General features: G+C 32.8%; 19 protein-coding genes, 10 long non-coding RNA genes and 3 other non-coding genes across 63 annotated transcripts; 20 read left to right on the top strand and 12 right to left on the bottom strand.

Moving 5' to 3' along the window:
* The first annotated feature begins 12531 nt into the window (after positions 1-12531).
* Positions 12532-18643, top strand: LOC105322522 (peptidoglycan recognition protein). Of its 3 annotated transcripts, none has more exons than XM_066073690.1 (6): positions 12532-12618; positions 14579-14774; positions 16097-16142; positions 17309-17572; positions 17967-18080; positions 18322-18643. In XM_066073690.1, exons 2-6 carry the CDS (start codon positions 14580-14582, stop codon positions 18528-18530), a joined length of 828 nt encoding a protein of 275 aa, XP_065929762.1. In that variant the 5' UTR covers positions 12532-12618; position 14579; the 3' UTR covers positions 18531-18643. The 3 variants fall into 3 exon arrangements, with proteins under 3 accessions (XP_065929762.1, XP_065929761.1, XP_034310518.2); XM_066073689.1 differs by lacking the exon at positions 12532-12618 and adding an exon at positions 14039-14118; XM_034454627.2 differs by lacking the exons at positions 12532-12618; positions 14579-14774; positions 16097-16142 and adding an exon at positions 16436-16585.
* A 4802-nt stretch (positions 18644-23445) lies between these two features.
* On the top strand, positions 23446-44318 carry LOC105329280 (deleted in azoospermia-like). Of its 5 annotated transcripts, none has more exons than XM_034454619.2 (13): positions 23446-23600; positions 24131-24253; positions 24438-24529; positions 25593-25650; positions 27347-27421; positions 27719-27740; positions 33957-33986; positions 35921-36045; positions 36149-36220; positions 37216-37278; positions 38075-38128; positions 38686-38841; positions 41499-44318. In XM_034454619.2, the coding sequence occupies exons 1-13, from the start codon at positions 23598-23600 to the stop codon at positions 42075-42077; spliced, it is 1452 nt and encodes a 483-aa protein (XP_034310510.2). In that variant the 5' UTR covers positions 23446-23597; the 3' UTR covers positions 42078-44318. The 5 variants fall into 5 exon arrangements, with proteins under 5 accessions (XP_034310510.2, XP_034310511.2, XP_034310512.2 ...); XM_034454620.2 differs by having other exon boundaries at positions 35939-36045; XM_034454621.2 differs by lacking the exon at positions 37216-37278.
* Positions 44319-45701: 1383 nt separating this feature from the next.
* On the bottom strand, positions 45702-113374 carry LOC105320062 (dynein heavy chain domain-containing protein 1). 13 transcript variants are annotated; one of them, XM_066074195.1, is made up of 96 exons: positions 113292-113374; positions 112423-112591; positions 111790-111894; positions 111079-111166; positions 110726-110827; positions 110223-110399; positions 109862-109952; positions 109626-109699; positions 108140-108241; positions 107651-107800; positions 107154-107323; positions 106672-106782; positions 106357-106404; positions 106067-106150; positions 105747-105836; positions 105239-105319; positions 104923-105083; positions 104351-104537; positions 103588-103799; positions 102943-103093; positions 102480-102654; positions 102144-102362; positions 101599-101721; positions 101235-101369; positions 98220-98285; positions 97281-97382; positions 96638-96835; positions 96109-96279; positions 95569-95812; positions 94672-94710; positions 93062-93222; positions 92455-92589; positions 92129-92224; positions 91753-91884; positions 91080-91308; positions 90540-90713; positions 89928-90144; positions 89429-89583; positions 89039-89248; positions 88391-88647; positions 88171-88303; positions 87230-87342; positions 84536-84655; positions 83917-84055; positions 82419-82618; positions 81723-81860; positions 81492-81603; positions 81000-81289; positions 80079-80279; positions 79653-79688; positions 77608-77805; positions 77066-77336; positions 76714-76879; positions 75960-76195; positions 74312-74486; positions 73738-73927; positions 73291-73389; positions 72719-72941; positions 72323-72454; positions 71844-72022; positions 71386-71572; positions 70891-71079; positions 70473-70588; positions 70096-70381; positions 69610-69750; positions 69341-69406; positions 68254-68286; positions 67654-67782; positions 65859-66010; positions 65371-65464; positions 64908-65050; positions 62932-63027; positions 61928-62099; positions 61532-61699; positions 61239-61396; positions 60745-60954; positions 59983-60153; positions 59615-59710; positions 58973-59047; positions 57914-58059; positions 57210-57603; positions 55745-56688; positions 55156-55349; positions 54632-54817; positions 53974-54158; positions 53357-53669; positions 52069-52316; positions 51622-51822; positions 51098-51266; positions 50685-50899; positions 50212-50395; positions 49911-50035; positions 49160-49453; positions 48616-48785; positions 47707-48259; positions 45702-46818 (listed from the first exon to the last, which is right to left on the bottom strand). In XM_066074195.1, the coding sequence occupies exons 2-96, from the start codon at positions 112581-112583 to the stop codon at positions 46471-46473; spliced, it is 16485 nt and encodes a 5494-aa protein (XP_065930267.1). In that variant the 5' UTR covers positions 112584-112591; positions 113292-113374; the 3' UTR covers positions 45702-46470. The 13 variants fall into 13 exon arrangements, with proteins under 13 accessions (XP_065930267.1, XP_065930268.1, XP_065930269.1 ...); XM_066074196.1 differs by having other exon boundaries at positions 71401-71572; positions 103588-103802; XM_066074197.1 differs by having other exon boundaries at positions 67654-67761; positions 103588-103802.
* A 166-nt stretch (positions 113375-113540) lies between these two features.
* Positions 113541-130448, top strand: LOC105336192 (coiled-coil domain-containing protein 34). Of its 2 annotated transcripts, XM_034454615.2 has the most exons (6): positions 113541-113630; positions 117038-117406; positions 119916-120222; positions 120459-120684; positions 121284-121310; positions 129365-130448. In XM_034454615.2, exons 2-6 carry the CDS (start codon positions 117063-117065, stop codon positions 129514-129516), a joined length of 1056 nt encoding a protein of 351 aa, XP_034310506.1. In that variant the 5' UTR covers positions 113541-113630; positions 117038-117062; the 3' UTR covers positions 129517-130448. The 2 variants fall into 2 exon arrangements, with proteins under 2 accessions (XP_034310506.1, XP_034310508.1); XM_034454617.2 differs by lacking the exon at positions 121284-121310.
* Positions 118301-118374, bottom strand: Trnat-agu (transfer RNA threonine (anticodon AGU)). Its single transcript has one exon. It is a non-coding gene; the product is annotated as a tRNA-Thr (tRNA).
* On the bottom strand, positions 122529-128654 carry LOC105336082 (poly [ADP-ribose] polymerase tankyrase-1). The gene is made up of 12 exons (XM_034454611.2): positions 128082-128654; positions 127331-127765; positions 126792-126992; positions 126371-126472; positions 125825-126154; positions 125543-125715; positions 125233-125360; positions 124946-125065; positions 124181-124341; positions 123805-124002; positions 123173-123271; positions 122529-122953 (listed from the first exon to the last, which is right to left on the bottom strand). Exons 2-12 carry the CDS (start codon positions 127763-127765, stop codon positions 122693-122695), a joined length of 2208 nt encoding a protein of 735 aa, XP_034310502.2. The 5' UTR covers positions 128082-128654; the 3' UTR covers positions 122529-122692.
* On the bottom strand, positions 129636-138329 carry LOC105320403 (myeloperoxidase). 4 transcript variants are annotated; one of them, XR_010709899.1, is made up of 16 exons: positions 137946-138322; positions 137159-137276; positions 136726-136937; positions 135513-135701; positions 134997-135042; positions 134506-134621; positions 134194-134292; positions 133992-134081; positions 133525-133738; positions 133069-133180; positions 132436-132596; positions 132093-132305; positions 131583-131749; positions 131012-131114; positions 130018-130679; positions 129636-129977 (listed from the first exon to the last, which is right to left on the bottom strand). XR_010709899.1 is itself a non-coding variant. In XM_034454612.2 (15 exons), exons 1-15 carry the CDS (start codon positions 138130-138132, stop codon positions 130619-130621), a joined length of 2088 nt encoding a protein of 695 aa, XP_034310503.2. In that variant the 5' UTR covers positions 138133-138322; the 3' UTR covers positions 129636-130618. The 4 variants fall into 4 exon arrangements, 3 of the variants coding, with proteins under 3 accessions (XP_034310503.2, XP_034310504.2, XP_065928789.1); XM_034454612.2 differs by having other exon boundaries at positions 129636-130679; XM_066072717.1 differs by lacking the exons at positions 129636-129977; positions 130018-130679 and having other exon boundaries at positions 131572-131749; positions 137946-138329.
* A 10287-nt stretch (positions 138330-148616) lies between these two features.
* On the bottom strand, positions 148617-159661 carry LOC105336177 (dipeptidase 1). The gene is made up of 11 exons (XM_011440397.4): positions 159503-159661; positions 157164-157434; positions 154000-154180; positions 153617-153746; positions 153243-153393; positions 152916-152982; positions 152344-152520; positions 150665-150758; positions 150332-150407; positions 149142-149277; positions 148617-148767 (listed from the first exon to the last, which is right to left on the bottom strand). Exons 2-11 carry the CDS (start codon positions 157424-157426, stop codon positions 148681-148683), a joined length of 1362 nt encoding a protein of 453 aa, XP_011438699.4. The 5' UTR covers positions 157427-157434; positions 159503-159661; the 3' UTR covers positions 148617-148680.
* A 7122-nt stretch (positions 159662-166783) lies between these two features.
* Positions 166784-170499, top strand: LOC136272185 (uncharacterized). The gene is made up of 3 exons (XM_066073350.1): positions 166784-167967; positions 168366-169304; positions 170253-170499. Exons 1-3 carry the CDS (start codon positions 166842-166844, stop codon positions 170306-170308), a joined length of 2121 nt encoding a protein of 706 aa, XP_065929422.1. The 5' UTR covers positions 166784-166841; the 3' UTR covers positions 170309-170499.
* A 367-nt stretch (positions 170500-170866) lies between these two features.
* Positions 170867-174529, bottom strand: LOC105336055 (uncharacterized). The gene is made up of 4 exons (XR_010710141.1): positions 173210-174529; positions 172773-172887; positions 171996-172126; positions 170867-171281 (listed from the first exon to the last, which is right to left on the bottom strand). It is a non-coding gene; the product is annotated as an uncharacterized lncRNA (long non-coding RNA).
* A 2300-nt stretch (positions 174530-176829) lies between these two features.
* Positions 176830-182025, bottom strand: LOC105336041 (uncharacterized). 2 transcript variants are annotated; one of them, XR_010710338.1, is made up of 7 exons: positions 181877-182025; positions 180950-181052; positions 180644-180768; positions 180153-180396; positions 178220-178337; positions 177367-177485; positions 176830-176962 (listed from the first exon to the last, which is right to left on the bottom strand). It is a non-coding gene; the product is annotated as an uncharacterized lncRNA (long non-coding RNA). The 2 variants fall into 2 exon arrangements; XR_010710339.1 differs by having other exon boundaries at positions 176836-176957; positions 177362-177485.
* Positions 182026-183735: 1710 nt separating this feature from the next.
* On the bottom strand, positions 183736-189451 carry LOC136272287 (uncharacterized). Its single transcript, XR_010710247.1, has 3 exons — positions 189292-189451; positions 185346-185852; positions 183736-185228 (listed from the first exon to the last, which is right to left on the bottom strand). It is a non-coding gene; the product is annotated as an uncharacterized lncRNA (long non-coding RNA).
* A 579-nt stretch (positions 189452-190030) lies between these two features.
* On the bottom strand, positions 190031-196918 carry LOC105336023 (uncharacterized). Its single transcript, XM_011440188.4, has 5 exons — positions 196770-196918; positions 196463-196549; positions 192670-192748; positions 191071-191171; positions 190031-190757 (listed from the first exon to the last, which is right to left on the bottom strand). The coding sequence occupies exons 1-5, from the start codon at positions 196780-196782 to the stop codon at positions 190555-190557; spliced, it is 483 nt and encodes a 160-aa protein (XP_011438490.3). The 5' UTR covers positions 196783-196918; the 3' UTR covers positions 190031-190554.
* A 14839-nt stretch (positions 196919-211757) lies between these two features.
* Positions 211758-222733, bottom strand: LOC105336018 (uncharacterized). 2 transcript variants are annotated; one of them, XM_066073877.1, is made up of 7 exons: positions 222608-222733; positions 222327-222425; positions 218532-218645; positions 217698-217748; positions 215738-215831; positions 214161-214321; positions 211758-213372 (listed from the first exon to the last, which is right to left on the bottom strand). In XM_066073877.1, exons 1-7 carry the CDS (start codon positions 222666-222668, stop codon positions 213104-213106), a joined length of 849 nt encoding a protein of 282 aa, XP_065929949.1. In that variant the 5' UTR covers positions 222669-222733; the 3' UTR covers positions 211758-213103. The 2 variants fall into 2 exon arrangements, with proteins under 2 accessions (XP_065929949.1, XP_065929948.1); XM_066073876.1 differs by having other exon boundaries at positions 214161-214324.
* A 10184-nt stretch (positions 222734-232917) lies between these two features.
* LOC105330263 (uncharacterized) lies at positions 232918-259676 on the top strand. The gene is made up of 22 exons (XM_066074214.1): positions 232918-233076; positions 237613-237678; positions 240004-240095; positions 240392-240502; positions 242262-242363; positions 243268-243558; positions 243853-243982; positions 244429-244609; positions 245660-246303; positions 246612-246884; positions 247651-247771; positions 248081-248294; positions 248508-248774; positions 249527-249586; positions 250282-250436; positions 252766-252958; positions 253578-253697; positions 254124-254278; positions 255707-255820; positions 256370-256484; positions 256998-257091; positions 258608-259676. The coding sequence occupies exons 1-22, from the start codon at positions 232988-232990 to the stop codon at positions 258744-258746; spliced, it is 3726 nt and encodes a 1241-aa protein (XP_065930286.1). The 5' UTR covers positions 232918-232987; the 3' UTR covers positions 258747-259676.
* A 10657-nt stretch (positions 259677-270333) lies between these two features.
* On the top strand, positions 270334-439292 carry LOC117684039 (uncharacterized). Of its 3 annotated transcripts, none has more exons than XM_066074216.1 (23): positions 270334-270475; positions 289779-289894; positions 292948-293013; positions 294519-294610; positions 296600-296710; positions 422399-422500; positions 423439-423729; positions 424025-424154; positions 424602-424782; positions 425331-425974; positions 426279-426548; positions 427315-427435; positions 427728-427941; positions 428152-428418; positions 429172-429231; positions 429927-430081; positions 432405-432597; positions 433216-433335; positions 433760-433914; positions 435345-435458; positions 436008-436122; positions 436636-436729; positions 438244-439292. In XM_066074216.1, the coding sequence occupies exons 2-23, from the start codon at positions 289806-289808 to the stop codon at positions 438380-438382; spliced, it is 3723 nt and encodes a 1240-aa protein (XP_065930288.1). In that variant the 5' UTR covers positions 270334-270475; positions 289779-289805; the 3' UTR covers positions 438383-439292. The 3 variants fall into 3 exon arrangements, with proteins under 3 accessions (XP_065930288.1, XP_065930287.1, XP_065930289.1); XM_066074215.1 differs by lacking the exon at positions 270334-270475 and adding an exon at positions 279180-279299; XM_066074217.1 differs by lacking the exons at positions 270334-270475; positions 289779-289894; positions 292948-293013; positions 294519-294610; positions 296600-296710 and adding exons at positions 416811-416932; positions 420142-420233; positions 420549-420659.
* On the top strand, positions 275870-276790 carry LOC136272264 (uncharacterized). Its single transcript, XM_066073564.1, has one exon. It carries the CDS (start codon positions 275870-275872, stop codon positions 276788-276790), a length of 921 nt encoding a protein of 306 aa, XP_065929636.1.
* LOC136272265 (uncharacterized) lies at positions 276874-277569 on the top strand. The gene has a single exon (XM_066073565.1). It carries the CDS (start codon positions 276874-276876, stop codon positions 277567-277569), a length of 696 nt encoding a protein of 231 aa, XP_065929637.1.
* LOC136272267 (uncharacterized) lies at positions 277784-278980 on the top strand. The gene is made up of 2 exons (XM_066073593.1): positions 277784-278558; positions 278778-278980. Exons 1-2 carry the CDS (start codon positions 277784-277786, stop codon positions 278978-278980), a joined length of 978 nt encoding a protein of 325 aa, XP_065929665.1.
* Positions 282191-287101, top strand: LOC136272041 (uncharacterized). Its single transcript, XR_010709922.1, has 3 exons — positions 282191-282361; positions 283655-283802; positions 286471-287101. It is a non-coding gene; the product is annotated as an uncharacterized lncRNA (long non-coding RNA).
* Positions 297252-307507, bottom strand: LOC117682911 (uncharacterized). Its single transcript, XR_004597137.2, has 2 exons — positions 307004-307507; positions 297252-298707 (listed from the first exon to the last, which is right to left on the bottom strand). It is a non-coding gene; the product is annotated as an uncharacterized lncRNA (long non-coding RNA).
* LOC136272347 (uncharacterized) lies at positions 318387-325113 on the top strand. Its single transcript, XR_010710330.1, has 3 exons — positions 318387-318821; positions 319304-319492; positions 323497-325113. It is a non-coding gene; the product is annotated as an uncharacterized lncRNA (long non-coding RNA).
* Positions 337787-338745, top strand: LOC136272038 (uncharacterized). Its single transcript, XR_010709919.1, has 3 exons — positions 337787-337994; positions 338206-338472; positions 338689-338745. It is a non-coding gene; the product is annotated as an uncharacterized lncRNA (long non-coding RNA).
* On the top strand, positions 343643-348346 carry LOC136272205 (tyrosine-protein kinase receptor Tie-1-like). Its single transcript, XM_066073421.1, has 5 exons — positions 343643-343804; positions 344999-345112; positions 345712-345826; positions 346320-346413; positions 347940-348346. Exons 1-5 carry the CDS (start codon positions 343643-343645, stop codon positions 348076-348078), a joined length of 624 nt encoding a protein of 207 aa, XP_065929493.1. The 3' UTR covers positions 348079-348346.
* LOC105346934 (uncharacterized) lies at positions 367011-375478 on the top strand. Of its 4 annotated transcripts, none has more exons than XM_066073962.1 (7): positions 367011-367332; positions 367460-367615; positions 367877-367927; positions 368156-368218; positions 368465-368494; positions 370806-370901; positions 375069-375478. In XM_066073962.1, the coding sequence occupies exons 1-7, from the start codon at positions 367260-367262 to the stop codon at positions 375137-375139; spliced, it is 540 nt and encodes a 179-aa protein (XP_065930034.1). In that variant the 5' UTR covers positions 367011-367259; the 3' UTR covers positions 375140-375478. The 4 variants fall into 4 exon arrangements, with proteins under 4 accessions (XP_065930034.1, XP_065930032.1, XP_065930030.1 ...); XM_066073958.1 differs by having other exon boundaries at positions 367029-367332; positions 375053-375478; XM_066073959.1 differs by having other exon boundaries at positions 367033-367332; positions 368156-368200; positions 375053-375478.
* Trnak-cuu (transfer RNA lysine (anticodon CUU)) lies at positions 380627-380697 on the bottom strand. Its single transcript has one exon. It is a non-coding gene; the product is annotated as a tRNA-Lys (tRNA).
* LOC136272419 (uncharacterized) lies at positions 397428-400057 on the top strand. The gene is made up of 2 exons (XR_010710425.1): positions 397428-397608; positions 399219-400057. It is a non-coding gene; the product is annotated as an uncharacterized lncRNA (long non-coding RNA).
* Trnak-cuu (transfer RNA lysine (anticodon CUU)) lies at positions 407888-407960 on the top strand. Its single transcript has one exon. It is a non-coding gene; the product is annotated as a tRNA-Lys (tRNA).
* A 10401-nt stretch (positions 439293-449693) lies between the features above and the next one.
* Positions 449694-480572, top strand: LOC136272524 (uncharacterized). 3 transcript variants are annotated; one of them, XM_066074220.1, is made up of 16 exons: positions 449694-449816; positions 462476-462591; positions 465992-466057; positions 470357-470448; positions 470766-470876; positions 472678-472779; positions 473755-474045; positions 475181-475310; positions 475757-475937; positions 476550-477193; positions 477496-477768; positions 478499-478619; positions 478907-479120; positions 479331-479597; positions 479790-479845; positions 480155-480572. In XM_066074220.1, exons 2-16 carry the CDS (start codon positions 462503-462505, stop codon positions 480194-480196), a joined length of 2679 nt encoding a protein of 892 aa, XP_065930292.1. In that variant the 5' UTR covers positions 449694-449816; positions 462476-462502; the 3' UTR covers positions 480197-480572. The 3 variants fall into 3 exon arrangements, with proteins under 3 accessions (XP_065930292.1, XP_065930290.1, XP_065930291.1); XM_066074218.1 differs by having other exon boundaries at positions 479790-479849; positions 480155-480569; XM_066074219.1 differs by having other exon boundaries at positions 449810-449828; positions 479790-479849; positions 480155-480569.
* Positions 480573-510158: 29586 nt separating this feature from the next.
* On the top strand, positions 510159-511515 carry LOC136272268 (tyrosine-protein kinase receptor Tie-1-like). The gene is made up of 3 exons (XM_066073594.1): positions 510159-510266; positions 510804-510918; positions 511421-511515. The coding sequence occupies exons 1-3, from the start codon at positions 510162-510164 to the stop codon at positions 511513-511515; spliced, it is 315 nt and encodes a 104-aa protein (XP_065929666.1). The 5' UTR covers positions 510159-510161.
* Positions 511516-528733: 17218 nt separating this feature from the next.
* Positions 528734-529679, top strand: LOC136272415 (uncharacterized). Its single transcript, XR_010710416.1, has 3 exons — positions 528734-529000; positions 529128-529283; positions 529546-529679. It is a non-coding gene; the product is annotated as an uncharacterized lncRNA (long non-coding RNA).
* A 2536-nt stretch (positions 529680-532215) lies between these two features.
* On the top strand, positions 532216-538059 carry LOC117684041 (uncharacterized). The gene is made up of 2 exons (XR_010710417.1): positions 532216-532526; positions 537288-538059. It is a non-coding gene; the product is annotated as an uncharacterized lncRNA (long non-coding RNA).
* The last annotated feature ends 1840 nt before the right edge of the window (positions 538060-539899 follow it).

Here is a 539899-nt window from a genome sequence, read left to right on the forward strand (position 1 = left end):
TTCCCGGCAGGCGGCCTATAATTTCTTGCAATTGCAATTTGGGCTCTGAGTTTGATTTTAAATTATCTATAGAAATAAATCAAACAGATGGTTTGAGTGTAACAAACCTACAAGACTGTGCACTAGCCCTCCTCGTAATAGAACAGTTGATTTGTTTACCTCTGAATAGTTATACGATTATTATGTTACAAAAGCTTACAGCCACAGTCCTTCAATATACTGCTTTTGTACTACATGACAAATACATTGATAAAAATGACAACAAAAATACATATATCAGAGACAGAAACGCACTCAACTTGCTTAGATTATCAATGAAATTTGGATATGTGTCGGACATTCTGTACATTGCAATGTTCTATTACAAAACATTCAGATACCAGGAAGCTTTATCTATAATAGATATATCAAAAGTCAAGATGTCACAACCATATGTCTTGTATAGAGGAAACGGACAATGTTGGGCGTATATTGAGGCTGTAGGAGGACAACCTTGGTTTACAAAAATGAGACAAGCAATAGTAGGCAATGTTCTGCTTAACGATCGGATTTGTTATATTACTGAATTGCTGCTGGAACAGGAGTCTAGTTATCGGACCAACAGCGGTTGGATCCCCATATCACCATTCATTCTGTCAAATATGCTAGAGTTTTTAATCTGTAGACATAACGACACATCAAGAGCACAAGCGGCTCTTGATAATATAACTGCTCTTATACAGCACGAGGAAGGGGGTTTTGGGGTTAACCAAGGTATGGATATGTCGTGGGAGATTCTTGGGATCTGTCAAGAGATCAATGGCAACATCCAGGATGCCCGGTTTTCATTTCAGCAGTCACTTAAACAAAATCCATTTTCTTTAATACAACTTGCTACCAGAGAGAGAATTCAAAACTTAAATGATCAAGAATCGCATTGACCATCAATCACGTTAATTAATAACAAGAACAATTAGTTGTGACAACAAGGGAAAAGAACAATATGTTAACTAATCCAGATGATAAACATTTCACATGTCAGTCTTGTATAGAGGAAACGGACAATGTTGGGCGTATATTGAGACTGTAAGTGGCCGGCCTTGGTCTACAAAAATGAGACATGCAATAACAAGCAATGTTCTGCTTAATAATAAGATTTGTAATATTACGGAATTGCTGTGCAACAGCAGTTTAGTTACTTGGGCAAGCGACCTTGTATTGAAATTCCGCCTTGTATTCTTTTAAGCATGCTAGAGTTTTTAAGTTGTAGACATAATGACACATTGAGATCACAGGCGGCTCTAGATAATATCCAGGCCCTAGTAAATTGCGACAAAGATGTCTTTGTACATAGAACGCTTTGGATATTTCTTGGGATATCCTGGGGATCTGTCATCAGATCACGGGCAACATCCAGGCTGTCCGGTTTTCATTTCAACAGTCACTTAAACAAAAATCATTTTTTGAAATAGAACTTGCCACAAGACTACGAATTAATGCAATGTAATGACATTTAGCAGTGCATTGTTTATCAATAGCGTTAGACTATGATGATTGAGTTGTAATTAAGTAATTTAAAAAAATTAAGTTGAGGTCAAGGTCTATAGTTCATGTAAATGAAAGTGGCCTACAGTTTTGGGGGTTTTTTTTTCAAATTTAAGGTATGAATTCTTCTAGTAATGTTTTATTACAAGAGGTTAGTTTTGTAAGGAGTACCGGGGCATAATTTAAAATAATAATTATTGTGAAAATTCGTGTTTATGACTGTCTTTTTAAGGAAATATGAAGGAAATCAGTAATAAATCTCTGAGGTTTTGGGGTGGGGGGGGGGGGTATCTCCAGCGTTTTTGATGAATGAAATTAATCTAGAATGCCTAGCTTCTCTAAAACCAGCATATAAAATATATGCATAATATCTTTATATTGCATTCCATATAAACTCTGAATGGTTGCTGTATATCAACATTTGAGCTTCGAAATACTAGTACCAATCCAATAATGACTTCATAACGGATCTATGACGAGAGACTCTCAGACCCTTACAAAATCACGATTGCCGTTTTATTGTTGAAAATACAGCAGTTACTCTTTTCTTGTTTAATTTGTCATGGATGTTAAATTGACAAACAGTTTGTGTCAAAAATGATAAATGATGTATATTATGTTTTTGAAAAATGTGTTTGTATGAATTGTGATTATAAGGCAAGTTTACATTTGTAACAATCGAGGTGATAAAACATGCCGTTTGATGCTGGAATGTCAACCGTGTCTTTTTTTGAGTTGTTAGTGATTTTAAGACGACAGTTCACTTAATCAACGACTAATCAGATAATAATTAATTATGATGGAAGATTAATACGGGTCGGTCAAGTGATAATATTTCATAAAACCATTCTCTGGCCTTATTGTCGTTCTTTGTACAATGTTTGAGACCAAAGTATGAATAAATGTGTAAAAATATTGAAAAAAAAATATTAAAATAAAAAATATAAACAAATAATCTCAACTTTTTTGTTAAAGGAGATTTTGTTGGTTATGAAGGGTTTATGGATGCGAATTCATATTGAAATCTTGGGATTTGAATCTTTTTTTCCCGTGACGGTATTTATAATGGAACCCGATGTGTCTTGTTAAATATTGTCTATATTGACGTGTTTACTTTATTTAATAAACACAGAATTTTTTTGTCATAACTGTTGTTAAGTTTCAAACAAGACGCTCCTCTCTCGCATACCGATGCAAGTAAATACTGTGCAAAAGATGGCGGTCGGCTATTGTTGATCAACTCTGAGGCAGAGGCTAAAGCACCACAAGCAGTACTCCGTAAATGCATTTGTTAATAGGCAAAGACTAGAATAGAAGACAAAATTATTAAATAAGAGTAATATTTCTTTAATTAAGATCATTTCATTTTCTATAAAAAGTTTTTCAGTTATGCATTTTGAAACTCAAATTGATTGATTACCATGTAAAGCAAGCATGATTAAATACTGTCGTTAAATTTCAGATGATCTTAATACTTTTAGTATAGCTATTTCTTGAAAAGCATATCCTAAAGAAACTTGTTTTCTACTAGGTGAAGGGGATATATCATTAGCTGCTGTACAGGGATCAATAACTTCTGTATCGTCACCGTGGGTGACTGACGATGGGAATCCCTTACCGTATGCAGGACCAAAACGAGTGGTCAATCAAAACAATCCTAATTATAAAGCGCTGGTGTTCACTATCTATTTCGAAATTCGAGCATCACCAAATAATAACAAAATACCTTTTTTTGTGAAATTCCATGAAAAATAAAAGACCAATTAAAGAAAAACCATCGAGTTTACCTTTTTGGTTTTTTAAGTTTTGTTTTTTTATTTATGTTCGTCTTTTTTTTTGGGGGGGGGGGGGGGGCTGGAGGCCTGTGTATATATATTTATACTCAAAATAAAAGTGTTGCTTCTTCAAGAGTACTCTCGCGCAAATGACGCACTGTGCCAGCAGGTCCAGTACATGTAATTTATTTTAAACGAATTATAAATAAATAGATTATTATTTGAATAAAAGATTACTATAATTGATTTGTTATCGATTAAACAAATTCCATAAGTGATCAATTATTAATCGATCACTTTTTATTGTAATCGAACCCATGCCTGATCAACGTTTTTATTTAAAGTAATAATATATTTTTTTCCAAAAACTAATGCATCTACCCCTTCTCTTCAGTTAACAAACACGTTAATAATTAACTAGCAAACAATTTATAATTTTTAATATTGCGGTAGAGTAAATAAAATAAAAATAAGGATCATTTTGCTATAAAAATGTACTCTATATTGATTAAAAATAGCTAAACCTTCCAACGTTCTTCCAATATTAACATAATGCATACAAGCACAAATATTCACGCATGCATCAAATGCACGGCCGCAAACTATTTTTTTTTCTGAACAAAAATGTTTGAATTGAAAAAAAGAAGAAATCCACTCACAGACATGTATCCGCGTATTGTTGAAAATGATTGAAATGAAAGAAAATACATCATTTGTTTTACTAAGACAGCTTACTTTTTTGTGATCGGCTTTGGCCGATCACTGTTGTGTCCATATGAGGCATCCGGCAAATGCTTCCACGTGCTCACACATTCCGCTTGCATAAGTAGTTCTAATATAGTTCTAATAAAAAAAATGAAGTTTGGTTTAGTATTTATATAACATTTTACTTAGTTTTATTTCAATTCATTTACCTTAAGAGATGCAAACATACATAAAATACAGTTCAATACCCCCCCCCCCCCCCCCAAAAAAAAAGACGAACATAAATAAAAAAAACAAAACTTAAAGTTCAAGAATGCACATTTTGTCTCACGCCTAAGAATTTAGATCGAAAGAGTCATTCAGTAATGCAGCTGACCTCGATGAACTGACCTCAATCATAAGAAGATGCTCCATGAACTGACCTCGATCTATTTATGTGGCATAATAGTAGCTAGTAAGACAGCTTGATTTATAAACAAGGTTACGTTATAATGCGACCTCAATAGCAAGTTATAATGGCATTCAATGTTTTTCAGTCGCATTAAATTATTTTAATACAACTCTTTCTTACTCTGTATACGTGTTAATGCTCTTTGAAGAGCCCTACTCAGTATTCTGAAGAAGAAGAAGAAGAAGAAGAAGAAGAAACTAGACAAGAAGTTTACGAACGGCTTTCCCCAAATTTATTTCAAAATAAAATTTGTTGACGGTTTATAATGATGAAATTATGGTGTACAGATTCAAAATATTCTATATTTTGTAAAAATACATAACTTTTTTTATTATTTTATATCAAACTGATCATGTTGATTGCTTCTAGCTATCAATATATCATTAATGCCGATCATTCCTTTAAAAGGAATAATTGTTCTTTTTTTCATAATTGGTGTTATTTAATTACACGCTCTATCTGACTATATCTGTGTTGCATAGACAAAGTGATAGTTGATCTAGACGTTCAATATATACTGTTTTCTTTCATTTCATATAAATCACCGCCTTCTTGTGCCCGGTAATAAACCTCCTTACAGGCAAGATTACGTCTTAGTCTGACCTCTCGCCACTCCGGTAGATTAGCCAATAAAACGTAAAAGAGACCAAACCAACTGACAGTGGTTGTAAAGAGTTGTTGTGAAAGTGTTGAACTAAAATGCAATACTATTTGTTTGAAGTCAACAACAAGATGATTAGCTCGTTATTACGAGATTAAAATGAATCATTCTTTAAATATTATGAAGTGATACTTTCGGTCGGGGCGTGATTAAATCTATCATAAAGCCCTTCGGAAATGATTCCTTATTCCTTAAATATAAACGAAAAAAAATAATTATATATAGAATCATCAATTTTTGGAAGCGAAAATGAAAGCCTCTAACCTATCTTTAATAACTATTTTTTTTTATCTTCAAGACAAAGATAAAGATGAACGCAAAATGTTCTAACGATAGTAATTGGACGACCAACCCTGTAAAGAAAACAGAGGAAATTCCTAACCAAAGATTTGAAGTGTTTATAACATAACCTAGTTATTCAGCCAATCAAATGTCCCCTATTCTCGCAAAGAAATAATTCTTCATGGTGAAGAATTTCTCTTTATCTCGAATACTGAAAAGTTTTTGATTGGTTGAAACTTTGATGAAGGGATGTCGAAAATTCTTCATTGTGTGACTTTATGTATATATACATGTATATACATGTACCCCCCCCCCCCCTCCCCAACAGAAAGAAAAGTAAGCTGTGAAATATGCGTAATAGTAAGATCATATGAAGAGAAATCTTCGTCATGAATAATGGGCGGAGCGAAGGGAAGCATAGCCCATTCTTCATGACGAAGATTTATCTTCATATGATCTTACTGTCTTAGAACAGAACCCAAGCCAATTAAATCAAAGATTTGAGGAAAATACACCGCCCCCTATCGTGTTCAAATATTACCGTGCCTCAATTGACATGCATGAAGCCCGATGTATTTATTTACGTGAAAATCGAACACGCGTATTTTAACGTGGACTTTTAACCAAGAGTGAAAATGATTTAAAAGTTATTGGTTTTAATTAAATGGGTTATTCAAATTGTGTTAATTTGTTAAATCTATACATCTACTAGTATACTACTATACTAAAATGATAGACTCGAATTTTTGGGCTTTAATACCGATAAATCGGAAGAGTACTGCCTTTGGTTTCATATATTTTAAACATCATTGGTACTTGAAGATTACGAATTTTTTTATTTTATTTTTCTCAATTAGGCTTCGCTTATTGATAATCCGTGAACATTTTTCAAAAAATCCAGGAAATCATCTGGAGTTTTTGGATTTTACAATCTAGTGCGTGCGCAATACATTCACGCTAACGGGATCTTTAGTTTATGTTTCCACATGACAATATCATATTTGCATTAATAAACTCAGAAACGATAATACAAATACTTGTAAATTTTCATTGAAAATTTAATTGCTATATATTCTGTTCATATATAATTATGATTTCTTATGAGAGAAATTATGAAATAACAAATATACATATCTACTTAGAACTTCCTTTTGTGTTCGTGGTGGCAAAAAAAAATTAATTTCATGCATAAAATTCACAATATATTTCTTAGGTGAGTGAAAATATAATAATATACAATGTTTTATCGTTAAAATTATATTGATGTCCTAAGGACCCGGTTTTACGATAGAATGCGTTCCGTGTATCGTCTCTGTAGCAAAGAGAATACGTGTACGTTATTGAAAAAGTGTTGAATTTTTACATTATACGGATAAAAATTTTAAATGAAAGGTATTTACAGTCAGTCTCAATATGGTTCATTGTGGTTCATTTGACTGTTATTTTCAATGCAAATTCATTAATTTTCTCCAAAATCGATTTTGGGCGATTCTGCAATTTCTGTCACATTACGGGAATATGGGAGGCATTCTAACTGTTCATGGTGAGGGCCTTTCCTAAGACACAGTTAGATTGTTATGTAATTGTCAACAATACGGTGTATCGATGTATCTATTTCGTAAATGTCCAATATACAACATCAATCCGTGCATGCAAGGGTCAAAGTCTAGTAAGATTAAAAATATACTAGTACCTTAAATCTGTACATGGTAACCAAATAAATGTAAAAGCCGTTTTCTCTCTTCAGTAAATATCAATGCGTCGAAACTATGCACAGTTTTTTAAACATAGCTAAGACAAAGACTGTGTTTGAGAGAAGATGCAGGAAATTTATCATGTGACGGAACATGTGAAGAAAAAAAAAATGTAAATCTTGCAAAAATTCAGTGTGATTTAAAATAGTACACGCGCAGCTTTTCATTGATTTGTGTGTGGAGGGGTGGGTATACATAAAGTCACGCAACGAAGAGTTTCCGAAACCCCCCTTTTCAAAGTTTTAACCAATCAAAAACTCCTCATTGTTCGAGAAAAAAAATTCTTCAACACGAAGACTGCATTCTTAGCAGGAATTCGGGACATTTGATTGGCTGAATAACTTGGTTATGTTCTAAAATTATTTTTCTCAATGAATTCTTGCACGTTTCATACAGTTTATTTTTTTTATTAAGATCCCACAAATTTTTGGTCATCTTTTGTACTCATCACGTGATAAATTTCCCTATTTTTCTTGCAAACACAAATATCTTCCTTACTATGAGATATCAGCGATGTTTTTAAGACAGTTTATTTTTTAAGACAGTGCATATTTTTCGACACATTAACAATAACCGAAGAGAGAAAACCGCTTTTATTGTTGCTTTTGTAATAGTTATAGCATATGAAGCAAAATCTTCGCCATGAAGAATGGGCGGAGCAGAGCGATTTCTTTTTGCTTGTGCTTCTTTTAAAGCCTGATTTATAAAGTACATCTCATACATTTTATATAAATATACAAAAATCATTAATAACAATGCTTTCTGATATCTCAAGGCATTGAAATACTAATTAATAAGGCCTAAAAAAAAAATAGGTTTGTTTCCGCTTTCAGGCTGAAAAAAATTAGGGTCGGTCGGTCGGCTTTTTTTTTTTTTTTAATCTTTTTTTTTTCCCTCTCCATCTGTTCAATTGTGCATATTAAACCATTTATCTATTAAACTGGGTAAGATAAAAAAAACCCCAAGTATTTGTTGTCATTATTTAAATGATGTGATGAACTTTTTCCCCGGCTGGTGGGAACATTTTTCGAGCTCAACTAGCACGACATGTGCTGCCATTTGTAAATAACAAACATCTACACAACACTGATGACATCTCAATAAGTTCTATAAGCGTTTTTACGACTTAAATTTGGAGGACACAATAAATTTTTAAATCGGATAAAAACGAAATTTTAACAAAAAACGGATAAAAACGGAAATTTACGAAAAAACTCGAAAAAAAATTTTGGGTCGGCGGGTTTAAGTTAGGGTCGGTCGGGAAAGCGGAAACAAACCTATTTTTTTTTAGGCCTAATGAACAAATGTTAGCACCCGAAACAAGGGGGTATTCTTCATTCCTGGACCTGTCCATAAGTTGAATGTGCTTGAAGGTGACACAGTGTTTAATAAAAAATATAAATCATAGAATAGTTTTCCTTTGACTAGCTCGGAAGAAAATCTTTAATAATAGTTCTTCAGATCAAAACATCAGATACATGTATAGATGCACATCTTTTTTTAACAATGTTTTTCATTTAAATTCTTTTATGCAAATCATATACGGTAATACATTTAAAATCAAACCAGAGCAATAATATATTAGTTAAAGTAGAAAAATGAGGTACAACCAGACATTAGTACTTTATAATTGACCGAATATCTGTTTAGAACACAAAATGACTCGAAATTTGTGAGAAGGAAGATGCATCACTGTATGATTTCCATAAAAACTTTAAATGAAAAAATTAATCAATGTTAAGTTACAGAAAAAAATTCAAAACATTCTCTCTTATGGAAAAGGAAAACTTCGTTTGTATGAAAGCTTTTCTTGCTAGCTATTCAAATTGAAAGAAGTCTATGATTTTTTTTTCATCAAATAGTGTGTGTCTATCAAGCACAGAAGACTAATGGAGAGATCCATGAACGAACAATAATTTCGTGCATCGGGTGCTTACATTAGTTTATTATTAATTTGTGATTTATTGCCTTATCAACTAAGATATCAAAAAGCGTGGAAATCAATGATTTTTATATATTCATATTAAGGGGGAACATGACGTTGCAGTGTAAAATTATTTGTCAACGATTTAAAAAAAAATTGTAATACATCAACATTGAGATGTCTGCTACAACATATATATTATTTTCGTGGTGTCTTCCAACTTCGCCAATATTTTGAAATATACATGTTAAATACAGGTAGATTTGTGTTGGCTAAGTGGGAATTGGGTACAGGTGGAGCACAAACGAATTTAATGACAGATAGGCTATAGTCTGTTATTCTGTTTCCAGTTAAAATGTGGGACAAATAAAATATTTGTTAGCTTTCAGAAGAATAAATATGAATTGAGCTTCTGTCCCAGTACTTTATTTTATTTAATTAATTCAGATGAAAATGTAATTTTTAAAGTAATTAATTGTTACATATGCCCCCTTAATTAAGCCTTTAATTAATATATCTATCTATCTATCTATCTATCTATCTATCTATCTATCTATCTATCTATCTATCTATCTATCTACATGCATCTATCTGCTAGTATCTATCTATATCTTAAATGCTCCTACACAAGATTCTCAAATAGTATCTATGATGCTATAATACATTTCTTTTCCAGCAAGTTTTTTTTTGGTGTCATTCAGTGCATATTTTGTTAAATTGAATCAAAAGTAGGGTAGAGTTTGGAGAATTGATAGAGGAAATTGCGAGTGGAATTTTTTTTTGAATTTTTATAAAAAGTTAATTATTTGTATCTTTTTATATACACTGTCCTTCATTAACTGTATTTCATTTTCTTAAAGGGTTAATTTTTTTCATCATTTTTACAATTTAAAACATCGTTGTGTAAAGTTTTGAGGATTTTTTTTATATCATTCAAAATATATCCAAAGACCATTTACTCAAAAGGTGGGTCGTTGGCCTATTTATATTTTTTTTGGGGGGGGGTGCAAACCTAGAGGATGGAGAGGGGAGACTAGGTATTCGAAATCCCTCTCCTCCTGGAAATTTATACCTTATTTAATCAGCATCGTTAAGGCACCAAAAATTGACCCAACCACACCCTTCTGCAAACAAAATTATTATTTGGACTTCCCCCTGGTAAATATTTCTGGATCCGCACACGGGAAGATACATGTATTGTTTTTAGGATAATGGACACCTTTTTGTATAGATTCTTAAGTTAAGTATACAAAAGCCTTTGACCTAGATAACACACTATAATGTTATACTCACCTTTATAATCACTAAACTCGAAAAGGTCGGCCTGGTTCTCATGATAAGACACAGTGGTTCTATAATATGGAAGAGAACATTGCCATAATGAATCGATTTATAACAGTTCTTTGTTGTGTTTGTCTTTTGTTATTATCTGAATATAGAAAATGATAAATCAAATCATTTTGCTTCTACATCAAGCAGATAAGAAAAGTTAAACACAGTTTAGGCTTCGTGATTAAACTCTTGGATATCTACAAGATTTGCTTTGACCATGATGTTAATTGTTTATTCTTTAAGAAAGAGGCATGTGGCTATATTCGAATATATAACATTGTATATTAAGAACCTCTCTCCAAGTCCGATATTCGCAGACGTTTTGACACCCACAGCCAAAGAATGTGTTTATGTATTGTGGTAAACAGGGAACAAGTTATCCACCTCGTTTAAATTGACCTTGAACTTTAAAAATGACCTTGAAATGTACCTTTAATGATTTTGACCAAAAATTCATCATTCATTCAAACATTCAATTCCCATCATAGATGACTTTGAACTGTCCCACTGATATAATAATATGTTGATGATTTTGACCAAAAGTTCATCACCAAATATTCTAATGAAATTCTCATGTTGAGTTGCTTGTAGATCGGGAAAAATTGCATTTTGATAGTTCCAAGACGGAAAGACAATCGATGTCATTTAACAGCAAAGGGCCTTACCTTGCAGAACTGTTAAATGTAAGTAACGACCTCCCACTCACCCATGCAATCAAATACACCCACCAACCAAATCAGTTCAGAGTACAGTATTTTTTTATTGTTATACTTTCATGTTAAATACTGAAATCTGATTGGTTAAGACGCAGTTAATAATATTTTCTATTACCCTCAGCGTTAGCAACGCACTTAGCAACGGGTAACATTATATAAATAGTGCCTGTTTGGGAGGGTAACAGTTGAAATTGACACCCCGAGAAAACCATTGTCAACCGACGCGAAGCGGAGTTTGACAATGGTTTTCGAGGGGTGTCAATTTCAACTGTTATCCTCCCTAACAGGCACTATTTATTTTGTTATACTGAATGTCTTAATTTTTAAGAAAATTTTACTGCTTTTAAATAGGAATAACGTGAATTCTACAGCGAACCGTACGCGCATAATTTTCGCGCATGTAACATTTTTTAATGTTACCCGTTGCTAAGTGCGTTGCTAACGCTGAGGGTAATAGAAAATATTATTAAATGCGTCTTAACCAATCAGATTTCAGTATTTAACATGAAAGTATAACAATAAAAAATGTTACATGCGCGAAAATTATGCGCGTACGGTTCGCTGTAGAATTCACGTTATTCCTATTTAAGGTAACTCCATACTCGTAAAACCCTCTGATGAAAGTTGAAAAACAGAACTGATTTCAGTTTAATAGACTTAAATTTCATCAATTATAAGAAAAAACATGTCATCACATGTCAAACATGTCATCACACTTTTTGAGATGTCAGATAAACATGAACTAAAGCATAATTTAGCATCAGAAAACCGTACTTTTTTTGTTAAAAGTAAAATACTTGTAGGCAGAAATTTGTTTATCTTGTTTAATTTTATTGTCAACTGTGTCAGGAAAGTAAAACTACAAAAACATTTTAAAATTAATTGTTGGGATAAGAAAATTTATAGCATTTAGACATACAACTGAGAGAACAGTCAGAAAAAGAGTTATTTCCCCTTAGCATAGATAAAACGTATAAAAAATTGGAAATTTTGGATAAAATTAAGCTGCAAAAATATCTTGAACTTAACAATATTTCTAATTGCATCCATGAGATTATGTTCACATAAAATAAATAAAACCATCTTGCACAAATTTTAAAGAATTCAAAGTTTTATAATAAAGTATGACGTCACAGAACACTGGATCTACTTTAAAAGCAGTAAAATTTTCTTAAAAATTAAGACATTCAGTATAACAAAATAAATAGTGCCTGTTTGGGAGGATAACAGTTGAAATTGACACCCCTCGAAAACCATTGTCAAACTCCGCTTCGCGTCGGTTGACAATGGTTTTCTCGGGGTGTCAATTTCAACTGTTACCCTCCCAAACAGGCACTATTTATATAATGTGATAGTTTCTTGGGAAAAATTTTGATGGTACTATTTGCAGGAACTTGCCCCCGTATAAAATGTACTCAGTATATATCCACTTGTTAGAAGTGGGAACTTATTGATAAGAACATAAATATATAGGACACGTTATAAATAAAAAAAGTAAGTATTTTCTCTTTCTTTCTTGCATGTCAACTAGCGTTATTTCAGTGCATTACTGTTGGTTTTACTTTGCATCGGTGATCGTTTGTTTTGCATCAGTGTCTGTTGGTTTTGTTTTAAGCAGGTCTGTTTCGTATGCATGTTTTTTTAAAACTAAGTTGTTCGTTTTGGATTAACGTCCTTTTTTCCTCTATCCGCCGCCCATAGTAGAGCTCTATTTCAAAATATATGAAAATACCCTAATTTAAACGGTAAGATATATGAACTTGTTCTTGATTAAATACTGTGGAATCATTTAATTTCATCCAATTTTCTTAAATTTTACAGGTTCGTGGGGACGTAATTTTTTGCATTCTCTTATACCTTCAACAGGAAATATGTTTTTTATTACTCTGATTTATTCATTCGTGAATGATGTTAATTCGTGTATTAGAGGTACCCTCGAATTCTACGAAAATTGAGCCACCACGAAATTTAAAGATTCCACAGTAACAGTTGATAGCTAAACAAATCATATCTTTAAATTTTAGGCAGATCTATAGTGAATTTGTTGACCATCATGCCTTCTTAAAGTCTTTAGATTTTCCATCTAAATATTTATACCTTTAAAGTATTAAATAGATTTTTCATCTAAATTCCTGTTTTCCAATAATTTAATCAACCTCAGGAGTGTACATATACTAGTACATGTATATACGTAGACGTATCGTAGACGCTACGTTCTATGTTTACGACTTTCATGTACAATTATATGAAGACGTAAATGGGTCATCTATTATAGCATAGATGTCAGACAGTCTTTGCCACACAAAGTGCCCTGTACAAGCGTTAATTCGGTCATTGAACATGTAGACTGATAAAAACTTATCTTATACAACCGAGAGGAATTTTCAATCGTGCAAGATAAATTGATCATAATCTTTAACAGTATACTGTATACAGGGAAATATTCGCCCTCGTTTTATTTTCGCCCCTTTCGCCCTCGTTGTCAGCGGGCGAATTTAAGACTCGGCAAATTACCAGGTCTTAAATTATCTCTCTTTGACCAAACCTATGTCTGAGCGGGTGAAGCCGTTTTCAAGTGAAGTCGGGCGAAAATAACACGGGGCGAAAATAACCCTGTATACAGTATGTAATTATTTTATTAAATTTATTAACAGATAATAAACGGATAATGCTTCGCTACACTACACTACAATACACTACACTACACTACGTTACACTACGTTACACTACACTTCACTACACTACACTACACTACACTACACTACACTACACTACACTACACTACACTACACTACACTATCTTTCTATGTCCAGGATCGTCTGACCATGAACTTTGACCTCAAAAACTGAAGATCAATTGGAGTCATTATAGGGTCAATCTTCTTTTTAAAGAGGGCATCAATTGTTTGTCTGGCAAAGTGTTCAGATAATGAGTGGTAAAGGTCTGACCGACCGACTGGTGCATGAGAATTATATGCTTCCTTTCTATCAAAGGTGCAGTAAAATAAAATAGACATTTTAAAAATGATATACTAGTTTTGTTTTTTTTTTTTTTTTTTTTTGTTTTTTTTTTTTTTTTTGGAATGAGACTCCTGTCGATAATAATGTGGATAAACAAAATACTTTCACTGGTAAAGAATTTTCAAATTTTACAATATTTGCCCAAAAAATATGTTTTAAATTTTTTGGAAAGGTTTAAATACGGGTTTTAAATGTCAACATATGACTTAGAGATTCGTTGTCAACGCTCTAACGTTGTTAGATAACAATTTTGGGGAAAGAAATAATTTTTTAAAATATTACATTTGTACTTGATTTTGTTGTTTATTGCGATAGAAAATTCGTCACGATATGGGGTGTCCCATGTTTCCTTAAAATAGTTTTTAACTTGCAATATTTCAGTGGGTGCAAAAATACATACTACCAGGATGCGTGACTCTTTTTTACATTTCAGAATGAAGTGGACAATATTTGCAGCTATTTTAACTATTTGTCAAAGAATAAACGCCAAAGATTGCGCATGCGTGCTTTCTAGAGATCAAATTTTAAACAATGACGCAGGATTCGTAGGAACAGCCTTGCAGGGAGAATGTTTCCCGATTCTAGGTCACTCGAACGTTACCTGGCAACACATCCAGTACCATGATCAGGTTTACTGCGAATGCTCTTTGGTCAGAACATTTATTAAAGTAAAACAAATCAACATTGTTCAAAGTCCGAAGAGGTTCAAGAGTAATAGCATATTATGAAGATTTTCGCGATGCCCAAATGAGGTCCTGAAGTCCAAGCGTATGTACCCTGTAACACCATTACAAGGGCGTTACAAATTGACGTCTCATTACGATCCTCAGTACATGTATATATATATATAAACAAGTAATCCTTTTAAAGGAATGATCGGCATGAAATACCATTGGTCAACTCTGTTAATATAACATACGCTACATGCAGTAAAATATATATAACACCGTTTTAATGATTTCCGAAATAGCTATAGGCATGAATGAACTTTACACTTAGTAGGCGAATCATACTTCCGACTAATATTCTTAGGCATATGTGAAAAAAACGTGATTTGAATCTTTATGAATGTAACCCTATAAATGTTTTATTTTCAGGGTAAAATGATAAGAGTAACGTTTATAGTAATCTATGTATATTAATGAATTTAAATAAGGTTGTCATTGTATAGTAACTAAAATAGTGCAAGGCGCAATGCGTGCGCAAATAGTTTAATTTGCCGGATGCCTTATATGGACACAACTGTGATCGGCCGAAGCCGATCACAATAATCAGCGATGACCTTTTATAACTCGGAAAAGACTAGAGTCAAAAATTCAAATTGATGATGTGACTTTAAAATACACGTAGTTCCAAAAGTTTTATGTAATTTGGTCGACCAAATGTTTTTGATTTCTATTTGCCAAAATCTTATTGACCGTCAATGAAAGTAACATATTCCTGCTAATTGAAGCTAATTACACAAAGTCAAAGGTCTTGTTACTTCATTCTTGCAATCGAGGGAGTAGTGAAATATTTTATTATCAGCTGACATGCGGGAATTTAGAGGGGAACCGGTGGGTGGTCTGGACCCCCCTGGAAAATTAAATTCTTAAATTTACATTGTAATATTACCAACAAAATGCCTCGAACCCCCCCCCCCCCCCCCGTTTTTTTTGTTTTTTTTTTTTTTGACCTGCGCATGCAAGACATTTATCAATTGCATAGGAAGAAGATTACTGTGTTTATATGTTAATGAAATGGTGTGATAAGTTCAATCAATGTATAGGGATATCAACTAATTTATTTATCAATGTAATAATACAAAATTTGATTTGGGAGGAGGGGGGGGGGGGGGGTAATCGTTCTCGTCCCCTCAAAAATTAGCACCACCATCAAGGCCCGAGTTTAATAATCGAATTTTCTAATTATCAACAATATAATAAACATTAATATGTTTCATCATTTTCAGAGCGCCTGGATTGCGCACTCATCAGTTGAAACAAGGGACTGTGACAGTAAGGCTTGTAATTTTAATCATCGTTTGTCATTTGTTGTTGTTATTATTATTTTTTTGTTGACCACCCCTATACTATAAACACAAGTATTTGTGGCCTACTGTACCCAGTTAAAAATCTCGACAGTGTTGGAATTACGGGCATCCGTATTTTCTACTTTTGTTTTGAATACCTCTGTTTCCCTGACCCACTTACACAGGCACCTGACATTATATATTTTCTCATAATAAAAATATAGACCTACCTAAATAATACACAGGCACCTGATGTTACATATATTTTTCTCATCAGAGGCATGTGCCTACTCATGCTCCGCAAATGTAGGGAAACAGGATGAGTGTATTCAAAACGAAAGTAGAAAATACGGATGCCTGTCGCCGGTTTCAGTGTATGATTTGTTTTTTGGTTACAAAGGGTAATGAATGTTAAAACCAAATTAGACGGTAAGCTTTATGTTTTATTTTCTTCGATATGCCTTGGTTTTAGTTTAAACTTCTTATTTTTTGCTATGAAAACTTTTTCACTTAATAATGATCGTATCATCATTTTTAAACGTTAATTAAGCACCTCCATATGGGCATCAATCAATCATTTACCGGATGTGAGCTCTTCCGGCAAACACGAGAATTTGCGATTGAAGCAGATTAAAACTGGTTCTCTTTTCCATCGGGTGCTGGACAGTGAGCCCAACTATGAACTACACCCGCCCCCCCCCCCCCCCCCCCAAAAAAAAAGCTTTCCCCTTACTCCCGAGCCAAGTCGTTTCCATCTACCTGAATGTACACCCTGTATCAACTTTTTTTCTAACTTTATTTACAATTCGATATCTGTGCGAGGTTAAATTGTGTGATTTGTCAGCTATAATGGGCGACATGCATTACAAAGTGCAAATGTATGATGCTGTGATAATGTTCAGCGTTTAGTATGATTGTGCGTGTCGTTTGTAAGAAAAGAGTAAATTATGTATATTTATTTAGAATTTTGATGCGTGATTGCTAATCGGCTTTGGCCCAGATGTGAGTGCAATTCTATGATAGGGGTAACAGTGACAGGCCTGGGTTATAGTTAAATTTGGCAGGGGGGTTGGGTCAAAGGAATTGTTTTTTTAGAATCATAATTGATGGATACTGATAGAAATTCATTTGTTTGTTCCCTTGGTAACACAGGTACAGTTCCAACGACCACTCCCGGTTCTCTTGACCCAACAGCCGTCAGGCCATCTCCCAAGTTACCCGGATGTCCTACAATCATCACGCGTGATGAGTGGGGCGCCATGCCGCCTTCTCATGCCATGACGCTCTTAACAGAGACGCCAAAATACGTGTTCATTCATCACGGAGCCACGAGCCCATGCTCCACGCAGCAGGAATGTTCAACGCGTGTACGCTCTTACCAAACATTCCACATGTCAGCGCCCCCTGCCGGTCGAGGTATAATTAAAACATATTTTTATATATTATTTTTAATTTTGACAATGTTTACTACATTTTGGTTGTGTTTTCACTGACACATCAGATCAAATGCATAAAATATGGTGTTTACCTTTTTATGACCTACGAATTTGATCGACCTGCCTTTAACTTTTAAATATTATATATTTTGGCCCATTAACTACTAGTATTAATTCGTTAAGTAAAAATATTCACATTATCTATATGTCAAGTACATGGACATCATGCTTTAATTACATACATGTATATAAATCTTTGAGATCCAAGGTCTATTTCAAACCGTGATTTAATTTCCCATGTATTGGAACGTATTTCAATTTAGTAAAGCGTTGCCTCATACATGTGCGTATATATAATTAACATTGTGTTGTAGGGTGGTGGGACATCGGCTACAGCTTCATGGTGGGCGAGGACGGCAACGTGTACGAGGGGCGTGGCTGGGACCAGGTGGGCGCTCACACGTACGGATACAACAGTGTGGGGCTGGGTAAATATTCCTTATAACCCGCCGGGGTAGGATGTAGAAATAAGACTGAAAACACTTAATTAAACTTTAGTTAACATGGTTTAAAAAAACCATTGATAAATCATATAATTATACATGACATGCATATATATATACCAGACGTAAAGTTTAACGATGTTACAAAATACACTTAAATCAATCGCAGCTTAATTCAAACAACCCGAGAAGTTGCGATTGTAGACTTGTTGGATTTTTCTCCCAGGTATCTCTTTCATCGGGGACTTTCGGGACAGGCTTCCGAATCCTAACGCCATCCATGCTGCCCAAGCGCTCATCAAATGTGGGATGGAGAACGGAAAGATAATCGGGAACTACATACTAAAGGGGCACCGTGACGTAGGAAACACGGAGTGTCCAGGGCAAACACTGTACGATTACATTCAAACTTGGCCCCATTACAACAGAAACTGACCGGATATGTGTATTGCGCATGCGTGAAGATGCTGAAGAAGATCAAGACTTGACGATATTAGATTAATTGTATAAAATAAAATTTCTCATTACTTATAAATATTTACATTTTCCAGTGTCTTTGTCTGGATTTACACTACGAATCGATTTTGTAATGTATTGACCAATACAGTACATCAAATTCAATGACTATTTTGATATTTAATCGTACGTACAATTGCTGAAAATTATATGAAATATCAATATAAGTAATAACGAATCATTATTTGAATATTATGAGTTGATCAAATACGGTCGATATTGATCAAACTACTGACATGATCAAATACGGTCGATATTGATCAAACTACTGACATGTATCATAAAGCCCTCAATTTGGGCTTTATTGGATTTGATTACTCCGTATTTGATCACCTCCTAATACTCGAAGAATGATTCCTTATTCCTTAAATAAACAATATTTAGCGTTATATGCAGATGGTATCGCTCGTGACCCAATAAAATATTTCACTTTACAGTCATGTGAATATGCCACTATGAGCGTCAAATCGTATGAAATGATTGTCCCTTTGATTAACTCGTTCATTCATCAAGTTCTGTTGAGCCTATGTACATGTATATAGCAGAATGATCCACAAAATCAAATGTTAAGGTAGAATAACACATGGTCACAAAATGGCTGACCTCTGATCAAAACCGACATTTCGTTTTATTAGATCTAAAATGGCTTTACCGACGAAAAATGTAACATACTGCATAGCCGAGTGGAGAAAGTGTCAGGCTTGTGATCCGTACATCCCGAGTTCGAATTCCGCAGAAGCTTTTGTTGTTACATGTACTTACTGAATTGAATTTTTTAGATATTCATTTTTTATCCCCAATCTGCAAATTTTCGCTTAATTGACATACATGTATGAACAGTTAATTCATCGTTATATCTTTCATAATCAAATAATTTACTGTTAAGTTAAGGACGTTGTTTACTCAGGGTTTGAGTTCTCGAATCCGGATTGTTAAAAGTTCACTTTCATTAATAAATTTTGTTCTAAACACAAAAAGTATTTATAAATGAATTATTATTGACATAACATTTGATTTATTTACTATCTTGTGGAATTAGGCGCAAACAAAGTTTGACTTTTAGCAAAACAGAGGAAATTCAGACTAAATTTTTCATATTTTGTTTTCCACTAAAATATTTTTGGTAGTACAATAATATTAAAAGTTAAGATTTTATTTGTTAGTCAACTTAATTTTGCATATTTTTTGTTGGTTTTATCTCGCTTTTTCGTTTAGATAATCGTATGGCACACACTAAAACATTATTGAAAATGCTTAAAAAGGATAAAAGACACCATATCTCAAAATTTTGGTCATTGACCTCATAAAATTTTATGCCAGCAGAGAAAAGTCAATATACTTAGTTTAATACTATAAATGTTTTATCATTATCATCATTCAATTTTTTGTTATATTGAATCAAAAATGGATAGGGATTTGAACACTGATAGAGGAAAATCGGACTTGAATATTTAAAAAAATTGTGAATGAAAACCGAATGCTTTGTATCGATTTAATGTCACTGCCATTCATAAACTGTATTTCATTTGTCAAAGAGTTAAGCAATTTGTATTATTTTCACAATTAAGAAAATCTCAATCATTGTGTAAAATTTTTTGGGATTTTTCTTACGTTTTCAAAAAATATTTAATGGCCATTAACTCAAAAAGTAGGTCATTGACCTACTTTTTTGTAAGTGAAGAATAACACTACCATGTAAGGTCTATAACATATAATGGTTGGTTTTTCATTAACATCATATGAATTTTTTTTCATTCTGAGTAAACGTCACCCTTAAGTGACTTTTCTCAGGTGTGTTATTCCACCTTAAGTTACACCGTGTAGAATCGCACATAAGGGGGCCGTGATCTGTGTAGCAGGAAGACAGTGGTTATCAAGAAACTACCTCTAGTAACATGGGAGTTGAGATATCTTTGAAATATCTCAAACACTTCTGCAATATGCAGGTGGGGTAGGCGCCAGGGTATTTTCAGGGTATTTCAATAAAAATCTACTGCAGAACTTCCAAGTTTTTTCGTCCAAAATCTTTCCGTGTGAATAGAAAATCTGTATCTATAAGAGAAAACAAGCTCACATGTCTCGATAATCACTGACTTCCGTGCAATACTTTTGGTCAATTCTTTATTCACTCAAGACCAGTTCACTGGTATTTGAGGTTCAAAATCAGTATATACAAATGTACACGAACACAGTCAAGGATCACATGTACAGTAGGAGTAATAATGACGAAAAAAGGTTAAAATCACAAAGTTGGTTTCTGGAAGAACAGACTTTGAAAATTTTCTTAATAAATATTGACAAGTTTTTTAGTTTTTCTACATTAAAAGTATTCATGAGCTCGTTAAATTTTATAATATTTGAGTTTTCATAATATCTCTTGGGCAAAAACATTTTTCTATCGTTTACAAAGTGTGTACATTCTAGAATATAATGAAATTCATCCCCAATACTAATAGAATCACACATTGTACATTTGTACAAAATCACGTACGATTCTACACGGTGAGATAGGTAAGAAAATTTTTATTGTTTTAACCAATGTCCACAATGTTCTTTGAACAACTTAAAGTTTCTGTAAATCGGTGTCATGTACAAATATTATAGCATGCTTTGAAAGTTGGGGGGGGGGGGGGGGGGGGCTTCCCTTCCTTATCTATAATTTATAACCATGTCACCAAAATAAATAAATGAATAAATAAATGAAAATAAATATTAAAAATTAAGGTATTCGCTCATCATTTATTTTCCAGTATGTTATTATTTTAAATTTCGATTTCCTAAAAAAAAAAAAAAATTAGAGAAGACTTGTCCTCCATCCTAACCCCCCACCCCCACCCCCAAAAGGGATGTTACAACTTCAGGGACACGGAGGAAGGTGTCTGTCCTCCCCTTTTTCAAATTTTCAAAAAAAAAAAAAACAAACAAATAAAAAAAATAATTATATATGTAGAAATTTCTTTTTTGTACGAACTGCCCCCCCCCCCTCACTTTTTTGAAAAGTGTTAAAAATCATAAGAGTACAAAAGTATAAGATACCATGCACGCACCCCTTCGGGTTTTTTTGGATTTGATCATGCATGACTCGACCATTATGATCACCTCATAATTCTAAAAGAATAATTCCTTGTTCCTAAAACAAAAGCACTCTGAGACCGTTATAACATAAAAGTAGATTCATTTTAAAAACATTTAAACTGTTATGACCCCCTGTAATCAGATATTATTAAGTACATGTACAATAAGGGATACACATGCAGAATTGACATGACTACACAGGCGCGTAGCATCGTTTTTGAAAGTGGCAGACTTATCCAAAAATCTTGACGAGCAAAATAAAAAGAGGAAAGTTACTTTGAAAAATGCGGGTGGGGGGGGGGGGGGGTATACCTGTAACTTTATTTTCACTGATTATATTTCCTTATTTTCAATTCAATTTTTTACATGGTCCCATAAAAGTAGGGGGCAACTCCATGTTAATTCAATTTTTTGTGTGTAAATTTAAGAAAAATCTTTGTTGCGTAAAAAAAGGGGGAAAGCCCCCTGGCCCCCTGATGCTACGTGCCTGCTACATTCTTCTTTTAATCAATCACACTGTCTTATAAAAAAATACAACAGTCGGCATAATGATAACAATAGTGTTGTGTTGTGCCTAAATAGAGACAGGGTTTCACACTGTCTTATAAAAAAAAGGCATTGTATTATCTGATTTAGTGTTATAGGGCCGATGTGCGATGTTTTTTAAAGGAATTTATTTAGCCTAGAAATCGTCATGCAGTTCCAAACCCATGGGGCTGACATATGAAAAAATAAATGTATAGGGATGATCATGTTTAATTATTCAAGATTGTAAAGAAAATTTCTTCTCTTTAGAATCTCATGTTGTCCGCTATTAAAGGCATGCACCGATCTAAAGTGGGGTCGGGTGAGGGGGGGGGTCCGGACCCCCCTTCCCTGGAAAATTCAAATTTATTTAATTCACATAGTGAATAATATGAAAATAGGCCTCCCCTCCCCCTCTCAACATAATTATCCCTCGGACCCCCCCCCCCCCCCCCGAAAAATTTTCTGGATCCGCGCATAAAAGTTTAATTTGTCGATTTGTGGCCAGTTTTTATTTGTCATAAAATCTAAACATACTCTATTGGATTTGTAGATATTTTAAGTTGCATGCACAATCGGCGTGAAGCAATGCATGTATTGTAAGTGATAGGGCCTAGCATGCAAAGAATTTCTGCATTAAATTAATCTGCGATGTCCACGAGAGGAGCAATTGTGAACATATAATATATATCACGGTTGTGTGTGTGGCGATTTCTTGACGTAATCTATCGAACATGGGATTTTAAAGATGCGCGCTTCTATTTCGATCGGTACTATATTCTATAACTACGAGTATGTAGTAGAATATTGTAAGTTAGCAAGCTAAGTTCCACGTGCCATGAATGATAGAGCGATCAAAATTAATATTTCTTACAACCTACTATGTAAGTGTTTACTATTTATTACTGTGGTTCAATAATTATGATGAGAGAGAGAGAAAAAGAGAGAGAGAGAGAGAGTCGAAGAAGGGCACGTGCACGGAGCCATTTGTCGCAGGAGAGACACGAAACGTCACAGTGATGAACACTCATCAGGCGGGAATAGAGTTCTTGGGCGAATCCATCCTTAGGGGGTTACTCGGACTGGAGAAAAATGTTTAAAAGTTGCTTTAGTTTAATTTTTCCTCATTAAAATTACTTCTCAATGAAAATATTTTGACTTTCAATTACCCCTTTTTATACATATAATGATATGCTATGGTAAACTCTTCTGGTTGTTAAGCACCCGAAATTAATCATGTTGTTACCCCTTTCTTATAGACTAACCCGACAGTTCCCCGGCTCATCAAAAAGTTTCGGCTGTTGCCAAAAGATCATCCTTTGGAGGATCTGTGTTGTATTTATATATTTTATATTATTTATCATATAGGACGATTCTCTACACAGCATGGTGAGTAATTAGAAATCTATATTACCAAGGAAAGTTTTTTTTTTATCAAATTAAGAGTTAAGTTGCTGCTGTAGATGAAGATCTAAGAATCGCTGAAACCTGGAACAGATAGCAAGGCATGTCTAAAATTAGCTTATCGTTACAACGCATCAGGTTTCAGTTAGGTACCATTTTTTTGACAGTAAAAGAATGTCTTGTTGACTGGCAGCATGTCTGAAATTATAGGATCACTGAAGATTCAGAGAGATAGAGAGATGACCGGCATCTCGATCAAGGTTGCCGAGCTGATCGTCAAGGTCCTAGGGGGAAAATTCTGTTTTTCCGAATAGCGATTGTCTCCCAAAAAACGTGTACATGTTAACTGCGAAGTTGACGATCGTACACTGGTTAATGGGGATGGGGGGATCTTTAAAGCATGAAGTGACATCTTTTATTTCGAAACTCAACCGTCACTTTATGATTAGAAAAAAGTATGGCAGTTGTTAATAGAGCATCACAACTTTAATGAGTTTTCATGCTTTTTGTTGAAGTCTTCATCAGCCGATGTCTCACCATCTGCGACCCCTTCCTCCACACCCCTATGCAGTACTCATGCACCGAAATATGGCACAGTCATCCCTAATCGCATATTTGTTGGAGGAATTGCAGCTAACGTAAGTCTTGCATGTTTACAAAACGCTGCCTGCCAACTCAAAAAATTGTACTAGTAGGTTTATTTTCTTTGTATGTTGTCTTAATATGTATTTTCACTGGCAAATTTTTTTTATATTACTGAGCAAATTAACTTTTCTGTATGAAAACTAATGCACAAATGAATCTCTTATGGTTGAATTTTAGACATCTGAACAAGAACTGAAGCAGTTTTTTGCTGCTTATGGAGCTGTTAAAGACTCCAAGATCATTGCCGACCGAGCCGGGGTCTCTAAAGGGTAAGTGATTACATAATATAACCTGTGATGTTAAGGAATAAAACACCCCCCTGCCCCCCCCCCCCAAAGATTATCTGTAACTCATACATGTAAGTGCATAAGGTGAATTTTTACTTATTTATTTATAAATTAAAAGTGGTAATGTGCACTGTAAAATCAGATGCATGCGGGCCTGAGAATCAAGGAATTAATTTTTTATAAGCTTATTGAAATAGGCTGTGTTAAAGGAAAAAAATTAAAAAAAATTCCACAACAATTGAATGATCTTTTGCTAATTTTTTGCAATGCTTGGAGCTATTAAGTGGATGAATGCCAAAATTAGGATAAGTTAAAAGCCATGGTAGTACTGAAACAGATACCATAGTGTAAATCAATATTTGAATATTCGTGAGTGCTATTTGATTCGTATTCGAATATTCGTAGATGTCATCTACAAGGTATTAAGCATGTTTGATAGTTTATATTACTAAGTGAGTGTATTTGTAGACTGCTTAGACATGTCAGTTCAAAGGTGACACTTAATGTATGAGAATCCATTGAATTAGGTGCACATTTATTTTTATGCAAATAATATTTATAATTCACACTCGTTCAAAGATTTTAGCAAATTATTTCTTCTTCTAATATGAATCGAAAAATCCAGAATGTTTTTCTCTGTATGGCGTAATCCCTGATTTTACTTTCAATGTAAACAAGTATGGCAGTCATAGATCAGAGTTTGCAAATGGCTTTGTCTTTTGTTTCGTTCAGAGTAAAATGTTCCCAAACAAATGGATGTTAAACATGTGACCGAATGTTGGAATGCTAAATATACATTCGAATATTAGAAATTTACTATTCATTCACGAATATTCGAACATTCGTTTCAGCACTAAGCCATGGATTGAACCTTATAATTCTTAAATACACTTGTAACATATTTGGTAACTTTTTACTAATATTGCAATGGCTTTAAACTTTAACTTGCTTTGTTATCATTGTTAACGGGCAAAATTTTGTGGGCACAATGGGTTGTTTTTGGATTATTTTTTTTTTCAAAATCATATTTTAAAATCTGTTGTAGGTATGGTTTCATAACTTTTGAAAACCAAGAGGATGCAGACAGAATCATTAAAAAAGAGGTTTGTTTAACATTAGGTAATATAAATGTGTAAGTTTTCATTAAAATTCATTTGAATTTTTTTTTAATATTTAACTGGCACTCAACCATAGATAAAATAAAAGTTGACAGTGTTTTAGGAGTTAGAAATAATTATAGAATCTGTGGTGGTAGAATTGAAATCAGAATGGATATACACTTAAAGTTAAATTCAACCGAGGTCTTTCTATTTCATTTGTACAGATCTTATAAATATTACTTCAACATGCAATTATTTATTTGCATTGTCATGAGAAAATAACCTGTCGGTTGTAAACGCGTCATGTTGAGGGTTAAATATATTTTGTACATGTAAGTATGTTTTACAGCAAGTTGGTTTAAAACTGTACCTGAATGTATTGAAATAGAAAAGATGTCTTTATGTGATGTGCAGTAGTATTACTGATATACAGTCAAAACTGCCGAAGCGGCCACCCCTATTAAGCAGTCACCTTTCGTATGCGGTCATTTTAATTCATCCCGATGAAAAATCCTATATAATTGCCCTCTAAAGAGCGGTCACCTGTCTAACACGGTCAGCGGTCATCGTATTTTGATCTGAAACTGTACAGTCGACTTGCATTAGGCGGCCATTTTGGCCGGTCACATGATTTACAACCGGGGATTTTAAACATGGCTTCCGAATGTCGGGTGATAAATGTAAACAATAATTCTACGCTTGAGGCGAGAGAAACCATAATAAATTGATGTATTTATAACACATAATTGGCAGATCAGATACGAATGGGAATCAAGTGAATTGTTTAAACATGTATTAACAATAGCTGTTTTATAAACATGAATGAAATAGGTGTCAAAAATATCCGCGGCGAGGCAAGAGAAAATTGCTTGATTTCATAATATGATTTAAGTTCAGATACGGTCAGTTTAAAACTTAATTGTTGATTTGTATTAAAAATGTTTGTTTTCTATATATACGGTACTCATGAAAATAGTAAGTGTTATAATTGTGAAAAGGTTTTACCACGTTAAGACTTTTTTCAATAATTTTAAAAAACACAAAAATTGCATGTACAATACATTGTTATGTATTTGTACTTATTTGTAAATATAATAGATACTTCAAAACATTTAATAAATTACTATATCTATCATTTTGATACATATTGTTTTATTGTGATAATTATTTTAATAAGATATTTGATGTTGGCAAATTCACAAGTCTCTATTCAAAGGCCACTTCTGTTAAGAGGTCACTTTGGGTGCCTCCCGCAGGTGACTGCTTAATACAAGTTTGACTGTACTGTATAAGGGAAATATTCACCCCTGTTTTATTTTCAACCCCTTTTGCCCTTGATGTCAGCAGGCGAATTTAATACTGGGTGAATTGTCACGAGACAGAGTTATCATTTTTAAACCCCATTGTATTTTCAACCTCGATGTCAGTGGGCAAATGTAAAACTGGGTGAATTGTAACGAAACAGAGTTATATTTTTTATAACATTTTTTTAACATGACTGTGTCTTGGCAAATTTAAAATGGAGTGAAACTGTTTACAAATGTAGAAGGGCTAAAATAAAACGGGGCAAAAATAACCCATGTATACAGTAGGTATTGAGGATTAACTTGTGGTATCTCAGATATAGGTATTGAGGATTAACTTGTGGTATCTCAGATATAGGTATTGAGGATTAACTTGTGGTTATCTCTTGTTGTAGTCGGATAACCTCGTGTTCAAGGAGAGGAAGCTGAACATTGGCCCAGCGGTCCGTAAACAGGTTACCCAGTCTGATGTAAGTAGAGCACACTGTACCATATTATTCTTTGCCTTGAATTTTGATCACCTGATCTGAAAGCTCAAATGTGATTTTCTGTATAGTAGGGCCTGGAAATGTTAAAACAGTTTGTGATTGAACAATATTGGAACACCGTGAGAAATAAATTGTAATACAGTAAACAACTTTGGTAAAATGGCTGATAAACTTCTATTTTGATATAATTATTGTGTATGATAATACACTGTGCCATTCAGTTACTATATATGCTTTCAACTGAATATTTTACTGACCTCATCATATTTTATTTTTCAGCAAGTGTTGCCAAGAGCCTTTGGTAAGTTCTAAAAATTTGGATGTATTGAGTACATATGCCATAAGGTATCGAGACATGCATAATTTGCCTGTATTTTTTGCCTTTTTATCAAGTGGTTACATATGATGCTTGAATTTCCGGGGTCTTTTTGTTTGCCAAAAAGGAAAAGAAAACCAACGTTGATCCTTGCTACATAAAGTTGATGTGAAGTATCCATATTTTTAAGAATATTACTTTTTCCCAATGAAATAAGGACTAGAATCATTAGATAATGATAAGATCAAAGGCAATCTCTATTGTGATAGATCTATGGCAACCTGACATGCTATTAGATGTAGTTCAAGCCATCCAGTAAAGTACAACAAAATTTGCACATACTTATTCCAGTGAATTGAATTGAGTTTTTCTCTGCATAGTATTACCTTAGAAATATGAACTAATTTCCAAGTTGTCTTTGTGTAAATAAAAGCCAATGTTGGTTTCTTATTTTTAGTTGGGCAAAAAAAAAAATATGTGTGTTTCCGGTAACATGTCCCCCAAAATTAGGGTAGGTAGGTAGGCAATTACTTTTTTTTTTTACTTGACTTTTTATTTTTACTTCATATTATATTTAACTGTTTTTTAAGGTAAACTGTATGTGGAAACTCAGGCCTCTCACACCCATTTTTGGTACTGGGACCAGGGCCAATGGATTGGGGAAAATGCGATGTTTTGATAATAATTGGGAATTTTTTTTCTTACTTTATACGTACAGTCCCATGAACAGAAAACTAGGGTACCAGTATACTGATAGGATTTTTTAAAAATTAATAATTTTTTTAAAATTATTTTTAAAACTGGGAACATGTGCGTATAACTATAAGAAGGAAAAAAGTTTATTCATAGAGTGTGATACAGTCAAATTTCTTAATGAAGATGTAAAATTTCCCAAAAGGTTTTTGTGTAATTACTATATATGTCAAATGGCAAAGAAACAGTTTATCAGAATTTTAAAAAAGTTATCTTATTTGTATTAATGTAAAATTTAATTTATTTTTGTATTTATACCTTTTACAAATAAATGTTTTTTTGATTTTGTAAGCTGAATGACAATATTTATAAAATCAGTCTCTGTACTTCTGTGTATTTGGGGTATTAGTCCAACCCTTTGACCCACTTACTAGGATCAGTTTAGACAAACAATTTTATAATAATTTTAACATTTATTGCAGAATTATAAACTATTAACAGCTTATCAACGAACTGTTGTATCAGGATTAAAAGTAATAAACATCGTTTTTCAATTAAACTGTCTCTGAGGAAATTCTGGCCAAGTTACCGATCACAAGAAACAGTTTACAATGCGGTAGTGTTGCACGTCTTCATAGTGTTTTTATGACTGCTGAATATACATGATATATATTTAGAATAAATATGGTTTTCTTTTAGTTACATTATTTTTTTTAGTCAATCTACAATTGGGAAAAACACACTCAATTTTGGGAAAAAAGATGCCTTTTTCACGTTGGGAATTGGGCCGAATATCGGCCCCAATTTAAGAGAATCGAGATGTCTGACACTCTTATAAGCTCTTCTCCTCCCCCAAGAGACACATGAAGAAACATGATAGTGAGCCCCAACATGTGTGCCCTGTGTGTTGTAGAACATTTTATAATAAATGGGAAATGACTCGTCATCTCAATAGAACTCATTTAATGCCTCGAACGTCGATCCTTTGGCTTTGCTTGCTTCAATATTATGAATTTCTCAGTATAAATTCCCCACAGTCAAGTGCCCAGAAAAGCTTTTTATTGCATTAATTTCGGGTGAATGTAGACATTTTTTAACTTAAACCCCATGACAACATGTGATGGATTGGGGTTGCGATACCCGCCATGTTGTCGAGTATCTGCACATGTGAATTTTAAATCTTTCAAACGCTTGAAAAGACGTTTTTTATTCATTTGTTACAAGCGTCTTTTTAACTGTGCGTGTTTTGAAGACAAATTACGGTACATAATCCGGATTTGCAATAAAAAGTGCTAGGGTCGGCGCGTAAAATTAGGGTCGGTCGGGTTACCGGAAACACACATATTTTTTTTTTTGGCCTTGTGTGGATTACTGAAAGTTAAAATTAAATCTCCCAACGCAAAAAATTCTACTGAACTTTCTTCTGCATTCCATTAAGTAAATGATGTTATTAAGGTTTATATAATTTTCATTGGGCTAGTTTCTTGTAAGTTAAAGCAACTGGACTGAAATGACCTTTGTCTGGATTTGCAATATAGGTAAAACGATTGGCCTTTTTTGAGGTCTAAGGTCAGGAACTGATTTTTAATTAATGCCTTGTAAATTGGTTTTTTAGACTTTGATAAGTATAATTAAAATTTGTATTTATGAAACAATTTCTGAAGATTTCAATTTCTTTGAATTCATGTGAATTTCAAAAAATATCATTTGATTCATAGTTAGCTTTACTGCACACTGTTAAGTTCAAAGAAAACACATATATACATTAGTTTTCTTGCTTAGAGACTACAGTGATACAAAACTTGAATTTTTTTCCCCTGAATCTGAATCAACTGTTCATAGAGCATCAAATTGAAAGTTAAATGTACGTGCATATGTTGCTTTTTCATCTATACATATCTGATGGAGAATCAATATTAAATGAAATGTATTTGAATTTTTGATACAAAGTCTTCACAGTCTTTGTACCTGAACTGTGAATTTGGTTGACTGGAATCTTGAGGTCGATATATGACGTTTGTGAGGAAGACAGTTAAAAATCTTATCCCTACAAATCTGGCAGTGTTGGTGTGATAAGTATCAAAATAGTTTTGTTCAGCATTTTGATAAAATTGCCAGACACACATGTGTGGAAGATTAAACTAAGAATGGGCAGGTAAGATCTAATAAATAACTTCACTGAATGCTTCCTTTATAGCAGAAAATGAGTGATTTCTGAATTAAGCCAGGGTTGCAAATAACCACTCGCCCACTCGCAAATGCGAGTAATTTTTACTGTGGGCGACTATTTCTTAAAGATTTAGTTGCCCACATGGCGAGTATAAATTTTTTGGGCAATCAAGCACCAACTTAAATTAAATAGTCACTTTTTGATCGGCAACTTCGTTGGAATTTCCTCCATAAGAGAAGTTAAAGTTGCCCTATATTATGAGTTTACAATCGTTTGAATTAACCCCAAAGGCAATCAAATGATAATGAACTAATTCTGAAGAAGTTTTCACAGCTTCAGTTAACACCTAATTAATAGCTCGAGATTGTCTTATCTTTCGGGGTTATAAATACGGGTGATGCAACACATACTGTGCAACCGATGTTTATTACTTGTAGTGTTGATATTACTATTAGTTGGTAATTTGTAATAAGTTAATAATTCTGTCAAATTAATGCTAAAATAAACATGAAACCGCTTTTTTTGCAGTTATCTTTTTAAAAATAAGATTTTTTATATAACGGTTGTAACTGGGTCAAAAGGTTGGACTAATACCTCAAAAATACACAGTAATACAGAGACTAATTTTATTTGTCATTAAGGTAGCTCGCGGGTTTACCTGCTTGTGAGAAAACCTACCTTGAAAATTTGTCCACGTGATCCATAGGTTTTATAGTTTTATTTCTAAAATTTATTTAAGATTCGTCTGCGCGGTAATAATGTTATCGTGTTTCAAATACAGTGTCATTAATAAAATCAAGCAACGCCATTTCAATGAAATATATAGTAAAATGCACATTTTAACCGAGAAACGCATTACAAAACTATGCTCAAAACTTTTAAACGATTCAGACGAAATTAATCATACTCAACACAAAAACAGAGGAGATAATTATGAATTAATTCATAAAAAAATATCAGTATGTGTTCTCGGCCAATTTTTGGCAAAAAAACTTTAAAGATTTTAAAGATTTCTCAAAACCTTATATTTTCATTACGACGTTAGCCTGACGTCATCATTTCCTTACTTCTTAGAACACCAAAATTGAAATGCATTTATTGACAAGACTAGCTGTTTAACACATTTTATAACATGTAAATGCTTATTAGACATTATTGTGAATGTTATCAAATGCAATTAATGTAAGGCTGTAAAGATACAGAAAATTGCTATTTTTGTTTTTATGGAACTCGGAGTCAATCAATGCAAAAATAAAATGCCAGGCAACTACTGACATTATAAGTAAGAAATCGAATAAAACCAAAAGAAATTTAAGAATTTAATCGGTAGTACAGCATAATTGTACAGATTACGGAAGGTATAATTGTAAAAAAAAAGTTAATGCATACATTCTATTTTAAAAACATGACTTTAAATGGAAGAGTTCTAACGCACACTCATTCTTTATCTTTGTAGAACAAAATGTGACAATGAATGTGACATCTTTAAATTTTCAGCACTTGATATTATAAAATTAATCTTTGTATAAACAGTCATATACCGCATATAAGCTTTTTAAAATATTTTCTTTTATACTTCTAAATATCTCATTTAAAAAAAAATTATGAGTTTACTATGACGGTCAACTCTTTACGTCGATTCCTATTGTGACGTCAGCAAACCCGCGAGCTACGTTAAGCTAACAATTTCAAAACATCTCATCTATAAAATGTATGAATACAAAAAGAATTAAATTTAATAAATTGGATCTAATTCAAATTAATAATGGCACTTTACAATTTTTATTCTACATGTATATATTTTAATATTATAAACTAACTTCATTGTGAATATCAGTGGAGTGGGCCCCTATAAATTTTTGTGGGCTTCTATAACTTGAAAAGTTGGGAGCCCACATGGCCCCTGGGTTTGAAAATGTTATTTGCAACCCTGATTAAGCATTGTGATAGAAAACTCAGCAGGAAAAGTCTGTGTCACAAACTGTTGTGAATTTTTTTCTCTCTAGATACTGGTATGCTGACCACACTCTTTCTTGCAGAGAGCAAAATTCTGAAATAAAAGGGATGGCTAGGCCATCTTGATAAATTTGATGGCCAGGGCTTTATTTAAGAATAAGCAAAGTCTAATGAAGACTGTCTTGATTAAAACTTCATAGGAGATTAGACATGGACTTGGAGTCCATCCAGTTATGGCACTTGATAAAGAGCCTGCCCTCTTAAGGTGGTATGGGACACTTCCATGTTGTGATGTATTGTTTATAGAAATAAAAAATAAAATGAAGTGTAATTTTATAAGTAGTTTCTTTCCCAATATTGCCCCATAACAGAGTGGCGCAGTGGGTTAGAGGTAGTACAGAAATCTGTAAGTCATGAGTTCGAATCCCTGTCGGGGTTTTACTTTTTTTTACCTCTCCAAATATTTTTAAAAGCTATTTTTGGTAAAATATTAGTGTTTTTATTGTAAAATATAAAAAATTCTAAACAAGTGAAAGTATTTAGATTATAATGTACTTTAATCAAAATTAATATCGACAGATGTCCCATACCACCTTAAAGGAGTGACAGAACTTGTTGCGTGGCATCTTCAGGGTGTTGTTGACTTTTTTCAGATGAGCCAGACTGAGGTAGATAACAGCCTTGTTGTTCGGCCTGTCATCATGTTTACTGTTTACTGTTTAGTATTTTGGCACTATTGTTATTTCAGCATGATGGGTGCACAAAACAGGACCAAGTTCTTTAAAATAGAGTTTTAGTGTTTAATAGCGGGTTTTCCCCCCAGAGTTTTCCAAAATTGACCTCCAGTCCACTTGTTTTTGCGGCGATGCCTTTACGAAATATCAGAAATTGAACCACTATAGTGTAATCAGACCAATTGTGTTTTTTTTTCTGAATCATATTTTTTTTAGAAACATGAATAACTTTATGAATGATTTCTGTGGGGGAAATTCTTTGTAGTTGTTGATAACGATGATTTACATTTTGTAATCTCAAATTATTCTGTGCATTTTTCAGTTGAACTACATGGCATTGATTATTCCTGACCTTGTTTCAGAATTTTAACTGTACAGTTGTTTAAATAATACAGAGCATGTTGCAGTCTTTCTCAAAATACAATTAATTTTTCAGTTCTTTTTTTATCCCCCTGATCTTTAAGAATTAAAAACTGATGTTGTTCAGAATTCATTGTGCGACCTAACTTTGTTTGATGGGCATTGTCTCATTTTGGTTGTTACTCAAAAATTTGTGTTCGTAAAAAATTCGGATTCATTTCTTTTGAAAAAGACTGTATAAACTGAGAAGTCACATGACTAATATGACAATGAGAATGTTTGTTTCAGGCGTGGAATCACTGGCCACGGATACCTTAGGTACAAAAATTTAAGATACGTTCAACTAAATGCATGCTCAGCTATGCCTCTAAACCAAAAAAACAAAAACTAAGGAGCTGCACAATCCCATGTCTTGAAATGGCTTGTAACCCGTCATGGAAAGAAACAGGTTTTGGGATTAGAATGCATGTTTGAAAACAAATCGGAAGAGACTTGCCTTTCACTGGTTTGAGTATGTACACGGCAATGGTCAAATACCCAAGTGGTTAGAGTCTTAGTCCTGTACCATTTTGAGTAATATACCTTTGACGTTTGTGATCATTACAAATTTAAGAAATATTTTGGGTACAGATCAGGGTGGTTTTTGTCTAAATTATTGAAACGGTCAGAGATGGTGCTGACTCATATACTTGTAAACCTGAACAAGAGTCGTTAAAAATATTTTGTAGCTTCTTCTTGAATTCTGTTGTTTCCTCTAGGTTTAACCACAACATTTGTCACCAATGAAATAGTCTTATACAAATCATCTATGCCATGTATGCCTGGCTGTTTAAGTTCAATGTTTTAAAATCATAAAATATATTTTTGATAAAAAACTCTTTCTTGAACTTCAAACACTCATTCCTGAACTTCAAAAACCCATTCCTAGACTCCAGAAACTTATTTTTTCAAATTCTAAAAGGACATTTTATGGTTTTGATGCATTTATAATTTTAAATAAAATGGTTTTGATGCATTTGAAATATTTGACTCAAGTGCTGAAGTTGAGTTCATTTTTACCCAGTGTCCTTTATGACCAATGTGACTTTTCTGTGCAATAAAATGTGTTGACCTAGTTATAGGAGGATATGTGTAGACATATCCATTCCAGACACTCTCCATTTGACATATAATTGTATGGTTTTGAGTGATTGTGCAAATTTATTTGTCATAAGCCCCTCATCTTGTTGTATGTGGACATGAGAATTCCAAGAAAAACAGCAGCACACAGCAAAGCTGGCTTTATTTTTTAAGAAAAATTGTAATTTTGCATTTTCATTAGCATTAGCATGGCCATCCATTTCATATTTTGATACTCTCATTTCATATTTTTATACTCTTAACTCATGTCACATTTCTCTACTTCATAGACGGTAAAGTTATCAAACATAAGAGCTAAAATAATTGTTTTGTTTGGTTGTGTCTGTTACTTGACAAGCTTTCACAGTGATAATTTTCATGATTTTATGTTAAATGGTTTGAGTTTTCAACATTCTAGATGATTTTCTGTCCACAATGTTAGTTCATCATGTTCATTCCATTTTTACATTTTCATCATGTTTTTTACAACTTTTTCTTTTAAAAAACATAAAGGTTTATAGAGAACAATGAGATTTTAGATTGAAGGAATAATAGTTGGTTTTTGAAGAAAGTGTTTCAGTGAATCTTTTTCAATACTCATCTGTCCATTCTATCTAGAAGGCACACAAGTAACGAAGCAAAAAAAAAAAGAGAATCTTGCATGGTGTGATGAATGCTAATTTGTGCATTGGTTTTATGTTCTTGTGATATGGTAGATATAATCAGTTATAACAGAATGGTTATGTGATGATTAATATTCACATTGGCACTCACTTGTAATGCCACTTCACAGGCATTGTCACTAACTTGTAATGTCACTTCACAGATTGATGTGGTGCACCTTGCATTGAAACACAAGCAATTACAACAGCATGGTCAAATTTATCAAAACTGCACCAGATATATTTTTACAAGAAATGCAAAGTATTTTAGATTGAAAAAGGAACCCTAATATTCATCATTTTAAAAAAAAAGGAGTATTGAAATTCTCTTTAAAAGAAAGATAATTCCCTCATTGTCTGAAAGGGATATCTTTGGAAATCTTTTAGTTGGTTTTATGTTGAACACTGGTAAGAAAGAATATCTTTTTGATGTAAAACTCCAGCATGACTTCAACGTCCCCTGTTTTGTAGATGCCTCTATTCCTGCAGGAACTGTACTGTTGGCCAATGGAGTGCCTTACACATATCAAAATGGAATGGCTATATTCCACGCCCCTGAGGGAGGCTATCCAATCGCCCAGCCACAGATAAGTTCAGTAAGTGATTAACACAGATGATGCATTGGATACAAGTTCTGCACTTATCTACAGGCTTGAGGAGGAAGAAGACATAATGTTAATCAGTGATCGATCTTTTCAGGCATCACTGTCGGCTATGATGGTCCCTCAGACGCCAACAATGTATCTAGCTCCTCAATATACATACCCTCCAGTAAGTGTCAAATTGCTTATCAATATTCTTCCTGTTAAAAAATCCTCCATCTTTTCTTGTTAATAACTTTATTGGCTTTGATTTTCAAACATTGTTGTTTGAGGTACTTCACTACACCAAGACTTATACTTTTTAAGACACTAAGTCACAAGTACGCGATTTAAATGTTTTGTTAAACTGTTTATATCAATCGATTCAGATGTATATGGTAATAGCTCAGTAGTTAAAGTATCAGGCCTGTGATTTGCAGGTTATGAGTTCAAATCCGCGTGGGGCTTTTGTTCATGTTTACGGAATGAAATTTTTGAAAATATCATTTTTTATCTAAAATTGCACATTTTTTCGCCTATTTGACACATATACTGCTTATCATCATGCTATCTATCATAATCAAGTAATTTTCTGCTGATTTGAGAAACTATTTCAGGGTGTAGTGAGGCACCTTAATTGCTTATCATTTTTTTTTTTGTGAAAAAGAGGGTTTTGTTAAGTCTCAATGAAAGGTGGAAGGTTTAATCAGTAAAGAAGTATCTTTAAGGCTCATGAAATAATTCATCAAAGCCAATTAACATTAACTCGCAATAATATCTGATGTAACCATTGAATGATCAGTCCCTGTTTTCACACGACATCACGAAACGGGTGTGCTTGATGCAAAATTTTCTGTTCTGCATTATTTTTACAAGCACTATGGTGCAAACATCTCTAACAAACTATATCATGGTCATACTTTTTGCATGTTAATGATTATTTTAATGAATTAAAGGATTTTAAGAAATTGTTATTATTCAAAAATATCGAAGGAGATGTTACTAGTAGAAAAGGGAAAGGTGATTTATATAAATGAATTTAAATGGCAAAAAATGATTGGGTCTCTAGTTACAAAAAAAAATATGAAATCTACATGTAACATTAGTTTGGCAAGATAAGAATTACAATATGATATTGTTTATTCTTACAAGTTATTTCTTCTTCCTCATCAATTCTTTATACAGTTGGGCTTTGATAATTCAGAAGCCAAACATCAAGATACCACAACATCCAGGCAATATTATATGGTAACTTTTTTTTCAGACAATTTAAAAAACAATTTAGGAAATTTCAGTATGGATATTTGTCATTTCCTACAACCAAATTGACTAGATTTTTTCTCTATAATCCACTGTTCACGCGGAGAACTTGATTAAACAAAAAGCTGTCATAAATTCATAGATACACAATTTCCCTTTTCATCTTAAACTACCGCCATGTTAAAACTTGATATATCTTGGAATACTGCCTTTAGTTCTTTATTGTAAAGCTGATCGCTACACACCTGCGTATAAGGGTGAGAGCGCTATGTATGCATTGTTGCATTCATTTATTTATTCTCTCATATTACATTAGAAACAGTCATTCTGAAGAAAATATGACAGTATGTTGTTGCATTCTAGGGATTATGGAATTAAAAACCAAAATATATTTCAAAAAACCTTAATATATCAGAACTTTTCTGTGTGTTGTTGCACAAGCTATTAACTGTAGTGAAATTGCAGCACATGATAAAATAAACTCTTAATATTGATATTGATAAATATCGATTAAAGATAAAGTGTCAGCATTTACAGTATATATATGGCACACTCTTTGAAAGCTGCGCAAGTGTTTTATTTATGCATGCAAATACAACCATTTCCTGTGAAGACAATTCAGATTTTTTGTCCATTATTGCTTAAAGATGTCTTACGATGCTATTTCCACAAATTATCAACATGATTTTGAAACTTTAAGCTATGCTATAATAAAGCTTGTAATGTTTTTCCAGAAAATTACATTTTACATGCATTTTACTGTAGAGTATGTTTTGTATTGTAGACTACCCCACAATGGACCTCCCCCAGTGGACAGTGGAGATGGACCACACCGCAGGTACTGTGTTATGGATTATTTTCGCCCTTCACTTGCAAATGGTTTCGCCCTGTCTTGAATTCACCCAAAGAAAGATTTTTTAACATGTTTAAAAAGAAATATTTGAGACATGGATATTCAATCAGTCTTAGATTTACCCAATGATGATTGCCCTTTCTTGAATCACCCAAACAAAGTATTATTTAAAGAGAGAAAATATGACGCATGAATATTTGGTCAGTCTTAAATTTGCCCCCTGTAAATGAGGGCGAAAAAACAAAAGCGAATGTTTTCTGTATACCGCAGTATGATAATTAAGTTACTTATTAGAATGAAATCTTCCTAAAAGATCATGAATTATATTTATAAAAAAAAATGCAGAGGTATCTGGAAAACTTGTGTTAATAAAAAAGATGATGAATAGAATGTTCAACAATGAATTACCAGTGTAATAAAACAAACAAAAATATTGGGAAAAAATGAGGTCCTTGGAAATGAATATGGATAAAATTTAAAAGTATAATTTATGTTAATGATAAAAAACGTATTCAGAGCTGGTATTAATTCTGATGTGACAGAGCCCTCAGCAGGCGGTGACAGGATCCCCAGGCTACATCTATGCCACCACCATGCATAGCCCTCCTGAGCTGATGTATGCCCAGGCCCCACCTCACGGCTACCCCACAGAGCACGGGGAACCGGGCTTGATGTCTGATGGCCAGCAAGCAGTCGAGGTAATTGCCCCCTACATGTAGGCCTAAGTCTGTGGTTAGATTTACTTGACAATCGGTCATCAACGGCCATTTGCCATTATTGATGATGGGGATATGCTTTGTACACAGTTTGTTTTTGGGCTTTAAAATGAAAGTTGATGGGGTGGATTTTCTACAAAGCCAAATTTAAGACAGACATGTAAAGTGATTGCTGGCTCCTTTTAGCGATATGGGGCCGTATGAATCCTTGGGCCTTCATATATATATATTTTATTGATATTATATTGTTGTAGAAAAAGAGCTGTCTTTTATACAAAGCACTGATCATTCCATTCTTACTTGTTGTGAATTGTTTTGTTTTTCTAAGAATTTTTTTTTTACATGACTGCGTGATGTGAACTTTAGCCTAACTTAAGTGTATAAAGTATTTGCACCTCATCTTTGGCCATTATGAAAGTTCATAAGGCTTCCCATTCCAGAGATTTTATCATTTTTGCTCTTGCTATAAAGCCACAGAAGTACTGTAATTCAAACTGTTTAGTTAAATTATTCAGCTGACATAATAACCTTGACAAGTGTGATGTTGTGTTGTTTCAGCATATATTCATAATCATTTAGCTGTCAGCATGCTGTAGTCTTTGTATGAAATGCTGCATCTCTGCTGTAGAAATTAGACTAAAGAGTGCATGTATTCAAAGTTCTGCATTAAATGATTGCTGTAAAAAAACTAAAATGCACCGATAGTAGTAGAAGATTCGTGCATTGGAAGTAGATTTTTTTCTTCTAAATTAACATAAAAAGTAACAAAGCATTACTTTGTCCCCAGCTCTTAAGCAGGTACATCCTTGATGCAGCATTGAGAGTTGCGTGCAGGTCTAATTGTGACAAATATAAAATAACTATGTAGAAGTGCATGCAGAGTTCAAAGATTTCTTTGAAACCAATAGCATAATGAAGAAGACTTGGAGTTTGAGCTTGTTTTGTAGATGGAGGAAACGGCCACACCCAACTACCTGCTGGCTTACCCCTCAGCTTCACTGCCCGCATCGGCTCTCACCTACCGCATAGTTAGCCCCTCCACTGCTGTCCTCAAGAAGTAGTCCCTGCCCTTCACCCACCCAACTCCAGCTCAAAGGGACTTTATTGTCCTCCATGTCTGCATGCTGGTTTTCTTTTGGAAGAATGACCTCAGTGAATCAAATTTCAAAGCATGCTTAACTATAATATAAAAACCAAAAAAACCAATTAAAAAAAAAATTTAAAAAGCCAAAAAAAAACCCCATGAAAAATACCAAAAAACAAAATAAAAAGCATGTTTTGGAGATTGTGATGAGGGTGTTTGTATGTATTATAATGATAAGGCACTATACTTCTTATCTGAGAGGTAAAAGTGAAGTGAAAAGTTTTTTTTGAGAGAGCTTAAAGTGTAGTGAAAACTAAACAGAAGGACATAAATTTGGAACAAGAATTTTTTGCCTAGTAATTCCAATTGTTAAAGTGGTCTTTAATATTATGTTATGATTATTGAATTTTTAATGGAAGAACTGAAATTTTAGGAATTTTAGGGTGAGGACCAGCTGGCTTGGATAGTTTATCATTATATATATGCTTTCTAATTACATCTTGTTTTTATTATTAAAAATAAAAATCAAAGAAAAAATCATGATTTTAATGCATGTAGAAGAAAGATCAATTTTTATTGGGCTGTTTGGTGTAAAATGATTTTGACTGTGTGTAGCATCCAGTGGTGGTTGTTGTGTTTGTGCAAACCTTGCTGACAAAGTGAAACATCTTACTGTTGTGTTTGAAAATTCTATGTTCATAGTTGTATGATCATAATAATAACATCAGTACTTTCTATGACAACATTGGTACTTTCTGTTCATGGTGTGCAAAAAAGTGGGGAGAGGGGGTAGAGAAATTTTTTTTCCAGAAAAGTAATTGTAAAGAATCAACTGTCAGTAGCAATTTTCAATTTGTGTCTTTTTCGCAGTATATTCAAATTGTATAAAATAATTCATTCGTCTTTGAAATTAACTTGACTGTTAGTTAAAGATTTTTTTTTTTATTGTATGTCTTTCTCTTTTATTGTTGGCACAAGACTTGTTTTCCTTCTTCATCACACTTGTTGAGTGAGTTATGTTTTGCTGAAGTTTCAATTTTATCTTTGATTTTACAAAAACCCAAATACACATTTTCCATCATTGCTCCTTTCAATTGCTTATATTGATATTTCATTTTTTGTTTTTCCTTGTTCATATTTACAATGTTATTTCATATTAATGTGTAACTTCCTTTAAACCAAACATCTTTGATAAATGAGATCTATTAAATGGTGAAACATCTTTAAAAATTGCCAAAACACAAGGGCTAAAGGAAGAGGGAGATGGGATTTTTGAGCAGAGGCAAATATTTGCTACATTGGCATGTTTTTATTATCTTATTTGTTAAGAAACAATATGGTTTAACAATGCATGCTAGTAGAGTACATGTATAACCAAACAATGCAGGTTTTGTAAAATTCATGGAAATTTGCTCAAGAAAGATAAAACTGCTTGTAGTTTGGAAACAGTCTGCAATGATTTTATTAAAATTTTTAAAAGTGATAAAATCCTGGATTGTTTTGAAGTGTTTAGCTTGGTTAGTGCATGTTATTGTTGAAAACCCACTTATTTCAGGCAAGTTATCTACCCAAACCAATTGAGTCGTCCATTCTGACTGCCCATCCTTACCTCACAGACACTGTGGCCACCACCGAGTCCAAAGAACTCCTGCCTCCCAGCTCTTCTCAGACTGGTATAGGGGCCCAAACGGGGCTTCAACCACTGACGCTGCCTATTAGCTCAGTAGCGAGCTTGGTCTCTGAGCCAGGCAAACCATCGTCTATTTTTACTAGGCCTTTGTATATGAACAGTCCATCTTCGCAGTATGTAGGGGGTGCATATCAAAGTTTAATGCCGTATGCTTCCCCTTCTGTAGCCTCCCAGGGGGCAGTCACTTTTCCCTCGGTGTCTGCCTCCGTTGCCCCTTACCACAAAAAGGGTGGCCCCACTTCAGTGCTCCGTCGTCGTTACAATTCAAACCCTGCTTTTTTAGTTAAACACGGCCACAAAATGCAACAAGTCATGATGCCAACTAAAGCCATTACAGCTAATGGTCACCTTACCTATTTACACAGTGATTGTAGCGCAGTAGGCGACATGTCCTCTGAGACAAAACACTCAATATTAACCCCTCCCCCTACCCCAGATGTGTAAAGAACACAAGTTTCTTTTTAGCACTAGACAGTTTTGTTGCCAAGTTTGAATGTTTTGTTCTTGTTATTTGTTTTTAATTTCTTTATCAAAAAAATTGTTTGGTTGTAAATGGAAACATGGCAGTTAATTCGTTGTTGGGAAAGATTTATTTTTTAATTGTGGGTGATGATTTTGTTTTATGCTTGTAAATAACTGTATCCTAGTATTCAGGTAAAAGTGAATGTCGGGAAGTAAAAGTGAAAGTCGTAAAGTAACAACGGGTGATGTGTGTTTTGTCAGCAAGGTTTGCAAAGTATGTCGTTAATGCTTTTAGTACTTAATGTCTATACTTGGTATTGTCTCATTTTATGGATTGTATGTTCAGATTGGGGATAAGTTCATATATTTACATTGCACGTGTTTGAAAAAGATGGAGCAGTAGTGTGTGCCATAGGTATAATTTGATTATTTGGACATGAAAATATTTAGTGTAGTACTGTATCAGAATTTGCAATTATACTAAATGCCATTTATACCTTAGCATAATATCCTAGCATACATATGCATGCTTAAGAAAATTCAGCTTTTTGGAATGTAGTTTTAGATGTAAAAGAATGCATCAATACAATAGTTTATATTTTTTATCCCACATTCTGTAGTTTTTTGCATGCAAAATATTTTGTCAAGGTTATTTGTCCAAGTATTGGAATTTTTAAATCATCAGAAAAAGAAGAATTCTTTTGCTGAGTTAAAAACAGATGATAGATTAAACTTGTATTTTTTTTCCCATTCAAAAAACAGATTTAACAAGCATGATAATGAGAGTAGATTAAGAAAAAAAACCTTTGTTGTTAGATGATATAGCCACAGTTGATTGTAGAATTTCCAAGATCTGTTTTAAATATTTAGATGTTTTAGATTGTGTAATCACTGTTTATGGTGTATATTAATATTTTTCAGTATACTACATGTATTTACTTTGTTGAAAACTATTTCCTGCCTATTTTGTTGCCTTTTTTTCTACTGTAAAAATATAGTAATAAGAAGAAAACAGTATGTTTTGATATTGTATTTATATATCCCTGTTGCCTCACTGTAATCGTGTTATATTTAAGACCTTTATCTAGTTACACTGTGGTTTCTAAATCATTCCATGCTTTTTGTTTTGCCGTTTATGAATATTCTGTGGGTTTTTTTCTCCCTTTATTTTAAAAAGATATTCATATAGATAAGACTCTTTGTTTCCCAACTGCTCTTGTATATTTGAAAGCTGCATTGGCATTCTTTTGATGTCCGTAGGGGAATTGAAATTTGTCTTAGCAAAATTTAGTGCTTTTCGAGTTGTTGGTTTTCTATCCCCTTGTAGAAAGATTGATGTATATGATATGTTTTACTGTAGATGGCATTCTGCTAGTTTCTCATTGTAAAATGTTGCTATATTGTACATAAAGTGAGACATAATTGAATATGTAGCTCCCTCGATTACATGTGTTTGTTTAGAAGATGCTGTAAACTAACTTTTATTCGTGGGCGAAAAATTTCCGCGAGGTTTTTCGAGAGCCTCATTGTCACTGTCGGTAAGTCCTTATTGTGTGGTTGTTATTGAAACACATGTGTAGGTAAGACTTGTTCATAAAGTTAGTTAACACGCACCAATTTATCTTAGGAAATGGTTACATAAAGTCGTGGCGATTAAGGTTTGGTTTACAACTAGTTCTCTCTGTATGTTTAATGTGTCATGATGTCTCTGTTATCGTGACACACAATCAAACCATGACATTCATATAAAAAAAAAATCAGACTACTTCACCTTGACCATTTTGTACATGCATCATTTCATTTGTGTAGTTCATGCAACTTTTATTTCTGCCTATTAAAGAAATATGTAAATCCAAGCAGATGAAAATGCAGCAAACATACTTGATGCCATGAACGAAGGATATACAAGGTTTATTTTTTCATATATGAAGGAAGTGTTCCTTAGATCTATTGTTTAATATGTAACTTGCATGTAATCTTTTTTTTTTTTTTTTTTGTGCGTGGTGAATTTTCATATCAAGTTTTCTTGGGATAAAATGTACACTTTTGGTATTTTTTCTTCAAAAATTGGATTTATAAGAAACATGTAAATTTCGAAGTGTTCTACAGTGTTTTGATTAAATTGCTGATCCTCTATCTCTCATGTTTTAACTATGGAAAGGATCCACAAATTGTAATATGTCGTTTGAATACCAAATAAAACATTTGCAAATTGTAATACAAGTGTGTGGTTTAGATTTCCATTACTCAACTTTATAGAATTAGGGATGTGTAACAAAACTTCATTGAGTGCAAACGCATCTGGACCTGCTTATGGACTTGAAAGACTTGGATGTTGAATCTAGGCCATGAACTTTAGATGCTGTAGGAGAATAAGGGTTTTGGAGAAGGTTAAAGTTTTTGGTGCATGTGCCCTTAGACAGGCATTTCTAAGTTATTACTTGTCCTAACTTCACCAAACTTGCATGGATGGTGCGTCTTGTGATACTTAGGCGCCTGACAGGCTTGAATGCTGAATCTGAGCCATAGGTTTTGCTATGCAAGTTTGAAATAGTACTATAATCAATTGTGACCTGTTCCAAAAAACTAAACCTCCTCCAGCATTTGAAACCTATGGCTCTGATTCAGCATCCTTGGCTGTAGAGTGCATCAGAATTACAAGATGCATCTTCGATTCAAATTTTTTACCAATAATAACTAAGATTTGCCTTTTAAAGGACACCTGCTTGAACACTTTCACCAGCTCTAAAAACCTTATCCTCATCCAGCATCCAAAACTTGTGCTCAAATTTAGCATTCAAGCCTGTCAAGTGCATCAGTATCATAAGACGCACTGTCTATGCGAGTTTGGTGAAGTTAGGACCAGTAATAACCAAGATATGATCATCAGAGTGCACCTGTTAAAAAACTTCAGCTTCAAAAACCTTGACCTCATTCAGCATCCGAAACCAATGGCTCGCATTCAGCATTCAAGCCTATCTGGTGCATCAGTATCGTAAGACGCACCATCCTTGCAAGTTTTGTGAAGTAAGGACAAGTAGTAACTTTAAAAAATCGCTGTCGAAGGGCAACTGCACCAAAAATTAACCTGCTCCAAAAACCTTATCCTCCTACTGCATCTATAATTCATGGCCCAGATTAAGTAGGTCCAGATGCATTATCCATGCAAGTTTCAATACGATTTGTGGATTGTGCAAGGTACTCGGAGTGACTTCCGAATGGAGAAAAGATCTCGGGTTACATAGTAACTCCTTATATGGGTGGACAAGGTCTGGCAGCAGGCTGGGCTTACTGACAACATTCCCCATTATGAATCTCCATAAGAATTTGGTTTTCGTTCCTGTGAATTTTTCCGAGTAAAAAAGATAATGTGTAAAATTATCTTGGAAATTTTCCCTTTCATTTATTTCGATTGCTATGTGACACTATTCATATTAAAAATCGTCCAAATGTGCTGCATAATAAATATCTTGGGACAGACTATAGATAGCATTAGATGGCATTTTTCTTTTGTCATGGTATGCTATTGATCATTTACTACCGCAGTACAGGCAACAGAGTATCAAATCTAGTTATTGTTCACGTTTTTTTCAAACTGAGGAAAAGATCATTTAATATTTTTTTATTTGGAACAAATTCATAGCACGTGAACAAATAAATAAAGTGTTGTACACTCAGCAGTTCAATATATATTCATCCATGCAAAAAAGGCACATTCAATCCGAGAAAATTATATACCATATGCAATACTGCCAATATGCCACACATTAGAAATTTTAAAACTACTTTCTCAGCAGGATTTTCTTGGCACTTTACAGCAAGGGTCTTGATTTACTTAATTTGCATATTCATTTTGGTCGTGAAATGCAAAAAAATTACCAATACAATTTGATGTAGCACAACAATCAAGAGAAAAGGTATACACTAAAATCACAAAAATGTCTATATCACAGTCTAACAGATGCTTAAAACATCACAAGAAATAATATAAAAAATGCACCAGTCTCTGGTGCAGCCATCTTCGCAATCACATATCATAAGACACTGATAATCAATACTGATGCGTGTTTGAACTTACTGTTTCGTAAATTGGTAGAGAATGGTTTGGTGCGCCATAATGCTGAACAGAAATAAGATACAGGCAAAGGCCATAAAAATTCAACGTTATCCATAGATAATAAGGTTTTGCACACATATCACAATTGGGGGAAAATTAACAGTATATCAATAAATTATATTATACAACTGTCATGTATATTGTCAACAAGCCTACATATCACATTAATAGGAATTGTAAAACCATCTCTCATGCATTTAAGATGGGTGTAACGGAGTGTTCTGTAACAACAACAAAATTCACTTAGTTGATTTGGGTTCAAACAGTAGTGGCTAGGAATACCCTGTTCTGGTGCCAGACGGTTGGGTCAATGAGAGTGGGAAGTGGTAGCTCCGTTACCATGGCAGCATGACTGTGGCACCGGTGGTCCGCGGAGCAATACAAGGGAGACAAATACTGTTGATGCTTGACAGGAACCCTGGACGGAGAACTGATATCGTACGGCTTGAGCCAAATGACGGGCATGTCCTGGAAACTCTGTTTGTCGGAAGCTCCAGACATCAACATTCCTCGAGCTGTATCCCAGAGGGCATTGTACAGTCGTAGGCCGGTGATGAAGATTCCATCTTTGGGTGGAACAGAGGGATGGAGTCCTGCTGGCATCACCTGATGAAAATAGAAATCAAGGTAATATTACCTGTCATAATGACCTTTAACATTGTAAAATAGAAATTAAGGTAAAATTTGGTGCCCTGTTATTGTAAACGTTGACATTAATACTTGAAATACAGGGATTGGTATTTTTCCATACAGGCATAGGGAAAATTCTAGTTTTAATGGAAAATTTTTCATTAATCTGGAAAGAAATGTGTACTATTTGTAGAACTAAATGTACATACTACTAAAAAATTAAACTTTTACCCTAAAGAACTATATATGATATAAGTCAAATTTGGCCCCCAAAATTCGCTATTTTTAAAATGATTCAGGTACATTAATTTGTTGTGTTATTTTATAAAAGAGTTGATATGAAATATGTTTTTCACTTATTTGTTTGATTAATATGCACTCATTGGCAGTATATGACTTCAGAAGTGACGCTATTTTTATGATTCAATCAAAATCAACCAAAAATTTACATTTTTCTGATCTTTTTTCGAATGGGAAATATAGAGCGACTCTTTGAACAAAAAAAGAACTTTTTGTCACTTATAAGTATTGGAAAGATACATCTTTGGTGAAAATAGTTTGTTTGTTCAAGTAGTCGCTCAATGTTTCCTTAAAGAAAAACTGCCTCAAAACAAGCCGTTTTATGCTAAAAATGAGAAAATGGCGGGAAAAGGTAAACTTTAAGATGTCATATTTTTAAATTGTGGGCACTGAAATCAAAATGAAAATTATGAAAAAACTTCAAATGTATATTTGAACAAATAAAACAAAGAATTACCGTAAAATGACAATGTTCATTTTAGGGGGCAATTTTAGGCTCAAACCATATATAGTCCTTTGTTGCTAATATATGATTTAAAGTGTGTATTAAAAATTATTTCTTACCTGAACCTCAAGTTGAATGAAGTTGACCTCCTTGAAATGTTTACGAGCATACTGATGTTTCACAGCCTCAAAGAAGCGATCAGGCCGGAGGAAACTGGCGACATTGTACACACCAGGCCTCTCTGAGACATAGGTAGAGATAGTATTAAGACGAGTGGGAAGTTCCTTTATCCACTGACTCAAACAGATGCATGATGGGAAGGTCAGCGATAACCAAGCCTTGGGAACCTGGTCCGAGTTCAGACCCAGAATAACCCCCTGAAGTGTCTGAGGGGCCACAGTCTCCCCTTTACTGGCTCTCTGTACAACAGTCAGGTCAGAATGCAGTTTCTCCAACAGTCTCTTGTAGCCTTCAACCTCAAAGTGAATAAATGCGTCCACCGGGCTGACGTGGTTTTTGTGGGTGTCGGGGAGTTTGGGTAATTTCTGCACTGCAGCCCACACCATTGGAAACACCGAGTCTGGGGTCAAAGTTAGAGATTCGTCAGCCACGGTCACTCGTGTGAACAGTTCTGGAGCACCTATCACTTGTACAATATCTTTTGACATAGCCCTATAAAGGAAGAAAAAATTTAGTTAACTTGTCCAAGGGCAAAAAATCTCAAAACGTCTATTTCAACAACAATTGAATTCTATAATTCATCATTCATTACACTATAATACATCATATATCATGATATATGTTTGAACTTTTTTTTATAAACAAAGTATCAAGTTCTGTTACGGTAGGTAAAAAAGAAGCGACAAAAAATAAATTACATATTCGTGATGTGTAAAACATAATCAAAATTACAATTATGACATGGCTTTCCAGGAGCCGGAGAAATTCTTGAAACTTTTTAAACTTTGGTCATATCATATCAATCAATCCTTTAAAATTTAAAAATTGATTTAAATTACAGTTAATACCTGCTATATCTAGCTATTATATTAGCATCAGCAGCATCTGACAATCCATAGGTCTTGGCTGTTACATCCCCCATCGCTTCTACTGCTTTCTTCAGATTGAAATTCTCGTCAGCAAATTTCAGGAGGTCTGATAGCAAGGTATTGATGGGGCAATCTGATGCTGGTATTTTCTGGAAAATTATTATGAATCTTTGTTTAATATTGTGATAATCTAATGCTTTATTGTTGCAGCAGAAGAGTTATGGTCTAAAACAGTGCAAATCTAAGCAGATGCTCTCTACATTCTGATGAATGTTAAATACATGTGAAATACTTCCACTTTCAATATTTTCAAGTGAAAAGGTAAATAAGTCATATGAAGAGGCTTATTTTAAAAATGAATTCCAATAGTTAATGAATGATGCCAAACATGAAATTTGAACCAGCTAATTCTGATTCTTGAAAATTACTCTCTTGCTTGCCTCTCTTTCAAAGCCCTTAACAAACATATAATTATTTCATCCATTTCCCAAGTGAAAACAATTATCTTTTCTCAAAAACTTACATGTTGGGTTGGATCTGCAGCATACTCAGACAACAGCTTGGCAAGAGCTTCAACCACACGAGCGTCCACAAGATCGGTGCAGTGGTTGGAGTAGATTTGGGACACCAGGTTAGACACCCCAGAACCGCAGGGACATTTGGTCATCACCTTCTTGAAGGCTTCTACAGCAAGTGCTAGGTCCGTCAGTGTCCAGTCATAGTCATGGACAAAGGCATTCCTGCCATAGAAGCTCTGCTGCTGGAGTAGAGAGTGGAGTAGGGCCAACGGCATGATGCGAGAAGCTTTACTCACATTCTGAAAAAAAGTGAAATAGATATATATTTTTGACGTGGTTAATTTCTATTCATGCATGATAGATCGCAAATTTTTTCTGTGTCCTTGTACTATGGTAAACAATTTGGAAAAATTAAAAGGTTTACAACAATACTGTATACAGGGAAATATTCGCCCCTGGTTTATTTTTGTCCCATTCACCCTCATTGTCAGCGGGCGAATTTAAGACAGGGCAAATTCCAAAGTCCCAAATTCTCTCTTCAATACACAAGTATGTTTGGGCAAATTTAAGACGAGGCGAAACAGTTTGCAAACGTAGAAGGGTAAAATTAACGTGGGGTGAACATAACCCTGTATACAGTACACATTTAATTAACTTTATAAAACATATTTTTGTTCTCTCTTCTTTTTTTTTTTAAATAGAAATGTTTCTTTACAAAACAAATATGTTCAATAGTACTGTACTTTAATACAATACCTCATCATTGGGAAGTTTGCAGTTGTTGAGAAGGAAGGCAACAGAACGGTAGGATTTCTGTAGAGTGGACTTGAAGTTCCCCGTCTTCTCACAGGTGACCTTGATTCCATGCTGGACCAGTACACCTGTCACAAAAACAAAGGTAATGCTAACCATTACATCGATAAGCATGGTGTAATCATTGAACTCTATGGCCTCGAGTGACTAATGAAAACTGATGCAAATGGTAGGAATAATTTGATGAATGAACTAAGAAGTTATGTCATTAAGAATAAAGTCATATGGAATCGATTAGACCCACCAGGAATAAGTCTTGTGGGGTCCGCCTGAGTTGTGATCCAGAGTCGGAATGTGTTGTGGATGCGGAGGTGGAGGGTGGGGTCTTTGGGTGGCTTGGAGTGGGTGACCAGACTGGCTCCCTCATCAGCAATGTCAGTGTGCTGCCTCAGTCTCTCGTGCTCTATCCACTTACTATACACAATGTCCTGTAAATAATTAATCAAGGTTTGTATAATTAGTTCGTGGTTTAATGAAAGATTTAGATCACATGAAGAGCTGTCTTTCCGAGCATATTTAAAAGGTTTACATTAATATCAAAAGTATAGGAGAGATTTATGTGTTTGAAAACAAGTTATATAAAAAGGGAGCAACACTGAAAAACAACCATAATTTTATTAAAGTAGTTTTGGATTTACAATTTGCAGGACAATTGTTACAGTATCATAAACTTTATAACCTCAACATTTTCATTTTTTGGCATATCAACAAACTTACCTTCAGCAGTTTGAAGAACTGAGGGTTTGGCTCCTCTGACAGATGGTAGTTCTGTAGCAGAAGCCAGTAACCATTCTGTATGCAGTCCTCTATGGCCTGGGTCACCTCTCCCATCTGACCTTTGACCCCAAAGTTCATGACCTTGACCCTTCCTTCCATTCCAACCTCTTTGGCTAGTCTCTTCACTTCATGTGATGGACTGATGTATGAATATCCTATAAGACAGTGTTTGCAATCTTTAATCCACTTTACTTGGTACCAGAACTTAAGAATTTTTCTAACCCAAATACGGTGCAACGTGTAGACCCCCCAAAAATTGATTCTATAAGTGCCAAAAATTAACTACACATGTAGTTATTTATTGCAGATGGAAAAAACCTTTCGAATAGGTTGTTGACACTGCATATGCTTACCATTAGTGCCACCAGCTGTTTCCATGTCATTTGTAGGGAAGGGAGAGATGAATACAACTGGCGTTGTTTTGTCGGTGAAGTTATAGACCTCTCGTATGTTGTAGTGATCCGCTACCATCCGAACATTTCCCAGTTCATAGAGTGTCATCATACTAGCCAGCTCATACAACTTCAAACAATAAGTCACAATGTAATATATGTCAAGTTTTATCATTGTAACCATCAATAATATTAGGAATAGTAATTATCTGTTTATAAGCATACTTCTATTTATTCGCCATATGTATGCATCCATACGTTGACAGTTATTTTTTTTTAACAATACTTTCAACTGATAAGCCATAAATAGAAAAGAACTTCAATGAATGACTTCTGCATTTTTCGACGCATTTGCTGATTTTCAAAATAAACAGTTTTCAAAAACTAAGCCCTGAAGATATGAAAACAGGTTAGCTTTGTTGCATGAAATCATATAAATTGTACTAATATTAAGTAAGAATCTGTATGAAGGCTTAACAACTTACTCTGTCTGGCCTACAGATTTTCCACAGGATACACTTCTGGAATATGGAGAGTTCCTGGAGGGAGTTTCCGGGGACGGGGTTCATCAGGATGATGGGGTGACTGAAGTACTCCTCCCACTGTTTCCAGTTCTGGATCAGTGACCGCCGGAGTCCGTTAAACGGATGATGCAGCTGTTCTACCACTAGGCAGTCAATCCAGGCCTGCAAGAGATTAACATGAACATGACTAATGATATTATGGTAATTACATTTTGATTTATTTAACCAAACAAAAAATGTTACCCTTTGAATATTGTATTACGTTTGAGCTTTAAAGGTCATTTCAAGCTTGTATTACGTTTAAATTCAATAACACTTCTTTTTTATGTCCTGAAATTTTGGATTAAAATCAAGAAATAAACCTGATATATCACAGAGGACACCCCAAAATTGTATGCAAAAATTAACCTGATTGGTCATTCCGTTGGGCTTTGATTCTAAAAGAGCCACTTCATCCAGACCCTGCTTGTCGAAGCCATTAATGAAGAGACTGAGTTCCTTTGTGGAGGCTTTACGATTCATTCTCATCCTCTCAACAGACACAAGGAGTTGTAACAGCGTAAAGTGCTGTTCAAACATCATCATGGAGATGTATCTAAATATAGCAGTGGAGGTGGCATCCATCAACTCCTGGGCTCGGGCTTGAGGGGCACCCACTGTAATGGAAAAAGAGGATGTGAGCTTTACAAGTCTTTTGCCTTGTTTTGCATTCTGCTAATTCCTTGCAGCCAATTTCACACATCCTTGCTTTCTCTCTCATTTAATCAATGCATATTAATCAATTTTAATGTATTAATAAATGATCTTTGAGTTACATGATTTGAATGTATGGCTTGTTTCATTAAGATAAATCAGTGATACATGTAGTATCTTTTTTGAGTTAAATTATAACCCTATGATAAATTTTTATGCATTAAAGTAACTGTGAATTCAAGCACCTTAGTTTAAATGAAAGAAAAAAGTGAGCAAGCTCACCTATCCCATGCTCGTGCATCTAATACTTGACAATGCTACATAATGAATGGCAGGGTATGCATTTGTAATACACAAAACATTCTGACAAAGGGCATAACTCCCAATATATTATCAAATCAAAACTTTCCGAAAATATGCAAATCTTTTATTTTGTCATTAACAACAACAAAATTCTAAAATAAAAAAACATGAAATTCCCAAGAAAATCATGGAATCAGAATTTCTTGTAGTATGCACATCTAAACATTGGGTCCTAAATACCTACACAGTTTCATGAAAATTCCGTGTGGTGGTTTACGAGGAGTTACACATACAAACTGTTCAATACTATATTCAATAATTATATGGCCAAAATTGTAAGTTAAAAATTCGCAGAAAATTATGGAATTGGAATTTCCTGGTAATATTGTGGCCAAAATACCTACAAAGTTTAGCAAAAATCCGTACAGCAGTGTAAGAGGAGTTGGGCTTTCAAAAATACAGGACTAACAGACAAGTCAAAAACATTATACTTTTCGCAACTTTGTTGCATTGGGTTTAGATATGCATGTTCAGAACAGAATCAACTTTGATAATGTGTATATACTCACACATGTATGTAGACCAATCTAAAGAACATTAAGAAATAATTTCTCGAACTAATGCACACTAAATAAAATAAACATCCCTGTAATATTCTAAGAACATGAAGTGCCACCAGGAAAAAATCCTTCCTTCTTACCACTGCTTCCTTTCCCCCTGTCCCTGGCCTTCACGATCCCTGTGTACATCTGGATAAACTTGTGGAAGGGGAGGTAATAGTTGGGATTGAGCGAGCACATCTGCCTGATCATGTTGTACAGGACCGCGGACTGCATGATCATGGGCATGTAGTGGGCAAACTTCTCCTCCAGGTGGTCGCCCATGAAGCGGGTCTCCTCCAGAATCTGGCGGTTCTTCTCGACCTCCGCCTGACACTCCAGTAGAGACTTCAGCATGGTCTGGTCCTCTAACAGAGGGCCCTCCAGGTTAAGTGTTTTCTCACGGATCATGTCCTAGAGACAAACAGGATAATCACCAAAGGAAGGAAAAAAGAACATACATACATTTGAACTTTGATATCTGGAACACTGATATCTGGAATACAATGGATATGTCAAAGTGATTGTAAGACTTATTTTTTTTAGTACTTTACCCTCGATATCTGAAATACTTGGATATCTCAAGGTTTTTAAACAGTCCCATCTAGTTCCAGATAACAAAGTTTGACTATAACCCTGTGTTATTATGCAACATATATGCATTGTCAAAAGAACACATATACAAAGTATTTTGTAATTTCTATAATCCTTAGCTTACATGTTCCTTGGCTAATCTCTGCCTGTGAAGTATGATGTCATTCTCGTTAGAGCGCTTTTGACCTTCAAACTCCTTCCGCTCGACCTTCATGGTTTCTATCAGCAGGTGGTTAATGATAGACTCGTCACTCAGGCCCATGTTGATGATACACATCCTGTGTAGGGGGATGCTGTGAATGCCATCTCCTGTAAAAGTAAGCAAGCTTGCCATTAAAAGCATTATACATATCTATTTAAGAAAACATGCTGAAGATAGAAAAATTGATGTAACGAATCTTTTATATCAACAAAATGATTTTTGAAAATTACTTTGCTGATTTCTGAGTTTTTGTTTAGAAAGTGCTCTGAAATGGAGCAAACAAGTTTTTCACTCCTACAACAGTTGTGTCATTTTTGTCTCTAGGACTCTCTCTTTTGATCTCTTTATATTAGTGTACATGTCATCTCCTTATCTCCTTTATTTTCTTACCTTTCAGGAACAGATCTTTCATTCATTGATGTACTGAGATAGAGGGCAAATTTTGGTTGGTACTTGAACTTTTCCACTCTTACAACTGATTTTTTGTTTGTTTGGTTTTTGCTTCTCTCTCTCTCTCTCTCTCTCTCTCTCTCTCTCTCTCTCTCTCTCTCTCTCTCTCTCTCTCATCTTATATTTTTACCTTTCAGGAACAGTGGGACTGATGTACTCAGATATAGAGCAAACTGGGGGTGGTACTTGAACTCCCTGTGGCCGATCTTGACCACTCTCTGTCCGTCCTTGTCCACGTAGAACTGTTTCAGGAGGAGGCCCCGGTACACCGGGTCCAGGGGCTTCCTCTCTAGGTGGGTCACCAGCACTGTCACTCCTGAAACATAAGATACAGCAGCATGTAGGAAATATAATTCTGCATTACATATGCATGCAGTTTCAGAGGCAATACCATGCATCTTCATTTTGAATGTATTTACCTGAAATCAAAGTAGAAATTAACTCAACAGTTAAATTTGCTTCTAATGCTTATTTGCTCTCGGTTTAATGCTAACCTACCCTTATGCATATGACTTAACAAAATTCTTTTCAATTTTCATTAACTTGTCTTGAATTCACCCATAAGAGCAAGGTTTTTGACACATCCAACTGGTTGTAATTTTCCTCTTTAGTCACATGAATTTTTTCAGATGTCATCTACTGTGGCATACATACCATGCACAATGGCATTGACAATCTGGCTATCCAGGTTTGGATCATCCGCCTCGATTATCCACAGGTTGTTTTCCGGATGTTCTATGGCCTGGTCTACATGGAGGTGACTGAGTGTCTCCCAGCTGGCGGTGACCGAGGTCAAAGGTCTAAGTTCATCGCTGTTAAAGGTGTTGTGGGATTGTCGACCAGTTGCACTTGAATACAAATTATAAATTAAATATCAATCTATATATAATAATCTAATCTGAATGCAAAAATTTTCTATACACTGACATATAGAAACACAGAAAGCAAGATGATTTCCAAAGAACTAATAAGAACAGTCATGCACAATGTATACTTAATGCATTCATTTTCAGGTTAAACTTCAAACTAACCAAATATGAAAACAGCCATGACTTGAATATTTAGAAGGGTTGAAATTAGCACCAAGTTCACTGTTGTTATGAATTGAAAGGACTGAAAAAATATCTTTGCAGAACTTTATGTATTTACTTATTTTGCCATTACAATACATGAAAGCTTTAATTATAAATTCATTAACAAATAGAAAAATTCATACAGTTGCTTAAATCAGTAGACTGAATACCTTTTGGTGGTGGTGTAGGTGGAGGTCGCAGTCAGGAATCCATTGGTCTCCGTCCTGGAGTCGTCATTCAGTGTGAACTCTGAGGAGTAGGTCAGAGCTGTACCCCGACTGGGTGGGGGTTCCAAGTTAGAATACTTGGACTGTGTCGCCTCTAGCGGTATGTCTTCGTACTCTGGTAGACAGTCCCTGACGTCACGTTCCGAGAAGACGTTTCTACTGGTCTGTAATGTCGTGACCCAGATCTCTGCTTGATTGTCAGGGTCGATAAGAAGCGGCCAGCAGTATTTACGATTGTGGCAGCTTACTCTCATCAACAGAGCATTCTGTACAGAATGAAGGTCAGTTGGAAGATTGTTAAGTCTCCATCCGGATAATTCATCAAAGTCACTAAGAATTTCCTGTAAGATGTAACCATTACGTGTAATGAGAGGACTGGCCTCATCTTCATCATCCGAATCATCTGCTTCTGGAACAGCCTCATACTCCATACTGCCCTGCTTCTTAAGCTCAGACTTGTAATACTTGCTGGTGTCATAAATACATGGAAGATATGTAAATGTTCGTATCTCGGGCATGCTGGGAACCCCTGATGTAGCACTCTCTGTGGATCTTCCACTCGAGCCTGCACTTGTTGATTCCTTCTCTCGTAACCCATCATACAAACCCTCCAAGTTAGTGCTCAGTGGATTGGCATCTGGGCCTCTCATTGGGGCATAATTAAAGTTTCCTTGACGACACCTGTCCAGCCAATCGTGTAAGAGTTCTGACCTGTTCCTGTCAGATAAAGGTCCGTGATAAAGCACGCAGGCTGCAGTGATGAGGGCGTCGCCTGGAGCGGTCAGTACGTTGTGTTTGGCCTTACGGAGCTCTGACTTCCATAGGTAGTGCTGCATTGACATGTGCTCCATCAGATTCACGGACCGTGCTATTTTCTTCTCAATACTCTGTAAAAACATGAAGAACATGGTCAAACATTAATTGTTTCAATCCTTTCTAATACTGTAGAAGCAGAAGTATTCGTTAAAGATTTAATTTCGTTAGTTTCGTTGTCAGTATGTATCAACTAAATTAAATCCATGACAAATTTTTAACCCAAGTATTCATAAATACAGAGTTTATACGTAAACATTTTAGGGATTAAGATATTATGAAATTTAATCCCAACGAAATTGTATTTGGTTTAAAAACAAGAAATTTTAAACCCAACGAATATATGTGCTTGTACAGTATTTGTAATGTTGCATACGAACACAAAGTAATAGTGCTTAATTTATTTTCTTACTTAAGATTTTTTAAAATCAATTAGCAGTACAACACTATAATTGATGTAGTAATTACTCTTATAAACAATGCATTTCCTTGCAGCATAAAAAGTTTATCAACTCGCCAAAAGCAAGTAAAAATTCCATTGATTTCACTCTTTCTGTTCAACCCATTGTGATGTAGGCCAAGTGGCTTTACATACCTGCATATGTTTTTCTATAGTTTTAGCTCTTTTCACAGCAGCCCGGTGAATGGTAATCTTGCTCTCCAACGCCGACTTGATGCGATTAGCCTCCACCCTCAACTGACCCAATTTAGCCTGTGCCAGCGTAAACTTATCCTCATGTTCTAACAGGTTCCTGAGTCGTGGTTGCATGTTGCGATGGATGTGTGCGTACTGGTACACCGCATGAACCCACATACAGATCCCTGCAGTAGCTCTACTGACCTCCATCACTCGCTCCACCTGGAAATCCTCGTGTTCGATGAACTCGCGCAGTTTGAGGTAAATGTCGTCGGGGATATTGTCCTTGTCGTAGAACATCATCGACTCCACAAAGTTGTCCTTTATCATCAGTAGCTTGGCATTCTCCCAGCTGAAAATAGAGAGAAACATGTTTTATCCTTCTTGTTAATAGTGAATATTAGTAAAATCATTACAGAAATTTTTTTGACTAATTTGCAAGTTTTATGGCAATCAGTTTGTTGAAAGAGATAGTGGTAACCTTGTTGCACAATTATTTTTCATAATAAACCATCCCAATTCTAGCTGTCCATCCTCTTTTTTCTATATCGCCTCAAAAATTTATAAAACTGTGTTTTATAATGGGCAAATCTTTTGAAAGTGTGATTGGATGCAAATAACATTGAGTAAAATAAGTATACCGTAAAATATGGGATACTTACTCTTGGGGAACATCAAAAAGCAGGCAGAGAGAGCTCATCACAAACTCTATCATTTTGTGGGGAACTCTGTATGACTTGACTTCATCAATATCCCCCTTACACAGGTACTTCAGGGCTGTCATTGCAGCATGGTAGTTCGGGTTCACCTAAAATATGAAAATAAGATGGAAAAATTTAAAATGAGATGTGAGTTATGTTTTACATTGTCGACTTTTTGGAGTGTAAGAAGAATTGAGATAAAAAATCAAAGATTAACGTGACGGTCATTTTTTGCTTGAGAAAACTTGACAATTTCTTGAAAGGCTACAAATGGAAATGGTTTTCTTCCATTGCTTTGATATCTAGCAAGCTTGATTTTTATTTTATGTATTTAGAGAGTTCACAAAACTCATGTTAAAAACTAAAACTTGTCAAATTTTAATCAATAAACTTAACAGGATTGTAAATCAAGGGTTCCAAGTTTTGGTTTCTATGGAAGGACCTAACTTTTTTTTATTAATTTGCTGGTCATAGAAATAACTTTTGATCTTCATAAATTCAAGCAATTTTTTTGCCATTAGCATGAACCATCATTTCAATAAAGATCATATTGAGTAATTTTGAATTCTCAGCTTTGACAACAAAACAAAATGCAAATCACATATTCCATCAACAAACATCAAGCAAACCTTCCTGTGTAAGAATTAAAGACAAACCATTATATTCCCATTCATTGGTAAGTATAATCTCATACATTTAATTAAAGGAATAAATTTCGGAACCTTGTGAAAAAATATTTCTGAAAACAAATGACATTAGCAAAATCTGCACATTTCACCTTCACCATTAAAAATCAAACCATGAAAACGCATACATGTACATATACCTAAACCCAATTACATTCTCGCACAGTTGCACAATACATCAAAAACACAAATTTCCTCCTTTTTTAAAAACATTATCCCATTAGTAATATATCGATAGAATTCATATTTCACAGCAACACTGCCACCACATAATGCGTCAGGCGTCAATCACTGTCAGGTCATTGACATACACTGCGTCACCGCAGTCTTATACCTTGTACTGGGTGAGAGTGTAATACTCAATCTCCCCCCGACGCCGCTTAACAATGGATTTCTTTTGTGTTATAGGCTAGATAATGGAATAACAATCGAAAATAAATCAATATGAACTAATATGCAATAGATCGTTTACATCTGTGGTCAAAATCCCCCAATCACAATCTATGTCAGAATTTGTTTTTTTAATTTAAAGTTTGTAGAGTCCATAATATGATTATTGTTTTAATCATTCATAAACATGTTTGTTACTATGTATCTAACAATGTATCTGAATCCACTGAAACTGAAGTCACAAAGATTTGAAGACAGAATTTCAATTACCACTGTAAGCACACTAGTACTGAGGACTCGAAATCAGGTCCAGGTAACTGAAAAAAAATCTGTTCATGCAGGCATAATTAAATTGACCAGTATAGAGTACAGTAAAACACGGTTATAGCGAACACGCTTATAATGAATTGACGCTTACAGCGAAGTGAATTTCATTCCCCAAGTCTCTATTTCATGTTGTAAACTTGACGGATATAACGAATTACGCTTATAACGAAGTTAAATTGTCCGTCCCTGGGACTTCGTTATAAGCGTGTTTTACTGTACTAAGCTTTTTGAACTTAGAGCCCTAGGAGAATGAACTGACCTTATCAAACTCGGTCTGAGCTTCCCGTCGGAGTTCCTCCAGCGGTCCCTGGAGATGTTCTATCTTCTGTTCCTGGGACTTGCACCTGTCCAAAGCCTACAACGGGAAAATTAGTCAAATAATCCAATTTTTGGTGTGAATATTTAACTTTACATTTATGGGGTATTTTTTACCTGTGAAATTGTGTATTTATACCTCTAAATACTGATGATTATGGGTATAATTTTTCCTCTATATACTGCTCTTTATAGGCATGTTTTACCTGGGTAAAGTAGTGTATTACCTCTATAGAGATGTTTTTTGTTACTTTTATATATACTGCTGTTTTATAGGTATTTTTTTTACCTGTATATTTGTGCATAATTTACCTCTATATACTGCTGTTTCTGCTCCTCCACCTGTTGCACAAGCTCTTTGATCTCAGCCATGGCCGCCTTGTGTTTGGGCATCAGGTCAGACACCTCTCTCTTGAACTCTGATATACTTCCAAACGCCTCGTTCACCTTGCCCAAGGTCTGTTCATGCTTACTGATGTTCTCCTGGAATTGACAGGCAAGATTGACAAAATGAATGCAATAAACAAAGGTATTTTGATATTTACTGAGGAAATAATCATATTAGAGTGAATTTATTAATTTCAAAGTTGTGTAAAGCATTGTAAAAGTTGTGAAATGTTTATACTGTAAATGTAATATTTCATATTTAGTGTGTACGATATTTGAGAGAAAATAATTTTTTAGCAAATTAGCATGGATTTGAATTAGCGTCATTTAAAATATTCCTATTTTTGTGAATATATGTATGACATTTAGCTATGTAATTGATTTAGCAGAGGTGCCACTTTTTGCCTAAATGCTAAATAGATTACTATTTCAAAAATGAAACCCTTAAACCAGCTTCGCAACTCAATGCATTGAGGGGGGTGCATTTTTTTGCAAATTTTTTTCATGTCATCACAAAATTTCTACAACAATAGTTAATTTCATTTTGTTCACACATGACTGTATAACCATCAATTTTCAAATTTGCAAAACATAAATGTTCCTATTATGACATCCAAAATGTATTTTGTAACTTTTCTCTGCTCTGTAAAAAAACAAACTGTTGTATTGATTATTGTATCTACTTACATATTCTCTCTTGACAATGTAAGCACTGAGAACCCTGAAGATGTGGACGAATTCCATAAAGGTGAGGGGGGAGAAGAATCGTAGCGGCTCTCTCTGGTTACAGTACTGACGCTCGATCACGGCCCGCGCCGACATGTGGATGTAAGCCATCGCACGACTGGTCAGCAGGATCTGGTCCAACATACGGGTCGGGTGCCACGGAATCGTGATCTACAGAAAGCAAAAACGTAAGTCACAGAGTCAGGGGGATTTCCTTTTTAAGTCTGCAAATGCAAATTAACTTTGGCTCATTAACTGTCTTAATGGTTTTAGAAAAAAAAATATTATCAATTGAAATGCAGTTCATATAATTGGGACTGCTAGAAATGAAATTGGTTTTGTTTGTGCAAAAAAAGCAAGTTTCTTTAGTTATCTTTTGCACATGTTGCAATATGTTGCCCATATTCATGGTAGATATAAGGCTACTCCAGTGTTACATTCTTGGTGTTACTTACCCCCCATTTCTGGTCTCTGAGCCACACATTGGCTATCCTGACATAGGCCTGGTAGTTCCAGGGTCTGTACGTGTCTATAGTACAGGCGTTCTTCAGGAGACCAGGGTACTTCATCAGCCGCGTGTGGAACACCTGAGAGTCATTGCTGTAACTATTTCCTACAAAACATCCAAATAATAGCCCATTTACTCTGCTTTGTCAGATATCATGTTTAATTTCATTGAAACAAAATTGATTGCTTTAAAATGTACTAGCTACTAAGATAACAAAATTTGAAAAACAATTTTTTATACCCCTGTAGTTCATGCACACCACCACATGTAAATTTTGCCGGATCTTCTTTAAGAACCGCTCAAGAGCTATTTCTATTTTGTCCACGCGTTTTGTTGTGACACCACCTGGCATTACGGCCGACACAATGTTCTGTATTTCCTCATCAGTGTACAATCCTGGACTTGTACCTATTTTAAAAAAAAATGGAAATTCAACATCATTTTTTAATCTTCTATTACTGTAACATCATTTTAATGTTGATTTGAAGGGTAAGACCATACAAATTAAAGATGTATCGGTATCAGATATCCAACCAAAATTCTCCTTTCAATATTAATAGTAATTAAAACCAATGCTGTGGAGAGAGAGAGAGGACAAATCCCATATTTTTGGATTTATTTCTTCATCATTCTCACCTTCATTCATCAGACAGGCTACGTCCTGTAGACAGTCTTCTCCCAGGTGCTCGTGAATCAGCAGGACCGTAGGTTTACCCAGAATTCCAGTGTGGTAGCACGCTCGCTTGATGTGCTCTCTCACAATCAAAAAGTTTTTACTTGGGTCTGTCTGTGGTTTTGGCTCAAATAACTGCAAATGGAATAAAAATTTAGATACTTAAAAATGATTTTGAATTTATCATCTGCATAATTATTTTCTTAAATGCATAATAACACTTTTGTAAGACATTTAACAAGTATATTGCTGTATAAACAAAGAACAGTGACAATAACATTCTCAACTGTCCTTGAACATTTGGTTTACCAAGAAACTCACCATATACTAGAAATGACCTTTGATAAGTACAAATTTGTTCATGTGCAACCTGAAATCAACATCTAATGATGACACCTTCTCAAAATCATTTGTCAAAAAAGTTTGTCAATAAATCAAAGAAAACTGACATTCAAGTTCTTCTTCCACAGAGCTTGACATTGTACCTGCACAAACTGTAGTTGCAGCATTCATGCAACTGTCAAATTCAAGACCTTTACTTCATCGACCATTTTTTTAAAATTGTACAACTAAGTGGGTTTTTTTAAATGTAACAACATCCAGCATTGACAAGTGCCCAATACAACAAACACATTGTGAACCCTATGCCACTGACCCTTGAACCTTCACCATCACCAATCTTACCCCTTTGTACTTTTTGCCAGAACAATGTCCTGGAGTTTTCTATAACCACATGATTCATATTAAAATTATGATTTTAATGATGAGAGAGAGAGAGAGAGAGAGAGAGAGAGAGAGAGTCAATTATCATACTGGTCCAAAAGTATGTCTATATATTCTGTACGAAAAATTACATGGAAGGTAAAGAATTTAAAGATAACTACAAACCACATGTTTCTAATCTCAAAGATAACAATTAAAACAATATAACTTATTGGAATAACTATATACAGATGTAGTAACTTACCTTACAATGAGCAATGTAAGCTGCTAGACGGGCCAGTGTAGCTCGCCCGGTGGAGTAACTCATCCCCAACAGAATGGCATGGCCACCTTGAATTGCCTATTAAACATTGAAAGTTATTAGTAAGTAAAGTATGTGTGATACAGTTCACAAAAACAAACTTATTTAAGTTACATGACAGAAAGATACTATGGAATCGTTTTTAAGCGTGGGGGTCAATGTTGGTGGGTAGCCAAAATTTTTTGGTTCGTGGGAACGTACACGTAATTTTGTTGGTACATGAAGTGTAATCAGGATAATTTTAATGAATATTAAACAAATGATTGTGTATAGTTCATGGGGATGTAAATTCGCAGGCAAGGGTTACCAACGAAAGCCACAAACATTGGTCCCCCATGACCAATGATGATACCACAGTGTTATTCATAAAGATTTTCAAAAACTTTAAAAGTGTTAAATCTTTTTTTTTTTTAAAATTAGCAGATCTTTAAAACATCACATCTGTTTGACGTAATCTTCTTTATCAGGAAGATCTTGTTACTAATTACAAGCTGAATTAAACAAGAGGCCCATGGGCCACATCGCTCACCTGAACAGCAGTTCCTTGTAACATTACATTTCTTGAGAAGAAAATTTTTAAACATTTTTCATATGTAGTTCTATGTTAAACTTTAAACCCCGCCTGGGGCCCCAGTTTTGGTCCAAGGGTCACTATTTTTACAATTAAGAATCTTCACTATATATAAAAGCTTTTGTGTAAATATTGGCATTTCTGGTGCAGTGGTTCTTGAGAAAAAGATTTTTTAAACATTTTCCTATGTATTTCTATGTTAAACTTTGAACCCCGCCTGGGGCCCCAGTTTTGGTCCGAGGGTCACGATTTCTACAATTTAGAATCTTCATTATACATACAAGCTTTTGTGTTAATATTGGCATTTCTGGTGCAGTGGTTCTTGAGAAGAAGATTTTTTAAACATTTTCCTATGTATTTCTATGTTAAACTTTGAACCCCGCATGGGGCCCCAGTTTTGGTCCGAGGGTCACGATTTTTACAATTTAGAATCTTCACTATGTATACAAGCTTTTGTGTAAAAATTGGCATTTCTGGTGCAGTGGTTCTTGAGAAGAAGATTTTTAAAACATTTTCCTATGTATTTCTATGGTAAAATTTGAACCCCGCCTGGGGCCCCAGTTTTGGTCCGAGGGTCACGATTTTTACAATTTAGAATCTTCACTATATATACAAGTTTTTTTGTAAATATTGGCATTTCTGGTGCAGTGGTTCTTAAGAAGAAGATTTTTTAAACATTTTTCATATGTAGTTCTATGTTAAACTTTAAACCCCGCCTGGGGCCCCAGTTTTGGTCCGAGGGTCACTATTTTTACAATTAAGAATCTTCACTATATATAAAAGCTTTTGTGTAAATTTTGGCATTTCTGGTGCAGTGGTTCTTGAGAAAAAGATTTTTTAAACATTTTCCTATGTATTTCTATGTTAAACTTTGAACCCCGCATGGGGCCCCAGTTTTGGTCCGAGGGTCACGATTTTTACAATTTAAAATCTTCACTATATATACAAGCTTTTGTGTAAATATTGGCATTTCTGGTGCAGTGGTTCTTGAGAAGAAGATTTTTAAAAACATGCACCCTATACTTACTGTTTCGCAATTATCTCCCTTTTTAAAAGGGCTGTGCCCTTTATTTTAACAATTTATAACTCCCTTTCCATAAGGATGCTTTGTACCAAATTTGGTTAAATTTGGCCCAGTGGTTTTTGAGAAGAAGTTGAAAATGTGAAAAGTTTACAGACGGACGGACAGACAGACAGACGGACGGACGGACGGACGGACGGACGGACGACGGACAACGGGTGATCAGAAAAGCTCACTTGAACCTTCGGTTCAGGTGAGCTAAAAAACACAATACAAAAAATTCCCCATCCTCTCCCAATCCCCTACAGTATTCACGATCACTCTCACCAGAACTCTGCTGAGGCGGGCAGCATGCCTGACAGCATCAGAGAAAAAGACCAGGTCAATCTTTTGAGACGTCCCCTCGTTGTACACAGACAGACAGGTGGACAAGGCCTCACTCAGATTGTCCTCTGTCCCCTCCACATAACCTGGTAAAAAGACATTAATCTTATCTTCTAGCAGGCTGGTTAAGTCAGTCAGAGAGAGAGAGAGAGAGAGAGAGAGAGAGAGTACATTTAATGGATAAGTGTTGAACTTCCAGTTTTAATATTTTCTGCAAACATAATAGCCAAAGATTTCCACTGAAATGATTTTTTCCATCATTTAAAACTTGTGAAAATAGATTAATGCAAAAATAAATAATTTCCCCTCTAAATCTCAAATCCTTCAATATTTTTTTTAATTTGTCAAGTTCAAGATATCAAGGTTTGACTGTAATTTGATTCAGTTATGGTCTTATGGAAGGTACCTTTCTCCACTGGGAGACCCTGGGTCTCTGTGTATGTTGTCATGAAGAACTTGGAGAAAATGATGTCCATCAGAGAATCATGGGAACCTTTGATCTATAAATAGAAACCAACATCTGGCATTAACTCAGAATTGAACTTTCTGAGTAACTTCATTTTAATTTCAATCAGATCATATTGTAACCCAACTTTTAATTATTTGCAAGAAAACTTTAACAGGTTCAGGAATATTTCCTTATTGTCAATCTGTTCTATAATATATCTAGCTCTCTAGATTGTTCAAGGTAAATGATTACATGTACCCTAGTATTTGGTGAAAATCACTTTTTAAGCAATCATTTTTTAGCTGTACTCTACATTTTATAGAAACTGCATTAGCCAAGGGTAATTTTCATCATGAATTAGGAAAAATCTATCACCTATTGTCTTCGGGAATGGGTCTGATATTTAATGTGAATTTAATGGGCCTGATGGGTCACCCTTTACTCACCTCCTCTATGTTCATCAGTGGGCCGAAGTACGCCTCGTGCTCCCAGTCGGCGAGCAGCCCCGCCTTGAATGTGACTGTCTTCATCTTGAGACTGCCGTGGCTGGCTCGGTTCTTCAGGTTGGGGGTGGAGGAAGACTTACCCAGGAGACTAGCTATATATAACACAAGATGATTCACAAAATCAAATTGGGTCACAATCTGTTATGGTTTGGATCAACTGTTCTGTATGTTGTTGGTTTTGTTATTTTAAATATCTGCCACATTTATTTTTTATGTTATATCATCAAAACCTTGAATTCATATCAGTACTTATACACAGCCTTTTGTTTAAAATACATCTCTCTCATCTTCTCAAGTGGCATTTTACAAATTAGGTGTAATCTTGAAAGCCTAATGCTTCAAATTGAAGATCTTTTGATTATAAACAAAACACATTTTTTTAACATTCTGAAAATCAAACTACCAATCAATTTTTTGGAATTCACTAAGTTTTCAAAATTCTTGATTTTATCTTCATCTACATAAATGTCATCGACTTCCAGCCAAGTGGTCTCGGGCAATGCAACCTTGACCATCATAACCCTGTTCAAAATTCTAGCATCTAATTATCTCTACAGCTACCAAGTACATCAATCAATACATGTACATGGAATATACCTATAAGCCGCGATGTCATAAACTATAGCTAGCAGAAATACAGAGAGGTCTTTGCTTTCAACATATTTAATTCTGAGCTAAAGAGAGATTGAAGGAACAAGAGAGAAATGCGAAGATTCAGATTGCAAGGCAGGAAAACACATCAAACAGATCATATAGTTCATTTTGATGTTGATTTGTTGGGATGAATATAATAGGAGGAATTAGTTAGTATATTTAGTATGTATTTTTATTGATTGAATTTTAATATCATGCACTATGGGACATATATAATGCATGCAGCACTGATTTTCATTGAATTTTTTAAAGTTAACTCAAGGGACAATTACCGGTATGTTGATTAGTCATAAAGGGTCTTCTTCAACATACATATTCATGCAGTTAATCTCAATCTTGCATGCATGCATGCAATTTTTTTTCCTTTAAAGTCTCGTCATACTTATTTTGACTGCAAGACCTCAATGGAACACATTGAACTCAGAAATGATGGTCAGGGAAACCTGCTGTAGCTTGTAATTAATTAAGTGCAGTTACTTCATGACTTCTGACAAAGTCTTGAAATGTACATGTAGTTAGGTGAAGACCAAATTTTACCTTCCTTTACAATCCAGATATTACTAAAGTGCAAGGCTATCCTCCCTGTTTTATCATGTTTAGGTTTTTTTTTTGCATTTTGTTGGGGGTTAAGAGTATTGTTGAAGATTATCAAATGAATTAAGAGCTTGTTTGACAATATAAGAGTTCACAATGTGTTTGTTGCATTGGGCACTTGTCAAAGCTGGATGTAATATATGCAGAGCCAAGCTAACTTGCATTAAGAGGTATGTTGGTGTGTAATTGAGGGTAGAGCCTGTTTTACCTTCCTCACTAAAAGGCATTAAAAATTCCTGAATGATGCTATCCCAGAAATATACTTGTACATGTGTATTAAATTGTGTTTAGATTGTGCCTTAAAGTTTGTATGTGTCATTCAAACTTTGAGTGTATACATTGAATTTGTATTTTAGTTATCAGTAGAAATATCTGACTCAGTCAGGCAACCTTGAATTGTGATAAGAATGAATGTGTGTGTTTGTAAATTGGGGGGTTGGCTTTTGTGTTGCTTTGGGGTGGGGAGCAGTGGCAGATCCTGTTTTACCTTCGCTATCTGACCGTAGGTATTCCTGATGCTGGGCCAGGCGAGCTCTTGTTAGTGTGGAGACTTCCATTTCACAGGCGGTGTCCGTGCCACTCTTAGAACTCGAGTCTGTGCAAGGGGGACAACTCTCTGGTTAGATCAAAACAGGTGGATCCAAAGGAATTATTACAGAGCAAAAGGGTGTTACAGATTTTCATTTCAAAAGTGCATGCTATTAGGGTTTGCTGTATATTGTTAGTCATAATTACTGCAGTAGATTATTTCAATAAAGTTTTTTTTTTAATTGTAAGCTTGATATTGGAAAAACAGTTAGTTTTAAGAATTTTATAACTGTTAACTTTGAAAGGAGAGTAAATTTTCCTGTGATGAAAAGTAAAATATGGAATATAAATTATGTGCTTCAAGCTTAAGTGATAATAGAATCTCAGTGTCTAAACTATGAAAATATTGATCAGACATGCAGATAGAAATTCAATTAGCAAGAACAAAGACTATAGATCTAGCATGCAGAGCTCTCTAGTGATTTATTCTGGGGGACTCTAGATCAAGATATATATCTCTATGAGCTTTGTAGCAAAGTTTGATCTATCTAATACCTACCTTTACTTTTGCCACTGGAGACTTTGACTGAAGCTATAGTGTGAAGTTATAAGTGAGGGTTAATCAATAAAATCAAAAGTATGGAATCACAAATATAGAAAAAAAAGTTAAAAAAGATAACTGATGTGAAAGAATAATGGCCACAGTTAAAATATTTTTATTATCACCCTAAAAGATTATAGAATATTTTTATTATCACCCTAAAAGATACTTTAAAAACATTTTTTTGACATTTTGATAAATACCGGGGTATATATTCTCACACTTCATGGAAAGTTATTAATAAATACATGTATATATTTTCATATTTTTAGTTAATAAAAAGGGTTTTTTAAGTCTGTCACTAAATCTTTTATGTTTGAAAGAGCCATTTTCCTTCACAGAAATTTTAATCTAAATTTTTTATTTTTACTTAAATTGTAATAAATTTAAGATATTGTAAAAAGACTAGTAAATACATGAATGTCATTGAATAAATTTTCTATATCTAAATTTAAAAAAAAAAAAATCAAAAGGATTAAAATATGAGTGAGTGAAATGTGAATAGTGATTAACAATATTATATATTAATAAGATATGAAATGTGAATTGATACATTGTACTATAAATATGAATCAAAAAATTTCTTGTATGTACTAATTAAATGATGCTGAATCATACTAAACTAAAAGTGAGGAAAAAAAATTCTGTAATGTTGAATATGTGATTTTTACAAAAACTGCATCACTCAAAGATTTTTGATCATGCAGTAAGATCAGAATATGAACTGTTTTGTGAAATTTTGTTTGCTCAGTACTCACTATCATTTTATTTTGACAAAGATGAAGCAAATAATGCAAAACTAAATAATTGCTTTAAAAAAATTATGCAATTCATCATAAAATCAACAGTTCACAATGTTACATTGTAAATGTAATAACATTACAATAATCTGATATCTGCTAGTTATATAAATATTGATATAAATCTGCACATATATGTTAATTTACTATTAACATTTTAATTAGTATCGTCGAGTCAAGATTGACTTATGAATGGAAATACAATACACAGGTGTATACATATAAAGGTGTTAACCTGTATTTACCTGTTAGTGTAGAAGAGTCACTGGGTTGGGCTTGAGCATCTGTCTTAGACTGAACACTAGGTAACTCTATAAAAACAAATAAAGAAAAAAGATAGAAAAAAATCATTGACATCTCTCTCTCTTTTCTCTCTCTCTCTCTCTCTCTCTCTCTCTCTCTCTCTCTCTCAAGTTATCAACCCATTTAATAATTTAATAATAAAAAAATATTTTTAAAAAATTTTTAAAGGAGGGTAGAAAAAGCGGGGGCATACAAAGTCAGATCTACTGACCTCTGGGAGTTTCGTACTCCGTTTCGGTGGTCGTGGTTTCTTCCTCGCTCTCTGACGAGGATTCCTCTGTGACCTCACTCTCATACTCACTCGAGATTATCTCAGTCTCAGTCTGACGAGTTACCTCGGATGCCACTGTCCCTAAAGTTAAAAATCAATCTTGAGTGCAATTTATGGATGAAATTTTCTTGCCTTTAAAAATATCGAATGTAATGAAGAACTAACATAATTGAGCTAACTTAAGTATATTATAACATGCTCTTTAAAACAATGAGCCATTTTATGGTCAGAATGAAGATAGAAATCATTTAAATTACAAGTTCTTTAAAACAATTTATCATTGTATAAAATGTTTTTCGAAAAAAATTGGCTTTAACAAGCATAGGATTGAAAATTGTCGTTTCCTAAATTTCATTACCAGGATAAATGCTGAAAGACAAGGAACTCTGTAGTCTGTACACTTATGTTCATCTTTGAACAACAAACCTTTATCCAAGTCAGCAGAATCACTGACAGGCAGTGGAGTTTCCCCATACTGGGATTTCTGGCCCTGCGAGGTTTCCGTGCTGGAGGACTTGGCCCCCTGGGGCGTTTCCACACTGACCCTGGATTTCCGTCCTAACTCCTCACTGTCGGATTTCTGCTCGGATTGTGTGGAGTCTGTAATGTCCATCTCTGCTTCCTTAGGATCCTCCTCCTTGGCCAGTTCTTCATCTGACTCCATTTCCGGGGTGAACGGATGAGGGGAGGTCAATGTGGGGGTCATGCGTCCCTAGAATAAAACGGTTCTACATGTAATATATATGTTAGGGATATGACCTAAAAATGATATATAAACAAAAGATGTATGTTACAGTCCTTACAGTTTGAGAATGGGTTTCCTCAGAGATGGCAGCCATTTCTGTTTTGGGATCATCTCTCGGCAAACAGAAATATTTCATCACAACTTCCTCAAGTAATCTACCAAACCATGAGAGATCTAGAAATAGAAAAAAAAAATGATTATTAAGTATATATAATAAAATATTAATAATGTATTTTAAAAAATAAATAATTAAATGCAATTTCCTACTACATGTATCTACTTACAAAAATGATTTCAATGAAGTTGATCATTACCTGACTAAAGTCTAAAAAATTTAAGGCACTAAATTTTCATCAAACATATATTATACTTAAGGCACATTTCTTTGCATAATTCTTATCTAAGAAATGATCTACCTTTTAAATAATCCAGGTAAACATCAATCTATGCAGTTGCTAACTCATACTGAAACTTACCATCATCAGAAATCAGCCGATCTGCAAACGTCCTTGTGACCTCGTGACACCATAGTTGACCTATGACCTTCATCATGGGGGCGGACTGCCCTATCTCTGCCGTGGGCCCCATGCTGGACACACTGACCGTCCGAGACTTGGAGTCAAAGGATGCCTGGCGGGACATCTGTAGGCTGCTTCTACTGGCTCCTACAGGTAATAAAGACCAGGAATTAATAAAGAAATAAGGCACTTACTTGTACATTTACTATAAATATGTACAGTGTTTTATATCCTGTGGATTTATGATAATTTCTGTAAGCTATGTTTTCAGTTTTCAATGATTTTATATCCCCCCCCCATTCCCACACACGTTTAAATCTCATCCTCAACAGAGTAGGAATTACTAGGAAATACAGCATCAATTCATAAATCATGCTAGTAATTCCACAAAATCCATGTTAATAGCAAAACATAAAGAAAATGTCAATATTTTTTTCTTTCAATGGAAATTACTGGATTCATTGTCACCCTTCTTTCTCCTCATCATTTTCCGTGTCCTTGACCTAGGGGACATCAGAAGGATCCCGTGAACGACCCTGGCCACATCATGAAGGTTAAACACATAGTGGGCCTGAGTGGGGGTGGGTCGAAGCTTCTCCTTGATCTTGTGGTACATTTCTAACAGGCCGAGGGTCATTGCCTGTAAAATGAAAGGTGATTGTTAACACAAAAGCTTATGTATACAAGCGAGAAAGAGAAATTAACAATGTTTTGAAACCTGAAAGTCAAAAGCCAATTTGATTATCAAAATCTTTCAGATCTTTTCTTAGGTAAAAAAAGATATCTTATAGAATATGGGATCTCTCATTCATTTTTTTTTTCATGTATGTTCAGCATGGAAGAATTTTATGAAGATTTCTGAACAATGTTTATGTGGCCTTGACCTTTAACCTCTGTGCTATGCCCTTTACCCTTGAGAGTTCAAAATGGTGGTCCACTGAGTAAGTGGGGAACTCCTCCAGCCAGTGTTGGATGTTGCGGCCGTACATGCCCATCAGGACCTCAGTCGTGGGGGTGAACACGGTGAAGTTGATTAAGAGGCGGGTCACACGTGAGGACATCACATGACAGGCTGTTCCCAGTCCAGTGCCTTGCAAAGAGAAAGGTAAAACTGCATGATAATCTTTAAGAATCAATCTGTCTCATTAAAGGATAAGATAGTATAATGACAATCAAGTCATCTTGATTAAGGCAAATAGAAACACTGAGTATGCAGTGCTTCATTGTGGTGTTTTTTCTTGTGTTTGATCTTAATACCAAGATTAATCCTTTTATCAAGAATTTTTATGAAAAATTGGCATTTAATTTTTCAATGTTCAAACAAAATAGGAACATTGTACAATGTACAGTACATTTTTTTTCTTCATAAATGAACAGTGGTGGATCTAACCTGGTACACTGGGGAGGGTGGTGGAGGCCAGAAACATGGCTTCCTCCATGGACTGGAACTCGAGCCGCTCCTGGTCGTAGGTCCCTCGCTGGGTCAGAATCTGTCGCATTAACTCTAGAGGAGGCTGGTATCCTAGAAAGTTCAAACATCAGCAAGCCTTAAAAACTACTCTATTAGTTTCCATCAAGATAGTTTATAATAAAAATAAATCTAGTAAAACTGAAAGAAATATACAAAATTTATGACAGATGGACTGGTATTTTCCTGATACACAATTGAATATTCCTGATAGACAATTGAAAAAATTTGCATGAATATTACATGCAACTAACGCTTCTCTTTTTACAAAAATAATACTTTTAAGTGTGTAATGTAATTTTCGAAACAGCCACTAACCTCCTTCAGGATTGCTGGATGCCATGTTAAGGTCATCAATGAAGAAGAGGTGAGTCTGCTTGCTCTTTGTGGCAGGGGGCACCTGCCCGGGGCCGGTGAGGGTGTTGGTGGCCCGGTGCTTCAGCTCCATGATCTGACCCAGCATGGAGTTCAGGAACAGCTGACTTGTCATCGCTGGGGACATCACCACCTTCGTGTGGGTCTGCTTGGGGAGGACCATGGTCTGTGGGGAAAAGTATAAAAAGAGTCAGCTGAGTATAGAAAAGGACCAAATATGTGGCTAATTGTAGCTTCATTTTTATTCATTGAGCTATTTTCAATTTTCATGGATTTTATTTTAGGACTGATCAAAGAATCAAATGTTCATCATGGTAACTAAGAAACCCACAATTAAAAATCAAACAACTAGGAAGTTGTAAACCAAGAATCCATAAAAGGGCTATTACACAAAATGTGTTGTTGATAGATATTCATAGCAGTTACATATTTGTGAGGATGGCAATAAAAGAAAAACCCAACAAATTAGCACTGTTATTTCTTATGAATCAATTAAACTTTTCCCTTCGTTTTACCTGTAGAAGGGAGGTTTTCCCGACCCCAGGCATGCCTGTAATTAACACAGGTTGGTGGGCCGCCAGCATCAACTCTATCATGTGTGTGTACTTCTCCACCTGGCAAAACAAATAAATATGTACTAAAAATATGAACAAAGGACATGAAATATTGAGGCACAGGAAATTCATTTAGCAATAAGATTTATTTTTCCAGCAAAGTCACATCAATTTTTTCATCAATAAATCTGACATGTCTGTCACAAAGAAATTCTGTACTCTAGGTCTAATGATGTATCAAATTCATTGCACAAAAACAGGAATATGTCCTTTATATTCATAAAAGATAAAAGTCTAGCTATCAGTGAGAAGATATAATGTCTGTTGCGCTAATTATTCTAAAAATAGTTTTTCAAAAGAAAAGTCATGTTCACAATATCCCTCAATACAATTGGAATCATCACTTACCTCTGGAGTAATAGTGAATCCACCCGCCAAGATCTTCATCCGCTCCTGTGATTTGTCAGACCATCGGATGAAGGTCCCGGAGCTCTCATCAAGGACGTAGTCAAACACGGAGGCTCCGAGAGGTATCTTGATTGGATGTCTGGCTCGGTAGAGGACATCATTGGCAAACTTGCTGAATTTATCTTTGTATCTACAAAATTTGGAAATGTTTATGAATAAATATTTCAAGAAGAATTTCTCCACAAACTTTCACAGCTGTAATAAGAAATTGTATAAACTATATTAAAGAGATATATCTTTACAAACACCTGTACAAGGAACAGTAAAAAAATTTTTTTCAAAAAACTTGTTTACCTTTATAATCAAAACTTACGGAATACAATGCATTTGAATTTCAAAATATTGATGATTATAATAAAGGCATACAATTAACTTAACCTCTCTTTAATATAAATTCAATACCATATATCCTTTTTTTTCCTACAGCTTGACATTACTGGCAAAACATTAATGTGGATATCAACAGATTTAAATGAGCAGAGCAAAAGGGGGACAACTTGTGACAATAACAAACCTCTCATGTAAGTGGGCTCCAAAGCTCCACACAAAGGCATAGGCAAACATGCCCTTCATGTTCTCGGTGTAGTTGGGGAAGACCAGCTCTAGGTGGGAGCTACTGGTCATTCTACTGACACTCTGTCGGGAGGGGCCACTGCTGGGGGTCTTACGTGGGGACTCCATCCCTGTATCTGTAAGGGAAAATAGGATTTAACAAAAAAATTTCAAGTATCATGACAAATCAAGATAGTTTACATGTTTTGAAAATCTAAATGATATACCGTATATCCAGGGTTTTTTTTGGCGTGTCACAAAATTTGCGAAAATAGGGAAAATGTTAAGCATTTTTAATTTGCATGATTCAGTCATTTTTTGCAATTTAAAAGCTTTTTATAGAGAATGATGCATAATATAATTTCTGCATATTCAATAATTTGTGATTCAAAAAAGATCAAATTATCACGAACAAGCGAAAATAGATCATCGCAAAAATTACTGCATATAGGGTAGTCCTGCAGTCAAATAATAAGTGATCAATGACACAAAAATCTAATTAACCAGATTCTCTCATCCACTTTGCTGATCCTTAAGTCCATGGTCTTTCCTTAGACTTATCACAGCTTTAACACTTAAATATCCTTGAAGTTGAATTCATTTCATTATTGTGAAAATACTAAATATTCATGGCGGTAAACTTTTGTAGACCGCCTTACTTTTACAGTTTTGTTGTAACCCAATTTCATGAATCCACGCGGTATGTCGAAGGTAGAATCTATACAGTTGATCAAATTTCATTACTACTGGGAAATATTTGCCCCCGTTTTATTTTCACTCCTTTGGCCCTCCTTGTCAGTGGGCAAATTTAAGACTGGGCGAATTCCAATGTCTTTTCTCTTTAAACACACCTGTGTTTGGGCAAATTCAAGACAGGCAAAAACCATTTGCAAGTGAAGAAGAGCGAAAAAAAAAACATGGGGTCAAAATAACCCTGTATACAGTATTCATTGAGGATGGTAATTCTTGGATAAGCAGTACCCCTAAATAAATCAAATTTAGGCCAACACAAATATTAATGACTCTACAGTCGCACCTGTTTTAAGCAGCCACCTGTGGGACAATGACAAACTGGCCGCTAAAGACAGGTGGCCTCTTATTCCAGGTTTCAAATTAATAAAAAAAAAACCACCGAGTATTTTCATTTTGGCTCTATTGCACTGATTTATTAATAGCATATGTAATAATACTTTGTAATGAAGTATATAAGTACGTGTAGATATATAAACAACACTAAACAGGTGTTATGATAATCAATTATCTCATTAAATCTCAGCAGTCTTCAAATTACCCACTCAATTATTTGTCATTAACTCATTATCAGCTTTCGAGGTTTGGCTACTTTCGATACGGGGTCACATGTCAGAGTTAAAAGTCATGTGACAAAACAGAAAAAAATGGCCGTTGAAAACAGGCATGTTGAAACCACGGGACCTAAAAACAGTGGCCGCTGTCCGCGTTAGACAGGTGGCCGCTTAAATCAGTTAAAATATAGTGAAAAACTAAACGGGCGGGATTGAAACTGGCCGCTCATGGCGAGTGGCCGCTGATTAAAGGTGGCCGTAACAGCAGGTGCGACTGTACATACTCTGTAAATTCCATTGACCTACCTTCTAGGTCCATTGTCTTCTGTCTCCTCTCAAACTCCTCCCTCAAATACAGTCGGTCCAGCAGCACGGTCAGGATCTTCAGGAAGGTCCCTACCTCCTGTATCCCCGGAGCCACCTCATTGGCTGACGCCGTGTTGTGACCTACATCTGTCAGGAGGGCCGGGCAGCAGTCAGACTTCAGGAACTTGAGGGTTGGGGGAAACACATCAGCCACCAGCTCATCAAAGATCTTCATTCTGTGATAGACATTAAACAAAATAAAAGTACCATATAAAGCGCATGTCAATGAAAAAACAGGTATGCCACTAGTTCATCAAAGATATTACTTCTGTGATAAATATGTCATTCAATGTATTGTCATGATTTTATTGATATGCATGTTGCTTGAAATTTTCCTTCAGTGAAAGCATATAACCCATGCTTTAAAATTTCTTTACTTTAGGAATTGGTTTTCAATGCTCTACTGTAGATTCTTATTATAATTGAACGTGAGGAATTAATATCAGCGTAAAATTGCGAGAAGCACCCCCCTCTCATATTTTAAAATTTCGTTTTTATTTTCTGACAGTTGAAAATTATAAGAGATTAGGATGAAACTTCCGCATTTGCGAATTTTTATTCTCACGTTATGATACAAAACAGCAGGATTGGGAAATTAAGCTTGCATAAAATGCAGAATTTACAGTATTGTTATTTTTTCTCCACTGCATCAAATAATATTCTTTTTATTTATGATATCAATTAACAGACATACACTGCTGTGTTGATGATCCAGCGAGTTTTAGCGTCCTTGGCCCAGCACTCATACAGGTTCATCCAGGGCACAGTGTCAGGGGCAAAGTTCAGGATACTGCAGCGGGAGATTGTGGCTGGGGAGAGGTTTCCTATGTAACTGGTCTCAAACATCATAGCTGTTGTATCTATGAGTAACAGTTCAAAAAGTTTCAAGAATAAAAACTGTGAAACATGGGAAAATTTGTCAAAAAAAGGTCCGTTATGCCCCTTTAAAACATCACCTTTTGTGAATCTCATAATAATGCATTGATATTTACATATTCAATTTAAGGTATAAGTTTTTGTTAATATATTTTTACAAATACACTTACCACTAAGACTGATGTGTTGACTATTGGCCAGTGACAGCTTCAGTTCCTCATCAAACAGTGTGTTCAGACTCTCTGTCCACACAGGATGCATGACCCCGTCCAACACAATCCATCGCAGTAGGACCGAGGGAAGCTCCTGTCCCCCGCGAGCCTTGCGGTCTTTCTGACCGGCGATGTAATTACAGACGGCCTCAGACAGGAAACCCGAGTCCTGGAGGATCTTGGGAAACAAGCCTCCTTTCCATAATCCATTGTCATAGGAACCCAGAAACTAAAATTAATGTAAAGTACTTTTATTCAAATTTTATTGTCATTTAGAATCCACATTTCCTAGAAAAAAATTATAAGCACCACCAACCTATCTTTGGAAAAAAAAAATTTCAGATTACTGATAACTAAATTATTTCAATTTTTGTTCATCAAAATTGATATTATGTAAACATCAAATATCCCAAATCACTCTATGCTTTGACAAATAACCTAAATATTGCCATGTCAGACCCCTCCACAGTAGGAGAAAAAAGAAAATTGGTACTACCAACCTCTTGTGGTGTCAGTGCGGTGGGATTGAGGGTCACCACATTGATTTTAGGGTGTTCCGCATACTCCTGTGGCTTTGGCGTGTGCTGCATCTCGTTAAGGGCTTCTGAGACTTTCCCCAGAATTGTCGTGATGCGCTTCATCTTTTTTCCCGCCTGAGACATCTCTGTTTTAGCTGAGGGGTCAATGGCCGCCAAAAACTACACAAAAAATAGAGAGCAGTGTGTATTCTTTTCAATTAATATATATGTATCATTTACATTCCGTACTTATTCCCTTTTTCAATCATTGCTGCAACAGTGAGGTAAGCATGTGAATTTATTTCTTCTTAAGTTTCTATTTTGTACACAAACATATCTGCATTTAGAATCTGCAAATATGTCAAAGTACACAATCATACAAAATGTATTTATAGAACTCTACTTCAAATATGGCAAAAAAAAAGGTTTGCTTTAACAACTCAAGATTCTATGTGAAATAAAAAATGTTTTCTACTTGTCAGCTCACACATTCTAAACATAGTCCATCAAATTTATAAACTACTGAACCATCATTAGCATTCTTTTCAGCTGAGCAAGCAAAAATCTACTATTCAGTTAATTAAAATGTAATAAAAATACACCAGCTCTGATCAAATTATTAGTATTTACACTTCATGTGTACCGTACATACTGTTTCAGGGTAAAAGATAAACCATTCATGCAACATCAGTCCATTTTTATTGTAACATTAACTAAATATTAAACTTAATTATTAATTTTCTTTACATCTTGCAATAATTCCATGTATGAAGAAATCATTTTCAAGCCAGCTGCTAAAAAAACACATAAAATGCAAGTACAAAAAAAAAGAAACCTAAAGGCTTAATAAAATCAAAGTCTACATTGCACAAAAAAATATGTTTCCCTTAACCATAACATATAAGTGCCAGACAAAGCTAATGCTTTTCACAATCCAGCCTTGATAATTAACTCATAAATAATGGTAGGCCACCTTCACCCCATAACCTAAAGAGGTTTCCCTTAGCAATACATCAATCTAGCAGACCATATTAAGCAATTGTTACATGTGATGTTTCAAATTTCAGTTGGAGCAACAATCACTTTGACCCAAAACACATTATAAACTTTTTTTTTCATTTTCAAGTCCGCTGATCTTATAAATAATGTATTATAAATAATGGACAGTACAAATATTCTACAATTAAACTTGAATGGAAGCAGCATTTTAATCAAATACAGTTTAGCAAGGTAGTTGCAGCAAAATATAAAATTGCAGCTGGTATACCATCATGATTATAATATCATATAACTCGGCAAAATAGTCTGAACTGAACCAAGAATTAAGCTATATACATGTATTACTATAATGATACATAAAATACAGTTTACATTTTACGTCTGCATGTATAAATTGATAATTAAAGCCCTTATTTTGTGTGTTCATTTCATGTATGATAGGTTTTGCATTATCAGGTACATGTATTTTCATTACAGAATAATTATAATTACTTGAATGATCTCCAAGTATCCTTACTTATCACAAGGATGAATAGTTGTTAATTATTCTACGAATCACGCCATCAAGATGTTGTTTAGAAGTTCTATGGTACATCAAAATAACTTAGAGTCTTAGACTCAGAAGAAGAAATAAGTGGGGGCTGTTCGTCAACACACAACTGAAACGAAGGGTGAGAGGGTGAAAAGATGGGGGTAAAACTTATTAATTGCCATCAACATGCAATCCACAGGATTATTTTAGGTAAAGGATTTTTCTTATTATAAAAGAGATGAGAGTGCAGACATGCTTACTGGGTTGATTTCATATCAGAACAGCCTGGATATTAAAATCGATATGTTTTGAACATATGGAAAATTATGTTAGAAAAGTAGAGCACTCAGCGTGTGATAAGGATTAGCACAATACAACATAAAATCTAGAGACAAATGCACACAAAATTAGGTCATAAAGCACAGCTATCAAATCCAACCAATCCCTTTTGTACACTAGGTCACATGATATGGGATTGACCAATCAAAACACTTACTACATCATCTGCCAATTCTGGTTCATTTTCCATATCCTAGTGAAATTAAGAGTTCAATGATGATCAAATTTGGTACATTAATAACATTATAGTTGAGAAGAAGAAAAATATGTGACATTATCTAGCTACCATTAGAAGAACTTTTCTTCTTGTGCAAAAAGTGTTATCAACTGACTAAAGCTATATATGCAACTAAACAAACAAGAACTACACAGAGAAATATATTATCATGAAGAATTTAAATTTTTAAACATTATAAGTTTTTGAAAAAAAAAGAGTTTTACATGTATCAGATCTATGGCATATATTCCTGATGAAAATTTAACAAGAAGAAAAAACAGTACTATAAGTCAATTAACAACATAAAATTAAAAAACGGTTTAATATACTCCCCCCAATAACTCTTGATTTTTCTTATGGATTTACCTTCAGCTTGTTTTTGGCGTAATAAATGAGATCTCGGTTGGTTGTGAGCTCGTCCTTGGAGTGGTCAGGAGCAAACAGCAGGAAGTTGAGCCGATTGGTCGCTCTGGCCAGCGTCCGACTACAGGTGGTCTTCCCACACCCTGCTGGACCAATCAGAATCACCGCTTTCTTCAACTGCAGAGCTGCATTCAGTTGCATCACCTACATTACATGTTTTTTCAATATCAATTGCTGTGCATTTATTTATCAAAAGAATTCTAAAATTCGTTCTGCAAACAAGATTATCCTCCTAATAGATTGGTAGCTTTTCAATTAAATCATAGTATACCATCTTAAAACAATACTGAACATTTACAGTACCGATCAGACCCAACCTAACAGAAAGTAAACCCCAACTAAACCCTGGGTTTACTTTCTGGGTTTACTTTGGGTTTACTTTGGGTTTACTAGAGTGGACCCAGAGTAGACCCAAAGTAAACCCAGAGTGGACACAGAGAGTAAACCCAGTCAGAAGTATACCCCTGAAAGCAGACACTAACTGTGTATTCGGAATATACAAAGGGTAGGAATTACAGGCAGTAGGATGGTAAGATAAAATACTAGTCTGCTTCACACTTCAGTGCATACAGTTGACATCAAAAGCAATTTCAAAGTAAACCCGCGAGTAAACCCAGAGTAATCCTCGAGTGGACCCAAATTTTCAAAAAGTAAACCCCGAGTAAACCCCAATTAAACCCAAAAAGTAAACCCGGGGTTTAGTTAGGGTTTACTCTGGTGTTAGGTTGGGTCTGATCGGTACTGTAGTTGGAATGAAACAAATCACCCTACATATTATTTAGAAGTTAGAAGAAAAAACCCTTGAAGTTCATTAACTTTGACTTGAATTGACCATATTCATGATGAACACACATGAACTCTGACCTTTTCAACAATCTCAGGCGTGTCCTTCATGTTGTCTTCCCTCAGCTGATCCTGAACGGCTTCCTTCAACTGTGTGTCGTAGCCATGCTCGATGGTCTTTCTGGCAGTGCTGGGGAATACATCCCTGAGGGTGTTGTCAAACACACTGATGTCCTCCGTGTTCTCCATCCCCTGTCTGACCACGCCCCTCAAGGCGAACACCAGGGTATGCTCCTCCCACACTCGGGGGTCCAGGGAGGGGACTTCCTTAGGAGATCTGGGTGACTGGACTCGCCCTTCTCCTTTGTTATCTGAAGCAATCACAGTTCATTTGAATGCAATGTAAATAATTATAAAATATTTGCATTTTACACATAAATTTTTGGTTTAAGGTAATGAAAAAATGCGTAAATTCAATCAAATTGTTTAAAAGAGAGCAAGCCATGAAAATACAATAATAAACCAAATTTAAAAAAATGAAACCCAAGCTGGTATGCACTTAGAGAGACTTACTTTCTGCAATGATGTCAAGGGCGAACCTCTGATCTCTGAGCTTAGCAGCCGCTATGTCTATCATCAACTTAATGTCCTTCAGACCCAACTGGTATGCGTCTCTTCTAGGGAGCTGTAAAGACAAAGATTAAACTTATGTTGGAGAGAGAGAGAGAGAGAGAGAGAGAGAGAGAGAGAAAGAGGGAGAGAGAGAAAAAGGAGAGAGAGGCTGGCTATCTTTTAATACTATACCTGGAGTCTAAGCTGCTCAAACAGGAAAGTCAATTTTCTTGCCCAGAGGCCAGCGTCTTTGTATCCATGGTAACAGAAAAACATCTCCAGGATGAATTTATAATCAGGGACAATCATGGCACAGGGTCTCATCAGTAACTGTGAAAGTTGTAAATTAAATAATTAAAACAATTAAAGTAATCATAAACATTTTTAGCAGAGAACAATCTTTAAAAACATTCATTTGTATTTCACATTTTAATACACGTGTTACAGATATGATGGGATTCCATCAATTTGAAAGTATTTTGATTTTAAAACTTGTACACATCGATATCAAGATAACAATAGCATTTTATTTAAAAAATCTGTTAATGAGATTGATATTATGTACATAAATCCTGAGACGTGTTCAGCAGAGTAGGTGCTCATGAAAGATCACCAAAATTTGTGTTGTAGGCATAGAGATTTTGGCAAGCACTCGCTAGCACCCTCTCTGCTGAGCACGCCTCTTAAGAATTATAAGAAACCATACAATTGTTTACAAATTACATTACCTCATATTCTAAACGACTTTACTTTAAAAGTGTTTCATATCAAATTTTTAGAATCCATTTTGCCATAATCTCATGATATCATGTTCTAAAATACCTTATTTTAAAAGTGTTTCACATTTTGTATCCATTTTGCTGTTATCAGATTTTGATAGATTGATACCTTGAAAGACTCTGGTATGTGGGAACTAGATCCACTTCCTGTACCCAGCGTCATGAAACAGCCAAAGTTTGTGCTGGCCTGGATCAGCTTGCCGTTAAACATGATATTTCCCAGAATTCTGTGCACATAGATCGTGTCGTTCAGCAGCTTGCTGTAATCAGGCGTGGCAGATTTCCTCCCGCCTTTCAGTTTTACATGTTCTGTAAAATTAGTGGGACTGATGAATTTCTAAAAACCTTGCAAATACTGAATGACCATTGTAGATTAACACTAGTAGGGATTTGGGGTGATACTGCAAAGCAGCTACACTTCACAACTCATCAATGTCAAAACAGCTTGCAAATTCAAACATATTTGCAGTGATGTTTACTTGCAGTAGTTTGCGATAACGATACTCATATAAAAAGTTACTTTTCAATATAGGTGGCATATTGTTCAAAATTAGAGCGATACCAAGTATTATATATTTTGTCCATTGCAAACAAAAATAAATGCCCAAATTCACACCATGAAGTATATAATAATATGCAGATGAATTGTGAAAATGTGAACAAATCCATGTATGTTACAAACCCTTGTACCCATGATTTCAAACAAGTGCCAAAAAAATATTCCACTCTGATACATTACACTGACCAATTATATATACCAATTATTTAAGTACCAAAATACCACTGGTTAAAAAAAAATCCCTCTCAAAGATATTTAGCAAGCCATATGATAAATAAAATATTAATCTAAATTTCATCATAGAATCGGATTCCATTATTTAAATGGTGTAATTTAGTAAAATTTAAAAACATGAAACCAATATCAATTAAAGTGGGCTGAATAGTAAATAATTCAGAAATCAATGGGGTTGATGGGAGGGGTTAAATAACATAAAGTGAGGTTAAGGACATTTATTTTGAGGGGTCAAGGTCAAAGACTTCCAATGTCAAGGATCTTCATTCCACATTTGAATTTAAAAAGTTCAGTGAGGTCAGGGAAAAAATTTCATGATTCAAGTGGGTCCAAGACAATTGAGGTGCCATTAATTAACAATTAACAATTGAACATACTTAATTGTATCTCATACCAAATATTAATTCACACAACCCTTGGTTTACTTACCCAAAGTATCATCTGTTTTAGTACAATAAAGTCAATGCAGGGCAAACAAAAGCTAGATTATATTTTATAACAATCCTTGTTATTTAAATAATTAAAAGACTTAGTCTACTGATTCAAACATGTAAATCATTACATTCATATCAAATCTTTTAATATGATCATTATGGTAATGATATTCATAGAATCAAATATGAAAATCAATTACCTATATCTCACTTTGCAATATCAATACCATCGCTTAATTAAACGCGAAATTTGTACATCTTATTGAAAAAATAAATCTTTAAACTCTAAATCTTACCTCTTATATTTAAATCACTTTTTTCACAAGACTTTTAGGAACTACAATTAAATAATTGATGTCTAAGTATTATATGATGCTTACCGTAAAACAATGGTGGTGGTTTGTTGTTTTTGTAGAACTCGGATTCCTTGATCTCGATTTCCTTCTCAATGGAGTGACGTCGACGTCTGTCCTTTTCTGACACCCAGGTGTCCTCAAAATAGGTCACCAGGCCCTTCTCCTGTAAAATTCGCCAATGAAAAATCAGGTAAAAATTGTGCTCAATTATACTTCCTTCGATTCTTTTCCCAAAAAATGTCTTCTTGAATTTCAGATGACGAATTATGATCATAAGTATAGGCAATAACACATTCAAATTTTTAATTGGAGAAAAATTTACTTGGTAATTGCTAAGAAATAATAATCATCAATCAATCCCTAGCTTTCACAGAAGGAGCAACAAATATGAATTTTCTTTACATTGCAATTTTCTACACAATAAGTCCAAAGAACATATCTCTATACAGTAAAACACGCTTATAGAAGTGCCAGGGACAGGCGATTTTATATGCGTAAATCATCATATCCATCAAGTTTACAACATGTAATAAAATCATGGTGAATAAAAATCACTTTGTTGTAAGCATCAATTCATTATGTGCAATTTTTTGCTATAACTTGTTTTACTGCAGAAAATAACTGTTAAAGAGATGGGACATACATTAAAGCCGTGTGGGACAGTCTTCTGCCTCTCGAGCCCGGGCTGTGGGTCCTGGGTGGGCATTGGGTGGAGGGTTGTCAGAGAGTTCCGCCGAATGACCTTGTCACCCAGACCCATTTTCTGTGAATTTCAAAAAAAAATAATATCATATATTTACATGACAATAAAAAACAATCAGCCATTATGTTTACACATGTCATTGTCAAATTCTAAATTTAGGGTTTCTTTGCAGGAATACATTGAAGGGATTTAAATTAATTATGATTGGTTTTAGATATGAAAAACAGAATTTTTTAAGAGATATTTTTTTTTTGCTGGGTTTGATAACAATATTGATACCGGTACTTTAATTAACAAAATAATAATTAAACTAAAAAAAATTTGTCTATTTCTGTAAAATATTGAATTTCAAAGTTCTTTTTATTTCATTTAAGATTTTAATGAAAATTGAACATTTGGAAGGGAAAGTTAATATTTTTTCTTATATTTAATTTCAGTATATTTCCAATGTTGACAAAAAGATGCTTTTAACTGAGGTGATTTTTACATAACTTTAACTTACTCTACCGATAATTGAGCAGAAATGTAGCACGGTTTGTTCATGCATAAATGCATAGAAGTAAACTAGCATAAAATTGAAATTCCTATGACATACTTGATTGATTAAAGATATTAATAACTTGATTTGCCAAATTTATCTCTAGAATTAGAATCTTTTTAAGCTCCCTCAAACTAATTTGAGATCACTGTTACGAGCTTTCTAAATTTTACTGTACAGTGTATTGACATAAATGTTGTAAATAAAAAAATATTTTGTTTATAACCATTGCAATTACCTGACATATACTAAAACAATTTGAATTATACAGAAGGTTTAATTAACTAACTTAAGAAATTTCTATTCAATTTGTCTAACTTTTGGAATCAACTAATACATAAACTGAAATTATAAAAGCTAGCATTTAGATTGTCAACACTAAACATGGTATATATTGTGATACAAATACAGTTCATAATATTGTTCATAATGATATTGTCCAGTTTTTAGATTAAAGAAGCAGTGTGTTGGATAGTGATGTGTAACAGCCACAGCACACAGATGTCTTTATACGCCGACAGAGCTAAATCAGCAAAAACCGCAAGCAAGAGCAAATGCCAAACAGCTTCGTGATAGCAAGAAATGTACACAATCTTTCTTTCTCTCTCTGTCCACATCTTCTTTGAACAAATAATTTTTCTTGCCGATAACATCTGTCGGTGGCAGTTTCTCTCTCTCTCTCTCTCTCTCTCTCTCTCTCTCTCTCAATCTCTCTCTCTCTCTCTCTCTCTCATATACAAGTGCAATGGTCAATGTTGTGCAATATGCTCATCTGTTTTAAGTGTTTACTACAGAATACTGCAATTCATTCTCATTTTACTTTAATTAATTTCAGTTCTCTAAATTCTCCAATAGCAAAGTGCCATAGCTAATGATGTGTCTATTTATCAGATGTACATCTTACAGTCTTTAGTAAAAATTATATTATCCACATGGATTTTGACCTCACAGGTCACATCTATTTCAGAAAAAAATCTCATGTTTAATTGTTGTTCAGTTTTCCAAGATATCTTTAATCATAATGACAGATTGTAAAAATTTTGATTGCATCACTGAAAGGTGCATCCCAAACAAAACTCAAAAAAATATTTTTCTTAATACTTTTTTAAATGTTGAGCCAAAGAAGTTATAAAATATGATCTAATGACTGTAAAATGACCTCCAATTATTTCTTTTTTAAGTTGATAAACATAATCTCTCCTTCCACTACTTCAATCAATTCACGGTGAAAATGTTTAAGCCCATCAACCTATGTACAGTACATGTAGCTGTCTGAATCGACTGAGATATAAAGGGTGTCTTCCCAAACATATGGAATTGTAACTACAGAAGCTACTCTAGCAGTTATTGGTAAAACCTACCATAGAAAATATCTGAAAATGATGTTCAACAGCAAGGTTAATATTCAAAACAACACTGTTAATTTATAATCAATTTTTTTGGATAAAATATTTTGAAAACTTTGGAAAAACTATTTTCAGGAAATTTTTGGAAAAAAAATGGAAAAGATATTTTTTCACAAAAAGTATATTTTCTTCCTCTTTCTTTTTTGAATTCTATTGTATGCACTGAAAAAGTTCTTCTATTTGAATATTAAGAATAAAAGTTATTTGGAAACAATTATTTTGTTAAATACTAAGATTTAAATTCATAAAAAAAAATTTTGATGTATATGTAACACTTTATTTAAGGTGTTTTCCTTAAATAATAATTTTATTACAGTTAATTATTTATGCAATTAAACATCAAGTTTTTAAAAGTGTATTAGTGATTGATGATACATGTATTGGTGAAAAAAAAATAATTTTCATTAATAATTTACCCATGTGTGAAAATGTTGAATATATGAAACAATTATAAATAAGGATGGAAATTATTAAACTCAAGAACAGTTAAAATCCAAAATAAATAATATAGTAATTTGATTTGAGCTAAAAGCTTCAAGTTAAAAAAAGCTAGACTAGTGTTAATATTAATTTAGTCAATTGGGAAATAAACAAGTCATTAAAAATGTAAACTTAGTTAATATTCAAAGCACGCAACTGCTGATAACATTGAACAATCAAACAGTATGACCTTTTGACCTCTCAACTGACCTTATCAAAACGAGGCTGACCCCTGATTTTGTACTGGTTCTCACTGGAAACTTCCAGTGTCTTTAGAGCTGTTTTCAGATAATCAAGATGCTGGGCAGTAACTGACATTAGACCTAAAAATAAAAACATGGAATTCAGTATATCATATTCACATTCATAATCAAAAACAATTTTGGTATTGGTAAAAATAAACAGTGCTGGTATTGTAAATGAAAATTTTCATGCAGCTAAGAATGCTTTCATTTATTACAGAAGGTTCTCAACGACCCTCTTATAAGAGAAATAATTCTTCCAGGTATGGATGACTATCTCATTTCTTCATTCATTGTTAATATAGAAAGTCTATTCTGTTGAATTTTGCCATGTCAGTTCATTTCCTTTAATTATGTGTCTTTTAATCATTATTTAGATTTAGAAAAACCGTCAAAGTATTATACATTCAAGTGTACAGAACAAAGAAAGACCTTAAAATGGAAGCTGCAAAATGAATTATTTAAAATATGATTTATGTTCTAGATTTTCCTCTGGCATGCAAATGCTGAGAGAACGAGTGTTCTTATCCAGATCTCCTCTCCCAACAGAAAAAATAATAATACAGTAATTAAAGTAAATGTTTGTCAAGTTTAAAATTCGCTCAGGGACTGGTCATGATGGTGGGCAAAAATAAAATAGGGCCAAATATTTACTGTAAACCAACTTTTATTGCGTGCGAGAAATTTTTGCGAGGTTAGCGAGAGCCTTGTCGTCGCGAATATTTCTCGCCGCAAACCAATCCTTTGTCTATAGTTTTTATAACAATACAGGTCTGGATAAGGCTTGGTCGTGAACATTAGTCGCCATGAACCAGTTTATCGACAGTTAAACGCGAAATAAAGTAGCTGCAAATGAAAATTGGTTTACAGTATCTGTAATCAGTAAATAAAAAGACCAGTGCTGGGTACCTTTGGTCAGTCTGTCGGTGTTGTCAAACAGTGTCCAGCTCCCTGATTGGACCATCCCCATCATGTACTGCATCATCACCCCGACAGTCACATCCTCGTTACAGTTAACTGTGAACAGGTTCCTCCCAAACATCTGAAAATAGGTCATATATTCATATACTAGTAAGTTTGCATTTATATGAGCTGGATATATTTCATACGCTGTCAATATAACCATTACCTTTGCCAGTTCCTTGATGGTTTCCGATTTGCCGACCCCTGCTGGTCCCACTAATGTCCCGCAGTGGAAGTTTTTGATGGCCTGGGTCAGGGACAAGAAGGCCCTCTCTGTAAGGGGGGTCAGGACAAGTCGACATGACGGGCCGTTATACTCATAGTCGTAGCTAAAACTAGTCCCCAGCTGCGTCAAGTAACAGGCACTAAACTGGTAGTCCGTCGACACAGTCGTTTTAGTTCTTGTTAGTCTTGGTGGCTCCTCTGTAAACGAAGAAAGAAAATCAATAAAATTTTTATGTTCTCAACATTTAGCAAATTTCCTAGATATACTGACATGAAATTCGCATATCTGAAAAATACATTAGTATACTACTTCATTGTTTTGCAAATCAAGCACTAATGTGAAATTGGATCATAAAGAAATATTTGTGAGATATCTCCATCATTAATTGACTTGATAACATGATAAACCATTTATGTCTGTTTGCATTCATGTGCAAGTTAATTTTGATATTAATTTATCATACAAATTAAAGCCAATTTTCCAGATTTTTTTTATCAACAGTCATATATTTGTAAAAAAAAAAATAACTCCAAAGAAAAGTAGTTCCTTGAGTAACTTTGCATTTAATGTTGAACCCTTATGCCTTACCTATTGTGGGTTCTATGCGGAGCTTGTTTCCAATTAAGGACAGTCTCTTCTGCTGTGTCCTTGACCTGACGGATTGGACAGACTGAGACTGACCTTTGACCTCGACTGCTTCTGTCTTGGCTCTCAGTACATTCTGTATGTCCATGTGATAACGCAGCACCCTGAGCCATTCAAACCCCCCATCAGACACCGCAGAGTTCTCCAGCATGGCTGAAAAATGATTTAATTCGTATTATTTTCGATATACATTTTTAATTTTTGAAAATTTTGTATTAAAATGTATTCACTGTTTCTATGGCATTCAGCAAAATTACATATGTACAAAAAAGTTTAATAAATCCACACTTGTGTTCCAAATTCCAGCAGATTACCTTGACCCTATGACCTTACCTCCAAGTACATCTCTTTGGTGACAGCACTGGTTGATCAGGCCACACAGCAATGTGTGGAGCCGTTTCTTTGTGCTGGGTGGGATTTTCCCATTGAAGCTGTAACTTTTTCTCAGTACATCTGTATACTGACCAAGTCTAGACTCCAAATTACATCTATAAATCAAAAAAATCAAAAGTCAAATATCTGTTCATGATAACATGGAAAAGAATGTTATTAAACACCCATTAGAATGCTTTTCTTATCACGATAGTGTATTAAATTAACAGTCATCTACATTTAAGCCTAAAAGTAGTCCGCTTCAATATCTCAACCTAACAAGGTCATGACCTTTGACCTAGCTGGCATGATAGCCTTGATATTGTCACAAGGTCATGTTCTTTCACCAAGCTAACCTGGTAGCTTTAAATTCGTCACAAGATCATAACCTCTGACCTACATGTATGTAACCTGATGGCTGTGTTGCTATAATAAGGTTATGACCTTTGACTTAGCTGACCTGATAGCTTTGATGTCGTCCAGAGTTCCACGCTCCAGTGCTTTGTTAACACTGCGCTCCCACAGTATTGCCTCTGTGACAATCACACACTGCACCGGGAACCGGAGCAGCCAGTGTCGGAACGAGTGCTGGATCTTCTTGGTAAGTTCCGGCTGGGAGCTCTGGTCCTGATCCAGCTTGGAGAGTTCCTCCAGGATGTGGATTGGTTGACGAGATCCTTAAAAAATCGGTGTCACATTAAATTTTGCTTTAGGATATATAGGGCAAAGTATACATTTATGTGTATGTTTTTTAACTAGAAATAAGCTGAATCTGAAAAAATCTTTATTCTTAAAGGCTTTACAAAAAATTTGAATAAACTGATCCCTTATCTTCCTATAACAAGATTAACTGATTGAAAAAGGGGCATACAGAATTTTAAATAAATGATATACTGATATTTTTAGAACACATTTACTCTGACAATTTCTCATAACATATTGTGAGTTTAAGTTAACGAGAAGATTTGATGCCCTTAATAAAACTCTGTACTGTGACTATATAACATTTGTGAGCATTACATGTACTGTACACATCTGGTTTGACTTATTTGTACTAGTTTTGTGCATTTACCTTCCTCCACGCGGGTCTGTACACAGGCCTGCAGTATCATAGCCAGCGTGTTCTTCATCACGTTCTCCAGAGTCCTCAGCCATTTGGAGGCTTTAGGGAATGCCTGGACCCTCACCACCAGGTCTATCTCCTCCCCCAGGACGCCTTTCAGGGCGGTCACCTGAAGCTTGTCAGCTGATATACAGGATGTGATTTTTAGGAAAAGTTTTTTTTGCTTTCAAACAATACAAGATATTAAACATTCACTTGACAAAATAAAGATTAAAATTATAAGGTAGAAGTATTTCGCATAGTTTATTTCTATAGAGAGTTCTATCAGATAGACTGAAGGAGGGTTCACAAACATTTGCCTCTAAATTTAAAGAAAACATCTACAGTATTAAAATTGTTCTTCCAATAACCACTTTTCTGGACATAGCACCCCTGGAGTTCAGACAAACAAATAGACAGTACAAACACAATGTATCCCCTGACCATCAATTTGGAAATCTTACAGAGTATTACCGGTAAATGAATTACAAATAAAACTAGCACCCATACCATTCAAGGCAAAATCTAGGGCAGTGTTCATGCTGGAAATCCCATCGGGGAGGGCAAAGTTCAAGGTTTCAATTCCAGGGAAACACATCTTTGCGAATGGAAGAAGAGCCTTGGGATTGCGGGAAATTCCCAAAAGTTCAACAAGATCTTCATCACTGAGGAAATAAAGGCGAGGGAATTCCATGCGTGAATTCTCCAAAAGGACTCGTAAGTATTTAAGAATCTCCTCCTGTAAGATATATACATAAAAATTACATAAAAAAGAATGTGTACAATACAAATAAAAGTTATCTCAAAAGTACTTAATATATTGATATTTAAAAAATGGCGTTAAAATTTAATAATGATCTCTTAAAAGAGAGAGAGAGAGGTGAGAGAGAGAGAGAGAGAGAGAGAGAGAGAGAGAGAGAGAGAGAGAGAGAGAGAGAGAGAAGTCAATATGTATGAGTTGGAGACCTGTTTTTGATTCAGTTCAAGAAACATATTGATGAGGTAGTCCCCCTGCAGCAGACGGAATCCTTTCTCTCCCCTCTTTTATAATGTATCCCTCAGAAAGAGAGAGAGAGAGAGAGAGAGAGAGAGAGAGAGAGAGAGAGAGAGAGAGAGAGAGAGAGAGAGAGAGAGAGAGAGAGAGAGAGAGAGAGAGAGAAATCAATTTGTATGAGTTGGAGACCTGTTTTTGATTCAGTTCAAGAAACATATTGATGAGGTAGTCCCCCTGCAGCAGACGGAATCCTTTCTCTCCCCTCTTTCTGCCCACTACAGTCATGACTTTGGAGTTATTGGACACCACTCTCATCCAGTCCTGCAATAATCAAAGTACTGAAGGTCACAAAAGTCAACAAAAATCAAAGTACTGAAAGTCCTTAAAGCAAAATAGTGATGGAACTAATTCACAGATTTCAAAAAAGGAGGAACTAGAATTTAACACTGATCTCACCGACCATTTTGACTTTCAAATCCATGATACATTTTCTTGGAAAAACCATATTCCTAATTATAAGATTTATAGCAACAACATGAAGAGGATTATTATACTCTTGACTTACTTTAAATTTTGTGTGCACATTTTCAAATTTAAAAGCTGGTCCATTAAATTTTTTATACAGTTCTGGTCTTTCAAAGATTTTCAGCAAGTACAGCCACTGCAATCATAAATACAAAATGTTCTGATTTTAAATGTCATTGCTGCAGCAGTTAGAGTAGAGTAGCAGCTAGAGATTATGCTCATCATCTTATCATATACACTTTATTCAAAATTTTTTACTTCAATTTACTTCCAATTTTCCTTTTGGTAACATGCTTTTAGATATCAACCCCCTTTCACCCTTTTCCATTTCAATTACAAACGATTGTAGACTTAATAAATATGAACCTTTTTCTGACACTGAAACCACAGCTCTGTTATTTCCTCCACTTGCTGAAGAGCGCTATCCCAGAATTCCACTTCTTGTCTCATATCACCAAGATATGGAGACTGCAACATTGATCTGATTCCAATTCGAGCATCCTGTATAAAAATTAAATAAAAAACATCAAATATGTCAAGAAAACTTTTTCTCGGTACATTAAATTGAATAAATATAAAGAAATTAAAAATAGCTTACTATATACATAGCATACAATATATTTAAACAGACTTCAAAAGATACTGAATTTTTAAAATTTTTCTCATAGGTAAATTAAAAATAATAAATATTTATTCATGAACAAGTCAACAGTTTAATATGTTTTCCCACAGTCAGAAGCATATTCAAGACTGATTCCCCCCCCCCTTCCAAAAATTAAAAAAAAAAAAAACTCAAAGGCAATAGAGACTGATCAAGTATCCCTCTACTTGATACTTCAGTTCATCAACTTCTATGAAGATGAAGAAAACAATAGCAACAGAGCCTGCATTTAATTACCTTTAGTTGGTACTCGGCTTCTTACTATTCTATGAGTGCAAAGAATTATGATAAGAAGAACCTGTTCTTAATTACCTCTAGTTGGTACTTGAGCTCGTCGACCTCTATTAGTATAAAGAAGTCGTCCTGGGTGACGTCAAGTCCCTGAAGTGACCCGGTCTGTGCAGCCGCCCGCTCCTGGCGGTACTTCTCTAGCTTCGTGCGGCGACGTGGACTTGTCGGCTTCCTTGGGGGATCTAAAAATAATCGATAATTGAAAATTATTCATCTCATGAATAGCCAAGTAAAAATTTATCAACTTTTACATAAAGAATTCAATATTCAGTTTCTTTGGCCATAACAATTAAAACATATTCCAAGAGGCAAGTTTCTTTTTTTTCCTTTACTGCTATTTTTGAAAAGAGGAAAACTCCAATTTTCTTTAATGGTATCAGATTTCCCCTTTTATCTGTTTGTGGCAGCATTTGATAAGATGTTTGCAGCAAAACTAAACATTACTCATAAATACTTTTGCTTTAGAGTGATTTAAGTTATGGGCATCATCTTAATGTTTGAAACAATGGATTAATAATATTGTATCAAACTAGTAGGCAACTAAACAGTGAATCATTTTCAAATTTAGTAAATAACAACAAAATAAAGATACTACAATTTAAAGATGAATTCAATTTCAGAAGCACTCATAAAAGAAATATACAGAAAAAATACTACATGTACTACACCGTATATGGCAAGAGAGAATATCACAAAGAGTAAATAGAAAAAACTAAAATTGAAAATATATAAAAATATAAGTATTGAATGGAAAAAAAAAAGAATTAACCACAGAAAACAAAGATGAAATGAAAAAAATAATCTTCACTCAACATTATGTTAGCTTACAAAAACTATTGTTATCATCAAAGAAAAGGTCTTCCTCTGAAAGCTCATATGTTTCCTCATCAAAAAGCATGTCTGAAATTCAAATTAATTTTTCATCGACTTCTGTTCAAGAGAGTTTATAGTTAATAAAATATTGACAGAAAGAGGTAATAGACTAGAGAACAGTGATGGCAGTTAAATTTCTTTGACAGCATTCTACTTAATACTTAAGGAAATTAACAACGCATCAGCATACAGTCGTTCATAGTTTTTTAATTCAATAGAAATTATCAACAGAATTTTTGACAGTTATCTCCATTTGTAGGTAAGAAACTTTGATTACTCTGAATGCTTCAATTTATGCAATTATGGTGTAAGAAAAATAAAATCTAACAGCTTTGAAACCTGTTGAGTCCATATTCTATTTTTTCTCCAAACTTTAGTTTCTAATGTTTTTGATGTATCAATACATAGCTCTTTGTATTAAGGAGATTAATAAAGTCTAAAAATGGACAAGACAATACAGATCCCTTAATCAACAATGCTGACGTCGATAGGAAAGCAGAATGATGCAACATATCACATGTATTAAAATTACTACATCAAAGACAATCAGGCCCACAACAGTGACATTTTGTTCATCTTTAAATCAAGCATTTGTTTTTTCAAAGAGGGGAATAACATTAGAATTGTTTGTTTTGTTATTAAGAGCACACTCTGTGAATTCAAGCAAGTAGGGTAGAAAAATTGGTTGAAAACAACTTGAATACAGGTTAGGAAGGGGTGGACACACTTGAATGACACTGTCACACATGAGTGATTACCATTCTCAGCTTCCTGAAGCACATGCTTCTCGACTTGTTCTGCATGAAACAACAGGATTAAAGGAGAGAGAAAAACTCACAAAGGATGTTATATATAGCATTACAGAGAAACATTACTGTAACATTATTATCTGCTGATTTAAAGTATAGACTGTTAAATCTCTAGTCCAGGTAAAAAATACATGCATGGTTATAAAGGCTTACTCTAAAAGGAATTCTATTAAAGGTATAAAAATTGCTAGGTAGCTAAGATGATCTGAATATGCAACTAAATAAGTTCATCTTTAAAGCTTTGAGCTAGTACATATTAGTTCAAGTTTCCATGTATTAGAACAGGATAAAATTCCTTCTAATTGATAATATGGTTTCATCAATATTCAAGGATATCAATTTTTCATGGATTTGGCAAATGAAACAGTTTCGAGGATATGTAAGCTTGTAGAAAATAGCTTTGCTAATAGAAAGTGCCCTTTTAAAGATTGATCAGCTAATCATACATAACAGTTCATAAAAAACTGGTGTTCAATGAATAATGATGAAACAACAGTACTGTAATAGAATATTTACATATTAAATATACATTTGCAGACTCAATTAATGCAAGCATATTTCTGTATGTCTATACTAGAATATAAAAGTACTCTAGTATTCCAAATATATATATACTATTTCTGTTAATGAATATCTACAGTAATTTACTGTTGAAGAATCTACATAAATACACATTGTAATTTCATACTACAAGATACATGCTTTTAGAAAAAAAAATCTGCATTGTTTTGGAGTTGCATTATCTTCCCTTGCAAAGGGAGGGAAAGGGGGGATAATTACAGTAATCCTGCTTTGCAAAGGGGGGAGGAAGTGGGGAAAAGGGGAGGAAACTTGCATCAATCTCACCTTTACTGGTGATGACACTGTCTGGTATATGCTTGGCCAGCTTAAACTCCTGCTCCTCCCAGAACTTGCTGATCTGATTGATGCGGAGTTCGAGATCGTACTCGGCAATGGCGCCGAGATAGACTTGGTGGATCAGCTCGCTGTGCTGTTCAAGGTCATAGGCCAAAAGGTCAGACACTGTGAACTCTCGGTTGGGGTCAAAGGGTTCATTCATTCCAACGAAGATGGCTTTCCAGTGACGTTCCTGTAAGTGGGTCAATGTTATGTTGAAATTAGGTAATGGCACAAAGTCCAAACTAACGTTTCAAAAATATGTTTTGTGATGAATTTCTTGTTAAAAAAAATATCTAGCATCTTTAACACAGAATGATATCATTTGTGAAAAAAACATCTCTCTCTAAGTAATTAATAGATTTTTGTTCAAGTGTTGCTGTATCCTTAATATGAAATTACTGTTCTCACTGGCACAAATCCAACTTGTACCATAACACAAAATATATACAATCGTGTAGATCATTAAAGCTTATGGTTTTTCCTTACCTTGAGAGCATCATTGGCTAGTTTGTGGAGAATGGGCAGGTCTTTCTTGAATTCACCAAGACATGTGAACCAGTAGCTGAGGACCTGGTCCCCAGGAGGGAGGTATGGCTTTAGTTGACCGGCTGCTGCTTGCCACTCAATCACTTTCTCTAAAACTTTACGGATGTTCATCTGATACAAAACAAAAATATAAGTCAATAACACATTTAGGCTGATAAGAAATATTATTCGTTTGATGCACTCCAAAGCAAGTGAAAAATGCCCCTTTAATCTTTTCTTATGCTCGTACTTTAAAAAGAAAATCAGTTTCAAAATATAAAGATTGTCAGTGTCATTTTTGAAACACATTTAGAAAGAATCCTTTTTATATATAAATAAATAAAATTGTTTAGCTGTCTGGATATGATGATTAAACAAAATATGCATTTTAACATAATACTTAATGCTGGCCACAGTGTTTTAGACAAGGATTCACAGCCAATAAATGGCGCAGTTTCTGCCTGGCTCCTGCTGTAATGTGAATTTATACCTTTTTAAACAGCATCCCCTTACAATCCTTGATGGCATGCATGGAGACCTCTACGTATTTCCACAGTTCCTGTCTGACGTCCATTTTTGTGCTTATCTCGCTCAGAAACTCGAGATCATAGGGCTCTCCACATATCGCATCTCTCCACTTGCTGGCATCTTGAAGTCCATGCTCCACCTCGTAAAATCGGTCTCTGATCTAAAACCATCGTAAGAAAAACAAATTTATTTTCAAAGTTTAATCGGAGTTCAATTTTGCTGTTTTAAAACAGTGCAATAGCTCAACATAAATCTGAGACAGCGTGTGGAAAATGTTCAGTGGGAGGTCAATTTTAAACTTAAATTTATAGTAAATATTGATGTCAAATTTATTTCAAGCCTCTAAATTTAAAATGAAAAAAAAATAAGTTTACAAGGCTTAATGCATGTTTTTTTTTTTTGACCACTTAGCTCTAGGTGTGGCCACACAAAAAAAAATAAATGGCAAGAATTTTTTGTATACTATCACTATGGTAAAAAAATCCTATTATCATAGAAGTAACTCATGTTTCTGCGTATTTAATACCCACGCGTATTGTTTGACAATAGAGAACGCGTACTAAACCACCAGTGTAAATAACCACTTTTACAGTAAAATATCTCACCCTGCGCATCTCGATGAGTATCTTGGTGGGGTTCTGGGTGGGGTCCAGAAACTGTTTGGTGGTGGCCATCTCAGCCAATTCCAGCGCCTCCTTCTCAAGTTTCTGTTCAAAGTTAGGTCATTGAGTTATTGATTATTATTAATCAATGAGTTATTAATTATCTATGATATACATGTCTTACTTTTACTTGCTTGTAAACAGAAGTGAAAATAGAAAATAAAAATAAACTATTATAGGATGTTATGACATGTTAGCAAGAAAAAAAGCACTTGTTAGTAATTCATAAATCAACATAATTATGTTATTGGGTATTAGTTGAGTAGCTACATATAGGTACACATTTAAACAGAAAATCATACATTTATTGGGTACATTTGCAATATATATTATATATTGAATACTGTAAACATTTAACTTAATTTATTAGTAATATCATATTTTACTATCTTATTGTTCATTATATATTATACAATTTCAACAAAATTTAATCCATGTATAAGGAAAAGTCCAAACTCACTGTTTTATGATTAAACTAATCAGTTGATTTTAAAAGATAAATAATTTGACGCTTTGAATTTTTAGGATGCTAATTTTAAAACATGTATAGTATAAATTAGTATGACGATAAAACTGCCATACATTTAATATCTACTTTAAGAAATGTTAGTCTCAAAATTCATTGCCCTGAATATATTTCAATATCCCACAAAATTTAACTATATTTATATGATCCTATATATTAATAATTATTTTCATAATAACTATCTTTAATTAAAAAACAACACCAGGTGTATTAATTAATCATTCTTTTGACCACCAAATACACACTATCACCAACAAAGAAGATGCCAACACATTTGCATGCACACAGCACCGTGCCACACCAGCACACATATTGCACACAGCACCCACACAGAGAACACAGCACACAGGGTGTACCATATAGAGGCTGGGGTTTTTAAGTGCATCTAATTTCTGCTTGAAGGTTTTGGCTTTCGCCATACGCTGTGAGAGTGAAAGAGAGGCTAAGATAGTAAGTGCATGTGTACCAAAAAATAACAAAAATTCTCAAAATTAATTAGTGACAATTATATAATGTAATACAAAGTAACTATAAATAATACATGAATGTATACAAATAATGCTACAGAGTTGCAATAGTATCGGCATTAAATTTTTGCATTCAGTATATATGAAAAGAGTCAGAATGATATATATAGACAAAGCATTGGTGCTCTACGCTCTAAGGAGATTAAGAAACAATAATTTTAATGAAATATCACTTAAATTATTTATCTTTGTAAGGGAACATATTAAATGTTTTCAATTCTACATAAGGTAATCGAAGGTCCAGAAACAAAGGAATGAGAGAATTACGGAACATTTTATGCTAAACCCTAGCCAGAAGAAAGGATTTTCTATCCAGAGAATGTCTATAGTATAAACACTTCAAAACTTGGAAGGAAAAAATATTTTTAGATTTTTTTTTTTTTTTACTAAAAACATGTAAAATATTTACCAAAACACCAATTTTGCATGTCTTAAGTTAGAAATAAAGGTTGAAAGATTAAGTTAAAATTATAGTCAACTTAATATTATAAAGGATGTAACTCTTAACTTTAACGTAACTGAGTGACATCATAGTTGTAAAACACAGGTTTGTAAAATAATGGGTTTTTTTTACACTAGAGTATGTGACATGCTAAAATTCACTAGGTAATTATACAGTATAAAGTGTCGTTAAAAATCAACTGGTGAAAGCAGTTTTCTTGGTGTCATGTGACAATGAATATCATGCCCATATTCAGTTACATAATTATTCAAAATTTATCCTTATAAGTTTACAACAATTACGTGATTATATTACCATTCTTTTAAGATGACAAAATCAGAATTACAGTATAAATAGTCAGCATTTTTCTCCCTGATGATAAAAAACATAACAACACAGGGTGGGCTTTAGAGATGTGCAAGGTTATATACTAGAATATAAATATCATATCATATGAAAATAAAGCAGAGGATTACATGGCCGAGTTTCATAATTTGCAGCAGAGAGAAAATTAATCATGAAAAGGATAAAGGAAGAAGATGGGAGTATAAGGACAAAATACATGTAGATAATGCATTCATAAGAATTAAATTTCAAGTTAATATCCATCATGAAAAAAATTTATATTAAAGGATGCTGCTGAAAGAGTATCAGAATGTAATACATTTTTAGAACCGTATCATATATGGAGGATACATATGGGATCATTTAAATTTGTAATGGTACCGTATTTTTCCGACAATTAGTCGGTATTTTTTTCCTCTGAAGCAGAACACCCGACTTATCGTCTTGTTCGACTTGTCGTAGGCTCGTAGTCAGAAATTTTTTAAAAATAGCATTAAAAATCTTGGTTTTAATCATCTTGAGTTGGCTGTGTGATTGAAAATTACGTTGTTGAATTCACTGTTCATCTTTAATAATTATCATTTTCACTCATCTGTCAACACTTAAATACATAATAATAACAACAGTTATTAAAAAATGTTACATTGTCTTTAATCAATTAAAAGTTTTACCGTTCCGTTTTTATAAACACATCGTCACATGGTTCTATGTATCACTAGTAGGAAGATAACATTGCGCAGTAAAATTGAAACCAAGTTTGAATGGAAGAAAATATTGCAGTAGGTCCGGGGGATTTTTTTTTTAAATTTAATTATTTTATTTGTTAAGAGTTGTTAGTGGAAAGTATAAATCAGAAATATTTAATGGTCAAATTCAATCTTAAAATACGTAATCGGCAATTATCAATACTACTGTTTATACAATAGGCTGACACTGGTTGTGTTAATAATCTTGCCCTAAGGCTGAGATCTTTACGGCAATTTCACTCCCTGTGTATATAAAGAGTACCGTTATAAGAGTGATTATAGTTCATTGATTAATTATTGTCCAATTCTTTGATTATTGTTAGATAATTTTTTTAGGAAACGTATGTATGTCGTATATCAAGTCATACAAATGATCGATTTATTTCTAACAGTGTCTATGTAAAACAATAGCGTGTAACTGCATTACTGGATACAAAGTAAACAAGTTTCATCAAATTATAGTAATTGCTAAGCTTTCTGCACTTGAGATCCCCCTTTGAAGTCCGACACGAGACAGGTGCATGCCTATGACACCGGAAATTGTTAAACAAACATTGACCACGCGCCGAGTCAACAGGTGGCTGGTTACGTAATTGCGAATACACTGGCGATAGTCAGAGTGGATACTTATTTTAATGCTTGGGAATAAAATATTTCTGACAAAGTAAGTTTAGTTTTGCATAACACGCGATATCGGGAATTGTTTAAAATGCAAGCGACTTTGTAGAAGTTGCCGGTATTTGAAAATTTGATGCATAAGTATAAAGCGTAATTGTTTAAATGTTAATCATTAATAATAATTGGTAGCAATATCGGTGACATCGTGGCATCATACACTGATAATGTTACAGCAGTTTTATAGGCCATTTTGAAGTGATAAGATCGACGTATGGTCTGAGATCGACGTATCGTAGGATTTTGTTAAAATTTTGGCTAAAAATGGGCAATTCGACGAGTCGTCCGCATCGACGAGTCGTCGGGAAAATACGGTATATTAAATTGAATAATGTATCATGTACTTTTTAAAGCTTAATTTCATAGCTTAATTTAAGCCTTACATTCATAAAAATATCCAACAGATATCTTCAGGATATCAGATAATTAATTTCTGTGGTATATATACTTAACACTTGTTTTCCAGTTTTTTTTTATCATAAGAAGGGTTTGAGTATTGTCCGACTCTTATGATATTTTGTAGAGAGGGTTTAATGGGTCTGGTATGGACAAATTCTGAATATATTTTTAGCCTATCACATTTACTAGATATCTTGATATCTGATATCTGAAGTAACCCTGATATCTGCTGTGTACCTGATATTTGTCCTCCAGTTTCTGGGTCATTAGCGGGGTCTGGGTGTTAACAAACTCCGATGCGTCCTGTAACTGCAGGAGATACGCTTCCCAGGCCGCCTGCACGTCCTCGTCAAATTTCTCCTCCTCGGACGTCTGTACACAAAAAATAAAGAATACATTGCAAAGTCACTGATACAACATAAAAATCATCCTCACATTATCAATAACCCTATGAATCAAATTTATGTGCACATATATCTGCCTACAAGAGTAAAATCATGTTGAACAGATAGAGTGTTCCATTTCTAGGCCTCCAAGAGTACATGACTGTAAAGTGTTCCATTTCTGAATGGGAGAATATTAAACAGGTCAAATTGTGTACCTCATACAGAGACTTGATGTAGGACACCCTCTGTTGATACTGGGGACCATTCTTCTTATATGTTGTGTAGTTCTTGGCAAAAATAGCAAAGCCAGCCATACTGGAGTCCTTCTTTCTCAGATTCTGCAACACATTCAATAGTAATTCAATGAAGAGCAACACACGGATATATTTTTACATATTTTATAAGAGATATACAATTTGATATTAATCCTTGTTCAAGAGAGTGGAAGAAAATGCCAAGTTTGTTACACAATGTAGTATATAGTTACATATATTTTTACTTTCAAAGAAGAGTAGTACATGCATTAATTTCCAGAACATAAATGCATCGCATCGTATCTATAAAGCAATGGTTCTGAAATTCGATCTGTTGCATTTATGATAAATATTTTATCTGATAAGAATTGAACAAAATGAAAAAGATTGATATTTGAACTTTGTGCTTTCTAGCTGGCAATGTATTTGACTTTCACTGTGTTATATCATACACTGACCAATGATATTCTATATAAATATGCCATTTAATCACATGACAATCATACCTCAAGGACTTCCTTCATCTCATCACAGAACTCGGTGGCAAGCTTGCGAGCCTCGTCCGAGACAAACTTGAGAACTTCATGAATGATTTGAGACAGGCGTGGAATGAGATAGTCGTGGATGTTGGAACAATCCACAAAGAAAATACCGTTATCTGTGATGAAGTTCTTGTCAAAGTTTCGCACTTTCTCTTGCCACTGTCTAACTTCAATCAATCTTTGCTGTTAAATATAAAATATTATTAAGAGAATTATAAATATAATCGAGAGATTGTGTGAGAGAGAGAGAGAGAGAGAGAGAGAATAAATACAAGTTGCTATTTGATAAAACCAACACACCTCAATGGTAAAAGCTGGTACTCCTCTGTATTCCTTTGGAGAGTCACTGGTCCATTTCAAACAGAATTTAAATATATCCACCAGCCAATTGTTCATATCACAGTAAGTGTCAATCTCATCCAGGGCAGTATTCAAGATCTTTTCTACCTCATTCAGGGCATTTTTGTATACAGAGCTACAAAGAAAATTCCAAAAAATGTATTAAAGAAATGAAATTTACTGCTGCAGTCCTTTAAACTGCATTTTTCAAGCTGAGCCAAAAATTAGTTCATTTTGAATGAATAATGCATAACCCTTGTGTGCAATGTTTGAGAAAAACAAATAAATATTGCAACAATCTAAGTTTCTTTCTAAAAATTTAAACTCGGTACAGCTACATTAATAAATGATGTAAATAGTAACAATTCAACAGTTAGTCCACTACAAGAACTTTGGACCTTTTGAGAAATGTTTTGATACATACTCCATTTTAAGTTTCTCCTCCAGGTTGGCCCGAGAGAGGGGACTGTACTGTCCCATGAATCCCTCCCCATACACCACCAGGGGGTCGTCGCCCTGGATAACGAGGTCAGGGGTCGCAATTCCCAGCTCATCCTCATCCTTTGTAGCTGTGGCTACAAAAGAAAGAGCAAAAACAACTTGTCATCTGATCTTACCATTACTTTGCATACATGTATATAATGTAGATTCCTTATTAAAAGCAAGGAATTAATATCCCGGAATTAATTACAATACTCGCATAAAATAAGGAATCTACAGTAAATTTTTCTATTTTTATATTAGATATTATGAAAAAAATCTTTGAGTGCTCCAAGATGAAATTTAAATATGAAATCAGCAACAAAAATTCAGCTGAGCTACAAAAGATTTAAAGATCCTTTACATGTAATAACACAGTAACAACCCAACTAAATCGTATTATGGTGCTATCTTTGTCTAAATATGTCTGGCACAGGAATAAAAGCTTATTAATTTCCACCAGGAGTTTACCAAAATTTACCAAAATATTAATTCCCATCCTAACAATGAAAAATCTAATGTATTTGTTGATCGGAAGAATTTTTTGCTAGATCTATATACTAACCATATTTTCTATTAGTTTTCTGACCTTGTCTGAATATATCAGGTACTGGGATCATCTCCTCCCCGGCCAGTGACCGGCTCACACCCCCCGCCTGTGACTCTTCCTCTCCCTGCTCTGTCTCAGTGACCTCCACTGAACTGAAGGGCTTGTCCACCTCCCCCAGGGGGGTCAGCTGATCCTGTTTGGATGAGCTCGGGTTGGTGGCCGCTGTACTCTTCCTGCGCCCAGTGAGGTTGCTACTGGAAACATAAAAAGAAAAGGGAAGATAAATCCTGCACTTAGACTGAAAACTTTATTGAACTACAGTTGAACTTGGATATCTCAAACATTGATATCTTGAATACAATTGATAATGAAAGTGATTTATAAGTCCAAACCACTTACTTTTTAGTATTTTGCCATTAATATATCGAATGCTTGGATATCTCGAAGTTTTAAAACAGTCCCATCTAGTTCGAGATATCTAAGTTTGACTGTTATGTTATAATCTTGTGAAAAAATACTGATAAAAGGGAAATTACAGCTGGCATTCTACAGAAATCACTTAAATGTCAGTTATATCATGATCATTTATTGTACTACATCAAAATATATAAATTGGTTCAAAGGAAAACTGGATTTTAATCAATTCCTCTCTTTCAGCTCTTTAAGTCCTAGGTGTTTCAGTTCAATATGTTACTGAAAATTCCTTATTTTACACAAGTACTTACTTTTACGATCGTGTCATTTTGTATCAAATCAGGAATGCGAATTTTTTTGTCCTTATTTCTTATATTTCTCCACTTACCTGAGTTCAGCAGTGGATTTTGCGGCCTCAGATTTGGGGGGTGAAGTCTCTGTATCCTCACTATCATGGTCAGATCCAGACCCGTCCATAGGAATAGCCTTGGAGCAAAGCACTGTGGGAATTCCTTTCAGGGTACTCATCAGAACATTGGTAAACCTCTCTTTGCTTGGGAAAATACCCAGGACTTCTATAAATAGAAAGAAATCCCCTTTCTTGGAATCGTTCACACTCTCATATCAATGCACTGAAAATCACAGCTAAGTTTTAAAAAAATACCCATAAAGTAAGTACTGAATTGCAGATGAACATTGTAGAGAAAGAGATTTACAATCTACACAATAAAATGGATAGGAGTACAGTTAGAAGGAATGGCAATTTAACTATAATGAACAAAGAAAGTCTTAGATTGACAATGGAATGAAAAGAATGATGGATAATCGAACGATGAGATAGAAACACACGGTCAGTTGGAAACTGGGCAAAGAAACAAAGAAATATTTGGGCAGTAAAATGAACACACATTGTAACAAACCAAAAAAAATTAATTCTAATTTATTAACAGTTAGTTTTACCTTGTTTGGTAAAGACAAGATTTGCCCTGAACAGGCCCTCTCTGGAGTCTTTCTGGTTGCTAAGCACACTCTCAACAAAGGTGATGACCTGTGTCTTAGACACATGAAACATGTGTTCCACAATCAGCTGATCGACTAGCTTCACAAAGTTACCAAGGCGACTGTAAATTGCAAAGAAGGTTACATGAACTAATTTCCTGAAAACGCATTAATGCCATATATGATTTATTGTAAATGGAAAATATCAAGAATTAATAAATTTTTTGGCAGCACATTCCTCTGCTGTTACTTCTTAAAAAGTCATTTGTTTAATTACCCTGTTTCGCTCTTGGCTTTCCTCAAATTATATTCCCTGGTTTCCTTCTTCAGCTTTTGGAGGTGCAAAGAGTCTTTAGAACTGTAATGATATAGGGATAATGGCGATTAGTTTATTCTTTATTTACAAAATTTTCTATACTTTATGATAATCCATATTTTTTCCCCTCACTGGTAGGTCATGCAGTCCATTCGCAGCTTGTGCATACTGTGGAATCAGTTAAATTTGAATGGGGGGTGCAATTTTTGGTGGATTGTGGGTTTTCTGCTCATTCTTTGGGATATAATTTCATTGATGGGTCATTTTTCAGTTTCATTAAAAAAACAAACACTTTCCAGATTTGTTTTTGTCTGAGATGTAAATTCCTGGGGGAGGGCTTACCCACAAATACCTCGAAAATTGAGCCACCACATTTTTTACATGTAATGACTCCACAGTATTTTATATAATGAAAAATGAAACTTATTTCTATAAAATGTAGTCACCAGTGGAACTTTCTTTGACTTACAACACTGTCTTCTTCTTGACCTGCTCTTCACAATGGCGGAGTTTCTTGAAAGATTCCTCCGCAGTCACCTCCACCACCATCTTACAGAACCTACCAAAAGTCAAGTCTTAATCAGTTATTAATGGCTTCACAAATACAGCACATACTAAAAGCTTATTCTTATCTAAAAATGTCTAAACGATACACAATTTGCACATACAATGTAAAAATTAATAAAACAAAGAAATATTTGGGCAGTAAAATGCTTTTAATTTTTCCCTGACTGAAAACTGAAAAATTGTAAAAAAAAAAAAAACCCAAAAAAACTTGCATGTCCTTACCCAAAGAAACGATCCAGAATTTTTTCTGCTTGAATGTTTTTATAGTTCGCACTGTTTTCAAAATCCAACAACTGGTATGTTTTACTAAAGGAAAAAAATTACATATTTAGATAAATTATTACAATATTTTAACAATACATCTGTATACATATAGAGACATGATATTTCGACATTCATATCATGATCAGAATACTAGAGGATGTTTTCTGAGAAGATTTTTCATGCTGATAATACATGTATTGTCTAAATAAAGACGAAAAGAAATTTTTATTCAATTTAAGCATACTTACTCTGTTTCAAATGGCAGGAACTTGACGGTAATCAGTTCTTTTAGGAGTCTGCAACATACAGTGTTAATGTATATATCATAAAGTATTAATCATTATTTTTTACTAATTTAAAAGAGCTGTATCAAATAACAGCAAAGAAAACTTCAACAAACACCATAATCAAACTGTAATTATCATAACAATAATAGTTTTAAAACCATCGAAAAATATCAATATTTCCAATTCAGTACTAAAGGGATATGTCGGTGAATTCATTTGGTTCATTAAAACTGCACCCCATACTAGCCAAGACTTCAAAATGCTCTTTTTCCTTACCTGGAAACTTGAAGAAGAGCTGCACCAAAGACAGGGACAGCCTGGAGTAAGTTGCATCCGAGTTCCTCATGTCTTCTGGTGAAATCCAGATGAAGCTTGTTGTATCGCCACCTGGAAGTTCATGTATATAAATATATCATTACATGGTTAGGGTACATGATTAGGACAGTAGCTTTTCATTCATTGTTTACTGACTATAAGCCATCAATAAATATTTAGTACAATCTGTCTAATACTTAGATACAAGTCAGTCACACTGTCTATTTCCGAAAATAATTTGGGTTCCAAAATCTTCAATCACAATTATCTACATAATGGTTGTAAATTCTGAAAATTCTTCTCCGCCAAAAGCATGTTTGTTTTAATAAGTTTAACCATCTCTTGCAATTTTGTATAAGCAGACTTACAACTTCATTTGTAAATAATAATACCAGTAGCTGGAGATAAAACAATTGCCAAAATGAGGACTTTAAGCAACTGACCTGTAAAACAGTTTCCTGACAAGGAAATTTTTGAAGAATGGGATTGAGGACACTGCCTTCCAAAGAACGGCCTCTCTCTGCCATTCGGATAAACTTTGGCTCTCAGCTGGACGATCCGGAAACACATGGAGTACTCCGAATGTAGAAAACACATAATGCTCTGGATTAGCCTGGAATAAAATATCATAAAAAATTGAAAATAGGAAACCAGTTGTGTCATTATGACATGAATGCCATACTAACTAGTATAAATTATTGCATGCCTAAGGGAAGTCATTAACAAAACATTTGTCAATAGTGAATATCAAATACACATTTATTGAACTTTAGTTGAAGAATAAGCGGGTTAAATTTTTTTTTTTTTAAATTTCCAAAGTCGACGGGCAAATAACTTTTTTATATTCTAAACTCACCATTAATCTAAATAAAATAAATCCCAACTTTCAACACAATAAATACTTGACATATTCGTATCACTTTGCTATCAAATATCTTACTTTATTTTTGTGCACAGATATGAGGTCATAAGGTCGGAAATGTCTTGTCTCAGCGATGTTGAAGTAGATGGACTGGATTTTACCAATGTGGTGGCATTTGGCAAAATATTCCACCGCCTCACGACCTGTCAACTTCAGCACTGGCTCTTCCTGGAAACCATTTCAACAGATTTTATTAATTTTGAAAATACAATGCAACATGTGGTTTATTTGCAATAAATTGGATTGAACAGTCTAGCTACTTTACTTTCTACCCCTGACACTTAATAAAAATAAGGAACTGTATACCCTAGCTTGTACTTGTTTTATTTTGCCAAAAATTGGCCCTCATTGTCAATATAGCTCAATTTACAACAAGGCTATACTTCAAATCAAGTGTTTATAAAACACAACTAGGTATGTCTGGGCAGATTCAAAATGAATCAAAATCTTATATATGTAACTGTACACAATTATTTTTAACTGTGCTTGATTAAATCGGACACTAACCTGTATCCTGGGGGTCTTCCTCTCTTTCTTTGGAGGAAGTGAGCTGATTGATGACCGAGGGGTCACTTGTTGAGAGGCTGGGGGCGAAGGTGTGTGTTTTACCTGGAATGCAGAATCAACACCAATAACAGTCATATAGCCTTTATCACCCCCATATTGTATCATATCAATTATGGATTTTTCAGCAGTGTGCAATTTTATGCGGTATGTTGCCATACCGTATATCCGGTAATTTTTGGGATGATCTAATTTTTGCTTTTTTCACGAACTCTTTTAAATCGCAAAATATTGAATACACAGAAATTATATCCTGTATCATTTTCTGTAGGACACTTTTTAAAATCGCAAAAAATGACTAACTGAAATAAAAAATGCTACATATTTTTCTCATCTTCGCAAATTTTGTGACATGCGAAAAAAGCCAGATATACGGTATTTGCTGCTAAAAAATTCATTAGAAAAAAAATGAAAATATCAATACTTTATTTCATAGTTCATTTCAGCAGCTGAAACAAGAGAAAAGCTGTCAATGTGACAGCAAACCGGGTTTTCTTTTATGTGAACTGTATCCATAATCCTATCAATACGTATCCAGTGAAATGGAGTACCCTATATGCAACATTTTGCCAAAAAATGACTAAGTTCAAAAGCTGGTATTTTTTTCATTAATTATCGGAAATCAAAATCCTAGCAATATGCACACCTCTGATATATGTACAATTAATCTGCAAAAGAACAACTTCCTATCTTGAGAACTGTAGGAGGAGTTATCCGTACAATGAGGGTACCCTATATGCAATATTTTGCCAAAAAATGACTAAGTTCAAAAGCTGGTATTTTTTTCATATATTATCAGAAATCAAAATCCTAGCAATATGCACACCTCTGATATATGAACAATTGATCTGCAAAAGAACAACTTCCTATCTTGAGAACTGTAGGAGGAGTTATCCGTACAATGAGGGTACCGTATATGCAATATTTTGCCAAAAAATGACTAAGTTCAAAAGCTCGTATTTTTTTCATATATTATCAGAAATCAAAATCCTAGCAATATGCACACCTCTGATATATGTACAATTGATCTGCAAAAGAACAACTTCCTATCTTGAGAACTGTAGGAGGAGTTATCCGTACAATGAGGGTACCCTATATGCAAAATTTTGCCAAAAAATGACTAAGTTCAAAAGCTGGTATTTTTTCGATAAATTATCGGAAATCAAAATCCTTGCTATATGCACACCTCTGATATATGTACAATTGATCTGCAAAAGAACAACTTCCTATCTTGAGAACTGTAGGAGGAGTTATCCGTACAATGAGGGTACCCTTTTGGCAGCCGCCCACCCACCCGCCCGCCCGCCCGCCCGCCATTTTCACCATTTTAATAACCGGATTTTTCCGTTGGAAAACCCGGTTAATAAAACTGCAGAATTTATTTACAGTTAATTAGAGCAATATACTTATGACTGAAGGATGTAGATACCTCTTGTGGAAGATCGGTGTGCAGAGCCAGGGCCACTTTCCCTCCGTCTGATTTCTGGGTCCATATTGATTCACCTACACACACAAACATTGACCAATTTTTCACAGTCACAGAATAAAATTAATATGGGTTTATTTTATCAAACAACCACATAAATATGTTCCAATTTTTATGAAATCATAATATTATTATGTAATGCAAACTGAAAATTTTCATAGCAGAAGAGAAGTACATACTTGCTGCAAGTTCCGATGCCACATTAGCTATTGATTTCTGAAGGTCGCCGAGGGTCAGCGGTTTATGTAGAGACATGTGTCTATCATCATGCTGTTATAAAACAACAACAACAATAAATCTTTCCCTTTCATCCTCAATAAGTTTTTATTCATTAATCAATCACAACGTAAGAGTTCAATTTGCTTGTTTTGTAGATTTTCAATTTTCAGCTAAATGTACATTTTTGAAAAAATTAATAAAATTAAATTTCGACTAATCTTATAGCACTTCATCTCAGTCTTAATTGTTCAGATCATGTAAATAATAGAAAGAGATCAAATCAGATTTGATGAATTCTGCAATTGCAAAATGAAATCTCACCGGTACATGTGTCTTGTATGGATTGGTTCCGTCGGGCAGAGTATTTTTGCGGGGAGACTGGAGGGATTTCTTTGGGGAGGGAGGGCAGAAAGTGACCGATTTTATGGAGTGTCCTGCAGGGGTGACACAATAGTTTCTGGCTGGAAATGCCCCTGACATCCTTAACCTCTGAACTTCCTGTAAAATGGTCAAAGATTTTGTCAGCATGTTTTAATTATTATAAAGACTGCATCAAGTAGCTGAGTTAAATGAAGACATGTATATATTAAGCAAATCTTACGTGTTAACCTAAATTTAGCAACACTGTATAAAAACCAATCTTAGACTATCAAATGACCTTGAACTTGGTGAATGACATTGAACTTTAGAGAAGTAATTTACTTTTGTCCTTGACCTCATGGTTATTATATACTTATAAAGTTAATGATAATATATTTAAGACTGTATACAGAGGGTCAGAAATGCAAACACAAGCAATATATTCCTTTAAATTAAAAACTTACATCAGGAAAGACTTTTCCAAGTGACTCTATTAACTGAAGGTCAAACAACTTTTCCTTTTGGAGTTCAACAGTGTGGAGAGTTCTTTCTAAGTAATGATTCATCTGTAGAAAAAAAAGAATGATTGCAACATATTAAGATGATTATTATATTAATTTTACAAAAATACCACAATACATAGAACATAAGTTTAGAAACAAAGGTTTATAAACTTCCAGCTTATCTTCTGTAGTTTTATACTTTATATTCACGTACCAATTAGGAATAAAGCTTCCCATGCCTTGAAGCTTAAATCCTAATGACATTGATTATCAAATATATACGGACTGGATATAGAGCACACAGTTCATAATACCTCTAACTTAATATCTAGTTGATTGAGCAGGGATTTGTACTGTTCCACCAAACTGAGGACTTCATGGAGGTACACCCATCCCGGACGGCTAAATAAACAAGAGAAAAAATCATTAATGATTAAGGTATCATGAACGTTTCATATAACTTATGTTAACTTACGGTAAATATAATATATTATGATGATTGAATATCTTAAATCCCCTCAACACTTTTTACAGATATCATAGTACATTGTAATGGCAGTTAAATACTTGAGCTCTGGGAAAATCATAAGATTAGTACATGTAGCATATGTCAAGAAGCATACCGGTATGTCATAGAAACATGTCAAAATAAGCACACTCAAAATCTAACGCAATTTTTCTCTTCATAGTCATAATTTATTTCATATATCAGTGTGAAATTATAGCAGTGGACAAGAGGCAGTGTGAAATGTGCAAATTTAAACATGATTGATTGATAACTGCTGAATAAGTACAGGTATGTTTATAGCGTTTCGGCGATTAAGATAAAAGTTGGTGTATTAATTGATACAATATCAATATGATGCAGTCTGATATAGCAGTGATCATCTTAGCTCACTGTTCTACTCATGAATGAATAAGTACTTTTCGAACCAGCCAATGCAATTTAACTCTTACATGTAGCAGTATATATTACAATTACAATTAAACCTTATACAGGTACTGTATATGGATAGAGAGCCCACCTGTTCTGTTGGAGGGTGGTGATAAAGACCCCCACCAGCTCTTGCTTCAACAGATTGATGTCCCCTTGGTCCACTTCCTGGCCTGTCTCCATACAATGGTTTATTCTGTTGAAAATACCATGATGGTAAATATTTCACTTGATACAAACAGCTCTTATTCTATCAAATACTTAGTGTTTAAGTTGTACAACTATTTAGAATTCTCCATTTAATTTATCACTTGTTACATAAAAGCTTACAAAAAAAAGCACTAATCTGAAAAATACATAAACTCAGTCTGGTAGAAGCTTTTTCGCAAAACCAAAAAGAAATCATTTGCATACTTGATCCGTAAGTTCAAATAATTGCATTTAAATTCACACCAAAAAGGTGAAATATTATCTCTAATTTAAGAGTAAATTAAATGTATTCAGTATATTCCAGTAATTTAACAGGTACAACATTGTTTGACCATTGGCCAAATACCAGGTACAATATTATTTGCCCATTGGGCAAATACCAGATACAACATAGTTTGCCCATTTGACAATTACCAGATACAACATTGTTTGCCCAGACAAATGCCAGATACAACATTGTTTGTCCATTGGGCAAATACCAGGTACAACAATATGTTAGTGCTTCTGTCTTTACCTTTTTCTAACGCCTTCCGCCCAGGCCATGGCTTGCTGTCTTGGGGTGAGAGCCTGGGGACTTCGGCTGGGGGACACAAGGCTGTTCTGTCCCTCCCTCAGCATGGGGAGGGAGGAGGCAGACTGTTCCCCCATCACAGTCAGGTCCACTTGTGAACTCATTTCTTCATCTAGAAATAAATGCAGCGTAAGTTTCTGAATGTTGTCATTTCACCACCTATATGTGATACTATAATACATAAGACTTTATAGCAACATTATTACAAGAATGTATGGTGAGTTGACACTACATTCATAAGCTGCAGTTTTTAATAAAGTCCAAAGTGTTTTACACACAGGTATTTGTGCCTTGATATATACATATGTATGATACATAATACATCTGTTCATATTGTATACATGTATGTGGTATCAATCATATACTTATGCATGAATCGAGATCCATATGTACTGTCATACTTACACCACCAATTAACATGTGTATGTATACCTTTGTGTGCTTACAAGGATGAGTTTTAGATTGATTTTACATATTTAAATCCTTCTATTACATCTGTATAAAATAGTAAACAAATAAAAAAATAAAAGTTGGCAAAGTTGAAATAACTCGAATTGAATTCCTTAGTAAATAACATACTATATATGTATCAAAGAATCATTCATCGGGATTGTATAACTTTATGGTTATGAATTTGTAGGGATCATAATAAAAACATAATAATTTTCATAACAGGTACTCGCGCGGCAAAAAGAGCAATGGAGTTAAATTCATAGACATTTTATGCTTAAGCAATTTAATCGCGAGACTGATAAGAAATATATCTAATCATATCAATATATGGAAAAACACAGTGTGACAAAGTGTATTACTTTTTCAGTTTGTCGTTTTTTATCCTGATTTGACTCTAACAAGCACTTCGTCTGTTGCCAGGGTCGCCATCTTTCAATCTCATGAGGTCCGCAGAAAAAAATACCTTTGTGGATACATAAAAAATTATTCCATATTGTTAAGATTGTGAATGCTTGTTAGTATCAGTATTCAAATAATTTCAGGATGTTTATTTCTTTTTTAATTTTTGTGATGCTATTTTTATCCAATGCATTTATAAATTTGTTGACTTCCTGTTTACGTTAGCGCCGGAGTAAATTTTGTGTTTTGACATGCGAACAAAACGGGAGTATGTTTTGATTTTATGACAAGGTTTAAATGTAAGTTTTTATTTTTATGCTATTTCTAGAAAACACAACCATATAATTCTTCCTTGTCGTCCTTTAAAAGCTGAGAATGTTTTGTGTTTTGTACAAACCATTTTGGTGTCTTGCAATATACACATGCACTTTATAAAACTTCTCTTTTGATTCACTCATTCTCTCTTGAAATACGTGTTAAAATTATCAAGGAAAGCACTTTCTTGCAGTAAATTGAGAAAGAAGGAGATAAGGGAAAGGGTATTACTATGGCATGCTTTGATGAAATCGATAATGTCTTGACTTCTTTGTTTTGATTCAAATTTTCTAAAATATCATTCCAATAGATTGTGAAAGTGTCAGTAAAGTTATTGGGATACATGTTTCTGCAATGCAGTCCTTGGTATTTTGTTCGCTTAATAAATCCACAAGTTCTCTTACATTTGCCAAGAGTCTGTTCGCCATAATTATTATTTGCCCTAGACATGAACCTTGTTGAAGTGTTCTCTCTGCTTGCTCTACTGGCTGGCGACCAGTTCTCGCCGAGTACCATATCTCGCCAGTACATTGTGACGTCATTTTTCGTATATAATTTTATGTGTTGATAAACTGACATCACAATGTACTGGCGAGAAATGGTACTTGGCGAGAACTGGTCGCACGCCAGTATTGTATATGAAAATGGTATGTTTAACGTACAGTTTGACCATGTTTAGGGCAAAGCCAATAAACACATTCACATTTTTTAAGATTAATTTGTATATATAGAAATATAGGAAACTTGCACAGAACTTGGTACACCTATCTATAGATGCATTCATTACATGGAATGATACTGTCTCAGTGAGTCTATGATTACATTATGATGTCAAATTCATAGAGGCGTCACTCGACAACTTCCGTCAAATTGACAACAGATCAGAACATTTGAAATGAAGTAGAAAAAAACAACTGGTTGCAGAAGAATAATAGATTTTATAAATCTTTTATTAAAGAAGGTTAGACGGATTGTGTTTTTTACTGACATTACAAACAATTATTGCCATACTTGAAGACATAAATTTCAACACTTTATTGTTATAAATAGTGATGTCACTGCATGTGAAATGATTTTTTATCCTCCATACATGAAAAGTTTTTCAAAGTTTATAGCATTTATTATAAGGAGTGAGATTTGCTCAGACTCACTGAGTGACCCTTGTAAAATAGCTTTTCTATGAGAAGCTTAAGATTCAGTTAAGGTGCAAATCAATTATTTTAACATGAAGCTTAATCTGAGTAAGATTACATTTCCAAAACATAAACAGTCTGTATCTCTTATCCAACCAGTGATCACACTGCAACTTAGGTTTGATCAATCCGTTGTACTTTTTAATAATAATAATATCTTACTGGCCCTTTATCATATCATGTTTATCTCATGTATTCTTGTTACTATATATAGGCACAATCTCCTGATTTAATAGCTCATTAGATTGATCTGTAAGGAAGTCATTGGTCACCAGCAGTCACATGGAGACCATGTATAACTCATACACCATCAGTAATGAAATATACCTCATTTTGAGCATTATGATGTCATTCTTAAAGTTTTACTACCGGTACATATGGATTTGTATCATCTTCGCAAGTCAAGGATTTCTGGGATCAAATCTTTCTACGGTTACAGTATACATACACTTTGAGGATATTAAGTTAATAAGTCGAATACATTTACCAGTTTCAGAGTAACATAATGTAATAAAACCAACTTTTATTCGTGAGCAGCAGCCAGAAAGTTCTGCGATTTCCAGGAGAGCCTATTCTTCGCGAAAATTTCTCGTTGCGAACTAACCTACGCGGGCATGTTAAGGCTACCCGATGGATTTGTCAGCGATATGTAGAAAGTCACTTGTCTGTACTTCACACAATATGACGTCATAATTAACTTTGACGTCACGATCTGCATTCCTATCGATAGTTCTCAGGGAATGTATCTTAACGTTAAAAGTGAATTATATCAAACCAGTATAATACCGCAAGTTTCCTTTACATAGATGCTGCCGTTAATGCTAGACTACAGAATTCATTCATATTAAAAACCAGCATCAAATAATCAGCAGTTTTAAAGCTTCGTTTTAAGTAAAAGACTATTTATAAACTAGTGGTTTGGAGATTCTCCCTGCTACATGTAAACAACTGAATGAAGAAATTTTAATGCATGTAAAAACCAGCTTGGCGCAGGTGAAAGATCAACACAATTTTAAAATATTTTATGTAAAATTGGTAGAGAATATAGGTACCAATATGAATCGTGCTTGGGAAACCTACGGATTTACCCCACTCTTTTGTAAATCGCTTTTGATTAGTAAAAATGTGCATAATTTTGATGATTTGTGGAATGTTTCAACAATATCTTCCATAAACGAAATATCTATTTCTTTCCCAAGCAATAACTTCAAAGTATATGACTTACGAAAGGATTTTTCTTAAAAATATGTATAATTTAATGTCATTAATCACCTGGGCCGATGCAATTTAAATAGATCATTTGCAATATTAGGATTCGCCCGTCACGTGATTACAAAGTACATATGACATCATAAAAATGCATCAAATAAAATGTTTAACATCGATGTCAATAAATGTAACATAAATTTTAAGAAATACCCCCGGTCAAAGTATTTTTGCGATGATTCAAATAATATCGTTTTCAAGCCATATTTTAGCGTCGGGACGCCTTAACATTGCTGCGTATGCCATATGATTGTTATAACAACCTTGCAGTCGGAAAATCACTTGGCCTTTTCTGCAAGTTGACAAAAAAGCGATGTTCCTCATTATTTGAATCTTTTTTTACTTTATGCAATTAAATGTTGCAAATTAATGTAATGCATGTGTGCTAATAAATATATCTCAAGTATATACATTGTTTCTATGAACATGGCATACAAAATATGGAAAAATTGATTTAAAATTATATTTATGCTATTTGATAGACTTTGCTGTGTGTTGCTTGAATGATGTTTTCAAGGATTTGAAAACTCCATAGTCATGTTCGATCTGGCTTTATTGTTTATAGATAAATTTTACCAATAATCCAACATATTGAAAGTCATACCTATTCAAGAAGATGACAGCTGGTGAATTATATTGCAATAAATATAATTATGTAGAAATTATCTTTAAAATTAATTTACTACAATATGAACTTTGACCGACTTTATATGTGTAGATTTAATATAAAAAAATATGTATTCAAACATAAAAAAATTATACAAAGTTGTTTTGTTTCATATGGGATATATCATACAGATATTGATTTATCCGCCAAAACCTGTTAAATAAATATATTATGTATATATTTCTGAAACTCACCAGTGTTCTACAGGTGGAAGCATGAAATAGCTAGGATTTTATTGTTAAGATAATTACTGGTTTGATTTCAGGCCAGAAATCGTAAATGAATAAACCATGAACACTAGACCGCGCCCAGTCACTGCAACAGTCACCAAACCAAAATGGATGGAGCCTCACGTGATTCCCCGGAGGTCAAGGTCGCTAGAGTCCAATGGATCCACAGCTTCCTTGACCTCTGTCCTTGATCACGACAGTTACGAGAGTCCCGACCTCAGTGAGGATGAGTGGGAGAGGGAGGAACTAAGGAGGAATGTGGAAAACGAGGAAAAAACCATACAGCAGGATCGCAGAACCGCCCGAAACCGGGGCTCGTACAAAGCGAGGGCATCATCAGCAAAGAGTCAGGATAGGGTCAAATTTCAGCGCAAAAATCGCATCACTGCACACCAGAAAGACAGGTATGGCATATTTGATACATTCATGTAAATATGGGAACTGTACATTGAAACAAGGATTTATTGACTGTCATGCATGAGAAAATATATTTTGAAATTAGCAGAAATTGGTGTTTTAATATATTATTTAGCACTCATTTCGATTCAGTTAACACAAAAATGCTTTTTATACATCTTGGGTGTGCAATATATGGATCTAGAAACTCTTTTAATTTTGTTGAAAGCTTGATCTTTTCATTCCCGTACGTTGCCATGCATTGATAAATATAGTTGTAGGTAAATACAAGGCAAGTAAAAATACATTTTTAATATTGAATAAGGCTTATATAAAAAATTGTTCTTGATACAATTTGATTGATTTACATGTGTATTTATAAATGACTCTAAAACAAAGTCTATATTTTTATTGATATTCTTAGTTACCATTATTTTTAACCCATTTTATAACTATGGCTGTTTTTATTGTGGAATTACCCAGGTAAGTGGCAGCAAAGCCTGCAATACATTAACATCTTTTGACTAACTTCCAATTTATTTGATATTAAATCAAAAAGCTTGACAAATGTCACTTGGAGGGACTGCTCTTTTAGTTGGTGCCAATCCCATTTTAAAAATTTAAACAGAAAAAAGAACACTGAAGAGGAAAATAAAATGATAGTACAGTTGGATTAAAAACTGTTTAATTATAGAATTGAAATGCAAAAAAATCATTCATAAAAGAAGTATAGGATGAAGACACTTCTTAGTTAAATTATAGCATGTACATGTATATGATTCTTGAATATATTTAAATTAATCAGCAAAACCCCTATTCCAAAACATGCATGCAAGTATTTGGGTAGTACATACTGTAAAAAATGCTCAAATTAAAAAAAAATCAAAAAAAAAAAATCAAAAAGGCTCCAGGGGGAGTCGAACCCTCGACCTCCTGTTTACTAGACAGGCGCTCTAACCAACTGAGCTATGGAGCCGTTGTAATCGGGGTCGAAAACATTGTAGAAATAACTTAGCTACCCGGTATATGGCGGTGTACTTTTAAATCGAACAGGTGAATTTATGTCATTTCGTTAAGATTTCACGGCTGCCGTGTAGAAGTTTACGCTAACTACTCTCGCCTTTCTTGTATAATTTATTATATATATACACTACCACCGTATCATGTCACATTGGGACGATCGATAATTCTCAACACACGTGTGGCCATGTGGTCGTGTACATTTAATGTGCGTAAGCATTTGGTAAGGCGGGCCTTCAAATCGTCCTATACTTCACTAGAAGACGGAGTCATGGGCCCTATAAATTATATATATGAACTTTATATTCACATACAATTTATACTTTTGTGTATAAAGGGGGGGGGGGGGGGGGTACACACCTTTACCGCGTATCGTATACAGTACATGTGTATATTGGTCTGTACGTGTACGTGTACATATACGCATGCGCGGATCTAGAGGGGGGGTCGGGGGGGTCCCGACCCCCCCCTGGAAAATGAAAATTTATTAAATTTACATAGTAAAATTATCGCGAAAATATGCCTCGGACCCCCCCTGGCAAACACAATTATCCTTCGGACCCCCCCCCCCCCCCCCCCTTGGAAAAATTTTCTGGATCCGCGCATGTATATACGTATTATACGACAGAAAAAAACCTTTTAAGTTTTACTGAACAACGAACAGTTAGCCTGGTTCATATTGAATTAGACGTTAGTAATAATCGCAACACACCACGACCGTGTTTATTTTTTAATTTTAAGATAAAATTAGAGCTGTAGTTTTCCCCCGATTTCACAGCTAGTGTTCATACGGAGGATAAAGAAACCGCCACCTTTATTATGTCGGCCCATTATGCAAATCCATAGCTCAGTTATTTCAAGGGGATGGGGGAGGAGGTAAATCGCTGGCCTCGCGTCCTTTTTTGCTTGTCACGATCACATGACGATGGACCAACAGGATTCACGATCGATCTTGATAATGCAAAATATATATAAAGTATGTACAAGACTAGGGCCGAACATTCCATTCTACAATAGAATTTGATACGAGCAATTGAATTATTAAATTTAATTGCGTAATTTCCTTTCTAAAAAGATGATATGCCTAGTTCAAAGTCCAACCGGTAGCAGTGATTCTGAAAACTGTGTATTAGGGTTGAAGCTAGAAGTTGCAATTAGCTATTAATTCATGTATATACATTTAAATATTTGAAAATTTTTACATGAATGTGTTAATTATTACTATCCCCACAATATCCTGCATTTTTAATGGTTTAATTATTTTTTAATGACTTTATATAGTTTTAATGACGTACAATATTAATTTATATTATATATATATATTTTAATCAGCTTTGACCATGATAAACATGCATTGGTCATGTTCACAGTTTGTTTGTTAAATCTATGGCTGGCATGGAAAATCATGATTTCAACATGCATGCTCCATGTAAACCTAACATAAAATATATGCATTTAATTATATGCAGTCTGAAGTTATGAATGTTACTATTTCAGGTTAGCTGATTATGACACAACATCAGGACACAGTGAAAACATGGACACTGGCTTGTCACCATGGGAACAATGGCTGATACAGAAAACGAAGGAAGAGCGAGTGAAAAAACAGCAAATGAAGAAGCATAAAGTAGAAGTCCGAGAGCAAAAAGAACAGAAAGCGAAGGAAAGACAGCAGAAAGAAGAAAAGGCGGAGGAGAAACGCTCTGAGTGGCTGAAACAGAAAAACTATGAGGAATCATTACGGAAGAAACTGGAAAAGCAGCGGATACAAACAGAAACTGAGATAAAGGCTCAGCAAAATATGGTGAGAAAGATCAGAGAATGATATATATATTTTATATGTAGAAACTAGAAAAAGAATGAAACATACATTGGGGAGAGAGAGAGAGAGAGAGAGAGAGAGAGAGAGAGAGAGAGAGAGAGAGAGAGAGGAGAGAGAGAGAGAGATACCGTATAGTTTATGATTATTACTTGACTGGATTTACAATAAATAAATTAATACCAGTATTAAAATTAAATGAATGAATATCAAAATTCCAGATAACTAAAATGAAAGCAGAGAGAAAATTTGAAGAATGGAAAGAGAAGAAAGAAATGATGGAAAGAGAAAAGAAAGAACAAGAACTTCAGAAGAAAAGAGATATTGAGTTAGCAGAAAAATGTAAGAAAATCAAGGCGCAGCAGAAATATGAGGAATGGCTGAGGAGTGCAAAAGACCGTCCAAAGTCATCGCAAAGCTTCGGTTACTCAGGTGGAAAATTAACAGGTGGGTTCAGAATACATATTTTAGTATACTTTAGAAACATGAGGCATGGGAGGGGGTGGGGGAAATTTTTTAAGCAAAGGGGTCAAGATCTCCTTTTGTAAATTTCCTCTGTCAGGTTTATCTCCCTTTCCTTCTCCCCATTTCAATAATTATCAAACATTGTTAACAACTGAATAAGAATTCATCAACTTTTATCTCTGGTGGGCCCTTTTCCTCCATATTGGACCCCTATCCAGAATAAAAGGAATAGATTAAGCATTACCGATACCGGTACATATACCAGTATTTAACATTTGACATTTTTTTGTGTTTAGCAGTTTTGGGGTGTTCTTTCACATTTTATACCATGTAAACACTCCAACCTCCTTGCCATCAACACTTTTAAATGACTGAAAAACAAAAAATTAAAAACAAAACAAAAATTATAAAGATACTGAGCATTTATTTCTATGGAAGGAAATAACATCTCAAAAAATCCTCCTTACAGTATTGAGAAATAAACTCACTGAGTTCAGTAGTAAAGAAGATATATAACATGTATCAAATATCTTTTGAATTAAAATGCCATAAATTGTATACCAGAATTTTAACTCTTGTAGAAGTACACGTACAACATTCAACATGGAGTGAGTTCATTTTATATGTGTATATATGCGTAGCTAATATAAACAGTGTATATTCTTGTGTGTATGAATGGTTCTATATACATATAAAGTTGACTAGAAAAAAATTCAAAAATATGATAAATTTTTTTTTAGAAATTATATTCATCAAAGTTTACAAAGGGTACTCACAACTAATGCATGTACATAAAGCAATTTACAGAACAATAAATGTAGTGGGACATATGTAGGATTTTGACTAAACACCTTTTGGCTAATACATGTATAATAGAAACTCATGATATATAACTCAAACGAAGCATATTTTTATATGGTACGTAGTATCTAAAACAAGCGTACCCTTAATTAATTAAACAGAACAACAGTCAAAAGACTATATACACAGGGATAAACTTAAATCCACCAATTAAACTATATATATGCACATGAGCAAAAGGAGTTAATCAGAATAGTTCTTACAAAGTACAAAAAAAAAAATAGAGACACAAAAATGTCATAAGAAACAAGTTGATCAGTCAATATAAAATAGTCATGTTGAGTAGTTATCATTTATTAGTGTATACTTGCATTAATTTTGTGAATATTACAGTAGTATCAAAATTCAGTAAACATCAGAACAGGAGTTCATTATAACAAATTACACATGTACTGTACCTGTAATATAGTGCTTTATATACCAGTAGTTTAGTCAAATAGCTCGTTGAATGTAAAAGTAAAAATTATTTTATACATTTATGCATATAAGCATGTACTTGAAATTGTGTATTTAATACATTCAACATTGCTATCAAAACAAACTTAAAGCTTATTAATAAGCAAATAAAATATATTTAATCTTGAATAAACTCGATGTGAGCACTGAAAACTGAAAGCTTTGCTAATTATTGCAGCATATAATCCTTAATATGTCTAAAATTTTAAATTCTGTTAGGAGTATTTCATGATAGAATAAAATAATCAACAGATTTAGCTTGTGACAAACAAATTGACGTTTTATTGCAAGCTTTGCCCCAAAAATTTTGGGACATGCTCCCTGAGATTTAAATCTACAAAAGAGAAAAAAATAAATATCTATCCCATCACCTTGTACATGTATCAAAATACAGTAAATTCAACAATAAAAAAAGTTTTCTAATATCATTGCATGTCCTAAATGCATATATAAAAATACACTGTATAAAAAAGGGAGCATTAGCCTATAAAAGCCTTCAACATTAAAAGCTAAACCATTAAAACAATCTTTTAAATATATATGATTATATTTCTTGAACATTATAAAGCATGCATGCTCCATTTGATAATTTCTTGATCATAAGGTAAGATCGAACAGTCATTAATGAGACAAATGTTTTGTAACGAAATCAATAATTGTTACAATGGACACATTAAGAAGTTGAAGTGACTGGATTTTCCGTGCTTTCGCTTTGGTTTGGTGCTTGTTCCGACACAGTGGTTTGTTCCGTGTTCTCTTGATTCTCTTTTGCTTCTTTCTGTGCTGTATCTGTTGTTTCTGTTGACTGGTCCCCGCCATCCTGTGCCTTTTCTTGGTTCTCAGACATTTGGTTGGGTGATGATGTTAAGGTTTCTTTGGCTATTGCTTGAATTTCTGTAGGGTTTTCTTTGTAGTATGAAGGAACTCTTTGGTACTGTTAGAAAACAAATGCATTAAAAAACTGTATTAAAGAAACCCAAAGAAGCTTTGGTGTAATTTAGTGTTGCAAGGCAAGTTAAATTGAAATTAGTCACTGTTTTACTATGACCAATTGCCTATTGTTATTTTATGAAAGATGTTTTGTGAAAATACGGATAAAACAGCTTATTTGGTGAATGAACAAATGTTTGATGTCTCAAGAAAATCAGCTTACCACATCTTTGGCATTTTCATCTGCTCCATTCGACAAGAGCAATGTTTGAATGTCCACATTTGGCAGTCCCATAGCATAATGGTATGGAGTTCTGTTCAACTGTTGAAGAAATACAAGGAATGGATTTTTATTGATTGAAATATTGGAAAACATATGTAATATTTTTCAAAGTTCACTGCATTTATGCTTTTTGTTTACCTTTAATTTTTTATGCTGAGCTTGACCTTTTTATACTGAGTTTGACCCAATTTCTTATGTGGCTGTCTCTATGCTTTTTTTTTTATCTGTTTGTTCTACTAAGTTTGACCTCATTTTCTCCTTATGCTGTCTACATCTATATGCTGTCTCTATAACTGACTTTATCTTTATATTTAACTGTGTCAGGGTATGCTGTCACAATATGCTCTGTGATATCTCTATGCTGTATCTTTGCTTTCTCTATACCGACCTGATCTTTACATTTGACTGTGTCAGGGCATGCTTTCACAGTATTCTCTGTGATATTTCTATGCTGTATCTCTATGCTTTCACTATACTGACCTGATCTTTACATTTAACTGTGTCAGGGTATGCTTTCACAGTATTCTCTGTGATATTTCTATGCTGTATCTCTATGCTTTCTCTATACTGACCTGATCTTTACATTTGACTGTGTCGGGGTATGCTGTCACAATATGCTCTGTGATATCTCTATGCTGTCTGATCACTGCTTTGTGTAGAGGACTTTGGCCTGTCTTGTCTTTCACCATAGACATTTTCTTGTCTAGCTGCTCCTGAACAGTTGTCAGGTCCCCCTGATGCACTGCTTGAATCAGATTGGTTATCTTGGACTGTAAAACACATATTTAATTTTTATTTTCATTTGCTATCACTACACAGCATTTGAAAAAAAAAAATAAGAACCGCCGATGTCCCTTTTTGGCATTATCACATGAAGATTAAGATATTTCTATGGAATTCCAACATTTTAGAGAAATGAAATAGTGGTCGTTACTTGTGTTAACTAACCTGGACTTGAGGAATGGACTGTAGAAAGTTTTTGACTTCTTCAGTTTGAGTCTCGGAACTAAGCTTGTTTATGATTGGCTGAAATTCTGTGTAACCATCCAACAGCAATTGTTCTACCAAATTGAACTTTCCTTTTTCTACCAGTCCTCTTATAAAGTTATCTAAAGAAAAAAAACAGAATTGTGAGATATTAACTAGATGTACATATTTGTAATTTACAAATCAAACCAAGAGAAAGAGAATTTGTAATATATTTCTTGGTAGCAGTTAACCAGTAATCTCAGCAGAGATTGGGCTTGGCTTAATATTTATACTGTAAATTCCTTATTTTACGCGAGTACTTAATTCCGCAATTCCACTGTTTTGTATCAAATCGCGAGAATACATAATTGCAATCACTAATGTTTTGCAATAATTTACTATAGTTTAAAACTGTCTGAAAAATAAAATCAAGATTTTAAAATCTGCGAGGGTTGTCTTTCGCGATTTTACGTAGAAATTAATTCCTCACGTTTAAATAGGAATCTACAGCACTGAGGCTTTCACCAAATCTCAAGACAGTCCTTCGTAATTCATTTCTGGAAATTATGCCCGAACTTTGGTCATTTGTAGTGGTTAAAGTACATGCAATCATCATAATTACCATGTGTCTTGCTTTAATTTTGAAGGACTAACGTGAGATAAGGTGAAAGCTTCAGTCCAAATATCAAGCTAATTTAAGCTAAATCTGTTTTGAGATAAGTAGTAGCGGTGAGCCATATTTACCGATTGCATTAATATTGTCCTGAACACCACTCTCCACAGCAACATCTCGTGGAGTCTTGCAGGAAATGTCCCTCTCAGCCAAGTTGTACCCAAGATTCAGCAAAGCTGTCAGGTCCGCACCTGTTGAAGATATAAGAGTTTGAACATTCCTGATCATTTTGCGTATCCACAAGCTGTTCTGCACACTCTCCTCTCTCTCTCTCTCTCTTTCTAAATCTGCTCTCTTCTCTCTCTCTCTCTCTCTCTCTCTCTCTCTCTCTCTCTCTCTCTCTCTCTCTCTCCTGTACCTTCTTGAGCTGCCAATTTGTGTAGCTCTGTCTGTCCCTGCTTGTCTTTTCCATTGGCCTCCTCCTCACTCTCCTCCTTCACAGTATCCAGGTTTGGCCTCTGGGCTAGAGCATCCATTTCTCTTGCCCTACAGTAAAACCCATACATTTGAAATGTATCATTTCTTACGAATAATTGTTCTTAAAGTAATATACCATTTTACCTTTAGGCCTATACATGTAGTTCAATTTAATGTCTAGATACACGTAAAAAAACACCATTGAAAAAGATTTTCACAATGGCCTTCTAGACACCCAAAGAACAACATACTGTCTCTGTAGCTCCTCCTTCTCCTTCCGTCTCTTTTCTTCCTCCTCCCTCTCCCGCTCCAGTCGCTCCGCCTCCATGATGGATTTCTGCTCCTCTCTGATCCGCTCCCGTTCCTTCTCCGCGGCTGCCGTCTGCTTCTCCTCCTCTCGAATCTCTCGCATCAATTGCTCTTGCTATAGTTAAAGTCATGGTACAAAAATTGTCTGAATTGAAAGTATTATCACTTTTACATGAGAGAGAGAGAGAGAGAGAGAGAGAGAGAGAGAGAGAGAGAACTATTACCTTTTCAATGTAATTCCTGTTCTCGCGGTACTTGTATAGCCACTGTCCCAAGTACTCTATTGGATCCCAAGGTCGACAGTCGGCTATTTCAGCTAAAGCCAGGGTCAAGGCCGTTCCTAAGTGCTCTGCTACGTATTTACCGTCTATTGTAGTGGGTGGGGGAACACGTTTCGTTTTGAGGTTAGTAGAGATGTACATATGATGCGAACCGGAAGTAGCCAGTTTTGGTTCCGGAATTGGACTGGATAATATGTCCTGTATTCTTTGACGGACTTTTGTAATTTCAATGAGCTGTGTGTTGTCATAGTAATCACGTGGTGTGCGACCTTCCTGTGAAAAAACAGAAAATGAAAACCACGACCTTCAAATTATTCGCTACAGAATTTACTGTAGAATGATATCATAAAAGGTGAAATAATTCAGAATTGCCACAGTGACTTTTAACTTAACATGACTTCCTCTGAAGGAACCCCTTTACAAACATATACAAACTCCGACCATACAGAGACACTGTACACAGTGAAACGCTTTAAGCTTTTTCCTTACCAAATCCACGGCATCTTCTTTTGCACCGGCATTTGTGAGCATAGAGTAGATGTAGCCAGCGTCGGGTAGACCTGCAGCGTAATGAAGCACCGTTCGTCCCATCTGTAACGGTGCAGTTTATGATAATATAGTATGACACCACATGATACTTTCAGACATTGTAATAATGCGTAAAATCGTAATTCTAATAATTTTAACCAAAAAAAAAAATCGACATCATTGCATTATAGGAGTAGATAGTTTCCTGTATCAAAACACATGTATGTTTAAAATATTTTGTGAGTTCTTGTTTGTTTGGCTTATCTTGTGTTCAAACGAACAGTCACATTTCAATGCTTATTTTTAAGACTGCTAAATATTGGCCAATATTGTTTTTATACAAAAAAAACATTGACGATTTTCTATCTTTTTTATTACGTACGTTATCTTTGTGTTCAATGGCGAATTTGAATTCCTGAATGAACCATTCCACCATCTCCCCGTACCCCGTCACCACGGCCTTGTGGAAAGGGGGGAGGCCCGTCCGGTCCGCCGCCAGGATAAACTTCTTCCGGTCCAGTAACTGCTTTACATCTCGTGTGTTACCGTCCTCTATCGCCTTGTGTAATTCTGCCACTTTCTCCTAAGGAATGAATTATTTATTAGATAGCTGCCAGGTGTTTTAATATGAATTATTTATAACTACAATGTAGTTGCAAGTACATGCAGTTGCAAGTGTTTTTATTATCTTGATATTGTTTACCGTTTATTGCGAAATGTAGATAGAAGTCGAAAATTTATGTATACATTTAATTAAACATTCATTTAATATTGCAATTTTTTTTAATAAAAAAAAAACAATACAAAGAGAAAGCTGTGTAGGTTTCCTCTTATATCGAAGATAATAGATCCCATTGTTTGTTACATACGAGTTGAAGATAATTTATATCAGAAAACAACAGAATTAACAGAATCACAAACCTGAACATCGCGGATTTTTGAAACGAAATCACACAACTCGGCGGAGACATTTTTTGCCTGGTCAACAGACACCGGCCAGAACACCCAACCGGACAGCAGCAGTTTCTCCAGCTCATCCACTCGACCTCTCAAGATCCACGCCTTGACGTGGTTCACAAGAATAGTCTCGTAATCTGGATCTAAGTTTTCGGCTGAAAAAACTAGATCCGCCACTGTTTGGCCATCGATATTTCGGGCCGAAAAGTCGGCGATGCCCTCCAAGAGGATTTTGAAGACCTCGGGGGTAGCACAGAGGCGGACTGCCTCGTGGAGCGGGGATTCTCCCGTAGCGGATCTAAGAGGAGTGGATCCGTCTGCTGTTTTCAATGCTGCGCGCACTTGCTCCGGTTTACCGGCTTTAATGGCCTCCAGCAGTTTTTCCCTAATTGATGCCATCTAATAAAGATGTAACAAATTTGCTCGTCATGAAAAATTTGCCATAGTCATGAAATGGGGAAAAATCGATGAACAGAAAATTCGTCTGTTTTGCACAATGCTTTTTGATGATAACATATGAAGTGGTTATTAGGTTTTCAGTGCCTGTCCATCAATAGAATAAAGATTTCACAATCGTTCAAACTTCATGTATTTGCAAGTTAAAGCTATCACTTACTGCTTTTATCTGCTTTATAGTAAACATGACATATTACATAACATACGCTGCACTAGTATTTACAATGTTTAAAATGATTACACGTGAAAAACTTCATACCTGGATTAGCAATGCACGAGTGATCCCCGGAGTTTAAACAATAGCAAGGTGAAAACAATATCCTCTTTCGCAAAGCAACTGTAGAAACAGACAGCGAATCGGTCTCTAGGGATGTTGTTTATCTTGACAACCGTTGAAAACCGGCTCAACAGACAGTGAAGATTTTAAACAATTAATCAATACATGTAAATATATGGGATCAACGACTTTCACCTTTAGGTAGACATTTAAATGGCGAAACGTCCTCGGTTATGAAAATAAAGTCAATATTTTAAAATGGCCTTTCAATAAAGACCGTCCTTTTAAATGGTACTGCTGGGCTAATGATGTTTTCACTCTTGTGTCAATAATTTCCGGTTCTATAAATACATGAATTGGTATCGAATATTTAAATCTCTCAAATCACATTGTTCATGTTCTTTTCGTAAAATTTCACTCCACAATGTTGAATTCGTCCATAATAAATACATTTTTAAGGCGTAAAACTGTCGGGATTTCAGGGTTTTTAATTTTATTTCACTTTATTTATTTTTATACCGGTGATGACCAAAATAATCCACCAAACAATATTCTATTTAGAGGGTTGAAAGGTCGCGACCTTTTCATAGGCTGTATTGATCTCCTTCACAAGAAGAGACCTTAATAAAGATATAGGAATATACATGTACTTAAATTTGAAAGCTTACATGTATGGAATTTTTCTTTACTTAATAATAGTTCATAGAGAAACAGATCATTAATTTTCTAAAATTTTCAATTAGATTAGATGGGTAATGTGTTGATCACCGAGCGTTCATAAAATAATGAGTAGGTTTTTAAATCAAATCAAATGTTGTCGACAAATATAACTTTAAACAAACAATTCAATAACTAATACGTGTACATTGTAGTCCTGATAGAAGAAAATATATGGATCAATTTCAATTTCAAATGTGTTTAGTAACTACTGACGATGTAAAACTTTCATACATGTCAAAACTTTATAATCATTATAATCTCTTATATATATTTTTTGCACTTTTATATATATTATGTTTGATTCTAAATATGCTAGAAAAAAGTTGCTTAAAAAATACCCTTTTAGATAATTTATATGTTTATCTACTTTAATAATTAAAATCAAAATGTCATTTTAATTTCTCAATTTCAATACATGTGTATGATTTAAAAAATTCAAGCTTTAATTGCAATAGACGTAATCTGACAATTTTTGAAAGAGTTGCATTGCTTGTTTTACATAGATCGATCCGCCATCACCTTTATTTTTTTTTATTTATCAACAGGTTACCATGACACCGGAGCATACCCAGCGCCAACATTTTACAACCCCATTCCTTGGCATCCAATCCCTATTCCAAAGACTCAGAAGACAGAACGACCAAAATCTCGAACCCGATCGAAAAAGTATGTCTGGAACCCGCAGAAATATTTTTGAGGATAGTTTTCTTTTTAATTACGATTGATTGTGAATCAGCCCCGACTTCAATTGTGTGCATGTATGCATTTGAATGTAGATATCAGGATTTATTCCAGAAAAGCTTTTCAGATATTAGATATCTGTTTCAAGTGTTAGATATTAGGACATTTAGATTCGGAAAGTGTGTTTTTACATTAAAACATGGATCTCCACATTTACCGATATGTTGTGTCATTTTCCTCTTCTAGTTCGAACTAATATAATGCCATAATAGAATAGATAGGAATTAATTGATGTGGTGTATTAAATTAGCCTAATAGGTGCATGTAGAATAAATCATCTGCCCCTTGCTATGGAAATATAATGTTTTTCTTCAAGTGTTGACGAAAAGTCATTGTTCTGATAAAACTTCTGTGATACGTATATATTGTATATTTTACTACGACATATAAAAGGAACAAGAAGTTTGGAGTTCGATTCTGTTGTAAATTGTATGTACATGCTGTAAATTGTATGTACATGCTGTAAATTGTATGTACATGCTGTAAATTGTATGTACATGCTGTAAATTGTATGTACATGCTGTAAATTGTATGTACATGAATGTATGTTTTTATTGTTTGTGAAACTTTCGAGGAGATATTGAAATTCTTTAGGTAACAGCATATTTGTATGTCTCATGTACGATACGATATTGGCTACTAGCTAAAAAACCGATTCTGTTTATTCATCATTATTATTTGATAACTAGCGCGAAATTGTTTTGACTAAAGGCTAGGTTTGTTACATATTTTATCTTCATATTCAAAGTCAGGAATACGCTTTACTCCACGTCTCTGTACATGTGTCTCTATGTCTGTCTGTTCGTCCCACAAGGCAATGTTTATAATATATGTAGCTTTGTCTGTTCTTTTATTTATTTTGATATTAAAACTGAAAAAGAAGTTTAACTCCTGTTTGTTGTCATTTGAAGATTAATGAGAAAATAACGCCGATGCACACTGCATTAACATGCAAGTTATTTTGCCATGAGCTTCTTTTAAAATGATCAAAGTTGATAATTTATTGATTATTGAGCAAACTGTTTAAACAGTGGTATGGACGCCTGTTCTTTTTAATTCTATTTTTTCCATGCTTCAAAGTTTAGTTTTGGAATCTTCTTGCAGGAAACAAGTGGGTTTCTGTAACAGCAAACCACATGAGTTATATACTTATATGTAGTTATGTATATGTTGATGTCACCCATATTGGTCATGTACAATGTTCACACTTAGTGCTTTGGAGTTGACTTACTAGTATACAAGGACAATCAGCATGTATATGTTAAATATGCATTGATGAGGATTAACAAAAAATGCCAAATTTCAATATATCATCTCGGCAAAATTTGAATTTCGAATAAATTGGGATTTTTTTCTACAAAATATGCAATAGTTCTTTTGTAAGTGCAACTGTAAACTGCAAAATACGGCAAAATAAAACAGTGTCACTTTTTTCAGACGTTGTGTCCTACCCTTTGTGTTGGATTTCAAACGCGTCCCTCTGGATTTCTCCTATGTCTAGTACACTGCAGATGACGGAGGCCAAGGTCACACTACGAATGACCTTGAGCTGATCTAGTAATAGTCAAAAGAAAGAATGAAAGCCAAGGTCACCTTAGGTTCTATTAAAATATAAAAGTTTACCATCAAAACAATGTATATATAATTTTAAAAAAATGAATGTCAGAATTACCGGTATATCAAACACACACTAAGGTCAAGGTTCATATATATAAAATGTGTTTTAATTTTTTGACCTTTAAATTTACATCCGGGCGGTTTTTCTTAGGACATACTAAAGAACGAAATGTTTGGAAAAAATAATTTTGTAATATTTGTCCTATTATAACACAAAAGACAAAAGTACTGGCATTTTTCAAGGAACGATGCACATACACAATTAATCCCAAATAAATAATAAACCATAATGATTGTTAAACATAGGAACATCAATTTAAAACCTGGTATATAAAACATCCGTTTTACGTTACTATATAGTTCTTCATACAATCATACCTGTGTTGAAACACACCTACTGCTTACCTGGGGTGAATCCCCCAACTCCAGGGTTCTCAAACCAGTATCTATCTCCAAACTTCAGGTCCCGGAACTGCTTCCCGATCAGACAGTTAAAGACCGGACCAAGAACGCTGCCCTCCTCCGGAAGTTCCGACAGTCCCCCGACAAAAACGTCAATGTCCGTCACCAATCTATTAATTGAGGCAATTCGGATCTAAAGTACGTGTATTTTATGTACAAAATAGAAAAGACCAAGAAAAAAAATGCACATATTTCGGTTATCAAACTGAATACAATATGTTTTTTAAATTCAAATATTGGTGTTGTGTGAACACCTTCTTGGTGTTCTTGCGACACTAGAAACTGAATAAAATTTGGTTTTTATACAATTTAGTTTGTTCCTGCAATAAAGTTATTTAGAGCAATTGATGCGGTGAATAAAATTATTTATCTCCTCGATTGGTGCATCGGAATTCTGTAATCTGAAACATGATGAAAAAGAAACAAAATTTGTTTAGAAAAAAAAACACGAACTCGTAAACATTTGATAGTTTTTCTCGCGTATGAATATCATGATCCTCCAGATGCTCAAAAGTGGTTGGTACACTGAGGCCGCAGTGCTTCCTCCAGTCCGCGTAAGGAGGTAGTCCGTGATCCCGCCCTCTCTGTATGTTGAAGGCCCCCAGGTCAAAGCTCAGGCCCTGATTGTCGACAAATAGATTGTTCCGAACTGCCGACTCGATTTCTCTTGAAGAAGTGAAATGAAAGCAAATAAAAAATATAATATAATATGTACTTGACATTTTAGACGATAAAGACCACTTTCATTTTCTCATCCATTTTCTAGACAGGCTTGTTATATGAAAAGAAGAATTACCTGTCCACGAGTCTAGAACTGTTCCTCAGCACAAATCGGATGAGGTCGGGGAGGTAGACCCCCCTCTGAGTGACCACTAGATGTGGGTCAAGGAGAGTGTCCTCCAGCTTAAAGGTCCGCCTCGTCATGTCGTGAAACAGGTAGCCCATTTCCGGGGGAATCTGTAAAAGATGCAAATAAGATGTGAAGCATATAATGTATAATACAATGTAATAAATACAGTAAAATTTTACAGATTTTGAATACAATATAATTATTGCTAAATCCATAGAGTTCATAAGCAAGCGTTTACCCATTTACTGTTTGGGTTCTTATCATTCCTTTAAATATCATAAAATGTATATGTATAATCAGGTACCAGTCATGCGCGGATCTAGAGGGGGGTCGGGGGGGTCCCGACCCCCCCCCCTGGAAAATGAAAATTTATTAAATTTACATAGTAAAATTATTGCGAAAATATGCCTCGGACCCCCCCTGGCAAACACAATTATCCTTCGGACCCCCCCCCCCCTGGAAAAATTTTCTGGATCCGCGCATGCCAGTTTTACTTTCTTTCATAAATAAATAGCTTGTTAGGTATCGTTCAACACTATGCATAAGAGAATAAAATTAAGGAAGCTACGATTATCGTACCATTGAATGACCGAATCGGAAGACCGCCGCTGCGACCACGTTCTTCACAGAAGGATCGATCTCCTGGTCGTATCTGGTCTCGTAACCATGCTCCTTCAGGCTAAGATTGCGCCTTCAACCAACAACCGATAATTTTCTATCACAGTTCAGTATAAATAGACAAACGTTGATTCATTAGATCTTTTTATTTGTATACTATGTCGCTATTTTGCTTTTAAAGAAACCAAATATGTTGCGTCATAAAAATATTTTTTGCTAGACAAGTCATAAAAGCTAGGTAATAAAACTAAAAAATACAAACCTAGAGCACGATGAAATAATAATTATGTATTACAATGTTTAAAAAATGATCTCATCTCGATATGCCGATACTTTTTGGGAATTGCACAGTTTGAAGTCAGTGATCTTAGAAGTTAAAACATCGCTGAGCATGCGCAATGATTATTCTTCCAGTACCTTGCAATGGTCCGTGGTGACAATATCTTAGGTAAGTAATGTTTATAAGTGATTAACTGCATCATGGCGCCTAGGATTTTACGAGTCTCTTGGAATATTTTATATGAAGACCAAGACTTATTTTTGGCCAGCTGCCGGACAATCTGGTTGTGGAGCCTGACCCACAGCACGTGCATCCCTCCCAGGGCCGGATTCTCACTCACGCGTTCGTCACCTACAACGACGGACAACTCTGTACAGTTTCAGTGGTACTCATGTAGTATCTTTACAATTAATGAGCAGATGCGCAATTAGCAATAAAAATGGTTGAGGTTTCTGAATTGTACATGTATTAGGCTGCTGGGACAGAGGTGGAGATTAAGAAAAGCATAACATGCCAGAGGAAGCTAAACTGCTTTATTTTCTACATTATCTTAATTTAATACTATATACTTAAGCGGTTTGTTTGACTGTGACGTGATTCTGACCTGCTATTGGGCAGTGGTCTCTATCGTTGCTTAAAGTTTTGCAAACGCCTCCTGGTGGAAGTAAATTATACTTCGTCGTGTTCAAATATCCTTGTAAGGAAACAAATCAGCAGTTTCATTTCAATACTTCAAAAGAAATAAATTAGTCTTTTGTTTAAAAACATTCTTATAAAATTGCACAGATTTTTTTTCTTCAAATTACCATGTGGTGCATTCAGAAGAGCATGAGATAGCAGACTATCGCCGTACACGTTTCCAGCGTCTATGAATGACGTCAGACGATTCACCTGCTCCCTATGTCCTTAAAAATAATTTTAAAAAGTGAAATGAATAGCTATAAACTGTTTCAAATTTTTTTGTTGAAATAATCCCTATAAACAAACTTAAAAATGGCATCAACAAATAAAAAAGCATATAGTTTTATATTTTGAAAAAAATGAAAGTCGATTTTTTAACCGGTAAGAAATTTCAAGGAGTTGTTTCATTATATGATGGAAAAGTACAATGCATGTACCAGGGGCACATCCGTCGTAGGACTCTGCAGGAATGGAGCGAGAGAAGGACATACAGTTCTGTCGTCCTCTGAAATGGGGGTCGTCCGGGGGAATGTCGATCGGCAGGCAGTCCAGACTGTGGACCCAATACAAGGAATAAGACTAACATGTACAAGATAAGGATTTTTTCTTTTAAAAATAAGTGGACTTTTATCACCATTTAGCTGTACAGACTGTTACATGTAACAAACTTTAATTCGCGACAACTTTATTTTGCGATAAAACTCCCTGGTTCGGGGCAACCTATTTTCGTTATGTAAATCTATATTCGCAAATCGAGTCTCTTTGAAAATCGCGGGTACACCGTCTTACCAACAAAATACATGTAACAAGATTCTTAATGTTTTCGTGAAAAACATGTATATACATTCCCGCGATCATGTGAACATTCTATATACAAGACAAAACAAATATTGGCCCTAGCGAATTACATATTTGAACAGAAACTCACTGGTCAGCATCTTCGTCACAGCATTTAAGTTCCTCTCCATCCTCATCTATAAAACAAAGTGTCAAGAAAATATCCTTTTTTTCTTTTTCTTTTTTCTAAATAATCAGTGAATGTTTTATTTATTTGATACACAAAATTGACATCCTATGATCTGTGCACATTGATTGTGTTCTGTATATAAGTAATTGTATATATGTGTTCGTGATAATATTATGCTTGAAATTTAAGCATAATTATTAATTTAAACCCATTGCACCAAACAGTTGTTTGATGGATTGAATCTCCAACTCATAGAGGAAATAAAGAATGTTAGTCTGTCTGATATTCATAACCTGTTTTATAGCAAACAAAAACATGCTACATGTAATTATAAGTCTTCGTATATGTGTATTTTTTTTCTTGCAAATTCAAACGACTGATTTGCTGCAAATCGCCATATTATCAATACCCCCCCCCCCCCCCGGTAACATTAACCTTCTGTACAGAAACTAGAAATCAAATATACATGTGACTCACTGGTTGACACGGGAGTCAGAACGACGTCATGGATCATGAACTGACCCCAGGTGAAGGTCATCAGAGACAGTTTTCTGTCCTTGGGGGTGGGCTTCCCTGGATGCGGTCCCTGGAACATTTCGTTACTGATCAGGCGTGGACTCAGCAATGGCTTCCCAGTTCCCGATAGGTTCCGTGGTTGTGTAATTCCTAGATTTTAAAACTAGATTACTATTTGATCATGGATAGCTCGCAGGGTAAAACTCACATATATATATATATATTATGGGACTCGAACATAACAAATTTAGGTTATGAGAAGATCCCCTAATACTGTAAACCAACTATTATTCGCGACGACTTTATTTCGCGATTTATCCGAGATGAACTGGTACGCGGCGACTAATTTTCGCGACTAAACCTTATCCACACCTGTTTCTTTTATTACAACTATGTGGTAAATACTGGTCTGCGGCGAGAAATATTCTCGACAATGAAGCCCTCGCGAACCTCGCGAAAATTTCTCGCGCGCGAATAATAGTTGGTTTACAGTATCTTAACAATTTCTTAGTATACTTTGTTGAAGACAATCTAGGATCAGATCGAATAAACATTATTAACCTTTGAAAAATCACTGATTAAATCAAGTCCAGTAGTTTGAATTTTTTATTTAAAGAGGCTGGATTGTCAACAATTAACCAATCAGTCTACCTAAAACTTTCAGATATATATTTTTTAACCAAAAACTAAATCATAAAGTAAAACAACCATATCCATATATTTTAGATTTATTTCAACCAATTTCTTTTGTCTTTATGCAAGTCTCTTCTTCTAAAGGAGATCGATTTGTCTGAATTTTACCATAACCATCCAGCTCCCCAATAAGCAATAAGTTTTGATTATTTAAAAAAAAACCAAGTCAATGAAATAAAACTACAGAAAATGCATTAAAATCTATGTATAATTATATCAGACTTGTAGATTATAGATACGATGAAAACTGTTTCATTGTTGCATGGGAAATACTTCCCACTCCAATACATTGCAATGTATACCGGTGTGTATAATTTGAACTTCGTATACCTTAAATTCGATAAATATGAGAAAAAAGTAATAAATAAATAAATAAATAAATAAATGAAAACAAACATGTAAATGAAGTACAGTTAATTACGTTAAAAAACATATAGATACTCCGAAAGGCAAAGCTTTCCTTAGTTACTTGTGTAATTACCGTCCTCGTACTTGGGTGGAAGATATCGGGATTGAGTGGCACCACGTGATCCAAGGGTGGGGTACAGGAGGTTGTTACAGCGACCGTCGGCAGAGCGGTATGGCGACCGGACAAACTCGGAACACCTCAGGGATGATCGTCGACAGAACTGTCGAGCAAAGGAGTCCCGATAGGCCTTTGATCTGACTAACTGTGTTATGTTTTTGCCAGACCTACATACGTGAAATATTTCTCCATTTTTTACAGAAAGAACATTGAATCTAATCAAGAGAGATCGGAATAAGTATTCGAATTATTTGTCTTCGAATTCTAACGGTGTATTAAGATGTTGATAAAGGTTACACCGAGTATGCTACTTGTGACGTCTTTATTTATTTTCGATCAAGATACGTGTATGTGATATTTTTCTACGATTTAGGTTTGAATTACTTACAATTTTACAAGTTCTTTGTTTATTGCTATGTACAGTCTTCCAGCATCCGAGGTCAATCCTTCAGAAAAGGTCTGTTTTCTTATGAAAGTGAAAAGTTGTTTTTCATCCCTTGGAAGTACTCAAAAAAGAAAAAAAGAAAGAAAGGAAATATAATAGTACATGAAAATGCGGTTAAGCAGAAAACATTCACATAATCCATCTGTATTAATTTTCTCGAATACATAGTCTGCGGTAAAAAATAAAAATATTAAGTTTTTATTTCATTCATTTTAAACAGAAATTGAAAGTTTAATCTCAGTCTGATTAAAATCATGCTCGTCAGGGTCTGACAAGTATCAACAGGAGGTCATCATCGCATGACCTTGACTTCTGACCAATTAGGGAAAGGCTTTCACTGCTTTAGAAAATCTATTGGAACTCTTCAGAAGGAGAAGGAAACATTAAATCATGCTTGTTTTTCAATACTAACTCCAGTATTTAAGAGTTTCACTTCTCATAAAACAGATTTAAGCATGTCTGTGATTTATGGGGTATATTAAGATCGATTTCAAAACGATACCTGTCAGACCCTGACGACCCTGACAAGAATAAAAGGAAGGGTGGAGGGTATAAGGACTGAGTTAACATGGGTCATAAAAGTTTTTTTTGGTTTCGGTCATCATTCTACAGAAGAATTTTACATAAAAAGCATGAGACACTAATGTGAGCTTATTTGACTTTTAAATCTCCGAAGTTTTAAGCTGTTTATTGAAAAAAAAAACCCCAAAAAACCCCAGATTTCACTTACCCTGATCGTCTATATTGGTGCATGTCCTCTCGAAACTGACGTATCGGTAGCCATTATCTATAGCCTGAGCCACAATGTCATCTACGGACACTTTGTCCGTTGATTTGACCACTGGCAGACATGTCTGTAACAACAGACATGTCTGTAACAGGATCGCGGATGTCCTCAGTAAGAAAGTCCAAACCATAGCAAGCTTTTTTCGTTTCCAGTAATGGTTGGTCTATGGAACCTTGCACGTATCTCTGAAACTCACCAAAACATCCTACATACATAAGCACGTCGTTTGGAATTACTTCTGTTACTAGTACGTACGTTAATGTGTGCTGTTTTAAAAAACAGTTTCAATTTTACTCCTGCGACACTTTAGGTTTTCTTTAAGAAAGTAAAAAAAAAAATCCTTAATTTTACTTACTGTAAACGTATTACATTTGGCTGTGTATTCTATTTAGCGCTTTTGGCGGAATGCAGCCCTCCGCTAAATCAAGTATATCGCTAAATGTCATACATCTATGTATAAGAATAGTCACATTCAGGAATACGCTAATTCAAATCCACGCCAACTTGTTCGAAAACTAATTTCCGCCAAATATCGTACACGCCAAATACAATACATTTACAGTATTTTGTTAGCGACGAAACCAACGTAACAGCTACAAACGACCTTTGATCGGGTTTGAGTTAAAAAAGATTTTTTTTTTGCACAACGAAGTAAAGTACACAAAATTTAATTTGAAAAAAAAAACACCAAACAAAACAAACCAAATTATAGAAACGGACAAAATAAACCCCAAAAATCAAAAGGACCGAAAACTCACCAAAACCAAATGTTGGACCATTGTTAACACAGGCAGAATCCAGCAATCTATAACTTGATACCATCTGTTACTTTGATAAAAAATATAACATGGTCCTCGCAGTGTTAATCCATCCTATTCAAACAGAACTGTTTCCAGTTCGTTTCCTAAATTTGCATTCGTAAATATTACATGCATGTAAAACATTTCTATAGCAAAACGTATCGAGGAGAGGGTATACTTAAACAATGAAACGCTTTCTTTGGTGATTCATGCGGAATATGAAGGTATTGACATTGCAGGAAAAAACCCCACACAACCCGCGCGTAACTGGGTAATATATTGTTTTTCTGCAATGATCGCTACCTTTATAACCAGCATGAATCATCAAAGAAGGCATTGTAATGTTATTTATTTAATATTAGTTTTTACACAAGTTTGAAGCTTTGAATATACTACAAAAGCAAATGTGTAAATTGCAATGTCCAAACATTCAGAATTGACTTCTCCAAGCAATGTTGAACTCTAGTCTCGTTCAACCAAACGCTCGGCTGACACCGTACATATGTAAATCTCCGACAAGGATTAACGGAGACAGCCGAGCGTCGAGTTGAACGAGACTATATTGAACTCTGGCGTAGGAATACATACGACTACAAAAAATATTTAAATTGTTCGTACCATTTAAAATCTGACTATTTTCAAGGTATTTATAAATAAGTTTCCTTGAAAAACAATGCTTTAGCATGCATATATTACATCGAATTTATCAATGATTTTCAAGAACTAAGTCTTGTCAGCAGCAATGATTTGTGCTGAGGTCCAAACACTGTTTCACTTTCGGTTTCCCCGAGTAACTGCATAGGAGAGTTGATTAAAATCAACTCCCAAAAATCCATAAGTTGGTAACTTAATAGTAAGTTGTTTGAGAACGTTCATAAGCGCGGCCATAACTTCAACCACTTAATTTTTACAGTCTAATATCTGGTTTTCTAAGATTAATTCTCGTTCTATCCTTCTCTATATCCTCCATAATTTAAATGTTGATTGATATTAAATAAAGCGTGCTATTGTTCTAAATACACAACCGTTGTGTAGGTTACATCCCCTTACTTAGATACATGTCACTCTTTGCCGCTATTTTTGAATTATTATTTTTCATTTTTCGGCAATAAATAAAAATATTCAGACGTGTAAGGTGGTGCTTTTGTATTATTTATTTGTTATTCTATCGTTATTTCACAAACTAGTCTTAATTTAAAGCAGATATATATGGGAATTATCGATTTCAAATTTGAGGGCAATACACCTTCTTAACGACGAGCTGAGACAGAAATATCAGCACCGAGGGCGATACAGCCCTAGCTTCCGGTTGCTGTCTCACCTAGTCCAAAACACGTGTATCAGGGCTGATACACTACTACTTACTAGGTATAGGATATAGACATGTTCTTCACTCTCTAAACAAAATATATAAAGAGTGTAGTTTTAATTAAATGACCAATGGTCACATGAGCTCTTGAAACGTGTGAAGATTAAGCCCATGTGGTCAGAATTAATTGATTCAAATTATACAAATTACAAATTAACCCGGCCAAAACCATCCTCCGTAACTCCAACCATTGAAAATCCATATTATGTACATGTATGTCTTATTATATAAGGCAATGTTGTAAACCTTGTTTATGGTTTTTTGTATTCTTATTTACGTAGCCGGTTGGCATTTTAACGTTATTTTCGATTGTGTAAAGTATTTATATGTTTTCATATATATGTATATTGTCTCTCCATACGGGGCTACTTGACTTAAAAAAGAATAAAATTAAAAAAAATAAGAATTATATGTACATGTTTTCTTGTTGTCAACAATGAATGCCTTGAAATTTATTAAAACTTTAGGTATTTGTAAGTATTTTTGATAAATTTGTCAACTATATCTATGATCACACATTATTTTGTGGTAGTTCAGTGTGAACATCAGCTAAGCCAGCCCCCCCCCCCCCCCCCCCCCCACGTGCTGGGTTTTTTTTTTTTTTACCCTGCCGGTGTCGTATAATTTAAGGTCCGCCCTGTAAAATGGTCCGGCCGGACCTTTAATGTTAACATTTAGGGTCCGGCTTTCCCCTATAAGAAAAGGTCCTACCCGTAGTGACTTATTTAAAGTTCTCTTAAAGTAATTATTCTTTTTGCTCCTGTACATGTATCTTAAAGATGTCTTTGTTTATGTTATCCAATCGTACATTTGCGTATCGTACACATATGACCGTATTACTTATTAAATTTCTTTTGGAATATTAAATATCGATAGCGGGTTAGAAGTGTGTTTAAGAATCTGAAAAAAAGAAAACCAGGAGTATTTTGACAATAATTTGCACACACTATTAAGTCCCTTTGTTTTTAAATCTCTTCTGGTGTACATGTATTAATTAACAGAGGGTTTCACGACAGGTGAACACGGGTATAAGAAGCCCTGCAGGCATTCACACCTGTGCTAATCAGAATACAACCCTGAACTGTGAAAGAAAAAAATGTCTCCGCTGTAGTGTTCTATACAACTTAGATTGTCTTTCTAGCTCGTGTTTTGTTTAATTTTCAGTAGGTCAGGAACGTATGATTATATATTAATAATTTATACGTCTCTAGGTAGATTTAACATTTATTTAGTGTATGATAAATAATAAGAGGCTGCATATATGGATTACCTGAACAAAAGGGATATACGTTGACAATATAGTGAACATACGTAACTGTGGTAACTATAAGGGCGTGAAAAAACAAAAGAAAGTTAATTAGAAGACACATATACCTATTATCAAAAAGCGTGTTTTGATTGACTACAGGTACATGTAAAGTGTTTATTCATTCTTTCTTTATTCACTGTAGGCTTAACAGCCCATCCGTATTCATGTACATATAACATACAGGTATGCAAGTGGAACAGGAGAATAGACAATCTACTTAAATTATGGCAAGAATTCATTTCGTAATTTTAAACTATTATCTGTATACTTTACAATGTTATTCATAATTTAGAAATTTTCTGATCTTAAAAGTTGCACAAATTTGAACATAGAAGATTTCCTCCAAAAATATGGTTTGATATATTCTTTATGAAAAAGATCATACGAATGACACACCGATAGAAAATTAAATTAATCTTCCACACAACCAATATTAAAATATAATTATACATTTTCTTCGAATTCTGAGTGTTCTATTCAATCGACCAGTTTAAAAAGTAATAAAAGTCTGATAGTGTGGTATTAATCTCTCTCTCTCTATCTCCCTCCCTCCCCCCCCCTCTCTCTCTCTCTCTCTCTCTCTCTCTCTCTCTCTCTCTCTCTCTCTCTCTCTCTCTCTCTCTCTCTCTCTCTCTCTCTGACTTCCATGTTGGAAAGGGCCTAATTTCACAACACTAAAAGAGATCTGCCCCGATGAAAAAAATAGGATCTTTTAATTTAGGAGTAGAATTTGATATTATGACTCAAAGATAAGATCCGCTTGTTGAAATACTAGATGCAGACAATCAATATTCATATTGACTCTTGCTGTGCAGGCACGTAGCAGGGGGGGGGGGCAATTTTCTCGCAGCAACTAATTTTCTTAAATTTACAAATAAAAAATTGAATTACCATGGAGTTGCCACCCCCTCCCACTTTTTTGGGAATATGTATAAAAAAATTGGCATGAAAATCAGCCCCCCCCCCCAATCCCCCACGGACTAGGGATTTTAGATTTTTTGGATGAGTCTGCCCCCCCCCCCCACACTTTCAAAAACGATGCTACGTGCCTGCTTTGATTTACCCCGAGGATCTTTTAATTTACGAGTAGAACCCAATACTATGGCTCAAGAAAAGGTCCGCCCGCCATTGAAATACTGGATGCAGATAATCAATATGCTTATTGATTCTTACTTTGATTTACCCCGAGGATCTTTTAATTCAGGAGTAGGATCTAATATTAAGGCTCAATAAAAGTTCCACATGTTGAGAAAAACTTGTTAACACCTGTAGTTAAACAATGAATTAAGTACAAGTAGTTATTACATATTGAACAAGTTTTGATGTTAATTCATCTTAATTACATTAATTTTTATTTAGGGGGTAGGAAACAATATCATTGTTCAGAAAAGGTCTACCCCATTGAAATGCTGTATGTAAATATAATTCACAGTAGTTTTACCCGATGACCTTTTATGTTAGAGGCAGGACCCAATATTATAGTTCAAGAAAAGGTCCGCCTCGTTGAAAGAACTGGTCATACATGGATGAAGTTTAATATTCATTTGATTCTTGTTGTGATATTATTCACTTGATCTTCTCAATGTTGGAATGGACATGAAATTAACTTCAGGGAAGTTTTTTTTTATTTATTCAGAGTAGTTACGCATTATATATAACAGTATTTAAATAAATGATGTTCATCGTAAGATATTTCAATTAAAGGAATGAGACCCGGTACATGTATAAATAAATGCATTGTGTCCCTAAAAGGATCGTAAAATTAATGTAATGATTAGTAAGAGAAGTTACTGTAGTAAAACATATTTATAATTAAGTTTTATCCAACGACTTTTTAAAAAATGTGACAATGTGAAATCCATTGCAAACGATTGTCCGTCTCGTTGAAATAATCGTAAAATATTAAGCTATATTTGGGCCATTTGTCTGACGGTATTGATTTTCATCTAATAGCCTTTTTATTCTTTAAATTGGGGGAAGGGCCAAGAAATGCATTTCATAATGTTGATATCAATTTTTAAACTGAATCACCTTAAATTCTTTTAAGATACAAAATGCTAAGACAGCCGAAGGAATGTAGCTCTTTGCTAATTTTACATGTGTTTAATTGCTTATGAACAGATCAATTCCTTTGGATACTCCCCTTCTTTGATATTAACAAAGGCAAAAGTCTGATCCTAAAATATAATAATAGAAAAAAAGGATCGAAGAATTGAACAATTTATGATAATTAGCATAACTTACACATGTGCCCTAGTGCAAATAAAAAATAGCAATAATACGTACCACTTGCAGGTATCGGTATTTAACTTAATTGTAAAAAAATATTTGATTTTGTAACGGGTCACGTTTTTAAGCGTGTATCATATTGGAAAGATGTGCTAAAAGAGGACGTATAAAATGTCCATTGTTTACATGATCATTTCAAACAGTCAAACACCTGAAGGTGTAAACCCTTCACACCTGCAGGGTGGTGTGTGTGTGCATATAACACCTGACCGAAGCCATTGTTTAATTAGTGACACCAATCAGTTTCATTTCCTGTTTATATAAGATGGACTGGCAAAATTAATGTGGAAATAAAAAAAAACCCAGGTTTAAACTGTTTTTTTAATGTGAGTTTTAACTTCATGTAAAATGATGTATTTTCTTTTACACTTCGTGATGGATGTTTACGAACTCACCTCGGGTAAGTACTCCTTTTGAATAATTACAAAACAATACCACTTAGTTTATAACAAAATACTCGAAATCGAAAAAAAAATACAAATGAAAAAATATATACCCCGGACCTTTTATGTTAGGCGGACCTTTTCTTATACGGGCCGGACCCTTTTAGAGCAAAGGCGGACCTTAAATGTTAACATTTATGGTCCGCCCCGGACCATTTTACAGGGCGGACCTTAAATTATACGACACCGGGCTCCCCCAGGGTCGGAAAACTATAGTTTGGAATTCTGTTGATGTATTGACCGGCTATTAGTCAGCTGCAAACCCTGCAGGTGTCACTACAGTATTAAAGTTTACTATATATTCTTACCAAAATTGCACAACTTTACATACAGATTAAAAATTCAAAACGAACTTCTGGAAAAAAATCCTCTTGACATCTTTTTAAACAACGCTTCATTTACAATTTTCTAGCAAATTACACACGTGCATCCACCAAGGCGTGATACTTTATTTACCTCGAAGTTACACATGTGCTTGAAAATCAAGCCCCGGCCTTTTCACCCCCCTCTGGAAACAACACGCATCAAAAATTCAAATGACCTCGCATTATTACAAAACTGGGATAGTTAGACCTCTTACACATTGTTTTTCATCCTCAGTGATTAGATATGGAAGAACCTGCAGGGCTTCCCCAGAACCTGCCTGCCCCCCTGCCTGCCCCCCTGCCTGCCCCCCCCCCCCAGGTTTTTTGGATATTGTTTACGTTTTTTTAGTAGCCCCAAGAAGCCAATTTAGTTTAGAGATAGAGCATTTGTTTTGTTCTTTGTTTTTCTTTTTTTTAATCATTGTGTTTTTCATTTAAATGTATTTTTTTAGTAAATTATAAGCAATAAAATAATAAGTTCTAGTACTGAAAGTTTAAGTTTTATGTTGCTACATATGTATGTAGATTCATATGCTGTTACATGTACATATAAATGGCACGTGACAATGCACGTATCTATCAAATCGGTATAAATTGTTTATATATTTACATTATTCTCATAATGAATTATTTATAAAAAATAAAGAGTAACTAATTATCGTTGATAGTACATTAAATAAAAGAGATCAAGTTCTCTGTCTGATAACATGATAATGTTGTGCTGTCCGTGATATTTGTTAGGTTGCTGAAGGTTTCGAAAAACTAGATAGAACTGGATCGTATATAGCGCTGTGAACTACAATCGGTTAGAGGTGAAAACACCCATTGAATGTAAATATATTGTATTCTTTGATGTTGGTGAAATAATTTTGAAATATTAAAATCATATTAACACATGAATATAAACATCAAACAATTATGAATGTTTCTACCTCCAGACAAAAAAAATATGGTTCGAAACAAGCGTATTTTGTAACTTAGTCACTTTCGGTCAAGATCAAAATCATACAATGGCGGCAAGTTACAGGCCCAGTTGTTGGTGTAGTAAAGGGGTATTATTTTAGTATATCACTTCAAGATCTCTTAAATACATTAGCAATACAAATATTTTAATGGTTCACGTGTTTTCCTGGGCTGTATTTTATTATGATTATTATGAATTAACCAAAATTTAACCAACTCTGCAGCGCCATTTACATCCGTCCATTACACCTGACGACTTCTCAAACATTATATAACCATTTTCATTTTTGTAAACAACAGTTTTTACTCAATTTTTAATTAAAATTTAGTTATAAAAGTATACATTCAAGCAAAACGTTTGTACTAAAAATGATTTGACTTATAACTGTAAATATAATACATATGTATATGAAATACTTAATATAGAAAATATTCAAAATATACTCGAAATTTTGACATCTCATTAAGTATAAGAAATATGAAAAGAAAAATGAAGTGGATATTGATAGAAAATATTATGGGACATAAGTATAAAGATGAAAACAGAAGAAAAAAATACCCAAATGAAAAAAAAAACTTAAATCCCCAAACAATTACAACATACTTAAGTGGGAATTGAAGATATTTGATACATGTATCATGGCAATTACATGTACATCTGGCTTTGGGGCCACCAACGCTGAGATGTTTACATGTTGGTGGCCCCGAAGCCAGATGTTGATTGTAACATATGAAGTACTAGTATATAACCTTGATTATTGAGATCAATTCATACAATAAATTCACTCTCTGAATACATAATATATACAAACACACTCATGAATGTATCATGTTGTAAAACAAAATTGTTAATTTATCGGGTGACAGTAAATACAAAATTTACAACATGACATTGTCAAAAATATCATTTTTCAAAGTTTAAGACAAACATGATGATTAATTTTTTGACCATCCAGTCTCCTTAACTTACGGATAAAAGATAAAATTGGAGTTTAAAATGCTAGTGTTGAAATGTTATTGACCAAAAATGCTCTGTTGCCTAAACTGCATGCTCAAAGTAATAAACATGCATTAAAAATTAACTTATGCAAAATAACAATACTTTGTATATGCCAATAAACGGTACATTTATTAATGAATACTCAAAATTCATCAACAGTTTGCATATCTTTGGTACATAGCGTATATTTAGTTTATAATAGGGATGTCAACGAGTACCCGGTTAACCGGGTACTCGATCGGGTACTCGATCGAACGTCCGAGTATCGAATACTAAAATCGGTACTCGGTTACTCGGATGTATATTTTTTAATATTTCTAAGTTTATTTAATAATGCATAAAAAATCCCTATTCATGTATTCTGTGCGGTAAATCCTTTGTCGACGTGTTTCAACATTCTTCTTGTGTCTGCCCAGCTACTGTGGTAATACGTGAAAATTGGTGGAACATAATAACAAACTGTTTTAACATAGAATTATGCGCGGAATTATGTGGTCTTTCTGAAAACGACCTATTTCATGTACTTCTCGGGCGTCGTACAAATCATGAATCGGACAATAAATCATTCCACATTCTGAACTTCAATCTTGTTCGGGCGACAGCGGCAGCATACTTCCGATCCATAACAGTTGCCACTTCCGCTACTACCTGATCCACTTCAAGGCTATTACCCCTATGGGACACTGTAAATAACTTTTTCTCTTGTTTTCATTTTCATGTATGTGTACATGTAATGTGTGTGTGTGTGTGGGTGTGTGTGAGCGTGTGTGTGTGTGCATATATAAATTGTATATAATCATATGCTAGTTGTATGTTGTCATATCTCTTAACAGAGGAAATAAAGTATGATTGATACGCCTCTAAATATGCTAAATGACCGTTATCGCCTGTGGCAGTGTTTATATGGTAATTATCGTGACCAAGCACCTGTTACCTAGCTTTTTTCACCTTTGGCTGTCTTCTACCCTTATTTTTGGCTTACTTTAATGATTTGTTTTCACTGAACATCGTTTATATAGTCTATTATATAAATTAGATAGCACACAGTAGAGAAATTGAACAGACCTAAAATGCCGCCACCGACTTCAAAGGTCTGGAAATATTTTTAAAGAACAGAAGATTCAAAAAACGTAAAATGTCAGCTGTGCGAAGTAAACTTTTCCTATACGGGGTGGGGGGGGGGGGGGCGACAAACATGTTAAATCACATTAAACATAAGGAGGAATTTGACAGGCCAGAAACTCCAGAAAAACAACTGACTTGATCGAATTTCGTCAATTCTCCAAGAAAATTCGTAAATTCTCGGGAAAAGAGACAGATGATATTACACGGGCGATTGTTGATATGGTTGTGTTTGATTACATGCCGTTACAAATGGTCGAAGGCAAAGGCTTTAAAAAATTACAAAAAGACCAAGGTTTTACAGTTATCAATGTACTTGTTCATATTTATTTACACTTTTAACGAGTACCCGGGTACTCGATCGGAAAAACGTCCGAGTAACCGAGTACTAAAAATCGACCGATTTGACATCCCTAGTTTATAATTATAAAATAACCAATTCTAAAGATTGGGAAAAGGAAATATATAGCATTACGTATATATCACTTCTTATAAATTGGGTGTGCGTAAAAATGCTAACAAAGCTAAGATATTACAAGAGTTCACATATAGGATACGTTAGAACATCAACAAAACAACAATAGAAAGACGCATGCAGAAGCCAATATTGATAATGTGTGCTTGCAATATAACAGAAAAAACATAAACACTTACATGCTCACACTATAGGTACAATAATGTAACTCTAACATGAAATATATGTAAATGTACAAAAGTGATCAATCATACACACCGCACCACGGTGCGTTCAGCCGTCAGATATATCATATTTCTTTAATCAAGCATTACATGTATCAAAATTGCATTAACAATTATGTTTAAGAATCTATATAGTATCCAAAAAAAAAATCAGTTACCAAACCTTTTGATGATTAAAGCTTTCAATATTAAAGGTTTTAATAAAAAAAAGACTAGCGAACAATTATACATAAGTGTACTCTTTTGCTTAAGAACAAACATTAAAAAGAATCAGATGGTGTGTTCAATGGTTTATGCGCACGGTATTGTTACTTTGTCTCTAGTATCCAGTCGTACAGTTTTCATTTCTCAAACTTCTGTCCATGATATCTTCTATGGGATTGAGGTTAGACAAGCTGTTCTTTACCTAATTAAGTGAAAGATGTTTTAAAATATCAGGAAATGAAACTCTGGCTTTCCTATATTTTCTCTATATCATCTCGGTCTCTCTCCCTTACCTTTTCCCCTATTCTCTTTCTTCCATGGTTTTCTTATTTATATTTATCTCACTTTTATTTTTTTCTGTCTGTCTGTCTGTCTGTCTCTGTCTGTCTGTCTCTGTCTGTCTGTCTGTCTCTGTCTGTCTGTCTCTGTCTGTCTGTCTGTCTCTCTCTCTGTCTGTCTGTCTGTCTGTCTGTCTGTCTGTCTCTCTCTCTCTCTCTCTCTCTCTCTCTATCTCTCTCTCTCTCTCTCTCTCTCTCTCTCTCTCTCTCTCTCTCTCTCTCTCTCTCTCAGACTTACGGCCTCAACATCCCTGAATACCCGCAGTAAATTCCCGCCAGCCAATTTTATGAGATCGGCATCTGTCCATCCACGTCTTATCAGCTCTTCAAACAAATACGGGTATGTCGAAACGTCTTCAAGACCTTCGACCAGCCTAATCAAAACGGAAGAGAAATAGCATCAATATAAAAATCAAAGTACTGAAGTACTGTCGGGAGTTGATTTTATTGATTACTTTCAATTTTGAAATCAACGATATGTTATTTTGCCTGGCTAGTAGTTTCTAATCTGTATTTGAATGACGCACATTTTTATAATATGAATTCTCGAACTTTTCCGAGAAGAATTTCGAGAAAACCCCATATAATCATGTTGTGTAATATTTAAAGATAGAATCAATTCCATCAAACTGTGTATCAGTAATCGAAATGTGTCTAAAAATTGTACACGTCTGCATCCAAGCAATATTGAAATCTAGTCTCGTTCAACCAGACGCTCGGTTGTCTCCGTTAATCTCCGACTACCAAGATAGACCCTGCTTGTCGGAGATTTACGGAGACAGCCGAGCGTCTGGTTGAACGAGACTATTGAACTCTGGCGTAGGAATACATACAACTAAAAAAAACTATTGAATTGTTCGTACTATATAAAATCTGACTATTTTCAAGGTATTTATAAATACATTTCTTTTGACAAACAATGGTACAGCATACAGAACACCGAATTTATCTATCATTTTCAAGATCTACGTCTTGTCAGCGGTGTTGATTTGTGCTTAGGTCCAAACACTGTTTCAGTTTCGGTTTGCAAGAGTAACTGCATATTAGGAGAATTGATTAAAATCAACTCCCAAAAATGAATATTGAATTTCAGTGAAATATTTATCAAGAAGTAAACTAGTTTTTGGTACTAATAAGTTGATGGACATAAAAAATATACAACTTGATCAGTTGGAAGTTGGAACAAGTAGATATAACAGTATTTGTTTTCGTGATATCGTGTTATCAAAACAAAGCGAGTATCTTTTATACTAAAGGCACTCGAAGGTTTTCTTACTACATATTTACAGATTTTAATAATATTCCATCCGAGTGAAATTAATATTCACGAAGAGATTTGCAACAAGGAAGCCGCAGAAAAAAGCATTACATACATACAGAGAGATTTAATAGTAAAGAGACGATGGTACACTGAACAGAGCGACTTACTCTGGGACCCCGTCATAGTCCGCGCCAATCCCCACGTAATCCACGCCGACCAAGTTCTTCACATGGTCTATGTGATCTGAAGCAGAGAGATAGGAGGCCAAGTTTAGTGTAAGCATATTCTTTATGTAATGTCAAAAGAATTCAAATGCATAAATGAATATTGAATACAAAGAACAACATATCAATTATTGAAAATAAACCAATCAATCGATTCATCATTGACAATCAGAAACCAAATCTAATAAATTCCCGTTAAAAAAACCCCTTCTCCCAGTATAAATTCTCAAGTATTTGTGACTCCGCCACAAACAGGTATAATAAAACTAAGCTTACCGGCTACAGTCGATATGTTACCACTTGTGTTGGTAGGTGCACAGTCAATGTATGGTTTGTAAAAGTTGATCATAACTAAGCCGTTGTTTTGTTTCTGTAAATACATCGTAAGAATTATACAAGTAATTAATTAACTTTTGGTTAAATGGTTTTTTAATGACCTGCTCTAAAACTTATACCTTTTAGATGACATAATGGTCCTAAAGTGTCAATTTTTTTATATCATCCAATCTAAAAAAACCCCGTTAATTAACGCTTACTAGCAACATTATGCCTTACAGTTTTAAAATATCACTGGTAGCGTGAGGTTTTACTCTTATAAATCACTTGTAACATGACACCACACTGTTATTCTATAAAATTGACGCCTTACTGGTAATACTCAGTAAGTACTAAAATATCACACGTTACTCCTTACAACTACTGGTAACATGACGCATTACTGATTTACTGTTATTAATTATTGGTAATATGACGCCAAACTGTTAATAATCACATGTAAAAAGCTTTGCTGTTATTAATCACTGGTACTCATGACGCCTTCATGTTGATAAAAACTGGTAATATGACGCATTACTGTTAATAATCATTGGTAACACGATGCATGACTGTCAAAAATAACTTATAACATGATGCCTTCTGTTATCAATTAATGATAATATGAGGCCTTACTGTCAGTTATCACAGATAAAATGACCCAGTACTGTTATAAATCACAAATAAAATAATGCCTAACTCAAATAACCTGAAATAACATGACGCCTTACAGCTAGTAATCACAGATAAAATTACGCTTTTTTGCTTATAATCACAAAAAACATGACGCCTTACTGCTTATAATCACAGATAACATGATGCTTTATTGCTCATAATCACGAATAGCATGACGCCTTACTGCTTATAATCACAAATAACATGACGCCTTACTGCTTATAATCACAAATAGCATGACGCCTTACTGCTTATAATCACAAATAGCATGACACCTTACTGCTTATAATCACAGATAACATGATGCCTTACTGCTTATAATCACAGATAACATGATGCTTTATTGCTTATAATCACAAATAGCATAGCGCCTTACTGTTTATAATCACAAATAGCATGACGCCTTACTGTTTATTATCACAAAAAGCATAGCACCTTACTGCTTATTATCACAAATAGCATGACGCCTTACTGCTTATTATCACAAATAGCATGACGCCTTACTGCTTATAATCACAAATAGCATGACGTCTTATTGCTTTTAATCACGAATACATGTAGCATGACGCCTTACTGCTTATAATCGCAGATAGCATGCAGCTTTATTGCTTATAATCACGAATAGCATGATACTTAACTGCTTATAATCACAAATAGCATGAAGTCTTATTGCTGATAATCACAAATAGCATGACGCCTAACTGATAATAATCACATGTAACATGACGCCTTACTGTTAGTAATCACAAAATTAATAACATGACGCTTTATTTTTAATAATCACATATAGCAATGCATGACGCTTTACTTTTGATATTCACAAAAAACATGACGCTCTAACTTTGATAATCACAAATAACATGACGCTTTATTTTTAATAATCATAAAAAACATGACGCTTTATCTTTGATAATCACAACAAACATGACGCTTTACTTTTGATAATCATATATAACATAACGCCTTACTGTTAGCTGCAGGACTTCGTCTTTGACGTTCCTTGCGTGGTTACACAGGGCGTAAGCCGACGAATGACTGAAGATGACCGGCGCCTGAGTCACTCCTAAGGCGTCTTTTTGCGTCTGCACTGACGTGTGTGATAGATCAACAATCATCCCAAGACGGTTCATTTCTTTTACAACTTTCTATTTAAAGATGAAAGAAATAACATCGCATTTTAGTCTACAGTCTACGATTCTTTTTTTAAAGCAAATATCGACTGGACAGACAAACCAGTCACTATATAGGTAATAACCTTCGAATGATAGACAATCGCAACAACAAAAAAGCAAGATGCATTTAAACCGAATTTTATTGAATATTTTATGAATACGATGTACTAGTATCTAAAAAAAATATTGAAAAGTAAACATTTTTGGCAGCAATCGATAAAGTTTTGCGTCTGTGATAAACCTTCGCGACATAAAATAGTTCCATCGTTTTAGTTAAACGGTCGTGTATTTTAAGGATAAGGTACCAACAGAAATAAAATCAATGTCGGTCAGTAAGTTATATAAATTTTCAACCAGCCATTGCCTACCTTTCCAAACTCTGTCAGCCCTTTATTGGATGGTGGGGTCCTAGTATCCGCCTTAACACTGTCGGCCCTGATAGAAAATAGAACAATGCATGCATTGATTAGACGAAATCTGACCAGAGTGTTCACATATTAAGCAAAAAGGTCATGATAGAAGTACGTTATTTTTAATAAAGATTAATGTCCGAATAAAAACATTTCGTTATATTCATTTCTTTTTAATTGCTTCGTTTTTGTCTGATTGCATGGTGCAAACTAAAGCCATTGCAAATGTATTTTTAAAATGAACTATAAAAACTGATTCAAATTCACAAACTCTCATTAACCTACCATTCTACGTCACAGCTGTGGGTCAATGTCATATATCTGACCCCCATCCTATAGTACATGCGCAGTGCTCCCAAACTGCTTCCGATCATGTGACCACCTTCTAGACCAATCAAACTGGCAATTTTTCCATCATTAAAGGCGTCTGTAATACCTACATGTAAAGAAAATTATGTTTCAGATGAACATTGTTTTTGTATCTAAATACTTGTGTGTCATAGATTTGACCCAAATTTGTTTATTTGAAATCATTTTTATTGTTTGAATATCAATATAAAAGTCAACAAACGCATAGTTCAAAAGTTTTGAAACGTACGTATGTACCTATTATCTAATTTTGTTTTAAAAAATCAAGTATTAAGTTAATTAATATTTACCTTGCGCGGTTGTTGCCAATTTGAAGTCATCGTACTTGTCAACGAATTTGTGTATGACGTCAGTCTGGTCAAGGCCCAATCGGACGGCGTCTTTCTCGACGGAAGCACAGCTTACAAAAACCGCCCAAAACTGAAACAAGACATCCAAGCATTCACAGAGGCACCTTATCTGCTTTATACAAAGCGATGTATTATATTTATATATACGTCATAGAGTACAGAGCGGATAAGGTGCCCTTGTAGGCTAAATATGAAATTAACGTGCATTATTATACTCTGTTGCACGAAAATTGCGTTTACCCTTTCAAACACTATAGAGATTTTACATAATTTTACGAAGGAAAGTATATTCTAATATTTCTATTTCACAGAGTATTACTTACCTGCCCGCCAACCTTTCCAGTGCGGAGTCGGGGAATATCCGTCTGCGACGGAATTCTGGGAAAGCTCTTGTCATCCATCCATGTTTCGTTGTTCCACGTGTTTCGCATGTCCTGCCCGAGGTTTACCGAGTAGACCGAATTATTGGCGTACTGTCGAAACTGCCAGGGCAAATCGTTGTGACTAGTAAAAAAAAGTGGTAACAAAAAGCGTTGCATTTGAATTATTATGTATTGCATACTATATACTAGTATATAATACATAAAATAGAACATACATTGTTAGAAAAATGTAAGAAAATAACATACATCAATGTGTGTATATATATATAGTCAATATAGTCTAAAAATGGCCACGGCCATTAAGCCCTCTTCAAGAACTCGGGCGGGTAATTATGCGTTTCATATCGTAAATTTGGAGCGGTTTAGATCTAGCCTTTTTTTTCTCACATTTATTTAATGAAAATGTCATCTTATTGTCAGCATATATTTTAACAAACTTAATTTCATGCTGTAATCTTAAAATCAACTGCGTACTTCCATTTCGTAAAATGACAAATTTTTAGGCATTTTATGCATGGTTAATAATGAACAATATTAAGAATACAAAAGTGCAAAGAAGTAGTTTAAATGATGTAATACTTCAGTTTTCTACACTTCTTATCTTTCATTGAGATCTTACGGTACACGTCTCCGTTTCTTTTTAAATAGCTTTTATGTGGCACATTTTCTTTCGACCTTCCTAACAACACAACAACATTGTTTACACGACCGTACTTTTAAACTGAATTTCTTGCTTTTTTCAGCTCTTTTACTGATTTTTATAATCCATTTTTCTCGCGATATCGCTTAAGTCAGAAGCGGGGATGTTTCGGGGTTTCATCAGCAGTAAGCGATAGGACGAGCTAACACAATGTCAAACTCCCTTGAGCGGAGCCCTGTTGTGACAGGAATTTTTGGCTGAAGAAACATGGTGTTCCATTTTTCAATTCGGATGTTTGCATATTACGTGAAAATCTGGGACTGGTTGATCAAATGTCACTCTGTCTCAAGCTATCCCAAAGATGACGGTCTGTGACTCCAAATATACATTCTTGTTAATTCAGGGACATTTTATTACACATTATAACTTTTTTCTTGGGTAGCGGTCAATTTTGAACAATTGTAACACCACCCTAAAAGAATGAACTAAAAAACAACAACAACAACACCCCCCAAAATAAATAACCAAATTTATAGACAACAAAACAAAAGGAAACGTAAAAAACGTGCTCCCTCAGAGAGAGAGAGAGAGAGAGAGAGAGAGAGAGAGAGAGAGAGAGAGAGAGAGAGAGAGAGAGAGCCTATCGCACAATCCCAATAAATAGGCTCATATTCATAACTTTAAAATGTAGGGCGAGGAGTTTACACTATGGCTGTAAAGTAAAAGTATTACTTTGGCTATCGTGAAAGTTGTTTCAAAAGTCTTGATGAACTCGAGAATTGCCGGACATTTTTATCATATCTCTGGTGTTCAAAAGGGGGAGGGGGCAATTCGACCATCGCACTTTCGGGCGAAGATGCGAGAGTGCATAGTTGCGAAGGCGAATGTTCGAAGGCGAAGTGCGAAGATGCGATAGCAAAGCGCAAAGTTGCGAAGGGGGTCCGACCCCCGACCCCCCCCCCCCCGTAAAAATTAATATAATGATTTCAAACAGTAAAGGGGAGAGGAGGTCCAGACTCCATTCCCGGATAATTAATTTTTTTTTCATTAATTTCACATAGTAGAATTACAAAAATAATGCCTCGGAACCACCAACCCCACGGCAAATACAAATCTCCCTCCCCCCCCCCCCCCCAAGTGAAAAATATCAAGAATAAAATATGGACCTGCGCAGCCTGTTGAAAATAAATTCTCAAAAGTTCGTCTTCTGCCTTAGATGTCATTTTACACAGCTAAAGCTACGTGTATATATAAACTACAGAGAGCTCCTCAAACATAAAAAGGCGAAGGCGAAAGTGCGAAAGTGCGAAAGCGCGAAGGCGGGAGTACAAATTTGCGAAGGCGAGCCTTCACATCTTCGTGCTTCGCCGTTGCATCTTCGCACTTTCGCTTTCTCACTTTCGCGTTCGCAACTTCGCTCTCTCGCATCTACAATGTCTGCCCTATAAAGACGAAAGTGCGATGGTCGAGGTGGCCCAATCGGAACACCATGCATATGCATATCATTTATTGAGGACTTCAGCAAGAAAAAAATGACAAGTTCACAACATTCAAAAGTACAATGCACCTTTTAACTCATAAATATCCCTCCCCCCACACGACTCATCAAGAATGACATTTTATAGAAGTGCGACGAATCAAGCGACGATCTTGACAACTTACCACGATGACCACAAGATAGTTTTAAACATGTATGAAACTGATATTCAGAAATAATTTTCATTACGATTTGACCCCTCCCCTCCCCAATAAAAAAAATAACAATGCTGAATTGGCTTCTTTCATTCATGATCAATGGAAATAATATCGTTGAGATTTTTGAAATCATGTAAAGATTTTCAGTATCATTCATTTGTCTACATGTTGATCGTCGTCGTATACTAAATATTTGCTCTAATCATGAATAATGTCGTAAAGAATGCAAGATAAAACCGAACAGTATATAGTGATTGTTATCCTGACAAGATCGCAGTACAATCGTAACATGTTACCGCAAGACATAGTCATAATACTATAATATCTTAATCGACAAACATGGTTTTTGACTTGTCGGGTCGTAAGGTTAGGACAATTTGACAAAAGCACATTTCATCAACCTATACTTGCATCTAAGGAACTATGTTTTAACTAAATCTTTATAATCGACAAAATTATCGGGTCGTTAGGTTGGGACAATTTGACAAGAGCTCATTTCATCATCTACTGTGGAATCATTAAATTTCGTGGGGGCCAATATTCGTGGATTGCATAAATTTTACAGGTTCGTGGGGACGTAATTTCGTGTATTCTCTTAAACCTACAAAAGAAATATGACTTTATTACCCTATAATTTATTAATTCATGGAGGATGTTAATTCTAGAATGAGAGGTACCCACGAATTCCACGAAAATTGAGCCACCACGAAATCTAACGATTCCACAGTATACTGCCATCTAAGGGATTGTTTTTAACTTAAAAGCTCACCCATCAATTAATGGATTTGCAGTCAGTAACTGTTTCGCCCTCTGAAGTTCAGAAGACTGTGGTGCTCCTCCGCCACCCCCTCCGCTGTTGGTGTCTCGTTTTGAGAGAGGGATTCCGATGGCCAGGCCCAGAATGATGGCTACGAATGTCACGACCAGGAAACCGATCCCGACCCTGTCGCTGAAGGATCGCTGTTTCCGGAAAGTCGTGGGTTTGTCCGTGGTCAGGCTTGTTAAAGAGTTTGTGTTGAATTGGGCGGACATACTGATTCCTGAAGAAAACCATATTTTTATGAATAAATTTGCTGATACTACATAAGGGGGATATTTGGATGTCTTTGATTATGGTTTGACACGTTACGCTTCCAGTGTATAACAGAGATAACCTTCTCATTTTTTTCCTCAAAGAATTAACTCCCAAAAATCTCAGACACTCGTGTCCTTGAGAATTACACTTTAAATCTGTCCTAAATAACAACTTCACATGCAAATAGCGTGGATTTTATTTTTCCTTTTATGGATGGAAATTTGATCGTAATTTCCTTCATTTCGTCTATGCAAACATTTATATCATTATATAGCAAGCATTAAGTTTCATTACCCCATCTTTCCGTATCAAAAAATTTACAAGTTATGCCGTTATGCGCTCAAGCGTTTAGTCTTTATGATTGAATAATTATGGATAGTTATTTATCCTATACATGAAGCTCTAAATTGCCTTATCCAGGGTTCTCGCCACATCCATATAATCACCATTTAATAGAGCATGCCCCCCTTCTCTCTCTCTCTCTCTCTCTCTCTCTCTCTCTCTCTCTCTCTCTCTCTCTCTCTCTCTCTCTCTCTCTCTCTCTTGTACCTTGCTATTGTACGTCCATGATCCACATTTTACATGTGTTAATAAAATCAGGGTGATAAAATCACTTACGGCATTAGAAGCTTGTATTTCATTCCATGGATAATTGACATGCTTAGAATACTTAGTAAATATGAAATTTTCCAAAACATATTTTTTTTTACCATCAACTCTGTCATTTCGGAATTTACAAAATAACAATCATTAAACGGACTGTGGCTGTTTCTATGCACTTTGTCGTTATTTGTGAGGGAATGTATTTATAAAAAAATGTGATTTCCAGAGACCAAATCTCAAGATTATTTCAAGACCACGTATTAACGGTGAATTATAACTAATAGTGCAATTAACAGCATGCTCCAAATATTGAACGCAATTCAATTAAACATGCCAAGCTTGTTTTGTACACAAACTTTTTTAAAAGGAATTACAGGTCTTTAAAATTCATTACAGTTGATACAATGAAGCGTGTCCGATGCCCCGCGTCTTGTGTTTACAAAGACATACTGAAATATTGAGTAGATAGCCTTGTAGGCGAAGAACGTCACGTTTGTAATACGTGGTTTTATTTTATTTTTTCTTCTCGTTTATTAACGAGTGTTAAGGGTCTCTCGTTTTTTTTTACAAGGGTCTCAACACTGAATGTTGAGATGGGAGAAACACAAATCTATGGATGATAAAATACGAGAGTATTTGAAAAGAACTTTTTCAAAAAAGCTTAGGATGTTTAAATGAAACACCTCTCCCCATAAAGAAAAAAACCCAGTAAAAAAGTTTTATTTTTAGCTTGATGAAGTGGATAAGCCGTAGTCTAGGATAAAAGTTTCATGGCCTCGCATATTTTGACCTTTAATAAGATGAACATTCAGAGTCATTCACTAGATCGTGTCATGAAATTAATGGGTCATTGACCAGGCATAGGGGCGGATCTAGACTTTCCCAACCTATACTTCCAATGATAAAAATTGTCATATAGATCAACCCCCCAGCCCCCCCCCCCCCCCCCCCCCCGGCTATTCGTCTTCCATTTCTGCTCCTCTAAATCCGTCAATTTGAAATAAATGTTAATGAAAATATAAAATATTTATTTCAGTAGATATTCAGTCAAAGTAACAATTTACATGTATATAACAGGTATATATATGCATGCATGTTGCAAAGGTGATTCAACACATTTTCAATGGGATTTGATTTATAAGGCGACATAGGACATCGTTTTATTTGTTCACAGTGAGAGGTACTTTACACTTTTATAAGAGGGAATACAAGCACATATATTTGAATGTTGGTGTCAGTATTAAATGGAAAGCTGTAGCATTATTTCATATTCCAAAAACAAGGCTAATCCCGTTATACCATAATTGTAGAAACAGTAAAGTGTGGCAATGAAAGCGTTGAATGAATAACAGTTACTATTAACAGCAGTTTGTGTTGAAAAATTAAACTGTATGCAGAATACACAATGCTATAAATAAGACATAACGTACCTCTCAGCTGTGATGCGTTGAGATGTGGTAATAACTTAGAACTTAATAAAATGCTCCCTGCGTAAAATGTGAATCGGCATATATTAAATGGCTCTGTTAACCGCGCTCTGGTATGTAAAAGCTGTAAAAATCCCCGGCCGGTTTAGATTTATAAATAAACTAGAGTTTATACATGCATCCTTTAGCAATCATTGCGAACAAAAGAAATTTAAATGCTTCGATCGACTGCCTTCCAGATTTTTTGGCGTGTATACATGTATATATGAATTATCTGCCAATGAATCTGATGGAATAAAGTCCACAGAATATTTTGGTCCGTTACTTATTGGGGTCATCTTTTCGCTCTATGCTCTAATTAAAATTTCGACTTCAGGGACATCATATATTTATAACTTGACCATTATTATTTCTATTTTTAGCACGCACAAAACAAACATAACAATTTAGATATACATGTACACAAGTGCACACGAGGACAGGTACCTCGCTCCTTTTCTTTTGAATTAGACCCCAGAATAGTTATAAATATGTTTCTCTTATAATAAAAAACCGCAAACATTAAAAGAAGAAACGAAGGAGTCAACTGCTTAAAATTCGTGCGAAGGGGGAAGGGGTTCTGTCAACATGCCTGCATTCATACATGATATACCAAGAAAAAAATGATGAAAGCGTCAAAAGAATGGTCGAAAACAATTAGCTTTTCTGAACCAAAAAATAAAAAAAAGTTGAAATAATAAAAATCGAGTTTTTGCATTGTATTCAATGAGCAATCCATTCTCGTATTTGATCTCGTTTAATCATAAGATAAAATTTTTGTAAAATTGAGAGTTGCTGTACTTGAAGGCTTATGAGTGTTGCTAAAATTCATGAAATGATTTTTAATGATTATCATTAGTTAGAGGGGTGTCTCTTGTTGAAATTGATATGCAATATGTGGGCACCATGTTAGGTACATGAGAATCAGAAGTAAAATGCGAAACCTGCTATGGCTGTTGTGTTGACTTTACACAGTGAAATTGCAAGTTACAGACGGGAGGTAAAAATAACACGAAAAGTAGGTGGATGGGACATTGTAAACTATACACCGGTAAGTTTCTGACATGTGATTGTGCAACATGCACGCGGTACGGAAGGTCAACCCTCTGCAGGGAACTAGCTGGGGGAGGTCTAAAAAGCTGAAAAATCATGAAAAATTAGCAAAATATGAAAGGGTCAAGATCTCATAAAAACCAGTATGTAGAGAATTTTACAGGTTTTTACTAGTAATTTTTTTTCAGAAATTGGTGATTGGCCTTATAAAGAATGAATTAAAGGTATTTGTGCTGAATGGGAACTGAAAAAATTCTAGTTACAGAGTTCCGAAGACAGCTGCATGCATCCCTTGGCTACAATGAATTGTTTAAAAAAAAACTGTCCCGTGCTACCTAAGCCTTTTCTCTGAGCAAAACATCCGGTTGAACACCAAAACAGCGCCGCAGAAACGCACAGGTTCCTTTTTATTTTAGGTGACCGACTGCCTTCTGGCGGCAGTTATAATGTAATGAAGTGAGTAAAGAGAAATAAACGATGTTGTCTCACAGGTAAATTTAGTTATATGCATTACAGTGGTACGTACATTACAATTTATATTTTGGGGTGAAATCAGTATCGCTACCCACCCCCCCCCCCAAAAAAAAAAAAAAAAAAACAGAAAGAAAGAAAGACACAAAACAAAATTTGAAATTTAAATTGTTTCTTTCAAAAAAGTGGAATGATAGAATCAAAGAAAAATTTTAGGGGTATATATATATATGTCAAATTAATTTTTGAAATACTAGTGTACAGCATGTGTTTACCTCGGTACGTCGAATTTAATTTGACACGATATATATTTGATATGTATCAGAAATGAATGAGGTTTACGGAAGAAATTTTTCCGCGCATATTTTTTCTATTGTTAGGCAGCAAGCCAGCTACGTCGTATGTTATTTCTAAAGCGCCATATTTTTGTGCGTCAATTTTTTTAACAAGTTTGAGTTATTTTCTTCTTTTTTTTGTAAACCCACCCACCCACACCAGTTGTATTACTTGCAGACAAACCTTGTTTTTAGCAATTGTGTGAGGTTACTTTTTCACATGTACTACATATATGTTCTTTGTGTTTTTCTGCGAATTGTATATTGAGCATTGCAAAAATAAAATTTTGTAGGCGCAGGTTACTCATGTTTATTTGAAGTAAAGCATATATTAGCGAAAAAAGTCGGGTTGGCAAACTTGCATTGATTGCATACAATTATATGTATGATCAAAATCATATTTTTCCATCTCTAACCTCGATATTTGTTGCTTAAAACAACGCAAAAGGTTTGTTTTTGCTTAATGTTGCAATACATGTACAAATATTTGTTATTCCCAAGAAATAGAAAAGTCGAGCTGTTTTTTTTTTTCAAAGTTATTACAATTATTTAAAAATTAATATCAGATATTGACAATTTTCGAATTAAACCTTACTGTGTTGCTACTTAATTAATATTTACCTTCAGCAATCGAGCATACGTATTCCGTTCCAGGGTTGAAATATTATATTATAATTTATTGTATTATACTATATCATATTAGGTAACACTTACTTCGTAAAAAGATATAGTAGATGAAAACACTTACTCAAATTTAAGACTTATATTCAATTCCTCTTTTTTTCTTTTCAAAGTATGGGATCCGTTTATAATATATCTTTGAACTGACTTTCTTTGTTAACAATGAGCGTCTTTACTAGTCAAGCAGACATAGAATTCACAGTCTTATCAAAGCTCTGCAGATCTATCAGCACTATCTAAATCTTAAATCTCCATAGTAACGAAACTATTCCATGTAATTAACGCTAATCAGGGTATACAGGTTCATGCATATGTATTTGTATTTATTGTAGATTAACAGCTTAATCTCATATTTAATGGGTAAAAAGTTAAAATGACTTAGACGCGATTTCAGCTCATTTCTAAAAAAAAAAATATTTTTTTTCTTCCGTTTTTACTGTTTAGAGCTTGACTTGGGCATCACAAAAGCTTGAACAAAATTCAACGACGTATTGTATTGATATCATAAACCCTTTTCTTGATAAATGTTTTCTTGCTTATATATTATGTGATTCCTCTATGCAATTTTTTTTATATACAATGTTTACTCTTCGGCAAAACGATGTATAACATATTCTATGATTTAAGCTGAAATCGTTGCGGTAGTGAGTCACTCTTGCACTTGCACACTTACGGAGATCCTATGGAGTTGAAGCCCTCTCAAAGAAAAAAAAAAGAGGGGGGTGGTTACTTTAACTAATGAAATACGAAATGACGTCTGACTCAAATTCCCATACCGAGAAGAATTAAAATTTGCTTCTTATTTTCTATCTAACGTACTGTATTTATTTACAATAATTTAATTACTTTTATTTTCTCTTTATGATTTATTAAAAAATCTATTAAAAGATGTAAATATAAACAATAAAATGCTTTGTTTACAAAACAAAGAATTATGAACCCTGTATCTTGCTTATAACTTGATCAAATTTTTACATAGCATTATTACCTTCTAAATTTATCAGTATAAACATTGAAAATGGAAAAATAAAATTTGAAAATTTTAAGTCAAATCGTGTCCAAGTCCCTTTAAAGGGGCATGGTTACAATTTTGCTCAAAAATTATTTTCCCGATCTTAGTGTTTACAATGCTTCACTAAGGCGTTTTTAATAGTATGAATTATAAACTTTTAATTTAATGTAACAATTAATTAATTTTATTTCATTGTTGAATGAAATTGTATGAAAACTATCGTTTTAGAGTATTAAATACATTTTTTTTCAGGAAATAAAGTTGACCACAAATCATCAAATCCATCATTACTAGTATATGATATATAATGATATTATGTATCAGCATCATTGTGATTTCACCTAGTTCTACCTAAAAGGCCAAACACCAATTTACTAATAATATAACGTAACACAATTAAATTTACAATGAGGAAAGTAATTTATCAAACTATATTTACATCTGTCACGGTGTGAAATTCTATCATTCGGACTATTTTTAATTATTGTGTAAATTATTTTTTCGGACTTTGTGTTAATTGCTACAAACAACTTTTCCTTTATTTCTACAACTGTTTTAAAAACGTTTTAAATTCCGCGCAGCCTTAATCCTACCTGATCATGAGGCACAATCATTGATGGACAGCTAATCTTTTAATTGACTTCAGTTTATGTTTATCGACACTTCATCTTTCATCTTATAAATCCTTTTATGTACAAGCTGCTAAAATGCCATGATTTACTCGATCAATAGCTGTTCGATACCTAAGCTTCAATCTGTACTTATTATGTTAATCCTTTATTGTGTTGTTCTATTGTTCATTATATATAATTCTGAATTGTAAATTATAGTTAGTTGGAATCAGACCTTCGGTGCTGATGCATACCAAACTCACGTAAAAGTATATTATTTCATGTAAAGTCTATAAAAAAGTCTGAAAACTAAAACGCGTGTTGGCTTGTTGGAGGTTTCATGAGGCTGGGTCCAACAACAAGAGAATTAGCTCACGGTTGGCCCAATATTAGTTCTATACGGGATAGAGCGCCCTGTATTACATCTACAAAGTATTTTCTCCTCTATTACTTAAAGGGGCATGGTCACGATTTAGGTCAAATTCTATTTTTCTGTTTTTATTATTTGCAATGCTTTAGGAATGCATTTCTAATTATTTAATGAAATTTGGGTGCCAGTCGTAGAGTTTAAGCAAGATACATGGCTCACAATTCTTCGCCATGTAAACAAGGCTCGTGCGCTGTTTTTGTTTACATAGGTTCAATATACCAGTAAAAAATCTTTTTAACATTCACCAAGGAAAGCATTTTATTGTTAAATGATAATAGATGCTTTTTTGTGTTTTGTTATTGTTTTATTCTCATTGAAACCTTTGACACGTATACTCACTAATGTCAGTCTACTACTGCATATTCATAATAAAAATGTTCTATGATTTAATTTATAAGAACAGGTTTTGTGAAAATATGTTATATGAAAACTCAGATTTAAAAGCTATTTTAAGTTTTTTAAGATCTCCCCTCCCAACTTTTATAGAAAACTATGTCTTCAGCCGTCGCTCAAGATAAAATTCGCATAATAACTTAATCATGTATGGTGACATACTTCTGCCCCTTGAGTGCAAGTTATTTCTTATCAACTATGTCGACATGCGAGATAAATATGTTGACATGCAAGATAACTATGTCAAGATGCAATATAACTATGTTGACATGCAAGATAATTGCAATCAGATACGCACACATGTTCAAAATGCTATATGTATATTTTCATGAGATTTTAACAACTTTCAAATTTTAGGGCATATATTAAAAGAAACTGTACCTTCTTTTCTTATTTTTTTTACTTGAATATAAGGGATCTAGATTGAATAGTGCATGGTAAATGAAATGAAGCTGTCTGATCGTAAAGATGTTAATAAGCAATGATAGGGAAATACTTTTCAATAATTTTGAGTCTTAAAATGTCCATTATGTTAGATATTATGCATGTACTCGTTGCTACGAGCCGGTTAAAAACGTGCAAACCACAAAAATTCTCTTTCAATTTTTATTTTGAAGGGTGTTGTATTTGAGATCTGGTTTTAAGAAATGAAGATAATAATTTTTCTATTGATCGACGTATCAAAGAAAAAATTGACCGGAAAACTTCATCAATGCGCGTAGCGCATTGATGAAAAAGTTTTCCGGTCAATTTTTTCTTTGATACGTCGATCAATAGAAAAATTATTATCTTCATTTCTTATCATTTAATAAAACATTTTCAACTAAAAAAATGTGATGTGTCATTGATAAAAAATGTAAATAATGTAAATGAAGCGGCGCGTATGAATACAAAACAACAACAGCAACAATATTCAAAATGGATTTGCCTTCAGCTGATGCAGAGCTACTGGGCTGAATTTAATGGATTAAACACAAATAGTGAGTTAAAATCTGAACCGGCTGAATTGAAAACGAAAGGAAAGTACATGCGATAACTTGTGATATCATTCACTGTGCAGAAAAACTCGTATTAAAACTAGTTTTCATGTGAGATCGCTGGAATATGCAACTGGACATAACCATCCAAGGAAAAGCGATCGTGGACGAAAATAGCTGATATGTCGACAAAGAATAGCATGTATAAGCGCTTTTGTAAACTTTGTGGTAACTAGATAGCCAGTGATGTACCTAAATGGTATAAATCTGCCGCTTGGAATTCACCGAAGGAGTTGATGTATATATTACTCATAGCTTTTCTTTACGACGCTTATTTTGATGACCGATCATCTACGTGTGTAAATTTAAAAAATTATCGTTACCAAATTTGAACAGCAGTGTTACCGTGAAAGTTTATATGCCTATATGTTCGTTATAATATTGAAATCCTTAAAAGGAACAGCCAGCCTCGCTGTAAATGTTGATTGATATCAAGCAGACGAAATCGTGAGAAGACGCTTAATTTTCTATTTCGTGAATCAAACAAAGTGTTTTGTTTATTTTTGAAGATTAAACTTTCAAGTTTTTATATTCACAAGTTTGCATTTTGTTTGCTGACAATAAAACAGACACAACTTTACATTTTGTTGACAGTGTTTATCTTGGAAATTCCCGTTCTATAAATGGTGTTAGATCAGAGCAGTTGAGAAAAGTAGATCCGGCGAAAATTTTATTGATGCAGGTATCAAAGAAATTTTTCAACCAATCAGAAGCGCCGATATCTCATCAAACGAATAAATATTAAATGATTTCGACATCATGGAAGAACCAAGCATCCAATATAGAGTACACAAGTGTTTTAAGTGTTCGGAGGACTGTGAGTACGTTTGTGTTTCATGTCAATGTGATCTGTGCCCTCATTGTAAAGAAAACCATGTGCATGATCTAAAAACAATGGACCATAATGTTGTGATATACATGTACCAAGAAAAATTTAACCACAACCCAGAACAAGTGATTTATTTAAGAGATCCTAATAGTATTTTTGGAATGTTTTGTGAAACTTGTGATCTCCCTATACGTTACCATTGCCCAAAGCATAAACAACACATACAATTAGAGGTAAGAACAGCTTATAAAAGAAAGCGACAACAACACAGAAGAACTATTATTTTCATCAGAAGTGAGGCTTTGTTCTATAGACCAGCTCTCTTAATAGGAATCAAAGCTGATGTACAAATATGCCACGACAAAATCTGTAACTATCAATCCCAGATGTCAATAGTCTGAAGGACTTAATTGACAATGAGTTGTGTTTCTTCGATTTCAAACACAGATGTATGAAACAGAAGAGAAAAATAAACAAATATCTTTTCAACATACAGATATATGAACACAAATATGAACAGTCAGCTGCCAAACCAATGGAATTTCTCTTGTCTATAAAAACAAAACGCTTTCCTCAGATAAAGGACAGCCTTGATCTTAAACACCACACCAAACTGTTCTTAATCAGCGAGAATCTTGACTACAAGGATTTTATGGAGTCACTGAGTAAAATCCAAATCACCGAGAAAGGACAACGACGCATAGAAAATGAACGTCTGCTGAAACTGATGTCTACAGCAGAGTTACATCAGTCTGTCAAAGTGACAGGTATTACTGGTTGTCGTCACATTTCTTGTGTGACATCAGACAGGGTATGGGTTAGTGATGCTGAAAACAATCTCGTCTTGATAAACACAGCAGGTGACATTCTGCATCATGTAAGGGATTTATATAATGACTTTTTTAGTGGTGGATTACACACTGTGAACAATGATAATGAATTAATTTATATAAGCATGGAGTATAAAATCATGAAACTTTCAAAGGATATGAAAATAACTTCCACATATCTAGAGGCAACCGACACTCCATGGATACCACAGTGTGTTTACTGGTCGCGTTCTACTAGGGATCTGCTTGTTGGGATATGTAGAATGGATTCAATACCAGCCAAGGTAATTCGGTACAACCAGACTGGGCAACTGACAGAAACGTTAAAACAAGACAATACAGGACGGGAACTGTATAGCTATCCTGGCTATATAACAGAAAACATTAATGGAGATGTCATCGTGTCTGATTATAAAACGCTGGGGTTAGGTTCTGTTGTAGTAACTAGTCGTGAAGGAATATACCGTTTCTCCTACGAAGGACATCCATCAGGATCAGGACTGATGCCATGGGCAATCTGTGCTGACGCTTTGTCACACATCTTGGTGTGTGATGAAAACACAAACACAGTGCATTTGATAGATAGGGATGGACGATTCTTATCATATCTTTTGATAAGACCACAAGGGGTTTTCACACCACGCAGCCTTGGCTATGATGTCACAACTCAACGTCTCTGGGTCGGATCAGACATCAGACAGAGAGTGTGTGTCTACAGGTATATAACCCGAAAGATCACACAAATCGGTATGTCTTTTTGTCACTTCAAATTGTGTGAAAGTATTAAACACATTTCATGTTTATTTTCAAACGCTATAGATTTCTATGATTATATGACAATGTCATGCAGGTTATTCATTTCATAGACGATATGCATACAACAATCACAATGATTCATTAAAATCATAGGCAGATCATTGAACTTTATCAAATACTGCATCTACTAGTTTCTTTAAGGAATAAATAAAATTAAATTTGATTAGTCTTATACATTTATATACTTATAGCAATCAAAAAATATGTAACAGAAGCAGATCTTTTTAATATGTTGAACTCTTTAATTACTTTGATGGATATAAATGTATTTTAAATAAATAAACATAAAACGCAACAGTTAATGATTTACACTGAAGGTATGTTTGCAGATCAACCCAAAGCCGAAACTAATGTGATGGATCCAGAAAGTGAAATCCAAATCACAGAGACAGAAACACTGCCGGTAAGAAATGAGTGTCTTTTAAAAATTGTATCTCCCCCTGAGTTACAACAATCCTTCACTGTGACTGGTGTTAATAACTGTCATCAAATTTCCTGTGTGACACCAGACCGTGTCTGGGTCAGTGATGAACACAATCTCATTTTGGCAAACACAAGAGGTGATATTTTACAATTTCCTAAGGATTTGATAAGTGGAGAACATGGAGGTCATGGAGTACATACAGTGAACAGTGAAAGTGAATTATTTCTTATTGCCAAGGACAGTACTATCAAGAAACTTTCAATAGATTACAAAACAACCACATTAATTAAAAGAATAGATTCTAATTGGAGTCCAAAGTGTTTATACTGGTCCCAGCACACAAGGGAACTACTAGTTGGGTTTTATAGTATTAATCCATCGATAAGAACGGGCAAGGTAACCCGGTTTAACCAGAACGGGAAACCGACAAAAACAATACAATACGACAACACAGGTCAGGAACTGTATAGTAACCCCAAATATATAACGGGGAACAATAATGGGGATGTCGTTGTGGCTGACTCATATAGTGCTGTAGTTGTGACAGACTACGAGGGAAGATATCGTTTCTCCTATACAGGATGTCCATCAGGATCAGGACTACAGCCATGGGGAGTTTGCACTGACGCGCTGTCACACATACTGGTGTGCGATGTTAAAACCCACACAGTGCAGATGTTAGACTGTAATGGTCAATTCCTATCACATTTACTGACAAAATCAAAAGAGATTGGAATACCACACAGCCTGGGTTATGATATCAACACTTACTGTCTGTGGGTTGGATCATCAGACAAAAAGGTGTTTGTATACAAGATAATTAATCTACAAAACAATCTGCAAGGTAAGTCTGGTCTGGTGGCAGTTAGTAGAACCCATGAGTTTAAAAGTAGCTATTCAATTTAATATACAGTACCGATCAAACCCAACCTTAAATTAGAGCAAACCCCAACTAAACCCCGGGTTTACTTTCGGTCTACTCTGCATTCACATTGGGTTTACTCGGAGTTAACTCTGGGTCTGCTTTAACAAACCCGTAGTAAACCGAGAGCAGACCCCAAAAGTAAACCTAGAGTTTAGTTGGGGTCTACTTTCTGGTAGATTAGGTCTGATCGGTACTGTATGTATGTAGTATTGTAAATAACAGCATTTATGTAAATTGTGATATATTTATGCCAGTACCAAAATATAATAGTCTAGTCAAAAAAATTTGGTAATTCTATTTCTTTAATATTTTTTAGTATTTAGCTGATCGTCTTCAATTGTCTACATCAGCCAATCAGAGTGCGGCGTTTAGCCGCGCGTTGTTTTGACTATGTCATTTTAATTTTAGCTGACAATTTGTAAATACCGCAATCATTTACTAGTTACTGTTATTGATATTGTCGAGATAGTTTAGTTTTTGTAATCTTATTTAGGTGTAGAACTTTCGTACTAAAGACTTACAAGATAATAAAATAATTAATTGAATTTTTGAGTTGAAAAGTACCGTAAACAAATTAAACAAGGGTTTTTTAATACTGTAAAAGTGGTTTTTTAAGCTGGTGGTTAAGTATGTGTTTTCTATCGTCAAACAATACGCGTGGATATTAAATATGCGGATGCGTGATTTACCACTTTCAAGTTTCGATTTTGTTTACCATACGTGCTGGGGTATTTTACTCGGTTTTCAGCTTACCGCGTAACTAGTGTAAATTTCCCCCACGCGTAAATAACCACTTTTACAGTAAATGTATTTTTATTTATTGTATAGATTGTGATATAATTTAACCCATTAAAAATTTTATCATAGGTGAATATACACTGTGTCATTTCGAAAATGGCGTGTCCAGCTCAAGACCAACCTGAGTTACATCAGCGTATACGTTAAAATTGATTTTATAAAATAGCAACGGTTGTTAATTTTTCTATGAACACTTGTCTATGTAGTAATTACAAACACTGTGACAATGAATTATGTTTATACTAAAAAAGGATAAACAAAATAAAATGCATATACATGTATATGCATAATGAAACAATAAAATGATTTTAAAATGCACTGGCAGTTGTCAAATTGTACATTATCAAACTGAATAAGCAGTATAATTTGTAAGAAACGTATTTCATTGTATTTTTTGATGTATCTTCTGCATTTTGAAGGTAAAGTTTATGTAAAAAATAGGCGAAACAAACGATAAATGAATCATTTTGAAAAAAAAAACTTTATTCAAGAAATAAACAGCAATTTAAAAAAGTTCACCGGGATATGAAAATGATTGGTCACGTGATCAAATCATGTGAAGCCCGAAGGGCTTCTCAATAGATTTGTTCAGGTACCAACCAACTTTATATCCCGGTGAACTGTTTAACATTGCTGTTAATTACTTATAGTTACGTTTGAAAAAGACAAATCGTTCAGAACTGTTGAAATTACCGAGATTTTATGTTTACAATAATCCAAGCGACAAGCGATAAGCGCGTGCTATGATCATTGTGACGTCATGAAAAAGTTCATACAAAATTGAACGTTTTCGCTATTCTATAGGTTCATATAAGGAAACTTATTTGCAAATGTTCATATAATGAGTTGAAAATCTAATCATTGTTCTCAAAATCAGATTTTTCTATAAAAATGGTGAAAATCTTGGTCTCTAACATCAATAGTTCAACAAGTACAGGTTCTTTAGACGTCAGTATGGAAATGGAACACATCGAGAATCCGTTGACCAAGAAACTGGGTTCTGTGACATTGCTGATGACATCACTTCGTCGTATGACGGCGGGGGATCATTCATAGCATAGTCCTGTTCATATGTTTCTAGTTGAGTTGAGCTACCATCTTAAATTACAGAGATTATATACAAAACATGAAACAATATATTTGCAAAACTCATATATAATTTTTTTTGGACATATTTCTCAGTAATTTTTTTTTTACATCAGTGGTGTGTACAAAGGAATAAACAAAAGCAAAATGTAAAAAAAAATTAAGTAAATTTTTTTCTTTAGAAATCTATCAACCGTTTTAATTGTGCCTTTATTTTCAGTCAGTATATGTTTAAACAATATGTAGGTATTATTCGTAATAAAACATAATTAAGGTACCTCACGTCGCCTAGATGTACTTTTTAAAACACTACGTCCAAAAATGACGATTTGAATGATTTGTTAAGTTGTTTGAATCAAACGATTTGGTTTTAAATCATCATAGCTCAGTGGTTAAAGTATAGAGCTTGTGAACCACAGAATATTGAGTTCGAATCCACTTGGGGCTTTTGTTCATGTTTACTAAATTAGATATTTTGAAACATATTTTTTTATCTAACGTTTCACATTTTTTTGCCTATTTGACTTATATTACTTCTTATCCATCATGATATCTATCATAATCAAGTAATTTTTAACTGATTTAGGAAGCTATTTCACTAAGGTGTAGTGCGTCAACTTAACCATGCTGTCATTGTCAACACATAACTTATATTTTGATACAAAATTAAATTGATAATTATTAATCAAAGTTTTAACTGTTTATAAAATAAACAATAATTCTTACCATTAATAATGGAACAAAACGAAGGATTCTCATGTGCGTAATTCCAGTGTATATTCGCTGAATGTGCTGTTTCATTCTGTAAATCAGGAATTGTGCTCACAGAATGTCCAGTTATTAGTTCTCTTCTCTCGCTGAAAAAAACCTCTATGATTAAAAGATTTTTTCGATACATTTTTTAAACATTGGAGTCTATGAAACACAACCTTATTGTTAATTTAGTTTTCGTCATCATAAAAGCATAGCATTATGTTAATTTTTTCAGTAATTTATATTTTCATTTTTTTTGGTTTTAGAATAAGAAACAGTGTTTTTCATACAATGTTTGAAAAGTAGCAACAACATTTTTTATAATGTCTAATTCGAGATAAGCCTAGAGATTTAGGATATCAGAAGCACTGACATCACCAGATTTACAAAGTACTGTATGTTTTAAATTGATTTTCGATCTGACAAAAAAAGTACATTTTATGTTGAAACTTTAAAAGAGGCGAGAGGCCCCTCATTGCTATACATTTAAATAAATAATTAAACTGGTTGTGATGTCATACATTAGGGACAACCCAATTTTCGGTTATTATATTATCAAAATATCTCGCTTGCAAGGTAAGAAAGTAGTCATGAAAATAAAATTTGTTGTAGAGGACATCTTAATGTTTATGTGATAAAATAAAGTAAAAAAAAAAGACAATCATTGACAAATGATCTAACACTGCAAAGTCTTGGTTCCCTTAATATATGGTTGAATTGGTCCCGATTTTAAAGCTTTTTAATACTTACATTCGACGTAATTTATCCTTGTTCCCACAAACTAGCGTACAACACACGCAGACAATAAAGCCAAATACAACGGCGACGAAAAAGGAAATAAATATGACCGTCACGGGGCTGTAATCTATGAATAAAACAAATTATTTTCTATACGACATAGAAACAATGCTCATCTAAAAGGTTCGTGTACATTTTTTTTTCAAAAGCCAATGCTAAAACAATTGTTTCAGGCTTTAAGACATGTTTCTATATTGACAGTGAAATCATTTGATACATTTACGAATTGAATAGTACTTTCACGGGAATTATGTAGTTATGAAACCATTTTAATCAAATAAACAACTTTTTTAATATCAAGTGATTAAAGTTCTAAAATATGCATTAAATTTATAAAATTTTATAAAATAGCCAACGGGCATATTTTATAATAAATACTTCATACGTACAACTTGTCATCCTGTCCGCTTGCCGGTAAGTAAATAAATTTATAAACTTCCTCTATCAACCAAGTGGGGGATCAAATTTCCAGATACAATATAAAAGATGTATTTATGTCCAGGAAACAATTGAACGAAGAAAAAGTGAATGCTCCAGGCACGTAAATGAAATTGAAAGGTAAGCATGTATTGTATCCTAATTGGTGCTGTTTATTGGAGGTTGTATATAAATGACATCAAAAGTGTTCCTTGATTTAAGACTAAAACAGAATTTTAAAAAGTTAAAATATTTCCTAGTTTATTAGAATGTTTTAGCGAAATATGATATGAGTACAGTCATGAGCAATGTTATTATAGATTGTGTATTGTTCAATGAAAAGTGGTTAACAGTCATCAACACGCAAAATAGAGTAATGTCGATCATATTACTCGCAAAAACATATAGTACATGTATTTGTAATAAAAATGAAATCTATGATTCCAATAGGCTTTAATTCGATCATTTTATACAAACGCAGTATTCTTTACATGTTGTTCAATTTCAATACAAAATAGGAGTAGAACAAAATATTTTCTAAACAAAACGACAATTGAATATTGTATATATGTCAATTTTTGTCCCGTATTATTTTTGCCCTTCTACACTTGCGAATGGTTTCACCCAATGATGGATTTGCCCGGACACAATTTGTAAGGATACTTTTTCTATTCAATACAGTGATTTTAAAAATCTTTTTAAATTCGCTTAGTGTCAAATTATCCACTAATAACGAGGGCGAAATGGGCAAAAATTTAACAGGGGCGAAAATATTCGTGCATAGTGTCTGGATAATGGTTTTCAGCCAGTCAAATATGTTGATTGAACGAAGTGCACCTATATACATCTCGATGGGTGATTGTCAAACAAATTATCAATTTACTCTTTACTCTTTTGTTGAAAAACAATGAATGCAATGAAAATCATTTAAACATTATCCAGATGAAATTCTCCAAAGGCCTTGAATGTTTTATAAAAAAAAAAACCCTATTTTTTGACGATTGGATTTTGACCTTCTTTGGTTGGTAAATCATTTTGTTCTATCTTCGCCCCTATCAATTATATAGTATGCGCTTCGACGATGCAAACATGCTTATTTGTAGTTAAGATTCTAAACTGTTCAAGCCCCGACCAGTGACAATAACTGGGGCCAAAGAAAATTTCAAATTTTAACAAAGAAAATACTTTCTATAAAAATAAATATTCATCTCAAGTATCACTGAATGAATAAACAACAAACATGCACAAGAGGATGCAAAACTTGTTATCGACAAAATGTTTCAAGCATCATTCTTGGACAAATGGATTGATGTCAATTTTACACAAATATTTTAATTGTGAGTATGTTGATACATCATTTTTTGCTCCATTTGGGCTAGGATTATCAAATCTTGTTTGTCGATGCATTTTAGAATCAGATGACGAAATGACTCAAAATGTTTGAATTCAGCAGGTTTTCTTTCTGAAATTGTCTAAGATTTTCTTGGGCAAGAAATATGTGCGTCAGGTTGACATTCTCAAAAATATGATTGATTTGAATGCATACAATTGTTAGATTAATCAAAATATGTCACGGAATATTTAAGGGGGGGGGGGGGTATAATTATTTCATAAGATCAAATGCTATTTTTTTCATACACTGTTTCATATATTAGGGGAACGGTAGAATTTTGACAATAAAACACGTAGACCACACCCGCTTTGAAGAAAAGCTCACCCACTGCAAAAAGCATACACCTCCTTTATTTTGTTTGCATTATTAGCATTTTACACAAACATGATAAAATATAAGCATTAATTAAAGAACAGAATCACACAAAAATACTATCTACAAATGTAACCTTTGAATAAAAAAAAATTCTGTATTAATCAAACATTAGAATATAAGAATGTGTCTTTTTATTCATAAATACTTTGATAATTGTGTGTTGACGATGTCATTATTCATGCATTAATCATGGATCGACCACGATAATTGTGTGTGGATGATGTTCTTATTCATGCATTAATCATGGATCGACCACGATAATTGTGTGTGGATGATGTCCTTATTCATGCATTAATCATGAATCGACCACGATAATTGTGTGTGGATTATGTCCTTATTCATGCATTAATCATGAATTGACCACGATAATTGTGTGTGGATGATGTCCTTACTCATGCATTAATCATGGATCGACCACGATAATTGTGTGTGGATGATGTCCTTATTCATGCATTTAACATGGATCGACCACGATAATTGTGTGTGGATGTTGTCCTTATTCATGCATTAATCATAGATCGACCACGATAATTGTGTGTTGATGATGTCCTTATTCATGCATTAATCATGGATCGACCACGATAATTGTGTGTTGATGATGTCCTTATTCATGCATTAATCATGGAACGACCACGATAATTGTGTGTGGATGATGTCCTTATCCATGCATTAATCATGGAACGACCACGATAATTGTGTGTGGATGATGTCCTTATCCATGCATTAATCATGGATCGACCACGATAATTGTGTGTGGATGATGTCCTTATTCATGCATTAATCATAGATCGACCACGATAATTGTGTGTTGATGATGTCCTTATTCATGCATTAATCATAGATGGAACACATTTTTGGGAGTTGATTTTTAATCAACTCTCCTATGCAGTCACTCGGACAAACCGAAACTGAAACAGTGTTTGGATCTCAGCACAAATCATTGCTCCTGACAAGACTTAGTTCTTGAAATTAATTGATGAATTCGATGTAATATATGCTAAAGCATTGTTTTTCAAGGAAACTTATTTAGAAATACCTTCAAAATTGTCAGATTTTAAATGATACGAACAATTTAAATATTTTTTGTAGTCGTATGTATTCCTACGCCAGAGTTCAATATAGTCTCGTTCAACTCGACGCTCGGCTGTCTCCATAAACCCTTGTCGGCAATCGCAACTTCTCGGGCCTTTCCGGCAGGCTCGGAAAACACCTCGAATGTATTAACATCACCGGATGTTAGAATTTTATACAAAATGGAGTCGCCTCCCATTAAAATAAGTGTCGGCTAGACAGTCTTGTATGTCGCTTCTGTGTTATATTTTAGTGTACATCATTTACTTTAATGAAGTATAGCTCACATCTCAACAGATCATGAAATGCGTTGTATTTATATCAAGTTCTATAAAAAGGGGGGTTGTCATGGACGCCTAGGTAATACATTCGAGGTGTTTTTCCGAGCCTGCCGGAAAGGCCCGAGAAGTTGCGATTGCCCTTGTCGGGAGATTTACGGTGTCAGCCGAGCGTTTGGTTGAACGAGACGAGTTCAATATTGCTTGGATCCATACAATTTTTGAGAAATATTTCTACCACTGATACATAGTTTGATTGAATTAATTTTATCTTTAAATATTATTTAACATGATTCATATGGAGGTTTCTCGACATTCTAGTCGAAAAAGTTCAAAAATTCATATTATAAAAATATGCGTAATTCAAATTAGAAACTACGTATACATGTACTTGTCATGCAAAATAACATATCATTGATTTTAAAATAAATAAACATCGACAAAATCAACTCACGTCAGTTCTTCAGTACTTTGATTGTAGTTGATGATGATATCACTATGGATGTGATCATCTATGATTCCACATTAAAGGGGCGTCCATCACAGATAAGTGGAATTTGAAGGTGGAAAATCAGTTTTCTTCAGACAATGATGACAGAATGTCTTATCTGTGAAAAAAAGGATAATTTCATTATTAATGTATAAGGAAACTCTATTTCATTGTTTTTTCATTATTGGCTGCAGTTTTTCGAACTGTTATCGCATAATATATAAAATAACGATCAGTGAAATCGTTTCATATTTGCATCTCATACGGAATACCAATATTATGAAGGTATATTTTACTATATTAACATCGATGTCCGCCGGTCAATTATGGAGAGGTTATTGTAAATCAAACAAAATGATTTTTTTTCTATAAAATGGCAGCCAATATGAAATATACATTTTTTGCTTATTAATTGGGTACATGATAAAGTTATGGCGCGTTTTTTTTGTAATTTAATTATTATGTCGATGGAAAAAAATTCCCAGGTTTCGTTTTCGGACTAAAATATTCATTAAACCTTACCGTCAATAATGGAAGGATTAGCACGTTGCTTTTCCTTAACTTTTGGGCTAAACAGTACTACATTCTGTGATTGGCATGTTGTAATAACGGCAATATCTGTTGTGTATTGTCTTCTCTCACTGTAAATTAAAGTTTTTGTGTTGTATCAATTATCTCTGTCAACTTAAAAGAAGGTTACATGGTCGTGGTAATTTTAAGACTGTATTATTCACCTAACAGGGGAAGCTCTGTGTAAACATATGTTAAACTTTATTTTCCAATTTGAAAGCCAAATTATATATGCCCTTTTCTCCTTTAAGTGATAACTTATGTTTCAACAAATTATATCTGAAAATTACAGAAAGATCTGATGGATGATAATTCAAACATCCAGCTTCCTTTACATATTAAATAACTTATGACTTCTGAAAGACTGGCAATAATTTTTTTTTCTCAACGTAATTGATTTGGATTCGTCTTCATAACTTTTTTTTACATATACATCTTTCTTTAAAATCTAAAGCTTACCCCTTAATTTAACACACAGGTGTATGTTTACTTGATTTTGCAGATTAAGGTTTAGATCCTCATTATCATATTCAATTCAATTCAATTCAATTTATTATCCTTGAGCTTTACAACTCATCGGAATACAAATTATAATACATATAAAATTATATACAAATGTGCAATGTGCAGTAAGTGAGTGGACATATTAAGACAATATAATCATGTACATATCTAAGATATGAATGAACATAAATGTATAAGTAGCTTAAACTGTAGTATTATTACAATGCTGCGCTCTCATTTTGGAAGCGCTAGATAAATATTTTCCTAATGTAAAGTTCTTACAGTTAAAAATGATACTTACAATTGATGCAATTCTACAGTGTTATGGCATTTGCACACCGATATGATAAAAATAAGGACGATTATGGCGACAACAACTACTGTTATGATGATATCCCAAAAGTTGCTATCGTCTTGATCTACAAATAAAAATGGATTGCTAATAAAAACTCAAAATATCATTTTTTTTTAGTTTCCAATAGGATATGTTTGAAAATATATCATTGCTAACAAAATCGGATATCAAAACAATACCTGTGATATAATATTTAACAATAAAATAACAATTGATACCTATCCAAAGTCAAACAAGACATTACAGTCATAAAATACGACCAACAGTCAGACAAAAAATACGTACAGGGTTGCATCCTTTTAACAGCTGGTATTAGAAAAGAAATGCATGTGTTCACCGAAGGAGAGTTTCACTTTAATAAAAATAATCTGCGTTTTATAACAAATATCTAAAATGAACACAGGAAACTACTGTGGTTTCATTAATATTCAAGGGTATCAATTTTCGTGGATAAAGTGAAAATCATGGTTTCAAGGATACTTAAATTCGTGGCCAATGATCCTTTCAATACAAATTATAAGTAGAAATTGCACTTCAATGAACACTTAATTTCATGGATAAACTTATCAACGAAATCCACGAAAATTGGTATTCAACGAATATTGATGAAACCACAGTATTTTGTTTTGTTCTGTGAACACATCCTTGTTGAAACTCGATATGTTGTCAGTAAATAATCACAATTAAAAGGCTGGCAGTAACAGCTTTATAAAAGTGGTAATAGTAAACAAATTTTGTTTATAAGTTACAATAAAATATACGGTCTTAGCGATTATAATATATTGTATGATGTACTTTTTTAAAGATTAATTTAAGGATTTTGACTTGTGTTGTATTAACACTTAAAGAACAAAATTAAGCCAATTAAGCCTATGTGTTAAATTGTCATGTCTTTTATAGTACATTTAGTACATACATGTACTTAAAATTTGTCTATTCCTTTAACAATGATCACTTATTGTAACATTACTGCTCTGCACATTTAGATGTCCACACTGTACATTTAGAAATGCCATACAAATAATATAATGTAGATCTGTGGTTTAAAAATTTGTTCATTAAGATCCTGCAGTAGTTTTTAAAGTGTATAGAGTGTAATTTTTACAATCCAATTTATTGCTTTGCAAATAGTTCAAGCGAGTTATAGTGAGTTTATAACCAAAAAGCGTGTTATCATGAGAAAAGGCGACAAAAATAATAATAATAATGATAATAATGATAATAATTTACAGAATGAATTTTGCATAGATTTTGGGAAAATGGTACATGTAGATGAGTATTAAAATAAGTAATTAAATCCATTTACATCAAAGTACTCACTCGAAAGACATTACTAGAACGATTAAGAAGATAAAATTGATCAAGTATTTTTTTTGAAATAGACGAACTCTGAAGGGAAATAATACAGGTAAACACGAATGTTTTAGACCAGGTAGTTTAAGTTCATTATTCGTTTTATTGGTCGACAGATCATGTTAAAATAAAAATTACTGTGTCACTAGGTAACACTAGAAGGTATGCAAGATTACTATGAATCTTGCAATATTTTTCATTTGAGACAAGAACCATCTTTGTTTATATATGTGCGATAAATCTTGAAGAAAGTTGTATGTGAAAAAAAGTCATTTATATTTTAAATAAGTACACGTACAAATAAAAGAAATTTTGAAAATTTGTTTTGTTTAGTATTTTGCTGCTGTCAGGAATTAGGATTGCAAGGATTCGATATCAAGAATCACAAATCCGTAAAATTTAAAAACAAAATAACATAAGTAGTCTTGCTAAGTTTTATATCAATATAAATAAAATGGGGTACAAGAACTTTAACTTGAAGATTGCAACATATGAACTGTTGAAGTAAAACCTGGTGATATCGCACCTCATTGGAATGTGACGTCACTTCCGTAAAATTTCATAGGGTTTGAGGATTTTCCAAATCAACACTTTCATAATAGAACAATTAAACACACTGTAGGTGAAATATGTCACTATTGCGGAAAGTTATTTGACTAAAGTCAATTTATCGTATGACATAACACTATTGTAAGCTGGTGGAAGAACATCTCTTGTATTGTCCTCACACTGCCAAGGTGGATATGTTTCTTGGTTGAATGTACTTGCATCTAAAACGACAGACATAATAAAAGCTATATTTTTCATTTTATATCTATTTTATGACCGAGAAATGTAATATTTTCAACTTTAAAAAAATCCTTATTTTGGAAATTATTTTAGATTAACAATTAACAGATTTATTGTAAAGGTGTGTTTTAAAAAGATTTTGTCAACGCTCAATTTTTTTTTTATTTCAAACGGTACTTGTAACTAGTTGCTGTGTAGAAATTAAATAACAATATACATGTACATCACCATGTTCTATCGTCTGACAATGACCGGCCATTGCCTGTGGACCTGTCGAAGGCACGTCATCATAATGCGTTGTGTAAATCTGGTTAACAGCAGGTTCAGGTGCTGGTATGTTATTACTTTTCTCACTACCAGGAAGAAAGATCTCATTTCATCACAATTTACCTTTTAGGCAATGAATCATAAATAAAACCCCCATAAAAATTGTATCTGTTACTTATTCTTGGCAGTTCATAAACATTACATTTATAGTTAATTTTAATATTGTTTAAAAAGTCTTTTCTGTAGATACAGGATTTGAATACTTACAATTTCATATAGATAGAGTAAGTGCATCTGCAGATGAAGAAACAAAAACCAAAACCGAGAGCTATTAAGCCGACGATAAGAACAGGAGACCACGGGTATGCTTCTAAAATAAAAATATAAAACATATCTGTAATTTAAAAGAAAGTTATCCTCCTATATTGGCTCCACCGTAATAATCATGTTAAATAGAAGAATTTTTACATTCGTTTAATATATTGTTACGATTGTCAAACCACAAATCTTACAGCATTACCACAGTGACTTTATTCAGGTTGCATACATTGTCATACATTCATCATAAAAAACCAGTGATGCCAATGGATTTTCTTAACTTAAGAGCCTTTTACTTATACATACATCATAATGTTGTGTTCTATAATAAGAAAACATGACCAAAGCAGAATAAATTTGCTTAGAATCTCATATGTTTCTTCTTTTGAACTATTTCTATGCAAAGTATGTTAAGAACGATAATTTAAATACGAAAATGCAATTAGTTATTGCACGTGACGTAGACAGCATAGCGAACATAGTTTATTGATTTTCAGTAGTAGTGATATCACTTTACGAAATTTTATAGAAATAAATACGTTGCATTCTTATGTATATGCTAATAAATTGCAATCAATACAAAAATACACGTGAACAAATGTATCTGTCAGATCTTAAATTAAACCAAAATAAATAATGAAGCTTTATCTATTATGTAAGGTTTGAATGTTTTCCTATTTCATTATACAGAGTTCTCTTTCTTGAGCATATTTAAATAGTCTAAAACCATCCAGCCTTATTAAGATTAAATTAATGTTGAATCAAGGCAAGGTAGCAACAATTCAGATAGAAAGTTTTACTTTCTACTGAACAAAATCATATAAAATCATATAAATGAAAAACATATAGCTAGGTGCTACATGTATATAAACATACCCCAAAATGACATGCTACCGTGCTCGGTTTACTTCCTTGTTGACATATAGCAAACTGCGTCTAAACACAAGGCTTGTATATTATAAAAAGGCATACAGTACTTTAAAATCAGCGGTCTGGAACCCTTTATGCATTGTTAAAGCTACAATGACTGTCGGGAAGATGGTATTTAAACAGATTATGGCTATAATATTTCTGTAACTGATATTTGGTTTACGGAAGATTTAAAACTATAAACCATGCACAGATAATTCAAAATGATACAGTTTAAGGTAGATAGTAAATACATGTAGTTGAATTCACACGCTACAAAAGTTTTTAACATTGGTCGCCATTTTAAGACCCCCCCCCCCAAGTTTTGGAGAGTAGCCGTTATAGGCATTTGTTTCTTTGTTACTAGATATATATATATATATATATATATATATATATATATATATATATATATATATATATATATATATATATATATATATATATATATATTATATCTGTATTTGTTTTCTATATTGGTTTCCGATACGGAGTTACATGCACCTATTCATTTAAGGAATGCTTATAAATCAAAATGAGATTAACACAGGACGCCCAAACATTAGAAAACATAAAGAGGATTACTGTTTTCTCAATTTTGATCTTTAGGTTCATCCTCTGCAGAAGGCATTCATTCAAATCACATTTTTGTAAAGTGTACATTAATATTGCAAATGTATATATAAAATGCTACCAAATTATAGTATCTTTTCAATGCAATGCATTTTCATACGCACCGATATTAAATCAAATAACAGGTATTTGGTTAATTTTGTTATTTTCATGCATAATCTACGTTTTAAGAATACCAATAACTGTACAAATGTTTTTTTTTACTCTTTCAAATTAGCTTTTGCGTCTCTCTTTTCAACCTTTACCTTTCTCACTAATTCCTCAGCTGTAGAAAAAGTCTGTTAAATTGTCAAAGTATCAGTTACTGTCCTACTTTACTTAAGTCGGCAATTAGAATTAAGAAATATCTGATTGATGCAAAAGCCACAGAACAATCAAATAAAACGATAATTTTAAAAATATCTATATATAATTCTTGTGTAATGCACTTTTCCATAATGTTCTCACTCCGATAAAAATATAAATCTAAGAATTATGTAATAAAATTATTGTATACAGGGAAATATTTGCCCCCGTATATTGTTGCCTGTATATTTGCGAATCCAAGACCAGGCGAACCTGTTTTCAAGTGTAGAAGGGCTAAAATTATCCCGGTCAAAAACAACACAGCATACAGTGTATAAAATTGTCAATGTGTCATTTTAATTACACCACAGAAAACCCCCAAAACACTGCAATCGATTACCCGTGATGAAACCTTAGAACTAAAAATTGGTGAATTCAGCACTTGCTTCATAATTTTTGCTATTTACATTAGTCTTTTTGTATTAGTCTCTGATAAAAAAACCCACTTAGAAATGCAGAATGATAATTGAAGATAACAATCCAGAATGATTTATCAGGAAAAAATCCAAAGCCGTTGGAATATTGTTTTCTGAATTGCCATTACGACAGGTTGAACTCGCATTAAATCTACCAATCATTTCGGCCTCGATATTGTTTTAAACCAATATAAAACAATTACAGTCATTCAAACATTTTATCCATATAATTGTATAATAATTTTCATCGCCAACTAACAACAATCTGAACGCTCTGAGGAAGAGTCAGCCAAGCGGAAGTGTTTGTGTTATCCAACAAAGGTCAAAGTACAAAAGATCAAGATCGACACATTGTAATATGGAATTCAGTCATCAAAATAGCAAGACATACGAATGTGTTTATTTCATAATCAATATATTATATTAAGTGAACATTTAAAACTTTGGTTAAGTATATGTAAAATCATTTTTTTTACTTTCGAACATTAAAGTAAATATAAAGAATTATTTTTGTTTAACTATAGGATAAGTGATATACAATATTTCATGTTTTAACGCAAAGAAATCACTGAATATTTACTGCTTTTATTATTTAACATTGTTAAACGAAACATTGAATGAACTTGAAAAAAGATGGTTTCTTAACAGCGACTTCTGAGTGTTTTGGACAGCAGACGTCACAATTGTATCAACACACAGACCTGAAAGTTTGGTTCGTGAAAAGAAAAAAATTAATTGCGCCACCCGCTAAAAAAAAAAAAATGTTTTGTTTACTGTTCAAAAATAGTACTAGCTATCTTATCAATAATCCTTTAAAATTGTATGTAGAATGTATCCAGTGTTGATTTATATTTCTTACATCTAGGAACACCCAATAAAACATAATAAGTTTGAGGTAAGAAAAAGATTATATATTCACATTTTCTAGTACCATTGCGATAACTATATGAACGATTCAAATTTGTAACGTTTAGTTTAATACTTTCATTAATGACGTCAATTACGTACATTTGGGGTGAAAGCGATGTTTTCATCATAACTGAATACAGAGAAATATTCGCCTCGTTTAATTTTCGCCCCTTTCGCCTTCGTTGACAGCGGACGAATTTAAGACAGAACATATTTTGTTCCAAGTTGTTTCTTTAGTACACAAGCGAGACTGGGCGAATTTAAGACGAGGCGAAACCGTTTGAAAGTGTAGATGGGCGTAAATAACACGGGGCGAAAATAACCCTGTATACAGTTTACATAATCAAAATCACATAACAAAATGCAAATTACTATTTAATTGTACAGTGTCTTAAAATTTATATGAAATTAAGTCGTCATAAGGAATCATTCATTGACTATTGAGATATGATTATTACGGTCAGAACATGTTCGTGATCAATTGTATCATAAAGCCCCTCCGGCTTTATTGGATTTGATCCCGCTTCCCCCGTAACGATCACCCCATTAAACTCTTAGAATGATTCCTTGCTCTAATTAAGCTTAGACTGATTAACAAAGGTCATTTTATAAATACACGTATCCGTATTTTGTAACATTTTTTAGATATTCAATTTCCTTTCCTTTTCTATTTTTTTTTATAAAAAAAAAATTGGTCATGACTTTATTTGGTTAATGAAAATTAAAGACTGGTGTTTTTGTTCATTGGAATGCGACGTTACTGTTGTACATGTACGATATAACATGGTTTAAAAATTTATAATAATAAACATGAAAACACTTCATCTTGCGAAATAACAGTTTGACTGCCTTCAGAGTGAAACACACTGTTGGTGAAGGATGTCATTTTTGCGAAAAGTCAGTTAACCATACATTTGAATTATCGTCTGCTATCACACTGTCGTAAGATGGTGGAAGAATATCTTCAGAAAAGTCCTCATGCTGCGATTGTGAATATATTACCTGATTCGAAGCACCTAGAATGACAAAGATAAGAATGCAAATGATTCCTTTAGCTAATTGTATACTAATATATTTTTGAACGAAATTCAAATTTAGTTGCTTTGTAAACAAAATGACATCTTATACATCACCATTGTATATTGTCTGTAAATTACTGGCCATAGCCTGATCAGCTGTCGTTAACACATCGTCATTATGTGTTGTGTAGATTTGATTGACAACACGTTCTGGTGTTGTAATGTTACTTCTTCGGTTACTGAATAATATAACATCTTTATTTTTACTTTAAATATTGATGTTTTATTCTTTCCAAAACATTGAATATCTCAAGTCGACCAGTGAAAAATATTTCCAAAGTTTATCTATCTACAGTGTATCTATCTATCTATCTATCTATCTATCTATCTATCTATCTATCTATCTATCTATCTATCTATCTATCTATCTATCTATCTATCTATCTATCTATCTATCTATCTATCTATCTATCTATCTATCTATCTATCTAAACCACATACAAACTAATAATACTTGCATTCTTTTATGGATAGAATATATGCATCTGCACATGGCGAAACAGAAACAATAGCCGATTACGATTACACCAGCGACAAAGGCAACTTTCAATGTATATTCATCTACAACAAAAACATATTTGTTATAAAATATAATACGTTTCATTGATTACAGCTGACACTTGATGGCTCTTAGTTTGATCTCTCAAAGTTCCTGATGTCTCGGAGTGTAATCACGATACCAATATTTTTTTCTCTAAATAACCAAGCAAAACTCTTGATCTCTCTAAATGCTATTCTCTCAAAATTCTAAATCTTATAAAGTACAGTGTGATGCAATATATATTCGTACAAAATGGCGGCGTGTTTACATTCGCGACAGAATTGGGTCAAACTTCAAGCTCTAGTTTTCATCTTTAAAAATTATTCTTAATAACTAAAACTTACCTAATACTTTGTTAGATGACCTTTCAGCCGAATTACACTTTGTAATCGTCGGGGAATTGTGTTATAGAGGCTCTATACGTACTGAGGCGTGATAGATGTCCATACCCGCTGTATCTCTCGGAACAGGTCGTCCTTGTTTTCAACACGATCAACACGTACCCTGCAGATTTCCTTTCCGTAAAAACCTTAAATTTTCAATTATGCTAAGTCGGGACTTTGTGCAGGCCAGCTCATGGTTATGATCAGCTATGATGGCTTCGCCCGACGTGCCTCAACCAAGTCCGGTCTTCAGCCCTCGCCCCGTTTTCTCCAAATATAGACACGAGAATTCTGTCCTTCAACGATTTTTGACTCATATGAGAAAATGACTTTTCTCCAATATTCCCAACAGTCAATTTTCTCTTTTCTCTGTATCAAGACAAGCGCCTTTTTCTATTCACTTCTCTGATCACTAGTTTCTTCTTTGCCACCCGTCTCACGAATCCATTTTTGTGCAGATGAAATTGCATAGTTCGTTTAAGAACTGGCCGTTCTCTGTTTTCATTAAATTGGTCCTTAATATCCTTAATACTCTCTTTTCTGTGGGGTTTCACAAGTCTTTCAAGTTTCTGATAATCTCGGGATGTCACGATAGATTTCCTGCCTCGTCTGGGGATGTTTTCTATTGAACCTCGTCGTTCTACACGCTTCTTAAAGCTTGAAATTGTAGATCTGGGTATTCTGAAGGTTTCTGTCACGTAGGTAATAGTTTTGCCATCTTGTAACATTTTCCTTACCATTTCTTTTACTTCATTACTCAATTCCTTCGCTTTGCGCCCCATCTTGTTTCCGTCGATTCAGATTTGTTTACAAAGCAGACGACAGTAAAATCATCTGACATCGTATGACATCACCAAAAATTGTTATAAATAGGTAACAAAATAACGATGCTTTTTATAAACCCTTTTATTCGACATTAAATTTGTGAAGTGAAGCGTGAATGTAAACACACCGCCATTTTGTACGAATATAAATTGCATCATTCAAATCTTGGGTATCTTTATACATATTTCATTGTCTTTCACTCTTGAGGTGGCTGTAAACACACATGATCGATCAAGCTCCAAGTGAACTTGAGAAATTATCGGAAAACGAATTTTTTTTCATTTGAAATAGTCTATGCGATTAAGAAATCAATACATACTTTAATATTTCTAACAGTAATTAATTTTTTATGTACCCAAAACAAAGTTCTGCATTTTTAAAAAATGTATTAAAAAGTACACTGTAGCTTAAAATACGAATAAAATCATATGAGACAATTCAGCTATGCTATGAATGTAAACGATTTAAACTTCCTGGTACTACAATTTTTCGAGTCAAAATGATCAGTTCTTTTTTTAAATTATTGAATAAATATCTTGAACTCTTAATTTCTCGAAATTAAATCAAGGGCCCCTAAAGTTCAAGTTATTAAAAGTCGCCTGTAATTTGGTTTTGCTGTGAGGCTTTGACTGTCTCAATATGGAATATAGTATAATATGAATTGCGATCATAAAAAGGAAAACGTGCTCTTTCGTTACATGAACAATTCACATTCTGACTAATCCTCTGATTTCGTTTGCAATTCTTTGTTTAAATTAACAAAATCAAGTGCTAAACACCATTTGCTGTGCTTGGTCTTTGTAGACATTATTCATCGTATATTTGATATGTTTTTCAAACATTAGGGAGTAGCGGCTTTCACGGACGCAGGTAGACTGCTTGCCAGCTTTTACACCTGTCCAAACTAATCTTCGCCCTCAACTGAGATTTACCACCCGGTAGAAATATCGAGCATTCTTTTGTATGCGTGATTATTATGGTATCAATGATTGATGAATTAAAACATTAAATTTCTAACACAATGATATTCCTATTACTAAGTGTAAGCCTTTCGAGATCGTGCTGTTGAGTTCAAAATCTGATTTAAGGTACTTCACTACACCCAGACTTATACTTTATAAGACACTACGTCACAAAATGGCGATTTAAATGTTTTGTTAAACTGTTTATATCGTTCGATTTGGTTGTATATCGTCGTAGCTCAGTGGTTAAAGTATTGGGCTTCTGGACCACAGATCATGAGTTCGACTCCGCATGGAGCTTTTGTTCACCTGAATTAAATTTTTAAAAATGAAATTTTTCATCCAAAATTGCACATTTTTTGCCTATTTGACCTAAATACTTCTTATCCATTATGATATTTCTCATAATTACGTAATCTTCTGCTGATTTGAGAAAATATTTTAAGGTGTAGTGAGCCATCTTAAAGCTCAAACTAAACAGGTACATTATCACATTTGATTTAAAAAATTGAGTTAAGGAAATAATACAATTAACGTCTTTAACGAGCAGTCAGAGACCTTGGAGAGAATGACAGGGGCACGAACAGGGTAGGGCAGTATTTTACAGGGGATGAGAATGTTTTACAGGGGATGGCATTATTTTATTTACAGTGGATGTGTACAATGGATGACATAGGATTACAAGATATACAGTGAATGTGTACAAGAACTGAAAAGGAATGCACAGGTGTTGCCAGAGAAAAGACAGGGAATGACAGGGAAAAGACAGGGGGCGACAGTGAAACACAGGGGGCGACAGGGAATGTACAGGTGATGCCATGGAAAAGACGGGGGATGACAGGGAAAATACAGGGAATGACAGGGAAAAGACAAGGAAACACAGGTGTTGCCAGAGAAAAGACAGGGGGCGACAGTGAAACACAGGGGGCGACAGGGAAAGCACAGGTGATGCCAGGGAAAAGACAGAGGGATGAAAGGGAAACACGGGGATAACAGGGAATGCACAGGTGATGCCAGAAGAAAGACGGGGTGACAGGGAATTTAAGACGGGATTTTCATACGGACAGGGGTTTTTAGAGCTGGTTAGAGTATGTTTGGCATCAGTTACCGTTTATATAAAAAGATGTTGGTGAAATCGTTGTTGAATAATATTGCAGATGAATACAAAAACATGTCACTTACAATCAAGATTGAGTTATAACTGAAACTAACCAGTGCGTGAAAACAATTTAGATAAAATGTTCATTACTTATCAAAAGCGCACAGATTCAATGGCTTTGTAAACATACCTCTGTCTGACATGATAGCAGCCTACTTCCTTGTGGTTATATCATACAGAAAGCTGAATCTAGACACAAGATATAACATACGGAATGCAAAACTAGTATTTTTAAAATTCAATCATCTGGAACCCTTTATACATCGTTAACGATACGATGTTAATGCACGCCAGCATGTCGGATGTAAACAGGAACGAACTTTTTTTTGAAATTGATATTGTATTTACAAAAGAAGTGAAGATAGTAAAATTATAAACCACACAGGGAGAAAGAGTAGCGAATCAATTACATTTCAGCTAAAAAGATAAAACAGATGCAATAAAGAAATAATTATTATTAAAGTATGTTTTAATTTTTTTTCGTTAAGAGATATCGATATCAACTCAAGTTTTTTTAAGGGAAATGCCCCAAATAAGCATATATTATGGATTTAAATTAGTCACTGGTGTTGGATTAATTTTTTTTAGTATATCATACAATAAAGCTATAAATCATTTTTAGGATAAGTGTTGATATATACTTGTCATAGATACATGTTTTACTGAACTTATTGTTGTATACAGGACCGAACCAGAAATAAAATCAAGTTAGACATAAATTAAATTTATGTCCCTATTTTTAATACATTCTCACTTAAAAAGATTTTTGTTTTATTCATTTGTTAGTTTATTGCAAGAGAAAAGTACATATTTGTTCAATGATATATATCGACACAGGGTATGTGACTGAAGAATAACTAAAAGTAACTAAATGGCATATCTATGCCATACGGTAAACTAAAAAAATAACTAACAGTTAACTAAATGGTACATCCATGCCATTCAGTAAACTAACAGATTACGAAAAGAAAAATAAAGGGTGATTAAATGGCATCTCTCTGCACTGAGTCAACTGAAAGGTGATTGAAAGATAACTAAAAAGTCAATGCCGTTGAATATATATATTACATTTGTTTTGATTAAATGTCATCATACAATTCCGTAGACATGCAGTCTCAAACACACATCTTGTTTCATTTATCGAGTCATACATGCATGCATCATTTCATATTGATTATCATTCTTATCATTCAAATTTCCTATTAATGTTTAACAGTAATTTTGTCTACCATTTACGCCATTGGTCAACAAGCATTGGAATAATGTTGTTACATACGTTTATCTGTAACGTGTATTACAAGGTACGACTATAATATCATTCATAATAATATCTGATTGTGAAAAGTCACTTGACATGTACTTCTGCCTGAGCCGGTTGTAAATCGTCGTTGTATTATGATATCAATGATGCGTAACTTAGTGGCGGATCTACATCTTCACTTGAATCCTTGTTTGAGGCCGAGGTAGACGGAGGTAAAGAATCAGTTGCCTGAAAAGCTTCGTTTGATCTCGACATAGCTGATTCATAAGATGGCGGAATATCACTTTGTTCCTCGAGAGAAACGTGTCGATCGAGATTGGTGCTTGTTCTTTTAACTGTAAAATAAACGGGGGGAAAATCAAAAGTATGTAGCTTTTTCGGATAATTTTTCATTATCTTTAATGTTATAACCACATCTCCCTTTATAGGGATCGTTGAAAATTGTGAAGACATAATACTGCTCGGCTTCAATCATTTAGAATTAATTGTTACATTTTAGCACCTAAAATTTTCAAAAATCAACGACAGATCCCATAATTATATAATATTTAAAAAAAATAAATATTTTTGTCATTTGTGGAAAAATATTAATTGACGTAAAAGTTCTCATAATAATTAAACAATGCATGGTTAAACAATGAACTTTACTTTCATCAAAAGTATCAAAGGAAAGATTAGTCATCTGGCTATCTGCATTGGCTGCGGTCCTGGGTCGACAAGTATTACAATCACGACAAGCACATCTCATTCTAAAAAAAAGTTATAACAATACATGCAATCATGTATCAATGTTTTTTTCTATGTGATCATTTGCCGGATTTTGAATAAGAGGTCTTAGATACAATGATTAACACCACATTATAAAGTGATTATATATATATATATATATATATATATATATATATATATATATATATATATATATATATATATATAAACACTTTCTTTTATAGATATGATTGATGAACCTTTGATACCTTGAGGGATGCTATAGTATCGTTTTCCCCATAAGAGTCGCAGCTTGAAATCTACATTATTTGTATACATAAAAAAAAATTTGACGAAAGTTTAGTCTTTTCTTACCACAAATGTGGTTATTTAGAAATACTCAACCGTTATGTAACTTACAAAAGGATACACACGTATTATTAAAATCAAGAGCCCCCAATTTAAGCAACAATACCCTTATAAATTTGGCTTCATGTACTAGCCATATTTATAATATCTGGACAATGTTGTAGAATAAATCCTGTTATTTAGAAAAAAAACCCTCTGCAAATATACTAATGTTAAACATTGAGCATCTTGTAACAGGGCGATATCATATACATTTTAATATTGTGCATTGCAGTTCAAAAGAATATCTTAAACGATTGCTTAAACATGTATATAAACCTATGTATAATAAAAAACATGTTGTGGAACCCAGGTTATAATAAGAAATACCATACATTATAACATTTGCGTTTTTGAGAAAGATTTCCTACTGGAAATTGGAACCCCATATTGTTGTCCCCATCCTTATTCCAAAAATAATAGTTTTGATAAAAAAATTAATTTTCCGATGATACTGTCACGAAAGGTAAATCAGTTCAAGTTAATTTAATAGATTTGTTCGGAAATTAGTTTTTGAAAAAAAAAATGAAAAAAATAAATTCTAAACACAGTATATACCTATGTTAAAAATTACCGTCCCCCACTACGTCACCACTTATCCTTAGAAATTATGTTTTAAACCAACTTGAATTTTCACTACCTGAAAATGTTTGCGTGTACATACACACATTTAAGCTTTGCTGGTCGATTAATGTTTTTACTTAGAAATAGTAAATAAAAAATTCGTCAGTAAATTCGTCCCCAGCTATTTTTTCAACTTAGGTAAGTCAAGTTTTGATTTTTACACCTTAGATATCAATGTGGATAAACTGTGATACTTTAGACACCTTTAATTACATACATTAGTTAAGATTGTCATTTCTTAGAAATGTAAGACGTTTTATAAGGCAACATAGCTAATTCCAATAATTTATCAGAAATTGAAAGGTCACGTTTTGCTTGTTTAAATATCATTATGCTCAGCTAAAGTGCCGGGCCTGTGACCCAGAAATACCAAATTCAAATCAAATAAATCAAAGCTTTTTTTTGCAAATTTGACTTGCTAAGTACTTCCGGTGCATGAATGTTAGTCTTTTTCAACTGATTTTTGAAAATATTATAATGTATAGTTGGCCAACTTATAACAAATACCTTATTATTGCAACAATGGAGAGGCAAATAATCAACACGGCAATAACGGCTAATGGGATGGATATTGAATTTATGAGATCTACAACGAAAAAAAAAAATCCAGATTATTCAATAATAAAGCTTGTTCCACATTTGGTTCTTGGTTGGATTTATTAAATTTGATTGATCCTTTTTGTGTTTAAAATCAACGAAACTCTAATACTATGAAGAAACGTCGTGCAATTTAAGAATCCCCGTAAATATAATTTTATTTAAGTATTACCGTAGGAATACAACCTTGATAATTGATACATTGGTATCTTTATCAAGTATGGACACAGACGTTTATCCATTAAAAATCATTTTCCTCCTAAAAAAAAAAGCAGGTACTGTGGTTTCATTAATATTCAAGGGCATGAATTTTTCGTGGATTAAGTGAAAATCCCAGTTTCAAGGATACGTAAATTCGTGGCCAAAGACGCTATCATTACAATGTTAATAAACATTGCACTTCAATGAACATTTAATTTCGTGGATCAGTTTAACAACGAAATCCACGAAAATTGGTATTCAACGAATACGGATGAAACCACAGAATTAAGAACAATTTAACCCTCGATGAGCTCAATGATCATGGCCATATTTAGACTATACATTTATCTCTTTTAGATGAAATGCTCTTTATAGAAATATAGGAAAGATACCCAAAATTGAAGAAAGAAAGTATTCGTTTTCTTTACAAAAGGATACTTAATAGTTATACAACTAATACCTTAAACATGAAAGAAGACTTGATCATTCATTTGTTGACCATCCAGCCTCTTTAAGGTATTAGGTTCATATTAGCTCCAGATTCAATAAATATGGGTGCATAACAGATATTTGTCTTGCCTCAGTCTAGAATGTCTCGGCGTCACTGGATAAATAGCGTCACGTGATTGCCTTATAAATTAATATAAACGGCAAGCGTCAAAATTTATACGGCAACATGGCGGACGTAACGTTATTTGAGCTGATTTTTTACACAAACGTTCAACCATACCTTTAATTTTTAAGCCCCAAAATATTTAGAGTGACCCCCCTTTGCCCGTGACATAATATTTTGATCCTACAACATGGCATCCAGAACACTATGCCGGATAATTATGCCAGTGCCAAGGTGGCTTTTTGCACCCGCTTAAGCTGCACATATCGAAAAATTCAAAAAAGCCGTAAATAGACCATTACTTAAAGAGTTAACAACCGTCTTTGTTATCATTGTATCGCACCTGTCAGGTGAGATATTTACCTTTCAAAAATAAATTCTTATAGGAAAATAAATTTTCCCATAGGAAAAACAATATTCCTATAGATAATTTGAAATTTCCTATCGGAATACAAGAACATCCTATGGGAATTTCAATTCCAATAGGATTTGATAAAATCCGATAGGAAAACTTAATATCCTATAGGAAAACTACACCTCTGAATCAAATTTTTACAGGAAATACCATTCTCCTATAGGAAATATAATTCCTATAGGACTTTAGGATTGTCAATATTTTCTGTAGGAGAATCAATTCATTTTCCGATGTGATATTATTTTAAAGGTTTATATCTCACCTGTCAGGTGAAACACACTAAAACCAAAAGTGGTTATCTGCTCTCTAGACAATGGTCCATCATTTGGTTTACATGGATTTTTCCAAAACTGTATCTTAAGCGGGTGCAAAAATGCCACCTTGGCACTGGCATAATTATTTGGCTAAGTGTTCCAGGTTAGCATAGACGACTGACGAGGAAGGTAAAAAATTAGAAAATTAAACTATGAATTTTAATGTCATGTATTATCTTTTGTTTGTTTACATATCAAACTGAAGGTCCTCGACAAAAAAAAACCACTTATTAGGTTTGTAACTGACTGGTACAGAAATTTGTCGGATTGGTTAAGTCCATAGACTATGGACTTTACCGACCCCACAAACTGTACACAGTTAGTAACAAACCTAATAAGTAATAGTATGGGCATGATACTCAGTATACATGTACATAATTTTGATGTAAGATCAAAATGTGTCCTAATAAATGACGTTTTCCCGTTCTTGAGAAATTGAACCTTTTGCTTTTAATAAACAAAACTCAATTCTTATAAGACATACCCGGTATAAAATCAGTTTACAATAGTTGTTTTTATTCCTAGTGATAAATTACATCTTTCCAAAGTATGTATTGATATTATCAGTATTTACTCCATTTTCAAAAGTCTGCTTGTCTCCACAAATCTAATGTAGTCTACATTATTTACTGCTTAAGTAACATTCTAGAATTTTTTTTTTTACTCTGAAATGCTTCAATTTAATAGCAGAGTATCAAATACATAATGGATATTTAAGGATAAAAATTAGGTTCTTATGTAAATTGGATACTTTATGTTACTTTCTATATGCCTTTGCCTTTACTTCAATTGAGTTTTGCAAATGAAATATGCTATGAACGATTTTGGTAAAAACTTTATTTGACAAAAACAGAGCACGAGCTTGTTTACAATACAAGGAATTGTGAGCCCTGTATCTTGCTTATAACTCTTTGACTGACTCTTTAAAGGGACTCTTTGTATAAATCTAGTATGATTTCGTTGTCGTCGTCGTCGTCGTCGTCTCTCTCTCTCTCTCTCTCTCTCTCTCTCTCAAAAACACTTTCATGCAGTGGAATCATGACTGTTTGTGTCAGGGCTTTTGTGTGCAACCCTTACCCACAAAATTTCATTTAAAACACTCATTTATAAGCATTATTATTATTTTTTTTAATTTACACAGAACTTGCTACCCATCCCCAGAAACCAGAAAAAAAGTTTCGCTTCACATAAACACATACCCTCACCCAACAACAAAGATTCCACGGTTATGAAGACCATTCATTTAGCAAAATACAAGCCCGCCTAACCACTTTTACAATGTATAAAAATTCCAAAATAGCAATCAATTTCGTAGAAACATAGCAAGTTTCTATCGGTGTCTGCTTATCTAAAGAATAAAATAAATGCAAACTTCTTAAAGAGAGTAAAAAAATAGATCTGCAAAACACTAAGGCACCAAAGATAATGTTAACATTTTTACCTAAGAAAGATGGATGGTTGTGTATATTAATATTAGTTAAATATGTTTATCTCCTTTAGGAGAAAATAATTTTTTAACTTTATATAAAATACTCTGAATTTTTACCTAAAATATAAGTTATTTTTGTTACGTAGCAATAGTTTATGGTTTTAAAATCGTCATTAAAAGTTTGAAAATTGATGATTGATTTCATTAATCACATACTTTTTATTCTGATTTGCGAATTCCATGCGTTTATTTGTGTCAGAATCGTAGTTTTAAAATCTTACTTAATTGATTGCACATGCAGAGTTTTATCATATACATTCGCAATACAGTGTACAGGTGGATTTAAAGGGTTCTATAAATGTACATGTATATTAGCAATATTATTATATTTGTACTTTATTCAACTGATAACGGAATTTAACCTTCTGACAGCGTTGAAAATTATATTGTCCCGATTTGGTGAAGACATCAGTTCAACTTTGAAGCAAAGCCAAATCTATACCGAGAATGAGAGGACTGGATAGTCGTTGTTAATTGTAGGTTATGTATTTATCGCCAAAAGACAAAGAACTTCGTATAGAGAAATATTAAAATGCTCACATTTTAAAGCTGATAAATGTGGATTTTATGCAGAGAGAGAGAGAGAGAGAGAGAGAGAGAGAGAGACACACAGAGAGAGAGAAAGAGAGAGAGAGAAAGACAGAGAGGGAGAGAGAGAGAGATTGACTTACCACAGTCGTCCCTGTACTGTACTGAGATGCAGCCAAAAAAACATTCTGTATCTACTTTGCATTTAACAAAAGGAAAACATGTGCAACCTGAATATAAAACAAATTGGCACATCAGATAGTTTGAATTTGCCGACATTACTACATTTGTTGCTTAAATTGTCATGTTGAGGTTTTTTTTGAACAACTTACAATTTTGTTTTGTGTCTTGACACTCATTAATTCAAATTTTACATCATGACAAAAAACCATAACTTTAACATTTATATTCTTATAAACGTAAACGTAAAAACAATATGTCAAAACATACTTGAATTTTCCATGACACCCTCGTGAATGCAAATAATCAAAATTAAGTACAAACATTTATATCACGTCCGTTAAACTTCCTGTTCGATTAGGGGCTTTCCCCAGATATCACTGGTGATAGACATGTTCGGGCGCAACCGTCTTTATCTCTGAGTAATAGGATTTTTTTTGCATACATGATATTTGTATGCACTGACTGCAATAATTAATTAAATCTTCAATACAAACATCCACGCACACAGTGTGTTCATGTAGCAGGTATGTGTTTTATTAGCATGTAAGAAATTGAATAAAACATAGTTTATCTAAATGCAACATACTACAAATATTGGCTGGGATTAGTGCAATATTGCTTATATTAGCCCCGATGGACGATGCATTGCCCGACACAAGGCAGAGGGCAATATGTCGTTTAGAGTGGGCTAATATAACTAATGTTGCCCGAAAACAGTTAACATTTGTTTTTTATTGGAAGAAACAATTCAAAAATCAAAGAAGGGTTTGAAAACATATCATTTTAATTGTCTTTGTTTATCATAGAATTCAGAAGTTCAATTTTGCGCCTAGTCCATCTCTTGAATATCTTTGGCATCAAATGGTCACCTGTGTTACAACGCTACATAAAGATACCCTTTGGAACATCCGTCCCATGTCCTAGCTTCTTTGTATCTGCAGTTATGCTAACGAACCCATGGATTGCGTTTCCGCTGTTTATTTGACCTGATTGAATGCCTATTACAACTTCAATAGGTTTACATGGCAAATTAGAAACTATAACAAAAGAGATATGGTGGTAATATCTTATCAATATTATCAATAAAGATATTGACCGTTCAGTAGTTTTCAAACAAACTTTTATCAAAACTTTATTTGAATAGATGTAGTTATAAAGTAATAAAATGCTACAGTGTACTAAATATAAAAATATATGTATTATATCATATAAGATATATTTTACATACTATTGTATTAACATATTTTATGCATTACAGTATTTCAATCATTGTTGCTCAGATGTTTTCGTTTTCGCGATTACGACAAAGAGCACATGACGGGTGTGACCGGTCAGCAGAGGATGCTCACTCCTCCATGGGATCTGATCCTACTTTCATTTTTTTAGCGGTCCGTCTTTGTCTCTGCTTCTGTATTGTATTTTTCTTTTGGACTTTTGATTGTGAACACTATTAGTTATCACAACATTTCACCCTTAATCCAAGTAAATGTTTGTATACTTTTTTGTTCAGTACTATATTCTCACTACATTTACTTGAATAAAATCTTTCAGTTCATTTTTAATGATGTTATATGTCTACTTTAAAAACTAAAATACATACTACAATTGTCTTAATGATTAAGAAATATAAATAAAGATCTTTATGAAAACAAAGATTGGACTGTGCACATTTTTAAAAACTTTACGAAAGAATCCCTTTCTCATTTCTTACATATTCAAGTGTTCATCCCGTAAGCTTGTAATAAAAACTGTAAAGTAGTTGTTAGTGAAATTGAAGCTTTATGTATTATTACTGCTTTATAAAAGGCAGTAAAACTAACATCTATAAGAATGAAAAAAGAAGAAGAAAATACGAAATTGCCACATCTTAAACTGCCAGATGCTTCATAAATCGATTCCATTGATAGCAAGCTTTTTCAAATTCTTTAATTCCTAATTATTGATTAAAGAATCTGATATACTTTCCAATTATGTATCTTTGGTTAAAACAGCGTAAGAGTAATAAAAAGCGTCTTTTTTTGCTTTAAACGTAAAATTGTATGTTTATTTCAATTGTTAATAAAATTACAAAATCTAAAATTCTGTTCTCCCTGCTTAAGAAAAAAAAACCCAAATAAAACATTAAAAACATAGAAAGTAACATTACATTTTTGTAACATTTATCATATATGTACACTAAGTGCATTTCATAGACAAATTATATTTTAACATATGTGGCCAAAAAAAGATATAGTTTCAAACATATCGTTTACGTATAGTTCAATAAATTTACAAATAAGGCTAATGACGTACATTTGGGCAAGATTTGCATAATAACCCTAACCCTCAAATTGATCAAGATATAAGGAATCATGATTTGACTATTGCGATAATTATGATCATTACTGTCGATACGTTATTAAATCTATCATAAAGTCAGTTTGGAGTACATGTATTAGATTTAATCACACAATGCCCACATATTTATACAATGATTATCTATCTGAAAAGAAGTTTCTATACTATTGTCTGCCATAGTTAAAGTTATTACCTTATAGTTTAAGATATTGTTATTTTACCCACTAACAATTAAGTGTCTTGATTTCGACATTGTAAAATCATTTAAGTAGAATTTTAGTGACATTGTTTACTTGAATATTTTTATGCCATAAGCGCACTTGCAGAATATTTTGAGTAATTATACTGTAAGATATATAGTTATTGGATTAAAAACGTTTGACTTGCAGAGCTTCATTTTGTTTTTTCATTCACATGCAAAGCAAAAGTTTATATTGATAAATTATAAAATATATCAAAATGACCGAGATCATAGAGGCCAAGGCTGCACAGGTGCCCGTTTTTGCCGATACTCTGAAAGCCGCGAAAAAATCAACAGTTTTTGCAGAGTCCACATACGGCAACTTCTGGGCATCAGGATTAGACGTCATAGGAACAAGCCATACGAATGCTAAACACTGGCCCGGCAGGAACACCCTCGGAAAAATCCTAGCTGACATGTCTGCTCGCCTACGCGCTCGCTCGCCGTCGGTAAGGTCCGCATCAGCTTCGAGATCAAAGGGGAAAGAGTCAGGTCAGATGGATGTGTCACAGATGATACAAGATTATAAAAATGCTAGTTCTCGAAAAACCAGCGCAAAAAAGGCGCCAAACTCCGGATAGATCGATCATACTACCCCAAAGACTCACAGTAGCAATACCAATGATACCTCTTGTTTGTTTGCCTAATTATGTTTCTTTTATTACCATATATATGCAATATTATGTGAACTAATCAAAATGTGTGCACTAAAAATAATTTCGGTTAACGCTCGAGGTTTAAATTTAAAAGAAAAAAGAGAAAAACTTTATAGCTGGATATCAGACACAAATATAGACATATGTTTTTTACAAGAAACACACTACATTGAAAAAAACGAATTCCAGTACAATTGTAATTGGTCAGGAAAATCAATTCATGCATTTTCAGATTCCAATTTTAGCAGAGGAGTTTCAATTTTATTTAAAAAAAACACACATGTAGAAATTACAGATATTCATAAATCAGTAGATGGTAGAAAACTACTTGTCAATGTCAAGATTAATGAACAAAACATTACTTTGGTTAATGTTTATGCTCCAAACAAAGAATCGAGTAGAATAGATTTTTTTAAAAGATTGAAGACCTATATTAACATTCATAAATTATATGAGTCTCATGTTATCCTTTGTGGAGACTTTAACTGCAACATGAATAACATGACTGATAAAAGTACTAAAATTCTCAAAGAATGTTTACAAATTTTAGACATTACCGATTTATGGTTTGAGAAACACAAAGATTTAAATGGATTTACATGGTGCGATGCATCTGATACACCAAGAAGTAGAATAGATTTTGTTTTTGTAAATAATGACCTGCTAAATCAATTTAGAAACATCTTAATTAGAAAAATCCCTGGTACCCATAGCAACGGTACAAGGATGTCAGATCACAGAGCGCTTAAATTTGAACTTAATATTTATAATAACCAACGAGGAAAAGGATACTGGAAAATGAATGTTTCAATTTTAAATGAAGTTGATTTTAAAAAGAATATTATTCAAATAATAAGAGATACAGAAAAATTACAAAAATCATGTGTTGAAAAATGGGAAACGCTTAAAGAAAGGGTCAAAGATTTTTCAATAAATTATTCGAAAAACCGTCAGAAAACACTGAAACAAAGTATTTTGAATATTGAAAAAGAAATATCAGAAATCGAACTTCTACCTCATCACCTAATAAATATGAATAGAAAACGAGAATTGGAAACTCAATTAAGTTACCTTATCGATAAAAAAGCAAACGGTGCACAAATTCGATCTCGTGCTAAAAGGATCCAAGAGGGTGAAAAAAACACCAATTTTTTTTAGGACTAGAAAAAAAACATCAATCAAACAATGCGATAAATGAAATCGAAACAGAAAAAAAAGAAATTCGCTCTTCCACCAGTGATATTTTAGGAGAAATGTGCAGATTTTATGAAAAGTTATACAATTCTAACTCAATACCCGATAACGAAATAAATTCATATCTATAGGTGATTGTGAAATAAAACACTTAACAGAAAACGATAAAAAAAATTGTGATAGTTTTCCAACACTTGAAGAATGTAAAGATGCAGTGATGAATCTAAAATCAAATAAATCCCCGGGCCTAGACGGAATACCAAATGAATTTTATCAAAGTTTTTGGAAAGATTTATCTACCATATTCTATGGTATGATGAAAGAAACATACATAAATGACGTAATGAGCTACACACAAAAACTCTCAGTAATTTCACTTATACATAAAAAGGGAAGTAAACGTTTGTTAAAAAATTACAGGCCAATCAGCTTAACAAATACGGACTATAAGATAATCGCTTTTATCTTCGCTCGACGCTTAAAAAATATCATAGACAAATACATCAGCAATGAACAAACAGCGTATATTCAAGGTAGATTTATAGGTATAAATGCAAGATTGATTTTAGACATTTTTGAATATTGCGAAAATAACAATCAGGAAGGGATACTCTTATTTCTAGATTTTGAAAAAGCCTTTGATTCGGTTGAATGGAATTTTCTGTTTAAAACCCTAGAAAAATTCAATTTTGGGAAATGCTTCATAAACTGGATAAAAATATTGTATAAAAACCCACTCTTTCGATTAAAAAATAATGGTTGGATGTCAAAAACATGCCAGATGAAAAGAGGAATCAGGCAAGGGTGTCCAATATCCGCGATTCTATATCTTTTTGTAGCGGAAATCCTATCGGCAAAAATTAAGAATAATGTAAATATTCAGGGGTTTAAACACAGAAATTCAGATAAAGAAATTAAAAATATACAACATGCAGATGACATGACGCTAACACTTAAAAATATTGAATCTTTGGCACATGCAATTGATACAATCGAGGTGTTCGGTAAACATGCTGGGTCAAAAATTAATTTAAACAAAACGGAATGTATACTTTTGGGTACTTTAAAAGATCAATACGAAACCATAAGCGGAATTAATGTCTCAAAGCACGTAAAATGCCTAGGCATATACCTAGGCCACGACAAAACAGAATGTTATACACAAAATTGGATGAAAGTCTATCATGACATAGAAAAACTATTTGAATCTTGGAAGAAAAGAAAATTAACACTTTTTGGTAAATGCTCTATAATAAATACTCTAGCAGTCCCGAAATTAATATATTTATCCACAATACTAGAATTACCGGAAGAAAACTATATAAAAAATATAAATAGATTAATTTTTAAATTTCTATGGAACAACCATGATAGAATAAAGAGAAATACTGTGATAGGGGATATAAAAGACGGAGGAATAGGTTTAATAGATATTGAATCAAAATTAAAAGCTTTAAAAGCTGCATGGGTACCAAGATTATTAGAAACTAAACATGCTATAAACGACTTTGTAAACAGCTTTTTCAAAGAATTAAACATAGACATTCGCTTTATCTCTATCACATCAGAAATATCAATTAAGAAATTCGATATTGTTCAAAAAATGCCCCAATTCTACAAAGAAATTTTTTCGTGTTTTAATATTTGCAAAACGAGACCTGAATTTAAAACTACAGAATCATTTTTGAAGCAACCTATTTGGTCTAATAGCTCTTTTACTTACAAGGGCAAAACTGTTTGTTTTAAAAATTGGATAAAAAGTGGAATTTTATTTACAAAACACCTTTTCAATACAAATGGAAAACTAAAATCCTTAGATGATTTTGCAACTGTTATACATAACAAAAGTAATTGGCTTTGTGAATATACCATACTACAAAAAGTATTTAGGAAATATGAAAAAAACTTTGATTTTTCAAAGAAAAATTACATTCATCTAGAGATTGATAAATTGATTCCAGAAAAACAGAACACCAATTTTTTTTATTCCATACTAAAAAATAAGAAATTTCAAATCTCATGTTCACAGCAAAAATTAAGTAAGGAGTTCCAAATTAGCTCGAAGTCAGATTGGGAACTATCTATTTCAATAAAATAAAATCAATGGAAGATAAAAAAATAGCAGAATTTAATTATAAACTTCTTAATAACATTTTATGTAATAACTTGTATTTAAGCAAATGGAATTGTCAAGTAAATAAAAAATGTAAAGTGTGTCAAAATGACACAGAGAATATAAGACATCTAATTTTTGATTGTAAAAATGTTCAGAAAATATGGAATGCAATCAGTGATTTTGTAACTTTTCAAGTTCAGTGGAAACATGTGATTATAGGTTTTTACTCATCACAAAACAACACAATCAAAGTGTACAACCTACTTTTCTCTTTTATTTCATATAAAATATATAAACATAAAATGTACTGTCGACTTGAGAACACTGAAGAAACAGAACAATCTTTGTTTTATGCGGTAAAAGATTCTGTTTTGATCTACTCAAATGTTTTAAAATATATGCGTAAGACCTGTGATGGAATCTTCTTTAAAAAATTATATTTAAAGCTATAATTGTACAAAACTCACTACATGGTAGATCAGCCACCATGTAGGTAATTCAGTCCGGGGGTAACTTTATAGAGACTCTGGAGATGTGTTGGGATGCTACCTCCGGTTGAAAGAGAGTGGCTCATGTATTAATACATTATATTTTGCTACTTTGCACTTGCTTTGTTATACCTTACTATACTGCATATATTTATAGACACGTACAGTGTATATTCTTATTTCTCAGTTTTATCTACTTTTGACTCAGATACCAATATAAGAATGTAAACTTTATCAATTTATGATTACATATAAAAAATGTTTTGTATATAACAAACTTCCGATCCAGGGGGCCCCTGGCACCCCAGGTGAGGAATAGTTATAGGGCCTCTGTGGAGGTTTTGCCTCAAAATCTCTTTTGTATGTTATGTCTCATATATCAATATAAGAATGTAAACTTTTTCAATCTATGATTATATTTAAAAATGTTTTGTATATAACAAACTTCCGATCCAGGGGGCCCCTGGCACCCCAGGTGAGGAATAGTTAGAGGGCCTCTGTGGAGGTTTTGCCTCAAAATCTCTTTTGTATGTTATGAAATAAATATATACATAAAAAAAAAAAAAAAAAAAAAAAAAGATATCAAAATTTACACATGGTCCTTCGAATGGTCAATATCGCTGAATATTATAAGGGACGTATATACTAACGGGATATGCAGCTCTCGCCGAAATCACGAGGAACGTGATTTGGTAGGCCATTTTTATCTTCATAAATCTATGATCTTACCAGATACATGTATATCGTACTAAAACCTTTACAAAACTATCTCAAAATTATTCTAGAACTGCTATATCGATCTATCAGCTTTGAAGTAATGTCTTAATACATGTACAACTTACCTCGATGTATGTTTCACAAGATACAACTATATTACACGATATATTTATCATTCATAATACCATATACTGCTTTCAGCTATTATACGTGATTAACCTGCACAACGTAAGTTGAAAGTATTCTAATACAAAAAAACTTCGTAAATTGTGACGTCACTGATAAGTAACTTGGTGGCGAATCTATTACTTGATTTGGCTCCTTGTTTGTTTATGTAGACAGAATTAAAAGTAGGACTGCGTTTCACAAAAGAACTTATTACTTAAAACCAAATAAGTGAATGCTTATAAATCAAATACTTATGAATATTTCAATTTGATGGCTGTTAAATAGTATCATATCAATCAAAACAGTTGTAAATTAGTTGTTTTGTATAGATTCTGTTTCAAAAATATGAGGCTAAAATATTTTTTTCGAATTTTTTGTTTTATTCAAATCTACAATAACGATAGAGTCTGTCTGCTATAACTCGGTTTTGTAATTAACTGAAAAAAATTATAACAAATGAAATGTAAATACGTTGCTTTATATAGACTATGAAATTGCTAGGTTACCGTACTCGTATTAAAATACATGTAATTGCATACAATATTTATCGGAAATCAATTTGCATTGGGTTAGCGTGGATTTGAATTGGCGTATTTCTAGATGTTCCTATTCTCACACATATTTGAATTACATTCAGTGATGCACTTGATTTAGCGGAAGCGGATTAAGCAAAAAAAAAAAACCCCAAACCAAAAAACAACCCCAAAAACTAACAAAGACCACGAGAAATAGCATTAAAATGAAAATGGCATTTCGCCGTTTAAAGGAAAACAAAACATTCTAATTTAGGTCTGAGATACATGTATGTAAGTCTGAATGCCTTATAATGGCTTATCTATTCATTGTTCAAATGTCATTTTATAGTTTCCCAATTTACTTAAAAGCTAAAAGAACAGTTGCATTCAATATACGCTCTTAATGACGAAAATTGTTTAAATCTCAAGAAAATGAACATATACCATTTTAAACATTTTTGTGTGTATAAACTACAAAGTAAAATTTTTGACCAACAAAAAGGAGAGAAACGAATTAACACTGGAACACGTTGTCCTATTTTTAAGATGTAGTAAAATGTATTCAGAATTGGTCATAAACTCAAAAAGAAGAAACTCTACAAATAAAGATCTAAACTATATAATAACCAGTTTTCCCTTACCTTCATTGGATAGGTTTTTTTGTAATGGGCTACAATGTACAAAAGATTTGTTTCATTTACATTGTTTTTTTCATTTAGATATTAGATGTGTTTATCTGTTATGTTATTAACTGGTGTGTAAAACGCAGTCCAGATGATTGAAAAGTTTCGTTTGAAATAACTGATTCCAAATTAGACGAAAGATCTGGTTGTAGCTCAAAAGAAATGTGACGAGGTGTATCATTGCTTGTCCTGTTAACTGTAAAATAAAAGTGAAAAGATAAATCAAAGGTATGTAGAACTCTCAGAAATTTCTTTTTTGGATTTTAAGTTTCATCATCCCCGTATAGGAATTCATTAAAATTGTCAAACTGTAATTATAAAATATATGTTGGTGCACCTTTCCTCATATTTCCTCTTTGAAAACACAACACAGCGTTAAATGAGCAAAACTTTAATATTACAGCATAACGCTTTAAAATTCTTAAAATTTAATTCTATATTTGTATACTAAATAATACAATAATTATTGTGTTATAGGAACAAAAGGATTTCACGAAGTGTGTTTAATATTTTTGTGTAAACAGGACAGTCCTAATATACACAAGATGTGTCGTAACGCCACAAATGCCCCCGCAGGCGACCTACCTTTAAAACGTTAAGCTGACAGAGGACAGTTTTTGTTTATAAAATTCATTGTGACCAGGAGATGTGTTTCTTCTGAACTCTGTAACTAGAATTTCCTCAGTTCCCATCCAGTACAATGCCTTTAATTCACTCCTTATAAGACCAATCATAAATTTCTGAGGAGAATTACTAGTCAGAACGTGATAATTTTACTACTAGTTGTGGTTTTTCTAAGATTTTACCCTTTCATATTTCACGCATTTTTTATGATTTTTCAGATTTTTATACATCCCCAGCTTGTTCCCTGCAGAAAATTGACCTTCCGAACGGTGTGGTGCATGCTGAACCATCACACGTCAGAAACTTACCAGTGAAGAGTTTGATATGTCCAATCTACCTACTTTTCGAGTTATTTTACCTCCCGTCTGTATAGCTTCAAGTTTCGCGATTTACTTCCGATTCTCATGTACCTAACATTTGGAACCTACATATTGCATACCAATTTTAACAAGATACATCCTTCTAACTAATGATAATCATTAAAAAATAATTTCATGAACTTAGCAACACTCATAAGCCATCAAGTACAGCAACTTTTTTATTTTACAAAAATATTGACGAGTACTTTATCCGAACTGTCCCTTGCTATATGTACCTCAACATTGAACGTTTATGTCTGTATAGACTTTATTTAATGAAGTAAACTTTACTTTTATATAAGGTATCAAAGGAGTGACTGGTCATTTGGCTTTCTGCACCGGTTGTCGTCCTCCACATTTGATTTGCTCTGTCACGTTATGTGGAACCGTCCCTGATAATATAAGATGAGGGTCGAGCAGTTGAGGGCTGATGAGTTAAGAGTCGAGCGGTTTGAGGTCGAGAAGCTGAGGGTCGAGCAGTTGGGGGTCGAGAAGTTAAAAGTTGAGCAATTTGGGGTCGAGAAGCTGCAAGTCGAATAGTTGAGGGTCGAGAAGTTGAGGGATGATTAACTCTAGAATCATGAGAATCATTAGACTCATAATTCCATCTACAATAAAAGTTCATATTCTTTATGGCGAAACCACTGTGTCTAGCGGAGCTGGAACTTCAAATACCAGAAGATTTGCCCCCTCTCCCCCAAAAAACCCCAACAATAACAACAGTCCTTAAGTCTTAAAAGAAATCTAATTAGTTTCGAGAAAGTTGGCAAACTGTATGTAGTTCAGATCTGTTATTGATAAATTCGTTGACAGTATATAAGTGTCATTTTGTATGCCAACATACTTTCGTTGTAGGCGTAACCCCCTTTTAGGTATGTGATTATCCATTCCTATTTAAAGGTTTGCCGATTTGCAACTTCGACATAGATTTTTTCTTTAATTATTTAATGATATGGTTGTAATTTTAAATATCAAATAGATCCTTTCCCTCTATTGTTTCAATGTGACAATAATCCATGGAGCTAGCATGTGTATCATTCCCTAGTCAATTCCACAAAATACTTATTCAGAAGTAAAGCAAAAATTAATTAGCCGAGTGATCAGAACGAAATAGCAATTCGGTACCAAATACACGACAACCTCCTAAATCGACCTAGCTTGATCGACCTCTACATTTACCACGGGAAATATAGTGCGAGGTCACTTTGGCATTACACATGAACTTTTTTGCTTTCGCGACAGAGTAAGATGAAATAGATGTGTGAAAAAGCTCGCTTGTGCTAAACTCAAGTTGGCAGCCCTCATAAAACTTTAAATTCTGCGTAAAAAGGTCGTTATTATGGCAAAGCGCTACAGGAGCTCGAATAAATGCTTGAATTGTAGCCCTAATCTTTTTTGCTTAGCTCATTTTCTTTTCCTATTTACGAGTTCTTAGATCAATTATTTGACTAAGAATGGACTTATCTTTGAAGTAACGACTTTGCAAGGAGTTTTAATAACGCCACCACTTCAGTACATTGTAAGTCACGTCCGGATATTTCGATCAGTAACTAACTTGTCACAAAATAGTCCGTACAAAATATTGATTTTTACTACTTTTAATTAAATAACTATACTTTTATGCATGGCTTGTACACGCTATACTCAGACACAGCTTACATGAGAAATATTTAACAACGCTTTCACAATGAAAATTTCTTCCACTGAGTTTAGTGAGTACATCTTCACTTATCCAATTTAAAAAAAAACATTATTATAATGTACGACATGTCGTACTAAATTTTAAAAATAAATAAATTCGATATTGTCGATGATAACTGTAGGGTAGTTTCAGTTGTTGGTACATTTATTTTGTTCCTTGCATAGCAACGTTTCAAACTTACGAAATGATTAAAAAATACCCACAACTGACTGCATCAAAAACCCTTTAAGGTGAGCTTTTCCGTTGAAGTGTTTTGTAACATTTTTGTATCGAGCAATTTTGGTATATATCATCATATCTCAGTTAAAGTTTCGTTAATTTGACCTCAAGATCCCAATTTCAAATCACTTCCATTTTTTTTCTCTCGTCAATTTGAAATAAGATAGACTTTCTATACATCATGCTATCTTTTATAAAATGTCGTTTTCTGCTGATTTGAGAAACTATTTAAGAAATAGCGAGGCACCTTAAAAAAGTATCTTAATAAGGCGATGATACAGCAAAAAACCGCCCCGGCCGCCTACAAAATCTATAAGACTAAAACCAGCAAGATATCCACCATAGCCTGTATCATCAATAAAAAGAAAAAAATAAGTCATTCAATAATTAAGCTTGATTTGCATTCCTTTGTATTGATCTTTTTGTTGGTAAAAATCCTCGAAACAATATCACAATGACTAAACGTTGATATTTGTAAAATCTATGTAAAAAATTGTCATCGTTTTGGTAATTTCGTATGTATACCATGTTGATTATCACTACAGTTTGGCTTTTGATATGTTGCCGTTATGCAATCAAAATGTTTACGACTTCTAGATATGAAACAAACTAACATATCAGTGGCGTTATGAATCCTTCAACGTGACTACATTATTGTTAAAACTGTCATGTCGAGGTTTTTTTATAAGAACTAACTTTTAGCTGAAGGAGGCCGAGTACAGTTCGAGTGCGCACGGTTTCATCCAGCGTTTCATTTGTGACGTTTTTTTGTTGACGCCAGCGTTATGCTATCAACTTTAGATAATCCGTGAAATTTGTCAAAAATAGCTCGTTTGATGCGTAAAATTCATATTATATTGTGGAATAAACATAAATGTCTTGAAGTACAAGCTATATTTGGGCTCAGGTCGAAAACGTGAAGAGCAAGCTTAGCCCTGTGTCACGTTTTTTTATTCTGCCTTAAATTAGCTTATGTTTGTATTCAAGGGCAGAAACTAAGTATATTATTTCTATGACCCTTAATATGTGATGTTGTATATATATTTTCATTACTTGTCTGAATGTTAAATAATACTTTAAAGATCACCATTTCAGCCATTATTAAATAAATAGCCATTATCTGATAAATCTGGGAAATTGGGCACACCAAAAAAAGGTAAGACCCCTGAAACAAAGCAGAAGGTAAATTTTATTTATTTGAGGATTTGATGCCTTTTGACAATTACTTTCATATGTGGAACTGAATAAAAATCCCTTTGGTAGAAGTACATATATACACTTAAAACTAGCTGTAAAAATTCTGAAGATAAAAATGAAAGCGCTCATTTTTTACTCGGACTTTGTGTTTTTATTCATTCATATACATATATATATATATATATATATATATATATATATATATATATATATATATATATATATATATATATATATATATATATATATATATATATATATGAACTTAAATGAATAAAAACACAAAGTCCGAGTAAAACATGTGCGCTTTCATTTTTATCTTCAGAATTTGCCCACAACTGCAATCAATATTTGTATAATTCTATAATAAAACTCTACAATGAGCTTTTGCTTTTGAGAATATTTAAAACAATCAATACATGGATTAAATATACAATATACGTCAAATAAAAACGAAGGACACTTAAATATATATATATATATATATATATATATATATATATATATATATATATATATATATATATATATATATATATATATATATAAGGTATCCTTCGTTTTTATTTGACGTATATTGTATATTTAATACATGTATTGATTGTTTTAAATATTTTTAAAAGCAAAAGCTCATTGTAGAGTTTTATTATAGAATTATACAAATATTGATTGCAGTTGTGGGCAATATCCAACAGTGTCCAATGATATTACGCAATCTAAATTTGATATTACGTTGCTTTAGAACTACTGTGGAGTCATTAGATTTCGTGGTAGCTCAGTTTTCGTGGAATTCATGGAAACCTCTCATCAACGAATTAATATCCTCCACGAAATAATAAATAAGTGTTATAAAGTCATTTTTCCTTTTGTAAGTATATATAAGAAAATACACGAAATTACGTTCCCACGAACCAGTAAAATTTAATCAATCCACGAACCCCCCCCCCCCCCCCCCCCCCACGAATTTTAATGATGTTACATTTGTTCTACCTTCCTTGTATCTGGTATGCTAGTTATACCGCCGCATTGCAAAAAAACTTGTATTTAGATTATTGATTATTGGTCTATGTTGAGATATATAGTGTTCAGTTACTACTGAATATAACAATTTGTGTTATATAAAATACAACACATTATAGTTAAATAATAAATGAAGCCCTCTTGTTTTTGGTACTTAAATATCGTAATATTTATTTGTAACCAAAGCAGTGCATTTTATTATTTTAAAAATATTTTCGTAAGTGTGTATCTGTCTGTATGATACAAAGTGCAACAAATAGCTAAGGCGAAAACAAAACTTTTCATCATTACATGTGTTTGGGTAATCCCTTTCAAGAACTTATTGTTATAATAAAATGACATCGAATGCGATTTAAATTAATTAAGACGTAAGTTGAAGTCATGAAAGTAAACCACATTAATTTACAAATGCATAAGGACGTTTACTACACACATTTAACATTGTATTAACACATATTTATTAATAAAACACTATTATATGATGCAGGGAAGTTACATATGCATCATAGAGAGGTTCAACATGGCAGCGGTATGTTCCTTGGCATCCTTTGAACTTTTGAATTTTTTATAAACATGATTATTATTTATTAATTTTCTTTCTTTTTTTCATTTCAGTGACCATTTTTTGCGAATATTTTTTTTAGAAATATCAATTTCAAAAAGCCATTTTACAACAGATAATATACTTGAAAATTATGGAAATTCCAAGATTTGTAACTCGTGTCACACCATGAGATATATTGATTTATCTATCTGAATGTCGGCCTCTGTTACATATAAAGTTACTTGTATTGCGTTATAGTATAAGATATAGATATTTTCCCAACTAACAATTAAGTATACTGATCTTGACAATTTTAGAATTGTTAATAACATTTCAGTGGCGTTGGTGATTTGAATGTACCTATGTCATAAGCGAACTTGCATACCGTTTTAAGTAACTACATGTATACTCCTTTACTTATTGGTTATAAACACTTTGACATATCATTTTTACAAAAAATACATTCACTCTTAGGATTAGTGTTGAATTTTATTTGTTATACATGTTTTACTGCACCAAAGGTGTACACATGAGCAAAATAGAGTTTATAGATCAATAGAAATAGAATAAAATTAAAAATTAGACAGTCTTTCATCTCAGAGTGATCAAAATATCCACATGCACCTAGTTATTGGTAAATAATGTATTATAAAAAAGGTGATTTTTTTTATTTTTCGTTCATCTGTTTAAAAAAATGGAATCATTCTTGCCCAAAAGCCTTAATGATAGATTTGATTACCCTCGACCGAATTTGACCACCTCATAATATCCTAAGAATGATTCTTTAAAACCAATATATATAAAATTTTCATCAATTGTACAGTTTAATATTGATATAATCATTGATGAAATGTATTGGAATATACATTACAAAATTCGTTATCACAGAAAAAGACACCGGAAAATGTAAGGATCTGTGTACATGTATACATAACCAAAATATAGTTTAAGAAATCAATAGAAATAGGATAAAAAATTGGACAGACATAAGACTCAGAGGTACCAACACAGCATATGCACTTGGTAATGGTGCATTCTAATGTATCTTTAAAAAAAAAAAGGTGGATAATTGATATTTGCTTATCTGTTTTACAAGATAAAGTTCTACCATTGAGTCAAACGAATCTTGAAAGGTTACTGAATGTAAAAAAAAATATGTCATTTAGCAACCCTTTGATCACATTTTAGTTGACAGAGCTTCATCCTATGTCTTTTTTCACAGGCAAGACAAAAGTTTATGATTGTTCAATGATACAATGATGAATACAACGCAATTAAGTAATTGCATGTTAAGGTACAACACCGTTGTTTCAATTGATTGTCATCATTCAAGTACATGTAGATTGATGCAGCCTTATTTACTCACAAACACATCTTGTTCCATTTTTTGACTCGTCCATAAAAAACATGCATCATTTCGTATATGAATATCATACTTTTCCTCACTACACATGTACATAATTTATGTATACTGGGTTAATTTCGTCCATTTTTACTTGCAAATAGTAATAATCAGTCCGGACACAGTCAAGCTCACGGAGAGATGATCTAACACGGGAAATCGCCCAGTTCTAAATTCTCCCGCTGACTACGAGGGCAGAACCCCCGCCGGAGGCTAATACTTTCCTGTATACAGCATCTTTATATCAATGCTCAACCGACATTTAATCCACCGATTTCGCCATTGCTCTGTAAGCATTGAAAATAATGTCCTTATGTAATTTTTATTGCTTTAACGCGCGTTTCATAAGATACGACTATAATATCATTCATTACAAGATACACAGTATTTCGTTATTAGACGTGATTAGTCTGCGAAAACTAATTTGATAGTACGTCTGACTGAGACGATTGTAAATTATTGTTGTATTGTGACGTCACTGTTGCGTATTCTGGTGGCGTCTCTATTACTTCCCTTGAATCCTTGTTTAATGCTAAGGATGACGTAGGTAAAGATTCAGTTGATTGAAAAGCTTCGTTTGACCTTGACATAATTGATTCATAAGATGGCGGCGGTTCCATATGAGACGGAATATCAGTTTGCAGTTCAAACGATACGTGCTGAGATGTTCCATTGTCTATCCTGTCAACTGTAAAATAATCATGAAAGAAAAGTATCAAAAGCATGCATAACTTTCTATCTCATTTTTTTCTTAATTCTGAAACACGTGAAGAGTTCTCCATTCCTCATATTTTGTCTTTGAAAACATTACCCAGCTTAAATTCAATCATTCAAAATGTAAAGATACAGCATAACACCTTTGTTTTTTCTCTCAAAAATCACCGACATATTCCATATTTGTATAACATTTGAAAAAGGAAGCATTGTCGTTTGTGGAGAACAAGAAATTCTTTTTTAAAAGAACGTTTGGCAACTGCAACGTCGCAAATTAGAATTATATCATTGGCATGAACTTTATTTCACATCTTTATATTTTGCCAATATAGACTTGAAGGTTAACACTGATAATCCATAATCTATACTTTCATATTTTAAAATGTACTTTACTTGCATATGTAAAATATACAAATGTAAGAACAGCTAAGCCCATACATATATGGATTTAAAAGTTAAACATTCATGATACATGTACAATTCATTGTCTTCTTTTACTTCATTATACAATGTGCTGTCTATATGGACTTTTAAAAAATGTTGGTTACACAATGTACTAAACTTTTACGTAAGAATACCAAAAAGCTAAGCACGTATAAAGACTTAAAAGTTAAACGTTGGTTCGACAATGAACATGTACAATGTATTATCCATATGAACCTAAACATTAAATGTTAAATATACTACGTATACTTTACTTTAAAACACCAAGTATATATGGACATAAAACTAAACATTGCACGATATTTTAATGAGTTTTACTTTCATGGAAGGAATTTAAGGAAGGATTGGTCATCTGGCTCTCTGCACTGGCCGCGGTTCTCCACATTCGGCTAGATCTGTCCCGTGACGTGTGACCGTCCCTGGTAATATCAGTTGAGGACCGAGAAGCACTAGACGCACGAGGAGCACCAGAGTTTTTCCTTCTAGAAACAAAGTTATATTAGAACATGCGCGGATCCAGAATATGTTTCCTAAGGGGATTGGAACATTTGTCCTATTTCCCGCTATCTATACTTATAAATTAAGGCATTTTGCAAATAAACTACAAAATGCCTGCATCAGAGTACTTGCTTACACCTTTGGTTTTTCAACACATGATTTCCAGATTGTTTTTTTAATATGAAATTCTTATTTGCGACAGTAATAGAAAATATGTTGAAAATTGACCTAAAGAACTAAATTTAGAGATACACTAAATAATTTTTCACTGGTTTGAAAAAAATACATGTAAAATAAAAAGCTTAAATTTTTTTCAAATTAGCTGCAACAAACCGGATAAAGGCCACGTACATGTACATGTGTATATTATCCATTTCGGTTTAGATTTTTCATCCCTGTCCGCTCTTCTTAATATCCAACAATGCAGTTTGTTTTTTATTTCAATTTTAAAGGATTAAGATAAGAATGAAAAAAAATATGGTTCAACATATTAAACATTATACTATAATAATGTGTAAAGTGTTAGTTCCCGCGCTTGCGCGATGTATCATCTAGTATTTTAATATGCATGGATGACTACACAACTGATATGGAGGATACAAAACTAAATTTTGAAATTAAACAAATTGCTTCCTTGTTGATAACATCCTTTTTTTACAAGCCTCGTTAGATTTGTTTTCGAGATGAAATTTAAAGTTTCCCTGCAGTTTAATAATGCATATCTCGTTAAAAGTTGTTTGCTCAAAGAAAAACATTCTACAATATAGCCGGGATGTGCCTCATACAAAATTACGTCTGTTGAAGGCCATCTATTATCTCCCCTTAAAAGATGGTATGACCCTATGTTAACCAACCTCCTTCATCTAAAAATGCCTCACGTCAAACTTGACCGATATCGACTTTGTGGTTCTTGTGAAGAAGTCGAAAATGTAAATGCTTAAAAATAAACAAACAGATGGAAAGACGGACGCCGGACAAATTGTGATCATAATAATAACACTAAGTCTGGAGCTTTTAGCTAAAACGTTTACGTTAATATTTGGCTTTAATAGATCTGATGATCCAAAAACATAAGAATAATCCTTAAAGGTACATTGTAGCTCAGTATTTCAAGGTCTATAATTTTGAAGACGTACCGTCACAGAATTTCGGTTCAAATGTTTTGTGAAATTGTTTGTATCGAGAGATTTGGTTGAATATCATTATACCTCAGTGGTTAAATTATCGATTTTGTTACACGCAGATCCCGAATTCAAATCATATCAATGTTTATTTCCCCCCAGTTTGACTCATGTTCTTCCTATGCATCATTCTGTGTATCATAACCAAGTCGTTCTTTTGCGGTTTGAGGAACTATACAAAGTCCATGTATAGTGAGCCACCTTAAAACAAATTACCTAATTCCTGCAGCAATGCAACAGCAAAAAATCGTCGCGCCTAAAATAATTAAGGCGATATAACCAAGGCTATTATATACAGCACTAGAGTCATCTACAATAAAAAAAAAACCCGTAGTTATTCATTGATAAAAACCATCAAATTAGCATGTTTTACATTTTTTTTTTAGGTTGGTTCATTTAAATCCCTCTTTTGCTGTTTAAAAATTTAAACATTATGTTATAATTATACATTGGCTAAATTTTGTGTATTGTTTTAGACTTGTGAAATCCTAGAAAGCATAAATGTGTTGTTGTTTATGAGATTGTGTAGGCATACTGTATACAAGGTTATTTTCGCCCCTTCTACACTTGTAAATGGTTTCGCCCTTTATTAAATTCACCCAGACAAGAGTGTGTACTGAAGAGATAACTTCGAACATTTGTATTTGCCCAGTTCTAAATTCGCCCGCTGACAACGAGGGCGAAAATAAAACGGGGCGAATATATTTCCCTGTATACAGTATATCAAGAAAGGACATATATTTACAATGAAAATGATGAATGCAGGAAAAAAATTCAACCTCCTTTTATTTTCGCCCCATTTGCCGTCGTTTTCAGTGACAAAATTAAGAGTGTGCGAAATACAATGTCTCAAATTATGTTTCTTTTAACACAACTGTATCTAGCCGAATTCAAGACTGTGCGAAGCCGTTTGCAGATATATAGAAAGGAGAAAACAACACGGGGAGAGAATAAAACGCTGCAAACAGTATTAGAATTATTAACTTTGTCTACTACGAACAAGCATGAATTAAAAACACAATTTCAAAAGTTGACACTTAGAATATAAAGAGAAGTCATTAAATCAACAGAAAGTGGACTGAATGTCTAGAAAGGGGACTAAAACAACCCACAAATTTGCCTTGGGTTTTCCGTATACTTTCTCGATGCTTCGAGAAATTTCCATGATTGCTTGCAAAAATTGTGCCTATTCTTTTATCTGTTAGTATTTATATTTTCCAGTGTCTTTGTCTCTGATTACACTACAAATAGATTTTGCAATGTATTGCCCGATACATTTCATCACTGAGTTATTCAATATTTAATCGTGCAATTTCTGAAAACTATATAAATATGAGTTTTAAGGAATCAATATTTTTTGAATATTATGGGGTGATAATTTCGGCCGGGACGTGATCAGATCTACCTTAACCCCATTTCGGTTTTACTGGATTGTTATTTGATTTGATCACCCCTAATCCTACTGTGGAATCATGAAATTTCGTGGGGGCCAATTTTCGTGGTTGACTTAAATTTTACAGGTTCGTGGGGACGTAATTTCGTGTATTCTTATATATCTACAAAAGGGAATATGACTTTATTACCCTAATTTATCAATTCGTGGAGGATGTTATTTCGTGGATGAGAGGTACCCACGAATTCCACGAAAATTGAGCCACCACGAAATCTAATAATTCCACAGTATCTGATAACCTCATCATTTTTAAAGACTGATTCCTATCCCCTTGATACAGTGTACTGTGTTTCGCGACTGTGTGAGGTAAAGTCGGCATGATGCATTAATTTTACATTTTAAGTGTCTTTGTGATAACAATACAACTCGATTTTGTGTTGTACAGTGCAATCAATTCAAACAACGTATTGTAAAGGCGCATGCCTAATTAAAAGATAACACATACATATGCGTTTATTCTAAAATTTACTCGTCGAACAATTACTGAAAAATATAAGATATATTGAACCATTCTTTGAATATAATGAGGTGTTAATTTCGGTCGGAGCGTGATCATATTTATAATGAAGCCATTGGGGTTTTAATTGGATTTGACCACGCATTGACCTACTACGAAAGTACTACGAAAGAAACTATGTCCGCTACAAAAGTAAACTATAAAAATCTTTATCACTTCCTAATACTCAAAGAATGATTCCTAGTTCCTTAAAAAAATTTTCATACCTTCCGAATTTCTGTGCGTATTTTTATAGATTGTGGAAGTTATCTTTCTTTCTGAAAAAGGAAAACAAGGTAACGGTATCAAACCAATTAACATCACATATGTTCTAATTTTGTTGTTCACAAATATCTAAATTATCCTTTTTCAACTAGCTAGCATTGCATATATTAATAATACTTTTTCCTTAATAAATCTTGGCAAAAAATTTACTGAAAGAAATAAATTCGAAAACAAAAACGCAGGGTGGTATTTTCTTTGTGTTTTTTTAATGAACCATGCAAACTATAACTAAAAGCATGGAAACAGCCAGGGACGGTAAAGACTAAATTAAGTCGTATTTGTACGGTTTTAAAGCTAGAGAATCTAGGGGTACACTTTTTTATCTATAACAAACCAGAATTAAAGGTTTAAAGACTAGCTGGAGGCTGAAATTCCTCCATTTAATTAATGATATGAGTTTCAAATTTCCAACGCAAAAGCAATTTTTTTTTTATATATAATACAAATCGATCAAGCTGGCTGTTTATTGCTCTCTCTCTCTCTCTCTCTCTCTCTCTCTCTCTCTCTCTCTCTCTCTCTCTCTCTCTGAATTCGATGCAATGCCCAGAAGTAAAATAAAAATAATTTTGAAAGTTGTGTTTGTAATTGTAACCTATTAAAGTAGGTTTTGGAATTGTGACATGTTTAACAAAAATTTTAACTAAAAAAGTAGATGGACACCCCCCCCCCAAAAAAAAACAAAAAAAAACAACAACAACAACAAAACCCTTAAGTGCAAAACATGATCTTCAGTATTATTTGTATTTCATAATTAAGGACACTATACATCATTATACCACAGCGCGTGCCCGTCCATCCACTTAGACATCGTGAACAATATCCGTCGTAATTGCAATCAAAGTCGTAGTAGCAATGGCAAGGTGATGCCATACTTGTATCGGTCTTGTTTTCTGGAAAAAAAATTAAAAAAATAGAACCTTTATAACAAGAGCTTGGACTTTTGGTAGTTGTGTTAAACATCGATGTGACGTAGGCCTGTCTATTTCATTGTCAGCCACTCAGTTGTGGCTCTCTGAAATCAACAAGATTTTCTGGCATTTGAGCTAAGACTGCGCAATCGGTGGATGTTTTGCTAGAAACCGCGTCATTTTTTACTTGTTTTGACGCAGGAATTAATAGCTACGTCGTACTGAAAATCCAAGGTCTTGTTAAAATGGTTCTTAAAAAGTTGTTAAATGGAGTACAAAAGAAGAGCCACAAAACACCAAGTCAATATAAAGTTGATGTTTGCATGAAAACTTAAGAACGGTGATATGCATTATTTAAGGAAAAAGAAATCATTCTTTTAGTATTAAATGGTGGTAATTTTGAACGTGACATGGTCAAATCTAATAAAACCCTGAGGGCTTTATGATAGATTTGATCACGCTCCGATCGAAATTATTACCTAATAAAATTCAAAGAATGATTCCTTGTTACAGAGTAACTTATATCTATATAATTATCAGCAATTGTACGATTAAATGATAGAATATCCATTTGATATATTTATGTGATTTTCATTTCGTTTAGTTATACAAACCCCGCTTGCACACCAAAAATACAGCATTTGAATTTATTGGATTCTACAATACAAGATCGATTTGTAGTGTTAGCACAAAGACAACGACACTGAAAAATGTAAATATTATACTATATGTCTCTCCTTTATAAGAAGAGCTTTGTTAAAAAAATATAGAGAAATACTAAGATTTTAAACCTAAATCATACGCTTTTCTCGTGAATTAATTAATAAGCAGGATGGGTGGCCAACTTTATCATAAGGTCTGCCTTAATCTTTAAAATATACATTTTTATCTCATACGTGAGGTGTATATTACCCGTGTGATAAACCTTTGCTATATCATACGGGTGATGCTATATCAAATACTTCCGGTCGGAACTACTTTTGACACAGCCCCTCGCTTCAACGCTTCAGTGACCTATTTTCGAAGATTTGCTAGTACTTTCAACATAACTATATCTACTACAAAAATTAATATGAAATTGATTTTGTCAAATATTTAAATTACAAATATGAAGGAAAACACATAACTGCGTAGCACAGGCGTCGGAACCTGGGGCTATTGTGAGGGTGGGGGGGGGGGGGTGGTTAGCCCCCCCCCCCCCCCAACACCTTTTTTGCAAAGTTATTCATAACCGTAACCACAAGACCCTTTTTTCTTGTTTGTCAAGATTTTTCATAAATTTAGCCCACTTCCAACTTTCAATTTGCTTTGTGAAGTTTATAAAACTACAAATTACGTTAACTATCAAGGAGTTCATCCTGACGACGCGATGAAAACAGAGCACTCTGGTTGTGTTTATATACAAGAACTTACCGAAATAATGTTTCATGAGACATTTATTCCACCACCAGTAAGCATCCTTATTCACTATTTTCAATTTTGAATCATAAGGCTAGCCTAGTGTTTGTTTTATTAAACATCATGCATCAACAACTGTTCCTCTTTCGAGTCAATTCAAACTAACGAGCATTCGCAACTTTGTGTAGGCTATGTCAACAAACTTGATTTCAAGTCTTCTAATCGGAATTTCCATTTAATCAAGTTAAAAAGCCCTAAGAAAAATTATCTAGAGCTAAAAAATTATTTTAAGGTTTATTTCAGTGAAACTTTACATTAAAACAGTTAGATTTATCTCAGGAATGACGTACTAAATTGTATTGCGCAAGGTCACAATAGCCACATAACACAACGTTGCATCATCGTTTTTAATCTTTGAAAAAAAAACCCAATTTGGGTCACACAAGGGACTGTCTCAAAAGCTTCATAATATAAATCAAATTATAGCCTAGTGTTTGTTTTATTAAACATCATGCATCAACAACTGTTCCTCTTTCGAGTCAATTCAAACTAACGAGCATTCGCAACTTTGTGTAGGCTATGTCAACAAACTTGATTTCAAGTCTTCTAATCGGAATTTCCATTTAATCAAGTTAAAAAGCCCTAAGAAAAATTATCTAGAGCTAAAAAATTATTTTAAGGTTTATTTCAGTGAAACTTTACATTAAAACAGTTAGATTTATCTCAGGAATGACGTACTAAATTGTATTGCGCAAGGTCACAATAGCCACATAACACAACGTTGCATCATCGTTTTTAATCTTTGAAAAAAAAAACCAATTTGGGTCACACAAGGGACTGTCTCAAAAGCTTCATAATATAAATCAAATTGTATGAGATAAATAGAACATCTATAATTGTGTGATTTTATATTTGCTTTATCCAACTCGTTGAAATGGTTATATTCGCTCGGCAAGCCTCGCGAATATATACACCATTTCAACTCGTTGGATAAAGCAAATATAAAATCACACAATATAGATATCCTCTATATATTTGACTATAAACTATTAAAATTTTAATACATTAAAGAAAAAAAGCTTTTTCGACATCTATAGGTCTAAAGATGGTATATGTAGCCACGAATATCCAGCTCTATTAACAATAGTTTATGGCTTGAGGTAATCTCTAAAGTTTTGAGATTTGATGATCAGTTTGTTGAACATCTTGAGCTTTGTGTTCTCATTTGCGAATTTCGTGCGTTTGTGTGTCAAAATCTTTAGCATACAATCGGTGTTTTAATTATGCAAGACCACTCCAAATGCTTCATCATTTTACTCTCATATAATTGCATTATACCGAGTTTAACACAATCGCGGAACAGTGTACATGAGGATTTAGACTGTCATATAAAAGAATAAGGAATCTATGAGATGATCAAATAAGGTCAGGATGTGATCAAATACAAAGAAGTCCAAAAAAGCCAAAAACACATTATGAAAGATTTAAGTCAATCAAGCCTGACTATATGGGATCACCTCAAAATATCAACAGAATAATTCCATAATACTTTAAATTTTCACCAATGGTATGATTAAATATTCAAATACTCTTTTGTGAACTGTATCGGACAATTTATTACAAAATTGATTTGTAGTGTTTTTATTGACAAAGACACTGGAAGGTTTAAATGTTAATGTATCTGAAGAATGTTGTAATATTAACCATGTACTGAAACAAACTCATTGTTTTTTACAATTGAGGTAGGAATCTAACTAACAAAACAAAAGAAATGATGCATGTAAATGAAAAAGAGTTGCCCCAGATTTAAAAAAAAAAAGCTGTCAGTCTAAATATCAAGCCGAGCCCAAATTTCTACAGAGATTTTGATTAACATATACATGTGCTGGGTTTTATGCTTATTATAATGGCATGTGATTGAAGTGTCATTTTGAATAGTTTATACCAGATAAACCTGATCTCAGAGACGCTTACATTATTTGAAAAAAAATATTCTATTGCTCTAATAATATTTCATAACTTAAAGACAAGTTGGAATAGTTTATACCGGATAAACCTTATTTCAGAGACGCTTACATTATTTGAAAAATAAAATAATCTATTGATCTAATAATATTTCATAACTTAAAGACAAGACAAGTTGGAATACATATAACATAATTATAGCCGCGTGTGTATGGGGGTGTTTTCCTCTCTTTCTGTGTGTGTGTGTGTGTGTGAGAGAGAGAGAGAGAGAGAGAGAGAGAGAGAGAGAGAGATTTTTACCACAGGAGATGCCTGACCATCCTGGCTGGCAGCCAAAAAAGCATCTAGGTTTTTCTCCTGTTAAGGTCATGCATTCATAAAGTTTACGACATCTGCAATCTGGATATAAAAATGACGTCAGAGGCATTATGAATCTGTCGGCGTTGCTACAGTTGTTAATAAAACTGTCATGCTCATATTATTGTATAACAACTCACACGTTTGTTTCTGGATTTTTCTGTATCAACACGACAATATGTATCATAACATTGATTAGACGAATTTTCAATTCAAAGACAAACCTGAATTCGCCACATCTACAAAGGAAAGGCAAAAAATCAAAATAAAAAGCAAAACGTCCATAACACTTCCGTGAAACTTCACTCCCGGTGTTACCAAATACCTGTGTCGTCAGACGTAGATACGGGGTGACCCCTGTCTTTATCTCTGTTCGATGGGAGATTGTTTGTATACACCGACCGATAGAATAAAATCTGTAGATAGGTCTATGTTTACCAGTATCGACCTACGCGTAACGTATATATACATTTAAATATGAATATCAAAATGCCAAGCAATTTTTTTTTAAAACAACAATTCATGTTACTGTACCCTTTGCTTTCATCGTAAGACTGCGATTTTCTTTTTTATCTAACATCTATAAAAAGCAACAACGTGTTTTAAAAAATACATTGTATGTTTTATTTGCATGTAAAGAATTTCGAATGAATCTAATGCAGCTGTATGTCAAAATACATTTAGCATATGAATATAAATATCAAAATGCCAAACAATTATTATATAAAACTACAATTAAAAAAACCTGCGGTTTCCTTATTTGTTTAACATCTTTAAAAAACCAACTTACAAAGTGTTTTGAAAAATATGTTTTATTTGCATGCAAAGAATGTTGACTGAAACTTATGCAGCTGTATGTTTTAATCGTTATGATTAAAAAACTACCATGAATTGAAAACGCATAAACAGTACAAGTTAACACGTTTAAAGCCTATCTGTACATGTATACACAGCCCGATATTAACTAAAGCTTGATTATAAGGAACCGTTTACTATAATTATACTTGTATGAAAAATTATTTCCCTTGCAATATACAGTAATTCTTCGTCATTATTTTAAACAAATTTTACAACATATATATATGAACAATGAAAAACAATAAAAATAGGTCACAGAGTCGCTTTTGATAATTACATAGGTTCAATCATTAACATGTTGGTGTTAATTAATGTTATTTCATGCGCATTAGTAAAAATTATGCACACTTTTCCTATTACTTCCATAGTTCATGAAACTGCGACAGAAATATGTTCCTCATATATTAAATTAAGCATTCCAATAGGATTCGGAAATTACAAATTACATAAAATCGGTAATGCGCATTTTTCTTCTTTCATATTCTTCAAGCAAGCGTTCCAATCGGAACCGGAAATCACATAAAATCGGTCATGCGCATTCTCCTTTGTTCTTTATGTGCAGTGCTTACAACCGCAGCAAGTTCCCACCGGTTTATTCCGCGTAAAACGTTCAACAATTGCTCTACCATTCTGGAGGTTGACTTCGGACCGCGCCAGGACCACAGCATCTTGAAATTCTGCAAGACGATTGGTTCATTTAGTTTGCTCACTTCATCAATCACATTTGTCTTTATTTTATTGATGGTGGATCTATGGACTCCTAGTTTGACGGCGATTAGCTCTATCAACTGTTGGTTCACGAAAGAAGCAAACGTCATAAGGCTCTGATGACTGAGAACCAAGACGTCTTCTGGAACGAAAAAAACCCCTCGTAAATGTTGAAATAAAAATTCAATTGCAAGTCATTTTCTTTTCAAATTCAAATTCAAATCCAAAATTCATTTTAATTAAATTTTTCAATCGAGATCTCAGAGAAATATGATTGTAGCAAATAAAAAAGGTTCTTTTTGCAGCTCTGTACGCCCCTTTTTTTAATTGCTAAAATTGAACATAGTATGGACTATCTATTACATTAATGTGTGCAGTTGAGTAAGCAATTCAAAATGTAGGATTGATAACAAGAAAGATACATGTAGATAGATAGATAGATAGATAGATAGATAGATAGATAGATAGATAGATAGATAGATAGATAGATAGATAGATAGATAGATAGATAGATGGATGGATGGATGGATGGATGGATGGATGGATGGATGGATAGATAGATAGATAGATAGATAGATTCCGTTTTTAGTATGTTGTGTTTGAAATATTATTATAAATTACTGAAGGTTTCCATACCATGAAAATAAATTTTAAGAACAATAGTAAAAAAACCATAATTAAGTTATCTTTTAATCTTGTAGCAATTTTACTTTTTCTAAAATACGTTGCCGGTCAAATGAATCGCAGTCTATTGATCGGCAGTTCAATAGATCACTTTCAAATCTTAATACACATACAAAATAGACGAAAATAATTAATTTGTAATAAAACAACAAAATTCCTTTGATTAGGTTAAAAACAAAATACATTACAAGTAGGCATAACAACGACAACTGGGATATACAATAGAAATAATAGAATAAATAAGTAGTTACGATGACCCAGTGAGGTAAACGTTAAGATTATGCAAAATCTATTTAAATTTTACAGCTTATATATTTATTGCGTCTTAATCAAAATCAGTACTTAAATTGGCACCTGCTTGTGTTTTCAAAATCCATTTTTATGGAATTTTAATCCTTGTGTGCAGTAAAATAATGCTGTTGTTTGTTTAATTCCCCGATGCAAGAAACGCTACTCTTTTATTCTATATTTCTTTCTTTACGATGTAAATGGTGTAACTACATGAATTCTGTACAAATTGTGTAACGTATAATTTGTATTAATACACGCTGGGAGAAGGCGAATTAATTGTAAATTATCAGAACTTGTGCTGAATCCCATTTAAAAAATTGCAATAAAATATGTTCAATTCAAACCATACCGCAATCTTAGTGTTGGAGCCGTATAACTTATCACGAAATACTAACATCAATACACAATGCCCAACAATACAAGATAACGGTAATTCAAAGCTACACCTGTGGTGGTGGTTCCATTGAATTGTATCTAGTGCCCGTTCTTTGTGTAGTGAGGACCCACTGGTTTAAAATTTATCAGCAACCCCGGATTGACAGTGCCTAAATGTCGGTACAAATTGTGGACTGAGAAGGAACAGGTCAGGTGTACTGATAAAAAAGGGACTGTATAATGTGTACGTTATTGCGGAGTGTTTAGGGCCACTGAAGAGAGAGAGAGAGAGAGAGAGAGAGAGAGAGAGAGAGAGAGAGAGAGAGAGAGAGAGAGAGAGAGATATGCTGAAACACAAAAATTGACAGACATAGAAAAAAGAGAAACTAGAAAAACATCACATCATATTGATTAAACATAATACAGAATGGGAGAAAAAAAGTAAAAAGTTGACGAGAACGAGAGAGAGAGAGAGAGAGAGAGTGAGAGAGAGAGAAAGAGTGAGAGAGAGAGAGAGTAAAAGCAAAGGAATGTTGGAGATAGAGACGACGAAAAACGATAAAAAAGAAAAACTAGAAAGACCTTTCTTTTTCCTGGCACTAGTGACTCTGTTAGAAAAAGCACTAGATGGCCGTCCTCCATACAGCTTGGTGGTCATCACTGATCTAGCCCGGGCGCGGGGCGTGTCCACCGACCCCGACTCTATTCTTTGATCCGCCCCATTATTTTCTCTTCTATCACTGTGTAATTCAGACATATTGATATGTAATTCTTACACTCCAATTATCACAACACCATTCATTATGTATAGGATGCAGGTAATATCACTATGTTAAATTGCATCGTTTTTTTATAATCACTGCACTCCATAGAATGTTGAATTGTTCTACGGAATAATTATATATTGTGTACGAATAATCTCCTTCCCAAAGAAAATATAATCTTCTTATTAGCTCTGCCGAAAAAAGAAAAGAAGAAACGTCACAACATTTATCCGATGTTTTGGATGCCACCTAACTGCACATATTAATTATGACCATGCAGCGTTAAATTCATGCATGTGTATTTAATCTCCTTACGAACATTTAAATCGGGTCGGGTTCACAGACAAAAGCTAAGTTAAAGAACTGAGCCCGATTAAATTAATAACGAGTGGTTACGTAAACAAATTGTAAACAAATGTTGAGATTAATAGAAAATGTGTATATTTAATGACTTCCGATGATTTTTACTTCGAGGGAGATTTAAAAGGAAAAAGTTGATTCAAGCGTGAGTAACGGGGAGGTCGGGTCGTTCAAAAGTGCATTGTATTGTCCCATTTTCTTTAACACATTTCATTACAGTGGCAAGCAACTCGAATTGAGGGTCCTTAATTAACGCACCTGGGAAAAGTGCTGCATACAAGACCATCCTGGTAAATTACGTAAAGATATGGGTTTTTAGCATGTGTTCGACTTGAAAATAACGAAAAAAAATTTCAATTTCATGGGAAAAATCATCTTTTTAAATGATGAAAATAGAAGTCCCTGCTGTATTCGAACTCGGGACCTGCGGGTTGGTAGACTGAAGCTTCCCCAATTGCGCCTCGGAGTTAGATACCAAATCTTGGGGATGCCTAAAATGCTTTAAAATCGCCATGTTGAGACATACTTTAATAAAAAAGTAGAAGTCATGGGGTGTCGAGGATCCTTAATTAGGTACCACGTGGGAAAATTCACACATTTTTAATTTCCCTTGTTTAAAAAAGGCTATTAGGCCGTATCGCGTATTCTTTATACATGTAATTAAAAAAAAAATTGAATGATGAAACATTTATAATGTTGACGACTTCGTTATATTACTTCGCTGTGTTGCAATTTTGGACCTAGAATTTTCAATGTTAGTGATGTATTTTGTATATTCTAGGTTTTGTATTTCAGCCCGTCGAATTCAACATTTACAACGTTAACATTACACATCCTTATTTGTCATAATGTGTGTACGATTATTTTAAAAACCACAACAACATTTTTTTTTACAATCTTAAGTACTTATCTTTATGAAAGTAGGAACTCATTTTGTGCTTGAATTTTATTCATACACCACTGAATTACAACTTAAACTGTTTAAATACCTAAAATTTAAAAATAAATTGTGGGCTTGTAAAAGACTAATAAGAACAGTAAAAAAAATTGAAATAAATGTTTATCGATTTGAGCTCAGCAATTCTTTTTTAACTGTGTGGAAAAAATGAAGCTTTAAAATATAGTATCTTATCTCTTATACTTTTGACATCGGAAATAAAAAAAAAATTAAATTAAAAATAAGTATGAGGATAATCAAAGTAATAAATAACATAACACTGCGACTCTGTCCTGCTTTTTTTTTTTAACCGTAAAGATTTATTTTTATATCATACATGCATGCAAGGCACGTACACTGTTTTAACGGAAACTCCAGAGTATTTTTTATAGAGAAAATGGGGTTTAGAGTAACAAAGCGATAGCGATGTTTTCCTTTTAGAGTGCGATTCATGAACAGCAGATGCTAAAAACAAACCGTCATTCTTGTCGGCGACATACATGCGGTTACAAAGATGCCTAACTTGGATTGCATTTTTAAATTGCCTCCCTAATGCTTCAAAATGCGTTTGAAATGTAAAAAGCATGTGTTAAATATCAGTGCTGTTTTTAATTTCATTGTTTCCACATAAAAAAAAATGTGCTAGTATATGTTCGGGATATATAAATATTTAATTCAGTGGACCAATCCACACTTTACAAAAGTTATGTCCCTTCAGTAGCCTTTGTAGTTTAGAGGTTTATAACTTTGTCATTTGGCATTAAAAATCTGTTATCGTAACGTTCTCTGATTGTCCAAAGATGGGGCAACACATGTATCGAAGGAATAAATTAAATATATAGAAGAAAATTATTTGATGATGGTTAATAAAAGATACTCATAGCTACATATTAGACACATATATAATATTTGTGGGATAGTAACAGCTGTAGATTTTCTACTAGAAAGGATAAGCACTTAAATGATTAATTTAACTCTCTCCCTGGGTGAAGAGTTTTCCACTTTTAACACCATCATGCTCCATGCAGATGAGTCAATTACAAAGGCCAACAAGGAACAATTTGTAATGAGGAAGTAACAGTGACATTGTATTCAAACATCTACTGCATGCGCGGATCTAGGGGAGAGGGGGGGGGTAGGGGTAAGAAGGATCCAGACCCCCCCCCCCCCCTGCAAAATTTAAATTTCTTTGAATTAACTTTAATATAAATTTACATTTTACAATTACCAAAAATATGCCTCAGACCTTCTGGCAAACTTAAATAACCATCGGGAACCCCCTTTTCCCACCCCCTCCCCCCTTTCGAAAAAAACATTTCTGAATCCGTGCATGCACTGTTACTTTAAATTCTGAAAAAGAGAGAGGATAACATCATTCGATTATATGGAGATTTAAGTATTTAAAATGTAAAAATAAATGCATAAATGATGAATAAAATCCTATTGATGATATTTACTCCTCACTTTGTAGGAATTATTAATCTTTAATAACTTGGTAATAATATAAAGTACTACTGATATTTCAATATTCCGCGTAACATAAAATAGTCATGCACCCTGTGCCCATATTGACCAATGTTCCACCAAACAGTGTGAATTAATATTTGAGTACATCGACATTTGACATTCATATCTGAAAACAAATATCTTAATCATCAAACGTCAACTTTAGACCAGGAGACTATTATAACCGTTCATTCACGTACAATGATTTCATGTGGTCAACAGTTTAATATCATTTTATTTTGAGCGAGCTAATATACCATGCCCCGTGTCAATTTTTCTTACCGATATTCGTCATTAATTGCTTTGATAAAAAGTAATGCGATGATAACATGAAGGAAGCATGAATAAATTACGTTATTAACGCCCAAAATGACCTCTTCCCTTCAGTCAGTTTCCGTACTGTCCTTTCCAGAGATTGCGCCTACGCAAATTTAGGGAAGGATGTGTATATCGTATAACTACGTTTAACGGACAATGCTTAAACCGTTATATATATTCTACATTAGAATGAAGTGTACACCTCCGCTTGGAAGTGATTGTCGAAAACAAGAGGGGGCTCTTAATCAAATCGCATGACCTGTGACGAAAATATATTACCAGAAACAGGCTCTTCTTCCTGTTTCCCGATCTTATCTCATTATGGTTAAGTCTCTTAAGTCTCTCTCTTGTATCCTCTTAAAGACAGAGAAAAGCGTATTTAAATACCCGAGCTTCGTCGTGTCCTCTCTTCACACCCAATTTCAAAGGACGTTAAAATAATGATGATATCCGACTTATTTAAAAACAGAATAGGAGATCACGTGACGAAAAAATCCCGGCTTTTGATAGCACGATATACCAAGGGTTTGTGAGAAGCAGTGCGGATCAGAAACTTTTGGCTAGCGATGATGCGGGTCGTTATTTTCTGCGATTCAGTTCAAGATAAATAAAACTTTGTTGCACATAATCCGTTATCGAGTTATTTGAATAGTTGTATTCATCTCATGACACCACAAACCTAGCATGAATCTCTTTCATCAATTTTAAGATATAATTCTGTTTGATCTTGAGACGTGTTAGTAGTTTCATTATTGTCCAGTGTCTGTTACGTGTAGAAGTAGGAAGTGATATTCACATACAATCTTCTTTGCCTTTCAATTGAAGAATAAGAATATATGAAACCACACAACGTAGTACATATATTTTGACCTGAAATATGTCTATATTAAGCTTGATACACGGATGAAATTTAGAAAACAAATTATGAAATTAAAATAACAAGGGTTATTAATATACCGAACAGAAGTCACAATAAAAAAAAACATGATGTGTGCTCAAAAGGGCATGGCCATGATTTTGGTCAAAAATCATTTCTCCGTTTTCAGTGTTTACATTGCTTTCGTAAGGCATTTTTAATAGGCAACTAACATTTGAGTGTCACTCGCTGAGTTACATGTATAAGCGAGTTACAGAGCTTACAATTCCTTACTATGTAAACAAAGCTTTTTTCATTTTGAATATTGATGTGAAAATTCTAGATTTATGCTTAGAATGAATGTGTTAAACGTTATGAACTGTAAATTTATGTCTAGAATGAATAAGATAGACAAATCAGCTTGAAACAGATTTTTTACGGGTACATTAAACCTATGTAAACAAACACAGGGCACGTGCCTTGTTTACACGACAAAGAATTGTGAGCACTGTATCTTGCTTATAACTCCACGACTGACTCAAATTTTATTTGATCATTTGAAATGCATTCATTAAGCATGGTAAATAATTAAAACACAAAAATAGAATTTGACCAGAACCGTGACCATGCTCCTTTAAAAAAACTTTTGACCTGGCTAAAATCTATTACTGTCTGTTTTTTGTTTTTTTTTTGTTATTAAACTATTTTGCGTAGGTCTTCCTGGTGGATCTTACGCTTTGTGAGTTTCCTGTGATCAAAAAAGTTATTCACATCCGCGAATACAGATTATCAAAAAACACGTTTTGTGAAAATTAAGTATAATAATACCAATCAAAATATCTAACGCTCCAGCCAAGTGTTTGGTTTACATTGTTCCTAATTTCAATTATTTTGACTATAAATAAAAGTTAAGCAAAGAGGAAAAAATTACAGAGAATTTTTTAAAACTCAATCAAATCTTATTTAAAGCATTTTCTTTAAAAAAAGATGAAGAAGGTAAAGGTACCCTGTCATATAAAAATAACAGCATTCATGCATCGTGCGTTCCCCATTCGCACTTATAACAGTTCCTCATAGATATCACACAATTGAATACAAAAACCTTTATGGAAGGTTATTTCTTTTGTTTATGTGGTCCAATTCTTCTAAATTCTGATGCCGAGGAGCTATCTCAATCTCGGGTTTATTTTGTCTCATGCATACAGGCTATTCATGTGTTCCAAAATGTGCCGGGCAGTTGCGCGTGCTGCGCGATGTCTATAAGTTACATTATATCCGATATTTATCTTTTTTTTTGGGGGGGGGGGAGGAATGACTTTTGTATTATTTGTTCAGTCTTTTAAATAACAACTTGTTAATAGAAGTAACCTTTGACTTTTTTGCCCTTAGGTATATGGATGACTGGGTCTTTATTGTTGATAAAAATAACATACAAATCCATTATCACGGTTCGTAATCTTTCAGTAATACAAAATACAATGTTAATACTTTCTTTGCATTTTGAAAACGCACTTTCTTTTGTTCATCGCCAAGCAAATTAGGTATCGACCTAGCTTTTACATTTCTAAACTTTAGATTTTTAAAGATACAGGGAATACGTGCTAACGACAAGTTTCTTATTCATGCCAACAGCCTCACTGTATTTCGGCGGTCTTTCTGTAAGATTGGGTGGCTTTTTACAATGTTACTATTGATCGTATCAATTTGAAGGCGACATTGGCGATTACAGGTCAAGCAGCATCCTTGAGGTGTTTGCAGACTATTCTAAATTTAGCAACCAACCTACGAACATTTGACCATTTCCCTAGATATCACAGAACTCACTGTATATATCTACAGGTCCAATGCCGAGTAAGGACCTACCTTTTATTTAGGTCCTAATTTAAAATGCATCGTATGCTCTTTTGTCCAGTCATTTTGAGCATCGTGTAATGAATATGCTTTAAGACAAAGTGCATAAGCCAGTGATATTGTGAACATGAAGTTATCATCTTTCGCTGCGGCTCAGTAATAAACCGGTCAATGTGGTTTCAGAAAGATATTTACACGATTTTTATGCAAAGAAGATAAAATGACATAATTTGAAATGGTTTGGAAAAAAGTTGGTTAACTGGTTGAACAAAGTGTGAGAATCATAATTATGCTTTCCGTTTATATCTGTATAGAATGTAAGTTCAAAGCAACATATTTTCATCCACATTTCAATCAAAATAAAATCTATAGTTGACTCTACATTGCCATTCTTTTATAACATGTGAAGTTTTAATAAGTTACATGTACATATCAATTTATTATCGACGATTTTAAATAAATAAGTTTTGCGTAAAAATTAGCACATTATTTTACAACATACTTAAAACAAACCATTTTAAAAATAATTTGTACTTTAGGATAAGTTTGCTCTGATCAACAGACATCAAAATCCCATTTTAAAAGTGATCAAAACCACTCTGAATGGTATTTTTTCTACAGGATGTAAAAAAAAAAGGATCAAGAAATTACGCAAATATACAATCCTAACTAAATATATAGTTTAATATTTTTTAAAACAAAAGACTTAAAGATGCATTTTAATAAATCAGCGACCTTTTTTAGGCTTGTTTTAATAAAATATCATATCTCTTTGATTTTCGGTTGGTCAATAGAATCAACACGGAGTATTTTAATCCGTAGCTTAGTTGCATAATTCACTGAAAATATTCATACAATTTAACAAGATTTGATGCACAAACTAACAAATTACATAATAAAAATCTCACAGTCTCGATGAATCACCACTTTTCAAATATTTAAATCAGTTTACAAAAAATCTCTCATTGTCTCACAAAACACTGTGAACAGCTGCTCACCAAGGCCTAACAAAACGGAAACATGACATGAGTTCATATAAAATAACAAACTTCCTCCTCTTGTGTTGTAGACACTCGTCAGATAAGGACGAGGAGTGATGGAGACACCATACAAGCTTTTCGTGTTGGTATCTGTGTACCTTGTTTATGATGGGTTGTATCCAGTGTCTGCACAGACTGGCCCCAAGTAAGACATTTTTCTGAAATTTTTTTATAGTTAGGTAAAGAAAAAGTTACATCAACCGACGCTTTTGTATTATGTAGTAGTGTTGTAAAATTAACAGCAATGGTGTTTGCTGTAGAAACTAAAAATGTAAATTCAGGCCAAATATCGTTTGACAATTATAAGAATAAATGCTTGTGTGAGTTTGATTGATTAATTTCATAAATATACATCGTAATCTATGCTTTAGAGGAGAAAGGTTCTCATATTCTATGTTATTGTTCTCTAAAGTAAACTCATTACTGGTTTTTTAATGTGAACAAACTCATAAAATAATTAAAATAAGGTAATAAGGTTCATCAATAAAATAATTATTTAATGAATATCACAATACTTGTTTTGTGGTAAAATCCCCAATATATCTGCAAGGATTCACTCATACTGTTAACTTGCATTTTTCTTTTACGAACAAACAACAGGTGAAAGTTTCACTTAGATTAATAATATATTGCTCCTAGGTAATGTCTAAATATATAAATGATGTAATATCATTGATTACACGGTTAGTTGGGGTGTAATATTGTGAATTTAAAGTAAGTGACAAAGAAGCAAATACCGTGCTGATTATGAATACAGTAAAACACGCTTAAAACGAAAACGTTTACAGTCAGATCAAGAATTATTTTACAATATACACCATAGAATAGCATTGAAATCACATACATGTACCATAGCATTTGAATATCATTGCATATCATTAGATTCTTATTTGTCATAGTATATAATTGCATAGCATTTAAACTTACCGACTCGTTTTTTTTGTGATTCTATTTTAAAGAATATATGTTTTCATTGCAGATTACTGGTAAACTTTAGGTTCTTTAAAAATATCATACTTCTTTAGTACAAATTACTGTATAATGAATTGACGCCTATAGTGAAATGATTTTCATTCCACCTAGGGTTTTTCACATATTGTGAAGCAAACGGATATCAAGAATTACACACGAGAATTAAAATGTCAAAATGGGTTTATTATATTTCAATGAGAGCTATATTTAATTTCATAAAAGTTGGTTGTGCAATCGTTTCTTATTAAAATGACATTTCTTTCTGAAGTATAAAAACAGAATATTGTAAAAAAGAAAATAATAAACATTCAGCAAAATTAACAGTTCTAATGTTAGCTCTACTGACTTATATTTTTTATTTGGAACTTCATCCTCAAACAAACGTGTTCACACTTGTCCGGGGATTAACATGGACTATATCGAAACTGATTAAAAACATCCCCTTGCTAGTGAAGGAACTGCTATCATTTTTTTTTCAATCGAGGATTGGTTTTCCCTTTAGTTTGAACACTAGCTCGTGCAAATTATTCACTTAACAACACGCTTACATTTGTCGTTCTACATGTTGGGTTTTCCCAACAACTGTTATAACACTTTTGATCTCCTCTAGTTGGGTGATGTTCATGTAGATTTTTTGTAGCCTAAAATTTACTGTATCTTTCTACATACTTTCAACTTTCTGAATTAACCTCCTATATCCCAATTTTTGAAAAGGGAAAAAAATTATATAAAAAAACTGTCATCTAAAACGCCTCGATAGATATTCTCCTATCAAATTCTCATCTATAAAATTTCAGTTCTTAAGAAAAAAAAATAAGTTGTGTCATTGTCTTGCATATTGTATGTGTTTTTCAAGTAGTCTTAGCGTAACAATAAGTGTAGGGAATCTAGATACTCAACGATCACTTAACAATTAAAATCTAAACAATACTTTAGAATGAATCTCCAACACGAGACGAGATGAAGTGGAATTCATGGACAAAAGTATCCATTTAATTATACTTCCCTTTAGTTCAACATATACATGTCAATTTAAATAGTGTGTAGTTCACCTCTTAGCAATGAGAAAATGTGTCTGAGAAGTAAATATTTTATATTTTTAGGCATCTAATTAACTTATGTGTATGTCTATTCTCTTGAATTATCAAAAATAAAAAGAAAACAAAAAAACACAACAAATGATAAATATGTAACAAATAATAGAACGTTGCATTGAACAGGAAAATAAAGTTAAATATAAGTGGGGTCTTAACATTCAAACTGACAGATTTATCGAGAATTTATAAATTCCATTAAAAACACCAGTATGTCTATCATACTTTCAATGATATATATCCTTACAAAATGCAGGTTTTTTTTTGTTAAATCCTAGATTCTGATACAGAAAAAATAAATAAATAAACAGAACCAAAAAAACCCAAAACAAGTCATTTTTTAAAGAACTTTAAAACATTCTTAATGAATCAAAAAAGAACTGTGAATATTTTACTTGCATGGCAATATCACCTCATGTTAGAAAATGAATGTGATAAACATCATTTATAGCTTAGTCTAGTTTGATGAAAAGTGTAATAATGAATTAAAAAGAAAACAACTTACATTTACAATCACACTACATGTACCTTTTCCAAACACAACGTTTTACATATTCATTGATAAAGAATTATTTTTTGTTGTCAAAAAAGGGAAAGCTACATATATTATAATTTAAATTTGGTGATTGCTTTGGAACAAACATATACTAATATGTCTTTTATCGCTATTTGTTAAACGGAAAACAATGAAGCAAAAATCAGGCCCTCTGTATATATTGTTAGCATTAAATAAAGCTTTGCAGAATTCTCCTGATATTAAAACGTAGTGTATTGATCAAAATCAGACCTTCTGTATATATTGCTAGCATTAAATAAAGCTTGGCAGAATTCTCCTGATATTAAAACGTAGTGTGTTGATCAAAATCAATAAAGACGAAGATATCCTTGTATATCCCCATACTCTTCCCCTAATTTGAAATAAATGCAATTTTTGTGTTTTTTAACAATTTGCAATGGATTTGACATATTTCTAATAAGGCAAGAAACTAAATCAAGATATTGAACAATCATTGTTAAACAGCACAATCTATACATTATGCATAATGTTAAGATTTTTGAGTTCGTACAATGATTACAAACGTTTGTTCACATTAATTTACTTAATTGTTATCCCAAAAATATATGATGCAATATTACATTTATAGCATAACTATCATGTATATTGAAGAAGAATATAATATTATGAAATAAATAGCACTGTATATTAAATTATTTATGCCCTGTGAATTTTCGCCCTTCTACCCTTGCGAACGGTTTTGAACTCACCAAGACACAGCTATAAAGAGATAATAATTCTTTCTTATAACACAGTTTAAAAAAACTGAATTTTGCTCAATCTTAAGGTGGAACACACCTTGAAAAGGTTACTCAAATTAATAGTAAATTGTTTGATTATGAAAGATATAATGATAAATAAACTATACAAATATGTATAATAAATACATTTGCAGTTGGAGGATAAAACATGAATATCTAAAAAAAATTCAATGCAGTATGTAACAACAAAACCGCCTGCGTGATTCGAACCCCGGATGTACGGATCACTAGACCGACACTTTATCCACTTAGCTATGGAGTAGGTTACATATTACTGTCGATGAAATTCTTTTGATAAAACGAAATGTGTTTTCAATCAGAGGTCGGCCATTCTTTGATGGTGTGTTATTCCACCTTAAAGGGACGTGGTCACGATTTTGGTCAAAAATTATTTTACCGATTTCAATGTTTACAATGTTTTATCAAGGCATTTTTGATAGGTAACGAAAATTTGAGTATCATTTGTTGAGTTTTAAGCGAGTTACAAAGCTTACCATTCTTTGCTATGTAAACAAAATTTTTGTTTACATTTTGAATGTTAAACTAAAAATTCCAGTTTTAGACCTAAAATGAATGTGTTAAATGTTAGGAGCTGTTTATTTATGCTTTAAATGAAAAAAAAAAAATAGCCAAATCTGCTTAGAAAAGATTTTTTACTGGTATATTGAACCTATATAAACAAAAAAAGGCACGAACCTTGTTTACAAGACTAAGAATTGTGAGCTTTTGTATCTTGCTTCTAACATTACGATTGACTTTCAAACTTCACTTGATCATTAGAAATGTTATCCTAAATCATTATAAATAATAAAAATATTAAAATTGAATTTGACCATAATCGTGACCATGCCCCTTTAAATTTTCCTGATGGCAACGAGACCAAAGGGGGAGAAAATAAAATTTCCCTTTATACAGTATTTCCTGCACTCGCTTAATATACATATACATGTAAGAGTCAACTTGTCATAAAATGTCGTTTAGTTTTTTTCACTTTCAATTTGTAAATGTACATGTGAATATTATATTACTTCCTTGTTGCACTGTATATGTATACTCAACAGTCTAGAAGAAAGAATCACAATTCAGAGGAATATATGCACAGGATGAACCTCTGCCATTCAGTCAACTGAATGGTCTGGAAAGGTGACTGAATGGCATAGCTATGTCATTCAGTCACCTTTTAGTTACTAATCAGTCACATTTCAGTTGAATGGCAGAGATTCATCCTGTGATGGTCATGGAATTTTTAGTTTGTTGACCACCCATCATCCTTAACCAATTTAAATGATTTTTTTCAGTGTCTGCTATAGACAAGAGACTTACTACACCAGGGCGAAAGTGTGTGCCTACAGGACCTGGCAAAGGTTAGACTGTTATATTTTACTGTAAAATCAATATAATTCGCGGTGGCTCAATATGCGTGGTATTGACGGATAGCCCTCACCCAAGAACATCATCGACGGAATCTGATTATAACAGATTTAGTCAAGATTTAGTTTTCCTACTGAAGCTGAAAACCGCCGCATCCACGAAATAACATCCCTACGAAATAGTAAAAAAAAAAACCCCAAACACACCACAACCCACGAACATGGTTCCCAGTAAATTAAATGATTTCACAGTATAGTAAATAGCATTTATATGTATATCTTACAGAAATTTTATATTTTGTACCGCCATAAGTTTGCACAATTTGATGTATCAGGAGTGTATGTGATTGATGTAAAGGTATCAATTAAGGAATAAAGAATCATTCTTTGAGTATTCTGAGGTGATAATTTCGGTCGGGCGTGATTTAATTGAAATTGAAGGGCTTTATGATAGATTTGATCACGCCCCGACCGAAATTACCACCTCATAATATTCAAAGAATGATTTCTTATTACTTTTTTTTTTTATATAATTTTGAGCCATTGCATGTTTGGATATTCAAACAGCATATAGCACACCCCACTGACGCCCAAATTATACGTCTTTTGAAGTTAAGGATTATACAGTACAAAATCGATACATAGTGTTATCAAAGAGGCAAAGGCACTGGAAAATGTAAATATCATCATATAACCTTTATTAATTTTTGTATTTATTTAAACGCAAGAATATCCCCGAAAACCTCACAGCTTTGAAGAAATTCATGAAATGTTCATCTTGATTGTTTGAAACAGTATTGCCTGCAATTTTCATGTCGGATATTTCTTTGTGAAGTTGTAATTTACTATGAAATGACAAACTATGATAAACCAACCTCTGTGAATCATATTTATTATCATTATTTTAAGGCTCCACTCGAAGCAAAGGTACACTATTGTCGTCCTATACGAAAATAGGTTTGATATACATTCCTCAGTAAAGAAATTTTTATTCTGATAAAGTGAAGGAGATAACATTTTATTTTAATCTAATTTATTCTAAAGGTTTGATTTACATGCAAAATATATTAGCACCCAAATAACTTTCATAAAAAAAAAATGCAGCTTTTGATAATTTTTTTTAAGCAATTGTATGTGCACATCGCGTAAAATGTATAGTCGGTTTAAGTTATCTTTCACAACATACACCATTGCATAGCATAACATTGATATCTTATAGAATATAATTGGAATCTCATACCATAGCATACAAATGCAATCTCATAGAACCCCATTCGTCATATCATACCATAGCATATCCATACAACATTATTTTAACTCGGTTTTTAAATGTTTTTATTTGAAAAAATAAATGTTTACATAATAGATTTGTGGTAAACTTTAGCTTCTTATTATTATACTTCGAAACGTGTGGAAGTCTTCTGTGTATGGAGGCGTTTTTGTTCAAATCTCATAATAACCATACCATAGCATAGCATACCATATCATAAAGCCCTTTATTTTAATTTCTCATAGCTTAGCATACAAATCTCATAACATAGCATACAAATCTCATAGCAGAGCCACAAATCTCATAGAATAGCATACAAATCTCATAGTTTATCATTAAAATAGCATAGCCTACAATTGTTAAAGATATGCATAAAATGACTGTAGCAAGAAGATCTTTAAGAAATACAAGAAAATCAAAGAAATCTTTAATTTCGCTGCATTTAAATTGGGTTTCACTATGTCATTACAAAAAATAAGGTTTTAAGAAAACGAAAACAAAGTGCAGCCACTACTGCTAATGATTTCGGTTGTCAAATATTTTGTTCAATTTTAGAAACAATGCAATTTCTTTTATGGCCTAATACTGTCAACGATATGCCTTAGATAATTTTTATAAACAAGTACATGCGCGTTACGCTGGCCGTGATAATTTTTAGAGTATTTTGATCTCAAAGAAAAAAGCTCTATTCAAAGATGTAGGAAAATGTTTATTTTTAAAGCTAAACTATTTGAATTATTTCTTCACTTAATATTAGTTTATGACCAAATATACCATTTATGAAAGATTCAGATCTAATAGTTAATGTGTTGACCCCCTGCCTCCTAAAGAGAGCTTGCTGTTTGAATTACAACACATAACATATGCTTATGATTTTGTTTTCAGTTGTTGTACCGTTATATCTTAAAACTATTACATTTATGACCTAATGCTATTAACTTTATGCCTTACATCATTACTATAAATAAATGACATGTACATGACAGTATGCTTAAACGTATTATGCTGTATAAACTACAACATATATCATATGTCTATGTTTTTTTCAGTTGTTGTTACTACAAATATGTCACGAAATGCAATTTTCGGACCATAAGTTATTGTTGTTCAGGCTATACCGATGTAGACGGGAGATGTGAACGTAAGCATTTGTTATTTGTAAATTTTCCCTTAGTATTAATCGATGAATTAGTCAACTTGACAGGGAGCAATACATACACAGTTAACACTAAATCAATTTTAAAATTTACAACAACATCATTTCCCTTTTTTGTTATACATTTTAGTCTTTATATAAACATTCAATATTATAAAGACCCACACAATTGTATGTGTGTGTGAGTTTAAATACAGTTCACAGTATATGGATATTGTAGAATTTTTTTTCTTCAAAAGTATATGTATGTATTTGCTACAATTTATTCACGTATTTTTCAGCCGTATGTTTTGGGATGACAGGCAGACAAGGTTGCAGCAATGTTGGTAACTGTGTGGGACCAGACACCTGTAGCTGTGACTCTGGTTATAGAGGACCCCAGTGTAACAACAGTAAATATCCTGACAGACAGAAAGAAACATAGATAATTTAATAAATAGAATATATATATATAGATAATTAGATAGATATATAGATAGATAGATAGATAGATAGATAGATAGATAGATAGATAGATAGATAGATAGATAGATAGATAGATACACAGACAGACAGATATATAGATAAATAGACAGACAGATGGATATTTACCTAGATAGATAGATAGATAGATAGATAGATAGATAGATAGATAGATAGATAGATAGATAGATAGATCGATCGATCGATCGATCGATCGATCGATCGACAGACAGACAAACAGACAGACAGATAGATAGATAATTAGATGAAAGATAGATAGACATATTGATAAACAGATAGAGAAAGATAAATAGATAGTTTCACAAATATAGAGAAAGTGAGGCAGAGATGCATGATTAATTGATTGATGAATAAATAGATAACTAGACAACAGTAACTATCTTAACAGATAGATAGATATATAGATAGATATATACTAAGTAGATAGACAGACAGACAGATAGATAGAGAGATAGATAGAAATATAGATACACAAATATAAAGAAAGAGAGGCAGAGATAAATGGTTGAAAATAGATTATTAGATAGTTAAATGAATAGATATAGAAAAAAAGAAATTCATGGGGGTAGAAAGTGCCAATATCAGTATAATAATGTTATCTAAAATAATTTAGTATTTTTTGAACAAGTGATCAAATTTTGAGTTAAAAACATCAAACGTCTTACATGTACATAGTATTTGATAATGAAGTGCTAGGAGGATTGAAAATTTTACATGATGTGTTAACGTCGTTCATCAATTTTCGTTGAATTTTAAATTCGTGGATTTTGTTGTTCGGTTGATCATTAAAATTAAAGGTTCATTAAAGTGCAATATCTAATAACACATTGTATTGATAGGATAAATGTTCATGTATTTTCGTATTAATAAAACTGTAATATTAAACCGAATTCACGAAAGTTAATGTCCATGAATATAACTGACTTCTTAGTATGTTGCTTAATGTAATAGAATGTAAAAAATTTCCTTCAGTGATAAAGCTTGTTGAATGTATTAAAATGACATTACAATTTACATGACGTTTTAGGTTATAAAGTGAATTGAGTTATTTAAATCAAACAAATGAAAAGAAAAAAAAAATTGTAAAATTAGATTTGTCTACACTCTATATCTGAATGGAATTCTTTGTTCAGATACAACGGTTTTCATAGTTTCGTGATTATCAACGTGTATTGATCCGGTGAAAACATTAGTTTCAAGGATACGTTAAACTGATGCTACTGATTCTGTATATACAATATATTTTACAAATATTGACTGGGGTTGAGAGCAACATTTTTATATTAGCCCCCGAGGGACGAAATATTGACCGCTAAGCGATTAATAAGAATAGAGGGAATATTCCCTAGATAGTATTCCTAGCCGGTCAATATTAAAAAAAATATTGACTGGTCAAGTGTTTTCGGACGAGCTTATATTACAAGTATTGACTATTTGTCTATATAGAGTTATGTAGTTAGAATATACTACTGAATAAAAAAAATATTGAATTTTGCAATTTAATGAACATTTCATTTCTTAGAATCACTCGACGACGAAATCCCCCCCAACCCCCCCCCCCCCCCCCCCAAAAAAAAAAATATTCAACGAATAAGGATGAATACCAATTATATCTCAGAGCAGGAAATTCAATAATTTGATTGATTAAATGTGATTTTTTTTTATCAGAGATAGCTTGTTCAGAAACAAAACCATGTTACCCAGGCAACTGTCCAAGTGTAGACAACTGTCAGTGTTCGGAGGGTTTTGGAAGTCCAAACTGCACGACGAGTAAGTAAACATAAGTACATCACTGCTGTACTTGTAGTCTAAGTAAACATAAGTACATCACCGCTGTACCTGTATTTTAAACATCAAATCCATTTAATGAAGTCAATTGTTGTCTTTGCAAATGATGAAAAAGACATAACACAAAAGTGCTAAAAACGAAACTTTGGGTTGCTTGCATATTTTTTTCAATATGTCTTAGCTTTCTTAAAAAACACACATGCTCACATTCAGTAGAAAAGAAAACTGAATTCGTAAAGAAGTACATACGTTGTAGCTGTGGCATATGCCAACTGTCCACAGTTCCCATTTTTATTCCATAACTAAACGTGAAAATCTAAAGAACAGAGTTTATTGTGATTGAAACGGTTTTGTTTTCAGGTTGAATCTCATTTCTATTTTTAAAATGAAAAAGCATATGTTGATTGTTGAAAGATGAGATAAAAAAGGCAGTGGTATCAAAAGAATATATAGGAAAAATCGTAGAAAATAATTAACTAAACAATAAGCTACATTTAAGGAGTTTTTAAACAAGGTTTTATAAGGAAACTATTAAATGAAGGCTTATACTTTTTTAACACAACGTCACAAGATGTAGATTTAAATGATATGTTAAACTGTTTGCAATGACTGTTTTAGATAGGTATCATCCTTGCGGTTATTATCAGGCATAGGAACCGCAGATCCGTCTTGGTTCATATGATATCATTTTTATGAAACTCATTTTTTTTTAATCCGAAATTGCATACTTTCGTCTATACGACTAAACCAAATCTTATATATGGTGCTACTGTTCCTAATCAAGTAATATTTTGCTGATTTGAGGTGAACAGAGCCACTTTGAAATTTTGTTCTTTGTTAAGAGCTCGCGTTTTGTAATTAATGAATTGTCCTTGAACTATTTTAGTCTTGGCCTCGCCAATAATCACATTGGCTTCAGCAGTGCTGGCTTATAACCACCCAATGAAAAGGATGGATATTTATAACTACACTACTGACGCCACGACTGAAAGTGGTAACGCAACTGGTGATAGCGCTTCCATCTGGGCTAATTTCGGTCAATTCAATAAAATCAGAGGAACTGTGTCCGCAGCATTTGGCATGGAGTCTAAACTATCTGCGCTACCTAGCTATGTCACCAGCTCCAAGATTGGAGTGGCTGTAGCAACAATGGAATGGCAATTGGAGAAACTCATAGGTATATGATTGTGTTATCAGTGGCCCTTATTTGTATTTATCTGAAGTATATCTATTGATTAATTCTAGCTGTTTGATCAACAACCGGTTAAATGTGACATTTTGAACTTTTAGTTTTTGCTGTGACAAATCTTGTACAGATTTGACATTGTTACGACCAAGCTTAACTCTTAAACTTAGTCAAATCTTACATTTAACACTTGACAATATATCAAAACAAACAAGTTTTTGAAACTCTCATTTGCTTATTATTTCATGTGCTTTGAGTTTTACTGTGTTTCGTGTCTTTTTTCAGACAATGTACTTACTAGACAGGGAGGAGACTCTAGCACATGTAGTGAGGTTTCGACAAACAACCCAGGAAACATCTTACAGGAATGTCAGATAGAGTTCAGCTACGTTCTGGCCATCGACAGTGGAGATGTGTAAATAATAATATGTTTCTATAAAACAGGCGGTAAAATGTCAGGTTTAACAGATTCAACAGCTCGCTGACATCAAGAACAAATGAGTTCTTTACAGTTCTATGTTCACATCTAATGGAATAGTGTTTACTTTGAAAACGATGGATATTTAGTAACATTAATAACAAGTCATATTTAGTGAAATTTCAGTCAGCTGAAAGTGACCTTTACAGTCACAAATATTTAAAGTTTCTTACATATAAATGGAGTGATATTAAATTCATATTGATAAATTTGTCTCAAATAAGAAGTATTTTCTTGAGCTACATATAATTAAAGAGAGCATTATGATTTAGATTCTTTCTTTTATTAAAAAACTGTCAAAAACATTATCTTTGCACAAGATGTTTTCATAGATATACTGGAGATTTTCTTAATATTAAATACTTACATTATTTTGTTCACAGATTCAAATTGACATTTCAAGTTGAGAATGGTGGGTTTGAATATCTGAGAGGAAATATCCGTCTACCATTCAGACAACAGAGCTATACGGCTTCGCGGTCTTCCGTTACTTACAGAATAGATCTGGACAAACCTACAGTAAACACCAACACAGCCTTCATTGTCGATGAACCGTTCACAAGAGTAAGATTTTTTTAATATCTCATTTTGTTTCTTTTACATGTGAATAGAATATGAACGAATCATTTATGAAAACTAGTGTAAAGATCAAGATTCCACAATCCTCGTTTTACATAATTTAATTGTTGAAAGGGGAGAGAGAGAGAGAGAGAGAGAGAGAGAGAGAGAGAGAGAGAGAGAGAGAGAGAGAGTTGATTTTAATCAACTCTCCTATGCACTTACACGGGCAAAGCAAAAGTCAAACAGTGTTTGGACCTAAGCACAAATCAATACCGCTGACAACACTTAGTTTGAAAATTATCAATAAATTCGATGCTATGTATTCTGAAGCATTGTTTTTCAAGAAAACTTATTTATAAATACAATTAAAATAGTAAGATTTAAAATTGTACAAACAGTTCAGATATTTTTTAAAGTCGTATGTACTACTACGCTATAGTTCAATGTAGTCTCGTTCAACCAAACGCCTGGCTGTCTCCGTTAATATCCGACAAAACTGCTTGTCGGAGATAAACAGAGACAGCCGAACTTTTGGTTGAACAAGACAAGAGTTTAATCTTGCCTGAATCCATACAATTTCTGAGAAATCATATTTTTACTGATACTACTTGCCATGCAAAATCACATATTGTTGATTTTGAATAAATGATAATCAATAAAATCAACTCCCGTCAGTACTTCAGAACTTTGATTATTCTAGGATCTGACAATTATACGACTATTTAGAATCTTGTCTCTTATAAAGCACTTTGCTTAAAACAACACCTGTCTTTGATTTTGCTTACATGAATTTCATTTTTTTCCGCAAAAGAATGAACCGCAATTTTTTCAAAAAGCACAAATTTGTGTTATTATTAAGAAGATTGAATAAGGTAATACATGAAAATCATCATGGTTTAAACTTCACATAAATATCTGATGAAAACTTAGGCTTGATTGGTTTTCGATAATTGTGTTTTTAATAATGCAATGCATTAAAACTATCCCCCTCTTTTTTTTTTTTTTATAATAAACCAAAACAAATCATCTGAACATGAAACAATCAAATTACAGACCAAGATTGTTACCCGTTGGTCGGGGTGGACTGACCCTCTAGCAGGAATGGAGTCGTACAACTGGGAAATATTTGAACTTCAAAACAAGAGTGGAACTCAGCGATATGCAAAAAGGAGCAAAGTAGATTGTATAAATCCACAGCTAGGACCCGAATGCAACCAATTCCTAGATCCCATATTCAGTCAAAAGTTTAATCACATTGGTGGGGAATTGTCAATGCCCTACAAACCAACAAATCCGGGTGTTTTTGCCATGATATTAGAGGCTTCAGACAGAGCCAATAATTCAGACTACGTCTCTCGATACGTAGTATACGATCCAAGTTCAACGATAGAGATACAAACGGGGGATGATGACATTAAAGCGCTGTCTGGGTCCAAACACGCAAGCTTTAAATGGCAAGTCTTATCCTCCTCTTCGCAGAGTGGCCTTAATTTAGAATTCTCCTGGAGAGGTCATTTCATCAATCGTTTACATCATGAGGGTGGATTCCTTAATGACATTGAGGACTATTCTCCTCAATTACAGGACGTTAATACAGGCGACAATAAATTCCCCAAAACTGTCAACGTGAAATATAACGTCGTTGGTGAAAAAGGTCTGACTGGGAGATTGATTCCGAATGAACTCGGAATAACAAAGTTAGTTACGAATCTTGAAATTTTTAATCTATGGGTTTTACCGCCCCATTCTCTATCTTAAAATACAATTGCATGCATTATTTTCACACACAAGTTAATATGTGCATTAATGAAAAAGAAATCTTTTTTGCATTATTTAATCATTGCATAACTCAAGTTATTTTTTTTTATCTTTTAAAACGTAAACAATAACTAGGTGTCAAATAAATTTCTAGTACATTATAATTATAGTATGAATGAGAATCCTATATAAAACTAATATAAGCATGCTAATTGCCATATTTAAAAACATGCCTATAAAAATTTAGATTTCAAACTTATCTTGATGAAACTGGACAGCAGAATGTTGACATCAACACGGGAGTTAGCTGGGTAGACCAAAATATTAAAACCAGTGCTTTCTTTCCATTGGCGAAAACTGTTTCAGAGGGTGACTTTGTCACGTTGTGGGTAAAGGCCGAAGACAAGATTGGAAACGTTAAACTTTCTTCTCTTCCTCTCGGATTTGACTCCAGTAAGCCATCCATTTATAACCCGAGTTTTATGCAGGATATGGGAACCAAATATATATACGGGAGCAAGTGCGTATGACATAGATTTCTTTTCTTCTAGAAAATAGAGTTTACATATGTTAAAATAGTTGACATCAGCTGATCTTTATGTCAACTAAACAATTTTTACACCTATTTATTTTTAATTGAACGTATGTAAAGCATTCTTCGATTAGCTTGTTAATTGATACATTTATTATTATTTATAAAACGTAAGTATTTCTACCTGACAGATAATAATAATTGCTATTAACATTCATTTTATATCTCCCTTTATGTTTGCAGTGGACATCTGTGACGTTCAGTATTCAGAAACACATATTAGATATGATCACGGCATGTGAGCACATGTAAATGTCAGCACGTGTTTTAAATAAATAGATTAGTGTTAGATTTAATAAAGCGTTTAAACCTACTTAGCGAATTTGAAAAAAGATGAGTAATATTTATCCAATCTCAAAAAATTTTCTCCGCAAAATTTCTGGCACTACTTTTACCCACGGAAGCGCTATAAATAGATTGTTTAGTGGCGGTATTAAATTTGTCTACACACTATTGTGTTACAGGATAGCGATTTTATTGCTATATATGACCTTTGAATGTTGTCATACATGTAGTTACAATGTTTAGAAGTATTTTTAAATTTTTAACCTTCAGTAAAAACGACTAGATTAGGAAACACTTCACTGGCATTTTGTCATTACCCTGAGCACAAATATGGTAAAAACTGCACACATGACAACGGTAATTGATTAGAGTGTGGCTGTTTTATAATGTTACTGATTGAATTTCTTAGATTATGGTTTAAAACTGCGGATAAACATAGCGGCATATCTCAAATCTCTTTCAACATCATTAACAAATCAAATAACACCATAGCAGCAAACGGCAGTGTTCCAGTAAACACATCGAACGTGGTAAGTATGTTAACTTGTCTCTCGCAGCTCTTTCATCAAAGTACTGAAACTACTCAAGGTAGCATAATTCTATAAAAAAAAAATATGGCCCGTTGGCAAATTTTAAAACATTGCTTTTTTAGTCCCAGTGAAACGTATGAAATTGGATAGTTATATCGATCATAGTCATTTATTAGATAGTTCTAATATTTTAAGTCACTTAAATTTGTCAAAAAACTGACATATTTCGTACTCATTTATAGGAATGGTATTTACCTGAAAACTTTTCTTTTAATAAAACTAATTATTATCAACAATTTGCTTTTTCAGGAAAGAGGATTTCCGGATGAACGCTATCAAGTTCGGGATACGTTTTATTTTTACCAACACGAGTTAGAAATTAACAATTGCTGGTTTAGGGTCCCGAAATCAAGGCAAGCTACCGATCGCTTTGAAGTGGAAATTATTGCATACAACGGTGCCATGCTTCAGTCTCGACAAGCAATTGACGTCAATTTGAACAGTTTTAAAGGAATTGGTCAATGTAAGAGGCATTCATTATTTTCATCTTCAAGTGAAATGATTGAAATGAAACGTTTCCAAGTTAAGATCAATCTCTTTTAAACAGTTAGAATTTAACATTGTGACATTTTTTTTTGTACAAGAGTAATTATGCCATTGTGTATTGCATACACCGTAACAAATATTCAACTATATTAACTCATTTGCAACGAACATTTTTATTCCATGCGAGAAGATCAAGCTGTGAAGGACGTAAATCTTCTACAAAACACAGGGAACGGCGTCCGTTTTAGCTTTAATTTGACCGAATCATGCTACAAACGACAGAACATTATACTGAAATACAACGATGGCCAGGATCACGAGAAGTTGATAAATCCCTCCGCGGACAAGTACGACCTTCTTGGTCTTCAGCCCCTCACCGCTTACAACGTCAGCTTTGTAGTTGAATACGACGAAGGGGACATAAGTGATCCATTTTATTACTCTTTCAGGACCGGAGGTAAGTAACAATATTTAAGGAACGAGTCTTTTCTGGTTTACGATTTTGTTGAATAAAATTGATTAATTGTTTATTAAACAGAAAAATAAAAGGAAATTAAAATGGTATATTTTTCTTTCCTTTTTACCATCACACAACTTGACAAAGAAATGGTAATAAATGTTTGGAATCTTACAAGGACTATATTTTTGGCAGAATATTGGAGTAGGAAAATATCGCATGTTTTGCAATTCAGAAATGCGGGCTAAGTTATATCGATTTTAGTTTCAATATTTATTGCCATTTAATAGTATAAACTGATAGACATTCTGATATTCTATCATTTCATTGAAGAATAGAATCTTCATCATATCTTAAAGATATGTCAAGATAACTGGAAATTATTTTTATCATCCTTTAAGTTGAGAAAAAAGGTAGTGACCTTGACCTGACCTTAATGCGAAAACAAGAAGGTCAAATTTTATTAAACTGATAGAATCATTTGGTTATATGATTTGTTTGACTGTGTCAAAATTTCATGAATTTCTTGTGATAAGGAGTCTGTTTGATAACGAGAAGACTCCTTCCTGAAAGACATCTCACTATTGTACTTTGTGTACTTTTTGATATACTAAAAAGTGTATTTCCATTCATTCCTGGTAATTGCTAAAATGACGTAATTGCCCTGCATGAAAAAGACAAATACAAAATTGAACTCTTCAATCATATAATAAGTATTGTCTGTTTTAATTTTTTTTTACTTTTGTTTAAAGCTGCTGAAAGGCAAGTTAGCGAAAATTTGACAACAGGTGGAATAGCTGGAATTGTTGTAGGTAAGAAAGACTCTAAAAATAAATAATTAAAAGCAAAATAAAATTTGAAGGATGCAAAAAATTAAGTTAAAAGAGACTAAGTCATTGTCAAAAATAAGTAATCTTAAAGAAAATTAATTAATGACAACTGCATGTAGACATTAATCTATTGATTCTATTGACGATAACATTGATTTAGATTTAGCTCTACAGAACAAATACATACGATATTTACAATGTACGTAATGATACGTGTACCTGTGCTTTATTAAAACAGGTACTAGTTATTTCATTTTTGTGTAGTTTAAATACATTTGAAGGGTTTGAATTACCGTGCTCTAAATTTTCTTAGGGATGGAATTACCGTAATTAAGGTCTGACCAAAGATTTAACTAGTTTTTTGTATTGTGTCCTGGAATGTTTTTGTTAGTTGACATTTCCTTCCAGGCTTGAAGCTGATTTCTCACGTTATTTTTTGTTTATCAAATAGAGTGCGAGTTCATTTGCATAAGCTGAATTTTTGATACATTACTTACTTTCTCTTCCTATGATTAAATTTTACTGTAATCCTTGAAAAACGGTTTACGATAAATAGTTATTCAAGTAGCAATTTGTAACTTGATTTCACATTGTTATATAAATGAGCCCAACGTTTGTTTATTTTCAAATGCATAGTTATATGACTGGTTCTAACAAGTTGTTTATCATTGTTTAAGCCATATGTCTATTGCTGTTGTTTGCTGTCTTCATTTTGGTGATGTGGAGAACTGGTCGTCTCCGTAAGGTGGAAGCTGTCGTTGCTCCAATCAGAAACACGATCAGACGTCGCAGGGACGGTAACACTGGAGCTATTGGTTACAAACAATATACGGTAAAATCTTACTTTAATCGGTTAGAAACAGTATGAGGTAAACTCTAAGTTAAATCAGTTACAAATAGTATACGGTAAACTCTAAGTGAAATCGGTTAAAAACAGTATACGATGATCTTTAAATTAAAACGGTTACAAACAATATACGGTAAACTCTAAGTTAAATCGGTTACAATAAGTATACGGCAATCTTTAAGTTTAAAATGCTACTATTAGTATACGGTAAACTCTGACTTAAATCGGTTTCAAACAGTATACTGTAAACTCTAAGTTAAAACGGTTACAAGCAATATATGGTAAACTCTAAGTTTAATCGGTTACAAACAGTATTCGGTAAACTCTACGTTAAATCGGTTACAGTAAGTATACGGTAAACTCTACGTTAAATCGGTTACAATAAGTATACGGTAAACTCTAAGTTGAAACGGTTACAGACAATATACGCTGATGGTTGGTCAACAAATTATCCATCAGATTTACTTTAAAATGTTTTTACACAGATTGGTTTTAGCAAAGAAAAATTCGAAGTATTACAGATTGTTAACCTTGAATACTTCACCACATATTTATACAGTGATCTTCATTTGAATACCATAACGGCTAACAATAATCCAGCCCTTTTTAATGTATATCATGTCAAATTTGCGAGATGTACATTCTGTGAGATACGCGTAAACAAAGAAGTTCATAGATGATAACCAATATTTTTTTAAAGATCCTTTAAATAAAGTTAAATTGTTACGGTAAGCTTTTTTAATGTTTAAATCTTCACTTTTGCAGAAATATGACTTTAATAACTAAGTTTCAGTAACTCAAGTTAGTTCTCCTCAAGTCCTTTGAATACATGTTATTTAAGGTCTTCCGTTTCCAACGGAAGACCTTATTGTTATTGCTTTTTTTAAACAATATTCAATCATAAAAGTTTCGTTATCTGGCCCCAATAAGGAGATTAGGGGTCGGCCCCTAAAACGTCCTATCCCAGATAGCTCAAAAACAGCAAAGATTTCCTTAACACTTGTTGAACAAAATATGTTTAATATTAAAAGACCTTTCGTTTGATGCCAAGAAAAAGGGGCTGGCTTTTCAATTTAGGAGCCAAAAGGTCTCTAAAGTCTTTCTTTCATAGCACTTTTGTAATATGATTAAGGAGCAAAAACGTTCATCTTTCACTAATAAAACTATACATTATAAATGTTTTATTATGCATTACGTAATTAGGGGTTTTAAGGGGCCAAATGTCCAAACCTTCGATCGAATATATCTAAAAAAGGACAAATATTTTGAAAAGCAAAATAGAATAAAAGATGCTTAGAATGATGTTTTAAACAATATTCAATCATAAAAGTTTCGTTATCTGGCCAAAATAAGGAGATTAGGGGTCGGCCCCTAAAACGTCCTATCCCAGATAGCTCAAAGACGGCAAAGAATTTCTAAACACTTGTTGAACAAAATATGTTTAATATCAAAAGACCTTCCATATGATGCCAAGAAAAAGGGACTGACCCTTCAATTTAGGGGCCAAAAGGTCTCTAAAGTCTTTCTTCGATAGCACTTTACTGAGAAATATTTTGAAAAGCAATATTGAATAATAAATGCTTAGAATGATGCGCTTGTCCATACTCAACCATCGAGATTTTGTCATATGGCGCCAATAGGGAGATAAGGGGTCAACCCTTAAAACGGTTTTGTACAAAATAGCGCAATAACGGCAAAAAATTTCTAAACACTTGTTGAGCAAAATATGTTTAATATCAAAAGACCTATCTTTTTATTTTTAGGGGCCAATAAAGGCTCTGAAGTCTTGCTTTTATAGCACCTTACTGAAAAATATTTCGTTATATGTTTAGGAAGCAATAATGTTCATCTCACATTTATTAAACAATATGTTATAATTATTTTATCATGTGTTCCGTATTTAGGGGTTTTTAAGGGGTTTTAAGAGGCCAGAAGTACAGAACTTTGATAACATAGCTCAAACAGAACAAATATTTGAAAAAGCATCATTTTGGAAATCAATATAGAATAAAATGCTGAGAATGATGTTCCTAACACAATTCAACCATCGTTTTTTTTTGTTGTTACCCCTATAAGGAGATAAAGGTCAAATATCAAAGTCAAGGTCATACATGTATAACCTTCAAAAAATTGCACGGAAGACCCCTTCGTTGCTCGCAACGAGATCGTGTCTAGTTTATTGACTATTTTGAATTTATTGTATATATTTTCACATTTAAATATGTTTGACCAAAAGAGACAATTTTTGGATTACAACTTAACATACAGTTTTCCTTTTGCTGAATATTATCTATAATATAATATTTTTTAACAGACGGGAGGTTATGATCAGGATGAAATCTATATGTACGGAGAATATGCGTATGAAAAAGAACCTGATTGGCATTTCCGAATGGAAGATGTCACTCTGGACATATTGCTGAAGACAGGAAGATTTGCGATGATTTACAAAGCTACTCTAAACAAGCATGGAAAACCTAAAGAATGCGTAGCAAAAACACTTAGAGGTTTGTACAGAAAACCTGCATGAAAGTTTTATTTTTGTTTTTTGTTTGTGATCCCAGCATAAGGGTATGAAAAAATGGGAAAGATATGTTGGCATAATTTTTGTATCTTACCAAAGAATGCCACCAGGTTTTTTTTCGTCTAAAAGGGCAATCCATCCGGAATCAAAGAAACATCTTCTTGTAGATAATGAAGTCGAATAAGAATAAAGAAAAGACAATTTTTCTTATTCTTTTTAGAATTATTTGCAAAAATATTATCATTTAAACTTATGATAATAAATATTATCACTATTTATGTCGTTTAATTGTCTAACTCTTGATGAAAATCCCTCATCATAAGAACAATAATCTATAAGTTTAAAAAATTCGACAATTTGTCTTTTTTGATTAAAAAAATGTGAGATTCATATTTACATGTATTAATTAGTCCAGTTTTTTTTTTTATAACTAATAGTCAATATATTCATCTTACGTACACATGAAGATGGATGTAGCGTTTTGATTAACATTTGGTTGGTAACAATTTTGGTTACATTCCCCTTTAAGTTATAGTGCATATGCTTACCGTTTAAATAAGAGTGTTCTTTACTTACATAAGATGGTTTTTCGTCCCTTCTAGATGGATACTCAGATGAAGACAAGGTATTGATGAAAGCTAAAATTAACTTTTTTGGAGCAAAGGTTGGAGAGCATCCTTGTGTTTTAGGATTCTTTGGAGCAGTGGTAGCTGAACAATCAAGTGAGTGAAAAGATCTTTAAAGAAATACGTACAAATACGCCACATGGAGAGAGAGAGAGAGAGAGAGAGAGAGAGAGAGAGAGAGAGAGAGAGAAAGCGAGAGAGAGATTCCTTTTTTAATCAACTTTTATTTAAACGAAATCATTACACAAAAAAGTAAAAAGGTTATTTGATTTTATGTTAGAATAGGTCTTCTAAAATATTTTCAATTGACTCAAAATTAGCAAATTGATTGTACTTCGCGGTGATTTTAAGTATAAACTATCATTGGATATTTGACAATAAATCTTCAGAACAAGATAATAGATATTGTGCTTGCATGTACAGGTACATTGAATACTATGAATTAAAGAGTTAAAGGGAGTTTATTAAGAGGAAAGTTCAGATAACTTTGTTGACGTGACCATTTGATATTCAACTTTTTAGTGGGGCCGATAATGTTGCTGGAGTACTGTGAGAACGGAACGCTCAAGGATTGGCTAACTGATCACCAAAGAGCAGTGTCAGATGACGTCATAGAAAATTTATACCGATTTTCTTACGACATTACAAGAGGGATGGTTTATTTAGCAAGCAAAGATGTATGTTTCATTAGAATGTTTTTTAATACCGAGCGCAGCGAGAGGCGGGCGAAGCCCGCCTCGCGAAGCGAGGATTAATGGTAACACGTATATATAAGAAAATCAGTGAAAAATGAAAGTTGAATCAGGGGTACTAAGGCCAAAAAAAATTTCTTCCAGCCCTGGGCGCCGCCATATTGGCAGCCATTTTGTTTTCAAAAAGTTAGTTCGATCATTGATTGACTGGTACTTATCGATACTTATTGCCCCTAAACTCGATTAAAAAAGTTCCAGTGTTTCAATAGAAAGTAATTTGAATTAAAAGAAATTAAAGGAAACCAGATAAGTTTCAATAGTGCTTCAATCAAGAAACACGACTTGTTCTATGTATGTCTTATCAAATTATCAGATGGAAAATAAAAACATTTACACCACAGAACTGATCTTTTAGATACTGAAAAAAGTATTCAATTTTATTACAGCGGCATTCACATGAATTAAATTGATGAACAATGAAAGAAGAAATAAAAAAAAAAAAACTCGGAATCACGTAACTCTCTTCGGCTTCCGACGACAAAACTTGAACGATTTACGTCTGAAATATGACGTCATAATGTAGACTGAGCACGCGACGTTTAGTTTAATTAACTTTGACGAATGGTATGAGTAGGCAAACATGCAGGCGGATCCTACTGTGTGCGTTTCAAATAAATTTTGTTCTACAAAAAACAAACTGTACTGTGTTAAATCTGCGCTCGGTCCAACGGTCACACCGTTTACATATTATATATGCATTAGAAAATAAATGAAATGACAATTTAATTCACCTTTAATATCTAAAGACGTAAAACAATAAAAAAAATGAGAGGTCAATGAAACAAACCCTAAAACTCATATTCTTGAGCACTGAATTATTTTGATTTTGACTTTTTTATTCTTAAAAATTTTGGTTACGCATTTACAAATAAATGAGAGCGACGATAAAAATCAAGAGGGCTAGATATTTAATGGTAATTTTAGAACAAATCAATCTCCGTAAAAAAGAGCTCTGTATAAATAAAAAGCAAATTATTCTAATTTAAATGCTAAGCTCTTTGGATTTTTTCTTTAGAAAATTACAATGGCGTGCGACCAGTTCTCGCCGAGTACCATTTCTCGCCAGTACATTGTGACGTCATTTTTGTCTATAATTTTATGTGTTGATAAAATGACGTCACCATGAACTGGCGACAAATGATACTCAGCGAGAACTGGTCGCACGCCAGTAGTTCTCGGCTAAACAATCATATCATATTAAAAAATGAGTAAGTTAATTTTAAGGTTAATTCATTCCAAAACAGTTCATTTGTAGCAACCTAATTCATTCAGAATCATGATATTCATGAATTTTATATAACACGTGTAAGAAAGAGATATTTTTAAAATCTAATGACTCCTTATATCGTCAAGATTATCCACATGAGACTTGCAACCAGAAACGTATTTCTGAACAAGAGCTTGAGTGCGAAAATAGCAGGATTTGGTCCTAGACAAGGTGATGATGAAGATGAGTCAGGCAAAAAGGTCAGTGAATCAGATGGGATGTTTGTGGTCAATTAAGACTGAATTGATCTACTTTAGACAAAGAACTCTGTATATGGAAATAGTAATATACTTAAATCTAAAAGCTAGAATTAATGGAGTCTTAAGTAATTGCTTACACATGACAGCAAACATTTGACCAAATAATATCATAAACTTTAAAGTAACTCTTTTTTAACTTGAAGGATCTACCTAGCCTCCTTCATTGCCAAAAAAAAAACCTTATAAAAACTCGTAAAATTATACTCTTAAAAAAAAAACCCCAATTCTAAAAACTATTGACAAGAAACCTTGAAAACAACTTGCATTCGTAAACAAATTCAGGTCATAACATGCTTTGAAAGTAAAATTTAAAGAGAGATGTATCATACATTTCACAAAAATTAAATTCTGCATTGATACTGACATTTAATTTATGAAAGATTTGTATATAATAAACTTAAATAATCTTATATTTGAAATATAATGTAATTGATGTCAACATTGATTGTTTCATAAAAACATATATAATTTGAAAATTATATTTTACAGGAAAGAATCCCCGTAAAATGGATGGCCCCTGAATGCTTGAACAAAACTGGAACTGCCTCTGAGAAGAGTGATGTTTGGTCATATGGAATAACCATCTGGGAAATCTTCTCCATAGGTCAGATGAGAATTTAATCAAATTTGATTCACTGTAGAAAAAGAAAATATTCATGTTGGAGTTACAGTGTAGGTCTATCGAATGCTTAAAATTGCACATAGCAATAATCAAAACTATATCAAAATAAGGTTCTCCCCTCTTTGTTTTCCTTTGAATAGTGTTTGATGATATTATGTTGTAAGACACAATACTGTGGATTTTTTGTAAAGTATTGAACAAGTTTGTAATATGATATAAGAGAGTTGTACACCTTACACCACGTATGTTAATATACATGTAATCTTTTGTAATCTATTGATCTATTGATCTGTAAACAAGTTCGTACATGTATAATATATATGCAGTCTTTTGTAATACATGTATATTTATCTGCAACCAGGCTTGCATAATACACATGTAGTCTTTTATAATCTATTTACATGTAATTAGTCTTTTATAATATACACGCTGTCTTTTGTGCGTATCTGATGTTAAAATACATCATTTTAGTGATAATTTTGCATTTTATTTTAGGTGCAACACCTTACGAAGATGTAAGAAGCAGAGATCTTCCGAAATGGATCAAACAAGGAAACCGTCTGAGTAAACCTGAATATACCGACGACTTGTAAGTTATTTTCAACAAAGCCGTTATTTTTTTTTTTTTGCATTATGGTCAAAATGGATACATGTTCGATATTATACCGTTATTGTCTGGATTTCAGGGCGACATATAAATTGCTTGATCTGAAGGTGAAAATTTTGCCTGAGGCTACAGGCCTAAGGCAATATTTTTACCTTCAGGTCCAACATTTCATATGTTGACTGAGTCCCAGTCAATAACTGTTTTGTTATGTCCTTAACTTAAATGATATGCACTAAACAGCATGTGACGCAATCTTTCGTATCATATCAAACGACAGCTTTGCACTAAATTTGGACTATTTACGTTCTGTCGATTTTAAACGAAAATTGATTGGACGTGACTGACGTAGTGGCCAAACAATTTCGATTTTGACTGATAGACCGGTCAACATCGATATTGTCTGACCGGTTGAAAAAAACATTCGTACTATAAGATTTTTAATTAGTAAGAATTATAAACACGAATATTCATATAAGAAATGAGTTCAATGTCTATCCAAGTTATACGAGTATAACCTGGGTCAGGGAAGTTTGCGCTTTATAATCCGCGGATTAGAAAAGAAGCGTGAATTGCTCCAATTTAGGTTATACATTCATAGCTTGGTAAGACATTGAGTTCATTCCTTATAATTTAATTTTCTGTAATTTTCTTTACAAATTGGGATCGTTCAATTTAAAAGAATGATACTAATCTGTTTATAATTCAAACGTAACTCCAAGCGGTTTAGTACGTTTTTGACGCTGGTGCACTGTGAAGTGTCTTCTGACGTTAACCAAGTTATCCAAATTAACTAAATTTTTCTATCCAATCAAATGTCGCGTTACAACTAGAATTAAATTTCTCATGCGAAAACGGGGCTATTAATGTGACACAACAATGTGAGATTTTAAACATTGTATCACAACTAATCCGATCTAAAACGTAAGCAATCATTATCTGCTCTAAGGAAATGATAAATCAAGCAATCTGCAAGTCAATAAGATTTATTCACATAACTTAAAATAACTGACAAATTTTTCTTTGAAAAAGAGTGATAGATAACTCAAAATGTTTTTCCTTCGAAAATGAGATATAAACCGAAAGTGAAATGTCTAAATATTTAAATGAAAAAGTTAATTTATTTTCTTTTTCAACTATTTAAATGTTTAAAATGATTTGCAACTTTGTTTCCAAGTTTACACCAAAAGGTTTCACTACTCAACATTTGTAATGGTGGTTAATTCAATTATGTAAATCATGAATGGATTAGAGCATACCATAAATAGAATGGAATTTCCATTTTTAATTTTTGTAACTAGACAAGATTTGACCTGACAATGATTTAAGATTTTGAAAATTCATAGAAAGATTTCGACTTTATGCCTTGCAGAAATAGACATATTGTTACTAATTGATTCACAATCTAATTCAAATTTTATAAAAAAAAAAAAATAAAGTTTGTACAAACATTTATATTTTGAACCTGTCTTATTTTTTGTACTTTTTTTCTTTATAAAAGACACTATGAAATTATGAAAAAGTGCTGGAACTTGAAGCCATCTGGGCGACCATCATTTGCGGAAATCAACAAAGAAATTGAGTCTCTGTTTCGTCAATCATCCGGGGATTTGTATTATTATGATTCCTCACAGAAATAGAACATCGCGGGGTTATCATATCTACATGGAAACTGTTATTCTTCTGCTACATATATTTGATTATCAGACGAAATTTTCCGAATATTTAAAGAAATGTAAGAGAGCCTGAGGTTGTCATATTTACATGAAGACTGTTATAACTACGAAACCTCACAAAGCAGATCTTTTGATAAGATTTGTGTTTTATGAGATTTGATTACAAATGAAGATATTTGTCACCGCAGCAATTTGTTTGATTATCTAATATGTATGCACGTTTCTAGCATAACAGTTTATTCAGTAATTTTTTTGTTTTTTGGCTAAATAATATTATATCTATAATTTTGTATTTTTAATGGCCGCAATACTTCATGATAATTATTAAAATTCATTTAAAAAAAAAATACAATTAATAATTATGAATTATTTTTTTAATTTGGTCTTGTAATTTTAAAGTAAATCTACATGTCAGGTTTTAATTTTAAATGAACTTAAATTCTTATCTGAATTCAATAAGGAAAGGTTTGGTTATTTTTTTTTTTGCATTATTATGGTTAGGCAAATGACAACTATGCATTTGTATGATGTGAACACCAAAAACATTTGTTAATCTTTGAACTTTTGTTTAACACTTCTGTATCATTTTTATAAGGTTAATGTTGTCAAATGTGTATATTCGTGTTAATCTTTGAAAGTGTATTTTTTTACTCTATCATAGCGTTTGTCATTTTTCTGATACTTGCTTCTGAGTTGCTTATTCAGGAATAGTTTTTAAAACAATATAATTCATGTATAAAAGTACATGTAGCATATGATCATACATGTAAGTGTGCTTTACTTTGTAAGTACTTGCATTCCTATAAATGCATTGTGTTGTACACACATGTTAAAATTACTGTATTAAATAAAAACTTTTCATGGCTTTCCCTGCAATAAAAAAAATGGAATAAATTTTTTTCTGAATTTAAAGGATATAATTATAAAAAGTCAAAAGAACCTAACGCTCCTCAGCGTGCTCGGTAAAGTAAGCAAAAACAATAAAGCTATAGTTCAATCCATAAACAGATGCTATAAAGCTATTGCGCATAAAATGTTGCGCGCACGGTTTTTAACATTTTAAACTTATTATGGAATGCATTCTGTAAATATTTGTATACCCAAAAAAAGCCTTAGTAATATTACTACTGATTCACTGCTTTACTTTCCTCGGACGTTTACCCAGACACCCTAACTGACCTGTGGGAATCAGAAGTCGTCATTTTACCTGTTAACAAGCACACCGTTTTACTTTACGAGGCTGGTAATGGTGTTTAATGTTAACCATAGTTTATTGTGAATATATGTACACAATAAAACATGATTATGCAAAAATTCTGAAATAAGTAAACACTTCTATTAATCCTTTCCTTAGATGAAATTCACAAACTTTAAATAATCACAGTCATTTCAGGCATATCTTTCACAATTTTATGCTATGCTATGGTATGCGATTTTAATGATATAGTATGAGATTTCAATGCAATGCTATGAAATCTGTATGCCATGCTATGAGAAATTGAAATGAAGGGTATGCCATCTGCAATGTGAACATTTATTCTTCCAAATAAAATCATTTTAAACCGAGTTAAAATCATCTTATATGCTATGATTTGGTATACTATGGCATGCTATGACGAATGAGATTCTATGAGATTGTATGCTATGGTATGAGATTCCAATGCTATGGTATAAGATTGAACTGCTATGCTTTGAGATTTCAATGCTATGCTATGTTATGATGTATATTGTAAAAGATATGCTTTAACTGACTGTAATGTGCCCAAGATGAATAGTCTTTTTAAGAACACTACAATTTAGGAAAAATTAAAGGCTTACGTAACAGTGATTATAAAAAATGCGCTATGGAAGAAAGGGTTTTGATGCTGAAATGAATTCTTAAATAGCTTTAAGAAACGTTTCATTGTTTGCTAAAGAAAGATTCTCTTTTGGGTGAGAACCTAGTAAGTTGCAAGAACTTGTGTTCGAACCCTTTGTATATTATATATACAATAAAATATGTTCAAACCAAAGAAAGATTTTCATCCCAACAGAGTTAAATAAGAGAAAATTAATTCTAACAGAGAAAATTTGCAGTATCCAACTACAACAATCTTGCATTGGTTTATAAGAGCATTCAAGAATATAACGCGCGTTTGATTCCAGTTTACCGCATGTGCAAAGTGTATTATTTACTATATTGCAGTAGATTCAAACGGAAGGTATATAATAAACACGACATATAGATAATTGTAAAAAGACCGAAACAGAGTGTCGGGTTATAAATATATTTTGAACTACAAATCTGTATTAAGAGGTTGCAAAAATAAAAAAATATGCAAAAACATCATTGAGAGCAAAACATGAAAACGGGGTGTGTATAAATGTGAAACTTGTCGAAAGATTATATTTTACACATGATTAAATTAGAATACACTGTATTCATTACGGCTATCACCAATATTATATACGTATACGAAGCAATAATGATATGTGTTTACATATTGGTATACAAAACTCAGTAACATAAACTGAATGTATCTTGATGTTTGATTTTGGTACATATTAAGATGAATATGGCGCCGACAACGACTCTGTGGGGGACAGTATGTGGCCGAAAGGGACAGAGTCTGATTCCGCGCGTAATCATATTTTGCGTACCTTGTCAGCGTTGTCTCTTCCCGTTTGATGACCATGCTTTCTTCAGATTGCCGTTACGACACAACTGCCTGCATAGATACATCTGTCTGTCTCTGTACTCTATGATGTCTTCACTTACCGAATTCTTCGTGGTTTGGAGAATACGAAAATTGATCTTGACCGAGTTGCTTCTCGCAATAATTTGGCGCGGTCTAGCTTTTTGTCTCCTTGGGTTTACAGCGCGTTGCAAGTTTATACTCTGAATTGGGAAAGTTAAATTACTGCTCCTGCTTCTAGTATTTTGGCCTTGGTATCTTCTTGGTATCTTGGAAATGGATTCAGCGATGCCAAATAACATTGTAAGTGTCTGTCTCTGTACTCTATGATGTCTTCACTTACAGAATTCTTCGTGGTTTGGAGAATACGAAAATTGATCTTGACTGAGTTGCTTCTCGCAATAATTTGGCGTGGTCTAGCTTTTTTGTCTCCTTTGGGTTAACAGCGCGTTGCAAGTTTATACTCTGAATTTGGAGAGTTAAATTACTTCTCCTGCTTCTAGTATTTTTGCCTTGGTATCTTCTTGGTATCTTGGAAATTGATTCAGCGATGCCAAATAACATTGTAAGTGTCTGTCTCTGTACTCTATGATGTCTTCACTTACAGAATTCTTCGTGGTTTGGAGAATACGAAAATTAATCTTGACTGAGTTGCTTCTCGCAATAATTTGGCGTGGTCTAGCTTTTTGTCTCCTTTGGGTTAACAGCGCGTTGCAAGTTTATACTCTGAATTGGGAGAGTTAAATTACTGCTCCTGCTTCTAGTATTTTGGCCTTGGTATCTTCTTGGTATCTTGGAAATGGATTCAGCGATACCAAATAACATTGTTAGTGGGTGTCATCCATACTGCTCTAGCTCGTCTTATTCTCCACTATGATTCGTGTTTTCTATTTGTAGTTGTTGAGGTGGATTCTTAATGATTAATTTTTCCACAATCGTATTTGAAATGTCATCGTGGAGGGAGTCTTTGATGGCCTTTTTGACTACTTCTGCTATTCTTTTTATGTAACCTGCCGAGATAGTTACAGGAGCGTTGATGACGTATTGCCGTGGAAGGAGTGGATGCTCGGATCTAACCGGGAGTCAGGATCAGCTGGTGTTGACATGCCGAATGGCTATGGTAATGCTGATTGACCAGCAAGAGCTGGGTCATAGGCGATTAAAGTTAATAGTAATTTGAAAGTATTTGTGATGGTGTAATGTAAGTCAATCAGTAAAGACATTCAAAGTCGAGCAACCGTGTAAGTTCAGTAATAACATGAAATATGACAAACGACATGTAAAAATCACTGCTGGATTTACTGGTTTTTTTTTTTTTACATCGAAAGAGATAATCGTACAAAACACGACCATAGATCGGCGAGGTGATGTCAGAGCGGGATAAAAAACAAAGTATAAAAGCTACTATTTAACTTTATATGTTTCAAACATGTTTTGTTCCTTGTTAGTCCTTTTATTAACACAGTAGATTCGGGAAGGTTTAGAGACAATCTAAGAACATAGGATAAGGGTGTTTGAAAGATATTCAGAGGAAAGCAATGCAATCTAAAAACGTAAACCGTCCAAGGGATGTCTTGGCTAAAACATTTTCAGAGGATCTATTCCTTAGTTAGTTTTATAAGTGCAAAACCGTGCGCAACGTTTTTTTTGCAATAGAATTACGATTTTGGTATTGATGCAGCTACACTTTTGCAACAAGGACAAAGAAATCGCCTTGTTATTTTGGAAAAAAAAGTTTTAGATTCAAAGAATCCTGGGAATTTCTAGGGGTTTCTTTTTCGATGGAGGCCAAAGGATACCTCTTGCAATGTGGTATCAGTCTAGTTAGTTGACTGGGTAATCATAAGGCTGGAGTTAAATGGCTGGAAAAGGAGCTCGGTCTCGGTTTGAGATTCGGATTTTCAACATTACGCAATATTGTGATGCAATTTAGCAAGATATGTACCTAAAAAGGTGTGTGTGTAATATTGGGACAAAGTTAACACATTTTGAAGAAAAAAAAAATCAACAAAATGCCATGATATGGTCGATATTAAGGCATTTGTTTGGGCCGCGGGGTTCGATCGAAACAATTGTGACCTTAAACAAATTAATGATTTTTAAACTGGTTTAGCCTAATCAGATATTAAACAGAAAACATTATCGTTCTTGAGGCACTAGTATTATTATTAGTTCAGGTAGTTCAAATAAGTTACACATTAGATTAACAAGAAATATAAATAATTCAATGAATTTGATCTTTAGAATAGGACAAATGTCTTTAAAATTATTTAACCTTTTTACTTTGTGAATATGCAGCAAATAAACAAAACGTATTTCTTAATCGGTTCGTAATACTGGTTTATAGCAAAACCAAAATGAAAATTATAATATCATTTATGGTGTGTTACATGTAATACTGTATGAATGAAATAAGAATTCTATGATTAATTGTGCATCTAAGGAAAAAAAAGCCAGATTACACTGTAAGACATCAGGAAAAGTGTAAATTAAACAAAATATTCAGTGGTGGATCGAACATCCGTTGAAACGACTATTTCAAATCGAAAACAAGATAATGCAGTTACAAAGGTTATATGTATAAAAGTATTAAATTCGTTTAGCAAATGAAAGTATGAAGAAAATTGCACATTTAGTGCTTGAATTTAAGATACACACGATAAATCATTCTCCGAAAAAACCCCCAATGAATTTGACTTCATCGTGCCCCAAACTATTTTGGAATGGGATGATGTATCTTCTTTTTTCAGACAAATTGAAACAATAAACAGCATTTGTTGATACAGTATACCTTGAATGTAAGTAAGTGCTCCTCTTTAAATAAACGTCATAATTGTTTTAATTTTCTTTGTCCATATCTATCTTTTAATTCATACGAATAAAATTTAGAATAATTATATTTGAGCGTAAAAATATGAAACATTGAACTATTCTAAAATCAAATTCAGTTTATTTTCGCACATTGTTTGGTTTTTCTTACCGACTGACGTTGATATTCTCTTCCTGCAATGTTCTCTGTTTGATTTTCCTTGTCATGAGAGTGTATGGAGCAGAGTATAGAAATATAATTCTAGCAATTGGGTATATTTAAACCCACAAACGTTTTCTTTGCATCGCATTTTTTTTTAAAAATAGTTCGTTGCCATACAAAATAGGGAACATATTTATCACAATATATAAAAATCTAGAAGCTTTGATTCAGTTTTCTTATGGTCATTTCTAAATTATTTCATCAGGAATAATAAAAATGGTGTGAGAAAAATGACGGGCTAAACGGACCCAAACTTCCTTAGCTCTTTTCAGGCGTTCTTCCTAAAACTGATATTTTTCCTTCGAAGATCACTTCAGTCCGTTTTTTTCCCCTTATAATTTTCATGGGTTGACACGACACCTACGGTTACTGGATAGGACTAAGTACATGTATGACAGACCAGAGGATTCGAACCCGGCCCGCTGAATCTAATAAGCTATCTGACAATAGTACTTGATTCAGTCTGACCGGCAAAGAAAGTACCAGTAGTTAATTGTAAGCTTTAGAAACTTTTTGGTTGTATCTACTTTCATTTTAATTTACTTTCGTAGGTATCTATCAATATTATCACCAGCTTGGAGTTTTATATCTTTTATAATTTTATCAAATTTAAAATAAATAAAATTTGAATGAGTAGCTTTTAAAGTAAACAATGTCTGTAGGGACACAGAATCAAACACTCACTCTCCATTTTATGAGTGCATACATATCTGCTAAAGATCTAGACCGCAATATACTGTTATGCAATACAGTTTACTTTTGATAATATTCCATCAACCAATGACTACGTTCCGTGGAAACGCCAGCTTTTTATAATTTCGATTTATGTCACAGCTTTCTTATTATTAAAATCTAAAGATCACTGTTCTATTACAATTGTGAAAATCAATCCATTTGTCAATACAATAATTAGTAAATACAAATAAGAGATTTTCTGACACTGATAGCAACATATTTTCTAACAGTTTTTTTTTTCCAATCTTGTTTCAATCTGCTTTTAACATTTACAAAAACCTATTACTTGTACTGTACTCCATAAATTTGACCCAAAAAGTTAAGAATCCGGATGATTTTATGACAAGGATAATGACATTTCTAACTTAATGTGAAGAAAATTGATTGTTCTTTGATTGTTTTTGAAAAAAAAATTAGACAGTTGCAAGATTCTGCTTTCTGCGGCAAGACACAAACTTGGTCATGTTGGTATTTGGTTTTGAACATCCGATTCTAATCTAGTTTGAAGCTTACTAGTTGGTGTTTTGCATGGCCCCCTTGAACGCGACGGTAACATGGTTCTGGACAAATTTGTGGCCTGTTCTTAATATAGATATAGTAGTCTCATCTTTTTGTCCATTCCTTAGTCATGTGTTTTTATTGTGTATGTACATTTTTTATATTCATGATTCTGTATTAATTTGGTTGTTTAATTTTCATTGTAACAGGTGTAGCATACAGTTTGATAGCGGACAATACCGCTACATTTATATTGGCATTTTTAATAACATGCTCTTTTCAATTCAACACGTTGTTAATATTGTCTTTCAAACTGGCAAAGAAAAAGAGCAGCGTAGACACTGGTTGAAAAAATTAATATAGGTTATATGATAGAAACATGGACGATGGTATAATATAGTATTTTTCTTTTATTAAAGAGGCATATTATTCAGTTACATATGAACTTAATCAAGTATATTTTGTTATGTTATATAAATTCAGAAACTCAGATTATATTTTCTCAAAGCACTAACGTTTAAATTTTTTTTAAAACCTAGTGTAGATAGAATTAAAAAAATGTGAACTTTAGTGTAAAATGGGTGCTAGGTACTTTTACGTGTACTTGCAACTGGAACTATTCCTATTAATTAGAAAGCCAAAGTTCTGTTATGTAATTTACCTTATACATACTATAATACTCTACAGAAATACTGACAAGATGTGATTATTATAAAAAACATGTTAAGTTTTGATTTTTTATATTTGCTATAGAACTTCCGTATCATTATTTTCTCTAGATCACATTCCAAAAAAATTAAATAAATGTTCATGCATTTATGTTCATAATCTTATAATCAGAATACACAATTCAGCTTTGTAGAAAATGACAGTGTCAATGTATTTCCCCACAGTTTAAATACATAAAACATCGAACGTGTTTTCTTTTCTATAGTACATGTACTTCGTGCCTTAAAAAAGATTAGTTAAGTTATGTAAACTTTCTGCAAGGTTGTTACTTCTCTGAATAAATTATTTGTATGATTAATGTCTTTTTATCATTTATTGGTTATTTTTTTCATTATGTATGTACAAAATTGTAATAAAAGATCATCCAGTAATCTTCTCTGAACTGCTGGCTTTTGTGAAGAAAAAAAATCATTTAGCTGTGAACACATCTGTCTCATTAGCCAATCATTTTTATTTCTTATATTCGATCAGTGCTTACTATCTATTCAAGACATATTACTAAAGTCAGGTACTCTTTACACAATTGCGCTCAAAAATATAGTTCCATTCATCATCAGCAGGAACAACATTTGTCATAAATTATAAAAAAAGTTATAAACTTTGATCATTTATATATAGGAAAGGAAAGACATTTAAAAAAAAAATAAGGTAGAACAAAAGTTGCTAACCATAATGTTCTAAACAATGTGATACCTTAAGTATTTTTATTGGTGGCCTCAGTAAAGAGTAAAAGGGTCGGCGCTTAAAACACAGGTGTTCAGATACCTCTAGAACGATCAACAATTCTTAAACACTTGCAGGACAAAATATGTTTATATTTATGAGATTTTTTATTTAATATCATAAAATAGGGGCTGACCCCTCACATGAAGGACCAAGATGGCTCTAAAGTCATTTTTATTAACTCTTTACTGAGCATTAATTTGTTATTAATGATATATTTATCAATACAATATTATACCTTAATTATATGTTACGAACTACGGGGTTTTAAGAGTCGAGAAGCTAGAAGTCCACAACTTTGATCATTAATATCTAGAAAAAGAAAAATGTACATGTAGAACAAAAATTGTTCTTAATGTTTTATACAATATGCTACCTTTAAGTATTTTTGATGGTGGCCCCGGTAAGGAGTTCAAGGTTCAGCCCCTAAAATCCAGTTGTTCATCTGTAGAACAATCAACATTTCTTATTGAGCAAAATATGTTTATATTTATGATATCTTTTATTTTATATCATGCAAAATGAACTTACCCTTCAGATTAGGGGCCGAAAGGACTCTTAAGTCTTTTTACAATAACTCATTACTGAACAATACTTTGTTATCTATTATAGAAGCAAAAATGTTCATTTACAGCTGTTCATTTATACAGTATCATACCTAAAGCATATGTTATGTAATAAAGGGTTTTAAGAGGCGAAATATCCAAAACTCTGATCATTAATATCTAGGGGATCACAAGTTGCTCAGACTGTGCCAACTCTTTTTTACTTTTCAGTCTGGGGGTACATTAATACATAGAAAATAGGCATCCATTAATTTGTTGTCCCCATTTAAAGAGTTTAAATTGATTCTCTAAACCCTGGTTGGTCTGAAGTTTAGATAGTTGAAAATGATCAATGCCGTCAGACCCTGACCAGTGTAAGGAAAAGTGGGTGGTTTTATGAAGACTGATTCAAATCCTTTCTTGACTTGAACCTGTAACGGATGACCTCCTCGTCGCTCGTTACTAAGATCTATCTTAAAACCAAAACTTGTCATATGATCTTATCAATGATGTTTCACAAAATTGTCCTATCATAGGGTTATCTTAAGATTTGTCTTAATCTTATAACTTCTAGAGACATCTCTTACATATTAAATAATAAAAATGTTTCATACGATATGAGGACTGAATGAATATTCGATACAATTTTAAAATGTATCATGTAATATTATGTTGCAAAATGATACAATATAGCATCCTTTTAAAAATTACAAGGTTATTATTATTCAACTATAATATCAATTTTTACGACAGTTGTGCTGAGGTTAATTGTAACGGCATTTTTTCTTTAAGCAAAAGGGTCAATATTGTTCGTTTGTTCGTCAAAGAGGTCAAAGTCGTGAAATAAAAGGAGAGCATTTTTCTGTGTCGAAAAATGCCCCCTCTTTGGTCATTGATCTACGGGAGTCATTTACATTTTGTTCACTGGCAAATGTTCAGGACATGTAAGAAAGCACTTCATACTTCATGATAGAGATGTCTTGATTTTCCAGTTTTCAGTTATGATAATAAGATGAATGAAATTCAACTCTCCTCCTTAGAAAAAAAGTAAAATATAATCCACATCCTGGTTTCTTGTTAATGCTTGCAGGTGCAAATAATGTTGACATCATCCCTGTACGATTTTTTAAATTGTCAAATTTTCTTTCAAAGTTTTGTAGGCAAGAATATCAATTATTAATTTGATATGTTACCCATTTGTTCAGGTCGAATGCCGTATATGCAACAATGGTACATGTAAATTACGTGTGGGGAAAACTAAATCGTAAATAAAGCACATTACTTAAGCAGAACTAGATCTGCTCATTAGAATTTCGAAAACACTTTAAATCTCCTTTACTTACCTATTAATTTTTACATCTAACACTAGTAGGACATTTTAAATTTTTGTGAAAACTATTATGCATTTGTTTTTAGAACTGTATCAAATATGACGGACAAAAATAATAGTGTTTTTGGTTAATTGACACATCATGCCATTCATCATTGTATTTTAGTAAAAATGTGATATACAACTTATTTCTGAGCATATATAATTTTGAAAATTTAACGATCCCTTTAATTACCCTATCAATAGTATTTCAAAGTACATGTAATAATAGAGCATTTATAAATGTTAAGCAAATTAAGATTTTTTTAAATGCACAATGGAATTGCAAATCGATGGTTTGTTAAAAGCATACTTTTGGTATTGATCGATTTTATATCTAATATACGAAGATGATCATAGTGATTATAATATTTAAGATATTTTGAAATTAATTTACAATGCTTTTTGATGCAAACACCAAATTGAATGGGATTTTTGGACACCTTTTGATAAAAATATTAATTCCTTTAAAAGGTCGTCTAACTCGTCAGCCATATTGTATTACTCTTTCCATCATGTGGAACAGTGAACACAGAGAATTTCAACACCTACACGAGATACAGAAAGGCACACACAGTGAAGGTAGTGTCTGCTATTTGGTAGACTCTCTAAGTCTTGTCATATTGTCCCTCTGTTGTCATGGCGAATCGGTACTCTTGAATACTCTAATTACATTTCTGCGTATAACATCTTTTTTAAACTGGAAACATTGACGTCTTTTGAAGGTATTAATTGATGTTTAGTTATCTTTTTTTTTGATTCAGTAAAGATTCTTATTTTAGGTGAATTGTAAAACATTTTAATGAACAGTAATTAAAAAGACATTGTTAAACAAAATTATTTTATATCTCAAGTAATCTGCATGTGTGTATTAGTTAACACTAAATGCAAGATTTCTTGGTCTTAAAACCCTTTTTGACCCATGCTGATTATTACGTTTTCTCCACAGCGCACTTGCGGTAACGTAATTAAGTTTAAAGTACTGGGTACTGGAGAGAGCTGAGCCAGTCTCATTGTAACGTTTTTTTTTTTTCAAATGCCAATTGTAAAAATGAAATGTTTTTGAATCATAAATATACAGAAATAAAACAAAACGGTCTTATAAAAATTCATGTTATATATGAGACCCTAATCATACCATTTCAATCAATTTAAAAAAAGTGTTTGTAATGTATATCTTAACTGATTAGTCAGCCCAAGGATGAAAATTCAATTTCGCTTGTGTACATAGGAATTCTTGGAAAAAATTAGAGAGTGTAGAAAATCGTTCAGGTGTGAAATAGGTTTTCCCAAATATCTCGAAAAGTACTGTAGCGATCGCATTAGATTTTCAGGATGATCTTTTCCACATAGAACGCCATAACATCAAAAGTTGACCGACAGTGCAGGTACCCTTTAATGTATATATACATTTATTTTATATATTAGGGTGTTTAGACCAAAAAGATTTTGTTTGACAATAATGCGTAATTAACTTTTGGTTTCGGTTTCTCAATACAGTTTTTTGAATAAAATTGTAGATTGTTATTATTTACCATTCGATAATTTATTATAAGAACATCATTATAATATCAAAATGCATAATTGTGACATAATTCAATTACATTTCAATTGTATTATTACATTTACGTAATATTATTTAATATAATTTTACGTAATGTGTTACAATATCCTAAAACAAAGTCACGCTGGTGGCAAAAGACAACATATATCAACATGTCTTGTTTTGTTTATATAATGTCTATCGAAAAATGGAGGTGATGGTCATACGTCAAGCAAACCTCAGAAGTCAGAACCCCTTCATACGGAAATCAATTATGGATAAAAATAATAGAATATTAAAAGAGGGGCGTTTGACATTTTGACCAGAATATGTCTTTTTCACAGTGCCCATGGCAATGTCTCCGTTTACATTACCAACCATATTTCTGTTTGCTTCTCAAGCAGGACAAACTACTCAGAGCTTCTTTTATATACATGTACCAGTAAAATGAAATCATATATCGATCAAAATATTTGTGAAACGATGGTTTAAATATAAAATTTGTTTCGTCTAAGCTCATTGCTTCAGACAAATAATATTTAAAACGTGATTGTAAGTTTTAATGTCATGACGATCAAGGAAGTTTATTTCAGATCACTTAATGTCCTCCGTGGTCAAGCATTTTATTTTAGATAACTTAACTTCTTCGTGGTCAAGAGAGATTATTTTAGAAAACTTGATGTCTTGAGCTTGATGGTCAAGAAAATTTGCTCTAGATAACTTAATGCCTTCGTGGTCAAGAAAGTTTACTTAGATAACTATGAAACATTTTAAGAAGAGCTTTTACCAATGTCAGTTTTTAAAATTAAATAATTTTTTTTATTCATAACTATACAGAAAAAAGGGTTTCATTAAGATGCATGTATATATGAGACTCTAGCTAACCATACTATTTCAATCAATGTGAAAAAAGTGTTTGTAATGTATATATTAACTAATTAGTCATCCCACGGATGAAAATGCAATTCCGCTTGTCTACATAGGAATTCTTGGAAGAAATTAGGGAGTGTAGAACATCGTTCAGGTGTGAAATCAGGGTTTCCCAAGTATCTCGAAAAGTACTGTAGCAAGCGCAGTAAAAATTTCAGATTTCAATAACATCAGAAGTTGACCATAACTGCAAGTACCCTTTAATGTATGTATACATTTATTTAAATATATGGGCTTCTCAGACCCCACAAATTTGTTTGACGATAATGCGTAATCAACTTTCGATTTCGGTTTCTCAGTACAGTTATTTAATAAAATTGTATACTATTATCAGTTACCATTCGAGAATTTATTATGAAAACATCATCATAATATCAAAATGCATCATTGTGACATAATTCAATTACATTTTAATTGTAGTATTACGTTTAATTATTGAATATAATTTTACGTAATGTGTTACAATATCCTAAAACAAAGTTATGCTGGTGGCAAAAGGCAACATATACCAGTGATAGCTATACTATAAATGTGTTAATCAATTTCATATTTTGATGCATCTTTCTTGAGATTTAAACTTTTATACAGTGACATAATTATTCAATCATCTATTATATAAAGTCACATAATTATTCAATCATACTTAAATGCTTAAATAATTTTAATTTGGGAAGTACTCTAGCCTCGCCTTCTATAAAAGTAAAGCTACATGTGTATTCGGAAAACAAAAAAAAACATTATAAATTATGCTATTTGATGCATGCTGTAGTTTCGGCATAACATTACCTTATTTCAAAATACTGACAGTTTATCACATGCCAATCATTTCTTTAAAAGGAATACTTTGTTCCTGCAATGTTTACCGACAACTTTACAATTACAGCGCCTTTGAACTTATATGTGCATATGGCATGGAATCCCGATCCCGATACCCATTACGCACAGGAACCAGGCTAGCTCATGCGCATGCTGAATTTTCCCCATAGCACCCGGTTTAACCTCGCTTATATATTTTCTGCGTGGACCTCAGGGTCCACGCAATATCAAACCAGTATAATACCGCATGTTTCCTTTACATAGATGCTGCCGTTAATGCTAGACGTACAGAATTAATTCATATTAAAAACCAGTATCAGATACTATAGTAATCGGCAGTTTTAAAGCTTCGTTTTAAATAAAAGACTATTTATAAACTAGTGGTTTGGATACTCTCCCTGCTAAGTGTAAACAACTGAATGAATAAATTTTAATGCATGTAAAAACCAGCTTGGCGCAGGTTAAAGATCAACACAATTTTAGAATAGTTTACGTAAAATTGGTAGAGAACATAAGTACCAATGTGAATCGTGCTTTTGAAACCTACGGATTCACCCCAATGTTTTGTAAATCGCTTTTAATTAGGAAAAATGTGCATTATTTCGATGATTTTGTGGAATGTTCCAACAACATTTTGACCTACTTGAGGCCCATTATGTGTTGGATCAGAAACTTGGACCTAAGAACTCGCCCTTTGCATTACAGCTAAAACTAGGATGGGTAGTCATTGGAGACTTTTGTCTCAGTAACACTACTGGCTCTAAAAAGTACTGAAAGTGCCATTTTTTACTGATAATTTCTGATATTTACTGATATTGTACTGTTAGTGCTGAGAATTGCTGATATTAACTGATAATTTTACTGCTGTTACTGATAAATGCTGTTGGTTCTGATATTTACTGATGCTTTTGCTGTGAGCTCTGATAAGTACTGTTATTTACTGAGATTTACTGTTGGTACTGAGAATTGCTAATAATTACTGAGAATAGTTTAAGGCCCAAAACATTGTCTTTTAATTATTAAATAACACATATTTCAGATTTAACACAATTTATTTAATTATATATTCTTAAGTTTTTATTTATTTGATAGTCAGCTTCTTTTGAACTTCGGGAACTCACAGATCACATTTTAGACAATATTAGAAAGCCGGTCAAAAATTGGTACTTAAACTTAAGGCAGACTCCACAATAATTTTAATTTCTAAATGCGGTGGACATTTTTTTTTCAACAATGAAAAACCCCACAATTCTTAACATGATTATTTTTCTTTTCAAAATAGAGAGATACCCGGTCAGGACTTTATAATGTCTTTGAGGTTTTACTTCACAGAAAGATTAGCGAGGCACTATCTGTGTATAGTATACATACTTTCAGCAGATCAAGAGGTTTGAATGTCGCAATTCAACCTTGTAAATTGTCAGTCTGGCACCTTGTGTATGACATTACGTAATATCCGTATACAGGAATCCATGATCTTGAGAATATTTATTCAAAGAGAAAAGTATTATTTTTATTTACAACAATATAAATAACGTATTAGAATGATTTTCATATTCATCATATTATTTGTTCCGCATTCAATTGATTCAAAAAAGTTAGATAAATAATCTCTCTCTCTCTATCCTACCATTTGCTGTAATCAAAATAGGTAACAATCGGCGAAGAATAATTTTTATTGTCCAACCTTTCACTCTTTCTCTTTTAATACATATGTAATATATCTTCTGTTGCACGGCTAAGTAATGATGTCATGATCTAGTTCTATTATTGTAAATCTGCCCACCCTGCTCTCTCTCTCTTGCTCGCATATATAATCTAGTCCTAAAATTTCAGTTTCCGAGTCAAAATGGCATAACGGCATTAGCACGATAAATTTCTATTTCAGCATCACAACCGCCATTTCAAACACAGATTTCGAGTGTAAACTTTTCTAAGACTACAAAGGACACCAGCTTAATATAGTGAAAAAGTGTTACGGCTTATCATGCTTTAATTCTCTCTCTCTCTCTCTCTCTCTCTCTCTCTCTCTCTCATTAATACTTTATTCATGCACTTGTATGCGGTTATATGACCAGTGGCTATATAACTTTGAAAATAAGACACACAATTTAACTGATTTTCCTTAATCTATGAACGCTTAGATATTTCATCTCCACGCCTAAAAGCAAGCAGAAAAAATATTTTGTATGTCTGGGATTAAGAAAAACCTCAGAACTAACAGAGAGCACCCAGACTATACACACGACAGGGTGACCACGGCAAGGTGTGAAAATTGACCACCTGTGTATATGTCTGGCAGTCGCTGAAAAGATTCTTTTGTATGTCTGGGATCAAGAAAACCCTCAGAACTAACAGACAGTGCTCAGAATATATACACGACAGAGTGACCGTGGCAAGGTGTGAAAATTGACCACCTGTGCATATGTCTTGCAACCTCAGAATAAACAAATATAAATGGCCGGGAAATACAATGTGAAACAAAAGTGTTTGATTTTATTTTGAAAACAAAATTAGTGATTATGGCCGGGATAAAAACATCTTAAGTTTATAATTATAAATATTTAACACGGTTCAATTAAAGAGTTGATCGCTCATAATTTAGAATCATTAAATAGATGTTTATCAATTACATAAAGTGGTTAAAATCTTTATAATTTTTTTTTTACTATGGATTGTTCTATATATACAATGTAACACTGTAGTATCGAGTGGATTGGCGCACGGGGATGGGATATATAGCAATTCTGCAATTTCTACATTCATTTATTTATGTGCTGAATTGTGTTAATCAGCTAAAATAAAACTTAGAACAAGAACAAACAGAAAAAATATGCATTGAAATAAATAAGCAGATTATAAGAAGAATAATCAAATCTAATTTTTGTGGTTGTAAAAAAGAAGTTACTGTTGATTAAACTCTAGTTAGATCTTACATATTTTTTTTTAAAAAATGCCCGGTATTTGTTTACCGATAATTTTAAATAAATATAATTTGCATGTTACAGTAATTAAAATTAATCTCTTAAAAATCCCCTGCCTGTAATTCTCAGTAATTATCAGCAATTCTCAGTACCAACAGTAAACCTCAGTAAATATCAGTAATTATCAGAGCTCACAGCAAAAGCATCAGTAAATATCAGAACCAACAGCAATTATCAGTAACAGCAGTAAAATTATCAGTAAATATCAGCAATTCTCAGCACTAACAGTACATATCAGTAAATATAAGAAATTATCAGTAAAAAATGGCACTTTCAGTACTTTTTAGAGCCAGCAGTGTAAGTCGCACAAACCATCAACTGTTAATGTGTTAAAGACAAATGTAGTTACCTGTAAACGGCAGTCCATTTTCCAACCCCGTCCTAATAGTTTCCATCTAAAGAAGGATGTCGCATTCTGCCGACATGATGTTGGGCACAACATTTTCGAACGAAACAAGGATGATGACGAAGTTGGGATCTCTGTCGAAGATCGTAATTTCCTCAGTGTCATGGACAACGGATTTGTGAAAGATGAAGACGGGAGATGGAAAGCTCCACTTCCTTTCAAGCATCCTATACCTCAGTTAACGAACAACAGAAGTCAAGCATTGAAGCGTGCACAGATGCTAGACAGGGATCTAAAGCGTAACCCGATAAAGAAGGAGCACATGATCACATTCATGAAATCCATAACAGACAGTGATGCATTAAAGGTTGCACCACCTGTCCCTCCAGGAAACGAGTGCTGGTTTTTACCTCTGTTTGGAGTGTATCATCCAAGAAAACCGGACAAGATACGTGGTGTTTTCGACTCATCAGTGAGCTTTGAAGGTCTGTCTCTCAGTAGTGTCTTATTGTCAGGACCTAATCTAACAAATGACTTGCTTGGTGTACTGTTACGTTTCCGTATGGACAAAGTAGCCATCATTGCGGACATCCAGCAGATGTTCTACTCATTCATTGTTAGGGAAGAGGACAGAGACTTTTTAAGATTCTTCTGGTACAAGAATAATGACTCGGAGAAAGAACTTCTCGAATATAGAATGAAGGTTCACGTGTTCGGGAACACACCTTCACCGGCAGTGGCCACCTATGGTCTACGGAAAACAGTAGAGAATGAAGACAGTGATGTGAAGAACTACGTGATGAAGAACTTTTATGTGGATGATGGCCTTATCTCATTGCCCTCTAGTGCAGAAGCCATTAGTTTGCTAAGGAAGACTCAAGGTGCGTTGAAGAATGCGAGAATCAGACTCCATAAGATTGTGTCTAACGATGTGGAGGTCATGGAAGCTTTTCCGTCTGAGGACCTGGAAAAGAATTTAATGTCCCTGGACATTGGATCCGATGATTTGCCTGTCCAGCACAGCCTAGACCTGTCGTGGGACATAAACTCGGACAGCTGCACATACAATATACGCATTCTGTAAAAAACCCTTCACAAAGCGAGAGCTTCTTTCTGTTGTCAACAGCTTATTAGACCCTTTGGGTTTTATTGCACCCATAGTGATACATGGCAGAATTTTGTATAGAGGAGTGGGCGAGTGCAACAGTAGTTGGGATGATCCCTTACCTAGTGAGCGAGAGGAAGATTAGACAAGATGGAAGGACTCCCTCAGCTCTGGAGGACTTGCACATTCCAAGAATGTTTACACAGATTTCCTTGAGCTGTTCTCACATGAGGGAAATACATGTATTCTCAGATGCCTCTGAGAAAGCCATCTCAGCAGTGGTGTACCTTCGTACAATCAGCAACTCTGGTGATGTCCATGTTGGATTCGTTATTGGGAAGTCTAAGATAGCCCCACTTCATACTACAACTATCCCACGTCTTGAACTTTGTGCAGCGGTCCTAGGCAATGAGTTGGCTCAGACAGTGTTCAAACACTTGGATATTGAACCAGATGCAGCGACGTACTACACAAATAGTAAGGTAGTACTAGGTTACCTGAACAACCAAACTCGCAGATTTTACAACTATGTTTCAAACCGAGTGGGCGTCATCCACAGATGCTCTAAACCTCTACAGTGGAAATATGTACCAACTGCGCAGAATCCAGCAGACATAGGGACTAGATGTTTGACATCGGTAGAAGAGCTAGCAGAGAGTGTCTGGCTTAGAGGACCACTTCTACTCATAGTAAAGATGAAGTTCTTACCTTTCCTTTGGTCTCTCCTGAAGAAGACAAGGATGTTCGTCCGGAAGTGAATGTGAAGAAAACAGAAATATGCACACCATTTGTGGCAAGATTTGAACACTTTTCAACTTGGAAAAGTTTGGTGTGTGCTGTTTATAATCTGAAGGAGATTTGCAGATTGAAAAGAAGAGCTACAGATTCACCAATGTTTGATGTTGAGGTCATGCAAGAAGCTGAGCATTTCATCCTTCAGGAAGTACAACCTTCTTTTACAAGGAAGAAATCATGTCCTTAAAGAACGGTAAACCTGTACCACCCTCAAGCAGCATTGTGACCTTGAGCCCATTAATGGACAAGCAGGGCATAGTACGTGTTGGCGGACGTCTCAGCCAATCTAACCTTCCTGTTGATGAGAAGAACCTAGTAATCATTACTGGAAAATCTCATGTTGCAAGACTTCTTGTGTCCCATTTCCACAGCAAAGTTTATCACCAAGGAAGACTTATATCAGAAGGTGCAGTGAGGTCCAATGGGTTTTGGATCACTGGCTGTAAGACACTTGCAAACTCAGTAATACACAAGTGCGTTACCTGCAGGAAACTCCGAAGAAAATTGGAACACCAGCGTATGAGTGACTTACCTGTAGACAGACTGACGCCTGGTCCTCCTTTCTCAGCTATAGGTGTCGATGTGTTCGGCCCGTGGACTGTAGCTGCGCGCAAGACCCAAGGAGAATTATCTCATAGCAATCGATGGGCGGTACTTTTTACATGTTTGACTTCAAGAGCCATCCACATAGAAGTCATAAAAGAGATGAGAGCTTCGTCATTCATAAACGCACTGCGACGTTTTGTGTCTTTACGTGGTCCTGTGAAAGAGATACGTTCTGACCGAGGGACCAACTTCCTAGGTGCTCTGGACGCGATTCAAGCAGATTCTGTCTATACAGGGAAAGGACCAATCAGGGATTACCTTCGCAACAACAGGATAACATGGATTTTTAATCCACCCCATGCGTCACACAGAGGAGAATCATGGGAGAGAATGATTGGGATCTCACGTAAGATACTTGACGCGAACCCTGTTGAACCCTAACGCGAAACAGTTGTTCCATGAAGTCTTGTGTACATTCATGTGTGAAGTGTGCGCAATTGTGAACTCCCGACCTATTTGTTCGCTGTCATGTGACCCTGACAGTCCGTATGTCATCAGTCCTTCAATGCTATTTACCCAGAAAGGTTTCACAGACATTCCTCCAGAGACTTCTGGTGACATGAAGGAAATCTTTCTGATACCTTTTGGAAGCGTTGGAAAGAGGGATACTTGCAGAATCTCCAGGTAAGAAGGAAATGGTGTGAGGAACGTCCTGACGTGAAAGAAGGCGACGTGGTCCTGTTACGTGACAAGGAGTCACACCGTGGACAGTGGCACATGGGTTTGATTGTGAAGACTTTCGGAAGTAGCAGTGATGGGAACAGTTGAGGTTTGCATGGTCAGAGATGACAAGGTTACAAGATATATTCGACCAATAACGGAATTGGTGCTACTGATTGACTGAACTAATTCAATTTATTAGTGTGCTTTAGTTTGCTCATGTACTTGTTAGATTTCTTGTCATATAATTTTAAGATTTTGTATGATTTTAATATCCTTGGGATATTAGGCGGGAAGTGTGATGTTTAAAAAACATTCTGCGCACGAGTTATTGAGTAAACATTTTGAGTTTCACATGTTGGCCGGAGCCGAGCTGTTTTGCTACAGAGCAATTTCTAGTTTTGTGTGAATTGTGCAGTGCCATAGTGTAAGTACATGTTTATTGCATTGTATATGTATCTTTCCAGAGTTTTGAGCTAAATTCTAGATTGTATAAGCTTGCATTTTCATGATAGTTCTGTATTTCTCCCTGATGTATATCGGCTGACATGACCTACTTTCTGCATAGTGCGCAGATTCATGTTTGGCATAGCATGCAATTGTTTTATTGTATAAGCATACAATATAAGGCTGTATTTTCTCATGCAGTGTGAGTTCTTGGCAGATTTACTACGTATAAGTAAATGTCAGTGTAGTTATTTGGGAAGGGTTTGCTTAACACGTGGTTGCTGATGAAATTAAATATATTGAAAGCAGTTTGAGTCATTAATACATTTATATACGTAAATCTATGAAGCCGCATTATTGTCATTGTTATTATGTCTTTAAATGTATGTGTATTGTAACAACAATTCATTTGTCTTTTGTAGCTTTTTACTAATAAAGTATGGAAACAAGTGTGCAAACTTAATCCAGAACAAAAAGATTATTCTTAAAATATGTATGATTTAATGTCATTAATCACCTGCGCTGATGCGATTTAATTAGATCATTTGCAATATTAGGATTTGCCCGTCACGTGATTACAAAGTACATATGACGTCACAACAATGCATCAAATATGTTTAACATCGATGTCAATAAATGTAACATAGATTTTAAGAAATACTCCCGGTCAAAGTATTTTTGCGATGATTCAAATAATATCGTTTTCCAGCCGTATTTTAGCATCGGGACGCCTTACCATTTCTGCGAGGTGGTGTTGATTCAAGTTTGTTCAAATCATGGTCGCCGGGGGTAGGGTGGGGCCACAATGGGGGAATGGATTTACATAAGAATGTATAGAGTAGATCTTTAAAAATCTTCTTTCAAAAACTATTAGGCCAGAAAAACTTAAACTTGTGTGGAGGCATCATCATTGAGTGTTAATTGGGGCCACAATGGGGGATCATGTGTAAATTCAAGTTTGCTAAATCACAGTCCCTAGGGGTAGGACGGGGCCGCAGTGGCGGATTATATAGAGAATATCTTTAAAAATATTCTGGGAAAGTTTTCAGTCCAAAAAGCAGTAACTTGTGTGTAAGCACAGGTTGTGCAGATTAAAGTTGGATGAATCCATGATTCCCTAGAGAAAAGTGGGGTAACAAAATGGGGGGGGGGGGGTTATATAGGAATAGAGAAAAAATCTTTTTACAGGTGCAACAACAGAATAAGCTTGGTATCTACCCAAATAATATGTGGATGAAAATTGACAGATTTTTTTTTTTTTAGCAAGGTCTACTGTACTAAGTTGTCAAGATATTTGGATTTTGATACTGTTGTTAATTTGATCAGAGTTAAGGCAATTGCTGCTCAGGTGAGCGATGTGGCCCCTAGGCATCTTGTTTTCTTTAATATTTCAAAAGAGGGGATTTATTACATACAATAGAGAAATTGTGTTTGGTTTTGTTGTTCTTTGGTAACTTTAGTGATATATTTAGTCAAAAGTAGTGTTGTTTTGAAAAAATGAAGGCAATACTAAATAACTAAAACCTAAATTGATAATTTATTATAACGTTAAAAATATTGATTTCGTTATCTATACGAAATGATCGAGTTTGTTTCTTGCCTCATAGACAACATATTATATTTGTATATTAAGTGAGCAGCAGAATCCCGCGTATAACCAGGTACGTGTCAACTGATAAATAGCAACCGCGCGGCTGGATAAACACGTTACAAAGGGATGTTTTAAAAATGATGACACGTTGCAGTTTTAACCCACATTTATTGATCTTAGATCATTTTATTTGCCCCTGCTCGTCAAAGGGGGATCTTGGCAAGCAGCATCTTTAAAGTGTGGAATCTCTTTAAACATTTTGCAACCCTACATGTAGGATAATTTGACAACACGCCCATAGATATCACAGACCTCCCGATGAATATCTACGGGTCCAATGTCAAGTAAGGACTAACCTTTTATATATGTAACAGAGACACTTTATGCCTCTGCTTAGGTTTGAACCCAGGTCATCTGGCACGCCAGTCCAGCACTCTACCGATCGAGCTAAATGGTTAACCCACTAGCCAGAGCTAGTAGGAATGCCATATATCTGACTCTACCACATATAGGCCCTATTATCAAATGCATTGTTTGCTCTTTTCCCGGTAAAAATTTGAGTATCGAGTAATAAATATACTGTAAAACAATGTCATAAAGGAGTGAGATTTGAACATTAAAGTTTTCTTCCGCTACCATTCATTGATCAATACAACTTGTCATTGGGGTGTCAGGAAGTTTTTTTTTCATGACTTTTACGCAAAGAAGCTGACATGACATTATTTTTGAAATATTACTCGTATATGAACGGTCTTAGACTAAAGTTGGATACCTACATGACCAAAGTGTCATGTACTTTCTTTTCATATTTGTATAGAATGTGAGTTCAAAGCATCGTATTGTTAATCCACAATTCGTGTGAAATTTTTAGAAAGATACATATCGATATTTTTGGAATAAAATTTGTGTATAAATCAGGCTCCGGGATCATGAAACTGTCTTAAATTTATGTTAGAGTTTTGTCTTAAATATAAGATTTAGACTTAGTTAAGATTGCTTACTTAAGTGGATCACAAAACAATCTGAGAAAAAACTTAGCTAAGATCTGCGATATTTTTTTCAAGGATGTTAAAATTAAGATTTATAGAGTAAACTTTACTTTACAATTAACAGACTTTGCCATAATTTGTATTTCAAATATTATAGTTTCTCATCATTGTGATAAATCATTTAAGATTTGTTTGTAATTTGACATGTATATTTTTCATGCATACATAAAGACTGTAAATTAATTTATTAAATCAAATGTGAATAAAGAATGAATAGGGCCCCTAATTTTGGGAAATAGATTGATTTGATTTGCATAAATATATTTTCTTCATTGAATTGCAGTAAAATATGGTGTATAATTGTTAGATAAATTAATTGCTCTTTTATTCTTAGCGGAAATGTCAATTCTCAAAAAACTGTTCCAGAAATTAAAAAAAAGTATCAGAACATCAAGCAGAAAGGTAAAATACTGGTATTAATATCTTGCTAAATTTAATTGAAAGTTTTATTTACATTATTTTTACAGTATATTTCTTACAAAAAATAATGATTAAATTATATCCAACAAGATATCTGTGAGCCAATGCTCACTAGTGATACCCCCGCTCTGATGTGAATATGCAAAATAAGCAAAGTCAACATTTAACAGAAAGCTGGCATCTGATTGGTACAGAAATATGTCCCATAATATTATGGCATGCCAAAACAAATAGTGTGTTAAAATTTCAAGCATCTGCGATATATAGTTGCTGAAAAATCTTTGACGGAAATTTGTTTGAAAATTTTGGTTTAAAACATTTAACAGGAAGTTGACGTCCGATTGATACAAAAATACATCCCACGATATAGCATGCCTAAACAAATAGTGTGTTAAAATTTCAAGCATCTGCGATAAATAGTTGCTGAGAAATCTTTGACGGAAATTTGTTTGAAAATTTTGGCTAAAAATAAACAAAGTCGTTATTTAACAGGAAGTTGACATCCGATTGGTACAAAAATACATCCCACCATATGGCATGCCTATACAAATTTTGTGTAAAAATTTCAAGCATCTGCCACAAATAGTTGCTGAAAAATCTTTGACGGAAATTTGTTTGCAAATTTTGGTTTAAAACATTTAACAGGAAGTTGCATCCGATTGATACAAAAATATATCCCACGATATAGCATGCCTAAACAAATAGTGTGTTAAAATTTCAAGCATCTGCGATAAATAGTTGCTGAGAAATCTTTGACGGAAATTTGTTTGAAAATTTTGGCTAAAAATAAACAAAGTCGTTATTTAACAGGAAGTTGACATCCGATTGGTACAAAAATACATCCCACCATATGGCATGCCTATACAAATATTGTGTAAAAATTTCAAGCATCTGCGATAAATAGTTGCCGAGAAATCTTTGACGGAAATTTGTTTGAAAATTTTGGTTAAAAAATAAGCAAAGTCATAACTTAACAGGAAGTTGACGTCCGAATGATACAAAAATAAATCCCACGATATGGCATGCCTTAACAAACACTGTGTAAAAATTTCAAGCATCTGCGATAAATAGTTGCTCAGATAAATGCGACAAAATTTTTTGTTACGGACGGACAGACAGACAGACAGACGGACGGACAGACAGACACAAGGGTAAAACAGTATACCCCCTCTCCTTCGGAGCGGGGGTATAATAATCCTAACATAACTTAGGTAGTTTTATTTTCTATTGTTTTAAATAATTAAATTGCATCAATTTTGATGAAATTAATTGCAGCAAAAGAAAAAAGAAGCGCCATCTTGCTTTCAAGGACTGGGGGTGGGAAGAAGCCCTCCTCTCCCAACCTAAGTGAACAGCTTTTGTTGGGTAACTTGGAAGGCATACCAAGTTTGTGTTCTTCCATGTGGAATAGACACTGCAAGTGGTAAATATATAATTGATGATACATGCTTCAGATTCATTACTATGTTTATCTCTCTCTCAATTTCTCTCTCTCTCTCCCTCTCTCTCTTGATTCCATAACAATATAAATAAATCACCCATCTCGTAATTATAATCTGGGACAGGGGGTCAGGCTCTAGGGTGGGGCCAATATGGCCATATAGTTAAAATGTGTTAAATCTAAGAAAATCTTCTCTACTCCCATATATATTTGTTAAAAACTAAATGCATGATTATGATGTCCATGAGGCCCTCTACCAAAAATGTGAAATTTATGACCCCTGCATCAGGGGTTCAGGCTCTAGGGTGGGGCCAATATCGCCATATAGTTAAAATGTATTAAATCTTAGAAAATCTTCTTCTCTACTCCCATATATACTTGTTAAATTGGATGATTATGATGTCCATGAGGCCCTCTACCAAAATTGTGATATTCATGACCCCTGGGACAGGGGTTCAGGCTCTAGGGTGGGGCCAATATGGGCATACAGTAAAAATGTATTAAATCTTAGAAAATCTTCTTCTCTACTTCCATATATATTTGTTAAAAACTAAATGCTTGGTTATAATGTCCATGAAACCCTCTACCAAAATTGTAAAATTCTTGACCCCTTGGTAAGGGGTTCAGGCTCTAGGGTGGGGCCAATATGGCCATATTATAAAATGTTTTAAATCTTAAAAAATCTTCTTCTCTACTCCCACACATGTGGGCAAAAAACTGAATAAATGGTTATAATGTCCACTATTTCCTCTAACTAAATTGTGAAATTCTTGGCTCCTGGGCCAGGGGTTCAGGCTCTAGGGTGGGGCCAATATGGCCTTAAAGTTAAAATGTATTAAATCTTAGAAAATCTTCTTCTCTGCTCCCATATATACTTGTTAAAAACTAAATGCATGATTTTGATGTCCATGAGGCCCTCTAACAAAATTCTGAAATTCATGACCCCTGGATCAGGGGTTCAGGCTCTAGGGTGGGGCCAATATGGGCATACAGTAAAAATGTATTAAATCTTACATGCGCGGATCCAGAAAATTTTTCCAGGGGGGGTCCGAAGGATAATTGTGTTTGCCAGGGGAGGGGGGGGGTCCGAGGCATATTTTCGCGATAATTTTACTATTTAAATTTAATAAATTTTCATTTTCCAGGGTGGGTCGGGACCCCCCCGACCCCCCCTCTAGATCCGCGCATGTCTTAGAAAATCTTCTTCTCTACTAACATATATATTTGTTAAAAACTAAATGCCTGGTTATAATGTCCATGAGGCCCTTTACCAAAATTGTGAAATTCATGACGGTTCAGGCTCTAGGGTTCAGGCTCTAGGGTGGGGCCAATATGGGCATACAGTAAAAATGTATTAAATCTTAGAAAATCTTCTTCAAAACTAACATATATATTTGTTAAAAACTAAATGCTTGGTTATAATGTCCATGAAGCCCTCTACGTACCAAAATTGTCAAATTCTTGACCCCTTTGTTAGGGGTTCAGGCTCTAGGGTGGGACCAATATGGCCATATTGTAAAATGTTTTAAATCTTAAAAAAATCTTCTTCTCTACTCCCACACATGTGGGCAAAAAACTGAATAAATGGTTATGATGTCCACTAGCTCCTCTACCTAAAATGTGAAATTCTTGGCCCCTGGATCAGGGGTTCAGGACATGAGGTGGGGGAGGGGCAATATAGTGTTAATGCATATTAAGTTTAGAAATTTTCTTCTCTATTCTCACACAAACCGACTAATAATTATGTTTAACGGGAAGTCCTCTACTGAAATTTTAATTTTCATGTCCCCTGGAGTATGGGTTTTGACTCTTGGGCAGGGCCAAAATGGATGTATAGGTGTTAATGCATATAATGTTAAAAAATTATCTTCTTTACTCCCACACACCTCAAAGGAAAAGTGAATTCATGATTTTGTAGACCAGATCTATAAGTTTTCCGCCAAAATTATAGGTTTCATAGTTCTTTTTGAAAGATTTCAGGCAGGGAAGTGGTCGTTATTACAAATTTATAATTTTTCTACTCCAGAATGAAACCTAATTAATTAAATGCGTATATGAAACTCCTCGACAAGTTTGTGTATGGGTTATATGCTACTCAGGTGACCGTTAAGGCCAATTGGCCTTTTGTTTATTCTACGCCTAGAGTTTTAACCTTCAATGGTTGATAAAGACTGCCTCCAGTTACTTCTAGGTAATCTATGTGACCATACAATGAGAGTGTTTGGCAAATGTCAAGAGGTCTGCTATTTGAGATAAAGTTAGATTCATGAATTTTTTAATACCTTTCAGGGTAGTTTGAGGGTCCCCAATATAATTACCACCGCAGTGAATGATCAGAATAGCCGGTTGTTTACTAGCTATTAACATACTTGACACATTTGTATAAAAGTACTCCCAAACCATCCCCTTCTACCATTCCAATTAATGGTAAAAGTTGTTGAATCTAAGGTTTGACTGAATTGTGGTCTCTGCATATTTCTGTGCCCAATGATTAATAGACGAACCAATGATCCAGACTGAATCTGAAATTTATGTATGATTTAACAGCATACAACTAGAAATACTATTAAGTATTAACATGGTCTTATGTACATGTAGAATTTGAAAACCGAGGAACTCCATTTACCCATGTGCTTGATTTGTATTTCAGACACGCCTTTTAAGGACAGGTAAGTGCACCTCCAATCCTAAATGAGTGCAACTTGAATGAATTTGTGGGAACTTCTAGGAATTTGAAGGATTTATACAGCATGGATGAAAATTGATATTGAGTCAATGGTTTAGTATTGCAGTGAGCAAATATATGTGTTGCTTGAATGCATTGCCTAAGACTTTGAACTTTTTAGAATATTTGAAGTATCTGGTGTTTTGGGTATTCTGATGTATGAACCGTTACCAAATTGATCTGTTTTTGAGCAACCCACAAAAACTATAAACTCATTCTCCAACATTTGGACATGATTTCTTCCAACGCCACTAGTTTACTTACTCTCAATAAGGCAAAAAATGCAATGAGAAATGTTGACTGAAATAAGTGTGCATCATATGAATAAATAGTTAAATGTTGAATGATACTGGTGTTTGTGTTTATAAAGACAATTTAATTGGTTGTTTAGTGTCCTGATTTCTGCATGATCTTTTAAATCCTGCTAACAACTTTTTGACCAAAAGGATTCTGTAGCATTATGCCAACCATGTAAATTCAAAACAAAACTCAAACCAGCCATATAAAATTTTGCTGTTGAAAATGAAAATCAAGATTCCTTCATATAAGCTATAAACTTTACTATATGATCTATAGGTGGCTGCCTCAAATACTAAAGAGTAGCTTGAATTCTGAAGTTAAAAAATGCTTGGATGCCTTGTTTATAAACTTGAGTTTTCAGATATATTGGCTTCTAACAGTTGATCTATACTTGATGAATAATTCTCCAAAAATGGAGAAGGATTTGACAAGGAAATTGTCTGCCGTAGGAGCCAACTGTCGGAATCTTGACCACTGAAAGCGAAAAATTGCATCTGCTATATTGTAATTTTTTCCCAGAACATGTATAGCTCCAACCTGGATATTATAACTAAGGGTATATAATACGGCAAATAGTGCCATTAACATCTCACTGTTAGCTGTGTTTGCTCTACCTATTAATGAAAAATCATCTAAATAATAAATTATCCTCCTTGAATTTGACCTTTGCAGCAGCTCTCAGTGAAGGAAGGAAGAGAACATCTCAAATAATGAACATGAAATTGCGCAACCCATTGGGAAGCAATTAACCACATAATATGAATTTATAAACTTGAAACCTAGCATGCAGAAATCTTCAAGGCAGACTGACAGCAATCTAAAAGCACTCGAAATGTCCATTTTGGCCAATATTGCACCCTCCAAAATCTCCTGAATCAGTGACAAGGCTTGATCAAATGTTAATTATGACATTAAACAATATTGCCGATCAATGTGACAATTGATACTATTACCCACTGGGTGTGATAAATTTAGAAATCATATGCCACCCATCTTGCTTTTTTGGGAGGATACCAATAGGATTATACCGCAAATTTGAAAAAGGTGGATAGAGAATTCTAGCCAATTTGATTTCTTTATTAATTTTTTCATGTAACTCAACAGCATGTCCCTCTGCAGATATAATGATTAATCATGTCTGTAAACTCAATCCTTTTACTAATGCCTGTATATTGAAGAAAAACTCATTTTAAACCCATTTGATAAAACTGTTGCTATTTCCATGTTTGAATAATTTGCCAAGTAAAGAACCAAAGGTAGATGTATTGATTGGAGTGCTGCCAATACTCCATAATTTATGTAACAAGTTACATGTTGCTTTGCCGTCTTGTGGTTTGTTGTTATATCCTAAAAAAATGTTGCCGGAATTAAAATTATCGGAACGAGCGGGTGCTCGTTGTTGGGAAATTGATTAGACTGATTATTCTTGAAGCAGTTAATGGATAGATTATATACATTACATGTATCGCACTGATGGCAAATACTTGCAATATCATTTCTGACAAACACCTTCATAATTGTAGGCATAACATTTCAAATACCCAGGAGTTGTCTGATATGACAATTGAGTTTTATGAACTGTTTGCATATAGAACAACCACAGTTCAGCGTCAATGGATCCCAGCTTAAAGAGGAGTCTACAGAATTCGAATTCTTTAAGCCAAATTGCACATCATAATCCAACCAACCTGAATTGTTAGTAGCTGCCCCATTTAATAATTGACATATACCTCAAGAGTGAAATGGCTTGAAGTGAATGTTTTTCTAAGTATATAGAAGCATATATAAAAAAAGCGTCCATCCATTGGGAGAAGTTTGAAATTTTCGTTCCTTTATTTTTGTGGTTTAATCTGATAAACACCCCCTCGACAATTTGACTGCATTTCTGTGCAAGTCTCTTGAAGAAACAATTAATTTAAATGAACAAATTTGCCATACCAAATTTTGTCTTTGAGAACTTAGGACACATGAGATCCCAGCATAGATGTAACACTGTTCAATGGGTTTGACTTTAACTTAACTTGATTCATGTTGGTGGGAACATGCGACGAAAATGCACTTGGTGCGTTCTGGATGGGATTAACTATGGGCGCCATCTTGCAAAAAATCATCCCAATCTCCTGCCCCGTGACATTCCCTGGCCTGCTTCAGTTGACGCTTGTGTCACTTGTGTTGCAGGAGCCGCTGGTGTCGGAGGACCAGTAATATTTGAGCTGTCTGCAACGGACGGTCTCATTTGACTTCCGCGACGATTTCCTCGACGACCTCGAGCCAATCACACTATTCGAGACAACTGTGTTTGTTTCATTTGACACGGCTGCGTATGGGCATTTCGCTTTACATGCCCTTTGGTTCCTTACTCTCAGCGTGTTATTATAATAATATGTCGGTATTAAGTGATAAAACTCGCTGATTAAAGAAATAAAACTTGATAATTTTCATGTTGATTTTTTGTGACCGACTCGGGAAACAGTTGAATATAAAAGGAAGAGCTTAATGCGCACGTTCCAAGACCAGAAAGTGTTGAGTTATTGCCCTTGAATTAACTTTACTAAAGTTATCGTTCTTGTCCCAAACAATATGTTTAATTGCATGAAATAACAGGGTTAAACCATATTTGATTTACCTAATTGTTCATGAACAGTTGTTGGTCAATAGAATCAACAGAGTGATCCAAGCTGTAGCTTAGTTGCCTAATTCACCGAGGATAATGATACAATTTAACAAGATTTGATGCACGAACTGAAAACCTGAATTCTAAACATCTCACAGTCTCGTTGAAACTTATCACTGCACACTTTTCATCTATTTAACATTATTTTACAAAATATCTATCATTGTCTTACAAAACACTGTTAACAGCTGCTCCCAAAGACCTTACAGATCGGATAGAGTTCATATGAAATAATAAACGTCCTCCTCTTGTGTTTTAGACACTCGTCAGATAAGGACGAGGAGTGATGGAGACACCATACAAGCTTTTCATGTTAATATCTGTGTACCTTGTTTATGATGGGTTGTATCAAGTGTCTGCACAAAGTGGCCCCAAGTAAGTCATTTTTCTGTAATTGATGTATAGTTAGGCAAAGAAAAAACATCCTCGCAATATTTGTAACCAGCGCTTTTGTATTGCTGTAGTGATGTTGTATAATTAACAGCAATGTTGTTCGCTGTGGAAACTGAAAAGATAAACTCAGGCCAAATATTTTTTGTAATTTTTAAGAAAACAGGAAATCACGCTTATAACGAATATGTTTACAGTCAAATCAATAATATGTTGTACAACATACACCATAGCATAGCATTGAATTGAAATCTCATACCATAACATTTCAGTATCATTGCCTATCATTAGATCCTCATTTGTCATACCAAGCCAAAGCATAACATATAGCATAACTTTGACTCGGTTTCTAATGATTCTATCTAAGGATTATATCTTTTTATTGCATAGTACATATAGTGGTAAACTTTGAATTTTTTTTATAAGTTTACTTTTTTAATAAAAATGACTGTATAATGAATCGACACCTATAGTGAAAGGATTTTCATTCCACCTAAGGTTTTAAACTTATTGCGAAGCTAACGGAGATAAAGAATTACACATGAGAATTAAAATGTCAAAATAGAGATATCTGGCTTCGGGAAATGCTAAATGTAACGGTAATGCATTACAATCCATTACATGTTTTGCAGAAATGCTAGTAACGTGTAATGCGACAAATTTAGCATTACAAGTCATGGTAATGTAATACATTACTTTCTGAAATCTAGTGTAATGCTGGCATTATATGGCAATAATTTGCATTTCTCTGCTTTTTAATGCATGCTCATATTCAAAAGATTGTGATAATTTGAATAACTGAAAATGTATTTGATTAGAAATTGTTTTAAGAAGAAAAATAGTTTGTGAGATAAAAAAAAATTAGTTGTTTAATCAAAAAAAAAAAAAAAATTAAAAGAATTCATTTTTAAATTGTCAAATTTAATAGCTATAACAACACAATTTCATAACATTCTAAGAGCGTTATTATTAAGAATTTTTATCATTTGGAAAATATACTCAAGTTATATTTATTTTGCATTAAATGATTCCTTACTGTGTAGAATTTGTCCCCAGCACACAATGCCCCAAGGATAATCTGAGTATAAAAACAATCTTTTGTTTTAAGAGGTGATAAAAGAATAAACTTAAAAGAATGTACTGTCCAACCATGATCTCTGGAAGTTTAAAACTTACTTCTAGCATTACAACCCATTTGAAAATAATTTTACTCTCTCTCTGTCTCTCTCTCAATATCTGTCTTTCTCTCTCTCAATATCTGTCTTGTATATTAAGTACAGTAGTTTGGAATGATAGAAAATACAAGATTCATGTATTTTTCTCTATTATTGACTGAACGCTTATATCTTAGATTTTCAAATCCGACATGATGAAGTTTAAAGTTAAAACCTTTGAAACTTTGATGATCATAAAATGCAACAGCAATCTTGTATAAGTCAATGAACCTTATAATGAACATAAACTTGTCAATATATTTAATCGTGTTTTATACATGAAATGTTTGCAAAAACTTTTTATCAGCCTTTAAGGTACGTTTTTAAAACTCATAGACTATTCACACAGTATTTACTGGTAATGCATTACTTTACTCATGTAATGGTAATGTAATGCATTTCTTCAGGAAAATTAAGTATAGGTAATGATAAATTAATGCCCCAAATTTATGAAGTAATGGTCATGTAATGCATTACTTTACAATATAATTCGCCCCAAGCCTGATAGATATCAATAATAGCTGTATTTATTTTCATAAAAAGTGGTTGTGCGTTTCCTACGAAAAGGACATTTCTAATTGATATATAAAAACAGAATTTTGTTACCCCCACCCCCCCCCCCCCAAAAAAAAAACCAACAAAAAAAAAAACCCCAAATAAAAACAACAAAAACACACAGTAAAATTAACAGTTGTAATTTGAGCGTTTTGACTTAGACTTTATATTTGGAACTTCATCCAAAAACAAACATGTTCACACTTTTCCGAGAATTTACTTAAATTATATCTGAACTGATTAAAAATATCTGCTTGATAGAGAGGGAACTGCAATTTTTTTTTTAAATCGAGGATGAGGTTTTCCCCTTAGTATGAACACTAGCTCGTGCAAAATTTCAAGTAACAACAGGCTCACATTTGTCTTTATACATGTTGGGTTTTTCTAACGACTGTTATAAAACTTTTGATCTCTTCTGTGTGGGATGACGTTCATGTAAGTTTTTTGTAGCCTAACATTTACTGTAGCTTTCATCTTACTTTCAACTTTCTGATTCAACCTCCTAAATCCCAATCTATGAAAGAAAAACGACTTTAAAAAACTATCATCTAAACCGTTTCGATGAATTTTCGCCTATTAAATTCCAATTTAAAATTTCAATTTTTAAGAAAACGTCAATAATTTGTGTCATTGTCTTGCATATTGTATGTGTTTCTTAAGTACTCTTAACGTAACAATAAATGTTATTAAACTTTTGATCTCCTCTAGTTGGGTGATGTTCATGTAGATTTGTTGTAGCCTAAAATTTACTGTAACTTTCTACTTACTTTCAACTTTGTGAATCAACCCCCTAAATCCCAATTTACGAAAAGGGATAATAATTAAAAAGAAAACTGTCATTTAAAACGCCTCGATAGATATTCTCCTATAAGAGAATTTCCTAGAGAAAATAAAACGATGGCGAATATTTCTCTCAATACATTTTTCCTGTACCAACATAATATACGTGTACATGTAAATGTCAACTTGTCATAAAATGTCGTTTAGTCTTTTCATTCACTTTAAATTTACAATGTACATGTGAACATTTTTCCTTTTTGCACTGCATATGTATACTCTGGTCTCTTTAAAACTAGATTGAGCTCTATTGAATGAATCAAAATTCCAAAATTTAAAAGATGGAATGTACTAGTATGCACGTTGTCTTTATTAAATAATAGTCTATAGGATAGATTAACAGATCATATCTAAAACTTTTAGATACATCTAGAGGCTAGTTTGTTGATCATCTAGCCTCTTTAACTAATTTAAATGATTTTGTTTCTTCAGTGTCTGCTCTAGACAAGTGACTTACTACACCAGGGAGAGAGATTGTGCCTACAGGGACTGGCTAAGGTTAGACTGTTACGGTTCACTGTGAAGTCATTAGAATTCGTGGAGGCTCAATATGCTTGGTATTTGTGGTAGCCCTCACCAAAGAATTTACATTATCGACGAAGACAGACTATAATAGATTAAGTTGTCCTACTGAAGCTGAAAACAGACGAATCCACGAAATAACATCCAAATAAGTAAAAATATCCACAATCATCGAACATGGTTCCCATTAAATTAAATGATTTTACATTACATTTTTTTTTAAATCTACAAGTGTATCTTACAGGAAATTGTATATTTTGTGATGCAGTAAATTCGCATAATTTGATGTATCGGGAAGGTATGTGATTAATGTAAGGGTATCAACATCATTTAACTAAGAAAATGCCCTAAATCCTCGCAACTTTGAAGAAATTCCTGAAATGCATATCTTGATTGTTTTAAACAGTATAACCTGCAATTTCTTTGTGAAATTGTAATTTACTATTGAATGGCAAACTATGATTAACAAACTTCTGTGAATCATATTTTGATTGCAAAGGTTCCGCTCGAAGCAAAAGTACACTGTTGTCGTCCTATACAAAATTAGGTTTGATATGCATTCCTTAGTAAAGAAATTTTTATTCTGATAAAATTAAGAAGATAACATTTATTTTAATCTAATTTATTTTAAAGGTTTGATTCACATGCAAAAATAAATTAGCATCCAAATAACTTTCATAACAAAGAAATGCAGCTTTTGATAATTTTTTCCCAAGGAATAGTATGCACACATCGTGTAAAATGTAGCAAGAAGATCTTTAAGAAATACAAGAAAATCAATGAAAGCTTTAATTTCACTGCATTTAAATTGGGTTTCACTGTGTCATTACAAAAATGAGGTTATAAGAAAACTGAAAAAAGTGCAGTTACTACTGGTAATGATTTCGGTTGTCAAATATTTTGTTCAATTTTAGAAACAATGTCATATCTTTTATGGCCTAATACTGTCCACTATATGCCTTAGATAATTTTTATAAACAAGTACATGTGCATTATGCTTAAGAGTACTGGCCGTGATTAGTTTTAGAATATTTTGATCTCAAAGAAAAAAAAGAAGCTTTGTTTAAAGATGTAGGAAAACGGTCATTTTTATTTGTATTTTGATCGAAAAGAAAAAAAATGTATCAAAAATGTTGGAAAATGTTCAATTTTTAAAGCTAAACTATTTGGATTATTTCTTTACTTAAAATTAGTTTATGGCCAAATATATCATTTATGAAAGATTCAGATCTAATAGTTAATCTGTTGGCCCCCTGCCTAAGAGAGCTTGCTGTACGAATTACAACATATAACATGTTTTTGATTTTGATTTTGTTTGTTGTGCCTTTATATCTTAAAACCATTTCATTTATGACCTAATGCTATTTACTATATGCCTAACATCAATACTATTAATAAATTAAATGTTCATGGCATTATGCTTAAACTTATTATGCTGTATAAATTACAACATTTGTCATATGCTGATGTTTTTTTTTCAGTTGTCGTTACTACCGTTATTTCTTAAAAGCGTACTTTCGGACCGAAAGTAATTGTTGTTCAGGCTATAAAAATGTTGGCGGGAGATGTGAACGTAAGCATTTGTTATTTGTAGATTTTTCCTCATTACTAATCGCTGAATCAGTCAACTTGACAGGAAGCAATACATACAAAGTTAACAGTAAATCAATTTTGAAATTTACATGTACAACAACATCCTTCTCCTTTTTTGGTATACATTATAACACATTTAGACATTCACTTATTTAAAGACCCACTAAATATTGTGTTTTTAATCGTTCTATTGCATTATTGTCTATGAAAACGGTTCCCAAATTGTGTAATCACTGTAAAAGAATGGACAAAATTTAACATGCATATTATGCTCAATTGTTCATTATTTATGAATGAGAGAAACAAGCTTTTGGAAGATTTATTAGATATTTTAGATGTATTTGAATGTGTTTCTTTTGATGTGCAAGATACCGAAATCCAATACTTGGTTCTATTAAGGTGCATTGCAAATACCAGTTTTGCCAAAATTACATTTGAAAAGTGGAAAAAAAATATGATTTGTGTATCGAAATTCGTATTTTTACTGTGGGATCATTTTGTAATTGATTGTCAGTAGAAAAATTTAAATTGATATTGTTTTCTCCTAAACTGATAGTAAATATGTTTATTTTTCTCCTTTTGTTTTTTCTTATTAAGTTTCATCTTAAGCCCCTTCACAATTGGCGCACGAGCAGAAGCGACTGAATATTCGTACGACCAATAAAATTAGAGGTGATTTGTAAACTGGTACCGAAATAATCGCATTTGAAAAAAGTATTCTTACAAAATTCGCACGATCTAAGCGAGCGCTGAACGATGTAAACGCATAAAATCTTGCGATATATCTTGCGTCTATATGTGACTGTTGTACAATGAAAGCGACTGCTGAAAGATAATGCGATAGGATCGCGCGACAGAACAGGTAAACGAACGATTGAACGTTCACCAATGCAATTTGACGTGCGATCATTCGTCCCATGGTACGAATTCTCGAGCGAGTCAGAGGGGTGAATATACAGCCCATTTCTGAAGCTCTTCAGTAGACATTGTTGAAAGCGAGAGAACATGCCACCCAAGAAGAAACAGAGATGCAGCAGCATTTATTTTATGTAATTGGTCTAAAAAGTCACGTGGCAGGGTGATTTCATAGGAATGAAAATGCCGATATGAGCATATGATGCAGTAATCATGTAAGTATGATTTAATCGAAAATATTAAATCTTTATGATTCTCTATATATCACAAAACCAACTGAACTATCTATGATTCGAAATTATGAAAGAAAAGTTAGACAGAAGCAGAGGAAATCAAACAATCACAATTTTGTAAAGTCGTATGTTGTTCGCTTATTGTATTAATAACCAGGGAATATGAAGATTTATTCCCCCGGAAAAATATGATTTGTCTTGGAGAAATAAATCTTCATATTTCTCTCACCATCATGCAATAAATGAATATTGTTGAACTGTGGTCTAAAACAGAGATGCTAATACAGGGTATATATACTAGTGGCAAAGCATTATTGATAAGTCGTGCAATGATAGTAAAACGTTGCAAGATAACATGGATAAGTTAAGCAACAGTCTCATGGTCACACAGTACGCGCATTAACAACTGCAATTCATCTTACGACCTTTAAAAATCGTGCATCACTCTTGCGAGTACACAGAACGTTGTAAAACGTTCGTACATGTACTAATGTTCGTGCGTTGCACTGCTATGATTTTGATCGCATTCGGTTGCGTCTGAATAGTGTGCATGTCCACTATTTTGAGGAGGCTTGTTGCGAGCACCAAAACGCATGCAACGAATGCGAAAGCTCGTGCAACGTATGCAAGAGCTCGTGCAACGTATGAGAGAGCTCGTGCGAATCTCAACAATTCCGGTCGCAAAGTGTTGTTAAGTGCTCGTGCGCCAAATATGAAATGGGCTTTAAACATCATCATACTCTTCAATAATGTGGAGGAAATAAAGAATATCTTATTTTATCTTATGTATTAACTACAATTTATTTACGATTATTTTTCAGCTGTGTGTTTTGGGATGACAGGCAGACAAGGTTGCAGCAACGTTGGTAACTGTGAGGGACCAGACACCTGTCGCTGTGACTCTGGTTATAGAGGACCCCAGTGTAACAACAGTAACTATCATGACCCGGGTGCATAAACAGCAGATTAAAGACCCAGAGTACAGGAAAATAAAACCCAGCGAGCACATTGATGTATGCGGACGCGGGCAATTTAAAGTGTTTCCTTTTTACATGTATAAATTTTTACAGGGAGTGCAACGGAAAGAAGAGAAAAAGAAAAACATTTTATTCAAACTTTAAAACCTTGCCTCAACAGACTGCTATAATTTATCTTTTTTTGTGTATTGTGTATATATTTCATTCAATAACGCTATAGATAACGCGGCAATATCCCTCTACAACTTTAACGTTAACTATGACGTCATTGTATTGTAGACGTCACCATGTAACGTTATTGTTATTTTAAAAACGTCTGAAGATTGAATAAAAGCGCTAACGCTTTACTCTGTGTTGTCTTTCTATTTTAAAATTGTCTTTATATATATATATATATATATATATATATATATAACTGTTTCTATTAAGAAAGAGGATTTTCTATTCGTGTCCTCTTTTTTTCAGTGCAAAATGAAAAATGAACACAATGCAAAAACAGAAATGAACATGAATTTTATTCATTTTGGTCGTTGAACACAACATAAATTGGTGAACCCACCATCTTTTTTACACAAAAGCACATTTTACAGTATCTTTAAACCTTCATATTCCACAATGACAGTCATAATATTGGTGATTCCACCAATTTCATTCATCGATTGTTTCACTTACGAAAAAACTTGGTGGGTCCACCAATAATAAGATAAAGGCGATTCTGTTATTTAAAACGGCATCAAATATATCAAATACACAGGACCCTGGTGATTCCACCAATTTTATTCATCGACTATCTCACTTTCAAATAAACTTGGTGGGTCCACCAATAATAAGATATTGGCAATTGTATTATTTTGAAGAGCATAAAATATCTCATTCACACTGGAAACTAGAACCCTGGTGGTTCCACCAAAAATCAATTGTGAATTTGTATACAGTTTTGTATTTCATTCAAAGAATTGGTGAACCCACCAACAAAGCAATGATAGAACATTTGACAAAAACAAAAACTTTCGAATGCCTAAAAATACGCAATTTTGCAAACATTGTTTGGTGATTCCACCAATAGTCAAAGAGGTAAAATTTTCTAATATGTCAATAACATGTCAATATATAAATACTACACTGAACAAATTTTAGGAACTTGTCCAAATTGAAAAATGCTGTCGCTATTTCAATACTTGGTGGATCCACCAATATAAAATTGTGCGAAATGTGAAATGAAACTAGAGTTCCAAATTGGTGGACTCACCAAGAATTTTTTAAAGATTAAAAGCTGTTAATAAATCGCTGTGTTAAATAGAGCAGGTTTGGCAACCAAAAAAGATGAAAATTTTAGCTTCTATACAAGACAAGAAAGTTGGTGAATCCACCAGAAAGATCACATTAACATATTTTTAGTTTTCGCTGATGCAGACTAGTGGAATGAATTCTTACCTTGTTGGACTCACCATAAACAAGCACATTTCACTTTAGATTTACATACTTGGTGGATCTACGATGACTTATTAACCAACATAGATTACATAGCTGGTGCATGCACACAAAAAAATAAAATCCATCAAAAACACTTTGTTTATCACTGTCAAATAAAAATATAGATTTGTCGGAGTCTGCTCTTTCTGTGGGTCAAAATACGTTTTCCTTTTTAACGGGATTATCAATGTCAGAAAAGAATTATATTATAAAAGATAAAAGCAAAAATTATCATCACTAGGTGCATTTTATAAGGATTTCCACCGATAGTAGGTGTTGTAAATAAACTAGTCACCGTCACTACTCATCATTTTAATAATTCGTTGATTATTATCCCTTAGAAAATCACCGATACTAATCTCTGGTCATGTTTTAAAGAGTTCTCGAATCATCGACATACGCATAGTGTGTCTTTCCTCCTCAGGCTTCCAGGTCGATGTGGTGTCACAGGGATTTTATGTGTAAACCAACACAGCGATCTGTAAAAAAGTACAAAACTAATTACTTTCCTGGATCATTATGAAAATGGAAAGAAATTTTCAAATTTCTTTTTGATATGATAAACTTTCACAAAGATGATTTTACTTGATTTTGTCAGCTCAAGTACAGAAAAAATGAAAGAAAATATAATCACATAGAATCAATGTAGAGGTCATGCGTTGAAGTTTAAAATAATCAACAAAATGTTGATATCACGAACACAATTGCATAAAGAAAACTAGGTACTCAGTTTCAGTTTCGTATATAAATAATGACAATAAATAATAATCATTATGTAATCAATAAATGTTTTAAAAAGTTCTAGTATCTCATGATTGTAAATATTATTTCCTAATTTGTTTGCTGGAAAGATAGTTTTACATATGTATTGTTTCATGAAGATGGCTTTAGAATACATATTTTAACTAAACAGCCTCTTCAATTATCCAGGGGCCGGAGAGCAATTGTACCGGATTAAATGAAAATAAAAATGGTATAATGCTTCATATTTCATTTAATTTGCATTACTTCTCGTATCAACATATCTAAGAACAGAATTCGGCTCTTCCTTAGCACATTGCATTGTATTAAACCATGACCAGGCGTCTCAGTCCGTACCCGTTTCACCCGAGTTTTATACGAAATGCGAGAAAGAATTACGTAATAATGGCAGCTACCGAGTGCCTCTTGGACACACGAAAAAGCTTTCATTCGATACATACAAATATTCCGTTTGCCTCGTGGTTATTTTAACGTCAACAGACCTTGCAACCGACAAGGCAACTCGTCATCTAACGCCTGGCTATTCTACTTGGCGATGTCACTTATTCAAACAAAAAGATATTGCAACTTATCACTGCACAGTTCTCTACCTAATGTTACATTGTAATCAAATTATACATATTATACCACAGTGATACTCTTTTTCTGCGTACATGTACTTCTTCTGTATCTAATATTCAGTTTATTGAATATTAGACAACAAAGCTTAAGCTTTCAGTATTCATTCTTACACTTTAATAGAAATACAAACAACCATATATGTATATTGGTGAAAATATCTGGCATTTAAGTCCAAAAATCTTTTTATAACATAGTATGCAGTGTTTTGGGGTAGGAAATTGTTAATTTTCTATATTTACAACCACCAAGTATGATTACCTCAAATTTTAACAGAAAGGATGACTGCACTTAAGGACATGCGATATTTGCGAGAAAATAAACTTTAAAACAAGAAGTTTCTTTCAATTGCAGAAATGGTCAACTTTACGTAATTGCGTTAAAGAAAAGTATGTGTTAACAAGTACGAATCTGTTTTTATAGGCGGGGGTCATCACGATTTCTTGAATATCCATACGACAATGAGGACCCCCACTCTTATACTGACTTCATACAAAATCAGCGCATGTTTGTTTATTGTTTTACGTTTAACAGTAGTTGTATATTTGCAACATCAAAGTTATGTCAAAGGGAGATTAATAAACAAACATGCGCTCATGGTTTAAATGAGAAAAAACTGCTTCTTCTTACTTCCGCTTTCCCCGTAGTAACCAAGGGTTGATGCATGTTGTATATTATATAATCATCACGTGATTTCTCACCTCAGGTAACTTTGTGAATACAAAATTATATCACATGACATGAAAGATAGCATGTTGTGTGCTTACGAGGACAATATTTTCAAGAACGTTAAGTTGTCAAGCATTGACTTAAAGGGACTTGGACACGATTTAAGCTCAAATTTCACAAAATTTATTTTGTCATATTTAATGTCTAAAATAATCAGTATGGGTGTTTTTAATACTTTGTCAAAACTTGAAAGTCCAATATCGAGTTACAAGCGAGTTACAGAGGTGAAAATGTTTTGTAAACAAAGCTTGAGCCTTGTTATTGTTTACATATGTGTTATAATGATATGTTTCAATCTAATGTTACTTGTTGTTGTTGGTAAAATTATTTATGAGCCAATTGAGCCAGTTTATCTTGTTTCCACAAGTTATTTTGTCAAAGAAATTGTAATTTCTTTACTTTACATTATTTGTAAGCAAATATAAGAGTCGAGCTTTGTTTACATAACAACGATTTCTTTCCTCTGTCTCTCGCTTGTAACATGACTTCTAACATTAAAATCTGGGTAAATCGTTCAAAATACACAACAAAACTTATTATGTATACAAATCAAAAATAAAATTTTCATCTGAAATTGTGTTTAAGTCCTTTTAAAATCTTCTGTACTTACATAGGCGTGGTCTAATTGTTGAAACCATAGTAAGTAGTATACTTGTACCATAAAGAATAGATCACATAAATTTTATACATGACATTGTTATTCATGCTAGTCTAATTTTAGTACCATTCTGATAATGTCAGCTCCATCTCTTAAGGATATTAATATCAATCGTATGTTTGATCAAGGGCAGATAAGCAAAAAATCTCCTTTTTTCGAAAGTTGTAAGGAGAAAAACATAAAAAGAGCTTAATGTATCACAGTCATGTTGGAAATTGACTAGACCTTTCAAAAAGTTTTAACAAAAGTGGAACTAGGTTAAGAAAAAAACGCAACAGAAGCGACCAAAAAGGGCCCAAAACCCGGCGCCAAGTGCAGTCGTCCTTTATGAAATATATAGCTATGTAGACACTCACATAACTGAAATCTACCCAACCCTCTTCATTACTTACTGTATGTTAATTTTAAATCTGTTAAAGAAAGTGGGCGCTTAAGATGTCAGTTCGGCGGGAATCTGGGCGCACACGGTGAATGAAAATTCCATCGATCAATTGTAATTTAAATAGTTTTTAATTACTTTTGACAATCATTTGATCAATTTGTTAAAAGAATGATGTTTATACAAACAGAAATGAGGGTATGCTTACTTTGATGATTCATACAGGTGATATGAAGGTAGCGAAAACTGCAGAAAAATTTACTAAACCCGATAACGCGAATTCTGACCACACCCTGCGATAAGAAACCCTACCCTGTGGTTGTTGAATTCATAATTTTGGACTTTATAGTCTTTCTTAAAATTCATTCAGTTTCAGTAGAGATAAAGAAGAAGAGTTTCAACCATTTTTACGTGTATATTAACACTGCATGACCATATTGGCCTACTGACTGCATCAGGTGACAAAACAAAATCATATTTGCGCGTATGTTAATTTTAAATCTGTTAAAGAAATTGGGCGCTTAAGATGTCAGTTCGGCGGGAATCTGGGCGCACACGGTGAATGAAAATTCCATCGATCAATTTTGCACATTTTCCGAATTAAACGGTTATTTGGTTTTTGTTGGACGTGAAATGGGTAGAAAAATGTTTATAATGCAAAGGTTTTCTCATAATATGGGTCTACATGTTAATATAGCAACACGATTCAATTCATGCAAAATCCTACTTATTTATTGTTGTCTTTGAATGATTTTGTCGTCTCTGGGTCTTCTCTTTTAGTAATGATAGTTATAGTTGTTTACGTGCTGAAAAGTTGCAATTCACGTGCATGGCTTAATAGCTAAAGCTAATTTTTGAACTCATTAATCTTACTTTCACAAAGTCTGTGGATATGATTATTACCATCGATAACTCTAGACAAGTTTTTGCTTTAAAAGCCTCGTAATATCTCTAAAAACCGTTAACCGACCTCTGAAAAAAGTAAACTGAATTCGCGTGCAGATCAAGAGTCGTCATTTATACGTGTGAACAAACTACAATACTTCACTTACATATAAGTTATTTTGGCTAAGGGAACATAGTGGTTAAAATATAATAATTTAGTTTGATTGATCATTCCTGTATCCTTTTGTATTTTCCCATCATTTTTCTGATTATTTTTGTTTCAAAGTATAGTGAATGAGAAAATATTTTTTAGGCATATTATATTTAAATTTCACTGCACTGAAACTATAGAAAAAAATTGCTATGTATACTTACACTAGTGATTAACTATTCTTTTTCTACGAAAGCCGAGAAGGATCATTCGAGATTCGAGATTCGAAATACGAGTTTCGAAATACGAGATTCGAGATTCGAAATTCGAGATTCAATATCTAAATTAACCAATCAAATCATGGATCTGAAACCTGTATCCTAACAACATCAAACTGTTCTAAATAAAGATCATTCGTACATGCTCTTTCCTACAAATAAATGTCTTAATAGCTCTTAATAAATGCTATGTTCACTTCTCCTTACCTAACTAAATAATTATGTGTATTTACTTTTACACAGAATATCTAAGTAAACTAGTAATAATGCAGTGTGCTTTGTGGATCTAAGTGATTTTGTTTGCCCTGGTGCATTTCCACCTGATGCGTTTGAACCCTGGGGTATTTCACCACCAGTAATAGTTTAAAACCCGGGTTTATTCACCCCTTTTGTGTAAAAATGCGGTTATGGTAGAGAACTTCATAAGCGTAGCTAATTTTTTCTGTAGGGGGTCTTAGGCCAATTTTAAAAAATTTTACTATGTAAATTAAATAAGCTCCAATTTTCCCGAGGAGGGGGTCCACATCCCCTTACCCCCTCTTTTCTAGATCCCCGCATGAAGATTAGTACATGTATCTAAATAATCTAAATATAAATAATCTGTCCTGTTTCACTAATAAATATAAGCATTACTTATCGTTTTTATGTATGCATACAGTGATACACTAGTACTATGATTATAAACAAATCATTGAGATATTATCACATCATACGGAATTATTAATGATACAATTTTTTTCCTTTTCCTCAGTAAACAACTTATTATGAGTCTTACTTTTGGAATTGTTTTCAATATAGAAGGATACCTACTCTCTACAATTAAAGGTAGGGATGATAGGGTGCCAATTTGTTCACATTGCCGATTTCTTGTGCAGAGAACAGTAAAACATTTTAAAAATTTGATTGTGCATGAATATTTCAAAATTAATTGTTGTACATGTATTTTGTTATAATTCATTCATTGATATATCAACAAGAAAGAATAAAAGCATATGTTTCACAGCCAAGTTAAGTTTCTCTGTAGTTTCCTACCCCCCCCCCCCCCCCCCCCCGCACCAAAATTGACAATATTTACATATAAGTCATACAAATGTTTACTTTTTTTGTAAGTGAATTTCTAAAGATGTAAATAAGCACTGCAAACAAAGATGTGTGTATTTAATATACTACTACATTACACTTAGCCAGATAAAATGTAATCAGGATGAAGCTACAAGGGGTGAGTGGTGCAAATTTACCAATTTGTCGCCATACACACAGAACACCAAATAAAGGAACTGAGTGGTGTGTGGAATGCATAAAAGATGGCGGCAAATTATCTCAAATAATCAGTGCAAAAACCAACAAATAGACTGTTATTTGTTACATATCCTGCAAAAACATTGATAAAAAATGTTATCGTCCCATAACATAGCCGATTATGTAAATGTGTACATATGGTCAACGTACATGTAATTCTAATATACAAGAAGGCGGACGTATCAGGCGGGGATCCAGAAAATTAAATTTAAAAAATGATCGGTTGAATTATATTAAATGCTTTGAAAATTGTTTTAAACTATCGCACGGGTCAAAATGCATGATAGAAGCTATGTACAGTGTAATTGGAAACTTTCATTTTATATCAATATGTAGTATTACCTACATGTATTATAACAAATGAGAATATAGCACAACTACCACAAGCAATACATGTCCTTTACCGGCACCACCTCCCTCTCCATAAAAAAATGAAACAACTGTCGTTTTATTTGCTAAAATGTGTGTGGTTCAAGATTTTTCTAAAGGACATACCCGATCAGAATTGAAAAAGAGTCGTACGTTTAAAACTAATTTTGTCAAATTTTTTTAGATTCATTTGGTTATATTTTGGTCCATTTGGGTAAATAGATGCACCAGCGCAGCTCTTATTTATATATAATCAGGCCATAAATTCAAAATATTTTCAAAAATTAATAGGATCAAAAAAAGGAAAGCAAGTCGAACTCGATGAGTGCTAATACCTGTGTTGTATGAATGGTACAGTAGGATATGCGCAAAAAAGTCCCGTCTTCTCTTTCCTACCCTATATTTATTGGAATATTAAATCCGATTATGAGTCAAATTAAAAATCAAGTACGGATATGTACCTGTTTATCAAAAGTAAAACTACACATAATTTATCTACAGTGCATCGTTATGGAGCTACACAGAAAGTTTTATATTAATTTGCCGAGCCAAATAAAAATAACCTGGAAAACGAAGAGAAAACAAAGTGGGGACAGAATAACTGGCAAACTAATTAGGACTATATAGCCCCCCCCCCCCCTTGAAATGTATATACTGAAAACAGATTATTGGAGTACAACATCCGCACACAATTTAAAGAAAATTTCATGGTTTTTTTTATCATTTTCGCTAGCTAGTGTAAGACATCACAAATACCCCAAACCCCCTCACGGAAAAGGAAATGCTAGGTGATGAGAGAGAGAGAGAGAAAGAGAGAGAGAGAGAGAGAGAGAGAGAGAGAGAGAGAAAGAGAGCGAGAGAGAGAGAGAGTCGATATAAATCACAGGTGCGCTAACACCGTAAAATTTAAAGCTTGCTAGTTTAGCTACCTCCTCTCTTTTCTCCTTTTAGAGGCTTAATTATTGTCTATATATGCTTGAAACAAATCAAATCAATTTCAAATTCTAAATCAAAACTGAATTTGACACTACAAAACTCTCTCTGTGTCTGTCTGTCTGTCTCTCTGTCTGTCTCTCTGTCTGTCTCTCTCTCTCATATCGACAATGGCATTGCCATACCCTACAATACACTATTCTTATCTGGATTTTTGTCTTTGAGGTTGTAAATCATTATATCTTCTATGGTTTAAAACTTTATCATAACCTATATTTTGACATGTCGATTATTTCATTGAGTTTCGTTTCATAGCTAAAACATTTAGATTAAACAGATCTTTCTTCGCGAGCCGATTTTTACACAGTTGGGGCGAATACACTTCGGGTTAAAATTGTTCGGGGGGAAATACATACAGGGCAAACAAAACCACTTAGATTCGTAAAGCCAACAGTTTTATTTCTAATTTAATTGTTTATACTGTGTGGGGTTAATTCATCAATGTTAATTTAACCATTTTATAACCACTATATAAGAGCTATTAAGACATTTATTTGTAGGAAAGAGCATGTACGAATGATCTTTATTTAGAACAGTTTGATGTTGCTAGGATACAGGTTTCAGATCCATGATTTGATTGGTTAATTTAGATATTGAATCTCGAATTTCGAATCTCGAATCTCGTATTTCGAATCCCGTATTTTGAATCTCGAATCTCGAATGATCCTCGGCTTTCGTATTTTTCAATGGAAATCCCTACATATTTTTTCCATTGGTCACCACTATGCATATGGTCAGTGAATTTAAATTGTACATAAATCTTATTTTTTGAATTAAACTTCATATTCATTGAAACTTTTATCTCCTCTTTGATAACGTGTTGGATCCCGAAGTGACATCCAGATGCTGAAATCATTCAATTATGTTTAAGGAAATTATCAAGGAGAGCATATCGCTGAATATATTTTTTTATATCATATATATCAAACCCAACCCATTTATTACGTCAGGCGAAGGGATAGATTAGTGCACCTTCCTTTGCACCTTCTCGTTCTTTTCTCTTTGAAGAAAGGTGGTTTTGAGACATTATTATGTCATCTATAGGTCTTGTATTTATTTCGCGCGTGTTAAAGACTTACATTTAGAACAAATAAAATCAAAAACACTTAATATTTTTAAAAAACCTTTATGACAGCAGTTACAGGCACGTATCAACGTTATTGAAAGTGTGTGGGGGCAAACTCATCCAAAAAATCTTGACAAGGAAAAAAACCGGAACTTTCAAAATCATAAAAATCCTAATCCGTGGGAAAGGGGGGGGGGGGGGGGGGGGTCAGAACATAACATATCTATATCTTCATATAACATCAACTTCCTTCAATTAATTTTTTACATTCTCCCAAAAAGGGGAAGACAGCTCCATTTTAATTTCCCTCTTTATATGCAGATTAAAAAAAATGTTTACTGCGCAAAAAAGCAGGGGGGGGATGCTGCCACCCTCATCTCTACTCCACCCTCACCCCCGATGCTACGTGCCTTAGCTACAAGGTACTTGTATAAAGGCCAGGTCAATGATACAGATATAGCTGTTTACTTCCATAACTTTAGCAATCGTCATAACTTCGCATTTTTTTCTGCAGTTAATTGTGGACACGGTTAAGTAACATATTCACAAAAATTCCAAGTACTCATGTTGATGTAGTGTATTACTTACCATAACTAGGCCGACTTCATTTGTTGCTTTATTTCTTTTTTTCTTTCTTCATTTATCCAACCGTCGGCATCCATATATATAATTCTTTTCTTCTCTTCACACACAATATCAAATATTTCGGTCATTATTCAAACAGATGAATCATTATATTTCGTGGTAATTCAAAATTCCGTTGTTGTTAATCCGTATGTCCTATCATTCGTACTGTAAACTGTTCTGTGCTTGCCCCATTCACCCAGCCTTCCATTGGTTGATGGTATTATGTTTCAGAGGAAGGCACAGCAGGAAGTCTTTATGCAACCGTTATTTGTTGACTGTGCCGTCCATTCAAATTCAAAGTAAATAAAATACTATATCCAGCTACTTTTAACTGTATTTATTTGTTGAATAGTGCTAAAAATAACCGCAACATTTTTCAATTATGCGATCAATTGGTTCCTGTTTTACAAGTTTTTCCGACCCACTTTTATGAACCACGCTAGTCCATAATACATCATTCTATTCATAATGATAAACTACATGTAACCTTAATAAACAGAAATTTGATTAGTTCAATACTCTCTCTCTCTCTCTCTCTCTCTCTCTCTCTCTCTCTCTCTCTCTCTCTCTCTCTCTCTCTCTCTGTGTGCAAATTATCTATGCACTTTATTTTTCTTTTCTTTATCTCTCTCGCCGATCTTGCTGACTTTGACATGTGTCTATGTGGGAATTATTCTCTCTCTCTCTCTCTCTCTCTCTCTCTCTCTCTTTCTCTCTCTCTCTCTCTGGGGAGGGTTAACTATTAACATGACCTTACATACAGACTCAGGGAAGCCGCCCCTCTCTACTGTTGGCCGCCCCGATTACGACACCGAGTGCTGATTTTGAAGCGGAGAATTTCATCGGATAAAGTTCGGTTTCTCCGCTTCACAGGCGGGCCCGATTTTTTAAAATAGTTTTCGTTTCGTTAAAATACATTTTGTTACCGTTCAAATGAAAACTTGTCAGAGTTGAAAGAGTTGAATGCATCAAAGAGAAAAAAAAAACTGAGGATGGGGGTGTATAAATTTTACTTATTGTTTGATGATGAAGAGTTTGGGGGACAAAGTTATCATATCGTACATAAATTGCTTTAAAAGCTTATCATGAATTAAGTGTCTGGTAACTGGAGTGGGTTCTTTCATATCAATCGGATTGTTCATCTATTTTGAGTACAAAGTATCATAACAAAGAGACATGTTTTGAAGGGCACTGTTTAAATCAACATTTTTTGTATTTGTTTTAATTAATCAGTTAGCAATGTTTAAGCGTTCTTTCGCTTTTTGTTGAGACACTCATATCACATTGCTGAAAAATGCCACTAAGAAAACATATGCATGTATATAACAAAAATATATACTTAGTATTCTTAGCACTTTCTTCAAATATCATTAGAAAAAAACTCCAAGGTGGATTTAGGTCATATAATATTTTTTAAATTGTAAACACACAAGATAAGGTCGCTAGGATATAGAGGATATTTTGAATTGAGATAAGGAGACACAAAACGCGGTTCCTTTTGTCCTGCACAAGGTCAGCAATGTTTATCCTCCCGCTGGTGTGAAGACCCAGCGAATTCAACAGAATGTAGCCTCCCGCTGTGCCGACCAAGAAAGTGATCTTACAGGTGTTTGTAATTATTTAATCAAAGACCTCACTCTTTGCTGAGCTTCTAGCACGGAATTATTCTGAAATTGTCAGATATTGCTGAATTTTACGTAATTTACATTACGTTGCGATGTTCTAATGAAACATGCTCCTGAAAAGTGACTTATAACTCAATGAATATAAATATATATCTTTTCAGTTGAATAATTGTCAAAACTTAGAAGCAATTATTAAAAAGTCTTTACGTAAAAAAAGTATGTACCTTACAAAAATACGATTGAGATGAACTGACTGAGCACCCACAGGAATGTTTATGAAGCTATATCTTATAAATAATAAACTTTCGAGAGGCGGGTATGACGCATCTTACATGGAGGTCCATGTGCTGCTGAATATCTGTCTATTCTTAGGACAACTTCTGATACTTTATGTACATGAATGATGTACTTATTTCTTTTTTATGTATTCGCCGTCGCATCAAATCCAACAGTTTGAGTAAAATATCAAATTTGAAAATAAATTATTGGATTAATTTTTATTCATTTAATGAAAATGATCTTTATTTAAGATATGCATTAAACGGATGCATAATCTTTTCCCCACGCAAAAAACAGAATTGTTTCTGATGCTTTTAATAAAAATTCGCATATACGAACGCGTTCTGTCCGCCGCCACTGTATTTTTCAGAGTTACATGTATACGTATGTCCGCCGGTGGACATAACGTGACGATTTTTTTAGGAAAAAAGGCAACGGCGAACATAATGTGACGGCGGACAAAATGTGACTGACCCACCTCATATGTAATAAGAAATATGCAAGTACGTGATAAGTTTATAATACAGAATACACTGCATTAAAAAGCGCAACCTGCCTCCAAAAGACAATGCAGTTTTATAGAATGATATAGAGGGTTGTTATAGTGGTATGTCCACTCCCTCTCCCAATTCATCCGAGCTTGCAGAGATATAAGGAGTACATTCATGAACAGTATGTAGTATTGAATTAGAACCCCCACCATCCTCGGGAATATAGGAACATACCAGTATAGTATACAACGCTTTCTCCTACCGTTGCCACCACAAATGTTTAGTTCTATATACATGCACATTTTTCACATACATGTACATGTGTATTTCCCTTTTTAAAACCAAAAATCATGCATTCGCGCCTGAATATTGAGAGAGAGAGAGAGAGAGAGAGAGAGAGAGAGAGAGAGAGAGAGAGAGAGAGAGAGAGAGAGAGTTCACATTATTCTGTTACTTTCGCTGCTAGTTAACTACTGTATGACGTGCTGATCATTTATCTATACTTATTAATTTAGACATTTTGCCAATAGCAAAATAAACCACCAGTGGCAATGTTCATGAAAGTATATCTTAAAATTTATATTACGACATGTCCTAGATGTAGGATGTCTTAAGACATATCTTATGACCACTCTAAGACGAATCATAAGAAGTAAACCGAAGCAGTCTTATGTATACTAAATCAATTATTCTTAGATTGACCAAATCTCGTATTAAGCAATGAAATATCAATAAGATATAATGTGAAAAAGTATTTGAGCATTGTGAATGTTTATCATAAGCATACTTGAATATTAACCAATTTCACTTTCAAAGATTTCTAATGTGTTATTTTATTCACCAATGACGATTAGAACCATTTTAACAACAGCTTGGACTTTGGGTAGCTGTGTCAAACGATGATGTGACGAAGGCCTGTTTATTTCAATGTAGGGCTTTTTGAAATTGACAAGATTTGCCTGGCTTTTCATCTAAGACTATGCGATCGGTGTGTATTTCGCGTGAAACCAGTGTCATTTTTTAACTTGTTTTGACGCAAGAAATAAATAGTTTCGTCCTTTACTGAAAGTCCAAGGCCTTAATAAAATGGTTCTGTTTACTTTTTTTGCTTGGTTTTTGATCACCCATTACATTTACAACGTTTATACGTTTAGTAAAATACGTGCATCATCGCTAATTTTAAAATATCAGCGATCCATGGTCACCTTACTTAGAATCAAATTCTCCGACAGATAGTTTCAAACATCATAGAAGGTAATGGTACAAAATCGAACTCATGTAACTCCATCGTGGGGATGGGAGGGGATATATAGGGGTTTTCAATGCAGAAAAATAGGAATGGTCTCTGCATAGTGTATAAACTTTCAATTCTTCACGTGAATCTGAAACCCAGGTAAATGTAGACAATGGTGTGTACATGCATATACATGTATATATGAATACATGTCATAATACTTATCGTGTTTATATCAAATTTAAATTGCGTGTATTGTTTCTCGCATCATAAGATTATTTGGACCTATAAATGTTATTTTCGATCAGATATAATTTGCCGCATATTAGTTATTTTTTAATAAAATGGAAATTGCAAAATGCTTATTTAGATCTACATGTAAATATTAGACGGGGAATCTTCTTAAAATATAGAAAACGGATTTTGTACTCAATGTATGTACAGACCCTGAAACGTACTACTACACCACACGCTCGCTGCACGCTCGCTACCCGCTCGCTAAACGGTTCACACGAAACGCTGAACGGTTTACACGAAACGCTGCACGCTTTGCCCGAAACGCTAAACGATTTACACGAAACGCTGAACGGTTTACACGAAACGATTCTCGCACGAAACGATTTGCTCGCTTTCCACACGCTTTGGACACGCTTTTATCCTGATCGATTCGGGTCCTCTCGGATTTTTACCCTGACTCTGTTAGTAAGAATTAATTTTAAGAAAACACGAAATAATAGAAATACTGATATTAGAAACATATATGTACAGAAGTATTGAATTTATTAATTAAATTAATTTGGTACTTATATTTAAAGCAAAATTTTTTTTATTCACAGAATTCTCCAAAAATATTACTTCTATAAATATATTTATTGCTCAAAAGAAATATCCATGATTCTTAGAGAAAAAAGTTACCGTAACACAATATGCAATACCAAAAATAAAATCCGTATGATTACAAACTGAAATCGGTTTTTCAGTATTCGGCGGGATTTGTTTTTTCTTCTCACGTTAATATTTTTATTGGTTTCAGAGAATACGATGTAAAAATATTATTTGTAAATAAACCTGTAATTATTTACATTGATAATTTTGAAAGTTATGTAAAATGAAATTTGTCACATAAGTTAGAAAATGCTATAAAACAACCGATTATTTTTTTTTATGTCGAATCATTCGCGTAAATAAATGTTCCGTACATAATATCACAGAAAAAAATCAATGGATTAAACAATAAAGAAAGTTGTCATTACTATTTCGCATTTCGGAAAGAACAAAAAATAAAAAATGATTTAGATTTTTGTCTCAATATTCGTATACATAACCGGCGCCCCGCATAACGGCGTACAATATATCTATCATAATTTATTTGAATTAAGTACCATGCATATAGATTCCCATTATAATTAATTGCATGTGTACATTTTGGGAAAATTTCAGTGTGTTAATTACTTGTAGTTTTCCGTTATCAGTGTTTAAATAATTAGAATAATAACTTGTAGAACTATTTTTAATCGGGATTCAGAAGAATTTACTTCCCGCATTTCATAGAAATGAACAGTATATTTTCTTTCTATGTTTACATTTAATTTTGTTCAAATTAATGTTAAATAATCTATCATTGAAATTGTGTGCATCATCAAATACTGATTCCGACTACCTTGAAGTCCATAAATTTCTATTGGCTATTGACAAAAAAAGAGACGCGTGACCATCCAATGAAAACGAATACACAGAGTTTGATTGACAGGTTCAGCCAGGTGCAGGTCTACCCGATATCCGAGATTATGTGTACTGGTTGTATACAGCCGAATAGTCTCAGTCTTCTTTTAATACGCGTACTTTTCTTTTGTTTGTTAAAAATTAATTCAATTTTGTAAAAATATAAGTATATCATTTCTTATACATGTAGATTTTTTTCACGATAATATCTCAAAGGAGTTTTGCCAATCACAAACAGTTTAAAGTAATGTCTAACACGAGCGCTTATTTGAAACAATTAAATTGTCAGAGAGTTCCGAATGAAATCTGATGAACGCTTCGCACGGTTCTCGCACGCTTTGCCCGAAACGATTTACACGCTTTGCCCGAAACGCTGCACGCTTTGCCCGAAACGCTAAACGGTTTACACGAAACGCTTCACGATTCACACGAAACGCTAAACGGTTTACACGAAACGCTAAACGGTTTACACGAAACGTTTCTCGCACGAAAGTCGCACGCTTTTTTGGTGTAGTAGTACGTTTCAGGGTCTGTAACACAAGTCATGCGTGGATCGGGAAGAATGAATTTAATTTGAATACAATCACATAGTAAAGTTACTGAAACTAGCGCTCGGAACCTCCACCCACCTTTTGCAGACATGCAAATCTAGATATGATCAAAAAATTGTCCTTGTTACAAACCCTGAAACGTTCTCCTTTCCCATTATTTCGGGTGTTCACCGTGCGCTCATAGTGCGCTCATAGTGCGTTCACTTGCGCTCTCCGCTCCGCTCCGTTCGCGCTCACCGTTCACAAAGCTCTTATAGTGCGTTCACTGTGCGTTCACAAAGCGTTCACCGTTCGTTCAGCGTTCACTTATCGTTCAGTCAGTTTTCATTCGGAACTCCAAAATGAAAGAAACGGTCTTTGCATGCGATATACAGCAAAATGCAGAGGTTGTTGAAAATAAATTCTAAAAAGTTCGTCTTCTGCCTCAAATGACATTTTATACAGCTAAAATTGTCTTTATACGATAGAGAGCTCCACAATTTTAAAAAGGCTAGGGCGAAAGTGCGAAGGCGAGAGTGCGAAGTTGCGAAGGCGAAGAGCGATAGTAGTATCGCTCCTTCGCCTTCGCAACTTCGCATTTTCGCCTTTGCATCTTCGCGCTTCGCCATCGCATCTTCGCACTTTCGCTCCTTCGCCATCGCACCTTCGCACTTTCGCCTACGCAACTTTGCACTCTCGCATCTTCGCCATATAGGCGAAAGTGCGAAGGTCGATGTGGCCCCATCGGAACAACATAATTTTGTCCTTATTACCGACGAAATACAATGTAAAGAAAATCTCCGAGGCGCTCCAAATATATCGTTTCTCTTGCGTTCACAAAGCGTTCACATATCGTTCATCGCGCGTACACCGCTCATTTTCCGCTCCGTTTGCGCTCTGCGTTAGCTCATCGTTCATTGACGTTCAACAAATTCCGTTCAGTGTGCACTTACCGTTCGCTCAGAGTGCGCTCACCGTTCAAGTGGGAAAGTAGAAAGTTTCAGGGACTGTACCCTCCCCCCCCCCCCCCCCCCCCCCGCTATGAAAATATGTACCACGCGACGGATTGGTTGTCCACCTTATGCATAATTTGTAAACAATAAACAAATGGTGTAGATACGTCTTTATGCATATGGATAAATTATTTATGCACAAAACGGGGAAGATGAAGGGGAGGGGGTTACCCCATATCCTAATTTTTTTTTTCAAAACAGTATTTTATCTGAAAATCTTATTTGAGTGAATGATAAAAATAAAAGGGACCTAAATCACAACATTTTGAGATACAATGCACAAAATATATACCTACTTACTGGTTTGATCTAACAAAAAATATTTTTTTCAGTCAGCTGCATAAAAAGAATTATGGCCACGTACAATATACATAAATCATGAGTTTAGAATTTTCAACCCTATCCTCTCCTATAACTTTTCATTTTGCAATTGCGTTAATTCTATTTTAATTTTAAGGAATATGTTAAGAAAGTTATTTAATAAAATTGGACACGATATGTACAAAATTAACTAAATATTCAAGAAATTAAAATATTAAGCATTTCATCATATCAAAGTGTAAGTGATACATGTAATATTCGAGCTTGTGCGGGATAACATCTAGTTTTAATGCAGGGACTTAATATCGGGGGGGGGGGGCGTTTTTGTCGCATCAATGATTTTTCTTACATTTACATATAAAAAATGGAATTTTGGGACCAAGTAAAAAATAATATTGATAATAAGGAAATGAACAGTAAAATCCACGGATTTGTATTTTAATGATTATGGAAAGGTGTCTTTTTTCTTTTTTCCTTCCGTTTTTTTTTTTCGGGGGGGGGGGGGTGCTTGTCAGGATTTTTTGGATGAGTCTGTCCCCCCCCCCCCCCACCCACACTTTTAAAAACGATGCTACGTTCCTGTTAATGATGGAGACGGGGACTCTGAATCATAAATTGTTCTTCTCTTTTGTAAATTGCCGTGAATCATATCCTCGGTACTCTTTGCTGCTGTGGAAACATTCACTTTTTTAATAGGTTCTGTTTGTGGATACTGTCCTTCAGAAAAAAAAAGGTCATTGGGAATCAATTCCAGTGCAAGATTTTCATTATCAGGATCAGGATTATTTCTCGAAACTTCTTTACAATAGCTTTTAAATCTGTCATACATGTCAAAAGGATTTCAGGAAGTCGCTGGAAATCTCAGTGTCATTTGATTTCATTTTTACATAAAGCACAGGATCCATTATTTCTGCCAAAATATCCCTGTTTTCCATAAAAAAGAAAAGTTGCGTGCGCTGTAATGCCGTCAATTACATTTGCATCTACACTTACCGACCTAGAGCACACCGGCGCTGAAAACTACCATGCACTGTAATTGTGGTTGGAACTGCATGCTAGTCTAGGTCCTGATACATGTACATGTAAGTTGAAGTTAAGGGAAATCGCTAGACCGGAATGGGCATGAATCGTATACCCGGTACACATATCTGCACCAATAATCCGTTCGGAATTTCTTTAACATTTGCTAGTAATGCCCAGTGTAGAAAGGATTTATTTGGAACGATTATCGACATAAAATTTCATGCAGCACCACCAATTAGGACCACTGTACAACTCGATCGATCCGGCTGTACTAAAACCCGATTGACACTCAATCGAATGGTGGTCCTCCAAATGTAAATTCACCAAGTAAAATCCAATTAGCGCTTCATCATTTATCATAGATCTGAGATAAATGTTGATTCAGATCGGTGATATCCGGACGACTGACCGATTCCGGCTGATGTTAAGAGTTTCAACAATTTTTCAAACAAACAACAACATGTATATGTACATGTAACATGTGAAAAATGACAAATGGATAATAAATGTAGTACAGACTATGGAAGCTAAGTAAATCCCACTGTAAAATGTAAATATACATGTACAGGCACATGTAGCAAATTAACCCCCTTGGAACAACAAGCAATATAAAGATGACAAGTGATAAAACCCAATTTTTGTTCACCAGCTTAGTATATTTCCCGTTCGTTAAAATAGTTTCCTGTGCATCGTTGAACTTCCTCATATAGAAACGAAGTTGAGCTATTCTCTCTCTCTCTCTCTCTCTCTCTCTCTCTCTCTCTCTCTCTCTCTCTGAAATATAATTAAACATGATAATGTTCGGTAAGTAATAAAACAAAATATCCACACACAAAAATCCTTGGATATATATTTCATCTGACTTCATGGCCTCATGTAAATGGGTAAATTGCAAACCCTGGTTGCATTTATTCACACCAAAGCCAGATACCCCATCCCTTACACGCGGCAGGTGTTACGTGTGGATACATGTATATGTGTTTTAATATGATAAAAATATTGGTTGTTGTCATCCCGTGTACAATAAATTGTAATTGATTGAATAGAATTTAGCGAACGCGAATAACTTAATGTAGTTTTTTTTAACCTGACCTTGAAAAAAAGTTATTCAGATTTAGCAATTCAATTTAACCCTCACCATAATCCTGACTCTGCGGAAGTTTGCTTCAGTCTGGACGGACCGGGAACACAAAGACAGTGCTGTTTTGGGCCCGGCTCCGGGTGCGGTAGCCCGCCTCCGAAGCGAACACAGAACGTTCCCGTTGACGCCCGACTCCGCATAGGCGGCTATGGTTCGGCAAGTCTGCTCCGGTTCTCGAAGCGAAGACTTACTCGCAGCACGGATCCACAGACCTTTCGGACGAAATGACAATACCCGGCGCTCGGTGGGTAGATACATGAACATGTATCAGGCAGGGGCCTTCCCCGTGAAATGGAGAAATCGCACTTTCCCTGATGAAATTCTCCACTACAAAATTGGCACTCATCAAAATCGGAGGGGGGGGGGGGGGGGGAGGGGGGGGCAAGCAGAAGACAGAAGCGATTTCCCTGTGTCTGCATGGTCGGTCTGGGTTAGGGTTAACCATCATCCAGACTCAGAGAGAGAGAGAGAGAGAGAGAGAGAGAGAGAGAGAGAGAGAGAGAGAGAGAGAGAGAGAGAGAGAGAGAGAGAGAGAGAGAGAATTCAAATGAGACATCTACATGTCGTAAGATAATTATATAGACATATCAGAATCTGTAAGTTTTGGGTGAGATAAAAAAAAAGAAAAAACAAAGAGGTAGATATTTGTCTAGTAAGTAAAGCGTTCTAATTCAGATAGAGTGGCCAAAAAGGGACGTCTTCAAATTCAAGTATATTGACATCCTTTTGATACGGAAATTGTTTTTGTTTTGAATCATTCATCAAATTTAGGAGATTGCAATAATTATTGCTGTTCAATTAGGAAATACAATTGTTACAATGTAGAAAATGGTTTGCGCTCACGCGATAACCATTGAGACTTAAAAACAAAGATTTCTAAGCCTACCTTTTGCTCTTTTGTAGCTTGATTTAAGGGAAATCAAATACATTTACAAATATTTATACTTACATATAATTAATGATTTTACATTGTTCATACGTTCACAATTGTGTGTATGTAAAATAAATGAGATGGAGATAAGTAAATATTTCCGGAATCAATAAAAATGTTTTCTTCTATAAAATCACGGACTGTGTTGACTCTATGAACAAATGGAAAACTTCCAACCGTAAACCATGTTTAATTCGTAAAACCTCTGCCTATTCCCTGGTCATCGTCGGCACCATCTGACATAGGTATGCCGACAGACCTTCCATATATAGAAGAATCGTTGTTCCTCTAAATCACCGCCAGGATCAACAATACTGCACGTACTTTTGCTTATTTATTGTTTTGAGAGAGAGAGAGAGAGAGAGAGAGAGAGAGAGATTACATCCTTACAATTATTAGGCTTATAATTCAGATCAATTATATACGTATAAGTCATCAATTATTATTGTATAACGTCTGTCCATCGCTGGAGGGTTTTTTTCCACATTATGTCATCTTACTCGTATGACAACTTTCTTTGTTGTTGACTATTTGATCACAAATTTCATTTCTAAGCAATTATGTAAATTTTATATACTTTTATATTGCCTTAAGATCTGATAAAAGATCATTACAAAAGTTGATATTTTTTCGTCGCCTCAAACGCTGACGTCGCCATTTTACTACGAAATGAAACAATTTTTTATGGGTGAAAAAAATGAACATGAACAAGTTTTATCCTCTTTTTAATTTCTTTATTATTTAATTTGAAAAGTACTTTTCGTCACGATATTCATTTCTGTATGCTGATTTTAACTTTTCATTTTTTATTTTCATTATTGAGTGAATAACGGTACTTATCTACGCAATTTTGGGACAATCCTCGTATAACATTGTGAGTTAGTTTTTGATATTAATAAGAAATATTATGTGAACAACCCTGTTAGCGTTGCAAAGTTTTACAAACCCTAGAGTCAAATGTCATGACTTATCTTATGGCTGTATGCTTACAAATTACAAACAGTGTCTATTTGTCCGTTTGTTTGCCTACATTTAAATGTACCTGTCCGTCTCTCTCTCTCTCTCTCTCTCTCTCTCTCTCTGATATAAAAGTGTGTGACATAAAGTAACATCTCTTCCGTTTACCAAAACACATGAATAAAATGAGAGAGAGAGAGAGAGAGAGAGAGAGAGAGAGAGAGAGAGAGAGACTTTGATAGATCGTAAAGCCTGTTACATATCGAAAGAAGACACGTCTGTTGTTCATTGGGAAATAAATCTAGACTAAGTGGTCTAAGGTGCGGCCTAATTAGTGTAGAACGGTTGCCGTGGAGCCATGCTGTGTCGTTTTTGTATTAGAATAAACAGGTCGGTCCGCGCTATAGAATTGTGTCAGATGTTTACAAGCTTTGCATTTCGAGGATGCAAACAACGTATTTGATTACTGCATGTAAATCATGGATGAAGAGGAGAAAAATCATAAGTCAAAGGTACGTTTTTTAATTTTTGAAGTTAAAATATAAAGAGAAAAATAAATAAAATAAAGACTACTTTGAGTACAAATTTTACGTCACGAATAATTTCCTTTTTTTCGAACCAATAAGAACATAATCTAAAGAATTCCATTTATACTAACGATGTGGACGCTGAAAATATGGGTCAAGGAACAGACGATTGTGAAGATTACTTTTGACGTTTCTCTTTTGGATAGCGGGTCATGCCGAGAACAATCCGATTGTGCCAGAACATCGGAAGGCTTCGAAAACCTATCATGCCTGTTGGCAAATAACTCTATAGTTAAATTTGGAATTTCTATTTCATGCAGTGCATTTTTAGGAAAAATATCTCAATAACATTGGTGGTAATCTCGGCATTTCTCTCGGCGATTTGTCAAATACGTCTCCATTGACCATGTTAAGAGATGGATCAACATCACTGCCAAATTATTATAATGTTCCTTTTTTCCGTTTAGAAGACTCTTACAAAGCCTCCTCTGTTATGTGCCGTGATTTTCTCGAACACCACGTAAAAGGCTACACGCTCAGACTCGGAAGTTGCTGAGATCATAATCCTACGTTTGAATCAGATGTCATAATCTTATTCAAGCGCCTGTTAATGAATCTACTGGCTGAAAGGATCCATTCAAAAGCATTACCGGAGGGTAGGTTGTCATACACTAAACGTTTATAAAACATATCCTTTTATATAGTAATGATTATGTTTATAGTCTTCCTTTTAAAAAAATCACAATATTGCATCAATATTGGGACATGAAGCTACCGAACTTCGAGCTAGATAAATTCGTCGTAGTCTTCAAAGGTCTGTCAAAGAAACACAAGTACATGTAGAACGGTTTGATTTTCATAAACTAAAAAACCGTTTAGTACAGGCTACATGAAAATTCAGAACATTTTCGCAAATTCGAAAAGAGCACACCTTTAGTTTAATGTGATGCATACCGGTATTTATAATGATATATTTGCCTCTAAGATTATAACACATGTTTTGATGTTGGTGTCTTTTACGGTAGATTGCTTTGTCTATATTTATGAAAGAAATGAATTGCAAATATTATTTGCAACATTTGTTTTTCATATTTTGATTCATAAAACATGGATCTCGAATCAAACTTTAAAATGCCCTCCCCCCGTCCCCCACAAATTAAGTGTCTTGTTTATATAAACATGTACAACATGAAGTTGGGATAAAGGCAAAACCGTTGTATGGATTAAGTGAACATAGCTTTTTCTATTTACGTATGACCACTGTTCTCCATCATTTAAATAATATTGCCATACAGAAAAATGTTATTTATGTAAAGTTTATATACAAAAAACTGCATTTATGTATAAAACTCAACGTCACTGAGGATCCCATATTCTACAATAATGTATGACAGATAATGATCACATGTTAAGTAATTCAAGGTCACTTGAAGTATTAATGAAATTTAGAATTGAACAACATGAATTTACAATCTCCCAGAGCTCTGATGCAAAACAGAGTACTGATTTTGTATGCATCATACAGATCAAGTTTTGTGAGCAGCGATATTCATTTTTTTGTCTGTAAAAATACCAAATATACAAGGCAAATCCCTGTTGAAAATCAAATAAATGAAAAAACATATGACCAATTATATGAAAGTTGCAATAAAAGAAATATTTTAGAACTTGTAGTATACAATGTCCTTATAGTAAGTAAGTAAAAAAATCCCTAAAATAACGACTGGTCTATTAACTAAATTAATAATCTGTCGAAATGAGAAGTTAATTTTTGTCATCCAAACAAATATCGGACTTTTATCTTATTCTTATTCATGTTATTTTAAGTGCCTTGCCCAGATCAGCCGAGATACACACTGCGCATTGTCTCATTATTTCATCTAAATTCAAGTTGAACATTGATTTAGATACTTCTTATTAACTTAAGTCACAAACTTAAATTGAAATAATTAAGATTAGCTGGACTAGAAAAGAAATAATATTATTTATGCAGACGACCAACTTGAACTTCATAACGATTGTTAATTGTTGAAATTTGTGCTGGGGGATAATCATGACAATAATGTATATCTGGTCATTTTTGCGATAATCAAATAGTCGCTTTTTCGCAACAATTATATTCAAATTTGAATGCTACTGCCTAGTTTTTTTTAAATCGTAGAAAATGGCTGACGATAATACAAGAATTACAAAATTTTCTTGTTTTTTGCAAATTTTGTGAAATACGAAAACGGTTGGGATATAAAGTATAAATATAGCTTCGAAAAAATCTCCAATTTACCAGCATGGCTAAAGTTATTCATATGATCGTTTAGGTCGTGTGGCCTCATGTAAATAAAAACGTTGTTTCCCCAGCTTAGTTTTTTTATAACAGAAAATATATATGACGTGTACACAAAACAATGAAATTTCATTTCAAATTGCTTTTTATGAATCAAACTTTGCGACATTTTGATGTATAAAGTTAAACGCTAAATTTTAATTAATGCATCAGCTGTTTGTAAAAGTTTTTACATTATAAAATTGTGTCCTATTCAAGATTTGATTTTCATCGAAAAATTGATAACAACTGATAAAGAATCTGTTTGAACTATATTAATTAGGTTTCTGCTGATTTGCGTTAGTTAAGGAAAAAAATATTCTTGACAGTCTCTATGTATTCTGATTATTAAAGTCATCTGTATCCAAATTGACCGCAGCTGAATTGAAATTCAGATTTCATTGATTAACCCAAAATATCTTACTTATTCAATTAACAGCAACTTCTTTTATAAATAGTAAAATGAATTCACAGGCAGTTAACATGTAAATTATGGGATGGAAGTAGTAAAATAAAATCCTGTTTAACAAATGATACGTATTTGATATACTAGATGATAAACATTAAGGGGCTTTGTGTGTTCATCAAGATTTTTTTGTACGTTATACTGTGTCCGAATCTTTCCTTATTTCTTTTCCTTGACTTATGGTTTAAAAATGAAATGAAGTAGCAACTAGTGTGATATTCTGAGGAGTTGACAATGCTTAAAAACTTAAACTGAAATTGATCATATATAATTGTATTCAGTTGATGTAAATGTATGTTGCTTAGATTTTTTTTGTTGCATCTGACGGGGAAAAATACAAACTTTTCCGGCTTTCCACTGTTCAATATGCAGTTTAATGATGCAGCTGGAAATATTACCGTTTTTGCGATATCTATTGTATTGAATATGAACCCATAATCGCAGAAATACAGCTGTACATGCATTAGGACATTGATAACAGAAGGGAAAGGGGATGATTAGTGGGACGTATCTCTTCTAGATTTTGTTCTTTAGGTTAAATGTCACTATTGAGTTTTATCACCATCCCAAATTAAATGTATCAGATAAAAGACTGTTTTCGAGAAGAAGAAAAAAATCCCCCACACTCCTGGTGCCCGTTTCACAAAGATTTCCAAAGATGATTCATTAGATAGAACTTAGGTATGCCTAATTTATAACTTAGGAATTTACTGAGGTTTATAATAGCTGTTTCACAAAACTTTCTTAGCGTAGCACAGTTGAATTATCTTAATTAAGATACATTGTAAATCACTTTCATATCATATTGTTAATTCTAAATAAGTACCGATCATTTATAAATTCTTTTCAATATGACACGATTGTAAACTTTATAAGTGAATATAAAAATGCATTCCCTTATTCACCTAGAAAAAAATGCGTACATTGAGTGTAAATAGTGTAATGTCTAAAAACATGTACTGATATTTTGTATCAAATTTTCAATTTACATGGAAAAAAATCTATATGAAATCTATATGAAATTAATTGACGATATATTAATTGACGATATATATAATGTATATTTTTACTTCTAAAGTTTTAGTTTAGAAGTACTAGTAAAATGAAAAAGGTTTTAATGATGCGTGTAACTTGTTATTTTTGTTACACTTTAATGTGCTTTGATTTGCGTATAATTCATTTTAGAAGAACATAAACAGTCGTCATGTTAAGTTTGATAAGACATCGATTTACCTGTCTTAAAGTGAAGATATAGCTTTGGAATTTCCTAAGACAAGACTTGAATAGTGAAACGGATAAGTAAAAGACTTAAGAATTTTTTTTTTCACAAAATATACATGTAACTTAGTTAAAATCATGCTCTGTGAAACGGGCCCCTAGGGATAGATTTTGAACCTAAGTTGTCCGATCCAATGTATATGCTCGAAACTTGATGAACCCGCCCTACACTATGTTCTATGATTTTTTGTTAGTTAATCCACGTAAAAAGTTCTCGCTAAATAATTCAATATTATTTTATTTCAAGTATATATTTTTTATGGTACATGTAACTACTACTGACATGGATACGCCAAAGCGTAACCACTACCTCACTTCCATTTATACTATTGCAAAAATGATAGTAGGTTTTCTTTAATTAATTTTACAATAATTACATGTATTGATCAAGCAAAAATGAAATTATAGCTGAAGGACATTTTCTAACACGACTTAAAATACTGAAGGTGTAAGCAGTTACTTCATTTTTTTATTGGCCAAATGTATTCATTAGTAAGGATAGAAATGCATTATCACTTTTGATATATGAAACATAGATTTGTTGCCTTTATCGAAGATCTAATTAAAAAGATTGAAAAAAATTTATGTATTTTCAGGTGCATATTTTCTTATGCACATGAGGATGTCAATGCATGATCCAGCAACGAGGCTAAAAAACTGAGGAGTAAATGATGCCGAAACGTTCGATGATCCCATTGAGCTACTTCTTAACGTCAACATGATTATTAATTTAATTATGACATTAACACCCTGATGCAAAAAAGTATGTGTGAATTAAGAAAATTTCCTCGTCCACTTCACTACAGGATTACAAACAACGATTAGATAGTGAAAACGTTCTACATAAGGATGGATGACTCTCCTACATGTTAAAAGAAACCCAAAGGAGGTAAACAAACATGGTTTAAGTGCCGCAAAATTCGTAGCATAAGAGGAATACCAAAACTTTTCCCATTACCTTTAACGGCATTTTTGAAGAAAGAAGTTTAATCCACTTGACTGATTGGAAATGGTCAATAAGTTGTCATATTGATTACTACAAATCATCTGTGAAAAAACTAAGCTATATAAGAACAGTAAGAAACAATGCTGTGAATAGATAGAAACATTTTTTTCGCACAGGAAGGAAATATGTCAAATGTTTTCTAAATAGTCAACTCTTCATGAAAAAGAGAAAATACGTGCAGACACAATACAAAACGTGATCATGGATGATGAAAAAGTTACAAGTAAACCCTTTGTTTAAAGCAAGTAATAAAATGTTTCACTACTGTAATTCAAAAATACTTCATGATATTTCAATATTCTTTGAAATTTCTTTCTACACGTCTTTCTCTTTTTTTGATGGCAAAAGGCAATTATGAGTTTTGATGATATGTTGATCTTTCTGGTGGATTCACCAACTTTCTGATCTTTTATGTAAACTGAACATAGCATACATATTGGTGGGCCCACCAATTATGTTTTCAATAACAGCAATAAACTAATTGTTACCGGCAGGGGGTTTCTTTGGTGAATCCACCAACTTTGTAATCTGTTTTTTAATAATTCGTATAACTTGATATGTGGTGGATCCACCAAGTAGGGGTATTTTGAATTTTGTCAATCTTTTTGGTGGCTTCACCAACTTTCTTGTTTTGTATATAAACTGACATGTGTTGCGGTGTTTTTGTTTATTTAGTGCCATCGATGAATGTTTAGAAACTTTTGGTGAATGCACCAATTTTGTACTCTATATTTGTTTGTTTAATTCATTTTGGTGGATCCACAAAATATTTGGATAATGAAAGTTTGTATTTAGGTGGAATCACCAATTAAGGTTTCTTTAAAACTGAAATGTTTGATAACATGTGTTGCTCTCATTGCTTTGTTGGTGGGTTCACCAAATCTTTGAGTGATATACAAAACTGTATGCGGACAAATTCACAATTGAATTTTGGTGGAACCACCAGGGCACTGTGTGAATGAGATATTTGATGCTGTTTAAAGAAATAGAACCGCCAATATTTTATCATTGGTGGACCCACCAAGTTTATTTGTAAGTGAGATATTCGATGAAATAAGTTGGTGGAGTCACCAATATTTTGACTGTTATTGTGGAATATGAAGGTTTAAAGGTACTGTAAAATGTGCTTTTGTGTGTAAAAGATGGTGGGTTCACCAATTTATGTTGTGTTCAACAACAAAAATGAATAAAATTTATGTTCATTTCTGTTATTGCATTGCGTTCATTTTTCATTTTGCACTGAAAAAAAGAGGACACGAATAGAAAATCCTCTTTCTTAATGGAAACAGTTATATATATATATATATATATATATATATATATATATATATATATATATATATATATATATATATATATATATATTTACAAATACATACACACACAGTGCCGATCAGACCCAACCTAACACCAGACTAAACCCTGGGTTTACTTTCGGGGTTTACTTGGGGTTTACTCGGGTTAACCTTTTGAAAATTTGGGTCCACTCGGGGTTTACTTTATGTTTACTCGGGGTTTACTTTAAAAGTGCTTTTGAGGTCAACTGTATGCACTGGAGTGTGAAGCAGACTAGTATTTTATCTTACCATCCTGCTGCCTCTAATTCTTATCCTTTGTATATTCCGAATACACAGTTAGCGGTATACTTCTGATTGGGTTTACTCTCTGTGTCCACTCTGGGTTTACTTTGGGTTTACTCTGGGTCCACTCTAGTAAACCCAGAGACGTGTAGAAAAATGTAATCTAGTCTAAACGTGTAAAAAATGTTATACGATATAACATAACTTGGGACAGGTTATGCTTTATAAACCGCTTCGCGGTTAAAAAAGCGTAAACTTATAATTTAATTTTCTACTATTCAAACTAAATAATAAGGCCCATTAATTAGTTAAAATATGTTAATTTGTACAAAATTTAAACAGCGTCAAGAGGATTAATACTTTTCGCACGCGCGTCTTATAGTGACGTACATGTAGGCAAGTTATGTTATACGATATATATATGAATTTGTTTAGCCCATCAAATGAGGAATTAAAATCAGAATTAAATTATAAAGAGTTATATGCATGTATGTGGTGAGAATGTATATCAAAATATAAGAATATTGGATATTGCTATTAAATGAACATCTTATTTCCTGGAATAACTCAGCGACGAAATTTATCATATTTAAGAGCAGGAAAACTCAATATTTGCTTAATTCAATATGATTTGTTTAACCAGTGATACCTTGTTCAGAAACAAGACCATGTTACCCAGGAAACTGTCCAAATGTACACAACTGCCAGTGTTCGGAGGGATTTGGACTTGCAAATTGCACGACGAGTAAGTAAACATAAGTATAAATTTGTTACACATATAAGTTGCCCTTGATTATGATTGTACTTCTAAACTAAACATTTAATCCATTTAAGGAGGTTGTCACCTGAAATACTAGTAATGTCAATTATTCAAAAACATTTAAGATATAAAGATAAGGACCTAACATGTTTTATCTATTATATTTGTGACCTTTGTCAGATGCCATTTTTTTTTAAATATGTAGCTCCAAACAGAATCGGTAATTTTCCTGAAATAATTGCTTACATTAGGCATGGAAATTGATCAATTGAAGAAATCAAACAAATATCTATAGTTTGAACAATTATTTCGTTGTGATTTCAATACAGTATGAAGTTGATTACATGCAGTGACTATAAATGTAATATCAAAGTCAGGGTTTAAAAAACCTTGCTTTACTGATGGTATCAAATGCCAGTATATTATAAATACAACAGCAAATTTTAAGATTGTTACACTATTTTGGAGTAATCAATTTATAACGCAAATGAAAAATAAAATAAAAGTGCCGTCATTTTTCCAAAACTTTGCATACAAATAGAAATACATTTAATGCCTAATATAAAAGTATAAAAAGGAGAAAATTGAGATGTGACATGAAATGATTCTAGGCAAAAAATCGAGTTAATTTTTTTTTACCTCTATGAAATATACGCTAAATATTCCAAAAAGAAATATCATAATATTGTTCAAAACGGTTTTTTTAGAACAACATGTATATATATCGTAATACACAAATTATCTGGAAGGATAGTCTGCGCTGAAAATAAGGAGGCTAAATTAACAGTACTCTAGACCTATTGAGTTATGATAATTGTTCATTTTCTTTCTGAAAACCTTCCGCCACAAAATATATTCGCTTACTAAACACTGTCAATATATAATTCTCTTTAAACAAGTTTACTAGATATGGTTTATTTGGCATTGTTGAATATAAATATACAAATAGAATTAATATATGATGCAACATTTTTAAATAAGAGGTGACATGAAATAGTTGGTAAGTGGGGAGCGAACCTCTTTAAAGGAATTCAATTGTTGTCTGTGCAAATGATGAAGCAGAAGTGCTTAGATAGGCAACTTTGGATTGCTTTGATATTTTTCTCTGTGTATCTGGTAGCTTTCTAAAAATATATATATACATGTTCGCATTCGGTAGAATAAGAAAAAGAAAAAGACAAATGATTGGCAAACAAGTTTATTGGACTGGGTTTTTCTTACTTCAAACTTTTAATTTGTCTCGATTTTGAAAAGCATTATATTTTTTTTTGAAAAAAAAATGCTGTCTGACAGCTTTTATAATAAGCGTAGTTAGTAAAATTGCCTCCTTTTAATTTTAAAGATTGAATTTGATGATTGTGGACATCATTTTTTTTTTAAACTCAATATATGAAGATATCTTTCAATTGAAAATTCTAAGACGACTGTTTTAATGAAGGTATTAACCATTTTCATAATTTCTATCCATCCCTTCAATATTTAATACAAATAAACGAAACTTTATTCGTAAAGAAAAACATATTTCGTAGCTGTGTCATATGCTAACCGTCCATAGTTTCAAAGAAACTTTAAAGAACAGGATTTATCATGACTGAAAAGTCTTGATGTCACATTTAATATCATTTCAATTTAAACAGTTTTGAAATAAAAATGGTGAATGTTGATAGATGCAGTTGTATTTAACGAATATAGAGGGAAAATCGTCGAAAATAATTGAATTTTTGATTAAACATATTAGTCTAGTCCTAATTTCTAAAAAGAGCTATAGAAATACGTTTTAACGGCAAATAAATATTATTTGGTCCAGCATGGTTTTTTATCATAATTAAAGTATGCTGAGTCTAAAAAAAAATATGCTTTCATGAAAAAGGCGTTAAGTAGGTCAAAATGGCGGACAGCCAATCTTCAAATTTTTTGTTAAAGGTTCCTCAATGGGAAAAAATAATGACAAACACTAATGAATTGATCCAAAATAGTATTTCATCATATCAAATGTGTGCTGAGTCTTACAAATTATGCTGGCTTTCCACAAATGTGGTTAATTAGGTCAAAGTGGCGATTAAAAATGGCAGATAACAAAATTTTGTTAATTCGTCTTATATTTCTAAAATGGATATAAAGCGTGAGACAAACAATGAATATTCAGTCCAGCTAAGTTTTTAATCATAACTTAGCTGTGGATAGTCAGGAATATTATGCCATTTTCAAGAAAATGTCGTAAATTATCTTTAAAAAAATAGAGATTCATAACGGTGGACATCCATATTTTATATTTTCCCCTTTAGTTTCTTAAATGGTGAGAAAGCGAGAAACAAGCAATTATAATTTTTAAAATAAATTTTCAAATCATAAATAAGACGTGCTAAGTCTGAGGAATCATGCTGGTTTCCACTAAAGCGATGCTTTTTATGTCAAAATGGCGGACAGCCAGATTTCATATTTTTTCCTGTAACGTTTCTTAAAACGGAAAAAAGCATGAGACCAACAAGTTTAATTTGGTCCAGCAAAGTTTATCAATATAACTAAGAAATGCTGAGTCTTAAGAAATATGCTAGCTATGACGGAAATTCCTTAAAATAAGTCAAAATGGCGATTTTAAATGGCCTACAGCCAGATTTCATCACTTTCTATATAAGTTTTTTAACAAGAAACAAAGCATTAAAACAACAAAAGTCCGGTCCAACAAAATGTTTTTATGCATAATTAGGGTATACTGGTTTTGACGATATATGCTTACAAAAATGGCGTTATTTGGGTCAAAATGGCGTTTCAAAATGGCCGACAGCCAGAATTCATAATTCTATTTTAAAGCCGTTTACAGGGATGAAACGTGTAAATATTACATTATACAAATACGCACATGAAAAATTAGCTTGGAACACTTTAACAAAGAAAAAAAAAGTTCCATATTTTACTAAAAATTATTAATTTTTTCCGTTTTGACTTAATAAGGTGTATACCGGTATCTTATTTAAACAATCTGTGTTCATGCTTTTCAATATCCGTCTTGTTCCTAAACCTTTTTGGGTTTTTTCTTTAATTATACTTTATGTACCGATTTCTTCGACCTGCAAATTCGTGAAATACAACAGATGCTTACAAAGCAAAGTTTGAGAGAGGAGAAATATTTCTGCACTATAAAACTGGTGTTTTAGGATTTAAAGACATCGATGTCATAAGCTTATATGATATCATAAATACAATCAGGTACTTAGGAATAGTGTACCACATGAAGAACTATTTTAGTATATGTATGTCTCTTCCTTTAATACCTTTCCAGTAAATACATCTAACTAATATATCATCATATACACTTTAAAAGCTCGTGTTTCAAAATGAGCCGAGATCAACATTTCGTCCAGCTTCATATATAGTAATAGGTATGTGCAATATGTTTTGGGCAACCCAAAGAATTTTACTCTTGTAACATTACTAGGGACAATTTATATATTGTATAAGGATTCAAACTGTCTATGTCTTTGTTAAAGATAAAAATAACCTCTTGCAAAATTGTTAACATGTGTTTGGCAAAATTTGCTGAGGAAAGTATAGCAATGCGTGTCCATATTGAGAGGAAAAGTTGAGGCTTCTTTATGCTAGACCATACGAGTGTTATAATTTGCAACATATTCTCACAACTAAGTTTGCTGATGGATGTATGAACCTCTTTAAAGCCGATAAACATCCATATCAATGTTGTTGAAGAGAAAATGTTACCCTTTTATAGGACTTTGAATTAGCACTTGGTTCATTTCATTTACTGATGTGGTGTGACACAACTTCTTATTTCTACAGCATATCGAGAAAATCGACATAATAAGTGAACAGAAACAAGTATGAAAAGGGGGATTAACTGACCAGAAAATCAAAGAGTTCGAGAAGTTCTTTAGTTATATGGATAATCAAGACACATTGCCCAATGATACGGTTAAATTTGCTTTCTTCAGAAAATCAAAGCCCGGAAATATGCCCCAACTACGGATTTGCCTTACGTTGCTTATGAACCAAACACACACCAAGGTGATGATAGGGAGACAGGCATACATGTATATAAGCATGCCCATATTACTATGCCCAGCCGAGATGGGATAAAAAAATTAAGTGATGGTTGTTTGTTGCTGGAGCTTATGACCTTAAGATCTTATACCTTAAGCTCTCATAGATTTGATAGCTTGCAACTGTCCCACAGGTTGCAGAACCTTTCTGTGTGAATGTAAACGTGCCTACTTCCCGGGTGAAGACATTTGCAAATTTCAAATCACAAGCATTCAATCAAAGTACTGAGAGTACTGAAAGACGGAATCCTGAAAGTTTGAATTAGTAATTGTCCTTGATTTGCTCGTATATGCTTCCCAAATTATGAGTTTGAATTAGTTGTTTCAATCTATGATACTTTAGCTTTTTTGCAATTGTCTCATACTTTGTCTTAATTTTACTCAATTCCAACCTTCATAATTGTAGAAAATTGACGCAACGGTATTTTATGTAAAAAAAGGCCCAAGGACAAATTTTAAAAATTTACTACTAACCGGGAAAATAAAATAACTATATCAAGGTAGATAATTTAAATAATTAGATTTATTTCATTTTGTGATCCAAAAGAAAATCCACAAGTCGGACGGTATCCGTTATACATGGTACAAGGTTTATGAAAACCCCGAAAATTCTCAAACTGCTGAATTTACAAAATGAACATTTGTATACCCAATAACAAACTCAGGCATCTGACGCTAGACATATATCTTTTTGCAATAAGATTTTAAGTTCTCTAACGATAAAAAGTTTTGTCACGGTCGCCATTTTGATTTTTTAGACCGACTTATCTGACACGATTTTCTTGCAGCGATTCATGCAAAATTAATAGGTAAATATAAATCCGTTCGCCACTTACTACTTTTTTGTGTAAACGCGTGCATCACCTACATGAATTACGATACAACCGTTCCTTTCATTAAAAATCATACTCCGAACATCAGAGAATATAAATAACAGAGATTGGCATCTCCGCCATTAGCGAGTAAATGTTACGGGATCAACCTTATTTTGAGAACTACAAGTGCAACAGCAATCTTGTATAAGTCATTAAATTTGAACCTGAGAGTGAACATAAACCTGTAAATATGTTTAAGCATGTTTTATTCATGAAACATTTACACAAACTCTCTCTTTATTTGGCTTTTAAATTACTTTTTTAAAACTTATTGACTTTTCACAAAGTAATGGTAAATGTAATGCATTACATTAAGAAAATTAACTAATGGTAATGGTAATTTAATGCCCTAATTCATAAAGTAATGGTAATGTAATGCATTACTTTACAATGTAATTCACCCCAAGCCTGATTCCAACTAAGCCGGATAACATGAACATTAACAATTAACTTGCTTCTCCAATCGATAAGATTGTATATATTATATGATAAATTGGTAACCCAAAATGTATAAACTATATTGATTTTGTTTACAATGCATTGTTCAAAATTTAAATTCAGTTTAATTAACTAAAAAGCCAACAAACGAGAAGGCAAATTCGACTTGTTTTTATTTTCTATGTACAAAATTCCTTTAGAGACGAAAAGCAGTCATACTGGAAGTAGACTGCAAGCCACTGAAACACCTATTTAAAATGCAAGACATCTGTGTATAATCCGTCCTGATTTTAACTCCGGCTTGCGCATGGAGTTCGGTAGTATTCAGGTGAAAGATTGTCGAAATAAAATTCATGACTTTTCAAAAAAGGCACATTGCGTTTGGGAACTTTACTTTTGATTCAACCTTCAACCTCTTCTTTTGATTATTGAGCTCGAACACCAACTTAATCGTCAACGGCGTTGTTCATTCAGTTACGTAAATCATTCCACATTTGAACCTGAGCAAGAATATTTTGATCAATAAAACTATTTATTTTCTAAATAGAATGTGGTTTATACACAGACGACTCAAAAAGAATTAACGCGTGTTTTTATAATATATATTTACTGAAATGCATGAAAACTTTCTGCACTATTTTCTTACGCATAGACTCAATTCGTGTGTTCTACGCGTGCCTTTGAACGGTTTGAGACTTCGGCTGACAGTAAACTAATAGACTGGGTCACGTGACCCCGTCTAAAAAAAGATTGTATAAAAAATATAATTATATACTGTAGATTAATAAGGGAAAACAGAAAATTTCTTTTCCAAATAAAAAGCTGGTGAAGTTTTTTCTATTGATACAAGTGTTCAGATTTGATTGTCAGTTACATCACTAGTTCGAAATTATTATATTCAAACATTTTCCCCATTTAAAAGGCCTTTAGTAGTCTATATAGAGATTAGTGAAATTTGGCTACTAGAATACATCAATTTGAATTGCCATTTTGACAAAATTAACGTCATTTTCTTGAATACCAACACATTTTATCAAACTTGGCACACCCTAATTATGATAAATTTGTTTGCTAGACCAATTAGTGATTTTGTATTGTTATTTTTTTCATTAAAGAGACTGTGAGACGAAAAATGATGAAATCTGGCTATCCACCATTTTTAACTATTTATCGCGATCAACATATTTTGTAGGATTCAGCACACCTTTGTTATGATAAAATGCAATGCTGAACCAATTCATATTCGTTTGTTACCTCAATTTTTAAGACTTACGAGAATTATAGAATTTGCCTGTCGACCATTTTGACCGCCATTTTGACCTACTTATTGCACTTTTTGTAATAGCAAGCCTATTTTTCATACTAAGCACGCCTTAATTAATATTGAAAAATAACTTTGCGGCTGAATTTATTTTTTATTTTTATGCGTTTTCCCTAGTTTAAATTTTTTAAGAAAAATATTATAAAATCTGGATATCTGCCATTTTGAATCGCCATGTTGACCTAATTAACGCTTTTTCGGGAAGGCCAGCAATTTTATTTTCAAATTTAGCACACTTTAGATATGATAAAATACTAAGCTGGATCATTTCATTATTGTTTGTCAATATTGAAAAACTTTAAGAAACAAATATAAAATTTGGTTGTCCGCCATTTTGAATCGCCATTTTGAGCTACTTAACGCCATTTTCATGAAGGCCAGCATATTTTTTTGGAATCAACACACTTTAATTATGTTAAAAAACCATGCTTGACCAAATAATAATTATTTGCCTTTTTTAAAGTTTTTCCCCGACTAAATCGGACGAGACTTTATCTGAAAACAAATAAGTAAAATCTTATATATGGTGCCATTTTTCCTAATCAAGTAATGTTCTGCCGATTTGAGGTGTAGTGAGCGACCTCAAGAGCTCGCTTTTTGTTATTAATGAATTATCCTTGAACTGTTTTAGTCCTGACTTCACCTATTATCACTTTGGCATCAGCAGTGCTGGCTTATAACCATCCAATGAAAATGATGGATATTTATAACTAAACTACTGACTTCACGACTGAAAGTGGTACCGGAAGTGGTGATAGCGCCTCCATCTGGGCTAATTTCAATCGATTCAATTAAATCAGCGGAACTGTGTCCGCAGCATTTGGCATGAGGTCTAAGCTATCTGCGTCACCTAGCTATGTCACTAGCTTCAAGATTGGAGTGGCTGTAGCAACAATGGAGTGGCAATTGGAAAAAATCATAAGTATTTGATTGTGTTATTAGTGACCCTTATTTGTACATATCTGAAGTATATTTATTGTTTAATTCTAGCTTTTTGATCAACACCCGGTTAAAGGAGACATTTCGGGCTTTTATTTTTTGCTATGACAACCAACTATCTCGTCCAGATTTGACTTTGTTACGACCAAGCTTTACTCTTAAAATTTGTCAAACCTTGCATTTTACAATTGACAATATATCAAGAAAAACATATTTATTAACCTCTCATTTGCTTATTATTAAATGTGCTTTGAGTGTTTCTGTATTTCGTGTCTTTTTAAAGACAATGCACTTACCAGAAAGGAAGGAAACTCTAGCACATGTAGTGAGGTTTCGTCAAACAATCCAGGAAGCATCTTAAAGGAATGTCAGATAGAGTTCACCAACGTTTTGACCATCGACAGTGGAGATGTGTAAATAAATTTTTTTCTTCTATAAAACAGGCGGTAAAATGTAAGGTTTAAAATGGGAATCTAACAGCTCGCTGGCAAAACAAAAACAAATGAGTTCTTTACAATTCTTAACATCTAATGGAATGGTTTTCAATTTGAAAACGATGGATAAATAGTAACATTAATCACAAGTAATATTGATGGAAATTTCAATCAGCTGAACCTGACCTTTACAATCACGAATCTTTAAAATGTCTTACATTTAAATGGAGCAATATTGAAATTCATTTTGATAACTTTTTCTTAAATTATAATTATTTTCTTGATTTACATATAATTTAAAGAGAGTGCTATGGTTTAGATTATTTCTTTTGTTTAGTGTAACCTGTCAAAACATATCTTTACCTAAGATGTTTTCATACATATGATGTAGAATTTCTGAACATTGAATACTTACACTCTTTTGTTTAAGATTCAAATTGACATTTCAGGTTGAGAATGGTGGGTTTGAATATCTGAGAGGAAATGTCTGTCTACCATTCAGACAACAGAGCTCTACGGCGTCGCAGTCTTCTGTTACATACAGAATAGATCTGGACAAACCTATAGTAAACACCAACACAGCCTTCATTGTCGATGAACCGTTCACAAGAGTAAGATGTTTTGTATCTTATATTGTTCCTTATACATGTCATTAAAACGTCAACGAATCATTTATGGAGACTATTGCTCAGATTAGAGTTCCTCGTTTTATATATAAGTTAATAGCTGAAATGAGAGAGAGAGAGAGAGAGATTGCTTTTTTATTCTTGGAACTGAGAATTATACGACTTTTTAGTTTGCCGTCTCATATAAAGCACCTTGCTTAAAACAATTGAAACCTTGCCTTTGATTTTGCTAACATGAATTTCATTACATTGTTTCCGCAAATGAATGGACAGCAAAATCGTTTCTTAAATCACAGATTTGTGTTGTTTAAAAGAAAATTAAATAAGTTAGTACATGCAAATCATAATGATTCAAAATTAGTTCACATAAATACTTGATAAAAGATTTGGCATAATTAACATTGATAATTGTGTTTTTAAGATACCAGTGCACTAAAAATATCTCTTGTTTTTGATAATAAACCAAAACAAATCATCTAAATATGAAACAATTAAATTTCAGACTCAGATTGTTACTCGTTGGTCGGGATCTGTTGACTCTCTATCAGGAATGGAGTCGTACAACTGGGAAATATTTGAACTCAAAACAAGAGCGGAACACAGCGATATGCAACATTGAGCAAAACAGATTGTATAAATCCACAGCTTGGACCCGATTGCAACCCATTCCTAGATCCCATATTCAGTCAAAAGTTTAATCACACTGGTGGGGAGTTGTCAATGTCTTACACACCACAAAGCCCGGGTGCATTTGCTATGATATTAGAAGCTTCAGACCAAGCCAATAATTCAGACTACGTCTCTCGATACGTAGTTTACGATCCAAGTTCAACAACAGAGATACAAACAGGGGATGATGACATTAAAGCGCTGTCTGGGTCCAAAACACAGGCTTTAAATGGAAAGTCTTATCCTCCTCTTCGCAGAGTGGCCTTAATTTAGAATTCTCCTGGAGAGGTCATTTTATCAATCGTTTACATCATGAGGGGGGATTTCTTAAGAACATTGAGAAATATACTCCTCAACTACAGGACATTAATACAGGCGACACTAAATTCCCCAAGACTGTCAACGTGAAAGATAACGTTGTTGGCGGAAACGGTCTGACTGGAAGTTTGATTCCAAATGAACTCGGAATAACAAAGTTAGTTACGAATAATGTAATCTTTAAATGATGAATTTTACCATCTCATCCTCTATCCTAGAATACAATTGCACGCATTTTTTCACACGTAAGTTTATATGTTCAGCTACAAAAGAAAAATTTAATCGTATTTAAAGTTATCTAATAACTAGGTGTCAATTAAACTTCCAGTACTTTATAATTATAGTATTATTTAGAAACCTATATAAAACTAAGCATGCTGGTTCTTATATTTAAAAAAGTGCCTATAAAAATTTAGATTTCAAACTTACCTTGATGAAACTGGACAGCAGAAGGTTGACGTCAACACAGAAGTTAGTTGGGTAGACCAAAATATTAAAACCACTGCTTCCTTTCCATTGGCGAAAACTGTTTCAGAGGGTGACTTTGTCACGTTGTGGGTAAAGGCCGAAGACAAGATTGGAAACGTTAAACTTTCTTCTCTTCCTCTCGGATTTGACTCCAGTAAGCCATCCATTTATGACCAGAGTTTTATGCAGGATATAATATATATACGGGAGCAAGTGCGTATGACATAGATTTCTTTTCTTCTAAAAAATAGAGTTTACATATGTTAAAATAGTTGACATCAGCTGATCTTTATGACAACTAAACAATTTTTACACCTATTTTTTTTTAATTGAACGTATGTAAAGCATTCTTCGGTTAGCTTGTTAATTTATACATTTATTATTATTAATAAAACGTAAGTATTTCTACATGACAGATAATAATAGCTACTATTAACATTCATTTTATATCTCCCTTTATGTTTGCAGTGGAAATCTGTGACGTTCAGTATTCAGTAACGCATATTAGATTTGATCACGGCATGTGAGCACATGTAAATGTCAGCACGTGTTAGATTTAATAAAGCGTTTAAACCTACTTAGCGAATTTTGGTATGTTCTTTGAAAAAAGATGAGTAATATTTATCCAATCTCAAAACATTTTCTCCGCAAAATGTCTGGCACTACTTTTACCCACGGGAAAGCTATAAATAGATTGTTTAGTGGCGGTATTAAATTTGTCTACACACTTTTGTGTTACAGGATAACGATTTTATTGCTATATATGACCTTTGAATGTTGTCATACATGTAGTTACAATGTTTAGAAGTATTTTTAACCTTCAGTAATAACGACTAGATTAGGAAACACTTCACTGGCATTTTGTCATTAACCTGAGCACAAATATGGTAAAAACTGCACACATGACCACGGTATTTGATTAGAATGTGGCTGTTTTATAATGTTACTAATTGAATTTTTTAGATTATGGTTTAAAACTGCGGATGAACATAGCGGCATATCTCAAATCTCTTTCAAAATCATTAACAAATCCAAAAACACCATAGCAGCAAACGGCAGTGTTCCAGTAAACACATCGAACGTGGTAAGTATGTTAACTTGTCTCTCGCAGCTCTTTCATTAAAATACTAAAACTACTCAATGTTGCATAATTCTATTTAAAAACTATGGCCCGTTGGCAAATTAAAGAAAACATTGCCTATTTAGTACCAGTGAAACGTATGAAATTAGATAGTTTTATCGATCATAGTCCTTAATTAGATAGTATCAACATTTTGAGTCATTAATACTGTCAAAAACTGAGAAACTTCCTATTCATTTATAGGAATGGTATTTACCTGAAAACATTTCTATTAATAAAACTAATTATTATCAACAATTTGCTTTTTCAGGAAAGAGGATTTCCGAATGAACTCTATGGAGTTCGGGATACGTTTTATTTTTACCAACACGAGTTAGAAATTAACAATTGCTGGTTTATGGTCCAAAAATCAAGGCAAGCTACCGATCGCTTTGAAGTGGAAATTATTGCATACAACGGTGCCATGCTTCAGTCTCGAAAAACAATTGACGTCAATTCGAACAGTTTTAAAGGAATTGGTCAATGTAAAAGGCATTCATTATTTTCATCTTCAAGTAAAATGATTGAAATTAAACGTTTCCAAGTTAAGATCAGTATCTTTTTAACATTTAAAATTTAACACTGTGACATTTTTGTGTACAATTATAATTATGTCATTGTGTATTGCATACACCTTAACAAATATTCAGCTATATTAACTTTTTTACAAGTAATATTTTTCTTCAATGCGAGAAGATCAAGCTGTGAAGGACGTCAATCTTCTTCAAAACACAGGGAACGCCGTCCGTTTTAGCTTTAATTTGACCAATTCATGCTACAGACGACAGAACATTATACTGAAATACAACGATGGTCAGGATCACGAGAAGTTGATAAATCCCTCCGCGGACAAGTACGACCTTCTTGGACTTCAGCCCCTCACCGCTTACAACGTTAGCTTTTTAGTTGAATACGACAAAGGGGTCATAAGTGATCCGTTTTATTACTCTTTCAGGACCGGAGGTAAGTACATGTAACAGTGATTTAAAGACATTTCACTCTTGTACCTTGTGTACTTTTTGTTATACTTAAAAGTGCATTCCCATCCATTCCTAGTAATTGCTAGTCTGAAATAATTGCTCTGCAGAAAAAAGAAGACAAATACAAAATTGAACTGTTCGACCATATTACAATTATAAGTATTTTCTGTATTAAATACTGTTTTACTTTTGTTTAAAGCTCCTGAGAGGCACGTTAGCGAAAATTTGACAACAGGCGGAATAGCTGGAATTGTTGTAGGTAAGTGAGACTCTAAAAAAAAGAAATTGCAAGCAAAATAAAATGTTATAAGTGTAAAAGATTTGGTTGAAACAGATTACTGTCAGTGTCAAAAAATAAAACCAGTAATCTTTGATAAAATCAATGACAACTACACGAAGATATAAAACGAATGATTCTTTTGGCGATAACATTGATTTAGATTCAGCTCTACAGAAAAAATGCGTACGATATTTACAATGTACGTAATGATACAGGCATCTTTGCTTTATTTAAACGTTAAAATTATGTGACTGTTTCTAACGAGATGTTTATTATTGTTTAAGCCATATGTCTATTGCTGTTGATTGCTGTCTTCATTTTGGTGATGTGGAGGTGGAAGCTGTCGTTGTGTAACGGGATTTCCCAGCAATAATGAAGGCAATCCTTAATCCAAATTTCTTAAATGATGTTATATTTTTAGACTCTGTAATGTATTATGATGAAATAAATATAACATAATGGTATAATATCAAGTCATAAAATACATTTATACATTATAACAATAGAATTATCTATAAATTTCCATTGAAATATACACATTTCATCATTCCCATATACATTTTATTTCATTCAGTCCAAGATCAGAAAGACACAATTAAGGGAAATAACTCATATCAATTTTAACATACAAAAGTTATCTTTCTTTTACAATTAAATATTTAAATACACAATTATTAATCATACCAATTTATGGAATGGAGTCCGGTTCCAAACACCGTTTAATTATCTTCAATAACTTATGTTAATTGATCTGAATATTAAATATATCTCTAAATACATGTTTTTTACATATATTTCCTATTTACAATATAAAACACTTTAATATTTCATTAGAAATATTTACTTTTATATATTAAGCTGTATTTCATTAGCCTGTCAATCAGATTTACCTACATCTGACACAATAAAATAATACCGTTTTACATATCAGATTTATCATCATCTGATATATACAATATTTACAAAGTAATTCCTTCTTAATTCTCAATCTTGATAGTTCATAATATAAGCTCGAGTTTTCTATAATATTAGTAAATGGTTGAAATAGAAACTTACAATGTCTGGATGTCTTTAGGTCTTCAGAATAAAAGGAATAAAATATTTGACAAATCCATGAAAAAAAAACTTCGTTGTTCAAATTCTGAGAGTGGTCTACCTGAATACTGTTCACAAGACAATGAAAACTCTTGATCAATAAAACCGGAAAATTTTCAATATCAACCAATGAATGTAAAATGTGTGTGTGTGTGTGTGTGTGTGGATCTAAAGGGGTGGAAAGCTCTAACTAAATACCTTGTTAGTAGAAGAAAGAATAAGCATTTATTTTAATTTGATAAACTTTTATTTATTTACATTTTGTTTTTATTTATTACCTTAATTTTAATTAAAAACACATCTACTACAGTTGCTCTAATCAGAAACACGATCAGACGTCGCAGGGACGGCAACTCTGTAGCTATCGGTTACAAACAATGTACGATAAACTACATGTATAAGTTAAATCAGTTACAATAAGTATACGGTGAACTCTTATAAGTTAAATCGGTTACAATAAGTATACGGTGACCTCTAAATTAAATCGGTTACAATAAGTATATAGTAAACTCTAAGTTAAAGTGGTTACAAACAGTATAAGGTAAACTCTAACTTTAATACGTTAAAAAATATACGATAATATTTAAGTAAAACGGTTACAACAGTATACGGTAAGCTCTAACAGAGGGCGAACACCAGTCTTTAAGCAAGTCCTTAAGGTGACTTAAAGGTGGCGTAAAGAATATACAATCTTTAAGCCACCTTTAAGTCACCTTTAAGCTGAGCTTATAGGTCCTTATTGTCCAAACTTCTTTAAGTCACCTTAAAACCACCTTTAAGCATCTTTAAGTTGCATTACGCTCCCTTTAAGTTGTCTTTAAGTTTACACCATATTTAAGTTCCCTTTAAGTCAAGTTTGAACACGCTTAACAGATTTATCTTGAAAACATATATTAAATGCAAAAACCCCTTTATAGGGATGGGAGGGGGTGATTTGAGTGATGATATAATTTCCAAAAGGGTGTGTGTGTGTTCCAGGCGGTTTTAATTGTCGCTCCACTAAACATATATCGCTATCATCAACACCGCTCCAATGGACACATATTGCCGTTATAAAATTCTTTATATTTTTTTAATATTTTGTTTCAAAATTATTGTAAGGGTAAGTGAGGTCTCTGTTTCTAACTCTCTAGGTCTAATTCTAGATCTGCTAGATAAATGTTTAAGATGAAAATATTCTCAACCGCCTTTTTTATATCGGGCAGGATGTTACTGCTTTGTTTGTCTAGACAAAGTTTTGTTCGTTTTTGTATATCTATTTAGAGTATTTTGTTTGTCCAACTTAAGAAAACCCCTGAAACTAACACATAATATACAAGATATACAAAGCAGGTGGGTCGTGTGCCCAGTTGCACGTCAGGGTTTCTAAAGGCGTTGCAATCTTAGTATGTACGTGCATAGGATAAGTCTAGTGAATGAATGTTTTTTATACTTAATTTGTAATTCATTTTCAAAGTATTATTTACTAAATCTGGGTTTTAAAAATGTTACGTCTACAAATTAAAGATACATGTATGTAAGAGTAAAATCTACAGGCTAATTAATTACTGTACCGGTGATCATAAATCGGGGTTAATTATTTTAATATATGTATAAGGGTAAATATATCACATACCCGGCCTGGTACATCATACAATTGTATGCACAAGTATTTTATACATCATTTGCAATTGTCACATGCAGTAAATACGTCACCATTAATTCGTAATATTTTTTTTATAGAATTGATAGTTTAAAAATCATGTATACATTTAAATATTTAAACATATATCATTTCATTTGCTATTCTAGATCTGTTGTAAATGTATATTGATCAACATTATTAAAATCATACATACTGGAACGGTGCCGTAATTATGAAAATCGGGAAATTGCTTACAAATATTACCCTAATAGTTTCAATGCATTTAATAAAAGAAATAGTTTCATCTTCCTCCTCGTATATCATTTAGCTATGAATTAGATGGACATATATCTAATTGGTTTACATATATTAACTAAGTACTAGTAAGCCTGACGGTTTCCATTTAGGTATTATATATATTTTTTCACTGAAGACCACGTTCTGTATTTCATTCTAAATACATGCATGCATGTAATTTATAAATTAGATGTAACTGATTGTTACAAACTGAATGGAGGTCAAAATTGTTTCAAGTAAAAAAATACACACTCACTACATTGATCTAATAGCCACTAATTTATAGGATATAAAAGGCACACAAAAAATATAAGTGGCCGTGGCGCAGAGGGAGTGAGGTGAAGCTGGTATACAAAGGATCCTGGTTTCAATCCTCGTCTTGGGCGTTCTGATTTTTTTTTTCAATTTATTTTCTAGAACAAAAACTTTTTAGTACCTTTTTTATCATAAAATTAATACATGTTTTTTATAAATTAAGCACAAGATGGAACTAAGAGATTTTTCAATGACCTAAAAGTGGCTAAAAGGTAGCTTAAAGGTAGCTTAAAGAAGTTTGGACATTAAGGAACAATAAGATGTCCTTAACGGTGGCTTAAAGATAGTCTTTAAGCTGCCTTTCAGCCATCTTTATGCTTTCTTTAAGCAGCACATATAGCTTTTAGGTGGCTTAAAAATCGTTTTAAGCTACTTCTAAGCACCTTTAAGCCATCTTTTAGGATAATTTAAAGATGGTCTTCATCCTGTGCAAGTTAAAACGGTTACAATTAGTATACGGTAAACTCTAAGTTATACTCTAAATTAATTCGGTTTAAAAAGCATACGCTGATGGTGATCTTAATTTGAATACCATAACGGCTACACTAATAATATTAATTCAGCCCTTTTTAATGTATATCATGTCAAATATTCGAGAAGTACACTTTGAGAGATAAACAAAGAAATTCATAGATGATAACCAATATTTTTTAAAGATCCTTTAAATAACGTTCAAATGGTACAGTAAGCACTTTTTTTGTTAAAATCTTCACTTTTGCGGAAATATGACATTAATAACTCAGCCTCAGTAACTCAAGTTAGTTCTCCCCAAGCGCTTAAAATACATCTTAATTTATTAAATATTGTTACTGACAAAATATATTTTCCCATTTCAATATGTTTGACCAAACGAGACATTTCAGGATTAAAACTTATTGAACCACTTTTGAAATGATAATTTGATTTTCTGCTGTTTTGCGTAGTTTTGTTTTTTAACCAGTCATGTAGCAGACCCAACAAAAATTTAATTGTACAAAACAGAGAATGTAATATTGAATATCTGAGTCAAAATAATTTGCAGAGAATTTTACTATATTACATTTATTGGTCAAAGATGTTACCTACAATAAAATTAGATTACTGAACCTTTACATAGCTTGCAACATTATTTTAGGAAACTATGCGATGTTTTAGTCTTTCAAATAAAAAAATATGGCTAATATTGAAATGATAATAAAATCAAATCGAATTTGAATGGTATCAGAACATGTTTTATTCTAATTCCCCTTAGAAATAGAAATTCCCGGTTGCTGGTACCAATGGTAAGAGACCCCTTTCGACAACAACTCAGGCGGCGCGTAATTTTTGCTGATGGAAACCGGCCCGAACTGACAAGAACCTTAAGCGGAAGTGTACCTGGACAGGATGTGCCAAGAAGACGGGTAGTATAAAAACCAACTTTATCAAGAACAGGAGTAAAGACAGGAAAGCTATAATTGTAATACATCGTACATGTATACATACAGTTCTCCTAATGCTGAATATAAGCTAGCATATAACATATTTTGACAGACGGGAGGATATGACCAGGATTAAAGCTATATGCATGGGGAATATGCCTATGAAAAAGAACCTGATTGGCATTTCCGAATGGAAAATGTCATTCTGGAAACATTGCTGAAGACAGGAGGATTTACGATGATTTACAAAGCTACTATAAACAAGCATGGAAAACCTAAAGAATGCGTAGTAAAACACTTAGAGGTTTGTACAGAAAACCTGCCTGAAAGTTTTTTTAATTGTTGGTTTTTGATCCCACCATAAGGAGATGAAATGCTAAAAAATGGGAAAAATTCGATGACATAATTTGTTTTATCTTACCAAAGAATGCCACTATTTTTCTGTCCAGTGGGGTAATCCATCCAGAATTAAAGGAACATGCTCTTGTCTTCAATTGTGAAGTCGATCAAAAATAATATAAAGACTTTTTTCCCCTATTCCTATTAGAATTTTTTGCAAAAATGTAATCATTTAACTCATCATCATAAAAAATTATCATTATTTTTGTCATTTTATTGTCAAACTGTAGATGAAAACCCTTTATAATAAGAACAACACTTTTTAAGTTTTAACATTTGACAATTTGTCATTTTTGTGAAGAAAAATGTGAGATTCACATGAACATATATTAATTAGTCCTGATTTTATAACTAATAGTCATTAGATTCATCTTACGTACCCATGTAGATGAAGGGTTTTGATTAATATTTGGTGTTTAACAATTTTGGTTACATGCCATTGAAGGGGCATGGTCATGATTTTGGTCAAATGTTATTCCTCTATTTCAAGCATTTACATTGCTTTAGGAATACATTTCTAATGATCAAATGAAATTTGAGAGTCAGCCGTAGGGTTAAAAGCAAGATACAGGGCTCACAATTCTTTGTCATTCAAGTAAAGCTCGTGCCCTGTTTTTGGGAGTTGATTTTAATCAACTCTCCTATGCAGTTACTCTGACAAACCGAAAGTGAAAGTGTTTGGACCAACGCACAAATCATCGCCGCTGACAAGACTTAGTTCTTGAAAATAATTGATAAAATCAATATAATGTATGCTAAAGCATTGTTTTTCAAGGAAACTGATTTATAAATTACCTTTAAAATAGTCAGATTGTAAATGGTACAAACAATTTAGATATTTTTGTAGTCGTATGTATTCTTATGGAAATTATTCTAATTTCAATGCTAAACTCTATGGATTTTTCTTCTTTAGAAAACTGTAGTTCTTAGCTAAACAAATCATATTAAAAAATGAGTAAGTTAATTTTAACGTTAATTCATTCCATACAGTTCATTGGTAGCAACCTAGTTAATTCAGAACCTTGATATTCATGAATTTTATATAACACATGTAAGAATAAGAGGTTTTCAATATCTAATGCCTCTTTATATCATTAAGATTATCCACCTGAGGCTTGCAGCTAGAAACGTATTTCTGAACAAGAGCTTGAGTGCGAAAATAGCAGGATTTGGTCCTAGGCAAGGTGACGATGAGGATGAGTCAGGCAAAAAGGTCAGTGAATTAGGTTGGATCTTTGTGGTCAATTTAGACTGAATTGATCTACTTTAGACAAAGAACTCTGTATATGGATATAGTATATATAGTTAAATCTAAAAGCTAGAATTAATGGAATCTTAACTAAATGTCTTACCCATAACAGTGCACATTTGACTAAATAATATCTTAAACTTTAAGGTATTTTTTTTAACTTGAGGGATCTACCTAGCCTCCTTCATTGCCAAAAAAAAACTTATAAAAACTCGTATAATTATACTTTTTTTTTTTTTTTTTAAAACCTCAAATCTAAAAAAGATTGACAAGAAATCTTGACAACAACTTGCATTCGTAAACTAATTCAGGATATATCATGCTTTGAAAGTAAAATTTAAAGAGAGATATGCGAATGGAAAGAAAATTAAACATCATTGTTATACATTGTATAATACATTTCACATAAATTAAATTCGGCATTGATACTGACATTTTATATATGAAAGAATTGTATATAATAAACTTAAATAATCTTAAATTTGAAATATAATGTGACTGATGTCAACATTCAATTGAGTGTTTCATGAAAAAATATATAATTTAAAAATCATATTTTACAGGAAAGAATCCCCGTAAAATGGATGGCCCCTGAATGCTTGAACAAAACTGGAACTGCCTCTGAGAAGAGTGATGTTTGGTCATATGGAATAACCATCTGGGAAATCTTCTCTATAGGTCAGATGAGAATTTAATCAAATTTGATTCATTGTAGAAAAAAATTTATTCATGATGGAGTTACAGTGTAGGTGTAATAAATGCTTCAAATTGCACATAGCAATAATCAAAATTATATCAAAATACGGTTTTCACCTCTTTGTTTTCCTTTGAATAGTGTTTGATGATATTATGTTGTAAGATTACTTCAGATATTTGTAAAGTCAGGAACAAGTTTTAAATATGATATAAGAGAGTTGTACACCTTACACCACGTATGTTAATATACATGTAATTTTTTGTAATCTATTGATCTGTAAACAAGTTCGTATAATATATATGCAGTCTTTTGTAATACATGTATATTTATCTGCAATTAGGCTTGCATAATATACATGAACATGTAGTTTTTTATAATCTACTTACCTGTAATTTTATAATATACACGTTGTCTTTTGTGCGTATCTGATGTTTAATTACATCATGTTAGTGATAATATTGCATTTCATTTTAGGTTCAACACCTTACGAAGATGTAAGAGGCAGAGATCTTCCGAAATGGATCAAACAAGGAAACCGCCTGAGTAAACCTGAATATACCGACGACTTGTAAGTTATTTTCAACAAAGAAGTTAATTTTGTTTTGCATTAAGGTCAAAATGGATACATGTTCAATATTATACCGTTATTGTCTGGATATGAGGGCGACATATAAATTGCTTGATCTGAAGGTGAAAATTTTGCCTGAGGCCACAGGCCTGAGGCAATATTTTTTTTCCCTCCAGGTCCAACATTTCATATGTTGATTGAGTCCCAGTCAATAACTGTTTTGTTATGTCCTTAACTTGAATGATATGCACTAAACAGCATGTGACGCAATCTTTCGTATCATATCAAACGACAGCTTTGCACTAAATTTCGGCTATTTCCGATTTTAAACGAAAATTGATTGGAGATGACTGACGTAGTGGCCAAACAATTTCGATTTGCACTGATAGACCAGTCAACATCGATATTGTCTGACCGGTTGAAAAAAACATTCGTACTATAAGACTTTTAATTAGTAAGAATTATAAACACGAATATTTATATGAGAAATGAACTCAATGTCTATCCAAGTTATACGAGTATAACCTGGGTCAGGGAAGTTTGCGCTTTATAATCCGCGGATTATAAAAGAAGCGTGAATTGCTCCAATTTAGGTTATACATTCATAGCTTGGTAAGACATTGAGTTCCTTCCTTATAATTTAACTTTCTGTAATTTTCTTTACGAATTGGGATCGTTTAATTTAAAAGAATGATACTAATCTGTTTATAATTCAAACGTAACGTCAAAAGGATTAGTAAGTTTTTTTTATGTTGGTGCAGTGTGACTTGTCTTCTGACGTGCAAATCAGGTTATTCAAATTTACTAAATTGTTCTATCCAATCAAATGCCGCGTCACAACCAGAATTAAATTAATAGGATATAACAATATCTCATGTGACATCGGGGCTATTAATGTCACACAACAATGTGAGTTTTCAAACACTGTATCACAACTTATCCGCTCTTAAACGTAAGCAATCACTATCTGCTCAAAGGAAATGATAAATCAGCAATCTGCAAGTCAATAAGATATATTCACATAACTTAAAATAACTGAGAATTTTTTCTTTGAAAAAGAGGGATAAATAACTTAAAATATTTTTTTTCGAAACTGAGGGATAAACCAAAAGTGAAAAGTTTAATCATTTGAATGAAAACATTATTTGTTTTCTTTTTCAACGATTGAAAGGTTAAAATGATTTGAAACTTTGTTACCACGTTTACCCAAAAAAGTTACACTAATCAAAATGTGTAAATGGTGGTTGATTCAATTATGTAAATTATGAATGGATTAGGGAATATCATAATCAAAATAGATTTCTCATTTTAAATTTTGTTATTGGACAAGACTTGACCTGACAATGATTAAAGATTTTGAAATTTCATAGAAAGATTTCGACTTTATGACTTGCAGAAGTCGACGTATTGCTAATAACTTATTCAGAATCTGGTTCTAATTTTATAAAAAATATCACAAGTTTTCACACACACACATGTTATTCAAACATTTCTTATTGTTTGTACTTTTTTTTTCTTTATAAAAGACACTATGAAATTATGAAAAAGTGCTGGAGCTTGAAGCCATCTGGGCGACCATCATTTGCGGAGATCAACAAAGAAATTGAGTCTCTGTTTCGTCAATCATCCGGGGATCTGTATTACTATGATTCCTCACAGAAATAGAACATCGCGGGGTTATCATATCTACATGGGAACTGTTATTACTACAATTCTTCTGCGACATATTTTTGTTTATCAGACGAAATGTTCCGAATTTTTAAAGAAATGTAAGAGAACCTGAAGTTGTCAGATTTACATTAAGACTGTAATAATTACGAAACCTCACAAAACAGATCTTTTAATAAGTTTGTGTTTTGTGAGATTTGATTACAAATAAAGATATTTCTCACCGCAGCAATTTGTTTGATAATCTAATATGTATGCACATTTCTAGCATAACAGTTTTTCAGTATTTTTTTTTTTGCTTTTTTGACTAAATAATACTATATCTATAATTTTGTATTTTTAATAGCCGCCATTCTTCATGATAATTATTAAAATTCATTTTTTTTAAAAGAAATACAATTAATGATTATGGATAATTTTCTTAGTTGGTCTTGTATTTTTAGAGTAAATTTACATGTCATGTTTTAATTTCATATGAACTTAATTTCTTATCTGAATTCAATAAGGAATGGTTAGTTTTTATTATTTTTTTGCATTATTATGGTTAGGTAAATAACAATTATGCATTTGTATGATGTGAACACCACAAACAACATTTGTTCATCTTTAATCTTTCTTTAAACTCTTTTGTATCATTTTTATTAGGTAAATGTTGTCAAATGTGCATAATTGTGTTAATCTTTAAAATTGAAATTTTTTTTTACTTTATTATAGCATTTGTCATTTTTCTGATACTTGTGTTTTGAGTTGCTTACTCTAAAATAGTTTTAAAAACAATATCATTGTTATTTTTGTATAAAAGTACATGTAGCAAATGATAAATAATGATATAATTGTTCTTTATTGTGTAGGTACTTGCATTCCTATAAATGCATTGTGTTGTACACACATGTTAAAATTATTATATTAAAAAAAACTTTTCATCGCTTTCCCTGCAATAAAAATCAAAGTACTGAAGTACTGAAACCTGGGCTCTCTTGGTGTGTCTTTATGCATAGTAAAGACTGGAAATCTCTCTCTCTTCCTCTCTCTCTCTCTCTCTGTCTCTGTCTCTGTCTCTCTCTGTCTCTCGCTCTCTCTCTGTCTCTCTCTCTCTCATGCTTTTAATGTCGGCAAAGCGTCAGAGAGTGACCAAATTATGTAAGCAGTTATAAAAAAATATATGTCTGTCTAGTAGAAAAATTCAACAGTTACTACTAATGTGCATTCTGGACATTTATTCTTTCAAATAAAAACATTTAAAACCGATTTAAAATGATGTTGTATGCTATGCTTTGGTATGCTATGGTATTCTATGACGAATGCGACTTTATGAGATTGTATACTATGCTTTGAGATTTCAATGCTATACTATGTTATGATGTATATTGTAAAATATATGATTGAACCGACTGTAATGCGCCCAGGATGAACAGTCTTTGTAAGAACACTACAATTTATGAAAAATTAAGGGCTGACGTAACAGTGTTTATAAAAATTGCGATATGGAGGAAATGATTTTGATGCTGAAATAAATTCTTAAATAGCTTTAAGAAACGTTTTATTGTTTGCTAAAGAAAGATTTTCATCTAAATAAAGTAAAATATTGACGTCAGAATAAAAAGTTACAGTATCCAAATGCAACAATCTTGCATTGGTATATAAAGAGTATTCAAGATAGCGTCCGTTTGATTCCGGTTAACAGCATATGCAAAATGTGTTATTTACATTACAGTAAATTCAAACGGAGGGTATATAATAAACACGATGAGAGATAATTGTAAACAAAACCTGAAATGGAGTATTGAGTAGAACATATATTTTGAACTACAGATCTGTAATTTGAGGTTGCAGAAAAAACCCCATTCAAAAACGCTATTGAGAGCAAAACATGGAACGGGATGTGAATAAATGATGTACCTATATATGTATTATATATTACACATGATTAAAATAGAATATGCTTTATACATCACGGCTATCAACAATATTATATATTTATATAATGCAATAATAGTATTTGTTCACATATTGTTATTCAAAACTCAGTTGCTGGAATCAAAGGTATCTTGATGTTCGATGTTGGTACTAATTCGGATGAATATGGCGCCGACAACGACTGCGAGGAACAGAACGTGGCCGAAAGAAACAGTCCGATTCCACGCGTGTGTGGCGTACCTTGTCGGAGTTGTCCTAATGGAAATCTTGAAAGTTCCCGTTTGATGGCCATGCTTTCTTCAGCTTGCCGTTACGACACAACTACCTGAATAGATACAAGTTTTTTGGAGTTGATTTTAATCAACTCTCCTATGCAGTTACTCTGGCAAACCGGAAGTGAAACACTGTTTGGACCTAAGCACAAATCATCACCGCTGACAAGATTTAGTTCTTGAAAATAATAAAAAAATTCGATGTAATGTATCTTGAAGAAGCATTAGTTTTTAAGAAACTTATTTATGAATACCTTGAAAATAGTCAGATGTTAAATAGTACGAACAGTTTAGATATTTTTGCAGTCGTATGTATTCATACGCCAGAGTTCAATAAAGTCTCGTTTAACACTTAGCTGTATCCGTAAATCTCCACAAGCAGAGAGTCATTCTATATTTAGAGGTCGCGTCATCAAGCTACCAAATGAGCGGGTGTACACATTCTCTTGCTTTTTGCAGATTAACGGAGACAGCCGAGCATCTGGTTGAACAAGACTAGAGTTCATTATTGCTTGGATCCATACAATGCTTTGATTATTTCAATTACTTATTATACATAGTTTGATGGAATCAATTCTATCTCTAATCATTACACAACACGATTCATACGTTTTTTTTCTTCAAAATTCTTGTCGGAAAAGTCCGAGAATTCATATTATAAAAATAATTCTAAGACAGATTATAAACTACTTGCCAAGCAAAGTAACATATCACTGATTTTAAAATGAATAATAATCGATAAAATCAACTCCCGTCAGTACTTCAATACTTTGATTGTCTCTGTACTCTATGATGTATTTACTTACCGAGATCCTCTTGGTTTGGACGTTAATTTGACATAGTTTTGCACTTCGTAGAATATGGAAGTTGTTTTTGACCGAGTTTAGCCTTGCGATAATTTATTCTTTGTTTCTTTGGGTTTCCATCGCGGTGGAGGTTTATACTCTCATTGGGAAAGTTTAATTCCTGCTCTTGAGTTAACTTCTAGTGTTTTTACCTCGGTATCTTCTGAAATGGATTCATCGATGCCAGATAACCTTTTAAGTGAGTGTCATCGATAATGCTCTAGCTCGTCTAAATCTCTACGATGCTTCGTGTTTTCTATTTGTAGTTGTTGAGGTGGTTTCGTAATGGTTCATTTTTTTATCAATCGTGTTTGAAATTCCATCGTGGATAGAGTCTTTAATGGCCTTTTTGACCACTTCTGCTATTCTTTTTATGTCACCTGCCAAGATGGTTACAGGAGCGTTGATGACATATTGATGTAGAAGGAGTGGATGCTCGGATCTAACCGGAAGTCAGGATCAGCTGGTGTTGACATGCCTATTGGCAATGAAAATGCTGATTGACCAGCAAGTGTTGAATTCATTTTCACGAAGGGAACCTTCTTTTGACGTTTTTGATGAACGATCGGCCTGAATAAAAGATTAAATGATATCTTGTGGTGCTCTTTCTGTTACTAAGACATACGTTGTGGTTTTTCAGGCGATTAAAGTTACTTTGAAATTATTTGTGATAGTACAATGTAGGTCATAACATATGTCACGATCATTCAAAGTAGAGCAACCGAGTGAGTTCAGCATTTACATAAGATATGTAAATACTACTATTTTACTTTATTTGATTCAAATATAATTTGTTCCTAGATAGTCCTTTTGATTAGAACAGTATACTCCGAAAGGTTTAGAGAGTATCTAAGACCAAAGGATGATGGAGTTTGAAAGAAAATCCGAGGCAAGCAATGCCATCCAAAATTGTGAAACGTCCCAGGAATGTCTTCGCTAAATGCTAAAAATATTTCAGAGAATCTATTCCTTAATTAATCTATAAGTGCAAAACCGTGCGCAATTTTTTTTGCGCAATAAATTTTCGGTTTTTTTGTATGGATGCAGCTTCACTTGTGCAACAAGGACCAAGAAATTGCCTTCTTATATTGATAAAAAAGTTTAAGATTCAACGACAACTTGGAAAATCTATGGGTTCCTTTTTAGATGGAGGTCAAAGGCCATACGTCTTGCAAAGTGTGTGTCAGTCTAGTTGGTGGGCTGGGTTATCATTAAACAGGAGAAAAATGATTGAAAAAGGAGCTCCATTTGAGATTTGGATTTTTAATATTATGCAATATTACAAAGCAATTTAACTAAATACGCACTTACAAAATGAAAGTGTGTGTAATATTTGGACAAAGTCAACACATTTTGAAAAAAAAACACTTCAACAAAGTGCGATGATATGACCGAAATTAGGGCTTTATTTGCGGGGTCCGATCAAAACGATTGTGACTTTGGAAAAATACTATTGTTTTTATCTTGTTTAGGCTAATCGGATATTAAACAGAAAATTTATCATTCATGAGGAACTAGTATTATTTTAAGTTCAAGTAAATTAAACAAGTTACACATTATACCAATTAACACCTTCAAGACTGATGTTTTATTCGGTTTGAAATATTGGTTGATGTCAAAACCATAATAAGAATTATAGTATAATTTAAGATGTACATGTGTAACATGTAATACTGTATGAGTGATATAAGAATTCTATGTATAAATGTACATCTAAGTACATAAAAAGCAGGATTACCATATAAGACATATATTTGATTAATATTCTAAATGAATGTTCATCAGGGAAAGCGTAGATTAAAAATATTTAGCAATGGATCGAACATGAGTTGATATGACAATTTCAAAATTAAAAAAAAAAGGTAGAAATACAGTGACAAGGTTATCTGTACATAAATATGAATTCCGTTAAGTAAATGGAAATATGAAGAATGTTGCACACTTATTGCTTGAATGTTGAATGTTAGAGAAATGCAATACCGGTATATTATTCTCAGGAGAAAAACAATGTATCCCCCCCCCCCCCATAAAAAAAAAAATCTGACATTTGTTGATACAGTATATGTTTTGTGTAAATAGGTGATCATCTTTAAAAAATCGTCGTGAATGTTTTAATTTCTATGTCAATATCGGTTTTAATTCATATGAATACATTATAGAACAATTAGATTTATGACCGTAAAATATAAAACATTGAACTATTTTAGAATCGAATTCATTCGTTTGTTCATGTCAAAGGCACGTCTTGGGCTATTCTACCCAATGGATATAAATATTCGTTTCCTGTGATATTCGCTGTTTATTTCCTCTGTCATGGGATTGTATCGAGCAGAAAAATAGTGCGTTAGATAGAAATATCATAATTGGGTATAATTGTACCAACCAGCGTTTTCTTCACATCGCATTTTTTTGTGAAATACTTCGTTGCCATACAAATAAGTGAACATATTTATAACAACATATATAAATCTAGTAAATTTGATTCAGGTTTCTTATGGTCATTCTTAAATAATTTAATCCTGGTTGTAACGCGGCATTTGATTGGATAGAAAAATTTAGTTAAATTTGTATAACCTGGTTTGCACGTCACAAGACACGTCACAATGCACCAACGTACTAATTCACTTGACGTTACGTTTGAATTTTGAACAGATTTATATCATTTTTAAAAGTAAAACGGACTCAATTTGTACAGCAAATTCCAGAAAATTAAATTATAAGGAATGAACTCAATATCTAACAAAGTTATACTCGTATAACCTGGGTTGGAGCAATTTACGCTTTTTTATAATCCACTTCGCGGATTATAAAGCGTAAATTGCCCCAACCCAGGTTATACGAGTATAACTTGGGTAGACATTGATTTCATTTCTTAATTATTTCATAAGGAATTATAAACAGGATTGAGGAAAAAATAACGGGCTAGACTCATACTCCCTAAAGCTCTTTTAGGCTCTCTAACTAAAATTGATATTTGTCCTCGAAGATCACTTCAGTCAAGATCCCCCTCTTGGGTGTCTATCAATATAATCCCCAGCTTTAAATTGTATATCTTTAATAATGATATCGAATTTTCAAAACTGAAATTTGAATGAATAGCTTTAAAAGTAAACAATGTCAGTAGGGACACAAAATCAAACATTCACTCTCCATTTTATGAGTGCATACATATCTGCTAAAGATCTAGACCACAATGTTCTGTTATGTAAAACAGCTTATATTCGATAATATTCTATCAGCCTATGACCATGTTTCTTGGAAACGTCCGCTGTTTATAACCGAGATTTACGTTACAGCTTTCTTATTATTAATGTCTTAAGATCACTTTTCTATAACAAATTTGAATATCTATCCATTTGTCAATGTTCATAACTTGCAATCCATTGAATAATTTAGTTAATACAAATAACAGCTTTGTTGACACTGAGAGTAGTAACATATTTTATAACAAATTTTTTCAACCTTGTTTATCTGCTTTTATTAATTCAAAAGCCTTATTACATGTACTGTACATCATAAACTTGACCATAAAAAGTATAACTATCCGGATGATTTTTGACAACGATATTGACATTTTCTACCAATATGTGATGAAAAGTAATCATTATTGTGTTTTGATTGCGTTTGAAAAAAAATAGATCTTTTTATGAGTTTGCTTTCTGCATCATGACAAACTTAGTTATTGATTTTGAAACATCCAAGTCTAATCTAACTAAACGCTTCAACGCGACGGTTATAGAGTATAATTTATACAAATATTGACTGGGGTTGAGGACAACATTGATTGTAGTATTCCCCAAGGGACGAAATTTTGCCCGACGCGAAGCGGAGGGCAATATATTCATCCCAAGGGGCTAATATAATCAATGTTTCCCGAAAACTCAGTCAACATTTTGTTTTGTTATATGAAGAAACAAACCAAAAATCATGAAAGGATTTAAAAACAGATCGCCATAATTTCCTTGGCTCAACAAAGAATTCACAAATTTAATTTTGGGCAAAGTTCATTTCCGAAATTATTGCTGGCATCAAAAGGTCACTTGTGATATTCTCCGTCCGTAGGAAGAAAGCTAAAGATGTTTTACCTAATTTTACTTCACAATATTTACATTTTCAACTGTCTTTGTCTCTGATAACATTACGAATCAATACTGAACCCTAAAACCCAATAACTTCATAAGTTATGAGTGACACAAAATGGGCGTGTCTTATAGCATAACCCAGAAACCGTATTGGATGCGCCGCGTAGTAATTAATACATAGCATGTGCTACATAAGAAAAAAGTTGTTTTAAAATAATACTGTTTTAAAGTGTACAAATTAAAAAAAATATATAAATATAAGTAATAAGGAATCATTCTGTGATTATTATAAGAATGATATTTTTTGTCGGACGTGGTCAAATCTATCATTAAGCCCTTCGGGCTTTTTTGGATTAGACCACGCCCCGACCGAAATTATCACCTCATAATACTCAAAGAATGATTCCTTATTCCGTAAATAATTCGCAATTCCATATCCCCGTTATGATAGCGAACCGTCGCATTGCGCGTCCGTTGTTTACTAGCCTGGACGGATTGCCCATTATTACGTTACCTTGTTTTGGAGTCGCGAAAATTGATTTACGTCACCTTTTTTTTTTTATTAAAGACACATGTATGATTCAGTTATCTGTGATTTCCTTTGCCTAATGAGACAAATCAAGTATATTTTTTATGTTATATTTACATATTTTCATTCAGTTTCATATAAAGCGTTTATTTCAATAATTCAAATGATCAGAAAGAGGATTTTATAACTCTTAATTTTCTAAAATTTATAAATCTGTGTGAAATTCTGGAATATAAGAATATGTTATGTTTTTCAATCATTCTGTTTAAAATCAATGGTTTTAAACGTGTGAAATTCCTTTACTATTTTTAACGGCCAAGACCCATATACTAAGCTAATTCTTTTTATTGTAACATTTGGCATTGTTTATTTAGGATAAGTCATTTTGTGTCTTCTTATACTCATTTTTCTTTGATGTCACTAATTTCTTTGTTATCCAATATGTGTGAAACAATTTACTGTCCAAACACCAGGTGTCATACATGAAACTCTTATTTACTCAGGTTGAGCCCCTTTAGCAAAAATGTAGTTCTTACTAAGTGTGAATTACATTACGCGTTAATCGTGTTTTTACTTACATTTTTCTAAACATACGCAATTGTCACTAATTTCATTGGTCAGTTTTTCAAGAACTAAAGGTGAGAGTTGGGCTTTGCGCATCACTTACTCGATTGCGCTCTTTGAATAAACACCTTTACTTACTGCCCACTCTCTGCCTCTTTTTCAAGGTATGTAAACTTATGTATTGTACGTTTTTATATTGCGTAAACTATTTTATTTTATTTTATTATCAGTATTTTAATTTAAGTGTTATTATCAGATAACTCAATAGTTTTAGGAATTATATATATTTTTTTTTCATTATATTATGTTCATTAATTTGTATGCGTTTATAGGTAGCGATACTGTTCTTAAGCTTTTTATGATCGCACGCACTTTCAAACCATTTATAATTTCAAAATTTTATTTCTTATACTGTAATTCCATAGTGAACTGAAGAGAACAACTCTGCGCTCGATGTACGTTACGGAATCAGCCGATGTTTGCCGAGTGCGTTCTAAACAATTCGAACTCTTTTATGTAGGGAGATAGGCATTTTTGTTATTCGTTTGCTAATCGTCAAAGAAGCAAACATGACGTGCAAAAATCCTTTTCTTAATACTGTGTAAGTGTTTTAATTTGTTTTAACAGGAGTTAACTATTGTTCCCTTTATGTTTTTGTATACATATTTAGATCATACAATTTAAGATCGTGCGATCATAGATTTATAAAGACCGACTAAAAGTTACTATTGTAAACAATGTACTTTCACTTTCATTTTCACTATGACTTCTTACGGAATGATCTTATCTATTTACAAGTCTAATACGGTTATGACCAAATTAGTTACAGTATCAATTTATTTGTTAATAGTATTGTTTATTATGTAATTAACCACGGTCTCCTTATTTTATTGATCAGTTTTTTTATTCATATTGTTAAACGAGCCCGGGTTGTTTTATTGTTATAATAAAGACTTACTAGATTGCGCTCGTTTAATAAATACATATTTTTATCGCCCACTCTCTGCCTCTTTTTTAAGCTTCTGAGATACAACCTATTTAGGATCGTCCAACGAAGTAAATATTGTCTCAGAAAGGATACGGCAAAGATTTATATATCTACCCAAACCGTGCGAGACGCAGAGAATTTCAAACCAAACACACAAAACAGGTTGAGACAAATACTTCAAAACACTAAAGTTTGCGATGTTTCAGAAATCGATATTAGTTTACTTTTCAGTTTGTGTCGATGTGTTGTTTTTACTTCGAATAAATGCGTTGCTGTGAATAAAATAAATATCATTTAATGTTCATATCATGTATATAAAAAAGTTATTAAAGATTGACCGTACACCCCGCTTAAAAAGCCAAACATGACAATAACCTTTTGATTATTTAAATTTGCTTTCAAGCTTCCTTATCATTATTTTTTCTAGATGTTATTACCATTCAATTAAAATAGTTTTATAAATTTTAGAACGATGCAATGGGAATGCACGATGAATTACTGTAAATAACAGCTTTATTTACGCTGTTAGTAACAAACATGTATTTCACTACAGTTTAAAAGTATGAAATATCGAACATGTTTTCCCCACAGTACATTGTTCTTAAAATAAAATAAACTTAAACGTCGGGTAAGCTCTCTGCAAGGTTGTTTTTTCTCTGAATTTTGGAATTGCGTTATTAGTATATGTTGTGATTTATTGGCACTTTTATTTATTGACTTTTTTACATCATACATGTAGTAAATTGAAGTGATCTATAGATGTACGGCAATTCTCTCTCAATTGCTGATTTTTATACCCCCGCTCCGAAGAAGTAGGGGTATACTGTTTTACCCTTGTCTGTGTGTGTATGTGTGTGTCTATCTGTTTATCCGTCTTTCTGTCTGTCGTTCTGTCTGTCCGTCCGTAACAACAATTTCTGTCACATTTTTCTAAGCAACTATTTATCGCAGATGCTTGAAATATTAACACACCTTTTGTTCAGGCATGCTATATCATAGGATATATTTTTGCACCATTCGGACGTCAACTTCCTGATAAATGACGACTTTGCTTATTTTGCATATTCACATTAGAGCGGGGGTATCACTAGTGAGCATTGGCTCACAGATATCTTGTTGTGAAAGAAAATATCTTTCATTTAGCTGTGAATACATTCGACTCATTAGCAACTCATTTATATTTTTACTACTGCATTCATCTTTCATGACATCCATACAATTCCGAATGCTTTTTATATTGTATACTTTGCAATGTTTTAAAAAGCCATGAATCATTCAGTTGGTGCCGTTGTGTTTGTTCAGACTATTGAATTGCTGTAAATTGAAATCCATCATCTGTTGTTCATATCCTGTTGAAGAAATCGATTGTTTTTATTTTGTACAGTCACGTAGGCCCGTAAGGTTTAAGAACTACTGTACGGAATCGGGCCAAAGAATCGCACAACAATGTCTATAGACCAATCCAAAAACCAAAGAAACCAATCTAAGCACACCCCTTCTTCATGGCATCTAAAAATTTTAAATCATGGTTAACATATGGTTACAGAGGTTTTTGAGTATAAAAGTTATAAAGATTGTAATGTTGGCATCTAAATAAATGCTAATAAATATTTATTGCATGAATGGTTAGGAAAACTGAAGCACTATTATTCCCCGAGAAAAACCATGTTTTCCGAGGGCATCGCACAAGACAGATATATTTTTCGGGGGATTGGGAATAATTAATTGTTTCTCTCTTACATTTCAGAAATAATTATTTATCATATTCATCGAACAACAATTGAATACGTCGTTTTTAAAATAAGTCGTGAAATTAAAATTTGTGTTTTTTTATACAAAAGTATTAAAGCATCAGGGGCTCGTAACATAAAGCATGCTAAGATTTGACTTAAGTAGGGTCATAAGTGTGACTTAGGAGTCATCTTAGGAACTACATAAGTCCTGCTGAAGTATGCCTTATACCGTAACATAAAGCAAACTTAGCAATGTCTTAGCTAAGTCATGTTTATGTTAAAAAGTATAAACGTATTTTTTCATTTCTTTTGTCGAATTTGAATGTATTGGTAATAAAATCATATTTTTATAAATACACGTGCATGACATCTTTGATATTAGATGGGGGTAGGTATAAATGTACATACACACTATCCAAGGTGGCATGAGTATATATGTTTGTATCTAAAATTTTAAACATAACTCAAAGCGATGGATCTCGGGCAATATATTCAGGTTATTGTTGTCGCTTCTGTTTTGATTAATATTCACTATTTTAGTCGTTCTCGAAGACTGCCTGTGGAGTAATATCGCGAGGCCTTAAGAACTTGATATACCTATCATGGAGTGAAATTTGAGTAACTGTTACCTATTCATAAATGTACCCTTCCCTTTGTACAAGACAATAATTCACTTCAGCTATAATTGCTTAATTATTTTATTAACTCTTACACCTTACCTTTGATTTAATTGACTCACTCATATTGAAGTTTTACTCAATGACATGTCACTCGTGCTTAAGTGCTTATTTCTATTGTTTTCAATTCTTATTTATATTGTGTTATACACCATTGTCAGGAGAGAGGAATTAGGTTTCGGATTGTCCGGGTGTAGTTTTTGGATTCCCAGAAATCACCCATACCGACCTAAAATTAAAATAAACTGCCTTTTACCATCTACAGCATTTTAGTTTTATTGTCACCGGATATATAGAAACACCTTATTTTCCCCCGTTGATATAACTATATAGTGGATTTCTTTATATCTTTTGTTCTAAATCTTACCTCACCAATAAGGCAATTCATATATTCTGGGTATAATTTCTTCACCAAGTCGATATATTGAAATGAGGCAATCGTCATCATTAAAATCGCTGAGGGTTTTTTTGTCTTCAAACATCCTATTTTAATTTCTCAAGTTTCGCGAGTTTATATGTGCAGTTACTTCTTGTAAACCGTCCATTACGTGTTTACAACCTATTTAGCAGTCCACTTGTAAATTTATTTCTTTACTTTAAGAAGTCGACAAAAGAAACTTTTAACAAATGTGATGATTCTATCTAAAATCGATTGACCTTTTTATATTATGTGTGAAGGAAGGTAAACTTTTCTCAATGTATCAAAAGGGTTCACCATACAGGCAATGTTTAGATACTGTTGTCTGCAAACACACTTGTAAATACTTTTCAGATAACGGAATTTTTTCGGGTTTAATGTGCATTTATTTTATAAATACTAGCTCCAGTCTTATTTTTTTCCGTAACAAAGGCTCCAATCACCAAACTATATCATTTTGTCCATACGTAATAAATCCCATTAAAACAGGCAAGCTTTCATAGTATACCATTTGACTTTGTACTATTTCTCAATTGCCTTTTCCCTTAATCTTTAACCCTAGTTACCCAGAAAAGGTTACTGGTCTTATGGGTATACATATATCCTATAGCTAAGTTAACGATTCTCTTTTTTGCGACAGTAAACGTCAGTGATAACATAAGCAATCACGATTTAAGGTGATTTTTGGGAGTTGATTTTAATCAACTCTCCTATGCAGTTACTCAGACAAACCGAAAGTGAAACAGTGTTTAGACCTCAGCACAAATCATTGCTGCTGACAAGACTTAGTTCTTGAAAATAATTGATAAATTTGATGTAATGTATGCTAAAGCGTTGTTTTTCAAGGAAACTTTTTTACAAATACCTTGAAAATAGTCAGATTTTAAATGGTGCGAACAATTTAAATATTTTTTGTAGTCGTATGTATTCCTACGCCAGAGTTCAATATGGTCTCGTTCAACTCGACGCTCGGCTGTCTCTGTAAATCCTTGTCGGAGATTTACGGTGTCAGCCGAGCGTTTGGTTGAACGAGACTAGAGTTCAATATTGCTTGGATCCATATGCAATTTTCGAGAAATATTTCTATTACTGATACATAGTTTTACTGAATTAATTTTATCTTTAAATATTATTTAACATGATTCATATGGGTGTTTCTCGACACTCTTGTCGAAAAAGTACAAAAATTCATATTATAAAAATATGCGTAATTCAAATTAGAAACTACATGTACTTGTCATGCAAAATAACATATCAGTGATTTTAAAATAAATAAACATCGACAAAATCAACTCCCATCAGTTCTTCAGTACTTTGATAAATTTACGCAAAACTTACAACAATCATTTGAATATTTACATGTATTTATCTTTTTTTTTTAATTTAGTAAGAGTCAAAACCTGGATTACCAGCGTGGTATACCTGGAATGGAGTAAAAATGAAATATTTAATTATATAACATACAATTTACAGATTTCTTAATCTTTATAAAGATTGTTGTTATTTTTTGTTTCTATATAATAGTAATGATTAAACTTATTATACCTAAATTTTTAATTAAAATCTCATTTGGTATTAAAAAAAATTGTTGACCAACCAGCTTCCTCAATACAATTCTTGTAATTATGAAGTTCTTTATTCCAAAAATTTCAAGATTTGGGAGAGAGAGAGAGAGAGAGAGAGAGAGAGAGAGAGAGAGAGAGAGAGAGAGAGAGAGAGAGAGAATGCATGTACTAAACTAGTAGTTCTTTTTACATATTAAGCAATATTAGACCTTTTTCTGGCGAGTTATTGTCTCAAGCAAATACATTGTATAATTATGTATCTTATCATAGAACAGAATCTGCATATGATAGAAAATCAACCATTTTATTGATTCAAGATACCTTTTCATTTGTCAAGTAGAGTTGCCGTGCATGTCATTGTCAGTGCTTTTCTGTGTTTTGAAGCCTCTTTTCCTATATATATGATTTTTATACTAGAATTAATGAACTACACGTCGATAATATGTTTTCCCTAGCGTTATATGCAATTCATTTGCATCATATAAAGATATAAAATGCAGAAAGAAAATTGTCCCTTCAATGTTCTATCTTTAACAACGCAACTTTATGTCGATATTACCTATTTCTAACAAAAAATGAGTCTGTAGTAAAAATATACTAATTCATTTTTAGTTGCAGCCCTTGTTGTTTCGAATAGTTGGTAAATAATAAAAGAATGTGTATATCCCTTTTAATAACGCGGGTAGGTCTAGGAAGCATACTTCTAATGGTCAATTTAAAGTCTTGTTTTGACTGTCAAATACAAAATCGTAAGATTCATTAACTCTTTTGAATCAGATCTAAAACTTTTTATTTTCTGTTTAAATACTTTTCAATACATCGGGCAGAATGTTACTCCACATCTCAGTGCATAGGATCAATATACAAAGCAAAATATTTTTCAAGCTAATTTGACTATGTTCTTAATCATTTCAAGTATAAATAACATTTCTAATGATTAGCACAAAAGTCACATTAGCTCCGTAAAAATGTCATATTGTGAGTTATGATATGTAAACAATCTTGTCAAATATTTTAGTATATGTTGTTTAGAGAGGACTCCCAATATTTTTATGCATTATGTTTTATTTTCAATTACGTCATTATCGTTTATATCTCGTAAAAGTAAACGGCACATGTTAAATGGCACGTTTAAAAATTCCCCCTTTGAAAAAAAAAGAGACACAGTTAATTCTATTTTTTAAACGTTCGTTAATATGGTTTACATAGAATGCACTCTGAAAAATAAAAGGTATAGTCTATATTGTACAATGTAAGACTAATAACTGTAATGGATGAATGTTTGAACCTACCTTTGCTCGATTGGACATTGAAAAGAGAACACATGATTTTTTAACTATGCAAATAGCAACTTTATACTGCAAAGTATTGTCACTATGGTCATCTATTCAGTTTAATTTAATAAATCATGCAACAAAATAACTCAAGAGTTTACTAAGTTATTATGAATTAAAATATCGCATGAATTTTATCACAGGGTTGTTATCCGTCCCGTAAGTTGTTTATTTTTTTTACGTTGTGAATATCTATTCTTTAAACAAAGGGGAAACACGATTTGACTGAAGTTAAATAGTCAAACATTTAATTAGAAACACAAACATTTTGTCATCAAGGTTTTTTTTGCAAAAATTCTTAAAGCATAAAAGTAAAAAAGATTATTATGCAAACAATGCCTCATAATGATTTTATTGGCGATATATACCACAGCCAGGAGCCAGGCATCAATTAATGCTTTGTTGAGTATCTCCAAACAATACAGGCAAGAATAGTGAGTCCTGGGAAGATATACTAACCTGCTTTACACTTCAGTTGTTCAAAAAATCAAAAAAGCAGCATTGCCAAAAAAAAAAAAAAAAGAAGGCAAAAATCAATTATAATCAAAATAACATATGATAACCTATGACACACACAGGGCGAAAAACAATCTTTAAGCAAGTCCTTAAAGGTGGCGTAAAGGTGGCTTAAAGGATATACAATCTTTAAGCCACCTTTAAGTCACATTTCAGCTGAGCTTACAGGTCCTTAATGTCCAAACTTCTTTAAGTCACTATAAGCCATCTTTAAGCCACCTTTAAGCATCTTTAAGTGGCATTTACGCTCCCTTTAAGTTGTCTTTAAACCATCTTTAAGTTCCCTTTAAGTGAAGTTTGGTCAAGCTGAACAAAAAAACATATATTAAATGCAAAAGCTCTTTTATAGGGACGAATGGGGGTCATCCGATTGATAATACAATTTCCAAGGAACGGGGGGGGGGGGGGTTGCTACAGGCGGTTTTAATTGTCGCTCCAATAAACACAGATCGCTATCATCAAACCCGCTCCGATGGACACAGATTGCCGTTATAAAATTCTTTATAATTTTTTGGGGGTTTCAAAATTATTGTAGGGGTGAGCGCAGTATCTGTATCTTAATCTGTGCATAAAACTAATGAAAGTATGTTTGATTCCTATTATAAATAAATCAGTGAAATATCTCTCTCTCTCTCTCTCTCTCTCTCTCTCTCTCTCTCTCTCTCTCTCTCTCTCTCTCTCTGTTAATCCGGTTATCAAACAAAATAAAGATAATGAACCAAAAATGCATGATTTAATTTGATAATCGGTTGAAGGTTTTTTTTTTCAATTTTCATAATTGCTAGGTCTAACTCTAGATCTGCTAGATACATGTTAAAGATGAAAATACTCTCAACTGCCTTTGTTATATCGGGCAGGATATTACTGCTTTGTTTGTCTAGACATAGTGTTGTTCTTTGCGTATATCTAATTAGAGTGTATTGTTTGTCCAACTTAAGAAAACCCCTGGAACTAACACAGAATATCCAAGATAAACACAACATTTGAGTCGTTTGCCCAGGTGCACGTTTGTGTATATCTAATTAAAGTCTATTGTTTGTCCAACTTAAGAAAACCCCTGGAACTAACACAGAATATACAAGATATACACAACAGGTGTGTCGTGTGCCCAGGTGCACGTCATGGTTTCTAAAGGCGTTGAATCTTAGTATGTATGAGTATACGATAAGTCTAGTGATTAAAAGTTAATTCACATTTGTAATTCATTTTCAAAGTATTATTTCCTAGCTCTGGGTTTCAAAAATGCTACGTCTACAAATTAAAGATACATTTTTGTAAGATTAAAATCTTGAGGCTAATTAATTAATGTACCGGTGATCATAAATAGGGGTTAATTAGTTAAATATATGTATAAGGGTAATTATGTCACATACCCGGCCTGGTACATAATACAATTGTACATGTATGTACAAGTATATGTATACATCATTTGCAACTGCCACATGCAGTAAATACGTCACCGGTAATTGGTATTATTGTTTGTTATAGAATTGATAGTTTAAAAATCATGTATACAATTAAATATTTAAACATACTGGAATGGCGCCGCGATCATGAAAACCGGGAAATTGCGGGAAATTGAACAAATACCCTAATAGTTTCAATGCATTTAATAAAAGAAATGATTTCATTTTCTTTCTTACATTTTTATAGCTATAAATTAGATAAACGTATATCTACTCGGTTTAAATTTATTAACTTAGAAAGCCTACTAGTGAGCCTAACGGTTTCCATTTAGGTATAATATATGTTTGTTCACTGAAGACCAAGTTCCGTATTTCATTCTAAATACATGCATTCATGTAATTTATAAATTAGATATAATTGATTGTTACAAACTGAATGGTTTGTCAATGGTTTGTCTAAATCTTTTCAAGTAAACACATTCAATACATTGATTCAATATCCACTGATATATATATATAAGTTGCCGTGGCGCAGAGGACGTGTGGTGATGCTAGTAAACAAAGGGTCCCGGGTTTAATTCTCGTCGTGGGCGTTGTTTTTTTTTTTCATTTTATTTTCTAGAACAAAAAACGTTTTTAATACCTTTCCTTTCATAAAGTTAATACATTTTGTTTGTAAATTAGGCACAATATTGATTTAAATTTTTTTAATGGCTTATAGGTGGCTTAAAGGTACCTTAAAGGTAGCTTAAAAGTAGCTTTAAGGTGGCTTAAAGAAGTTTGGACATTAAGGACCTATAAGTTGTCCTTAAGGGTGGCTTAAAGATAGTCTTTAAGCTGCCTTTAAGCCATCTTTACGCTTTCTTTAAGCCACCTTTAAGCAACACATATAGCTTAAATGTGGCTTAAAGATCGTCTTTAAGCTACATTTAAACACCTTTAAGCTATCTTTTAAGGAGAACTTAAAGGTGGTCATTCATCCTGTGCCAACAATTAGTTCTAGCGTAGCCATGGCCTATTTTGCCCAACTTTAGGTGACACTGAGACAATTGCATCACTCAAAAAGGCTTGCAATGCCTGTTGCAGTCTATGCAAAAACATGTCCGATTCCTTTTTTAAAAAGTGGACCTTCATATCTGTGTTGTTTTTATGTAATTCAGTGTACCTGATGGTTTTAACGTTCGACTTGGTTGCTAAAATGAGGTAACCGTCTTTCATGGAGAAAAAAAAATACGTCATCAGTCGGGTCATCCTCATATAAGTTAGTAAGTAATTTGCCCAAATTGACATGCTCCTAATTTGCTATTTAAATTTTTAATCTATTGGACACCAGGTGGCTTAAGCTACTTCCTTATCTCTGTATTCGGTCAAACAATTGTCAGAAAGGACTTTAGGCACTATACCTGTACAATGATCATGGCCCATCATTCTTGTCGCTGGCAACTCGATGGGCCCTTATATTTAAAGATCTTTTCTATGATTCTTTCAATGAAAAAATGACAACAACAAACCGTTAACCAACTCAAAAGACCAAAAAACTAAATACAAATTTAAAGCAGAGCAGCACGGACCTTCAAATAGATAAAGGTAGGATCAGGTGCCTAGGAGGAGTAAGCATGTTCTGCTGACCGGTCACACCCGTCGTGCGCCCAATGTCATATCGGTAAAAATTGCATTATCGGGATATTTTTTGTAATTTTGGAAACATTTTATGATCGGGAAAAACTGAGAAAAATCCGTGGACAATTAGGTATTCAATCAATAGTCCAGAGCAGAGCAATTAAGGACATCTGGGAAAACCCAGAGACAAAATCAGCTGCCTAGGAGGAGTGAGTTTCCTTTACCATAGAAAATGTATAAAGAGATAGTTTGTATGCATCAGTAATGTAACGGATATTATGTTAAAATGTCAATAATTAATCACACATATGATTAAATTTTTAATTAGACAAAAATGTTTAAAATGCAAAAAAAATTGTCTTGTCTTAAAAATGCATTAACTTTTTTTTTTAAAAGTTGGTGACAGAGCTTTATAAATTTTACCTTTTCAAGACCAATTCTGTAGCAATTGAAACTTTTTTTTCTCAACTATATGGGATAAAATATTTGATACGTCTGGAGATGATTGAAACATTATAATAGCTACTTAACATGCAACTTGTATTAATCTAAGCTAAAAACGTAAGGAATTATTAGAATATAATAAAAAAAATTGTTTTCATTCTCTGTGGGGGCAGACTTTTCAAATCAGGTGGTCTAGTATCGATTGACATTGCTGCGTTTAATAGTTAAAAGCCATATCGCTCTGAATTTGGTTAGTTTGAAAGCGACAATGATGCTTACTAAACTGCCTAGTACGGAATGGATCGTTGTTCTTATCAGCATCATTGTTTTTTCAGGAAGAGGTAAGTTTCTTTTTGTGTGAGCAAGTTTGGACAAATGGTTCATTTTAATGTATAAAAAAGAGCAAGATCAATTTAAGGAGGTTCATTTGACAAACATATTAAGATTAGCAAAATTTGTTTTTTAAAGGTTCATATGCTTGTGAAGATGGCAAATGTTGGGGACATTGCAAAAGAAATGCGTTGTGTGTTTGCATGAATAATAACTGGTATCAAACAACAACAAGCGAAATTAAAAGATTAGACCCAACTAATACATCTTTTTCCTCAATTTGCAGTTGTCAAAGTAAGTCGAAGCATTTTTTATCTTTAAAATTTTAATAAATCATTCATTTATTATTTGAACGCAAACAAAATTAACTTTAATTTGAAGGGAAAAAAAAAACACAAGCAAAGACCATTTTAATAAAAATGAAAAAAAGGAGAATCAAAATATTTTGCATGCCAATAGTGTTTTATATTTGCAATCATTTTGTCTTTTCTATAAATGCACACTGTATATGCAACAAAGAAAAGTCAAAATCAAAAAGTAATGTCTTTACATCAGATCCAGATATCAAACCAGTTGAGGAATGTTCAAATCCTTATCTTTATACCAGTAAGTACATAATCAATAAGGTAGGCACAATAAAATGATATATTTATTTTCGTTGTAATTTACCAGTAATTTTATGTATAACATTGAAATAAAAAATAACGACGCTAATACAAACGTCAATAAACCATTCTTTTTTTCAATAATGATCGTGGTGCATCTAAATGTAGAAATACATTATGAAGATTTTTATTGGTGCGTTATTATACTGACGTATTCTTTTTTGAATAGAGCTCGTCGATGATCTCGAGTTTAATAAAACCTTAGTTTTGACAGGTAATATCTCCGACGCAGGTAAACATCGTTTTTAAATACATCTGCAGAGAATTTTAGCAATAATTAATGCAAATATAACGTTCAATCTATTTGTTCCAAATTATCAGAGTTATTGATTACAAGAATAAAATAACATGCTCTTGTTATATAATCTGAAATATCGATCTTTTTTTTTATTACATACACTGGAAATTGTAAATGTTAAAGTATAAAGTTGAACTTCTCTTTAACCTTAATAACGTACTAAAGCGTTTTAATTTTCAGATGAGACAACATGTAGGCAGTTACTCACAGGTTATTATGCTTTAAAATTATTTTAGATATTAATCCTGTTTTAACTTGATTTGTACATATTTTCACTATATTTGTATCTTTTCGCATTTAATATTGATATTTATATTTTCATTGAAAAAAAAAATCTTATGTATCACAAAAATCCCATTTCATTACAATCAATAAATATGGTGTAATGTCACTATGGTTTTAGCATAAAATTGATCTCCTCTTCTTTGTAAACTTAAATTGCTTTCGTCCTTTGCACACTATTATGCTGGTGCATTTACATTATAGAAATGCATGTATTTTTTGTTTTCTTTGCCAAAAGTTAATGAATAAAGGGTTATTTTCGCCCCGTATAATTTCTATACCCTTCTTCACTTGCAAACAGTTTTGTCCCTTGTTGAATTCGTCCAAATACAGTCCTGTTTAAAAAGTGATAATTTGAGACATTGGAATTAGCCCAGTCTTAAATTCGCCCGCTGACGACAAGGGTAAAAGGGGCGAAAAAAAAAACGGGCCGAATACTTCCCTGAATACAGTATTTGACTTCGAAAAACATAGGTTTCCTTTTCAGAATTTATAATTCTTAATTCAGTGGCTTCTACAATGTATCACTATGTATAGCTAAAAGTCAATAAAGGAAATATTGACTGATCATTAATTTTTTTTTATAAATTGACCGTATAAAGGAAATATCTATACAATATTTCAACATTGTTTTATAATTTGCTCTTGATTAATAGATCATTTTTGGTGACGTAATCCTTTGCGACTCCAAAAACAATGCGATGCCGAACATGTGACAGGGAATCAATGCTAATAACTCCCCCCCTCCCCCCCCCCCCCCCAAAAAAAAAAAAAAAAAAAAAAAGACAAAAAACAAAAGACAAAAAAACGTGCGCACAATGCGGCAAAAATTAAAAAGAAAAAAAAAAAAGGAAATCAGATACCAGTATATAAATCTGGGAACTACACGTATTTAGGAGTAAATATATCTAAAATGCATGAATCTGTATGAAATGGACTTTGCTTGAAATCAATATATACATTTTTTGTTCATTAATATAAATGAACGCCTGACCTTGACATCAACAGAAAAACACGAGACCACTTTTATGACAGCTTCTGAAAATACAGTCCAGAATCAAGCTGCAACCGTTGGTAACACTGTTATGAATTGTAATACGTGATAGGTTTGATAAAATAGTTCAAACTTAAACAAGGGCTAAATTAAATGTGAAAGCAATAAGTTCTTAAAAAGAAGATATGTTTGATATACCGTATAACGGGTAATTTTTACTGCTGTGATTTTTTTACGAATTTGTCTTAAAATAGGGCGATTTGAATTTTTACGCATAATTTTTTTACGAATTGGACATGTCCGTAAAAATTAAAATCATCTGTGATAAAAGAGGGGAAAATTTCACCGTGACTTTGTTACAGTTAACACACATACAAATCAGAAAATCGTTTTTCTGTTAACGAGTCCTTATATTTATGATTGTGTTTATTCATTTACCTTTATTTCATATCTGATTTACACTTTACTTATTTCTTTTGATCTGGGCATCATCATTGATGTACACCATGTGCTCGTCTCAGTTCGATTTACCGAGAAAAAAAGAAAGAAAACTCCATTTCAAAATGTTTTCTTTCTCTCTGTTTCTTTCTCTCCAAACCAAGAGACATCTAGCTACTAACGTGGCATTATACGTACTTTAAAAAAATACTCAAGACTGAATAGAAAGATCTGAACTGTTATCACCATGTTACCAAAAACGGTAAAATATACCTACATATACAGCCGCCAGGGACTGAGCTGAAGGTCATGAACATTACTCTCATACGTCCGATGTAGAAAATTTACGTGCGGTGATTTTTTTTACTTCTGTGAAAATTACGCGTTTAATTTTTACGGATTTATAAAACTCGTAAAAATTAGTAAAAATTAGCAGTACGTAAAAAATACCCGTGATACGGTATATCTGATTTATAATACTTTCAGCTGCTCATTTTCATGTTTATTAACATAGGGAACAGCACGACCTTATCATCCACAGAAAAACCCAGGAGCACATTTATTACAGCTTCTAATGGACACAATTTTCAGAATCAAGCTCCATGTGGTTTAACTGTTATCAATATGTTCACTTTAATGGTTAAAAAATACAGAGTGGTAATACGTGAAGAGTTAAATGATATATTTTATACTTAATTCAAAGCTATTTTTTTTTATTGTAGGCAATAAACTTTCTAATTGAATATCCAATATTTATTTGATTTATAATATTATGTCAGCTACATACGTTAATGTTTATAAACGTAGGTGAAAGTACGACCTTGTCATCAACAGAAACATTCGAAACCACATTAATTACATCTGCTAATGAACATACTGTTCAGAACCAAGCTACAAGTGATGGTAAGACTGTTATAAATGAGTTCACTTTCATAGTAAACAGGGATTGGGTCGATTACTTTAAAAAATATATTGATTAAATTACAGTTACAAGCTGATTACATCCAATTTTAGAAGTAATGGATTGCATAAGATCATTTTCCTTCTTGTAATCATGATAACTTATGATTATTTTCTATTACATTACCAGTATTAATAAGGCTTTTTATCTGAATTTTTTTAATCGTGAGTTTAGTTGTTTAATGTTTTGGAAAGATAAATGCATTTTCTACAGGAGTATTAATACTAATATAAAGTTATAATGTTTTCTTTATTTTTTTGGATCATTTTAGCATCATTACCATATTTTTGAGTTGCGTGAAGATATATGTGTTCTAAAAATAAAGGACATTAATTCACCCATCAAATAAGACACAATTTTCATTAAGTACATTTTACTGAAAATCGTTTACACGTAATTTATTGTACACATACATTTACATACACATGCATGGTTGAACTTCGACTACAAACTGGTATATGCCTTTATTCACTCAATGGTTCACACATACACTGATATATCATTGCAGCTATAACGGTATCATCATAGCGTGTGTTACTGTTTTCATACATTTGATATTTGGCCACAAAACAATAAGTGTAAAATGTGTTTTAATATCAATTATAGTCTGCTTTTTATCTGTATTTTTCTAATGCATTTGAAAAAAAAAAGATTTTAGTTTATAATACTGTACATGTATTTTAGTTGTGCTCCTTATTTAGATGAATGATTTAAAAAATATTTTTTTTAACTTTTAAATTCATTCTGATAATACAATTTTGTTGTTACATTCAGGTAGCTTAATTCACCGATCCCTAGCTACTTAAAATTATGAATTGTTATATACAAAGTTTAAATTAGAATTTGGAACACCCCCATCTTAGCTGATTTAAAACACAGGCCGTATTGCAGACTTAACACAAACATATATTATCTTAGTTGCTAAATTACACACTTACACTAATTCATTACTGAAATATTTCATACCTAGCATTAAACCTTATTCACCTGTCCTAATATTTCGAATGAACTGTGATTTTATTCATTTTTTAGCTTATCTGAGCTTATATATATTCTGATCACATTTTGTCCGTCGTCCGTCTGTCTGTCCGTCTGTCCGTCTGTCTGTCCGTCTGTCTGTCCGTCTGTAAACTTTTAACATTTTGAACATCTTCTCTAAAACCGCTTATCCAATTTCAACCAAATTTGGCACAAAGCAACCTTATGGGAGGGCAAATATAAATTGCAGAAATAAAAGTCCGATCTGTATTCAAAGCGTAGAAAACATTGAAACTGTAGAAAAAGGGGGATGCATTTTTAAAAATCTTCTTCTTAAGAACTACTGAGTCCATTTCAACGTAGTTTAGCATAAATAATCCTTATGGGACGAAAAAAAAATTGCAAAAATTAAGGAATAGTTCTGTTTCAAATCTAAGTAATTACGAAAATAATAATAAAGGAAAGGCGTGTTTCAATCAGTTTAATAGCTTCGGGTTCGGCATCCAGTAAAATGGGTAGGCAGGACTTGGCCTGGGCAAAACAAAAGATTGGCAGTTATTAATCTGCCAATCATATTAAAATTTCAGGATATTTGATAGACCAGTATATTTGTATTCGCTGTAGATATTGCTGCAACATAATGCGTATTTGGAATTGACGATTGCCGATCTCCCCCGGCTTTTATTTTGCCACGGCCCGGGTTTGCATACCCATTTTACCAAGACTCGTATTCCATACTTCTAAAACGAGGTTCTTTGTTTAAAGCAGCCATGACATTATACGAAAAAGGGACGATCTGACTATGATGAATTTGCTTGTTGTGCAACAGTTCGCGTATGAAGGGAAATTTTTTAAACATGCAAAATATATTGGTGCCGATTTTGTGAAGTAAATTGAGGCTAAATATTTCAATGCGTTGACAGTTTTCACACATGACGTTGGTGTTAGCTTGTTCTGATTTTCGTTTCGTTTTCATTTTTTATGCTATGAAACCTGGGAACTATTGTCTGTATTTCGTGATTTTTATTAAGCAAAACCTGATGTATCAAAAAAGTACTGAAATACAATACATTCTATCGGTAATTCGGCACTATCTTTTGCGTAATGGTAGATTAATGCAATAGGTTTTGTAAAGATGCTCGGCATTTTCTCGAGTTTATTCAGTTTAAATAGAGTTTGATACCGCTGACGGAAATATGTAGGTATATACATGTATACATGTATATACATGATTCATTTCGAAAAAATAAATTGTGTTCTTTAATTGTTATAGTGCATGTTTCTTGTGTTTAATTGTTTGCATATTTGAGTTTTAAGCTTCGAATTATAAGCAATATACAGAGATTTGCTCACAATTCGATGTTTGTACACATATCTTAAAAACTAAAGATTAAAAAAATCAAAAAAAAAGTTGTCATCATTTTTAAAGAAAATTTTCAAAGTCTGTTCTTCCAGAAACCAACTTAAACAACTCACTGTATTGTAAACTTAACCTTTTTTCGTCATTATTACTCCTACTGTACATGTGATCCTTGACCGTGTTTGTGTACATTTTGTAAAAACTGATTTTGAACCTCAAATACCAGTGAACTGGTCTTGAGTGAATAAAAGAATTGAAAATCTTAGGCCATCCTTTTTTTCCATTTTAACTGCTGAATAGGAAATACCAAGTTAAAAATCTTAAGCTGAATGTAATAAACTCATGTGAACAAAATATGACTCAAACCTAGGCGAACTGTGAACTCTGTATCTTGCTTATAATTCTACGATTGACGCTGAAATTTTGGTTGAACATTAGAAATTCTATATGAATTAGAGTATGTTAAATACTTGTACAAACAAAATAAAAGAATGATATTCTGTATATACCTACTCTCTGGGGCCCCCTCTTTATACAATAAATAATGTGATATCTACGTCAATTTTGATAGTTTTTCAGACACGAGTAAATAAAAACGACATTTTTAAAACGGTGTCCCTAGTTCTGACATATTTCTGTTGCGGGGATAAAGTAATTATTGCTATTCCTAAGAAAATATCACAGGGGGAAATTATCCTGGTTTGTACGCAAGGTAAATAACAGTCATTTAATTATAATGGAGAAGACAAATTAAATTTTTGAATGTTTTTAATTTGAGGAATTTAGCACATTGAGGTACAATTTTCTTTTTCACATCTATATATTTTTAAAATAAAAAACAATAACTATTATATATTTTTTTAAATACAATAACTAGTAAGTAGTTGATGTAAAAAATGTACATGTACCTTTATGCTCTCATATATTTTGATCGCTTTACAAAATGTGTGTGTGGGGGGGGGGGGGGGGCAGAACGAAAATATAGGAAATTGGAAGTTAACAATGTACCCCTACCAAATGTTTAGTTTTATATCTTGCGTAGGATTTTCTTATTCTGGTAAAAAAAAAGTATTTCATGAAGGTACAATGTCAAAGATTACGTGTATGCAAATATAAGTGTAAAATTCGAATATTTTACAATATTTATTTTTTGTTATTCTACCGAGGGACCATATGGCACAATATTTTTTGAACGCCCATTGTTGCTCAAGTGAGCGATGTGGCCCCATGGGCCTCTTGTTTTACTATAAAGGTAAACATGTACTTGTAATAAGAAAAACGAATGATTTCTGATTACTCATGATAACTTAGCAACCAGTATTCGATTACAGCTGAATAACTGAATATGGTTAACCCATCGCTGATTGTAAAGAATAAAACAATACGTAAAAAGTTTAATGAAATATTTAACACTTAGGATAAAGTTTAATTGAAAAAATAAATATTCAATTTTGAATAACACATCTTTTGAAGGAAGCAATTATTTGTTTCTGGTAACCTAATCTAAATTGCAAATCGCTTAAAGGCCTAGAAGGAGAGGCCACATTTCTTAATCTGTAAGACTTGTGTTGTACTCTCCCTCCCTCTCTCTCTCTCTCTCTCTCTCTCTCTCTCTCTTTCTCTCTCTCTCTCTCTCTCTCTCTCTCTCTCTCTCTCTCTCGCATTGTACTGCTAATTTTAATGAACATTTATTGCTTTATTGTGTTGTTTTTAAAACTGATGATGATATTAATAATTTCCATTATATTTTCAAAGCCATGTGTCCTTGCAGTTGTGAATATTTCGACAAAATCGAATACTGGAGTCAAGAGGCTAACCAAATCAAACAATATAACGAATTGAGTCAGCAACTTGCCCAAATCAAGAACATATTGAAGATGGAAACCAAAAATCTGACAGCTTATCTTAATACAAAGAAAAGCGTTGGCGATAAGCGTCCGTCAGCCCGAGCCACAGGATACGTGGGTGGTGTGATGCTGGTCCTCATACTTTGTTGCCTGGTTCTCCTGGACATCCTCAAGTGTTCCCACTAAAAGTTGATAATCAAAAACATATTAAGGCATTTTCACAGGATCCAAAGCCATATTTTGAAGAAAAAAAGTCACAGAAGTGCAATTGCGTATCAACAATTTGGACATAAATATCTTCAAATTTTGAATACAGATTGATACTACAAGTAACTATATATGTTTAGACCCATAAGACATTAATGACATTATTGAAAAACCAGAGAAAAGACGTCACAAACATATGATGCTATTTCATAACGTCGTCCGGAAAGTTGACAGCATAAAGCGCGTTATTTTTACAACGTGTAGTAATTTTACTTGATTTTTTTAAATTCAGCAAAGTTATTATCTTCATGGTGGGTTAGTTTTGGAGATTGTTGCGACATTTTTAGAATTCGGTTAACTTTTTAAACTGTATCCACATTTCTCTTATTTTATTTTAGATTGTTTTTAAATATGCTAATTTAGTATTGGCTATGTTGTAAAAATATTTTATTATTAAATTTAGTGTACGTGTTGCGTGCTTTTTTTTTCTTTTTACTTCATATCGTTATTCATGAACAACAGGGGCTAAATTATTCAGAATATCTCAATCTGCTTGATTTCAGGGAAGGAAAATGGGGACCTGGCAAATATTATCATTCTTTAACAAAGACTGTTAATATTACTACTTTCAACAATTCAAATTCATTTGAATAAACCAAAGAGTATTTTGCACACACTATACAGTCAATTATGTTTTAAAATACATGATTTAATGGATAAATCAAATGTTTACAATTTGCTTCTATTCTAAAATTAAAGGCAACAATCCCTTTATTTTGGCAGAGTGTATACACGGGGTAATAGACCGTAGCTTCAATATTTGTTTAGGTTGTTATAGACAGCAGTCACTGTCCAATATACGTAGCTATAGTCTGAAGATTTCTGACCCTGATGGTCTAGTAATCCTTAAGTTAAAAAAAATTGTCGGTTCATTAATTTAATGGTTTATATTCATAAATTCAAAATAAATTCAAAAAAGTGCAAGTTTTTGAAGTTCTGAACAGCACTAAAATATAATGACTATAGTTTGTATCGAGTTATCGTTTCCGTCACATTTGGACGATTTTTAATTACAATACACATACCCGTGAAAGAAAAACCAATTGAGTTCGTTGACAAGGAAAATACCATTGACACATTATCATTCTTCACTCTAAAAAACCCAGATTTCTTATGGAGATTTATAATGAGGAATGTTTACATGATGATGTAAATCTTTTCTCCATTCGGAAGTCACCTGTAATACCTTGCAACTTTTTTCAACGTTATAATCCGGGTGCTTTCATAATTTTTGCAATACGAAATGTTTATTTTGTTTGAAGTCAAACCGTAAAGTCGATGTTATATTCGAATGCCGCAGTCAACAATCAAGCTTCATTACTATGAAGGGAATGACAAATTCTCAAAAACCATGTAAAATGGTCAACTAATGAATTTTTTTAAAGCTAAATCGCATCTTGCAATATATGCGATGTGTATTTTTTTCCATTAAAATTCTGAATTTTTTTTTATTGCTGTCATCTGCATCATTTGTGATTAATTTTGATTAATTTACATGGACTGGTATATCTAAAAGTAATAACATTCTGTTGCATAAACACATATTATTTAATTTTACTAAAGTTCAGGGAATTCTTAAAAAGCATTTTCCTGTTATCATTTTAATTAATATACACGGAATATTACATTATCAAATTAATATTTTATACAGGAAAGAAAAAAAATGTGTTTTACTTGAAATTCAGGGAATTTTTATATTGCAATTTCCGACACCAATAATGGTTGATTGACACCGACTGTTGCGTTGTGAAACAAATATTATATATACATTAAACGCATTTTGTGTTTTATTTTTATTTCAGAAAATCACCTTATTGCTACTTCTGGTCCAATTTAAGTTGATTTACATGGAATGGTATCTGTACTTAATGAAAAAAATATTTCATCATAAATCATTTTGTGTTACGATGTTACTTGCACATAACACGAGGTACCATTTTTTTCTAATTGAATTAGCTTCGCTCAACGCAGAAAACTAAAATTAAAACTTGTGTAAAGCCTTAAAAATTTCAGTTTTAATAGCTTTGGTATGTGTTTGATCAAGTTCTGTAAAAATCTCAAACATACATGTTTGCAAAATTGCCATTCACATCTATACACATTTGGGATTTTGAAAAGAAAAACAAACTTCTCCGGCTTAAAGAAATTTGTTTTTCCCGGCAATTGTTTGTAACTGTCCTGTTCTGGAATAGAATTCTGTACTTCTTTCGGAACAAAGTTTGTAAATCGATCTTGATCAACATGATGTACCTATAATTACATTCAAATGAGGAGAAACAAACCGTTAAAATTGTAGAAATAGAAGAGTTACAATATGTTTAACAGAGAGTGAGATATGCGGTAAGAAGTTTTTAGCCCAAAATAAAAATTATTCAACAGATAACTGCCACAGAAGACATATTTTTTTTTTTACCTGATAACTAAAAGGAAAGCAAAACACAAAAGAATCATGCTTGCAGACAACATTGGCATCTTTTGAGTTTTTTCAAGTAATCTTTAACCGGAATAGTGCATTTAATGCTCTTATTAAAAAGCTTGAACAACGTAATAAAGAAATGAAAAAATAAACGAGTAATCCCTATGATAAATTTCTGTGGGTATACCAGTGTATTTCAGGATCTTTATATTGATTTTCATCGGATGCATGCCACATTTTAAAGTCTAACTGTAGGGAATGACACTAGCTCGCAAAGACAGACATGATTCACCAGTGCAAACTGCTCTGGATATGGACAATTGTTCTCCTAAGATTCTGTACTACTGTTTCCAAAACAAGTAAGGTGTTTTGTTAATTTAAACTTAGAGTGGTAAATTATATCAAACTATTTTGAAATGATAAACAACTTTAATATGCAAACACAATAATGAAAAATAACATAACACTTCATTTTTTCAAGATTTTCCAAAACGTTTTGGTATTTAAAACCCGACCTCACTGAAACCATGTTTGGTCAATATAAATTCAAATGGAAAATGTAAATTCAAAATGAAGTAGAAAATTAAGACTCTTGTATTTATCGTATTGTGTTTTGTTCAGAAACAGACGAATATATTTTTACCATAGTTTAAACTACAGTAATACTAGAAAAACCATGGATATGATTGAAGCTAGGAATGGTGATACGACACTTTAGTGAGCTTATATACTAGTAATCCATTGCAGGTGAACTATGATAAAAGCTGTTTTATGTCCTTAAAATGATATTTTAGAGGAGCTGTTACTCATCCAAATGCAATCATTTCTGCCATGTGTTTATCATACGAACGTTTTACTTAAAACAGTGAATACCTTTCATCAACTTAAATAAAAAGAATACTACTTGGCAATTGCATTCGTATAAAGACAATTAATTACCTGTATATATCATGACAGTTAATTGTTAATGAATGCCTATCGTACGTTTTCATCATGCTCCTGGGAATACAGTTGGTACTTAGATATAGCACTACTATTCATGCATAAACAGAATTAATAATATGTTTCTTTTTATTACAAAGCCATGTGTCCTTGCAGTTGTGACTATTTCGACAAAATCGAATACTGGAGTCAAGAAGCTAACCAAATCAAACAGTACAATGAACTGAGTCAGCAACTTGCCCAAATCAAGAACATATTGAAGATGGAAACCAAAAATCTTACAGCTTATCTTAATACAAAGAAAAGCGTTAGTGATAAGCGTCCGTCAGCACGTGCCACAGGGTATGTGGGTGGTGTCATACTGGGTATCATACTTTGTTGCCTGGTTCTCCTGGACATCCTAAGGTGTTCTTATTAAAAGCTAATAATCAAAAACATATTAAGGCATTTTGAAAAGAGGAAATCCATATTGTGAAAAAAGGTCACAGAAGTGTTAAGAGGGTGTCAACATTTTGGACGTAAATATCTTGAAATTTTTATGTGATGATGATACCAGTAACAATATATACTTAAGACCATAGGAAAGGGTGTTATGACATTATTGACACATTGTTTTCCATGGTTAGTTAGTTTGATAGATTGATGTTGCCATTTTTACAATTAGGTTAGCTTTTAAAGCTGTATCGACAAATTCATATTGATTTTTCTTTCATTTTTTTTTTATTTTAGATATATAGAAATATGCTTGTTAAGTATTGGCTATGTTGTAAAAATATTTTATTATTAAATTTAATGTGTTGCGTGCTTCTTTCTTTTACATTATTTCGTTATTCATGAACACTAGGGGCTGAATTATTAAATTATCTAAAATTACTTGAATTCAGGAATGGATATTCGATTTATTATTGATTTTAATGTTTTCAGCAATTAAAATTGATTTGTATAAACCTAAAGGTATTTTGCACACACAATACAGTTGCTTACGTTTTAAAAGACATGATTTGATTGATAATTGACCAATACAAATGTTTACAATTTGCTTCCATTTTAAAGATAACAGCAATAATCCCTTTATTTTGGCAGAGTGTATACACGCTGCAATAAACCGTAACTTCAATATATTTTTTGCGTTTTTATAAATAGACTTTGAGGCAGTGACTGTCCAGTAAACGTAACTGTTAATGATAATGATGGTACAGTAATCCTTAAGTTCAAAAGATTGTCAGTTCATTGGTTTGACGGTTTATATTTATAAATTTAAAATAAACTCAAATAGTGCAAGTATCCGAAGTTTTGAACAGCACTTATAAAATGATATTGACTATAGTTTGTAACAAATTATCGTTTTTGTCACTTTTGGACGATTTTTGATTACAATAGGAACACCTGTGAAAGAAAACAATTGAGTTTGATTAAAATGAAAATATTATTGACACATTTTCATTCTTCACTCTAAAAGTTTCACAGGAACAAAACAGATTTCTTGTGGAGATTTTAAATGGGAAATGTTTACATGTAAATATTTTCTCCATTCGGAAGTCACGTGGAATACCTTGCAACATTTTTCAACGTTATTATCCGGGTACATTTGCAGTACAAAATATTGACATTGTTTGTTTGAATTATATGTTATATTGAAATACAGCAGCGAAGAATGATATTTTTTAATTGCTTTAATATCAAGAATCATTATTAGGTGAAGAATAACAAATTAATTCTTAAGAAAACATGTGTCACAGGGTCGTAAAGAAATATCGATCGAAGACTTGGATTCGTGCTTCTATATGCTTTTATACGATATAAGAAAAGAAACCAGGTCTTTGATCGTTATTTCTTTACGACCCTGAGACAATGGCACCCAACGTGGGGCTCGAACCCACGACCCCGAGATTAAGAGTCTCGTGCTCTACCGACTGAGGTACTCCTGGAAAAATTCTGCAGAACTTGTTTCTATAGAGAGTTATCAACCATTAGATCTTGTTTGTATGGAATATTTATCACTGGAAAAAAGTAAGGGTGGTTTTTAAAACATCCTGCTCATAACAGGTCATTTTACTCGTTACTCACAAGCTTTTCCTTCCAGAAACCAAACAGCGAAAACCACTGCAAAGATTTTGTTTGAAAATTTTATAGTTCATTATGGCTTTCCAAACAGGTTGCATAGTGACCAAGGTAGAAATTTTGTTAGCAATGTTATTAAGGAGCTGTGCAGACTAGCAGGAGTGTAGCAATCGCGAACGACGCCCTATCACCCAATCGGTAACGGGATGGTTGAAAGATTCAACCAAACTTTAATAAAAATTCTAGGTAATCTAAAAGATAAGCAAAAAGAAGATTTGAAAGCGTATGTTAGTACTCTTGTGCATGCATACAATGCTACAAGACATGATAGTACACTGTCAGGTTATACGCCATTTTATCTCATGTTTGGCAGGCATCCGCGTCTGGCAATCGATGCGTACCTCGGGTTAGAACCTAACGCGGAACAAATTCGTAGTCATGATAACTATGCGAAAAAACTCCAAAAGCGGTTAAATTTCTCTTACAAGATAGCTTCCCGAGAAGCAGATAAAAGTGCTCACCGCTATAAATCGCACTACGACTCGAAGGTAAGAGAGGCTACCGTTCATGCGGGAGACCGTGTTCTCATTAGAAATGTTGGCTTAAAGGGCAAACACAAACTGGCAGATAAGTAGGCCAGAGATACATATATTGTTATAAATCATCCCAATTCCGACATCCCAGTGTTTCAGGTTAGGAAAGAGTTTGGGAATAAAAATAACTTAGACATTGCATAAAAATATGCTACTCCCCATTTTCTGACCAGAGCAAACCTAGCTCAACTTTGCTCAAACACAGTAACTAATCTAAAGCTTGTCAACAACCAGAGAACCTCACAAGCAAATCTTCTAGGGTTGATTATATTGTTTCTCTTCAATCTAGTTCTGAGTCTTAGTCAGAGGATTCAGATTCTGGATCATCTGATGGTGGTATTGTTTATATTATACCCCAGAGACGGGTTAATACTGCACCGGGTATTTATAGGTATTCACTCCTTAGTTCTATTTATTCTCAAATCAGAACCATTCTATTACTCCTAGATCCTTATTTGATGAAGGTAATTCTTATAGTCCTTCTACCATGAATCGTAATGTGTCTGTTCACTCTCCTTCTGTAAGAGAATCACCAATTCTGCGGAAGTCTACCTGACAGATTAGGCCACAAAATAGGTATGGTGAGTGGGTGAGTCATCCAATAACTCCTGTGTATTTTGTGTAGTGTATTCAGGGGAGATTGTCACATATAGTTTGATTTCAGTTTTATAAAGTCTGATTTCAGGTGTAACTTTGATCAGATTGCTTGTTGTTTGCTACTGTTTTTAAATTGTGATTCCATTATTGAAAAAAATGTCAGGAGCCATTTTCCTTCGCAGGGGAGATTGTCACAGTTCATATATATTTATTTATGTAAATTTATTATTTATTTATCACCAGCGCGCATTGCTGATAGAACGCATTGCTGTATGTATGAACGAATGCACGTGTGAATGTTGTAATATGTCACATGGTTTTTATAAGTGACCAGGTATACATGTTTTATTGACCAATGACAGACGACTTTTAAGTCATTAATATGCATGCGTTACTAACTTTATTCACTATATAAGCGGAAGTCCCGCCAAATCCAGTACCCAAAGATTCTACCCTTTACGGCGCTAGATTCATGTACCAATGTACTCCTGATCTTCAAAGATTCAGTATATCCATTTATTATTTAATGTCCTGGATACCTGGTAAGATCACTTTTAAACATATTATTGTAATATAATATTCAGTGATACTGTCGGTAAATCACCGGTATTATAATTGGGAAAACCATTGTGTTTGTAATTTATTAAATATGTAGTACATGTAATCGTCTCTCGTCAACGCGTGTGTGTTGTGTTGTGAATGTGTTTTCTGTGTTTTCTAGTTTTCTTTTCTTATATCATATAAAAGCATATATAAGCACGAATCCAGACTTCGATCCATATTTCTTTACGACCTTGTGAGACATGTAAAATGGTCACCTTATAGAATTTATTTTATTCCGAACCGAATACAATCTTCCAATATGTAGTAAATGTATCTTTGTTAATTATTCGAAAAATTGATTTCATTGCTGTCATCCGCATCATTTGTAATTAATTTTAATTGACTGGTATATCTAAAAGTAATAAAATTCTGTTACGAAATCACATATTTCATTAAATTTAAGTTCAAGGAATTTTTTCAAAGCATTTTCCTGTTTTAATTTTCATTTTGATTGATCTAAACGGAATGTTATATTATCAAATTAATATTTTATACAGAAAAAAAAAATTTTGTTTTACTTAAAGTTCAAGGATTTTTTGAATTGCCATCCTGGCACCAATAATGATTAATTTACCCCAACTGTTACAAAAAGAAACACATATTTTATACATAAAAAAAATTGTGTTTTACTTTCATTTCAGAGAAGTCCCTTATTGCACTTCTGGCACCAATTTAAATTGACTTAAATTGATTTACACGGAATGGTACATCATGAAATAAATATTTTATCATAAAACATTTTGTGTTTCGTCGTTGCATGCACATAACACGAGGTCCCATTTTTTCAGTCAGTGATGAGTGATGACATTAATTGGAGTATACGTTACATGTGTAAACTCAATTCGTAGTGTTATCACAGACAAATACACTGGAAATTGTAAACATGTTATAAAAAAAGAGCGCATTTAAATCATGACCTTACGGGTCAGGGAAGGGTCACAGGATGGATTTAAAAGATTATAGGAAACGATTACGTAGCAATTCTAAAACCTTTTTTCTTATTAATAAAAACTTAAATTTTTGAAATTTAGAAAGACGATAATTTGATGCTGTGATTTACATTTTCAAAAATTCGTCATTCTGTCACTTTCATTATCTACTGAAGTCCGTGGGAGGGGTTGATCATACAACAATGTATTTAAAAAAGAATTTCCTAGAGCAGCATAAGGCATATTACGTATCAAATTAGTAAAAATACTATGAAAAGTACTGTTAGAATATGTTAAAGTTAAAGAACAAGTGCACTTAAGCTATAGAGAATGGGCCCTTTTTCAGTACCGTTTTTATGTAGAAATAATCAACAATTTTGCTTTTTTCTTGTAATAGTTAAGCACTGGTGATACTTCTGATTTATGTGTACGCTTAAATTTACAAAACTTAGCATACAGTTTAAAAAGTTGAGGATTTTTGAATGCCTATAAATAATCTAAATCCGGAAAAATCGTATCGGACCTACTTGAATTGTGCCTATTTAAATCAGAGACACTTAAATCAACATTGCTCTGTTGGTGAAATGATTGGCGCGTTTGCAGAATTATACTTTATGCATTATTTTAGATAGTTTACGTCTGAAAAAAAATCGAATAAAGCTTTGAAGTTGCATATTACAATAGTGAAACAATCATTCCTGGCCATACAAAGATGATGGAAAGCGATGTAAAACGTGTCAATCATTTACAGTGAGCACATTTAAAGAACGTTTACCTGGATTGAACCCACGTGATTGTTTGAAATAATTTATTCCATTCGTGGGTTCAAACATGGGTCATGCAGGTAATAGCTGTCGCTTTCTATAGGAAAACCCTTAAAATGTTCATACGTTTTTCATTTTTTAGGTACCAGCCTAATGTAGTACAAACTTCTTATTTTCACAGGAGTTTTCTAAATGTATAATGCGTATTTTCTCTTTACCACAAGTGTGTACTCGGTTAGGCTGACAGTAAACAAAGGCTTTGAAATGAATGCCTGTCCTCGATATACTATACAAAATCACGAATGTCTGCTGACCCGTACTATGATTTAAAGCTTCGTGCTTTTTATCGACAATAACTTCAGCGCTAAAACTTAATAATTCTTATGTAATAGATATCAATAGATAATGTTAGGGAAAAAATATGCTTATTTTAAACCTTCATTTTTTCACTTTTTACCGGGGCCCATAAGTGCACTCGTCCTTTATTCTTTTTTATGGGGCCGCGTTTTTTGGCACGGTGAGAAAGACAATTTTCCTATCAAAATCGATTAAAACATTTTGTAAACAAAAAATATTTCAAATCAATACATTCTAAAGCACATGCAAGAGAAATAACCTACATTCCATGCAAAAATGCCACCAGGAAATTATCCCCAACGCGTTTCTTTTTCAAAGGCAAAAACCAAATTGACGATTTGGGCACAGAAAATGCATTGGCGGATCGGTACTAAGTGCGTCACTAGACGCAGAAAGCAAGTGTGTGTTAAAAATGCACATATATACATACTGGTTGTTATATATAACATATACAATAAATAAATCGCAATAGATTAAGTTGGCAGAGTACCTCTCTTTATATCTCTGAAAAAAGGCGATTAAACATGGACTCCTTCATTTTGAATTTGTTTTAAATAAAAAAAAAATCTGATGACGACACTCCAATTCTTCATATTATGTAAATATTTAATTTCTAATTTGCATATATTGTTACAGAACATAAAAGAAGCAAAACTAGCTATTTTTAAATACCGGTATCACTTTTCTCGACTGACATATAAAGAGAGAGAAGGCATGCAAATATTTCCTCGGCGCTTTTCTACCTCGCTTTAACTTCCTTTGATTGTATCTTGAAAGCGTGGCAATATATAGAATTATTTAAGTTTACTCCACTAAATTTGTAAGTCATTTTTCTCTTTCTTGTTCCCGAAATACACCGATTTGGAGATTTATCACTCTTATCTCGGTAAATTGTGTTTGACTGCATCAGCTGTCACGTAGGAAAAAGAACGTAAACTGCTGAAAATGTTTTTGCTCCGTACATGTATTTCTTCATTAAAAACAATTTATATCCTAACATTCTAAATTTGTTGGAAAGTAAAATGTTATTAAGTAGAAACTATGGGTGGATCGCATAATAAGTTTTTTTTAACGATTTTTGATACGTAAGATATCCGTGTATGAATATTTACGCCTACAACATTCGCGCAATCAAGTCCGTTTTGTCTTCAATCTGTATATAAACGGGTCCGGTCGATGCTTACGAGTTGCAAACCTTTTCCTCTGTTTGAAACGTAAGTCAGAATCACTATTTTAAAACCAGTTAAAAAGACAACCAAGTAACATTATCCTTAACACATTATAGATATAAACACATATACAAGAAAACACACTGATGCAAGCTTCAAATTGGCCGCAAAAATATAATCGTTGTTTGAATCATCATGGTTGTTTACACATAAAAAAAAACATATCACAAGGGAAAAAATAACGAGTGGGTTGTACTAATTTTGATGATAGATTTTAATTAATTTTCAGTAACACGTTTTGAAGTTTAACATTTTACCATAATCATCAGAGTCGAGTTCGTTACTGTATGCATTTCTAACGGTAGTTCTATGATCATTGCCATATTATTAAGTAATGGGGAACACATTGATTTGTATATTATTCAAATACAAAGTCATTATTCCCTTGGAGATTCTTTTTTTTTAAACCATTTTTTATTTCTTGTAGCATTGTATTAAATTAAAACTTAATGCATTAGTTTATATGATTTCAAGGTACCACATAATAACAAATAAATGGATTATTTTAAAGATACATGTAAGATCATGCTCATCCAGAAGAAACTGCACAATTTCAAATGTAAAAAATAAGCAGGATAATTTTTTCCTAAATGGAATTATAAATCTTAGACACACTTCTTTTATGAAGGTAATCATGGTTTTTTATTAGCATGAGGTTCTCAAAAGAAATACAAATACATGTAAGTCAGGTCTGCTCAAATTTTCATGTCATTTCAGTTTTTCCGGTCTTTCATATTTGTGCGTAAATAAGTGGTTTCGGTGCCATTTCGTGATACTTTTGTACGACATTTCACATGGAAATATAATAAATACACGTACAAAGTCATTTTATTTGATGCAGAACATAGAAATTCAAATATATCATGTATATAAAATTTCATGTCATTCAGGTCTTTAATGTTTCAGGTCTTTAGTATGTCCCAAAAACCGATTCCTATTATTTGTTTTATAAAGAATGAAACACTTCGAAATTTTCTGAATAGACTTGTCTCGGTAAAAACGCGCCTAACACGACAGTCTATGGTCTACTTTATATTTACGAGTAAAACAAAAAAGGATTTAATAATTTTAAAAGGCTTAAAACATATTTCTACATGCAAATTTACTTTTAGTTCATGAAAATAAGCATGTCATTAATTCTATAAAATAAAACTATCCCGCAGAATCGTAGTTACAATATCTAAACGTATATATCAAATAACGGACCGTCATCTGGCGGCCCGTAATAAGAAATAAGTATGGTGGTGGTTTGTGTGTGTGTGCGGGAGTGGGGGTGGGTGGGAGTATCTATGTCCCAAATACTTGTAGTTTGAGAGAAGATTTTATCAAACACTAGACACACAGGCTACTGATTTCGGATGATCATGTTTTTCACTTTAATTTCGAAATTGAATTTCCCAAGCACACTTTTAACTGGCTTCAGCCAATATATATGCGAGCACTTGCATTTGTTATATTGTATAATTTATGTTGAAATTTAATTATGAATGAGGTATAAATCATTAGTAAAATTCTACCGATACCTAGACTAATTTGGACTCGAGAAGGAAACAAGTAGGCAGGAAAAAATTGCTGTGTAGGCCACAATTTTTTTAAAGACAGATGGTTAAGAATGCAGAACCAGATACAAAGATAAAATCAAAATAGATCAGTAAGTAATGCATACTGGCTCTAACGCCAATTAAAAAATGCTATTTGAAAACCAGGGTTGAATCAAATATTTCTTTACATTGCAATGACATATGACATAGTATATTGCAAATTATTTTTGAATATATAATTAGTTTCAACTTTTAAGCTGCCAACATTTTTAAAATTCATATGACATGATGGCAATTACCGATTATCATATATATCCAATATGGAAATATTCACTCCTATTTAATAATTTTTTGCCCTTTCGCACTCCATGTGATCAGACGAATTTAAAGATAAGCAAATTCAATGTCTTATATTATTTCTCGTGACACAAAACTTCGTTTGGGCGAATACAAGACGGATTGAAACCGTTTGCAAGTGAAGACAGGCGAAAATAGTACGGGGCGAAAATTACCCTGTACACAGAATATCAAAATGACCATAAGAATTTACAATATTGATATTGATGAAACCTAAAGTAATTCAAATATAACTAAAATAACTACCGGTATATATTTACATGAAAAAAGTACAACCGAAATATTTGGATGACAATATAAACACTTTACAATCTGTATCTGATAATACCCGCTATCGTTTGTTTAATTAAAGGAAAATCAGAAAAAAAACACAAGTGAAGAGTTAGCAAAATGGTCGTTTTTATCAGCTGTGTTTAAGTTGCACATATTTTTATTCAGTAGAGAAATCTACACAACTCGAGTTATAATGATATATGTATACCTCATATGCTTATCGTTCGTAGTATTTTATCAACGCTGGTCTGCTGTATTAAAAAGGATGAATCTGTAAGAGAAATGAAAAAAAATGCATGTAATACAAGCACATGCATAAGATGATTACCAAAAAAAAAGGCATAACAAAAAGGATTATTTTGTCATCTCAGATGTCGTTTATCGCAATATTATAATAAAATAAATCCTCCAAAATTCAGCCTATGTTTAAACTGGCTCACATAGCATGTATTGTTTCTTTATTAAGCAAGTCAACAAACGATTTCTCCCTGGGAAACAGTCGTTCTCCTGTAGGATGTTTTAAATCTAACATTTTGTGTTTTCTTGAAAAAAAATGTAAAAAAAAAAACAAAAAAAACAATGAGATATGAACATTGCGCAGTGCAGCAGTGCATAAAAGATACACAGTTTAAAAAGCACTCCAACCTGATGGTTTGATCATAGAGACTACATTAAAATGATTATAGTTTTAATTCACAAGGTTTCTATCAACAACACTATGTTAATTTGATTAAAATGTTACGGCACATTTTTTTTATCGTTTTTGCCTTTTTGGATTGTTTATCAAAATTAAATTCAGAAAAATCGACAAAAAGTTAAGTACGTTATTAAATTCCGTACAAATAAGAACATTAATTGGGATTACAGTCAATACCCACTACTTTCAAATTTTTGGTTTTGATTGCGAAATGTTGGTTATTCTGTTATGAATGTTCTTTAGAAACATATGGGCTTTTTTCAAATTTATATTTATCTATCAGCTTTTTCATCATTTTCTTTATATTAGGTTTCCATTTAAAATTTTAAATTCTATCCATGTCTCATTTATCATAAACTGAAAGCCAAAAAATTAAAATAATTATTATAACTCATATTCCTTGACAATGATTGTAAACATTTTTAAATAAAAGCTTCACTACAGTTCAAATACATATAAAATAGAACCCTGTGAGTTTTTTAAGGTACTTTCTTTATAAAATAGAATAGTGCTAAAAGTAAGGTAATTTTTTGAAATGTTCTTACGTCTATATAAACAATAAAATGCTCACTTTGGTGATTCATTCGGGATATGAAGGTAGCGACATTGCAGAAAAAATACATAATCCGTTTTGCAATGATCGCTACCTTCATAACCCACATGAATCACCAAAATGAGCATTTTATTGTTTATATTAACATCTTTATTTTAACTAATTAATAAATTGAGCGTAAAAAGTAAGTAAAATTCACTAAATTACTGTTATTGTACATAAGTACGTTAGGTAAAAGAAACAGCCAAATCGTCTCCAGTGAGACTTTGAGTCTGACATCATCATGGTTAGTTCGTGCAGTCCGTAATTTTTCTTAGGTAGATGTAGGTCTCGACCAATCGATAAACAGGGCGTGTCAAATTCAATCCTGTCACTTTCTTGTCAGTTTCAGCCGCCATAGATTTCGACCAATCGATAAACAGGGCGTGTAGATTTCAGTCTGGCTGTTTCTATAGATATATGAATTAACTAAAGGTTTCCGTAAGAAATAGAGGGAATAGTACTTGGTAGGTGTAATATATATATATATATATATATATATATATATATATATATATATATATATATATATATATATATATATATATATATATATATATATATATATATGTGTGTGTGTGTGTGTGTGTAATTTGCCTGTTTCATTATTAATATCATTTGATGAAAAATTTTCCATTATATATGAACTATTGTAATCATAACAATATTTAATATACACCCGGTCTTCTATGAACTCCTGCTTTTTATTACCGATGTTCATTTTAGTTGTGAATTCATTTTTTATGTGTCCAATCAATAGAACATTTTAAAACAACATTCTTCTACCATGATATTCATACAATTAAACTATTGATAGAATAATGGATTCAGTGCAATTTTCTGTTAGAAGCCACTTTATTTGCTAATACATCTACTGTGTATTCATTTTAGCAACTGCAATAAATATGCATTATTTATTGTCCATCTCCTGGTTATGAACATATTTTCAAGCGGAACAATGACTTCCAATTTGTTTAATTCGAATGCATGATACAATGGACTCTATCAAAAAACAAAATTGGATTTTAAAATTTCATGCTATTTTCATATTTGTATTTTAATGAATCGATATTTCACTAGGCTCGATCAAAGCATGCTGATCGTTGAAACGGAAATACACATTTCATGCATAAGGTCCAAACGCTTTAAAAAATAAAACTCTTCCCTAAAATGTTATATATTTATTCATCTAAACTGTCTTGTACAAAGGACACGTTTTTACAGGTGTAAAACCCATTTTATGTCAATAGTTATGTATGTTATTATTCTATTTCATACAGCGTATTTTTTCTAAAATTGAACGAAATGCCGAAATTTCTAAATTGCTAATTCATAATATGAAATATATTGGTTAGATGGATACCACTTTGTACATGTGCTTGATTCTTTTAATTTAAGCATTTTTATTTCAATTCTTAGCATCAGTTCCATTTGCTAAGATCCTTAAGTAGAGAAAAAAACGAAGAAAAACATTATGAACAAAATGAGTAAAACAATAAAGAAAATGAAAGGACTGTGAAGGATAACTTCCGTATATATGTGAGTTAAAGGGGAATGGCCACGATTTTGGTCAAACTCTTTTTTTCTGTTTTTATTATTTACAATGCATGAGGAATGCATTTCTAATGATCAAATGATATTTGAGAGTCAGTCTTTGAGTTATAAGCAAGATATAGCGCTCACAATATTTCGTCATGTAAACAAGGCTCGTGCCCTGTTTTTGATTACATAGGATCAATATACAAATCAAAATATTTTTCAAGCTAAGCTGTTCTTTATCATTTCAAGTATAAATAACATTTCTAACGTTTAGCACAATAGTCACATTTGCTCCGTAAAAATGTCATATTTTGAGTTATGATATGTAAACAATCTTGTCAAATATTTTAGTATATGTTGTTTAGAGTGGCCTCCCAATATTTTTATGCAATATGTTTTATTTACAACGTCTTTTTCCGTAACTCGCTTAGAACTCAACGATTGACCCTCAAATATTGGTTGCCTATCAAAAATGCCTTACAGAAGAATTGTAAACATTAAAATCGGAAAAAATGATTTTTGACAAAAATCGTGACCATGCCCCTTTAAAGCTGCATTTGGAAAATTCAAGGCAAAATACTCATAAAAAACAAAAATGAAAATGTTTTATCCTTACTGATGTATTTCACAGACTTTCTCCCATTCATTATTAAGGGCACGTCATTATTAAGGGCACATTCATTATTAAGGGCACGTTATTAGTATGACGTCGTTATCGTTTATATCTCGGAAAAGTAAACGGCACATGTTACACAGCACGTTAAAAAATCCCCCTTTGAAAAAAAAGAGACACAGTTAATTCTATTTTTTAAACGTTCGTTAATATGGTTTACATAAATGCACTCCGAAAAATAAAATGTGCAAGGTATAGTCTATATTGTACAATGTAAGACCAATAACTGTAATGAATAAATGTTTGAACCTACATTTGCTCGATTGGACATTGAAAAGAAAACACATGATTTTTTAACTATGCAAATAGCAACTTTACACTGCAAAGTTTTGTCACTATGATCATCTATTTAGTTTGATTTAATAAATCATGCAAAAAACAAATAACTGAAGAGTTTAATGAGTTATTATTCATTAAAATATCGCATGAATTCTATCACAGGGTTGTTATCTGTCCCGCAAGTTGTTTATCCTTTTACGTTGTGAATATCTATTCTTTAAGAAAGGGGAAACACGATTTGACTGAAGTTAAATAGTCAAACATTTAATTAGAAACACAAAACATTTTGTCATCAAGATTTATTTTTTGCAAAGCTTCTTAAAGCATAAAAGTAATAAAGATTATAATGCAAACAATGCCTCATAATGATTTTATTGGCGATATATACACAGCCAGGAGCCAGGCATCAATAAATGCTTTGTTGAGTATCTCCAAACAATACTAGCAAGAATAGTGAGTCCTGGGAAGATATGCTAACCTGCTTTACACTTAAGTTGTTCAAAAATCAAAAAGGCACTCTTGCCAAAAAAAAATAAATGGAAGCAAAAATCAATTATGATCAAAATAACCTATGACCCAACAATTAGTCCCAGTGCAGTCATGGCCTATGTTGCCCAACTATAGGTGACACTTTGACAATTGCATCACCTAAAAAGGCCTCCAATGCCTGTTGCAATCTATGCAAAAACATGTCCGATTCCATTTTAGAAAGGTTGTCCTTCATATCTGTGTTGTTGTTATGTAATTTAGTGTACCTGATGGTGTTAACGTTCGACTTGGATGGTAAAATAAGGTAACCATCTTTCATGGAGAAAAAAATACGTTATCAGTCGGGTCAGCCTTATATAAGTTAGCAAGTAATTGACCCAAATTGACATGCTTCTAATTTGCTATTTAAATTTTTAATCAATGTGACACCACGTGGCTAGAGTTAATTCAATAACTCTATATTTGGGCAAAACAATTGCCAGAAAAAAATTCAGGCACTGTACCTGTACAATGATCATGGTCCATCATTCTTGGCTGCAGCGGCTCGATGGGCCTAATATATCCGCCACTGCTTCAGGTGCGTTTTGAAAGATCTTTTCTATGATTCGTTCAATGAAAAAATGACAATAACACACGGTCAACCAACTCAAAGTTCATAAAACGAAATACAAATTCAAATCAGAACAACACGGACCTCTAAATAGATAGAGGTATAATCAGCTGCCTAGGAAGAGTAAGCATCCTCTGCTGACCTGTCACACCCGCCGTGCGCCCAATGTCATATTGGTAAAAATTGCATTATCGGGAAAAATGTTGTAATTTGGGAAAAATATCATGATTGGGAAAAACTGAGAAAAATCCGTGGACAATTTGGTACTCAATCAATAGTCCAGAGCAGAGATATAATATGCATGGACCTATGGAAAACCCCAGAGGCAGGATCATGTGCCCAGGAGGAGTGACCTTCCTTTACCATAGAAAATGTATAAAGATATATTTTGTATGCATTAGTAATGTAACGAATATTATGTTAAAATATCAATCATAAATCACAAATATGATTAAATGTTTTATTAGAAAAAAAATGTTGAAAATGCCAAAAAAATTGTCTTGTCTTAAAAATGCTTGAACATTTAAAAAAAACATAGGTTACAGAGCTTTATGATTTTTACCTTTTCAAGACTTATTCTGTAGCAATTGAAACTTTTTTCCAACTATATGGGATAAAACGTTTGATATGTCTGGAGATGATTGAAATATTATTATAACTTCTTAGCTGTAACGTGTATTAATCTAAGCTAGAAACATAAGGAATGGTTAGAGAATATAATAATTTTTGTTTTCATTTTTTTGTGTGTGTGTGGGGGGGGGGGGGGGGGGAGAGACGTTTCAAATCAGGTGGTCTAGTATCGATCTTCATTGCTGCGTTTAAAAGCCACACTGCTGTGAATTTGATTAGTTTGAAAGCGACAAAGATGCTTACTATACTGCATATGGAATGGATCGGTGTTCTTATTGGCATCATTGTTTTTTCGGGAACAAGTAAGTTTCTTTTTTTATTAGCAAGTTTAGACAAATGGTTCATTTTAATGTATAAAAAATACAATGAGCAATTTAAGGAGGTTCATTTGACAAATATATTTACATTAGCGAAAATTTACTTTAAAGGTTCATATGCTTGTGATGATGGCAGGTTTTTGGGACATTGCCAAAGAACTGAGTTGTGTGTTTGCGTTAAGAATAACTGGTATCAAACCACAACAAGGGAAATTCAAAAAGTAGACCCATATACAACATCTTTTTCCTCAATTTGCAGTTGTCTATGTAAGTCGAAGCATTTTTTATCTTTAAGATTTAAATAAATCATATTATTTGAAAGCAAACAAAATGAACCTTAATTTAAGGGGAAAAACGGCAAGCAAAAACGATTTAAAAAAAAAATAAGAAAAAAAATCCATATATTTTGCATGCCAGTAGCGTTATATATTTGCAATCATTTTGTCTTTTCTATAAATGCACATTGCACATGCAACAACGAAAAGTCAAAAAAGAAAACGTAACGTCTTTATATCAGATACAGGTACCAATCAAGCTGTGGACTGTTCAATTCCTTATCTTTATAACAGTAAGTACATAATTATCAAGGGAGTCACTCTTAAATGTCATATTTATTTTCTTTTCAATTTACCTATAATTACATTTATTACATTAAAATAAAAAATAATAAGGATAATACAAACGTCAATAAATCATTCTATTTTTCTCTCTACTGATCATGGTGCATCTAACTGAACAAATGAATTATGAGAATCTTTATTGTTGCGTTTTTATGCTGACGTATTTTACTATTTTTTTAAACAGACCTCGTCGATAATCTCGAGTTTAGGAACACCTTAGTATTGTCAGGTATTATAAAATATTTGTATCTGACGCAGTTAAACATAGTTTTTAAATACATATGCAGAGAATTTTAGCTATAATTATTGCAGATATCACGTTCAATTTACTTGTTTCAAATTATCAGAGTTATTGATCACAAGAACAAAATAATATATCCTTTTTTGTATGACAAATTCTGAAATATCGATCTTATTTTTTTTATCACATACACTGGAAATTGTAAATGTTTAAATATAAACTTCTCCTCAACCTTTATAACGTACTAAAGTGTTTTAATTTCCAGATGAGACAACATGTAGGCAGTTACTCACAGGTTATTATGCATTGAAACTACTTATTAGATATTATCCTGTTTTAACTTGATTTGTACAAATTTTCACTATTGTATCTTTTCGCATTTAATATTTAAACATTTTTATAGCGTGTGTTTTTATAGTTTTATTATTAAAAAATCATATGTATCAAAATAATCCCACTTTATTACAATCAATGAGTATGGTGTAATGTCACTAAAATTTTAGCTTAAAATAGATATCCTCTTCTTTGTAAACTTGGATTGCTTTCGTCCTTGGCACACTATTATGCTGGTGCATTTACAGCAACTTTTTGTCAAATTATAAAAATGCATGTACATTTTGTTTTCTTTGCCAACGGTAAACGAATACAGAGTTCTTTTCGCCCCTTATCATTTCTGTGCCCTTCTACACTTGCAAACAGTTTCGCCCCTTTTTGAATTCGTCCAGATACAGATTTGTTTAAAAGATAATAATTTGAGACATTGGAATTCTTAAATTCGCCCGCTGACGACAAGTGCAAAAAGAGCGAAAATAAAACGGGGCAAATATTTCCCTGAATACAGTATCTGACTTCTAAAAGACATGGGTTTCCTTTTCAGAATTTATAATTTTTTAATTCAGTGGATACTACAATGTTTTACTATTAAACTCTATAGGCTATAGAATGATAGTCAATAAAGAAAATGGTAGTTCAACCCAAAAAGTTGACCGTAGAAAGGAAATATCTATACGATATATAACCTTTTTTATATTTTGCTCTTGATTAATAGATCAATTTCGGTGACGTAATCCTTTGCGACTCCAATACAATGCGATGGCAAACAATTGATACGGAATCAATGCTAATAAAAAAAAGTTCGCACCATGCGGCAAAACATTAGGAAATCAGATGCCAGAATATAAATTTGAGAACTACATGTATTTAGGATTAAATATATCTAAAATGCATGAATCTGTATTAAATGGACTTTTCTCGAAATCAATATATACATTTTTTTGTTCATTAAAATAGGTGAACGCCCGACTTTGACATCAACAGAAAAACACGAGACCACTTTTATGACAGCTTCTGAAAATACTGTCCAGAATCAAGCTGCAACCGTTGGTAACACTGTTATGAATTGTAATACGTGATAGGTTTGATAAAATAGTTCATACTTAAAAATAAGGCTAAATCAAATGTGAAAACAATCAAGATTTGTTTGATATATATTTGATTGAAAATACTTTGTCAGCTACTTATTTTCATGTTAAGGAAGGAGTCTTCTCATAATCAAACATACTTCTTATTATAAGAAATTCATGAAATTTTGACACAATCAGACGGATCATATTACCAAATGATTCTATCAGTTTAATTAAATTTGACCTTTTTGTTTTCGCATAAAGGTCAGGTCAAGGTCAATACCTTTTTCCTCAACGTAAAGGATGATAAATTTAAGTGTAGCTCTTTGTAGTTCTGTAGACATTCGTTTAAGATTTGAAGATTTTATTCTTCAATGAAATGATAGAATATCAGAACATCTATCAGCTTATACTCCTAAATTGGAATAAATATTTATACTAAAATAGATATTGTTTAGCCCGCATTTCCTCTAATTTTCTTAAATTATGAAGAAATTTTGATTATTTTTTAATGCTTCCAATAATAAGATATTTCTGATTTTTATATATAATGAAGACTTTATATAAAGATATAAATTAAAGACAGAAAATCTAATATATTGACCATTTAATAAGAGAGAAAAAATTATTTTAGTGATTTTTTCCACAAAAATCAATGTATAGAATGGGCGCTTTAAAAAGCTTGTAAAAATGTAATTTAATAGGCAAATCATACTTTAAAAACATATTCTGAAACCCAAGTACCATATCATTAGTTCACATTAGTAAAAAAAAATCCTAAATAAATGTTATTGTTTTTTAAATGCTAAAACATACTCATTAATCTGCAGAAATTCTGAATTACGAAATATGTGATATTTTCCTACGCCAATATTACGCCAAAAATATAGTCCTTGTTATATTCTTAACACTGATTACTTTTTCTAAGCCAAGTTGTCTGATAATAAAAAAGAAAGAAAAATATACTATTTTAATTTCCTTTCATCTTGATTTAATGAACAGTAAATCAAATTTACGTTTGACAAGTCGAAAACCAGAAAAGACTCCTTCCTTAATTAACATATGGAAGAGCACGACCTTATCATCAACAGGAAAACCCGAGAGCACATTTATTACAGTTTCTAATGGACAAACTTTTCATAATCAAGCTACAAGTGGTGGTAAAACTGTTATAAATAAGTTCACTTTCATTGTTAAAAAAACAAAAGGGCAATACGTGAAAAGTTAAATGAAATATATTATACTTAATGTAAACCTAAATTTTTATTTACACCTTCTAATTGAATATCTAATATTTATTTGATTTATAATATTACGTCAGCTATATACCTTAATGTTAATAAACATAGGTGAAAGTACGACCTTGTCATCAACAGAAACTCTCAAGACCACATTTATTACATATGCTAATGAAAATACTGTTCAGAACCAAGCTACAAGTGATGGTAAAACTGTTAAAAATATGTTCAATTTCATGGTAAACAGGGATGGGGTCGATTACTTTAAAAAAAATATTGATCAGATTACAATTACTTAAGATTTTAATAGTAATCGACTACAAGTTGATTAAATCCAATTTTAGAAGTAATGAATTGCATAAGATTATTTTTTTCTCGTTATTATGATAACTTATGATTACTTTTGATTACATTATCAGTATTTGATAGGGCGTTTTATCTTTTTTGTATTCTGAGTTTAGTTGTTTAATGTTTTAGAAAGATAAATGCATTTTCTGTAGGAGTATTAATACTAATATAAAGTTATATTTTTGTGGTGGGGGTGGGGGGGCATTCTAGCATCATTACCACCTTTTTGAGTTGCGTGAAGATCTCTGTGTTCTAAAAAGAAAGGACATTAATTCAGACATCAAATAAGACACAATTTTAATCAAATAGATTTTACTGAAAACCGTTTACTCATAATTGACTGTACTGATACATTTACAGAATGATATGTGTTGAACTTCGACTAAAAATTGATGTCTATGCTTTTACACACTCAATGGTTGACAGATACACTGATATATCATTGTGGTTATAACAGTATCATCAAAGGGTGTGTTAATGTTTCCATTCATTTGATAATTGGGCACAAAACAATAGTTGTGAAATGTGTTTTGATATCAATTATAATCTGCTTTTTATCTGTATTTTTTTTTCAAATGCATTTGAAAAAAGAGTTAAGTGTATAATACTGTACATGTATTTTACATGTTGTGCACCCTCTTTAGATTGATGAGTTAAAAAAATCTAATTGTTTTTAAACTTTTAAATTCATTCTGATAATACAGTTTTGTTGTTACATTCGGATACTAAAATTCACCAACCACTAGCTTTTTGAAATTATGTATTGTTATTTACAAAGTTTGAATTAGAATTTGGAACACGCCCATCTTAGGTGACTTAAAACACAGCCCGTATTGCAGACTTAACACAAACATGTATTATTTGAGATGCTGAATTACATATTTACACTCATTCATTACTGAATTATTTCATACCTAGCATTGATCCCCATTCACCTAATATTTCTATTGAGCTATGATTTTAATCAGTTTTTTTTACTATCGTAATCATAAAAGTAAAACAAAAATTACGATTACTTGTAATCAGTAAAACGAATGATTACTGATTACTCATGATAATTCAGTAACCAGTATTCGATTACAGCTGAATACGATAACTGAATATGGTTAACCAATCGCTGATTGTAAAGAATAAAACAATACGTAAAAAAATTAACGAAATATATAACACTAAGGAAAACGTTTAATTGGATAAATAAAAAATCAATTTTTTGAATAACACATCTTTACAAGGAAGGGATTATTTGTTTCTGGTAACAAATCTAATTACAAATTTTTAAGGCCTAGAAGGAGAGGCCACTGTTCTTAATCTGTAAGACTTGTGTTGTACTCTCTCTCTCTCTCTTTCTCTCTTTCTCTCTCTCTCTCTCTTTCTCTCATTTTACTGCTAACATTAATGAGCATTTATTGCTTTATTATACTTGTTTAAAACTTATAATTATATTAATAATTTTCGTTATTTTTTCAAAGCCATGTGTCCTTGCAGTTGTGAATATTTCGACAAAATCGAATACTGGAGTCAAGAGGCTAACCAAATTAAACAGTATAACGAATTGAGTCAGCAACTTGCCCAAATCAAGAACATATTGAAGATGGAAACCAAAAATCTGACAGCTTATCTTAATACAAAAAAAAGCGTTGGCGATAAGCGTCCGTCAGCCCGTGCCACAGGGTACTTGGGTGGTGTCATACTGGTTCTCATACTTTGTTGCCTGGTTCTCCTGGACATCCGCAAGTGTTCCCACTAAAAGTTAATGATCAAAAACATATTAAGGCATTTTCACATGATCCACAGCCATATTTTGAAGAAAAAAAGTCACAGAAGTTCAATTGCGTGTCAACATTTAGGATGTAAATATCTTGAAATTTGTATGTGATGATGATACTAGTAATAATTATACCCGCACTTTCTAAAGAAAGTTCGGGCATATTGTTGTTACCCTGTTCCGTCCGTCCGTCCGTCTGTCCGTCCGTCCGTCCGTCCGTCCGTCTGTCACGTTTTACTTTCTCAAACTGCTCTTACATCTTATAAACCAGCAAACTGAACTCTTGGAGTTTGATTTGGGGTATCATGTTGTTTTGTAAAAAGGTTTCAAAAATTCTCTGTTAGTCCTGGGGGTCAAATAATTAGTAAAAAATAACGTTTTTTTCACAAAAAACCTTCTTCCTCGAACTCCTCCTACATTTTCAACAGAAGACAAATCATCTTCTGGAATATGTTTTAGGGTATCCTATAGATGCGCAATAAGGTTTCGGAATTTTCAATTTTGTCCTAGGGGTCATTAAATGGCTGAAAAATGACGTTTTTTTTAACAAAAAAACTTGTTTCAAAAACGTCTTTTTTTGGCAGTAGCGAAATGATCTTCTAGAATATGATTGGGGGTGTCATATTGAGGCGTGATCAGGTTCCAGATTTTTTTTTTATTAAGGGGATCAGTGGGCAACAAAAAATGACGTTTTTTGCAAAAAAAATATGGTTCCCAGAACTCCTCTTACAACTTTTGGAGTAGCTACGTCATCTTTTGGGATATAATTGGGGCTGTCCTATAGATGTGCAATAAGGTTTTAAAAATTTAAATTTCATCCAGGGAGTCAAATAGTAGCAGAAAATTGACGTTTATCACTAAAAAAAACCATAGATCCAAGAGCTCCTCTTATGATTTAATGGATAGACAATCATATCTTGGGATATGATAGGAACTGTTCTATAGATGTGCAGTAAAGTTTTAAAAATTTAAATTTCATCCAGGGAGTCAAAAAGTAGCAGAAAAATGACGTTAATCACTTCAAAAAAACATAGATCCTAGAACTCCTTTTATGATTTAATGGAAAGACACATCATATCTTGGGATATGATAGGAACTGTTCCATAGATGTGTATTACAGTTTTGAAAAATTAAATTTAACCTTGAGGCCCATTACCTACCGTTACATACCTTTTGATGCCCTTTAAGGATCAAGAATATATAAGGTTAAGGGGTGGGGATCTCAACCGTTTTCGAGATATTCGTGCACTTCCTGTTCAAGGGGGGTCATGACCACCCCCGGGGCCAATGACCTACATACCGTTTGATGCCCCTTGACACAAGAAACAAGAATATATATGGTTTAAGGGTGGGGATCTCAACTGTTTTGAAGATATTAAGGGCCTTGCTGTTTGAGGGGGTCAGGACCACTCACAGGGCCCATGACCTACATGACATTTGATGCCCCTTGACATCAGAAACATGAATATATATGGTTTAGGGGTCATGATTATAACAGTTTCTGAGATATAGGGTAATTTCAAATTCCTAAAGGGATGGGGATGACCCCAGGGGTCAGATCTAATAAACCCTATATATTGCCTGTAACAGCCAATATATGATTATGAAAACCCTATATTATTATCTTTGTCCGTTTTCAAGTTACCATTTACAATAGAGTCAACGATTCTTCCTACAAGGTTCAATGTTAGACCCCACACCCTTTTGACACTCCTCTCCCCCGAAAAGTGGTTGTCTAACCCCAAATGAGAAAAATCAACTAGATTTGCAGGCTTAGAGTTTTGTACAATTATGTTCAGCCATCTCTGAGAAACAAGTTCAGAGTGGGAGAGAAGAAAAAGAATATGAAGAATAATAATACATGTATTAAGAACCGTACAAAACAATAAGTCTCCAAACTTCATTCAGGAGACTTAATAATTAATAAAGATTAAATAGAGATAGGATCATCAAACATCAATAATTTAAAGATAATTGACAATTTCTGATTCTAAGGGGGTCAGGATGACCCCTTAGGGTCATGACTTACATGCCATAATGATCTGATGCGCCTGCATGACCTAAGAAGGAATAATATCTTTGGATTAAGGTGGGGATCTCAATGGTTTTTATGATATTTGATAATTTCAGGAAGAGCACTTGGGATCATGACCTACATACCATCTTAAATGCCTTGAACAAAGAAACAATAATATAATATGTACATGATATATGATACCATTTAAGAACCCAGATATAGATCAATCATCTGTTTTGTAATACTTCCTATGTATATATACATGTACATGTATTAGTTTGTGTTTTGTTCTATACTATTCATGTTCATGACTGTAGTATGGCTTAGTCTTATTTTAAATTACATTACAAAATTGTCAGATATATGACTTGGAACCCCCACCCCCAAACAAACTCAAATATAAACTGTTCTCCCCCCCCCCCTTAATTGTCGAATGATCAGAATTAAGATCAAAATATAATTTGGGTGTCTAAAAACTTTTATAAACTGGTAAAAAATGTTATTCTTAAAAAAATTACATTACACCTTGCATAATTGACAAATGATCTATTGAGATACGATCAGAGGTCATATTTCTACCTTGGGATCAATAAGTAGTATTCATTGACAAGTTAAAATTAATTAATAACAATAAATGATTCAAATCATAAATGTTTATACTCCACATTCATCCCCCCCCCATCTAACCTGCTTATAAAGATTCAGTCTTCTTAATACATTCTTACATGTGTACAGTAGCAAATTTTTAATCATTTCTTGATTGCTTTTTCTCTCGTGATTCACATTAACATTTTGGAAATTGCTTAATTCAATTTTTAAGATTTATAAACAAAATGTTATATGCATCACTGCCATGTGTATTCACCTATTTGGGGCAATTGTAAAGTCTCCTAAACAAAGCAGTGACATCATTAGGCTAGGAATTACCCACATGGATCAAACACTACTTTATAACATATGAATAAGATAAAAGACATTATTATTTCTAGTTCTAAAATGTCAGGGTTTCTCCAAGAGGGCATAATCTTACAATACAATCTTACGCGCAATGACACAAAGAGCAAAAATAAATTAAACGGTTTAGGGATGAGGATCTCAGATCTCAGAAGTTAACAAAATATACAGTGTATCATATCATTTCCTATTTCATAAAGGCGGGGGGGAGGGGGGGGGGGTTAAAGACAACACCTGGGGGTCATTAATGTACTTTACACCAGTTGATGCATCATAATGACTTTAGAAGATATTTTGTATTTTCCTGTTTCGTGGGGTCAGAACAGTCCCATAAGGTCATGACCTACATTGTATTTGATGCATTATAATACATTAAGAAAGAAATACACCTTCCTTCTTATTATAACTCATATAAAAATGATAAGTGTCTACACTTACTTACATGTAATACACAAATTTGTCTACACTTACTTACTTATGTAATACACAAATTTAATAAGAAATTGTTTATACAGGGTCAATATGGGGTCAACTCAACAGTGCATGCAGTCTGACAAATGAAAAAAATAACTTTTGCAACTAAAATGACAGAAACTTTACAAATGCGATAGGATAGGTAACGATGATAAGATTATTTAAATATTAAAAGATGATGATACAGTAAGCTGTCAAAGGGAGATTACATTTAGAAAGTGAAAGTAGAACTTATATACAAGTCATGTGTATGTATGCTGGCAGGAATCCCATGCTGGCATCTCATTATATTGTGCTACTGCTACTACATGTATTATGCTTACCTAAATTGGTCAACATCATAATGATAATCCAATCAAAACACAATAATGAATTCCTTCAGCTGATCTTAACTACCGTAATCCTCTTCTGCATACGGAACACACAGACATGTATGTATGGGTGTTGCTAAAACGCGGAACGGAAACAGAACGAAATGGAAAATATCATCACGTTTATCGCTTAAAAAGGGTATAGACTGGCCAGAAACGATTTACTTTGTATCTTTTATTTATATCTAATGAATGATTATCAACATGTTACTATCTTATTAATATTCATAAGAATGTCTGTCAATTATAGCATTGTATTCATTCGGCTTTAGTTGAGTACGAAACAGAAAAATCAAATGTATACGAATTGTGAAACATTAACATGATTAAACGAGCAAATTAGCTATAACTTTTTACTTATTTCTCTTATATGGTATTGCTGGCATATTAGCGTAACGTACACAGTTAGTGAAAGCGTTTTATGCGTGTTTTGAGTATTTTTATATTATTTTCAAATATGATGTACATGTATATACTTACATCAAAATTGAATTTTTGGTGTTCTAGACGATCTTTTATCATACAGACGATACAGTATCATTGAGATGGAAGAAAAAAACCGTAGGACTGACGACATTAAAAATTAAAATACAGTAAACATTAAAATACCCGGTAATTTGTGAAACTAGTAATTTGTGAAACTAGTATTTTTAGTAATGCAAATTTGTTTACGTTTGCATTACAAAGCATGCAGTTGTTTATTCCAGCAGCTATATACATATGATCCGAATAGAGAGCTCTAGACGTTGCCTGGTTTGATTTTCCGATTATATATTGGGACTATAGTCTGTCGATCCCAAAATATTCATGCAGCACATTTGGACGATTTGTAATGGAAAATGTTGACATCTTTTCTCCATTTGGAAGTCACTCAGAAGACCTTGCACAATTTTTCAACACTATCATCCGTTAAAATGCAAAACCCCGTAGACTTCTTTATTTTTAGCCGTGTATTTATACCAGCTGATAAGCTAGTGAGGACGTTTTAAAGAAAGAATAATGAGAATGTTTAATGCTTCTAAAAGAGAATCGCTTGAACCCTGAGGTATATATTAATATACAGCAAAAAGTGAATCGAGGATATTTTAGGACAGAATATTTGATAGACAGTCAAACGTATGTTCTTGTACTCATAAAGACATAATTAATTCAATACAATTTTTTTAAGATAAAAGTTTCATCCAGTATCTTACAATACGTATTTTTCTAATACACTAACATACTTACTTTGTTCCTTAATTGACAATGTATTATATTATTATTACGTGTCCCAAAATTTAATTAAATTATTGCAATATTTTTTTAAATTATGACTTGTCAATTTTTTTTTTTTAAATGAAAAGCAGAATTTATAAACAGTAAACACAATCCTTTTTTCTTAACCTTGGATCATTCTTGTTAAGTTTATTACATTCTTAAACAAAGTAAAAAACTGAATAATTCATGATTTAAGTTTAATAAACAGGGTGATAATATTGCTGCTTTGTTTGTCTAGACATGGTTTTATTCATTTGCGTATAAGACCATGGAACATTAACTGGCAAGATTGGAAATATACAGCTTACTAATACAGAATATACAAGATCTATTCAACAGGTGTGTCGTGTGCCCATGTGCGCGGGGGGGGGGGGGGAGAGAGAGAGATTGGAAATATACAGCTAACCAACACATACTATACAAGATATACTCAACAGGTGTGTCGTGTGCCCATGTGCGCGGGGGGAAGATTGGAAATATACAGCTAGCTAACACAAATATTTTTTTAATTACAAATTATATATATCAGATAATTTATATTCAATAAAATATAAATAAAACAATAAAACATGAAAATCCATTGATATTTTATTTTAATTCTGCTTGAGCCGAGATGTCTTTTGCTTGGGCCGGAGTGTCTCAAAATTTGGGCCGACCCGCCTTGGCCGAGGAGTCCTGGGGCCGAGGTGTCCTGGGGCCGAGGTGTCGTTGGGCCGAGGTGTCTGACATTCGTGGTCAATGCATGTACTGTTAATTTTGAGGAAATAAATATTCTTGAATAAATAATCCAATATTGCTTATCTTTCAAAAAAAATTAAAAAGGTACATAAAGTATATCGTTTTAGCATACTTAACAAATCTATGAGGTAAATAACATTAGATTAGATTTTCCGTTTTCCTTCCGTTCCGTTTTCTGTTCCGCGTTTTAGCAACACCCATGTATGTATTCACGTGAACCCATCTAATCGAAGAGCTGGGTAAAACTAGTACCCGCTAATGAGACATGCAAACCTGTGTTGTGTACGTAACTTCAGACAAAGATCAGTCATTTGTAACATGCATGTATTTTTATGACATATTCTTCAATTCCACTTGCACTATTTTATTAGGTAAATAACAGCTTTAAGGTGGTGCAGGACACCTGCATATTGTGATGTACATGTATACTTCCTATTGAGATAAACAATAAAGTATGTTGAATATTGATTAAATATTTATCCCCCAAATTATGTTACCTAACATTGAAGCGCAATGGGTTAGAGCGTTTACATGTCTGTAAGAGCATTGGGGTCCAAGGTGTATTTTTTGGTAATTTACGAATTTTCATGGGGAGGGGGGGGGTCTGGACCCCTCACTCCCACCCCTTCTCTAAATCTGTGCACACGATGATGTTCATGTAGGCACACAGAAGCAAATCTTAAACCGGCAACCGCCACGGGGAGGGGGCATAATTTAATTTTTAATTTTGTTTGTAATAATTATATAGACCATTATACTTCCTATGACATAAAATGTTAAGATTATTGATTAACTGAAAATTCACTGCAAACAGTTCTACCCCAAATTGCACATAAAGTGCTGCTCATGTCACGATGTGTATTATCATATGGGCAGGGATTTCATCCTTCAGTTATGAAAATTATAATTTTTAAATGCATTACCGGAGTTTGCAGCCTTCATTTTTAATTAAACTGGTAAAAAACAGTGTTATTTAGGGGCAAACACATGGTGCGGGTATTACTGTCTAATGACAGCATCTAGTTTATCTTTAAAACCATAAGAAAAGGTATTATAACATTATTGACAAAACCGGGATATAACGTCACAAATGTATTTCTTAATTTTTCTTAACGTTGTCTGGAAAGTGGACAGCAGAAAGCACGTTATTTTTACAATCTGTAGTATTTTTTACCTGATTTTTATTCAACACATTTTTTTTCCATGGTTGGTTAGTTCGGTGGATTGATGTTGCCATTTTTTACAATTTGGTTAGCTTTTAAAGCTGTATTGACAAATTCATATTTTTTTTTTTATTTTAGATATATCGAAATATGCTTGTTAAGTATTGGCTATGTTGTAAAAATATTCTATTATTAAATTTAATGTACGTGTTGCGTGCTTCTTTCTTTTACATTATATCGTTATTCATGAACAATATGGGCTAAATTATTAAATTATCTAAAATTGTTTGATTTCAGGAATGGATATTCGATTGATTGTTGATTTTAATGTTTTCAACAATTTATATTGATTTATATAAACCTAGAGGTATTTTGCACACACTATACACTCGCTTACGTTTAAAAAAAAACATAATTCGATAGATAATTGACCAATACAAATGTTTACAATTTACTTCCATTTTAAAGATAAGAGCAACAATCCCTTTATTTTGGCAGAGTGTATACACGCTGTCATAAACCGTAACTTCAATATATTTTTTGCGTTTTTATAAATAAACTTTGAGGCAGTCACTGTCCAGTAAACGTTACTATAGTCTAAAGGTTAATGATCCTGATGGTACAGTAATCCTTAAGTTCAAAAGATTGTCGGTTCATTGGTTTGACGGTTTATATTTATAAATTTAAAATAAACTCAAATAGTTCCACCTGTGAAAGAAAATCAATTGAGTTTGATGAAAAGGAAAATATCATTGACACATTATCATTCTTCACTCTAAAAAATCACAGGAACAAAAACAGATTTCTTATGGAGATTTATAATGGGAAATGTTTACATGTAAATCTTTTCTCCATTCGGAAGTCACCCTCGCAACATTTTTCAACGTTATCATCCGGGTACATTTGCATTACAAAATATTGACATTGTTTGAATTCAAACTGTAAAGTCGATATTATATTTAAATACAACAGTGAAAAATGCTATTTTTAATTGATTTGATTAAATCAAGCTTCATTATTATGTAGAGAATAACAAATTCTTAACAAAATCATGTGTAACAGGGTCGTAAAGAAATATTGATCGGAGACTTGGATTCGTGCTTATATTATGTTTTTATACGATATTAATAACACTGCTAATAACATTTCTACCTTGGTCACTATGCAACCTGTTTGGAAAGCCATAATGAACTATAAAATGTTCAAACAAAATCTTTGCAGTGGTTTTCGCTGTTTTATTTCCGGAAGGAAAAGCTTGTGAGTAACGAGTAAAATGATCTGTTATGACCAGGATGTTTTCAAAACCACCCTTACTTTTTTTCCAGGTATAAATAATCCATACAAACAAGATCTAATGGTTGATAACTCTCTATAGAAACAAGTTCTGCATAAATTTTTTTCATGAGTAGCTCAGTCGGTAGAGCCCGAGACTCTTAATCTCGGGGTCGTGGGTTCGAGCCCCACGTTGGGTGCCATTGTCACAGAGTCGTAAAGAAATAACAATCGAAGACCTGGTTTCTTTTCTCATAACATATAAAAGCATATATAAGAAGGAATCCAAGTCTTCGATATATATAAAAGAAAAAAAGCAACAATAACTGCAAAACATAAGCGCTTTCATTGTTAAAAATCTTCAGACGTTTTACAGTCGTTAAAAGTATGACGTAATTACGTTACTTAGTAATAACGTCAACAATAATACTATGATGTCATAATGCTTATTGAAGGAAACAATCATAGAATAAAGCTATATAGCGTAATATACAGTAAAACAAAATCAAAGACGATGAAACAGTCTATATCCAACTATTTAACGAAGGTTTTGGTGACTTCATATCAGCTCTTGCCATCGGGGCCATACTAAACGCGCAATTCCATACAACTAAGCAATGCGTGTATGTACCATAGATAGCGACAACGAAAAAAGAAATGAACGTTTGCATGAATTGAAAGCAAGCCTGATAAAACAATGTTATCCAGTAGGAATCATAGACGATGGTATCAAAAAGGCATTAGCACTGAACTGGGAAAACCTTATTAATCCTCCTGCAAATAACACCTCTGATTTAAAGATATTACCACTCGTAACTACGCATAATCCGAACGATATTAATATTATTCTAGTCGTACGTCAAACGGATGAAAAAATGTCCGGAGTGCTGAAAAAATACAACTTCATCAACAGTAAAAGACAAACCAGGAATCTCCGAAGGATACTTTGCAAGTCTTCTTTTCAACGTCAATCTTATTCTGTCAGCAAGTGTAACGATCCCCGCTGTGGAACTTGCCAATATATTAAAGTCGGGAAATCGTTGAAGTTCGGGGACAAGGACTTTATTGTTAATGAGAACATGTCTTGTGCCTCTAAAAATGTTATATACAACATTACGTGTAGCGGATGCAACGAATTTTATATAGGAGAAACTGGAACAACCCTACGCACCCGTATTCCGAATACGGGTGCGTAAGGTTGTTCCAGTTTCGCCTTTATAAAGTTCGTATACACAAACAACACGTCAATCAACCTGATTACAGAAAAATTAAACTTAGTGAACTTAGTGAACATCTTGATATTTGTGGCCACGGACAATTTTCAGTTTTTCCGTTTTATAAAGAAGATGGGGGAATAAGATGGCGCCCATTTGGTTTAGTCGTAAAACACAATTTCAAATTTAATATTTTTTAAATTAAATTTATTTAATATGTTATAATACAAGTTTGCAAACAGGTAATTTCCAACTAGATTCAGTTTGAAATATTTCAAATTACGATAAGAAAAAAACCCCCAAAAAACATTTAGTTTTGGTGGTATCGAGCGCACAACGTAAAAACCCAAGTTCTATAAAGTTACCTAATGTCTGGCGCTCTAACCACTTAGCCATTCCATTCACAACATAGTGTGGTGTTTAAATGCTTAATGAGACCTTGGACACGAATTAACGGACTTAACGGTATTTATTTTCTAAAACGTTCAATTGTTGGGCTACAAAATGACATTTTTAAAGTACAGTGGGTCATTTCTCCACATTTTTGTGGATTAAAATCGGTGTAAATTCCATTAAACCGAATTTAGACTATGACAAAAATATGGAACCCAGACCCACTCTATGAAAGAAAATGCATTGAAGGTATATAATTGACGCTATTTGGAGGTTTTGACACACTTACGCCATTTTAAATCAACCTATTACAAGTATTCAAAATAATCAAGGGTTACAAACCGATGTTACGTAAACTATACATTGTTTTTAATTATTTTTAAAAAGAGTATCAGATTTAATGATATTTTATTTTGCAGTATCTAATTATTTCTCATATGGGCATTTAACACGTCTTATTCATATCTGTATAGAATGTACGTTCAAAGCAACGTATTTTCATCCATATTTCAATCAAAATAAAATCTACTGTGGACTCTACATTGTCATTCTTTTATAACATGTGAAATTTTGATAAAATACATGTACATACCAATTTATTATCAACGATTAATCCCATTTTAAAAGTGATCAAAACCACTCTGAATGATATTTTTTTTTACAAAATGATTAAAAAAAGATCAAGAAATTACGCAAATATGCAATTCTATCTGAATATATAGTTTAATATTTTCAAAACAAAAGACTTAAAGATGCATTTTCATAAACCAGCGACCTTTTTTAGGCTTGTTTTAATAAAATATCATATCTCTTTGATTTTCGGTTGGTCAATAGGATCAACACGGAGTTTTTTAATCTGTAGCTTAGTTGCATAATTCACTGAAAATATCCATACAATTTAACAAGGTTTGATGCACAAACTAACAAATTACATAATAAAAATCTCACAGTCTCGATGAAACATCACTTTTCAAATATTTAAATCAGTTTACAAAAACTCTATCATTGTCTCACAAAACACTGATAACATCTTCTCACCATGGCCTAACAAAACGGAAACATGACAGATGAATTCATATAAAATAATGAACTTCCTCCTCTTGTGTTGTAGACACTCGTTAGATAAGGACGAGGAGTGATGGAGACACCATGCAAGCTTTTCGTGTTAATATCTGTGTACCATGTTTATGATGGGTTGTATCAAGTGTCTGCACAGAGTGGTCCCAAGTAAGACATTTTTCTGAAATTTTTTTATAGTTAGGCAAAGAAAAAAAAACATCCTCGCAATAGTTGTAACCGACGCTTTTGTATTGCTGTAGTGATGTTGTATAATTAACAGCAAAGTTGTTCGCTGTGGAAACTTAAAATATAAACTCAGGCCAAATATTATTTGTAATTTTTAAGAAAACAGGAAATCACGCTTATAACGAATTTGTTTACAGTCAAATCAATAATATGTTGTACAACATACACCATAGCATAGCATTGAATTGAAATCTCATACCATAACATTTCAGTATCATTGCCTATCATTAGATCCTCATTTGTCATACCAAACCAAAGCATAACATATAGCATAACTTTGACTCGGTTTCTAATGATTCTATCTAAGGATTATATCTTTTTATTGCATAGTACATATAGTGGTAAACTTTGGATTTTTTTTATCAGTTTACTTTTTTAATAAAAATGACTGTATAATGAATCGACACCTATAGTGAAAGGATTTTCATTCCACCTAAGGTTTTAAACTTATTGCGAAGCTAACGGAGATAAAGAATTACACATGAGAATTAAAATGTCAAAATAGAGATATCTGGCTTCGGGAAATGCTAAATGTAACGGTAATGCATTACAATCCATTGCATGTTTTGCAGAAATGCTAGTAACGTGTAATGCGACAAATTAAGCATTACAAGTCATGGTAATGTAATACATTACTTTCCGAAATCTAGTGTAATGCTGGCATTATATGGCAATTATTTGTATTTCTCTGCTTATTAATGCATGCTCATTTTCAAAAGATTGTGATAATTTGAATAACTGAAAATGTTTTTGATTAGAAACTGTTTTAAAAAGAAAAATAGTTTCTGAGATAAAAAAAAAAATTTAGTTGTATAATCAAAAAAAAAATAAATTCATTTTTAAATTGTCAAATTTAATAGCTATAACAACACAATTTCATAACATTCTAAGAGCGTTGTTATTAAGAATTTTTATCATTTGAAAAATATAGTCAAGTTATATTTATTTTGCATTAATTGATTCCTTACTGTGTAGAATTTGTCACCAGCACACAATGCCCCAAGGATAATCTGAGTATAAAAACAATCTTATGTTTTAAAGGGGCTTGGTCACGATTTTGGTCAAATTTGATTTTTCTGTTTTTATTATTTACAACGCTTTAGGAATGCATTTCTAATGATCAAATGAAATTTGGATGCCAGTCAAATAGCTTTAAGCAAGATACAGGGCGCACAATTCTCCGTATTGTAAACAAGGCTCGTGCCCTGTTTTTGTTTACATAGGTTCAATAAACCGGTAAAAAATCTTTTTAAAGATGATTTGTCTATATTCTTATTCATTTAAAGCCTAAATGAACAGTTCCTAACGATTAACACATTCATTTAAGGTATAAAACTGGAATTTTCACTTCAACATTCAAAATGTAAACAAAAGATTTGTTTACATAGCGAAGAATTGTAAACTCTGTGATTCGCTTATTACTCAACAAATGACACCCAAATTTTGGTTGCCTAATACTAATGCCTTACTTAAGCATTGTAAACATTAAAATCGAAAAAATAATTTTCGACCAAAATCGTGACCATGCCCCTTTAACAGGTGATAAAAGAATAAACTTAAGAGAATGTACTGTCCAACCATGATCTCTGGAAGTTTAAAACTTACTTCTAGCATTACAACCCATTTGAAAATAATTTTACTCTCTTTCTCTATCTCTCTCTCTCTCTCTCTCAATGTCTGTCTCTCTCTCAATATCTGTCTTGTATATTAAGTACAGTAGTTTGGAATGATAGAAAATACAAGATTCATGTATTTTTCTCTATTATTGACTGAACACTTATATCTTAGATTTTCAAATCCGACATGATGAAGTTTAAAGTTAAAACCTTTGAAACTTTGATGATCATAAAATGCAACAGCAATCTTGTATAAGTCAATGAACCTTATAATGAACATAAACCTGTCAATATATTTAATCGTGTTTTATACATGAAATGTTTGCAAAAACTTTTTTTCAGCCTTTAAGGTACGTTTTTAAAACTCAGACTATTCACACAGTATTTACTGGTAATGCATTACTTTACTCATATAATGGTAATGTAATGCATTTCTTCAGGAAAATTAAGTATAGGTAATGATAAATTAATGCCCCAATTTATGAGGTTATGGTCATGTAATGCATTACTTTACAATATAATTCGCCCCAAGCCTGATAGATATCAATGATAGCTATATTTATTTTTATAAAAAGTGGTTGTGCGTTTCCTACGAAAAGGACATTTCTAATTGATATATAAAAACAGAATTTTGTTATCCCCCCCAAAAAAAAAACCCAAAACAAGTGAAAAGCTGTCAATGTGACAGCTAACCGGGTTTTCTTTTATGTAAACTGTATCCATAATCCATGTCAACCCTTATCCAGTGAAATGGAGTACCCTACATGTATATGCAACATTTTGCCAAAAAATGACTAAGTTCAAAAGCTGGTATTTTTTTCATAAATTATCGGAAATCAACATCCTAGCAATGTGCACACCTCTGATATATGTACAACTGATCTGCAAAAGAACAAGTTCCTATCTTGAGAACTGTAGGAGGAGTTATCCGTACAATGAGGGTACCCTATATGCAATATTTTGCCAAAAAATGACTAAGTTCAAAAGCTGGTATTTTTTCGATAAATTATCGGAAATCAAAATCCTAGCAATATGCACACTTCTAGTATATGTACAATTGATCTGCAAAAGAACAACTTCCTATCTTGAGAACTGTAGGAGGAGTTATCCGTATAATGAGGGTACCCTATATGCAATATTTTGCCAAAAAATGACTAAGTTCAAAAGCTGGTATTTTTTTCATAAATTATCGGAAATCAAAATCCTAGCAATATGCACACCTCTGATATATGTACAATTGATCTGCAAAAGAACAACTTCCTATCTTGAGAACTGTAGGAGGAGTTATCCGTACAATGAGGGTACAATATATGCAACATTTTGCAAAAGAATGACTAAGTTCAAAAGCTGGTATTTTTTCCATAACATATCAGAAATCAAAATCCTAGCAATATGCACACCTTTGATATATGTACAATTGATCTGCAAAAGAACACCTTCCTATCTTGAGAACTGTAGGAGGAGTTATCCGTACAATGAGGGTTCCCTATATGCAATATTTTGCCAAAAAATGACTAAGTTCAAAAGCTGGTATTTTTTCGATAAATTATCAGAAATCAAAATCCTAGCAATATGCACACCTCTGATATATGTACAATTTATCTGCAAAAGAACAACTTCCTATCTTGAGAACTGTAGGAGGAGTTATCCGTACAATGAGGGTGCCCTTTTGGCAGCCGCCCGCCCGCCCGCCATTTTCACCATTTTAATAACCGAATTTTTCCGTTGGAAAACCCGGTTAAAAAACAAATTAAAACAACAAAAACACACAGTAAAATTAACAGTTGTAATTTGAGCGTTTTGACTTAGACTTTATATTTGGAACTTCATCCAAAAACAAACATGTTCACACTTTTCGGAGAATTTACTTAAATTATATCTGAACTGATTAAAAATATCTGCTTGATAGAGAGGGAACTGCTATAATTTTTTTTTAATCGAGGATGGGGTTTCCCCCTTAGTATGAACACTAGCTCGTGCAAAATGTCCACTAACAACAGGCTCACATTTGTCTTTATACATGTTGGGTTTTTCTAAGTTTTCTGTTATAAAACTTTTGATTTCTTCTGTGTGGGATGACGTTCATGTAAGTTTTTTGTAGCCTAACATTTACTGTAACTTTCATCTTACTTTCAACTTTCTGATTCAACCTCCTAAATCCCAATCTATGAAAAGGAAAACGACTTTTAAAAAAACTATCATCTAAACCGTTTCGATGAATATTCTCCTATTAAATTCCCATTTAAAATTTCAGTTTTTAAGAAAACGTCAATAATTTGTGTCATTGTCTTGCATATTGTATGTTTCCTGAGTACTCTTAACGTAACAATAAATATATTTGGAACTTCATCCTCAAACAAACGTGTTTACACTTGTCCGGGGATTTATATGGAATATATCTAAACTGCTTAAAAACATCCGCCTGCAATTGAAGGAACTGCTATCATTTTTTTCAGTCGAGAATTGGTTTTCCCCTTAGTTTGAACCCTAGCTCGTGCAAATTATTCACTTAACAACACGCTTACATTTGTCGTTCTACATGTTGGGTTTTCCTAACAACTGTTATAACACTTTTGATCTCCTCTTGTTGGGTGATGTTCATGTAGATTTGTTGAAGCCTAAAATTTACTGTAACTTTCTACTTATTTTCAACTTTCTGAATTAACCTCCTAAATCCCAATTTAAGAAAAGGGAAAAGAATTATAAAAAAAACTGTCATCTAAAACGCTTCGATAGATATTCTCCTATCAAATTCCCATCTATAAAATTTCAGTTCTTCAGAAAAAAAAATAAGTTGTGTCATTGTCTTGCATATTGTATGTGTTTCTTAAGTACTCTTAGCGTAACAATAAGTGTAGGGAATCTAGATACTTAACGATCACTTAACAACTAAAATCTAAACAATATTTTAGCATGAATCTATCTCCAACACGAAACGAGATAAAGTGGAATCCATGGACAAAATTATCCATTCAATTTTACTTCCTTTTAGTTCAACATATACAAGTCAATTCAAATAGTGTGTAGTTAACTTCTGAGCAATGAGAAAATGTGTCTGGGAAGTAAATATTTTATAATTAAATACATTTTATGACATTAAAGACAAGTTTATTCTACGCATGTGTATGCCTATTCTTTTGAATTATCAAAAAAAAAACCAAAAAAAAAAAAAAAAAAAAAAACAAAAAACGAAAAAAAAACGAACGATGAATATGTAACAAATAATAGAAATTTGCATTGAACAGGAAGATAAAATTAAATATAAGTGGGGTCTTAACATTCAAACTGACAGATTTATCGATTTATAAATTCCCAAAAGAAACACGGATATACATGTATGTCTATTTTACTTTAAATTATATATATCGTTACAAAATGCAGGGTTTTTGTTAAATCCTAGATTCTGAGACAGAAAAAAAAATTCAACAGAACCAAACAAAAGTTTATTTTTTTTTAAACTTGATAACATTCTTCATGAATCAAAAAGGAACTGTGAATATTTTACGTTCATGACAATATTACATTTTTTAGAAAATGAATGTGATGAACATCATTTGTAACTAGTTTGATAAAAAGTGTTATAACGAATTGAAAAAAAACAAACAACTTACATTTACAATCACACTACATATACCTTTTCCAAACACAACGTTTTACATATTCATTGATAAAGAATTATTTTTTGTTGTCAAAAAAGAGAAAAACTACATATATAGTTATGTAAATTTGCTTAGGAACAAAAATATGCTAATATGCACTCAATCGCTATTTTGGTTAACAGCAAACAATGAAGCAGGAATAAGGTCTTCTGTATATATTGCTAACATTAAATAAAGCTTTGCAGAATTCTCCTAATCTTGAAATGGAGCGTATTGATCAAAGTGAATAAAGACGAAGATATTTTTGTATATCTTCATACTCTTCCTATTTATCAAATAAATGCAAGGTTTTTGTATTTTAACAATTTGCAAAATGCATGGATTTGACATATTTCTGATCAGGCAAGAGGCTGAAAATAGATATTTAACAATCAACCTTTAAACCGTACAATCTCTACATTATACACAATTTTAAGAGTTTTGAGTTCGTTCCATGATTTCAAAGCTTTGCTCACATTAATTTTCTCAACTGTATTCACAAAACTATATGTTGCAGTCCTATATTAATATCATTAAGTTATTTTTGCCCTGTTAATATTCGCCCTTCTACATGCAAACGGTTTTGAAATCCCTAAGAAACAGTTATAAAAAGATATCAAATCTTTTTTTTTAAAACAAGATTGAACTTGTCATAAAATGTCGTTTAGGTTTTTCATTCACTTTAAATCTACAACGTACATGTGAACATTTTTCCTTGTTGCACTCTATATGTATACTCTGGTCTCTTTAAAACTAGAACTCTGTTGAATGTATCAAAGTTCTAAAATTTAAAAGATAGAATGTACTAGTATGCACGTTGTCTGTATTAAATAATAGTCTACAGCTTAACAGATCATATCTGAAACTTTTAGATACATCTAGTGGCTAGTTTGTTGATCATCTAGCCTCTTTAACCAATTTAAACGATTTTTTTCTTCAGAGTCTGCTCTAGACTAGTGACTTACTACACCAGGGAGAGAGTATGTGCCTACAGGACTTGGCAAAGGTTAGACTGTTACAGTTTACTGTGAAATCATTAGAATTCGTGGAGGCTAAATATGCCTGGTATTTGTGGTAGCTCTCACCAAAGAATTTACATCATCGACGAAGACAGATTATAATAGATTAAGTTGTCCTACTGAAGCTAAAAACCGACGGATCCACTAAATAACATCCCAAAAAGTAAAAATACCCACACTCATTGAACATGGTTCCCACTAAATTAAATGATTTCACAGTATTTGTACATCTACACGTGTATCTCACAGGATATTGTTTATTTTGTGCTGCGATTTTGTACAATTTGATGTACCGGGAGTGTTTGTGATTGATGTAAAGGTATCAACATTATATAACTTTTATTTATTTTTGTATTGATTATATGCAAAAAATTCTCGAAAACCTCGCAGCTTTGAAGAAATTCATGAATGTTTAATTCTCTTGATTGTTTGATCCAGTATCACCTGCAGTTTTTATGTCGGATATTTCGTTGTGAAATTGTTATTTACTATGTAATGGAAAAAATATGATTTACAAACTTTTGTGAATCATATTTTGATTGCAAAGGCTTCGCTCGAAGCAATTAAAGGTACATTGTTGTCGTCCTATACAAAAATAGGTTTGATATGCATTCCTTAGTAAAGAAATTTTTATTCTAAAAATTTTCAGGAGATAACATTTTATTTTAACCTAATTTATTTTAAAGGTTAGTTTTACAATGCAAAAATATATAAGCATCCAAATAACTTTCATAACAAAAATGCAGGTTTTGATGATTTTTTTCTAAGCAATAGTTTGTACACATCATGTAAAATGTAGCACGAATATCTTTAAGAAATACAAGAAAATCAAAGCTTTTATTTCAACGCATTTAAATTAGGTTTCACTATGTCATTACAAGAATAAGGTTATAAGAAAACGAAAAGAAATTGCAGTCACTACTGCTAATGATTTCGGTTGTCAAATATTTTGTTCAGTTTAAGAAACAATGATATTTCTTTAAAGGTCATATGAAACGAATTTTAACATCATGATTTTCTTTCATAAATATAAAGCTTGGTATAAACAACTGTTAAAATACGTGATGTAAGATTTTTTTGCCTTTGCATTACTGAGAAATAACCGTGAAAACTGAGCACCTGAAAAAATTCTTCCCCGCTTATCGTTCTTGATTTTGTGGATTTATGACGTCACACAGACTCAGCGATGTAAACAAAGCATCAAAACTAGTGTAATTTTAAAGTAGTTTATCGATTAAATTTTAGTAATTTTTGCAAATATGAACGTGTCTTTCTTTTCAAATGAGATAATTTGATTTCGTAGTAGCCTACAGATGACTTAGTTTTAATATTGGTCGTTAATGAATAAATCTAATAGCAGCTTCTTATGATGAAGATCCCGTGCTGCAGTGGAAATTTAACGAAAGAAATGCTCCAACATTAACAGCTGATTAATGAATTATCCTTATCCTTTTGAAATAGAAACATCATTTTCTTCTTCGGTACGTTTAATGATTGAGCTACATTTAAAGGGAATTAAAGCATTTTAATTGATTTGATTTATTTTGTCACATAAAAAAGTATAAGGCAGGCCAATGAATATGTTTGAGGCATTTTGTACATTTTGTTTGTATTTAAGAGCTGCAGTTAAATGCCGCAAAATTATTCTTAAATTTTATTTTGAAATTATATAAATTTCTGACTTTTTGATATATACATGTAGTAATATCTTTAGAAAATACTTTGTGTACACGTGTATTAACGTTTTATTAAATCAGATCGCGGAAATATGGCATTTAAGGATTTAGAAATGTATCGGTAAAACAAATCGGTTGTTTGATAAAAATAGTTGTGAACGAATGTGAAGATAATCAACAGATTTGATTAAGAACAAGCTTCAATCATGAAATCAGCCGTTCTGATACGCTTCCGCTCTCCAGTAGCGTATCAGAACGGCTGATTTTAATCAGATTGCGCACATACACGTTGTAAAATCAAAACACCGCACATATCAATATAAGTACACGTTTCAAAAACAAAACATTTGAAGAAATTTCTCTTAGACTAAAAATAATTAAATGGTAACATATTTGTGAATTTGAAAGCGAAACAAACAATATAATCGTGAAGCGAATGAGGCACCACGAGGCCTATAAGTTTAGAAAAACAATCTTAATGAATCGCATGAACGTGCAAATGGGAAAAAACGATCAGTTATTTTTGAGTTTGTCAATTTCATTAAAAAGGTCGAAATAAAACAAATATACATGCATATTTTAAAATTATATTATACTTGCATGTGGATCTATGAAGAAAACCATTCATTCTCCATGCAGTCTCGAAACTGAATATGTACACACTATTAAATATAAACGCATACGATCTCATTTCTTGAGAGAAAAAATGCTGACGTGTTTGATTATTGTATAATTATACAAGTTTTTATATAAAATAGTATTTTTTTCGTTTAAAATGCTGCAATTAATGACATGGATATTTGTATTCACAACATAGCTTTATAAGGCTATTGGGTCCTACTGACGTCATAAGCAAGGGAGGTAAGCCACGTAAGTCAATTTTCCTTTTGGCGAATAAGTGATTTTGATCGACTGTGGCGCTCATATTTTGCATTAAATATTGAAAAAACAATGTCAGTCTTATTAAAAAGGCACTTATGAACTCATTCCCGTATATAACTCAATATGGTCAGGATATCGTTTCATATGACCTTTAATACTGTCCATTATATGCCTAAGATAATTTTTAAAAACAAGTACATGCGCATTATGGTTAAGAGAACTGTCCGTGATAATTTTTAGAGTATTTTGATCTCAAAGAAAAATAGGCCTCTTTAAAGATGCAGGAAAATGTTCATTTTTTAAAGCTAAACTATTTGAATTATTTCTTTACTTAGTATTAGTTTATGGCCAAACATATCATCTATGAAAGATTCAGATCTAATAGTTAATTTGGTTGACCTCCCTGCCCCCTTCAAAGAGCTTGCTGTATGAATTACAACATATGTTTATGATTTTGTTTTCAGTTGTTGTACTGCTATATCTTAAAGCCATTTCATTTATGACCTAATACTATTAAATGTATGCCTTACATCATTACTATAAATAAATAAAATGTACATGGCATTATGCTTTAACGTATTATGCTGTATAAACTACAACATACAATGTATATCATACGTTTATGGCTTTTTTTTCAGTTGTTGTTACTACAAATATGTCACGAAATGTAACTTTCGGAACGAAAGTTATTGTTGTTCAGGATATAAAAATGTCGCCGGGAGATGTGAACGTAAGCATGTGTTATTTGTAGATTTTTCCTCATTATCAATCGCTGAATTAGTCAACTTGACAAAAAGCAATACATACACAGTTAACACCTAATCACTTTTAAAATCTACAAAATCATTTTCTTCTTTTGTTAGACATTTTAGTCTTTATATAAACATTCAAATATTTAAAAGACCCACAACATTTTGTGTGCGTGTGTGTTTGAAAAATGTTACGGAGACTTCAAGAAAATACAATTCACAGTATATGGCTATTGTATTTTTTTTTTCAAAAGTATATGTATGTATTAGCTACGATTAATTTACGATTTTTTCAGCTGAATGTTTTGGAACGACAGGCAGACAAGGTTGCAGCAATGTTGGTGACTGTGTGGGACCAGACACCTGTAGCTGTGACTCTGGTTATAGAGGACCCCAGAGTAACAACAGTAAATATCCTGACAGACAGAAAGAAACATAGATAATTTAATAAATAGATATAGATAGATATAGATAAATAAAGATGGATAGATAGATAAATAGACAGACATGTAGATAAATGGACAGACAGATAGATAAATGGACAGACCGACAGATAGATACCTATATAGATAAATAAATAAATAGATAGATAGATACAATATGTAGATAGATAGATAACTAGATAAATAGATAGATCGATCGACAAACAGACAGACAGACAGATAGATAGATAGATAGATAGATAGATAGATAGATAGATAGATAGATAGATAGATAGATAGATAGATAGATAGATAGATAGATAGATAAACATATTGATAAACATATTGATAAACATATTGATAAACAGACAGAGAATGATAAGTAGATAGTTTCACAAATATAGAAAAAAGTGAGGCAGAGATGCATTGTTAATTGATTGATGGATAAATAGATAACTAGACAACAGTAACTATCTCAACAGATAGATAGATATATAGATAGATTTATAGATAGACAGACAGATAGATAGAGAGATAAATAGATAGAAATATAGATACACAAATATAAAGAAAAAGAGGCAGAGATTAATGGTTGAAAATAAATTATTAGATAGTTTGATGAAGAGATATAAAAAAAAAAGGAATTCATGGGGGTAGAAAGTGCCAATATCAGTATTATAATGATATCTAAAAATAATTCAGTATTTTTTGAAGAAGTGATCAATTTTGAGTTAAACACATCACATGTCTTACATGTACATAGTATATATGTGATTATGAAGCGCTATGAGGATTGAAAATTTTACATGATGTGTTAACGTCGTTCATCAATTTTCGTTGAATTTTAATTTCGTGGATTTTGTTGTTCGGTTGATCATCAAAATTAAAGGTTCATTAAAGTGCAATATCTAAAAACATATTGTATTGATGGGATAAATGGTCACGTATTTTCGTATTAATAAAACTGTAATATTAAACTGAATTCACGAAAGTTAATGTCGATGAATATAACTGACTTCTTAGTATTTTGCTTAATGTAATAGAATGTAACAAATTTCCTTCAGTGATAAATCTTGTTGAATGTATGAAAATTTACATGACATTTTAGGTAATAAAGTGAATTGAGTTATTTAAATCAAACAAATAAAGAGAAAAAAAAAAACAATTGTAAAATTAGATTTGTCTACACTCTCTATCTGAATGGTATTCTTTGTTCAGATACAAGGTTTTCATAATTTCGTGAGCATCAACGTGCATTGATCCGGTGAAAACCTTAGTTTCAAGGATATGTTAAACCGATTCTGTATATACAATATATTTTACAAATATTGACTGGGGTTGAGAACAACATTTTTATATTAGTCCCCAAGGGACGAAATATTGACCGCTAAGCGATTAATTAGAATAGAGGGAATATTCCCTAGATATTATTCTTAGCCGGTCAATATTAAAAAACTATTGACTTGTCAATATTTTTCGGACGAGCTTATATTACAAGTATTGACTATTCGTCTATATAGAGTTAGGTAGTGAAAATATACTACTAAATATAAAAATATTGGATTTCGCAATCTGATGAACATTTCATAGAATCACTCAGCGACGAACCCCCCCCCCCCCCCCAAGACAAAAATTATTCAACGAATAATGATGAATACCAATAATATCTCGGAGCAGGAAATTCAATAATTTGATTGATTAAATGTGATTTTTTTTTTTACCAGAGATAGCTTGTTCAGAAACAAAACCATGTTACCCAGGCAACTGTCCAAGTGTAGACAACTGTCAGTGTTCGGATGGTTTTGGAAGTCCAAACTGCACGACGAGTAAGTTAACATAAGTACATCACCACTGTACTTGAAGTCTAAGTAAACATAAGTACATCACCACTGTACTTTAAGTCTAAGTAAACATAAGTACATCACCGCTTTACCTGTATTTTAAACATCAAATCCATTTAATGAAGTCAATTGTTGTCTTTGCAAATGATGAAAAAGAAGTGCTAAAAACGAAACTTTGGGTTGCTTGGATATTTTTTTCAATAAGTCTTAGCTTTCTTAAAAAAACATACATGCTCACATTCAGTAGAAAAGAAAACTTTATTCGTAAAGAAGTACATACGTTGTAGCTGTGGCATTTGACAACTGTCCACAGTTCCCATTTTTATTCCATAACTAAGAGTGAAAATCTAAAGAACAGAGTTTATTGTGATCGAAAAGGTCTTGTTTTCAGGTTGAATCTCATTTCTATTTATAACGTTTTTAAATGAAAAAGCATATGTTGGATGTTGAAAGATGAAATAAAACGGCAGTGGTATCAAAAGAATATATAGGAAAAATCGTAGAAAATAATTAACTAAACAATAAGCTACATTTAAGGAATTTTTTAAAGAGGTTTTATAAGTTACCTTTACATGAAGGCTTATACCTTTTAACACAACGTCACAAGATGTAGATTTAAATGATATGTTAAACTGTTTGCAATGACTGTTTTAGATAGGTATCATCCTTGTGGTTATTATCAGGCATAGGAACCGCAGATCCGTCTTGGTTCATATGATATCATTTTTATGAAACTCATTTTTTTTTAAATCCGAAATTGCATACTTTTGTCTATACGACTAAACCAAATCTGATATATGGTGCTACTGTTCCTAATCAAGTAATATTTTGCTGATTTGAGGTGAACAAAGCCACTTTGAAATTTTGTTCTTTGTTAAGAGCTCGCGTTTTGTTATTAATGAATTATCCTTGAACTATTTTAGTCTTGGCCTCGCCAATAATCACATTGGCTTCAGCAGTGCTGGCTTATAACCACCCAATGAAAGGGATGGATGTTTATAACTACACTACTGATGCCACGACTGAAAGTGGTAGTGGAAGTGGTGATAGCGCTTCCATATGGGCTAACTTCAATCGATTTAATAAAATCAGAGGAACTGTGTCCGCAGCATTTGGCATGGAGTCTAAACTATCTGCGCTACCTAGCTATGTCACCAGCTCCAAGATTGGGGTGGCTGTAGCAACAATGGATTGGCAATTGGAGAAACTCATAGGTATATGATTGTGTTATTAGTGGCCCTTATTTGTACATATCTGAAGTATATTTATTGATTAATTCTGACTTTTTGATCAACAACCGGTTAAATAAGACATTTTTGGTTTTTTTGCTATGACAACCAACTATCTCGTCCAGATTTGACGTTGTTACGACCAAGCTTAACTCTTAAACTTTGTCAAACCCTACATTTTACAATTGACAATATATCAAGAAAAACATATTTATTGAACTCTTATTTGTTTGTTATTACATGTGCTTTGAGTGTTACCTGATTCGTGTCTTTTTTTTAGACAATGCACTTACTAGAGAGGGAGGAGACTCTAGAATATGTAGTGAGGTTTCGACGAACAACCCAGGTAGCATCTTACAAGAATGTCAGATAGAGTTCACCAATGTTCTTGCCATCGACAGCGGAGATGTGTAAATAAAAATATGTTTCTATAAAACAGGCGGTAAAATGTCAGGTTTAACAGATTCAACAGCTCGCTGACATCAAGAACAAATGAGTTCTTTACAGTTCTATGTTTACATCTAAAGGAATAATGTTAACTTTGAAAACGATGGATATTTAGTGACATTAATAACAAGTAATTTTTTGTATAATTTCAGTCAGCTGAAAGTGACCTTTAAAGTCACATGTGTTTTAAGTTTCTTACATATAAATGGCGTGATATTTAATTTTATATTGATAAATTTGTCTCAAAAAAGAAGTATTTTCTTGAGCTACATATAATTAAAGAGAGCGTTATGATTTAAATTCTTTCTTTCATTCAAAAACTGTCAAAAACATTATCTTTACACAAGACGTTTTCATAAATATCATGTAGAATTTCTTCGTATTAAATACTTACATTCTTTTGTTCACAGATTCAAATTGACATTTCAAGTTGAGAATGGTGGGTTTGAAAATCTGAGAGGAAATATCCGTCTACCATTCACACAACAAAACTCTACGGCTTCGAAGTCTTCCGTTATATACAGAATAGATCTGGACAAACCTACAGTAAACACAAACACATCCTTCATTGTCGATGAACCGTTCACAAGAGTAAGCTGTGTTTTCATCTCATTTTGTTCCTTTTACATGTGAATAGAATATAAACGAATCATTTATGAAGACTAGTGTAAAGATCAAGATTCCACAATCCTCGTTTTACATATAATTTAATTGTTGCAAAGAGAGAGAGAGAGAGAGAGAGAGAGAGAGAGAGAGAGAGAGAGAGAGAGAGAGTTTGCTTTTTTATTCATAGATCTGAGAATTATAATACTATTTTGAGTCTCTTATAAAGCACTTTGCTTAAAACACCTATTCTCGATTTTGCTTACATGAATTTCATTTCTTTTTTTCCCGCAAATGAATGAACCGCATTTTTTTTTAAAAGCACAAATTTGTGTTATTATTAAAAAGATTAAATAAGGTAGTAAATGAAAATCATCATGCTTCAAACTTCATTCACATAAATATCTGATGAAAGCTTAGACTTGATTTTCGTTTATGACGGTGTTTTTAATATTGCAATACATTAAAACTATCTCTTTTGATTTTTTATAATAAACCAAAACAAATCATCTGAACATTAAATAATCAAATTACAGACCCAGATTGTTACCCGTTGGTCGGGGTGGAATGACCCTCTAGCAGGAATGGAGTCGTACAACTGGGAAATATTTGAACTTCAAAACAAGAGTGGAACTCAGCGATATGTAACAAGGAGCAAACCAGATTGTATAAATCCACAACTAGGACCCGAATGCAACCCATTCCTAGATCCCATATTTAGTCAAAAGTTTAATCACACTGGTGGGGAATTGTCAATGCCCTACACACCAACAAATCCGGGTGTTTTTGCCATGATATTAGAGGCTTCAGACAGAGCCAATAATTCAGACTACGTCTCTCGATACGTAGTATACGATCCAAGTTCAAAGATAGAGATACAAACGGGGGATGATGACATTAAAGCGCTGTCTGGGTCCAAAAACGCAAGCTTTAAATGGCAAGTCTTATCTTCCTCTTCGCAGAGTAGCTTAAATTTAGAATTCTCCTGGAGAGGTCATTTTATCAATCGTGTACATCATGAGGGAGGATTTCTTAACAACATTGAGGACTATACTCCTCAACTACAGGACATTAATACAGGCGACAATAAATTCCCCAAGACTGTCAACGTGAAATATAACGTCGTTGGCGGAAACGGTCTGACTGGGAGTTTGATTCCAAATGAACTCGGAATTACAAAGTTAGTTAAGAATATTGTATTCTTTAAATGACTGATTTTACCGCCGCCCAATTTTTTATTCTAAAATACATTGCATGCATTATTTTCACACACAAGTTAATTTGTGCAGCTATGAAAAAGAAATTAACTTTGCATTATTTAACCATTGCGTATCTTTAGTTAGCATTTTTATCTTTTAAAACGTAAACAATTACTAGGTGTCAAATAAACTTCTAGTACATTATAATTATAGTATAAATGAGAATCATATATAAAACTAAGCATGCTGATTGTCATATTTAAAAACATGCCTATAAAAATTTAGATTTCAAACTTATCTTGATGAAACTGGACAGCAGAAGGTTGACGTCAAGGGAGTTAGCTGGATAGACCAAAATATTAAAACCACTGCTTCCTTTACATTGGCGAAAACTGTTTCAGAGGGTGACTTTGTCACGTTGTGGGTAAAGGCCGAAGACAAGATTGGAAACGTTAAACTTTCTTCTCTTCCTCTCGGATTTGACTCCAGTAAGCCATCCATTTTTAACCCGAGTTTTATGCAGGATATGGGAACCAAATATATATACGGGAGCAAGTGCGTATGACATAGATTTCTTTTCTTCTAAAAAATAGAGTTTACATATGTTAAAATAGTTGACATCAGCTGATCTTTATGTCAACTAAACAATTTTTACACCTATTTATTTTTAATTGAACGTATGTAAAGCATTCTTCGGTTAGCTTGTTAATTGATACATTTATTATTATTAATAAAACGTAAGTATTTCTACCTGACAGATAATAATAATTACTATTAACATTCATTTTATATCTCCCTATATGTTTGCAGTGGACATCTGTGACGTTCAGTATTCAGTAACACATATTAGATATGATCACGGCATGTGAGCACATGTAAATGTCAGCACGTGTTTTAAATAAATAGATTATTGTTAGATTTAATAAAGCGTTTAAACCTACTTAGCGAATTTGAAAAAAGATGAGTAATATTTATCCAATCTCAAAAAATTTTCTCCGCAAAATTTCTGGCACTACTTTTACCCACGGAAGCGCTATAAATAGATTGTTTAGTGGCGGTGTTAAATTTGTCTACACACTATTGTGTTACAGGATAGCGATTTTATTGCTATATATGACCTTTGAATGTTGTCATACATGTAGTTACAATGTTTAGAAGTATTTTTAAATTTTTAACCTTCAGTAATAACGACTAGATTAGGAAACACTTCACTGGCATTTTGTCATTACCCTGAGCACAAATATGGTAAAAACTGCACACATGACCACGGTAATTGATTAGAATGTGGCTGTTTTATAATGTTACTAATTGAATTTCTTAGATTATGGTTTGAAACTGCGGATGAACATAGCGGCATATCTCAAATCTCTTTCAACATCATTAACAAATCAAATAACACCATAGCAGCAAACGGCAGTGTTCCAGTAAACACATCGAACGTGGTAAGTCTCGCAGCTCTTTCATCAAAGTACTGAAACTACTCAAGGTAGCATAATTCTATTTAAAAAATATGGCCCGTTGGCAAATTTTAAAACATTGCTAATTTAGTCCCAGTGAAACGTATGAAATTGGATAGTTATATCGATCATAGTCATTTATTAGATAGTTCTAATATTTTAAGTTACTTAAATTTGTCAAAAACTGACAAATTTCCGACTCATTTATAGGAATGGTATTTACCTGAAAACTTTTCTTTTAATAAAACTAATTATTATCAACAATTTGCTTTTTCAGGAAAGAGGATTTCCGAATGAACGCTATCGAGTTCGGGATACGTTTTATTTTTACCAACACGAGTTAGAAATTAACAATTGCTGGTTTAGGGTCCCGAAATCAAGGCAAGCTACCGATCGCTTTGAAGTGGAAATTATTGCATACAACGGTGCCATGCTTCAGTCTCGAAAAACAATTGACGTCAATTTGAACAGTTTTAAAGGAATTGGTCAATGTAAGAGGCATTCATTATTTTCATCTTCAAGAGAAATGATTGAAATTAAACGTTTCCAAGTTAAGATCAATCTCTTTTAAACAGTTAGAATTTAACATTGTAACATTTTTTGTACAAGAGTAATTATGCCATTGTGTATTGCATACACCGTAACAAATATTCAACTATATTAACTCATTTGCAACGAACATTTTTATTCCATGCGAGAAGATCAAGCTGTGAAGGACGTAAATCTTCTACAAAACACAGGGAACGGCGTCCGTTTTAGCTTTAATTTGACCGAATCATGCTACAAACGACAGAACATTATACTGAAATACAACGATGGCCAGGATCACGAGAAGTTGATAAATCCCTCCGCGGACAAGTACGACCTTCTTGGTCTTCAGCCCCTCACCGCTTACAACGTCAGCTTTGTAGTTGAATACGACGAAGGGGACATAAGTGATCCATTTTATTACTCTTTCTGGACCGGAGGTAAGTAACAATATTTAAGGAACGAGTCTTTTCTGGTTTACGATTTTGTTGAATAAAATTGATTAATTGTTTATTAAACAGAAAAATAAAAGGAAATTAAAATGGTATATTTTTCTTTCCTTTTTACCATCACACAACTTGACAAAGAAATGGTAATAAATGTTTAGAATCTAACAAGGACTATATTTTTGGCAGAATATTGGAGTAGGAAAATATCGCATGTTTTGCAATTCAGAAATGCAGGCTAAGTTATATCGATTTTAGTTTCAATATTTATTCCCATTTAATAGTATAAACTGATAGACATTCTGATATTCTATCATTTCATTGAAGAATAGAATCTTCATCATATCTTAAACATATGTCAAGATAACTGGAAATTATTTTTATCATCCTTTAAGTTGAGAAAAAAGGTAGTGACCTTGACCTGACCTTAATGCGAAAACAAGAAGGTCAAATTTTATTAAACTGATAGAATCATTTGGTTATATGATTTGTTTGACTGTGTCAAAATTTCATGAATTTCTTGTTATAAGGAGTCTGTTTGATAACGAGAAGACTCCTTCCTGAAAGACATCTCACTATTGTACTTTGTGTACTTTTTGATATACTAAAAAGTGTATTTCCATTCATTCCTGGTAATTGCTAAAATGACGTAATTGCCCTGCATGAAAAAGACAAATACAAAATTGAACTCTTCAATCATATTAATAAGTATTGTCTGTTTTAATTTTTTTTTACTTTTGTTTAAAGCTGCTGAAAGGCAAGTTAGCGAAAATTTGACAACAGGTGGAATAGCTGGAATTGTTGTAGGTAAGAAAGACTCTAAAAATAAATAATTAAAAGCAAAATAAAATTTGAAGGATGCAAAAAATTAAGTTAAAAGAGACTAAGTCATTGTCAAAAATAAGTAATCTTAAAGAAAATCAATTAATGACAACTGCATGTAGACATTAATCTATTGATTCTATTGACGATAACATTGATTTAGATTTAGCTCTACAGAACAAATACATACGATATTTACAATGTACGTAATGATACGTGTACCTGTGCTTTATTAAAACAGGTACTAGTTATTTCATTTTTGTGTAGTTTAAATACATTTGAAGGGTTTGAATTACCGTGCTCTAAATTTTCTTAGGGATGGAATTACCGTAATTAAGGTCTGACCAAAGATTTAACTAGTTTTTTGTATTGTGTCCTGGAATGTTTTTGTTAGTTGACATTTCCTTCCAGGCTTGAAGCTGATTTCTCACGTTATTTTTTGTTTATCAAATAGAGTGCGAGTTCATTTGCATAAGCTGAATTTTTGATACATTACTTACTTTCTCTTCCTATGATTAAATTTTACTGTAATCCTTGAAAAACGGTTTACGATAAATAGTTATTCAAGTAGCAATTTGTAACTTGATTTCACATTGTTATATAAATGAGCCCAACGTTTGTTTATTTTCAAATGCATAGTTATATGACTGGTTCTAACAAGTTGTTTATCATTGTTTAAGCCATATGTCTATTGCTGTTGTTTGCTGTCTTCATTTTGGTGATGTGGAGAACTGGTCGTCTCCGTAAGGTGGAAGCTGTCGTTGCTCCAATCAGAAACACGATCAGACGTCGCAGGGACGGTAACACTGGAGCTATTGGTTACAAACAATATACGGTAAAATCTTACTTTAATCGGTTAGAAACAGTATGAGGTAAACTCTAAGTTAAATCAGTTACAAATAGTATACGGTAAACTCTAAGTGAAATCGGTTAAAAACAGTATACGATGATCTTTAAGTTAAAACGGTTACAAACAATATACGGTAAACTCTAAGTTAAATCGGTTACAATAAGTATACGGCAATCTTTAAGTTTAAAATGCTACTATTAGTATACGGTAAACTCTGACTTAAATCGGTTTCAAACAGTATACTGTAAACTCTAAGTTAAAACGGTTACAAGCAATATATGGTAAACTCTAAGTTTAATCGGTTACAAACAGTATTCGGTAAACTCTACGTTAAATCGGTTACAGTAAGTATACGGTAAACTCTACGTTAAATCGGTTACAATAAGTATACGGTAAACTCTAAGTTGAAACGGTTACAGACAATATACGCTGATGGTTGGTCAACAAATTATCCATCAGATTTACTTTAAAATGTTTTTACACAGATTGGTTTTAGCAAAGAAAAATTCGAAGTATTACAGATTGTTAACCTTGAATACTTCACCACATATTTATACAGTGATCTTCATTTGAATACCATAACGGCTAACAATAATCCAGCCCTTTTTAATGTATATCATGTCAAATTTGCGAGATGTACATTCTGTGAGATACGCGTAAACAAAGAAGTTCATAGATGATAACCAATATTTTTTTTAAGATCCTTTAAATAAAGTTAAATTGTTACGGTAAGCTTTTTTAATGTTTAAATCTTCACTTTTGCAGAAATATGACTTTAATAACTAAGTTTCAGTAACTCAAGTTAGTTCTCCTCAAGTCCTTTGAATACATGTTATTTAAGGTCTTCCGTTTCCAACGGAAGACCTTATTGCTATTGCTTTTTTTAAACAATATTCAATCATAAAAGTTTCGTTATCTGGCCCCAATAAGGAGATTAGGGGTCGGCCCCTAAAACGTCCTATCCCAGATAGCTCAAAAACAGCAAAGATTTCCTTAACACTTGTTGAACAAAATATGTTTAATATTAAAAGACCTTTCGTTTGATGCCAAGAAAAAGGGGCTGGCTTTTCAATTTAGGAGACAAAAGGTCTCTAAAGTCTTTCTTTCATAGCACTTTTGTAATATGATTAAGGAGCAAAAACGTTCATCTTTCACTAATAAAACTATACATTATAAATGTTTTATTATGCATTACGTAATTAGGGGTTTTAAGGGGCCAAATGTCCAAACCTTCGATCGAATATATCTCAAAAAGGACAAATATTTTGAAAAGCAAAATAGAATAAAAGATGCTTAGAATGATGTTTTAAACAATATTCAATCATAAAAGTTTCGTTATCTGGCCAAAATAAGGAGATTAGGGGTCGGCCCCTAAAACGTCCTATCCCAGATAGCTCAAAGACGGCAAAGAATTTCTAAACACTTGTTGAACAAAATATGTTTAATATCAAAAGACCTTCCATATGATGCCAAGAAAAAGGGACTGACCCTTCAATTTAGGGGCCAAAAGGTCTCTAAAGTCTTTCTTCGATAGCACTTTACTGAGAAATATTTTGAAAAGCAATATTGAATAATAAATGCTTAGAATGATGCGCTTGTCCATACTCAACCATCGAGATTTTGTCATATGGCGCCAATAGGGAGATAAGGGGTCAACCCTTAAAACGGTTTTGTACAAAATAGCGCAATAACGGCAAAAAATTTCTAAACACTTGTTGAGCAAAATATGTTTAATGTCTTTATCTTTTTATTTTTAGGGGCCAATAAAGGCTCTGAAGTCTTGCTTTTATAGCACCTTACTGAAAAATATTTCGTTATATGTTTAGGAAGCAATAATGTTCATCTCACATTTATTAAACAATATGTTATAATTATTTTATCATGTGTTCCGTATTTAGGGGTTTTAAAGGGGTTTTAAGAGGCCAGAAGTACAGAACTTTGATAACATAGCTCAAACAGAACAAATATTTGAAAAAGCATCATTTTGGAAATCAATATAGAATAAAATGCTGAGAATGATGTTCCTAACACAATTCAACCATCGTTTCTTTTTGTTGTTACCCCTATAAGGAGATAAAGGTCAAATATCAAAGTCAAGGTCATACATGTATAACCTTCAAAAAATTGCACGGAAGACCCCTTCGTTGCTCGCAACGAGATCGTGTCTAGTTTATTGACTATTTTGAATTTATTGTATATATTTTCACATTTAAATATGTTTGACCAAAAGAGACAATTTTTGGATTACAACTTAACATACAGTTTTCCTTTTGCTGAATATTATCTATAATATAATATTTTTTAACAGACGGGAGGTTATGATCAGGATGAAATCTATATGTACGGAGAATATGCGTATGAAAAAGAACCTGATTGGCATTTCCGAATGGAAGATGTCACTCTGGACATATTGCTGAAGACAGGAAGATTTGCGATGATTTACAAAGCTACTCTAAACAAGCATGGAAAACCTAAAGAATGCGTAGCAAAAACACTTAGAGGTTTGTACAGAAAACCTGCATGAAAGTTTTATTTTTGTTTTTTGTTTGTGATCCCAGCATAAGGGTATGAAAAAATGGGAAAGATATGTTGGCATAATTTTTGTATCTTACCAAAGAATGCCACCAGTTTTTTTTCGTCTAAAAGGGCAATCCATCCGGAATCAAAGAAACATCTTCTTGTAGATAATGAAGTCGAATAAGAATAAAGAAAAGACAATTTTTCTTATTCTTTTTAGAATTATTTGCAAAAATATTATCATTTAAACTTATGATAATAAATATTATCACTATTTCTGTCGTTTAATTGTCTAACTCTTGATGAAAATCCCTCATCATAAGAACAATAATCTATAAGTTTAAAAAATTCGACAATTTGTCTTTTTTGATTAAAAAAATGTGAGATTCATATTTACATGTATTAATTAGTCCAGTTTTTTTTTTTATAACTAATAGTCAATATATTCATCTTACGTACACATGAAGATGGATGTAGCGTTTTGATTAACATTTGGTTGGTAACAATTTTGGTTACATTCCCCTTTAAGTTATAGTGCATATGCTTACCGTTTAAATAAGAGTGTTCTTTACTTACATAAGATGGTTTTCCGTCCCTTCTAGATGGATACTCAGATGAAGACAAGGTATTGATGAAAGCTAAAATTAACTTTTTTGGAGCAAAGGTTGGAGAGCATCCTTGTGTTTTAGGATTCTTTGGAGCAGTGGTAGCTGAACAATCAAGTGAGTGAAAAGATCTTTAAAGAAATACGTACAAATACGCCACATGGAGAGAGAGAGAGAGAGAGAGAGAGAGAGAGAGAGAGGGAGAGAGAAAGCGAGAGAGAGATTCCTTTTTTAATCAACTTTTATTTAAACGAAATCATTACACAAAAAAGTAAAAAGGTTATTTGATTTTATGTTAGAATAGGTCTTCTAAAATATTTTCAATTGACTCAAAATTAGCAAATTGATTGTACTTCGCGGTGATTTTAAGTATAAACTATCACTGGATATTTGACAATAAATCTTCAGAACAAGATAATAGATATTGTGCTTGCATGTACAGGTACATTGAATACTATGAATTAAAGAGTTAAAGGGAGTTTATTAAGAGGAAAGTTCAGATAACTTTGTTGACGTGACCATTTGATATTCAACTTTTTAGTGGGGCCAATAATGTTGCTGGAGTACTGTGAGAACGGAACGCTCAAGGATTGGCTAACTGATCACCAAAGAGCAGTGTCAGATGACGTCATAGAAAATCTATACCGATTTTCTTACGACATTACAAGAGGGATGGTTTATTTAGCAAGCAAAGATGTATGTTTCATTAGAATGTTTTTTAATACCGAGCGCAGCGAGAGGCGGGCGAAGCCCGCCTCGCGAAGCGAGGATTAATGGTAACACGTATATATAAGAAAATCTGTGAAAAATGAAAGTTGAATCAGGGGTACTAAGGCCAAAAAAAATTTCTTCCAGCCCTGGGCGCCGCCATATTGGCAGCCATTTTGTTTTCAAAAAGTTAGTTCGATCATTGATTGACTGGTACTTATCGATACTTATTGCCCCTAAACTCGATTAAAAAAGTTCCAGTGTTTCAATAGAAAGTAATTTGAATTAAAAGAAATTAAAGGAAACCAGATAAGTTTCAATAGTGCTTCAATCAAGAAACACGACTTGTTCTATGTATGTCTTATCAAATTATCAGATGGAAAATAAAAACATTTACACCACAGAACTGATCTTTTAGATACTGAAAAAAGTATTCAATTTTATTACAGCGGCATTCACATGAATTAAATTGATGAACAATGAAAGAAGAAATAAAAAAAAACAAAACTCGGAATCACGTAACTCTCTTCGGCTTCCGACGACAAAACTTGAACGATTTACGTCTGAAATATGACGTCATAATGTAGACTGAGCAAGCGACGTTTAGTTTAATTAACTTTGACGAATGGTATGAGTAGGCAAACATGCAGGCGGATCCTACTGTGTGCGTTTCAAATAAATTTTGTTCTACAAAAAACAAACTGTACTGTGTTAAATCTGCGCTCGGTCCAACGGTCACACCGTTTACATATTATATATGCATTAGAAAATAAATGAAATGACAATTTAATTCACCTTTAATATCTAAAGACGTAAAACAATAAAAAAAATGAGAGGTCAATGAAACAAACCCTAAAACTCATATTCTTGAGCACTGAATTATTTTGATTTTGACTTTTTTATTCTTAAAAATTTTGGTTACGCATTTACAAATAAATGAGAGCGACGATAAAAATCAAGAGGGCTAGATATTTAATGGTAATTTTAGAACAAATCAATCTCCGTAAAAAAGAGCTCTGTATAAATAAAAAGCAAATTATTCTAATTTAAATGCTAAGCTCTTTGGATTTTTTCTTTAGAAAATTACAATGGCGTGCGACCAGTTCTCGCCGAGTACCATTTCTCGCCAGTACATTGTGACGTCATTTTTTGTCTATAATTTTATGTGTTGATAAAATGACGTCACCATGAACTGGCGACAAATGATACTCAGCGAGAACTGGTCGCACGCCAGTAGTTCTCGGCTAAACAATCATATCATATTAAAAAATGAGTAAGTTAATTTTAAGGTTAATTCATTCCAAAACAGTTCATTTGTAGCAACCTAATTCATTCAGAATCATGATATTCATGAATTTTATATAACACGTGTAAGAAAGAGATATTTTTAAAATCTAATGACTCCTTATATTGTCAAGATTATCCACATGAGACTTGCAACCAGAAACGTATTTCTGAACAAGAGCTTGAGTGCGAAAATAGCAGGATTTGGTCCTAGACAAGGTGATGATGAAGATGAGTCAGGCAAAAAGGTCAGTGAATCAGATGGGATGTTTGTGGTCAATTAAGACTGAATTGATCTACTTTAGACAAAGAACTCTGTATATGGAAATAGTAATATACTTAAATCTAAAAGCTAGAATTAATGGAGTCTTAAGTAATTGCTTACACATGACAGCAAACATTTGACCAAATAATATCATAAACTTTAAAGTAACTCTTTTTTAACTTGAAGGATCTACCTAGCCTCCTTCATTGCCAAAAAAAAAAACCTTATAAAAACTCGTAAAATTATACTCTTAAAAAAAAACCCCTAATTCTAAAAACTATTGACAAGAAACCTTGAAAACAACTTGCATTCGTAAACAAATTCAGGTTATAACATGCTTTGAAAGTAAATTTAAAGAGAGATGTATCATACATTTCACAAAAATTAAATTCTGCATTGATACTGACATTTAATTTATGAAAGATTTGTATATAATAAACTTAAATAATCTTATATTTGAAATATAATGTAATTGATGTCAACATTGATTGTTTCATAAAAACATATATGATTTGAAAATTATATTTTACAGGAAAGAATCCCCGTAAAATGGATGGCCCCTGAATGCTTGAACAAAACTGGAACTGCCTCTGAGAAGAGTGATGTTTGGTCATATGGAATAACCATCTGGGAAATCTTCTCCATAGGTCAGATGAGAATTTAATCAAATTTGATTCACTGTAGAAAAAGAAAATATTCATGTTGGAGTTACAGTGTAGGTCTATCGAATGCTTAAAATTGCACATAGCAATAATCAAAACTATATCAAAATAAGGTTTTCCCCTCTTTGTTTTCCTTTGAATAGTGTTTGATGATATTATGTTGTAAGACACAATACTGTGGATTTTTTGTAAAGTATTGAACAAGTTTGTAATATGATATAAGAGAGTTGTACACCTTACACCACGTATGTTAATATACATGTAATCTTTTGTAATCTATTGATCTATTGATCTGTAAACAAGTTCGTACATGTATAATATATATGCAGTCTTTTGTAATACATGTATATTTATCTGCAACCAGGCTTGCATAATACACATGTAGTCTTTTATAATCTATTTACATGTAATTAGTCTTTTATAATATACACGCTGTCTTTTGTGCGTATCTGATGTTAAAATACATCATTTTAGTGATAATTTTGCATTTTATTTTAGGTGCAACACCTTACGAAGATGTAAGAAGCCGAGATCTTCCGAAATGGATCAAACAAGGAAACCGTCTGAGTAAACCTGAATATACCGACGACTTGTAAGTTATTTTCAACAAAGCCGTTATTTTTTTTTTTTTTGCATTATGGTCAAAATGGATACATGTTCGATATTATACCGTTATTGTCTGGATATCAGGGCGACATATAAATTGCTTGATCTGAAGGTGAAAATTTTGCCTGAGGCTACAGGCCTAAGGCAATATTTTTACCTTCAGGTCCAACATTTCATATGTTGACTGAGTCCCAGTCAATAACTGTTTTGTTATGTCCTTAACTTAAATGATATGCACTAAACAGCATGTGACGCAATCTTTCGTATCATATCAAACGACAGCTTTGCACTAAATTTGGACTATTTACGTTCTGTCGATTTTAAACGAAAATTGATTGGACGTGACTGACGTAGTGGCCAAACAATTTCGATTTTGACTGATAGACCGGTCAACATCGATATTGTCTGACCGGTTGAAAAAAACATTCGTACTATAAGATTTTTAATTAGTAAGAATTATAAACACGAATATTCATATAAGAAATGAGTTCAATGTCTATCCAAGTTATACGAGTATAACCTGGGTCAGGGAAGTTTGCGCTTTATAATCCGCGGATTATAAAAGAAGCGTGAATTGCTCCAATTTAGGTTATACATTCATAGCTTGGTAAGACATTGAGTTCATTCCTTATAATTTAATTTTCTGTAGTTTTCTTTACAAATTGGGATCGTTTAATTTAAAAGAATGATGCTAATCTGTTTATAATTCAAACGTAACTCCAAGCGGTTTAGTACGTTTTTGACGCTGGTGCACTGTGAAGTGTCTTCTGACGTTAACCAGGTTATCCAAATTAACTAAATTTTTCTATCGTATCAAATGCCGCGTTACAACTAGAATTAAATTTCTCATGCGAAAACGGGGCTATTAATGTGACACAACAATGTGAGATTTCAAACATTGTATCACAACTAATCCGTTCTAAAACGTAAGCAATCATTATCTGCTCTAAGGAAATGATAAATCAAGCAATCTGCAAGTCAATAAGATTTATTCACATAACTTAAAATAACTGACAAATTTTTCTTTGAAAAAGAGTGATAGATAACTCAAAATGTTTTTCCTTCGAAAATGAGAGATAAACCGAAAATGAAATGTCTAAATATTTAAATGAAAAAGTTAATTTGTTTTCTTTTTCAACTATTCAAATGTTTAAAATGATTTGCAACTTTGTTTCCAAGTTTACGCCAAAAGGTTTCACTACTCAACATTTGTAATGGTGGTTAATTCAATTATGTAAATCATGAATGGATTAGAGCATACCATAAATAGAATGGAATTTCCATTTTTAATTTTTGTAACTAGACAAGATTTGACCTGACAATGATTTAAGATTTTGAAAATTCATAGAAAGATTTCGACTTTATGCCTTGCAGAAATAGACATATTGTTACTAATTGATTCACAATCTAATTCAAATTTTATAAAAAAAAAAATAAAGTTTGTACAAACATTTATTATTTGAACCTGTCTTATTTTTTGTACTTTTTTCTTTATAAAAGACACTATGAAATTATGAAAAAGTGCTGGAACTTGAAGCCATCTGGGCGACCATCATTTGCGGAAATCAACAAAGAAATTGAGTCTCTGTTTCGTCAATCATCCGGGGATTTGTATTATTATGATTCCTCACAGAAATAGAACATCGCGGGGTTATCATATCTACATGGGAACTGTTATTCTTCTGCGACATATATTTGATTATCAGACGAAATTTTCCGAATTTTTAAAGAAATGTAAGAGAGCCTGAGGTTGTCATATTTACATGAAGACTGTTATAACTACGAAACCTCACAAAGCAGATCTTTTGATAAGATTTGTGTTTTATGAGATTTGATTACAAATGAAGATATTTGTCACGGCAGCAATTTGTTTGATTATCTAATATGTATGCACGTTTCTAGCATAACAGTTTATTCAGTAATTTTTTTTTGCTTTTTTGGCTAAATAATATTATATCTATAATTTTGTATTTTTAATGGCCGCCATACTTCATGATAATTATTAAAATTCATTTAAAAAAAAAAAATACAATTAATAATTATGAATTATTTTTTTAATTTGGTCTTGTAATTTTAAAGTAAATCTACATGTCAGGTTTTAATTTTAAATGAACGTAAACTCTTATCTGAATTCAATAAGGAGCGGTTTGGTTATTATTTTTTTTTTTGCATTATTATGGTTAGGCAAATGACAATTATGTATTTGTATGATGTGAACACCAAAAACATTTGTTAATCTTTGAACTTTTGTTTAACACTTCTGTATCATTTTTATAAGGTTAATGTTGTCAAATGTGTATATTCGTGTTAATCTTTGAAAGTGTATTTTTTTACTCTATCATAGCGTTTGTCATTTTTCTGATACTTGCTTCTGAGTTGCTTATTCATGAATAGTTTTTAAAACAATATAATTCATGTATAAAAGTGCATGTAGCATATGATCATACTTGTAAGTGTGCTTTACTATGTAAGTACTTGCATTCCTATAAATGCATTGTGTTGTACACACATGTTAAAATTACTGTATTAAATAAAAACTTTTCATGGCTTTCCCTGCAATAAAAAAAATGGAATAATTTTTTTTTCTGAATTTAAAGGAAACAATTATAAAAAGACAAAAGAACCTAACGCTCCTCAGCGTGCTCGGTAAAGTAAGCAAAAACAATAAAGCTATAGTTCAATTCATACAAATGCTATAAAGCTTTTGCGCATAAAATGTTGCGCGCAAGGTTTTTAACATTTTAAACTTATTATGGAATGCATTCTGTAAATATTTGTATACCCCAAAAAAGCCTTATTAATATTACTACTAATTTACCGCTTTACTTTCCTCGGACGTTTACCCAGACACCCTAACTGACCTGTGGGAATCAGAAGTCGTCATTTTTACCTGTTAACAAGCACACCGTTTTACTTTACGAGGCTGGTAAGGGTGTTTAATGTTAACCATAGTTTATTGTGAATATATGTACACAATAAAACATGATTATGCAAAAATTCTGAAATAAGTAAACACTTCTATTAATCCTTTCCTTAGATGAAATTTACAAACTTTAAATAATGACAGTCATTTCAGGCATATCTTTCGCAATTTTATGCTATGCTATGGTATGCGATTTTAATGATATGGTATGAGATTTCAATGCAATGCTATGAGATCTGTATGCTATGCTATGAGAAATTGAAATGAAGGGTATGCCATCTGCAATGTGAACATTTATTCTTCCAAATAAAATCATTTTAAACCGAGTTAAAATCATCTTATATGCTATGATTTGGTATACTATGGTATGCTATGACGAATGAGATTCTATGAGATTGTATGCTATGGTATGAGATTCCAATGCTATGGTATAAGATTGAACTGCTATGCTTTGAGATTTCAATGCTTTGCTATGTTATGATGTATATTGTAAAAGATATGCTTTAACTGACTGTAATGTGCCCAAGATGATTAGTCTTTTTAAGAACACTACAATTTATGAAAAATTAAAGGCTTACATAACAGTGATTATAAAAAATGCACTATGGAAGAAAGGGTTTTGATGCTGAAATGAATTCTTAAATAGCTTTAAGAAACGTTTCATTGTTTGCTAAAGAAAGATTTACACCCCAAAAAAGTAAAATATTGACTTCAGAATGAAAATTTGCAGTATCCAACTGCAACAATCTTGCATTGGTTTATAAGAGCATTCAAGAATATAACGTCCGGTTGATTCCAGTTTACTGCATGTGCAAAGTGTATAATTTACTATATTGCAGTAGATTCAAACAGAAGGTATATAATAAACACGACATATAGATAATTGTAAAAAGACCGAAACGGAATGTTGGGTTGTAAATATATTTTGAAGTACTAATCTGTATTAAGAGGTTGCAGAAAAAAAAATATATGCAAAAACACCATTGAGAGCAAAACATGAACACGGGATGTGTATAAATGTGGAACTTGTCGACAGATTATATTTTACACATGATTAAATTAGAATACACTGTATTCATTACGGCTATCAACAATATTATATACGTGTACGAAGCAATAATGATATGTGTTCACATATTGGTATACAAAACTCAGTTACATAAATTGAAGGTATCTTGATGTTTGATTTTGGTACTTATTAAGATGAATATGGCGCCGACAACGACTCTGTGGGGGACAGTATGTGGCCGAAAGTGACAGAGTCTGATTCCACGCGTAATCATATTTTGCGTACCTTGTCAGCGTTGCCTCTTCCCGTTTGATGACCATGCTTTCTTCAGATTGCCGTTACGACACAACTGCCCGCAAAGATACAACTGTCTGTCTCTGTACTCTATGATGTCTTCACTTACCGAATTCTTCGTGGTTTGGAGAATACGAAAATTGATCTTGACCGAGTTGCTTCTCGCAATAATTTGGCGCGGTCTAGCTTTTTGTCTCCTTGGGTTTACAGCGCGTTGCAAGTTTATACTCTGAATTGGGAAAGTTAAATTACTGCTCCTGCTTCTAGTATTTTGGCCTTGGTATCTTCTTGGTATCTTGGAAATGGATTCAGCGATACCAAATAACATTGTAAGTGGGTGTCATCCATACTGCTCTAGCTCGTCTTATTCTCTACGATGATTCGTGTTTTCTATTTGTAGTTGTTGAGGTGGATTCTTAATGATTAATTTTTCCACAATCGTATTTGAAATTTCATCGTGGAGGGAGTCTTTAATGGCCTTTTTGACCACTTCTGCTATTCTTTTTATGTAACCTGCCGAAATAGGTACAGGAGCGTTGATGACGTATTGCCGTGGAAGGAGTGGATGCTCGGATCTAACCGGAAGTCAGGATCAGCTGGTGTTGACATGCCGATTGGCTATGGTAATGCTGATTGACCAGCAAGTGTTGGGTCATAGGCGATTAAAGTTAATAGTAATTTGAAAGTATTTGTGATGGTGTAATGTAAGTCAATTAGTAAAGACATTCAAAGTCGAGCAACCGAGTAAGTTCAGTAATAACATGAAATATGACAAACGACATGTAAAAGTCACTGCTGGATTTACTGGTTTTTTTTTTTACATCGAAAGAGATAATCGTACAAAACACGACCATAGATCGGCGAGTTGATGTCGGAGCGGGATAAAAAACAAAGTATAAAAACTACTATTTTACTTTATATGTTTCAAACATGTTTTGTTCCTCGTTAGTCCTTTTATTAACACAGTAGATTCGGTAAGGTTTAGAGACAATCTAAGAACATAGGATAAGGGTGTTTGAAAGATATTCAGAGGCAAGCAATGCAATCTAAAAACGTAAACCGTCCCAGGGATGTCTTGGCTAAATCATTTTCAGAGGATCTATTCCTTAGTTAGTTTTATAAGTGCAAAACCGTGCGCAACTTTTTTTTTTCGCAATAAAATTACGATGTTGGTATTGATGCAGCTACACTTTTGCAACAAGGACAAAGAAATCGCCTTGTTATTTTGGAAAAAAAAGTTTTAGATTCAAAGAATCCTGGGAATTTCTATGGGTTTCTTTTTCGATGGAGGCCAAAGGATACCTCTTGCAATGTGGTATCAGTCTAGTTAGTTGACTGGGTAATCATAAGGCTGGAGTTAAATGGCTGGAAAAGGAGCTCGGTCTCGGTTTGAGATTCGGATTTTCAACATTACGCAATATTATGATGCAATTTAGCAAGATATGTACCTAAAAGGGTGTGTGTCTAATATTGGGGCAAAGTTAACACATTTTAAAGAAAAAAAAATCAACAAAATGCCATGATATGGTCGATATTAAGGCATTTGTTCGGGCCGCGGGGTTCGATCGAAACAATTGTGACCTTAAACAAATTAATGATTTTTAAACTGGTTTAGCCTAATCAGATATTAAACAGAAAACATTATCGTTCTCGAGGCACTAGTATTATTATTAGTTCAGGTAGTTCAAATAAGTTACACATTAGATTAACAAGAAATATAAATAATTTAATGAATTTGTTCTTTAGAATAGGACAAATGTCTTTAAATTTTTTTAACCTGTTTACTTTGTGAATATGCAGCAAATAAACAAAACATATCTCTTAATCGGTTCGTAATACTGGTTTATAGCAAAACCAAAATGAAAATTATAATATCATTTATGGTGTGTTACACGTAATACTGTATGAATGAAATAAGAATTCTATGATTAATTGTGCATCTAAGGAAAAAAAAACCAGATTACACTGTAAGACATCAGGAAAAGTGTAAATTAAACAACATATTCAGTGGTGGATCGAACATCCGTTGAAACGACTATTTCAAATCGAAAACAAGATAATACAGTTACAAAGGTTATATGTATAAAAGTATTAAATTCGTTTAGCAAATGAAAGTATGAAGAAAATTGCACATTTATTGCTTGAATTTAAGATACACACGATAAATCATTCTCCTAAAAAACCCCCAATGAATTTGACTTCATCGTCCCCCAAACTACTTTGGAATGGGATGATGTATCTCCTTTTTTCAGACAAATTGATACAATAAACAGCATTTGTTGATACAGTATACGTTGAATGTAAGTAAGTGCTCCTCTTTAAATAAACGTCGTTATTGTTTTAATTTTCTTTGTCAATATCTATCTTTTAGAATAATTATATTTGAGCGAAAACATATGAAACATTGAACTATTCTAAAATCAAATTCAGTTTATTTTCGCACATTGTTTGGTTTTACTTACCGATTGACGTTGATATTCTTTTCCTGCAATGTTCTCTGTTTGATTTTCCTTGTCATGAGAGTGTATGGAGCAGAGTATAGAAATATAATTCTAGCAATTGGGTATATTTAAACCCACAAACGTTTTCTTTGCATCGCATTTTTTTTTTAAATAGTTCGTTGCCATACAAAATATGGAACATATTTATCACAATATATAAAAATCTAGAAGCTTTGATTCAGTTTTCTTATGGTCATTTCTAAATTATTTCATCAGGAATTATAAACATGGTGTGAGAATAATGACGGGCTAAACGGACCCAAACTTTCTAAGCTCTTTTCAGGCGTTCTTCCTAAAACTGATATTTTCCTTCGAAGATCACTTCAGTCCGTGTTTTTCCCCTTATAATTTTCATGGGTTGGCACGACACCTACGGTTACTGGATAGGACTAATTACATGTATGACAGACCAGAGGATTCAACCCCGGACCGCTGAATCTAATAAGCTATCTGACAATAGTACTTGATTCAGTCTGACCGGCAAAGAAAGTACCAGTAGTTAATTGTAAGCTTTAGAAACTATTTGGTTGTATCTACTTTCATTTTAATTTACTTTCGTAGGTATCTATCAATATTATCACCAGCTTTGAGTTTTATATCTTTTATAATTTTATCAGATTTAAAATAAATAAAATTTGAATGAGTAGCTTTTAAAGGAAACAATGTCTGTAGGGACACAGAATCAAACACTCACTCTCCATTTTATGGGTGCATACATATCTGCTAAAGATCTAGACTGCAATGTACTGTTATGTAATACAGTTTACTTTTGATAATATTCCATCAACCAATGACTACGTTCCGTGGAAACGCCAGCTTATTATAACTTCGATTTATGTCACAGCTTTCTTATTATTAAAATTTAAAGATCACTGTTCTATTACAATTGTGAAAATCAATCCATTTGTCAATGCAATAATTAGTAAATACAATAAGAGATTTTCTGACACTGATAGCAACATATTTTCTAACAGTTTTTTTTTCAATCTTGTTTCAATCTGCTTTTAACATTTACAAAAACCTATTACTTGTACTGTACTCCATAAATTTGACCCAAAAAGTTAAGAATCCGGATGATTTTATGACAAGGATAATGACATTTCTAACTTTATGTGAAAAAAATTAATAGTTCTTTGATTGTTTTTGAAAAATTTTTTTTAGACAGTTGCAAGATTCTGCTTTCTGCGGCAAGACACAAACTTGGTCATGTTGGTATTTGGCTTTAAATATCCGATTCTAATCTAGTTTGAAGCTTACTAGATGGTGTTTTGCACGACCCCCTTGAACGCGACGGTAACATGGTTCTGAACAAGTTTGTGGCATGTTCTTAATAAAGATATAGTAGTCTCATCTTTTTTTCCATTCCTTAGTCATGTGTTTTTATTGTGTATGTACAATTTTTATATTCATGATACTGTAATAATTTGGTTGTTTAATTTTCATTGTGACAGATGTCGCATACTGTTTGATAGCGGACAATACCGCTACATTTACATTGGCATTTGTAATAACATGCTCTTTTCAATTCAACACGTTGTTAATATTGTATTTCAAACTGGCAAAAAAAAAAAAAAGAGCAGCGTAGACACTGGTTGAAAAATTGATATAGGTTATATGATAGAAACATGGACGATGGCATAATATAGTTTTTTTCTTTCATTAAAGAGACATATTATTCAGTTACATATGAACCCAATCAAGTATATTTTGTTATGCTATATTAATTCAGAAACTCAGGTTATAATTTATCAAAGCACTAACGTTTGAAATTTTTTGAAAAGCTTATGTAGATAGAATTAAAAAAATGTGAACTTTAGTGTAAAATTGGGTGCTAGGTACTTTTAAGTATACTTGCTTCTGGAACTATTCCTATTAATTTGAAAGCCAAAGTTCTGTTATGTAATTTACCTTATACATACTATTAATAATACTCTACAGAAATACTGACAAGATGTGATAATTATAAAAACATGTTAAGTTTTGATTTTTTATATTTGCTTTAGAACTTCCGTATCATTATTTTCTCTAGATCACATTCCAAAAATTTAAATAAATGTTCAAGCGTTTATGTACATAATCTTATAATCGGAATACACAATTCAGCTTTGTAGAAAATGACAGTGTCAATGTATTTCCCCACAGTTTAAATACATAAAACATCGAACGTGTTTTCTTTTCTATAGTGCATGTACTTCGTGCCTTAAAAAAAGATTAGTTAAGTTATGTAAACTTTCTGCAAGTTTGTTACTTCTCTGAATGCATTATTTGTATGATTAATGTCCTTTTATCATTTATTGGTTATTTTTTCATTATATATGTACAAAATTGTAATAAAAGATCATCCGGTAATCTTCTCTGAACTCCTGGCTTTGTGAAAAAAAAATATTTCATTTAGCTGTGAACACACCTGTCTCATTAGCCAATCATTTTTATTTCTTATATTCGATCAGTTCTTACTATCTATTCAAGACATATTACTAAAGTCAGGTACTCTTTACACAATTGCGCTAAAAAAATATAGTTCCATTCATCATCAGCAGAAACAACATTTGTCATAAATTATAAAAGAAGTTATAAACTTTGATCATTAATATCTAGGAAAGGAAAGACATTTAAAAAAAAAATAATGTAGAACAAAAGTTGCTAACCATAATGTTCTAAACAATGTGATACCTTAAGGTGCCTCACTACACCTTGAAATAGTTTCTCAAATCAGCAGAAAATTACTTGATATTGATAGAAAGCATGATGGATAAAAAGTATGTATATCAAATAGGCGAAAAAATTTCATTCAGAAAACATAAACAAAAACCCCAGATGGATTCGAACTCATGACCTGCGGTTCACAAGTCTGATACTTTAACGACTGAGCTATGACGATATACATCTGAATCGATTGATACAAACAGTTTAACAAAACATTTAAATCGCCATCTTGTGACGTAGTGTCTTAAAAAGTATAAAAAGTATAAAAAGTATAAGTCTCGGTGTAGTGAAGTACCTTAAGTATTTCTATTGGTGGCCTCAGTAAAGAGTAAAAGGATCGGCGCTTAAAACACAGGTGTTCAGATACCTCTAGAACGATCAACAATTCTTAAACACTTGCTGAGCAAAATATGTTTATATTTATGAGATTTTGTATTTAATATCATAAAAAGGGGCTGACCCCTCACATGAAGGACCAAGATGGCTCTAAAGTCATTTTTATTAACTCTTTACTGAGCATTAATTTGTTATTAATGATATATTTATCAATACAATATTATACCTTAACTATATGTTACGAACTACGGGGTTTTAAGAGTTGAGAAGCTAGAAGTCAACAACTTTGATCATTAATATCTAGAAAAAGAAAAATGTACATGTAGAACAAAAATTGTTCTTAATGTTTTATACAATATGCTACCTTTAAGTATTTTTGATGGTGGACCCGGTAAGGAGTTAAAGGTTCAGCCCCTAAAATCCAGTTGTTCATCTGTAGAACAATCAACATTTCTTGTTGAGCAAAATATGTTTATATTTATGATATCTTTTATTTGATTTCATGAAAAATGAACTTACCCTTCAGATTAGGGGCCAAGAGGACTCTTAAGTCTTTTTACAATAACACATTACTGAACAATACTTTGTTATCTATTATAGAAGCAAAAATGTTCATTTACAGCTGTTCATTTATACAGTATCATACTTTAAGCATATGTTATGTAATAAAGGGTTTTAAGAGGCGAAATATCCAAAACTCTGATCATTAATATCTAGGGGATCACAAGTTGCTCAGACTGTGCCAACTCTTTTTTACTTTTCAGTCTGGGGGTACATTAATACATAGAAAATAGGCATCCATTAATTTGTTGTCCCCATTTAAAGAGTTTAAATTGATTCTCTAAACCCTGGTTGGTCTGAAGTTTAGATAGTTGAAAATGATCAATGCTGTCAGACCCTGACAAGTGTAAGGAAAAGTGGGTAGTTTTATGAGGACTGATTGAAATCCTTTCTTGACTTGAACCTGTAACGGATGACCTCCTCGCCGCTAGTTACTAAGATCTATCTTAAAACCAAAACTTGTCATATGATCTTATCAATGATGTTTCACAAAATTGTCATATCATAGGGTTATCTTAAGATTTGTCTTAATCTTATAACTTCTAGGGACATCTTTTACATATTCAATAATAAAAATGTTTCATACGATATGAGGACTTTATCAACTATTCGATACAATTTTAAAATGTATCATGTAATATTATGTTGCAAAATGATACCATATAGCATCTTTTAAAAGAAATCCTTTTAAAAATTAGAAGGTTATTACTATTCAACTATATATAGTATCAAATTTTACGACAGTTGTGCTGAGGTTAATTGTAACGGCATTTTTTTCTTCAAGCAAAAGGGTCAATATTGTTCGTTTGTTCGTCAAAGAGGTCAAAGTCGTGAAATACATGGAGAGCATTTTTCTGGGTCGAAAAATGCCCCCTCTTTGTTCATTGATCTACGGGAGTCATTTACATTTTTTTCACTGGCAAATGTTCAGGACATGTAAGAAAGCACTTCATACTTCATGATAGAGATGTCTTGATATTCCAGTTTTCAGTTATGGGAATGAGATGAATGAAATTCGACTCTCCTCTTTAGAAAAAAAAGTAAAATATAATCCACATCCTGGTTTCTTGTTAATGCTTTCAGGTGCAAATAATGTTGACATTATCCCTGCACGGTTTTTTAAATTGTCAAATTTTCTTTCGTACGCTGCAAAGTTTTGTAGGCAAGGATATCAATTATTAACTTGATATGTTACCCATTTGTTCAGGTCGAATGCTATATATGCCACAATGGTACATGTAAATTACGTGTGGGGAAATCTAAATCGTGAATAAAGCACACTACTTAAGCAGAACTAGATCTGTTCATTAGAATTTCGAAAACACTTCAATCTCCTTAACTTACCTATTAAGTTTTAATTTGCAGTGGATGTACACTAGTAGGACATTTTAAATTTTTGTGAAACCTATTATGCATTTGTGTTTAGAACTGTATCAAATATGACGGGCAAAAATAATATTGTTTTTAGTTAATTGACACATCATGCAATTCATCATTGTATTTTAGTAAAAATGCGATAGACAACTTATTTCTGAGCATATATAATTTTGAATATTTATCGATCCCTTTAAATTACCCTATTAATAGTATTTCAAAGTACATGTAATAATAGAGCATTTATAAAGGTTAAGCAAATTAAGATGTTTTTAAATGCACAATGGACTTGCAAATCGAAGGTTTGTTAAAAGGATAATTTTGGGATTGATCGATTTTATATCTTATATACGAAGATGATCATAGTGATTATTATATCTAAGATATTTTGAAATAAATTTACAATGCTTTTTGATGCAAACACCAAATTGAATGGGATTTTTGGACACGTTATGCTAAAATATTAATTCCATTAAAAGGTCGTCTAACTCGTCAGCCATATTGTATTACGCATTCCATCATGTGGAACAGTGAACATAGAGAATTTTAACACCTACACGAGATACAGAAAGGCACACACAGTGAAGGTAGTGTCTGCTATTTGGTAGACACTCTAAAACCCTCTGTTTTCATGGCGAATCGGTACTCTTGAATACTCTAATTACATTTCTGCGTGTGACATCTTTTTTAAACTGGAAACATTGACGTCTTTTAAAGGTGTTAATTGATGTTTAGTTATCTTCTTTTTTGATTCAGTAAAGATTCTTATTTTAGGTAATTGTAAAACATTTTAATGAACAGTAAAAAGACATTGTTAAACAAAATTATTTTATATCTCAAGTAATTTGCATGTGTGTATTAGTTAACACGAAATGCAAGATTTCTTGGTCTTAAAACCCTTTTTCCCCATGCTGATTATTACGTTTTCTCCACAGCGCACTTGTGGTAACGTAATTAAGTTTAAAGTACTGGGTACTGGAGAGAGCTGAGCCAGTCTCATTGTAACGTTTTTTTTTTTCAAATGCCAATTGTTAAAATGAAATGTTTTTGAATCATGAATATACAGAAATAAAACAAAACGGTCTTATAAAAATTCCTGATATATAAGAAACCCTAATCATACCATTTCAATCAATTTAAAAAAAGTGTTTGTAATGTATATCTTAACTGATTAGTCAGCCCACGGATGAAAATTCAATTTCGCTTGTGTACATAGGAATTCTTGGAAAAAATTAGTGTAGAAAATCGTTCAGGTGTGAAATAGGTTTTTCCAAATATATCGAAAAGTACTGAAGCGATCGCATAAGATTTTCAGGATGATCTTTTCCACATAGATCGCCATAACATCAAAAGTTGACCAACAGTGCAGGTACCCTTTAATGTATATATACATTTATTTTATATATTAGGGCGTTTAGACCAAAAATATTTTGTTTGACAATAATGCGTAATTAACTTTCGGTTTCGGTTTCTCAATACAATTGTAGATTTTTATTATTAACCATTCGATAATTTATCATAAAAACATCATTATAATATCAAAATGCATAATTGTTACATAATTCAATTACATTTCAATTGTATTATTACAGTTACGTAATATTATTTTAAATAATTTTACGTACATGTAATGTGTTTCAATATCCTAAAACAAAGTCACGCTGGTGGCAAAAGGCAACATATATAACATGTCTTGTTTTGTTTATATAATGTCTATCGAAAAATGGAGGTGATGGTCATACGTCAAGCAAACTTTAGAAGTCATAACCCCTTCATACGGAAATCAATTATGGATAAGAATAATAGAATATTGATAGAGGGGCGTTTGACATTTTGACCAGCATATGTCTTTTCCACAGTGCCCATTGCAATGTCTCCGTTTACATGACCAACCAAATTTCTGTTTGCTTCTCAAGCAGGACAAATTAATCAGAGTTTCTTTTATTTACATGTACCAGTAAAATGAAATCATATATCGATCAAAATATATGTGAAACGATGGTTTAAATATAAAATTTGTTTCGTCTAAGCTCATTGCTTCAGACAAATAATATTCAAAATGTGATTGTAAGTTTTAATGTCATGACGATCAAGGAAGTTTATTTCAGATCACTTAATGTCCTCCGTGGTCGAGCATTTTATATTAGGTAACTTCTTCGTGGTCAAGAAAGATTATTTTAGAAAACTTAATGTCTTGAGTTTGATGGTCAAGAAAATTTATTCTAGATAACTTAATGCCTTCGTGGTCAAGAAAGTTTATTTTAGATAACTAAGAAACATTTTAAGAAGAGCTTTTTTTCCAATATCAGTTGTTAAAATTAATTTTTTTTTTTAATTCATAATAATACAGAAAAAAAGGGTTTCATAAAAATGCATGTATATCTTAGACCCTAGCTAACCATACCATTTCAATCAATGTGAAAAAAGTGTTTGTAATGTATAATTATATTAACTGATTTGTCATCCCAAGGATGAAAATTCAATTTCGCTTGTGTACATAGGAATTCTTGGAAGAAATTAGAGAGTGTAGAAAATTGTGTAGGTGTGAAATCAGGGTTTCCCAAACATCTCGAAAAGTATTGTAGCGAGCGCAGTAAAAATATCAGATTTCCATAACATCAGAAGTTGACCGAAACTGCAAGTACCCTTTAATGTATGTATACATTTATTTAAATATAAGGGCGTCTCAGATCAGACAAACTTGTTTGACGATAATGCGTAATGAACTTTCGATTTCGGTTACTCAGTACAGTTGTTTAATAAAATTGTATACTATTATTAATTACCATTCGAGAATTTATTATGAAAACATCATCATACATCATCATAACGTAAACAAACAGGTAAGCGATTCGATTTTTGATTTTATTATATTTATGCATAAAAACAGATAAGTAACATCTATGCACTTATTGAGGAACTGTTTAGTGACATATTTTTATCAAATTATTTTCGTATCACCTATAACTGAGCGTAATTATCATTATTCGAGCGATTCGTTCGCCGATAAATGTAAAAACGATCTGGAAATAAATAATTCCTTTAGGAAGTTTATATCGTTTATAGTTAAATCACTCTGAATTATTTTTGATATATAAATTCTTAAGCATTTATAGCTAGCTAACATTTATTAATTATGTTCATGTTGATATCGGACAGAAATATGCGTCCCTGTTATTTGGGCATCGAAGAAATTATATGAAACGTGAAGCAATGTCTGTTTCTTGTATATGTGTTTATCTTTTAAAATGCCGAATTTGTCGTTTATAAATTCAAGCTTTTATTACTTTGCAGACTTTAAATGAATTAAATTCAGAAATCTATTTCTGACGTTGTCAAATGTTGCATCGAATTCTCACAGTAACTCCGTACTTGCGTACGAATTGACAAAGATTGTAGCGCCGACGTTTTAGCGCGCATCAATGTTATGCACAGCGTTCTTGATATATTAATTATTCTTAAATGATTTAACTTGTAAAACGTATTAAATTGACATTGAAAACACATTGTTACGCCAATTTTCGTTTTGCAAAATAACTCTGAAATTTATACTCGAATCTGATTGGCTACAGGATGCAGGATAGGATAGGATAGGATAGAACTTAACTTTTATATTTCTATCATGTATCGTGCATCCTGCATCCTATCCTATCCTATCCTTGTCAACCTTTTAGGATAGCAGCACTGTAATATCAAAATGCATAATTGTGACATAATTCAATTACATTTTAATTGTAGTATTACGTATTATTATTATTGAATATAATTTTACATAATGTGTTACAATATCCTAAAACAAAGTCATGCTGGTGGCAAAAGGCAACAATGTACCATGTCTTGTTTTGCTAATATAATGTCTATCGAAAGATGGTGGTGATGGTCATACGTCAAGCAAACTACAGAACTCGATCTTAAGTTTAAATGTCATCACGGCCAAGAAAGTTTTTTCTAAATAATTTAATGTCCTTCTATGAAAGTTCATTCAAGAAATCTTAATGTCTTTATGGCCAAGAAAAATTATTCTAGATAACTTAATGTCTCTGTGGTCAAAAAAGTTTATTCTAAATAACTTGGAACCATTTTAGGAAGAACTTGGACTTCAGGCAGTTTTGTCAAATAGCACTGTGACGTATGCCTGTCTATTTCATAATTGTCGATCATCCATGGCTCTTTTAAATCAACAAATTTGTCTGACTTTTGAGTTAAGATAAGTAAGCATACGGTGTATATTTCGTATGAAATCAGCGTCATATTTAACATGTTGTGACACGAGAGAGTGACGTCTTAATGAAAGTCCAAGATCTTATTTAGATAATTCTGATGTCTTCTTAGTCAAATCTATTTATTCTAGATAACTTTATGTCATAATGGTGAGTTAAGTTTATCATGGATTTCTTAATATCCTTGTGGTCTAGAAAATTAATTCTAAGTAACTTAACCTCAAGGAAATATCAAAGCAAACTATGATCAAATTAAATAGTCGTGAATATCCTATCAACTTGTAATGTTCCATTATTAGCTTTTAGATAAAAACTATTAAAAAAAATCATTTTTTAGCTCACCTGAGTTGAAAGCTCAAGTGAGCTTTTCTAATCAAAATTTGTCGTTTGTCTGTCGTCGTTGGCATTGGCGTTGGCTGTGTTGTCCTTGTAAACTTTTCACATTTTGTAACTTGTATGGAAGCACCCTCAGCGCGGGCATGTTAAGGCTTCCCGATGGATTTTACAGCGTTATGTAGAAAGTCACTTGTCTGTACTTCATACGATATGATGTCATAATTAACTTTGACGTCTCGATCTGCATTACTGTCGATAGTTCTCAGGGAATATATCTTAACGTTAAAAGTGAATTATATATCAAACCAGTATAATACCGCATGTTTCCTTTACATAGATGCTGCCGTTAATGCTAGACGTACAGAATTAATTCATATTAAAAACCAGCATCATATACTATAAACGTACTACATTTTGCTGTGTATTCTATTTAGCTCTTTTGGCGGAACAACACTTCCGCTGAATCAAGTACATCGCTAAATGCCATGCATAAATGATAAGAATAGTCACATTCAGGAAAACGCTAAATGAATTCAAATCCACGCCAACTTGTTCCAAATCAAATTACGCCAAATATTGTACACGCCAAATGTAATACGTTTACAGTAATCGGCAGTTTTAAAGCTTCGTTTTAAATAAAAGACTATTTATAAAGTAGTGGTTTGGATACTCTCCCTGCTAAGTGTAAACAACTGAATGAAGAAATTTTAATGCATGTAAAAATCAGCTTGGCGCAGGTGAAAGATCAATCAACACAATTTTAGAATATTTTACGTAAAATTGGTAGAGAATATAAGTAACAATGTAAATCGTGCTTTGAAAACCTTTGGATTTACCCCAATTTTTTGTAAATCGCTTTTGATTAGGAAAAATGTGCATTATTTTGATGATTTTGTGGAATGTTTCAACAACATATTCCATAAACGAAATATTTATTTCTTTCCCAAGCAAGAACTTCAAAGTATATGACTTAACAAAGGAATATTCTTAAATATAAGTATGATTTTATGTCATTAATCACCTGCGCTGATGCGATTTAAATAGATCATTTGCAATATTAGGATTTGTCCGTCACGTGATTACAAAGTACATATGACGTCACAAAAATGCATCAAATATAATGTTTCACATCGATGTAAATAAATGTAACATAGGTTTTAAGAAAAACTCCCGATCAAAGTATTTTTGCGATGATTCAAATGATATCATTTTCCAGCCGTATTTTAGCATCGGGACGCCTTAACATTGCTGCGAGGTGGTGTTGATTCAAGTTTCTTCAAATCATGGTCCCCGGGGGTTGGGTGGGGCCACAATGGGGGGATCATGTTTTACATAGGAATATATAGAGAAAATCTTTAAGAATCTTCTGCTCAAAAACTATTAGGCCAGGAAAGCTAAAATTTTAGTAGAAGCATCCTCAGATAGTGTAGATTTAAGTTTGTATAAATCATGGGGTCCCCGGGGGTAGGTTGAGGCTACAGTTGGGGGTAAGCTATTACATAGGAAAAGATTGAGCACATTTTTTAAAAATCTTCTTTTTTAGAATTATTTGTCCAGAAAAACTTAAACTTGTATGGAGGCATCCTCAGGTAGTGTAAATTCAAGTTTGCTAAATCATAGTCCCTAGGGGTAGGACGGGGCCGCAATGGCAGATTATATAGATAAATCTTTTAAAATATTCTGGGAAAGTTTTCAGTCCAAAAAGCAGTACCTTGTGTGTAAGCACAGGTTGTGCAGATTAAAGTTTGATGAAACCATGATTCCCTTGAGAAATGTGGGGCCACAAAATGGGGGGGGGGGGGGGGGTTATATAGGAAAAGAGAAAAATCTTTTTACAGGTACAACAACATAATAAGCTTGGTATCTACCCAAAAAAAAGTGGATACAAATTGACAGAATTTATTTTTTTATGCAAGGTCTACTGTACATTGTTGTCAAGATATTTTGATTTTGATACTGTAATGTTAATTTGATCAGTGAAGGCAATTGCTGTTCAGGTGAGCGATGCGGCCCCTGGACCTCTTGTTTTCTCAACTTTTTCAAAAGAGGGGATTTATTACATACAATAAAAAAATTGTGTTAGGTTTTGTTGTTTTTTGGTTACTTTAGTGCTATATTTAGTCAAAAGTAGTGCTGTTTTAAAACAAAAATGAAGGCAATAGTAAATAACTAAAACCTAATTGGATAATTGATTATAAAGTTAAAAATATTGATTTCGTTTTTCTATATGATATGATCAAGTTTGTTTCTTGCCATATAGACAACATATTATTTGTATATTAACTGAGCAGCAGAATCCCAGGTGTAACCAGGTACGTGTCAACTGATAAATAGTAAGCGCGCGGCTGGAGAAACGCGTTACAAAGGGATGTTTTAAAAAGGATGACACTTTGCAGTTTTCACCCACATTTATTGATCTTAGATGATTTTATTCGCCCCTCCTCGTCAAAGGGGGATCTTGGCGAGCAGCATCTTTGAAGTGTGTGCAATCGCTTTAAAATTTTTGCAACCCTACATGTAGGATCATTTGACCACGCCCATGGACATCACAGACTTCCGATGAATATCCACGGGTCAAGTAAGGACCTACCTTTTATATAGGCCCTAATATCAAATGCATAGTTTGCACTTTTCCCAGTCAATTTGAGTATCGAGTAATGAATATACTGTAAAACAATAAGTCATAAGTGAGTGAGATTGTGAACATAAAAGTTTTCTTCCGCTACCGTTCATTGATCAATACAACTTGTCATTGGGGTGTCATGGTTTTTACATGATTTTTACGCAAAGAAGCTGACATGACATTATTTTTGAAATATAATCGTATATGAAACGGTCTTAGACTAAAGTTGGATAACTAGTTGACCAAAGTGTCATGTACTTTCTTTTCATATTTGTATAGAATGTGAGTTCAAAGCATCGTATTGTTAATCCATATTTCGTGTGAAATTTTTAGAAAGATACATATCTATTTATTACAAACGATATTTTTGGAATAAAATTTGTGTATAAATCAGCACATTTGCACCATACTCAAAACAATTTATTTTTTAATAATTTGTACTAAAAGATTAATCTCATTTTATGAAAAAGACTTAAAAAATCCATTTTTGAGCCTTTTTGATTTTAATAAGATATTAGATTTCTTTGACTTAGTTTTGGTTATTTCATGACATTAGTCCAAATAAATAAATAAATATGATTTTCATGTCTCTAGCTAGTACATATAGTAAAACAACTGACAATTATGATTTAGATATTTACCCTGCTGTTTATTCAAAACTAAATAGAATAATGTTTATTGGCATGTATATATATATATATATATATATATATATATATATATATATATATATATATATATATATATATATATATATATATATATATATATATATATACACTCTGAAAGTCGTCTTAATTTTACAGTATTAAAATTTCACGATTTCTATTGAAGTACCAATCGCGACGGTTTTAATTTCACGCTGCGAAAAAAATCAATTGATTAGAATATAAGCTTTAAAACGTTTTTGAGAACTAATGATAGTATTCACGATGGGTTTAATTTCTCGGGAAAATATTAAAAGGCGAACAGCGTGAAATTATCGTGATTATTTGCCAATCTACAGTATACAATATTAGAAATACTCTTTTGACCTGAGGAGCCTTAAGAAAACAATGCCCCGCGGAGACATTCTAATCAAAATTATGCACTTCATTGCTGACAGTCCTTGAACACAGATGAACTGCAAAACCATTCTTTGTCCAAGTTCACTTTCCGGCACATCTTTCTTCTACTTCATGGCCATGACAGTGCAAAAGAAAACTCAACCCGAAAAAGCTATTCACAATTTACATTTGTTTAAAACAATACATATGCAACTATTCACAGGTAGTTTAAATGAAAAAAAACTGTCACGTGAACCATCCGCCAATACCAGGCGGCAATTTTGACAACAATGACACCTGTAGATATGATACATATGACTGTCCATAATTGGAAATTCTAGATTCAGATTTATGTATATGATATATAGATTTATAAGTAAAATATTACTTCCAAGAGATATATCAGTCAGTATATTTCATAGGTGCGAGAAGAAAATGTCACAAACTGCACAATAGCATTTTCAGGGAATCTATGCATTTATTGTTACCCAGATCTGAAAAATGCACACAATGTAATCTAAATAATCTCTTTTGAGTTATCTGGATTTCTGGATATTTGATTAATGCACCATTAAGCTTTTTCAAAACAAATGTTGCTTTTGCATTTTTATTCTACGCCTAGAGTTTTAACCTTCAATGGTTGATAAAGACTGCCTTTTATTACTTCTAGGTAATATATGTGACCATACAATGAGAGAGTTTGGCAAATGCCAAGAGGTCTGCTATTTGAGATAAAGTTTGTTTCATGATTTTTTGAATGCCTTTCAGGGTAGTTTGAGGGTCCCAATATTATCACCAATGCAGTGAATGATCAGAATAGCCATTTGTTTATTAGCTAGTAACACACTTGACACATTATACAAGTACTCCCAAACCATCCCCCTCTACCATTCCAATTAATAGTAAAAGTTGTTGAATCCAAGGTTTGACTGAATTGTGGTCTCTGCATATTTCTGTGCCCAATGAATAATAGATGAACCACTGATCCAGGCTGATTCTGAAATTTGTGTATGTGTTAACAGCATAAAACTAGAAATACTATTTAGTATTAACATGGTCTTATGTAGAATTTGAAAACCGAGGAACTCCATTTACCTTTGTGCTTGATTTGTATTTCAGACACGCATTTTGAGGATAGGTAAGTTTCACCTCCAATCCCAAATGAGTGCGACTTGAATGAATTTGTGGGAACTTTTAGGAATTTGAAGGATTTATACAGCATGGATGAAAATTGATATTTGAGTCAATACTTTAGTATTGCAGTGAGCAAATAGATGCTTGAATGCATTGCCCAAGACTTTGAACTTTTTTAAAAATTTGAAACATCAAAAAAGTATCTGGTGTTTTGGGTATTCTGATGGATGAACCGTTCTCATTCTCATTCTTCAACATTTGAGCATGATATCTTCCAATGCCACTAGCTTACTTACTCTTAATAGGGCAAAAATGCAATGAGAAATGCCGACTGAAATAAATGTGCATCATATGAAGAAATAGTGAAATGTTGAATGATACTGGTATTTGCTGTTGAAAATGACAATCCAGATTCCTTCATGTAAGCCATAAACTTTACTATATGGTTTATAGGTGGTTTCCACAAATACTAAAGAGTAGCTGGAATTCTAAAGTTAAGAAATGCTTGGATGCCTTGTTTATAAACTTTACTTGAGTTTTCAGATATACATGTATTGGCTTCTAACAGTTGATCTATACTTGATGAATAATCTCACAAAATGAAGTAGGAATTTGACACGGAACTTGTCTGCCGTAGGAGCCAACTGTCGGAATCTTGACCACTGAAAGCAAAAAATAGCATCTGCTATATTGTAATTTTTCCCCAGAACATGTATAGCTTTAACCTGGATATCATAACCTAGGGTATACAATACAAACGCTCAAATCAAAACCATGACCCGTTATTTTTTATTAAGAGTTTGGATTTATAATTTGAACTAATGGGAGATTGTCAATATGCAACAATAACATTTTTGCATTGAGTTGCCCTGCCCAAATAAACACTCCCTAAACAAAAGGTACAAGTTCAAGAAAAGTAATATGTTTTGTTGTCTGACTGACAAATATAACCCCACACCCTTTTGAACCCGAGCTATATGTATAAAATTTGAGCGTCTCATCATATCAAAGATGGAAAAGGGGTTAATCCATTAAACTTTGCAAGAAATTCTACCAACATTTCTAAATCCAATCTAATTTCTTATGAAATGGAAAGATTTTTTACCTCCTGCTAGTGCCACATATATACGACGACAAAATCCTCTTCCTGGGGGTAAAACTTCACTACAAATGCTAGTGACCCTGTTAATGACTGAAATTTTTTAACGGTGACCTTTTTACATCTTAAAGCATCATTAATTTTTCCAACTGTTCAGCAACTTTATTTTCTGGAATGAAAAAAGTTCAATGTCAATGCCTAATTCTAAGTAAGAAATATATTGACATGTGCCTTGTTTGTTTTTTTTTTGTGCCATTAAATTCTCACTGTCAGCTGTGTTTGCTCTACCTATAAATAAAAACTCATCTAAATAATGTTGAATTTGACCTTTGCAGCAGCTCCCATTGAAGGAAGGAAGGAAGAGAACATCTCAAATAATGAACATGAAATTAAGCATCCCATTGGCAATCAATTATCCACATAATATGATATAAAAAAAACTTGAAACTTAGCATGCAGAAAAAATCTTCAGGGCAGACTGACAGCAATCTAAAAAGCACTCAAAATGTCCATTTTGGCCAATATTGCACCCTCCAAAACCTCCTGAATCAGTGACAAGGCTTGCTCAAATGTTAATTACGACATTAATCAATATAGCTGATCAATGTGATCATTGTTACTATTACCCACTGGGTGTGATAAATTTAGAAATCATACGCCACCCACCTTGCGTTTTTGGGAGGATACCAAATGAATAGGATTAAACCGCAAATTTGAAAAAGGTGGATAGAGAAAGGGGCCTTAAATTCTACCCAATTTTATTTCTTTCGCGGCTATGTTAAAGCTGTCCGAAGCTAAATATGTATCGAAAAATTATAATAATTTAATTATCGAAAAATACTTTAACCGAGCGAGTTTCTTTAAACTTTTATTACATAAATTAACAATGACATCAAACACTATATTTGATGTATTTTTGTGACTTTAAATATTTCTCTTACATGTAAGCACGTGACGGGTGTATTCTAACACGGTAAATAAACTATAAAAATCGCATCGGCGCAAGTGAATAATGACATTAAATAAAAAATATTTTTATGAAAAATCCTTCGATAAGTAATGTATTTTGCGGTTCTTGCTGGGGGTTCATATAAATATTTCGTTTATTTGAAATATTGTAAAACATTTCGCACCGCCATCGAAATTAGGCACATTTTTACCTTTTAGGCTCGATTTACACAAAATCGGGTCAATCGGTGGATTTCCCCCAGCAAGATTCACATTGCTACTTACTTTTTCTGCCGATTTCGCGTAAAATATACTAAAAGATTGTTTTTATCTTTTACTTGCGCCAAGCCGTTTTTTATATGCATATACATATCACCATTCATTACATTACACGTAGCAGGAGGAGTCTCAAAACCATTAGTTTATGAATAGTTTTGTACCTATTACGAAGCTTTAAAACTGTTAATTTTTTTTTAATTCATATCGGTGATATTGAATTTAGTATCACTAGCATTTACAACAGTGTCTATGTAAAGGAATGAAGTGGTTTTATTATGCACAATGAATATCATTTATTACGTTACGATACATTCCCTAAGAACGATCGAATGGAATGCAGATCATGACGTCAAAGTTAGCTATAACGTCATATCTTATGAAGTACAGAGAAGTGACTTTCTACATATCACTGTGAAATTAATCGGGCAGCCTTAACATAGCCGCGTTATTAATTTGTTCATGTATCTCAAGAACATGTTCCTTTGCAGATATCATGTTTAATCATGTTTTTAAATTCAACCCTTTTTCTAATGCCTGTATACATGTATTGAAGCGAAAGCCCATTTTTAAACCCATTTGATAAAACTGTTGCTATTTCTATGTTTGAATAATTTGCCAAGTAAAGAACCGAAGGTAGATGTATTGATTGGAGTGCTGCCAATACTCCATAATTTATGTAACAAGTTACATGTTGCTTTGCCGTCTTATGGTTTGTTGTCGTTTCCTGAAAAAAATGTTGCTGGAATTAAAATGTTTGGAACGAGCAGGTGCATTGTTGGGAAATTGATTAGATCGATTATTTTTTAAGCAGTTGATGGAGGGATTATATGCATTACATGTAATGCACTGATGGCAAATACTTGCAATATCGTTTCTGACAAACACCTTCATAATTGTAGACATAACATTTCAAATACCCACGAGTTGTCTGATTTGACAATTGGGTTTTATGAACCGTTTGCATATAAAACAACCACAGTTCAGCGTCAATGGATCCCTAGCGTAAAAAGGAGCCTACAGAATTCGAATTCTGTAAGCGAAATTGCACATCTTATCCAACCAACCTGAATTGTCAGTAGCTGCCCCTTTTTAATTGTTAACATATACCTCAAGAGTGAAATGACTTGTAGTTGATGTTTTTCTAAGTATATAGAAGCATATATGAAAAAGGCCTCCATCCAATGCGAGAAGTTTGAAATTTTCGTTTCTTATTTTTTTGGGGTTTAATCTGATAAACATCCCCCTCGAAAACAATTTGATCTTGCATTTCTGTGCAAGCCTCTTGAAGAAACAATTTATTTAAATGAACAAATTCGTCATTCCAAATTTTGTCTTTGAAAGCTGAGGACACATGGGATCTCAGCATAGCATGTAACACCGTTCAAAGGGTTTTACGTGTCAATATTATTTTCTAAATAATTTTCTTTAACTTGATTCATGTTGGTGGGAATATGCGACGACAATGCACTTGGTGCGTCCGGGATGGAGTTAACTCTGGGCGCCATCTTGCGAGAAATCATCTCAATCTCCCGCCCCGTGACATTCCCTGGCCTGCTTCAGTTGACTCTTGTGTCACTGGTGTCGCAGGAGCCGCTGGTGTCGGAGGACCAGTAATATTTAAGCTGTTTGCAACGGACGGTCTCACTTGACTTCCGCGACGATTTCATCGACTACCTCGTTGCCAATTTAAGGCAACTGTGTTTGTTTCATTTTGATTTGGCTGCGTATGGGCTTCTCGCTTTAGATGCCCTTTCGTTCCTTACTCTCAGCGTGTTATTATAATAATATGTTGTTATAAAGTGATAAAACTCGCCGATAATAGAAATAACACTTGATGATTTTATTGTTGATTTTTTGTGACCGACTCAGGGAACAGTTGAATATAAAAGGAAGAGCTTAATGCACACGCTCAAAGACCAGGAAGTGCTGAGTTATTGCCCTTGAATTAACTTTACCTAAGTTATAGTTCTTGCCCCAAACAATATGCTTAATAGCATGAAATAACAGTGTTTAACCATTTTCGATATACCTAATTGTTCATAAACACTCGTTGGTCAATAGAATCAACATAGTGTTCCAAGCCGTAGCTTAGCTGCATAATTCACTGAGGATAATGTTACAATTCAACAAGAGTTGATGTACGAACTGAATACCCGAATTCTAAACATCTTACAGTCTCGTTGAAACTTATCACTGCACACTTTTCATCTATTCAACCTTAGTTTACAAAAAATCTATCATTGGCTTACAAAACACTGTTAACAGCTGCTCCCAAAGACCTTACCGATCGGAAACAAGACAGAGTTCATATAAAATAATAATCTTTCTCCTCTTGTGTTGTAGACACTCGTCAGATAAGGACGAGGAGTGATGGAGACACCATACAAGTTTTTCGTGTTGGTATCTGTGTACCTTGCTTATGATGGGTTGTATCAAGTGTCTGCACAGAGTGGCCCCAAGTAAGACATTTTTCTGAAATTTATTTATAGTTAGGTAAAGAAAAAGTTACATCTTTGCAACTGTGGTAACCGACACTTTTGTATTGCTGTAGTAATATTGTATAATTAACAGCGATGATGTTCGCTGTAGAAACTTAATATTATAGGCAAATATTATTAGTCAATTATGAGAATGAATACTTATGTTTTGATTGATGAATTTCCTTATGAAACGTCGTAATGCATGCTTCAGAAGAGAAAGATTTTCCTAAACTATGTGATTGTTCACAAAACTAAGTAATTATTGGTTTTATTAATTTGAACAAACTCATGAAATAATTGAAATAAGGTTCATCAAGAAAATAATTATTTAATTTATATCACAATACTTGTTTTATGATAAAACACCCAATATATCTGCAAGGATTCACTCATACTGTTAACTTGCTTTTTTCTTTTACGAACAAACAACATGTGAAAGCTTCACTTAGATTTATAATTATATTGCTCCTAGGTAATGTCTAAATATATAAATGATGTAAAATCATTGATTACATGGTTAGCTTGGGTGTAATATTGTGAATTTACAGTAAGTGACAAATAAGCAAATACCGTGCTGATTATGAATACAGTAAAACACGCTTATAACGAAAACGTTTACAGTCAGATCAAGAATTATTTTACAATATACACCATAGAATAGCATTGAAATCACATACATGTACCATAGCATTTGAATATCATTGCATATCATTAGATTCTTATTTGTCATAGTATATAATTGCATAGCATTTAAACTTACCGACTCGTTTTTTGGTGATTCTATTTTAAAGAATATATGTTTTCATTGCAGATTACTGGTAAACTTTAGGTTCTTTAAAAATATTATACTTCTTTAGTACAAATTACTGTATAATGAATTGACGCCTATAGTGAAATGATTTTCATTCCACCTAGGGTTTTTCACATATTGTGAAGCAAACGGATATCAAGAATTACACACGAGATTTAAAATGTCAAAATGGGGTTATTATATTTCATAGAACTGTATTTAATTTCATAAAAGTTGGTTGTGCAATCGTTTCTTATTAAAATGACATTTCTTTCTGAAGTATAAAAACAGAATATTGTAAAATAGAAAACAATAAACATTCAGCAAAATTAACAGTTCTAATGTTAGCTCTACTGACTTAGATTTTTTATTTGGAACTTCATCCTCAAACAAACGTGTTCACACTTGTCTGGGGATTAACATGGACTATATCTAAACTGATTAAAAACACCCCCTTGCTAGTGAAGGAACTGCTATCATTTTATTTCAATCGAGGATTGGTTTTCTCCTTAGTTTGAACACTAGCTCGTGCAAATTATTCACTTAACAACACGCTTACATTTGTCGTTCTACATGTTGGATTTTCCTAACAACTGTTATAAAACTTTTGATCTCCTCTTGTTGGGTGATGATCATGTAGATTTTTTGTAGCCTAAAATTTACTGTAACTTTCTACTTACTTTCAACTTTCTGAATTAACCTCCTAAATCCAAATTTTTGAAAAGGGAAAAGAATTATATAAAAAAAAACTGTCATCTAAAACGCCTCGATATATATTCTCCTATCAAATTCCCATCTATAAAATTTCAATTTTTAAGAAAAAAATAAGTTGTGTCATTGTCTTGCATATTGTATGTTTTTCTTTTAAAAGTACTCTTAGCGTAACAATAATAGTAGGGAATCTAGATACTCAACGATCACTTAACTATTAAAATCTTAACAATACTTTAGAATAGATTTATCTCCAACACGAGACGAGATGAAGTGGAATCCATGGACAAAATTATCCATTCAATTATACTTCCTTTTAGTTCAACATATACATGTCAATTCAAATAGTGTGTAGTTAACCTTTGAGCAATAAGAAAATGTGTCTGAGAAGTAAATATTTTATAATTATATGCATTTTATGACATTAAAGACAAGTTTATTCTACGCATGTGTATGCCTATTATTTTGAATTATAAAAAAAAACACACAAAAAAAAACGAACGATGAATATGTAACAAATAATAGAAATTTGCATTGAACAGGAAGATAAAGTTAAATATAAGTGGGGTCTTAACATTCAAACTGACAGATTTATCGATTTATAAATTCCCTTAAGAAACACGAATATACATGTATGTCTATTTTACTTTAAATTATATATATCGTTACAAAATGCAGGTTTTTGTTAAATCCTAGATTCTGAGACAGAAAAAAAAATCAACAGAAACACAAACAAAAGTTTATTTTTTTTAAAAACTTGATAACATTCTTCATGAATCAAAAAGGAACTGTGAATATTTTACGTTCATGACAATATTACATTTTTTAGAAAATGAATGTGATGAACATCATTTGTAACTAGTTTGATAAAAAATGTTATAACGAATTGAAAAAAACCAAACAACTTACATTTACAATCACACTACATATTCCTTTTCCAAACACAACGTTTTACTTTTTCATTGATAAAGAATTATTTTTTGTTGTCAAAAAAGAGAAAAACTACATATATAGTTATGTAAATTTGCTTAGGAACAAAAACATGCTAATATGCACTTAATCGCTATTTTTTTTAACAGCAAACAATGAAGCAGAAATCAGGCCTTTTGTATATATTGCTAACATTAAATAAAGCTTTGCAGAATTCTCCTAATATTGAAACGGAGCGTATTGATCAAAATGAATAAAGACGAAGATATTCTTATATATCTTCATACTCTTCCTATTTGTCAAATAAATGCAAGGTTTTTGTATTTTAACAATTTGCAAAATGCATGGATTTGACATATTTCTGATCAGGCAAGAGGCTGAAAATAGATATTTAACAATCAACGTTTAAACAGCACAATCTCTACATTATACAAATTTTAAGAGTTTTGAGTTCGTTCCATGATTTCAAAGCTTTGCTCACATTAATTTTCTCAACTGTATTCCCAAAACTATATGTTGCAGTCCTATATTAATATCATTAAGTTATTTTTGCCCTGTTAATATTCGCCCTTCTACACATGCAAACGGTTTTGAAGACACAGTTATAAAGAGATATTAAATCTTTTTTTTTTTTTTTTAAAAGATTGAACTTGTCATAAAATGTCGTTTAGGTTTTTCATTCACTTTAAATTTACAACGTACATGTGAACATTTTTCCTTGTTGCACTCTATATGTATACTCTGGTCTCTTTAAAACTAGAACTCTATTGAATGTATCAAAATTCTAAAATTTAAAAGATAGAATGTACTAGTATGCACGTTGTCTTTCTTAAATAATAGTCTATAGGATAGCTTAACAGATCATATCTGAAACTTTAAGATACATCTAGTGGCCAGTTTGTTGATCATCTAGCCTCTTTAACCAATTTAAACGATTTTTTTCTTCAGTGTCTGCCCTAGACAAGTGATTTACTACACCAGGGAAAGAGTGTGTGCCTACAGGACCTGGCAAAGGTTAGACTGTTATATTTTACTGTGAAATCATTATAATTCGTGGAGGCTCAATATGCCTGGTATTTGTGGTAGCCCTCATCAAAGAACTTACATCATCGACGAAGACAGATTATAATAGATTAAGTTGTCCTACTGTAGCTAAAAACCGACGGATCCACTAAATAACATCCCAAAAAGTAAAAATGCCCACACTCATTGAACATGGTTCCCACTAAATTAAATGATTTCACAGTATTTGTACATCTACAAGTGTATCTCACAGGAAATTGTTTATTTTGTGCTACGATTTTGTACAATTTGATGTACCGGGAGTGTATGTGATTGATGTAAAGGTATCAACATTATATAACTTTTATTTATTTTTGTATTGATTAAATGCAAACAATTCTCGAAAACCTCGCAGCTTTGAAGAAATTCATGAATGTTTAAATCTCTTGATTGTTTGATCCAGTATCATCTGCAATGTTTATGTTGGATATTTCTTTGTGAAATTGTTATTTACTATGCAATGGAAAAAAATATGATTTACAAACTTCTGTGAATCATATTTTGATTGCAAAGGCTTCTCTCGAAGCAATTAAAGGTACATTGTTGTCGTCCTATACAAAAATAGGTTTGATATGCATTCCTTAGTAAAGAAATTTTAATTCTAAAAATTTTCCGAAGATAACATTTTATTTTAACCTAATTTATTTTAAAGGTTAGTTTTACAATGCAAAAATATATTAGCATCCAAATAACTTTCATAACAAAAATGCAGGTTTTGATAAAAAAATTTCTAAGCAATAGTATGTACAGTGTACACATCATGTAAAATGTAGCACGATTATCTTTAAGAAATACAAGAAAATCAAAGCTTTTATTTCAACGCATTTAAATTAAGGTAGCTCGCGGGTTTACCTGCTTGTGAGAAAACCTACCTTGAAAATGTGTCCGCGTGATCCATAGGTTTCAGGGTTTTATTTTAAAAAATTATTTGAGATTCGTCTGCGTAGTAAAAATGTTATCGTGATTCAAACACAGTGTCGCTGATAAAATAATGCAACGACATTTCAATGAAATATATAGTAAAATGTAAATCTTAGTCGAAAACTGCATTTTAAAACTATGCTTCAAACTTTTAAACGATCTAGACGAACTTAATTTTACTCAACACAATAACAGAAGAGATAATTCTGAATCAATTCATAAAAAAAAATCAATATGTGTTCTCGGCCAATTTTTCGCAAAACAACTTTAAAGATTTAAAAGATTTCTCAAAATCCTATATTTTCATCACGACGTTAGCCCGACGTCATCAATTTCTTTCGTTTGAGAACCAAAAATGAAAATGTGCTGGTTGGCCAGACTAGCCGATTAACACATATTAGAAAATGCAAATCCAATCAAAATTATAATGAATGTTTCTGAATTCACAAATGCAATTAATGTAAGGTTTTGAAGAGAAGAAACTTGGCTACTTTTCTTTTCATGAAACTCAATCAGTCAAGCATGTATTCATTGCAAAAACAATTACCATACAACTATTGAAATATTAATAAGTTTGTAATCGTATACGATAACTAGCTAAAGCCAAAATAATTTTAATAGTTTAATAGTTAAAAAGTTAGTATAATGATTTTTTTTTATAATGTACTTGTCTAAACATAAATCAGATTAAATAGTTCCAACGCACACTCATACTTTATAGAACTAAATGCGACAATGTATGTCACATCTTTAAATTTTTCGCACTTGATAATTATAAATGTTTGTATAAAGTGGAATTTAGCTTTTTAAAATATTTCATTTTATGTTTTTAAGATCATTTGTTATTTTCAAAAGAAATGTATGAGTTTGCTATGACGGTCAACTCTGTACGCCGAATCCTATTGTGACGTCAGCAAACCCGCGAGCTACGTTAAGTTTCACTGTGTCATTACAAGAATAACGTTATAAGAAAACGAAAAAAAAGTGCAGTCACTACTGCTAATGATTTCGGTTGTCAAATATTTTGTTCAGTTTAAGAAACAATGTCATTTCTTTAAAGGTCATATGAAACGAATTTTAACACCATGATTTTCTTTCATTAATATAAAGCCTGGTATAAACAAATGTTAAATGACGTGATGTAAGATTTTTTTGCCTTTGCATTACTGAGAAATAACCGTGAAAACTGAGCACTTGAAAAAATTCTTCCCCGCTTATCGTTCTTGATTTTGTGGATTTATGACGTCACACAGACCCACCGATGTAAACAATGCATCAAAATTAGTGTAATTTTAAAGAAGTTTATCGATTAAATTTTAAGTAAATTTTGCAAATATGAACGTGTCTTTCTTTTCAAATGAGATAATTTGATTTCGTAGTAGCCTACAGATGACTCAGTTTTAATATTGGTCGTTAATGAATAAATCTAATAGCAGCTTCTCATGATGAAGATCCCGTGCTGCAGTGGAAATCTAATGAAAAAAATGCCCCAACATTAACAGCTGATTAATGAATTGTCCTTATCCTTCTGAAATATAAACATCATTTTCTTCTTCGGTATGTATAATGATTGAGCTACATTTAAAGGGAATTAAAGCATTTTAATTGATTTGATTTTTTTTGTCACATAAAAAAGTATAAGGCAGGCCAATGAATATGTTTGAGGCATTTTGTACATAGTTTGTATTTAAGAGCTGCAGTTAAATGCAGCAAAATTATTCTTAAATTTTATTTTGAAATAATATTAATTTCTGACTTTTTGATATAAACATGTAGCAATATCTTTAGAAAATACTTTGTGTACAAGTGTATTAATGTTTTATTAAATCAGATCGCGGAAATATGGCATTTAAGGATTTAGAAATGTATCGGTAAAATAAATCGGTTGTTTGATAAAAATAGTTGTGAACGAATGTGAAGATAATCAACAGATTTTATTAAGAACAAGTATCAATCATGATAAAAAACGAAAGAGAAAATTGCGGAAATTGTGAGATAGAAGGGATGTGTCAGTAAACACCGCACTTACACAATCTGATTAAAATCAGCCGTTTTGATACGCTACCGCTCTCCAGTAGCGATCAGAACGGCTGATTTTAATCAGATTGCGCACATGCACGTTGTAAAATCAAAACACCGCACATATCAATATAAGTACACGTTTCAAAAACAAAACATTTGAAGATATTTCTCTTAGACTAAAAATAATTAAATGGTAACATATTTGTGAATTTGAAAGCGAAACAAACAATATAATCGTGAAGCGAATGAGGCAACACGAGGCCTATAAGTTTAGAAAAAAAATCTTAATGAATCGCATGAACGTGGAAATGGGAAAAACGATCAGTTATTTTTGAATTTGTCAATTTCATTAAAAAGGTCGAAATAAAACAAATATACATGCATATATTAAAATTATATTATACTTGTATGTGGATCTATGAAGAAAACTATTCATTCTCCATTCAGTCTCGAAACTGAATATGTACACGCTATTAAATATAAACGCACACGATTTCATTTCTTGAGAGAAAAAGTACTGACGTGTTTGATTATTGTATAATTATACAAGTTTTTATATAAAATAGTTTTTTTTTCGTTTAAAATGCTGCAATTAATGACATGGGTATTTGTATTCACATCATAGCTTTATAAGGCTATTGGGTCCTACTGACGTCATAAGCAAGGGAGGTAAGCCGCGTAAGTCAATGTTCCTTTTCGCGAATAAGTGATTTTGATCGACTGTGGTGCTCACATTTTGCATAAAATATTCAAAAAACAATGTCATCTAATTAAAAAGGCCCGTATATAACTCACTATGGTCAGGATATCGTTTCATATGACCTTTAATACTGTCCACTATATGCCTAAGATAATTTTTAAAAACAAGTACATGCGCATTATGGTTAAGAGAACTGTCCGTGATTATTTTAAAAGTATTTTGATCTCAAAGAAAAATAGCTCTGTTTAAAGATGCAGGAAAATGTTCATTTTTTAAAGCTAAACTATTTGAATTATTTCTTTACTTATTATTAGTTTATGGCCAAACATATCATCTATGAAAGATTCAGATCTAATAGTTAATTTTTTGACCTCCCTGACCCCTTCAAAGAGCTTGCTGTATGAATTACAACATATGTTTATGATTTTGTTTTCAGTTGTTGTACCGCTATATCTTAAAGCTATTTCATTTATGACCTAATACTATTAAATGTATGCTTTACATCATTACTATTAATAAATAAAATGTACATGACATTATGCTTAAACGTATTATGCTGTATAAACTACAACATACAATGTATATCATATGTTTATGGTTTTTTTCAGTTGTTGTTACTACAAATATGTCACGAAATGTAACTTTCGGACCGAAAGTTATTGTTGTTCAGGATATAAAAATATCGCCGGGAGATGTGAACGTAAGCATGTCTTATTTGTAGATTTTTCCTCCTCATTATTAATCGCTGAATTAGTCAATTTGACAAAAAGCAATACATACACAGTTAACACTTAATCAATTTTGAAATCTACAAAACCATTTTCTTCATTTGTTAGACATTTTAGTCTTTATATAAACATTCAAATATTTAAAAGACCCACAACATTTTGTGTGCGTGTGTGTTTGAAAAATGTTACGGAGACTTCAAGAAAATACAATTCACAGTATATGGCTATTGTATTTTTTTTTCAAAAGTATATGTATGTATTAGCTACGATTAATTAACGATTTTTTCAGCCGTATGTTTTGGAACAACGGGCAGACAAGGTTGCAGCAATGTTGGTGACTGTGTGGGACCAAACACATGTAGCTGTGACTGGGGTTATAGAGGACCCCAGTGTAACAACAGTAAATATCCTGACAGACAGAAAGAAACATAGATAATTTAATAAATAGATAGATATAGATAAATATAGATAAATAAAGATGGATAGATAGATAGATAAATAGACAGACAGACAGATCGATAAATTGACAGATAGATACCTATATAGATAGCTCAATATTAATAGATAGATAGATACAATAGATAGATAGATAGATAGATAGATACAATAGATAGATAGATACAATAGATAGATAGATAGATAGATAGATAGATAGATAGATAGATAGATAGATAGATAGATAGATAGATAGATAGATAGATAGATAGATAGATAGATAGATAGATAGATCGATCGATCGATCGATCGATCGACAGACAGAGAGGCAGATAGATAGATAGATAAATAATTAGATAAAAGAGAGATAGACATATTGATAAACAGATAGAGAAAGATAAATAGATAGTTTCACAAATATAGAGAAAGTGAGGCAGAGATGCATGGTTAATTGATTGATGGATAAATAGATAACTAGACAACAGTAACTTTCTTAACAGATAGATTAGATATATAGATAGATATATAGATAGACAGACAGACAGATAGATAGAGAGATAAAAAGATAGAAATATAGATACACAAATATAAAGTAAAAAATGCAGAGGTAAAGAGTTGAAAATAGATTATTACAATGTAGATAGTTTAATGAATAGATATAAATAAAGGAATTCATGGGGGTAGAAAGTGCCAATATCAGTATAATAATGCTATCTAAAAATAATTTAGTATTTTTTGAACAAGTGATCAAATTTTGAGTTAAAAACATCAAATGTCTTACATGTACATAGTATGTGATAATGAAGTGCTAGGAGGATTGAAAATTTTACATTATGTGTTAACGTCGTTCATCAATTTTCGTTGAATTTTATTTTTGTGGATTTTGTTGTTCGGTTGATCATCAAAATTAAAGGTTCATTAAAGTGCAATATCTAATGACATATTGTATTGATAGGATAAATGGTCATGTATTTTTGTATTAATAAAACTGTAATATTAAACCTAATTCACGAAAGTTAATGTCCATGAATATAACTGACTTCTTAGTATGTTGCTCAGTGTGATAGAATGTAACAAATTTCGTTCAGTGATAAAGCTTGTTGAATGTATGAAAATGACATTACAATTTACATGACGTTTTAGGTAATAAAGTGAATTGAGTTATTAAAATCAAACAAATAAAGAGAAAAAAAAAACAATTGTAAAATTAGATTTGTCTACACTCTATATCTGAATGGTATTCTTTGTTCAGATACAACGGTTTTCATTATTTCGTGATTATCAACGTGTATTGATCCGGTGAAAACCTTAGTTTCAAGGATACGTTAAACTGATGCTACTGATTCCGTATATGCAATATATTTTACAAATATTGACTGGGGTTGAGAGCAACATTCTTATATTAGCCCCCGAGGGACGAAATATTGACCGCTAAGCGATTAATTAGAATAGAGGAAATATACCCTAGATAGTATTCCTAGCCGGTCAATATTAAAAAAATATTGACCGGACGAACTTATATTACAAGTATTGACTATTTGTCTATACATGTATATAGTTATGTATTGAGAATGCACTACTGAATATAAAAATGTTGAATTTTGCAATTTAATGAACATTTCATTTCTTAGAATCACTCAGCGACGAACCCCCCCCCCCCCCAAATAAAAAAAAAAATATTCAACGAATAAGGATGAATACCAATTATATCTCAGAGCAGGAAATTCAATAATTTGATTGATTAAATGTGATTTTTTTTTTATCAGAGATAGCTTGTTCCGAAACAAAACCATGTTACCCAGGCAACTGTCCAAGTGTAGACAACTGTCAGTGTTCGGAGGGTTTTGGAAGTCCAAACTGCACGACGAGTAAGTAAACATAAGTACATCACCACTGTGCTTGTAGTCTAAGTAAACATAAGTACATCACCACTGTACTTGTAGTCTAAGTAAACACAAGTACATCACCGCTGTACTTGTAGTCTAAGTTAACATAAGTACATCACCGCTGTACCTGTATTTTAAACATTAAATCAATTTGATGAAGTCAATTGTTGTCTTTGCAAATGATGAAACAGAATTGCTAAAAAATGAAACTTTGGGTTGCTTGGATATTTTTCTCAATGTTTCTTAGCTTTCTTAAAAAAACATACATGTTCACAGTCGGTAGAAAAAAAACTTTATTCGTAAAGAAGAACATACGTTGTAACTGTGGCATATGCCAGCCGTCCATAGTCGCCATTTGCATTCGATAACAAAGTGTGAAAAATCTAAAGTAGAGGATTTATCGTTTTTGAAAAGACATTGTTTTCAGGTTGAATCTCATTTCAATTAAAAACGTTTTGAAATTAAATTGCATATGGTGGATGTTGAAAGATAGAAAAGGCAGTGGTATCAAAAGAATACATAGGACAAATCGTTAAAAATATTCAATTAAAAATACATGAAAACAAATAAGTTACATTTAAGGAATTTAATTTTAAAACGAGTTTTTATAAGGTAACACACTACATAAAAGCTTATACGTTTTTGATACGTCACAAGATCTAGATTTAAATGATTTGTTGAACTGTTTGCAATGATTGTTTTGGATGAATATTATCTTCTTATCAGGCATCTTAACCGCAGATCCGTCTTGGTTCAAATCTACTGAATCATTTTTATGAAACTCATAATTATTTTTTATCCAAAATTGCATGCTTTCGTCTATATGACTAAAATAAATCTTATATATGGTGCTATTTTTCCTAATCAATGAAAAATCTGCCGATTTGAGGTGTACAGAGCCACCTTAAAAATTCGTTCTTTGCTATTTATCAGTTATTCTATATATAACTATTTTAGTCTTGGCCTCGCCAATAATCACATTGGCTTCAGCAGTGCTGGCTTATAACCACCCAATGAAAAGGATGGATATTTATAACTACACTACTGACGCCACGACTGAAAGTGGTACCGGAAGTGGTGATAGCGCTTCCATCTGGGCTAATTTCGATCGATTCAATAAAATCAGAGGAACTGTGTCCGCAGCATTTGGCATGGAGTCTAAACTATCTGCGCTACCTAGCTATGTCACCAGCTCCAAGATTGGGGTGGCTGTAGCAACAATGGAATGGCAGTTGGAGAAACTCATAAGTATATAATTGTGTTATTAATGACCCTTATTTGTACATATCTGATGTATATGTATTGTATAATTCTAGTTTATTGATTAACAACCGGTTAAATGAGACATTTGAGGCTTTTAATATTTGCTATAATAATGACAACCAACTATTTCGTCCAGATTTGACCTTGTGATGACCAAGCTTAACTCTTAAATTTAGTCAAATCTTGCATTTAACACTTGACAACGTATCAAAACAAACATGTTTATTAAACTCTCATTATCTTATTATTACACAAGATTTTGACCCGTGCGTGTACGGGTTGACATAGCATATGATATCGGACATTTACGAAATAGCTACATCGACAAACCGTATATATTGTTGATATTTGCATAACCAAGTTTTAAGCCTAATGCTATTGATTACACAACACTCTGCTGAGTTGGAATAATGTAACTGTGTCTGGGGAAAGGCCTTCACCACAGTTAAAATGCCTCCAACATACCCGTAATGTAGCAGAAAATTGCAGAATCGCTCCAAAACGATTTTGGAGAAAATTAATAAAGTTACATTGGAAAAAACAGTCAAATTGTTCATAACAAACATTTTGAAGCTGTAAATACCTTTTTCGAAAAGTTTATTTCTCTAATTGCAGAATTCAACAAACTTTTTTTAAACACCATGTTGACATTCGAAACTCTCGGGATTTTGTTTAGATAAATGCACTGTGTTAAAGTTATCTCCCGTATTTACTTTGGTGAACAGGAAAAAAGTTCGAATGAAAATTTAAACGCATTTGTTTTATTATCTCTGAGTTTATCCATGCAAATGTGATATTGTGGAAACATAAAATAAAGAGCCTCTCGTGATTATATGTGAATGTAATGCGCATGCACAAAATTGTAAAATCCAAAAAATTCAGATGATTTCCGGAATTTTTTTTTAGAAATTTTCGTTGAATATTAATTAGCGAAGCTTGATTGAGAAAAATAAAAACAAATTGGTAATCTCCCAGTACCAGTGACGTTTAGAATATATCATACAAAAGACAGTACTCTTCCGATTAATCGGTATTAAAGCCCAAAAATTCGAGTCTATTATTTTAATATAGTAGTATAGATGTGCTTTGAGTTTTACTGTATTTCGTGTATTTGTTTTAGACGGTGTACTAACTAGACAGGGAGGAAGCTCTAGAATATGTAGAGAGGTTTCTACAAACAACCCAGGAAGCACCTTAGAAGAATGTCAGATAGAGTTCACCAACGTTCTGATCATCGACAGTGGAGATGTGTAAATAAACATATGTTACTATGAAACAGGCGGTAAAATGTGAGGTTTAAAATTGGAATAAAACAGCTCGCTAACATCCAGAACAAATGAGTTCTTTACAGTTTTCAACATCTAATAGAATGGTGTTTACTTTGAAAAAGATGGATAAATAGTAACATTAATAACAAGTAACATTGATGGGAAGTTCAGCCACCTCAACCTGACCTTTACAATTACAAATCTTAAAAGTTTCTAACATATAAATGGAGAAATATTAAAATTTTTATTGATATTTTTTTCTTAAAGAATAAGTATTTTCTTGAGTAACATGTAATTAAAGAGAGCGCTATGATTTAGATTCTTTCTTTTATTCAAAAACTGTCAAAACATTATCTTTACACAAGACGTTTTCATAAATATATTGTAGAATTTCTTCATATTAAACACTTACATTCATTTGTTCACAGATTCAAATTGACATTTCAAGTTGAGAATGGTGGGTTTGAAAATCTGAGAGGAAATATCCGTCTACAATTCACACAAGAGAGCTCTACGGCTTCGAAGTCTTCCGTTACGTATAGAATAGATCTGGACAAACCTACAGTAACCACCAACACAGCCTTCATTGTCGATGAACCGTTCACAAGAGTAAGCTGTGTTTTCATCTCATTTTGTTCCTTTTACATGTGAATAGAATATGAACGAATCATTCATGAAGACTAATGTAAAGATCAAGATTCCACAATCCTCGTTTTACATATAATTTAATTGTTGCAAAGAGAGAGAGAGAGAGAGAGAGAGAGAGAGAGAGAGAGAGAGAGAGAGAGAGAGAGAGAGAGAGAAAAAAAGAGAGAGAGAGAGAGAGAGAGAGAGAGAGAGAGTTTGCTTTTTTATTCTTAGATCTGAGAATTATAATACTATTTTGAATCTTGTCTCTTATAAAGCACTTTGCTTAAAATACCTATTCTCGATTTTGCTTACATGAATTTCATGTCTTTTTTTCCCGCAAATGAATGAACCGCATTTTTTTTAAAAAGCACAAATTTGTGTTATTATTAAGAAGATTGAATAAGGTAGTAAATGAAAATCATCATGGTTCAAACGTCATTCACATAAATATCTTATGAAAGCTTAGACTTGATTTTCGTTTATAACTGTGTTTTTATTATTGCAATACATTAAAACTATCTCTCTCTCTTTTTTTTTTTTTTTATAATAAACCAAAACAAATCATCTGAACATGAAACAATCAAATTACAGACCCAGATTGTTACCCGTTGGTCAGGGTGGACTGACTCTCTGGCAGGAATGGAGTCGTACAACTGGGAAATATTTGAACTTCAAAATAAGAGCGGAACTCAGCGATATGCAAAAAGGAGCAAAACAGATTGTATAAATCCACAGCTTGGAGCCGATTGCAACCCATTCCTAGATCCCATATTCAGTAAAAAATTTGATCACACTGGTGGGGAATTGTCAATGCCTTACACACCACAAAACCCGGGTGTCTTTGCCATGTTATTAGAAGCTTCAGACAAAGCCAATAATTCAGACTACGTCTCTCGATACGTAGTATATGATCCAAGTTCAACGATAGAGATACAAACAGGGGATGCTGACATTAAAGCGCTGTCTGGGTCCAAAAACGCAAGCTTTAAATGGCAAGTGTTATCCTCCTCGTCGCAGAATGGCCTTAATCTAGAATTTTCCTGGAGAGGTCATTTCATCAATCGTTTACATCATGAGGGAGGATTTCTTAACACCATTGAGATCTATTCTCCTCAATTACAGGACAGTAATACAGGCGACAATAAATTCCCCAAGACTGCCAACGTGAAATATAACATCGTTGGCGAAAACGGTCTGACTGGGAGATTGATTCCAAATGAACTCGGAATTACAAAGTTAGTTACGAATCTTGTAATCTTTGATTGATGGATCTTACCGCCCCATTCTCTATCTTTAAATACAAATCCATGCATTATTTTTACACACTAGTTAATATGTGCATCTATGAAAAAGAAATCTTTTTTGCATTATTTAACCATTGCGTTACTTTAGTTAGCAATTTTATCTTTTAAAACGTAAACAATAACTAGGTGTCAAATAAACTTCTAGTACATTATAATTAAAGTAGTAATGGGAATCCTATATAAAACTAAGCATGCTGATATTAATATTTAAAAACATGTCTAAAATAATTTAGATTTCAAACTTATCTTGATGAAACTGGAGAGCAGAAGGTTGACATCTACACGGGAGTTAGCTGGGTAGACCAAAATATTAAAACCACTGCTTCCTTTCCATTGGCGAAAACTGTTTCAGAGGGTGACTTTGTCACGTTGTGGGTAAAGGCCGAAGACAAGATTGGAAACATTAAACTTTCTTCTCTTCCTCTCGGATTTGACTCCAGTAAGCCATCCATTTATGACCAGAGTTTTATGCCGGATATGGGAACCAAATATATATACGGTAGCAAGTGCGTATGACGTAGATTTGTTTTCTGAAAAATAAAGTTTTCGTAAGTTAAAATATTTAACATCAGCTGATCTTTATGTCAACTAGACAATGTTTACACCTATTTATTTTTAATTGAACGTATGTAAAGCATTCTTCGGTTAGCTTGTTAATTTAATAAAGTGTAAGTATTTCTATCTGACAGATAATATTAGTTACTATTAACATTCATTTTATATCTCCCTTTATGTTTGCAGTGGAAATCTGTGACGTTCAGTATTCAGTAATACATATTAGATTTGATCAAGGCATGTGAGCACGTGTTTTGAATAAATAGATTATTGTTAGAAATAATAAAGCGTTTAAACCTACTTAGCGAATTTGATATGTTCTTTGAAAAAAGATGAGTAATATTAATCCAATCTCAAAAAAATTTCTCCGCAAAATTTCTGGCACTACTTTTACCCACGAAAGCGCTATAAATAGTTTAGTGCCGGTATTAAATTTGTCTACACACTATTGTGTTACAGGATAACGATAGTATTGCTATATATGACCTTTGAATGTTGTCATACATGTAGTTACAATGTATAGAAGTATTTTTAACCTTCAGTAATAACGACTAGATTAGGAAACACTTCACTGGCCTTTTGTCATTACCCTGAGCACAAATATGGTAAAAACTGCACACATGACCACGGTAATTGATTAGAATGTGGCTGTTTTATAATGTTACTAATTGAATTTTTTAGATTATGGTTTAAAACTGAGGATGAACATAGCGGCATATCTCAAATCTCTTTCAACATCATTAACAAATCCAATAACACCATAGCAGCAAACGGCAGTGTTCCAGTAAACACATCGAACGTGGTTAGTATGTTAAATTGTCTCTTGCAGCTCTTTCATCAAAGTACTGAAACTACTCAAGGTAGCATAATTCTATTAAAAAAATATGGCCCGTTGGCAAATTTTAAAACATTGCTAATTTAGTCCCAGTGAAACGTATGATCATAGTCATTTATTAGATAGTTCTAATATTTTAAGTCACTCAAATTTGTCAAAAACTGACAAATTTCCTACTCATTTATAGGAATGGTATTTACCTGAAAACTTTTCTTTTAATAAAACTAATTATTATCAACAATTTGCTTTTTCAGGAAAGAGGATTTTCGAATGAACGCTATCAAGTTCGGGATACGTTTTATTTTTACCAACACGAGATAGAAATTAACAATTGCTGGTTTAGGGTCCCGAAATCAAGGCAAGCTACCGATCGCTTTGAAGTGGAAATTATTGCATACAACGGTGCCATGCTTCAGTCTCGACAAGCGATTGACGTCAATTTGAACAGTTTTAAAGGAATTGGTCAATGTAAGAGGCATTCATTATTTTCATCTTCAAGTGAAATGATTGAAATTAAACATTTCCAAGTTAAGATCAATCTCTTTTAAACAGTTAGAATTTAACATTGTGACATTTTTTGTACAAGAGTAATTATGCCATTGTGTATTGGATACACCGTAACAAATATTCAACTATATTAACTTATTTGCAATTAACATTTTCATTTAATACGAGTAGATCAAGCTGTGAAGGACGTAAATCTTCTACAAAACACAGGGAACGGCGTCCGTTTTAGCTTTAATTTGACCGAATCATGCTACAGACGACAGAACATTATACTGAAATACAACGATGGCCAGGATCACAAGAAGTTGATAAATCCCTCCGCGGACAAGTACGACCTTTTTGGTCTTCAGCCCTCCAACGCTTACAACGTTAGCTTTGTAGTTGAATACGACGAAGGGGTCATAAGTGATCCGTTTTACTACTCTTTTAGGACCGGAGGTAAGTAACAATGATTTAAAGACATTTGAACTTTTGTACCTTGTGTACTTTTTGTTATACTTAAAAGTGCATTCCCATCCAATCCTAGTAATTGCTAATCTGAAGTATTTGCTCTGCAGAAAAAAATAAGACAAATACAAAATTAAACTGTTCGATCATATTACAATTATAAGTATTTTCTTTTGTTCAAAGCTGCTGAAAGGCACGTTAGCGAAAATTTGACAACAGGCGGAATAGCTGGAATCGTTGTAGGTGAGAAAGACTCTAAAAATAAATAATTACAAGCAAAATAAAATGTAAAAAGTGTAAAAGATTAAGTTAAAACAGATTACTGTCAGTATCAAAAAATGAAATCAGTAATCTTTGATAAAATCAATGACAACTACACGAAGAGATAAAACGAATGATTCTATTGACGATAACATTGATTTAGATTTAGCTCTACAGAACAAATATGTACGATATTTACAATGTACGTAATGATACAGGCATCTTTGCTTTATTTAAACATTAAAATTATGTGACTGTTTTTAACGAGATGTTTATTATTGTTTAAGCCATATGTCTATTGCTGTTGTTTGCTGTCTTCATTTTGGTGATGTGGAGAACCGGTCGTCTCCGAAGGTGGAAGTTGTCGTTGTGTAACTAGGATTTCCAAGCAATTATGAAGACAATCTCTTATCCAAATTTCTTTAATGATGTTATATTTTTAGACTATGTAATATATTATGATAAAATAAATATAACATAATTGTATAATATCAAGTCATAACATACATTTGTACATTATTACAATATAATTATCTATAAATTTCCATTGCAATATACACGTTTTATCATTCCCATATACATATTATTTTATTCAGTTCAAGATCAGAAAAAACACAATTAAGGGAAATAACTCATATCAATTTTAACAAACAAATGTTATCTTTCTTCTACAATAAAATATTAAAATTCACAATTATAAATCATACCAATTTATGGAATTGAGTCCGGTTCTAAACACTGTTCAAGTATCTTCAATAACTGATGTTAATTGATCTGAATAATAAAATATATATCTAAATACATGTTTCTTACATATATTTCCTATTCACAATATAAAACACTTTAATATTCCCTTAGAAATATTTACTTTTATGTATTAAGCTGTATTTCATTGGCTTGTCCATCAGATTTATCAACATCTGACACAATGAAAAAATACAATTTTACTTATCAGATTTATCTACATCTGATATATTCAATATTTACAAAGTAATTCCTTCTAAATTCTTAATCTTGAAAGTTCATAATATAAGCTCGAATTTTCTATAATATTAGTAAATGGTTAAAATATAGACTAACATTGTCTGGATGTCTTCAGGTCTTCAGAATAAAAGGAATAACATATTTGACAAATTCATGAAAATAAACATCACTGTTTAAATTCAGAGAGTGGTCTACCTGAATACTGTTCACAAGACAATGAAAACTCTTGACCAATAAAACCTGAGAATTTTCAATATCAACCAATGAATGTAAAATATTTGAGTGTGTGTGTGGATCTGAAGGGGTGGAGGCTAGCTCTAACTAAATACCTTGTTAGTAAAAGAATGAATTATTATTAATTTCATTTTAATTTGATAAACTTTTATTTATTTACATTTACATTTTATTTTTATTTATTACTTTTTTAATTAAAAACACATCTACTACAGTTGCTCCAATCAGAAACACGATCAGACGTCGCAGGGACGGCAACTTTGTAGCTATCAGTTACAAACAATACACGGTAAACTCTAAGTTGAATCGATTACAAACAATGTACGATAAACTATAAGTTAAATCGGTTACAATAAATATACAGTGAACTCTAAGTTAAATCGGTTACAATAAGTATACGGTAAACTGTAAGTTAAATAGGTTACAAACAGTATAAGGTAAACTCTAAGTTTATTAATGAAAAAATATACGATAGTCTTTTAAGTTAAAACGGTTACAAACAGTATACAGTAAACTCTAACACAGTGCGAACAACCGTCTTTAAGCAAGTACTTAAGGTGACTTAAAGGTGGCGTAAAGGATATACAATCTTTAAGCCACCTTTAAGTCACATTTAAGCTGAGCTTATAGGTCCTTAATGTCCAATTTTCTTTTAGTTACATTCAAGCCTTCTTTAAGCCACCTTTAAGCATCTTTAAGTTGTCTTTACACCATATTATAGGTCCCTGTAAGTCAAGTTTGAACAATCTTAACAGATTCATCTTGAAAACATATATTAAATGCAAAAGCTCTTTTATAGGGATGGAAGGGTGTGATCCGAGTGATGATATAATTTCCAAGGGGGGGGGGGGTTCAGGCGTTTTTAATTGTCGCTCCATTAAACACATATCGCTATCATCAACACCGCTCCAATGGACACAGAATGCCGTTATAAATTTCTTTTTTTTTTTTTTTGGTTTCAAAATTATTGTAGGGGTGAGCGCAGCCTCTTTTTCTGAATCTGCACATGAAATTATATAAAAGTATGTTTGTTTTCTATTATAAATTAATCGGTGAAATCTCTCTTTTAGTTCATCTGGTTATTAAACAAAATAAAATTAAAGTACTGAGAGTACTGAAAGACGGGGTCTTGAAAGTTTGAATTTGTAATTGACCACGTTTTCCTCTAATATGTTCCAAAAATTATGAGTTTGAATAAGTTGTTTCATTCTATTTGTTAAAATTTTGCTTTTTGCATTTGCCTGATACTTTGTCTAAATTTAACTAATTCCCGGCCGGTGTAACGAAGAATTTTGACCCGGGTTGAAAATTGACCCGGGGGTCATTTTTCCACGTTGAATAATGAGACGAAAGGTGTTGAATGAAGACCCTAATCCGTTGAAAATTGACCCGCATCGTGGAATTTTGATCATGAAACCGGTTCAAAATTCAACAGCAAAGAAGCACAAAATAAGGAATCAATATTAAAACTTGAGTTTATTTAATTAAAAATTATCAGTTTATACATATTTATTCTTTATATTTATATGTTTCAAGGGGGTGGGGGTTAAAAATGAAACTTTATAAATGAATGTTTTTTAATTTACATATTATCCCTTTAAATATGTAATAACTATTTTATTCATAATAAACTTTTCGCGTATGATTGCTGTTTTGTGTGATATCTATATATTTCTTAAAAAAATATATGTTTTTTAAAAATATTTGCATATGTCACAGGATTAATTATTTTAGTTAATTAGTATTCATATTTGCGTTGACTTATTTCAACAGTTCATGTTTTCATGTTTTCATTTCCCATTGTTCATTTGTTTACATTCACACCGCTTCATTCATTCATACAATCATTCATAGTATGATAGTAGTACGAGAGGTCGCGTGGTTACGTTTGGCGGGTGGATCAGTGAATGAATGGGTGTGTTAGACTGGTTTTTCGGGTTTAAGTGAGTGAGTGCGCATGTCCGTTTGCATTATCGAATTTTTAGCACGAACTTTGATCTAATATCACGACGCCACCCAAGACAGACGGTTGAATTATTATGCTTCATAGCTTGTCAACCCAACTATTGTCTTAGTTCATATTGCTGTTATACTTGGTGAGTTATTTTAATCAAATATGTGTAATTTAAATATTATTTAACTAAAGATAAATGTAATGAGTGAATGTAGAGAATGAGAGTGTTTTAGCAATATTATAATTGTATATGATTATAGATCACCTAGCTGTATTTGAGGAAACCATTTATTCGATATACAAATACAACAATAAATATTCAGCGTCATTTCCACAAAAGGCCTTGGAGTTCTTAATTGATCCCAAATGTAGCCCAGAATATTATATATCAGCTACCCCTTGACATATAAATAATTACACGTTAAAATATTCAATGCAGTTAAACTCCATTTTTTTAAGTTCCCAGGAGAAGTGTACAAATGTAAATATTTTAAAAATTTCAATACATCATATTGTTTAATTTTGGTTTTACGTTCACCCAGTAAATTGAAACTTTGATATTGGTCATTGTATATTTTCTGGGTGTGTGCAAATACAAAATTTAGAGTATGTCATATTGAGATTTTTGTGCTCGCACCCACTCAGTTTGTTAAAACTGCGATGATCTGTATTTTGTATTCACACCTATCCAGCCAATAACAATGTACAAAATGATGATATGCTAACATTTACTCTTTCATGAATAATGCTGTAGAAACTATATCTTGAAAACCTTTTTTCTTAATTCTATTTGTTGCGTAGTTACTAGGGTAACTAAATATCATCAAATCGCTGATTTTTTTTAGGCATAAACAATTCTGCTTCATGGAATCTGTAGCAAGTTAGCAACCTAATTTTTGTACAGGATGACAATACAATAATTTTGCTTTAATAGTTTCTAAATTGCTTTGATTACAAAAATTTATCATAAATACTAACAGTAATTGTTTTCGTCAATTAATAGGTAAATTGCATTTTTTGAATAGAAATATGTAGAAGATCATACAGCAGCGTTGGAGTAGATGGTTGACCTTCCTATCACAGCCACCTACATTATTAATTCAATTTAAACGTGTTTTATTGAACGGAATGTTCAAATTATTGAATTGATTGGATAAGAGTCATAGCCTATGTAAACCCTTTCAAACATACAAAGTCAAGAAGAAATTATCTATAGTCATAAGAATATAGTATTACAAGTTTGTAGAATATTATTGATATTATGTGCATATAAGACAGGGGATACTTGAATATTAAATAATTATCTGAATATTTATCATATATGATTGTATGACATATTGTTGGTAGACATGTTGACTCACACCTACATAAACAAACCTATCACCTTCATTTATACCTGCAGGGATACAAACATAAGAATGACATTTTCATGATCCAGCCCATTTGAAAAGAACAGTAAATAAAAGGGGACTATATATTAAGTAAATATACATGTATAATACTTGAATAGGTTTAAACCGTGTAACCTAAGAGAATCAAAAACGCTTTGGAGCTCTAATATAAATATAAACATGGGAAACAATTTTACAATTTTATCTATATGAAAAATCAGAACTACCATAAAGTATATAGTTCATATAAAAAGGTACACTCATGTCAATAAGTTGTTTAAAAAGTTCGTCTCTTTGTTGAGTAGATCTTGTTTAAAAAAATCCTTAAAGTAAGCTTTACTAGCTTTATTCCGTAATTGACGTAAACTAATATTTCCAATTGCATTAACTGAAATTTTTGTAAGCTTTAGGTATATTTTGTTTTTTTAAGTTTTGACTTAAAGAAAGATAAAGTTGATGAAATTTTCTTTCCTGCATGAAGATTATTCCATAATTTACATGTAGACGGAGCAAAGCTATTGTAATAAGTATATAGTGGTAGATAGTAAAAAAGCTCATTCGACCTAAAATTATATGTATGTTCAGTTAGAAAATATGATTGAATTCAATCTAACATATCTTGTAGTGCTAAACCATTTATAATCTTGGAGAATATAATTAGTTTATGTTTATCCCTTCGAGATTGTAAGGTTTCCAAATTAAGCTCACAATATATAATGACTTTAGAAGAATTAACTCTGATCCCTGTCACTGTCCTGGTTGCTTCAATTTGTACATGTTTAAGCAAATCGGATTTTCCTTGATACAGCTGCTCCAAACAACACCACCATATTCCAGTCTAGGTCTGGTAGAAGCCGAATTTTAACAAGTGTTTATCTATCAATTGTATGCTTGAGTAATCTTAATATATTCAACTTTTTGCATGCCTTTTCATGTATACCATTCATATAATTAGATCAACCATCCTCCGATTGTATATCTAGATGCAAACCTACTTTTTTTAAAAATTGATAACATTTTTGCTGTATCCTATATGTTTTTAATTGTGAGGAAATATATTACGTCAGTTGCCTGTGTTTCTAATTTACTGGTAATTAATGGAATTAAAAACTCAAAATGATAGTTCTAAATAAATTGCATTTTTTAAAAAGAAATATGACTCTGCATATGCAGAAAATTGGATGGTGCTTCAATAAAGTTAATCCGACAAGTTTATGAAAAATTATTGTTAAGTATATATGTATAATACAGTATACATAAAAAAAGGAAAAAATATGACAACCATTCATTTATTTTTTTGTCAGGGATGCTGACTTCTTCAAATTAAGCATAGGTATCTGACATTATATCCTTTTGTCTTGATATAAATGTATATACCCGTTACCCAATAAAACAGTATAGAGGTTATATTTTCAATTATTAGAAAATACAACGCCAGGTGCTTGTCGAATAGAGCTCTGTTGAATTGCATTAAAAGTGACAATAACGGGCAATACATTTGTTAGATATATTTATAAAAGATTATAACAAGTTGAAACTTAAAATTCTGTCACATGAGGGAATGAAAACCATGTCATCTATGTCAAAAAGTATTCTAGCCCTACTCGCCTGTTCCATTCCGAAGCAAACGGTCATTTTCTTAGCGTTATTTACATAGTATAGTAATAATAAATGGATATCATATTTTCAGTCTCAAAATTAAATGATTAATTGGACCTATCAACCTAAAAGAAATTAGCCCGTTCGCATATGTATCGGACAGTATGAACATTTTAAAACTAAATCTTTCAAATATGTGCATGATTGTACATTTAAACTGTGTAGAGTAAGTTCCAGTTCAGATCAAAACTCTGAGGTTGGGGTCAATTCTCAACAGGATCAATTTTCAACGTGTCGATGTCTTCAGAGTTTAGAAAAATCTTTCTCATACCGTTGAAAAATGACCCCGGGTATAAATATCACGATTTGGTCTCAATTTTCAACGTTGAAAAATGACCCTCCGGGTCAATATCCAACGTTGAAACATGACCCCCGGGTCAATTTTCAACCCGGGTCAATATTCTTTGTTACACCGGGACTGTTTTTCATAAATGTAAAAAATTGACACAACGGTATTGTATGTAAAATAAGACCCCAAGAATAAATTTTAAAAACTACAACTAACCGGGAAAATCAAAACAACTATATTTTGGTAGATTATTTAAATCATAAGATTTATTTAATTTGGTGATCCAAGGGAAAATCCAAAAGTCGGACTGTATCTGTTATACAAGGTTTTTGAAAACTCCGAAAACTCTCAAACTGCTGAATTACCGAACAAAGTTAACATTTGTATACCGATAACAAACACAGGTACCTGATGTTAGAAATATTTCTTTTAACAATAAGATTTTCCAAGTACTATAACAATAAAAAAAATCGTCACGGAAGCCATTTTGATTTTTAGACCGACTTATCTGTCACGATTTTCTTGCAGCGTCTATTGGTTTACTGTCAGCCGAAGTCTCAAACCGTAAGGTACGCGTAGAACACATGAATTGAGTCTACGCAAAAGAACTTTGAAACTTTTCATGCATTTCAGTAAATGTATGCTATAAAAACACGCATTAAATCGTTTTAAGTCCTCTATGTATAAATTAAATTCTATAAAGAAAATAAACAAATAGCTTTATTGATCAAAATATACTTTCTCGGATTCAATAAATGTAGCGATTTGTGGAATGAGTTACGTAACTGAATGCACAACGCCGTGCAGAAAGTTATCATGCATTTCAGTAAATATGCATTATAAAAACACTCATTAAATCTTCTTAAGTCCTCTGTGTATTAACAAAATTCTATTTAGAAAATAAACAGTTTTATTGATCAAAATATTCTTGCTCTGGTTCAAATGTGGAATGAGTTACGTAACTGAATGCACAGCACCGTTGACGATTCAGTTGGTGTAAGAGCTCATTATTTATTAGAAAAGGTTGATGGTGGAATTGAAATTATAAGTTCCCAAACGCAATGTGCCATTTTTGAAAAGTTGTGAATTTTATTTTGACAATCTTTCACCTTAATACTACCAAACTTCATGTGCAAGCCGAAGTTAAAATCGGGACGGGTTATACACAGATGTTTTACAAATTAAATAGGTGTTTCATTGGTTTTCCAGTCTGCTTGCGGTATGACTGTTGTTCGTCTCTAATGGAATTTTGTACAAAGAAAATAAAAACAAGTCTGAATTTTCCTTCTCGTTCGTTGGCTCTTTAGTTGATTAAACCGAATTCAAATTTTAAACAATGCATTGTAAGCAAAATCTAAAATAGAATACAGTGGAGCCTCAGATATCCGGACGCCAGATATCCGGACGCTTCACTTACCGGTCGATTTTTATTAGGAACGGAATTTTTACACAATAATTTGTCTCGTTTATCCGGAATTCCGCGTTCCGGATCCGGACGGTCAAATTTTACAACATAATACAGTTTTCGTTTAAATTTTACCTCATTTAACCGGACGGTCACATTTAAATGTTCGGGGCACAAAAGTTTTTAATGCGCAAGTGCAAATTGGTGTAAAAACATCTGACACTGGTTGTTGGTTTTAAACAATGCCTTCGTCCGGTAATCGGGGTCACCTGTGTCACGCTATGTACTCGCCCGAGGATATTACGATAACCATGGATGTGACATGTTTAATTGTCGCCATTTAACTTAAGAACTGTTATTGTTTGATTAAAATGACATGAAAATTGTTTAATTTGTGTTTAAAAAAGTCATCTATTGATTGAATTAAAATTCTATCAATCGTAGTGTGGTTAGATCGTTCGTACACCTATTCATTTTAAAACGTAATTGAAATAAAATATTTGATAATTTGAGTTCTGTTTATGATAGTTATTAAGACCGCTTGGGATGTTCAGGGTATCGACATTAATTTTATAGCGTGTGTTCAATTAACAGTGTAATAATAATTTATGCCAAACATGGCGTGGATGAGTGTGCAGGCTACTTGTAAATATCGCTTGGGTGCAATTAACTCTATAGAAAGATGGATACGTAAAATTAGCTTGGGTAAGTTCTGTCAATGAAAAAATAGCTTGGACAATTATCAATAAGGGAATATATACAGATTTTCACCCATTGTCAATCATCAAATGTTGAGCAGCTTCAAACATGTCAACACCACCGGCCAAGAGAGCGAGAGTTGCGATCACCGCTAGCTTGAAGAAAAAGATTTGTCAGCGTAAAGTGGAACACCGACTTTCTTCTCTTCGCTTTGTTATGCAAATGTAATTACTTTATGAATTAGGGCATTAAACTACCATTACTTAATTTTCTTGAAGTAATGCATTACATTACTATTACATAAGTAAAGAAATGCATTACCATTACTTTGTGAAAAGTCAATAAGTTTTTAAAAAGTAATTTAAAAACTAAATAAAGAGTTTTTGTAAATATTTCATAAATAAAACATGCTTAAAATGTTCACTATAAGGTTCAAATTTAATTACTTATACAAGGTTGCTGTTGCACGCGTAGTTCTCAAAGTAGGGTTGGTCCCGTAACATTTACACGCTAATGGCGGAGTTGACAATCTCTGTTATTTATATCTCTGATTTTCGGAGTATGATTTTTAATGAAAGGAACGGTTGTATCGTAATTCGTGTAGGTGATGCACGAGTATACACAAAAAAGGAGTAAGTGGCGAACGGATTTATTTTTACCTATTAATTTTACATGAATCGCAAATAAAGAAAATCGTGTCAGATAAGTCGGTCTTAAAAATCAAAATGGTGACCGTGTCAAATCTTTTTATTGTCAAAGTTCTTGGAATCGTATTGTAAAAAAAATATTTCTAACGTCAGGTGCCTGTGTTTATTATCGGTATACAAATATTCACTTTGTTAATTCAGCAGTTTAAGAGTTTTCGGGGTTTTCATAAAACTTCTATTACGGATACCGTCCGAGTTGTGGATTTTCCCTTGGATCACAAAATTGAATAAATCTAATGATTAAAATTATCTACTTTGATATAGCTGTTTGATTTTCCCGGTAAGTAGTAATTTTTTAAAATTTTCCTTGGGGTCTTAGTTTACATAATATACCGTTGAGTCAATTTTCTAAATTATGAAGGCCGGGATTGAGTAAAATTAAGACAAAGAATCAGACAATTGCAAAAAAAAGCCGAATTAACATAGATTGTAACAACTAATTCAAACTCATACATTTTGGAAGCATATTCGAGGAAATCCAGGAAAATTACAAATTCAAACTTTCAAGACCCCGTCTTTCAGTACTCTCAGTACTTTGATTCTTCTTCCAATTTTTCGGTATAGAAGGTTAAGAGTATCAGTTAAGAGTTTGCAATACTAAATACTACTGGACAGAAACTACTTTGCTAACATATTCATGCTCTTTTATGGAATATGCAAAAAAAAATTACCAAAAAAAATATTTTGTTAGTTAGTACTATACCAAATGATTCAAAATATATATACTAAAACTTATGATATATATAATATATAGAAACTTTTGAACAGCGAACTTTTTTCATATGAAAAAATCGTTCATGTTTAAAACCCCTAATGTTACATGTAGGTAATACATGCATGATCTCAATCTCGCATAGTTAGGGTCTTCCGTTTCCAACGGAAGACCATTTTGTTTTTCTACGGTTTCTTTTTTTTCTTATTCTTATTATTATTATTCTTTTTATTTTTTTTCCAACTCAAATATTTCAAAAACGCTTCCATCGATTGTTTTGAAATTTGCAGGTTTAATGTGTATCTGAAAGATCTCTATGATATGAAAAAATTCTTTGATGACGTCATCAATTTCGTCAGATATTGACGTTTTTCACGTTTTAAAAAGTGATTTTGTCCGGAGCTTTTCTCATTTTTGATTTAAGGTAAAGCTATGAGATTTACAGAGAAGGTAGAACTATCGTTTTACTTATGACATAAGGCTGGAAACTCAATTCGGACACTTCCGGTCGAAACCGGAAGCAAAACCAATTTTTTTGAATTTTCATGTTTTTCAATTTTAAAACTTTTTCGTACGTATCTTACAGTATTTTTCATGCTGAGCTCAAAACTGAAATCCTTTTTTGAATCGTACGATGCATTACAGAGATATCGGGGTTTAAAAATTGATTTTTCCGGAAATTTTGATTCCACGTCCTTGGTTTAAAGAATAGCGTTATATTCAAAGTAAAATTAACTCGTACCAAAAATAATTGTTAAGTCGTACTTGATCACATTCGGATTTTTTTTTGGTAAACTCGTTCTTGAAATCGGAAAGGTTTTTGTTAAGTCGTACCTAAATCATTCGGATTTTGTTTAGTCGTACCAGAAATAATTCGATTTTTTTCATCTTTTTATTTTAGTTACTTTTGTTATTGGTTTAGGAGCTCTGCTTCTTACAGGAACTTCTAGCTTTACTTCCGACATTAACGGAAGACCCACTCGTCGCTTTGCAACGAGCTTTGCTCTAGTTGTTGTTCTTTTTCTTTTGCAGAATGTACGATTCGATTGTAGAGATTGATCAAATATATTTCTAAGCGTTTCAGAAAGTTATGGAGATGAAATATTTATATATAAGAGACGCTACAGCTCATTTAGCGCAGTTTTGCTCAAAATTACCGTTGATTTAATCATTTCAGGCGGTCCAAAAAGTAAAAATTGCTAGCTAACCTTTTTGATCAACAGCTTAGCGCATCAGCTGTAAACATTTCATCGTGACTTTCTGCAAGGGATGAAAATATAACGAATGTATACATATTTAACCTGTGGTTGTAAACAAAATTTTAGAGACATAAATTTTGAATTTCGGAAAAATATTTAACACGCAATTGCGAGCTTTTTTGCTGTAAAAAGATACAATCTTTCAGTAGATGCACGACCTCTATTCTTTCATCTAACTACGTTTAAAAAGGGAAATATCCAAGATGAAGAGAATTCGCTGTAATATCTCTTTAAAGCTAAATTTAAAATAATATACCGCGGTCGATCTTGTAATACTCCGTACTTCACTTTTAAAAGAAAATATGTACATTATGTCAAATGTGTTTACATTTTTTTCACGCGAAATTCTCTTATCAGCTTGCAAAAACACACTTCCCAATTCCCTTTGAAATCGATTGCGCTGGCCAGATGATGCAGGATTAATCAAGCTTCAAAGCACGTGGCCTGGGTACTTTACCTATGCACACACTGAATGTGTTTGGGTTTTTTTTGCGTTAAAGGATGCAATCTTGATATGATATTATTTGTTTCTCTATCCTTATAGTGGGTTTAATATGCATGCCAAGTAAAACTAAACTAAAAGGTGCCATGCTACGATCACGGTTGTCTCTACTTAATTGGGGGAATACTCAGGGTTACATAGAAGTGGTTCAACTTGTTGAATAATCATGTTATTGGATCGATGCCGGGGGCGGGAGTATAGCTATACATAGAAAGATGTATTTTCGCAGGAAATTAATTGATAATGCGCAAGTAATATACGATACAGACTAAAAACCACGCCGTGTTTATTCATTTAATCTCATAATTATTCAATATTTTGGTCAACATAAGATTGTTCTTGAGGAATCCTCATTATTTGACGTCACGGACAGGAAGCTGTATAAAAAGTATAAACAGCCACTAAACGATTACACACCTTTACTACTATTAAACTCATGCATATTTATACTTACTTGGAATTTGACATATGGACTAAAATTTTCGAGAGAAATTAATATGTTTATTGATTGCAATATGTTTAGTTCTATTTATTGGAACTGTAAACAAGATATTTATTTCAATAATAATATTGAAATATGAATTCCAAACGAATATTGGAATTTTTGCTGCTAGGTGGTGTCGGTCAAATCCACTATCGACGTCACATGTGAGCTGACTGTTAGCAATAGAGGAGGCTCATAGAGCCTCCGTACAAAAATTGTTGAATAATGCTTCAGCAGTAGTTTTTGCCGTGATTGGTTTAGTAGGGATAGCTTGAACAAACCGATAATAATGATCTGTCAAAACTAAGACATGCTGGTAACCTCCCTTGCAATTTTCCAATGTCAAAATATCTATACAAACTAACTCTTATGGATAAGTTGAAGTAATGTTGACTAATGGAACTTTCTGATTGATTTCTGTGAACACATTAGTTACAATTTTTGATTCAATTGTCATTATCCTGATTCATTCCTACCCACTAGAATCTATCTTTGATCAGAGATGCTGTTCTTTCTCGTCCAGGATGACCAAATTTGTCGTAAGGTTCTGTTAAAACTTTGTCCTTGTATTTCCATGGAATGACTTATTGGTTGATCACTTTTTCTGAAATTGTTGTTTCCCTGTTAAGAACATTCTTGACTAAATGAAGTTTATTGAAATTTCTAACTAATGTAGGTGAGTCATACCCAAATACTTAATCTTCAAGTCTAGGTTTTTGTTTGCATTTTACATAATGAATCCATGTTTTTAGAGTTGGATCTGGACTCTGTTCTTGTTGCCAATCAATTTTTTGATGAATGATTCTCAGGTCGGGTAAATTCTGATCTATGATTCTGGAATATAAGGATAAAGATGTGATCAGTGATACTGCATGTACTGCTTGGCATACAGCCTGAAAGGAATCTCTATAAATGGATTGAAAATCATTATTAATTTCAGGTATTCTTGTTAAACTATCTGCGTTCTGATTCTGCTTTCCTGGCCTGTAAATAATATTGAAATGATAAGCAGATAATGCGGCCAGCCATCTATATCCTGCAGCGTCAAGTCGTGCTGTTGTAAAAACATATGTTAGTGGGTTTTTGTCAATAAAAACTGTAAATTTATGTCCATACAGATAATCATTAAATTTTTCAGTAATTGCCCACTTTAAAGCTAGAAATTCTAACTTATGAGCTGGATAGTTTTTCTCAGTTGGACTTAACATGCGGCTTGCATAACTGATGACTGTTTTGTATCCATGCTGTTCTTGGTACAATACTGCTCCTAGTCCTAGCTTACTAGCATCTGTATGCAGTTCAAAAGGTAGGTCGTAGTCTGCAAATCCTAAAATAAGTGGTGTAGTTAGACTTTATTTAAGTTTTCAAAGGCGTTTTATGCTCTTTATCCCATCTGAATTCTTTCTTTTTAGGGCTTTTCGACTTTCGGTCGAAAAGACCTATTGTTATTCTTCTGTTTTTAAAGCGCTAAGCATAGCTCAGCGCTTTATTGTCGTTAGACAATTACTTCCGGTGCAACGAATAACTGCCCCCTATGAGCAGAAGTTTACATCATTTAAACTGGTTAGGGAACCAGTTTCAGGAGTTTGTGCACATAACTGCACGGGCTAGTACGAGCTATTGTGAATTTATTGTACGGGGCTTACATACATCATTGCAGGGGCTGCCACGCAGTGATGAGGAAATATATTACGCATACAGAAGCTGAAATGTTATATACATATATCTTTTATACTAGTATACAAACAGAAGCTTGGTTATAGCGCTTTTCAGTACTATCAGTACTTTGATTTATTAGGGCTTTTCGACTTTCGGTCGAAAAGACCTATTGTTTTCGTCTTTTTTTTATTATTATACTCGACAGTTTTCTGACAGCAATTTTTAAAAAGCTGTCAGATATATCTATTCAATTATGCAACAGTTATACAGCAAACCTTTCAATCTATTGAATCTAAGATTTTGGACTTCCGGTTCCGGTACTTCTGGAACCCAGAGGGACAGTTATAAAAATAAAGAAAACGCAATATTTTGTTTATTTTTTCAGTTTGAACGTACAAATTTTAGAATAAGATGTACCTTGTCTAGCTTTACTAAATTGTAAGTGTTGACAAATATCTATATCTTACCGTTTGTGAAATATAAAGCCCACAAATTTAGAAAAGGGGGGATGGAAAAACAAAAAACTTCAAATGACGTTTGAAAGTTAAAGTGAGGCCTGAATATTATTAAGATGGAAGGAATTAACATACATTCTGAGTTTCGTAAAAATAAGTGGACTACTTCCGGTTAAGTAAGTGAAAGAAAATTGTCTATGGGAGTTTCAATGTTAAACAAAAATCACGCGTCATTCGTTTTCTCAAAAACTTTTCAAGTTAATATTACAATATTTCATCTATATAATGACACACACAGTCCGCAGACCGGAAAAGTTTTTGGGTAGACAATTCGAAAAAATAAGGAGTCTGCAGGGGCTAATGTTTAAACAGCCCTTTAGCTATAACTTTTTTATTTTTTGTCTGATTTTAAAAATCTTTTCAGTTTATTGTTAAAACAAAAATATAAATCTAAAAATTGTGGTCCGAGGGGCCACTTTTTGACTCCTTATAGAGGTTTGAAAGGCCTAAAGATCACAACTTGTTTAAATTTCAAACTTTTTAAAGAAAGAGTTATCTCGCTTTGCTCTAAGATTTTAAAGCATAAATACTGTAGGCATACCAAATTTTGTGTCCCAGGAATGAATACATACTTTAAATGATTTTTTGAAAATATTTTTCTAAAAATTAGAAGTGTATGTACTTGTAAAGTTCTGGAGTTATCTTTCTTATGACATTGCACTACTCATAAGTTACTATCTATGCAACTGGTTATACCAAGGCGATCAGAAATTTTGGAAATAGATTAGAGATGAATTTTTTTTTACATTTAAAAAAGGGGAAAAATGGGAGGTCGAAAAGCCCTTACTTTTTGTTGAAGACAAAAAAATTTCTAGTTATTCTTATTCTCGACAAAGTTTCGTCAGCGATTTTTTGAAAACGGAAAAACATATTATAACAAGAATGCTATAATCTTACAGCACTCTAATATGACACGCGTATATAAGGTTTTGGACTTCTGGTTCCGGCACTTTCGGTTTTGACAGGGAAAATACTTAAAGATTAATGAAACATAATATCTTTATTACTTTTTAAGTTAGAGCATTCAAATTTAAGAATTAGATGCATCTTGTCCAGATGTACAAAATCATAAGCGTACGCATTTCTCTATATCTTACCGTTTTTGAGATATTAAGGCTCAAACTTGAGAAAAGGGGGGATGATAAAGAATTTTTTTTAAAAAACCTTAAAAATTTTATAAGACGCTTAAACATTGTTCAGATAGAACTATTTAACATATATTCCAAGTTTGAATAAAAAAGATTGAGTACTTCCGGTTTTATGAGCCTATGAAAAATCGTCTATGGGAGTTTAAATGTTAAACAAAAAACACGCGTGATTCGTTTTCTCAAAAAGTTTTCAAGGAAATGTTACAATATTTTATATATATAATAACACACATAATCCGCAGACCGTAAAAGTTTTTGTGTATACAGTTTGAAAAAATAAGGGTTCTGCAGGGGTCAACGTTCAAACAGCCCTTTAGCTGTAACTTTTCCATAATTCATCCGATTTTAACATTTTTTTAAAATTTTAGTGAGGAACAAAAGGGTCATTTTAAAATGGTGGTCCGAGGGGACACTTTTTGACTCCTAAAAGGGGTTTAAAGGGCCTAAAATGACTATTCACTGCCAGAAAATCTAAAACTACTCGTAAAGAGTTATCTTGAACGACTTTGACCTTTGACCTTGACCTTGACCTTTTGACCTTTGACCTCTTAGAACTACTATGTTTTAAGAATGTGCAACAAACCGGTATATCAGTTTCATTTATACCTACACTTCGGTGAACTTACCCCCCCCCCCCCCTTTTCTATATGGTTGAATTCCTATATTACCTTGACATGTGATGATTGACTTTGAAATCCATCATTTCTAATCGAAATCACACCCATCAAAGTGTTACAAAACGTTTGTCAAAATTTATACAGAGTCTGACACTCTGACTGCTCCGTCGATCCAGACCACGTTTTAGACCATGCCTCTAAATAAATATTCCAGCTCCAGTAAATTTCTTAAAAACTAAACGAAACTTTGAGAAATTGTTACTTACACCTTCATCTAAATGTCTGCTAAATTTAAAACGAAATGGTAGCTATCGAAGAAAATAATCAACTCCGGCGGCATCAAACCATCATCCCGAGAAACAAAAATTCAACACTTCGATATTTGTATCTAATAACTTCATGCTCAACTTACAATAAAAATCTGTGTTTGCATTTCTATCAGCAACCTATGACAATGCTTTGTGAAGTTCTAGGAAGGATAACTCTATCTTCCTTGACCCCGATTTTATCTGAATTTTGTTTACATTTTCTCTCAGCTCGGTTTTTGGTTTTCTTTCTTAGCCGACTTGGCTGAAATACATGACTGACCTGAATTCATTTCAGACTTTTCCGTTCTTGTAATCCACAAATGCACGGTAAAGAATCGGTGTCTAACCACATGCAATTCAAAACAGCATGAGAATGTGCATCAGTAAATCCAACGTGGCCTTCCAACATCTTAAATTGGCAGCTCGCGACAAGAATTTGACCTGGAGTGTTTATTTCTTAGCAAAAAGTAACCTGGCCACATTGTTTTTATGCAGCACTGATTTTTCTTAAGTGAAATGCTGTCATTTTAACCAGTCATGTAACACCTATCCATTCACTACGCATCTCAATCTTGTATAACCGAGCCCGCGTGGCTTAGATCCGCCGTGTTTACATTGTGGAAGAAGTGTTCTATTGCGTCACATCACATTCATTCAGTTGACATTTGATTTTATTTTTACCATCAATCTTCTAAAAGTCACCGTGCCTGAGTGGTAGGCTTACTAAGAATGTAAAACTAAGAGTCGCAGGCTCGATCACCCCCCCCCCCTCCCTTCCACCATCCCACCATCCTTTTTTTCAGTGGGTTTTTTTTTTCCTTCAAATTTGTGGAACTGTAGTACAGGTCGAAAAGCACTCTGTCTTTTTGTTGAAGACAAAAACAGATCTAGTTCTGTTTGTTTTTCTTATCTCTAGTGCTGCTCACTTTTGGCATCATTTCTGTAAGTGGCTTGGATATTTTGCTGAAAATAGGGATAAATCTCCTGTAATACCCAATTGATCCAACAACTTTTCTAATTTCTTCTGGTGTAGTAAGGTCTAGGCCAATCTATAGCTTTCTGCACCTTATCCGGGTCTGTCTCATTACCCGCTTCCGAAACAATATGACTTACATACTTAATCCTTTTCATGAAGAAGTTGCATTTCTTTGGAGACAATTTTAGTCCTGATTCTCTTAGTTTGCCAAACACAAGTTGCAATCTATTCATATGTTCATCATAAGATTTGGAAAATATGATCAAATCATCTAGGAATATGAAGCAAATATTGAGATGTAAGTCTCCTAGAAAACTCTCCATCAACCTTTGATAGGTTGCAGGACGGTTTGATAATCCAAAGGGAAGTCTGTTGAACTCGTAAAAGCCTAAAGGGTCAACAGTAAACGCTGTACGCTCCTTACGTTCCTCTAACAATTCGACTTGGTGATAACCTGATTTCATGTCTAGTATGGAGAAATATTTGTTGCCAGATAATGCGTTGAGAATCTCTTCTATACGTGGTAAAGCATATGCATCCTTCTTTGTTCTCTGATTTAGTTGTCTATAATCTATACACATTTTTAGCTTGTTGTCCTTTTTCCTTACTATGACCACGTTGCTTGAACATGGTGAAATGGACTTCCTTATAATGTTTGCATCTAATAACAACTTTAAATGATTTCTGATTTCTTCAAACATTGCAGGAGGAATTCTTCTAGTTCTCTGTTTAAATGGTATTTCATCTATTAATTCAATTCTGTGTTTCACCGAGTCATTAAATTCAATATCTGTTTCTTCTTTGGAAAATATATCCTGATACTCTTTCAATAAGGTCATGCCTTCTTGTTGTTGTACAACATCTATTCATCATAAGGAATTTTGACATCTTGCAAGTGTGCAATCTCTTATGGTTGTACATTGTATGCTACATGTATGAGAAGTATCAATAATTGACACTGGATGAAGCTCACAAAGTATTTCCTTTGAATTGACTATAACTGTTCTTGTTGTTAAATTGCTGATGTTAACAGGTATTTCCTGTTTCTCTTTGTATCAGAAAATGACAACAGATTGTTCAATGTCCAAATCACTGGGAATTCTTGAGAACTTAGTTGATTGAAGAAGTGCAAATGTTGATTGATACGGAATTTCTCTGTCTGCATATCGTCTGATTACTACCTGACTATTTGGAGGAATAATAACTTTTCTTTGTTCTGCTGATTTTACAATAGCTTATCTGTAATTCTCTTTTACAGTTCTTTTTCCCTAAGCTGCAAACTCCTAAAAGCTAGAAACCATGGTGTTTGCAATGCTGTTTGTTGTAAAAATTTCTCTCCATATTGTTGATGTGCATTACTGAGAAACAGGTTGATAACATTTGTCCCCAATAGTATTGGAACTGTTTCTGCTATAGTTTGAGTCTGGTACTATCAAGAACAAACATGGTAAAGCTTCACAGTTTGGTATTCCAACTGGTTTAATATCCGTTTTCAATGTAACCCAATTAAGTGAGTGAATTTTTATCTGCGCATTCTATGTTAATGAAATCCTTGATTGGCTGAATTGATTTCTCCTGAAGATAGTTGTCAGAGAATGGATTTGATATTGCGGAAATAGTGGATCCTGTATCAATTAGGGCTTTGGCCTTTATTTCTGAAATCATCACTTCTGTTTCTGCTGATTCACCAATTAGTTTTGGTTGATACTTGAGGCTCTGTATCTCTCGACTTGTCGTCTGCCTCTCGCCGACGGTCGACGTCCGTTTAAATTTCCTCCCAATTGATCAACTCTAACTCTACAGCCTATCTGCAAGTGACTTTTCTGTCAGTATCTCCAACATACAACATCATCAGTTGCTGTTTGGCTATGATCATGGAACCTTGAACCCTGTGAATTTAAATTATACAAACCAGTACTTTGAGGTTCTTGGGATCTATTACTGCTTCATTGTCCTCGGAATGTAGTTGGGGCTCTGTATCTCTGACTGTAGGGTCCTCTTGTCATTGTTCTTTCTTTATATTGACCTTATTCCCTTTCTTTCCTCATCTCCTCTAATTCAGTGGATAATCTGTTTACAATTGTCCTTAGTTCTTCAGTTTCCTCCTTGTTCTTTTCTATTGTGGTTCTTTTGGCAGGAACTGGTTTATCAGAATCTGATTTTCTTTTCTCCTTATTTCCTCTAATATTCTCATTGCTCGTCTTAATCCATCAAAATCTGTGTATTTGTCATGCATATGACCTGCAATATATTTAAAATTTCATTCCACTCAAAAACATATTCCGAAGCATGTCATTTTCATCATTTGGATCTACCAATCTTTGTATCGATGCATTACTCAATAAATCCTCTAATCTATATCCCCATGCTGAGATATCTTCACTTTCCTGTTGTCTTGCACTATACAAATTTGCCATTAATGTCTCTTTCTCCTTCATGGACCATAATTGCTGTCCAATTTATACATGATTTCATCTACAGTTGCATTTGTTCCGAGTCTCATTAAAACTCTCCCTGCTAGACCTCTTAAAGACCTACGGATAGCTAAACAGATAACATTCTCTGAATACCATCCGTATTTTCCCTATTTGATTGTTTATTTACATTTTTTTTAATTTTAGAAATTTTTAATGTTGTTTCTAATATTTAAGAAACATCTCTGTTAGTAAAACATAATATACTAATTGGGACATCTCAGACAGACAAAAGTTTGATCAGACACTGTGTACTTGTTATTTCTATTCTGTATTGAATGCTTAAATAATATATAAACACTAAATGTTCACTTGATATACCACTGAATGATAAACGAATGTAACACAAAGATTAAACTAATTTAACTTGAATTTCCTCTAATCAGACTTTATAACTAAACCAAGTCTCGTAAGTCAAAGTGTAAAGTCTGTGATACATGTAGTATTTAAATATAAGTAAATTAGAAAAATGAATAAATATAATACCTTTGTTGATACTACCAACACTTACTAAACATAATAATTGTCACTCAAGAAAATGATACCAAAGCAAAAACTTTTTTCAACTTCAATTGTTTTCTGTATATATGTACGTACGTAACTATCCTAAACAAATGATAATTAAATACAGTAGAAGTCAATAAAGTTTACCATATATCTAACGTTGTTTGTCCGAAGAATATAGAAATTTGGAGTCGCTAACAGTTTTTGTGTACAAAAGTATAAACAATTTCTAATTGGGTACTCACTGATTAGTGTCACTGAAGTGCTTTACCAGTTATTGAAGTCGGATATTTCTGGATATGTCGTAATGGAGCTGTTCCCCGGGTTTTCACATTTGGCGCCATTATTTGTAACGGGATTTCCCATCAATAAGGAAGACAATCTTTTATCCAAATTTCTTGAAAGATGTTATACTTTTAGACTATGTAATATATTATGATAAAATAAATATAACATAATTGTATAATATCAAGTCATAACATACATTTATACATTATTACAATACAATTACCTATAGATTTCCACTGAAATATACACGTTTTATCATTCCCATATACATATTATTTCATTCAGTCCAAGATCAGAAAGACACAATTAAGGGAAATAACTCAATTTTAACATACAAAAGTTATCTTTCTTTTACAATAAAGTATTAAAATATACAATTATTAATCATACCAATTTATCGAATTGAGTCCGGTTCCAAACACCGTTCAATTATCTTCAATTACTGATGTTAATTGATCTGAATATTAAATATATATTTAAATACATGTTTCTTACATATATTTCCTATTCACAATATAAAACACTTTAATATTTCCTTAGAAATATTTACTATTTTATATTAAGCTGTATTCCATTGGCTTGTCCATCAGATTAATTTACATCTGACACAATGAAAAAATACAATTTTACTTATCAGATTTATCTACATCTGATATATACAATATTTACAAAGTAATTCCTTCTAAATTCTTAAGGTGGAAGGCTACATCGTCACATAATGTCTGACTTCCGTTCGAAACGCCATTGTGTTCCGGATTGATAACATTATGTCGTGGTACAAAATAGCTATACACCGTTTAATTGAACTCTTCTAACTAAGGAGATGAGATAGGAATGAAGTCACCAAAACGCTTAGAAAATATGTCAATTTTCTTCCTGTTTAAAGCCTTTAACTAACATTGATTATCAGCTGTTTTGTACGGAAAACGTGGAATCTAAATAATTAATATACCGTTTCCCTGCTCTGCTGCTATTGGCAATACATTTTTGTCATGTCATCTGCAACAGACGATCATACATATGTGGCGGATTATCGATATAGGTAAGCAGATGTCAAATTTTCATTTAATCTATATATGTATGATGAATATAAAACGAAAGTACCGTAGTACATGTACGATCTCTTGAATTGATCCTAACTTCCCAAATTAAAAAAAAAACATTTGCAGTAAAAGACTTTCACTGAAACTTTGACATTAAACTAATGTATTTTGATTAAAATAGATACAGCTAGGTAGCAATAGCAGTGGAAGCCCGGATTTGCAAGCCAAAATGAGGGAAAGACAGAATTCTGAAAAGGAGCATGTTTTTCATTTCCACACATGCATGTGTATCACTATGGACATCTAATGTATGTATTAATATGCGTATGGTTGTTGTTTATAATTGCTTTTGTATATAAAAAAAGTGAAAGGCAATTTATAATATAATTAACTACTGTTCTGAAGAGTTAGATATATATAATGCATTCATCAATAATATAATTTTTCAGCTTCAAACATTATCATAAGCACTACTTATCTTATATCTACATATTTAGCATAGACTTGTTCCTTTTTTAATTTTTCTTCGTGATTTTTATTAATTAAAAAATTGATCCCAAGATATTTGAGACCATATAAAATAAAGAAAGACAACTCTTAAACAGGATCTTTCATACCAAGATTTTTGCAATAATTAAGTATTTCCTTTAATTTTTCAATTTCATTCAATTTCTTTTCTTCATCCCATACACCAACGAATATTGTTTATATTTTCAGGTTTTTGTCCAGCAGTTTGCCTTAAAAGATTTTTTTCATATTTTAGTTTCATATTTATGTGGATTCCAATAAAAATCATACAAACTTCATTCATGATTTTTTTGTTTTTCATTTCTAAACTTAATAACATTTCACTTTCATAAGAATTTTAAAACAGAAATGTTTAAAAATTTGATAAATAAGGGGTTATCTGGAACCAGACTGATATCTTAAAAATTCTCTAGAAAATAGTGTATTGTATTTTGAGGTCTATTATTGTTGAATAATGTGCCTAGTATTGGTAACAAATGCATGCAACAAAAATCTCCTACACTTATTTGGTGTAGAGATCCACCTTAATCTTGATAGTTCATAATATAAGCTCGATTTTTCTATAATATAAGTAAGTGGTTAAAATATAAACTTACATTGTCTGGATGTTTTTAGGTCTTCAGAATAAAAGGAATAGAATATTTGACAAATTCATGAAAATAAACATCGCTGTTTTATTTCTGAGAGTGGTCTACCTGAATACTGTTCACAAGACAATGAGAAATCTTGACCAATAAAACCCGAGAATTGTCAAAATCAACCAATGAATTGAATTTGAAATGTTTGAGTGTGTATGGTTCTAAAGGGATGGAAAGCTCTCACTTAATACCTTGTTAGTAAAAGAAAGAATTAGAATTCATTTTATTTTAATTTGATAAACTTTTATTTATTTACATCAATATTTTATTTTTTTTTATTACTTTTTGATTAAAAACACATCTACTAAAGTTGCTCCAATCAGAAACACGATCAGACGTCGCAGGGACAGCAACTCTGTAGCTATTGGTTACAAACAATATACGGTAAACTCTAAGTTTAATCGGTTACAAACACTGTACGATAAACTATAAATTAAATCGGTTACAATAAGTATACGGTAAACTCTAAGTAAAATTGGCTACAAACAGTATACGGTAAACTCTAAGTTTAATCGGTTAAAAAAATATACGATAATCTTTAAGTAAAATCGGTTACAAACAGTATACTGTAAACTCTAAGTTAAAACGGTTGCAAACAGTATACGGTAAACTCTAACACAGGGCGAACAACAGTCCTTAAGGTGACTTAAAGGTGGAGTAAAGGATATACAACTTTAAGCCACCTTTAAGTTACCTTTAAGCTGAGCTTATAGGTCCTTAATGTCCAAACTTCTTTAAGTCACCTTTAAGCCATCTTTAAGCCAACTTTAAGCATCTTTATGTTGCATTTACGCTCCCTTTAAGTTTTCTTTACACCGTATTTAAGGCCCCTTTAAGTCAAGTTTGAACAAGCTTAACAGATTCATCTTGAAAACATATATTTAATGTAAAAGCCCCTTATAGGGAAGGGAGGGGCTGATTTGAGTGATGATATAATTTCCAAGAGGGGGGGGGGTGTTCCAGGCGGTTTAAATTGTCGTTCCATTAAACACATATCGCTATCATCAACACCATTGCAATGGACACAGGTTGCCTTTATAAAATTCTTGATATATTTTTTTTTTTTGGTTTCAAAATTATTATAGGGGTGAGCACAATCTCTGTTTCTATATCTGCGCATGAAATTATATTAAAATTATATTAAAATATGTTTGTTTTCTATTATAAATTAAGCTGTGAAATCTCTCTTTTAGTTCATTAAAAAAAAAATGAACCAATGATGCATTGTTTAATTTAATAATCAGTTTAAGATAAGTATTTTTTTTCAATTTTAATTATTTCTAGGTCTAATTCTAGATCTGCTCGATAAATGTTAAAGATGAAAAGACTCTCAACTGCCTTTGTTATATCGGGCAGGATATTACTGCTTTGTTTGTCTAGACATAGTTTTGTTCGTTTTTGTATATCTATTTAGAGTCTATTGTTTGTCCAACTTAAGAAAATCCCTGGAACTAACACATAATATACAAGATATACACAACAGGTGTGTCGTGTGCCCACGTGCACGTCAGGGTTTCTAAAGGCGTTGCAATCTTAGTATGTACGTGTATAGGATAATTCTAATGAATGAAAGTCTTTTTTACTTAATTTGTAATTCATTTTCAAAGTATTATTTCCTAAATCTGGATTTTAAAAAATGTTACGGCTACAAATTAAAGAAACATGTAAGAGTGAAATCTACAGGCTAAATATTTACTGTACCGGTGATCATAAATCGGGGTCAATTATTTGAATGTATGTATGAGGGTGAAAATGTCACATACCCGGCCTGGTTCATCATATAATTGTATGTACAAATATATTATACATCATTTGCAATTGTCACATGCAGTAAATACGTCACCGTTAATTGGTAATACCTTTTTTTTTTATATAGAATTGATAGTTTAAAAATCATGTATACAATTGAATCATTTCATTTGTTATTCTAGATCTGTTGTAAATGTGAAATAATCAACATTATTCAAATTATACATACTGGAACGGTGCCGCGATTATGAAAACCAGGAAATTGCTAAGAACTGATACCCTAATAGTTTCAATGCATTTCATAAAAGAAATAGTATAATATTCTTCCTCGTATTTCATTTAGCTATGAATAAGATGTACGTCTATCTAATTGGCTTACATTTATAAACTAAGTACTTGTAAGCCTTACGGTTTCCATTTAGGTATTATATATTTTTTTCACTGAAGACCAAGTTTTGTATTTCATTCTTAATAATGCATGCATGTGATTTATAAATTAGATATAATTGATTGTTACAAACTGAATAGAGGTCAAAATCGTTTCAAGTAAAAAAAATACACACTCACTACATTGATTCAATAGCCATTAATTTATAGGATATAAAAGGCACCCAAAAAATAGAAGTTGTCGTGGTGCAGAGGGAGTGAGGTGATGCTGGTATACAAAAGATCCCGGATTTAATCCTCGTCTTGGGCGTTTTGAATTTTTTTTTTCATTTTATTTTCAAGAACAAAAACTTTTTAATACCTTTCCTATCATAAAATTAATACATGTTTTGGGTAAATTAAGCACAATATTGAAAGGTAGCTTAAAGGTGGCTTAAAGAAGTTTGGACATTAAGGAACTAAAAGTTGTCCTTAACGGTGGCTTAAAGATAGTCCTTCAGCTGCCTTTAAGCCATCTTTATGCTTTCTTTAAGCCACCTTTAAGCAACACATATTGCCTATAGGTGGCTTAAAGATCGTTTTTAAGCTACCCCTAAGCACCTTTTAGCTATTTTTAAGGAGAACTTAAAGATGGTCAATCATCCCGTGTAAGTTAAACCGGTTACAATTAGTATACGGTAAACTCTAAGTTAAATTGGTTAAAAACAGCATACGCTGATGGTTGGTCAACAAACTACCCAACAGATTTACATTAAAATGTTTTATACAGATTTATCAGCAAAGAAAAATTCAAAGTATTACAGATTGTTAACTTTAAATACTTCCCCATATATTTATACAGTGATCTTCATTTGAATACCATAACGGCTACACTAATCCAGCCTTTTTTAATGTATATCATGTCAATTGTTCGAGAAGTACATTTTGAGTGATAAACAAAGAAATTCATAGATGATAACCAATATTTTTTAAAGATCCTTTAATTAACGTTTAATTGGTACATTGAGCTCTTTTTTTTTTAAATCTTCACTTTTGCAGAAATATAACTTCAATAATTCAGCTTCAGTAACTCTATTTAGTTCTCCTCAAGCGCTAATATACATCTTAATTTATTAAATATTTTGACTGACAAAATATATTTTCCCATTTAAATATGTTTGACTAAATGAGACATTTTAGGATTACAACTTTACATACAGTTCTCCTATTGCTGAATATAAGCTCTAATATAATATCTTTTGACAGACGGGAGGTTATGATCAGGAATAAATCTAAATGCATGGGAAATATGCCTTTTAAAAGGAACCTGATTGGCATTTCCGAATGGAAGATGTCATTCTGGACACATTGCTGAAGACAGGAGGGTTTGCGATGATTTACAAAGCTACTCTAAACAAGCATGGAAAACCTAAAGAATGCATAGCAAAAACACTTAGAGGTTTGTATAGAAAACCTGCCTGAAAGTTTTATTAATTGTTAGTTTTTTGATCCCACCATAAGGAAATGAAATGCTAAAAAATGTGAAAAATATGTTGGCATAAGTTTTTTTTAATCTTACCAAAGATTGCCACTATTTTTCTGTCTAATTGGCTAATCCATCCAGAATTAAAGGAACATGTTCTTGTAGATACTAGTAATTGTGAAGTCGAATAAAAATGATGTAAATACCTTTTTCCTCTATTCCTTTTGATTTTTTCGCAAAAATATTATCCTTTAACTGATTATCATAAAATATTATCATTTGATTATCTTTTGATTTTTTTGGCAAAAATATTATCCTTTAACTGATTATCATAAAATATTATCATTATTTATGTCGTTTTATTGTCAAACTGTAGATGAAAACCCTTTACAATAAGAACAAAACTTTATAAGTTTTAACATTTGACAATTTTTCATTTTTGTGAAGAAAAATGTGAGATTCACATGAACATATATTATTAGTCCTGATTTTATAACTAATAGTCATTTGATTCATCTTACGTACCCATGTAGATGAAGGGTTTTGATTCATATTTGGTGTTTAACAATTTTGGTTACATGCCATTGAAGGGGATATGGTCATGATTTTGGTCAAATGTTATTTCTCTCTTTTTATTATTTACATTGCTTAAGGAATACATTTCTAATGATCAAATGAAATTTGAGAGTCAGCCGTAGAGTTAAACGCAAGATACAGGGCTCACAATTCTTTGTTATTTAAACAAAGCTCGTGCCCTGTTTTTGGGAGTGATTTTAATCAACTCTCCTATGCAGTTACTCTGACAAACCGAAAGTGAAACAGTGTTTGGACCAAAGCACATATCATCACCGCTGACAAGACTTAGTTCTTGAAAATAATTGATAAATTCAATATAATGTATGCTAAAGCTTTGTTTTTCAAGGAAACTTATTTATTATTTACCTTGAAAATAGTCAGATTGTAAATGGCACGAACCATTTAGATATTTTTTGTCGTCGTATGTATTCTTACGCCAGAGTTGAATATAGTCTCGTTCAAATCGACGCTCGGCTGTCTCCGTTAATCTCCAACAAGCAAGAGACACTCTCTGCTTGGTTTGGTTGAATAAGACTAGCGTTCAATATTGCCTGGCTCCATAAATTTTCCAGAAATATTTCCATCCTGATACATAGTTTGATTGAATTTATTCTATCTTTAAATATAATATTACTTAACATGATTCATATGGCCTTTTATCAACATTTTTGTGTCGAAAAAGTCCAAAAATACATATTATAAAAATGCGCCTAATTCAAATACAGATTAGAAACTATCGGTACTTGTCTTGCAAAATAACATATCATTGATATTAGAATAAATAAACATTGATACAATCAACTCCAGTCAGATTTTGGTACTTCGATTCTTACATGGGTTCAATATACCACTAGAAATCTATTCCCAGCTGAGTTATCCATCATGATTCATTTTCAACAAATTCTAACGTTTAACACATTAATTTTAGGTCTAAAACTAAAATTTTCACTTCAACATTTAAAATGTAAACAAATGCTTTGTTTACATAGCAAACAATTTTAAGCTCTGTAACTCGCTTATAAGTCAACAAATGACATTCAAATTTTGGTTGCCTATTAAAAACGCCTTAAAAAAGCATCGTAAACATTAAAATTGAAAATATGTCTTGACCAAAATCGTGACAATGCCCCTTCTAATTAAGGACCTAATTATTAAATTCAGAGTGTCTTTTTGATGCTAGAACCATAATGACGTCATATTTAGCTGAATATTCTTTTTCCTGTACTTTGCAGCTTTAAAGAAATTATGTAGATTATTTAACAATTTCTTGAACATTCAATGTTAAATCATGGGAAAAGTATTCCCGATACCTTTATTCAATTTGACATCACTTTATAGAGGAAGTCAAGAGCCTGTTTAATTCCGTTTTTTTGGAGACTGTAAGCATTCTGGATATATTATTTTAGTCAAATATGGACATAACTCCGTAATTGTGTTTACAAAGGATTTTGGGCCCGGTACACCCTATCAAACAAAGCTATTATTATGAAGCACCAAATTAATGAATTTATATCTTAAATTTTATGAACTTGTAGGCACCTTTCATATACTAGATCTTTACCTTAAGCTTATAGTGCATACACTTACCGTTTGAATAAAAGTTTTCTTCACTTACATAAGATGGTTTTTCGTTCCTTCTAGATGGATACTCAGATGAAGACAAGGTATTGCTGAAAGCTAAGATTGACTTTTTAGGAGCAAATGTTAGAGGTAGCTGAACAATCAAGTAATTGAAAAAAAATTCCAAAGAAATACGTACATATACGCCACACGCCACATGGAGAGAGAGAGAGAGAGAGAGAGAGAGAGAGAGAGAGAGAGAGAGAGAGAGATTCCATTTCTAAGCAACTTTTATTAAAACAAAATCATTACAAGCAAAAGTAAATAGGTTATTTAAATTTAATGTAGATTATGACTTCTAACAATGTTTTAAATTGTCACAAAATTAGCAAATTCATTGTGATTGATAATAGAAATTGTGCTTGCATGTACAGGTACATTAACATAATGAATTAAAGAGTTAAATGGAGTTTAAGAGGAAATTTCAGATCACTTTTTGGCGTGACCATTTAATATTCAACTTTTTAGTGGGGCCGATAATGTTGCTGGAGTACTGTGAGAACGGAACGCTCAAGGATTGGCTAACTGATCATCAAGAAACGGTGTCATATGACGTCATAGAAAAAGTATACCGATTTTCTTTCGACATAACAAGAGGGATGGTCTATTTAACAACCAAAGACGTATGTTTTATTAGAATGTTTTTTAATATATGTCCATCAAAAATAATTGAAATGACAATTTAATTCACATTTAATATCTAAAGACTAAAACGAAGAAATAAAAAAATGAAAGGTCAATGAGAGAAACCCTAAAACATTTATTCTTGAGTATTGTATTATTTTGATTTTGACTTCTTTATTCCTAATAATTTTGGTAACGCATAAAGGTAGAATAACACATCATCAAAAAATGGCTGACCTCTAATCGAAACGGCATTTCGTTTTTAAAAGGATTTTATCGACGCCAAGATGTACTATACTTCATATCCGAGTGGATAAAGTGTCGGGTTTGTGATCTCTACATCCCGAGTTCGAATCCTGCAGGGGCTTTTAGTTGTAATTTACTGAATTGATTTTTTTAGATATTCATTTTTATCCAATAACTGCAATATTGTTTGCTTATTTGAGATATGTAAAGTATATTTATCATTATATCTTTCATAATCAAATCATTTTCTTTTAATTTGAGTGCATTTTTCAGGTGTGTTATTCCACCTTAACAAATAAATGAGAGCGACGACAATAATTAAGAGTGCTAGATATTCATGGCAATTTTAGAACATATAAATCTCCTTAAAAAGAAGAGCTCTGTATGAATAAAAGGGAATTTTTCTAATTTCAATGTCAAGCTCTATGGATTTTTTCTTTAGAAAACTGTAGTTCTTAGCTAAACAAATCATATTAGAAAATGGGTAAGTTCATTTAAAGGTTATTCCATACAGTTTATTAGTAGTAACCGTATTCATTCAGAATCATGATAATCATGAATTTTATGAATTTTTTTATTAATCTTATTTTAAAAAGGTAAGAATAAAAGATTTTGAAAATCTGATGCCTCTTTATATCATAAAGCTTATCCACATGAGGCTTGCAGCCAGAAACGTATTTCTGAACAAGAGCTTGAGTGCGAAAATAGCAGGATTTGGTCCTAGGCAAGGTGATGATGAGGATGAGTCAGGCAAAAAGGTCACTGAATTAGGTTGGATGTTTGTGGTCAATTTAGACTGAATTGATCTTCTTTAGACAAAGAACTCTGTAAATGGATATAGTAATATATTTAAATCTAAACAGTGCACATTTGACTAAATAATATCTTAAACTTTAAGGTATTTTTTTTAACTTGAGGGATCTACCTAGCCTCCTTCATTGCCAAAAAAACTTATAAAATCTCGTATAATGATACTCTTAAAAAAAACCTCAAATCTAAAAACTATTGACAAGAAATCTTGACAACAACTTGCATTCGTAAACTAAATCAGGATATATCATGCTTTGAAAGTAAAATTAAAGAGAGATGCGCATGGAAAGAAAATTAAACATCATTGTTATACATTGTATTATACATTTCACAAAAATTAAATTCTGCATTGATACCGACATTTAATTTATGAAATATTTGTATATAATAAACTTAAATAATATTATATTTGAAATACAATGTAATTGATGTCAACATTGATTGTTTCATAACAACATATATAATTTGAAAATCATATTTTACAGGAAAGAATCCCCTTAAAATGGATGGCCCCTGAATGCTTGAACAAAACTGGAACTGCCTCTGAGAAGAGTGATGTTTGGTCATATGGAATAAGCATCTGGGAAATCTTCTCCATAGGTCAGATGAGAATTTAATCAAATTTGATTCACTCTAGAAAAATTTTTATTCATGTTGGAGTTACAGTGTAGGTCTACCGAATGCTTAAAATTGCACATAGCAATAATCAAAATTATATCAAAATACGGTTCTCCCCTCTTTTTTTTCCTTTGAATAGTGTTTGATGATATTATGTTGTAAGATACAATACTGTGCATTTTTTGTAAAGTATCGAACAAGTTTTAAATATGATATGAGAGAGTTGTACACCTTACACCACGTATGTTAATATACATGTAATCTTTTGTAATCTATTGATCTTTTGATCTGTAAACAAGTTTGTATAATATATATGCAGTTTTTTGTAATGTATATTTATCTGCAACCAGGCTTGCATAATATACATGTAGTCTTTCATAATCTATTTACATGTAATTAGTCTTTTATAATATACACGCTGTCTTTTGTGCGTATCTGATGTTTAATTACATCATGTTAGTGATAATTTTGCATTTCATTTTAGGTGCAACGCCTTACGAAGATGTAAGAAGCAGAGATCTTCCGAAATGGATCAAACAAGGAAACCGTCTGAGTAAACCTGAATATACCGACGACTAGCATATGATCAATAAAGATATAAATGTTCTTTATCGTGTAGGTACTTGTATCTCATCAATGCATTGTGTTGTACACACATGTTAAAATTACTATATTAAACAAAACCTTTTATAAAAATCAAAGTCCTGAAGTACTGAAACCTGGACTCTTTTGGTGTGTCTTTATGCATAGTAAAGACTGGAAATCTCTCTCTCTCTCATGCTTTTAATGTCGGCAAAGCGTCAGAGAGTGACCAAATTATGTAAGCAGTTATAAAAAATATATGTCTGGTCTAGCATAAAAATTCAACAGTTACTGCCTTAAATTTTGCAACAAGTTTACTACTAATGTGCATTCTGAACATTTATTCTTTTAAATAAAAACATTCAAAACCGATTTAAAATGATGTATGTTATGCTTTGGTATGCTATGGTATGCTATGGTATGCTATGACGAATGAGATTCTATGAGATTGTATGCTATGGTATGAGATTCCAATACTATAATCTGAGACTCAAATGCTTTGCTTTGCGATTTCAATGCTAGGCTATGTTATAATGTATATTGTAAAAGATCTGATTGAACCGACTGTAATGTGCCCAGGATGAAACGTCTTTGTACGAACACTACAATTTATGAAAAATTAAAGGCTGATTTAACAATGCTTATAAAAAATGCGCTATGGAAGAAATGGTTTTGATGCTGAAATGAATTCTTAAATAGCTCTAAGAAACGTTTTATTGTTTGCTAAAGAAATATTTACATCTAAATAAAGTAAAATATTGACGTCAGAATAAAAAGTTACAGTATCCAAATGCAACAATCTTGCATTGGTATATAAAGAGCATTCAAGATTGCGTCCGTTTGATTCCGGTTAACCGCATATGCAAAATGTGTTATTTACTATATTACAGTAGATTCAAACGGAAGGTATATAATAAACACGATGAGAGATAATTGTAAAACACTGAAATGGAGTTTTGAGTAGAAAAATATATTTTGAACTACAGATCTGTAATTGGAGGTTGCAGAAAAAAAACATATTCAAAAATGCCATTGAGAGCAAAACATGGAACGGGATGTGAATAAATGATGTACCTGTCCAAAGATTATATATTACACATGATTAAAATAGAATATGCTTTATACATCACGGCTATCAACAAAATTATATATCTATATAATGCAATAATGATATTTGTTCACATATTGTTATTCAAAACTCAGTTGCTTGAATCAAAGGTATCTTGATGTTCGATGTTGGTACTAATTCGGATGAATATGGAGCCGACAACGACTGCGAGGAACAGAACGTGGCCGAAAGGAACAGTCCGATTCAACGCGTGTGTGGCGTACCTTGTCGGAGTTGTCTTTAATGGGTATCTTGAAAGTTCCCGTTTGATGGCCATGCTTTCTTCAGCTTGCCGTTACGACACAACTACCTGAATAGATACAAGTTTTTGGGAGTTGATTTTAATCAACTCTCCTATGCAGTTACTCTGGCAAACCGAAAGTGAAACAGTGTTTGGACCTAAGCACAAATCATCACCGCTGACAAGATTTAGTTCTTGAAAATAATCAAAAAATTCGATGTAATGTATCTTGAAGCATTAGTTTTTAAGAAACTTATTTATGAATACCTTGAAAATAGTCAGATGTTAAATAGTACGAACAATTTAGATATTTTTGCAGTCGTATGTGTTCATACGCCAGAGTTTAATAAAGTCTCGTTTAACACTCAGCTGTATCCGTAAATCTCCGACAAGCGGAGAGTCATTCTGTATTTAGAGGTCGCGTCATCAAGCTATCAAATGACCTGGTGTACACATTCTCTTGCTTTTTGCAGATTAACGGAGACAGCCGAGCATCTGGTTGAACAAGACCAGAGTTCATTATTGCTTGGATCCATACAATGTTTTGAATATTTCAATTACTTATACATAGTTTGATGGAATCAATTCTATCTCTAATCATTACACAACACGATTCATACGTTTTTTTTTCTCAAAATTCTTGTCGGAAAAGTCCGAGAATTCATATTATAAAACTGTGCGTAATTCAAAGACAGATTATAAACTACTTGCCAAGCAAAGTAACATATCGTTGATTTTAAAATGAATAATAATCGATAAAATCCACTCCCGTCAGTACTTCAGTACTTTGATTGTTTCTGTACTCTATAATGTATTTACTTACCGAGATTCTCTTGGTTTGGACGTTTATTTGACATAGTTTTGCACTTCGTAGAATATGGAAGTTGTTTTTGACTGAGTTCAGCCTTGCGATAATTTACTCTTTGTCTCTTTGGGTTTCCATCGCGGTGGAGGTTTATACTCTCATTGGGAAAGTTTAATTCCTGCTCTAGGGGTAACTTCTAGTGTTTTTACCTCGGTATCTTCTGAAATAGATTCATCGATGCCAGATAACCTTTTAAGTGAGTGTCATCGATAATGCTCTAGCTCGTCTAAATCTCTACGATGCTTCGTGTTTTTTATTTGTTGAGGTGGTTTCGTAATGGTTCATTTTTTTATCAATCGTGTTTGAAATTCCATCGTGGATGGAGTCTTTAATGGCCTTTTTGACCACTTCTGCTATTCTTTTTATGTCACCTGCCAAGATGGTTACAGGAGCGTTGATGACATATTGATGTAGAAGGAGTGGATGCTCGGATGTTACCGGAAGTCAGGATCAGCTGGTGTTGACATGCCTATTGGCAATGAAAATGCTGATTGACCAGCAAATGTTGTATTCATTTTCACGTAGGGAACCTTCTTTTGACGTTTTTGATGAACGATCGGCCTGAATAAAAGATTAAATGATATCTTGTGGTGCTCTTTCTGTTACTAAGACATACGTTGTGGTTTTTCAGGCGATTAAAGTTAGTTTGAAATTATTTGTGATAGTACAGTGTAGGTCATAACATATGTCACGATCAGTAAAGGCATTCAAAGTAGAGCAACTGAGTGAGTTCAGCATTTACATAAGATATGTAAATACTACTATTTTACTTTATTTGATTCAAATATAATTTGTTCCTAGATAATCCTTTTGATTAGAACAGTATATTCGGAAAGGTTTAGAGAGTATCTAAGACCAAAGGATGATGGAGTTTGAAAGAAAATCCGAGGCAAGCAATGCCATACAAAATCGTGAAACGTCCCAGGAATGTCTTCGCTAAATGCTAAAAATATTTCAGAGAATCTATTCCTTAATTAATCTATAAGTGCAAAACCGTGCGCAATTTTTTTTTGCGCAATAAATTTACGGTTTTTTTTGTATGGATGCACCTTCACTTGTGCAACAAGGACCAAGAAATTGCCTTCTTATATTGATAAAAAAGTTTAAGATTCAACGACAACTTGGAAAATCTATGGGTTCCTTTTTAGATGGAGGTCAAAGGCCATACGTCTTGCAAAGTGTGTGTCAGTCTAGTTGGTGGGCTGGGTTATCATTAAACAGGAGCAAAATGATTGAAAGAGGAGCTCCATTTGAGATTTGGATTTTTAATATTATGCAATATTACAAAGCAATTTAACTAAATACGCACTTACAAAATGAAGGTGTGTGTAATATTTGGACAAAGTCAACACATTTTGAAAAAAAACCACTTCAACAAAGTGCGATGATATGACCGAAATTAGGGCTTTATTTGCGGGGTCCGATCAAAACGATTGTGACTTTGGGAAAAAACTATTGTTTTTATCTTGTTTAGGCTAATCGGATATTAAACAGAAAACGTATCATTCATGAGGAACTAGTATTATTTTAAGTTCAAGTAAATTAAACAAATTACACATTTTACCAAATTAACACCTTCAAGACTGATGTATTATTCGGTTTGAAATATTGGTTGATGTCAAAACCATAATAAGAATTATAGTATAATTTAAGATGTGCATGTGTAACATGTAATACTGTATGAATGATATAAGAATTCTATGTATAAATGTACATCTAAGTACATAAAAAGCAGGATTACCATATAAGACATCTATTTGATTAATATTCTAAATGAATGATCATCAGGGAAAGCGTAGATTAAAAATATTTAGCGATGGATCGAACATGAGTTGATATGACAATTTCAAAATTAAAAAAAGGTAGAAATACAGTGACAAGGTTATATGTACATAAATATGAATTCCGTTAAGTAAATGGAAATATGAAGAATGTTGCACACTTATTGCTTGAATGTTGAATGTTAGAGAAATGCAATACCGGTATATTATTCTCAGGAGAAAAACAATGTATCCCCCCCCCCCCATAAAAAAAAAATCTGACATTTGTTGATACAGTATATGTTTTGTGTAAATAGGTGATCATCTTTAAAAAATCGTCGTGAATGTTTTAATTTCTATGTCAATATCGGTTTTAATTCATATGAATACATTATAGAACAATTAGATTTATGACCGTAAAATATAAAACATTGAACTATTTTAGAATCAAATTCATTCGTTTGTTTATGTCAAAGGCACGTCTTCGGCTATTCTACCCAATGGATATAAATATTCGTTTCCTGTGATATTCAATGTTTATTTCCCCTGTCATGGGACTGTATCGAGCAGAAAAATAGTGCGTTAGATAGAAATATCATAATTGGATATAATTGTACCAACCAGCGTTTTCTTCACATCGCATTTTTTTATAACAACATATATAAATCTAGTAAATTTTATTCAGGTTTCTTATGGTCATTCTTAATTATTTCATAAGGAATTATAAACAGGATGGAGGAAAAAATAACGGGCTAGACTCATACTCCCTAAAGCTCTTTTAGGCTTTCTAACTAAAATTGATATTTGTCCTCGAAGATCACTTCAGTCAAGATCCCCCTCTTGGGTGTCTATCAGTATAATCCCCAGCTTTAAATTTTATATCTTTAATAATGATATCGAATTTTCAAAACTGAAATTTGAATGAATAGCTTTTAAAGTAAACAATGTCAGTAGGAACGCAAAATCAAACATTCACTCTCCATTTTATGAGTGCATACATATCTGCTAAAGATCTAGACCACAATGTTCTGTTATGTAAAACAGCTTACATTCGATAATATTCTATCAGCTTATGACCATGTTTCTTGGAAACGTCAGCTGTTTATAACCGAGATTTACGTTTCAGCTTTCTTATTATTAATGTCTTAAGATCTCATTTCTATTACAAATTTGAATATCTACCCATTTGTCAATGTTCATAACTTGCAATCCATTGAATAATTTAGTAAATACAAATAACAGATTTGTTGACACTGAGAGTAGTAACATATTTTATTACAATTTTTTCAACCTTGTTTATCTGCTTCAAAAACCTTATTACATGTACATCATAAACTTTACCAAAAAAAGTATAACAATCCGGATGATTTTTGACAACGATATTGACATTTTCTACAAATATGTGATGAAAAGTAATCATTATTGTCTTTTGATTGCGTTTGAAAAAAAATGGATCTTTTTATGAGTTTGCTTTCTGCAGCATGACAAACTTAGTTACTGATTTTGAAACACCCAAGTCTAATCTAGCTAAACGCTTGAACGCAACGGTTACAGAGTAAATTTTATACAAATATTGACTGGGGTTGAGGACAACATTCATTATATTAGTCCCCGAGGGACGACATTTTGCCCGACGCGAAGCGGAGGCCAATATATTCATCCCAAGGGGCTAATATAATCAATGTTCCCCGAAAACTCAGTCAACATTTTGTTTTGTTATATGAATAAAAAAAAAAAAATCAAGAAAGGACTTGAAAACAGATCGCCATAATTTCCTTGGCTCAACAAAGAATTCACAAATTTAATTTTGCGCAAAGTTCATTTCCGAAATATTGGTGGCATCAAAAGGTCACTTGTTATATTCTCCGTCCGTAGGAAGATAGCTTAAGACGTTTTACCTGATTTTACTTCACAATATTTACATTTCCAACCATCTTTGTCTCTGATAACATTACGAATCAATATTGAACCCTAAAACCCAATAACTTCATAAATTATGAGTGACACAAAATGGGCGTGTCTTATAGCATAACCCAGAAACCTTGGTTTGGCTGCGCCGCGTAGCAATACATAGCATGTGCTACAGAAGAAAAAAGTCGTTTTAAAATAATATTGTTTTAAAGTGTACAAATTTAAAAAAATATAAATATAAGTAATAAGGAATCATTCTGTGAATAATATGAGGTGATATTTTCTGTCGGAGCGTGGTCAAATCTATCATAAAGCCCTTCGGGCTTTATTGGATTAGACCACGCCCCGACCGAAATTATCACCTTATAATACTCAAAGAATGTTTCCTTATTCCTTAAATAATTCGTAATTCCATATCCCCGTTATGATAGCAAACCATCGCATTACGTGTCCGTTTTTTACTTGTTGCCTTGACGGGTTGCCCATTATTACGCTACCTTGTTTTGGAGTTGCGAAAATTTTTTTTATTAAAGAAACACGTATGATTCAGTTATCTGTGATTTTCATTGCCGTATGAGACCAATCAAATTAATTTTTTTATGTTATATCAATTCATATTTTCAGGTTTAATTTCTATCAATACTTCAAAACACTACAGTTTGCGATGTTTCAGAAATCGATATTAGTTTACTTTTCAGTTTGTGTCGTTGTGTTGTTGTTTTTTTCCGAACAAATGCGTTGCTGTGAATAAAATAAATACCATTTAATGTGTATATCATGTATATAAAAAAGTTATTAAAGATTGACCGTACACCCGCTTAAAAAGCCAAACATGACAATAACCTTTTGATTATTTAAATTTGCTTTCAAGCTTCCTTGTCATTATTTTTGGGAGTTGATTCTAATCAACTCTCCTATGCAATTACTCAGGCAAACCGAAAGTGAAACAGTGTTTGGACCTGAGCACAAATCAACACCGCTGACAACATTTAGTTCTAACCAATAAATTCGATGTACTGAGTTCTTAAGCATTGTTCATCAGGGAAACTCATTTATAGTTACCTTGTAAATAGTCATATTTTAAATGGTACGAACAATTTAGATATTTTTTGAAGTCGTACATTTTATGTATTCCTACGCCAGAGTTCAATTTATAGTCTAGTTCAACCAGACGCTCGGTTGTCTCCGTAAATCTCCGACAAGCATAGAGTCTGTCTTGCTTGTCGGAGATTGACGGATACAGCTGAGAGTCTGGTTGAACGAGAGTAGAGTTCAATTTTGTTTGGATCTATACAATTTCTCATAAGTATTTCGATTACTAATACGTAGTTTGATGGAATAATTTTTTGAATATTACACAACATGATTCATATTGGATTTTCATGAAATTCCTGTAGGATTCATATTATAAAAATGTGCGTAATTAAAATACTTATAGGAATTTACTTGCCATGCAAAATAACATATCGTTGATTTTAAAATAAATAACAATCGTCAAAATCAACTCCTGTCAGTACTTCAGTACTTTGATTTCTAGATGTTATTACCATTCAATTAAAATAGTTTTATTAATTTTAGAACGATGCAATGGGAATGCACGATGAATTACTGTAAATAACAGCTTTATTTACGCTGTTAGTAACAAACATGTATTTCACTACAGTTTAAAAGTATGAAATATCGAACATGTTTTCCCCACAGTACATTGTTCTTGAAATAAAATAAACTTAAACGTCGGGTAGGCTCTCTGCAAGGTTGTTTTTTCTCTAAATTTTGGAATTGCGTTATTAGTATATGTTGTGATTTATTGGTACTTTTATTTATTGACTTTTTTACATCATACATGTAGTAAATTGAAGTGATCTATAGATGTACGGCAACTCTCTCTCAATTGCTGATTTTTATACCCCCGCTCCGAAGAAGTAGGGGTATACTGTTTTACCCTTTTGTGTGTGTGTATGTGTGTGTCCATCTGTTTATCCGTCTTTCTGTCTGTCGTTCTGTCTGTCCGTCCGTAACAACAATTTCTGTCACATTTTTCTAAGCAACTATTTATCGCAGATGCTTGAAATATTAAAACACCTTTTGTTCAGGCATGCTATATCATAGGATATATTTTTGCACCATTCGGACGTCAACTTCCTGATAAATGACGAGTTTGCTTATTTTGCATATTCACATCAGAGCGGGGGTATCACTAGTGAGCATTGGCTCACAGATATCTTGTTGTGAAAGAAAATCTCTTTCATTTAGCTGTGAATACATTCGTCTCATTAGCAACTCATTTATATTTTTACTACTGCATTCATCTTTCATGACATCCATACAATTCCGAATGCTTTTTATATTGAATACTTTGCAATGTTTTAAAAAGCTATGAATTATTCAGCTGGTGCCGTTGTGTTTGTTCAGACTATTGAATTGCTGTAAATTGAAATCCATCATCTGTTGTTCATATCCTGTTAAAGAAATCGATTGTTTTTACTTTGTAAAGTCACGTAGGCCCGTAAGGTTAAAGAACTGTACGGAATCGGGCCAAAAATTCCTACAACAATGTGTATAGGCCAATCCAAAAACCAAAGAAACCAATCTAAGCACACCCCTTCTTCATGGCCTCTCAAAATCTTAAATCATGGTTAACATATGGCTATAGAGGTTTTTGAGTATAAAAGTTATAAAGATTGTAATGTTGGCATCTAAATAAATGCTGATAAACATTTATTGCATGAATGGTCAGGAAAACTGAAGCACTATTATTCCCCGAGAAAAACCATGTTTTCCGAGGGCATCGCACAAGACAGATATATTTTTCGGGGGATTGGGAATAATTAATTGTTTCTCTCTTACATTTCAGAAATAATTATTTATCATATTCATCGAACAACAATTGAATACGTCGTTTTTAAAATAAGTCGTGAAATTAAAATTTTTGTTTTTTTATACAAAAGTATTAAAGCATCAGGGGCTCGTAACATAAAGCATGCTAAGATTTGACTTAAGTAGGGTCATAAGTGTGACTTCAGAGGAATCTTAGAACCTACATAAGTCCTGCTGAAGTATGCCTTATACCGTAACATAAAGCAAACTTAGCAATGTCTTAGCTAAGTCATGTTTATGTTAAAAAGTATAAACGTATTTTTTTCATTTCTTTTGTCGAATTTGAATGTATTGGTAATAAAATCATATTTTTATAGATACACGTGCATAATATCTTTGATATTAGATGGGGGTAGGTATAAATGTACATACACACCATCCAAGGTGGCATGAGTATATATGTTTGTATCTAAAATTTTAAACATAACTCAAAGGGATGGATCTCGGGCAATATATTCAGGTTATTGTTGTCGCTTCTGTTTTGATGAATATTCACTATTTTAGTCGTTCTCGAAGACTGCCTGTGGAGTAATATCGCGAGGCCTTAAGAACTTGATATACCTATCATGGAGTGAAATTTGAGTAACTGTTACCTATTCATAAATGTACCCTTCCCTTTGTACAAGACAATAATTCACTTCAGCAGTTATAATTGCTTAATTATTTTATTAACTCTTACACCTTACCTTTGATTTAATTGACTTACTCATATTGAAGTTTTACTCAATGACATATGTCACTCGTGCTTAAGTGCTTATTTTTATTGTGTTATACACCATTGTCAGGAGAGAGGAATTAGGTTTCGGATTGTCCGGGTGTAGTTTTTGGATTCCCAGAAATCACCCATACCGACCTAAAATTAAAATAAACTGCCTTTTACCATCTACAGCATTTGAGTTTTATTGGCACCGGATATATAGAAACACCTTATTTTCCCCCGTTGATATAACTATATAGTGGATTTCTTAATATCTTTTGTTCTAAATCTTACCTCACCAATAAGGCAATTCATATATTCTGGGTATAATTTCTTCACCAAGTCGATATATTGAAATGAGGCAATCGTCATCATCAAAATCGCTGAGGGTTTTTTTTGTCTTTAAACATCCTATTTTAATTTCTCAAGTTTCGCGAGTTTATATGTGCAGTTACTTCTTGTAAACCGTCCATTACGTGTTTACAACCTATTTAGCAGTCCACTTGTAAATTTATTTCTTTACTTTAAGAAGTCGACAAAAGAAACTTTTAACAAATGTGATGATTCTATCTAAAATCGATTGACCTTTTTATATTATGTGTGAAGGAAGGTAAACTTTTCTCAATGTATCAAAAGGGTTCACCATACAGGCAATGTTTAGATACTGTTGTCTGCAAACACACTTGTAAATACTTTTCAGATAACGGAATTTTTTCGGGTTTAATGTGCATTTATTTTATAAATACTAGCTCCAGTCTTATTTTTTTCCGTAACAAAGGCTCCAATCACCAAACTATATCATTTTGTCCATACGTAATAAATCCCATTAAAACAGGCAAGCTTTCATAGTATACCATTTGACTTTGTACTATTTCTCAATTGCCTTTTCCCTTAATCTTTAACCCTAGTTACCCAGAAAAGGTTACTGGTCTTATGGGTATACATATATCCTATAGTTAAGTTAACGATTATCTTTTTTGCGACAGTAAACGTCAGTGATAACATAAGCAATCACGATTTAAGGTGATTTTTGGGAGTTGATTTTAATCAACTCTCCTATGCAGTTACTCAGACAAACCGAAAGTGAAACAGTGTTTAGACCTCAGCACAAATCATTGCTGCTGACAAGACTTAGTTCTTGAAAATAATTGATAAATTTGATGTAATGTATGCTAAAGCGTTGTTTTTCAAGGAAACTTTTTACAAATACCTTGAAAATAGTCAGATTTTAAATGGTGCGAACAATTTAAATATTTTTTGTAGTCGTATGTATTCCTACGCCAGAGTTCAATATGGTCTCGTTCAACTCGACGCTCGGCTGTCTCTGTAAATCCTTGTCGGAGATTTACGGTGTCAGCCGAGCGTTTGGTTGAACGAGACTAGAGTTCAATATTGCTTGGATCCATATGCAATTTTCGAGAAATATTTCTATTACTGATACATAGTTTTACTGAATTAATTTTATCTTTAAATATTATTTAACATGATTCATATGGGTGTTTCTCGACACTCTTGTCGAAAAAGTACAAAAATTCATATTATAAAAATGTGCGTAATTCAAATTAGAAACTACATGTACTTGTCATGCAAAATAACATATCAGTGATTTTAAAATAAATAAACATCGACAAAATCAACTCCCATCAGTTCTTCAGTACTTTGATAAATTTACGCAGAACTTACAACAATCATTTGAATATTTACATGTATTTATCTTTTTTTTTTAATTTAGTAAGAGTCAAAACCTGGATTACCAGCGTGGTATACCTGGAATGGAGTAAAAATGAAATATTTAATTATATAACATACAATTTACAGATTTCTTAATCTTTATAAAGATTGTTGTTATTTTTTGTTTCTATATAATAGTAATGATTAAACTTATTATACCTAAATTTTTAATTAAAATCTCATTTGGTATTAAAGAGAGAGAGAGCATGTACTAAACTAGTAGTTCTTTTTACATATGAAGCAATATTAGACCTTTTTCTGGCGAGTTATTGTCTCAAGCAAATACATTGTATAATTATGTATCTTATCATAGAACAGAATCTGCATATGATAGAAAATCAACCATTTTATTGATTCAAGATACCTTTTTATTTGTCAAGTAGAGTTGCCGTGCATGTCATTGTCAGTGCTTTTCTGTGTTTTGAAGCCTCTTTTCCTATATATATGATTTTTATACTAGAATTAAAGGGACTTGGACACGATTTGACTTAAAATTTTCAAATTTTATTTTCCCATTTTCAATGTTTATACTGATAAATATAGAAGTTTACAATGCTATGTCAAAATTTGAAAGTCAAATATCAAATAATAAGCAAGATACAGAGTTTATAATTCTTTGTTTTGTAAACAAAGCTCGAAAATGTCATTTTTTACAAATGTGTTGTATTGGTGTAAGTTGCAATCAAATGTATCTTTCTTTTGTTGAAAATAGTATTTATGAAGATATTGAATTAGTTTAAATTGTTTTTTGTATGTCATTTTGTCTACGAAATGGTAATTCTCTACATTACATTTTTGTAAACAACTATAAGACTCGAGCTTTGTTTACATAACAACCAATTCTTACCTCTGTATTTCGCTTGTAACTTGACTTTAAAATTCAATATTTTGGTCAATCATTTAAAATGCACCAGTTAACCATTTTATACATAAAAAATAAAAATAAAATTTTTGATCTCAAATCGTGTCCAAGTCCCTTTAATGAACTACACGTCGATAATATGTTTTCCCTAGCGTTATATGCAATTCATTTGCATCATATAAAGATATAAAATGCAGAAAGAAAATTGTCCCTTCAATGTTCTATCTTTAACAACACAACTTTATGTCGATATTACCTATTTCTAACAAAAAATGAGTCTGTAGTAAAAATATACTAATTCATTTTTAGTTGCAGCCCTTGTTGTTTCGAATAGTTGGTAAATAATAAAAGAATGTGTATATCCCTTTTAATAACGCGGGTAGGTCTAGGAAGCATACTTCTAATGGTCAATTTAAAGTCTTGTTTTGACTGTCAAATACAAAATCGTAAGATTCATTAACTCTTTTGAATCAGATCTAAAACTTTTTATTTTCTGTTTAAATACTTTTCAATACATCGGGCAGAATGTTACTCCACATCTCAGTGCATAGGATCAATATACAAAGCAAAATATTTTTCAAGCTAATTTGACTATGTTCTTAATCATTTCAAGTATAAATAACATTTCTAACGATTAGCACAAAAGTCACATTAGCTCCGTAAAAATGTCATATTGTGAGTTATGATATGTAAACAATATTGTCAAATATTTTAGTATATGTTGTTTAGAGAGGACTCCCAATATTTTTATGCATTATGTTTTATTTTCAATTACGTCATTATCGTTTATATCTCGTAAAAGTAAACGGCACATGTTAAATGGCACGTTTAAAAATTCCCCCTTTGAAAAAAAAGAGACACAGTTAATTCTATTTTATAAACGTTCGTTAATATGGTTTACATAGAATGCACTCTGAAAAATAAAAGGTATAGTCTATATTGTACAATGTAAGACTAATAACTGTAATGGATGAATGTTTGAACCTACCTTTGCTCGATTGGACATTGAAAAGAGAACACATGATTTTTTAACTATGCAAATAGCAACTTTATACTGCAAAGTATTGTCACTATGGTCATCTATTCAGTTTAATTTAATAAATCATGCAACAAAATAACTCAAGAGTTTACTAAGTTATTATGAATTAAAATATCGCATGAATTTTATCACAGGGTTGTTATCCGTCCCGTAAGTTGTTTATTTTTTTTACGTTGTGAATATCTATTCTTTAAAGAAAGGGGAAACACGATTTGACTGAAGTTAAATAGTCAAACATTTAATTAGAAACACAAACATTTTGTCATCAAGGTCTTTTTTGCAAAAATTCTTAAAGCATAAAAGTAAAAAAGATTATTATGCAAACAATGCCTCATAATGATTTTATTGGCGATATATACCACAGCCAGGAGCCAGGCATCAATTAATGCTTTGTTGAGTATCTCCAAACAATACAGGCAAGAATAGTGAGTCCTGGGAAGATATACTAACCTGCTTTACACTTCAGTTGTTCAAAAAATCAAAAAAGCAGCATTGCCAAAAAAAAAAAGAAGGCAAAAATCAATTATAATCAAAATAACATATGATAACCTATGACACACACAGGGCGAAAAACAATCTTTAAGCAAGTCCTTAAAGGTGGCGTAAAGGTGGCTTAAAGGAGATACAATCTTTAAGCCACCTTTAAGTCACATTTTAGCTGAGCTTACAGGTCCTTAATGTCCAAACTTCTTTAAGTCACTATAAGCCATCTTTAAGCCACCTTTAAGCATCTTTAAGTGGCATTTACGCTCCCTTTAAGTTGTCTTTAAACCATCTTTAAGTTCCCTTTAAGTGAAGTTTGGTCAAGCTGAACAAAAAAAACATATATTAAATGCAAAAGCTCTTTTATAGGGACGAATGGGGGTCATCCGATTGATAATACAATTTCCAAGGAACGGGGGGGGGGGGGGGGGTTGCTACAGGCGGTTTTAATTGTCGCTCCAATAAACACAGATCGCTATCATCAACACCGCTCCGATGGACACAGATTGCCGTTATAAAATTCTTTATAATTTTTTGGGGGTTTCAAAATTATTGTAGGGGTGAGCGCAGTCTCTGTATCTTAATCTGTGCATAAAACTAATGAAAGTGTGTTTGATTCCTATTATAAATAAATCAGTGAAATATCTCTCTCTCTCTCTCTCTCTCTCTCTCTCTCTCTCTCTCTCTCTCTCTCTCTCTCTCTCTCTCTCTCTCTCTCTCTCTCTCTCTCTCTCTCTCTCTCTCTCTCTCAGTTAATCCGGTTATCAAACAAAATAAAGATAATGAACCAAAAATGCATGATTTAATTTGATAATCGGTTGAAGGTTTTTGTTTTCAATTTTCATAATTGCTAGGTCTAACTCTAGATCTGCTAGATACATGTTAAAGATGAAAATACTCTCAACTGCCTTTGTTATATCGGGCAGGATATTACTGCTTTGTTTGTCTAGACATAGTGTTGTTCTTTGCGTATATCTAATTAGAGTGTATTGTTTGTCCAACTTAAGAAAACCCCTGGAACTAACACAGAATATACAGATAAACACAACATTTGAGTCGTTTGCCCAGGTGCACGTTTGTGTATATCTAATTAAAGTCTATTGTTTGTCCAACTTAAGAAAACCCCTGGAACTAACACAGAATATACAAGATATACACAACAGGTGTGTCGTGTGCCCAGGTGCACGTCAGGGTTTCTAAAGGCGTTGAATCTTAGTATGTATGAGTATACGATAAGTTTAGTGATTAAAAGTTAATTCACATTTGTAATTCATTTTCAAAGTATTATTTCCTAGCTCTGGGTTTCAAAAATGCTACGTCTACAAATTAAAGATACATGTTTGTAAGATTAAAATCTTGAGGCTAATTAATTAATGTACCGGTGATCATAAATAGGGGTTAATTAGTTAATATATGTATAAGGGTAATTATGTCACATACCCGGCCTGGTACATAATACAATTGTACATGTATGTACAAGTATATGTATACATCATTTGCAACTGCCACATGAAGTAAATACGTCACCGGTAATTGGTATTATTGTTTGTTATAGAATTGATAGTTTAAAAATCATGTATACAATTAAATATTTAAACATACTGGAATGGCGCCGCGATCATGAAAACCGGGAAATTGCGGGAAATTGAACAAATACCCTAATAGTTTCAATGCATTTATTAAAAGAAATGATTTCATTTTCTTTCTTACATTTTTATAGCTATAAATTAGATAAACGTATATCTACTTGGTTTAAATTTATTAACTTAGAAAGCCTACTAGTGAGCCTAACGGTTTCCATTTAGGTATAATATATGTTTGTTCACTGAAGACCAAGTTCCGTATTTCATTCTAAATACATGCATTCATGTAATTTATAAATTAGATATAATTGATTGTTACAAACTGAATGGTTTGTCAATGGTTTGTCTAAATCTTTTCAAGTAAACACATTCAATACATTGATTCAATATCCACTGATATATATATATATATATATATATATATATATATATATATATATATATATATATATATATATATATATATATATATATATATATATATATATAAGTTGCCGTGGCGCAGAGGACGTGTGGTGATGCTAGTAAACAAAGGGTCCCGGGTTTAATTCTCGTCGTGGGCGTTGTTTTTTTTTTCATTTTATTTTCTAGAACAAAAAACGTTTTTAATACCTTTCCTTTCATAAAGTTAATACATTTTGTTTGTAAATTAGGCACAATATTGATTTAAATTTTTTTAATGGCTTATAGGTGGCTTAAAGGTACCTTAAAGGTAGCTTAAAAGTAGCTTTAAGGTGGCTTAAAGAAGTTTGGACATTAAGGACCTATAAGTTGTCCTTAAGGGTGGCTTAAAGATAGTCTTTAAGCTGCCTTTAAGCCATCTTTACGCTTTCTTTAAGCCACCTTTAAGCAACACATATAGCTTAAATGTGGCTTAAAGATCGTCTTTAAGCTACATTTAAACACCTTTAAGCTATCTTTTAAGGAGAACTTAAAGGTGGTCATTCATCCTGTGCCAACAATTAGTTCTAGCGTAGCCATGGCCTATTTTGCCCAACTATAGGTGACACTGAGACAATTGCATCACTCAAAAAGGCTTGCAATGCCTGTTGCAGTCTATGCAAAAACATGTCCGATTCCTTTTTTAAAAAGTGGACCTTCATATCTGTGTTGTTTTTATGTAATTCAGTGTACCTGATGGTTTTAACGTTCGACTTGGTTGCTAAAATGAGGTAACCGTCTTTCATGGAGAAAAAAAAATACGTCATCAGTCGGGTCATCCTCATATAAGTTAGTAAGTAATTTGCCCAAATTGACATGCTCCTAATTTGCTATTTAAATTTTTAATCTATTGGACACCAGGTGGCTTAAGCTACTTCCTTATCTCTGTATTTGGTCAAACAATTGTCAGAAAGGACTTTAGGCACTATACCTGTACAATGATCATGGCCCATCATTCTTGTCGCTGGCAACTCGATGGGCCCTTATATTTAAAGATCTTTTCTATGATTCTTTCAATGAAAAAATGACAACAACAAACCGTTAACCAACTCAAAAGACCAAAAAACTAAATACAAATTTAAAGCAGAGCAGCACGGACCTTCAAATAGATAAAGGTAGGATCAGGTGCCTAGGAGGAGTAAGCATCTTCTGCTGACCGGTCACACCCGTCGTGCGCCCAATGTCATATCGGTAAAAATTGCATTATCGGGATATTTTTTGTAATTTTGGAAACATTTTATGATCGGGAAAAACTGAGAAAAATCCGTGGACAATTAGGTATTCAATCAATAGTCCAGAGCAGAGCAATTAAGGACCTCTGGGAAACCCCAGAGACAAAATCAGCTGCCTAGGAGGAGTGAGTTTCCTTTACCATAGAAAATGTATAAAGAGATATTTTGTATGCATCAGTAATGTAACGGATATTATGTTAAAATGTCAATAATTAATCACACATATAATTAAATTTTTAATTAGACAAAAATGTTTAAAATGCAAAAAAAATTGTCTTGTCTTAAAAATGCATTAACTTTTTTTTTTAAAAGTTGGTGACAGAGCTTTATAAATTTTACCTTTTCAAGACCAATTCTGTAGCAATTGAAACTTTTTAACATTATAATAGCTACTTAACATGCAACTTGTATTAATCTAAGCTAAAAACGTAAGGAATTATTAGAATATAATAAAAAAAATTGTTTTCATTCTCTGTGGGGGCAGACTTTTCAAATCAGGTGGTCTAGTATCGATTGACATTGCTGCGTTTAATAGTTAAAAGCCATATCGCTCTGAATTTGGTTAGTTTGAAAGCGACAATGATGCTTACTAAACTGCCTAGTACGGAATGGATCGTTGTTCTTATCAGCATCATTGTTTTTTCAGGAAGAGGTTAGTTTCTTTTTTTGTGAGCAAGTTTAGACAAATGGTTCATTTTAATGTATAAAAAAGAGCAAGAGCAATTTAAGGAGGTTCATTTGACAAACATATTAAGATTAGCAAAATTTGTTTTTTAAAGGTTCATATGCTTGTGAAGATGGCAAATTTTGGGGACATTGCAAAAGAAATGCGTTGTGTGTTTGCATGAATAATAACTGGTATCAAACAACAACAAGCGAAATTAAAAGATTAGACCCAACTAATACATCTTTTTCCTCAATTTGCAGTTGTCAAAGTAAGTCGAAGCATTTTTTATCTTTAAAATTTTAATAAATCATTCATTTATTATTTGAACGCAAACAAAATTAACTTTAATTTGAAGGGAAAAAAAAAACACAAGCAAAGACCATTTTTAATAAAAATGAAAAAAAGGAGAATCAAAATATTTTGCATGCCAATAGTGTTTTATATTTTCAATCATTTTGTCTTTTTTATAAATGCACACTGTATATGCAACAAAGAAAAGTCAAAATCAAAAAGTAATGTCTTTACATCAGATCCAGATATCAAACCAGTTGAGGAATGTTCAAATCCTTATCTTTATACCAGTAAGTACATAATCAATAAGGTAGGCACAATAAAATGATATATTTATTTTCGTTGTAATTTACCAGTAATTTTATGTATAACATTGAAATAAAAAATAACGACGCTAATACAAACGTCAATAAACCATTCTTTTTTTCACTAATGATCGTGGTGCATCTAAATGTAGAAATACATTATGAGGATTTTTATTGGTGCGTTATTATACTGACGTATTCTTTTTTAAATAGAGCTCGTCGATGATCTCGAGTTTAATAAAACCTTAGTTTTGACAGGTAATATCTCCGACGCAGGTAAACATCGTTTTTAAATACATCTGCAGAGAATTTTAGCAATAATTAATGCAGATATAACGTTCAATCTATTTGTTCCAAATTATCAGAGTTATTGATTACAAGAATAAAATAACATGCTCTTGTTATATAATCTGAAATACCGATCTTTTTTTTTTATTACATACACTGGAAATTGTAAATGTTAAAGTATAAAGTTGAACTTCTCTTTAACCTTAATAACGTACTAAAGCGTTTTAATTTTCAGATGAGAGAACATGTATGCAGTTACTCACAGGTTATTATGCTTTAAAATTATTTTAGATATTAATCCTGTTTTAACTTGATTTGTACATATTTTCACTATATTTGTATCTTTTCGCATTTAATATTGATATTTATATTTTCATTGAAAAAAAAATCTTATGTATCACAAAAATCCCATTTCATTACAATCAATAAATATGGTGTAATGTCACTATGGTTTTAGCATAAAATTGATCTCCTCTTCTTTGTAAACTTAAATTGCTTTCGTCCTTTGCACACTATTATGCTGGTGCATTTACATTATAGAAATGCATGTATATTTTGTTTTCTTTGCCAAAAGTTAATGAATAAAGGGTTATTTTTGCCCTGTATAATTTCTATACCCTTCTTCACTTGCAAACAGTTTTGTCCCTTTTTGAATTCGTCCAAATACAGTCCTGTTTAAAAAGTGATAATTTGAGACATTGGAATTAGCCCAGTCTTAAATTCGCCCGCTGACGACAAGGGTAAAAGGGGCGAAAAAAAAAACGGGCCGAATACTTCCCTGAATACAGTATTTGACTTCGAAAAACATAGGTTTCCTTTTCAGAATTTATAATTCTTAATTCAGTGGCTTCTACAATGTATCACTATGTATAGCTAAAAGTCAATAAAGGAAATATTGACTGATCATTAATTTTTTTTTTATAAATTGACCGTATAAAGGAAATATCTATACAATATTTCAACATTGTTTTATAATTTGCTCTTGATTAATAGATCATTTTTGGTGACGTAATCCTTTGCGACTCCAAAAACAATGCGATGCCAAAAATGTGACAGGGAATCAATGCTAATAACTCCCCCCCCCCAAAAAAAAAAAAAAAAAAAAAAGACAAAAAACAAAAGACAAAAAAACGTGCGCACAATGCGGCAAAAAAAAAAGAAAAAAAAAAAAGGAAACCAGATACCAGTATATAAATCTGGGAACTACACGTATTTAGGAGTAAATATATCTAAAATGCATGAATCTGTATGAAATGGACTTTGCTCGAAATCAATATATACATTTTTTGTTCATTAATATAAATGAACGCCTGACCTTGACATCAACAGAAAAACACGAGACCACTTTTATGACAGCTTCTGAAAATACAGTCCAGAATCAAGCTGCAACCGTTGGTAACACTGTTATGAATTGTAATACGTGATAGGTTTGATAAAATAGTTCAAACTTAAACAAGGGCTAAATTAAATGTGAAAGCAATAAGTTTTTAAAAAGAAGATATGTTTGATATACCGTATAACGGGTAATTTTTACTGCTGTGATTTTTTTACGAATTTGTCTTAAAATAGGGCGATTTGAATTTTTACGCATAATTTTTTTACGAATTGGACATGTCCGTAAAAATTAAAATCATCTGTGATAAAAGAGGGGAAAATTTCACCGTGACTTTGTTACAGTTAACACACATACAAATCAGAAAATCGTTTTTCTGTTAACGAGTCCTTATATTTATGATTGTGTTTATTCATTTACCTTTATTTCATATCTGATATACACTTTACTTATTTCTTTTGATCTGGGCATCATCATTGATGTACACCATGTGCTCGTCTCAGTTCGATTTACCGAGAAAAAAAGAAAGAAAACTCCATTTCAAAATGTTTTCTTTCTCTCTGTTTCTTTCTCTCCAAACCAAGAGACATCTAGCTACTAACGTGGCATTATACGTACTTTAAAAAAATACTCAAGACTGAATAGAAAGATCTGAACTGTTATCACCATGTTACCAAAAACGGTCAAATATACCTACATATACAGCCGCCAGGGACTGAGCTGAAGGTCATGAACATTACTCTCATACGTCCGATGTAGAAAATTTACGTGCGGAGATTTTTTTTACTTCTGTGAAAATTACGCGTTTAATTTTTACGGATTTATAAAACTCGTAAAAATACCCGTGATACGGTATATCTGATTTATAATACTTTCAGCTGCTCATTTTCATGTTTATTAACATAGGGAACAGCACGACCTTATCATCCACAGAAAAACCCAGGAGCACATTTATTACAGCTTCTAATGGACACAATTTTCAGAATCAAGCTCCATGTGGTTTAACTGTTATCAATATGTTCACTTTAATGGTTAAAAATACAGAGTGGTAATACGTGAAGAGTTAAATGATATATTTTATACTTAATTCAAAGCTATTTTTTTTTATTGTAGGCAATAAACTTTCTAATTGAATATCCAATATTTATTTGATTTATAATATTATGTCAGCTACATACGTTAATGTTTATAAACGTAGGTGAAAGTACGACCTTGTCATCAACAGAAACATTCGAAACCACATTAATTACATCTGCTAATGAACATACTGTTCAGAACCAAGCTACAAGTGATGGTAAGACTGTTATAAATGAGTTCACTTTCATAGTAAACAGGGATTGGGTCGATTACTTTAAAAAATATATTGATTAAATTACAGTTACAAGCTGATTACATCCAATTTTAGAAGTAATGGATTGCATAAGATCATTTTCCTTCTTGTAATTATGATAACTTATGATTATTTTCTATTACATTACCAGTATTAATAAGGCTTTTTATCTGAATTTTTTTAATTGTGAGTTTAGTTGTTTAATGTTTTGGAAAGATAAATGCATTTTCTACAGGAGTATTAATACTAATATAAAGTTATAATGTTTTCTTTATTTTTTTGGATCATTTTAGCATCATTACCACATTTTTGAGTTGCGTGAAGATATATGTGTTCTAAAATTAAAGGACATTAATTCACCCATCAAATAAAACACAATTTTTATTAAAGCTGCTTGGTCCGATTTATTTTGTAATTACAGTATCAATTTTTTTTTCCATACAAATCATTTATCTCAGAAAGTTATGGACTTTCTCCTATTTACACCAGCAGAATCAGTCTCCTTTCAAAGTTAGAAATATTCAAAGTAAATAAAAATAATTTCTCTTTGGGCAAACGAAAAAACAAACCAAAATGCATCACGGGAATGTTTAGAAAAGGAAACCGCTTGGTTTCGTCCCCCGAATGATTGGGGTTATTCAACCCGCATGCTATGCATCGATTGTAAAGAAAGCAGACTTTGGAAATATTAGCGAACAAAACATACACATGTTTATTTGTAATTTGTCTGATCATTTCGACCTTTATTTAGAGCGATGTCAAAGTCGTAATACAACCATTCCCGTCTCGTCGCCAGGGGTGAAATTTAACATGAGGCGAAATAACGCGGTACCTTTTAATGTCGTTTGTTTTGTAAGCAAATTTTGTACGTATTTTTCTTCATTGCAATTTGGCATAATTGACGGGTAAAACTACTGCAATGTCTATTATTATACATATATTAAGCATAGCTATCGTTTAAAAGCGTGCATAAAATTTGATATAAAATCGGACCAAGCAGCTTTAAGTACATTTTACTGAAAATCGTTTACACGTAATTTATTGTACACATACATTTACATACACATGCATGGTTGAACTTCGACTACAAACTGGTATATGCCTTTATTCACTCAATGGTTCACACATACACTGATATATCATTGCAGCTATAACGGTATCATCATAGCGTGTGTTACTGTTTTCATACATTTGATATTTGGGCACAAAACAATAAGTGTAAAATGTGTTTTAATATCAATTATAGTCTGCTTTTTATCTGTATTTTTCAAATGCATTTGAAAAAAAAAGATTTTAGTTTATAATACTGTACATGTATTTTAGTTGTGCACCTCATTTAGATGAATGATTTAAAAAATATTTTTTTTAACTTTTAAATTCATTCTGATAATACAATTTTGTTGTTACATTCAGGTAGCTTAATTCACCGATCCGTAGCTACTTAAAATTATGAATTGTTATATACAAAGTTTAAATTAGAATTTGGAACACCCCCATCTTAGCTAATTTAAAACACAGGCCGTATTGCAGACTTAACACAAACATATATTATCTTAGTTGCTAAATTACACACTTACACTAATTCATTACTGAAATATTTCATACCTAGCATTAAACCTTATTCACCTGTCCTAATATTTCGAATGAACTGTGATTTTATTCATTGTTTAGCTTATCTGAGCTTATATATATTCTGATCACATTTTGTCCGTCGTCCGTCTGTCTGTCCGTCTGTCCGTCTGTCTGTCCGTCTGTCTGTCCGTCTGTAAACTTTTAACATTTTGAACATCTTCTCTAAAACCGCTTATCCAATTTCAACCAAATTTGACACAAAGCAACCTTATGGGAGGGCAAATATAAATTGCAGAAATAAAAGTCCGATCTGTATTCAAAGCGTAGAAAACATTGAAACTGTAGAAAAAGGGGGATGCATTTTTAAAAATCTTCTTCTTAAGAACTACTGAGTCCAATTCAACGTAGTTTAGCATAAATAATCCTTATGGGACGAAAAAAAATTTGCAAAAATTAAGGAATAGTTCTGTTTCAAATCTAAGTAATTACAAAAATAATAATAAAGGAAAGGCGTGTTTCAATCAGTTTAATAGCTTCGGGTTCGGCATCCGGTAAAATGGGTAGGCAGGACTTGGCCTGGGCAAAACAAAAGATTGGCAGTTATTAATCTGCCAATCATATTAAAATTTCAGGATATTTGATAGACCAGTATATTTGTATTCGCTGTAGATATTGCTGCAACATAATGCGTATTTGGAATTGACGATTGCCGATCTCCCCCGGCTTTTATTTTGCCACGGCCCGGGTTTGCATACCCATTTTACCAAGACTCGTATTCCATACTTCTAAAACGAGGTTCTTTGTTTAAAGCATCCATGACATTATACGAAAAAGGGACGATCTGACTATGATGAATTTGCTTGTTGTGCAACAGTTCGCGTATGAAGGGAAATTTTTTAAGCATGCAAAATATATTGGTGCCGATTTTGTGAAGTAAATTGAGGCTAAATATTTCAATGCGTTGACAGTTTTCACACATGACGTTGGTGTTAGCTTGTTCTGATTTTCGTTTCGTTTTCATTTTTTATGCTTTGAAACCTGGAAACTATTGTCTGTATTTCGTGATTTTTATTAAGCAAAACCTGATGTATCAAAAAAGTACTGAAATACAATTCATTCTATCAGTAATTCGGCATTATCTTTTGCGTAATGGTAGATTAATGCAATAGGTTTTGTAAAGATGCTCGGCATTTTCTCGAGTTTATTCAGTTTAAATAGAGTTTGATACCGCTGACGGAAATATGTAGGTATATATACATGTATATACATGATTCATTTCGAAAAAATAAATTGTGTTCTTTAATTGTTATAGTGCATGTTTCTTGTGTTTAATTGTTTACAATTTCTATTTACTAACCATATTTGAGTTTTAAGCTTCGAATTATAAGCAAGATACAGAGATTTGCTCACAATTCGATGTTTGTACACATATCATAAAAACTAAAGATTAAAAAAGTCAAAAAAAAAGTTGTCATCATTTTTAAAGAAAATTTTCAAAGTCTGTTCTTCCAGAAACCAACTTAAACAACTTATTGTATTGTAAACTTAACCTTTTTTCGTCATTATTACTCCTACTGTACATGTGATCCTTGACCGTGTTTGTGTACATTTTGTAAAAACTGATTTTGAACCTCAAATACCAGTGAACTGGTCTTGAGTGAATAAAAGAATTGAAAATCTTAGGCCATCCTTTTTTTCCATTTTAACTGCTGAATAGGAAATACCAAGTTAAAAATCTTAAGCTGAATGTAATAAACTCATGTGAACAAAATATGACTCAAACCTAGGCGAACTGTGAACTCTGTATCTTGCTTATAATTCTACGATTGACGCTGAAATTTTGGTTGAACATTAGAAATTCTATATGAATTAGAGTATGTTAAATACTTGTACAAACAAAATAAAAGAATGATATTCTGTATATACCTACTCTCTGGGGCCCCCTCTTTATACAATAAATAATGTGATATCTACATCAATTTTGATAGTTTTTCAGACACGAGTAAATAAAAACGACATTTTTAAAACGGTGTCCCTAGTTCTGACATATTTCTGTTGCGGGGATAAAGTAATTATTGCTATTCCTAAGAAAATATCACAGGGGGAAATTATCCTGGTTTGTACGCAAGGTAAATAACAGTCATTTAATTATAATGGAGAAGACAAATTAAATTTTTGAATGTTTTTAATTTGAGGAATTTAGCACATTGAGGTACAATTTTCTTTTTCACATCTATAAATTTTTAAAATAAAAAACAATAACTATTATATATTTTTTTAAATACAATAACTAGTAAGTAGTTGATGTAAAAAATGTACATGTACCTTTATGCTCTCATATATTTTGATCGCTTTACAAAGTGTGTGTGGGGGGGGGGGGGGGGGGGGGGCAGAACGAAAATATAGGAAATTGGAAGTTAACAATGTACCCCTACCAAATGTTTAGTTTTATATCTTGCGTAGGATTTTCTTATTCTGGTAAAAAAAAGTATTTCATGAAGGTACAATGTCAAAGATTACGTGTATGCAAATATAAGTGTAAAATTCGAATATTTTACAATATTTATTTTTTGTTATTCTACCGAGGGACCATATGGCACAATATTTTTTGAACGCCCATTGTTGCTCAAGTGAGCGATGTGGCCCCATGGGCCTCTTGTTTTACTATAAAGGTAAACATGTACTTGTAATAAGAAAAACGAATGATTTCTGATTACTCATGATAACTTAGCAACCAGTATTCGATTACAGCTGAATAACTGAATATGGTTAACCCATCGCTGATTGTAAAGAATAAAACAATACGTAAAAAGTTTAATGAAATATTTAACACTTAGGATAAAGTTTAATTGAAAAAATAAATATTCAATTTTTGAATAACACATCTTTTGAAGGAAGCAATTATTTGTTTCTGGTAACCTAATCTAAATTGCAAATCGCTTAAAGACCTAGAAGGAGAGGCCACATTTCTTAATCTGTAAGACTTGTGTTGTACTCTCCCTCCCCCCTCTCTCTCTCTCTCTCTCTCTCTCTCTCTCTCTCTCTCTCTCTCTCTCTCGCATTGTACTGCTAATTTTAATGAACATTTATTGCTTTATTGTGTTGTTTTTAAAACTGATGATGATATTAATAATTTCCATTATATTTTCAAAGCCATGTGTCCTTGCAGTTGTGAATATTTCGACAAAATCGAATACTGGAGTCAAGAGGCTAACCAAATCAAACATTATAACGAATTGAGTCAGCAACTTGCCCAAATCAAGAACATATTGAAGATGGAAACCAAAAATCTGACAGCTTATCTTAATACAAAGAAAAGCGTTGGCGATAAGCGTCCGTCAGCCCGAGCCACAGGATACGTGGGTGGTGTGATACTGGTCCTCATACTTTGTTGCCTGGTTCTCCTGGACATCCTCAAGTGTTCCCACTAAAAGTTGATAATCAAAAACATATTAAGGCATTTTCACAGGATCCAAAGCCATATTTTGAAGAAAAAAAGTCACAGAAGTGCAATTGCGTATCAACAATTTGGACATAAATATCTTCAAATTTTGAATACAGATTGATACTACAAGTAACTATATATGTTTAGACCCATAAGACATTAATGACATTATTGAAAAACCAGAGAAAAGACGTCACAAACATATGATGCTATTTCATAACGTCGTCCGGAAAGTTGACAGCATAAAGCGCGTTATTTTTACAACGTGTAGTAATTTTTACTTGATTTTTTTAAATTCAGCAAAGTTATTTTCTTCATGGTGGGTTAGTTTTGGAGATTGTTGCGACATTTTTAGAATTCGGTTAACTTTTTAAGCTGTATCCACATTTCTCTTATTTTATTTTAGATTGTTTTTAAATATGCTAATTTAGTATTGGCTATGTTGTAAAAATATTTTATTATTAAATTTAGTGTACGTGTTGCGTGCTTTTTTTTCTTTTTACTTCATATCGTTATTCATGAACAACAGGGGCTAAATTATTCAGAATATCTCAATCTGCTTGATTTCAGGGAAGGAAAATGGGGACCTGGCAAATATTATCATTCTTTAACAAAGACTGTTAATATTACTACTTTCAACAATTCAAATTCATTTGAATAAACCAAAGAGTATTTTGCACACACTATACAGTCAATTACGTTTTAAAATACATGATTTGATGGATAAATCAAATGTTTACATTTGCTTCTATTCTAAAATTAAAGGCAACAATCCCTTTATTTTGGCAGAGTGTATACACGGGGTAATAGACCGTAGCTTCAATATTTGTTTAGGTTGTTATAGACAGCAGTCACTGTCCAATATACGTAGCTATAGTCTGAAGATTTCTGACCCTGATGGTCTAGTAATCCTTAAGTTAAAAAAAATTGTGGGTTCATTGATTTAATGGTTTATATTCATAAATTCAAAATAAATTCAAAAAAGTGCAAGTTTTTGAAGTTCTGAACAGCACTAAAATATAATGACTATAGTCTGTATCGAGTTATCGTTTCCGTCACATTTGGACGATTTTTAATTACAATACACATACCCGTGAAAGAAAAACCAATTGAGTTCGTTGACAAGGAAAATACCATTGACACATTATCATTCTTCACTCTAAAAAACCCAGATTTCTTATGGAGATTTATAATGAGGAATGTTTACATGATGATGTAAATCTTTTCTCCATTCGGAATTCACCTGTAATACCTTGCAACTTTTTTCAACGTTATAATCCGGGTGCTTTCATAATTTTTGCAATACGAAATGTTTATTTTGTTTGAAGTCAAACCGTAAAGTCGATGTTATATTCGAATGCCGCAGTCAACAATCAAGCTTCATTACTATGAAGGGAATGACAAATTCTCAAAAACCATGTAAAATGGTCAACTAATGAATTTTTTTAAAGCTAAATCGCATCTTGCAATATATGCGATGTGTATTTTTTTCCATTAAAATTCTGAAATTTTTTTTATTGCTGTCATCTGCATCATTTGTGATTAATTTTGATTAATTTACATGGACTGGTATATCTATAAGTAATAAAATTCTTTTGCCAAAACACATATTTGATTTTATTAAAGTTCAGGGAATTCTTAAAAAGCATTTCCCTGTAATCATTTCAATTAATATACACGACATTTTACATTATCAAATTAATATTTTATACGGGAAAGAAAAAAATGTGTTTTACTTGAAATTCAGGGAATTTTTATATTGTAATTTCCGGCACCAATAATGGTTGATTGACACCGACTGTTACGTTATGAAACAAATATTATGTATACATTAAAACATTTTGTGTTTTTTTTTTATTTCAGAAAATCACCTTATTACTACTTCTGGTACCAATTTAAGTTGATTTACATGGAATGGTATATGTACTTTATGAAATAAATATTTGATCATAAATCATTTTGTGTTTCGACGTTACTTGTACATAACACGAGGTACCATTGTTTCTAGTTGAAATAGCTTCACTCAACGCAGAAAACTAAAATTAAAACTGGTGTAAAGCCTTAAAAATTTCAGATTTAATAGTTTGATATGTGTGTTGATCAAGTTCTGTAAAAATCTCAAACATGCAAAATTGCCCTACACATAGATACACTTTGGGGATTTTGAAAAGAAAAATAAACTTCTCCGGCTTGCAAAAATTTGTTTTTCCCGATAAATGTTTGTAACTGGTCTGTTCTGGAATAGAATTCTGTACTTTTTTCGGAACCACGTTTGTAAATCGATCTTGATCAACATGATGCACATATACCTACATTCAAA

This window comes from Magallana gigas, chromosome 10 (assembly GCF_963853765.1).
Source record: "Magallana gigas chromosome 10, xbMagGiga1.1, whole genome shotgun sequence".
In the NCBI taxonomy this organism is placed as follows: Eukaryota; Metazoa; Mollusca; class Bivalvia; order Ostreida; family Ostreidae; genus Magallana; species Magallana gigas.

Coding starts and splice junctions, on each gene's coding strand:
- LOC136272265 (XM_066073565.1), top strand. CDS start 276,874: ATGGCAGAATTTTGTATAGAGGAGTGGGCGAGTGCAACAGTAGTTGGG.
- LOC105320403 (XM_034454612.2), bottom strand. CDS start 138,132: ATGGTTTGGACTTTCTTACTGAGGACATCCGCGATCCTGTTACAGACA. Junction 133,181..133,524: donor TCACCACGGACCATTGCAAG/GTACTGGAAGAA, acceptor TGTTGGTTGAAG/GCGCAATCTTAGCCTGAAGG. Junction 132,597..133,068: donor TCCGATTCGGTCATTCAATG/GTACGATAATCG, acceptor CATCTTTTACAG/ATTCCCCCGGAAATGGGCTA.
- LOC105336082 (XM_034454611.2), bottom strand. CDS start 127,765: ATGGCATCAATTAGGGAAAAACTGCTGGAGGCCATTAAAGCCGGTAAA. Junction 124,342..124,945: donor GGACAATATTAATGCAATCG/GTAAATATGGCT, acceptor TTTTTTCTTTAG/ATAACTTTATAAGAGGACTG. Junction 123,272..123,804: donor CAGTCAAATGTAAAGATCAG/GTCAGTATAGAG, acceptor TTTCTTCAACAG/TTGAACAGAACTCCATACCA.
- LOC136272268 (XM_066073594.1), top strand. CDS start 510,162: ATGAGGCTTGCAGCCAGAAACGTATTTCTGAACAAGAGCTTGAGTGCG. Junction 510,267..510,803: donor AGGATGAGTCAGGCAAAAAG/GTCACTGAATTA, acceptor CATATTTTACAG/GAAAGAATCCCCTTAAAATG. Junction 510,919..511,420: donor CTGGGAAATCTTCTCCATAG/GTCAGATGAGAA, acceptor ATTTCATTTTAG/GTGCAACGCCTTACGAAGAT.
- LOC105336177 (XM_011440397.4), bottom strand. CDS start 157,426: ATGTCCGCCCAATTCAACACAAACTCTTTAACAAGCCTGACCACGGAC. Junction 153,394..153,616: donor ATTGGCAACAACCGCGCAAG/GTAAATATTAAT, acceptor CTTTACATGTAG/GTATTACAGACGCCTTTAAT. Junction 150,759..152,343: donor ACGAAGTCCTGCAGCTAACA/GTAAGGCGTTAT, acceptor ATGTATTTACAG/AAACAAAACAACGGCTTAGT.
- LOC105336023 (XM_011440188.4), bottom strand. Junction 192,749..196,462: donor ACAGTACAGGGACGACTGTG/GTAAGTCAATCT, acceptor TTTTCGTTGTAG/ATCTCATAAATTCAATATCC. Junction 191,172..192,669: donor TCCATTGTTGCAATAATAAG/GTATTTGTTATA, acceptor ACTTTTTTTTAG/AATGAGATGTGCTTGTCGTG.
- LOC105322522 (XM_066073689.1), top strand. CDS start 14,054: ATGAGTGGTAAAGGTCTGACCGACCGACTGGTGCATGAGAATTATATG. Junction 16,143..17,308: donor TGAAACAAGGGACTGTGACA/GTAAGGCTTGTA, acceptor TTGGTAACACAG/GTACAGTTCCAACGACCACT. Junction 18,081..18,321: donor ATACAACAGTGTGGGGCTGG/GTAAATATTCCT, acceptor TTTTTCTCCCAG/GTATCTCTTTCATCGGGGAC.
- LOC136272185 (XM_066073350.1), top strand. CDS start 166,842: ATGAAACAGAAGAGAAAAATAAACAAATATCTTTTCAACATACAGATA. Junction 167,968..168,365: donor CCGAAAGATCACACAAATCG/GTATGTCTTTTT, acceptor GTATGTTTGCAG/ATCAACCCAAAGCCGAAACT. Junction 169,305..170,252: donor TCTACAAAACAATCTGCAAG/GTAAGTCTGGTC, acceptor ATTTTATCATAG/GTGAATATACACTGTGTCAT.
- LOC105330263 (XM_066074214.1), top strand. CDS start 232,988: ATGGAGACACCATACAAGCTTTTCGTGTTGGTATCTGTGTACCTTGTT. Junction 248,775..249,526: donor TTACTCTTTCAGGACCGGAG/GTAAGTAACAAT, acceptor TTTTGTTTAAAG/CTGCTGAAAGGCAAGTTAGC. Junction 256,485..256,997: donor CTGGGAAATCTTCTCCATAG/GTCAGATGAGAA, acceptor ATTTTATTTTAG/GTGCAACACCTTACGAAGAT.
- LOC105346934 (XM_066073958.1), top strand. CDS start 367,260: ATGATGCTTACTAAACTGCCTAGTACGGAATGGATCGTTGTTCTTATC. Junction 367,333..367,459: donor CATTGTTTTTTCAGGAAGAG/GTAAGTTTCTTT, acceptor TGTTTTTTAAAG/GTTCATATGCTTGTGAAGAT. Junction 368,495..370,805: donor ATGTAGGCAGTTACTCACAG/GTTATTATGCTT, acceptor TTATAAACGTAG/GTGAAAGTACGACCTTGTCA.
- LOC136272267 (XM_066073593.1), top strand. CDS start 277,784: ATGTCCTTAAAGAACGGTAAACCTGTACCACCCTCAAGCAGCATTGTG. Junction 278,559..278,777: donor GAGAATGATTGGGATCTCAC/GTAAGATACTTG, acceptor GGTGACATGAAG/GAAATCTTTCTGATACCTTT.
- LOC136272264 (XM_066073564.1), top strand. CDS start 275,870: ATGGACAACGGATTTGTGAAAGATGAAGACGGGAGATGGAAAGCTCCA.
- LOC105336192 (XM_034454615.2), top strand. CDS start 117,063: ATGAACACTAGACCGCGCCCAGTCACTGCAACAGTCACCAAACCAAAA. Junction 120,685..121,283: donor CTCAGGTGGAAAATTAACAG/GTGGGTTCAGAA, acceptor TAACTCTTGTAG/AAGTACACGTACAACATTCA. Junction 121,311..129,364: donor CGTACAACATTCAACATGGA/GTGAGTTCATTT, acceptor ATTTATCAACAG/GTTACCATGACACCGGAGCA.
- LOC105320062 (XM_066074194.1), bottom strand. CDS start 112,583: ATGAGTTCACAAGTGGACCTGACTGTGATGGGGGAACAGTCTGCCTCC. Junction 60,955..61,238: donor TCAGAGACCAGAAATGGGGG/GTAAGTAACACC, acceptor TGCTTTCTGTAG/ATCACGATTCCGTGGCACCC. Junction 57,604..57,913: donor CTTTTTGATGTTCCCCAAGA/GTAAGTATCCCA, acceptor CTCTATTTTCAG/CTGGGAGAATGCCAAGCTAC.
- LOC105336018 (XM_066073876.1), bottom strand. CDS start 222,668: ATGGACGTTTTGCTTTTTATTTTGATTTTTTGCCTTTCCTTTGTAGAT. Junction 222,426..222,607: donor TGTAGATGTGGCGAATTCAG/GTTTGTCTTTGA, acceptor TTTTATATCCAG/ATTGCAGATGTCGTAAACTT. Junction 214,325..215,737: donor TGCATTGCTGCAGGAATTAG/GTAATTTGTTTT, acceptor CTTTGTTTCTAG/AAGGAAAAACTCTGGTGCTC.
- LOC136272205 (XM_066073421.1), top strand. CDS start 343,643: ATGCATGGGGAATATGCCTATGAAAAAGAACCTGATTGGCATTTCCGA. Junction 343,805..344,998: donor GCGTAGTAAAACACTTAGAG/GTTTGTACAGAA, acceptor TATATCATTAAG/ATTATCCACCTGAGGCTTGC. Junction 345,827..346,319: donor CTGGGAAATCTTCTCTATAG/GTCAGATGAGAA, acceptor ATTTCATTTTAG/GTTCAACACCTTACGAAGAT.
- LOC117684039 (XM_066074216.1), top strand. CDS start 289,806: ATGGAGACACCATACAAGCTTTTCATGTTAATATCTGTGTACCTTGTT. Junction 422,501..423,438: donor AAGTCCAAACTGCACGACGA/GTAAGTTAACAT, acceptor GAACTATTTTAG/TCTTGGCCTCGCCAATAATC. Junction 433,915..435,344: donor TTTATTTAGCAAGCAAAGAT/GTATGTTTCATT, acceptor TATATTGTCAAG/ATTATCCACATGAGACTTGC.
- LOC136272524 (XM_066074218.1), top strand. CDS start 462,503: ATGGAGACACCATACAAGTTTTTCGTGTTGGTATCTGTGTACCTTGCT. Junction 472,780..473,754: donor AAGTCCAAACTGCACGACGA/GTAAGTAAACAT, acceptor TAACTATTTTAG/TCTTGGCCTCGCCAATAATC. Junction 474,046..475,180: donor GCAGTTGGAGAAACTCATAA/GTATATAATTGT, acceptor TATTTGTTTTAG/ACGGTGTACTAACTAGACAG.
- LOC105329280 (XM_034454619.2), top strand. Junction 25,651..27,346: donor ACAGAATCATTAAAAAAGAG/GTTTGTTTAACA, acceptor CTCTTGTTGTAG/TCGGATAACCTCGTGTTCAA. Junction 33,987..35,920: donor ACTGGCCACGGATACCTTAG/GTACAAAAATTT, acceptor CCTGTTTTGTAG/ATGCCTCTATTCCTGCAGGA.